Raw genomic sequence first — 576,716 nt, 5'->3', positions numbered from 1 at the left:
CAAGTTTCACTTAGTAAAAGTACTACTGATCCCATTAATTTGCAAGTGTCACAACAGAACTGAGGCAGTAAGAGATAAAAACTCAGAGCTCATGGGAAGCAGTCAAAAGCAAAAAGCAGTTCCTTAAAGAAGCTGTGATAAAGGCATTATTGCAAACTACCCCAAAGTGGAATAATATAAGGAATGAAATAACAGCTCAACTTAACTAAACCATGAACTCTTCAACAGTGTTAAAACAGAAAAAGAAAAGCGGAACCTAGGTCACTTTGCTAAGTGTTATTAGCACAAGGTTACAGAAGATACAAAATCAAAAGATCAGCCCATCAAACGAGAAAAGAGGGGTACGTCCACAGGGAGGCTAAAACCAGGGAGCAAGTTGGTCCACCCTTCAATAGGGAGGAGTTCTCGGTGCAGCAGCTGAAAAGGCAGAGGTGTTTCAGCCCTGGTGGAATCAGCCCTCACTACTAAAGTCAACTGTAATGCTAGCAGCCACCTGTCAGAGTGCAAGCTGCAACTGGGAAAGAAAGGGGTAGGGAATGCTTAGATTATTTAGATGTTAAAATGGCTGGGCCTCCCAGGGTACCTAGAGACCCTAGGCAATTTTAGGAGTTGTCTTTGAGAATTTGTATTTACAAGTACACACTCAGATTCTGGTTTTTAAAAATGGGAGCTGAGGAATTTTAGGCCCATGGTTAAAAAAAAATTCCTGGAACAAAATTATCGAGCGAAGGGGTGAGAGGTAAAAATCAATATGGATTGTAATCAATCTATGTCTTTCTGTACAAGGGTACAGATTTTATACGTAAAAGAGAGGTGGTAGATAGCATTTATCTTGGCTTCATTAAGATTTGTGATGTGACATAGTAACAGCATGGTCTAAATGCTACTACTGTAACCTGAGCAAAAATTTTTTGGGTAAAACTGCTCTCAGTAGTTCACAGGCAAACTGATGAGATGTATTGAGTGGGGTTCCACAGAGATCTGTCACAAGTGTGATACTGTTCAATACTCTCTTTAAAACCTTGGATGGTGGAATGGAAAATATGCTTGTAAAACTTGTGAATAACGAGCATCACGTAGAACGCCAGCTGTCTTGGCTTTTCATCTGATACTGCTGAATATTGAATGGGCATAAGAATAGCTCTTCCTTTCCTGGCTGTTCCTGAGCTAATCAGTTACCTCTGATGACCTCTGCGAGCACCTTCTGCTCAGTCCTTGCTTCTCCCCATGGTTCTTCCACGCTGGCATGGGCTTCTGCCCTCTGCTCATCACAGCGATCTCACCAGCCGAACTGACCTGTGCTCAGGGCTTACCTGTCTTTGTCCTGTGGGTACAATGGCAAGATGATCTGTAACTGAGCACATCTCCAAGGCAGAAGATTGTAATAAAAGCTTTCCGGATAAAAATGGGACTGAAGCCCCTAAATCTGGTTTCTCACACCTAACCATTTTTTCCTGGCTGATCTAAGCTTTCAGTAGATTCTGCATCTCTTTTCTGGAGAATGGTAGGTCTGGTAATGTTTTCACAGGCACTTTAATATTTCAGGAAGAGATCCTTTAAAACTGGGTGGGTGGGGTTTTTTTTGTTTTGGGGTGGGGGGCTGTCTGTTTGGGGTTTTGCGTTTTGTTGGGGTTTTGTTTTTATCTTCAAAGTCCCTGTCTAGCAAAACAAGACTGTTTTCCCTGGAGGCAGGTTATACGATCTTCAAAGCTAGTAACTGTCCTCTGTCTGTCAAGGCTATATTGAAGCCTGGGGCAATAGACTCTATTTCCCACAGCCCCCAACAAGCTCCATTATGCCTCTAGCTGTGATGCTCCTCTAAGTATCAATAACCTCACATCCCTAACAAGGTCAAATACCACATTTATAAAATACTTTAGTGTTCTTAGGTTGAGGGCAATCCTATCTTTGTGTGGGTTTATACTCCTTTACAGCAGAAGGCTGGTGCTCTGGTGAAGTGGTAGGGGGAGACATCCATTGCCAACGTAGTAAATCCCAAAGCTGAAATACAAATTTTCAGGGCTCGTTTGAGTTCAACCCCTTCAGTCTGTCAGCGTGGAGTTTATCAGCATGTGGGGGTAAGAATGAGAAACAGAGTCTTGAGCACAAATAAGTGACAAAACTGAAAAAAGGGCACTTTAAATGTGTTCTTACACTTCAAGACTTCTTGTTAATTGGGAAGAGAGCCTTGAGTGGGTTCATCACTTAAAGAGGAGGCAACTGCAAGCAATTTCCATTAGACACCAAGAGACCGTAGAGTAAATCTGGGTGAGGTGTTGGTCATGTTCATTAGATTTCTTATGTAATTGTGTGAGATTATCAAGCTCTACTCACTGGAAACCCAGCCACTCTCATTACGTATAGAATCATGGTGCTAAATAACAATGTGGTTAGATGAGAAGAGTTGTAACCACAGTGATGGAATTAACCAACCATGGATCTTGCTACACTCCTTGTACAGCCCTATCCAACTGGACATTAAGTCTGGGGACATGGAGTATACCAATCAGTGTATTCTTTGATCTGCATTTTAGTCCCTAGGTAATCATTAATGTGAACAAAACAATAGACAATGTGCTTCTGTCAGAAAAGGATGACAAAATGTGGTTTCGTGTAGTGGACTGAGAAAACTGGCCAGGACTGCCAAGATTAAGAGCCAAGTAGGTAAAAGGTAATTCTGGCAGGGGGAGATCGCGACCAGCGACTCACAGACCACCGACCCAAGTAATACCACCTACTCAAAAGAGAACAATGGGAAAGGACAACTGAGCCTGTGCAATAATTTACATGTGAAGCAAGCAAGTTTGTTCCAATCACCAAAGAGAATAATATCAAATATGTATGGATAAGATGTATATTTTTGGTCTATATAAATCACAAGGGAAAGGTGTGTAAGGTAGGCACATTTGGAGGAGTGATCCCCCGTGCATCCAGCGCTGCAATAAAGAATGCCTGCTCTTTAATACTAAATCGGTGTTAAGGAGTTATTTTCAACTTACCACATTTTCGGTAACAGAGTCAACGCTTTAAAAATTTTGCAGCCTTCCCTGTATGTTTGCAGGGCAATAAGATGAACATTTCCAGGTCCTGCTTTGACAGATCACAGCTTATAATTATAGTCACGTTGCATGGGAACGTGGGCACACTGCTGGCTAGATTAGAGAAAAAGACAGACAAGATCGAAGCCTCCCTGGGTTTTTTCCCTCTCCGAGTATGCTAACATGTGCCTATTTTAGGAATTTTGATGAGAATGGTTTCATACTTTTTCTCCTTTCCTCATTTTTATAGCTCTGAAGGTTTTGGTGGTTCTGCTTTGTTTCATTTCTAATACATTCTTCTTTTGTTTGACCTTTATCTATTTCCACAGTATTCATTTGACTGTACTGTATTCCTTCTCTCCCTTCACCACAATCTGAGCTCTCCACCCCCTCCAATGCTGTCTCCACCTCCCTCCCTGGAGGCAGCCCCTGTCATTATCACCTCTCCTTCACTCCCCTCTTCCCTGACAGAAGTGAGAAGCTCGATGACACACAGTTTCCTGCTTAAGAGGAAGCTGTTCATTGCCAGCTTTTATTTATTTAATAACCCTCTTTCACAACAGTGCTTTACAGTTTATTGCAGAAGATACAGGAAGGAAAATCCAACAGTAGTTTACAGAGTGGCAAGGTAGAGCTGTGGGTCCGCGTGTGCCATCCCTGGGTCCTGCTCTGTACTAACAGATGTGATAACACCGTGGGCTGAAGGGCTGTGGATTATAGCCTGGCAAAGCACCAGGCCTGACTTTTGAATGCCTTGCATCCAACTAAAATATTCATGGAATCATTTAGGTTGGAAAAGACCTTTAAGATCGAGTCCAACTGTAAAACTCGCACTGCCAAGTCCACCACTAAAACCATGTCCCTAAGCACCACATCTACACATCTTTTAAATACTTCCAGGGATGGGGACTCAACCACCTCCCTGGGCAGCCTGTTCCAATGCTTGACAACACTTTCAGTGAAGAAATTTTTCCTAATACCCAATCTAAACCTCCCCTGATTCAACTTGAGGCATTTCCTCTCATCCTATCACTTGTTACTTAGGAGAAGAGACCAACACCCACTTCTCTACAACCTCCTTTTGGGTAGCTGTAGAGAGCGATAAGGCCTCCCCTCAGCCTCCTCTTCTCCAGGCTAAACAATCCCAGCTCCCTCAGCCGCTCCTCATAAGACTTGTGCTTCGAACCCTTCACCAGCTTTGTTGCCGTTCTTTGGACACACTCCAGCACCTCAATGTCTTTCTTGTAGAGAGGGGCCCAGAACTGAATACAGCATTGCAGCTACACAGTACAAAATACTGATCGGGTATAAAGTCAGTCCAAAAGGTGAAGTGTTCCCAAAAGGGATAAGTGTTTGCTGGTGGGTCTTATGACAGATCACACATTTTCTTTTCTCACTAGAGTTTTACTGGACCTCCCATATCTACCCTCAAGTTTTTTCTTAGTCAGTTCTTTGCCCACTTATAACTCTTTTGCCTAAAGGCAAGGGTGATTCCTTGAAGCACCCATTCTCAGCCCTCTCCTTCCTTTCCCTGCAGGTACTGCAGCTGGGTCTCTGCAGCCTTTACCTTGGACCTGGCCTTACACCAGAGGTCTCCAGGGCCATAGTTGCCAGCAGTGGCACTGTCACCCATGTAGAGCCCATCAGAGGCCATAGAAATGTCATTTGTTTCCAGTGTTATCGGCTGTGATCTGACTTGGATCTGGAAAGAGATTTGCTGAGGCTCTGGAGAGGAGCTGCTGGGCAGCAGTCCCTCACTGGCAAAATGGCCAGGGATAAGGAATACAGTGCCATTGCCTCATGTGTCGTTAAGGAGAGGCATCAAAAAGACTTGGACAAGTGGAACGTCTAACCAAGGCTTTACAGAGGGCCTATAAAAAGTCTAAGAATACCAATATTCTATCTATATTCTATCTATAAGAATACCAGTGCTGGGGGGTGTCTTCTTTGTACCCTAATGGACTTGACTGCAGTCGGTGTGGAGGGGCACGCAGTTCCCAAGTGCAGCAGGGGTTTGGTGGTACAGCCCCACGCCTCCCTTCTGTAGGAGACGCTTCCCCTCCTCTGAAGCTGGGCATCCATCTACACTGATCGGAGTATTGTGAGAGTGGTGATGGGGGGACAGTGGATAAACAGGACTTCCTCAGTTCCCAGGTACCCTTGAGAATGAGGGACAACCTCCTCTGCAGGTGCTCTGCTTCTTTTTCATGACACGTCCTATTTTCTGGGCACACTGCCAAGCGGCAGGGTTTTCCAGCAGGGCTGTCCAGTCTCCTCAGTTATCTCACATGCTGACCTTTCTGCAGCAGAGATGCTCCCTTTTCTGGCCCATCCCCCCTCAGAGGGTTTGGTAAAGACCATGTTACATCCCCATCCCTTGGTGGTTGGGAGACGACTACTAAGCATTTAGCTTTTGTTTGCTCTCTCTCTCTCCCCCAAAACCTTTCCTTGCTCACTCTCTCCCAAAACCTTTCCTACTGAACAGGCATAGACACAATTTTTAAAGTGATGGCAGACACATTCACACATCTCACACAAACCCAGATCTGTTTATTACCATCAGAAAGTGTTTTGACAATGGGTGGACGTAGAGCCAAGCTAGCTGTCCATCCTTTGCCAGTTTTCAGTGACCGCGTGGATTTGACTTAAGTGATACTGGAAATTAGGTGACTGTTTTTTGGAAAAAAAAAGGCATACTGAGGCACCTTTGCGACCAAGGTGTTTTCTTATGAATGACTTCTTTTAGTATGTGTCTAATTCCATGCAGACCATAGGTTAGGTATCTAATAGGTCTGATTATTTAGGTTGAGGTCTGATTATTAACTCAAAAGTAAGAACCGCATGGTTTCTTACAGAGCTACCCAGCATCACAAGTTCCATTTAATTTCATAGCAGAAAACATTTTCTTGTCCAAATATTAACCTCAGTTTAGAATCAGCCAGGCCTTTTCAAGATACTAAGCAAATGCATCTAGACAATGCAGATACAATAATTGCCCACAGGAAGATCAACTGAAATACTGCCTCCCTAGTCATGTTGCTCTTACCCCTAAACTCCTAGGAGAGAGAGAAAGGTGAAGAGATACTGCAATTTCATATCCTACTCCATACCTGATATTACTCATGACAACAGAAAATACAAGGGGGAAAATGCTGATTGTGCACTTCTAAGAGATGGATGCCCTGGAGCAACAGAAGCACAAAGCAGCTCCCACAGGAGAAGAATAGGATTAACGATCTTGATTGTTTTATAATGACCTCTGGTATGTTTTTCCTCTTATGAGGCAAAAAAAGCTATTTGCTACACACAACAAATATGTAGAGCCTACCTGGTGCTAAAAGGCAACAGCGTGAAGCATAAATAACTTAGAAAGTGAGAGAGTGTGTATGGAAAGAGTCCTGCATGGATTTATCCAGGCATGTGTTAGTGATAGTTTAAGAAAAAATAACTTAGTTTGAAGGCATTTTTACATGCATCTAATTTCTGAAGTGCATAAACTGTGACTCCAGCTCCTGAGAGGGGCAAGCCAATGGAAGCCAAACTAAAAAAGCCAGAAGAAGTGGGAAGTAGCTTATGTTACCTTACAATATTGTATTTTCCCCAGTAGAGAGATTTTGGTCATCATGTTCTTCTCCGCGAGTGGTTCACGCTGCGCTTAATCTGGTATAACTGTGGGCTGCCACCAAAGATGGCAGTCTTTCTGTCTTCATGTCCCCACTCCCACGTGTGTCCCTGTTCTCTTCCTTGCGTCACATCGAGGGATTATGCAATTTCAGGGTGAATCAGCTCCCCTAATCCAATAGAAAATGAACAGGGTTTTGGTGGGATAGTTTGCTTTGGGCTGACCCAAGAGAACAGAGGTGGAGGTAGATGGGGAGGATGGGGAAACTGATGAGTGTGGGGGGAAGTGACCTCTACCTCCATCAGCTTTAGCCAGAGCAATGTTTCTGACTGCAGTCTTAGGCAGCTTCAGAACTGGAAAAGCACACAGGGAGAGCTCTTCTCTTATCAGTATGCTGCTGGACCAACAGCAAAGATCTGGGGGAGGAGGAGGTGACAATAAATGTGATGGAAGAGGCAGAATTCTGAGGGGTTTGAATGCTAAAGCATATGGGGTATTTGAAGAATAGGAAACCACCATCTCAGCTCTTTCTGGAGAATAGAAGGAGCTGGACTCATACGTCTTCCATAACCTAGTGACTGAGGAGAGTTTTTATGAGGAAATTAAAATCATACTTCGCTTCAACCAAGAAATACTGTTTTCTCATTTGCTGCTGTTCAGATATTTGCTGCTGATCACAGTCTAGCAGATGATGTGCTATGAAAGGTGGAGGCAGCATAAAATGCCTTGCTGAATAATTGATCACCACCCCTCCAGGCTATGTCCATGGATGAATGCATATGCCAGTTAGGATGACTGTGTCCCCAGTTAATGCTCTTAATTGACAAACACTTGATCTGAATTAAAATAGTATCTTTAAAGACATCTTACTTGTGTCAAAAGGGTTTTCACATTTTACAATGTTTCTTTTTTGTGTGTTTTTCTGGTTAAATGCAGGCTCCTTTTGGCCATTTTATTGTATGGATATTTAGAAATAGATGTATTTTTTAAAAAACAGTGGTGTAATTCTTCATCACACCAAATCAATGGGAAACCTCCTGTTCACCTTCCTACTGTACTTTTTCATCAAATGTGGGTTGCTACCAACATGTTATCATTCTCCCATTTTCTTAATAGGAATTAGGGGACCAAATAAAAGCCAATATATCAGGTTCCTGTATCTCATCCACAAAGGCAGCACAAAGCAGTAAAGCGCCAGAGGGCTAGACAACAGGATTGCTGAACTCAGTAAATGGCAGAGATTTCCCACCTTTAAGCCCATTCTACAGATTTCTTGGCCCTTCACAAGAATCACATGAAGATAAGAAATTTTACCTGAAAATACCTCTGACTCCTAAACATCTAAAATTTTTAATGTGGCTGATGTTATGCACATATCATCTTCTGGAATTTACTTCAGACTCTGGAAGGAGGGGGGAAAAAAAGGAAGCTAAAGTAAAAGCAGAAGGAATTAAGAGAGTTGGGAAAAAGGCAGCATTAGTACCAAATGGTGCCACTGTACGTGAGTTCTCCTCAGCTTTCTGCCTCATCCCAGCTTCCTCGGTGTCGCTTCTGAAATGCTGGCTCTCAGAGGCCTTAGGCCATTCTCTTGTCGGTTCACCATTGGGCAGATTAATAGTTATTTAGAGGCAGCTGCCTGGATTTTTCTCCCCATGTGACTGTTCCTGCAGTCACATCCAAACTTGGTCATATTTGTTTTACATTAGCAATGACAAGCTGATTTACTATTTCCTATATAAATTGTTTAACATGACCTTTTAAGTTCAAAGTTAACATGAATTGTAAAAGGAGATAAAATCCAATCTTATCATTAATAATTTTATTTTTCAGTCTTTTAAAAGGCATTTTTACTTTTCTTTCAGGTGAGAACCTGGTCCAAAGTATATACAGGTGTGTCTACGCACATCATTCATACTGCATGTAACCCTCTACATTACAGGAATATTAACTGCGATATAAGGTCCAAGGTGAAGCTTTTGAATGTTAGAAAGTGGCAAGTTTAAGATCCCCTTATTACTCCTTTTTCATCTGTATTCTTCACTGAACCAGACAGAGATCCCATGGAGGAACTATACGTGCTGATACTGCATAATGCACTTTGCGCAGGGGACCAATTCAAGGTCGTATAGTCAGCTGGCATCTTCTAACTTTTGGGTAGCTGACTTTGCTACCCACAGAAAGTTCTCCTTAAGTAGCTTCTTTGCTTCTTTTTTACAAAAAAACCTCAAGTTTATTTTAAAGAAGAAAATACAACTGTGTCGTGTGTGTCCCAGCCTATGGACAGATGCCCTTTTCCAGATCCAGCTGTGTTGGGGTGAAGAGTTATCCTCCCTGCAGGTTCATAGTGACCTGCCCCTTCCCCAGGAAAATCTCCTGTGTCCTGGTGCCCACTGGCTGAGGCCGCCGGCCGCCTCTGAGATCAAAATTAAATCACTCCAGGTTAAACAGGGTGACCAGGAGGCTTCACTTACATGCCTCGTTTGGAGTGAAATGGTTAGGGGAGAGTCACAGGTCCCAGGGTGGGAATCCATAACGCTCTCAGTGGATCCTGAGGAACGGTACCTAAAAAATGGTGCCTCCCAAAAGAGAAAGCTACGAGTGTGCCAGTGTGCTGCTTGCACAGAGGCATTTGCAGAGTGGACTTCTGCCTACACCTGAGCAGCCCAAACAGGAGAAGAACAATGATAATTTTTAATAGTTTTGCTCTCTGCTAAAGCTACATAGATGTTTTTGTGACAGAGGAAAGGCAATTTCCCTGGAAAATATCACAGACTTTATATAAACTGTGCAACTTCTCAAATAAAAAGAACTATTTTTCTAGGCAAGGACAAAGCCCTGAGCAACCCAGTCTGACTTGAAAGCTGACCCTGGTTTGAGCTGAAGATTGGGCTAGAGACCTCCTGAGATCCCTTCCAACCTGAATTATCCTGTGATCCTATGATATTTTAAAGTGAAAAATAACCAACTACAGTTTTGCTGTCACTAGTGCTATAAACAAAATGCAAATAATTAGCACTTGGGAGCACTGTTGGGAGGGTTGCCATTATAGCTGAGACAATCGGATGCCTGGCTGCCCCCAGAAGGATGGTTTCCACCCTGCCGATCTTTCTGCTTTCTTGTTACTGCTGACATGGCCCCACAGTTTGTTGGATCCCCTGGCTGAGCTGGCAGAAAGCTAGTTTAGTGAGCTGACCTGGCTCACCCATGGGTCAGACAGTGCCAGAGGCAAGAAAATGGGAAAAGGTGGGGTCACATGGCCAGGATTAACCCTGGGAAAGCAGGGCCTTAGCTCGTCACGTCAGCAAGCTGTGCGATAGTACAATTTTATTCTTGTAAATTAATGTAGATGTGTCTAGTCACTGTCTGGGTCAATTCTCCCACTCTCATCTTTAATTATTTAATAGAGCGCCTGATCCTTCAGGACTGCAACCCCATGATGCAGGCTGGCCTCTGTGCCTCCGTCTTGCAATGTATGTTTAGACTGTGAGTACCAGGAATCAAGAGCTATATCTGTGAAGTACGGCTTACATGTCTGCTGTTAAATAAGTGATAATCTATGTAGAGATTTTTTTGCTTCGCATTAAGTTGCCTGTTTGGAGGCTTTTCTGTCTTCTGATCATGGGTGAGATTCATGTCCTTTGTAACATTAGGATGATTTCTTTTTTGAATTACTTTCAGTGCAACCTTATTGCTCAGGTTACCTATTTTTATATTGCTGACTTGTGTGCAATGAAGCCTGACTCGCCACTGCCTAGAAAGAACAGTCCAGCTCTATCCTCCATGCCTCTGGTTACAAGCTCCCGCTGCTTCCAATCAAACAGCCATGGGCTGAGCCGGACTAGCTCACAGATCAGAGCAGAGAAAATGAACTCTGCAGAAAACCCAGCAGAGCGGTTACAGTCAGCCTGGCAAGCTGATCCAGCTCACCATGCCCAGCTCTGTCCCTACGGTGGCCAAGGCAGGGGGGGAGGCAGGGACGGGTGTCTGGGCAGAGAAAAGGAGCACTCCCCGGGGGTGCAGCCTACAATTAGCTTGTATAAAGTGATTGTGAAACTGCAAGATCAGTCACCTTTTCTTCTTGAGAAGTACTTGCATTAAAATTTTTCTTCAGGTGATTTTACATGTAAAAAAGTTCCAGGAGAAATTCCCTGTGAGGCTGCAGAATCAGTAAAAGACACCTTACCTTTTGGCTTTTTCTTTTCCTCGAACAAATGTAGCAGAAAAGAATGATTATTTAAAAATTATTATTTCTTCTGGCATAGAAAAAGAGCAAGCCAGAGAATATTTTATACTTCATCAGTTAAATATTTGCAATAGTAAAGTGAAGTGGCAGTTTTCTTTCTAGCTTTCAGCAACGAATGCAAAACTGTGCAATGATTAGCTTTACATGAAATCAGTGTGAAAGAACAACAGTATTTTTAAGTAGCTGTCAATGGCTTATCTCACAGTTGGCACCTATTAATACCGTGAGTAATTTCTGCAAACCCAGATAGACTCCAAAATTAACACTATCCATTAAGAAAGACCATGGAGTGCTATAATTATGTCAGAATACTTTGGCTGGCAATAAACTGATCATTCTTAATGTTGTATCCACATCCACTAATGCAGGTTTTTAACTAGGAAGGCTGTAAATTTATTTATTTTTAATACAACTTAATCCATACATAGTTTAACATCATCCAGAAAAATAACAAATTTTCCATTATTTCCACATCAATGATTTTTGTGGGAACTAGCCAGTTTGACATCGCACTTTTTTTGTAGTAACGTTCCCATGTTAATGTGTGCTTTCACCCAGCCTCCTCAGACTGCTCAGAAGTGACACAATTACTTCAGACTCAGCAGTGCAGCAATAAATTACAAATTGTCCTCTAGCTTGTTTTTGCACACCCACGGAAAACTTCTTCCCTGCGGTTGTTCTCAAAAGACTTGAGATTCCATCTGCTTATTTTATTTCCCAGGTGGAAAAGAAAGGGAAAAAATCCAAACAAGATAAAACAGAAGAGTCTGCATCTATTTAAACCTCTTCAAAATTCAGAGTGAATGCTCAGATTTAAGCAGTCACTGAAGATTTACAGTGACAGACAGACAAGAATTCAAAATCTTAGTCCAAGGCTGAGTTAGGAACACATGAAAACAGCCTGGAAGTAGGTTTAAACAAGAAATAACTTGTGCCCACTATTTATTTCAGTGTAAACACATAATGTTATCTTGAAATAAAGTCTGTGAATCAATCCAGGCAGTAAATTTGACCCTGTTAACTACCAAAAGAAGGCTCCTCGGCTGGGACACTGGAGGAGTATTGAACGCTAAGCTCCAGTGCTCAGCTGGTAGTTAAGCGGGAAGCCAGTCTGGAGTAAAGGAGAATATTTCCATGATTCTGGGGATTGAGGTGTTCCAAGGGCAGCCTCCAAAGGAAAAAAAACAAAACAAAACAAAACTCTAAGAACTTAGCTAACATATCTCATTTGCTGAAAGCACCAAGGGGCTACAACAACTGCAAGTTACTGGACACATAAAAGGTAGTAGCAATAACTTTTCCTGAAAACACAATTTAATTTTTCTACGGGACCTCAATGCAAACATTTGCAGAGGTTACTGGTATCCTGGTGTGATGCAGCTGGGCTTTCCAGCTGAAGAATGTTTTTTTTCCGCAATACAGCAATGCAGTTATCCTGATACAGCTGAAAAAACATGGTGTATCACTGGTTTTTACAAATGCTCTGACTCTTCCCATCTCTATTTGATTTCAAACACAAAGAAATTTTGCCTGTGCAAAATATTTCATGTGCAATAGGAAAAAAAAAAACCAAACCAGATATTACGTAGTTTGTTACCCTCTGTATAATATTCAGTTGTTTCTTAAAAGAAATGTGTTTCTAATAAAGTAACTTAGTAGCAGATAGTTTTTCCAAGAAAATAAAAAAACTATACTGACTTACTTTGTATATGACATTTCTTGACTTTTGGAAGGCTCCTGGTATCAGAATATGACCCCTCTTCCTTGCCAATTAAAAATGAAATAAAACAGCAGACAACAAAAGAAAAATTTCACCCAGACCATCCTCTGGAACTGACTGTCTCTTGCTTTTAACTCCCTGGCTTTCCCACTGTCCAGGTACAGCTGCACCACACTCATATTATCACTGACGTTCCTGCTGTTCATCTTTATATGGGTAACATTACTTTTACAATACTTCCCATCTTTGATAGCACTGGAAACAGACGTTTCAAGGTTGCTTCTGAACTTGCAGATTTTGTATAGCAACACCATTCATGAGCACATCTAAGACACTGTGATTGGACTGGCCAGAAATAATTCTTCCAAGTTCTTAACTGAGGACTTCAAACGGAAATGGCAGCATGCTGTGAGAGATCATCCTGACTATGCCTACTACACCAACCCTTTCTACACATTCTGAACATCAGAGAAAGCTTATATAATCTGTAATATCATCACCATAGGTGATTTTTTTTTTTTTTTGGGTCGCATTTCCAGACCTTGAATGTACTGTAAGGAACACAGAGTACTGGTGTGTTTGTGGTATGTGTCTTATAGAGATGTGAGTGAATGGTTCAATACTCAAAACTTCTTTGCTTTGTGCACATCAAAGTTCAAGATCCTTTTGTATGGATTGTAGGGAGCATCACCTAGGATATGGATTTCTTAGGATTCATCACCTATGCTTTGGATATAGCACTTTTTGTGACAATTTACGGTTAAAATGTTCGATTCATTTTTAACTTAAAACAATAACCAAAAACAACGCAGACACTTTAGAAATTTGCCATTTGCCAGTCTTTTATCCCACATCTCTGTTCAATAATGTGAAAACATAGGAGCATTCAAACTTTCCATAAAGTTCCTGAAATCTCACATGTAGGCTTCAGCTGGAGGACATGCATTGACAGTATGTTATTAACAACTGGTATAGAAACTGCTGTAGGTGATAAGCAGGTACAGATCTATACCTCAACAGAGATAACGCTGGAGATAACAAAGCCAAGCGCCATCCTTCTTCACTCACTGATTTGCATGATTCAGTTTAATTGGGCAAAATCAGTCAGGGACACTGGCCTCATCTGTTAATAGCTCTCCCTGACAGCGCGTGCAATTACTGCCCGGTCCCCGATGTCACTCTTGTAAAGGACCTCTCTGCCTGACTGCTAGTCAATTAATGATCAGGTTTACAAGGCCTTTTTGGTTGGTGTTTGTTCCCCCAGTAATGCAAAGCAGCTGTAGACCTGGCCTAGCTTCTGACTATATTCTGTTTGCTTTGCATTGCCACGTAGCAGCGCAAAGCAACTAGTGCCTACGGATGAATGCGTCTCAGAACTTCAGATAACATCTTCAGCTGAGCCAAGATCCTTCGTATACATCTTCAGTTTATGGGAGATATTGTGCTACCGTTCTTGTGTCGTCTTACTGGGTTTCTTCCTGGGTTTTCTTGTTAAATATTCATATGTAAAAACCTTTTTAAAAATCCTTAGGCAAAGATCAGTGTTTAATTGGAGTTGATATTGAGAATGTATATCACCAGTTTAACTCAAAGTACCCCCAGAAAAGATATGAACTGCATCTAGTGATGGCTACTCACATCAAAACCCAGATCCCTTTTTCACAGATTTGGTCATATCCACAATTGATGAACTGAATGTCAGGTCCTGAATGGACACTACCAAAGAGACTAAAAGTAAATAGGTATCCTTGCACAGACATCTGCTAGTTATTTTATTTTTGTAAGTTGATATCTCAAATGTAAGAATGCTTTGAATTATAAATTGAATAGTCTGTTTTATTTCTATACTATTTTATCCTTTGATCTATGGATTACAACTCTTGTTGAGAGATACAAATCTGATGCATATCTAGGAACAGAAAGAAAAACTCTTAGGTTGTGTTAGTCTTTTTTATTGGCGTTGATAAAGCAGGCAGTTTGCTGTCAACTACAAAGCACTTAGGTAACTAACCCTATATTCAGATGACCAATTAGTCATGCATATCAAGTTATTTGATGATTGAAGACTCCTGTATGGCCACCCCTCGTCCCAGTCAAGCAAACTAAAAAAACCCCAGAGGCTGGTCCGTTACCAGCATGATAAATTGAACTTCAAACTACATTGTATTACTCTTTGAAGCTACATCATCCTTTGATTGCTACAGCATCTAAAATGAAAATTGGAAGGATGATAGTGTGGTACCCAAACAATTCTATAGTTTCAAAGATTATAGATTAAGCAGATTTGTTTTGGAAGATTAGCCTATCAATAATAGCCTTCTACCCAATAATAGGCTTTCTTCGACGTCTAGTCTGCCTGCCTTCTTCCCCATAGCTACGAAAAAGAATATCAAACATCAAGAATTTCATATTCCAAATTCCATTTAAATAATCTATTTTCAATATTATTTGGAATGCTTGTTTTTGAAGCATTCCACATTTTCTCTGCCTTGTAAAAGTGTGACGATGCCCTTTATTCTTTTAGACTAATCCAAAGAGCTCGCTCAATATACTTGAGTGTTCTGCTCTGTCAGAATGATATCTTATCCTGGCAACTGTCCAGCTGGTATTTCATTTAAGTTTAAACAAGAGAAACCATTATGATTTTGAGCTCACCTCACTCAATTCTCATCACACAAACCCAAGTTTGTACCCTAGCGCGAATACATGACCTTCCCACAACACGGTTTGAAATTAAGGGATAGTTAGCTTTTGGACACGCCATCAAATTGTAAACTGTAATCTATCTTAAAGGTCCAGCTTGAATAAAGCTCAGTTTGGCAGACCAGAGGGATTATGATTCATGCTTTAATTTTATCTGTCAGGTGCTATTGCAGTGCTATTCTGGCTAGTGTCCCAGGCAAACTCCTAAGAAAACAGAACACAGCTCTTAGAATACGTGCACTTTTTAGACTTAGAAGCTTTACAGCCTCTCTTGTATTTGACCTCCTGAGGTTACCAAATGGACACAAAGTCACTCAATCATTTCCTGCCACTGCCTTGCTGAGGTGTTTTTTTCCTACGTCTACTACACAGTTTGTTATCTTCTAGTTACACAGGGACAGATTCTATCTGGAGTTAAGTGTACAGGTCAAACAGCTTGCATAAAGGTACGCTGGTTAACCCAAGCACAGCATCTAGCTCATTTCACTGCGCATTAATGAGGGACGTGGCTAAAGAGTTTCTGCTACATGTCTCTCTTTTTAACTGTGAAACAGCTTTTTTCCAACAAATAAATCCAATTATAGTTTTTTTTCTTTCAAAGAATTGAACTACAGATAGAACTACTGAATTTATTTGACATCTTTTTACATGTACAGCTAACAAATATTCTTTTTTTACTACATAAGCTAGGAACTCCCATTATTAATTACTTTATCTGCTTAAGTGCTTCCCCAAGGATAAGGGAAATGGTAAAGCCTTTACTGTATGTTCCACTGGTATCATAAAAAAGACATTCAACACTTCATTCTTAGCAATATTTATCAATGTTTATGTGAAAATGGCAGTAGTTAAATAGACCTAGTGAGGACAAATTTGGACATTAAAGATGTCTAGAATGCTACAGAATTTGCAATTAATTAAAAACTGAAGCTTCTGGATAATTTTTTCATAAATCCAGTCTTCGTGAAAACGTAATTCTTTTTCCAAACCATCTAATTTAATAGAGTATGCATAAAGGCTTTATTCTGCTGGGAGAGGTATATTACGGCACTGCACGCCCCTATGTATTTTGCTAGTGGTAACTAACAAACTGAGGCAGAGATCTGTGGGTCTGTTTGAAAGCATAAATCAGAAGCTGTCACGCAAAGCTGACTTAAAGCTGGTGCTTACACTGCCTTGATCCCAGTGTTTCTTTGAAGATTGCTTTGTAATGCTGCAAGAGAGCATTCTGAGGGTTAGTCAAATGTACGTAATGGCTACAGATGATGGTAACTGCAATGCAGAATTAAGTAGCAAAATTTGTCATTTTTCAAACTCCCTTTTGTGTGACTACATTTCTTTTTCCTTTTTAGCAGCCAGAGAGCAGCAGTTTAGCTTGAGAGCAGAGCTTTTGCATCAGCAGTGTGCCTTTGCAGCGGTAGCCGTACAGCCTCCCTGGTCATTTGCAGGCTCGACACCAGTGAGACTGTGCGGTGCAGCTGCTTTTTAAAGAAGTCGTCTGACCTCAGTGGTCAACTTCCAGTGGTGGTGATCTGTGATGATCGTCTTCATAATTGCAATATTTTTTTTCAGCACACCTTTTTTTAAGGTTTAAATCATCTTAAAAATAGCAGCGCTGCAAGATAAGATGGTCTTTTATTTGAACAGTTCTTCTTGAATCCTGAACAATTTGGAGAGTCTTCTACTTGAGCAATTACCTAAGAGGAGGAATCAACACCGATCCATGTTGACTGGCAGATTCCTCTGGGAGATTTCCGCTTCTCCCAGCCCCAGACCACCTGTCATTGCAATGGGCTCACTGCAGACAGTGCTCTGAACCCACAGGCAAAGCCTGAGGGTACACTCCACATTAATTAAAGAACTTTGTTACTCTTTTTCTCTCTCATTTATATCGTTATTTATTTAGAAAAAGAAGCTCTGTAAAAAGCTTCTACCAAATATTGAGTCTCTACACAGTCCAGCCTTGCACTTGGCAGCAATACAAGTCCAGCCAAAAGGACAGAGAGAGAGACGAAGGCGTGGTAAGACAAAGTGCGTGGTTATTTAGGGATGCTGGCATTGCAATAACCTTAGCACCGTGGCAAGGAAATTGTCTTCTCCTCAGGGGAGAGGCTTCCTCGCCTGGCCTTAATTCTGAACCCCCACAGTGATGTGTTCTATTACCTGGATCTGATCGCTGTGCTTTCTTTGTTCCTTTTTGTAGTTTAGATGTTATATTTTATATTCATTTAATTAAAAGGAGGGGGAAAAAGAAAGGAAAAATGGGAAGTGTAACACTGGGGCTGGAGGCAGAGGATACTGACATAGATTATGTCATGAAGGGTATAATCTTCTGCCAAACTGAGACAAAGCCAGTGATTCCAAGCCAAAAATAAAATTGTGAGGTCTCTTACCACCACTCCTGCATGCTGCACCTTTATTAAATCCATCTTTCTCTTCCTTACCTAGAATAGCAAGTTGGAAATTGGGAAAAGGGGACTCAAGAGATTTCTCATGGAGATCTCTCACCTCAGAGTATTTCATAATGACAATTAGTGAGCTGATACGGAATATCTTTTAAGACAAATTTGCAACTGTTTTGAATATTTATGTACCCATGTCTGTGTGTGCGTGTGCATATATAGCTACGAGCGGTGAAATATGCTTTTTATTATACACAGAGAAGGCATTCTTCTTAGAGTACTCATCATCTTTGTATGCTTTTTTTTTCTGACAGAAGGTTGGTTTGTTCATTCGCTGCTCCTATTACATCTGAAAAAAGCAGTACATCTGCAATGTCCTTTTCTCCTCCTGATGCTAGTGCTACACATTCACCTTCTCCCCTTCATTTGTCAGAGATAATGCCTGTAAGCCAAATCCTGATCGCAAAGTAAATCTGGAGGAATTTATAAGAGATCTACAGTGAGAAAAACTGAATGGCACTTTTGATCCAAATGTGGCTTATAGCACTTGTGAATCCAGCCATTGCAGTAGGTGTTTGCGTGCTGACTGACACTATGTCAGAGTACTGAACTGGAGCTGGAACTTGCTTAGGGACTTTAGTTCCACTATTTCATTTTTTTCCTCTGACAGCTTTTAAAAAATGCTGTGTAGGACCAGAAAGCTATGTGACTTTCAGCCATACCCCCTAATCAGATTCAGAATGCTTTAAATATTGCTGTAAAGTGTGAAATCTCCTCTGGGCTGCTGTTCTTCCTTTGGCACTATTTCCACTGGAAGCCTGCCACCTGCACAACACAAAAATAGGAAACTCAACTTCTGGCCAGATTTTAACGCTTTAAAACAACTGCTAAAAAGAGAGAGGTCCAGTGAAGGTGAAAAGCAAGCAAGAGAAGAGTGAGACATGACAGAAAGGGAACTTGGAGGATAGAGCAGCCAGAATTAGCAGTACAGAAGATCAGCTAGGAAGATAAATGTCAGATGTAAAGACAAGGAGGAAAGGAAGAGAGGAAGGAGGATGAAGGAACACATAAAGAGGAAAAGGAAAAGGGGAGAAAAAAAAAAAACAACCACGAAGATGACAAATAGCAGAGAGGAAAAGAGGGAGCAAAGTAGGAGGGATAAAGGCAGCTGATGAAATCAGGGAACAGAGCTGACCAAATAGCTTTTAGAGTGGACTATTTTTTTGCTCTACTACAGCCCCGAGGGAGCTTGGCTTGCTAATCAATGTATGTATGTGTTCACCCCTGTAACCAGCTAGATCTTATGCCGATGTCAGCAAGAACTGGCAACCGAAGACAGAGATTGTTTCTGTTTAAAGGAGCCTCTGCAATGCATACCCATTCCTCCTCGGGGGGCTCTGGTTTTGCCTGAATGAATCCCCCTTGGCAGAGGATGTGCTGGACACTACTTCAGTTCACCCTGATGGGAGCAGCCAGGGAAAGATTTAGCCCCAGGTTTAAATAGTGGATAATGGCAGCTTCACTCCAGTTCTTTTAACCCCAGAGACCCAAATTCAGAGATGCTAGTAAGCCTTGTCTCCCTCTGCTCCCTTTAGAGGTGGTTCAGAGCAAGACCCCAGCTTTACAACTTTGAACCATTTGCCCTGGAGAAGCTGATCTTTCACCGTTTCTTAGGAGGGGAACTTGCACTGGCTCCTCAGGTTCAGACATAGGTTGTGTAAACACCTTTGCAGTGTTTGAAGCCATCGCCTGGCATACCTTCAATCTAGCATTCACTGGCAGTTTTTAGCACACCTCTCCTGTGAGAAGTATGATAGAAGAATTAAGTATCAGTGTTATTTATTAACAATCTTTAGTGACCTATCTGAAATGAATACCATCTTCAGTCTAAAAGACTGTCATGTGCACCACCATGCCGGGGAATCTCAGCAAAAGGACCGGAAATATTTAATGAGTGTTGAAAATGTTCTTTTATTCCCAGCAGTGATCCTTCACACCTCAGATTACCTCTGAGAGAGGCTGAATGGAAAAAGTTCTACTTTAAGAGTTTTCTGTGACAAAGTAGAGGACTGTCAGAGACTATAGAGCTGAATGTTTGTCATCTTTTAAATTCACTAAAAAATCTGCAAAGATAAAGGCTGGGCCCAAACCAGCAGAGTAAATGAGAAATAGGCAGTAACTGAAATAATTACTTGATAATTACCAACCACCTGAAACTAAGTGGTCTGATAATTTCATTCCAGTACACAGAGGGCAAACATAAGAAGTAACCACTATGGTCGAATTCTTCTTGATCTGATGGTCACCTACACAGACAACTATATACTGCTGCCGCACTATAACCTGTGAGTGTTCTGCGTACAGTACTGTTTGTCTTGTGTTTGGAGCCAAATTCTCACCAACATACAGGCAAATTATGACCCTAGAAAGATTCCCAGACTTATTCACCACTGTGTTACCCCAGGTTCATGACAGCGTACCCCTGCTGATGTCAGGGTCATTCTAACTGTGTGAAACCTGAAGGATATGGTGGTGAACCAAGTTTCATGAATGCAATAGTTCCTACATGTTATTTGCAAATTATATGCATTCAGATCAGGCTTGTATACACAAGTGCAAACTCTTTTAGAACACATTTTAGGCTCTCTGATATTATGACGTCCTCTAGATGTGGTCCCTCTCTGCCCCAGCCCTTTCTAACACATAATTTCACCCTCCTGCCTCCTCACAATAATAAGTCTGGACTGCCAGGAGCCGCTGATACTTCTTTGATAGCTTGGGCTGACCCCAAGGCTGAGCAAACACACGCTGGAGGGGCAGCTCTCCCTGTCACCATTCTTACTGTCTTTATTATAGGGTGTGCATGTTCCTTTCAATTTTCAAGAGCTCGGAATTTCTGGTTTGGGTTTTTTTTCTTTTTTGCAGTGCAGTAGCATATGAAAGCCCAGACAGGATTCGGGCCTCATTATACCAAGCACGTTAAAAAACTCACCAGACAAATTCCCATTAATGGATTTAATTGTGTTGATTTTGCTCTATTAGTGCAACCCAAGTAAAACAGATACACTGTGCTGGAGTAACGTGCATTTGTTCCAGCGCAGTTTTATACTTATGTAGTTTTCCTTTTTATAAATAGGGATTAAAAGGTGGTTTATCTACAAGATAATGATAATCATCTTTATGGAGAATTTTTTAAACCCGAGCGGTGACGAGGCGATTACTTAATTGCTCAAGATGCTGGTAACGCAGCAACTGGCATAGGTTTGATGTATGCAACAATGGTTCAAGTATTGACTAAACAGCAAGTCTTCATATGGATTTACACAGCAACAGCCTATTCTTAAATAACCTCATATGTGAACACTTTCTTCAGGGACAACTGTAATTTTCTCCGCAGCAAGAGTTTTCACGCAAAAAAATGCTTAGAAATCCCCTTTCACATCCTCCTTAATATGAATAAATTTTTAACTGAGAAGTCGTGCATGCCAGAACATTTACACTGTAAGATACTGAAAATATTATTAGATCTTTAACTTCCACAAAGCTATCAGCATAATATCATATTCAATATCATAATCATGCCGTGAGCATTTCCCTAGTGCAGTGCTATAAAAAAGTCAATTTTAAGATAATAAGAGACCAAACACTAGCTAGAAAGTGAATGCCTGATGTACAAAGAGACAAATATATTGCCCGTTCCTTCTTTCTGAAAGATGTGTTTACTTTAGCTCAGCTGAATTAAAATAGGGTGCAAGTAACTATTCCAGAACAACTGTAGTTCTAGATGAAATCAAACTTAAAACTAAGGAAATTCAAAATGAAGGTTCATTCATCCCCTTTCTTGCCGTGAAACATTTTTTAAAAGACTGCTAATACTGATGCCATCAATTTTGTCATTCAAACTATCTAGGCTATGTGCCATACAAATATTTAGCAGAAGACAGATGAGTCTTCTGAGTTCACATGGGTATCACTGGATGACAATATGTCTGGCTATGGAATTCCCAACTTTGTCAGTTTGTGGCAAAGTCCTCCTAAAACTCTTGATTAAGTATTTTACTATTACACCCACCTCTTCCGTGTGCTTTCCTGCATTGCTCCTAAAAGATGTTTTCCTGAAAATGGAATCATTGGCTCAAACAGTCTATGTCTGAAATGAAACATGATTCCATAAACAGACAAAAATTATTACTTTTCAGAGAAGAAATACAGTTCTCCAAGGAACATAGGTACTCTCACCCAGAGTTGTCAGCAACGTGGTACAGTTTTGTCCATCCCAGGGTAATGTCGTGTTACTGGACTAAGACCAGGATTTGCTTGGAGTTGCTCAGTCTGGCTTTCTTCATAACCTCTTCTGAACCAAACACTGCATGCTCCTCACTCTCGGTCCTCTGACAAACCACCACCCTTTCAGTTGCAGAGATGACAGGGGACATCTTGGTGCTTTCACTGGAGTTCTCTTGTGCTCCTATTTAAAGGACAGAACAAGGTGTGAGGAAAATGGCCTTTCTTGCCTCTTCAGCGTTAACTCAAGAATGAGACCCATCCTTGCAGAGTCCCATGGGCAGCATCACATAGAGGGCACCATCACCCATCCACTTGAACTTTTGAACGCACCATCTGAATCACCTTTTGGGTCCCGAAATAAGGATTAGTTGGGAGTTCAGTAGGAAACGGACCCAATGCTGCTGGGAAAACATCGCAATCTTTAGGCGCAGTGGTTTGGGTGATGGCCACGCAGCAGAAGGTCTGGAACACAACAACCAGAAAGATTACTTGGCTGTTAAGGATAACATTTGTGGCTGGCAGTTGTGATTGCCCCTGCTGATTAGAAACAGTTCTCTCCACGAATGGTTCCTGCGGGATTACAATGCATCCCAGCGTTTTGTAACCATCAGTGGAAGTTCTGTTTTGTTTCTCACAATTGGCATGGAAAAAGTAGGCTGCGATAGAGGAAAGATCAAGAGAAAGAGGTTGTCTCAAAATAATTGCTTTCTGAAAGTGAGAAAAGAATATGTTTGTTTATACAGGAGAGGGAGTGCACTGGGGAAAAGGACACAAGGAGACAGGTTTCTCCACTGCTTCCTGTCTGGAGAATTCTCCGTAGTGTGAGGTTCAAGCACAGTTGAGTCACCTCACATAATTCTGTAATTTTAAAGACTAGATATCCAGTGCTGGACTCCTTGTGCAAAGCTCTCTTTAGAGTCTACATGGAGAGAAATGGCCCCCATAGATGAGAAAGTCACATGCCTGTCTTAGCAGCAGATGAATCACCTTCAGGAGGAGCTTGTTTCTCTCTGCTAAGGGTTGGGTCTGGACACCTAGTTCATGTAGATGTCTAACCACATACAAACAAACCGAGGCCAGCTGTCTGTGCCTGGCCTGGCCCATCCTCAGATGTGCAATCCGTACATTTTATTCATAATTCACAGAAGGCTCTATGAGAAACATAAAAAGAGAACAAAGAAATTGCAATAGAGGAAGAAAGGAAAAGGCAAGGCTAATACAGAAAAAAAAAAAAAAAAACCAAACCAGAAGGCAGGGAAAATTACAATACTGGAAGCAGGATGCAAATACAGAAGAAATTTAGGATAAATGGCCAACCACAGTAGGAAATACTACACAGGCTTCAGACTGCTGGTGTACAGGATTGCTAGAGAGATGGAGAAAACTGTGAATCTTTTAAAAGTATTAGTACATTGACATAAATGTAATGTCCCAACTAATGGGTCTTTCCTTGCTTCCCTAAGACAACACCAAGCACTTTTCCTACATTTTCCTTTTCTTTGGCATAGCCCAGTACTTCTGGCTGGAATTGTTTTTGACAACTCTGCCTTCAGAATCAGAAAGTTTCTCCATTGTCCTCTTGCTTAATTTTCAAAGAAGTCTACACCTTCAGCTATGCTTTTTCACACACTTGGGTAAAGCTCCCCTCGGGCATATTTTTTTTTTTCTAAAATCGCCTCGTTTGTTGACAAAGACAATGCAGCAAAAACAGCTTTGACCACTACGATGCTGACCAGCATCACCTCATTGTCTGCTTGCACTCTGCCATCTACCTGCGCCTAACCGCCGCCTTTTGTTACGTGCTTAGGACATGTGCTCTTTGTTCTGTTTGTACAGCATCTTGCAAAATGGCATCCCAGCCCGTGACCGGGGCTCCCGTGCACTAAGATAATACAGGTAATAATCACCAGGGTTTTGTTTAACGTCGCTACGCTGCATGGGAACCACGTTGTACTCGCAAGGTTTAAAAGCACTGCGCTGCGCTCGGGGCCGAGGTACCACCGCTCGCTCCCGCTGTGGTACCGGTACCCATCACGTTCGCCACCCGCCTCAGGCTAACGGGCTGGGTTAGACCAAGGTTTCTAAGCAGAACCTCGTGGTTAGTTTTTTCACCCGTTTCTTTCCTACTGCGAAGCACGGCCCGCAGCAGCGTCTTTGGGACCGAGAAGGCGGCGATCTGGGCGCTCCCGAATCCGCACCAGGCGGTACCAGGGGCGCAGCGTCCCAGGGCAGAGCCGCGCAGGCCAGCCTCGCCCACTCGTGCTCCCGGACAGCCCAGCGCCGCCTCACGGCCCCCGCCGCGGGCAGCCCCTGCGCCGGGGCCGCTCCGGCTCCCCGCGGCCTGCCTCTGCCTCGGCCGCGGCCGCCGGCTCCGCCCGGGAGAGGAGCCGCGGGGCAGCTCCTCCCCGCCGGGCCCCTCGCGATCCCCCCCCCTCCCCGCCCCTGATCTCCCCTCAGCCCGCCATGTCCCCCTCGGGGCGGCCCGTCCCCGCTCGCCGGCGGGACAATGGCCGCGGGGCGCCCTCACGCCAACCGGGGCCGCCCCTCAGCAGCAGCCCCCCTCCCGCCGCCCCCGCCCCCCTCAGCGCCGGGTCCGTGGCGGCTCACCCCGCCCGCCCTTTTCCCCTCCCCTCCCGCCGCCCCCAGCAGCCCCCGCGGTGCCCCGGCTCCGCCGCCGCCCGCCCGGCTGGCAGCTCCCGAGCCGCCGGCGGTTGCGAACCTGCCGCCGTGCGCGGCCCGCCGGGCGCCGCGGCCTGCGGGAGGCCGCTGGTTGGCGGCGGGGGGACACGTGAGGGAGGAGGGGGCAGCGGCGGCAGGAGTTTCCCCGACAGCTGGAGGTTGCGGCGGCTCCTCCTCCTCCTCCTCCCCGGATCCCCGTTAGAGACCCCCCGTGCTCCTCCTTATTGACAAACACACAAAGGGCCGGGCCGGGGACGCGTCTGGGAGCCGGCATGGGAGACAAGAAGAGCCCGACCAGGTAGGAGCAGCGGCGTCTCCTTTCCGCGGGCCCATCTCCGCGGTGGCCGGGTGCGCCGAGCGGGCGGCGATGGCGGCTGGGGGAAGCGGGGAGGGGGGGAAAGGCGGCGGGGTGAGGGCGTCGCTCCCGGTGTTGCCCCTGTGTGTGTGTGTGTGTCCGCAGGCCGAAGCGGCAGCCGAAACCCTCCTCGGACGAGGGTTACTGGGACTGCAGCGTCTGCACCTTCCGCAACAGCGCCGAGGCCTTCAAGTGCATGATGTGCGACGTGAGGAAGGGCACCTCCACACGGTGGGTCACCGGCGGCGGCGGCTGAGGGGAAAGCGGGGGCGGCGGCGTTGGGTGGCCTCCCGCCGCCCCCGGGGCTGTGAGGGAGGGAGGGGGGCTCTGACAGGAATCGGGTCACGTTTACCGGGGATACCGGGCCGGGGCTCCCCGGTAGACGTGACCCTTCTCTCCCCCCCCCCCCCGCCCCGCGCCCGGGGCTCCCCGGTAAACGTGACCCGAACCAAGGAGCGGTGCGGCGGCGTGGGTGGAAACAGAAATAATAAATACCAGGAAGGGCATAATTGCCTGCACGGCCAAACCCCGGAGAGGCCATGCCCCTCGCAGGAAGAAGAGCCGTCCCCTGGGGCGTGCCTACTAAGACACCCTTTAACATTTTGGTTTTGTTTTTTTTTTTTCTCCTTTCAAACTCATGTTTTTCTATGAGTTTAACGTTGCCTCATAAATACCCCCCCCTTTTTTAATTATAATTTTTTTTTACATTGGCTTTTTATCACAGAGCATCGCCCTGCAGGTTTCTAGGGCTGTAGGGGTGGATAATAACCCTTCGTCGTTGATTAGCCAAATAGCGCCCGTATGGAAGTGCCACCCCGTGTGTATCCGTGACTTCCCAGGAGGACTCTGTCTCTCTGAACCCGTCAAAGCTTGCAGTGGATTACCCGGTTCCTGCGTCCACCGGTCTTTTTTAGTATTGTGGCCTAAACGTGCATGCTTGGAAGTTTTTTTTATAAAACCAAGAGGAGTGCGCTTGTAGCCATTGCGTACTAACCGAAGAGAATATTGCTAAAGAATCCTTTGTTACGCTTATCATACCTATGGGTTAATCCCGTCAGCGAGAGACCTTTAAGTGGCAATAAAAGTTTCAATCCTATCAAAAGCAGCAATTACATTCTAGATATCGTTCAAAGCAGTGCTGAATATGACTTGCAACAAATGTTACATGGTTGAAATTGTAAGTGCAAGGCTGCGTCCAATTACTTGACAAAAAAAGGTTCACCTTTATTTCTGGAGTTGATTTCCCAGACTTCTGAAAACTGGAATGAATGTTGAAAGCGCTTCTCACAACTTCAGTTTTGAATACTGGTGTGTTGTTTTGGTTTTTTGTTTGGGTGTTTTTTGGTTTTTTTTAACCAAGGGAATCAGTGAGGTAAATGCACGGAGAGGAATTGCATCTGTCATGTATGGTGTGGTTTCCAGTTATAACAATGGCATCGTGTTTATATCACAGATAGATGTGTACAGATCGGTAATATTCAGCAAAATAATAGTGCTGGAGTAATGGATGCAAAATCTTTAAAACAGCATGAATAAAGCCTATTCAATCTCCAGACAGTTTGGTAGGCAAAGTCAGTTTAAAATTGTTTTGTTGCACTGGAAATTCAGTTGGATAAAAGGAGTAAAAATTAAAAAAATGAAAAAAACCAATGACCCAAAACAAAAAAAAGAGCATGGAAAAAATAACAGTCCTGAGAAACCAATATTATCATTGCCTTCTTTTTTTTCCCCACTTGAGTATTTCATAATTTTTTAATATTTTAGCCACGAAATGCCTTTTTTCTGCTTTTTTTTGTTTGTTTGTTTGTTTGTTTGATTCCACTTTCTCCCCCACAGTGATCTGGTACGCAGAGCTTTAGTTGATACATTGATTTTTTGTTTCTCTGTTTAAACTCTGAAAGAATGTGTAGCTGAGTAGGTTTATACGTTTCTTTTTTCCTGTGAGGTTTAAATGGGTTGCATTTTCACATGTTTGCAAAGTCCAGGATTTACACATGGCATGAGATAAATACAGGTTCAGGTTTTAGGCCCCAGTTCTGAAAATAGATTTGAGCTATTAAGCAGATGTTTGCATCTATGGAGAGAATCATTAGGGTGCCAAAGAGACACAAAAGGCCATTTGGGTGGATTTATTTATTTTTTTTTTTAAAAGGAGCTCAAGTCCAACAGGTCAAATTGAGGCCTTGATAAAACCTGTGCTGGTAGTGCCTATAAGACAAAATGTTTTTCATCAGTGTTGGTCAGAATAACAATACTGTGGTGTTTTGATGACACTGTGAATGCTTTTTTTTTTTTTAAAGTCTTCCATTTTGAAGCTTAATGTTAGCTTAAGTCGATGCTTCAGCATCAGCTAGCTGCACATCTTAGTGTGCAGTGGTTCTTCAAAATTTCTACTGCGTTTTTTTACTGATGAGAGCTTTGTCTTTAAGGCACTTGAAAGCACTGGTTTTTTTAGTTCAGAGAAATACGTTTCTTTATGGTGGATGGTTTAATATCTGCTTTGGCATGTTAAAAGTCACTAAATGTGACCAGATTTGCAGATGGAAAAACAGGCAATGATAGTCGAGTTTAGTGGTTTTGAAGGCCACTGGACATTAGGTGCAAAGTTGGTTAAAACAGTTGTATTTTTTTATACTAATCATGTACAGTTAACTTTACAGAAGTATTTTCAGGTGCGAGATAGGGTTTGTGGGTGTTCTCACTGTTGAATAATTTCTTCTCTCTGAAAGAGTTACCTTTTATGCCAAAAAATCATAATCCATGTCTAGCTTCCAACAACTGGTGGAATTGTTACGATTTGTGGAAATACTCCTATGACTTCTTGATTATATTTTAATACGCTTTCAGACTGAAGTTTCAAAGCAGATTGGATCATGGAATTAATTTAACTTTGTCCATGGCAGCATCACCTTGAATGGCTAAACTGGGCTGTGCTTGGATGGGAGATGTCCAAGAGAAATCCTGGATGCTGCAGGAAGTGGTGTAACTGATTCCCAAGGTGGCACTCTTTGGGTTAGCACCGAAGGAGTGGCCCAGCGTGGTGCCAGTTAGATGTGCGTGAGTCAGATGTAAAGCTGAGATCCTATCTGCCGCTTGGAAATCCCTGTACCTTTTACTGTAGAACTGTTGCCAGGCTTTAATTTGGTAACGTCACTGAGGATCTAAATTCTCCCTGTAGACACAGCTTTCTTATTTACTTTCTAACCGAAATTGTTCTGTATTGTTGCTTGGGTACTGAGAAATTGCTATGTTCCTCTTGATAGGAGACTGTACTGAATATAGTAATTTTCTATGTGTGACCTTTAAAACATTTTGAAGTCTTTCTAGATGAAAGATGTTGTATAAATGTAAGGAACCTAGGGCTGTAATAATCATTCTTTACTTGAACAAATCTCCTGCTGAAGTTCATTAGAAGCACAAGTAAGGAATGGTGAATAGAACCCTAATGTACTATGTTATAGAGAGAACTGGTAACAAACTCTATATTTAGGTTGCCTAATAGTTTCCATTATAAAGAATTTGTATGATCTCTTTGAGAAGCTCTATTGTTTGCAGAAGCCATTGAAGTTTGGCAAGAGGAAGAGTCCTTAGGCTAAATAAGTGGTTTGATTTCCTTGCCCCATGAAATTGTTTAAGTTTTGCTGAGACATAAACACTTGAGAATCATCATTCCCCCTCTGCCACACTTGTTGTACAGACAAGTAAAGTAATGGCTAGAACACTGAAAAAGCCCAGACTGGCATCACTGTAAAAGCAAGAGCAGCAATGAGATTATGCTGGAAACCCAGAAGGGAATTATTTGGCTCCTGGGGCAGTTAGAGTGGGATTGCTGAACTCGTCCTGACTCTCCACAATTACTGGTTTGCCAAAAGAAAATTACCTCCCTGGGCGCACTACCATTTCTTTTCTTTCTTTCTTTCCTTTGCTCTTCACGGCACTATCTGAATCAGGAGTATATCAATACTGGTTGAACTTCAAGAATTGGGCTGGATCCTTGGACAGACCTTACTGCAGCAAGTACTTGCTCCTAGTTTGTCTGTCCTTCAGTAGGTGTTTGGGTTTGGATTTTGGGGTTTTGGTTTGGTGGTTTTTTTTTTTTCTTGCCAGCTAACACAGTTAGTCATTGTAATTTTGATGCGTTGTAGAGCTGAAGATTCAGAGTTCCAGTGTTGCTGGGAAGAAGTATGCCAGAGGACTAGCATTCTCTCTAAAGGGATGTATGTTTGCTACTCTCTTCTGTCTTCTAGGAGCCTGCGTTACTGCTCCATCGCCTGTCTGCTCCATCTTCCTCAGATCATATTAACGCTCGTGTTATTCAGTTAGTGACAGCATCCAGATTTAAAATTACTCGTCACTTTGCTTTTCTTAATGTGGTTTTTATGCATGAGTATTGTGGTCTGGCCTGTAGTTGCAGGATCCCATCCTTTTTTCCGTGCTATGACAAACCGCTTCTCCATTCAGTGTGAAGGATGAGCATCCAGGGGAGCATAGTGAGAGCTACAGGAGGAACAGCAAATCTGGCTTTTTAAACTTTGAAATGCTTGGCGTGATATTCTGCTGTGTAAATAAAGGAAAAAAAGGGCTCAGGGGTAGTGATGAGTTTCCTCTTTCCAGAGATGATAGTGTTCTGTGATTTTTATTTTTTTTTTTAATTAGGAAAAGGGGCAGAATTCCAGAGGATATTTTCACTAATAGTATTCTCTTAGCTAATAATAGAAGAAGGATTGTTATGAACAGATTTAACTACTTTATGCTTGTTATGGTTGTATTTAATTTTGTTTTTTAGAACTACTTTTATTGCTTGCTTTGAATTCAGTAAAAAATTAATCTTACCTATGAATCTATGAGACTTAGTGCACACTATTCAAGCCCAAGGTATTTTTCTTTTGGCAGGGGGAAAGAAGGAAGGAGAATAAGGAGATCAATACAAGTGACTTCTGTGAAGTTGTTTGGTTTTTTTTCTTTTTTAGGTATTCCTCTGTGATATACGTGTTGGGCAAGCTGCTATATCCAGTATCATTTACATAAAATAACCCCTGAAATTTATAGCCAGAGTGAGAAAGTAATCTCAAGTCAGGATGAATTTCTGTGGATTTGGGGTGTATACCTCTTAATATCCTGTACTGCTGAAGTAGAGGCATAATATAACCAGCTGAACAGGGGCATGGCTTCCATGTCCTATGCTTTATTGGTCTCCATTACTGAACCGTTCCTTTTCTCCCAGCCTAAGGTATGAAAACCCAGGTTTAAATCATACTGGGCAGAAGAGTCTGAGGTATAAGGAACTGGGATGCCATCTTTGTATGTTTGCTTGATGTTTGGTCTGTGCTCCTTGATTGTGCCTGAGAGTGTGGCCGTTCACTATGTGCATGTATTTTATAAGCATGTCTGACAGTCTCCTAAACATGAGATACAGGTCTCTACTTGAAGCTGTCATGAGTTTATTTTATGCTTTGGGAAGCATAAATAAAGCATTTAATTTTTTAACTTGGATATCAAGGTCATTTTTCTTCAGGAAAATATGTGCAATTTGTTTAGTCATGTACCATCTGGATGTTTATAAGCACAAATCGGTTACATTTAACCAAATCTAGTATTTGTATTTCTGCTGAAATGCAATACTGCTCAGGACAGAGTTGGTACTTATCTTGTCTGTCGGGTTTAACATGCCTGTTTTACAGCAGCTTGTTAAGGACTTTCTCTTCTGCCTTCCAGTATGCAGCCTCTGTGTGCGCACATGCGCATGCCTGTGTCAGGGGGAAGGTTGTGAAGGAGAAAAAGAGGAAGAACCGCCTGTCATGCTGATTTTACAAATACATGACTGCATCAAGCTGAACAGACTGAAGAGCTGTTCATTACTTGTGGTAGTTCGGAGAAGGAAATTCATTTGCAGAATGAAGTGAGTGGAAAAGTCATATATAATCCATACTTTACCAATCTCTGTATTACAAGTTTTATGTTTTAGCTTACATATTAAATTATGAAGAGGAGCATGAATAAATAATTCTCTTTTGCTCTGTAGATAGCCATCAAGTAACCTAGTCATTCTGGACTTCCAGTCTTATTTTTAAAAAGAGTTTTTAAAAGTAACCTTGGGAGTTATTTAGGAATTTATTAGGGATTATTTTCCCTGAAAAATGTAATGAAACTTAAGAGTTTTGCACACATCAGCTTGAATGAGGTTTTGGTTTTCCATATAAAACAATGAAGTAATTTCTGTTGATTGGGGTTGCTCTGTTAGATGCTGTTGATAGGTATAGCTGGTACGGGCAACAGTGAATGCAATGGGCAGCTGATCAAAAGCAGACAAAGCTTATATTTTAGGAAGGCTACATAAGTGGTTGGTTTTGGTTTTTTGGTTTGTTGGGGTTTTTTTAAGGTTAATTCTGTTGTTAAATCTTTGTAGTTTTGAACTTGACAGATATCTTAATCCATTACTCTAAACAGCTCTTGAAAAAAAAATGTGCTTTTTCTTTTTTTTCAGGATGAGCTTGGTATTTTTGGTTTGGTGTTTTTTGTGGTTTTTTTTTCCCCTGTAACTCTTCACTGATGTCTGTTATAGCTCGAGCTTCCCTTGCCCCCCCTCCTTTTTTTTTTAATGCAGTCTCTCCAGAACAAAACAATCAGTGTTTCATTTGATATTGGGCTAAGACCCAGTAGGGCCTGTTTGATCCAACATAGTTTAGCCGTGTCTTTTTGCATCATATTGAAAACATCAGCAGTCATCTTTGGCCAGAAATTTAGGTAGCTGTCATTGTGACTTGGCCTCCTGTGGGTGTATATATACTTTATGTAATTAAAGAAACAAACATGGAGCAGAAAGAAACCTAAGGCTTTCTATAAACTTTCTCTCTTCCCCTCATCTGATAACTAATGATGTCAGAGCTGCTGAACAGGAAGAAGAGCTTCTTAGTCCTCTGTTTCCAAGATCTCGGATCTGATCATGGATTTAAGAGATACCTCTGCAGAAGGTCAACTTTGTTAATGGGTGCTGCAGGGATAGAGGCAGGTTCTGCCAGTTAAGAACGGCTTGCTCAGCTGAATTGTACCAAAGCCAAGCAAAATATATTAGCATTTGATTTCCACAGTTACTAAAGTAGTAACATCTTTGAATATGTTTGGGTTTGTTATAGAGAAGGTTCTAAGAAGGCTAACATGTCTCATTTGGCTTACCCATGTTGCCCTAAGAACTTAGGATGGAAAAGGTCTTCCAGTGAGTTAGACCCTCTCCCATATTGAAAGAGGATCAGTAAGTAAACTTGGGCAACTTCTAACATAATCTTTGTTCTAACAAGTTGCCAGTAAAGGAGACTGTGCCCCTTTAGACAGCTTATTTACAGTGCTTTTTACCCTTGATGTTTTCCCAGATATCGAACCTTTCTGTTCAGTAAGATAAGTTGATTTATAGTCCCCCTGTCCCCAGTGAATTACTCATTATATTTGTAGTTCTTTGGTTATTGGCTTTTTGTTTTCCATGTTTACCTGTTTTCTCTAAGCCTTTCTTACAAAAAAGTTCAGCAGCCCTTTCTTATAGGTGACAGTTTTCTTCAGTTTGTCATGATTCTTTATTCCTGACTCTTCAGTTGACACATCTGTTTCTTACAGTAGTAGCCCAGAATGAGGGCATACCTTCAGCTGAGTCATTTCTAGTGTAAGGTTTAGTGGCACTGTGCCTTTCCAGAATCCTGCTAAATCATGATGTCCAATGTTGGTACTTCCTTGAATGCGGGTTTTCCTTTTGTGTAATAGTATCGTGATGTTGGCTTCTCCGTGCCTTGATCTACTTGATCAGTACAGTCTGGTGTCCTTTTGTCTCCCATTGTTACTTAAGGAGGGCTATTTTTTATGCAGTCATGGGGCCTGTGGTGCTTTACGCTGTCTTTCTTGGATTTCATTTTGATTTTTTTGAGTCATCTTAACTCGGGTTGGTCTTGGCAGATAGTTCTCACCACTTTTCAGCTTGGTGCGGTGTACTTGTTCCACGCCCTATTCCTTTGTCCAAAGCATGATTGAGAATATTAAGTAGTATACCTGTAGAACCTCACTATAAATGCTACCCTACATCTGCAGCTGGCAGTTGAGAACTATTAAAAACAAGCAAACAAACCCTCATTTTGAACTTAGTTCTGCACAACTACATCCCAGTCATAGTTTAGTTCAAGTGGGATTTTTGATTGTGTTGCCAGTCAGCCTTGGGACATGTATTGCTTTCCTCCTAGTCACTAGGACAATTAGTCCATTAAAGAGAGAAACTAGACTGTGTCAAGCCAATTGGCTTTATCCTTTAATGCTTTCAGTTGTTAAATAATTTTGTTATAGTATCTCTCTGAAATTTGAGTTAGGCTGAGTCATCTACTACTTCCTGTGTTTTTATTTACCCATCTTGTGATTTCTCTTTTACTTTTTTTTCTTTTTCTCTTCTGCAGTACTTGATGACTTCTTCCATCTTCCTGTAGTTCTCTAAGCAATATACTTCGAGGGTGGATTTCATTAGAAGCTGTGGACTGTGATATGTAACGTTCAGTAGCCTGGTCTGTTTCTTATTCTAACTTGTACTTGTATCCCCTTGTTTAATTTGGCTGCATGGAATTAAACTTTTGTGTGGAGACTGAAGCAAAGAAGCCTTTATGCCATCTGGTATTTCCTTTCTTTCCATGTTTGATAATGGATATACTTCTTTCTATTTCCATGATGAAGTACTTTCCTTTGGGGCATAAGTAGTGCACGTTTTGACGTGTTTAGGTTTTTTATTTGGTTGGGGTTTTTTAGTGGAAATGTCATCTTTGTTTTTAGTGTCACCAGTGGTATTCTTGCTTACTGTGTCTTTTCTAGGGTAAATAATTAGCTGTCCTGGTCTAAAAGCTACTGGGACTTGAATAAACACCTACAATATGATTAAGTATGTTAAAAGAGAAGCCTAGCTGGTAAGAAGAAAGCTCTTGCAACTTATCATCACTCTACAGGAGATACATCTTTTGCCCCATGGCTTGTTACAGCCATTTTTCCTTTACTGTTGTGACAGGCCACTACGCCTGTTCCAGTTTAAAACTTGATACAAGTATTTGTACTTTTCATCTTGGAAGTCAGGTTAGGACAGTATGCTTTGCAGAAAATTTTTGCACGGTATCAAACGATGTCTTGTTGGCTGATACAAATACTTTCAAAATAGACTAGTGGCACAAAACATTAAGTGTTCGCTTTTTAATGCTTTCTTGCAGTAGCTTATCCTGGTTTAAGTAGGACAGAGAGATCCTGAGGATTGTCTGTTCTCTCTGAAGTGTGTTCTACTGGTATGTGGTACGTTGATGTAGAGCAGGCTTGAACTTAGAGAGGTCAGCTGCAGAATGTTGTTGGTAGGCTTTTGGCTGGGAAACTTTCCATCAGAAGCCAGATTGAAGACTACAAGAGATAACCTTGACATCTGCTACAAGTTTTTTCTTGGTTTCTTAGGAGTTGTGTGGGGGAGAGGAAATGAAAATTGAAAATTTTCCCATTTTAGCTTACTGGAAGTTTGGGACTTACCTTTAAACTTTTCCATAATACTTGAATACACTTTACCTGAATGGCACAGTTCATATGACAGTGCTTGGTAGAAAAAAATATATGTGAATGAGGGGGAGGGGCTTAAATTTTATTTTTAAAATGGAGTTCCTAACTCACAAAGCTGGAAAAAAAGTTGGTTTGACACATTTAGTGACAAGAAAGTTGTTTCTTAGATTTCTGTGATTTAGGGACATGCACTGGAAGTTCTGTAATTGAATAAGGGGAAAAGAAAAGGTGAGGGCTGATGATTGTGTGGCATCTTTTTCCATTAATATACATCTCTCCTGAAGAGCATTATGGACACTTGATTTATCAGGGAAAGTGTGTAGCCTTTTCACCTACTTGAGGTGGACATCTTTGTGGGGCTGGTTCTGAATGGAGGAAGTTTCTAGAATGCTGCAACCCTCTGGGAAGCTCATGCCCGCAGTGCAGAACAAATAAGATAGGTCAGAAGGAAGCTCCTTCCTGTTTGGTCACAAAACACCAAGTATTTCGACACAAATCACCAAAGTGCCAAGTATTCACCCTGGTTTGTGCAACAATAACTGCTGCTGCATCAGTATGAAACTAATGTTTTGCGTGTAGTTTTTTGCATAGGTGCAAGAAGCATCACCGTTTCTACAGGAAGGGGACAGAGGAGCAGCCTGGAGGATCCAATCCTTTGTGGGTTTGGAAGTGGGAGAGGTCACTTCCCCATGAATCCCAAGGCTCTAGGGGTCTAAAAGACTGTAACCACTGCTTTTTCTGCAGACTCCCAAATACAGCCTCCGCAGGGGATGTTGTTAAGGAAATTGAGCTTCCTGACCCCTGCAGATGTGTAGCACATTGTCATCAAGGAAACACAAATTGGTTGATATCTATATGTTTCTCAAACAGGGTAATTTCAATACAGCTGTCACTTTTGCTGAGCATTGGTGAACCATAGTTTGTGGCCTATGGGGAAGAATTTCTAAACAACAGTGTGCGAGAGATTGAAGCCTTAAAACTCGTTGTTGGAATGGTAACATTTGATGGCTGCTTTAAAAACTCTCCATGAAGATGAATTTGGGCTTTCTAAAGGTCCTGATATGGATATTTCTTCTTAGGGCAGGCTGTTGTGCAGCATACCAGTTGTCTTCAGGAGACTTGCTGGCCTCATCTGTTAAATGTCATCTTGAAAATAGGGCATTCCCTTTAAGGGAATGATTAAATAGGGACACTGCCTCAAGGGGTAGTTTTCTGCACATTTATACAGTGACTGATAAAACCATATGGGTCTTGTAAGTCTATTCTAATTGAATCAGCTTTTATTGAAAGACAGAATTGCTAGAAATGCACTGAATGGATGAATTCCAAGTAAATGATTCACGCTGTAAAACAGCTAGGAATATGAAAGCACTGGAAGTCAGAGCTGGCTGAAAGTTAGACTTCAAATACACATAGGATGTGTAGAAATTGCATCATTGCCCTGCAATATGCATAGGGATCTGTGTTACGTTTTCCCATACAGACCAGTAGCTCCATTGTCTGTGCTGTCATAATTATTCCGTTGTGTTATTTGCAGAGGCAGTGTAATGTACTGCTGACGCTCTAGGATATGGCAGAAGTGATGGTAATGAGGACAATAATTTTGGATAACAACATAAATTATCAACGTTGAAGGTGCGTTTAATCCTGAACTGCTTCGATGTAGAAATAAAGACTAGTTTCTCACAAGGTGGCTTTGTGTGGTGATTAGCGTGAGCATATTCATGTGACACGGCAGGCTAAATGTAGTTTAATCTGATGGTTTTTATTCTATGAATAGCTTAATAGAGTACTGATGATTCAGGAAAGGTGAGCTGATATGTGTCTGAATCCAAAGGCTGCTTCTCCTGCTAGTGGTTTAATTTAATTGCTAGCAACTATTGTACTTGCATTACAAGAACTGGTAATAGGAAATATTTTTTGCTTTCCATAATGTGACTTCAACCGCTAAAAATCAGGAGCGGCATTGTTATGTAAACTGCTAGCTTCTGTGTAGATCAGTTTGCAAGATCTAATTGTTACACTGTTTGCAACACTACTTAGTACACCCAGTGTTCCTGATGATTGCCTGTTTGCTTTAAATTATATCACTGATGTGCTTACGCAGAAATGAATTCTTTTCTCCCTTCCCTCCCCCTTCCCTTTTTTTTGTCTTTCCTTGGTACTAGGAGGTAAGTTGCAGTCTGGTTGCACTTGATCACAAAAATCAGCAATGGTAATGGAACAAATGTGTGTGTTGGGTTTTTAGCACAGTTGAAAAAGCAGCTTCTTTTGTTCTGGAATGCTGTTTCCCTGGTGTTTTGGCAGAATCTAGAAGCTCTTGTTGCACGGGGTGCTGCACAAAGAGCTTGTGGAGTAGATGTGATAGTCCATTCAAAGATAAATGTGATTTAAAAAAAAAAAAGGTATATTTTGCTTATGCATCAAAATCTATAGTTGAAAAATTGCCTGATGGAAGAAAAAAAGTCTCAAAACATTGTAGCTACTAATCTGCAAATATGCAGAAGGATACATTTAAAGTCAGTGTGCGTTTTGTGCATAGAAATGCGTGACAATTCTCTCTTAGTTATTTGGGAATGAGTGTTTTGAATTTGACAAAAATAGCCCTTCATGGTTGAAGTTTGAAAAATATTTCACACTTTAAACATTTACTGTCAAACTAGCACTTGAAAAATGCGTTGTCCTCTTGAGGCATGAAGAAAGATCAGTGAAGAATATAGGGAAATTAATAGGGTAAAGGTCGGGATTTTTCTCTTTGCTTCTGTACTGCCAGATTGCACGTACTTGCACTGTAACGATATGGATTTGTGCATAAACTGGAATGAATGGCCTAAAATGTAAGACTCAAACTTTTTCCTTCTCACTTGAAGTTTAATAAGATTCTGCCATTCACTATGTGTCAAATTGACTGTTGGCTGTCTGCATTATTACGTGAGGACAGTTACTGCAATGACTTAATGCATGCATGTGTGTCTGGGTTCTATTGATTTCTTTCTATATTATAAAGAACTTAAGTAATATATTCTTAGGAAATTCTTCACCTGTGCATTTGTAAGCCATGATAACAAGATTATGATGCTAAATTAATTTTGGTTCCATTTATTTTATTTAAAGCTGTTGACACCTTTGCAATGTCTGTATAAATATAGGTCTTGGACTTCCAACATTTTTTGTGGCTTCCTAGTCTTTTTTTTTTTAAACTCTTTGAAGTTAAGCTCTCTGCAGACAGAGGTCACCTCAAAAACAAGGAAGACTGGGGTAGCTGCGTATATGTTTAATTTTTCCCTCTGTTTAGTTAAGTTGCTTACATTTGCTATTATTAAAGCCAGTTACAGTGGGAGGGAAAAAGGACTCCAGAAGGGACATAGATGCAAAAATTACTATCATTATTGTATCTGTTTTGCAGAAAGACTTCTGAAAAAGAAAGACAACGTGCCTGAGGAAGTGGAAATGTTAATTACTTGATATTTGTAAAGTAAATCATTACCGGTGTATGATGAATATAATTGTATTAAAAAGAACTGATGGGAAGAAAGTTTATTTACTACTTAGTAGCTTCTACCTCAAAGTACTGTATTACTTGGTGCAGAAACTGAATTCTGAAATAGATATATCTAATACATCATTCTGGAGCCATTTAGATTTTCTGGCATCTAAATCTATGTCATCAGTCCCTTATGAAAAAGTCACAGTCCAAAGCTGCTGGTTGTAACCTGTCCTGTGATCTTCAGAGTAAAAAGCTGTCCAAGCTCTACTACAAAGTTACAGTTAGAACTTTGCATAATTAATGCCTTTTTGAAAACATGCAGGAAGCTTATCATACTGTAATACTGCTACAATATTTAGCTATAGCTGTACCCTGTAAAAGTTACTGCAATAAATGCTGTAGGTATGAACGTTTCAAGCAATTCTTAAGTGAAGCTATTCTGCTAATAATATGTCTTACAGGAGTAGTCTTTCACTTAGAAAATCTTCTATCTAAAACCACTTTTTCATATCCTCCTTTTTGTCTGTTTGTTTAAAAAGCTGTTTACTATAAAATCATGCATCCTTCCAGCTGACTCCCTGCCTACTTGCTTTGGAGATTAGGAAAAACTATCTATTTTTAAATTAATTGCTCTAATTACTGTGTTAAGATATATTTGAGAATGTGGACCTTAGTAGTTAGAGAAATGAGGACATGTGGTGAAGGCGATTTTAGTAGGGACTAGCAAGAATATGATGATGAAGTAGAAAGTATGCAAAGATAAGCTCTTCTTGAGATTCCAGTAATGACTGTGAACTAGAAATATGGAGATTAGAGTATTACTCTGGATATCAGATTTCCATTAGCTTCTTGAGACATTAATATTTAGGATAGACGTGAGTAGAAAATGATCTTCAAATAAATTATAAGATATTTAAAGCCTGTACATTTGTATTGGGAAATGATCAGTCTAGTAATGAAAGAACAGAGTAAGATTTGAATGATTTGACTTTGTTCTCAAGATTTTAATGCACTTAACTGTATTCTGTTCAGACTTTTAAAAGACATGTATGACACAAACATCTGCAAAACAAGATTTTTATTAGGGTTTGGTTAAACCTAATCTTATTTCTTCCAGTAGTTTTGTTTTGTTCACAATGGCATATTGTTAATTGAGTTACTTGAAGTGGAATAAACAATACAATGTTAGAGTTATCTTTCTTGCTCAAGGAGATGAATTATGTAAGAAAAAATTAACAAGTACTTACTCTAATACTAGCTTTACAGGAGTTCATCTTTTTGGTTTTTGTACAGTTCCAAGGAGTGTTGAGGAGGGTGGTCTGTAGGCTTATTAGATGCATGGCTCTGTGGAACGAGCACATGTGGTTTTTCTTGGTGAGCTGATACATCAGATCTCATACTGTCTTGTAAATGCATTCCGAAAACACTCATGGAAGTATTTTAAAGTGTTTTAGTTGTTTTTAATGTAGTTTTGCAGAATTTTAGAGTAGCCAATGTGTGAGAGCCTAAACCGCTTTGTGAAATTATCCAGTCAAGTGATATTTATGAAGGGATATTTACAAAACTATTTGATTAGGTATCTAATGGTAAGATTTGGTATGATTTAGATGAAGAGACAGTTATCATCATGAGGTTGGCTTTGTCTGTGTTATCTGGAGGTGAGGGATATATGATAAGATATAAAGAAGCAACGGATCAATACAGAATACTGAGTAATACAACAGTGTGCACTTCTAAGTACAAATATCTCAAATACAACCCTGTATTCAAGATGCAGTACTAAAACTATGTTGTGAATTTTCCAAGTATGTATTAACTTGTCTGAAGTAAAATACATGTTTGCTGTTAGCAAATGGGAAGCACGCTTTAAACAATAGTCATTGGAAATGGCCCCCATCCTGTTTGCTGCATAAAGGCTGAAGCTATAAGAAGGGGATGACTAGATTTAATTAATTCCAAGGTCTCTCCTTTTTTATCAGGGATTACTCTTATTTTCAGTGGCAACGCACTACAAAATACAGACAACTAAAGACTTTCAGTCCACGTCCTGTCGCAAGAATCAAACTTACTACCAAATTCTAAAACAATTGAAGGTTGGAAAAACTCGGGCATGTTAACAAGTCATTTCTGAAATCCTTGCTAGATGAGGGAATAGCAAAAGCTGGTAGAGAAGTACTAGTACATGATCAAGATAAAAATTCCATTTAGAAAAAGTATTGAGTCTCCTAACTCGGTTAGCTCAGAAATGCACAGAAGCCCCACGGCAGTAGGTGGAAAGGAGATAATGCAAGTCTGCAGGGTGCTAGAGAGAGAGCGGAGAACCATTTTTTTTCATAATGATGTAAATCTGTGGTAACTTCTAGGTGAAGTTACCACACACAACTTTTGTAGGTTTGCTGTGAAGTGAGAAATTTTAAATTTGATGCAGAATATGCTTAGAAGAGTTTGATAGCGGCTTCTAAAAGCTTGCATTTCAAAAAGAAGACAGGACACAAACACACACACACACACACACCCCCCCCAAAAAAAAAAAGAGGTGGATTGGAGGGAGGACAACAAGGTGCAGATAAAGCAGAAATTACTTGTCATGGTGACAGTCTTTTTATAACATGGTATATATTAATGTAAGTTTTATGCTGTTTTCAGGTATCCAGCAATTTTATCAGTCTTGTAGGCAGTGTAAACTTCTACTTGATCTGTCTGAACCTTCTACCATGGTTGAATACCCTAAAAATCAGATGTGTAACAGACTGTGGATAGTATAGAAGAGTGTATCACTTTGGGCAAGAAGATTTTAAGTGTGAATACTAGTGGACATGGTAGTTTATGCAAAACAGAGGAAGAATGATTCATCTTTGAAGTATAATACAAATACTTGACTAGAGGGTCAACCTATATGGAAGGTGCTAGTTTTGAATTTGAGAAGAATGCATTAAATGCTTTCTTTGCATTTGGCAGTAATTCTGAAAAGCATCTTAAAATTTTAATGCTGTTTGAATTGTTACAGTAATATAATGCATTCCTGTGCTTCCTCTTGTCGTCAGAACTGCCTGCAGGAAGGCTCCATAGTAAAGTTATTTTCTGTCCAAAGTTACTGAGCATTTGCCCTGGCTTAAGAGTGCACATAGCTGGTTACTGTGTATCAGCTTATCCAAGATGCTTTACTTATATTTCTATAGATCCACGGGACGCATTTAATATGGAAGTCAGGGGACAACAGAGCTGTCAAAGGAAGAGGCAAGCAGTGTAATTATAGGTAAATGAAAGAAAAGCTTCTGTAATTAGCAAGGACAAGTGCTTGAACAAAAAATTTCTAGCTATCCACATAGAAACCAGCTGAATTTCAGTATGACTTAAAGTAGGAGTTGCATGAGTTTGCATATAAGACAGAAGGAAGAATCAAAGGGATATTAATCAGATGAAAAGTGGAGGCATTGTCATGGCAATACTGTAGTAGCAATTTCTTTGTGACTGTCAAAAGTGTGTGATTTTGGGCAGGTTGCTTTTTAAGCAGGTGTTCTTCATAAGTAGTAAACAAAATGAAGGTAGGATACAGGAAAACTTGCAGTGGTTTGAGGTGCTGACTGACCTTCTCTGATGCCTAGTGATTAGTTCTAGGTACTTTTTCCTAGAAGCTGACTGAGCTTATGCTTTGCTTGAAAATAGTTCATTGGGAATGCCTGACTTTGATTTTAGAGTTTCTACTACCTTAGTCAGAACTGTGACAAGTGTTCTGGGTTTAATCCGTAGCACAACAGCATACATTGTGTTTATAATGCAGCTTTTGGAATAAACTCCAAGACTTTCCCAAGGAGACATCATTAAAAAAAAACCAACCAACAAAAAAAAACCAACCCGTGTGTGGAGTTTGTAAAGGCCAAAGCATTTTGTTTGTTTGTTCTGGGTTTTTTTTTTGTTTTGGTTTTTACTAATCCTATTCTTTAGCAATCAGCTTTGCAAGTTTGACCAAATATGGCATGTATAAATGGGTTAGTTACTGCTTGTAACTTCTGGCTATAGTGATTTTGATCACTCTTTTAAAACCCTGGAGAGTGAAATTCAGGGCACTGATTGACTACATTACTGGTTTCCAAGGAATGGGTCTGCCATGCCTTGCTGGTGGGACAGAACAGATTGCATAAATGTGAATGAAGCTGATGTTCATAAACATGCTGGACTCATTGCTTGAGTCCTGTGCAGTGGGGGCCTTAAAGCAACAAGAAGTAGAGTAGGAGATTTGGGAACTTCCACTAACTTGGAGCATTTATTCAGTCCTCCTGAATTGCACGAAAGCAAAGAATACTTTGTATTTAAAGAACAATGTGGACTTTTTAATTTTTGAGGAAAGGATTCTGTGATCAAGGGCATGACAAAATCAGTGTTTCTGTTCTAGATATTTCTAACCTTTTTCTTGAGGGATGAATCTGCTGCCTTGAACAAAAGGTCAGTGTCTCCCTGTAGGAAAGAGAAGTTTAGATAAATGGCACTGCTTAAGGATTAGGGGTGCCTTTGAATAAAACCCCTTTAAGTGTCTGAAACCTGTTTGTTTCTTTGTTTATGTCTTTGTTTTTAAAGAAGTGATGATCTGCAGTGGAGGAAAGGAAAAAAATTGTGTGTAAAGTTGGAAGTATAGAATATATGGGATACCATGTAGAGATTCTACATAAAAGCAGGTGAAGAGTTCTGAAGAAATACCACAGGCTTTGTTTTGCTCAGGAGCTGGTCTTTTCTGGGAATGAAAATACGATAGGAGATAAGATGTTGCTGATCAGCCTGAAAGCTCAAACTGTTCTGATGAATAAATGATTCCTGGTATATAATAGTTACCTGTTCTGTTTGATAATATGAAAATCTTACCTGTTTCATTGAATCCTTCTGTCATTCAAAAGGTAGCTTCTTAGTATCTGGCAAAGCAACTGAAGTCCATGAACTGAAAATAGATCAATACCATATTGGGCAGCTACAATTTAACACCCTTCTGTAGGAATAGTGTTTCACAGGCAATTTCTCCGGATTTCTAGAATAGGGCAAGAAGTGTATAATTTCTTAGGAAACCAGGGAGTAAGATGAATCTGAAAACAAAATTGTATCAGCTCGTTGGTAGGTAAGTAAAACAGGACTAGAATATTGCTCTAGTTATTGGAGGAAGAGTGGCAAGTACAGTGACCAGGGCTCAATAGCAGGCTTAAATGTCTGGCTTAGCATGTGGTATTCTGAATTTTTAAATATGTTGCATGTGGCACTTGCTTTACAAACTAGATCATTTGCCACTCCAGACAGGATAAGCATCCATCAAGGGCTTTTTGTCTGAACTTAAGCCAGGAGGTGGAGAGACTTGAGAAAAGGAAAGGATCATATTAGAATGGAAGCTGTGCTTGGCAGATATTATTCTGGATCCAGATCATCTGTTGGAAGAGCATCTTTCAGCTTGATTGAAAGCTGAGGTGACAGCATTTCCTTAATTTAGACCCGTTTTGTTAAGATAGGGCAATGTAATTTTAATACTTTTGCAGTAGTAAAATACACAAAGCAGAGGAGATGTACCTCCAAGAGTGCGTCTTTGAGTATGTCTCCTTCAGAATATCTGAACTCTGTAAACTGTGCATTATAAATTACAGTACAGTTTTCCCGCAACAGGTTGAAAAGGTGTACGTATTCAGCACCTATCTTTCCATATAGAAAAGCATAGGATATGTTCTGAGATCTGTTAGGTACTGGTTCTTTGTGGAGCAGTCCAAACCCAGCATGGCTCACAGTGAATCAAAGCTCAGGTGCTGGCTTGCTCTGGACTGTTGATGTCTCTGCACTGTGCTTCTCAGCAGTCTTATTCGCTTGGCTGCACTGTGCTGCTTGGCAATCTTAATTGGTTAGCTCTGTGTGTTCAGGATACACAGCACCAAATGGATGAATCTTCTCTGAACCCTGCACACAGCGGTGCATCATGCTGACACAAGACTCTCTTGAGATGTAGGTAGATTTGGGGCTGGTTCATGGGAAAACTGTCACAGTTGTCCACATGATGATCGTTGTTTCCATACTGTAGCGGACGGACCCTAGAGCTGGTTTGACAGATAAGTAGCTCAGGTCTGTCAGAATCTGAGCTCATACATTGAGTAGTGCAGGAGACATTAAACTGCGTTACGGACTCATGATGGCTGTAGAAGCAGCACTGTGCAAATGTAGTTGTGTTCTGTATAAATTAAATAAATTCAGCCAGACCCAAAGATGCTTCAGCATTAAGCCAGTTTGGTTGTCTGCATGTTTGATGCATAATTCAGGTGACTGAGGGTTTACTGTACTTCTGCTGCATGTGTTGATTATTAGTATTGTACCTAGATATTTTTTTGTGTATTTCTTTTTAAAATGGACCCGCTTTGTTGTAATAAGACCAAGTTATTCACCATACCAAATTGGTCAAAATTCTTTTTACAAAGATCATTTGTGAATACCAGGTGAGGGAAATTAAGGAAGCACATACTGCTGTTAGATGGCCAAAATGTCCTACTTACAAGCAGGAAGGTATTGTGTTGCACTCTGGGAAAATGAAATTACTCAGGGCAAAAGTCCCAGATATCATTTGGTCTAGTGCACCGTGTGTATTCTTAAATATTTTCATCACCAGGCATGTAAATTGGCTATGCTAGAAAGCTTTTTCTAAAAGAATGTCAACAATTAAAACTAGTCCTTCCTTCTCAGTATTAAATATTCGCTCCCTTTTGAGAGCATCAGTGTTGAATGAGTTTCTGCACGCAAAACCTAAATAGACAATTCTCCGCAGTCTTCATAAATAAACACTCTAAACTAGCAGCTAGATCAAATCCTATAAGATAAAATGTAGTTGCATCCTGCCACAAGACGACTAGCGTTAAAATTACATCCTTGTCGTTTAGCATTAATGGGAATAGTAGGGAAGACAAGAAATGCCTTTGAATGTCTGTATTACTGTCAAAATTCTTTGAATGTTTGTATCGCTGTCTGTTGGCTTTTTTTTAAAAACAAATGTTAGTTTTCCTATTTTTAAGGAGATTATAAAGTGTGTGAATATTTGTATGTAGGATCTTGAAAGCAATATTGGAATTAGATAATTAATAAAACCATAGTGGATAAGGTTGGAATAGAAATATAGGTAGAAGTACGGCTGATGTTAACTTTGAACAAAGACAACCGTGGCTGAAAAGGAAAACTAAGTTATAGAGAAGGAGAGGCATAATATTTGGAGCTGTGATGTTTAGTGATCTCTTGGAAGCTGAGTAAATCAGTTTGCTGGTAGAGCTGCGGTGCTTAGGGCCTAAACCATAAAGTTCACCTCTGTCGGAAAGATCTGATAGCTCATATCTTTTTCTTATCTTTTGTAATAGTGTATGCCTGTCTTGATTAGTGTTCCACTTAAAATGACCAAAGTGAAATTATCAGATAAAAATCCAGAGTTTTCAGGGACTGACTGAGCAATATGTATTGTATTTATTAACGTTTCTGCCTGTAGATGTGGATTGTTCAGTTGTAAAGTCACTCCCAGTGGCAGAGGCAAAAATGCTTGTAATTGTAATGCAGAAGTTTATAGAGCTTTCTAAACACCAGTTAGCACAGGTGATTTGAATATGCTCAAAAAGCAAATATCAATAAATATATTGATGATATCAGAGGTGGTACTGACATTGTCTGTATCTACTTTACCTGTAGCAGGCTATTACAAGGAGTCTTTAACTGGTTTTGAAAACCAGTAATTTGATTTGCCACGATATGACATTTTATCAAAATCAATTTCCTGTTACAGGAATAGTTTTTCTTACACTTGCCTTCTGTGCAAGAAAGCCTTCTCTGTATGAATTCCTTCATGCTTGAATGACGTGATTCAGCTACCGCTAAATCATGAACAATTCTATCAGGTCAAAGCTTCATGAGTGGTAAAGTTATCTCCTGAAGCCTGCATGGCTTGCAAAGTGCTTGGTTGCAGTTCAGTAGCCCCGTTTGAGTACCTGGAAAAAAAAATTGAATGCTTGAAAGACAATCTCAGTGTTGAGAGATGTGATTTTTTTTTTTTTCCTCATTTTTAAAATATAAAAACATTGAATGTGTCATTTAAGAAATTTGGAAGTGATGAAGCAGATGATAAATTTTGGAACATAGATGTAACTGATAGCTACAGAAATCATTGACAACAAAAAGATGGATGTTTAATTGGGAGAAATAAGATAACTGAGTGGAATTCCTTGTCACAGCAAAACCACATAGAACCTCTTAATTTCTAGTGCATCTTCCCAAACATGATTTCTATGTGGGGTTTTTTTTGTCTTAACTGACTTCTGTTCCTTGTGGCAAAGATCTTTTTTTTGTCAGTCTCATTTGTTTTATGGTACTAGAAAAAGAAGTTCTAAACCTGGGACTCAGTTCTAAGCCTAATTTCCCAGCTGAACTCTAATAGAAATTATCTAGTTTGTCCTCAGGAATTGAAATTATTGTAAATTGAGAACTCCTCAAATACGTGGTTAAGAACTTTTCCCCCCCCCCCTCTACCCCTTGTAACAAGTTTCCATGATCATGCTGCTGTCTACAGCCCTGGGCAGTAGTTTACTCTGTGTTGAGAAGTTCACGACTGCCTTACTTCATAAGTAACATGTCAGATTATTCTCTCAGGTCACTACGTAGTAATGACGGGATTGTCACTTGGCCATCACTAGGAATAACAACTCCCTGTATCCCTGTCTCCTGGAGCAATCTTCAATTCAGGACAGATGATCAGTTTTGTTTATGTATCACAAGTGTTCTCCACCTGAAATAAGCTTGTGCATCAGTTACACCTTGGCGGTTCTTGCTTTGTTATGAACTGCTGTGACAAATGGCTGAAAGAATTCTGAGGCAAGCTTTCTTAGAGATGTCTGATGTACTCTGTTAATGTAAACAGTTGTAGTCCATTGACTCATTTGAGTGATTTTGGATTCTGCTGTGTGTTTTCCAAGGTCCTAGTTGCAATGCTGTCCTAGAAAGCAGGTACTCATATATTTGCAGTTGATGCAAGCTGGGTAGTTTTCACTAAGTGATCTGTTGCTGATCTTTGTCTCTCCATGAGCAGGCGTGGGCTTAGTTCATGAGTGGGTATGTGGTAGTCTAGCTGTTACCCCAATATTCTATTGTGTTGACATCTTTAATAATCTTTATTTTTACTTTAATTCATTAAGAACTCGCTCTGAAGACTCATGAAATATAAACCAGCTGAGATTAACGGCCTTTCCCACACTTTATGGCTTCTTGTAACTTGGCTTTCGCTCTGTAACATGAACTATTGCAATCATTACTGAAAATATAACTTGCTAATAGGAGCTGCCTTGATCATCTGCTTTTGTTATTTTACTCGTCACTTCACCTAAGCAAGAAGTGCCAGTAGCATGATCCTGTGGGTTGGGATAAATAAATATGCGTAAAAGCTGATTGCTTTAATAACTGCTTTGTATTTTCGGAGTATCACAGTACATATAATTTGTGCTTTTTCTATTTAAAAAAAAACCCAACACCACAACCCATCTAACAAAACCCAAGAGCTTGGCAGGGTAAACATTCTTTTGGAGAAGAAATTTGCATCTTCAAAGTCTTAATAGAATCACAAAACCTTCCTTTTTATATGTCGTGACTTGAAGTTTCTGAATTCCAAAATTTCAAAATAAAGAAATACCTTTGTGTTGGAAAGAATAAAATATTTTATTTCACATTAGAATCCTTGTTTTCCAATACAGAATAAAATAAAAATTAAACCATTTCAAAATATTTCAGAAAATGTAAAAATAATAAACTGTTGCAATCCTTTTGCCTGCTGTTCCTCTTTTCACCTTGGTTTTTAGTTTGGATTGAAACTTGGAAAGGAAACCTGCGCTGTGTATACTGATGGAATGTGGTTTGAAGTTTCCGTTGACAGCTTTTGAAGTATATATGTTCTGGCAGCTATATCCTACTATCAGTAGTACAGTATATTTTTCCAGTGAATGACTTGATTAAAATGATACACAATTTAACAGGATTTGTTATGGCTTCCAATGAATTTGTTTGAGGTGAAAACATTAAGTTTTACTCTATAAGGCCAACAGTGGCTTTAGCTCTGATACCTGAAGGGTCAGCTTTTTCCTTTTTGGGATATGAATTGTATAATTCAGGATTGCAGTACACTCAAAACAGCCCTTCATTGTTTGAGAGGTTTGGGATTGGGCGGTAAAGTATTCTCTCTGGAAGTTTTGCCTTTTGGAGTTTACTCCGTGTAGGTGTCTGTCTGGATATGACAAGTGGGAGAAGAGGGGACATTGTGAAGTCTTGTCTCTAAATCCTTTAAAAAAAAAAAAAAATCTCATTTGTTGGTAATGCAAATAAGTGAAACAAAAGGCTGTAATGGGTTTAAATTTTATATGCTATTTTAATTGGTATTAGCAGCAAGATAAGTTTTAGTAGTATTTCTTCTTATAGTGATCATTAATGTTAATAACTGAAGCATAGAGAGCTTGAGACGTGTAAAGTCTAAGTATTGTGCGTGTCTATATATATGTGCACACAGGAAACCTCGACCTGTCTCTCAGCTGGTTGCACAACAGGTTCCTCAGCAATTCGTGCCCCCAATACAATCAAAGAAAGAGAAAAAAGACAAAGTAGAAAAGGAGAAAAGTGAGAAGGAAGCAACAAGCAAAAAGAACAGTCATAAGAAAACCAGGTAAAAATTTTAGAAACTCTTGCGGTATTGGTAAAACATCATTTAAAAATGTTCTGTGATTTTACTGCTTTGTAAATACTTTGGCAGGCTCTTTTGACAATAAGGCTAAATATTTGTGTGTGAAGTTTCATCGGTTTAGGATGCCTACTGAACGTGAAGAAAACCTGCAATTTGTAACTTTGACCAGAAGATGGAGACCAGCTGAATATAGAGACTTGCGTAGTTTTGTTAAGGGTTGCAGATGTATTTCTCACACCATACAAAACTGTAGATAGGCAACTGGACGACAGCAACTTCTGGAAAAGAGAGGGGACAGGGTGGCTAGTTTTCATGCAAAATAATAGGGGAGAGAGAGAGAAGCACTTCCTTCCCGCTCTTCTGCGATCTGGTAACATGGTCATTGCTATCCTTGCACAACTGGAGTAAACTCTGAAGGGCTGAACTAGGGTATAAATTAATGTGACAGATAAGGCATGTATATTACCTAGTGATAAAAATCCCCATGCTGCATCTGGGATGCTGAAGGAAACCTTGAACTCTTAGAACTGAGAACGTGAAATGTCACAGTAGAGACAAGCAGTTGTAAAAGCCTTGATCTTGCTGGAAGACCAGGTGGAAGGAAGGTGCAAACTGCAGAACAAAAGTAGCAAGTTCAACCCCTAAATCATCACCGTTTAAGCATAAAGTTATTGTGGCAGGAATCCTGTGCCAAAAAGCTCAGAATTGTACAGGATGTAGTCTAATCAAATATAGGAGGAAGTTGGGGGGGTTTTTTGTTTGGTTTGGGTTGATTTGGGTTTTTTGTTTTGGGTGGGTTTTTTCTTTTTTCTTTTTTTTTTTTTTTGGAAGCACTCGGAAGCAGTCCAGCCAAGGAAGATCCTTTGGGATTAGTTATGCAGAGAAGTAGCAGGTGCTTGTCTTGTGCCTGAAATAGGATCATCAGCATCAGAACCAGTGAGGGATTGAGAGTCAAGAGAAAAGAGTTGTTAAAAAAAGTCATGGCTAGGATTAAAGACACTGAGCTGTTCCTTCTTTTTTTTTTTTTTCCCTTCTATTTTTAAATACTCAGATGTACTAGTTTACCTCATGCAGCTGAAGTACTTCAGTTATGAAGTATTTGAAGTTAACATAGTGAGTTTTAGTTAAGCTAATTAAATATTATAAATTGCAATATTGATGGTTGAATTGCTATAGTACATTAAAAATGCAAAAGGGAGGTGGAGAAAAAAGGATAACATTTAAAAAAACTAAAATTAAAATATTGGACTGAAATACCAGTATTGAGATTTGCATTAAGGATTGCTATTTGAAATAACTAGGCTATTTTTTTTTTAAATGCTTCAAACAGTTCAATTTTTCACAGAATTGAGTTGCTGGGTAGGATAGCAACTTAAGAATGCTTGAGTAGTTGAAGCAGATTTCTTCAGTATCCTTTGGGAAAAGGGTGTCTTTTTCTCTTTGAAAACTTGTGTATTTTTGCTGGAAACAATCATACAAATCTGCATGAACACTCAATACAGTTAATAAGCTCCAGGCACAGCACGTATGCAGGTTAATAATGCTGAATTTTTCTCTCCATTCCCATGTTGCAGAGCAACAGATTTTCAGTTTTCTCTTAAATTCTTCAGTCATGCTCCTTCAGCCTCAGGGGAACAAGATGTCAAAGCCTGTCTCTGCTCCAGTGGAGGGAAGGCATGAGGTGTTTCAGCTGAAGTGACTGGGAACCAATTCTACTTCAAAGTCAGATGACAGGGTAAAGGCTAGGGCTTTGCTGTTACCACACCTGCTAACGTGTGATGTCATATTTATTTTATTGCAGCTTGAGCTAGTGAAAGCTGTGGAGTCAGTTAAATGCATAAAGCTATGCTGTTCATAACTGATTGTATAAATTCAGCTGTCTGGTGACAGTTTTTCATGGCAGTCAAAGGAAAATAGTAAATTGAAAGTACTTTATGCTTGTCACTAGGAAAAATACAGTAGCAGAATATAAGTCAAAGTATTCTTCTCTGGTCTTTATATTGTGAAAATCAAACAATTGAAAGATGAGATGAAGAGACACACCCTATTAATGCCATGTGTAATACTTAGCTCTGTACATAATTTAAATCACAGCATGTGTCAGGAGTTACACTGTGAACATAAAGTCCCATTCAGATAGTATACTAGCAGTCCTAGAGAGGTTTTGAAATGAAGTAATACCTGCTGCAACTTAACACTGTTCTGTGCTGTCAAAAGACAGACATCAGCATCTTCGTTACTGAACATTGTTCTCTACTTAGAACTGTTACTTAAGGCTGCTGCAGAGACAGGTGCTCCTCTGGATCAAATTTATAACTTCTGAAGCCACATTAAAGATAGACTTAATTTTTAAAAGTAAAAACCTTCACATGTGCAACACATCCATGTTGCTGCCCAGTTACGTTATTTGTAAGGTCCACCTTTAAATAATATTAGGAGAAGGTAATGTATTATGTTCGGCTATTTTAATGTAAAACATAGTAGGAAACGCTCTACCATAAATCCTTGTGGTACACTGTTCTCCTGTGTATTACATGTTGCACGTAGCAGTCTTACGTACACGTGTATGTTCTCCAGAGCTCCTAAAAAGGAGGAGGAAGACAAGATAATAAGATGATGTGTGTGCTTTTAATAAAGATTATTCACTTTATTTAGGCCAAGATTGAAAAATGTGGATCGAAGTAGCGCTCAGCATTTGGAAGTTACCGTTGGAGATCTGACAGTCATAATTACAGACTTTAAGGAGAAAACTAAGTCACCACCTGCTTCCAGTGCTGCTTCTGCAGATCAACACAGTCAGAGTGGTTCTAGCTCTGACAACACAGAGAGGGGAATGTCCAGGTCATCTTCACCCAGAGGAGAAGCATCGTCGCTGAATGGGGAATCTCATTAAAGTTTCTTTCCTCCAGTTTCTTTAGTCTCTTCTCTCTAAAACATGCAAATACATAACTTCTGTCACCTGTTACCACATTTTCATGACAGATTGTCCATGCACAATTGGTATGTTGACTGGAACATAATTTATGCTGTTAAAAAAAAAAAAAAAAAAGAAAAGAAAAAAAGCTCAGTGGTAGAAACAATAATTTAAATGCAATCTACAAATGCTTACAAAGCATTTTCAGACCAACTTTTTAATCTTCATGTGTAAAGGTGCCATGAAAATGTGGTTTGAATGTTCATTATGCAGTGTTATTGGTAAGTCCATTTTCACTTTTAGTTTAGTGAATTCTAACACAACTCTTGGAGTCTCTACTATTGGCATGTACTGAATTTAAATTTTTATAACATAGTTCAAGCTGCCTAAATATGTATTATTTGAGAATTGTGAAACATAGTTATATGTATGCAAGTCAGAGAACAACTTAATCAACTATTGCTGCAACAGAATTTTCATAATAATTATCTTCTTAAAAACACCTGCTGGTACTTGGTGTGGTTAAATAGGAAAAATGTTATTAAATAAAACATTTGTATGAATTTTTGCCAATGTTTGACACATTTTACTAGATTACTGTTACTGAATTATGTTGATGGTTTTACCAATATTTTTTCACATTTAAAACACTTATTGTAATGTTTACAAGCAAAACAGAAAACACATTATAAGCATTGATTGGTTAACCTTACAATTCAGGTAAAGTACTACGTTGTCACTGTACACTGGTATTCTATGTTGTGTAACAAATATGGAGCCTCAGACGACTATGCATTTGGCAAAAACTAACGTTTGGAAATACGAAAATTTGGAAAAGCTTTAAAACTAACAGAAGTGCGGTTCTCATTTCTGCTTAGTGCTGTTTCCTTGCCCCAAATTTATCTAGTGTCATATAGTCACTTATCATTTCATTGCAGGAATATCAGATGTTGCACAAGAATAAGGAAATAACAATACTATTAAGTTTTTGTTCCCGAATCAATTTCTTTTATTTTGATTTGGCCTTTTAGGATAGATTATGTCATAAATCATATGAAGAAACTCAGTACCCTACTTTTATGACATAAACTGTCAACATTTACGCACTTAGCAATATGCTGATACAGAGCAGAACTATTTACAGTCCCATCTGGTATTATGTAAAATTACCAATAAAATATTTTTGTGAATACAGATTTTGCATTTTTGTTTACAACCAATAAGTGTTTTGATACACACACACAATCCATGTATAGATCTTAAATTATAGATTCAGGTTCAGTACAAAAGTCCATTTAGCTCCTTTTAGCGAGGTAGTCCACTTATGCTCCTGTGATTCTATTCATTTTCATTCAAAATAAATATATTTTTAAGCCCATGTAAAAGTTGGATGGACCTTCTTGGTAGTGAATCCAGCCCTAAATTATTACCAACGTATGATATGTCTCCTTAACAGCTAAAACAATGGATTTTTGTAGCCCCTGACAATTGTGATGTTTGGTGGTTTCTTGTAGTAATGTATTTTTCTGTTTTTAATGCAGTACTTCTACAGGCACAATGGTACTGTTCTATTTTGTAAGATGCTAGTTGTGAAATACAGTTAGTTGCATAAAATGGAAGTCTGATGTGATATCTGAGAACATACATACCTCATTCCTTGGTGTTGCTGTTTAAAGTTTTTAGACTTCAAATGTTAATTATAGGCTATTTCAGATGGATAACTACTGACCTGTTTATTATGTATTCTGCTTTATCTTACTAAATAGGATGTCTGTTCATTGCCATTACCTGGCCAAACCTTAGTATCTGTAAAACAATGCATTTTAAGGTTCTTAAATGTTTTTGGGGCTGGGCTGGTGTTCAGAATAACATACACTAGTTTTTAAAAGAAAAATACATGCTTCTCAACTTTATTTTTTTATATTTTATTTTTAGGTGGGACTATTTGCAGAATATACTGATGTAATGGATTACAAGAGAGCTGAAATTGTTTAAAGTAAGCAGTTCAATGACAGCAAATCTCATGGGAAGATGTTTTATGAAATGTGTTTCTAATTTAAAATGTAATGAATGCTAACACATTTCAGAATTCCTTGCAAACAAATAATAATCTATCACCAGTAGTTCACTAAATGGGAAACGTATTTTCATTTAACTTTATGTGAATAAACCACCCAGCACTGCCAACAAGAGGTCTCTTTGTATCTTCGGAAATAAGTAGCCATTTGCTTTGGAAGGAAGGGAGGATGGAGTGGATTTTACTGATTCAGCTGTCTCTAGAGAATAATCTCAAAAATGTGGTACAAGTTATAATCAAAAAGAATGCAGAAAAGTCTCACTGCTCTTTATGGAATAGCAATTTCTAACCACAGATACAATACAAGTCAGCTAGGATCTGAAAATTGAGCTGTGGTGGTTTTAACTGAACTGTTTCGTTGCCAGTGTTTACATTGCAATGATGCCTGTTTTGGCATCAAACAAAGTTAAGATGATTTTTGCCTGTTTGTGATTAAAGGGATGTGACAATACTGACAGCAGAGTAGACAAATTCTAAGTAGAATAGGGCATTTGACTCTGTTCATAATGTTATAATTTAAATGAACTTCACTTCCATAATTTCTAAATAATTTTGACTTGTAGTAATCCTAAGTCCTTTTTCTAACTGTAAATATATTTAAAAGCATCTTTACTCCATTTATAAAAAGTGAAAATGTAATGTTGTAATGTGTTTTGATTAGCTATTTTTCTCTGTGACTGCTCTCTACGTAAGAACTGTTATTTGTTAAATTCTATATATGCACCAGTCTTCAACAGCCATACATCCTGGGTTGTTCATGAAATGGTGACCCAACAAAGACAATTGTGATAGTGTTCCATGTAAATTAGTTCCTTTATGTGCTGATTAATTGTCTGGTTTCAGAAAGGAAAATGGGGTGGAAATGGGGGAAAAATTAAGTATAATTAGTTTGATGATAAAGTGTACAGTAATTCAGACTCTTATCTTCCTAAATTTGCCACTAATTATAGGTGGTATAAGGAAAAGAACAAATATACAGTTGTAGACTATGATCCTTTTTTTTTTTAACTGCAATTAAGTACGTATATCGGAGATAAACAAAAGTTATTCTACTTAGTAGCAGGTTAAATTATACCATATAAAATCTTGACTCAAACAGAAGTGACAGTTAAAAAAATATATATTAAAAGTTCTTGATATTAGAAGTCTTGAAAATAAGACTATGACTGAAGTTTTAACTTATTACATGTTTCTCCAGATATTTGATGTTTTGCGGCATAGATTGTAAAATCTCAAAATCTTCTTGGATTTTATAATTTGTGCACTTTAATTTTGCTAGTATTACGGATAGCACATTTTTAGGTAGCCATATAAGCTAGAATGCTTCTTATAATTTGTTTCCACCAGGGCGCTATAGTGTTCAGGCAGGTATTCTAAACTTGACCCAAGTGTATGGCTCTGCATCTTAGATTGTTTAATTTTTCTCTCTCCTGTCTCACAAGCCCGACAGTTTCCCACATTATGCTAATTGGTTGTACTTTGTTATACAGGATGGGTTTGGCATGGAACTGTCTATTGTGACCTTCTTATGTACATCCAGGGTTCTTTAACTGTATCTGCTTGGTTTTTTCTGTCACATGCCTTTATTTGACTCTGCTCCCCACTAGGGTGTCTGGGTATGCTTCCTTTCAAGTATCAGAAACTATATGGAAATAGAAATGCAACTTAATTTAATTTCTCCAAAGGCAGCAGCCACTGCTATAATTGTAGTAAAACTGGCCTGTGCTTACTCAGGAATACGATAGGTTAATGCTGGTTTTGGCTGTGATAATTTGCAAATGCGTGCTTCTATCAATGTTAAGATTTGGGTGTGCTGGAAATGCTGTTTGAGCTTTTGAAGGTTTTTCTTGCCTGAAATTGTGCCCTGACTTACGTCAACGCAGTCTCAATTTGCAAGGGTGAAACTTCAGAAACTAGCAAAAGCTGTACAATAAAATGAGTCCAGCTGAGGAAGCTCAATTGGTTTTCTGTTGTACTGTCAAGTTTTAACAAGATGAGAAACTTTCTCCTTTTGTTAAAAGAGACTGAAGAGATTTGGCTAAGACAACAATCAGGTAGCGAGCTTAGTTTGACATCTAAAGAAAAACCCATGTTTTAACAAGAATCAACAAGATTTAACTACTAAATTAAAATCAGAGAAGTACTTCAAGTTAATTACAAATCAAGGCTTTACAGAAATCCTTGTAACTTTCCGCCCAGATGGCTACAAATGGAGCAAATGGTGCAACGGCAATGGATAGCTGCACGCTTGCTAGTAAATAGTATTGCCCAACAGCAAGTGATGTTTTAAGTGACTTTCCTAAAACATTACACAAGAAGATTGTGATAGGTCTACGAACAAGGCCTAGGAGTCCAGGTGTCGTCACCACCGCCTAAACTACACCATTGGATTCAAACAGTGAAAGAAAATGCAGCAAACAAATTAGTTTCAGAACCAGGAGTCTTAGTAATGCAGGAGCTGTTTACAGCTTCCGCTTAACTGTATCGGTGAAAATTAATTAAAATGAACCACCACGGTATAATACCTAATCCCTCAGGAGATGTTTTCAATTCTAATCTTGCTGCTTTTATTAATGGGAAAGAGAAAACTCATCTGAAAGAACTTGCTCTGTCCACTGACATGAGACTCGAAGAGGAGACAGTTTAACGTGCACAGGAAGTTTTAGCTGTACTTTTAATGAGTTAAACATGGAAGATGAAGGGCAAAAGCATATTCCATAGCTCAAATGAGTATTACTAAAAATGATTACCAGAGATTGCTGTACCATTTGGGGTCTGTAAAAGACAACATGGTAACACTATCTAATCACGCCTTGTCCCATACGTTTAGAAAGAAAATTACCACCAGAAAAAATAATGCTCCAGTAACAATAATTCAAAGAATACTTCCAAAATATTAATTTTTTTGTGGAAAGTATGGCATATCTTGACAGAGGTAGGAGTATCAGAGCAAGAAGCCCTTCAGGACTACATTTTCAGGATCTAGGCTACCTGGGAACGTGTAATCTTTGATTACACTGTTCGCTGTGCATAAATATTGATCTTGGTCAAAGTGCTTGGAAAGTGAACAAGCTCCCTTAAACTTCAAGGTTTTAAGAAATGTGGCTGTAGACCATTGGAGCTCTAACTCACAATGGAGCTATTGAGAATACAACTGAGGAAAAGAGAGTATTAATCTGTTTCTCAATAACCTGCTAACCATGTGCTCATCATTTTCCTCTTCTGTCTGAAGAAGCAAAAGTATACTGAAGAAGGAAATATATGTAACCAGGGCTAATGACATTTGGCTCTTTACCCCCTTCTCAAGCTCACCAGATTCTACAAACTACAAATTCTGTTTGGCTCAGAGGCAGTTGCAGGTACTTTGTCACTAGAAAAGGATGGAGGTGTTCAGTCACTTAGCATCTGTTAAGACAAGTGAGGTGTCAGGCTGATTCTACTTTCTGAAAACTCACTTTGGGAATACAGAGATCTAATTTGCTACTCTTACGCATCTCATATATAACTACGATCCATGAATAATCTATCTCAAGCTCATCCTTCTTTGCACAGAATAAATCCAAATGCTTCAATGCCAAGCCCAGTTCCTGATGGTACAGATCTCTGAGCAAGAAAACCTGCCATCAGACTGATCGTCTCTTCCTGTAATGGCCTTCAGCTATGAATTAATCTCAGCAAGGGAAGTCTCTTAAGATTACATGTATTTGTTGAGTGTCACTACTCCCGCCTCTGAAGGAAACACATTCTTGTTCCTCCTCCTCTCTCTTCTGGTTTTTTTTTTTTTTAATAACATCTGTAGTATAAGTAGATGCAGTGAGTGTTAATTTATTATGCCTGCATTTTTAAGTGGGGAATTTGCTATTCCCAGTTCTTCAACTATATCTTGGTTTCTGTAAGACCAACAAAGATCTGTGGAGCTTAGAGGTCACCTTTCAATATTGTAACCATTGTCCTTTTTCCATATAATTGACTTACTGAATAGATTCTTGCTGAGCAAACTTATTACACCAATCCTGTACCACTGAAGCATTCTGGCCGAGGTAGCTGGTGCTCTGGGATGCCAATTACTGGCCTCCATATCTGCATTTCTGTAAATGGTCTCTATCTTTTGCTGGGAGGCTTCCAAACACGGAAGAATACACAAAACGCTTTCCAACTGATGGAGGCGTAATGTTGCCAAGTAACTTGCAGTACCTGGAGGCTTTTTGAAAGGTGGAGGAAAACGCTTTTGGTGCTAGATGAAGAAACAGATCTGAGGAGCATGCACGCATACTGAGCACTTTCTCAGCTTTCCTACAGAAATCCTGTGTAGCTTCTGTTTCTAAAATGTCAAACGCCTTCAGAAACCCTCAGTCCAAAAAAAAGATGGAGGATAAAAGGGGAAAAGAACAAAGAAAATGTATTTTCAGAATAATACCTAGAAAAACTGTTTTATAATGACTTCTTTGTGTGTTTAGTATTCCTTTCTCTGTGTACTGTATTGGAAGTAGGCAACATCCCACGCTTGTTGTAGGTGTGTGTTGCTTTATACTTCTTAATACCTGTTGGTTCAGTGACTTTTGGCCTAAAGATAGTTGCAGGTTTTTGTGAATTTCATAGTAAATCCCATGAACGTTCCTCTCTTGGATACAGGTCGTTTCTTGAAAGGGCTTTGATTAAAGAGCTGGTCAGGAACAAAATAGATTCCTCTTGTACATTTAGACACTACCCAATTTTAAAGGGTCTGATTCCTGGACTACTAGAAAAAGGATAACTTTATGCAGAAAGGGTAATGAGAAACCTAGACTTGAACGGATGTGGCTTCTGAAGAGAGTTTTGTGGCCAGTAGTTTGTATGGCTGTTTTCAGTGATTACTCCAGACCTTAGCCCGTTAATCTTGAAGCATTGGTAGAGCATCTTCACAGACAAATCAAAACTACCAACAGCACTGTCAGATGCTCTTAAAATTTACTAAGTGCCTTATACAGAGCATCACTGAGGCAATGGTTCGATTGAAAGGAAGTCTGATAAAAGATTTACTCCTCTGGATGGAGTCACGGGTTATTGGTTGTAACCAAGGTGATGATGTTCCTGGTTATAACACACTAGAATCTTGTATTTTATTGCTGATACGAGTACCTAATAAGAAACAGTCCAGAAATTTCTGAGACTTTCAGTTTGTAAAACGTACATTATTTGGAGGAGATTTTTTTCTTCTAGTCAGCTGCGATAGCCTACCGGAATATCACAGAAGTGAATAAAACTACTGAGTATTTCTGGATGCTTTCACCCTTCTCAGTTTCTCAGTGTCGGTAGTACCTTTCTTTGGAAGGGGTACATGAGTTGGTTTTATTCATAGGGTTTATGTTTGTCCAACAGAGTTTTTAAAGATTTTATTGTCAGAAAAAGGGCTTGTTATTTTGAAAATAAAAATCGTACCTGCCAGGTGTCTTCCCCAAAATGAGTAAGTGCCTTTTCTGTTCTGACTCTTAGAAGTATTTACTTTGTCGGATTGAATCTGAATGTCCTGGATAAACCGTTAAGTACTGAGTGTTACCAATGGCTTGAAATCCTTTCACTGAAAGAACAAGAGACAGAATGTTAGCCACTTGAATTATTTTGAGACCTGATGTTATCAGAAGTTTTATAACTGCTATGAGTAGTATACTTCTAAGAACAATGTAACTTTTCAGGAACTTGATATTGATAGGAAATAAATATTTATTAAAAGTAGTATATTAAATAAATATTTATTTACCAACTTAAGTAAGAGAAAATGTCACACCGTGGGGGCAAGGGTCTTGCTGTTAGCAGTCCTGACTACTTAGTGGAAAGTACAACTGAGGCCCTGAACTGTAAAAGAATGCATGGTATTTGGTGAGAGGTTGGGACTGTGAATCTTAGGTCCACGTTCTAATAAAATAATTCTTCCTACCTAAGTTTTTACCAATTCTCAAGCAGAAAAGAAAGCACGAGTGGATATCAGTAAGAGGCCCTCTGGTTTTATTGGTGCTGCTTCCTATCTCTAGAGGATTTTTTTTTAAATTTTTTTTTAAACTTTGCTCAGGACTGGTACAGCCGAAAGTATATTTTCCCTTCATTCTTAAGACTAGACTTTGAATGGAGTTTCTCTGAGACACTTTTGTAGTGAAATCGTATTCCCTACAAACATTGAAGACAAAAATAAACATCCCCATGAACAAAAGTTTGTGTGTGGTTGTAATTTTTTTTAATATCTACAATTTTGTTACAAAAATTCTAAAGGTACTCAAAGAAAAGCATAACGAGTATATTGGCCTACACTGAAAAGGTCTCTCTGTAGCAGTCAGAAAATACAGTTTGCATCTTGAGACCTATCTGTCTGATAAACTATGTTCGATTCCAGTTAAGTGTTCCTTTAAGTAAAAATGACAATACATTGCATTTAGCCAAGTGTGTAGAAACCCATTAGGACACTGCCTTAAACTGACCTCTTCCTGACGTCAACTCAAAGACATTAAACAATTTAAAATTCTGAAAACTTGGCAGAAAAGGTATGGGGAAGGGACTGGAAAGAAAGAAACAGTAGGAATTACAGTGCAAAGATTTTTTTCCAGAATAAATGCCACACAATTAAAAATAATGGCATTGTTTTAAAATGAATGGCTCTATAGTTATTTCACATTGTTTGATAAACAGAGTTGATTTTAGATGAGCGTAAATAGATGTGTTTGAAGCCCAAAATAGGGAAATGTATTGAAATGCCTTCTCCAGGAATAAATTAATACTTCTTGCCTGTTAAGAATCTGACAAGAAAGTATTATTGGTGAAAACTGTTGTTGGTGCACTATACTCAATCTTGACTGGCAGTGGTGATGCTTAGGGTGTATTATGATAAATAAAATGGTAAATAAAATGATTAAATTGTTCAGAACCATGCTCTGAATGTGTTATTTGTACTGGCTAGGAAAAAGTGCAAGAAACGTAAGTGGGCAGTTTGGGGATAAACAGCAGACTTGGGGAATTTGATCTCAAGATGCCAAGAGGCCTCTGCTGATTTCCTGGCACAGGTGATTCATTACCCATTTTGGCCATGATGGAAGTTGAGATATTCCTGAGTACTGCTTCCGAGGCAAGAAACTTGCATGCATGCAAGTTTCCATGTTTGCAAACTGAAGTAACAACTGAAGTTAAGAAGTTTGAGAAGGCGGCTTAATCTAAGGCTTCATCTCATTGTATATACAACCACGCTTTTTGTTACTAAAGCAGGTTCTAAAAAAATGGTCTGTGTGGGTTGTCTCAAGTTATCTTCAAGTTACCTACAGTTCCAGTGTTCAGTTCCCTCCGAATTGTTTGTTGTTTGTGTTGCTTTGCAGTGCGAGGCTAAAATCCTACAAGGCATTCTTGAAAGCGGCTGGTTCCCTTGCAAAGGCAAGTCAGTTTCCCAGTTGCGCAGCAGGGGACTGAAGTGTTGGCCATGAGCACATAAACGCCTCCTCATTCCGAGGAGGGAGAGCGTAAGGCTGATACATGCTCCGGTGCAGAATGCTTTCAGTGCCAGCCTGTGAGTGTTGGGCGTAGATCCTGAGCAGCAGGCAGCACTTGGTAGCTAACGGTTGACGTAAGAAACACTTGTGCAAGACTAAATGGACATCAGATACCAGAATGGGGCTATTGTCACTAATTAAGGGAGTCTAATTTAGGCTATTTACTTGCCTGTTTTATAAGAGCAGAAAGAATTCAAAAGCGGAGAGCAAGCTGTAAAGCCCTTCTATCACCCTTCTATTAATTTCTTTCCTCTGTGGACTGTTCAGTAAGTCTGCTACACAATTATGGGTCTGAAGATCAAAACAAATTTCTTAAATTCCACACAAATGTTTTGTCAGCCACGGGAGATCACAGCATTCCACTGTGTGCCTGGTGCGAGGTAGTTTAGGACAGGCCCAATTTTATTTTAGTCTTTCTTGACCCGAAAGAAAATAAGAGTAAAAAAAAGTCTTTCTAAGGTTACAGATAAAGGATGGGTGGAGGAAGGCTGAGTAATGTATTAGTGCAATCATGAGCCAGCAGCACTTGAAGGTATCTGAGTGTTTCAGGCTCTAAGTTCTGTGCAACATAATATCCCAACTACTCACCAACGGTGCTGCCACTTGGGCAGTGGAATAGTTGGAGAACACAAGTCTAATGACAAGTCAGATAAACCAGAATAACGTCTGCACACTCCAGGGAGCGGCACAGGACTGTGCAAGGTAAGCTGACTGCTCACCACAATTACTTCCGTGAACTTCAGACGTGACTATGACTGCTGACCAAATATAAGGATACTTTGTACCTAAGCCTGTTCCGTGCCCTGGGCTTTTGTCTGTTGTGTGCTAGTTTTAGAAGGGGCAGTCAGTACAAAAGAAAGTGTTAATGTCTTAGCTCTTCTTCCTGATAATTCAAGCACTAAATGCTTTAGAGCTAGCGCTTCTGACTGCTCTAATCTGGTTTTTGAATTAGTAATTATGGAAATAAAGCAACCCCTAGAGAAAAGGATGTGGAGAGATCAAAGTTAGGGCTTCCTTTCTCTATCCTTGACATGTCTCTACATTGGTTTACAACGTTAAACCCTACTTGAAGAGGACCAGGGAGCAAAAGCAGAGTAGAGATAAAAAAAATTAAAAGGTGGGCCAGTGGGCTTGCTAGAAAATGTCAGAGTAAATCAACTGTTCACCTGGTCTGTCTGATTGACAGCTTTCCAGAACCTTTCCTTACGGAATGATCCCATCATCTTTTCCGTTCCAGGCTGTGCTTCTGTTTTGAAATGGGCAACTGGCTACCTGGCTCACTGCCTCTGGTGTATCAGCTGCCTTGCATTGCTGAACAGCTCTCAGGGTCCCTGACAACTCTCCTAAACCTCCGTTTCCTCTTGTTGGGGCGGCTGGCAGCTGTCTTTTTAAAATTATTTTTAAAATGTTTTTTATTTTAGCTGTTTGCTAGATGCAGCTTCACTCTCCGAGCCATGCAGACTTTTTGCCCTTGGAAAGAATAAATATATAAAATAAATTTTTTACATCAAATATGAAAAAAATAAACAGTAATTTTCACTCTGTGCTCTGAGGATCTCATGAGCTACTGCGATCCTTCCAAGAGTCTTCAAAAAAGTGACTAGGAAGAGCATACTTGCTGCAAGTAACATTAAATTCACTGCATAGAGCCTGCACTGTTACTGTAAAGTAGAAAAGGTCAAAAACACCTCACAGGATTACTTTCAGATTAGTTGATGTCCTTCATCTTAAAAATCGAACTTTCAATCCATAATACAAAGTTGCTATTGTGTATGATTACTGTTAGTATTTGCTCTATTACAAGAAAAAAATGATGTTGTATTGTAGGAACTTAAAGACCCTGATCTGGGTGTCAGAGGACTTAGAGCACTTGATGCTGGAGCAAACAACAGCAGCACAACACAAGGACTTTTGAACTTGAGTATAGTTATATATAAACAAACAAAAAGCCAGGCCTGCTTGCTTTATTTCTGTATTTTTGTACACGGTAGATGTTTGTGTAAGTAGGTAAGTTTACTTTGACTCCTTCCAGGAGTACTTTAAAGACAAATTCCTGTGCCAGGGATGGTCCTTGGAGAATTTTAGATGAGGCAAAACTCCCTTTGGCCTGATGTTTTGGAACTCCGTATTTAGAAATATTTACAGAAAGAAAAGGTTTTGACATACAAATACACAAAAAGATAGAAAGAAAATTCTCTTTATGCTCCTATAAAGTATTCCTTCTGCTTTTTTTAATGTAGTAAAGCACTAAAAATTGTGCAAGTCTACATATATAGATGCATATTTATTTATTTAGGACATGGAAATTGACCTTAAGAGGAATGATACAAATATTTTGCCTCTCTACTGTTTAATAACTTCTAATTGTTCTCAGAGGATCCTTTAAATAAACTTTGAGGTAAACTGTACTATTGATTAAGAAATAATTGGTTCAAATTAGAAGGAACTAGGAATTTTGCAAAGTACCACACTTCTTCCCAAATGGCTTATGATGCAGCTTATTTAATTTTGTGTGCTCTTGTCCTCAGGTGTGTATATTGCTGATACCAAGAGTAATTGCACAATATTGTAGACTGCTTACAGTCGAAATAGGCTAAATGCATGCAACAATGACAGCTAGAAGGTGAAGAAATGGGGGAAGGCGATATTTTGGTCATCAATAAAAATTGATTTTGAGAATTTTTATTAACATTTTTAACTTTGGATGCTGATGTAGGGTAATTTGAAGAGTCGAGATGATAAGAGTAGAAGGCAGTTGTAACAAACTAAATCCTTGTCTTGAAAATGAATTGGAAGGAAAGAAAAAGGATGTCTGGCAGCAACAGAAAAGGGACATTGCACCAAGAAGTCTGGTGATACCATATGCACAACACATGGTAGTAAAGCAGTTTCCCCGCGCTTACCCAGCCTTGCAATCTAACACAGCGAAGTGTTGACACTGCAGGTTGTACCAAAGGGCACGCGAACATCAAAGAAAGTGTCTTTGCCTTTGAAAAACCCTTAACTGGTCTGTGCACGAGGCAGCACTGACACAAATCTGTCAGCAGAAAATCTTATTGCTTTGCCAACTTAACCAGTGGTTTAACTTCCTGAAAGAACAAAACCAGAAGGAATGGTACAAATAGCTCTGATTAGGACTGGGTTTTTTAATTAGTAGAAAGTTGGAGTGGAAGTTGATTTCTCTTTGTTCTCTCAGTTGCATCAGATAATCCCCTTCCATAATGGTGAATAATTCTTTCTTTTCAGTTGATCTATCTCTTGATCTAATGAGGTTTCAGAATTTTGGTTTCATTTTCTGGCACACAGTAACTGTTCTTATGACCCTCGAACATACTTGCAGAGTATAAGATGCTGATTCTTAAAAAATCAATTGTCCTGACTACTTTTTTAACATCTGTAGTTCACTAAGCTTACTGTTTTCTGGATTTCAGCTATTTTCTGGACATAGTAAATAGAATTGAATACTAAAGATACAAAAGTTACCATGGCTAAGTAACTATATTCCAGTCAAGAAAACGATTTTGAGATTTAAAATTGGTAACCAATGGAGAGAACCTTGGATCTAATTGTACCTCTTCAGGTTTTAAGTTTATTAAAGACCAGCAAACATTATAACATAAAATGTTATATATTGTTCATTAACTGTTTATCGTGAGTAATAAAGATACGTAATTATTTCTCTCTAAAGAATTTTAATAGCTGAATTAGCTAATTGGATACCATCCGATACTGTTCCTTCTCAGCGATGCAGCCTAGGTATGACATTTCAGTCACTTTTGCTCATCTTTGTTATTCACAGGGCTGAGTTTCTAGTGAGAAGCATTTTATCTTTTATCAGACTGACTGGTAGTTAGATTAAATGGACAGATTTTGGGGTGTGAGAAAAGGCTTGTGTAAATTTATCTGTTCTTTTTCTCCCCAATCTCATCGGATACCTTACCAAAAGATACTTTCTCTCTGACCTTGCCGCAGTTATATTTTCAGAGCACTGCAGGTACATTCTCACTCATTAATTATTCATACATAATTGGACAGCACTGAATGAAGAGAATCCTGTAACTTGCTACTTGGGAAATGGTATGATTGATAATCCAAAACATATTTTTTCTCCCTGTCATCTCTCCTTAACACTCCTGATTTCTTCTTTTCTCAGAACACACTTTCTTCTTCTGAAGCATGAAAGCATTATCGTTGCCCAGCTGCCACATTCATTCGTGGTCCTTCTGTAACACCCTTCAGACCTCATTTTCCCTGACTGGAATGTTCGTCAATACAACAGGCAAGTGTCACACCTCAGTAGGTACTAACTAGCCTTCGCTGTCAGTAAACACTCTGTGGTATCTCTCCACTCTGACTCTCATATTGCTATGTTACTTATTCCCTGCCTTATGGACTTCATAATATATGTAAGGGGTCATGAAATGGGACACCAGTCTGCAGGCAGATATGTAATGAGAGCAATAAGCCAGGTCTTGAACGCAAGCACAAATTCAGGAAAGCTGGCAGAACAGCGGGTTCATCTGTTGCGGCAGAAAGCACGGAAGAACAGAAAACAGGAGGGCAGAGAGCCCAGCTAAGACTTTGAGTGGCACTTTCAGAGCTGGTTCTTTCTGTGATGCGTGCCAGCACATGGATCTTGATAACATAAATTCCCCTTATTTCATTAAGCAAATTCTTTCTAGAGAGTCCTTTTTACAAAAAATCTATTTCATCTATGACTCTCCCATCATCACCCTGCCGTCATTGGCCCCAAAGTCTCATCATCCTCCCTAGTTCCTTACTTCTCTTGGATTCTACTTTTCTCAGTCCCAGTTTCCCTGTTTGTATCTTTGTAGTCATCCTGGTATCTGCACTGCAAACGTAGCTGAGTATCCAGTATTTCAGAGGCCCACCTTTGTTCCTCACTTCTACTTTTGTTTTGAGGAAGAGGTGATGAACGATTTTGGCAGGACAACCTTGTTATTACTTCTTTTCCAGCTACTGGAGTTGCCAGCTGGCATTCTACTTCCTCCCTTCTTTTAAACACAGCCAAGAGCAGCAGTAAGCTACAGTTCAGGTTTTATGGGCATTCACATATGACATACACCCTCCGACCCCAGAATCTACAATAGAACTATCTTTTAAGCTTCATTGTAAATCATACTGGCATTTTTCTTAAAATGCAGGGTCCTGAATTAATGAGATTACGTGGGGATACCATCACTTATTTTAAAAAATTCTGTAGAGAAAAACAAAAATCCATAGAGAAAAAAAGGCCAGTCCATAGAGAAAATGTGAGCCAAATGCACCGTAAGGACAAAAAGGTGAGCAGAATTATTATTGTCTTTTTTTTTTTTTCCCAAAACCAATGCCAGGAGCTGAGGGCAAAGCGCTGATTAATGACTTTAAAACACTCAGCTGTAGCAATAGTGCGTTAGGCTGTTGGGCCTTTGCTCAGCAGACTGGGCCAGAGAGAGGGCGTGTGATACTGCATTGGATTCAGCTGAAACCCAGCTGTCCAGCAGGATGCACACCTATTACTTCTCCCCAGTGTGCTACCTCCTAGACCTATAACTTGTTCTCCAGAAGCATGACTTGGTGCATCACGATAACCCTCTCTTTGCTCGCAACAACAAATGAATCCTTCAGTTCACTGAGCTCCTCTCCGGGCCAGGGAGCCACGCAGTCACCTGCGTGCCAAGATCGGAGGAGGGAAGGGGGCTGGGGTCCAGAATGATTTGCATGCTCAGGTTGTGTCTCTACAAGGAGAAAGGGGGGGGCTGTGTAACCCCAGCTGCCTGCTGAGCGTGGGGGAACATCCCAGTGAAGAGGCAGGTGTGAAGCTTATACACAGGAAAGTCAAAGATACCACAACAGAAAGCTTGAGCATGCAGAAAAAAAAGCATTTTCAGGGGAGTTTAGCCTCGCTTTTGCCCTTAACGAAGACAAGGCGAGACACGGACCTGCGTGTGCTGAGCCTGCGGACTTCTGCTTCATGCAGACCGGTCACTGCACCCGCCGAGGACATTTCTTTCCCCCGACTTGTTCCCAGGGACGCGCTTTCCGGCGCTCCGAGAGGGCGGCGAGGCCAGGCTGCCCTCAGGGGCGCCGGTGGCGGCAACCGGCTCCTCCCGGGCCCAGCCGGCTAACCCTCAGGGGAGCGGAGCAGCGCCGCCGCCCCGGGCTACCTGCCCGCCCCCGGAATATTTACAACGCCGGAAAGGGACTTTCACCTTTTCTTTTTAACACGTTTCGGGCAATTAAGCGGTGATTCGCAACCGCCGCCGCGACACCACCCCGCCGGCTGCCCCCGCCTCCCTCCGGGCGCCTCACGGCTCGGCCCCGCCCACCCCGCTCGGTCCCGCCCCTCGCATGCCGGGGCTCGCGCTGCCGCCGCCGCTGCCGCTGCGTCCGTTGGGGCTCGCGCTGCCGGCTGGGCCCCGGCCGCCGCCTGCCGCCGCCGGGGCCGGGGCGGGAGGATGCGGCGGTTGGCGCGGGTGGCGCTGCTGTGCCTGGGCTGCGGCGTCTGCTCGCTGCTGTACGGCTTCAGCCAGCTGGCCCTCTCCCTGGAGCGGGAGCCCGGCGGCGCCCGGGAGCGGCAGGGCCCAGACCCCGCCGCGCCCGGCGCCCGGCGGCAGACGGCGGGGAGCGCGGGCCGAGGCGAGGCGGGGGATGGCAGGTACGGGGCGCCGGGGCCGGCCGGGCGGGCGGGCGGTGGTTTCCCCCCGCCTCCATCCCGCATTCCTGCGGGGGGGCCGGGGAGGCGCGGGTGCGCGCTGGCCGCCCCACGGCGGGCGGGCGGAGCGGGGCTCGGTGCCCGCCCTCGCCCCCCGCGGGGCCCCCGGCTGCTGCGTGCCGGCGGGGCGGAGGTGGGGCAGCCGCCTCGGCGCGGGGCCGGGGAGGCGCTGCGGGCGGGGGGCGGTGGGGCGGTGGGCCCCCTCCCGAGCGGCTCCGAGGAACGGGGGGTGAAAAAGCCTTAAAAACAAACCCGGAAAGCTTTAAAAAAAAAAAGTGTTGCAGGCCAGCAGCCGTCCCCTGCTGACACCGGCCTCCTGCTCGCTTGCAGCGGGGTGGATGAAGTGAGGAGGGTGCGTTGTCTTCTTCTGAGCCAAGATACTTCTAGGGTGTTACTCAGTTCTGAAACTTCGTGACTTTATGATTATCAAATACAACTTTATTTAAGCAAAAACATTTATTATGGGATACTCCAATAAAGCCAGTCTTCTCACAGTGAGCTGGGAGTTCGATTCTGCAGTGAAAGGGGTGTAAACCTGAGCAGTTCACGCTCTGCACAGCTGTGTGTTTCTGTTGCCGGCCTCCTGTCAGCAGAAACTTTTATGTGGTCAAGTGGTGAGTGAGATTATAGAATGAAATAATTACTACTTTTCCTTTAGATTAGTTTCATGATCCTGTTTACCTGTGGCTACCAGAGTGCTAATGCCAGGGAAAGAGGGGTGACAAAAAAATCTGTTACTGAAGCCGGGGGAGAAATTAGGGCCAGGCCTTTCTGGGCCAGCCTACCTCCAGCTCTGCTTAGATTCCACAGCAGTTCAAAGTGACGTAAGTTTGATGGTTTGGTGACTGTCTTTCCTTCCCAGTGCTGTGCACACCCTGGCACCCCCCACTCCTTACACTGCTTGAGCTCCTCTCCTCAGGCAAGCAGGTTGATCTGGCTTGCTGACCTGCCTGAAAACTACCTGGTGCTTGGCCAGCTCGGCACCCCGAAGTGGCTCATCATGCAGTTATGAAAGTGTTGGTTCTGGTGCAAAGGGAGCTTTGGAGCACGGCAGGATGACAGAAGCTCTGACTTAATCATCTTAAAATATCGCAAAACAGCATTCTGAGTTGCTAGGGGTGGAGTCAGCTGGAATGGGAAACCCAGTTTTTCACTGGTGTAACTACTTCAGAGAATGGGGGTTTTTCCCCCCTGCTTTTGCTTTAGTTCACATTAGTACAGATTATGACTTGAAAAAACGTGGGGATGCTTGTTCCTCATTTCTAGTTCATGATTAAAAACTCATTGTGAGAAGCTGAAATCTGCTAGTTCTAAAGAACATAACTGGAATAAAAAACTTTTAACAGTTTGACGTAAGATTTCAGTGGTTTAATGAATCAGTTTTCAATAGAAATGCGAGGGAAAGGATCATATGTAGGATACTTATTTCACTAGAGGAAATAGGCAGTTTAAGTGAAGAAAACTTCTGTGGGGTAAAGATGATAATTTAAATAATTTGTATTAGTAAACATTGAAGTTACTTCCAGGTGCATCGTGTTCCTGGTTACCAAAAGAAGAACTGAGTTTATTTGAAACGCTCTACTTTCTTTTTTAGTATTTGTACTAAAGTGTAGTTTTAAAGTTAAAGATACTGGTGGGGGAGGACCCCAACAAGGTGCAAGACACTTCTTGCTTGCTGGAGTGAGGTGGAATGTGATATAAATCTGCCCTGTGTTGCAATGTGGAAAAGCTTTATGAACTGAGAAAGTTATTTTCCAAAGGTTTTAAGTGCTGTAAATAATTTCTTGTGCATACAGTTCCACAGGGGCACATCTCCTTGCAAAATCAGTGTCTGTTTGACACCTATGTAGGAATTTTTTACCTATAAACTGCTGTTGAACTGTAGGCTTAGGATGAATATCATCCTGTTGTAAATTATTGAAGTTTTATACACTGGTTGTACAAACAGTGTGTGCAAAACTCCGGTGCGAGTCAGTGCCTTGGAACAACAGTCCCTAAAAGGCTTTGCTTTTGTTTAAGGAAAGAACTGTCTTGTGGCAGTTAAGAAATGTCCTGCTGGATGTTCCTTGAGATGCATGTTTCAATTATTCCAAAGTATTAAATCGTGTAACATTCACTTGTGTAACTGATGCACACATCTTGGTGAATGTAGCAGTGTTTTTCACTTTTTATACTTGAGCTGTTTCTTTAGTGGAGATTGAGCACAACAGCCACATGGCTGTCTTATGGCCACTATCTTGTGATCATGTAATATCCTGAAGGGCTCATATCTGAACACAATTTACTCTGTAAGGTTAACTTGCTAATCCTTGAAGTTTAACATTTCAGATGTGTTAATAGTAACTTTTGGTAATGGGTGGCTTCAGCTGTTTTCACTGTTAGCTTTAAAATACAGTTTGGCAAAGCAAATGTAACTGCCATCTGAAGGCATTTATGCACTCAGCAGTGATTTCCCCTTCTCTTTAGCCAAGAAGGGTTTTCTTTGCCTGAATAATCTAGTTTAGTGTATGACATAAGGCCAGAAAGAGCTCAGTCATATTCTGTGATGGCGGGGAGAGAAGTTGAGATTTCTGGTAGTTTTCAGAAGCATGCGAACATGAAAACTGCAAGCTTTGAATAAAGCTTCAGTGTACCACACCTGGAAGAATTTTGCAATAGTCATGACGCTTTTAAGTAGAAAATCTTTAATTAAAAAGGAAGTACTATATTGAAACTAGAATTACAGGTTGAGACAAGATCCTCCAATGAACATAATAACTCAGGTGAGCTTGTTGGGTAATCGCTTTGGTAAGGAGTTGTTTGTTTCAAAGGCTGGAGTAGCCTGAGGAACAAGATGACTAGAAACTAAAGGCTTGTATCTTGAAACTTGATATAAATAGCTAGAAAACATTTCAAGAATCTATTGGCTAAATCCTAAGGTTGGGTTTTAACTGTGAAGAAAGATTAACATTGAAAGTAAATTGTCCTCCTGATTGTTCATTCCAGTCAGAAAAGCAGTAATGAATAGTCAGTACTGTCATATATAATAGCTATGATAGCTAGACCTGAACTTGAAAAAACAGAATATATTGAAGTGTCTACTTCTAGAAGATACAAAGTCAGTCAAAAGCCAGTATATGTAGGCAGCCTTTGTTCCGTTGCTAGTGTGATTTATGGATGAAGGTGGCTGTGAAAAAAAAAGAAAAAAAACCAAAACCAAGACAACCAAACCTCAGAGTGAATAAAGGCATATTTGCTATATGTATGTCATTTAATAGTGATATAATCTGCTGTCTGTGGAGTATGCTTTCAAGTCAGCCTTTCTCCACATGCTTTCAGATCAGTTAATTAGCAGACTGAGCTTATAAGAAGTGAAATCTTCAGTTTATTATTATTGCCACTTCAATTAGATAATGTTCATTTTTCTATTCATGTCCAGAAAAAGTGCTATCCTAACAGCAAGTTTGAGAAGTAGAACAGGAATTAGTCTGTCGTCAGTTCCGTGAATTCAGTGAGGTCAAAGAATTTGACCCTGCTAAAATGAAACGTTTTTCCATTATGCTGTAGTTGAGCATTTTCGTGCAGCCAGCCATACTGTTTTGTGATGTGTGGCGCTGATACCTGACTGTATCTGCCTCTTGCCCTCTAACTGTCCTGGCAAAAGGAGAGTTAAGCGGATTTTAGTGCATAGAAAAGTGCAGGAAGCTCAGACAGCAGAGGAGGGTGGTTGTAATAGGTAGTTTGTTCTTTCCATGGGCTGTATGCAGCTGTTTTTGTCTGTGTCAGAACTTAACCAGCAGTTTCACTGGTACGCTTCTCAGCTACTCTTGTGATGTAAGAAATTGGTCTAGAAACGAAGCATTTAAAAATACAAGTAAACCTTTTAAAAGGATGAAACATTGAACAATTTGAAGCTGAAACTTAGTTTTAAAAAAATCTGCTGAATTTGTCAAGGAGTTGCCTAGCAAATGTTGTTTTACATAGAAATGCTGTAGATTAATGAACATTATGAGGATTTTTCCAGGTAAAAAGTTTGTCCTGTGTCAGACATTTAACTTTATATCTGCTGTCTCCTATCCAATAAAGCCATTGCTTCTCTGACAAAATGCATCATAACAAATTTGTGATACTGCTGCAAATGTTCGGGAAAAGCTATTCAGAAGAATCAGAAATTTTCAGTGTGTTTGGGAGTTGATTTGAGCATCTCTTATCTTCCCAAATTTTTACTCCCTGGATTATGAGCAGGATGGAACTAAAGAATGCATCCTTCCTGTTTCACTGCATGTTGTGGGTTGTGCTGTTGGAGACAGCCCAATCTGTCTCTGTTAGTTGATTCTGGCAGTTGGTTAGACCTAGGTTGTTAATGCAGTACTGACAGGAAGGCAATAGTCATGACTGCAACCCTCACCATTTGGACATAGTGCTAAATTTGCTGTGAAGGTACAGTGGTATAGAAGATGCCACAAGGACTGAAAAGTATACTTGAAAACTGTGATCACCATTAATAGTAAGCCCATCTTAAGTGCACTTAAAAAAAAAGGACATTTTTTTACCACTGATTGTTGGGGGATTCCTGATGGTTAAAGCTTGAGTTGCCTGACCACAGGGCCTCAGTCTTCACAAATGTGACTTGTGCATTGCTGTGTATTTTGCACACAAACATAAAATTGACCTTTAATTCTGAAAAGTATTCTTCTTTTCAGGTCACAATATAAACTCCTTTGTGATGTCTGCAAGACTAAAATTTTTACTCTCCAGTGGTGTTGAGGCTAAATTACCTGATAAAGGCAGTTATGAAATGGCTGGTTGCCTAAGGGGGAGATAGCTTGAATTGGCAAACATCTTTGAGAATGTTTGTCTACGATACCAATGATTTTTAAAACTTTATATTTCCTTGGTTTTGTATTTTCGACAGTGGTTGGTGTTAGTTGTCCAACACAGTAGTGTGATGGAGGTGAGGCTGCTGCAGCTCCATGTCCCTGGGTCCAGCTCATAGCAAAGCTGAGCATTTATTCCCAATGGGCACATATCCCACAGTGCATACGTATATGGCTGGCCACAGAGATCAACACAGAGGGAACAGTGCTTGCACAACCACAAACAACACACGCGGCCTGACCCTGTTCCCTTCTCTGGCTGATCAGGGTGAAAGGCTTTCAGTGAAAAATGTATTAATATATACAGTGTGGATCCCTCCAGTAACTGGCCTTAGACACTCAGTCTATCCAGGAACTGGCTCCTCATCTCCTGGTCTCTCCTGTTGCTGGCCTGGGTATGCAAGCTTGTAAGACATGCAGCCCCAGTCCAGTTGCTGGTACTCAGACCCTCTTGGATATGCACACACATACATAAATGAATACACTGGATCCTTCAAGTTACTGGCCTTGGCCTTGTGGCAGCTGGCCACAGGATTGCCTCATGCAAACGGGTCTTTTGGATAGTTGGTCCAGACCTATGGCTTTAATGTTAGCCAACCCTTAAACCCCAGGGCCTCTGGTGGCATGTGCTTAGACCTTCTGGTCCTTCCTGTAGCCATCCCTCAGACCCTAGTTTCTTGTGGCTAGGTTGAGAGAAAAGTTCTTCAAGTAGCTTAGACCTTCTGATCTCTGCAGAGTCTGGCCCAGCCTTCTGGCTTGTCTGATACCTGGTTCCCAAGCCTCTTGCTCTACTTGCAGGCTAGTCTGGCTTGATACTTGCTCGTGGTTATGTGTACCAGCATGCACGCCCACACGCTATGTGCACACATGTCTCTCCAGTTTCTGGCACTGCAGGCTCGTGGGCCCCTATGATCTGCAGTCACCTTTTAATTTGCTGGCACTTTGACTTCTGTGCACACACATGCATGTGGAACGGAGTGCCCCCCCCCCCCCTTCCCCCCCTTCCCCCAGGAAGACAGAAATTGGGTTTAATAAGGAAGCTGGTGATCAGGCACACAACATGGGCAGTTGTTCTGACTGGCAACCTGCGTACATGTGACTGAACCCAGTTACCTTCTCTCCATTTTTGCATTCTCATTCCTCCCCAGTCCACCTTGATCCCACACTGAGCCCCACACTCCTGCAGGCAGTAAGCCCTGTAGGCAGTCAGTAAGGTGGTCTGGAGAGCCTCTCCTGTTGCCTCATCTCGTGGATCTTCTGCCTGGCCTGTGGGCTGACTGTTCTCCTGGATTGGGGCTGGGTCAGGGTGGTCCATGTGCCTGGGTTAGACTGCTGAGTTTCCTTTGCCTGACATTATTTTCTGCTTTCTATTTGTGGAGACTGGTCTTTAATCACATAACCTATAATAGATGTGAGAAAAATATCCCTCCCCAATGCTGAAGGTGGCTATTCCTGTCTGACTAGTAACCTCACTCAGATAATGATGACTCGGCCAGTTTGATGAACAGATAAAATGCATCTCCCTAGCTTTGTAAAGCACTTGTGGCATTTATTATTAAAGTCTAAGCTTTCCTCAAGTTTTATTTCAAGTAAAAAAAAATCTTCATGAGTGGCATTTGGAATGATCTTATTGTGAATAACAAGAAGAAAATGCTGTCTAATGATTTCAGTGTCTTAATCCTTTGCATGTGAAAGCTTTGTGGAATACAGTAGCATATGGTCAGTTGAGAGAAACTTCTGTTGGCAGGAGAAAAGTCTTAGTCTAACATTAGGTAAATTACATATGTATCCTAGTAACATTTTTGTTTCAGACATGAAATTGATGAATCAAATCTGAGGCCGACAACCTTGTCATTGTGCTAAATGGGGTATTGGAAAGGCCTAATGTGTCAGAAAAATTACTTACACATTGATTCAAGTTTGCCGTTTGTGTTGGTAGTCTGGATAGGATAGTAGCTCAAGGCAGCTAAGAAAACACAGCTCTTGACAGCTGGAAGAGGAATCCCCTCTAAAAATGATATCATAGTCTTCCAAACCAGAAAACTGTTTTTGAGACATAGGATAAATTGACTAAAAGTAATAAGACACGGTTACTTCAAAAAGGTACATAGAGGAGATTGTAAAGATTGTTTTTCAGATAAGTGTACGGTCTTAATGTGCCTTGAAGTTTTTAAGAAACTTCAAAAGCCACAAAGATGAATGTAGGAAAGCATCTGGCATAGGGAACTTGTGGTTTAATACCGTTTGCTTTCCCCAAGGGAGTGCATATATCCCAGTCACAATCTACATTATCCTTTTTTGGTACCTGGATATTTATTTGTGGAGACCGTTCCTAAGTAATTAGATAGAATTAGTTGACTAATTCTTGTAAACACATGTATCTATAGGATACAAGGTTTTCCTGCGATCTCTACCAAAGAACTCCTTCACCCCTTCTTAATGTGTAATGAGGTTTTGTGAGACACTGTGTGTTTATCAGGTCATTTTTCCCAAGTGTTGAAAAGAGAAGACATTATACAGCTTCCATTTCTGATGCTACGTTAATCTATTAAATCTGGTATTTGCAAAACCTTGGCCTTTACAGATACCAGATAACACTACCAAGATGGTGCTGATTCATTTCAACCTTGCAAAGACAACTTCCAGTAGAGTTCTGAGCTGCAGTCCTTAAATACATTTTCATCATCCAGGATTTTTTTGTGGGTTTTCTTCTTGCACGTCTTTCATTCACAGGTACCAACTTTCAAAGGAGGATAAACACTTGGCATTGTGTTACCAGGTCAGGAAGAGGGAGCAGAGGAGGTCACTCAAGAGTATAACCCTTGCTTTGCAATATTCTACTTGCTCATTTAAGATTTTAAATCTTGGTGTCAATCTCTTCACCAGAATCTTTTTTGCTCTTTTTAAGTATTTCTTATATCACTATTGGATAAAATGTAGTGGTGGACCAGTAAGGCTTGCGTTTTTTAGTTGTTAGTGTAGTCAATAAATTATTAGTCTTGCCATTAGTATGGAGAAGGAAAACTTGCCAGATGTGGTGATTATTTCTGTATTGCGTTAACCTTTTGTTATGAAACAGTGGAGTTCTTTGGTGCTGCAAAGTCTTATTTTTTGTTAAAAATCATCTTTGCAGGTTTGCATCAAATAGTCATGGATGAATAGGGATTGTGTTTAAATGGACAATGTAACTTTGAAAATGGAAGTGTTTTACTTGCTCCTCTGATTGAAATAGACAAAGGTATTACAAAAGTGAAGGAGTTTTTTCCAGCAGTAAGTGTTGCCATTCAGTCTTTTACCTATGGAGTTATACTAAGCCAAGAACATAGAATGACCCTCAAAAATCCCTCTGTTTTTCTCACTCTGAAAATATATGGAGAATAAAGTCTAAAGGATGGGGACCGTGCTTCCTTAAAAGAATCCTCCTGGTTGGCACTTAATACCTCCTCTTTTGTATTATCCAAGTTCCATTACATAGCCAGTCTTCTGCCAGGTAATGAACTATTCAAGTTATGCTTGAGCTAGAAAATAATCCATTTAACTTTGCCATAAAATCAGTAACATTTATATAGGTTATTTTTGTCTTATCCTGTTAGGTGTAAGAATTTGTCTGTATCTTTCTGGAATTCCTATTGGATGCTGCCCTCTGATGTTTGTGGAATGAACTGCTTTTGGGAAGCTGCTTTTAGGTAGGATCTATTATTAAATAGTACTTTATTATTTGATTGCAGTCAGGTGTGGCTGAGAAGTATTTTTGGCTATTTAGCAAGGTGACAAAGCAAAATATTTTGATTGCTTCACATGCATTTCACCCGCTTATATTATGGATGACTTTAGCTGGGCTTTCTCCTGTTCTATTATGTTTTTAAAATTGTAGACGCAAGTTTTGTTATGAAGAGTAGATTTATTGCAGTTATGTTGCTTCATTAAATAGAGACTTGCTAACATTGAAAATTCTATCTGAATATAATCAGAAAAGTTACTGATGAATTAATGATGTAACTTGCAATAAAAGCTGGCAGTTATGCTTAGTAGTTAAGCTTGGAGGTTTTTTATTCAAGTTACGTATTTTATAAAATTTGAGGAGGGTACTACGTCCAAAAGCACTGAAACAAACATTTTAGAAGTGGTTTAAGATACAGTATGTTAAAGCATAGACTGTGTCCTTAAAGTGGCACCTTCAGCAAGAAGTTCAAATGTTTTGATGTGATTGTTCAGATGTTTTAGGCTGTCATATTATGGAAGTAGCTTGAAAAGAAATGGAAGAAGGCTTGAGCTACTTGACAGATATGTGTTCTCTAACCTGCATAGTTCTCTTCAGTATATAACTAAAGCTATAAGTCAATTTTTCGTATGTTTAAAATTGTACTGATCATCCTTTAATAGGGTTATCTCTTCCTCTTAGTCTGATGCTAGATTATTTCTAGGGAAGCAAAGGGAAAAAAGAAGTTTAGCTTCACAAGACAATATATTTTTGAAAATTATGATTGTGGAAAGACTTTAGATCTGTCACCTATTCCTCTCTGTGCTGTCAGTGCTTTTTAAGCTCATCAGTTGCCACTGAGTTACTTAGATTACTTAGAGTGATTTTTAGTCTGTTAGTGAACTGCACCCGTAATTTGGGATGGCTGAGTCTTTCTTGCTGCCCCTGGTAGCCAGTGTATCAGTGCACAGGGTTTTGTTTGACTTTCCCTTTGGCTGTCTGAATGGACTCGATTCACTCTCTGCCCCGCCCTCCCCCCCCCCCAATTTAGCTTTTGGGACTTTAGCTTTATGAAGTTTAGTATGGGGGGTAAACCAAATAAACCAGTGCTGTTGAGGTGGAAGGTGCGGGGGCTTAGTGGAGATACAGGACGTGATTGTAAGCTTCATTCATCCATGGATGCCTGAGCCAGTCTAACAGTTGTGTAGTGCTGGGAGAGGAGAGGGTCTCACTGTCTTCTGACTCCATTGATGGTGATGATGTCCACATTATGATGTCCACTCTCCACATACAATGTAATGCCCTAAAATAGCAGAAAATTTCTTTTCTGGATTTTCTGCTAGGCTTAAGGCAAGTGGGACTGTGGAGTCAGAAGCAGAGAAACCCCATGCAGTTCCTTTGTGGATATCTTAAGATGTAATTTGTATTAACCTATTAAAAATACTGTATGTGGCTGTGAAGACAAGTCTGTTGAAGGTGAATTGATTATGACATTACTGGGTGAGTGCAGTTTCTTTCATGGTGAAACAATTGTCATGGTGAACCCCTAATATTTGCAAAATTTCATGTTTATACATTTTGAAACTGAAGGAAAAAAGATGCTTAAATGTGTAAAGGGAATGTGGTGTTCAGATTAATAATTTCAGATTATTTTAACAATATATTACTATTAAATTAATCCCCATATGTTGTGCTGACTCTGATGCTTGTCAGATTCCTCAGTGAGATGCTCTAACTTCAGAGGGGGCCCCCTTGCTTCCCCCGAACTTTATTTCTTGTTCTGTTTAATAAATTCAGTTGGTTTCAAAGAGATGCAGTGAGTTTGTGTAAGAGAAGTGGGGAAGATGGCAGAGAGGAGGAGGAAGTGCTCCCTCTTTGGAGTGCAGCAAGCAATTACAGTGGCTCAGCATCTGAACCTGCTGCCCAAGCCTTGTTTCCTTGTATTCGCTGGAATAACACAGAAGACAGTTGCAGTTCGATTTCAGCTTTGGATATGAGTTATAGTTTTGATTCACTCTCAAACAAAATATGTCCTTGTATTAGGTGCACTGAGAAGATGACGGATTTAGACCTTTGATATCATCTTATGCCATGAATGTGATATGTGGCAGTTGTTTACATGTTTGCAGTCAGCTTTTTGGAGGAAGATGAATGAACTTAATTCCCTGCAAGCTTATTAACCACAGCAAATGAAGTCTAGCATTCTTGTTTTCTGAGATTGTATGTGTAGGGCCACTTCAGTTTTTCATGAAGATAAAGCTTCTTGAAAGCTTTTTTGTGTAAAGAGGCAACAGTATGGTTCTAAATTGGGTATCTTTTGAAACAGAAAGGAGTGAGAGTTCTACCATACTGTCTTATTCCAAATAATTTGATCCTGGGTTGACTAAGCCTTTGTGTTCTTGTTAAATGCAGTTGTTGTGGTGAGGTCCAGAATAAAGCTGGACTCTGAAGAGACCAGGATAGGGAGAGGGATATAAGAAAAACCTGAGTTACATATCTGACTGAAGTCTTAGGATAGCTAACTCCACTGCCTATAGAAGTGCCAACAAAATAATAGGAAAATAATGGAAATTTTTTAGGAGAGAGGTATATATATAGACTTCAGAATGACTCATGCTGTAGCTAATTCAATGTCATTTGAAATCAAGGAGTTCTGAGCAGTTGCTGATTCTAATAGTGGATAGTAAAGATCTTGTCTCCGAGTTAATCAGTGTAAGATCTATTGCCTGTGCTGTATGTGGGAAGGATTTTGGAGCCTTCTGCCCCCACATTTTTTATCACCATTCTGATTATCAACATTATTGAGACAGAATGTCTTGTGTTATGCTTTTGGTACAGAACATTTGTTAGCTTTCACATTGATAGAAGAAGCATGAGATCACTTTTACATACAGTGGTATAGATTTTATAAAAAATTCAAAAAATGCTGATAAAGATAACATGAGGCTCAGGTTTTGCATGATCTAGGTGATGCGTATCTTTTCTAGTACACCTTTCAAGGTGCTCAGTGTCATCTAGCTGGTATGGCTGCTTATATCCTACTGAGACTGATTAAGAAGAAATTCTTAGGGGTCATTACTATGGTGATCTGACCTGCCTGATTTCAATTGTTTGATGTTGCTTCTAAGTGGGTTTTACTCCTGTTGCCTATTAAAAAAAAAAGTGTCACTATTTTTTGAGTATATTGAGGTCCTGGTGGTGTGGATATATTGAAATTAATTGTGACAGTCCTGGACAACAGGACTTCTCTAAACTAGCTAGCTCATTGGAGCATGAGGATTCAGACTTTTATAGTCAATTTAAAAATTACTGATATATTGTAACTTCAAACCTAATCAGCTAATTGAATTTGTAATTGAATAGATGACATTTGGACATCATATGACAAAAATGCTGGTATCATTAGCATGCTTTTGCAAAATAAGCTCTATTATGATATATTTTTAATTCAGTGCAGTGATAGAAAGCTAAGAAGCTGACTAAAAACTAGAATTTTCATCACTTTCAAATCGAGATTATTTCTGTAGTTACCTTGATCCTATTTCTAATAAGTGTGGGAATGATTTAACAGTTGCATCTTAATCAGTGTAGGCTTTGTTGCCTCCTTGCTCTGCCTATTTGCTTTTCTTTTTCTGGTGACTAAAGGCTGCTAGGTTAAGCTCCTCAATGATCAATTGATTCAGATCAAACACAAAATGTTAAAAGAAGAAAGGATGCAACAAATAAGCCATGTGTATTGTATTTACCATTTGTTTTTCTGAGGCACATTGTGGTGCCAGGTTTAAAATAATACAGGTCGATTATATGAAAATATTTTCCCTGGATATTATAACAAATATAATTTGCATTTTCCATGCTAATTGTCAAAAAAACTTGAATGGGTGAAATATTTGCACTGATAATGTGGCTAGCTTTTTGTACTGAAGAAGAAAACACATTTGCAGTAGGCTTCTGTTTATTCTTTTTATAAGTGTAAACTTGAACACAGCTGAGCCTGGCAACCTAGTCCATTTGGCTATAATATCAAGGAAAGTTAGTTTAATGATGTTGTGAAAGGACTGAGAGACCGTATTAATCAACCTTGTTTAAGAAGCTGACTATTGCATGCCTCATGTGCATTACAGACTATATGGAGAAAAGGTAAAAGAAAAGCAAGACTGCAGCTCTGTCAGAACCAGTGTAGGAAAACTTGTTTTGATGTAGAATAATTTTAAAAGTGTTTTTTGTAACCTACAGAATAATTCTTACATCCTTGTATTACCATTATGTAATATGGCGGTGGTTCCATGTAAAAACTACTGGTGCAAGTTAGGATGACAGCGGTTTGCTCAGAAAATGATGAGGATTTTTACATTTTTCAAAACTCATGCAATTATATTAAAAATGGGAACTCCTCAGTGGGCCGGAGTAAAATTTGAAAGGGCATCTGGGGTTATCCATACCACTCTTTGCTCTCAGTACCTGGATGCTAATCTTTCCTTCCTTGGTTTCCCCAGCCGTGTTAAGGGAGTAGGAGAGGACAGCTTGATTGCCAGTGACGTTGGGTAGAGAGCTTCCTCTTTATCCCTAGGAATGTTCTTAGTAGTACATCCATGGATGAGAAAAAGGAACCCTAGTGCACAAAGTACACAGAATTAACTCCGGCTGTGGTTCCTTTGTGGCTTTCTGTAACAACAGTGCCTTTATATGTGAACGTGGCTTAAAAAAAGGAGAAAATAAAACTGCCCTCAGTCACATTGACAACTCTTTGAATGGTACCCAGGTTACACTAGATGCTGTAACGCTGCAGCTGCTCTGGAAGGTTTGGAGCTTGGAAGGTGCCACTGTGTGCGAGCAGCAGCAGAAGCCGTTGTACTGTCACCTCAGTAAAGCAGGCTAGCATTGTGACAGGCTTGATGATCCCTAGTTAGATGGAATAGCATACAGGATTCCTTATGCCTGTCTAGGTGTTTCTGAGGGTTTGGTACCCTCTCACCTGTGCTCTTAATCTGTCATGTAAGAACAGGGGATCCCTACCTTAAACATATGCAAGAGACTCCCCTCTGCAGTACCTGGTGCAAAGCCTAGAGTGCAGAGCTAAGATTTTTGTGGAGCCGATGAGTATTTTAGCAACGATATCATTTGGGTTTTGTGGTTTTTTTCCAAGAAGTTCAACTGGGATGCAGTGAAGGTCTAGAAGAACACAACATGTCAAAACATACCTCTGTAGCTGGCTACAAAAATATTACTATATTACTATATTTTTAATTGACCTAGAAATGCTGACTTAATATTCAGTGTGTCATGTTATACGTCTTTAAACATAAGACAGTGTTCTGACAGACAGGCTCTGGAAAATCTTGTGGTAGTAGATTCATTGAGCATATCCAGCTACGTTCCTCTGTCAGAGGTTATTAACCCCATGGCAGAATTAATCAGTACAGAATGAAGGTCTACACTTCAACACCAAAATACTTCAGGGTGAGGCTTGTACCTGGCCTTATGCTGTTGATGAGCATATGTTTTTGCTCTCTGTGTCCAAGTGGATTGTTTTAAATGTGTTTTCTAAACTCGTGTGGTGCTTTCAAGTGTTTTATTTAATTTTTACTGTCCCTACCACTCATGTAATTACTATTCTCAGACAAATTATGTTCTCTTATTTGTCCCTAAACACTCAAATCCTGTCATGGCTTCCTGATCAGTATCTTCTGTTGGATTGCAGGTGCATTCTTTGCTCTTTCATTTTAATTACCGGAGGGTGGTTTTTTTCCACAGGAGCTAGGAGTCCCACATTATTGGAGATATTTTTTTCTTTAGAAATTAGGGCTGTCAAGTTTTCCTTGTTAGTCTGTCCAAAAGCCTTACTAAAATACAGTTTGTACTTCACTCTTTTATTGCTTTTCCAGCTTCTCCACTAAGTTCTGCCACACTAAAACATCAGGCTACTAGTAATTAGAAATGTGCATATAAAAATCTGCACTTGAATTTTTGTTTCCCATGTTGACTCTGAACATTTTTTGAAAGTATCTTCTCTCTTTTGAAAGTGTCTTAACACTTTCAGAACCTGGATTTGAGGTTCAGTAAGGGTATTGCTCTGATAACAGGGCTTTTTCAGGTTCAGCCAAATTCAGTTCTTATAAAATACATTTTATTTTCCTCATGGTCAAATGAGCTACTGAACTGCTAGGAAAAAAAAATATCTGTATTGCTGAAAAATCTTATGTCATTAGGTCATACCAGACACAGGGCTAAATGAACAAGGCTTTCCTTCCCCTGTCTTCTGGCGAGGTAGTTGCATGACTGATCACAGTGGAGAGCAGTAGAAGGAAGATGGGGAAAAGGGTTACAGAGGCTGAAAGGTTCAGGAAGGAGAAGCAGAGAAGGGAGCAGTCAAGGGTGGATAATTTTGAAAGGAATTAGGGGAAGGACCAAAGTCATGTAGGCATAGTATTGAAGAAGGGAGTGAGACAAGTCACTGCATAGATAACTGGCTCTGTGGGTGGGGCATGTTAATATTGAAGGTGAGAATGCAGAGCTCAAGCTGATAAGCTCTGCCGGACAACTTAAACTTTATGCTTCTAGTGGGAGGAGGAGGAAAAAGTGATGAAAGATGCCGGCAGCAGAGGATTAGCACAAGAGGGTAAGTAGTTAGTGTCCCTGGATGAAGACTGGGCAATGATTCCCCTCTGGGAGTGGAGAGGAACAGCACTGAGGGCTGATTATTAAAAAGAAGGCTGTGATTGCCAGTGGTCTCCATGCAGGGAAGTAAAATGCAGCTTATAATCACTAAAGGATGTCTTTTCATGGAGTCTGGAGTAAGACACACAATTCTGGAGTCCCATAACTTCTCCTGCTGAAATATGTCTTATCTGCTTCTTAGTGGATAGTCCCCAGAGGGAATGGTGGCCTGTTCTTTCAGAATGGCTTCTTGTTCCATCTACTTCAGGGATAAAGCTTTGTGTTACAGATCTGAGCCCAGCTGTTCCCTATAGTGTGCGAGCTGAAATTCAGTTGTTAATTAGGTTTTTCTAAATTTTTTTGCTTTTTCAAAAGATTATTTTTTAAGCACAGATTTTAAAAAAAATTTTACTCATGGAGTCAGAAAGTCATAGAACAGAGACTGTGTGAACAAAGTGACTGTAAAAGCATTATAATATTTTATAATTTATAATAAAGTAATTATTTAATTTTTAAATTGATTTAATTTAATTATTTAATTATTTATTTAAATTTAATTTAATTATTTAAATTTAATTATTTAATATATTATTAAAAATAAATTTAAAATTTATAATATAATCAGTCTGTTTTTTGTTTTGTGGCTTTTTTATTCACAGATGTCACCAGATGTAGAAATAATAAAAACACAGTCTTGAAAATTATGCCAAAGAAACTCTAAAACACATTGATATTTAATCATACCTTATTCGTGGAAAGCCAAGGGTTACGTGTGGTTCAGGAACTTGGCTTTCAGCAATGTAGTTTGTGTAGGTTGTGCCCTTATTTATCACATGACCTTGCAGTGTCATTGTAGGCTCTCATGACTTCAGGGCTTAATTATTGTAATTCCCTTTTCAGTGGATTAGTGATGAGGCTAATCTGCTGCTTGCAGCTTGTTCAGACTGTGGCAGTGTACTTATTTGTGGGTTTCAGCTACCCTCATCACATTCAGCTTGCTTTTTGTTTTTTACATTAGCTACTTACTACATGATGTAATGTTTTAAATTAGCTTTATGTGTAAAGGTCGTGCCTTGGTTACATTTAAAGATTCTATTTCTTTCCCCCCTGTTATCCTGAACTAATTTTTCATGTTTTGCTGCAAGACTTTATAAAAGGTTTCAGTTTGTGGACAAAGTCATCTGAATATAGATGTCTGTATATAGGTGTCTATGTCAGGTAGGTCTTAAGCAGTCATTAAAATTGAAAGAGCATAGAGAATGATCCAGGTGACTAGCCATTAAAGTAAGAGAAGTAAGTGACTGGTGTTAATTGAGAAGCACTTGGATATCTGAGTCATCTCTTTAGGACTAGGAGATGCATCATGATCTTTGAGGTACCACATCTTTTTGGATGGCACCTGGATGTCAGTGGGGGTATTCTAGAGCTTATTAAATAGTACTATAGCTATGTTAAAAAATTGAATCAAGCCCTAGTTATTTTCTTTGAAATAAGATAAATTGCTGTCTGTGCTCCATACCCTGCTCACTAGATCTCCTCTGGCTTTAATGAGACTTTGGACACAATCTCATATGTCAGCATCTTCATTTAGGTGTCCTATTTTGGATCTGAATCCTACCTGTGACGTCTTTGATCCATGGGATTTTTTAATAATGCTCCAAACCTTGACTCTAGCCTGACTGCATGTTCTACTTAAATTTTTATTAGTCTTGAATCCCTGGGATGCTGGAGTTTTTTTAGTTCCAGGGCATTAAATTCTTCCGAAGCTCAGAATGTGTTTTAAATGCAACCATTATTTATGGCATTAAACTTCAGCAGTTTTACAGTGATATCTTTGCTTATATTTTGCCTCAAGGAGCTCAATGTGTATTGCTCTTCCATGCCTTAAAGAAAAAAAGTGTATTGACATAGTATCATTTGTCAATTTAAAGGAAAACTTGTATGCATCTAAATGCTTTAGTTACATAAATTGGGTGGAGATTATGTGCTAAGAATCACATCTGTTAATTTCTGGTTTGAAGTGTGTCTCTCTAGCAAGTTTCTAAGAATGGGTGGGATTAGGTTTAGTATGCCCACTGTTGACATACTAATGCCAATGCCAAGCATTTCTCTACAGTTACTAGTTTGGGAAAATCTTTTCTAACTTGAGAATTTTTTTTTTGTCTGCATAACTTGGAATTAAACTTGTAATTTAAACCTCCTAGTTCTATTAGCCCACCACCACCCACATAGTCCTTGCGAATAGCTCAAGCACAGAATATTGTTTTCAGGATTGGCTTTGAGTTGACATATGTTTAAAACCTTTGAAAGCTTTTCTGACTAATTAAATATATGAAATCCAGGAGAATGTGGTTTTAGATTTAGTATGACCACTGTTTTTGCCACCAAACTAATGGTATTTACCCGATGATAATTTTAGACTATTGTATTAAAATAATGATATAACTTTTAAATGCACCTTGTATAACACATACTAGGCACTTCTCACCCTAACTGTTGGACAGCTGTCTTCTGGAGGAAGACAATCCCCCCACCTTGCAGTGATTTAGCTCCAAGGGCATGGGCAGTGCATGTGGTCAGTGTACCTGAGGGATTTTCCAGAACTGCTGGGAGCACCAGGACATCCCAGAAGGCCGTTTGAGCTGTTAGTTTCCTCCCCACTTCCAACCCAAGTTGTACTCCTGCAGGATGGAAGGAGAAGAGAAAGCGTTTTGCATTTTGCCAGTGCTTAGGAGAAGCCCTGAAGCATGGGTTTGACAAAAGGACTTACTGGAACAGAAAATGGACAAAATGCCTAGATCACTCAAAAATGTTCTTAACAGAACTTGTTAAAAGTAGGGGTTATCTCGCTTTTGCTGTTGAGTTTAACTCTGCTATATTTATCATGTTTACTTATCTCTCTACTGAGTCCAGGGAAACAGGAGGAAATTAACTCCTGCATAGACTTAATGTGCTCTCGGCCTTTCACATTTCAATGTAACTTTGTGTGATCTTTCTTTTAACACAGCTATTTTGATGGAATTCCTTGCTAGTAATGAATAGTAAGATTACTAAGAAAACAAAAGTTTTAGTTTCTGTGTAGCTCTTCCATACCTTGTTTTTCCCTCATAGGCTGGGATGGTGAGAGTGAATATAGGAATAGTTCAGGTTAAACATAAGCCTACATATAAGATGTAATGCTGTAGTTTGCATGTTCTTTGAGTTATCCTTTGCTGTTTTAAATATGATAAAGGACATTTTGTTAATTTACATGTTTTTTCTTTAAGCCTGTGCTAGAAATAATGTCAAATGAAAAAATATTTTTGTATCAGATATGATTATATGAAAACACGTCCTTTGGAGAAAATGCATCTAGCAGTGGTTGCCTGTGGTGAAAGACTGGAGGAGACTGTTACTATGTTGAGATCAGCCATTATTTTCAGCATCAGACCCCTCCAGTTTCATATTTTTGCTGAGGACCAATTGCATGAGAGTTTTAAAGACATAGTAAGTACCCAAATATTTCCAATTTGTAGTACAATTTGAGTAAAATATAGCAATTTCTCAGCTCTTGGGTAGTAGTTGTTGGATATAGTGGCAAAAATGCAGGGGTCTAACAATAAGGTGATATGTACGTCTTTTGTAATGTTGGATGGGGATTTTTGAACCTTTTTTCCCTGCAGAAAAATGCTATGTTTTGACATCAAGGCTTTTCACAGAGACAGATGAAAACCTCCTGATTGGTCACCTTGAATTTGTTAAATACAAACCTGATGTTCTGAACACAAACCAGTTAACTTGTATGAGCTTATTTAAAGTTGGTTTTACAAGAGGAAATAGAGATCTGTCCTTTTTTGTCCCTGTGCTTGTAGTATGAGTCAGCCTTATACCGCCTAAACAAGGTGAAACATCAGTCTTTGGAAATGGTGGATACAGTTATGTCTAATTTTAGTAAATTCATGTTAATCAATATAATAGACTGGAGTAGCAGTATTAGAAGCTGACTGGTATATAGCTGTGGAGGGTTTTACTATTTTCATGCTTAAAATGTCATTCCAACTGTGACATTAGTATATTATACATACTAATATATATACAGTAATGTCATGCAAACAGTAACTGTGGTAAAACTTGGGTAAGGTTATTTTAAATTGAGAAAGACTTCATTGGTATTTCTGTGGAAACTAGTTAAGAGGGCAAAAAGTTTTATTTTATGTATTTACTTTTCACAAATACTAACTTATTTTACTTGCTCTTTTGTCTATGATCTGATACGATGTGTTTTCTTCATAGTGCCCTGCAGATGCCACTTTTTGTTCAATTATTTTGAATAGTTGACAGATTCCTGTAGTTCAGGAAGCATTTCTTTTATGGAAGAGAGGTGTTACAGTTGTGTTCAATTATCAATTTGAATGGGGGATTAATTTCTTTTTTTGTAATAGAATTGAAGTAATTTTTGTGATACCTTCTTTTCACGTAGCTTGATGACTTCCCCTATGAAGGAAAAGTTAATTACACATTATATCCAATAACATTTCCAACGGAGAGTGCAGCAGAATGGAAGAAATTGTTTAAACCATGTGCTTCGCAAAGGCTATTCTTGCCAGTAAGTTATTCTGTAATAGGACAATACAGAAGTCTGTTTATGAAGCACCAAGCTGTCCTTGTTAATCTAATTTTTGCTTAGTTTTAAATTAAGAGCTACTGCTACTTCTAAAAGTTCGTTCTATGGCATCCTTAAAACCCTCTGAATTTAACCTGTTGTGGCACTAACAGACTAGACTAAAAGTCCTTTTCTCACTTGCTGCATTATGGCACTGTGTCCTCAGTGAGAGGTACAGGTCATGGCATCCCCTCAGAGGTAAGAAGGATTTATCGCACCTCATCTCCTCATGTAGTCGGAAAGTTTCCTGCATGTGTGGGTCTGGGAAGTGTTAGAGAAAATTAATCAAGAAATGGATTATTGTTGCAATAGTATTTTGTGCAGCCTTTTCTTTTCTCATCTAAGACACTCCAGAAATGATACTTCAGGCTAGGTGAATTATAGCAGTGGCAGCTATCTCCCAAATACTGTCTCTTCTGGGGCTCCCTTACACCAGTCTCTTGTTTGATTAGATGCGGAAAGCAAGTGAACAGGAGGAAGGTAGGAGCTCTTGTTATGGTAATGTTTCTCCTGGCCTGCAACGTACTCCTGAGGAGCCCCAAGATATAAAATATAGTCTGAATGCCTTTGCATTACTGTTCTATATAAAACCTCTGTTTCACTCTACAAAAATTCTCTAAAATGAGAGAAGAGGGAATGATGACAAATTTAGGGACTGCAAGCTGTCAGTCTAAAGTGAATTAATTTGCATATGAGAAAAATGAATTAAACTTTATTGCGTAACAGCAGCGACTTCTGTTTTATGAAGGGAAGCTCAATAAAACCTTAAAGTTTGGTTTTCAATTTCTTTCCCTCACAGTTAATCCTTAAAAATGTGGATTCGCTATTGTATGTTGATACTGACATCCTCTTTTTGAGACCCGTTGATGATATTTGGTCTTTTCTGGGAAAGTTCAACTCCACACAAATTGCTGCAATGGCACCAGAACATGAAGAGCCTCGTATTGGGTGGTATAATCGCTTTGCTAGACATCCCTATTATGGAGTAACTGGAATAAATTCTGGAGTCATGTTAATGAATATGACACGTATCAGAAGAAAGTATTTCAAGGTATGTGTGTTGTCTTTATTGCATTTTCTGTGATTTTACATCTTAATTCTAATCCTGTTTCAAATTCATGTGTGACAGTATTTTTCAAAGTATTTTTCTTGTAATTGGAATAATGTTCTAAAAATACAGTGTTTAAAATGGTATCTAACTTGTGTTTTTTAAATGTCATTCACTGTAAGACTTGGAATTCCTGAATTTCAAGTGTGCTTGATTGTTTTAATTTTTTTTAGGTCTGAGAAGTCCTGTGACTTGATACAGTCTGCTGTAAATTACATTTGTCAGTACATATGCTGGTATTTTTTTCTTCACTGTAGAGATCCGAGAAAACAGTTAATGGTATACTGTAAACTAACTTTAAAAATGTGTGTAGTAGTATGACCAGGAGGTGGTGCTAAAACATTGAGTAAGTTATTTTAACTATACGGTTTCCAAATTTTGATCTCTTATATTATAATCAGGTGATTATCACCTTAAGTATCTCTTGATTTACTTTGACGTCATAGTTTTTGTAGAGATAAGTGCATCATGAAAGTACTTACTAAAGCAGTGCGTGCAGCAGCAGAAATGGTTGTTGCTTCACAGATGGGAAGTTTTTTCTTAGGTAATTGAAACACAAGTACAAAAGCAGTGCTGTGTGATTATGCTAGGGGAAAAAGTACCTCTCTGTTTAAGAGAAGTTTGAGGGAAAAATAATCATGCAGTCAAAAACTATTGGAAGGTGCACCCATAAGAGGGGCAACATAAACTTGCAGTAGACATTACTTCTCCCCATTTCCAATTTATGACAGATTTAGCTTTCATCTTAATATTCTTGGTATGTATTTTTGTTATGGAAGTACAGAAAATTTAAGAAAATTGGAAAATGAATTATCTTGGTTGTAGTTAAAGTAGAAAGTTATAGTAGCTATAGAATCTAGCTGTAGTTTTCTCAAGAAGAAAACTATTCTGTATATATCATCAGTGGAGTCTTGCATTGTCTGCTTTGTTATTTGTTTGTTTTCCCGATTATATCATCTTGAGAAATGAAAATATTGAAAAATATAACAAAAATATGGGACTGAAAACTGTGTGTATCTTAACCTCTGTCAATGCACTTATGTAGTAAATTATTTTTAGTGTGGTAACTCAAAAGTATGCAGATTATGTGGGATACTAAAATTGTCTTTCAAATGAACTGCAGTTTTCTAGAGGACAATATAAAGTCCTTTCTCCTTAACACCTAAAACTGGTGGTTTCTTAAATTTTAAGTCTATAGATACAGATTTAAGTAGGTGAAATCATTCATGAATATTTTGAAATTAAAAATGGAATATTGCTGCTTTCCCTTGCTACTAGAGGGCTGGAGTATTTTGCAGATTCTGAAAATACCTGCTACATATTCCTGTTGTTGCCATGTTGTATATTTATTATGCAATGAAACATGCCAGATTACTAAACCAAAACCAGCCTCGGAGGAAGTGATTTTAATAATTGCTCTTTATTTTTGGGGTGAATATCTGTGATTTTATAAAACCTTAGCTGTAAGGCAAGAACAAATCCATATGCTTTTCTCATTTTCCTGCTGGCAAACTTCAGTATACCTAACATGATGTACAGTTTCTGGCTAAGTGAGCCACTGAAATTCTTTCTGTAGTGAGGAAGATTGCATGTCATAACTGGTGTGGGGAATCAGAACAAAAAACCCTTGAATTGTCCTGGAAACATTCATCTTAATGTTTTGTCTCAAATTTTTCAGTATGTACTGGACTAAGGAGGTCTGCTTGATGATTTGCAGGCTTAGCATTCATACAGTTAAGGGAAAGGAACTGAGATTGGACTGAGCTACCTACAGCTGTGCAAGCATACTGAATATTCAGAATTATGAAAAGACACTTGAGAAAGGGAGGCAGAAACAGAGCAAAGCTACCCAATGGCACAGCACCATGATTCAAAGCCCTTTTGGATGGCTTTAGTTAAAAATTTTTTAAAAAGCAATTAACCCATTCTCCTGCTCCACTTCAGTTTTTAAATGTTAGAAATACAGCATTTTCTGCCCTTAATAATTAGTCATCATTCTTTGGCATCCTTCCCATGGCTTTACTGTCATTTCAGACTTAGACTTCCCCTTCTGTGCCTGCTGCATATATGCTTCTGGCCCTTGCTTTCGCATGTATTCTGAACTTCAAACTTGTCCAGGAATGCTTGTGTGTGCACTGTGGCTCTTCCTCAAACATTTGAGAGCAGTGGTGCACATAAAGAAATAGTCTTTCACTCTTGTTTGATAGTAAGAAGTAAAAAAATAAATAAAAAAGATGGTGTGTTCTGTATATGTGGATTTCTTGGGAGCTGTTTAGTTTGGGCTTTTTTTTTTTGCGGGCGGGGGGGATGCTGAGAATTTATTTCTTGCATGAATTTCATCTTTTTCTTCCATTCCTACACCTTTTTCCCCTGCTTTCATCATACTGTACATCTTTCCTGGAGTCTTAGTCTGATTATCTTAAGCAAGAAACACAGATGTAATGTTTTGGATGCATGATGTTTTGACATATATGGATTTTTTGGTTCAGCTGAAGCATTTTGAAGTGCCCTCTTTGTATACCCTCCTTGATTTAAAACCTTGCCCCAGTATCTTTCAGGCCCTTGTATAACAAATGCTGAGCATCTACCTGAGCATCCGCATCCAGGTGTTTTGCCTCTGTCTTTGTATGTTACTGGCAAGAGTAATGTTTGATATTTGTTCAAGTTTTGAATTTGTAGAGAAAGATACTTTCTCCAGTGTGACTGGCTTGCTAAGACTCTGCATTAGAACTTACTGCCAGTGACCAACATACTTACCGGTGGAGACTTTTTGGTATCGGAAGGGTCAGAATTGTTTCTGATACTGTCTCATGATTTCTGACCCATGCTGCTGACTTACTCCTTCCACCTATTGGATACACTGTAGAAGTGTCCTACAGTATCAGGCTTATGATAGCATGCTCAGCCCAGTCAGAACAGTTTGAGGATGTCTAATCAGAACACAGAATGGTAGGGGTTGGAAGGGACCTCTGGAGGTCATCTTGTCCAACCCCCCTGCTTGAGCAGCTACACCTGGAGCAGGAGGCACAGGAACGCATCCAGGAGGGTTTTGAATGTCTCCAGGGAAGGAGACTCCACAACCTCCCTGGGCAGCCTGTTCCACTGCTCTGGCACCCTCAGAGGAAAGAAGCTTTTTTTCCTCATACTGAGGTGGAACTTCCTGGGTTCCAACTTGTGCCCATTGCCCCTTGTCCTGTCATTGGGCACTATTGAAAAGAGCCCGGTCCCATCATCCTGACACCCACCCTTTAGATAATTATAGCTGTTGATGAAATCCCCCCTCAGCCTTCTCTTCTCCAGGCTGAACAAACCCAAGTCTCTCAGCCTTTCCTCATAAGGGAGATACTCCAGTCCCCTGATCATCTTGGTAGCTCTCCACTGGACTTGCTCAAGCAGTTCCACATCCTTCTTAAACAGAGGGTCCCAAAACTGGACACAGCACTCCAAATGTGGTCTCACTAGGGCAGAGTAGAGGGGGAGGATAACCTCTCTCGATCTGCTGGCCACACTCCTTTTTATGCACCCCAGGATACCTTTGGCCTTCTTGACCAAGGGCACAGTGCTGGCTTATGGTCAACTTGTTGTCCACCAGCACTCCCAGGTCGTTCTCAGCAGAGCGGCTTTCTAGTAGTTCAGCCCCCAGCCTGTACCGGTGCATGGGGTTGTTCCTGCCCAGGTGCAGGACCTTGCACTTGCTCTTGTTGAATTGTATCAGGTTCCCCTCGGCCCAGCTCTCCAGCCTGTCCAGGTCTCGCTGAATGGCAGCACAGCCTTCTGGTGTATCATCCACTCCTCCCAGCTTGGTATCATCAGCAAACTTGCTGAGGTTACTCTATCCCATCATCCAGGTCATTGATGAATATGTTGGACAGGACTGGACCCAGCACAGACCCCTGGGGAAACACCACTAGTGACAGGCCTCCATCCAGACTCTGCTCCGTTGATCACGACCCTCTGAGTTCTGTTGTTGAGCCAGTTCTCTGTCCACCTCACTGTCCACTGATCCAATCCACACTTCCTTAGCTTGCCTATGAGGATGCTATGCGAGACAGTGTCAGATGCCTTACTGAAGTCAAGACAGACAACATCCACTGCTACTAGGTTACCTGACACTTAGGAATGATGGTGCTTGATTGTTCTCCTCTCATATCATACTTAGATGGTGCAGCCTGGGTAGTGACTAAGCAGGAAATGAGTTTGCCTTATACAATATTGATTATTGAGATCTTAGCTTAGAGAACACTCAGCAGGGGAACCATTTAGTTGATGCTCCCCTAGTACCTAAAGTGTGGTCGCACAAGCTGGTGGAGCATCGCAGGGCCCTAATACGCACAAGCTCTGTTACAGAAGCCCTGCTGTTTGTGGAGACTTGTGGAGACTTTGTTTTCGTCTTCAGGTTCCTTGAATGTCTTAAAAGCGTGATTTTCAGTATGAAGAACAGCAAGCCTCACAGCAAAACTTTGAAGAGGGTTTAGTGTAGTTGAGACTATACACGACAGGCCTGAGAGAGTGTATGGCTTCCCTTGTTACTGATGGTAAAGGAGCTACTAGTCTTGATCCTTTAGAAGAGAGGTAAACTAACAAGCAACACTGCAGATGCTTTTGCACCTTACAGGTGCTGTCCCATGTCATGTCCCGTTAACTATTCTAGTCAAATACAATAGAGCTAGAAAATGCTTCAGTGTCTCATAGGAAGATCAGAATTTGTTCGTATTCATTCAGGAGACTCAACAAATTAGTAAAGGAGTATATAAGTTCTGGGAATTTTTGTATATTTAGAAAGCTGCCTTGTATACCTTTCTGTATGACTATCTAGTGGCTAGAGCACTTGTCTAAACAGTGGAAGTTTTGGATCAGAATATTACTCCAATATGATGGATTTAAAACTGTGGGTTCATTCTTGTAGTTTCCTCAGCCCAAAATTACAGGCTGAGTTGCTTAGGCCTTTTAAGCATCTTTCTTCTGTTGTCATGTTGACTTGTAACGAGTCAGGAGGAACCAGAAGATGAATAAAAAAAAACAAGCGGAGACTTCAGCCAATGTTTATAGTGCTCACCTGAGTAGCAGAAAACCTGTAGTTCCATGTGTTGCTCCAGGATTAAGTTGTCTTTTATCCGCTTATTTATTCAAGCCTCAATCTTCTCAGATTGTCAGGTCTCTTCATTTCAGACAAGCATCCTAGATACTTGGCTATCTATGGAAGTTGTCACTCCTTGTTCTATCTTATTTGTTTTGTGTGTTTTGAGACTCTGGGAATATATACAGTACAAATATATGCGCTGTATATATATGTATATATGCACACATGTGTATACATATATACAGATACATATACATGCACATATATGTTATTGAATGTAGTGTGGTCACAGAATGGTGCATTACTGGACATAAGACTAGAATCAGTAATGGAGCTCCTGATGGATATTGCCTGCCTGTTGTCTTTGCTAAGCAGCAGTTAGAAAATGGGAATGTGAAACACGCAAGAGTGTTTAGGAGATGGAAGAAGTAATAGTAGGTGACATTTTTTTTTATACTCGTATAGTTAGAGATACTTTTAAACTCGGATGTAGCAAATACCACAGATACAGTGTTCTAACAGAAAGTCCTAGATCAGTGAGGCTTTGTGAATAGGGAACAATGACTTTTATCAAATTAATGAGGAAACTTAGTTGTTGTGATGCCTGAGATGTGGGCAGTCATGGAAATGAATGAGGTCTTATAAAAATCAAACAAGCCCCAAACAAAATAACTCCAGATAGCATGTGCAAAGGAGAGGTTCATGGGTATGCTTTAGACAAAAAAAAGTCCAAGCTCAGAGAGTTTCTATGACCTAAGCCATTATATACTTTTTTTTTTACCATTCAGTATTGCTTAAGGCTATAGTTCTAAGAAATACGGTGAGCCTGTGCAAAAGCTAATTGCTTCTAAAAGGAGGGTTCCCATCTCTTACCATCTGCTTTTCCCTGCTTTTCTTATTTACTTTGTCCAAGCCTCTGGTGTTTGTTGGTCCCTTCTATGATTCAATTAAACTTCGTAGCAGTAGGAAAAAAATCCTCCTGCTGGGTTAGTGAAGTAAATCAGCTCACAAAAACATCTAGTAAGTGTTATTGCTACACTGTTAATGCAAGAATAGAATAGAGTCATGTAACAAGAAGGGCGAGGGCTTGCTTTCATTTGGCATTAAGGAAATTTAAATTTGTCAACTGTTTGTGGGACACAGCTGCAGTTTTTTTAGATACTGCTGTATAATTTGAGTATTTTTCCTCAACTTTGTATTTTCCTTCTGGAATTCAGAGAGAGGTAGTTCTCTATTGCTACAGGCTAAATGTGACTGCTCTTGTAGGTCTGACTGCAGCCTTGGCCAGGCAGAAGTCTTCTGGGACAGAAATCAGTAATGACCAAACTAAAGCACAGCAACTAAACAAACAAACAAACAAAAAGTAGGAAAATATCTTACCGTCCTTACATATATTTTGTTCTTACACATTTTCTTCCACTCAAAAAGAGATTGACATTTTGAGGGTTCATAAGAACCTGTCTGTATCAGCTTGATGGCATCATGGAAATGCCTACTACCATCGTGGGTTTTTTTCTTAAACCTCTTTAACCTTCTTTGCAATTTGTTGAATATTGGAGAGGTGTATATTCTGAAAATCCTGAAAGTCATCATAGAGTTATTTTTCTCATATTTACTTGAGTAATTTTTGAAAAGCAAGTCTATCATCAGTTTTGAAGTTGAGCATTCTACTCAATGCATTGAGTCACTAGCATAAGAACATGCTGTTTGACATCACTATAAGTTAGAGTAGAATTTTAGAGGAGGTTGTGCAACTATTCAAATAGATTCTCTTGCTCTTTGAGTCCTACACTGGTTTCATTATACATCACTGTTAATAAATTAATATATAACTTCTCTATTTATGCAAAGGTTATTGAAATATTACAGTTTCCAATTCTTAAATCTGATAGCACTATTTGTCAAGTGGTATTGCTTCTAGACATCTGGCAACGTGATGTATGCTGTTACCTGCTTCGCATCACCTTGGGATATACTCTGGATTTCACTGCTATTAAAGCTATGCAAGTTAAATGAAAATTATATGAAATAATGACTTTAAAATTTAATGCTTCTATGGGTTGCTCTAAAACTTTATTTACTACTGTATATTCTCTTACTCACGGTTATCCTTCTATTAGTGAGCTAATTTAATTCTGCTTTTAATTCTTAGCACTGAGTCTAAATTTAAACCTTAGGTCAATATTCTATGGATGGCAAAGTTCAGGTGAGGGTGTAATCTTTACCCACTATGATTCAGTCCGATTGATTTGCTTTTTTAGAAGGTTTTAGCTTGGTGTTAAGCCTGTGTTTGCTTTTGTTTAATCACATTGCACTGAGCCTAATGATAATTCTTGCTAGAGAAGAATTCTCTTGTGCATTTCTTATGCCTGCTCTCATCAAATACTTGCAAGCAATCATAGTCATAAATTTTTTAGGACAGAAGGGACTGTAATATTCCATTTGGCTTCTTACTTAATATAAGCTATAGATCTTCTTCGTATTAATTCTTGTCTGAAATCTGATAGTATTTCTTTTTTTAGTCTTCAATTCTGAAGGCCCTTCATATTTGATGACTGAAATGACTTGAGGAAAGACTAAAAACTGAACTGTTAATTTTTGCACTTTCTAGTTTGTCAATGGAAAGCTTGGAGAAGGAAGTCTTTGATACTATAATTCTAAAACTGAATATTTTGCTCCTTGTAGTCTTTTCTGTTTCTTAACATGGTGTTTCTCCATACAGATCCCAAACGATATTGGAGTTCTGATTTAAATTTTTTTTTAGCAACTTGGTTTAAAAGAATCAAGGGTACAATCCTGTACTGGTTCAAGAATTTTCTTTCTTTGGGACTAATTGTTATTCCATCCTCATTTTCCCAATTTAAGTAAAAGGTACAGAGTGAACAGCCTTCTTTCTTTTCTGTTCTAGCTGAGCTTAAAAGTGGTGTAAAGATGAGAAATAAGCTTTAGAATATGCAACCTGTTACACTGCAGATGGTAATCCGTTTGGTAACGGAGTTCATCGTAGGCCAGCTTACTCCAAGTAGCACCTCCTCAGCCAAACCCCTTAGAAAAGCTCCTCCTTTTCCTTTGAAGTGATTTTGCTAAGTCAAGAATTTGGGAATTGAGTAACAGCTGTTGCTTTAGAGTCTTACTGCCTTTTACTAGTGAAAAGTTGTACCTTTGCTGTGGAAGTTCAAGTTCAGTAACTAAAAAAATTATTTCAACTCAATTAAAATTCTTTTGAAAACCTTTGAAGGATTTCCATATTTTTGTACACTACTTTGTAGCCAATATGTTTCAGCTGTATGTGTTTGGAACTCTTTAATAATTTTATATTGATCTGTTTTGCATTTTTGAAGTTAACTTTAAAACCTGTGTATGTTATCACTCTGATAAGACAGAGAAATTGCATGAAGTGTGGATATTTAAATAGTGTCCAACTACTTGCATGCATCACTTAAATGCAGTTTTTGTGTTAGATCCTACTGCTGTATTAAAAAAGCCTTGCTATATATCTTAGAACTTTTGGTTTAAGATTTTTGAGGGAAATCTTGAAGACAAAAGTTTAATGTGGCAGTTAAATAAAAGTAGGAGATGTGTATAATTTTCTTTGTAAGATAATAACTGAGAAATAAAGCATATTAGAAATGTCCATAACTATTTTCTAAGTGCTTATGTGATTACAAGGAAGAAATCGCCTGTACATTTGAGGTTTGTAACTTTGAAAAGCAAATTACTGCCATTCTGTAGGACATTTTCTATAGGTTTATTTGTCCTGAATGTGATTTTTTGCTTTGTTTTATTTAATAGAATGATATGACACCAGTCCGTTTACAGTGGGGAGAAATTCTTATGCCACTGCTGAAGAAGTACAAGTTGAACATAACATGGGGTGATCAGGATCTATTGAACATTGTGTTTTTTCACAATCCAGGTAAATCCACATTGATTCTAAGTCTAACATGACGAAGTTAATCTTTTCTATGATGTTCAAAAATCCAGGAAAATACCCTTTTAGTAGACTTTTCAGTGAAAGTATTCAAGGGACTTTTCCCTACTTTAGTTTTCTGAAAACATTTACTTTGACAGACAGCATTGGAGCTTGCTACAGTGTAATTAGCTGTTACATTTCAAAACAACTGTGCAGAAATTTATGAAGCGCCCTTGAGAAAAAAAAAGATTAATGTACTTCCTGAAGCAATTTTGACACTTAATCCAGAATTCTCATTTTTTTGTACAGAAAGTCTTTATCTCTTTCCTTGCCAATGGAATTATCGGCCTGACCACTGCATCTATGGAAGCAATTGTAAGGAAGCTGAAGAAGAAGGTATATTTATTCTTCATGGAAACAGAGGTGTTTACCATGATGATAAACAACCAACTTTTAGGGCTGTCTATGAAGCAATAAAAAAGGTAAGTGTTTTCAGCACTGTACTTGTGCAAAGGGTTTTTTTAAAATGTATTTTTGTCTACAGTGCTGCATGTATTTTGTAGGTTTTGTTGATACTTGCCATGATTGCAACAAAGTACTTTTTTTCCACTTCTAAGTGATTTTAACTCTTCCAGGACTTTTGTTTACTGCTTGGATAGAATTCCAGTGTATTCCTTTTGTGATGAACATCTTTTGAAACATAGACTATGTGTGGGTTAGGATTCTAAAACATTGCCTGTAGTTGTCAATGTCTATTTAAAAGGCTTTATTCCCATTCCTTTAATAAATACATCTAGTAAACTGTTTGTATGAGCATTTGGAGATCAACAGAAGCTTCATTTTCCTGGAGGTTTTAAAATGCAGGAAAAAAACCTTCTTCCCAAAGTTTGTGTGTATTTACTGCAACATTTTAAGTTAATTGTAGCTATATTTGGATTGTAGAAATTTTTTTTTACTGTGTTTTGACCTTTTCTGGAGATTCAGTGTATTATTGTGTTGCTGTTCCTTTAAATACTAAGCATAGTGACTTCTTTTCATTCTGCAAATAAGTCATCTAATAAACTATTTATCACAGCATCAGTATACTCACTGAAGAGCTGTAAAATTTAGCACTGATGCACATTTTAATGTAGCAGGCTATTGTGTGTGTATAACCTTCAAAAATCAATAGTATATTTTAATGGTGCTTTATTACGCGTTGTCATATGGATATAAAAATGAATAAAAGTACTTTTGGGGGTCTGAGAATACATTGCAGGGAAAGTGAATGTGTTTCCATAAAAATACGATTTCTTTGTTTCCTTTGAGCATTGTCAAAAACAAAAGAAAAAATTATTTCTTTTTATTTATGATCCCATTTGGTTTGTGAATATGTCAGAGAAAGTATGTAAAACACTGATTCAGTGGTAATAAGATGAACAAAATTATGTTACTTTGAAATGCTGTTTTAGCTTATCATTTGTTTATAAAAAATATTGTGCTGTTGAACTAACGACTTCTTTATTTCATGTCCATGTTAAACATAGTGTGTGCTTGACCATCATTCAGTTTAATGAAACTTCAGTAGTACCACTTTTCATACTGTTGTTTCATTATAATTTGATAAGAAATGTATTCTTTAAAAGTTATATGTCATTCAAGAAAGTTACTGTGCAACAAACAAATAACTAGAAATCATTTTTAGATCTGTAAATTTTTACTTTAATAAGGTAATTTTAAATTTCCTCCTTGCCTGTCTGGATATGTTTGTTTATGGGTTTTTTTCTTCAAAAAATTAATTTGTTAGACTTATTGAAAGCGTTAGAGAATGCGCCTGCAATTTAGAGGTGGTTTTCAAATATTGCATTCAGAAGGTCTCCAAGTTCTTGAAAACATCTAATAAACCTATAGAAAGCAAATGCAATGTTCAAAGACATTCTAATAAATTTTTAGATAACTCTGAATAATGACACTCTTCCATATTGACGTTAAATCTTCTTTTCTTAACCTCTTTACAGTATTCGTTTGGAGACAATCTGGTTCATTCCCTGTTGCAGCCCCTAGAACTGGAATTGCGGAAAACCATGCATACGTACTGTGGAAAAGTATACAAAGTGTTCATAAAGCAGCTAACAAAAAGCATAAGAGACTTGTATGCCAGAAGATCAAAGGGAAGCTGATTTTTACTCCAGGCTGCTAAATCAAGAGGTTGAATTAACATATTCTGGTCAAAAGGTGCAAAATTCTAATATGGCTTGAATCGGCTTTTAATATGCCCAGATAAAACTTTACTAGCATACATAAAAATGAAGAAAATTCATGTAATGAAGAACAGGAACTTTTTTCTGCAAAGGTGACTTTTTGCTTTTTTGAAGTTTAATCACTGCTAACTTTCTCTTGGATCCAATGATTTGGGTGTTACTGGCTTCTATGGTCAGTAGTTTTAGTCTGCATAATTCAGTTATCTAATGATCAAATGAACAAGGAAGAAATGAAGAGGGCTGTATTTGGGAGTGTACCTCATATATTGTCTAAAATTCTGTTAAACTGTGAATATAGCAATAACTGAGTCAGCAGCACTAACCTCACTTTAAAGGTGTGAGCCTTTATGTAAACAAAGTTGTTTACAAGTGCCGAAAATACTCTGTTTTCAAAGAAATGTGATATAATTTGACAATCTGTACGTGCCTTTATATGTTCATCTCTTACACGTTGAAGTACTGTTTTGACAATCTTGTTTAGCTTATCTTAGATGTAAACTGCACACTATAAATATGATTTTCTGAGAAATTAATAACTAGTATGTGATACTAGTTTTATCTGTTGGTAGATACAGACACTTTTTAATATATGGCATTTGTTTCAACATCATTGAGCCATTATGTCCAAACGATAGAGCAGAGTTGAGGGTGGGTTTTTCAGCAAAAATTCAGTTTGAAGTTGTCTGTCTTAGAATATTTTTTTAAAAATTATGTGGTTTTGCAACTTTGTAGGGCATTTTGGAAGTAGAAGGAAAAAACAACAGTGGAAAGCTGTTGCTGTTGTATTTCCTTACTAAGAATTATTACCTGATTATTATAGAGTATTTAGTACCTAAAAGTGAAGGGCTGTAATAAGAGTTCTGATGCTTCATCAGACTGTATATTAGATGGGTTTCTTAGAGAATATATCCTGTTACCATACTTTTTTAAGGACGTGGCTTTAAAACAGCTTTGGGGCACATCCTCAATTACATGAATGCATTACTGTCAATAGGGTTATAGTATTTACAACAGGTAAGGATTAGGCTTTCTTTAGTAAGTGGGGAAAAAAAAGTTCTGTTTATGTAATACAAACTTTTTTTTAGAGAAAAACATGAAGAAAAATGCTGAGTTCTAGTGTTACAGTAAAATACTATTTAAACTTGCATGGTATGAACTGCATTTGTAAAGTATATTTGAACTTGGATAACCTCTCTAACTGAGATGAAGTCGTCATAAAGTGAGTTTTCGGATTCCAGAAAAGTTCCTGTGTGAACACGGAGCATCTACTCACTGACTTGCACTGTCATCCCAACCCTTTTTTGGAAGCTTAATTTTTGTGGCTGTTTCTTTGTCAAAGGCAGGCTGGCTCTTACTCCCAGATCCATGTGAGCTGGACGAAAGCTTTAGCAGTACAAAACTACACTCCGTTGTAAGCAGAGTTTATGTTCTGCTCTTAGTCTCCCTGCTGGCTCAGGGTGTAAATTTCTGGGATGGAAACTAGGAGGCTCTCTGCCTCACATGTCGTTACAGTCTTAGTTACAGTCTCTTTTCCTTGCTATGTAACCTTTTGAAGTCTGAAAATCTAAAAATCTGTGTGAAGGTGAATACTGTTATTGACTCATTTTACGATATGCAATGCATTATTTTTTTACATAAATACTGATTTTTATATCAATTTGTCTTCAGCTTTTTTTACTTGTACTGCGTGTTTGTATTTAAAAATTCTTTCAGCTTGTGCTTTTCTTTGCAGAAACTTTCAGTTTTGAATTGATTTTTAGTATGTTGTATGTACATGAAGATACTGCTTAAAACCTAATGTGCCATTTTAGAAAAAAGTGGAATCTGAACATAAGCAGCAATATTTCCACTTAAATTTCAGGTTTTGTGGTGATTAGAACAAAAAAGGTTAATATTAAAGCTTATCATAGGATAAAAATTCTTTGTGCTTATTTCAAGAGAAGTTTACTCAGCATATTACAAATAGCAGAATATACTGCCTTATGCCATATTTTTGTTTAATTTGTATTAATATAAACTTAAACTGCTCACCTTAACTGTCCATTCCCAAGTAACACTTTAGAAAACTGAAAGAACAAGTGTGTAGTTTCTTCCAGTAACTCTCCAGAGTATTTGTCTCTTTTTTCGAACAAATTTTTAGTTCTGTAATCCCTATGTCTTAGATTTAGAAAGATGATCTCTCTTTAAAAAGAAATCCGACTTACGAAGAAAACATCTGGAGACAATAAGAAGACTGGAAAACCAAGTAGTGTGATAAAACCAGTCATACTCCCAAACATTTCAATATCTGATTTGTAAGGTTATATGCATATAAGTGTAGAAACTTGCATCTAGCCTGCAAATCTTGATTGCTGTTTACTTTTAGAAGCATTGCTTTTCCTGCAGACATAGTAAGTAAGTAACAAAATAGAATGTGACACATTATACAACTTTAGAAATACCATTTTTACTGATTTATTTATTATGAGATTATTGCTAATAGAAGTGTAGAGATTCACAGGAAAACACAAATATCAGGAAATGTGCATTCAGGTTAAATCAAGATAAATCTGTCCTCATCAAGCTTGGTTTGTGTGTATATCCCTGGTACTGTTATTCTGTCTCTGTTTAAAGGGATCAAGGTCTCATGGTAGAAAACACATCTTCAAATAGATCTCATCTCATTTGTATGAAATTCTATCTCTCTCTGTAGTTAGTATGAAAAGACAGCTATCCCTCAGTGAGACCAAAATGTCCTTATTTATGGTACTTGTACCTCTGCCTGTCAATAAGGCTGTGTAAGCCTTATGAAAATGTCTTTCCAGTTACTTGTAGTTTTGCCAAAATTTAGACTGAAGGTGACCTTAATGCCAGTCGAATTGGTGTTGGTAAGCTTTTGATTTTAATTTAGGAAGTTCAGAAAACAGGTTTAGAAGAAAATATTTTCTTTTCCCTTATTCTGATTTTAAACAGATTTTAAAACAATATGGAGTTGCCTTTTGCTTCTTTTGACCTAAATTTCGTCAAGCTATAAACTCCTGGCAAAATGTTGTTTGGAAAACCGTACTGTCAACGTTTTTGTTACTTGGTGCCAGGTTTCTGTCCATACTGGACATACTCCAACCACATAGGCTTTCTACACTCCTGTCTGTGCGCTTTCCATGACTGGGTGACTAGAAACCAGTCTTCTTTCTTTTCCTCCTCCCAGATTATATTTCCCATCTAGACAGCATGGAAGAGGAAATAACTGCAGTGTAGTGGTGGGAGGAGGGAAGGGGCTGGATCTGCTTGGAATGTTTAGAAGCAGAACATGTAAGAGGCAAATCTGAAGGCGTGATGAACTCGCTTGTTTTGAGTGAGTATGAATGAAGCTTCACTGTTTGTTTACTCACATTTAGGGATGTGATGGTACTTGTGGTGGATTAAATGGGGTGAAACTGAGGGGTAAAATCAGTCTTCTACTTTTTTAGCTTATCTGTAGGAAAACACTAGACTTCTGGTTTCTCCTACCTGGTCTATAAAGGTGTCTCCAAACACATGACATATCTAGAATTTCCATTTCTTTAGAAGTCTTAATTTCTTTTGCGTTGTCTAGTTTCTGTTCCAAATTAAAAGATTTTCAACTATCAGCCAGGTTTAACAATATCCATTTACTGACTACATAAATCTGTGTTTTTACCTGGGTAAGTGGAATACTCAGTATCATTTAGATGAATGTGTAGGCTGTTTGTGTCTCCATTTATTTAATAAATTATCCATTTTAATAGTGATTGTTTTTAAGCTCTCTGTGTTATCTAATGTGATTACCATAATTATCGTAGATTCCCTGCCTACTTCACTGCTTTGTGAAGGGATGAAGTTTGGAAAGGCTCCAGGAATTTTGTGCACTGCAATACCTTGCAGAGAACTATAATGTAAGGGTGTGTATTTTTTCTTTATTAGCAGGAAGTGGATTCTTCTGTAACATAGGCAATAGAACTATGAAGTAACGGGAAGGTACTACTCATCGCCATGGGTCTTGGAACAGATCTTAGATGTATCTTACGTGGCTGTTGCTGTCGGTCTGAGAGCTGCTGTCCACAGGAACACTTAGAAGTGGTGTCATAACTTGTATTTTTCAAACAGAACCTTAAGTATTTTTCTGTCATGTTTCTAATCTTTCTGGATATCTTCTGTTCCATTTTGGTTTTGACACTTCAGTTCTGTCCAGCTGAATTTATCTATAGATGTTTGAGAAGAATAACTTAAATTCTTACAAAGTTTTGCATAAATAACAGCCAAGGTATTTCTTTAAGTTGCCCAAAAGGGGAAAGCATGAACCCAGCAAGTCAAGTTTTTAAAAACTAAACACAAGTATATATACTTTAGGTTCCCTTAGAAACGAGAAAAATGTCGTTTGATCCAAGTTTAGCTCTACCGAGAAACACAACTTGCTTTCATTTTTAACTGCCAAATCTTAAATAACGCAGCATAATTTTCTACAGAAACGCAGGTTGCCTCACAGTTCCTTTGTAGTCCTAGTAGACTACTAGAAACTATTAGTCGGGCTTAAAAACAAGGTGGTGTTTGCTGAGATAATACTGAATTTTTCACTTCAGGAAGTGAGGAGAAAATCTCATTTTAAAGTAGTTCTCAAAATCTCTCTCTTGTAACCACTTAGTGAATCTATATAAGAACAGCTTGTCCTCCAAGGCTGTCATAAAATTTAAGATTCGTGGTTCTCCAATGCATTTTTAAGCCTTTGTAGGCCTATTAAAATTTTAAGTTTCTTGGAGGAATATTAAGTAATCAGAAATTCTTTCGTTGAAGTTGAGTTGTGTCTCTTCAGTTTTGCTGTTGCTTTATGCATAGCTGTGTTCAATTCTTTAGAGAGTTGTCGTTTAAACTTAGGAATGTACATCTTCCTGTGTATTTGCTAGCAAATTTCACCATGGCTTCTTTCTCCCCTGCCCCTTTCCCCTGCTCTGCTTTTAGAAGATAATCACTAAGCTCTTCTTTCATTTTAATAAGTTTAAGAATTACGGGAGATGTTATTACAGGTCTCTTTGCAAAGACCTGTAATTAAAGGAGGATCTGTGGTCGGTTTATTTATTTATTTATTTTTATCCTTCAGATTGCTGTTTGAGGATGTTTGGGAAGGAGGAATTTTTCAGCATTTAGTAACGTCATTATGTTCCTTGAGTGATCATCTGGTAGCTTCTTCCCTGAATCAGTTAATATTATCCCTGTCCTCTCTTACAATAGATGCTTGGCTGCTGTCTGTGGCCTTCATCTATATGGTTTCAAGTTCCTTTAATCAAATCAGTGACTCTCACTTCTTCTAGATCTGGATTTCGAATCCTCATCCCATATCTGGGTGCCACCTTAGTTGCACTGACCAGGGACCTAGCCTGATTCCACTTGTTGATGTCCATCTTCAGTTTCATTTCCCTGTTCTAGTTTCCAACTGGACTCACAGGGTTAAAATAGTGAGGTAATGAGGAATGCAGTTCAGATTCTGAAACCAGTAATAACTGCCCCCTTGCTGCTATTTAGTGATACTGGTTGTAGTGGTTTTTCTAATGCTCATGTTGAAAGGGGAGGGGAAAAGATGCAGTTATTCACATCTCCTTGTTAGTTCCTGCCCCTCTGTCTTTAGAATTCCCAAAACCAACTTTCTGCATCTGGATCAAAGCCAGAGGAGACTAAATGTGAAGGCTTCTGGCACTTTAACACCTTCATTTAAGAACAAGCCTTCACTGGTTGTGGGCCTTCCTCATAGACAGTTTTCTTGCACCGTTTATCAAAACAGGTCTGCAAGAGCAGGACTCATCAGGTTTGATATAGTTTATTGCTCTTTTATGAGTGCCAAACTTTTAAGATAGAGTCATACTGTGTTCCCAAAGTAAGTCTGTTAGAAGCCTGTAATAATATAATAAATCTTAAGTCTACAGTCTTTAAGGTTTGTGACTGCTTTTCAAGGTACCTATTGAACTAATAGTCTCACTCAAATTCCCCTTTCTTTTCTCTGTGCTATTTTCCACAGAGAGTTTAATGATTTGTTTGTCTTTTTAGAGCAAAGCAAAAATTGGGGAGTTTGCTTTAATAAATGTCCCCTTGAAACCAAACAGAATTTTGCTAGGGAAGGAAAGGGACTGTGAAGTTTGTTTGCTAGTGATTGTTTCTGTGCTTCAGACTTCTATAAGGTCATGGAGTGCAAACTGGGGCTTCCTCACAGCTTGGAGAAGTGCTGCTAGATTGCGCTTTTATTTCCTCACTTATTTGTAGCATTGAACACTGATTTCTAAAAATGCTCATTGTATATTCCTAAATGGCCTTTCTATTTTATCTGGTTTGTTTTAAATTATTAAACCGAGACGAACTATTTATTAGAATAGTCTCATGAATTTTCTACTGCCTTCATATTCTGGGAGGTCACTTTCCCTCCTGTTCTTCCTTTGGGTCATTTAATATCATGTACCCAGATTATAATTCTGAGAATGAGGATAACAGGTTCATTTTTTCTTTTATGTCTACGTCTTATGAATCTTAATGCTCTGCCAGTCATTTGTGTACACACTTTACTAGCGCAATTCACATTACATCAGTCTGTAATATTCATATGAATTGCTTTGAAATAGAAAAGTAGATGCAGAAGTTATGCTGAGAGGCAAATCTTTGTGGTTGAATTAATGAGTATTTAGGGCATGGGGTTTTTTTAGGCTTCCAAGAAAATGAAAGCAATATAATCAGTTTTAACTCCTGATTTAAGTCTAGGAAATTAAATTTAATTAAAGCTGGTGTTTTAGCCTTATAATGCTAACTGGCTTTGTCTCAGTGAGCAGCTGGTGCCTAGGAGACACTCTGCTTGCCTGTTGGATATCGTGAATCTTCAGAAGTATGATGTCGTGCAGTTTCTGACTAGTCACCGGTACTCCTGTTTTTTCATTTTAAAATACTCTGCTACGGTTTATTTTATTGTTTTGTTTTACATTTTTATGCCATGGTTAGTGTTATCCAAGGTAAATCAGGACTGCAGATTTAAACCCAAGAAAGAAAAACCACTTTGGCAAACCAGGGTGTGTTATATACTATGTCTTGACATTTTCCACTATTCCAGTGGGTAAACTTGATGTATTGGGGCTTTACTGCCTGTCCTGGGCACTCATCTTTCCTGCTTGCTGTTCCTGGCTTGCCTCCTTTCTCCACTAGCCCTCCAGTGTCCTTGCTGCCTTTTTTTTTTCAGGGGTTGGTGTCACTCCATCTGTTGTTCTGATGATGATGATCTCTCTGGATCTTGGTGGCCGTTACACCCATTAACCAATGATGCTTCTGCCACCAGGTACGTGCTTTCAGAGCTGGGCTGTTTGCTGTAATAAGCCAATGGTACCATTCAAGCCAAAAGGCTGCCCTGGAGCGGGCGTGCTGCTTTCTCCACAGTGCTAATGGAGCTAATGGGTGAGCACGTGTCTGGGTATGTAAGCATGTTCTTGTCCCAGAGTAGTTCCTAAGCAGTGCTGTGTGTTTCTTGGCTGTAGCTTGGGACATAATTCATTTTCCTTTCAGCTTTGTGTAGACGATTACAAAATTCCATAATTTTCCTGTTGAGATACAGGCTTCTTACTAGAGGCATGCTTTCAGGAAGAAAGCTTGGCTGATGAAGCCGTTACAATTAAACAGAGGTGATCTGAGCCGTTCTGCTTGCCTGAGGCAGGCAGGCGCAGCACAGCTTCGGACAACAGCGTGACAAAAGACGAGAGCTGGGTGTGCAGTGAGGGGCCTGGGCTCAGCCCTGTTCCTGTAGGTGCTGGATGACTTCTGAGGGAAACGCGATCTTCAGTGAACTCTTCTTTCTGTTCACGTACAAAGAGAGAAAATCGACTTACAACTTCAAAAAGCCCAAACAAAGTTTTAGGGGAATTACAGAATGCAGTAGAGTGCACAGTATTTAAAATTGTTCTAGCTGAAAAATTGATGGCTGCAAATAGCCCATCGAAATGCACAAGGTTTTGAGAAGTACCTTCTTCACTGGTCCATAAAAGTAATGCATAAACCAGCAAAAATAAGTAATGGTAGGATATTGCTTAAAAATAGATCGATATCGTATTTTTGCAGTAATCCTGTTTACCTGCCTTGATCTTTCTTTAGCCAGAAGGATAGGGTATAATTAATGAAAATTGATTTAGCTTGAAGAATAAAGTGTTAACAGTTTGCGATTGTAAGAAAAACAAACATATAGAGAATTTGCTCTATTTTTGGTATTTTAGACCTCAAGCAGTGTCTAAATTAATTATAAGTTGCTCTGTTAATGTACACTTGTCAAATAGTACATTGGAAAGAGTTTTTGTACAAAAAATACTTTGTATTTTTATCATTTTTTGAGTCTAAGGTTGAATTAATACCTTTTTGCAAAATACATGTGTTTTTGAGGACACCACATCCTATAGCATAAGTCTATAATAGGTGTAAAAATCCAGTTGCTTTGGAATAAGAATTGTAGAACAGACACGTTATCCTCTTAGAGTGGCGTCTTGTCTCTGAAAATATGTAATTTTTAAGGACTAGATTATATGGTGTGTTGGGCCTACTAGCCTTCCTTTTCGTCTAAATTATGACTAAGGATGAAAATATTTTTTTCTTAGTATCAGCAAAGCAATTGTCCATTACCCTGAACAACACTGAAAAGCAATGCTCAGAGATAGTTCTGTTGTGATACCCACTGGCATGTTTGCAAGCATTACATGAGACAAATGCAACTGTGTTTCTTAAACAGAACCATTTAGCAGTACTGTGCCTGACTGAAATCACGAGCTCGCTGCTTCAAAACACTATATAAGCACAAATGAAATACAGTAACTTACGGTCTATATCAAGAAGGATAAATACAGACCTTCTGACCTCCTTTGAAAACCTCAAAAATCCTCCCCTAATTAGTTTTACTCCTAAAGCAAAAGTTCCAGAAGCTCCTTGAAGTCCATGAGGGTTTTTGCTGTTGCCATTGATTTAATATGAAAATGCTCAGATACCGTAGCAATGGATGGCAGCATAAAGCACCGATAAATCGATTAATAGAGCTTAGCCTTGGGGTGTGTGTTAGTTCATCTAGTCTCATCTGTCGTATATCACAAGCCATTAAATTTCTCCCTGTTACCTCTGTACTGAACCCAGTAATTTGTTTGACTTAAAGCATAGCTTGTGTCCAGCTAAATCATACCTTTCAGAGAAATGTCCAGTCCTGGTTTGAAGGCACGAAGAGGGAAAATACTGCCCTTTGCCAGTTTGTTGCAGTGGTTCATCGTTCTCAGTGATGAGTGTGTGCCTCGTGTCTCATTTGAATTTCTCTGGCGTTGGCTTCCAGCCATTGATTCTTTTTATGCCCCTCTCCACTAGGGTAAAGAGCTCCTTAATATCCTGCAGTTTTTCCTCGTGGTGGTACTTAGACGTTGTAATCAAATCACTTCTCAGTTTCCTTTTGGATAAGCCAAACAAATGGAGCTCATGAACTTTCTCTCACTAAAATGTATGTGTCATTCAAGTTTCATGCCTCTGTTTTTTTTTTTTTTCCTACCTTCATCAATTTTCCAGAGTCTTCCTTAAAATATGGGCACCAGGACTGTATACAAGATTTCAGTATAGTTAAGGACTTGGCAATTTTAATACATAGGTAAAATTTTCCTAGTCCTTCCTGAATTGTTTTTGTTAATATAAGCTCAGCCCGGTGCCATTTCACCACAGTAAGCAGATTCACCTGTACAACTGATGTCGTTATCACTGTTTATCATCTTGCCAGGTATTGTCGTCTGCAAACTTCATCAGCCGTGATTTTATATTTACTTCCAGATCACCGATGAAAGCTTTTAATAATATTATGTCCTTTATAAGATCACTGGAAACAACTCTCTGAGAACACTTTTCTATAAAAGCTGATTTGCTGAGAGTGGCCAGTTAATCTTGCAAGATTTTGATGTCTCTGTTTTTTCTCTGCATAACATAATTCCAACTTCATAGAACAAAAAAAATATATTCAGGAATAAATATCAAATTTGTTTGACAAGCTTTATCTTCCTGGAAACCAAATTGATTACTTCTGATTGTATTATTTTGTTTTAATTCTCTTCCAGTTAACTGTGTTGCAACTTTTGTAATTATTTTTATGTGGGGATAGTCTCATAGTAGTCTGACCAGAAGTAACTTAGTATTTTGAATAATACTAAAATTAGCTAGGTTATCTTCTAGAATTTTCTGGGAATGCTAAGATTTATTGGAACTAGTAACAGCAGCATTCTTCAGGAAATTCTTTCATGGTTTCCTACTGTAAATTGTCTAGATCTGCTGATTCTGAAATATTTATACCTGGTCAATGTTTGTTTAACTTTCTTCTGGTTTGCTAATGGACAAGAAAGTATTTCAACATCCTTATGTGATGCAAATATATTTTATTTCTGAATACAGAAGACTTAATTGAATGTTTTTTGCATTATCAACATTATCATTAGTAGTGGAACTATTTTTATTTCTTTTGTTCTTCATTTATTGCAAAAATTACAGCATTGTATTTAGTCCTTCATTCTGTCAGCTGCAGGGATGGTGGTTTTTTTTCCCACCGATGTAATACTTCTCAGTTTTGCAATATGAGCATTATAGTAATTCCTATGTAATTTAGTCATTTCTAATTTTTACCTTTTGTTATTTTTGACTTGCTGAAACATCACTTGGAACCATCTTCTTTGTGTCACTCTAAGATGCTTGTCTGGCAGATGGAGTACTGGACAAAGCTGGCATTTCTGCAGTTACTCTCAGCATTTTTTCACCTCCAGGTTTGGAGAAATTTCATGAACTGTTCCAGAAGATGATGCCTTTGCTTCCCGCCTTTGACCTGCGTGTTCACACAGAGAACATGAAGCAGGCTAACCAGCTCAGTATAGGAGATTTGCCCCAGGAGAATCAACAGATTTTGAGCCTGCTATAGTCAGCGGACAGGAGGGAGGGAGATGTGAATGGGAGGGGAGGGGTGGAAAGAAGCGCTGCCTGTGGTAGATGGTCCTTTCAAATCAGCTCACATTAGTAATTGCAGATGCCATAATATCATCATAGAGCTAATGCCTTGGGAGATGAGTTGGAGTCTGACATCTTGTCAAAAAGAGGAGATATCCCAGTCCTTTATTCCCTTTGGGGTCATGCTACAAATTTCAGAGAGTCTGTGACATGGTATTAAATCAACCAATGAACATCCCCAACCCCTATTGTCTTCGTTTTGTGCAAAAGAACTTGCCTGTACGTGTGTATGATGATAAATGCAAAGACACAAGAACACTCCCTACACCAGCTTCTAATGTTTAAATAACCTGGTTGAACATAGGCACGACAGAGAAAAAGTAACAGAAGTTACTTGAATGACTGATGTTGGCAAATGCTGCACCCACTTTTCATGGATGTAAAATAGCTGGTAAACTGGATAAGAAGAAAATACATCTTAGAGCCTAAGCAGGAGAAACCAAGTACAGGTTAGGAATAGTAACAAGCAAAGTAGCTCCTAGAACTTTAAAAAAAATCCCAGAATCACAGAAGGATTGAGGTTGGAAGGGACCTTTGGAGGTCATCTGGCCCAACCGCCCTGCTCAATCAGGGCCACTTAGAGCTGGTTGCCCAGGACCGTGTCCAGACGGCTTCTGAATATCTCCAAGGATGGAGACTCCACAGCCTCCCTGGGCAACCTGTGCCAGTGCTCAGTCACCCTCACAGTGAAAACAGTGTTTCCTGATGCTCATGGGGAACCTCCTGTGTTTCAGTTTGTGCCCGTTGTCTTTTGTTGAAGTTGTTGAAAACCAAGCCCTTCAGAGAGCGTGCATGGTGCCCGTTCCCTTCACACTGCAACAAGGAGGAACCTTGCTGGCCAGGCTAGTACCTGCTTCAGGACAGAGTTTGTGTCTTGCAGTTTATTTTCTCCTAAAAGTTAACAGTCTAATTATGGTATGTCGGCAGATTATTAGGAAATCTAATGATGGACATTGAAGGAATGGAGATGTTCTTTCCATGCAAACATTTCTGCTGTAGTGAAGAAAAAAATCCTAATAATGGTACAGTCAGAGTTACCTCCATCAGAGTGCCCTAGCTTTTGTCTGCAGTGTCCTTGAACGGGCCTGTAGAAGATTACTTTTTTCATGGCAATCCTTGAAGTTGCAACCTTGTATTGATACAAAAATATGTAATTATTCCTAATGATCTATGTATATTTATACTGGATAACCTGTTCTGAAATAGCCTATAGTTATTTCTGTTCTTTCCATGTGAAATTTAGCTACCACTCAATTATTTTTTCTCACTTCTGTAATATTGACACTTATAACTTTGTAATGGGAAAGGAGTGGGTTTTTGCTGTTATTTCTACAATATGCCGCGTACTGCTTTTCAAATATTCTTTGGTGCTACATAACAAAGGAGTCCATGCATGAGGAAATGTTGTAGTTCCTTTTCTGAAGACGTATATTGGATTCACAGCATCAAACTTCTCTGAACTAATGATGTTAGACCACCATTTAAATGAAACGAGGGAAATGGGGATTTCTGGAAGTCTGCAACATGATTCATCTCATCCTAAGGTGGACATATAACATAAATCAAATAAATTGTACTCTAAAAGTAGTTTTTCTTCCCCTACTGATAGAGACTAGGAAGTTAGCTGAGAAGCAGGTGCCACAATGATGACTCCTAGTGTGAACTAAGGTGGATCCATTTAAGATTTATCCTTGCGATTCCAACTACTTGTGAATATGTCCAGGAAAGAATGGGGATTTTTTTCTGAATAATATTTTTTGAAATTATTTCTTGAATAATTTAATCACTAAGTGTTGGTCTGTGGTTAGTGTAAGAGAAGTTGCTAGATAGTAAGTGGTACATATTCTGTTTCCTGACTGAGCAGGAAAACATCCTGTAATAGGGTTTCTGAGGCAAATACAAATGTAATTCTAAATATTTTTTTTCTAACTAATATGTCTTAAAAATCCACTCTGTCTTAATTGCTCTTGTTAGTAACATCTAAAGTGATCTAACAACTATCAAAGAAGTTCAGATTAGACATTAGGAAAAGGTTCTTCACTAAGAGGGTGGTTGGTCTCTGGAACAGGTTCCCCAGGGAAGCGGTCACAGCCCGAAGCCTGTCAGAGCTCAGTGAGCATCTGGACAATGCTCTTAGATTAGTTTTAGGTAGTCCTGTGAGGAGCAGGGAGTTGGACTTGATGATCCTTCTGGACCCCTTCCAACTTGAGATATTCTATGACTCTAAAGCAAAACAACTTCAGTCAACTGACTGTTATAGCATCAGCACATTGCATATTGTCCTGTTTTCAGCTGGGACAGAGTTAATCTTCACAGTAGCTAGTGTGGGGCAACGTTTTGGATTTGTGCTGGAAACAGTGGTGATAATGTGGAGATGTTTCAGCTGTTGCTAAGTAGTCACTGGTCAAGGACTTTTCCAGCTGCCCATGCTCTACTGGGTGCACAAGAAGCTGGGAGGGGACACAGCCGGGACAGCTGACCCCAACTGACCCAAGGGATATCCCAGACCATATGATGTCATGCTCAGCATATAAAGCTGGGGAAGAAGGAGGAAGGGGAGGATTTTCAGAGCGATGGAGTTTGTCTTCCCAAGTAACTGTTACATGTGATGGAGCCCTGCTTTCCTGGAGATGGCTGAGCACCTGCCTGCCCATGGGAAGGAGTGAATGAATTCCTTGTTTTGATTTGCTTCTGCGAGCAGCTTTTGCTTTACCTGTTAAACTGTCTTTATCTCAACCCACAAGTTTCCTCACTTTTGTTCTTCCAATTCTCTCCCCTGTCCTACCAAGGGGTAGTGAGTGAGCAGCTGTGGGGGCCTTGGTTGCTGATCGGGGCTAAACCACAACACCTGTGTATGGTATTGTTGATTTGAAAGTTTTGGCTGATACGTGAATTATGGTTGCCTCTATTTTTGCTCCTCAGCATTTCTAATTCTGGCTGCCAATATTTTTTTGATCAGAAAAGGCCTTTGTGTAAGTATTGCAGAATTAAAATAAAAGTTTTGAACTTCAGAGACTAGTGTAAGGCCCTTCTGTCTTTCATTTCTGGGGAGGAATCCGTCTAATCCAACAAAATTGATTAAGAAGTTTCCAAAAGTTACTTTGTTTTCACTTGTGCTCTGTGTGTGCTCGTAAGTACTGGCAGACAGCAGCTTGAACAGCTCTCTGCCAAACTGTCATATTCAAGATCTGCATTCATTTTCAGCATTGTGGAAACACTATTTGCTATTTCCCACCCACTGTCTTGTGGTCCAGGGCTGAATAGAAGCTTGTATCAAATAAGCTATGGAAATAAATGTCTCTTTTTTTCAGCTTGTTGAAAGAACATAAATGTCAAGTCCATATAAGGGATTTATTGAGTAAGTAGTTGAAAGAACTTTAAATTAAAAGCAAGAAGACAACAATGAAGTCAATGACTTGAAGTCGGTCTTATCCTGAAAAATTCTTGACGATGCAAAAATCGGTAAAAATAGTGCCATTTGACTTATTAGTCAGCTCTTCTGGTCGACTGAGCTGTTTAAAATTAGCCATCTTCAGTCACCTAAAAGCCCAGCATGTTTGATTGCTCATCCATCAATGTTTGCATATAAATGTCCTTAAAATACAAGCAGAGTGGAAGACTCTCCCTTATGCTTATGGCAAATCCAACTCAACAGTGCCTCTGGGGTATTTTCTTGGAGACAGTGAATCACTGGATGCCGCATGGCTGGAGCCAAACCCTCCTGTCATTCATCATCTAGTGGGCAGCCTTATGTTTTACACCATCAGATCATCAATGGGTAATGACACAAGATCATTTTCCACATGGGGATAGCCTCATATCAATTTCTCTGCAAGCTAGGAGGTTAAGGTGTTTGTGCCTGTACTTGTCTTTGAGATCCCTCAGACACTTTCCGGATTGCTTTTGATAGCAATCTCTGAGGTCTTGTCCCTGAAATTCAAGCATCTTCATATTGTGAAAAGTCAACAGGATGGTCCAGGTAATTAGAATGTGTGTGTTCACTCACAGTGAGAAATATCTGTGTCAAAAGCAAGCAAGATATTTTTTGATGCACATATATAAAAAAAGTGGTATAAGTTTCAGGGAGAGTGTGTGGGCAGGGATCTGTTGTTCCCAGGGAAACCTTCGCCGTGTCAATTTAGGATATGTGGAAAATCGAAAAAATTGGAACCCCTCCATTAACTCAGTAAAAGTTATTTTGGCACTCATTTTAGTCCTCATGGTTGCTTGTAGAAACAGTTTTGGTTTTTTTCCGTGTTTCTGTAGTGCATTTGCTTAAAGGCATCTTCTCTTGCATCTAGAAATCCTGTACCACCATAAATCTGAATTCTGGGCTTGAGTTAAAAAGCTTAAAGGGGCTTTTCTGCTCGTCTTTCATATGCCCAGTTTTTCTAGGGTAAGGTTTCAGGATAAAGTCCCCACCCTGGGTGTATTTTTCCTGAAGGATGGTCCTTCTGTGTTTCTTCCTAAACTCTATTTGTCCACAGCAGAGGATGTTACATGCACTAAATATTAGAAATCCCTTGATTAAGGGCTCCTCCCTCCCATAAAGTGAGTTGTCATTGTTTCTGCCACAGAAAGGGCTTTGAGATTAGCAGGTTGTGCCTAAGACCATCCTCATGAATCATCATGGCATGAAGACTTGCAATGATGCAGCAAAGGCAGAACCTGCTTGTGTAGTTCACATTCATAACCTGGCACAGGCTCTGTATGTGAAAGTACTTCCAGATTTGTAAAGCTGCTAATAGAGCGCTGTCTGGGCACAGTCTTTCACCTGAAATTTTTTAGACAGAAGGTTGGTCCAATCTTGCTTTCCCCAGTGTTTTGGGTGAGGGCTCTGATGACCACGGGACTACTGTCCTCAGCATGAACCTGCGTGTGGACAGTTGATAGAGGATGAGAGGAAGGTTTCTTAGAAGTAGCTGTATAATCTTCATAGTGCACTTTGCGTAATTACATTCAACATCTGCCCACTCCTCTCCCTGACCTCGCTTTCAGAATTGTTAATATTTAGGCCAACATTGACAGGTTCTCACACCAGTTTATACCATGTGGGGGAGAATTACATCATGTACAGGGAGAATGAGATGTTTAAGGGTCTCTGGGTTTAAGCATGGCTATACTATTAGCACAGAGTGAATGTGAATATAAACAGCAAATAGATGGTGAAGAACATCTATTTAGGGATAATCCTTTTCCATCATTTAAAGGACTTCACTGAAATAGATGGAAATGCCTCTGAGGTTGCTGTACTTGAATGAAAGGCACTTTTTGACAACGGATTGCCACTCTACCACGGGCTGCTTTTCTTCTGGTCATTTTTCTTCTCCTCACAGATTCCCTTTGCAGCTCAAATCTGGAACTTATTTCTGATATCAGAATGTGTGTAAAAAAGGAAAATGTTGACAAAAGCAAGACTCATTAACACTGAACAAGCAGATGCCTATGTTAAAGGATAACACAAGGTCTAGTTATGGTAGCCCTCCCTCACTATTTCCAGTCCTAAATTTTATAAGGAGACTGCAGAGCTAGTTTATGGGTGGATTAAACATTGTTTTCCCTTTGGTGCCGTCAGGTGTTTTGGTTTCCCCAGGGCTGGCTCTAGCAAGCGCAAAGCCCTGTGCCGGCACCCAGCGCCTGCCCCAGCAGAGCTGCTGCCTGCTGGCAGTCCCCTGCCACCTGGCCGTGCATCCCTGTGCGGCTCTGCACATCCAACATGCCTTGTGCTCCCGCTCCTCTCCCTGTTACGTGTGGGATGACCTCACAGCATCCATCAGCCAGCCCGGCTCTGTTGGCAGCTCCCTGTGTGGGCCACCTGGCCGTGCCGGTGCGAGGCAGAGTGCCAGCATCAGCCCTGGATTTAGGGGGTTGGTGTGGAAGCTCAGAAAATTATGGCTGTGGGTACTGAGGGTCCCTGACTGCTAGCGACTTTGGGAGGAGGCAGTGGTACCCACCAGACTGCAGCCCCACAGTCCTATTTATCTGGTCCATCATACGCTTGAAGATATCCTTGTGGGATCTCGCATTACAACAGAGTTTTATTTTGTGCCATTCCTTTTTCACCTAGAGATTAAGATAAAACACTGTTGGGATTTTTAACATTGGAAGAGGTAGCATTTATAGTGTATCACTAGAACAGTTGCCAGCAATGCCTGTTTGGGTCTCTTTCTATTGGTCTGTTGTGTGTCAAACTCACTTGCTTTGTAACAGCTTCTGCATTAGTATCTTGCTGCTTCGAATAGTAGGGTTGATTTGTTTTGCATTTTTCAATAATGAAGTAGCCAAAAGTCACCTTTAGTACTTTCTTTAAAAGTAACTAATCTTTTGATACCCTAGGGCGTTGAATCAATGGCTTTAAATCAATATTTTCTACATAAACTTATAGTTTATCTTCGCCCTGCACTCTGCAGACTGAAAATCAATGGGGTACGTTTGTGAATTGTACAGAACATGGGACAGGCAAAGAATTAGAGCTTAATGTTCTTTTGGGAAATGCATGAAATTAAGTGGCACTCTTCTCAATAAAACCTCTAGTAACTATTGCTGTTTTATGCAGTTTTGTTCTTAAATATCTCTTGAGCACTAATTGAAAAGGAAACAGAATTTTATTTTTCAGGATGCAGTGAAATCTTGAACAGCAATTAAATTACAAAATGTTTTGGCAGTCTTTAATAATGTAATTGGTTCCACAGACAGGAAGAGTTCATGAACTGCTTTGCATTTCTTTCACATTTGGTCCTAATTTTAAGAGACTATTACTGCTTACAGCCATCTAGGAGCCCTAGATTCAGCAGAATCTCAGGGGAGAGAGATCACGACTGCAACTTTAATAGCATCAGATGTGGGTTTATCTCAGGCTTTTTGTTTTGCTTTCTAAATTTGTTATATTAAGGGTACTATGCAAGATGAGTTCTTTGAACTCCTTTTTAATCTATATTTTTTAAGAGAGGTTACTTGGTCCAAAACTGAGTTTTCTGAGAAAACACATATTAATTTTATATAGCATTAGTTTCTGTTATTTCATGAAATTAACACATAAAACAGAAGGAGCATGAACATGTTTCTGAAGCCCAAAGCCTACATTTTGTTAAAGAATGTTTTCACATTGGATTTTTTCTGAAAACATTTGGTAAAATGGCACACAGTTTCAACTGCTCAGTCACTCCGGTGAAGTGACGCGAACTAAGAAAAATGAACACAGTGGCAATTCAACAGCTATGAGAAATAAGAAGTTTCTAGCCCTCTCTATCCTCTATAGCTGCAGAATGAACCAAATTATAATATTTTGAATTGGTTACCTGAACAAAAGAATAAAGTTTTCATCCAGATATTTTCATCCTAGTCTGGTGTGAAAGGTCACAATGCTGCACTTCCCTGGGGAATAAGCCTGGCTTTTCCTGTATTCCCTCTTGGACTTAATGAACCCTGTGAAGGCGCCCTATGAAGGGGGAGAGACAGAAAGGTGCTGAAATGTTCTGCTTCCTTCATATGTTGGGATCTCAGTGTTAGGGTGAAATCTGCCTGCTTTGGGTTTTTTTTTTATTTGTTTGTTTTTCTAGTTATCTTTGCTACAACCACCGACAGCTTAACTGTTAAAGTAAAACCCAGGTGTTAGTCTCCCCTTGACTGTGTATCTTGGGCTGCCATTCTTTTTAATCTACTCTTTGCATTTAACTGTGTGTTCCCTTGTCCCTGACAACTGACTTGGGGTGCTGCTGACTGAGTCACATCCAAGGCAGGCTGCTCCGCCTGGGGCTTTCGGAGGTGGTCCCTCTCCTGCCAGTCCATGCTGGGGACTGGCCTGGCAGAGTCCCCCTTCACCGTACACCCCTGGCTTACCCAGCAGAGTCTGTGCATGACTGCAGCCCCAGCATGACCCCCAGACCTACTGTCCTGTCCCTTGGGTCGCTCCAATGGGAGCATTTCCACTGCGACCTGACCTTGCTCAGAGGGTGGGAGGATGCAATGGTGGCTGCAAACTCTCCTGGCTGTTGCCATTCCCTCTGCTCCCCATTTGTTTCAGCCTCTCCTTGTGCCTTGCTGTCAACCTGGCTTGCTTGTTCTTCATGGCAAAAGACAGCTCTTTACTGCTTTATGCAATTTCAGCTGCTGGGCATGAATTCTGAGTAAAACCAACCATCATATAAATAGTATCTTGACACAGCAGCAGCCCACACAGTCCACATGAAATGGTAATGACACAAAAGCAGTTCCATACAGACTGAGATGGTGATCCCTCCAGACCAGACTATGACTACCTTTTCAATCTGGGGCCTTTTCCAGTTGCTTTTGTAAACTAGACCAAAGTGTGGATTGTAGAGCTCTTTGGGCTGTTATCGGAGCTGCCAGGCTTGGTAATGACTGGTAAGAAATAAGTTATGCGAGGAACAATAATTTCTTATTTACTGAGACTTGTAGAGGACAGAGGCAGTGACAAAGTATAGCTTTTTTCTCTGAAAGTAGGAATCTGAAATGCCTTGTATTTCTTCTGGCTGGTCAATGCAATAAACTACCCTTACCCATCAAGGACTTGATTTAATGCTCAGTGAAAACAATCAAAACATTTCTACTGCTCTTAAGAGTAAGGAAAGCTTGAATCAGCCTTTCTCATAGGATCACTGAAACCACACTAAGTGAGCTGCAGGGCTGAAGTGAGCAGAACATCGCCTGCCTTTTCCACCAGGTCACGGAGATGTGAAAGAAGTGGAGCAGTGTCGCTGTGAAACTCGTATACAAGCTTGTGTATTGGCTTCTATATAAAGCCTCCCATGTTCATTGCTTCTGCAGTGAGGGTGACCCATGGGGTGAAAACAGGCAGCACATCTGGCTGCCCGCTGCCGGCAGCATGGCTGCATGTTTGTTGTAGCTCTGGGAAGCAGAGGGCTCGAAATTGCCCCCCTGCCGTGAAATTAAGTACAAGGCAGAACGTTTCCGATGGGTTTTTTCAGCTTTTCACAGGCAATTTCATTTTCTTAATCCTAACAGCAAAATAGTAGTAGTTAGTTATGCAAACTGGCTTGGTGTAGGCTGCTTTTTCAGGGAGGTTCTGTGTCTGCCCTTGGAGTCTGCACAAGAGCAAGTGCAAGGTCCTACACCTGGGCAGGAACAACCCCATGCACCGGTACAGGCTGGGGGCTGAACTACTGGAAAGTGACTCTGTTGAGAACGACCTGGGAGTGCTGGTGGACAACAAGCTGACCTTAAGCCAGCAGTGTGCCCTTGTGGCCAAGAAGGCCAATGGTATCCTGGGGCACATAAAAAGGAGTGTGGCCAGCAGATCGAGAGAGGTTATCCTCCCCCTCTACCCTGCCCTAGTGAGACCACATTTGGAGTACTGTGTCCAGTTTTAGGTCCCCCAGTTTAAGAAGGACACAGAACTGCTTGAGCAAGTCCAGAGAAGAGCTACCAAGATGATCAGGGGACTGGAGCATCTCTCTTATGAGGAAAGGCTGAGAGACTTGGGTTTGTTCAGCCTGGAGAAGAGAAGGCTGAGGGGGGATTTCATCAACAGCTATCTAAAGGGTGGGTGTCAGGATGATGGGACTGGGCTCTTTTCAATAGTGCCCAATGGCAGGACAAGGGGCAATGGGCACAAGTTGGAACCCAGGAAGTTCCACCTCAGTATGAGGAAAAAAAGCTTCTTTCCTGTGAGGGTGCCAGAGCAGTGGAACAGGCTGCCCAGGGAGGTTGTGCAGTCTCCTTCTCTGGAGACATTCAAAACCCTCCTGGATGCGTTCCTGTGCCCCCTGCTCCAGGTGTCCCTGATCAAGCAGGGGGGTTGGACAAGATGACCTCCAGAGGTCCCTTCCAACCCCTACCATTCTGTGATGCTGTGATTCTGTTTCACTTTCTGCTCTGCCAGATGATGAAGTCAGGTAAGTGTAGGGCTGGATGATGCCAGGGGTGCTGGACATCAGCCCAGATGTGTTGTACATCAGCTTTCCTTGAAAGGTGGGTGAACAAATGTCATTTCATGATCAGGTCTGTAGTTCTGGTTCTGGAGATTTCCTCAAATCAGTGCATTACTGATTGCTCAGAGCTAATACTCTAGATACGTGTCCGAGTAGCCTGTGCATTTATGATTTATCTCTGGAGTCATCTGCTAGTAAAGGACCTGTAACTTTGATCTTACTGTTTCTTTTTCTCTCTAGAAGTGTAACACTCCTCTGGCTCATTTTTTGAAAGCATGACCTGCCTGGGGCAGCCACAAGCTGTGAGTATCATTACTGTGGGGTTGCTCTTCTAGCCTGAGGGTCCTAAGCTGCTGCCAGCAAGTAAAAGTCATCTGAAGTTCTCCAATGACACTAAAGAAGTTTCTGCCTATGCACTAAGAATGACTCCTTCCCCTGCTTCAGGCAGAAGAACTGAACCACTGCTGACTACTCTCCTCTCTTTAACACTTCAGAAGCTCCCTCCCATGATCCCCTAGGGAATTTCACTCAGTGTTTTAGGAGCTCTGACAATGTGCTCTGATAATTTTGCATACATCTGTGTGAATGTCAGCCCTAACCAGTATCACTGGTACTGTCGTGTATGCTTTCTTGATGGACCAGTGCATCAGTTAGTTAGACAAGCGCACATGAGAGACTGAGATTCACTGTATTAATTCCCCAGGAAAATGCAACTTAAAATCTCAAGCTGTAAAAGTCTTCGACTGGGGTCCATGCCCCTCTGGCTGCGCTGTACTGGCTGTATATCTACACAAATTAAAGAGGATTTGATTAGCAAGCCTGTGAACTCCCACACAGCATCACTGTCAGCGTCCCCCTGCTTGGTTTGAGCCTCTTCCCGCAGCACTTCCCTGGGTGGCACGTAGCAAGCGGGCTTCGCCTGTGCCATTTCAGTTACTCACAGGAACAGAGGAAGGGTCTGGTCCCTTTTATTTCTTAGTATAGATGTAAACTCTGATGGAGTTACTGACTTGCTGATATTAAGATTTCCCTTAAGGCCAGGATTCCAAAGATTCAGTCAAATAAAATGCAAAATGCTAAAATGATGAGTCATTAAGAAAAGACAGAACATTTTGTGCTGTGTTCTTAGTACTGGTGATTTACACTTTTGTATTCTACTTTACAAGTAGAGTTGTTCCTGGCTTATGCTGGGATAAAACAAGAGTCTGGTCTCTTGTATCTCTTGGAGCACCAGGAGTGTCAGTTCACTAACCAACCCAGGCCGAGGGACAGCAGTGCAGGCACCTGTTACCACACCCCACAACCCTTGCCACGGTGAGAGAAAAAAAGGGGTTTATTTCTTTTGTTTAAAACCAGAAAGATCACGTTCAGCTGCTCTTATCCAGTCTTCAGCCTTATCTGTACGTGGATAAGTTGGCTGCAAGTTTGGCGGCTGAACCCGACCTACAAGTTCTTTGGCACTAATGTCAGTTGTGTCACCTGGGTGACCTTTTAAGTGAAAACTGAAAAAAAAGAGAAGTGTTAGATATTTAATCTTTCTCAGCACCACTCATTAGCCTTTCTTCTCCCCTTCTGGCTGAGGTATTTTCATGGACAGCTTTCTTGTTTTTTATAATTTTTCTTGTTTTGTGACTTTATTATTTTCTGATTTAGTTATTACATTTTTGTTGTTTTCTTTTACCTTTTGTTATCGCTAATAATTTGACCTGATTTCCACTGTTTGTACATTTATTTGTATTTAAGACTGACTGTTACTATGCTTCATGTCTTTACTTTACATTAGGTTATTTTGTACTTGTGTGTAATATCCTGACCTTCTTCTGCAATTTATTTCCCAAGGGACCTTCCTGATCGGTTACTGGGTTTTTCATGTGCCTTCTCAAAATTCACTCATTTTATTATTGGCAGCCTGACACAGAACTGTGGAGATAAAAGTCCATTTCCCGTTTTGCCGTATGGAGAGAGTGTTCAGGGCAGAAGGGAAAGTATGTGTGTATTTGGGGGAAATCAGGATGTGTGGCCACTCTGCTTCCAGCTTCTGCTTAAGCTACTTATTTAATTCATTGGTATCTGTCTGCCTGAGAGGTTCCACAAGTTTGTCCTCTTCATTCTTGCTCCTCTTGTGATGCTATAATGAATAATTAGCCCCTCTTTATTTGTATCACACTGTCAAGTTGGGTATTTTTTTTTGTGCAGGTCTTTGCAACAGCCACTGATAATCCCAATCCTGTTCCCTAAGCAAGTCTTTGTTCATACATGCCTCATTTTTGTAATAATCTTCTCCTTCTACAACAAAGAACTAAAGTTTCTTTGGTAATACTGTGTGCACAACCATAATCCCCGGGATGCTCCTGTTCCTATTAGGGCCTTTTCTTGCAAATGTGAGGGCTGCAACACCTGCTAAGCCTGTAACTCATATTCACTACCAATTCTTGGTCTTACAGCTGCTGTGGATAGCATCATTAGTGCTCATTTGGATTGCCCAATATTTAGTGGAAGAGTCTCAGTGGCTCTTCTGAGCAACAGATAAAGGCAGATGGCACATGTCTTGGGATGTCAGGCTTATGGCGAGTCCCTCATCCTCTTCAGGACTGAGAAGGGGCCACTCCACTCCTTATTTGTTCTCTGGGTTGGTGGCTTTGAACCCTATAGTCCTTAGAAGAAGTAGCTTTTCCTCATCTACTAGGGGTGATGGTCTTGATTTTGATTTGGCCAGCTGGTAGTCTGAAAAGTGAATTTTCTTTTCTACTTATAGGACGGAAATCAATCACTTTCCATCACTCCTGTACTCATTGATGGCTTACATTGGATGTGTTGGATGGCAGGTTACCCTCAGGCTTGCTGGGTGTTTCTGGAGTCACTGGCATCCCTTTTCCCAACTCTCACATCCTCTGCAGAATGTGATGGGCATGCCCAAGCCTGATCTGCTTTTTGAGATCTCCACAAAGAACTTAAACTTTCCCAAATAAAAGCCCCCCAAAAAGCTCATCTTCAAATGGCTACCAACCCCTTGGAACTGCACAAAGATGCTGAAAGTGCCCCCTGAACATAATAATTTTCCTTTTTCCTGATGTACTAACACAACTTCTGGGCATTTTTTTCCCAACAATGTTCTACCCGAGCAAGTGAGCCTGCCAAACAGGATGTCAGTATAGTATAGTAGCATGTGTGTAGATACAGGCAGTCAAATTCTGTCCTTTTAAAAATCACATCCATGCCTATCCCTCCAAAGAAACAACACTCCTTACTTTGTTTCCTCCCTGTAGCTTTTGATGGCTAATTCTGAACCCTGGCTCTTCATGCCTCTCTCTAATTTTAGTCTGTGTCCATCTCAAGCTCAGAGTCATGCAATGTTGGATGACGATGGCCTTCCATATGTCCTAACTGTTTGGAAAGCTTAAGGTAGGGGTGATGTTTGTGCTGTTTTTGTTCTGAAATGTTTGCATGGCTGTACAGCAGATGGTGCTCTGCTTCCCTTTCTTCTCTAACAGACCACTCTCATTAGCTAAACTTTTTAAAACAATACTGGGGATTATTAATAATATTTTCTGCCCTGGCTGAGCAATTGGAGCTACATATTTTCACACACGGTAAACTTAGCCATGCACTGATTTTCTTCTAAGGAGCAAGAAAGCATAAAGTCTGTTTGTGGGTTAATTTACAACACTAATCTATCTTCCCTGTGCAGTTAGAGCAGAACACTGTCTTACATTTATTAAGGGATTATTTTCATGTGCGCAAAACCCAGTATTTGTTTCAAATGGGTAATTCTTTACTAAAATGAATGAATTGTAAAAGAAAATACAGGGTGAGTTTAAGCAATGAGCTCAGTGAAACTATCAGAACCTCTAAATTAAGGAAACAGTTTCACAGCTTAGTTAACGGAAATGTTTACCCAGCTACCTGAAGTCAGATGAAATAAAAAAGTATTCTCTGGTTTTATGCTGAATAGTTGAATTCCTGCTTTAGCTCTTTTGGCGGACAAAATACTATTTTCTGACACTTAGCACAGTTAGCCCAGGCTTTCAGGGGCTTCTTTCACAAGTGATAGCTCTTAGACAACTAGAAGTGGTGCTGAAAAAGTCAAATCCATTTCAAGGATTTGGTAAGAAACAGTGCTGTAAGCTTTGAAATATTGCAGACTTCAGTAATACCATAGTAATCTTCAACAGTATTAACAGCTTAAACAGACAAGCCTATATAAATTGGCTTAAAACCAATCAGGTAGGAGAACTTCACTAATTCAAAATAATAACTCTGTGGGCTGTATTGTGGATTATCGGATGTTGCAAATTAGGAAGTAAAAGCAGGATGCAAAGCGCATGGAAATCAAAGTAAAGAATTCCATTGACGTTACCGTGCTTGCATTATCCCCTTACATGGATTTCCATAACAAAGATACCAAGGATACTGAAGCACAATAGGTAACTTCTTTGTTTTGACGATTTTGCTCTATTTGCTGTCATTTATGATGCCACCTATTTCACTCTGTGGCATTGTACTTGATAAAAATGTACTGCTGTTTATGTGACAGTAAAGCTAAGAACATCAGCCATTGATCTGAGCCCATGGTAGATGCTGTACAAACACAAACCGAAAGGACGGTCGCTGACCTTAGTGCTCAACATTTTGCCAGCGTGAGGCTGTCTAATGAACAGTGTGTTGACAGTAAATTTTTCCATGAAGTTCTGTGGGTCTATGTACAGTATTTCAGACAGATACCTCCACATCTGTAATTCAAATGGAAAAAACCCAACTAAATTAATTAATGGTTTTCTTCATTTAGGAACATGGAGTCAGTCTACCTATGAAAAGGTAAAGCAAAACTCTGTTTCTGTGAATTGATATGTACTCTTCAGCAGAGTATATATATCTTTTCAACAGGTCCAAAGTGACTATTTCTCATAGAAGATTTTATTTTCTAAAAATAAATAGATGCTTTTTTTTTTTTAAGGTGGGGGAAAGGGTAGTATGAAGATTATCAATGAGAAAGGGATCAAACTCTATTTTTGTCCTCTCAAGACTACAAAAAAAAATTAATAAATTTGGTTTTCTAGCTTGGAAAGCAAGTTTTCCTAATCTATTATCTAAGAAATATATCTTCGGATTGATGGAAGGTGAACTACTAAATATAGATGTATTGCACCATGTGTTTTATCCCTGAATTAGAGCTACAAGAATCAAGCTGTATGGAACAAAAAAAAAGGGGGGAGATAAATTTCTTCCCCATTTTCACATGGTTTCATGCGTAGACTTACAATGATGAGGTGACATGTTACATCTGACTTAGGCAACTCAGGTTAAGGTAAAATCAGTCTGGATTAGTAGCAGAGGCAACTTGGGAAAGAAACATGAATTTCAGAGTGAGGGAGGTGGCAGAAATGAATTGGGCATCAGGTTCACTCCGTGGGGTTTGAAACTGGGACTGAAGGGGCCTGAGCTCTCCCTGCTGCTCAGCCTTCAGTGAAACTGGCTAAAATACAGTAACTGTTACATATCACCTACACGAGCTGCACCATTGCCCTCAAAGAAGGAAAATGTTAAATGGATGGATTGCCTCTGTCACCCACAAAAGAAATGTTGCAGGCACAGAACAGAAATCTGGCTCCCTTTGAGGCCCCACTGAATTCAGTGCTGATACGCTTCAATCCAGTGCAAAGTGCTGATAACTCTATTCCTCCTTTCCCAGTTAATTTGATGAAAATTAACTTTCAACATTCACATCTGATCAAATCACAAGCTAGAATTATGTGCAAGCATGAAGAAGATGACACCTTATTCTATAAATACACACTTGGTAGTAACTTTCAAATTATGTTAGCAGAGTTCACACAGTATTAGTCAAATCCCTGTGATTAGGAAGTGGTATTTCATAAGAAAGCTGATAATAGGATACAAAGATCCTAATATGATTAGATGATGACTTGTTAATGGGAATTCTTTTTTGTCATAACCAGTGATTTTCAGTTTACTCTAACAGAGATGATCTCTCTGATGGGAGATGATAATATAATAAAAATCTGGGAATGGCATAAAAAAATGAAATTGAGGATTCAACAGTTCAGTCAATAATTTTGTAGATCCAGGATGATTCCATTTTAAAGACATTGTTGGGGGAAAAGAGACAATTCTAAGCCAGAGCTAATACCACTGCACACCGCCTATCTGTCAAAGCCCCAGTCCTACACTTTGATCCTATGGGCATACAATGTGTCTCTTACAAAGCACGGCTAAAATCAAAACAGGGCTTTATGTGGGAAGCTTTCTGCCCCCCAGAGCAAGAGCTGTGGCTGGCGGCCCAACCACACTTCAGGCAACAACAAAGTTTTCAGAGAATTAACTGAAGGGAGTTTTACAATTGAAGAGAAAAATATTGAACTCAAGATTTTTTTTCTGGGGATTGGAAGAAAATTTTTCATCAAGTCCGATTATTTGAGCTGTCCAGTATAACAGCATACCCCTCTCAGCAACATTTTCGTCTTAGCTTTGTAAGAATACCTCTAAATTTCTGGGTCTTGCCCATCTTTGTTTTGGGTCTACTAAATCAAGTAAATATTGAAAGGTCAGGTTTTGTTAGCAATTTTCACATATATTTGTGCACTGGTGGCATAACATAACGTTTGTGAGAGCAAAAGAAATGTACCTTCCTATTGCCATAGGAATGCTTGCCAGTGTCTCTCTCATGTCCCAGTGCACCATCAACTAGGGCTCAAGCTATGGGTTAAGAAAGGACTTTTTCTTTAAAGACTGCACACACAAATAATGTTGATACATCAGTCTTCATCAAAGGAAGTTAGCTGCATTTAGGATACTCCTTTCATTAATTGGCTTTAATGTAGGTGAAGGAATGTCATCTAAAAGATTTGGGCTCTTGAGTGAAGACCTTTACGATTTTTAAAAGAAAACCCCTGTAGTCATTGATTGTCAAAGCTGTGATTAAAAAGCAAAAAGCTGACATGGATACCACTGTAATAGGGTATGTCTCAGTGGGAACCCACTGCCACCATCAGCTTTTTACGATTTTTGTATTGCTAATATGGTACGAAATGCACCACTAGGAATACTGTTGCATATCAGACTCACTTATTTCATAAATTATTACTGTATTACCCTCTAAATGTCCCAATGAGTATAACAGCATCAAAATACGATGTAAAAACAATAAACCCATGCAAACAGCAATTATTGAACGGTTAGGCCTGCACAACAATTTTTTTCTTCCTTTTTCCTCATTTTTAGCCTAAATAAACAGTTAGCAACTGATACGGTCATTCAACCACCTCTGAGATGCCGTTGCTTCTGAATTGGAACAGGGTAGCTAATTAGTGCTGGGAATGTGACGTGACAGGTTTTAAGAGTGGGTAAATGGAGAATGACTTCTGATATTCAAATTTTCTCTCATATTGTTTCCATTTTCTGCTGCTGGCACTAATGAAGGAAGATGTGAAATGTATCTCATCGTGCTCTTGGAAGGGCTGAGAACTCACACGTCTCCTTCCTTCTCAGCGCTCCATCTATGAGCCAGCTGGCATAAAGAGACCTTTGCCCAAGAAAGATGAAAAAATATATAGGGAAGGTCATTTTCTATCAGGTTTTCAGGAAGTTGTGGAGGACAGTACTGCAGAAGGCATCACCTCTGCGGGAGGGAGGAGGTTCACCACAGTGCTTGTGTCCTTAGCCTGACCGAGCCTGTGGCCTCATAAAAACTGCCTATTCTATTTCATGGGAAATTCTACAATTTAAAACAAATTCCTATTCTGAGCAAATGTATCAAAAAGTGTTTTCAGATTTCATTAACATGAAATGAAATAAAAATTCTGGATAATGTGTTTTGGAATTGTTTCTTCCATATTTCTCCTTCATCTTGTGTTAATAATTAACTTTCAATATTTTGAAAGGGTTTCTTTCTTTAAAAAATTAAATATTCCCTTCAAAAATCTGAAATGTTCTGTTGTTCCTTACCAGAAAATATTTTTCAAGGGAAATTAGAGTGAGGTATTTTCGAAATAAGCAATTTCATCATTGTCCAACCAGGATTTTCCAATGGAGAAATACTTCATCATAAGATTTATGACTGTATCATTCATTCAGGATCATTTTAATGAAAACAGGAAGGTTAAGATTTATATGATTTTTCTGAACACGAGAACTTTTATTTAAAACTGTGTCAAAGTTCATTTGGGAGATACTGACTCATCTTTACAGATAGCCCAGGATATAAATAATGTCCTGGCAAACAGTGATAATAATGTCTTTCACAGAGATATCATTAATAATTATAGTTTATACGGCTACAACTCCAAAAAAAGAGGTTCTTATAGTGCAATAAACCCCAAAAGTAAGCTAACTAGTTTATGACTTCATTAAAATGATGAGCTGTAATTGCAACCTTGCAATCAGCAAACGCGAATGTTCTATTTGTAGTACTGCTAGTTTTATTTTATGTGTAACTTTCTCTTCACAGAAAGGGAGCTTATCCTATTTTTCTCAGATTTCAGTGCACTGGAAGTTTATTCTTTGGAAATACACTAGTAGCACAGAAATGGAATTGGGATTATGAACTATCTGATGCCCTTTTCGCACATTGATGATGTGCCTTAAGCAATAGCACTGGTTGTAAAATACAAAAAGGCTAAAAAGAATGTAGTTGTCATGAGAGTATATGTGTCCAGATTGCAAGCCAGAAAACTGTCACTGATAGTTGGGGTGTAATTGACCACAGTGTATGATAAGCACATTATTGATTGATTAATGTGACCTAGTTGTATTTGAAATGTCAACGAGGAAAATTGAGTTGTCATTTCATATCACGTTCTTTTTTGAGTAACAGATAAATATTACAATTAATGACTTTCCACTAAGGTTATCTAAAAAATTTAAGGAATATTACACATTACATTATTCACAGTCATCGTAGGTGAATATATCATTGATGAATATTGATAAATCTTTGCTTATATGAAACAGGCCTCAAAAGAAGTTAATATACTTAAATAATGCTTTTTAATAAGATGTCTCTTCTGATTACATTTTTTATTGTTTAACTCAGTGAATTGACTAAATTCACTAAATTCCTTTTACAATTTAATAAGGTTTTATTTGTACTCAGTCTGTGCAAACTGGGATATTGGTGTAGAAGGTTTAAATTTGCTTCTCTTTAAGTTGATTGTAAAACTCCTGTTGCCTAGGAAAGGACTGAGAACTGACCCATGCAATGCCTTGCTGCCATTTTCCACTATTTACACGAAAGAACCTTGAATTTTCTCAGGTAGCTGAAAAAAATGTTCTTTAGCAAATGGATTTCCAAAATATGTTTTCAGCCTTGAAGTAAATCTCCAAGAATCCTCCAAGCTATTATGGGTAAAACAAAGCCAAATAGCATATGCTGCAAGGTACTGAAGTGTTCCCATTTCCCTGAGTTATACCTGTGAAGGGGCCTGCCTGTCAGTAAGAGACTTTTCCACCAGGAACTGCAACGCCATCTAAGTCTCTAGCATTTTGTAGGAAAAAAAAACATTCTGGCAAAATTTTCCATAGTAAAACGTTTAACTGAACTGTTTCAACCTTCATATTTAAGCTTAGCAAATTTTGAATTTGTGTCGTGACTTTCAGATCAAACATCATTTGGGCTTCATAGTAATAAAATGTATGAAGTTGATGGTGATACCTTACAATGACCTATGAAGTCCCCGAATGTCTGAAGTTATTTCGATGTTTTGACTTCTTGAGATGAATTCAGCTGTATAAATGCAGGATTCTCATGCTACTTGAAGTGTGCCAGACATGGACATGGGGCTACAGCTGTGATGCTTGAAGCGTGGGAGGCACACACCCTCCAGGATCAACACCCAAAAGCCGGCTGGGATGCCCCAGGGTTGCTCAGATAACACTGAGTGCCAACATTCAGGTACAGGGCTGAGCCCTAAAGCATCTATGTTACAGTAGGCTGAATCACTCCTTATGCTCCTTTGAGTGTATTGACCAAAACTGCAGAGCTATGATGGCAGATTTTCTACCTAGTTAATGTGTAGATATGTATATGTAGGCATCCAAATTCTCATGTTCTAATCTGGGGCTAAATCCCACCCTTTGTTACACGAGCAAACATTTTTCAGAGTTGTGTGAATCAGTGGAAGAATATTCTGGTTTACCTGTGATAATTTTAAAAATATATTTGAGTTTTTAGCATAAGCCTTTTGAAAAGCTATGCATAGGCTGGCTTTCCTGAAGAGAGGACTACGCCAGAAGAATGCTGTGGAGTGCCTGAACGGCGGGGGGTGGGGGGTGGGGGGTGGGAAGGGGGGGAAGACAAATGAAAACACAAAAAATGCTAGTAATCAGATCCACCTGCTCTCTCAGGTGGAAGGCAAAACCTGTGTGTGACAAGTATCCATTTTGCATGGAAAATGGTTCCAATAATAGAGCAGAATGTTACTGGGAGCAAGTAGGACAGTGCAAATGATGAGATCAGAAGCTCTAATGGTTTTGCCTTTAATTTAGTCCAGGAAAAAGATTTCCATTTCAAGCAACCACATATGTGCTGAAGCTAACCAGCTCCCACTTTCCCAGCAAGGAGGTAGTAACAAGACCAACTTTTGCCACTGAGGCTCATCTCCCTCAGCTCTAGCCTTTGGAGTGGGGTAGACTTCTTCAGGTGGGTGGGTGATTCAGAGAAGGAGGCAAATTTACCACAATACATTTTAAATTTTCTTAGATTATCCTTTTCCAAAGCAAAAACTACCAAGTAGAGACTTGCTAACTCGTTTTCTGAAAAACAAAGGCCAAGCCAGTCTGCCTTCTCCAAAGCTCCCTGAGTTTTCACGTGCTAGATCACCCTTCATCCTCAAGTCCAGTATTATACAATTCTCATAATATTGAGTCTTGTGCCTGGGAGAAGCTTCTCATGGTTTTTGACCTCAGACTAAATAGGGAAGGACTGAGAAAATTTCAGCCTTTCCCAACCAATTAGTGCAGCAAACATGGCATGCAGGAGCCAGTCAGTAGGCAGGAATCAGTAGTCGACTGATTAATTGCTATTCTTATTCCCTGTCCCACACTGGGCCAGGAAATAAGTAGGGAAGGCATCATTATGGTCCAGGAGTTATATTGTTTGGTAGGATAAAACAACACACTTTTCCTTAATCAAAGTGATGCTTGAAATACAGTGTAGCCTACAGGGTACGATGAACACTGTGGGGCCTGCAGGTACTGCAGTGCTGGAGTAGCTGTGCCACCAACAGAAGACAAGGAAAAGCACAAAGGCCAGGTCTCTTACTCTTAACCCTGAATCATCTCATCATCACCCCTCAATCATCTGCAGCAAAGCAAGAGGAATTGACCCAGAATATTCTCTGAAATACCTGACTGTGTTTTTACTTCTCTTTTTTTCCCAGTAGGGGGATATTTACACACAAGCATGAATGTCTGGGGGTGGTTGGTGAATCAAGTATAGGATCCCTCAGGTGGGAAGAGGCATCAGGAGGATACCTCATGCAGCCTCCTCCTGCTTGGCTTGGTGAAATGACCAGTGGGAGGAAAGAGATGCTGACCCTGCTGCCGCAACTCAGTCATCAGGAGACCACTTACCATAAAGCTTCATGATCTTCCAAAGAACTGAAAAACAAAATCATATCTTCCTAAATAAACGGCAACCAGTTGTCTGACACAGTTGTGCACTCTGGGAATTGTTTTGAGCAAATGTTTAATTACAAAAGGATGGTGCCTAAATTGTCATAATTAATCTGAACCTGTGCTAGAGTTCACAGCAGCCAAGACTTTTTACACTGGTGAATCACTCTCATTGAAATACTCTGTGCTTAAATAGCAGGAAAAGCTGCTATTAGAAATCTCTGTAACAGCTTTTATGAAAGCTCTGGCTAATTTAGAGCCCAATTAAACCCAGAAATCCAATTATTTCTGAATAACATAATTGCAAGAAAGTAACTAGCATTGTAAGTATGCACTAGCTATTATGGAAGATGGTTTAATAAAAGAAAATCAGTTCTGAGCCGCTGAAAAGATGTTCTTAGTTGTCATACGGAAGGTCTGCAAATTTCAGGATTCTTCTATTTTCACTGCTTTGCACTGAGGGCAATTAAACCCTCTTCTTGGTGCCCTGTAACTGTTATTATGTGCGTTTCATTGGTCCAACTGGAGAGCAGATAAAAGATGCTAGAGCAGAGCCATTTATACATGTGCTTGAACAATTTCTGTTGAATGAGAGCCCTACCAGTCAGTAAAACCAAAACCCCTCCAATCTTTCCTTCCCTTCCCACCACAAAAAAAAATCCAGAATAAGACTGCTGTGACTGTAGCATTAAGAAAGATAAAATATGACAGGAAATGGCCTGAACATTTTGGATGTAAAAGAACAATAAGGATGATGCCGGAAACAGAAAGCCTCCATGTAAATAAGAAGCAGTTTGACAATATGGGCTTGGACAGAGAAGAATAGGGAACCACATTCAGCTGGGAGTTACAAAGACTGATTTTCAGTAATTATTAATTAACTGTGGGTGTAATTGTGAGCTTGACTACCTACACGCACAGAAAAGATTAGAGAAAATAAAGCAGACCAAGCTCCTACCACAGACTGATAATTTTGCTGCCAGTGGGAAGGGGAATGGCTTACAGGATGCCCATGGTTTTTGCCGCTGTCTTGGTGGGCAATGGTGGAAGCCCCACACTAAACCGCTGCCCCTGGAGCTCTGTGGCTGCAGTCAGTGCACTTGCAGGACTGCTAACCTTGTAGGATGTTTGTGTAAGCTCTGCAGTGCCTTAGCGAGGGCAGCACCGTAACAACCTGCTGCTGGAAAGGTGTCCTCAAAAGCTCTGACAGTAAGGCAGAACAGAGAATTTCTGCTCATCTTTCTTAATATAGAGACACTACTTACCATTTTGTACATTAGGGACTTTGCATGGCTACAGATACAGCTGCGTGAAGAGGAACTATGACGGCGTTGTAAAATACTTCATAAAGCCAGGGGCTGACCCTGGCTTTGACATCTCCATAGAAGTAAGTGAAGAGGAGCTAGAAACTTCACCTAACCTAGTTATTTGCAGTAACTGCACATTTTTTTACCCCAAAAGTCACAGTTCAACTTTCAATTCCTATTTAGAAGAAGCTTCTCTCTTCAGCCAAGTGGAGTTTTGCTTGAGTGAAGATTTGCTGTGTTAAAATTTAGCTTGCTGATTTCATCACACTCTGTGTCCTGAAAGACAACATAAGTAAAGCCCTGATCCTAAGGGGAGGTGGCAGGAGAAAAAAGAATGGCCTACTGAAGGGGTAAGGATTTTCAATTTGTTGTATATGCTAATGAGGTCATCTGCTCATCCATATGCAAACAAAAAATATTTCATGAAATAGTTGGGTTGTATTACACAAATGCTTGCTAAACAAACAAATCCCTTCAGACGGGTAGAGGGCTGGTGCACAAGGTTATCAGCTCAACACATCTCTACTGTATATAAAACTTTGTGCACAGTATCTCCCAATTTCATGAAGACCAAGGTCATTCAAGCTAAAAGACATTGTTTTTTTAAAGACATCTGAATTACGATCACTTAAAAAACTATCTGTACAGAGTTGACAGAAGGAATTTATGATTTCAATTCTGGAAACTTGATAAAAGAAATGAAATAAAGTCTAACTCCAAGGTGTAAATTAAGAAAAGAAAGTGCTCAACTTCCAGCAGCATGTAAGCTCCTGTCTATTCGGCATGCTTAAGCACAGTAACTTTTTTTAGTATGTGTTGAGAAATAATTGCCCTGAAGGGAATCAGATGTGTAAAATGTAAGGCAGTAGTTTTACATTTTGGTTTTAGAAGGTTAGTAGACCTTTAGGATTTACAAGAATAGCTTACTGTGTACTGTTTAGGAACAGAGCTCATGATTCGAGACCATTTCAGTGCTAGAGAAATATTTCTTTGTTAATGATGCTTTTAGCATGAGGGAATCTTTGAAAACTGTATCTGCAGATATCAAGGCTAGATGAAGGATTTCTCCAAGGGTGTTCAAATCAGTGATCAGGAAAAGGTTACACAAATACAGTGCATTAGCATTGTCTCCTTGGTAAAAGAAACTAAAGAAATAATCTCTGAGAAATTGAATTGTTTTACTAGTGGAAAGCATAACGCTTTGTGTGGTTGGAGGAACTCAGCCAGAATCCAGTTTCAGTGAATTATAGGTCTTTATAACAAAGTACTTTGTTGAATTTTTTTTTTAATTTCATGTTGGCATCATGTCAAATTTACATGTTTGAGGTATAATTAGCCAGTCTGATTACAAAAAAATCAACTATAATTTAAAAATATAAATTAACATAAAATGACAAACATTGAAAGTTAATATCAACTCAATGTTCATTCTTTTGCATTCAAATGAGTCTTATTAAGTTATTAAGTCCATCTAAATATCAGTATAATTTTCAACTAATACACAATGAGTTCCATAATCTGCCTCTCTCCCTAACCCTCCATTAGCTCTATTGTTTCTCTCCATTTTGTTACTCCAATAAACCATTTTAGAATGACATTATTTCATTTTTCATGTAAAGCGCAGAGCTTGAGTTTAGAAATCCAATTCTGATGCAAGCTAGACCTCTGGTGACCATGTGCTCTGTTGATTCTAAATACACCGTTACAGCTCATGGCCTTTCTTTGAAATGCAACAGAAAGAAGCAATATCTGAATTTAAACAAGCAAATCAAGCCAATTGGCTTAGAATTATGATGCTTGGTTTTCTAATGCATATTCAGAGTGGTAGAAAAGAAAGTATGAAATTTAATTGTACCATAAAACTGTCAGGAGAAAATATATACTGAATATCAAGCAGGATTACATTTCTTCAGTAGTGATAATATGTGGAAAACTTTTTAGTTAAAGAACAGCTACATTTGTTAATGCTATATTTCTGGACAGAGAGAAGTTCTAAGAACCTCATGACTGAAAAAAAAAAAGTGACAAAACAGGGTGCCTTTTGTTCGTTCACTAGAGCAGGACACAATGTTTCTGCACACCGTCTGTGTTACTAACATCTCTTTAGCACAAAAGACAAAACAGGGAAAAAGGTAAAGCAACTCATGTAGTGCTTTCTGTTTTTACAACAGTAGCACAAAACCAACAGCAGTTTGCAAGCTACACCACCAGAGAAGTATCAGCTGGAACCCACAAAGACCCTTTGGAGAATTTGTATTATTTATGTGCCAGAGAGCATAATCATAAAATTTACACTATATCCCATTACATGTGGAAACACACCTTATCATAATTTCTATTACACTGCCAACTATTCGATTTATGCACACACATGAACTCAGCCATTGAAACTATTTTTTATCTTCATACCTCTTTAAGAAAATAAAATTAATGGCTGATACAGACAAAATAAAATTCTTGTGTATACACCATGGCATGTGTACACATACATATCCACCAAGACACCTCTGGAAAATGAGTTTTCATTTTTTAGTAAAATGTTTTAACATCTGTAAATGGACACGCTGCATAGATCGGACTCAAATTTCCTGGAGACTGTGGAAACAATCCTGAGCTGACTTGGATGGGCTTTTAACCAAGTCCTGCCTGTTACTACTGATTTCACCAAGCTGAAGACATAAATGAACCCATTAGGGAATCAGTAAGTTAAATTTACTGATCATGCTTCCAGTCACATACATTTAAGTGCATAGCTAGTTACTGTAATCAAATATGATGACAACTAATGATCCAAAACCATTAAAGGGAAATAATATTAATGATATTGTTTCTTGTCACTGCACCAGCGCTAAATTTAAAGGAAATAAGATACTGTACTCCTCACTATTTCCGCAGGGATTTTTTGCCAAACAAGAGACCCTCTTGTGGAGTCAGTAGTTCTGGATTACTTGCATTTTTTTCCTTAAGAGACAGGTATCACTCCCATACCATTTTTGTGGACAGTGGTATTGAGAACAGGTTCTTTACTGCCAGTGCCTTAATCTCAAAAGCTCAGTTTAAATATCTGTCCGTATTTATCTCAGTTGTCGTTGTGTGATACATTCCTCCTCTTCCTGATAGAGAGGTGGGTCTATGGAGAAGTTGTGCTTGTTGTGTTCGTATCTACTTCCAGGGCTGAATGAAAATGGGAGGTGTGCTTGAAAGCAGCCTCCGTGCTGTGGTCACAAAGGAAAAATATCTGAGTGGAAGTCTTTGGTCCAGGTGGTGGTGACATGGTGCTATTTTCCTCAAGTGTAAACAAAAATCCCTCATGAAAAATTCGGTGCCTGAATCTGGCAGAGAGACTTATGAGGAACTCTGGCATCCATCTCCAGCTGCCATTCTCCTAGCTGAGAAGTCTTCCCCATAGTCTGCCAGTGACCTTGTGGATGAGGTAGTGAATATATCTGAAGAAGCAAAACCTGCTGATAATAAAAAAAAAGCAAGAACTTAATCAGTGATGATCTGGAACTCTCTGACAGAGATCAGTATCTCCATAATAAGGGACTTACTGGTTTGCTTAACCTTCCCCTTGTAATGATTTGTATTGCCCTACCTAATCAAGCACCTTGTGCCTTTAGACCCCTGTGGGATAAATCCAAGGGTTAACTTTAAACTTTTAGTGTGGTCTTTGCTTTTCAGTGTGCCAGAACAGAGAGCAGTCTCCCTGTCAAATCAATGAGAAATAATACCTAATACTAGGACAGAGAGGTGCTTCTACCCTCAGGCCATCAGTTAAAAACCAGCACAGCATCCAGTCTGCTTCTGCTCCGATGGCTGTTACTGAGTGACAGGTGTCTGGTGGCCTGGGTTTAATGAGCAACTTTTCTCATGGAAAGATGCTTACGTGGCTGCTGACTGATGCCCTTCTCACAGCTGAAATACTGAGTACCTAAATACCACTGGAGAGTAAAACAGTGTTTCAACCCTGAAGGAGGTTCCTCCATAGCATGTTTTCTTTGAGGCACAGGCCTGTTGGCCCAAATCTTGGTTACCTTACGCCTTTTCTGAAGGACAATAGGATTCTCAACTGGGCATTTTATGAAAGCACTGTATATATTTTGAAAGAAAATATTTGCATTTTTCCAATGCATACTAAGGAAATAATATCTTATCGCCTTTATGCAATTCACCTTTTATATTTTTGACATCTTTTTGCTGATAAGCAGTCTTAGGGTTTTTGAGAGGACTTACGGTCATATGTTTTTTCACTAAAGCCACTCGCTCCTTCAAGGAGGTAAGAATCTGAGAGAAGCAAAAACCACCATGAGATAGATGACAAGAGGCAGGAGCTGGGGCAAGACCAAAGTGCAATATTAAAGTCATGGTGAGTTGTGTTTTGATCATACATCATGTTTCCTATTGTGCACATGACTTTGAGGATTTTTCTTAAAACACATAGACCATTAGCAAAAGCATTCCTCATCTGACAGGTGGAAGCTGAAGCAGGGAGATCAGGGAAAGGGATATATAAATAAAAGGCTGCAATTACATTGTGTGATGTAGGAACATACAGACCCTTTGTGCTAAGGGGGGAGTCTGAGAACCTGCTTAGTACCTCCTCAAAGAAATCCATTCTTGCACACTATTTCCAGACAATCCTCCACTCCCCACATCTACGAAGGAGGACACACACAAATACTGCTTTTTCTTCACATAGTTGGAGCTGGCTCCCTTTTTTCAGACCTAATCTGCCCCATGAGTTTCGGCAGACTCAGTACAATGTGGTACACTAGTGAACTCACACCCTTGTTAGCTGGGAAAAGACTCCCCTTAGCTTCTTCAAGAGCAAACCACAGATCATTCCCAGCACAATAGAGATATAGAAACTGCCTTATTTATTAAAAGTGTGGTAGTGTGCTTGATTACATTTACATTCATAGTTAATTCCTGGCACTGCTGAACATATGAAAAGATAATTATGACAATGGTGCCAGTTATTTTTAAATGGCTATATGAATATACATTTTTTAAATGACAACATTAAGTGCATATCTTTATCAAATGAAAAATGTATGTCTGCTATTCATTCATTAGCAAAAATTTACATCCACAGTAAAATATTTGGCTTTGACTGAAAGAAGGTTCATTATACCTCCAAAGCAAAGTGCAGAATGAAATGGAAATATTCTCTGAGTTTTTGTTGGCAGTGTGCTAAAACTGTGAGTAACGCAGCTGGGAGTGCTGGCGACTCTGAAGATTCCTAGTGCCTACAACCCAGATGTTGTTCATGCCTCTGCTACTCCCATTAGCAGAAGGTAAACGTGTTTGTGTAAGGAAAGGGCAAACAGACTACTTCATGTGTACTGAATTTTTAAAAACATATAATTGAAAATGTACACTGAGATCTGTTTCAAAGCATACTAGCAGGGTACTAAAAGTTATGTCTGAGACTCTCTAGTTAAGCTTCTTACTTCTTAATCCACTGTCAAGAAGATTGCTGACCATCCTTTTGATGCAATGCAAGAGTTAGAAGGTTAAGTGATAAGATTTCTGACCTCTCTGTCATACATGAGGACACTTACCCAGAGGGAAAAGGCTTGTATGTATTTTGCTTAGGAAGAGAGCTTCACTGGCCAGCAAGAAGAAATGAAGAAATCTGAGCATGCGAATGTTTCAAATACTGTAACTGAAATATTTGTGACTCTCAGGCTGGCAGGCAAACTAGCAAATGAGAAGAGATGAACAGTAAGCGTGTAGGGCGTGGGAGCACCAGTGTGGTCTTAATTTGCAATGCTAGTTTCCTAATCTGGAGCCTCTGAGCATCAGTAATGTAAAAATTGTTAGTCAAAAATCCCCTTCTTCATGTACACTGAACAGACATGGGGCAGGGAAACTTGGAAAACTGTTCCCCTAACACACTGACTGCCAGCGTGCAATGCACCATCACCATTGTCCAGGAACACACACCTGCAAACCTTCAGTAATTTGTTGGTTTTGAGAGATTTTATGAAAAATTTCAATCCTGTGGTATTTTTTGGCAAATTCTAATGAAATATTTTTCTGAGTGATTTTTTTTTCCCCAGACAGTCCTATGATGTACTTGGTGCTGCAGCAAGACCCTAACATTGAAAATGTGGGCTTAATTTGTAAGGGTGAATGTCTCCTACATGCTGTCACTAAGCTGTCTCCATTGGCGTAAGATCACTTTTATCACCAGAAAGACATGTGCAAAGCCCACTGAAGTCAGGGAATATTAACAGACACACTCAAGGCAAAAAGGATGTCCATTAAAATGGGAGCTAGTAAGACACTTCTGAAGCTGTCTCTGTGTTTTGCTGAAAGCTGGAACTTCTTCAGGCTAGGTGACAGTACAGAGGGAACACATCTGTTTCAAAAAGTTCTTCAGAATTCATTTCTATATGGTGTAATAATAACAATAATAACCTTCCAGTGTATTCTGGCTTACAAGCCACTTGCAGTTTTGCCCGTGACACTCAATGGCAATTGAATCAACGTCGCAGTGAAGGAAACCTTTACAAGAGCAGCTAAGGGAAATGAGAGGAATGAACCATTCTGGTCCCTAAAGACTTTAAATCTGCCAAACATTTGCTTTACCCTTGTTCTCTTTTGGATGGTGAATGGAATTCATCCTTGTTCCTGGACTTGCAGCAGACCTCAGCTGTCTGGGTGATTGCACAAGGGATTTGGAGATCAATCAGGATCCAAACCCAAGCCTTAGCATCTCAGCTCCTCTCTGCAGTAAGTGATTCTTTTATATGAAAAGGCAGAAAGCTATACTGTTAAAATCAATGACAAAACTCCTGCTGCCTTCAGAGAGGCTGAATTTCAATCTAAAAAGACCTGGTATGTTTAATGCTGCTGAAATGAAGAGTTTCAGTAGGAATCTCGTAGTAAACTACATTTGGACTGGTCCTGGACAACATCTTGAATAAAAACTAATTTAATGATTCAGATCACAAAAAAAAAAAAAAAAAGAGATGGGCTTAAGAATTCTGGAAGCTTTAAAAGTAAAGAAATACATGCCTTAATAGCAGTCACCTTCTGCCACTGGAGCTATTCAGACTCCCTTTGTTACCTGCTCAGAATCCCCCCCTCACCCAAAAGCACTATAAACTTGGTTATCCTACAGAAATAAGAAATTCACTTTTGATCAGTGGCTTGAAGAACTAAGATTTTAAAACAAGTCATAAAGTTGTGATGGTTGGCAGGTCACGGACCTACAGGTAAGCCACGTGCTTTCAGTTGTGCTCCTGCACACAGGAAGGGGAGCAGGATCGTTGCTTCTCTGCACCCAGGGCTGTTTGGCTCTGGAGAGGAGGAGGACTATGAGGTAGGATGGTGGGAACCAGGTCCCTTGTGAGGAGCAGGTCCTGGGGCCAGGCATCTGGACAAGGAGGGGACACACATGAGGTACTGAAGGGTGATTAGGAGGAAGGGCAAGGAAAACAGTGACTATAAGCTAGGGCATGTAGGCGATAGTGGAGCAATAACATGTTTAGGAGATTTTGGGAAGCAGGGGATGGAAGTAGATGGGGCCCAAGACCCTGCTCTGAATATTACAGGACAATGAACACATAGATGCCAAACTCACCAGTTTAATGTTTGCATCATTAAACACAAGGGCTGATGGGTGAAGGGGGCAATCTAGCTGTTAAAGCAAGTACAGGTCTGGGCTGGAGGTTACACCTTCAAACCCACCTGAAATGTGAGAAATAAGGTTACTGATACAAGTTGTGTTGCCCCAGTCAACACACCGCTTCTGCACAGACTGGTATGTGTTGTGGATTGACTTTGGCCAGCAGTGAAGCACCCACACAGCTGCTCACTCATTCCCCTCTCCCAGCACAACAAGGGAGAGAATAGGAAGAGCAAAAGCAAGAAAACTCTTGGGTCAGAGTAAAGAGTTTAATAAGTGAGGAAAAGAGGAAAAGCCAACAGATGCAAAAGCAATCAGCTGTTCACCTCCCACCAGCAGACCAATGCCCAACCAGCCTCTGAGCAATGGCCACCTTGGAAGCCAAAGCTGCTCCAACTCCTTCTTCCTCTAACCCAGTTTTATTGCTGGGCATGATGTTATATGGCATGGAATATCCCTTTGGCCAGTTCAGGTCAGCTGTCCCAGCTGTGCCCCCTCCAAATTTTTTGCCCATCCCCAGCCTCCTGACTGCAGGGGCATGGGAGGGCAGAGTGGGAAAGAGAGAAAGCCCTGGTACTGTGCAAACACTGCTCAGCAATTGCCAAAACGTTGGTGCATTATGGCTATAAATGTCCACAAATACAAACACAGCACCATACAGGCTGCTTCATTCAGGGCAGACAGTATGACAAACTGTTTAATGGTATTATGCTGGGAGCAAGCAAAGCCTCACCAAAGCCTTATTAATTCAGAATAAATAGCAAAAATTGATCTGGTTTCTTTATGGAATAAATAAAGGATACAATATTTTTTAGCCCAGAGCCCAAAGCTACCTTCAAACCTTGCACAGACATTGAGCCAGGGGATCGCAGGTGAGGCTGCTGTATGTCTGTGGGATTTCATGGGCTAAATCTGTGCATAGCTACTCTGACACTTCCAGTTCACATCATACTTACTGCATGTGCATGAACCATCTGTGTACCGCACGTGTCGTTAATCTGGCATACCCTGGGGCTGCCAGATTTCTGGCTAGTCAGATGAAGCTACTGTGTAGGTGTTCCCATAAGTTGCCACATGTCTGGAAGGCTAGCAAATGCAACAATCTCTTTCTTCCCTCAAATTCTTTCCAGCTAAAATTTCCAGAAAATAACCACAGAAAATAATCAGCAGTCTGATATACGGTAGCTGTGCTTTCAAGAACATTTTCAGTTTTACAGTTTACTGTTTTAGGGAAATGACTGTATGCGAGAAGGGGGAAAAAATGTATGCTCTATACATAGAAACATTGGTTACTCTAGTGTTTTTTAGTCAACGTGCCCAATTTTCTCAATAGAAAATTTTGTATCAAACTTTTGTGAATGTATGTGTGTGTAATGGAGACTTAGAGAACAATACAATACAACATAAGAACAGTACTGATCACTCATCACAAAGAGAATGCTAAGAGGATGAGACTCTGCAGTTGTATGTTTGAAAACAGAAGAAATGGCCATTATGTTGTGAAAAGCCTTCTAATTTTCTGTTTTGTGCTGCTTTGCAGGTGCTCTGTGTCCATCTTTGTGAACTTAGGTAGCTAGTGAAACCTCCCTTGGGGTCTGCTGCCCAGACATGCAAGTGCGCAGCAGCTCTGTACCGCATTTACTTAACTTGTTGATCAATATGAAAGACCTGCTTCATTTGGCTTTAGTGTGAAGGAGGGTGGGAGTACAGTAAATTCCCACTGCTTGCTTCGCCAGCACAAGCACAGGACAGCCAAGGTGGTGGGACTTTCTACTTTCTCCTACGCACTGCTTTTCCTGCCTGAGTTGCCTCGTGCCTAAGTAACTCTGGGAACAGCAGGAAAGTCCTGCCGAGGACTGCTGTGGAGATGCCGTGTACTTCCAGATCCCTTGGGCTGCGGTGGGGCCTGTTCCTGCTGAGTGCTAGGGGAAAGTGAGGCACAGAAAGAGTTTACCAATGGTTTCAAGGCTGTGGCAGGGATAGATGGACCCCACTATACCCAATATTTGACATGCTGCTGCGTAGAATAAAAGGCAAGTTAGAGCCAGCTGGTAAAACACTACATGACCCTAGTAAAAAATTAATAGTGATATTTAGGAGACACATTGCAGAGTGGAAAGAGAGCTGGAACAGATATTTGATCCTACATACATTCATAGAAACAGGACAATGTTCTTGTTTTTTCCTGCTAAAGACACTTAGACCAGACAAACATATGTTTCCTTCTCAATTTCTTCTCCTTCTAACAGAAACAACCCATCAAACCCTTGAAAACTGTCTAACTGCTTAGGGTAACAATGACACAGTCAGAGGCAGGTTTTTTTCCAGTGGACCTTGGATCCATGCAGTGCAGAGAATAATAGTGAATCAAGGCAAGAAAGAATATACAGCTTGCCTAACAGGGATGTAGTTCATTTATTAGTCTGGTCATGCCAGACATCCTGTGATGCAGGTATGATCCTCGCCATCACCTTCAACACCTCGTCTGCACCCACAGATTGATTGGTCTGTAAGAGCCCTTCCTCTTGGCTGCCCGAAGTTGGAGGGTTTTTGTAAAAAATCAAAGTGCGGTCTTGTCATTGAAGCTTGTGACATGAGGCGCGGGCAGGAGGGAGGAGAAACTGAGGTTGCACAGAAGTACTGTAAATCTCTTATTTTCTAATTTTACAATGATTTTATTATCATTTTTGTAATATATTCACACCATTAAGATGATGACAGAGAGAGGGAGTACAATAGGCTAAGAAGATCTAAAAGTTTGGAAATGCCAGTTAGGAAAACTCTTTTCCACAAGGAGTTTAACACTGTTGGGAGTGGGTTGAGGGACAGCAGGTGAGAGCAATTTTTCTTGTGGGTGGAAGTCAATAAACACTGCTCATGCAGAAAACCAGTGTTTTACTAGCTGTGCTGTGCCTTCATTTGTTTGCATGTATTTTTCATACTGCTCATGAAAGTCCCATTTGAAAACACTTTTCAAAAGGATTAAAGCTCACAATCATGGATTACTACTGTTTCATACCCAGAGAGAGTAAGTTATTGATTCAGAAAAATAGAGCTTTTGATTTAATTGAATGTGAATGTGTGTTTATTAACATTTATACACTTCTCTGGAGGTGTGTGGTGCTGTGCAGACTACTGAGTTGACAAGGTCCCTGCCCTAGGATGCTTACAAGACAGACAACACAATGAATTACGACATTGGCTAAGAAGGGTCACGGGGGGGTGAAAGAGGAAGGGAAACAACAGAAAGCAAAAGAAAGGGAATTTGTTTCATGAAAGACCCATTATTTACAAAGCATGGCCATCAGGTAATTTGATTCCCATTGGCTTTTATTTGGATTTGTTTTTCATTTTGTTTTATTATGTTTAATAATCAGGCATGGGTGAGATAGTGCATAACACTAGAGCTGAGATTAATGATGAAAGACTAAGAGAAAGCTGTGGCTCTCGAGGAGGGATTTGAGGAAGAAAAGCATTTGGTTTTTGACTCATTAGAAGCAGGAAGGCTCAGGCACGGAAGAGTTTCACACTTGCGTTAAACTTTAAATTAACCACATGTGTAAGTCTTTGTGGGAATAGGGGACTAATTGGGTAGATTAGAATACAATTAACTGTGAAGTCTGGCTAGCACTAACTGACAATGTTTAAAGAGTGGAAAAGCTGATAAAATCCTGCCTAGTTAAAAAAATAGCTATAAAGACATTTAGGGAAGGAAGGGAGGGAAGGGAAAGGGCCCTTTGCCATTACAGGGTGAATGCCAGCAACAGAAGTGCATATGAACTTGGTGCTCTGTATTGTTGCTGTAACCTTACTCGGCTATACTGATTTTTCTTTCAAGATCCATTTCAATTATCTTCTCTCAACTAAGCCCACTGCTGACCTGCAGAAACCTTCATCATCTTCAGACTTCACAAGCAGGAAGATGCTGTGCTGCCCCAGAGCTAGCAGGGCAGGGGCAGCTAAAGAACAGCTTCTCCAAAATTTACCACCATTTCATCACAATGTCTCCTGAAACATCCTAAAAGCTTTTAACTACTTTGGGAAATGACCACAGTTATCCAAGTGTTAGAACTTTGTGGGCATGTTTCCTGAGCATTTAACTATCTAATAAAACACAGCTAAAAAGTTATGCCAGAATTTTCTAACAGATACCAGATAGTGTATTCTATTCATACATAAAATTCAGCAATACTTTAAAAAGAAGCCTCTTTCCTAAGTACATATCTTCCACCCATCAAAGATGTAAAAAACCCTCTTGTTTGTATTTTTGGAATTGTCTCAAATTGTATGACTTCTTAAAAGAATTCTTGGCTTTTCAAAGATTGTCCATTAGAGAAGGCAATTTATAAATAGAGATTTTATGCCTGGTGTCTTAGCCTGGAGTTAGTCAGAAGGACCCCATGGGAAACAGTCCTCAGGTACAAGGGAATAGAACAGAGCTGGCAGATCTTTAAGGGCATGTTCCACGCAGTGCAAGAACTCTCAGTTCCCAGGTGTTAGAAATCAGGCAAGCAAGGGAAGACACCAGCATGGCTGAGTCGAGACATGCTGGTCAAACTAAAGAGCAAGAGGGAACAGTGCAGGCAGTGGAAGCAGGGACAGGTATCCTGGGAAGAGTATAGGGACGCTGCCCGGTTGTGTAGGGATGGGGTCAGAAGGGCCAAGGCACAGCTGGAGCTGTATTTGGCAAGGAATGCAAAGAATAACAAGTAAGGCTTCTATAGGTATGTCAACCAGAAAAGGAAAGTCAAAGAAAGCATACCCTCCCTGATGAACAGGAATGGTGGCCTAGTATCAACAGATGAGGAGAAGGCTGAGGTACTCAACAACTTTTTTGCCTCGGTTGTCATAGGTAACCTCTCTCCTCACCCCTTCCAAGCCAATGGACTGCAGGATGGAGACCAGGGGGATAAAGCCCCTCCTGCTGCAAGGGAAGATCAGGTTTGTGACTGCTTGAGGAACCTGGACATACACAAGTCTATGGGACCTGGTGAGATGCATCCCAGAGTCCTGAGGGAATTGGCTGACATAGTCGCTAAGCCACTCTCCATGGTATTTGAAAAGTCATGGCAGTCAGTTGAAGTCCCTGCGGACTGGAAAAAGGGAAACATTGTGCCCACATTTAAAAAGGGCAGAAAGGAGGACCCAGGGAACTACTGTCCTGTCAGACTCACCTCTGTGCTGGGGAAGATCATGGAACAGATCCTCCTAGAAGCTATGCTAAGGCACATGGAGGACTGGGAGGTGGTTAGAGGCATCCAGCATGGCTTCACCAAGGGCAAGTCCTGCCTGACCCACCTAGTGGCTTTCTATGATGGAGTGACTACATCAGTGGACAAGAAAAGAGCTATGGATGTCATCTATCTGGACTTTTGTAAAGCCTTTGACATGGTCCCCCATAGTATCCTTCTCTCTAAATTCAGGAGATATAGATTTGATGGGTATGACTGTTCAGTGGGTAAGGTCTTGGTTGGATGGTCACATCCAGAGGACAGTGGTCAATGGCTCGATGTCCAGATGGAGACCGATGACAAGTGGTGTCCCTCAGGGGTCCAAACTGGGACCAGTGCTGTTTAACATCTTCATCAATGACATAGACAGTGCACCCTTGGCAAGTTTGCAGATGACGCCAAGCTGAGCAGTGCAGCTAATGCGCCTGAGGGACGGGATGTCATCCAAAGGGACATGACAAGCTGGAGAGGTGGGCCATCTGAACCTCATCAGGTTCAAGAATGCCAAGTGCAAAGTCCTGCACATGGGTTGGGGCAACCCATGTGCTCAATACAGGCTGCTCCTAGGGATGAAGGGATTGAAAGCATCCCTGCAGTGAAGGACTTGGGGGTACTGGTAGATGGAAAGCTGGACATGAGCCAGCAAGGGGTGCTCGCAGCCCAGGTGGCCAACCATATCCTGGGCTGCATCAAAAGAAGCGTGGCCAGCAGGTTGAGGGAGGTGGTTCTGCCCCTCTACTCAGCTCTGGTGAGACCCCACCTGGAGGGCTGCGTCCAGCTCTGGAGCCCTCAGACAGGAACAACTGTTGAAGCAGGTCCAAACGAGGGCCACAAAAATGATCAGAGGAGTGGAACACCTCTCTTATGAGGAGAGACTGAGAGAGTTGGTGTTGTTCAGCCTGGAGAAGAGAAGGCTGCGGGGAGACCTTATTGCAGCCTTTCAGTAATGAAAGGGGCTTTATAAGAAAGATGGGGGCAGACATTTTAGTAGGACTTGTTGTGATAGGACAAGGGGTAATGGTTTTAAACTAAAAAAGGGTAAATTTAGACTAGACATAGGGAAGAAATTTTTTATGATGAGGGTGGTGAAGTGCTGGAACAGGTTGCCCAGAGAGGTAGTGGAGACCCCATCCCTAGAAACATTCAAGGTCAGGTTGAACCTGATCTGGTTAAAGATGTCCCTGCTTATTGCAGGGGAGTTGGACTGGATGACCTTTAAAGGTCCCTTCCAACCTAAACAATTCTGTGATTGACTCTATCTGCAGAAACCTGAACTTGGTGTTGTTGAGTCTTAAAAACTTTTGTAAAACAGTTAGTGGTGAAAATTGTATAAACATTTCATCATCTGAGGGGATGATATGGAAGAGTTGGACCCTGTATTTGAATTGACCTTCAGTGGTTAACTGTCTTTCACAATGCAATGTGTAAAGCCCTTTTTGTCTAAGGAAGATCTCTGACGGAAGGAGGAAAAGCATATGCTCAAATTTGTCCAACGATGGGACTGCTTCAATTAAGAAACTCAGTAATTCAATAGTGATAAAGATTTAGATGCCTGGTGTTGAGAGACAATACTGTATGTGGAAGTTGCTCTGAGCACTGTATGTTGATGTAAATTTTTATTTTATTTCCAAGATAATAAGAATAAAGTAGTGCATTTAAATGTCTGACCAATACAACCCTTGCACTTCTTACAGACAAATAATTATGCCTGATCTCTGTTTTGCCTTTCTTCCTAAATATGCATTCAGCAGCATATATGACCATACAGATGGTCACATACACAGGCATGTATACAGGCCTAATCAAAAATCATCATCTTCCATTCTTACATCCTGAATCAAGGTCATAACTACCATGAATCTGAAGAGGTGACTGTATTCACCTGCATAGAATATAAATGATGTTGAAAACAATAGTTACGACACGCTTTACTAAAGCACAAAATTTACATCACCTGAGTGAAAGAGTCAAAATTTCTTCTGTTATGTCCTCTGCCTTCACAGACTTGCCTTATCACTGGAAAACTGACTGATCCAAATAGGCATCTGAAAATTAGTCACTCCAGTTTCACAGTGATTTTTAGGAAAAAAAAAATTGATAAAATAAGGTATTTCCAACACAATTCCCATTGGTTTTGCAGATTTTTGATAGACTGTTAAAAAAGTTGGCTTTGTCAAACTCCCTATTTGAAAAGAGGGGCCCTGAGAGTTGTGTATTAATGAATCTCCACACTTACCTTATTGCATGTTGTCAGATGGAGGGCCAATTTCAAGGGCATCTTTCACCTGTCAAGTACTTACCCATCTAAGAAGTGTCAATAAAACCAAGGTGTCCTCTGCTTCAATAAAGGCTGAGCAATAAAGGTGAGGGCTCCACCGCCTGCTCCTGAACACTAGTTAATAAACGGAGAGAAAGAAAAGTCTCCAGTTACATTTTTCTTATGCGTTATCTAAATTTTATGATGGTTAAAATTCACTTAGTAAAGTCACCTCTGATTTTTATGTACAAGATATAAAGAAATCCAGCAGCATGATTTTTTTGTATAACATAATCTCAACAGGTTTGTGAACACAATGTCCATAAATGTAAGCTGCTCTTGCAGTCAATGCTCTTATTTCCCTGTACTTGGGTTGCTGTGTGCATTATGTTCCCTTACTCCCATTTGTACTTGCCCTTTTCATTAGTCTTCTTGGTATTGCATTGCTTTAAAAGATCTCATGCAAAAGATTAATTTGATATGACTTTGAATTATACTAATGGCAACAAAAGGCCTGAATATAACCAATTGTTTATGCTATAGAATATAAGTGCAAAGTATTTCACCACTGGATTCAGCTATAGTAGGTGAAATCCTGTTTTATACAACCTGGATGTGTTCTCCTTTTAAGCAGGGCATTTCCATCACTGTCAACAAAGGACCAGACATTTACAGCTAAAGCAAGAGTAAAATTCTTTTTCCTCAATTTTTCAGTTAAAATGTGCTGAAATATTTTTTAAGAAGATGCCTTTTCACAATAGGCATTAAGGAAAACCCCAATCCCTGACAGTCTTAAATAGGACTTTTTTTTTGCTGACATAAACATTGGTTCTTAATGTGGATTTGAGCATTTGGCTAATTTAAAATTTATTTTAAACTGTTGAGAGATTTATATTTGGAAACAGCTGCTGAACATGGCCCTGTAGCTACCTTTAGCAATGTTTTATTATCTTGACTAAGCTCATAATGGTGATTCTCTGCTCTACCACTGACATCTTAATGGCTGCCTCACCAATACTGATGTTGTAGGAAGTATATGGGACTGACTTTTACATCTATAATGGTATGGTAATGCGAGCCATTACAATGTCAGTGGTGGTTTATTGGCATTATGGTTTAAGATTATGAGGGTATTACAATGCCATTGCAAACAAATACTGCTGTTTTTAAAATGAGCAGATGAAACACAGACAAGTGCCAAAATAGTTGTAATATTAAATTCACAATAGCAAGATAGTGTTTGCTTAAGGCAGCCACTACCCTAAAATTTGTCTGTTATCTGCATAATTCAGCAATGCATACTGTGCAGTCATCTGCTGTAGATTCCACAGCATCAGGCAGAAATAACAAATGACCCAGGGTAAATACATTTGCCCATTTTGTGCATTATAGAATTCAGCCTAATTTTAGACCACATCAGCTGGAGGATCAGAGCCTGCAGTCAGAAACTGTCTGATACTGGGGAGAATATCTCTGAATTTCCAAAGCCAACAGCATATAAAACAAAATGGTCTTTTTTTCCTCCGGTTTTCCAGTTCCAAGAGAAGGATGGTTAGAAGCAGAAATAGGAAATAGCAGAAATCAGACAACATTGTCTGGTAAGAGGTTTTGTAGATCAAAAGAGCAGATCCGTGAACATGAACTGAACATGACTGCAAACTGACCTGAAATCACATATGAACTTGAGGTTTCCAGAGGAGGGTTTTGAAAAGCATTTGAGAAAAGTCTGTTCCCTGTTTACATGCTGCATTGGGCTTTCTTATCTGAACTTTTCCCAGGAAAGAAAATGAAAAAGAACGATTTTCAATTGACTTGATACTAAGTACTTTGATTAATACTTTGCAGGAAATTTGGAGTGGGCACAGTAAAGAACTGCTAAGAAAAAGCCAAAGAAATGAGTTTTACATTGATTTCATGTGTTCTGAGGGTCATGGTCATTTTTGTCTCATAAGAATATAGCTGCTTCATCTACATAAGCAAGTGCTGTAGCACAGTAAGAAGAGATCTATAAAGCAAATCAGTTGGTGCTGTGGAACCAACATCCATGCTTTTCACATTGTGGAGCTTTACTGCAGATTGGTTTGGATCAGACCCTTCTGGTCTTAGGACTGAACACTGGTTAATGGTTGGAGACCATCACGTGTACTTCTGGAGTCCATCCTCTGATTCAGTTTCATCTGAAATAAATCCCGTTCATGCTTGTCTGTGATAGCTCTGCACAAAGTCAAGCACAGTTAAAGTGGGGGCAATTGGGAGATTCACTTCATAAATGTGATCCTAATCTAATGGAGATGCACCAATGGAGTTCCATGCTCCTGATCCAATCCTACACAAGTTATTTTCTGTGGCTCTGACTCTCCTCTCTCTCAGTGACTTCATATCTCTGGTGGAACATAGGTGTGGTGGGAAATCAGAGCTGATGAAACTATCTCAGCCCTGGATTTGAGGATAGGATTAGTTCTGCAGAGTGCTCCAGGTGCAACAGGAGTGAAGACAGTAGGAGCCACTGGAGTTGTTTGATCTGGAGAAGAAGAGGCTGAGGGGAGACCTTATTGTTCTCTACAACTACCTGAAAGGAGGTTGTAGAGAGGTGGCTTTTGGTCTCTTCTCCCAGGTCACTAGAGATAGAACAGAGGAAACGGCTTCAAGCTGCATCAGGGGAGGTTAGGATTGGATATTAGGAAAAATTTCTTTACTGAAAGAATGGTCAGGCATTGGAACAGGCTGCCCAGAGAGGTGGTAGAGCCACCATCCCTGGAGGTATGTAAAAGACATGTAGATATGGCACTTCAGGGCATGGTTTAGGAGGCATGGTGGTGTTTGTTGACATATGGACTTGATGATCCTAGAGGTCTTTTCCAACCTTAATGATTCTATGATTCTATGTATATAGAATGAGGGGCAAAGGGTTCAGATGAACATTTGGATTTGAGCCTAACCCCCTGTTATCACTGACCTTACAAAGCTCTGAATAATCCTGCCGTAGAACTGATCACTGACTCTTAAAAATAGCTGAAGTGTTTATTATCTCCATTACTTTTACTTAGAGGTGATAGCAGAAATTCACTCCTCTCATAGAAGCCTTTTAATTTCTGTACGAAGTTTATTCAGGCAGCACATACCCATTTGTTACTGGGTCAGCCTTGTGTCTGGAAATAATTCTTGCTTCTCACAGGATTTACAAAGAGTCATGTCATGTCTCAACCTTGCAATAGCAGACTACCAAGGCCAGGCTTCTTCATAACCTATCAGAAGATGGGCTTTCTGTCCTTTGATCACATTTGCACTGGTGAGCCCACCAGGATGAATTTCTTTTCCTGGAGCTTGACCCTGCTGGAAATATTGATATATCCTGAGATTCCTCTTGTGTCTTTTTATTGTCATAATATACAGGCACTTTACTGTCAGCATGCATGTCCTTAGTATATCCAGGTCTTTCTCTTTTCTCTTATTTCTAATAGGGTGCTTCCAGCTTTTAACAGAAACTTTTTCTGTAATAGAATATCTTTACAGGCATGACCTTTCATGTCTGTTATTAAACTCCCTCTATTACATAAGTCTTCAAGGTTACACAGTCCGTGCAGTATGGCACTGCACTCTGGACCTTTTCTGCAAAGGATGTCTCAGCAAATTTTAGCAGTGTGCACTTTTTTTCCTGTGCCTTGTTCATGCATAAAGTTCCCTCCAGCCCAGGAGCTCATTTTCCATTACAAATAGTATCCTTCAGCTGGTTACGTATGCAATATAGAAATCTCATATTAATGTCCATCTTGTACTCTTTAATAAATAATTTTCCATTTAACACTGTAGCTTATAATTTTCTGAAGACTTTTACTAACTGTGTTTAATCTCTCTGGAAAATAGTGTACAATAGCTAAGAGTTTAACATGCAAACTGCTAAGCAGACGATATTAACAAGTTGAACTATTTTCAGTCAAGTGAAGTGAAGTGCCGTATGGAAATGTGAGGGCCCATGCATGGGTCACCAGCACTAGGCATGTATCTGTTAGGAAATATATAATCTTCTATTTAATCAAGGCAGAAGTTTACATTTTACCACTGAAATGCTTTGGGTATCCAGAGGGTTTGGAGAATCTGGAGGCCCCAGAAAACAGAAACACTTGGTGGGTAGCCTGGTCTGAGTATGAAAGAGGTAGTGAGGAAGATTTTTGCATCATTTGCCTGTCCTGTCAGGGTCATCTCAGGTTCTGTTTGTCTTTTAGATATGCCTTTTCCAGTTTTTGGTTTGGGATACTGAAGGTATTTCCAAGAGACCTATTACAGGGAAAGTAGCAACAACAACAAAACCCCCAAAGAATGCATAACATTATCTTATATTAAGCTCACCTTGATTACACTAAAGGTGTAACAGTTCTTCTAAGGTCCAGAGTTACAGTATGGCAAATAACCACAGAATTTTAAGAGCTCTGTTCAGCCTGAAAAACAGAACAGGTCAGCAGCTATTTGTTGATTGCTAATGCACTAAGCTGTTGACTATTTGTAGGTTGACTATTTGCAGGTTAACAGTCTTCACAAATAGTTTACCTCCATCAGAAAGGTTTTGTTAGGAACAAACAAATGGTAGTGTTCATTGCAGGATTTGCCCAAAGGAAAATTAACTGTGTGTATTGACTGAATCATGATAGAAAAGACTGACCTGGATAAAAGGATGTCCCACCCAAAGCACAAGATCTTTTCATGGTGACTTGAGTGAGATCTGAGGATGGTGGCTGAAGGATTGGTCTGGAGATTTTCCACTTGGGTATTTGCAGTCTTGTTTAAAAAGGAGTTAAATCCTAGGTGGGAGATTGTGAGATGGCACTGAGTAGTTAATTTTCATTATTAAATCCTGGAGAGACTATGATATGATTGGAAATTAATCCTTAACACAGGAGATATCAAAATGGTCTGTGAGCAGGTATCAATCTTCCCTTGTGTGTCATGCTTTTTCCTTCATCTCCTGCAGTGGTTTTCAGTTCTTTAGAGGTGCAAGCTCATGAGAGGTGCTGTCTTTTGTAGACATTTCACATATACAGCTCCTTCTACAGCATGTAGAAATTAGTTTTTGATCAGTCTTGATCACCTTTTGCAAACTCCTCAGAAGCTGTGCACAGCCTCCTAGAGGGTCTTCTAATCAGTGGCTGAGCTAACTGAGATTAGTAACCTAGGTCGTTTAAGCTATGGGATCCTGTTTTTAGGTGTAAATGGACACAATCCCGTCACAGGCTGAACATTCCTTTAATACTATTAATAATGAGGATTGTGGTAGGAAAGGAAGACTCTTCATTTATACTTCTCTGGAGGCAAGAAAGAATTGGACCTGTGAGGCCAGTGGAACTGGACTGATTCCTGTTTTCTGAAGATGGCACAAGCTTCTTTCAGACTGATGGGGGCAGAAGTGCTGTTACAGTTGCCACGAATCCAAGAAAGGAAAGTTCAATACAACAGCAAATTCTGAAAGGTGGAAATTGTAGCTGTTGGGAAGAATTAGGCTAAAGGAGCACTGTGGATGGGAGCAAGATGTGAATGTGTATTGTTGTTCAGCAATGTGGGAATCAAAGGGTCTTGTTTATGGTCAAGAGGTGGAAAAGATACATTCAACAAAAAGCCCATTGCCGCTTTGTAGTGTTAGGTTAGCAATGGTAGCATTTCTAGCAACCCATTTGTAAAAACATTTATGCAACAAACCTCCAGGCAAGATGTACAAAACGGCAGAAGGGGATACCAGCAAAACCGAAAAGAGAGGCTCAGAGGCTAGAAGAGGAAACCTACTGAGTGGCATAATATGCCTGGCATGTAGATACATATGCATAGCTCCTCATCAGATCTTTATCCTTTCCTCCATCTCAGCAAGGGGTGGCTAGTTATCTCACCCACTGACCTGTGTCTGTCAGCAGGCTGCTCGGCACTGGCAGCTGGGAAACTAATTCTTCTCTGCAATGGGAGAGGTGGAAGTGCTATGAGGGACTGCATGACACAATCAAATAAAATGCACGAGCAGAGGTAAAAGCCTGTCTGCAATGCATAGAAAAAGCTGCACTGGTTTCTTCAGTCCTTGTATCCAGCTGAGAGCTAACAGCCTGAGCTCTGTCAGCTCAGCTGGGGGCAGTGATCAACAAAAATTGCCAAACAAAGAGCAAGGGACACAGAGGAGAGTACCAGCAGGCTCTAACTTGGCATGTGCTTCAGGGGTGCCAGAACCCTGCCACCCTACTCGTTTCTCAGTGAAATAAAACTCTGAGCTTGGGAGCTTACAATCTCCTTTCACAGTGCCCAAGCTGTCACTAGCATGCAACCACATTTTCACAAGCATCATTTACGTTTGGCAGTGTTGCTAGATTGCTCTGCAAACCCATTAACAAGATATCACAGCTAGCTTTTTCAAGAAAACTAAATTTCCCTGAAAGAGCCAACCAGCATATCTCTTTTTCCAGACTGAGCTGGAGAGGGAGAAGTTCAGTCATTTCAAACCTCTACTGTTTTTACAGGTCTGCTTAGACTGCCAAGAGCAAAGCTACTTCCAGGGCTCCACAGGCCTCGCCAACAGGATCTAGCCTGGGAAACCATCAGCTCATATCACATACCAGCAGGCCACAGTAAAGCCATTGGACACTAACAATTTTCAGTAACTACCAGATTGGATTAAATTCTAACTAGTGACCTAAAGGTCAAAGGCTTTAGCACTTCTCAAGATGACTCTTGTCCTTATTACTCCAGTGGAGACTGCAGATATAACCATATTCTCACATAGATAAGCATGCACAAATAAACCAAGAACTGAAGGTGCAGGGTCAGCATCCTGCTTCATCCATGAAAGTAGGATGACCTGAGTTAGCCCACTGGTACAGCAGAGAAAGCCACAGGTATGTCTCCAGTACTTGTGCAACTCAGAGTCTGTTATTGCTACTGAAAGAAAAAAAAGTTGCCCTCTGGGACTTGGTAAGTTCAAATAAAAGATTATTCCACCAACAGAAAGATCCTGGTTTTTTAAAGAAATGTTGTATAAATGGATACCAAAAATCCTCCAAATTCCGTAAAATGTGAAGAACTGCAGAAACAATATGAAGCATACTGTTTGCTTTTGTTGTTATTATTGTTCAGAAATAATGATTTTGACAAGGCAAAATTGAGGATGGCATTTTGCAAAGTGCCTGAGTGATTATGCTGTGGTATTTATGAAAAATTACAGTTGGAAGATGTAGCATAAGACAGGCAAGAAACATTCAGCTACTGACCTAGTCCTATCTGCTTCTTCTGAGAGGTGGGTTTAGAAAGAAACACAGACGAACCACAACATTTCTGAAGAGGAACCTGGAGCCAGGGCCAAAAGAAAACAGGTGGCATTCACATGTCTTACTGTGGCACCCAGGATGACCTTGGCAGTTAGCATGGTGTCTTAGGAAGCGCAACGAGCAATTCAGGCAGCCTGCTACCTGGGGCTGTCAGACCCTAACTCAACCAAAAGACAGACGCAGAGGTCAGGCTGTGACTGTAGTTACTTTGCTTGGTCATAGTAGTCACCTCTCTCCATTGATTAAATAGGGAGCTGAGGATTTTCAATGGGGGCCTTTCAAAGCCTTCCAGAGGGTAGGTTACCTGATTCCATACAATTCTAATATGGATTGACTTTCCAAATCCCTCAAGATAAGCAGTGTTGTTAATCTTCAAAGGGAAATCCCTCTATATTTTGTTCCTGAAAACCTCTCAGAGGGTATTTTGAGGTGGAGTTGTCATTAAGAGTATTCAGAAAAAAGTTATCAGCTTGGTTGAGATAGCTAAGCATTTTGCCTTCCTTATGTTTTGCATGTGCTTCTACTCATCAGCTGCTGTCTGCTTCACAGGATGGTTAGGGACCTTTAACTGGGTCTTTGGATATTTCTTGTATCAGTTATCTTTCCTGGTATTTAACCTTTGGTGTATTCAGACACCTCTGGTCTTTCAGTCTTTAGTTTGATACAGAGTGATGAGGAATAATTTGTTGTCATTGGTGAGCGGGGCTTTGTGAAATAGATATTCCAGGAACAGCAGACCTAAAAAGACCCAAGCTTTCTATAGTCTTATAGATTTTTTTATGGACTAAACAGTTATTCCATATTGTCTTTGATTGCTGGGGACTTGGCTCAGTAATCTGTATGATCTCTTGCAGACCTGTGCTCCAATATTCCCAGAAATGCACAATGCTTTTAAACATCTGCTTCATGCCTGAAACAGCAAATGTTTCCTGTCCCTCTCATTTTAACCTATTAATTATGAGTTTATCAAATACACCTGTCCCATAAGTCAAATGGCTAAAAATTCAAGTTCCACATTTCAGTAACAATATTAACCATGAAGGTGGCGGTTAGGCTCAATAATGTCTGGCTAGTGAGAGCGTTAACAGGCTGTGGCAAATCTTGTTAGCTCTAAATACCTTGAGAAAAGACACTTGATGCTGATAATGACTGCTTTGCCAAGAATTATTGATAAAAGGATTTTTAAGGAATAAGAAAATCACTTGTGAAGGAAGAGGGTTTTTTCCTCCTCAGAGCTTTCAGGATGGTTGGAGATGATACTGAAAACTTCAGAATTGGGAAGCTGACATTGACAACTATTTAGTTTTAAGGATACTGAGTAGGGCATCTGGTATGTAATCGGGATGGAAGATGGTCTGTGCTGTGTTAAAATTCATAACCACATGATCCTCATCCTTTCTTCCATCTTTTTTCTAAGAGAAAAATAAGTACAACAAATTATTGAAATGAGAAGTTCAAATATTGAAAGTGTTGAATTGCTTGATGGGTTATGTTTCTCTTCATTGGGGCTACATGTGTCAAGAAGATGTATAACTGGAGAACGTCTATGCTGACACCCAGAGAAGTCTGGGTGCTGATACACAGTAGTGTTTTTGCTCTCCAGCAATTTCAGGAAGAATAATTAACTCAGAAAGGCTCAGAATAAAAGTGCTGTGCCTAGAATGCAGCTGAAGGGAGCAGAATAGGCAGCAGACCCAGACCTTTATCTTGTAGATGTTTTCCAATACTTTGTGTATATTTTACTCTTCTAGACAACAATGAACAGGTGGTTTTCACACAGAAAAATGTAAGATGCTGTCAGGAACAACATCACACTGTGCCCCAGAACCAAAATGAATCTTTTATTCCTTAAGCTGGAGGTGGTGGGAACTTTTGACAGATACTTTTTTAGAGAGGGAAGAGAAAAAGAGCAAAGATCCTTTGTTTGAAAGCTGCTTTTGGCGACCCAAGGATTACATGGACAGACACTTGCAGGAAGCGGTAAGCTTCCTGTGCTGCCAATTCAGTGGCCGAACACACCAAAGAGCAGGGAAATGTTAGAGCTTGGCAAAATTCTTCCAAAGAATCAAAGCAGAGATACCTCTTCTGTTTGGTCTCTGTATTTTTCTCCACCACTGAGTTTTCACATAAGCAGTGGGTCAGATTGCATTACAGAAAAAATAGATTACGTTACAAAAATCGAGGCTCACTAAATCCGAAGTTAGGATTTGTACTCAGGTGAAATTATTAAAGATTGTTTAAAGCTAGCAAAGGCCTGAGAAGTGGAGTTTTGCAGCTGCTGTTCAACATGGCATGTTCTTGCCATTTGAGAAATGACGGGTGCATGCCTAATTCTATTTCTCCTTTGATGAGGCACTCTCACTGACTGGACAGCAGTACCAGTGGAGATGCTTCTGTCAAGACATTTGTTCAGGATCTGGCAGCTGTAACAAGCAAACTCCAATGATTGAATGAGGCAGGGGAGCTGTGCTAAATGGTTAAATATCTCTCATGACACTCTTCTTATAATAACATCTCAGTGACACTTGGCAAATACTGCCACATTCTCTTATTGATGTGCTTACTAACTTCCTTTAATGTTATTGGAAAAGATACATGCTTACTGAGGAATGAAAGGAGACATACCTCATTCAAAGCAGATCTCTTGTTCTTGTTGCATGTGCTGTTACACATTTCTTCTCACAGCCAAGAGCCACAGGCTGGCCCATGTCTTTTGTACTCATTAAGTGTGACTGGATTTCTCAAGTAACACGTTGCTTAAATTTGTATCTTACAGTTTTTCCTCACTGTTTGCTTTTCCTGCACCATTGTTTAAACATTACAACTTTTATTTGGCTTCAGTGCTATTTGTTTCCCTCAGGGGTGGGGGGCAGAGATTTCTGTGTACTGTTCTCTAGCAATATGTATGAGCAGGGATTGACTGGATCATAGAGGAATTGGAGGGGAAATGGGAAGGCTTTCTTTGATTTCAAAATGTTTAATTATAGCCATGCTCTTTTATAATAACTTTAATTTTTGCTGCTAATCCTTTGCTATGCTGAGGCACCAGGCTACCGTATAAAATGACAACTCATTCATGGGAGGCCCATCTTTGCCCACCATCACATAGTCCCTGTCTCCTCTGAGACAGCCTGTGAGCTCTCTCCCACTCTCAGATCTGTTGAGCCAAATGACCATGTCCATTGGTGTCATCGTTTGTGGAGTATCTATGATTTGTGAGCCTAGTAGACTCAGGTAAGTTGCAGGATCTGAAGTGAGACTGCCCTCCGGCAGCTACGGTGCCTGCAGTCCTTGGGTCTGCCTTCTCCCCTCCCACAGCTGGCAGGCAGGAAAAAAGCCTCCATAGCTTCAGCTCTGCTGCCTGGGGTGGCAAGGAGATGCAAGGACTGCCATGATTTGTTGCTGTTGCCACACAGACAAAGGAGAGAGGTGTGGAGAGGTTGGGCAAGCTGGTGCCATGCCAGGGGTTGCAGTGTCCCCTCCCCCTAGGCAGGGCACCTCTGGAAACCAAAGGTTGCTCCAAGCAGTGTAGATATCTCAGTCCGACCCTGGAGGTTGTGTGCAACATGGGAGAGGCACATTCCCAAACTCCAAGTCCCTGAATGCAAATTTTCATCCTAGGAATAGGCTCAAATGACATTGGTAGAAATAAATAGAATGAGGACGCAGGTAAGCATGGTGTTAGACAATCATTGGGAACCTGTGTTCCTGCAGAGCTAATTCCTCTTTCTAACATTAAGGGTCCCAAATCTTGACCGTATATTGACTCATTCATTAATAGTTTGCGTGTATGAATAATTCACCATCTATGTACTGTATCTTTATTTTAAATGCATTACAAGGCATATATTAGACAGAGATTGTCTTCTGCTGTGGTTAACATCAAGATTTATTGTTCCAGGAACCTCCAGATATATTGACTTGAAGCAAATCCTGGAGGTTCAATTGAAGTGGATACTGTATTAACAAAAGGCCACAAGTCACATTTCTTCTGTACTCTGCTTTGTGATGGATATCAGTTCTCTTTCTTTAATTTTTTTTCCCAGTGTAACTGTAATCATAAGCCACTTGCCTAGCTCAGCCTAGCCTTCCTGTTTTATTTAGCTGCCTCTGGGACCCTTGCTAAATCATTATTAATGGGATGCCTCACTCCAGCCTGAAAATAATATTTGGTTTTTCAACTACACTAATGCATGTTTTCCTTTCTAAATTCATTATTTCAGTGTAATGTCACAGATTCTTTGCCGTTTTTCCCTTTAACCCAGAAGCAAGCCTGCTTTGAAGGAAAAAAAAAAAACAGGAGATCCTATTCCAGTGTGCTAAAATGGAATGGGATTGCTAGCAGTAAGGCAGGAGTGGGGACAAGATGCTTTGAATTTGCCTCCTCTTTTGTCCCTCCATGTTGAAAGTAAAGGAGGGAAGAAGATTTTGCAGACAGGCTGGGGGAGTATGACCTCCTCTCTAGCTGCTGCATTTGATAATGTTCCCATTTCTCCAGTGATTATTAATGTGACCTTCTTATCCCTTTTCTTTTATTTTAAAAAAAGATAAATGCTCTGGTATCTTTGCACCATCACCATGTGCTACACATTTCATTGCTAAGCAACAATCAGCAGTGCACAGCCTGGGCACCACTTACAAACTTTCATCTCCAAAGTAGAGCAACTTTCACTGTGTATTGCTGAAGCTGTTCCCTGAAGGATGTGCTCCTGAAATGGGGGAGTTGGGGAACCAACACTCAGACTTGTGTGTGTGTGTGTACTCCAGCTCTGCAATGGTGCTTTCATGAAGAAGCTTTCCTTAATTAGACATGAACACACACTCTTCCACCTATGCACTGATGTGGAAGGAATATTAAAGGACTACAGTCACATGCAAAGAACCAAGATAATCCTGATTTGAGGATGGGAAATGTCATAGAAAGAATAATTATGCAAACCAAGGAAGAGAGGAAAGTAAAGACTTTCATTTCTTTCAATCCAAAGCCCTCCTAAATATACCAACTTGGGATTTGCACAAGACCTCCCTGTGCTTCCCGCAGCACACAGCTAGAACAGGAAAGGGAAACCAAGTGTGGTGGGTTGACCCTGGCTGGATGCCAAGTGCCTACCAAAGCTGCTCTATCACTCCCCTCCTCAGCTGGACAGGGGAGAGAAAATGTAATAAAAGGGCTCGTGTGTCAAGGCAAGGGCAGGGAGAGATCATTCAGTTACTGTCACAGGCAAAACAGGCTCAACTTGGGGAAATCAGTTTAATTTATTACCAATCAAATCAGAGTAGGATAATGAGTAATAAAACCAATCTAAAAACACTTTGCCCCCACCCCTCCCTTCTTCCCAGGCTTAACTTCACTCCCAATGTTCTCTACCTCCTCCTCCCAGTGGTACATGGGGAAGGGGAATGGGGGCTGTGGTCAGTTCATCACATGTTGTCTCTGCTGGTCCTTCCTCCTCAGGGAATGACTCCTCACACTCTTCCCCTGCTCCAGCGTGGGGTCCCTCCCACAGGAGACAGGCCTCCATTAACTTCTCCAGTGTGAGTCCTTCCCATGGGTTGCAGTTCTTCACGAACTGCTTCAGCATTGATCCCTGCCACGGGTGCAGTCCTTCAGGAACAGACTGCTCCAGCGTGGGTCCCCCACGGGTCTCACAAGTCCTGCCAGCAAACCTGCTCCAGCCTGGGCTCCTCTCTCCACGGGGCCACAGGTCCTGCCAGGAGCCTGCTCCAGCAGGGGTCACAGACTCCTTTGGTCATCCACCTGCTACAGTGTGGGATCCTCCACCATGGACCTCTCTGGGCTGCATGGGGACAGCCTGCCTCACTGTGGTCTTCATCAGGGGCTGCAGGGGAATCTCTGCTCCAGTGCCTGAGGCATCTCCTCCCCTTCCTTCTTCACTGACCTTGGTATCTGCAGAGTTGTTCCTCTCACTTTTTCTCACTCTTCTTTTCAGCTGCAATTGTTGTTGCTCAGGGTTTTTTCCCCCTTCTTAAATATGTTATCCCAGAGGCAGGTGCTACCACCATTGCTGACAGGCTCAGCCTTGGCCAGCAGCAGTTCTGTCTTGGGACCAGCTGGCATTGGCTCTATCAGACACGGGGGAAGCTTCTCACAGAAGCCACCCCTGTATCCCCTCCCAGCTACCAAGACCTTGCCACAGAAACATAATACACCAAGGCATGTTCAATAAGAAATGGACTAAGCAGGATCTTTAAATTCTGGCTGGTAACATGGAGGTTATTATGAAATTTACAGTTGCTAAGGAAATGTTTCTTAGTGCATGAATATAAATCTCATCAGAGAGAATTTAGTCCTAGCTATGAAACACACAAAAGCTGGAGTAAGGAATAGTATTTTAATGGCAAATAGATGTTTTTCTTCTTGAAGAATCTACTGAAAAAGCCCCCAAACTACAGGTCACTCAATGTCTTGAACCTTCCCAGCTTTAGCCCTGGTACAATAGTATTTCCTCTGATTTAGATTCTGAATCTTTACATTTATTACAACACAGAAAAGTCACAGAGAAGAAAATCAGACTGAGTCTTCAGAGAGATTGTCACAGCCTCAGACTCTGCCACCTGCTTTTGGTCAGACTCCAACATAAAGGGAGAGTAAGGGCTGCATCAGAGGAAATGTGGAGACCAAAGTAAAGCAAACATCATACAAATATCCCTTCTTTGACCATGCTTGTGGCTTCTTACACTGCTATGAATCCAACAATATGCTGTTAACAGTATTGTCCAGGTAAAAAATAACCAGAAGTTGATACTAGCTAACAGAAATGGGAGGGTTGCTGTAAGCAGTAGTTAGTTATCCCCATGAGGTCACTCACCGTTACACTTAGCTAGAGTGCCTGAACCTATTAATAAATCTTGCTCAAAGTTCAGATTCTGGTCTCTTGGTGTATGCTTATGACTCTCAGTGGGAACTGGTGTAAGATCCTTTGTATGGGGCTATAGGGAAAAATTCAGCTTCTTGCCCAATATAAAGCAAGCAGGAGAAATTCCAGTACCTGCAGGACAGATTCCTGATAATGAAGGGTGTCTGATATATTGCTTGTTGTAATGGATGGCTCCAAGCAAAGTATACTCAGACTGCTTTTAAGGATCTGGTTTAATTGCTTCATCTTGCACTCAGCTTGTGGTATATGTGGCATTCTCCTGATTGTAAAGAACTAGGAATAGATAACTGCAAACCACAGGCCATTATCTATAGCTTTTCTTCATGATGAGACTCTGCTGGGCAGATGGGGACTTTCAAACACATTCCTTCTCTTCTGGCCATGACGAGTCCTCAGGGACCACGCACTTGCCCTGTCTCAGCTAGGATTTAAAGGTATGCTATGGCTCTTTCTAATTACACCTAACTAACGTGTTCCAAAAAACTGCCCTTCAGAAGGCAATGCCCCTTAACACAGGTGGAACTGGTGCATTCTCTTGCTAATAGAAGAGGCTGCACAGTAACTGTCCTGCTCCTGTCCTCTTGAAAAAAGTGAATGCTTTAGCATTTTGCTCATTCTTTAAAATATGGATTCCCATGGTTTAATTGGATGTGTCAGGATTTTAGATCAGACCATAAATACCCTAGAAAGGATGGCTTTTGAGTGGCACGATGTTGGACCTACAAGAAGAGTGTATCTGGTTTCACTTTAAAGGCAAGAGAGTCTATTTTACAAGCCACTATTCTGTTAGTAGAGCAATGGTATTTCTATTCCTAGTAATAATTTGGGTTAACACTTTAGGGGAAAGCAAGAAGGTAAATGATAAAATCCTGATTAGTTCCTTCGAACAGGCAGGTGCCCCAGCAGTTTCAAAGTCATCTCCATAGTTATGTCCGGCTAAAGTAATGCTGTGAGGCTCTTCCGTGTTCAGTTTTTAGATTAAAATAACAGATCAGTCCCACTGAAATCAAGGCACAGGTATAATCTCAAGTACCTTCTACCTTTGGTGCAAGTAGCACCCATCAAAAATCATTCTTTCATCATGAACAAACAGCTGTGCTTTGCAAGTCCCACTTCTAACAAGCCTTTGGCACAGCACACACCAGAGGCCATCTAATGAGTCACTAGCATTGCTGCACACTCTCATACAGAGCTCTGGTTGGGCTGCTGACCCTGGCACAGGGTCTGACGGGCTGGGGTGGGCCTCAGGCCGTGGAGGCTTATGCAGGGCATGCTGATTTTATTAGAAGCAGCCAAGGACATTAATATTCATTTGCCCAAGGCTGGGTGGGCTTGCCATGGCATTGTACAATCTCAGTTTAAAGTGTGGTTGATAGGGAGGTAGCTTGCTGACCTGTGAAGGCAAAATAATGTTTGTCTAGCAGGATGTGTATAGCAGGTGTATTAACCTTTGCCAGTCCCTTTACAGAAAGTGTGAGCCATAACCTCCTGCTCTAAATGTGCTGCTGTGCTGCTTTGCGATTCCTGTATAAGAAGAAAACCCCAAGGGCAGAGATTGTAAGGATGCCCCAACTGCGCATGGGTCAAATCCACAGATGAAAAACCTGCACTACCTCCAGAACTGCCGCCAAACGAAAAGCTTTAAAAAACAATATTACAGGCTATTTTTTTCCAGGCTCTGGAAAAATTGGGGTTGGAAGATCTCTGAACTAAAATTGTCTGATAGAATTTTTGTCAGGCTTTTCTTTACAAATTTTTTTTTCAATTCTTTACTGAGACTTTTGAAACAAGCAAGCTATTAGAGCCTTAACTTCTTTGTTTATAATGGAAATGCTCACTGACCCTTGACTGTAGAGGTGCTCTTGCACCGTTGTAATAAATGCCAGGCACATCTAACAGATGTGCGATCCAGGAACGCTCTGGCTCCTTGCCAGCACACTACTTTATGCCTGGTATCTAATCCTGCTGTGGCAAAAACAGTTGGGGAATTAGATATATTGTGAGCAGTTTTTCTTTTTAGTACCTATGTGTATATCTGAAATGCTACTTGTGTCTACATTTTAATTGTTCCAAAGAACTGAGAGTAATATGTTTACTTAGCTCTTTTTTAAATTTGTCTTTCTAAAGCTTTTTAGTACTCCTCAGTTCTCCTCTAGAAATTAACAGGGAATCTTGTGCAAGATGTAGCAAAGAATGTCTGTGACCTCCTGCCTCCAGTGAAACCGGTGGGAATTTTTCCCTTGTCTTTCACAGGGCCAGACTTTTCTGTGGGATTTTTCTGCCCTGCTTGATAAGCTTTTCAAATCATTGTAGGTTAGTACTTATTTCTGGCTGTGGGAAATGGTGTATCATTTAGAGTGAGCCAATCTAAACAGTTGGTGTCCCTCCATCCCCATTTCCTGGTTGCAGGCTCTGCTCTCCCACTCATTCCCAAATAAACAGACAAAAAAAGAGAAATCCACCCCTGCTCTCCAGGTTTCTGCTAGTTTAGTGAGCTGAATGGGCTGTTGAGGCATCAGGAAGGGCCAGGGCCATGAAGGCAGGAGGTGAAGGAAAAGCAAGCAGGGAGCAGGGATGCTTTCTGAGAGGCATCTAGTCATTATGGCAGTTCCATTGCCATATGAAACAGCACTCTTGGATAGGTTATGGAGCAGATCATCCTGAGTGCCATCACACTGCATGTACAGGACAATGAGGTGATCAGGTCCAGTCAGCATGGTTTTATGAAAGGCAGGTCCTGCTTGACTAACCTGATCTCCATCTATGACAAGGTCACCTGCTTAGTGGATGAGGGAAAGCCTGTGGATTTTGTCTATCTAGACTTTAGTAAAGCCTTTGACATAATTTCCCACAGCATTCTTCTGGAGAAACTGACTGCTCATGGCTTGGATGGGCAGACTCTTTGCTGGGTAAAAAACTGGCTGGATGGCTGGGCCCAGAGAGTTGTGGTGAATGGAGCTAAATCCAGTTGGCGACCAGTCACAAATGGTGTTCCCCAGGCCTCAGTGTTGGAGCCAGTTCTGTAATATCTTTATCAATGATCTGGATGATGGGATTGAGTGCATCCTCAGTAAGTTTTCAGATGACACCAAGTTGGGTGGGAGTGTTGATCTGCCCGAGGGTAGGAAGGTTCTACAGAGGGATCTGGACAGGCTGGATTGATGGGCTGGGGCCAACTCTATGAGGTTTAACAAGGCCAGGTGCTAGGTCCCGCACTTTGGTCACAACCCCATGCAACGCTACAGGCTTGGGGAAGAGTGGATGGAAAGCTGCCCAGCAGCGAAGGACATGGGGGTGTTGGTCAACAGCCAGCCGAACATGAGCCAACAGTGTGCCCAGGCAGCCAAGAAGGCCAACAGCATCCTGGCTTGTATCAGAAATAGTGTGGTCAGCAGGACTAGGCAAGTGATCATGCCCCTGTACTTGGCACTGGTGAGGCCACACCTTGAATACTGTGTTCAGTTTTGGGCCTGTCACTACAAGAAAGACATTGAGGTGCTGGACCATGCCCAGAGAAGGGCACAAAGCTGGTGAAGGGTCCAGAGCATGTGTCACATGAAGAGAGGCTGAGGGAACTAGGGTTGTTTAGTCTGGAAAAGAGGAGGCTGAGGGGAGACTTTATCACCCCCTACAACTACCTGAAAGGAGCTTGTAACAAGGTAGTGTCAGTTCTCCCAAGTAACAAGTGATAGAACAAGAGGAAACAGACTTAAGTTGTGCCAGAGGAGGTTAGGATTGGATATTAGGAAAAATTTCTTCACCGAAAGGGTGGTCAAGTATTGGAAAAGGCTGGTTAAGTCACCGTCCCTGGAGGTATTTAAAAGTGTAGCTGTGATGCTTAGTGATGTGGTTTATAGAATAGAATCATAGAATCGTTAAGGTTGGAAAAGACCCTTAAGATCATCGAGTCCAACCACTAACATATCACTGCCAAGTCCACCACAAACCATATCCTCAAGCACCACATCTACCCTTCCTTTAAATACCTCCAGGAATGGAGACTCAACGACTTCCCTGGGCAGCCTGTTCCGATGTTTGACAACCCTTTCAGTGAAGAAAATTTAGTGGTGGACTTGGAATTACTAGGTTAGTGGTTCGACTTGATGATCTTAAAGGTCTTTTCCAACCTAAATGATTCTATGATTCCTGCAAGTCAAGGCATTTTCATCTCCCTTAGCTGCTTCATTTGTGTAAGAAGTATCTGTATGGCTACGTGTCCTTTACATATTGAGTGCTCAAAACCTGAGCTTTGTGCTCAGGGTGCCCTGCTCCTCTTGGGTCTTCTCTGATCTGCAGCATCCCATGAAGTGAGCACCCCGTGAGCTGGAGTCACCACTGCCCTCAGCAGCACATCAAGTCCTCATCCTTTCTCTGCCATGTGTGGCAAAGCTACACACTGCCAGAAATGCACAGCCTGTGTAAACTAGATGTCTGTGCAAAGCCTGAGAGGAGGCCTGTGCATTTATTATAGAGTGATAGGATCACAGAATGGTTTGGGTTGGAAGGGACCTTTAAAGGTCATCCAGTCCAACTCCCCTGCAATAAGCAGGGACATCTTTAACCAGATCAGGTTGCTCAAAGCCCCGTCCAACCTGACCTTGAATATTTCTAGGGATGGGGTCTCCACTACCTCTCTGGGCAACCTGTTCCAGCACTTCACCACCCTCATCATAAAAAATTTCTTCCCTATGTCTAGTCTAAATTTACCCTTTTTTAGTTTAAAACCATTACCCCTTGTCCTATCACAACAAGTCCTACTAAAATGTCTGCCCCCATCTTTCTTATAAAGCCCCTTTCATTACTGAAAGGCTGCAATAAGGTCTCCCCGCAGCCTTCTCTTCTCCAGGCTGAACAACACCAACTCTCTCAGTCTCTCCTCATAAGAGAGGTGTTCCACTCCTCTGATCATTTTTGTGGCCCTCGTTTGGACCTGCTTCAACAGTTGTTCCTGTCTGAGGGCTCCAGAGCTGGACGCAGCCCTCCAGGTGGGGTCTCACCAGAGCTGAGTAGAGGGGCAGAATCACCTCCCTCAACCTGCTGGCCACACTTCTTTTGATGCAGCCCAGGATATGGTTGGCCACCTGGGCTGCGAGCACCCCTTGCTGGCTCATGTCCAGCTTTCCATCTACCAGTACCCCCAAGTCCTTCACTGCAGGGATGCTTTCAATCCCATGAGTACCATTAGTACCATTTAGTACCATAAAGGTTCATCTGGAACTTCAAGAGGAGCCAGGCCATGGATCCAGATGAATTTCACACTTTTGCTGTCTAGATTCACCTCACCTTCCTTCCTTGCATCTGGGCATATATGTATCAGACTCTCTGGCCCTATGGGAGCAGTCTGGATTGATTCTCAGGGGTTTATTTTATGAAATTTTTGGAACTACCTGCCTGCTTTTGTGAATGTTTTACAAATGCTGAAAATGGTTCCAACCTGGCTGGGAATTTTCTGATGTGTTGATATTTGCAGTCTTTCCATGGAGATGAAGAAGCATTGACAGTTGTTACCAGCATCTAGAGATCTGTAGTTTCTTTGGCCTATCTATAGCTTTGATCTACAACAATAGAGACAAAATAGTGTTAAATCAACATATATAAATATACCTTCCCCCGTAGAATTCATAACTGCCATAATGACCTCAGCCTTGGACCTCTCCTGAAATTTAATGACCAGTTGGGGTTAATGGCCCAAAGTTCCACCTCAGACTATTAACAGTCTCAGGCAGTCATTAATTCTCACAAAATGCTCAGGGTCTTTATTGCTGTTGCTCAAGTGGTGCTCAAATGCCTGTGAATATTTATACCCATGCTGTGGACGTAAGAAACAGGACCTGTGTACAGTATTTCATATGTCTCACTGTTCAAAAAAATCTGAGTACCTGGTAGTAATCACTTCCACATCTGAGGTTAATGAAGTAACTTCAGCTGGCCACTAATAGCAGTAATCGAAAATTGTGGTTACTTGTATAGATGTGAACTTTGCTTTAAAAATAATGAGTATAAAGGCGGACTCCCTGCCCTGAGGAACTTACACCCTGAAGTTCTTGTAAATATATGCTTAAGTTTTTCTTTATTTCAAATAGTTGCAAGGGGTCACAGGCATGTGCTTGCTGTTATACAGATACTTCTAAATATAAGTCAATGTTGCTTAAAAATTTTTTCATTATAACACCTTATGTTTAATGCTTTCGTTGAGATGAGATGCAGGACTGAGCTGCTGCAGGTTCCCACCACAACATATCCTCTTCCAAGAAGACATTGTATCATTGGTTGACAGGTTACTTAAGCAGTCAGTTTTTGAAAAGACATTGTAGTTTAATTACTAGGTATTATTATTTAAGAAGAAACATAGGACTGGAACTGACCTTGTGAGGCACTGGGTCAAGTTTCTGTTCTCTTGAACAGTAACGTTAGATCACTGTTAATGAATTGACCAATCTCAGCTTCAAGAGACTCAGAGGTTTTCGTCCCAACAGCCTTCTCAGTGGCTGTTTCAGAACCTCACTTCCCTGGGCATTGGAAACCTTCTTCTAATTCCCAATGTAAATGTATTCATTGTCAGTTTGGGTCTATTTGTACTTGTGCCAGTATTGGCTTTTAGACTAAATAGCTCTTCCTTTCCCTGGTGCTTACTTACTGGACGTGTTTACAGAGAGGCATGATATCCTCTTTCAGCTCTTCTTTTCCCAGGCTTACCAGACAAGCTCTTGGCTCGCTGTTCCCCTGATTATGATCTGCACCTGCTCCTGCCTGAGAGCCCCAAAAGGGCACAAAACAGGCCGGAGAGATCTTCCCAATGTTCAGGCTGCTTTGTCTCTACTGAGATATTCACCTGGTCTACCTAGACTTGCATTTCCTTTCCCACAGTGCCAGGTGTTACTTGTTCGCTCATAAACTTGGACTTTCTTCTGAGTTGTTTCCAGCTTGTACATTCATGTTGTTACTGTAATTCTTGTTATTAGCCATTATATATATCAGTTATATGTGCTATCTTGAACTTAATGCTATGAGGCACCATCTCATTTCCATTACCCTGCAAGGTTGTTTAATTCTTAGATCAAAACTGTATGCTGCTTACTGCGGCTGGGACAGGAGCTACCCACCACCCCCTTGACAAAATGTGAAAAGCTGGAGGGGTATTAAAACTGGCACCTGTTTGGGCCAGGGCCCTGCTCCTGTTGTTATCCTGTATATCCCCCATGCTGTTCATAGGGTCCTTTGTTTGCCATTCTTCTTCTACAAGGAAGAATGTGGTTACACATCATGTTTGGACATGGCATCTGGGTGTGTATCTGTGTTCCTTCATTATTTCCTTTTTGTTTTTGAAGCCCTTTGGGTTACATTATACCTTTTTTGCATTTTTTTTAAAGTAATGGATGACTACCTAGCAGTGGGTAGATATTCTAGGGTGTTTTCTTATAGTTCATACACTTCAGTGAATATACTACTTTCTGTAGTAAGTGATGTTTCTTTCCTATTTTGTTTTTTACAGATGTCATCAATAGTTTTATCTGGAATGGCACATATTTTAGGCCCAGATCTCTTGACTCTGAATCTACTACAGAGGCTTCCTTGTGACTTGTTGAAGTCAGTTAAACACTAAATTTAAGAGAAGGATAGTATTTATCTACCTTCAAGGGCCATTTAGACTCAAGATCTATTAACATTTTTAACAGTTCAGACACTAAGTGACCCTAAGATGTGCCTTCATCTGAAAAGCTTGATTAATTTTCCTAACTGTACCAGCTGGCATAATAAAAATATTATCTCAACCTGAAAACTTCTCCTGCCTGTGTCCCCAGCTACAGCAAGGTACCTGTATCTATAGTGTAACTGAAATATTTATTATGGGAAATAAAGAGACATACACCAGGAAGCAAGGAGCAACCAGAAAATGTACTTTATTTTTGCCTGAGATGAGGGGCATGTAGAAAAGCATTTTGCAATGCTGTTACTATTCTGATAAAACACTCTAGTTGCCTAAATAAAACCAGATCCTAAGATGATGAGCATGGTATAAATACTTAGATAGAAAGAAGAGAAAGGAAAACAGAGTTTTTAATGTACTATCAAATAAAGTTTTAAAGGAGAAAAACACCCCACAGTAAAAAAAGATAGTAATAAAGCAGAAGTAGGAATCTACTGCCAAGGGACAGAACGAGTATTGTAGAAAGGGGCTTTCCCATGAAGAAAAGTCTTTCTTAGGGATTTGTTCCATCTGAATCCTTGGATCATAGCTCTCCTAGGAAAAAGTCTGCGATGATAGATAGGAAGATCTTTAAACCGCAGAAGGCAGTAAATGGGAAGAAGAAGGGAAATTGGGGAGACAACTATACTACCATCACCCTCTTTTAACACAAAGAAAATAAAATCAAGTCAGTGAGGATATACCAAAGATAAAGGAATATCAGACAGTAGGAAACGCAGGGGGAAAAATGCCCTCAAACCCCAATGACCAGATAGAAAATAAATCAGTGCAAATACTGTACTTAACCTAGGTAGGAAACCAGGTGAAGTGAGGCAGCAATAACAGATGCAACAAAGCAACCTACACACAAAGATGGAAGAACTAGGCTTATTGGTGCATGACATGAAACAGGATGTTAGAGGGATAACAGAAACCTGATAGAATAATAATTGCAACTGGAGTGCAAGTACTGCAGGATGCACACTGTGAAAGAATGCAGAAGGGATTGTTAAAATAATCTGGTAGCATTATATATTAAGAATATGGCTGGCAGTAAAGAAATGTTAATGAATAGTATGGATAAGAGAGGATCAGTTTGTGTCAAAATGTGTTAGGAAAGGATTCTGAAAGTCACTGTAGTGGGGAAGAGATTGGGCTCTACAATAAACACTGGAGGTGAGACTGCTTTAGTATCATGAGAGACATAAGCTACCAGGTGATTGTACCGTTATGGGAGACTTAAAATTCACAGTCATAGACTGGAGAACAGATGCTACATCCACAGTAGAATCCAGTAATTTCTCAGATTAGAAGTCGAAAACCCTCCTTTTCCAAGGATTTATGTATTTTTAGTTGGTGATGGACAAGTGGCAAAGCTATTATAGAAAAAGTAGTAGAGAAAATAATATGCTCTCAAGTGATGACAGTACTGATCAAATTTCAATTTAAATGAAATGGCAGTATATACAAAGACAAGTGGATAGTTAAGGATTTAACTGTAAAAGGGCAGACTATGCCATAGTGAAGCAGTCTGAAGAGCAAAGGCACTGAGGTGGGGTAGAGTACTGGTCTGAAATTCATATTCTCAGACAAGAGAACTCCAGGCCTAGCTAGAAAAATAATTCTACTAAATAGGATATTGAGATTTGCCAAAGAATCTTCAATAATCAGAAAGGATTTGCTCAGAAAAAGAAACCAGAACTTGGAGGATTGGAAGTGAAAGATCAGAATACGAACTGTGAACACCTGAGATGACTTAGACCTTGAGAAATCAGAAGAAAGAGTTTAAGATTCTCCAGCCATGATGAATAAAGACCTAAAAAAAAGTAAGGGTGCTATTTAAAGCTATTTTAGGGATGGCCCCCAAAACAATTAATACTTTCTCTCTGCCTCTGAAGATGAGCAGGTGGAACACAGGTGTGATAGCAGGACTGTTTATAGGGAATAGGGTTTTGGAAAGTCGAAATGGTACCACAAAGTTTGAACCAGAACTCCTCAATGTGGTATGACCATCTGAATGGAGTCTAGTACGTGTGAGGTCTTCAGTTAAAAAAAGATGCTAAGGGGCAAACCTAAGGGCATAGACCAGCCATTCTGATGTACAAGATTTTAGGCAAAATGAAAGACATGAGGAGTAATAGAAGATGTCCTAAAATACACTATCAACTTACTAAAGGGGACCAAGTTTCAAACTTCTTCAATAAATTATTCTTTTTTTAGCCAGGGAAGGAAAACATAGTAACACAGTAGCTGTAGCCTACCTGTTCTTTAGTAAAGTATTTCACAAAATTGCTAAGTATTCTGTGAGATGAGAATTAGTACATGGACCTGCCCAAAGGGCTGACAGTGATGGATTATGCTGAAAGGGGAACTAGCACTAGAGGTGTATTCCAAATGATGTTCCTTAAATGCTTTCATTAGTGATCAAGAAGTGGATGTGCAGTAACTAAATTTGTTGAAGATACAACACTAGGAAGCATGCACCCATATCAAGAGGGCAAATTCAGTAGAAACCTGTTTAACTCAATGCCAGCAATAATAGGGTAGGATTAGATGAACTAGAACAAAATCCAGTCGGATGCTTTGAAGAACCAGTAACAAGAATGGTTGCTACCCATTGAAAATGGGAAGATAAAAAAAAAAAGAAAAGATGGATCTGTATTTGTCAGTCACAGGATGTCTCTGAGCCATTGGTGTGAAAAAAAAAAATCGTATACGAGGCAGTAGCAGGAGAGCTATTATCAGCAGAGAGGGGGAAACACTTATGTATTGTAATATGTTCCTTGGAACCACCATGCACATTTTTGGTCACTTACATTCAAGAAAGAAAAATTCAAACAAAGAAGTGCAGCAAAGTGCTGCATCACAATACAATAGGAAAAGAGAGCTTACCATAAAGCAGTAAGGAGCTTTTGTTGGGTTTGGTTAGTGAAACAAAAAACAGACTTAGAGGAGATAGGATTACCGTCTATAAACATATTGAGGTGGTAAAACCAAGGACGAGAAGATTGTTTAGCTGAAAGGACATTGTTGACACAAAAACCCAGAAATAGATTTACACTAGAAATTAAAAGGGCTACTATTTACCAGTGTACTTTGTAGTGGACAAAAACCTGTGTTTTTTAAAGATGGAGCTTGATAAATGTAAGAAGGGGATTATGTAGGTTGCCAGAAGTATCAAAGGACTGGATATATGACCCAGGAATTCCCTCCCATCTTACCGCTGGCTTTACCAAATTTCTAAAATGAGTAAATTCTGCACTTGGAACGTGATCACTGGACCTGGGAAAAAAACATTATTAAGACCTCAGTTTAGCTAAGCTTAGTTTAAGCCACAGTATTAGCACACAGGACTAAAACGTGCTTTTACTGTTCTGGGGAAGCCACGCACTGAAATTTCTCTGTGCAGGGTTGAAGTCAGAAGAATTACTCCATTAGAAACCACACTTTCTGGCTGCACATCCCCTCGTGTGCAGATGGAGTGCAGAGCACTGTTTCCTAGCAACTACTAAGGACCACTGGCTTTATAAATCAATCTCTGCCAGGATATCACAGAAACCACGATAAATGGGAAACATTTAGTAGTCAGAAGGCTTTCTACTTCCTCCACTTTCTGGTCTGCACAGAAAAGTCTTTTCAAGAAGTAGATAATATCAGCATTTCTTCATAAGTGAACTGAATTCAAATCCTTGTTCAGGTGGCTTGTTTTTCAGCTCCCCTGGGGTACATGTCCTCGTGTCCATGAATGGTCCTTCTTTAAGATGTCAGTTACCAAGCTTTCTCAAAGACAAAATTATTTGGAAATTCACTTGGAAAAAAAAAAAGAAAATTAAATGCAGATAAAGAAAGAATGAATACCACATGAAAAAAACTCCAAAGAGCCCTGGGAAGAAGGGTAGTGATAAGAGTCCGTCAAAGCTTGCAGATGCAAGTCTTCCATTCTGTGCAGTAAATGAGGTTCCAATGGCATGTTCATCTATAAATTTTAAATAACATCTGATTGACAGCAACCTTCAATTATTTGGGCTTTTTTTTTTTTTCACTTTTAAGAATCTTATCTCATTTCTCTGTTTATTCATCGTCCCCACTTTGCAGGCTTCCACCATCTTCTGATGCAGCTAGCAGTCTGAACTGGGAGCTTCTGTCTTGGTAGTTCACTGGAAAATCCCATTTTCCTTTTGTGTAAAGCACACGAAAGCCGCTCTCCTTGTCCAGCAGCACTTTCATCAGGGTTTTGTTTCAGAAATACACCAGAGGCTTTGTCACTCTGGTAACACCAGGGTTACAAAATGAAAGTGCTAAGAAGCTCCCAGTAATATGTAAGGGGAGAAAAAGGCTCTCCTTGTGCATTTAACGATAAATATTACTGAAGGGCTCATTAGATAAGCAATTAATATTTTAGTCTATACTGTGATTGTTGTATGTTTCAACAGCCTGATGGGACAATCTAACTTCTGTCTTTCAGAACAGTATTGATTATTTGATTTCTAGCACAGAATGGTGTCCGTTGTGAGATCACGTTGAGAATGCTCTGCATGTCATTTTTTTTCATGAACACTAGCAGAACAGGAGCAGGAGGTGAGTTAAAGGCTAGTTTCAGAAAGGGAGAACTCAGGATACTAAACTTTGTGACTGATGGTGGCATTTGACAAATCTGATGCTTAGACTGTGAGCTCTTTAAAGTGGGAAATTGCTTATATATCACAGAAAAGAAAACATGCATGTTTGTGGTGCCATATAAATAGCAAGCAGTCATTCTGCTTCTGAGCTGGAAGTAAAATTAGGAAGGGCTAATGTTTTGCTTTTCAATTTTTTCCTCTCTTTTTAGAACCATTTTAGAAGATCCTTTTTCATGGAATTAATTCTGTTTTGTTGTGGTTAGTAATGCTTTGTTGTAGACTCACAAGGTATTTCCTCTCTTACTTGTACTGTTTATAATTTCAGCTGAATCATTCCATTCAGAAATGGGTTTGTGTTACACTGGCACTTCAGATTATTCTTTGCCGTTTTTGTTGTTGAGGTCTTTTGAAGAAGATGTGTTTACATCCCCATTGTTCAATCAACAAAGTATGCAATCACAAATCTTTGGTCTTCTGGTGTGTTTAGCAAATCTTTTCAGCTTACAATTTACCACCTGTGGCTTTTCTTCATCTCTGAAAAATGCTATTATCTTAAATGGCCTATTTCTAATTGCAGTGGGTTTAATTGCTTGGATACACAAGGGTCTGCGTTGGCTACTGTTGTTTTCTGGACATGTTCAGAAAAAATTGGGCATCTGTATACAGATGTCTCTGGAAGGGGCAGGAATTTTACTGCACGTTTCTCTTTAATAGCAATGGATGTCAGCAGGTTTACGATAACATTCCTGGAATTATTGCCCTCCTGAGAAGAATTTCCATTCCAGACCATCTCTATGGGAGATCTCTATAAAGAGGCTGCCCTGCCATCTCTCTCCTGCTTGGTACTCTGCTTGAAATGTGTGGCGTCACTGGAAAACTCTATCTCGAGCCAAGCATGCTGCTGCTGGTTTCAGAAAAATGTTTGACAGTGGCATATGGGACAAAAGTTCTTTATTTTAAGAAGGGATATGAAAAAATCATTTGAAAGGGAGGAGATCTTGTAAAAGGGAAGCACCTGGAAGTGTGCTCAGTAGAACACTGTGTCTATATATTCTAATTTTTTTCCTAATAAATGTACAGTGTCATTGATATTTGTAGAGTCATGTTACTAATTTGCAAACATTTGGAGAACTGTCAAATGTTTCTGTGAATATTTATGAGTCCTCAGTCTTTCACCGCTTTTAGCACAGGTGGTCATTTGCCCAAAAATTCCTCTAGGAAATGTACTCTTTACTGTTCACCATTCATCTTTCTAGTGCTTAAAAGTTTGTCATCCAGTTAGGGAACAAAATAAGTAGCCTGTGATGCAGGACACAGAGCAACCCTTGCAGTGGACAGCTGAAAAGTGGACAGCTTCAAACAAGCCATGTGCAAAAAATGATTTCTCTGAGCAAATATTTATCAACAGTAAGGCCTCCAGGGTACACAACTTCTTTTATTTCTATTTATTCATGATCTACTACAATGGGATTGTAAAACTTGTAGAGGTCTTTAGGCATTAATGTAATAAAAATATAAAATAACAGAAAATAACTAATACTATTTAAGAAAACTGCAGAGGATAGTAGATGACCCAGAAGTAGAAATAAAGCTACATTAGAAACAAATTTCCTGCAAGTAGTTTTACTTAAAAGTAAAAACATTGCCAAATCCTTCTTGCTTTACTCACATGAGTCCTCAAGCTGAAGAAAAGCTTCTAAGGCAGATTATAAGATTTCACTCCATAGACTGGGAATTTGTATTTTAACAGAACAGAATGGAGTCTACAGAACTGTGAGCTGTGTGAAATGAGCTCCAGGAATTATCTTTAATGATCACAAAAGAAAGAAAATATTTCAGAACACAGACCTAAAACCTTTGAAATGTATTTTGGTTTTATATTTTAATTCTAAGTTTTGATTTTCATCCAGCCATTAATGTTCAATGACTATAAAGTTAAAGAGGAGCAGAAAACAGTTTAAAAATATTTTTTCTGGATAAATCTCCTAACACACAAGGGAGCCTGCTGCGTAGCTTGGGCTTGCATTGTAACTACTAGCACACCATATGTTGACCACCAGAGATTACGTTTGCATGTACATTACATCCTGCAGTTACAAATGTTAATAGTTAGCAATATTTAATGAATTAGGTATCTCCTACAGTTTATGAGCTGTCATAGGTGTATTAGATTTATTCATATGTCTTTGCAGTGAGGTAAAAAATGATTTTTAATTTATGCTTTTCTAGTAAACTTCCAAGCCCTTGTTACCCCAGGTTGATTTAAAACTGTGGGGAAATTTTGTAATCAGAGATGGCAACAGTAATCAATCAGGCTTTTATGAGTCTTCCAGAGAGCCAGAATCCCAAACAAAGACATTTAAATATAATCACTTAAAAGATGATTAACTTCAACCTTTGCCTTGGCAATCCCCCATCCCTCCAAGGGAACCTACGGTATGTCAGCCTTGTCCTAACTTGGTTCTGTGAGGCTAATGTTCAGAGATCTTTGTTTCCTTTCTTTCAGATGTTTGACTGGAAGACAGATAGCACCTGTGGTACAGAACATTAAGGTCAAGATCTTGAGGCCTCCTGGGTCTGGCAGATGTCTGGTTTTCAGGTTTTCCCCACTCCATCCAATTGTGAGGTGAAGTCCCAAGGGATTTCATCAAGTCAGTTTTTGTAAATGAGCTGTGTTTGTGCTCTTATTGTTGCTGCTCCTACAAACACAATGTTAGCTGCACAGGGTCCTTTTCTGGTATGTACCTGAGACCAGCACTGAATAAAACTACTTAGAAAATGCTGCTTCTGTGTTGTTTTTTTTTCCAGGACTTCAGTTTCTAAAACATGAGTCAATTCAATTGCCTAATCACAGGCATCTGCTTGAGATGCCCTGGAGTACCACAGGCATCTGCACAGTGAGGATCTATGACACAGTGCCTCTGGGGACCCGCACCTCTGGAGAGCAGGGATAACCCAGCGCATCTCAGATACCACCAGACATTATGTACAGGTAACTGAGAGAGTCCTGGTCAGCACAAGGAAGGGAAGTTAGAGAGTTAGAGAGGAAGGGAGTTAGAGAGGCTCTGTTGGATTAGGTTCCTGTTACATGGCCCCTGAACCAAGCCTTGGCTGTCTGCCTTGGGGCAGAATGAATTACTCTCTGGGCCCCCAGGCTCTCCTGCATAGGTCTCCAGGGACTTCAAAGGGAGTCTACATGCCCAGGTCACAACCAAACTGCGCTGTGGCTCTTGCTGTGTCTTCCCCAGGAACCTGCTCTTAGGTCATTTGACAGGGTAAGGTACTTGTAGGGTACTTTTCTGAGATAGAAAGGGCACAGTGTTCTCTCAAAAGCATGTTACTTCTGCATTCAGTTCAAGTGTATACATCAGTCCATCAACATCTGTTTCGGGTGCAAATGTCTTATAAGGCAATTTGTCTTGCCTTGCAGCTTTAGTCCTTCCACATCCAGTCCAGTGTATCAGCAATGTGAGACCTTCCTATGAGTATCAACACCAGCAGTAACCTTACTATTATTTGAGTTACCTAACACTGTTCTTCTGTGTATTCCAGGGCCCAGGAGGTGATGTCTGTTTTAGGCTGAGGACAATGGCAGAGGCTGCAGGAGCACACTGGATACTAGGAGTATGCACATGGAATATGTAGGTGCTTCACGCTACAATGCTGTTACTAAGAGAAAAGACATTGTATAAGGGTGGGGCAGCACATCCATATCTATGCTGATCTTACTGCTCTGTATGCTGTCAGGAGATGCACATCAGCTGTGAGTGATACTGCATCGCTCCCAGAATAGCTGCTGCTTCTGTACAGCCTGGGGGAAAATATCACCTTTCTCACCAGCTTCCTCGCACTTCAACATACAGAGCCAGCATGAGTTATTTTTGTAGAAGCTTCTAAATCCTGCATTGGTTTCACACAGCCAGACTGAGGGTAGGACCTGTTCCCATTTTACCCACACTTCTTAACAGCATCAGAGACATCTTTTTTACTGCACAGAGCTTTCTGGTTTTGCATAAAAATGGTAAAATTAAAATCTATCCCCTTTTTAAGGGCAGGGGGTGAAAAAGCAAAGCAAAGATCAGTTTGGAGCAGACTTCAAATTCACTTGAATGCTGCATAAAGGTGGGGTTGGAAGGAGGAAAGACGTAGGGTTTTTCTCACATCTCTGGTGTGATCTCAGTCCCACTGAAACTGATGGAAATCTGACTGGCTTCAAGACTGGTTGAACCTGGGCATACTGAAGAGCAATTAAAACTCAATATTTTTTACAGGAGATGATCCTGCCCTGAAGCCAGCAAACAAACCAAACAGAGGCTAGTAAATCCTCTCCGGGATAACAATGGCTCTCTGCTTATCAGCTCTTCAGAATTCCTGTTTATCAGCACCAGGTTGCTGCTGGACTCTTTCGATTCTGCTTGTTAGTGTCTGATCGGAGCTGCCTTTGTTCAGCTTTAATTATGCATGAAACCTGAACAAGCAGACAATAATGGATAGAATTTCTTCCATTGTTTTAAAAGAGGGTTGTATAATTTCACTGGAGAACAAGAGAAAGCACAATTACCGCCTTACTGTCAAACACAAGAAATACACCCAGGTTTGTCCATAAAAATAGTTCTCTCTCCATCTTTTTTTACTTCTTTTCCTTGTTGCTGCAATTTCTGTTTTTAACAATCTCCTGGTGAGGCAGATAAGCTGCTAATTCTATTAATGTTGTTATCAAAATCTGTAAGGTAACTGAAGCTTCCAATTTAGTGATTTATTATCCTGAGCAAGGTAGGTGGAGTGTGTCTTTCATGTTCCGCAATCAGCACTAGAAGAGCATTAGACTCCTAACGAGGAAACTTTCTGCTTACCATTTCTACTTGCATAAAACTCTTGATCGAACAAGTGAAACGCCTTTTTCTTTGACTGAGATAACTTTTAAATAACAAAGAATCCAAATAAAAAATTCATATAAGCATGGACTCTACTGATGTCCACTTGTGTTGATACAAGGGGCCGTACGTTTCAGAGAGTTCAGAAACACATTAGATCTAAAAAACACTGCTAACTCTTAAAAACGGATCACATCCTGTTCTCAAGCTCCCCAGTCTGAAGCAGGATTAGCAGAACCAAATCCAAATCTCCTTTGTACATGCTTTTCAATCCTCTCACATCAGGCATTTGCTAATATAACTCCACTGATTTTACAAATGCACATCAGTATTATCGTACAAAACAAGGGAGTGTACTTAACTGATAGCTCTACTGAGCACATCCTGAGGGAAGAAACAAACTCCAGGAGCTTTGAAAATCTTTTCTTTAGACTTCAGTTACATGGAGAGAACATGCAAAGGTCTAAAGATTCTGCCAGATCTTGCTATATAGGCATTATCGTCTGGAAGAAAGTGCTTTGGTTTGAATGTTTCAGTTATGCATGGACAAGCATGTGATCAGGTCAGAACTACTTCAGCACAGTCATGTGGAGATTAGTCAGATACAACTGTTATTTGTAAAGGATATACAGTGCCTGCCAGATTGCAGGAAACAAACACTGATGGCAATTGCTGAAGTCATAAATTGGATGTTATCAACACTTGGCATTTCCTCTGGGATTGCGGAAAAGTTCAGGAATATTTGTTGAGATCCTAGAGCAATCGCAAATATAATCACTGACATCCCCTCCAGATATTGATAATCACCTTTTTTTTTTTTTTTTTTTTTTGCTTTTGTTGCCTGATGAAACTGCACGAACTCCAGCCAAACTTGTGCTGGTACTCCCCGCACATGTCGGTACGTGTGTTGGTTGACCAATGAAGTTGCTTAAAATGCACATGGGCACACTAAATCTGTGTTTGTCAGCAATGAGTAGATTAAAAAGTCAGATTTTATAGGGTTAATTCTCTGGATAGAAGGGTGTTATTGACTGATTTTATTTATGTCTATAATTCATACAAGGGATGCCTCAGACTTTGGATATTCTGTACATACATGAATCCAATCTATGTCAATTGGAGGAGATGTAAAATATGATCCCCACTATTTGTGGCCACTAAAGGGACCACTTTTTATAAATCTGCTGATGTAAGTTTCTTCTCGGCCTTACAAGTGGCCTGCCTTAACATTACCTTTCAAAATCTCAATTTTCTAAATTAGTTCCCAACATTCTCCTTAAAAAGCCTGTGTAGTAGTATTTTGCAAACATAGTAATCACAGCTGTATTTTAATAATAGAGAAATTATTCCTGTACATGCACCAGTTTTGGACTTGTCAGATGGGAGAGACTCCAATAATGGAAGGCAGTATTTTTACTACTGGTAATGCTTTTTTAGGGGGTGGTATTACCGTTTCAGGAAGTTCTGGGTTTTTTGGCATGTGGTATGTCCACCTTTTCTTGGTATCTTGTATTAAATAAAAACACACTCAAGTCTATAATGTATTCTCTCTTTAATGTGATCCACATCAAAATAGGAAATGAACACTTTAAGAATGGAGAGGAGGTAATAGTACAGGTGAAATTGTTCTCATAATTCTTAAGGCATTTTTTCCCGAGTCTCAGTGAGGTGAATGCAAAGATGAAATTATCTTTTACAATCAGCATTACTTAGAATCTTGAGGTCTGTGCTGTATTTATCCCACTGTACCACCAATATATGATGATTTAGACATTTGTTTTGGCTTTTAATCTTTGCTCATATATATACACCTCCAAAATAAAAACCAGTGGAGTATGCACACCCATAAATCTGTCAAAACTTCCCCTCTTCTGATATATTTCAGAAAAGGCTTGACACTTGTAATCAGAACTAGGTTTGGATGCTGCCTTCAATTCATTCAATAAACACCCTTCCCCCACCAACCCCTCTGCATTCCCTTCTCCCTCTTTGGCTCATTTTTAAACCTAAAGGTGGCAAGGAGAGGACAACTTCTTTGAAGGTGCCTGAGGAAGAAGGTGGCAGCAGTAGGAGCTGCACTGTTAGACTAAACATCAGTTATTTCCTTTTACACCAAAAGCACATTGATTTAATATATTAATGTACTTGTGCTATAGTGAACATCATATATTTTTCCACTCCTCAGAGCTTCCAATCTCCAAACCTTGTAAGACACTTATTCCATCTTTTCAGCTACTGCCGTCTCACAGTACCTTCTTAGTTCTGCCCTGGGGAGGCTTTGCTGGGTCTGGTGAGAAAAGGCCTTCAGGCAAATCAACAACTGCCTGCAACTACTTAAAGGCAATTTCAAAAATGAGGAATGCAAACCTTCCTGATGAAATGGTTACTGATATAATATAGGCAGTGGCCACTAATCACAGCTCACAAGGTTCAGTCTGGACATTAGGGAAAACATCAGGAGGACATTGCAAGAATGAACACATTACCCAGAGAGGCTGTGAAATTTCTACAACGCCACTTTTAATACTGTGAGAAAAGGGGAAGTATGAACCAGTACCTTAGCACAGCACTCAACACTGTAGGCAGGAGGAGACCACCAACACCTCCTAGGCCAGCTGGAGGGATGTTACCATGCCAGGGCAGCACGACTGGTGGCAGAAATGGGAGTAGTTGACTTATCATGGTGATCATTCAGATCAGGTGGTGTTTTGAAGGCTATTGGATGATTCAGAGATTTACCTGTCTGGTAAGGGCTGGATCTCTTGCACAGAATTACCTTTTCACAGGACTCTTTGTTTCAGTCTCACTTCTCTGTATTTAAACAGCATTGAAACCAAAGAAAGGAAAAAAGAACCAAACCCGTATGCTACACAAAGAAAAGCAGCATTTAAAGCAGTATTGCAATAGGTCTGGCGAGGCAAATGCTCAGTTAAGTCAATGTTACGTGGTGTGTTCAGGATAGAGAGTTCATGCTTTGAAACACAAAAATTACCTCTGTGTAATCTATTTGTGCAGCTCCATTGGTCAATAATTCCTGTTTAACCCAAAGAAAATGTCCCACTTGAAAGGAATGATTTCAGTTTAGTTACTCTGGATTTGAACAGTGTATCTGAGATCAGAACCTAGCCCAGAGGCTATAGGAATAAATGGGATTGGGAAAATATATTGTTTTGAAAAGGAAACGGTAATTTGATATACTGGGCAGCAGGAGAACTATTACTGTGATTGAAGACTTTTTTCCTTCTAAGTTTGTGTTTGCTGGATGTATTATTTATTGCTGGGAGATGGTGGATTATTAGATTTTTCAAAATCATTTTGGTATTTGATTATGAAGCCAAGTTGCCCTTTCGAGACTTTCCTGGTTATAGTGCTTTTTTGTTCAGCACAAAAATTTAATTGGTTTGTGTTCTTTAGAAAAATAAACACATTGTTATTATCAACAACATTGAAAAAGAAAGTTATATTGTATTGGGAAATGTTTTCTTCTTCTAAAATGATGTGTTCTTTGAAAGATAAAGGTAAAAAGTAAGCACAGGTGGTATTTTTTCTAATTTAGGAAATTTTGAAGCCCTAATTAAATAACTGACTAAGTATTCAGAGCTTTCTTCCTGTTCTGTGTTTTTCAGTTGTAATTTTCTTGCCTCCTAGTTATTTTTTCAGGCTTCTTATTCCATATCTGGTATTTTTCTTTGTATGTGGGGATATGGCAGTAGGTTCTGTTGTAATGGCCTAATTTTAAATAACTTAAGAATATCACCAGATATTATTTGCAATCACACAATAAGCCTTTTAAGTTCTTGCCAGATGGAGCAAACAAATCATTAGAAGTTATCCGGCAGACATGAGTGTCAGAGAGCCACACATTTGTCACTTTCATTTGCTTTGGGGTAAAAAGAACGCAGAACATTTTCTGTCAAAGCCTGTTTTGACAGAACTGGCCAAAAACATGTTGATGAACAGTCTTCTCCCAGAGACCAGCTTAATTTTCACTGAAACTCTCTGTGACAATCTATCCATTTCTAGCTCTTCTTTTTTTGTGTGTGGGAAAATTTTGAAATTATTAGGCTTGACTTTCCATTTTATTTTGTGGTGATTTTACATTCATCCATTTTACTTTCCAACTAAAGCAGCCTAAGAGTGTGCATCCAGTTGTATATCATTGCTCAGCAGGCATGTAACATCTGTCTAAGCCACAGGAGCTTGATTGCATGTAATGAGCTTAGAGCCTTTGTCTGTGGTTTTGGAGGACAAGGACTCGAACTGGTCTCGTCACAGCTAGCCAGCACTGACTGTCCATCCAAGTTCAGGGCTTGAAATGCTCTCATTTCAAAGACGTGAGAAGGGCAGGTCCTGTGTGCTTGGGAAGGGGCCTGGCCATTCGCACTGTCATTTGCATTCTGTCATACTGCTGCCTGTTGCTGGAGCCAAGCTCTTCCCCTCTTTGAGGTAAGTCTTACCAATTTGTGTTCCAATATGTGAAATTACCAAAAGGCAATTGGGAACTGGCTTCTCCATCCTTAACCGGGAGGTTACACGCCAGCTAATACCATGTCTTCAGGGAAAGCCAAACAGTTTTCCACAACCAATATGTGAAAATATTCCCTAACATGAGACTGCATTCAGAAGAGGATCTAGAAACTTTACATTTATTGCCACGTAAGAGAAAAACTGCTAAGCCCCCCTGTTTGAAGGGGAGAGGTAAAAGCTGATTTTGAATTAGTTGTACTAGCCCCGAGCAATCTGCCTGCACAGAGGGAGGCAGGAGAATGATGCTGGCAAGCTGTCCTGAGCAGCAAGACAGCAGAATGAAAGCATGGGGACAGCTGTGAACAAGCGGGCCTGAAGGGATGCCACATGTTGGACTCTGGAGAACCATTGCGATGCTCCTGTCACTAGATGCAATGGGCTGAGGTGCTGGTGTGGGTAGGCACGGCCCTGAGCGTAAGTCCCTAAATCCCTCACAAGGCCAGGTGGCCTCTAACTAGACTGTTTTCTCCCCAAAAGCAGACTTTGCAATCTGTTCCATGTTCTGTGTGTGCCTGTTTGGAGAGCAATCAGAGTAAACCTGATAAAAGAAAGTAATTATGATGGGTTAAGGTGCTACTTGTATGCAATGTTAAGGAGTCCTGCTATATCTTTATCTATTTCTAACCACATGTGAATTCATGTAATATTTAAAGAAGAACTCCGAACCTTTGACACCAACAATCATTTAATTCTTCAAATATATTTATAATGAAAGTTTCAACTGCCAGTAAATCTTTTCCAAGAGGTAGAAGGCACAGGAGATAAAAAGAGAGATAAAGGCATTGGAGAAAGATGATAAGGTCGATAACAGAAAGACCTGCAGTCACACTTCTGTGTTTACACACTAAAAAAGCAGGAGTGGTATTTGTTCCCAGTGCTTCACAGATCTTCACTGGTTCTTTGTCATTTCAGAAAAGAAGTCTGTGCTGCTTCTGCCAAGGCACACCTGCAATCAGCCATTTCACTGCAGAATGTAAAACCACACCATCACAGAGCAAAAGAGAAAAGGGAAGGTGAAAACTTGGGAAGAAAACACAGGAGGGGTGAACTGAGAGAATAGCAACTTCAGTCTTTTCCTGGCTCTCTGATCTGTGGTCGTCTGCTCATCCAACCCCTCCCACAGCCCTAATCCCAATTTACCTGTGTTGTTTAACCACTTCTTGGTTTATTTTTCTCTTTATTGCCTGCAGAAGGCTACTGTGTCGGCTGCTAACCTAGTCGCTACTGCTGACATTGTGTCAGGGTGCTGCGTGGGGGGGCAGGGCTCTGCCTGTATCTATGTCTGTGTCTGTATCTGTATCCATATCTGTATCTATCTATACTTATTCCTATACATACGCACATACATACACCTAAATCTGTATCTATGTCTATATCTATCTGTATATATCTATATCTACATCTCCATCTACATCATCTATATCTATATGAGATTAGCCCTGCTTGTAAGTAAAATAGCAAAAAGAGATTTGCCAGTTGATGCAGAGAATAAATGATAAAGGGCAGATTTGCTTTTGATCGCCTGTGAGTCAGAACGTTTTCCATTTACCTCTCTCAGTACCTGGTGGCAGTCCTCCACTCACTATGGCTTCACTAACCCAGGGCCCCGTTCTCTAAGTGTGGCACCAGTATGGAACTAATTAGACTCGTTCCCGTCCATGGCACACAGATTAATTGCTTTGCCTTCTTCTCCCATCCCTGCCTCCCCTAGTTGTGATCCCCTGCACCACTCCTGCCTTCTCATTCTGCTGATCCCACTGATACTGCCACAAATTCATTAAAGTGACTTTCCATTTAATTCCACCTTCCTGGCTGTCAAGTCAAAGCAGGGGGTGAGTTGAGTGACCCCTTGCTGATTTTGTCACGGAGTCAGAATAATATGTGATAAAAAGATTTCTGGTAATAGCTAATCTGTCTGTCTATAATTACAACATATTGCCTGGTGTTACATCTAGCTTAGGTTTGGATGTCTGTGCAAAGGAAGATTTTTTTGGCAGATAGTACCTGTTTTACTTACCCTTTCTCTCAGGTGTTGATTGACTGGCTGAGTTACCACTCTCTGTCACTATGCAAGAACTGATGGTTTCTTAGTTTAACTAAGAATTGCCCATTTGTTTAGATCCATGTATCTGAGGCCTACCATCATTGGATATTTGTTATTCCAGACAATATATGCTGACAGACTGCTTGGAGAAATATCCTTGCTGTCTATGTGAGACAGACGTGGTCATCTAAAAAAATCATAGGCACCGGAGTCCATACTGAAAACAACTTGGGAGAAACTGGGGTAGTTACGGCTACATGGTTACAGCCCCAAAATCTACAGGACATCCAGTAAATTAAATATTGAAAATTTCTTTCTTGTTAAAGAGAATGATGTGGAGTGATTTTCTAGAACCGTATTCATTCAGAATGAGGAGCAAATTGTGAGGATGTGAGAATCAGGGGCTTCAGTATATCTTTGTACTTGGACTGACATGTGTCAGGTGCAATAACTATTTGCTGAGGTGGGGAGCAAACCTCCTTGCCGTGGAAGTGGTGAGCACCTGAGGGTGACATATTAGCTAAAGGCAGGCACAGATTTATTGAACCTACACAGAGGTTGAACAATGAGAGGAGCGGGCTTTCACAGAGTCAGTGGTATGACCATGAGGCTGGATAATCCACCCCACTGCAAACACAAGTGGGTTCTTAGGACAGAGAAATACAGCACTACTCCAGACTCTCTTCAGAGAAGCAAACACTCATCTGCTATTACTGGCAGAGTTAATGAAGCCAGGATACTGTCACTGCAAATGATTTTTTCACGTGTGTCAACGCCACCACACAGAAACAGAAATGTCTGTGACACAGTGTCTGCCTCTCAGACAGGTTTTTTGCCTCTGGCAAGGCAGTCTTTGCCTTTGCAGTACCACAAGCCACAGAGTGGGTGTTTGCTGGCAGCAGCAGCCCTGGATGGTTTGTCTTCTCCACCGGAGGAGCTCCCCTCCAGCCCCTCTGGAGCTGGATCAGAGTTTGAAAGCATTTCCAGGGTGTGGAAGTAGAGAGCAGACACAGGCGTTCAGTTCAACGTGCCTTAAAGTTATGTGTTATGTTTTCTTCCTCTAAATCTGAGTATGTTTTTGGTTAAAATTTGGAGGATGACACCAATTCTGCAGTTGCAGTTACTCTCCCTCCCAACTCCACATGTGTCAGGGAGGGTCGTGAGCACAGTGGCTCTTCAAGTTTAATTATCCAGTATTGTTCCAGGTTTTTTGTAAATTGAATATTGTTCTGGAAACCTGGAGCATGACTGAGGGATGGCAGCCAGAAACACATGGGGAAAAAAAAAATCACTGAATTCTTTATCTCCTCCCCAGCTCTGCATCCTATGCCGTGTCCAACTAAATGTTAGAGTCAGAGATAGAATGCCAACATGATTTTAAATCTAGCCTTTTTCTGAAGCAAGTGTGGAGTGATAGGTAGCACATATTCCAAGAGCTTCCACTGTACAGGAGAGCATTCCTGTTTACCCCAGCATGTTCAAAGTGAAAACCAGCCAGCATATGAAGATATGTTATATCAGTACTTCAAATTCATAAACCAGGAGCCTCTGCAGGAAAACATAGTGCTAAAAGAATTCATGCTGCAATAACCTTAGTTCCATACTCATCCTTTTCATTCTTGGGACAACTAGTGTCCCCTTTGCAAACTGTTATGCCAGCTAGAGACAGCAACATCCCTCCCTTATAACCATTCATTTTGCTGTTTCCACAACTCACTAGGCTCATGTGAGGCTTCCTCGTCTACTTCAAAGACAGCTGGGTTAATGTGGTACACTGACGGTTTGAGCTAATGATCCTGACTGTTCTTAGACAGATACAGAAATGCTCTCCGCTGGTACCAGATGTATGCACGTGGGGAGGCAGTGGCTTCTTTCTGGAAGAGAGTGAGGAGATCTGGTGGTTGAGCTCCTTTTACCACCTCACCCAGATCTGGAAAAGGATGTACTGGTCTGTGGCGTCAGTTTTAATTTCATAATTATACAAACAAAGCTTTCTTAATTCAGCTTCTCTTACCATTGCACAAGGGCAAGAGACTCAACCCCTTCCCAAAGAGCAGACATGTCAAAAGAAACTTATAGCAGAGTAAGACTGCCAATGGGTCCAGAGGAGTGAGGGGAGAATTTGTTCTGTTAATATGACATCACATTAGGCCTTTATCTCAGGCTATATGGAAAAACATATTCCACATAGACAAGACCTTGGTTACTCCACATTTCCACAGAAACAAGTTTCTCTTTCGCATGATTAGCCTTTTCTCAATATTGAAAGAAGATCCACATGGAATTGTTATGCTTTATTATTTTTATTTGCCATGAAATATACATATTACGGTAGTGCCCAGAAACTCTGCTAGAAGTTTCAGTGCAGTATCAATGATTTTGTACTGAATAGTATTGGCTAAACTGTGATCTGTTTTGCACTTGCTCTTCTGGAACAGGGTAGGATTTGCAAATTATGTTCACCACAAAGCACATTTCATACCCATGATAATCCAAAGTGTTTCAAAATGGCAATATCACCAATGCAGCGACTACACAGGCAATACAACAATGTATGTTTGCAGTAATCCCTAGGTCCACAGGTAGCCAAAGGAACTGACAAATTTATTGAGACAAAGGTTAGCAGATTTGTCCCTGAAAGTACATTCACTCTTTTCCAAAAAAATACTGAGTACTTTTTAATTAAAGCACGTACATTTTAAAGATTCCTACATGAATTTTGCATTCAATTAAGAAGTGGGTGCTTCACTGTCGAAGAGCAACGCCTGTGTCACTGCACTTCTGCTTGCTTTTGAACTGTGGGCACTGGGTGTAACTTCTCCTACATGTACGAGAGTTGTACAGGTGATCTGTACCACAACTGCTTCGAAAGCATAAAAACCCTCTGATGAAAGGCCAGATAATGGATGAATAATTCAGGTGTACATGATGTACAGGATTGAGCACTTCTGACTAGGCTGCGAAAACTGCATTTCTAATGAGTCTTATACCATTTATATGACATTGGTAATTTAATATCTAATTTTTTGAAGGAAAACCACTTACATACAAAGCAACTTAATTGTGCATTTTTTTCCCCATGAAAATAATTCATTTCTCTGTATACTTTCAGTTATGCAGGTGAGCACTGCAGAAAAAACTGTAGCTGGTCAGGGAAATATTGCAGACTCTTTTGCAAATACCTTTTTTGACCTTAGTTTTATCTCTGTGGTCCCATGGCTGTGTCTCATTGTCCTTATTATTAACACATGAAAGGATTTCTTCAGAGAAAACACATTTTTGCAAAAATATATTGCATCAATCAGTCCTGGGTTTTAAAGTTTCTAAAGCTTGACAGGAGGGAGGCAGGGAGGGAGGAGGAGAGAAGGAAGGGAAGGGAATGAACAGCAGAAGGAACCTTCTGGAAAGCCAGACGTCTGAAATCTTGTTTCCTGCTTCAGGCAAATGCTTCCTTCACTCTCCCACCTGGACCAGATCAAAGCAGCTGGGTTTTTGGGAAAAAACACAACAGTTTTGTGTCTCGCCTGTCCCTAGAGCCTGGTAATACTTTTATATCTAAAATTAGCTGAATAGGAGAGGAAAAACACCCTCCTCTTCTTTTTACCTATCCCTGGATCCATTAACAACAAAGCACTTTGGTACAATATTACATCCTGACCCACACTGGTCTGAGAAACGGTATGTTGCTTCATGAATCGTTTGACTTATGTAAATATTAACCAACTTCTTTCTATATATAAAAGAAGACTGATAACAAAGACTGTGTATTATGCAAACATTGCACTACACGATCACTTTTAGACCCCATTAAAACAAGCTGTGTTTTTCCTGTATGTAGAATAACTCTCTCAGAAGACTCTATTTTATTCATTGTATTTGGCAGTCACAGCCACATAGTAAATGATCACATTATATGCAGCATCCTAATGTTGTGCAGAATGTAAATGCTGAGGAGGATAATGAATAGGGCAATTGGAGAACAAAATTACATTTCCTACTCACGGCTCTGATCAGCCCTAGTTAGCATGCTCATAAGTAAAGAGTTAGTTATGGGAAGGTGGTTGGTGATTAAATGAGTGAAGAAACACATTTGTTTTGACCAGCAGAAGACTGGTAAATAGATGGGTGCATTAGAGCTCCCAGTGGATGGGATGCACAGGTGAATGCCGTGTAGAGAGCTGTCTTTTCATTAGAGTGTACTGAACAGCTGTAGTTCATTGAAAGGTCTTTTCTGTTGTCGGAGCAGTTTCTGCATGCCACTCCATATCTTCCTTCCCATGTATCTCCAACAGAATTCAAATCTCTCACTTGACCTCCACAGAAATTGGCTGTAAGAGTCTTCATTTGATCATATTTCCTTGAGATATTTAACTTCTGAGCTAATGTGGGTAATCAAGAAGTGTTAATACTGTTCAGGTAGAGAAAACTAAATTGACTCCATATTGTTTTGGTATTGTTATCTCCAAAATGACTCTCCTACTTGTGAATAAGAAACATCTACTGACTTCTATCTGCAGTGCCTTTTCTGTGGTATTATTATCTTTTTTTTTATGTTAGAGCTCAGTACACAATCTTTCCAAGCTCTCCCACACTTCTGAATTCTCCCTCTTCATTTTTGGCCAAGAACCAGCAACTCAGACACAAGGTAAAGCTTTGAAAGGGGATGAGAGGCATGGCTCATGAGCCAGCTTCATGTCCTTGACAAAAGCTACAGTACTGCTACAGCAACAAATTGCACATCGTCTCTGATGTGACAGACTTTGCACAACCAGAAGCTGTCTTTGGGTGGGTGGGGATGAGGGGAGGGAATTGAAAAAAACCTGAAGAGTAGATGTCACTGTTTTTCATCCCAGCCCCAGCAACCACAGCTAGTTGTGGCACTGCAGTGAGTGTGACAGCAGGTTTTTACTGCATAGTAACCTTCTGCACCAATTTATTCCTCTCGAATACAAAAGGACTGCTTTGGAGAAGATCCAATGAAATATGTGTTATAGACGTATGACACTGGGCCAGCAGCCCTTAATGTGCACCACTCATCTGGAAGAGTTTTCTACTTAACCACCCTCCGTAACCCTGCACTGATGGCATTGAGTCTAAACTGTGTTTTCATGACGTAGCATTTTCTGAGATTGCCACTGTGTGGGAAGAGCTAAGAAAGAACATCTGAATGAACTAATAGTATTGGTTAAAATGGCTTTGTTAAACTGCATTGATCCCCATTATAGACATTCTTATTCAGCATTAAACCAGCTCTAATTCAATTCAGTTTGATTCATTTTGACAGTGAAGTAGGGAGAACTGACTTGCACTGGTTAAGTGCCCAGAGCCTGCTGAATTCAGGCACTGAGCCTGTGCCTCTTAGACCATACCTGCACAGATCTAAATACCTGTCCCAGGCTGAATATCCCTTAGATCAGCTTGGGCCATTCCTATATTTGTCATATCTACTGGGATTTTACCTGAGCATATCTTTGATGATTGCCTGTTTACATCAGAAAAGAGTAACTGTTGAACTGCTATGGTTGTTATTTCTCTTACAGACCATGTTTTGCTTCATTATCTTGTGAAATACGCAGCATTGCTAATGGACATGTAGAACAAATATTTTCTTGTTTACTATAAGAAGAATAGACAATTACTATAGAAGTTTATACTTAAATGAGTAAAACCCAAGAAGATGATGCTGGCAGAATTTGAGAAGCAGACAGACTTCAAGAAGGACCATGAAACCTTCAAATATATTGACTCTGTTAAGCCATTTTGGACCGCTGTGGGGTATTTCTATCCCTTTACAAACACAGTACTGTGAGAGAGCTCATCTCATGGTGGAGGATGCTGTGATAGGACATTCAGATCACCTCTCCCAGGATCACCACTTGTCCCAGCACTGGTTTTTTTCAATCATTTTTCTTAGACCCGTAGATCACATGGATTACAGCTGGGTAGTAGTACTTCTCTTCTTCCTCATGTTCTTGGAAAAGAAAAAGAGTTCCCTTGGCTGGATGAAAGGACTCCAGGAAATTAGGCACAATCCACTTTCAGGCCCTTCCTTTCCCCAGGGAGGGAGTGCAGAAACTTATAGGTAGCAGCACCCCTGCTGTTGGAAGAAGTTCTGGGGTAGAATAGAGGCAAAGGCATGGGTAAAGGAAGGCCAAGAGAAGTGAAGTGCAATGTGTTAGGTTACTGAAAATAATGTAGGATGGGGCATGAAACTAACAGTTTCAATACTGTAATGGTATTGATGTGTATTAATTCAGGTATTGTTGGGATTCTAGAGATTTAGAACATTTGCTACTCTGGAAATGCTATATAACAGTATGAATAAAAATACCTAATTTCTCTTTCTGAAATATATAAACAAAATAAATAGAACTCCAAGAAGTATGAAGAGATGGTGTATTTTAAACTGAAACTAACAGCTCTGAAGCAAGTTGCTTTTACTGCTAAATTAGTAGTCGCTAATGTAAAAAATGTTAGTCTCTAATCCTTTTTATGTTTTGTAACAATAATTGCACTGCAGATGACAGCTAATGCCAAGATTTTAACCACTTGTTCCTTCTCCTTCTGATTTGTATAAATTAAATTAGGCACATATATTTATATTAATATTTCTGCAGAATTCTCTCCTCTTTCTAAAACGCAGAGGCTGTACTCATTTTTATTGCTGAGATCTGACAGCTACCCAGTGCGGGATGCCTTTGGATTAATGTTTCATGGAGACAAATATATTCGTTCCAACAAGTGTGGGGTGCTACCATTAGATTGTCCGTGTTAATAGAAACTGCTTTCACACTTCAACAGAAAATGTTCTGTATTTTCATAATTCCTCAGCTAACCAAATAGGAAATGGGAGATAGTCTAATGCCTGCAAAAACAGTTGCCCATTTCACACGACATTCTTTTAAAGAAAGACAAGAAGATTAAATATGGTGGGCCTGGTCTTGCCTCCAGTAAAATCAGTGGAGAGTTCCTGGTGATTTTGAATGTAAATTGACTCAAGCTCCCCATATTTGTCTCATCTGTCCTTTCTCTCTGTGCCACACTGAGATGTGGGAACTCACCTGACTATAGTTACGCTACCTCTTCTGACTGGAAAGAGACATTATCAGACTTTCAGACCCCCTGTTTCTGCAACAGCTCCCTTCAGACTGAGTCTTGTTAGAGATCATCCAAAAAACACTTTTCAGGCTTCCCTCTTAAACTTGCTCACGAGGAATCCAACCACTAAATGGACAAGGAGAAGAACACTTCTAAAAATACCATTCTTTTATTCCTCTCTCTTTGCAAAGACATTATCCCATTTTCCAAGTAATTTTCAAGTGAGCATGTATATTTTCTCTTTTACAGTTTCTCTCAAGACAGAGAGACGGGACTGTTCAGCTGGAGAAAAGAAGGGTAGGGGGGAACTTATTTAGTCGATAATTTGTATGATGAGAGTGTGTAAATAAATGGAACGAGATTCTTCTCATTGGTGCCCAGTTAATGGACATGGGGCAATGGGCACAAAGTGAAATACAAGAAATTACATTTCAACATAAGAAGGAACTTTTTTACAGTGAGCATGATCAAACACTGGAACAGGTTGCCCAAAGCGGTTATGGAGTGTCCATTTTTGGAGATATACAAAACAGGTTAGACTAGATGATCTCCAGAGAGCCCTTACGACCTCAACTATTCTGTGATTCTGTAATGATGGAAATTTCTGCCTCTAGTGTATTTTACATGAAGAAGAATTTCCTATAATATAAATCTTTTGTGTTGTCCAGGTCTGATAATTCTAAATTGCTGATGATAACCATATTACAATTATTTTTTCTGAGACAACAATATAATAATTGTTGCTTAGTCATTAGACATATGGAGAATTATTTTGAAGACTGTGACTAAATGAACTTACAAATCATGGCACCAAATAACTAATTTATATCATGATAGATACCATAAAACTTCATTTTCTAGTATTGCATGAGTCACTGATAGAAGGCAGAATGTTATACAGAAATGTGAGCTGAATATTAGGTGCCCTTGTGATAGGCTGGCTGTAGAAGACAGCAGTATGTTTACCAATATTATGCCATTTTAAGTAAGTACCTCCACATATCTGAATGTTATTAGGATTCTCAGCTCTCAAGCTGGACAATCTTAGATGTCAATGATTAGTCTTCCAGCTTCTCACTTTGTAACTGAGTTTCTTCCTGAAGATTTATTCCATTCCGTCCAGGTACTCTCTTGCTCGTTCATGCTTCAGCATCATTTTGTCTCCACATTGAAATTCTAGACGTGTCCAAGCCACCTTGCCTGCAGTCATCTTTTGCTGCCTCCCCCAGAATATCCTGTGACAGCATGGAGAGAGAACTGTTTCTTACTTCAGCATCTCTTGCTTGACTTACTGAAGGTTACTGTCCCTGATCTGGGAGCTTGGAAACCTGATGAGAGCAACTTGCTCAACTGAGCCAAGGTACTGCATCATTAAGATTTGAATGGTTATTTGTGGGGGACTCCCAAAGATGAGCTGGAGAGAAGCTGTTGTGTTGGAGTTGACTAAGCTGGTACCCAGGAATGAAGTAAGGTTGAATAAATAACTGTCAGTAAAGACTCCTTCTCACTACACTAACTGAATTAAATTATATTGTCAATTTATTTGTCTGCTGGTTGCTCTTCTGATCCAATTAAAGCTATTCTCATGAATTAAAAAGACAGGATCACCTTACTGAATTGTGGGAGACATGTTGTTTCACCTAAGTTATTAATAGAACCTTATATTATTAAACCTGGTAGAAATTTTGTAAGCTAATTCACTATCACCATGGATGATGCACTTCATCAGCTTTAACAGTAAATGAAAATAACTAATTTTTTCTTGAGCTTGGTTCTCTCTTGAACTGCTCTATTGGGCCCAGTCCATCTGATACAGAACTCATGGTAAAAATCCTATTGTTCTAATAGGATCTGGATCAGGCCTATGGAACTACTTGAGACAATATGTAGTTGCAGGATTAGGCCCTTTCTGGTTCGCACCCATTAGTGCAACACTCCTGTTTCTTCAGCAAATACAGAAGTACATCCTAATGCCCCTATTTTCTATGTAATTTTATTTTTATTCCCAAGAAACTGAGAAAAAGTTTAGTAAAAATTTGTTTTTCCCCGAATGAAATTACTGGAATTAAATAGCTCAGTCCAAATCCTTTTAGTTTAGTTTAGTTTTTTAACAATATCTTTTGCCTTCTTCCAAACTAATTTTTTTCCTTTTTCTGTATCTCAATTTGGTTTTAAAGCACAAGAAGGTAATTTTTAAAAGGTGTGTGAAATGTATATGAGCTTAAGGTCATTCAAGGAAAATCTGACATTAAAAAAGGAACTTTAAAGCATGTCCCCAACAAACCAGATGTTAATCTAAGGAGAAAAACATTAATAAGCCTTTATGAAGAATTTAGTTCTTTTGTTTCCAACCTAAATTACAGGTCTACCTAGTTGAAAGGTGAAGATGGCTCATCTGTTAAATAGCTATTGGAGCTAGATGATATATGATGATTAATTATAATATGCAAAGTCTTTCCCAGGCGTACAGACCTCATAAAGCCAAAGATGACACAAGTGGGTTATTAGCTCCCATCACAGTGGTAAAATAAGCCAACTTGTGATCTAATTATCGATTTTTTAAATATATATGTGATTACAATGAGTGTTCTGACAATATGTAAAGACAGAATTTAAGTATTCATATTTTTATCTGTAGTCTTTCATTTGGTTTCATTTGAAAATGTAATGCTTGATTTGCCAGCAAATCTAGAAAATATGGTTCCAGACTCTGTATGATTTTTACTGTATTACATGCTGAGGCTGCCCCTGGGAAGGTATTTATTTCTCTCCTCGTCGTCAATAATGAATGACCCTACATAGCAGAAACCCTATTAGAGTCTATGTTTAATGATTGCCCTAGTGATATGAGTGGCCTGATAACAAATTGAAATGTCAGACACTCTATGACCCTCAAATAATATTGAAATCTGCCAGCCCCTATTCAAATGCCTTTGAACTGTATTATCCTGTGGTAATGGATCAGTTACTTACCCCAACTAATACAGCTGTCACGTGGGACACTGCAGCATGATCCTTTTAATAAAAGGAATCAAAAAAGCAGTGGAACAGTGGGTAAAAATGAAGTATTGTCATAGCAAGTCATGATGAACCCGCTTCGTTAAGGCGGAAAACTGCCTGGGAAGAAAGACGACTGTGATTGATATTCATTCTGGTATGTCATATTGTAAAAAGAAAGAAGTAACTTTCAAAGATGAATGAACAGGATTTTCTCTCCCTCTCTTGCCCACTCCCTCCTACTGTCTCTGTTTTAATGGATTATCTTATTGCATAAGTCATAAGCTACTTTTATGGGTCCAGGTGCCATCGAGTGTGTTATAGTGTTGCCATAGGGAAAAAACACCCAAGAAACAGAAAGACTTTTTCATCATTATTTCCAACAGACCCTCTGGCACTTTTACATGGAGAACATGGCAGTAATTTTTTCCTGTTTCCAAATATATACAATAAGGAGTATCAATTAAAAAAAAAAGTAATATTCGTAATCATAATTATAACAAGAAAAGCAAAATTAACAGCAATTGTAATAAATGAAAAAACAGTATTACATCCTTCTTCCTTAGGACTTGCCCCTCACTGAATTATGTTAATGTCTAGAGGTCATATTTACACAGCATCAATAACTGCACTTGAATTAGAGCACTGTGCATAGATTTACCCATAAGATTAGAATGATAAAGAGAACTCTTGGTAATCTCAGACTGTCTCGAAGTACTTGATCCTCTTGAAGCTAACGGGAACCTGTCTTTCTGCTGTGGAAGATGCTAAGTTTTGCTTGCCTCTGGGATTCTCTGTTCCATTCTTTACTATGGAAAAGAAGAGTGGGTTAGATAGGGAATCTGCCAAGTTATAACTTCCAGGTCCTGCACTTTTTAAAGAGAGGTCAGAGAAATTGTGACCTCCTGAGCCAGAGCGTAGCCCTGGACTAGCACTTCGTATTTTTACATATATACACTGAGCACACTGAAATCCAAGGCTGGATTTCAAATCTTATGACTTCCCAGCTGAAATACCTCTGGAACTGACTCTACAGCTACTCTGCTGAAATGCTTAGGAGCACCTAAAGGTTGTACTTCATATGAGACCCAAGGGCACACTTAATTGCCAAGTGGACCTGGGACTTTGTGCCTTTCTCCTCCTGACTTCCAAATAAGATATCAGCCCTTCTGGTAAAGGATTTGTGGCTGATGTCAGGCAAAGCAAATAGTTCAGTGTCCTTCCTAGGGAAGTCCTGAGCAGAGTATCAAAGAATCACAGGTTGGAAGGGATCTCAGGGATCATCTAGTCCCACCTTTCTGGGAAGAGCACAGTCTAGACAAGATGGCCCAGCACCCTGTCCAGCCAACTCTTGAAAGTGTCCAACGTGGCCGAGTCAGCCACTCCCCTGGGGAGATTATTCCAATGGGTTACTGTCCTCACTGTGAAAAATTTCCTTCTCATGTCCAGTTGGAATCTCCCCAAGAGCAACTTGTAAGGGAGATGTGCAGGAGGTCTATGTTGAGCCTAAGTCTAGGTTTGCACATAGCTGAGTATGGGAACCCTCTGGGTTTCAATACTGTAAGACTTGAACTTAAAGTCTCTAAACCACAAAACCCTAGATAAAAAAAATCACTATGGTAGTATTTCTCTACTAAGGACATGTGCATGACATTGCACCACTTGTGTGGAGAGGAACATCAGCCTACTTCTATGCCTCCTTCCCTGCCCTGCAGCATCATCCTCTAGCAGTGTCTTCTCCTACACGTTTTCCACCCTGTCTCAGCGCCTCATGATGTACCTCTACGCTAAAGTTTTGGATGGCCCTCTAATCAAACTACTGAATCATAACTCCCAGTTATCTTTTCTCCATAAACCATTCAAAATTACATCCCAGTGCAGTGGGGTCTCTAAAGCTCACACAGTTATAACTGACCCTGACTCATGGCTATAACCAGAAGGATGAAAGTTACAGGCCGGCTTCAGAAGGTTCCTCGGCAGGAGCTGAAAACTGTCAGAAGATTTTGGCAGGAATTTTGTATGAATAGTAGTTAAATTCAGCTCTGTTCTGAAAATAAAAGACTTTGTAAATATAGCTCCATGGTTATTTCTTTTTATCAAACAGACGTAGTAAATAAAAAGATGGATATTGTATCTGCCATTCCTGCAAACTCACTGTGCGTTTTTACTGTCAGCCTTAGCTTCCCTCTATTTCACCTATCATCATCAGCAATAAAGACCTTCAGACCAAATTAGCCCCCTTGGGATGGCTGTGTAACACACTGGCTTCAGATTGTGCTCTCTTTGACACCCCTGCAGTCTCCTTCATGTCAGTGGTTTTCCACAGGTAAAGCCAGATGAGCTTAGTGAATATTTCACTAAGGATGTACAAAAGGTATCAGCCCCTGTAGGTTACAGCTCTTTGCTGTTTTACTCTGTAGAGAGACCAATAGGGGAAAAGAAGTAAGCTCTAGAAATCAGTTGTATCTACATTGTCATGTATTGTATTCATATTTGATGAATTCAACAGAAATTCTTGCGATTGTTTAACAGGCCTGAATTGCTTCTGACTATCTGAAAAATACATAAAAGCTTGATTTATTTTCCCCCAGGGTCAGCTTTTGATTGTGAGCTGCATTTGGAAGGGCCCTACCCTTCAGTGAAATCTGCCTGAGGAGAGAGAGCCAGCGCAGTCTCACTGCCAGGCTGAGACCTACACTGATCCCACAGAGGTGCATTCCTCAGCTCAGTTTCACACACCGCCAGGAGCTCTGGTGAGTTGCCTTTGGAACTGAAGGCAATAGGACCACTTTCTGGGCATGAAGTTAAGCACCTGCATAATACAGAATCAAAGTTGAGATTCCTGTATTTATTCTACTGAGTCAATAAATGTTAATGGTTTGGATTTTCAAATTAAAATTTCAAATCTACTATCCAAGAATCTTTCAGACAAAATGCTTATGGTAAATTTTACCAGCTGAGATTTGCTTGGGGACACTTTTCCATAACATGGGATATGTTTCCATGTACTTCTGAATGCAAAAATAGTTAGGCAAGGCATAAATAGTGTCAGACAAATCAAGAACACACTCATTCATGGATACATTTTTTTTTCACACTATTCGTCCAGCTTCACTAAAACTCTTGACTTGAGTAAACCTGAAAGTCCAGGAAAAAATATCTTCTTATCTTGTTGTCATGTACTTGATTAGCTGGGTTAGAAACCAAAGGATGTTCATAAACTTTCTTGTCTATATTTGTATTCAGCATTCTGTATTAACCCATGTTCTTGACCTGAACATTTATTAAGTAACCTCTAGATTTTTTTCATGTAGTTCTTCATATAGGGTAAATTATACTTCCAAATGCCCTCCTATTTTGGTAATTTTCCTTTAATCCCTGGTGGCCATTTTCACTCTTGCCATATCTATTGTGAGATGGCATATGTAACCTTTGGGCATGTAGAATATTAATACATCTTTGATCACATTCCTTTGTGTTTCCTTCCCCACAGCTTTCTGATTTTCCTCCAAAGTAAACTCTGAAGAAATTCAACATCTTTATTTTTATTATTGTGATCTGTTCACTTCAGATTTTGTTAACAACATTGGCTTTATTAGGGGTTTGTTGTTGTTGTTGTTGTTGTTGTTTTTTAAACATTGCTCCTGTGCTTGGATGCTAATCCTTTAGAAGTTTCTTCTCTCACTGCTTTTTGTTTTTATTTCCCTGAATTCCAGTTTGCTTCACAGAAGTAAATATCAGAATACACGGCTGTAATACAGATCTTCTAAACTTACTATGACAGATATCAAAGGAGGAAAAGGCTTTTTCTATCATCACCTCCCTGTCAGTGCAAGACTACTTCTCCTGAATGATTTTGCTAGTCACCCCTTCTTATAAAGCATCCCACAAGTAAAATTTTCCACTCTTTCAAGGTTACAAATGTAGTAAATAATAATTTTTTGTTCTTGCATCTTAATCAAATCAACAATAGGACTACCTGCGATTCCTTTTGCAGGACATGATTGTTCTTTTTGCAGGCATTTGTAGGACCTTCCTTCACTGTGTCATACTCTGTTAGCTCATGTAAATGTCCTTTGTTTGTCGCCTTCTACCATCCTTGAATCACTGTTGTTGTTCTCTGACCTCACTCCCCCTTGCCAGCCTTCAGATTCTGTATCCCAGACACCAGGGACGATTTACACACCAGAAGCTATCTGTAGAAATATCCCCTCACAAATACATCTGAGTTAAGGGAGTGTCACGTATATTTGTCTTGAAGCTAAATTGGTATCCTGAATAAAAACCGATGTCTTGAATCTCTCTGTCCATGAGCCAGTGCCTCTGTATACGCAGCCCACAATTGTGTTACCCTTTTGCACCCATCCTGTAGGGAATGCTCCCGTGTAATTTGTTGCCCACTGTCGCCTTGAGGTTTTTGCCTTCTATTGAATTTGTGGCTTCCCCCAGCCCAAGTTATTCTTCCCCTGTGGCATGCATTAGCTTGCATTTTTACAAGCTGAATCTCATTTTGCTATTCTCAGCCTGTATTTCTCTGAGCTGCTTTATATTAAATTTCTTGATCCTGACTTGTATAGTACCTCCCATTTTAGCATCATCTGCAAATTTAATGAATGTGGTTTTATTCTGCCACCTTCATGATTATTAATAAAGGCGGTAAGTAAATATTGGTCTTACTATAGGGCTCTGTGGCTCTCTGCACATCCCCTTTCCCATCCGTACCCCATTCCCTTGCACCCCAAGCTCTCTGCATTGCACTGTCTGGCAGTAATCTCTCCTTTCAGCAGCTCCAGTTCCATCCTCTGTGTACTTCTACACAAATTTACTTTGCATGCTAACTTGCTATATAACTAGTTTACCAAAATCCACATCTGTGATATAGACTGCACCTCAAACACCCAGAAGTTTAGGAAATATCATAAAATGTAGTGATGAGTTACATCTCATAGGTCTGTTACCCAGCTCTGATGTAATGCTTGCGTTAGATCACAGTACTGCCTCTCTGGCCTTGAAATTGGTGATGGTTTAATGGATTAAGAGTTTAACAGGTTTTGCCTCCTCGTTGGTTTTAAGTGTGTGACTTTTTTTCTCCCGTATGTATAGAGGGTAGTTCTCAGTGTGGATTTAGTTAGACCATGCTAAAGGTACCTTACACCCTCTGTGCACTTATTCTTCCACAGCAGGAGGTGAGCAGCATGGTAGAAATTCCTAGTTAGTGTGTGGCTTTGCTAACAAATTTTGCTAGCATGGCAGCACGTGGCTGAAAAGTCACCTCACTAAGTAGCACAGAATCCAAGCATACATGGATCTTTACTGGCAGGATAACTTCTTTTTTACAGATATTGTCTTCAGAGAGTTCCTATAGGTTATGGCAAAAGAATGTGGTGGGTTTTTCTCTTTTTGCATAAGATGTGTCTTTCTAAAAATGCTTTATGCAAGGTTAATAGGTACTTTATAATGTCTTCTCTCAACAAATGTACCACCACATATTTAAATCAATAACTGATAGGAGGAAAAGAGGGAATAAGTAATAAGTACGAAGTAATATAAGTACTAGGCAGCAGTGAGAGCTGCTTCTGCTCCAGTTACCAACATTAGAATCAGACAATTCTAAAGCTGTTGAAACCACAAAAGAAAGAAGAAAGTGGGATAGGTGCAAAAAAATATAAATGTACAGGCGATCTGGTAGATGGATCGTTAGTTTATACCTTCAACAAAATGCACCCAGTTTTCTGTTAAGCCTCAGCCTACTCACATGCTCTCAGCAAATTACATAGTATATCCATAAAATGGGTCTATGTCATAAAATGGGTCTATGTCATAAAATGTATAGAACAGTTTGAGGCCTGCAGGTGGTAGCATGGAGAGGCAGTAATTTAAACTCGAAGCTATCTGCTAGCTCTTGCAAAGTGAATGCAGTTCAAGTTTTCAGTAAGTAATCTTTTCCCTTTTTTAGTAAGTGAAGTTTTTACAAATATATTTTACTTAGAGATTACATTCAAATCATGTACAAAAAGGTAGGCTTCTAGGTACTATCTCCAAAATATTCAGCCCCACAGTCTCCCTTCAGCTGTGGTGCAGAACTCATGACCGGTGGACAGTCTGCATAGTCTTATGCCTGTGTAGTTCTTCAGCTTTCCTATCTGTTATTCTGTTGTGAAAAAAAGAGATTAAAACCCAACAGTATATTTCAGTCTCTCAGGCATTTTTTGTGCCTGGTTATTTTTAAAAAATCTTTTTCTGGCTTGCTTTCTTCCCTAATTCTTTTTCTCATTGATACATTCATAAGTGTGCTTCTCTTTTCCTCTGTACCTGCAAATGGCATTTACCCTTTTTTTCCTTTTTCAGCTGTAGTTGAATATTCTTGCTTCATTGCCTCCTTCCTTTTTCATTTCCAGATGACAGCATCATTGTAAAGGTGAACTAAAAAGAAAATTGGAAATTCTGTTTACTTCACCACTATGCACTGAATGCCCCACCTATGGAGTCTAACAGAGAAACTCATAACAAAAGTACACTGCACCAACAGACATGTCTTTTTTCTGCAGATCTCAACATATCTTGCAGGGACAGTTAATGTTTAGCATTGCTGTTGTATTGCTGTGCAAAGGTGGCCTTGAGCAGATTGATACAGGACAAGATTCATTGGTGCTACTATATCACATATGCATTTCAAATCTTATTTCTTATTTATCCCTACTTATCACCTTTTTTATTCTTGGCGTAAATCCTGATCCTTTCCCATCAAATGTGTAATGCTTTTTCTGACTAAACTTAAAGTATATGGTGAAGTGAAAAAGACTTCCTGAGGCTAGGCTTCAGAGTGGGTTGCAAATATCTGTCATAGAGTTATGTCCTGTTTCCAGGGATCTGTTCATGGGTGGAAGCAAATCTAAGCACGTGTCTGATGGAGCTCAGGTGTAAATCATCACAAAAATGTCTGTTGCTTTGAAGTCCCGCTTTTGTTTTGGGAGTATTTCTGGAGAAGGAAGCCAGAAAGGGGGTAAATAATAAAAAGACTTCATTTTTGCCTGATCTATAAGATCTGTATCTTTCCAAGCAGTGAGAGTTATTTTTAGTGAGTTGCATCACCGGTTCTTGGCAGCCATGGCAACTAAGATCCTCTTCTACCCAGCAAAAACACAAAAAGGAGAGAAGCCAAACTTCACTGTTACCCCAGCCTCTCTTTCTGACCCCCACTGCAGCAGGTTTAGGTTTAGTAAAATTGCTTTCAGAGCCTCACACGTTCCCTACATGTTCCCAGCTCCACCATAACCTGAAGGAACGTACTTCAGCAGTGAGGCTCCCGATCCTGTATTGTGTTACATTTGCTGAAATTACCACCTGCCACCAAAAGATTTCAGTAAAGCTTTTGATACTGCCCTCTCACAGTATCCTCCCAGACAAAACGTCCAACATAGAGCTGGAAAAACACATAATGAAATGGAGGAGCCATTGGCTGATGGGTTGGGCTTAAGGGTTATAGTGAATGGGGTTACATGGGTGTGTTGGTTTTGGTTGAGAAAGAGTTAATTCTCATCACTGTAGCACCTGTAGTAGTCAGGGACCATTCCAGCTTCCCATGCTCTGCCACGTGGGCAGGAGGCCGGGAGGGGCGGGACCACAGCCAAGACAGCTGACACCAACTGGCCAATGGGATGTTCATTCCATACCATGTGATGCCGTGACCAGTATATTAACGGGGCAGTTGGCATATGGGGGAACTGTTGTGGCTTGGGGACTGGTAGCATCAGGTTGGTGGGTGGTGAGCTGCTGTGTTATGTGCTGTTTGTTTTGGTTGTTCATTCCCCCTTCCCCCCGGCCCCGGTCTTACACCTCTCATTGTTTTCCTTTCTATTGCATTATTGTTGCTGTTATTTTATTTTAATTATTAAACTGTTCTTATCTCAACCCATAAGCGTTACCCTTCTGATTCTCCCCCCATCCTGCCAGTGGGGGAGTAAGCGAGCTGCTGTGTGGGGCTGAGTTGCCAGCTAAACCATGACAGTCTCCTTTGGTGCCCAACGTGGGGCTCAGAGGGTTTGAGATAGTAACAGCTGCTGGTCACAGCACCATGTTCTTGGTTTTGCAGTTGGTGTTAAAGATTGGTGTTGGTTTGTTTAGTCTGCTGTGATTAGTGATGCTTTGCCTAAGAGATTTGTTATGCAAACACTTGTTTTCAGCTTTATCTGGTATTTGGGGTTTTTGCTGGAACAGTTACTGTACTTTGGATACCACCTTGTTGAGGCAATTAGCAATTATACCTCCTCCTCTGAGAGATTTTATATGGAGGAAATACAGAATTGTATCTTTGCAGCTTTCTTCTATGATGTCTCCACCTGTATTGCAACAACTTTTTTGTATCTTGAACATCCTTGGGTAGTTAAGATATACTTATTGTTAGCTTTTGGGCATGTTTCTTTGGTTTTGACTAAGGTTAGAAAGCAACTTAAGAATATCATCCAGATATCTGCCCCAAGGCTTGATAGCTACGAGTGGCAGGGCATGTGGGATAGCATGGGCAAATACTTAGGGCAGTGGACACTCCCAGTGTTTTGGAGCTTTACCCCTGAAAAGTGCAGAATCCTGAAAAACTAGTAGAATATTTGGAGAAAGTATGTTGTTACGCTGGGAACTCCAGAGAGACACAGATAACTGCAACGTGCTGGGGCCTGGCTGATGCGTACCGAGCCCTGCTCAACAGTATTCAGTTCTCCCAAGGGGAAGAGAAGGTCTCTGGATTGAAAGACAGAGTGACAGGCACTGTGCTCACTCCAACCCTGACAACAGGCACCGCAGCCACTCAAACCCCTAGGGCAAACACGGTGGCTACTCAAACCCCCATGACAGGCATTCTAGCTGAATCAGAGAATCAACCCATGCCAGTATCAGTTGCCCCCATACACAAGAAGAAATCTTGGAAGCAGAAGTCAGCTCGTTTAGAAAGGGATGATGAAAAAGGAGGGCCATCACAAGGAGGAGGAGGAAGTAATCATAAATGAAACAGAGACTGACAGATCCCTGTCTTTGAGTGAGTTGTGAGATACGCAAAAAGATTTCAGCTGCCTTCTACGTGAGCAAGTTGTCATCTGGCTGCTCCAATGCTGGGATGACGGGGCCTGTAACCTGGAAGTAGAGGGAAAAGAAGCCAAACAGCTGGGATCCCTTTTTGGGGAAGGGGGTTGACAAAGCAATTGGAAAAGGGACACAAGCCCTCAGCCTCTGGAGGCGACTCCTGCCTGGAGTGAAGGAAAGGTATCCCTTCAAAGAAAATGTTACATATTTCCTAGGAAAATGTGCAACCATGGAGAAAGGTATCCAGTATCTAAGGGAATGAGCTGTGCTTGAGGTGATTTATGGTGACCTGGATAATCAACAGTCATCCAAAGATCCAGATGAAGCCAAGTGCACACGACCCATGTGGCAGAAGTTTGTACGGAGCACACCATCTTCGCATGCAAACTCATTGGCAGTGATGTCCTGAAGAGATGATGAGGCATCAACAGTGGCGGACATGACTGATAGGCTCTGGGATTATGAAGCAAATATCTCTTCCTTCCTCATCTCTGCTGTGGAGAAACTATCCTGAGAGGTCCAGCAACTCAAAGAAGATATGTCCTACTCTCCACCTCTATGGAGTAGTGTCTCAGCTGTTAGGAATAAGAGTCCTTTGGCTCAAAGGAGAGGATACACACCACGGGCCACCCTATAAATTCTACCTGCGTGACCACGGAGAGGACATGATGAGGTGGGATGGCAAGCCTACCTCAACCCTAGAGGCACGGGTACCTGAACTGCAAGGAAGAACAATCACTCAGGTAGGTTCTTCCAGGAAAGCTGCTGTTCCAGTTCCCAGTAAGCAGGTCCCCAGTCAGAGGAGTAGAAGTGTTGATTTTATTTCTGAGCTGAATAGAGAGACTCTTGATTCACATTTACAGGAAGTGAGTTGTGAATGCCATGATCAGGACTAGAGGGGCCCTGCCTCCAGCCAGGTGGGGGAAAAGGATAACCACGTTTACTGGACTGTGGGATCTGATGGCCTGGCATGTCTGACCCACAGGAGTATAAAGCTTTAGTGGACACCGGCGCACAGTGCACCCTAATGCCATCAAACTATATAGGGGCAGAACCCATCAGCATTGCTGGAGTGACAGGGGGATCCCAAGAGCTAACTGTATTGGAGGCCGAAGTAAGCCTAACTGGCAATGAGTGGCAAAAGCACCCCGTTGTGACTGGCCCCGAGGCTCCGTGCATCCTTGGCATAGACTGACTCAGGATAGGGTATTTCAAGGACCCAAAAGGTTACCAGTGGGCTTTTGGTGTAGCTGCCTTGGAGATGGAGGAAATTACACAGCCGTCGACCTTGCCTGGTCTCTCAAAGGACCCTTCTGTTTTGGGGTTGCTGAGGGTCAAAGAACAACAGGTGCCGATTGCCACCACAACAGTGCACTGGTGGCAATATCACACCAACTGAGACTCCCTGATTCCCATCCATGAGCTCTTTCAGTGACTGGAAAGCCAAGGAGTGATCAGTAAGACCCACTCACCCTTTAACAGTGTGGAAATCTAATGGAGAGTGGAGGCTAACAGTAGACTATTGTGCCCTGAATTAAGTCACTCCACCTTTGAGTGCTGCTGTGCCAGACATGCTAGAACTTCAATATGAACCGGAGTCAAAGGCAGCCAAGTGGTATGCCACAATTGATATTGCTAATGCATTCTTCTCAATCCCTCTGGCAGCAGAGTGCAGGCCACAGTTTGCTTTCACTTGGAGGGGTGTCCAGTACACCTGGAATCGACTGCCCCAGGGGTGGAAACACAGTCCTACCATTTGTCATGGACTGATTCAGACTGCACTGGAACAGGGAGAAGCTCCAGAACACCTTCAATACATTGATGACATTGTGTGGGGCAACACAGCAGAAGCTTTTGAGAAAGGAAAGAAAATAGTCCAAATACTTCCGAAAGCTGGTTTTGCCATAAAACAAAGTAAGGGCAAGGGACCCGCACAGGAAAGCCAGTTCTTAGGAATCAAATGGCAAGATGGATGTTGTCAGATCCCAATGGATGTGATCAACAAAATAGCAGCAGTAAATGTCTTTACTGAAAGAGTGGTCAGGCATTGGAACAGGCTGCCCAGAGAGGTGGTGGTGTTGCCATCCCTGGAAGTATTTAAAAGATGTGTAGATGTGGCACTTGAGGGCATGGTTTAGGAGGCATGGTGGTGTTGGGTTGATGGCTGGACTTGATGATCCTAGAGGTCTTTTCCAACCTTAATGATTCTATGATTCTATGAAATGACTTGGATGCAGGACTTGAAGGAATACTAATTAAGTTTGCCGATGACACAAAATCGGGAGGAGCTGTTGGTGCTCTTGAAGGAAGAGAGCCCCTGCAGAGAGATCTAGACAAATTAGAGTGCTGGGCAATCACCAGCTGTATGAAGTTTAACAAGGGCAAGTGGCAGATTTTGCACCTGGGGCATGGCAACCCTGGATGTACAATACAGACTGGGGAATGAGAGGCTGGAGAGCAGACCTGGGGCTTCTAGTTGACAGCAAGTTGAACATGAGCCAACAGGGTGCCCTGGCAGCCAAGAGGGCCAACCATGTCCTGGGGTGCATCAAGCCCTGCATTGCAGCCGCTCGAGGGAGGTGATTGTCCCGCTCTGCTCTGTGCTGGTGTGGCCTCACCTAGAGTATTGTGTGCAGTTTTGGGCACCACAGTATATTAAGATACAAAGCTGCTAGAGAGTGTTCAGAGGAGGGCCACAAAGTTGGTGAAGGGTTCAGAGGGGAAGCTGTATGAGGAGCAGCTAAAGTCACTTTGTTTATTCAGCCTGGAGAAGAGGAGACTGAGGGGAGACCTCATAGCAGTCTAAAGCTTCCTCACAAGGTGAGAAGATGGGGCAAGTGCTGATCTCCTCTCTGGTGACCAAGGACCCAAGGGAATGGCAGGAAGATGTGCCAGGGGAGGTTTAGGTTCAATATTAGGAAAAGGTTCTTCCCCCAGAGGGTGGTGGAACACTGGAACAGGCTCCCCAGGGAGGCAGTCACGGCACCAAGCCTGACGATATTCAAGAAGCACTTGGACAACGCCCTCAGAGACATGGTGTGAATTTTGGTGTTGTCCTGTGCAGGGACAGGAGTTGGACTCGATGATCCTTGCACATCCCTTCCAACTCTGGACATTCTATGACTTACTCTTTATGATGTTGGCTTTCTCAGTCTTGAATTAGCATATCAATGAGGCATACACAGGACTATGGAGTGAAACCATGGCTAGTCCTATGGGAAATGCCAAGAACAGACTTCTATTTATTGATCCAGAACCCATAGTTCCTTCTCAAAGACTAATTTTCTAGGCCTGAAAACAAAGGCTTTTTTTTTCCCATAAAGTAGTTTCTTTCATAAAGCAGAAAAACAGATGCACAGGCATGGGATGAGCTTTGGTATTTCCTAGCAGAAAAGCAAAGAAAGAATAAATTACTCTGTGGGTTTTTTTTCCAATTCTAAATCTTTAAGTCTGTCACCGACTTTGCCTGTCAACACTTTAGCACAAGCCATCAAACAGCTTGTCCAAACAGGACAGGGTAATTTCCTTCGGTCACTGATGACTTGGTAGTATTGTGACTAAGGGACTCGAAGTGATATTCCCTGTCTTATTACCAGTCTCTTAAATCACCCTTTCCCCCTGTTGTAATAACTACTGGACAGCTATACTGATTGTTATCTGTTAATTTATAAACCTCTCGTACGTAATCTGATGAATGTGCTGGTTGGTTTCTGTATGCAAAGTATTTGCTTAAAAAGGACAGCTAGAGAAGGAATCAAAAAGAGGCACACTATGATCACTGGGAATAAGGAGCAAAAGGGGAGAAGCTGGGAACAGACCTCTCCTGAAAGCTCTGGGTGCTGTATCTTTAGGAAGAAGTGAAGCATCAAAGACTGGACACAATGAATGAAGTTGTGGATTTGTTGGCAGACATCGCTATTACCTGGGCTTCTGAGGAAGCATGAAAAGGGCCAGTAGAGACATTTGCATTGTTTGTATTAAATTCCAGTTCTATTTAAAAAGATCCAATATACTAGTTAATTCATGCTTTTGGTTTTTTTCTTGGAAAGTACATTCATAATGCACACAAGCTATGCTTAGGGGGGCAGATGATGCCAATTGATTGTATATTCAGTATTTGTGGAAAAGACTATATGCATTCTCACATTTTTGTGTGAAATTATCCAATATGAGATGCTGAAGTGACTGAGATTACTCAGCTGACTCCTTCCCAAAGTCCCACCCATCGTGCTTTGGGTTGTTTGGCAGCAATTCCACCCTCAGAAATTGTCAGATCCAACACTAGAGACATCTAGTATTAAAATATTGTGGGATGGAGCCTTGATAGAAAACCTGCCCACCAGAAGACATGGTTCTTGACAATTCAAAATAACTGTCAAATCTGAAAGGTAGCATTTTTTGTATGTCTCTAGAAACAAATAACTGTTACAAGGACTTAACTCCTGTAAATATACTGGGGAAAATGACCATTTATAAAGACAGACTAAATTTAATAAGGGTGAGGAAATGAAAGGATGAAAATAGGAGAAAATCTGATATATTTTGCCATGATGTGATCTGTCTACGCCTTGTTCTGCTTTCTGGACAGTGTTGGACCCTGTTCCTCTAGCCTACAATACAAGTATTGAGGCCAGGATTTTTCCTGTTGCCTTTTTGATATACTGAGTCAAGGAAAGGGTTGACTGCTTAAAAAGTTAGATTTTCAGTAGGGGCTTAGAGACGGGAATTCTGAGGTGTCATAAAACAGATACTATTTCCTTCCTGGCTAGCCTGATAGGATCAAAGTTAGGAAATATTGTGTCTCCTGAGGGAAAGTGATCTCTGCTTTCCAGAAGGGTAAGAGGCTCTTTATGTCTTATCTTTCTTATCTGTCTTTCCTATCTCTAGCTATATTCATGTGAAGATGATATAGGCCTGGGACTATTCTCATGAAATATACATTTTTGTGTCAACTTATTTCTCCAGAGTTGTATGATTTAACCTTGTTGGGGAGATATCTGTAAAATAAATTCCAGTATTTTAATAGATATAGAGGGACAGAGTCTAAATATTAGGCTTACTCTGTGTACAGGCACAAAAATAATATTGCATGGACTAAACTATATCTCTTTGCCCCTCAGAAGCTCATCTGAGAGTAATTGTATGTACCTAGCTAAATCAAAAGAGAGACACAGCTTGATGCAAGAGATGGGATTGGAGGCTATGACTGAAGTATCTCAGGTCTCCCTGATCAAGGCAAGCTATAGAGCAGTCATCAGGAAAGAAGGAAAGGCAAATGAGAGAAGCCATGACTGAGAATCAACATCACAGATATAATAATACAGGCAGGAGAGACCTTTTGCCGTACACTTTGTGAAAAAATTCCATGCAAGATTGTGTCGTGTACTTGTTGCAATGCTCGTATTTCTGTGAATAGAAATAGCTCTTCATGCAGATGCATTACAAAGGGTCAAAATTTTAAGTTAAAACAGACCAAGCTTTTCAGAAGTTTAAAAATCATTAAAAATAGTTTATGCAAGCAATAATCTCCTTAGAATTGGTTATTACCACTATTAATGACTTGCTAGTTAAAATATTAATGGCCCATAACCAAAAACTGCTGGTAATGACTGATTTCAAAGGGTATTATTGCTTAATTAATGACACTTCACCTATCTGCAGTGGTTTTGTAGGTATCCATTTTACTGTCTGTTTCACGATACTAAAACCAGTTATTACATCTGAAGGAAACATCACAAAGAGGGACAAAATAGATGCTTATTTTCTGGTTGTTTTGCATTTTGTGGCCTGTCAGCTAACTTGCATCTGAATTTACTTGTCTCCTATTAGTATATGGCTTCTTATTAGGGATTTTATGTGCATTGAAATTACATGTTGAAATTGTGTATTGAAAAGCAATGTATGCTTTTGGGGGAGATTGGTAGATGGGAATTTAAAACAAGTATTTTAAATCATTGCTTTATAGATGACCTCTTTTCAATCTCTCTGATCTGAATGACAATTTCTTTCACAATATTCCATTTTGATGCATTGGTTTGTCATGTCCTGTTTTGGAACCATGTTTGATGTGTTGATACCATCATTGTGCTACTTTGTAATTTATACATCATGTTGATTACAAAGGGTATGTTGTACAAATACGACTGGTGAAAATGAAGTAAGCTGAAATGCTAGATGGTAGGGTGACTACAAAGAGTGGAGGGAGTGATAGAAATTTTATATACTTACTAAAAATTCTCAGACTTTGATTACCTATGAGTTGCCGGCTGTCTGCTTGTGCTTGCAGCTGGTATGCTCAGGAATAGGACATAATGCAAATCCTCTGTAACAGGCACTTTTAACATCAGTAGCCTAATTCCTGCCTGTCCCTGTACTGTCTCACACTGAAGAACAGAATTGAGAAAACACTTTCATATGGGGACTTCCCATGAGTACAAAACTAACTGTGTGTGTGTTATGTGGTTTAGACATCTTCAGTTCTTCTATGACTATGGTTTCTCAGGAGCCAGTCCTACACTGTCACAAGACTAATCTGATTCTCCCAAACACTCCCAGGTCATAGTAGAACAGTTCTGGGGAATGTAAATATGATCATTCCCTTGACCGTAAATCTGACTGTGAGTTCAAGCTTTTAGGTGCTCAGTAATGCTTTCAGTGAACCATAATCTTTAAAAACTGTAACAGCTCATGGAATTATTGATATTCTAGTGTATTTCTGGTATTCATTCTTCTTTACTAGAATATTTCAGAAAATACAAAATTTGAGTGTATACAACTTCACATTGAATAGGTCTTTAACTTTCCAGTTATTATTTCCAGTCAATTTTGGTCGGTTCTGCTGAACATGTCTCCAGCCTGTCTTATTTCTAGATCCCAATCTGAAAGACTAAGAGCTTTGTTAAGAGCATGGGGAGGAGTTCAGTGCACACACAGATGGTAAAACCTCAGATGAAATTAAAATTAAAAAAATATTTAAATTAAAGATAATCTTTCATTGTCTAAGAAAATAGGGTAGCCATATAACAATAAGGTTGTTCCTTGTACTCCTGTGGGCTTTATTGCTTTCATTTAAACAAATTTTGGTCTACCAAAAGATGATAATTTTAATTTGAGATGAAGGCCTACCATCTGTGTACATAGTGGACTCCTCTCCCTTACGTATTATCTACGCAAATAACACCCATTTTATTGTATAGGGAATGTGATGAAGATAATAAAAGTGAATAGAGAGAGGTGCTGATCAAACAGATGTTATTTTAGTCTGACTTTCTCTACCTGGCTCATCAGTGTTCTTCAACGTAGACATACATCACTCCCAATATTGCAAGCCTGAGCTAACCTTACTGGCTTGCACTGTGATTTACTGGGTGAACACAAAGGAATAAATAGACATTATCAAACTCCAGTGGTTTTTGTTGCAGGTTTCTGGAGGTAAAAGTCTGCTACTGCAGGCTTCTAGTGGGTCACTTCACCTTTGTCTCTTGCAACAATCACCCTTCCATAAATCTCATCCTTTAATTTTTGTCTGTACTGACACTTTCAAATGAGTGAAATGAGAGGAACAGCATACAGATACTGGGGAATGTTTACACAAGTAATTCTGCTCTATAAACTCAGCAGTACTGCATAATCTATATCTGAACTTCAGATATAGAATAAATTATTTCAATGTAACCCATGTGGAATGTAGGCTACAGCTGCTTTTAATGCTAAACTAAACCTATTTTGAATCCATTTCAGTGAGATGGTTTAATTAACTAGGCCACTTCTCCTAGCCCTGTGTACTCAATGCAAATTAATGGCACTCAGAATACACATTCTCTCAGTGTCTTGCTGCTGTTTGCCGCCTGCGAATCCTATCTCCCATCCCACACCTTGCACTTGCACAAATGATTAACTACCTCCAGAACTCATTTCCTCCTAAGTGGCTTCACAGTATTTTTCTTCCATGGAAGGAAAATATGGTGGGTGAGCCAGCACAAAACCATTTTCAAAGGTGTCTGTGCTATTGTGCCAGAATCATTGTTTCTGATAACTTATGATATAATACAGAATACAAAAGAAATGTTATATTACCTATTTGCTTCATACTCTATCACGTACCCAAGGGCAAAGATGAGGGGCCCATTTGGTATTAAAAATATGCTGTTTGTGCTAGACGGTGAGGGTAGGAGTTTTAGCAGACCCAGAAGTGAACTGAGCATCTAGATAAAGACAGCCTGAGAAATGACACAGCATTCCTGCAGGGACAGTGAGCAGCCCCTCTTCTAAATGTGAATGGTGTTGAGACCATGATATGAACTGAGTCACTCTTTTGCCCTTTGTCGCCAAGAAGGAACACAGTGTAAAAGCTGGATTTTCTGCTTCATGGGACTCCCACATGTAAACCTTTTCTTTTGTTTCTTGCCAGAAGGGAATAAGAAACAGAACTGTTGAAAATCCTTTCAAGTCAAGTTCTGACAAAATCCAGCCTTCTCAGTTCTTACCTGAAGAGCACTGCCAAAATGTCAAGTTGAGATGAAACTCTGACAGGCCACTTTGGTGCAGGCTGTAGAGAGAGGCCTTTGAAAAGCTGTCTTTGTTTCCACATGAGCATCAGACACGAAATCTTATTCTTGCTCTTAAGCTCTTGGTATTCCTGAAGACCTCTAGCAGGCACTGCGACTGTCAACTGGGGGCTCTATTAAATCTCTGTAACAGAGAGCTACTGCCTGAATGGACCTCACATTAAAAGGCCAACAGGACATGGGAGGCAATGTGGAAAAATGCTGCTGTACTTACTGGGACTGAAATAAGAGCCATCCAGATCCTTTCTTCCACCATCAGCTACAGGCAGAGACTCTGATATAAATGCATGAGGCCTCAGCAGGTTGGAAAGTGGCAAGGTTCAATGCAGAAGATCTGCAAGTGCTCAGCGAGCTGAAGGCAGCCGTTGGTCTGGAAGCAGACAGCAAAGAGTTGGGAAAGCCACTGCATCGCTGCCCAGAGCAGTAGGGCGGCAGGTTCCTGCTAAAAGGAACCTCAGCCGGGCAGCCACATCAGTGTGAATGGGAAACGGCTGTTTCCATTGCCCTAAAAACAGGACCTGCAGGTTGCTTGCCCTATGCTTCACCTCTAATACCAGATCTGAAACCTCAGAGTGGCTGGTGGAGAATGGGAAACAGCTGCTTACACAGGGCAGATGACATGAAGGGAACGAAGAACCCCACTGGCCTCGTTAGCACAAGGAGCACCCATAAGGGGTACCATTTTCCGGTAGAAATTAATCCTGATTAGAATTCACTACTGGAAAAAGTGACTCACTGTGATTTGCATTTTGTAACATCTGGGCTTCTCAAAAGTTTATGCCATATTAAAAAGTTACCATACAACTGCAGAATTTCTCAGAAAAGTTTGGTTGAAAATATAGGAATGCTTTTTTTGTCCTGTTTTGTAGCATTTTCCAGATGTGATCCTTGTGGAATTATTTGCCAACAAATGCAGTGTTTTGTCTTTAAGTTTGGAAATTTCCTTCTCACATATGTCACAAGTAGTCACTACTCCTTATATCTTTGAAACGATTATATGCAGTGTTATGTAAACTGTCTGTTACAAAGAAAAACGGTGTTTCAAACACACAAGTTAATCTCACGCTTGCAAAAATGAGCTCCTACAGGGTTCAGCTCATTATAGACCTGAGCCATGGCCAAGTACGAGGTGGGGGCTTCCTCTGCTCACCTGACTGCACTGTGGATCACAGGGCTGTCTTCACCTCTTCCAAGAGGTGACTCGGCACTGTTGCCTGCAAGGACATGGTTTTGCCCACATAGTCAGGCTCCTTCACACCCTTGCCCTGATGCCATGTGGAGGCAAGGCTGGGGCAGCTTTGTGAGACCCTTTTGCCTCTTCTTGACTCCTCCACTCACTAAATGACTCCTGCAAAAAGCTTTAGAAATTTATAGTCAGAGTTGTTAAACAGGGAAAAAACGAGCTTGATGTGTTATACAGCTCTGCCCGATGCACAGCTGCTGCACGGCACTGTACAATACTGTAAGCACAGAACAATCCAAGAGTCATTTGCATCTGACATTTTCCAAGTACCTACTGCTGTGTGGTTCACTTAAGCCCATATGGGCAAACTTGCTATTACTGCAACGAATTCAATGGTGTTTTACATATTTATATATTGCCAACATAGATGATTGGCATGAAATAAAAAGCAGCCAGTAAGACAAATAAAGCTAGTTGAACAAGGTTAAGTTTATTAATTTTTTAATGTTTTTTTCTTGAATAGGAAGGTCGGTTAACTATCTGTTGGAAAGGCAGTGTAAATCATTTCACGTCACACCTTCTACAAGAAGAGAAAAGATGTGTCTCTAGGAGGAAAAGCAATCAACAGAAGGGGTGGAGAAAAAGTATAAATCAGGATGGTTTATGCTTTCTTCCACCTTGTTGTAGATTGCTTTTCCTTCTCTAATCTCCCTCCCTCCTTCTTCCCCTTCCTCTGTCCTTCACTAGCAACTCGGCTTACCTCCACATATACTTTCTCACAGCATTTGAATGTGTAATAAAAGTAAAAACACAGTTTATAGAATGGGCTGAATGTTGTGTTACCTGTCTTTTCATTCTAGACCGGGGAATGTCCAACTCCCAGGAAGTTTTTAATCAATAACAACTCACATTAAGTCTATAATTTGCCGCTGAGCTATGGGCTAGAGCTAGCCAAACTTTGTTTCTAAACTGCCTGAATCCCAGTGAGTATGTACTGCTGTGTGAGTGCAAGGCCATCCAGATGGGGTCTTCTGAAGAAATTTTGCAGTCCTTGACACGGACATCATCCTTAGCCCAAGCCATAACCCGTGAGAGATCGCATTGCTGATGTAACAGCTAATATGACTTGTGGGACCGAGAGAAAAAGTAGGGTCTTACACAAGAAAAGCTTCTGCTTTTCTTGGCTCTGTGTTTATTTTTGTGTCCATTAGATTTAGGTGCCAAATTTCTGTTCCTCATCTTTTTACTAAGTATTGAAACACCTGTTTTGAAGAGACTTGCCACTGAGATTGTACTCTTTCCTTTTTTGCAGTCTCAGTTTGAAAGGATAATCTCAGTAGGATTCCAAGTCTTAGTCTCTGTGTCTGAGCAATCTTATGACAGCTTCAATCCTTCAGTTCTAGCAACTAACTCGATTTAAATTTTGAGGAGAGAAACGCAGCATTCAGACACATTCATTGTGATCAAACTATAACAAAAAACTTCAGCTCTGTCTTCATAATCCTCTTAGTAAAAGTAGTGTATCATAGTGCTCATCCAGATATACCATTATCAGGCAGCAATTCATGTTGGTGTTTCGGAGGGGAAGGATCAAGATTTGCATTACAATGCGCAGGTAGGGCACATAGTGATGGATGTACTTGTGCTAACAGATCTGCTAGAGACATGAGACTTGTTTCGGAGGGATGAAGGCAGTCAATGAAAATAAAAAAATGCGGTCTGTGGATAATTAGGAAGATGATCTCAGCTGGACATTTCCTTTCCTGCCAAACTTTCTTAAAGAGTGCAACCAACACATTTTCAATAAAATCTTATAAATTTGCAGGTGTCAGTATTACAGATACAGCATATTGGACAATAAGGCATGAAAAGGGAATCTAAGTTTCCTTAAGATTGTTTTTTTCTTTAATTCAGATAGCAACTTTACTTTTCAGTCCTGTTTATTGAGAACATATTTCACAAAGCTGCTTAGGTGATATCACAGTTTTATGTTGAAATGTGAACATAGCTGCTGTAATGTGGCTTGATTTACTGAATGTCCATGAGGACAAGCAAAAACAACATCACATTTCATGGATTTTTTTTTTTTTCTTCCTGTGGGGGAAAAAATACTTTAAAGAAAATGATATATAGTGAAGGCACATATGGGACTGCAGTTTGGTCCTTTGTTATAAATCCTACAATGGCTCCTTTACTCCAAAGTGGAGAGGTCTATGTGGCTGATGATATTGCTCCAGAATGGTGTATTCATCTATGCTTTTAAAGTAAGCTTTAAGAGCTCCATCACAGGAAAATCTGTTAACTGGCTGCTATCAGTGGCAGTTAGTTGTGTTTCCTTTGGAGCTCAGCTTTTGGCATTGTCATCGTCATCCTAATCATATGGGATAAATGTCTGAATTTATATAAAACAAAAACATATAGTTTGTGCAACTATTTAGTTTTCCCTCCAAGTTCTTAAAACACTTCCAACAAGGCTGAATTTAGCTAGGAAGGAAAGAAGTGTTTGTATTTTCATTTTGCAGATGAACAAATCAGGGCATGGATAAGTTTCCTGATGTATGTAATGATGGCATAAGAATTTTTAGCAAAAACAAGGAAAGAATCCAGATGAACAGGAAAAGAGCAGTTTTCCTGTTATGGACACCTGGAATATACATTTCTGGGTTTTCTCTTACAGAAAAGAGCAAGATGATTAAGAGAAAATATGGAGAAATGTAACACAAATGTCTTTTTTCCAGATGGCATCCAAAATATCCAAATCATTCCACTTCTGTGTTACTTTTTAAAATTTACATTGAAAAAAATAACATTACTAAGATATATTAGAAGGTAGTCTTTCCCGTTAAGTATTTTAATTATTGAAAATAAAAAGTGTAATGATTCATCATCTGTTTTTTTTAAAGTATTTAACCCTTCCTGTCACAGGAACTATGCAGTTAAGCACTGAGAAGGAGACAATAAAGAAGAAAGAAATATTTATTTTCTTTCTTTTTATATGCTTTCAGAGATAAGACATAAATTACAGTGAAGTTTACAAACACCAAGACCCTTTGGCATTTGACACAAGAGCCTTTTCTCTTTAATTTGGCATCCTAATAATGCTCGGAGTCCCTTCGTTCAGCAAGTCACTGGCAGATGCTTTATTGTGTCTGTTGTTTCTCCTCTGGGGCTGTACATTAGGTTAAAATATCACAAATAGCTGCTATTAAAGTGTGAGTCACAGTAGCTATAATTTTTCATGACAGCCAAAGAAAATGTGACATGTTTAGGAAACTCTGTCATTGATGCTAACACTCAGATCTTCAGGCAAATGTTTAATGACATACTCAGCATGCTGTGCAAACTCCACTATCTACCAAACAAAAGGTTACTACTAGAGACCTATAAATATTCGGAAATGTCACTACACAATAGGAGCTCTTTTCTTCCTGATCACTGAAGGCAAGATAGAAATTGGACTGATATGAACTGCAAAAAAGGAGAGGCTTTTTACATATGCAGTTATTTTTGTTTGGCTCCTGTAAATGTGGTTTTAACATATCTACCGTCTGTGCTTACTGCAGAACCATGGCTTTCCTCTTTTGTTTTGTTTTAAGCTTTTGCCTGGCAGTGAGCATCCAGGCTTACTACTGTTCAACTGCTTTTATTCTACTGTACACGGAAGCAGGAGATAACTAATACACACGTGTGTACACCCTCTGAGATGGCACAGCATAAAGCAAGGAACCCTTTCTGTGAGCGGGTCCTGTGCTACCTGTAATATTCCTAGTGAGCTTTCATGGTCTCATGGCTCACCGTCATTTACCTTCTTAAATTAGACACCATGTGTTTGTTCATTCTTTATGATTACTGTTAGAAATGGGGCTATTTTAGGAATACCCAAATCACAAATAATATATTGGGAAGACCCATGACTTAGGGATTTTAACAGAAGTAATACAAAGTGCTGCACTGTGATCTAAAAGTCATAAGGACCTCTGTAATACTGCAATGTAAGTTTACAGTCATTTAAAGTAAATTGAAATTATCAGCAGTATGAAGGAGAAAAAGGAAATTATTTTGTTTCATCCACAAGGACCAGCAGTGTTGGGAGCAGCAGAACTAGAAGTACAGTATAAACATGGCCAGTGAGCTGGGCTATACTGCTGTAAAAGGCCATGCAAACTGCCCACTTGGCTTCCCTCTGTTTCATGTGGGGGGCAATCGATTTTGCCTTTCACTGAGCGAGAGAGAGTGTCCAGTGGTGAAGCAGAGATGGGCTTTCGAACTGTTCAAATGTATGATGGGTCTTAATCACGGTATTATGACAGGTTAAGAGTTTAAGCCTGCACAGCTTGGAGATGATGAAGCTGCCTGGGGATGGGAACTCACTGCAGCATATTAGCACCTAAATCAGGGTTATGAGATCTTGGGCAAGGAGAGAGCTGAACAAAAAAAGCAAGAGCAGAATGTACAGATATCCCTGTAGATTAAAGCAAAGGAAACAGTTTCGTACATTTCTGTTCTTGGAGGGCAAGGATTGCTGATTGATTTCTTCATCTCCAGAGAAAGTGACAGAGGTTTCCATGTTTTAATTTAGAGGGGAGTAATATCACCTGTGCAGAATTCTGTCTTTTAGGCTCTCTCTACAGTTCCCATGACACGGAGAGTGGGAGCTGTAGGATTCATTGCAGTACTGTTATAAACCCAAGCTCAGGGGAAAGCAAGAGCCTCTGCAGCAATAAACATCAGGGCTGGCATGAAACACAGTGTAATTCCACCAGGTCAAAACAGGCTGCTACAGCAGACAGTACTTAGAGAGGTGCTTGCATCTTCTGCAGTCTGCTTTTCTGGGTTGCTGAAGTGCACATCTGAGTTACTAAACCACCCAAAAAAGCAATGTGAGCTGAGACTTGAGTGTGAGTTTGGGCTCACACTCAAAGCACAGCGTGGGGTGCTCCTTATGTTACCAGCTTCTCTGTCCTACATGGGAGCCCTCCTGGGCTTTTTGCTCTTAGTGTCAGAGTTGCTTCAGTGCAAGGGGTTGATACCCTGAAGAAAATGGAATTTTTGGAATTTTCTGCTAAGCCATAACAATGAACTGTCCTGATTTCAGCAGGGATAGAGTTAAATTTCTTTGTAGTAGCTAGTATGGGACTGTGTTTTGGATTTGTGCTGGAAAGAGTGGTGATAATGTGGAGATGTTTCCGTTGTTGCTAAGTAGCACTTAGACTGGTCAAGGACTTTTCCAGCTGCCCATGCTCTGCTGGGTGCACAAGAAGCTGGGAGGGGACACAGCCGGGACAGCTGACCCAAACTGGCCAAAGGGATATCCCACACCATATGGGGTCATGCTCAGCATATAAAGCTGGGGGAAGAAGAAGGAAGGGGGGGATTTTCAGAGTGATGGCGTTTGTCTTCCCAAGTAACTGTTACATGTGATGGAGCCCTGCTTTCCTGGAGATGGCTGAGCACCTGCCTGCCCATGGGAAGGAGTGAATCAATTCCTTGGTTTGCTTTGCCTGTATGCATGGCTTTTGCTTTACCTACTAAACTGCATTTATCTCAACCCATGAGTTTTCTCACTTTTAGTCTTCCGCTTCTCTCCCCCATCCCACCAGGGGGGAGTGAGCGAGTGGCTGCGTGGGGCTTGGTTGCTGGCTGGGGCTAAACCACAACAGTAAGCTTGGCAAAACAGAATTTGATGGCCAGAAAAGGGAACTGAGAGAAAGGGAAGCACCTGTTTTACAACTATATCCTTGAGAGCTGAGAGACTGATCAAAGCAAACATCCTGCCTCAGAAGACACTAAGAACAGGGTGATAAAGTGTGTAGTCAAGGAGAACAACTAATTGGGATGTTGCTAAGAACTAAAACAAAGCACCCTTTAGGTGAACTATCCTCATCATAATACTAAAAATCAGGCCCATAGGCCAGGAACCGCCCTCCCTCTATTAAGTCCCTTACTCTGTGAGTATGCAAGGTAAATTGAAAGTGAGCTGTACCTTTACATCAAAGTGAGAAAGAAATTAACAAATTATTACCTGAGGTGTGTGAATATTAGCTGACACATTTAACTGTATAAATGCCTTGTTCCTCAGTGCAGGGTGCTAGCTTTGTGGGTTACCACCCAGCACCAATCTTTGCGTAAAAATTAATTAAATAAAATGCTTCCGCTCTGTGTGTAGTTTGGCATTTTTCACACCGGGAGAACGAACTCGCTTTTTGGGATAACAGGGTAACATTCTCCAAAGGACAAATTTATAGCAGATGACAGCTGTGATGTTTTTCAGCACAGTTTCAAAAGCAAGCTCTGTGGTGGGCTCTTGGCAACTGGGAATATCTACCTCCAGATGAGTGTTTTGGGAGATCGGTCCCCTCTGAACTTCATGTAGTTCACAGAGAGATGTGCAAAACCCAGAAGAAGATGGGAATTAGGATTTACCAGTCTCCTCAGAATTTCCTAATTATGCATTTTACATCATGTTTTACTGAGCATGGCAACATTGGATCACTACATGTATACTTTTTCACTTTAGCCAGGGAAAGATCATCAGACAGCCTCGTCACTGGATGGGGCATTTGCTTCCAATCTGGGCAGGTACTGGCTGTACAAGAAGCTGAGGAAAGAACAATTTCAGACCGAGTACAACTGCTTCAAGGAGCTAATGTGTAACTTCTGCAGCAGTAGTTAGAAGGCAGTGAAGGCCAGGAAGAAGGCGGCATTTCTTCTACTCTGTATTAGAAGCATGAGAACTAGGAGGAAGGATGAAGGCAAAGACCATCTTCAAAGAAATGCAGAATGCAGGGCTAGGTATTTTTCCATATACATATAGCAGGAAAGGCATAAATGAGAAATAAGCTTAATCAATGGAATTTTCTTCTTGGCAAAAGGAGAAGCTTGAGCCTGTAGACCTGGGGTTGGGTGACCACCTTTACATGATAAGTGGGGTTGGCACTGGTGATGCATCTTCCTCAGTAATTCTATATTATCTGCATGTAGAAGTGCCATGAGGGTGCATCCGTGAGTGATGTGTCCCAAACTGGACCAGAGAGGCTGAACTAACCCTCTATTAAGGCTTGAAAAGTTCAGAACTCTAAAAGAAAAAAATGGATAGGAGAGGCTGTTCAGAGCAATGGGTATGTCTTGAAGGCTGTAGTAGTTATCCAAAGCAGCCATCAACGTGTCATTTTCAATAATTTTTAGAGAATGCAAAACACCCTAAACCCCACCTAAAAATATTTGGTGATCCCTGATGCCAGCATGCTTGTACAGAGGTGCATTTCTTATATTACCAAATGCCTTTGCAAGCAGCCAGAGAGAAGCACTGGGGCCCCAGGAGGTCCCAGAAGCCTAATGTTGTGCTGCAAACAAAGTACAACAGAGGAAGATTGGCAGACATTAGAGAATTAATGTCTGAGCTAACATCAATGGAAGCTTTGATGCAAGCCTCTTTCAGGGAATTACAATAAAAGGTAGAGTGACTGAAGTTGAGGCAGGCTTAAACAAGCATTCAGATCCAGTTACCAATACAGATAAGACCCTTCAGGAGCTTGAAAGCAAGGACCTAAAAAATAGATAATTTGGAGAACTGAGAGAGAAGAAATAACACTGGATTGAAAGAAATCCCAGACCAGACTGAGATAAAGAAGGAGGAACTCTTCAAAAAAGTGTTAAAATCCTGCAAAAGGAACTTGTGAGAAGGGGAGAGAGAATTTCCTGGGTGTATGTAGGTGAGGGACTTCATACATATTGCAGCCAGCTATGGGCCTTCACTCCGGCACCCGCGGCTTTTGCACTATGCTGTGTACTACACTGTACCAGTGAAAAGAAAACAAGCACTTAGCAGGAATCATTACACTGTGAAAAAGGATATATCCCACTTAGTTTCTTAAAAAATGAGCACGGATTTCAGCAGAATAAGAAGGGAAGCACTGTTCAGAAAGAAAGGATGACTGGAAATGGAGAACCCTAAATAAGCCTAGCATTCAGCACATGGGGACTTAAGTGTCACAAAATGGCAAATCCAAAGAGCCAAGACATTGAACTAGAAGCTTTCTGCTGAAAGTAAGGGAGCTGAGTGCCATGCTCCCATACTGGGACACGAGTTCCCTACCTCTGTGCCACCTGGGAGCCTGTAGCCACCTCTTCATGACAGATGCCCACACATGTTTTCAATGGCACCAAGCATGGCTCATTTCTCCCTGCAAAAGTATGAAAGCTGTGAGAGTAGAGGAAGAGGAGGCAATCAAGTCCAACCATATCTGCCCACAAAATGAGAAGACCTGAGGCATTTCAACCCCACTTTTCCCAACCCAAAATCTCAGGTCCCAACACTGCTTTTCAATTTTCTATTAAAAAGTCATGGTCCCAGGAGCAGTGATTAAAATGCTGGCCCCTTCACTCCTGAAGAAGTGCAGGTGCTTTTAGAATACAGGTGCATTCCTTCTTTCTCCTTTTCTCTAGACCAACAAATCCTGAGATTTGAAGGAGATCTGAATCCTCTCAGGCTGGAGGAGAAGTTGGACAGGCTTTGTCTTTCCTGCGAGAATGTGCTAGCCATTAGGTCAATACACACAAAGATTTCCTATTGTCGTTGCTGATAGAAAGTTTGGAACATCTCTTTATTTTGTGAAAGATTTAATTCTGTCAGTATGTGTTAGGCATGGTCTGAAAGTACCTATGAAGTCATGCCTCTGAGAGGCTGGGAAGTGGGCCACCTGATTTATATGTCAGCTAGTCAGCCCTGTAAAGAAGGAAGAAGCTGAACACTAATGTAAATAAGAAAAAAAAAGAATTTACTTAGCCCAAGGAATACTTACCCAAAGACTAATAGATTTGCAGCTTTGCATTGGTTTGAATAAGTTCTTCCTAATCTTAGGAAGAACTTAGGTTTTAGGAGATTAAAATCATTCCTTGACCCTAATGGTTCCATTACCACCATTTGTCTTCAGCAAAACATAAAGAATCACCATTTCCTACATTTAGAGGGGTATTTTGAGGTGTGTTAAACAGGGTATACTTCAGAGGCGTAACCATAAAGTGTGTTTCATTTGCAAGTGTTTATTCTCATTTAGGCAAAACTGCTAGGATGGATAAAGAAAGAAGTTTTAAAAGTTCACACTAAACACCAACGTTAACAGCTGACATCTCAGCAAATCAGATCCTGGGTGAAAAACGGCTAGGAAAGATTAACAGAAATAAATGTGAAGGAATATGTGAGGAAATGGTAGACGACTAAAAAAAGCAGGAAGAAAAGCCTTACTGAGGCATTAAATAGAGTAAGGGTTTGGCTCACAACCCTTCAAAATCACAACCATTCAAAATCAATGGAAGCCCACCTTTAATTGACTCGAAACCTAACAAGGAAAATTTGATTTTTCCTCTCATAGGCCTGTCTACTTGTTCTATATTGATGTTGAGATATTCACCAATGTGCTGGCTAATAGGTTGGACTCTGCTGCCTGCTTAGTTAGCGAACAGCAGAGAAACTGTTTTCAAGGACATTAATTAACAGATAATATATGAAGAGGTATAAGTGTATGAAAGGTATGTCATTGCCCTGTGATGCAAAGGAAGTCTTAAAAGGAGCTGAATTAAGTGATTTAGAGAGGAGTCCTGGATTGCATGGATAATGGGAAAACATCACAAGTATCAGATCAATAGGTATGGTTCCACTATAATCCCTCTTTGGCTGGAGTCAAAGTTAACCACCGCTCTTTGTATCTTCAGCATATACTTCCTCTTAGCAATGGTACTGTCACTTTTGCAGAAATTATCAGAAAAATTCCATCTTGCAGGTATAAAATACAGGAGGTTTGGAGAATGAAGTCATGCAGAATAAAAATGACATTTTAATGATGACTGCTGATCCCTTTCTTGCGCAGGCCGTTGTAATGAAAGAAATTAGGAAAGAATTTGTGAAGTTTCTAAGGGATCCAGGGCTTAGTCAATTAAACCAAACTTCTAGCATTAGTATTTCAGACAAGTCAGGCTACTTACAAATCATTACAAGACAAATGTGAACTCAGTGAGAGAAATCTTAATCAACTCCTGAGGAGTTTTTAGCATCTCCCTCCAGGGAAAAAGACATGATGCAAATTACATTTCTATAGCAGAAAAAATGGGAAAAGATTTAATACAAAGGAACAAACGAACAATACTGTGAACTATTAGAATGGCAAAAGTGAATCTTCTCACTGAGAACATTACTTCAGACACCTCCACTGCCTCTCCTTATTCACTTGGAGAAGAGCTGTAGTCCTCCATTTTAGATATAATTTAAGCAGAGGATTAAGTCATCCTTAATTCAAATATTTAATGTAGGGCAGAACTGAGGAGAAGAACAAAAGGCATTTGCAGTGTTAACCCTCCCTGACTGTGAGTGAGCCAGTTCATAATGCATCCCTTTGGAAAAGCCCCCAGTACATGGGTACACAGCCCAGGTGATTTATGCATCTGTTCCTGTATCAGCTAATGCTCCAACAGTGTGAGAGTGCTAGAAGACAGTCTGAAACAAAACAATCCTCTTTTCTATTTATGTAGTCAGTGCCAGTAGAGTGTAATTAAGCTATGGATGTAGCTGGGCTCTGAACATCTTCCCAGTGGGTCCTGGAGGGCAGGCCAAAAACCAGAATGTAATTGTTTGGAGTATTTTGCATGTAATCAAGACCAAAAAAAAAAAAAAAAAAAGCAAATATTTAAGATTCTTAGTGGATGCAAAAAATCTCTAGTGCTTTTATTTTGGAAACAGAGGAATGTTTTTCAAGCAGGGACACTGCAGTATCTCCAAAATGCAACATGCTCTTCTGTAATCTGCCAGGCAGACGGACATGGAGCCAAGCTGTCCATGCAGCCAGCTTGCTGCCAGGATGGGGGCCAGTGAGGAGCCAGCCATCTGTGAAATGGGGGTGACAGCCAGCCAGGGGTAGCTTATCATGAGACATCAGCCATAATGTTTCCTGGGGATTCTTATTGCCCACCAGGCTTTTTGCTGCAGAACACAATGTCCTGGGAACATGCAAGTCCACCAGTCTCCCTGAAAACCTCTAGACACCTGGGGGGGGTCTGCGACATACTTTCAGAGCAGCCTGCCAAAACACTTGTTGAGAGGCAGTGAGTTGAAATGCCTGTGGATTCATCTTCTGGTCTGTCTTTTCAGGTGGTAGCTGAGAAGTTGGGGAAGTCACACACCTGTTTGGGTGAAATTCAGTGGCCTTGATATCCTCCCAACACAGGGGGAAAAAATCAACTTGAAAATGCTTTAAATTGCAAAGAGATACATGTGTTTAGAGAGCTGTGCCATCTTCATGTCTGGAAGTTGTGAAATGCTCTTCTCACCTATGGATGATATGTCTGACACATCGTTTGAGGGACGTCTGACAGACAGTTGTAGTGACAGGTCTATAAACCTTCCATTTTCAGGCTAGAACCTTGTCATTGCTCTGGATCTTCATAGTGGTACAAAAAAAGCAATGAAGTCTGTCCTGCACATCCCGGTCCCTCCCAGAGCCCCTGGAGTAAAAGGCAAATGGCAGAAGTGGTCAGAAACGGCTCCCTCTGCACACACCAGTGAGTCACAGAGGCGATATCAAAGCTGCAGCTCTTGTGTCAAAACCTTCTACCATCTGTACTAGAATAAACTGCACTTCACATAATAAATCAATAATTTAATGTCTGTACCACTGGCATTCTGCACTGCAGAATCACACTCCAGTGGCCAAATTTGTTTTCATTCAAGGAACAAATGAAGGCACTCCCCCTCCCCCAGTTAAAATTGGATTCAAACTTTGCTAGCAGTTACTCTCTACAGGCTCTGTACAGGCACAGATTAGGATTACAGTGAAGGTCTAAGAGATAGACCCACAAAGGGATGCCTTGAAGTGTTTTAAAGCTTCAGTCCTCAAAAAATCTCAGGTGATCTGCCACTGAGTAGAAATTTTCCTCAATAGGGCAGCAAAGTGCCTGGAGGGGACTCAACAGGAAGGCACTCATCTCATGTCCCTTTGCCCATCTGGATCCACAAAACAAGCACGCATTGAGGACAGCATGTCTCATGCCTGCAGTTTGACCCAGTGGGCTCATGAGCTCACCAATTAAATGGGACCCCCAAAACTGAGCAGGAAGTAAAGCAGCATTGCCTTGGATTAAAAACTCTGTAGTAGACACATTCCCCGGGCACCACTATTCCCATTTTCAAGTGGAGCCTGGAGCCACAGCTCTCACATGGCCCCAGAAATATTTTAGCAGCAATGGTACGCAGCCTTCTGTGGCTGCAGGGGCTGGTGGGTTGCGCGTGTGCCTGCCCTCAGCCCTCACCTAAATGAATCGGGTATTTATGGTGAAGACAGCTGAAGCACAAGAGGCATTTCACATCATCTGGCAGCAACGGTTTGGGGCTGCCAGTTCGAGCTACAGAATTATCTGATGTGGATTGAAAACAAAGGACCTCCTTGTTTCATGATGGTAGTTGGGAATGTGTCCCCTTTGGCCACCGAGTGCTGCTATGCCATGCAAAGCACAGTATTTCTTCCTCCCTCCTGTCCTGGGGCTGCTGCTGACCTAGTGACAGAAGCAGTGATTTTGGCAGAGTGGTTGAGGTGGGAACCAAAGTTTCCCAGGCAAAAGCACTGGCTAGCCCTAGAATCAGGAGGCATCTTGGCCCATCTCTGTCCTTGTGCTGCTGTAAGGAGAACGGTCAGCTTTAAGACATACCCTCTATTCAGTTTTTCTTCTTGACTACTTGAGACACACCCATCCTAAAATTTAGGCAGTGCAACATTTAAGGTCCTTGTGTGGATCTAGCCATAAAACTGTTAATTTCTGGGTAGTGATATTCTGCCAAATATTCTTTAGCACAGCTATGAGCAGCTCAGCACTGTTTTCCCATGTTCAGACAGGCTGAAGTTGCACTTCCCTCATTCCATTTAACATGTTAACCAGCTAGGCTTTTTACAAGCTTGTCTTTTAAGCAGAAACATTCATGCTGAGTTCTGAATCCTGAGTCTCAAAAAATTTCCCATGGCTTCCTTAGTACCTGTCGTGGTTCAGCCTCAGTCGGCAACTTAACACCATGCAGCCGCTCGCTCACTCCCCCCACCCCTGTGGGACGGGGGAGAAAATCGGAAGAGCAAAAGCAAAAAAAAACCCCAAATTGTGGGTTGAGATAAGAACAGTTTAATAATTAAAATAAAATAATAATGATAATAATGATGATTATTATAGTAATAACAATAATGATAATATAATAAAAAGGAAAAGGGAAAAAAACAGAAACCACAAATGATACAACTGCTCACCACCCACCGACTGATGCTGCTGGTTCATGAGCCATTATCACTTCTTCCCTCCCCCCGGACAGCTCCTCCCAGGTAACATACTGGGCATGACGTTACATGATATGGAATATCCCTTTGGCCAATTTGAATCTGCTCTCTTAGGTGTGCTCCCTCCCCTCCCAGCTTCTTGTACACCTGGGAAGCTGGAAAAGTCCTTGACTAGTACAAGCACTACCCAGCAACAGCCAAAACATCAGTGTGTTATCAACATTGTTTTCATACTAAGTCCAAAGCACAGCATTATGCCAGCTGCAGTGAAGAAAATTAACTCTTTCCCAGCCAGAACTACGACAGTACCCCAAATCCCAAACTATCTTGTAGACAGTGTAACCACTGACAGTTGCCCCTGACAATATTTTGCCCTTCAGTTCTTAATTTCATGTGCATTTTGGAAGCAGAGGAGAAATTCAGGTGTAGAGTAAAACAAGCTTAATTTACTGTGACAAATAATGCAAGGAATTTCTTTCATGGTTTATTCATTTTCTATTGAATGCAATAATAATCTCAATTTTAAAAATTTACCTGAAGCTGCAGTATTTTCAGTTTGCTGCGTGGTAAGCCAGAGAATCCAGAGGCACTTATTGCATAATTTAGGCCCCGTTTGTTACAGATTGCACAGGGTCTTATCCTTTGGAATTATGGGGAAACAGATAATTAGTAAGATCTATGGTAACTTCAAGGTGGTTGCTGGATGGAAGCTGCCTTCTAGCAGACACTAAAAACAGGGGCAGTGAAAACCTAATTAGCATTCAAAAATACTTTAAACAAGGGATGCCACCGACAGTCTGGGGAAGAAGGGGGATACTTATACTTCCATCTAACTGTATAGCTATATAAAATACCCATATAAATGATAATAGACCATACTGTACACAGAAGAAGACAGCCGCTGAATAAAGAAGACACTTAATTGTACGTGCATCGTTCAATGTTAGAGACTATCTCTTGAACTAATCTGCATCCCACAAGCCTGGTTTGGGGACTGAAATTATGATGAGTTAATGGATACATTTTATTCAGTGCTGGCTATTTCCAGAAGCCGGCAGACAATTAAATTTTGTTCTTATGTGGATATAGGAGAAGGCTCATGGTTAAAGTGGTAATTAATGCAACATGATAATTAATGCTATAGTTAAAGATTACAAAGGTGAATGCCACTGATAGAGATGAGAGGACGTCTGAGGTTACAATATGAAGACAGAGCAGTAAAAATCCTGCAAGAATTAGAGACTTGAATCACTCCCTTCTTTGCTCACGGCTACCACAAAATACCATCTTTTATTTGCTTTGGTATAATATCATTATGTGAGATAGATTTAGCTGGGGTAACAATTATAGACTATTGCTCAGTTTAAGACAGCAATCTTCTGACATTTTGCCACTGGTAGAAAAGGGATGAAGGGTTTGATTCAAACAGTTTGACCATATGATTGACCTAAAGCTACTGAGATTTACAGAAATATTTTAATTAATACTGTAGTATTTGGACCAGCAGTTCAAGGCATACAAAAACCATGCCTGCTCTCTGCTTGTTGTAATCAGAGTCCAGCATCCACGAACAGCTGCTAAAACAACAAAGGCTGAATTGTTTTCTTTTTCTTGCTCCTACAGGAATGGGATCCTGATCTCTATGCTTCCAAGCTGTTTCTAACAACAAACAGCATTTTAAAATGCAGGACAGTATTAAATCCAATACTGTAACAAGCTGAATGTCAGTGTGGAATATTTTTTTAAGTAACAGGACTATAGGGAAAAATGGATGGGCTATATTCCCATGCCCCTGCCAATTCTGTCTCATGCTGATTTTAACTTACATGTTATAATTTGTTTACTCACCATCATCCAAATTTTGATCTAGATGATGGTAATGCAGTTTTGGACTTCAAGATCATCATATTCCCTGCTTCAGGCCAAAGGCAAAGAAGAACATTTGCTTCCAAACCACTAATAGCTTTTGCTCGAAGGTCTGGTATAAAACAATTAAATATTCCAGACTGGCATTTATTTCCTGATTATATGCAACAAATAAACCCTCACCTGTTTAAAAGGAAACTTCATATTATCTTGACATTAGAAAGCTTTCTAAAGCTTTCTTGTGAGGCTACACAAAGTGACCTCAGCTAAAGGTGGACCAACCATAGATAATTGAGTTCACAGATCTTGCAATAGATAAGGCCTCTTAATCTTTAAATGCATTTAGGCTAATTGCATTATTTACTAGTTAGGAGTGTTTGGTATTTACAGAGATCATAATTCTGTGTGCAAGCAAGCTCACAGGCAATAACAAAGCTCCCCTCCCCTCTCCCTTCCCCAGCATCCCTCAGACGTGGTCCCACACCCCGCTCCCCCCTCAGGAGCAGGGCTGGGTAGGCAAAGCGGGCAGAGGAAAGGGCACTGCATTACTGCTACAGGGGCATTACCCATTCCTCCATCCACACCACAGGTTTGCCACCACTGTCCAAGACTGGTGTAATAAGCTGAATCTTACACCTGTAAGGCAACTATTTTTTTGCATAAAGACTAGATGGCACAGCCAGGAGAGTATTAAACTAAGGCAGAATAATAAGGAAGGCTGGTACGTGGTAGAGACTCTTAGTACAGTGACATGTGTTCTAAGGGCTTCCTTCAATCAGTAGTACAAGATCATTAAAGTTCCTAAAAAAATCAGAAGTAAAAATATTCTAATTCAGTAGCCATTACAAAGTGAATTTATTTTCATTTTTATTATGGAAGATGAAGGTGACTTAATCACTGGTCTGGAAGGTTGTGCTTGTATAGAGACCAAATTGTGAGGATTACGTTGATCATGGCCAAAAAGTAGGGCAGATCCGATCTGGAACATACATGTCAAGTATTTTTGAAGGACTCAGGGAGAGCAGAACTAACTGGAATAAAAAACATTGCTATAAAACACAGTTTAGATTTCTTCAAGGAGGTTTGTTATAGGGCAAGAAATCTTTGAGTCCACATTTAAAAGAGAAGCAACTCTGGCCTTTGGTCCTTCTATTGCCAGAGTGAAATGAAAGAAGCTATCACAAATGGGGGAAATCCAATAAAATGTAACACAAGAGAAAAGAAAGAAATGGATAATAATCAATATAAATTGTGAAGTGAACATAATTGATAAGAAAGGCTAATAACATCAAGGATTCGTCTCTGAGCAACATAAAATAAGGAGCTTTTAAAAAGTATATTAGGAACACATGAAATCCCAGCAATAATACAAGGCCATTACTAGAGATGATAATGCCCTTAATAATTAGTCAGGAAATGCAGGAGTGTACAATAAATAAATCCCTGTTCTGTTTTCAAAATGAAACTAGAGGAAGTGCTTCTTTCACAAGGTGATGATGAAGTGCTCAGTTAAGAGCTGAGAAAGATGTTAAAGAAACCCAACCCTTGTACAGGCAGTAAATTGTATCAGATCAGAGGGCCTGGATAACTTATAGCTAAAAATCCCCCAAAATTACTTGAAGAGTTTTCTGCCCAGAGCACCAACAAAATTCTGGCAGGCTGGAAGCAAGCTTATCTTAAAACAGTTGTGAGGTTATCCAGGTGTCTCTAGCACAAATAGTCTCTAGGCAATCAGTCCCAGACAAAATAGTACTAGACCAAGATGAGGTTCTGTTAATTAAAACAACAAATTTGACTTTATAATAATCTCAATTACATGTGTAGGAATCATCAATTTGGTTGATACATCTATTCTGGTGAAGCACACTTTTATAAGGCACTTGCCTTATTACTGCCAGGCACAATTAATGCCACCACACAGCATCAGTGAAGTATGCATTAAATGGGTTACAGTCAGGCGAATAGACAGATCTGTGAAAGTTGGCATCAATAATCGCCTGGGAATGTAGGTGTTTCCTGAGGTGTTTCACAGACATCAGTACAGATTCTCATGGTATTCAATGGCATAGAAGTAAACAAAATACCACCACTGACAAAATGTTGTATAACACAAAGATTGGACTGACCTTCCCTGAAACAAATTCAGATGTAATACAACAATTATGAAGTTATGGACAAATCAAAGAGAGTTAGAGGTGTCTCAACACCATAATTTAATTTTTAATTTAATGTCTCTTAGGTTTTCTCACATGCCTATCCTGAAGCCATGTCTTCTCAGGTGTCCAGGAACGGGCACAAGGACAAAGCAGGTCTCAGAATATGGTATCTGCTATCCTACCTCCTGAAAAAATCAAACAGGCAAGTAATAAAAATGCTTACTGTGTGCCCCCACCCCGATTAGACAAAACAAAAAATGAAAAGACAGCAACCTTTTCTTTCTGAAAGACTTCTGATGTGAAAGAGTATGGTGCTGCTCTTTAAATCATGCCCAGGATTCATCCCGGCAATGGAGACGAGAGATTCTGCTGTGCTGTCTTCCAGCTAGGGACTTACTGCCATCGTTTCTCATTTAGTTTCTGTGACACTACCTAAACACATATCAAAAAGCCAATGCGGGTTATGTAAAAGGTATATGAAAACTCTCTTGATGAAACTGTCGCATCATTCAGCAAAGACTGCAAAGATGACTGGGTCAGAAAGTTAGGATAGCTGTACCTTGGGGAGGCCCTTCTCTTACTTGGGTGGTGGGAAGTGCAAGCTACGATTCCACTCCTGCCACTAGCAGATCAGACCAAAGACTGGAGCCCAGGGCTGACTGACACATAAACTTACCTTGTGTCATCTTGGTTTTTTTTTCTCTCTCCCTTGCTGTCACATTTTGAAGTCCTTTTTTTTTTTTTTTTTTTTTTTTTCCCAAATGAAGACGTTTCATAAGCACTGCAGAGTGGTTCCCTACAGACAGAAGATGTCTGTAGGCGTACAAGAGTGGGGAGATATAGGTCTAAATCAGATGCAGTAGGAAGGAGTTTAACACTGTCTCCCACAGCCCAGGATGTGCAGGTCCCTGTGGGAGAGGGAAGGTGCAGTTGGACAATATGTTGTCTTCCTAGCTCTGCTGGAAGAGAACGGCCAAGCGCCTGTTCATGACGTCTACCTGCAGAAGTCCATACTACAGGTCCTTTTCACCTGTATGTGGTGTCTGAACCTCAGAAATTGACAAAATAAAAGAGGCAGCCTGTTCTCCATGAACTAATTTGTCCTACCAAACTGCCCACTAATTACCAGCTGACATTACTGTGCATGGCCTCTCCATTTACCTGTGTGTGTTCTGGTGACCCATCACAGGCAAGACATAGTAAACAGCAACTGATGGTGGATCTGAATAGTGGGAGTTATTTAAGAACCAGAAAGATTCAAGCTTTTGCCTTACCTGACTCTCTCACCCTCACTCTTTCTCTGCAGCGTTATGCTCACTTGGTCTTGACTCCCTTCCCCACAGGGTGGTCTCTGCTAGCCCAGGAAGGTTGGGCAGAAAGTCAGGTCAGTTGCCAGTGTGCTTATGGTTGCCAGTCTCAGGCATCACCCACCACAGTCTCTGGGTGCCCCTGCCATTCGTCTCCATCCATCTCCCTGATCTCCAGGATCTTCACCCATTTCCAGGATCTTCACCCATTTCCAGGATCTTTCCTCCAACCAAGGTCTTCATCCACATTTTAGGGTTACTTCTTTTCCAGAGCCAACACAGTCTGTGTGCATGAGCATAATGTGTAATCAGCCCCATAACTGGTGGTCCTGTATCTTGTCTCTTTATGAACGGTGGTGTTCAAGACATGCCGTGTCATATTTTTGCCTACAACACTACCTAGTACAAAAGTTAAATTCTACCCTTCATCACTTTCAGCATTTTCCTACTGGCTGGCTCTAAGTAGCTCTGTGGACAAAACTAAATCTCAGTATTTAACCCTGACTCCACTCCATCACCTTTTGGCCTAAATAAGGTGATGTTGCTATGGGATTGTAGGAAGAAAATCCTTCTTTGGATCTTCTGCTAAACTCAAAGAAGAAGCTCTCCAGTTAACACAATCTAGTGTAATCTTCAGATTGTACATACTCACGGGGAGAGATGAAGAAGTAGGAAGTAGCCTTCCCGTTTGAGTTCTGTTATCAGCAGTTTCTTAGGGAGAAATGAACTACATTTTTTTCTTTCTCAGTGTGTTCTTGTAATCCCCTATTTCCTTTCATTATTTGCCAGTCCATCATTCAGAACATTTTTGATGACTTTATTTTTGATTCCAGTGGGATTTTTGACTAAGCGGTATAGAACATGTGCATCTATAAAATTTAGATGAGAGTTATAATGAATACGACAATCTTGCAAGTCTCTGATATTAAAAGTATGTTGAACAAAGATATCAGAAACTCATAAAAGTATAGGTGGTAGAATAGCATTTCAACAAGCTTAACTTCTAATAACAAAATATAGTTCACATAATAATTTAAAGAAATAATCTTCCACTGACTCTCTCTCTCCACTAGTATATGGGATTCATCAATTGAATTAAAATTTGGAAACTGGCCAACATGAAGAAATGTTTTGCATGCAGTTACATATATTAGAAGTTTGCACAACTTTAGCTGCCATGAACAAGCTTTAATTAAAAAGAAAATCAAGAAATGAGTAACACCTTGCCTAAGTATCTTCAGTGCAGATTAACACATGTTATTGAATCAATGGGTCTCACTAACAAATGTCAGTAAAATAACTGGTAGAATGACTCATGCCAGTGTGACAGATGAGAAAGTATCAATATCCAAATTTTGAAGAAGGAGGAAACAAAATCACAGGAAGCCTAGGGATACAATCCAGAAAAGTTTGAGTTTTCTCTAAGTTTTCGGTCATTAAAGGGAACTGAAGATGCTCATTTCTTTGCTAAAATTAATTGCCACAAAATGTAGCAGATGCCAAAATATCAATGGGTTCTAAAAGCAATTGAAAACATTACTGAAAGGAAGGCTATTAATTAACTACAGAGATGTGCTTCAGGCTCAGGAAATTTAAGAACATGGGGAAGCATCACTCGATTCTTTCCTTGTTCTTACATTTCCCTGTTTATCCAGGGTATTGGGGAATACGAACACTCGGTCTGACCCATTATAAGCATTCTTAAGTTATATTCTGTACCTCCTCAGAGAATCTATGTGATATTTCAATGAATTTTACCTCGGGGGGTGGGGGTGGGGGGTAGAAGAAAAGATGCAGATCAAGTGTCAACTGAGCTGCCACGAACTGTTTCCTGCAAAGGGACAAGGATTTCTCTATAAGTAATTGCACACCAAGCATGAAGCAAAGTAAGCTTCTTGGGAAATAAATGATTCAAGAACAGTTTAGCTATATCAGGATTACATACTCCAGGGATTTAGCTGAGGCGGAAGGATTTGCATGGTATGAAGCTCCTGAGAAACCTCTCAACAGAAACACTTTTTTCTTTCTTTCACATGGTGTGTGGTCCAGCAGCTGCTACTTAGTGTTTGTATTTTTTCAACAATCCAAATTTTTGGAAGACACTAAGTAGTCTGAAAGCCAGCTACATTTTTTATAAGCTCTGCATATTTTTTTAAAGTGTGGTCTCGGAGGAAATGGTTATTCAGAAGGGTTAGGCAGAGCTCCTATTCTGTTGCTGAAAAGCCAGGAATCTGTAAGGCACAGATGAGGACAATAATTCTGTTTTCAAGAAGTGATGCAAGTATTGAGATTTGCTGCAAAACTTGATGCAGAATAACATAATGGGAGCTTTTGAAGCACACCTTTGATTCCATTTTGTTACCTATCCTGGAAAGTAAAGGCATGGCAAAGTTGGTCAACAGTGCTTGATGTATTGGCAGTTCTTTGACAGATCTGGATAACCAATATAATGTGGGCATCATTCACCTCCATTTGCTTTAGGTCATGCATTATTCTCCAGTTCATAGCTTCATAAAGCTGTGGAATAGCCTTTCTCTAGGAGAACTCGTGAAAAAAGAACATAGTAAAAAGGGTTAGATGTAGCCATAAATATGATAAATGGCTTGCTAGAAACTACATTAAATAGCAGCAATATCAGCCCAGAGATGAGTTCTGCAACATTCTTATTGCAAGCCTGTGTGGATGGATGATTCACTATGTGCTTGCTTTTCATGGACATCATTTAATGGAACGTCCTATGTCACTAGTCATTTGCAGTCCAAGTACAGAAGACTTGTGTGTTGCTGTGTAACATTTCATCACACTTTCCTCATTCTCCAGACCTCTATTAAATGATGGGAAAGGAAATCAGATATGGTACAAGTTGTGCCTCTACTCCTTTCTGTAGCACTTTATCCAGAACCTTTTGACTGCCCCAGTTGGTGTGGTTGGTTTTATTTGTGTGGGTTTTTTTGTTTGTTTGTTTGTTTTGTTTTAATTTTTTAGTCTTTGTCCAATGAAGAGATTTTTTTCCACTGTGCTTCTCTGCACCATAATTCTCCAGGTAGCAAGTCTGGCTACTCACCTTAATGCTGAGTCTTGCAGCAAGATCCTGAGTATTCGAGCACAAACTATGCCTCTTTTCACACCACTCCAGGGAGCCTCACAGAAAACCTACGTAGCAGGTAGGCTCAGGGATTAACTGCTCCCTGTCTTCATAGAGTTGCACTATATGGAGTTAGTCTTTGTCAGAACTCAGTCTACCACTGCATACAAACTACATACAAAACTTAAAAGAAGAAGTCAAGTTCCCATCAGGAATGCCTCCTGCTGTGTTTTTTCAGAGGATGTGTCTTCTAAATACAAACTTCAAATATTGGTATACTATAGATAAACTCACATATTTTTTTAAAGAACATTTACTTGACAGTAAAAATGGCAGAGAGGAAACAATAAAACTGGAAAGCAAGCCTCAGTGATGAAACCAAACACATATTACCAATTCTAGACTCTTGTGGAAAAAAGTTACAACAGGAAAGAAATAGCACTTCCTTTGACAGTGACAGAAAAGATATGAAAATAGTAAAAGAAAGTCTACTGTCAGGATGACTTTATTACCATAATTGATAAGTCTGCTCTATGAGATCATAGCCTATTTGGAGATATTTGTCTCACAGTTGCTTGCAGCAATGCATCTCATTCAGCCCCTCAGCTTCGCTGATGCACCAAGCTTGACCCTATGTCTTGGAAATGTACTCACTATCAGTCAAGCTTGTTCGCATTAATGTAGACTCCTTTTATTTATCATAGCAATATACTTCATTTATATTTATTGCATGCCGCCTCCTTTAGTTGAGCTTTGACCTCAGATTGACCCAGATGTTTGTATACTGTACACTGAGGTACTGTTACTTTTGTGGCTAACATTGACTGAAAAGCAGACCTGAAAAGACGCTTGGGGCCAGGCTACATGGAAAAAACCCAGAACAGACATATCAGGTTGCAGTTAAATCCAGCCGCATTATTTACAACATCTCAAACAATATTTTTACGCCTCAGGGCATTTATAGCAATTATTCATTACAGAGTGTGTATTATTTTAACCCCTGATTATAACAGATTTGACAGCTTGTATTATAGCTTGGTAATCATCACTAAAGCTATCCTGGGACCTGCCTCAGTGTTTAGAGGTGACATCAGAGAGCTTCAGCCCGTAATCCCAATTTGTAAAACCAGCAGGTTTTATTTGGCTCCAATTACTTACCCAGCATACCTTCACTGACGTATAAATAAATAAACCAGACATGCCTCAGTGTTCATGGTGTAAAGCTACGTGAGAGAAAGCCATGTAGGTGTTGGCTGACCCCTCCTGCTTTGTGAGTGATTCAGGCCCTTCTGTGAGAGCACTGTGCTGGGAAGACATGTCAGAGTAAAGAGGAGTAAGAAATTCTCCATGTGCCTTTTCTTGGGAAGGTTTCATACCATTCGGTCTATGGGAAGCCTGCCTCCTGCTCCTTCCAAATTATTGATATAACAGGACAATTGCTAGCAACCAAATTACTGAGGCGTAAGAGTTACCAGCTGTCAGATAAGCTACACTACCTAATTTCATGAATGCTCCTTGTCTGTTACAAGTGAGAAGTAAAATATGTTAGCTGAAATTATAAAGGTGGTTTGTATCAGAAATAAATATTTCATTTTACTGAGCCTCATCTCAATGCTACTTGCACAAAATGGCAAATGTGACCTTTGCAATGATTTAAGCTAAGGCTTTTTTGTTCCACCCATGTATTAGGTGGCATACACACATACCGGCAGCCACTGCAGATCAAAGACAAATGGCAACCTATGGAAACTAGCTATGGAAACTCAATTGCTTGTGATCATCTGCCCATATCTGGTATTCTGTTCAGCTTCTGTCAAAAAACATAAGAAAGAGGTAGGCTTTGAAATTAGGGGAGCTGAAGCCTTTGGTAAATTTGAATAGGATTTCCATATCTATAATCTTAATTGTGTATGAATTCAGGGACACAGGCAATATAGTGGATGCTGGAGAAGACAAATATAATATCAGTTATTGAGCTCAGTCCACTCAGCATATGGGCTACCATGTGAAGCCTCAAGGTTTGGGTTTTATTTGTCCTTCTTTTGTGTTCTCTGTCTCGGCCATAGTAGGCAGTTTGGTGCTTTAGGCTGGAGGTGGCTGTTAGCAGATCTAAAGCGATTTTTCTATTTGATTCTCCACTCCTGTATGTTTATAGCTTTTGCTTATTGGTTTGCAAAGTCATTGAAGAAACCAGTTCTATCTTCTTGGAAATATCTCGGTCTACTCCGGCTCCAGTCCTTTCTCCCTTTGCACAATGGCCAATGTGATGTATGAATACAGCTCCTGCAAGGGCTTTGGACTTCACAGATGGACAGGATCTATAACAGAAGTAAAAAACCAAAGTAAAAAAATTGAGACATTTAACTGCTACAGCACTTTTCTTAAGTGAAATTTTAGGGGCCAGATTCTGTGTCACTCTGCATTGTGTGCAATTAAGTTACAACAGTGGAAATTGTACAGCAGATGTCATAAGCTTCTTGCTCTTAGTTCAGCAGTGCTTTACATTACCAGACAGTGCTGTTAGGGGCTACTGAAGATTTGTGCAAGAGGGTTTTTTTTTCCCCTCTTAAAGATGAGAAATGATCTCCTGAAAGAAATGGTACAAGTGTCATTGCCTGAACCTTCTCTCATTAAATGAGCACTGGGAGAGGCTTGAAAATATGTAGCAGTCTGGTGAACTGGGAGTCGTCTTTAGCTCTAATTTCTCTGATCAAGGAAATGAAGAATATAGACAATATTGAATTATGCCCAAGGCACAAGGATTTCTGGAGCTGATAGCCTCTCCCAGGAAAATGTCAGTCTAAAAGTTTTTCCAGTACTTCTCACTAGCAATTTTGACATGTGAAATTCAGATGTTTCTCTGAACTCTAGCTGATGTATTGATAATATTATCACAAAAGTCAAGGTACTGTCCCAGTTGCTTTAGTATTGAACTTTTCTTATGTGACCTTCCACAAGATTATTAGTCTGCAGTTGTCTATGATACTTCACAAGGTCCAGCATGAGCTTCCTGTGGTGACAGGACAGTAAATGATTAGAAATCCTCTATCTCCCTAAGACATATGGTAGGCAATATGAGGACCCTTAATATAATTCCTTTCTAGAGTTGTTTTTGCCCTGTTTTTTGTTTTTAATCTTTGACCTAAGCAGCTCATACTGAATGCTTGGGATGCCTTTCCAATAGGTTTTTGGGAGTTATATTCATGTGCTTGCAGCCTGGGGAGCTCAGGTACAAAAGGTTATAAACCTACCTCTGGAGATATTGGCTACATTCAGACACTCCTTTCAAATCAAATAAGAAATAGGACCTCTTTTACTGCCCACTTGATTCCACACAATGTTGCTGATTTACTGGTTGATTCTTCTTTACAAAAAATCAGATACCCCTTCAACACTTCGAAAATTCTGAGCAAACAACAGGGAAGGGGGAATGAAAATGCTTCTTTGATAACCATGTCTTAAAATACTGTTTAACAGTGTGGTGAAGAACTTGAGAATCTGCTTCCTCTCTGCTTTTCTCTGAGAAGGCCATGTACACCTCTGCAAAGCTGGTGTGAACCCACTGTCCACCTTGGTAGCATTTTAACTTAGGGTTGTTTCGATAATAAAGCAAAATAGACACCTTGGAGGACAAGAGCATGTATGTTTTTGAAAAACAGTCTTAGAAACTGGGAATTCTTTCCATCTAGATTTGCTTTCCTCGTGTCCCAGCAACAGGACAGCCTGCTCTCCTGCTGCTAGCACTCACTGGCTATAACAGATAGTTTCACCTGTCTTTTATGGGGTCTTTTCAGATCCGACAAATGTCTTAGAATCAGGAAAGGCACAAGAGACATCTATTATTTTATGGTACTTCCTTAATTCTGAGCATTATCAAAGCTTCAGTAACTATGCCTATATCTTTTTGACAAGCTAATACAATCAAGCCCATTCCTTCAGCTCACCTACTTTTCAATATGGGAATATCATGTTCTGATGAAATTGTTAACCATTAATAAGCACACTGTTGAAATATTAACCCATTTTGTCTCTCTAGGGCATTATAATCAACAGATTGAGTAAGTCTTAAAATGTATGTGTGGAGACTGCTACAATACATAGCACACCAAACTATGACTGAAAACACACTCCAAAGAGACCCGTTATTTTCATATATAATATGTAACTGGAATGAGAATTAGAGACAGAGTGTTTAGTGATCTTTAGCAGGAAGATATAAAAAAGGTATCTACTGCCACACCATCAATTGTTTTATTCTGCTATCCTGGAAGAGACATAAGTTATAAAGCAAATACTATAATGAACTTCCCACATAGATGAGCTAAATTGGAAGAGAACTCACACTAACATGCATTATACAGATCTCCTTATTCACATCTCTTGTTTGCCTCTGCACGAACACCAGTCTTCTTGCCCTCAACTGTCTTGCCATCTCCTTCCTTAGCCAGGAAAATAAATTCTAGCATGAAGCACAAACCTTCAGCAACCTTCCACATTTTACCAAATCATTATAGTAGCAGTTATAAAAAACCCTCTTGTCAAGAAAACCAAAATACACCATAGCACTCTTCAAACAGCCAAAAGGTGCTACTTATATCTCCAGTGTTGTCTGTCTGTAATATCTGCCATTAACGTGCTCTCTGGAAGGCCCCCCCAAAGGTATAAACCAAAATCAGAATACCTGGTGTCTTAGCAGCATCATTTTGTTGTTAGGTTTTGCTTTGTTTCAGAGGATGGTGGCTATTAATATGTAGCTTTAGCAATCTCTATGTTCCTCTAGGCTGCTCTTTGTCTGATTCCTTGCAAAAAGTGGATGAGGTGAGCATCCTAGGGATGATAAACCAGAGATATGAAAAGACTATCTTGCTTGCCAGCTTCCATCTGTGCAAGGTACTGGGGCAGCCAGATAATCCTGCAAAAAATGAGGTAAATCATAAGGAATATCACAGTTTAAATGTTTTTTTTTTTTTGTCTTTCACTTACCTGACAATGTTTTAGATGTGTTCAGATACTATTATTTCTGGAACGTCCATGACATATGGCTCTGATAATTAAAAGAGATATCTTGCCCTTAACCTCTCATTTTCACAGTGAGTGTGTTAACATGAAGCATTACCCAATTGTTAAATCTAGGTATTGATTATTTCAAGCTGTACATGGGCTAATATTGTTTTCCTTGTGGACAGACTAATGTATTTGTCCACAATAAAGGACAAACAGATGTCAGAGCTCAGAGATTAATTTTCAGAAGGAAACTGGGCAAAACGACTTGCACTGCTGTTAAGCAGTTTCTTTCTTCCTTTTCTTTCTTCTCCCACTGAGGCGACCAGTTATAACACAATGCTTCCATTCTTGCTACACGAAAGGTAGGGAGCAGCTGCTTCCACGGAAGAGGAAACACATGCTTTGTAGAATAAAGAAAGCTTGTGCAGTTTTTATTAAAAACTGCATTTTACAACTGAAACATAATCTGCAGATGGAACAGCTGATATGGCTATTTTGCTGGTTGTTAAAGAGTTTATACTACATTAAATTGACTCCCTTGGGTTTAATTTTTCAGTGCTGTTACAACCACCAACCTTTCTTATTGAGAAGGTCAATAGGCACAATGTGAAGTCTTGTAAATCATTGCCTTGCTATTTTTGTAATATATAATGTGACCCTTTTCACACACCTTAAAAATTATAAACCAGAGCACATACTGTATATCAAACAAATAAATCAGCTGCTATAAATACAGTCTTCCTTTTGGTTCTGGACAGATTAATTCTACTGCATTTCATATGTTTTAAATTGTTTTTGGCTTCACAGGCAAGATCTGCTTTTGTATTCAGAAAGCAGAGGCCCTGGATTTAATCTATTTAAAAAGCTTAATAGAGCCGAAGTGACCCCGAAAGCACATTTTAAAATGATTCCACTAAAAGGCTTAATGACTATAAACATTAAATAAATTAAGTGATTATACTGAAAAAAAAATTCTGGTCAGCTGACATAAACTTTGAAAGTGAAATTTTGAAAAGAAGAAGGAACGAGTGAGAATTAAGCATAATCACAGATCATCTTGTCCAACCCCCCTGCCTGAGCAGCTACACCTGGAGCAGGGGCACAGGAACGTGTCCAGGCGGGTTTTGAATGTCTCCAGGGAAGGAGACTCCACAGCCTCCCTGGGCAGCCTGTTCCACTGCTCTGTCACCCTCAAAATCAAGAAGTTTTTCCTCATATTCATGTGGAATTTCCTGTGTTTCAACTTGTGCCCATTGCCCCTTGTCCTGTTGTTGGGCACCACTAAAAATAGTCCTGCCCCATCCTCTTGACACCTGCCCTTTGGATATTTATAAGTATTGATAAGATCCCCTCTCAATCCTCTCTTCTCCAGGCTTAACAAACCCAAGTCTCAGACTTTCCTCATAAGGGAGATGCTCCAGTCCCCTGATCATCTTTGAAATTCTCTGCTGGTCTAGCTTAAACAGTTCTGTGTCCTTCTTAAACTGGGGGTCCCAAAACTGGACACAGTACTCCAAATGAGGTCTCACTAGGGCAGAGTAGAGGGGTAGAATAACCTCCCTCTACCTGCTGGCCACACTCCTTTTTATGCACCCCAGGATACCATTGGACCTTCTTGACCAAGGGCACACTGCTGGCTTATGGTCAACTTGTTGTCCACCAGCACTCCCAGGTCCTTCTCAGCAGAACAACGGTGACCTGAGAGCCTATTTAGTGCTCCAGGGATGCTTTTTTTTTTTTTCTCAGGTGTATTTGCTAGCCATTTTCACATGCAAACTGAAAGTCTTGATATGACATCTGGGGAAACCGAGTCACTGAGGAATTTTGTAATGGGAAACTGTAGTGTTATAAGGAGAAATTTGTTTTAATCAGAAGACTCTTCACTCAGCTACGCAGCAAAGCAGGATATTTTTATCTCAGTTTCTTCCATGGTTTCCTTCATCCCTACTCCACCTGCATTAACGTATATCTCAGGTCCATGCCAACAATCCTCCTGCATCAGTCAATAGTGAGAAATAGACGTCTCTGGTCATACTCAGTATCTCAGTACTCTTCCTAGTCTTAACAGCTTTTGTCTTCACCGTTGGAAGAAAAGGCATTAATCAGAGGCATTTGAAGAGAAACTTATATAAGAAAGGGAAATGATCAGAATTAAGGCTGTATAGCTTTTTAAAACGAAGAGCTGCAAAAGCTGAGACTTGTGAGACTGTGTTTCTGCTGTGTCAACTCCACCCTGCATAAGACATTTCTCAAATACCTCTGAGTTACGGTCTACAGAGAAGTGCCTTTGGCCTTAGACACTGGCAATTTGGGTGGAGGAAAGTAGGGGGTGTATTTGTGTGCATGTGCATGAGTGTGTATGTACAGTGTCCATCTTGCAGGCGCCTTTCACAATGCTAGCAAAATCCATGTTGTGGAGCTGAACCAAGGATGAGATGTCCCTTGAATTTCAGGTGGGTGAGTGTCCTACAGAGGTTTCATAATTGCATTCCTATCATGAGCAGATCATGCTGCTACTGATTTTGCTGAAAAAAGGTTAAGGTTAGAATTTGCCCATTTCCTATTCACAGTTCTTTATCTATTTTATCATGTCTTCATCACCTTACGATTCTGATGATTCTTTTGCTCTTTCTTCCTCTACCTCACCTACCCCAGATTTTTACAGTATGTAAAAATGGAGCAAGTAATTTGTTTCCTTGTTAAAATTAACATTCATGGTTCATTTTCACTGCAGTTTTTAAGGACTTGGAGAGACACTGCTCTGACTGGAAGTCCAGCAAGAATCTGGTGCAAAACAAACCCGAGGTTGTTAGACCAGCAATGGTCCTATAGGGTCCAACCCAGCTGGGAAGTGTGGTTTAAAGGGGAACAAGTCTTTGCCCTAGCTCAGTGAAAGAAAAGAGATTTGAAGTACAGTGTTTCCTGCATTGTACTTCCATCCTTGTATGAGGCCAGCCAAAATCTGACATGACATAAAATACTTTCCCATGAGAAACATTGGATATATCTATAGATTCTGTCTAGGCTGACAGCCAAGTGGTGATCTGTACAATTCCCTGATACAAACTTGCATTATTTTTTTAGACAATACCTTCTATTTTTGTGGTAAGTTGTAACTGACACTGTCCTACAAAAAAATTGTGATCAAGCTGTGATGTAACTATAATTAGGGAAAAAGGACTGCTTCTTCTTAGAGGTTCATTTGATGTAAAGGCCAAAAATTTTGAATTCAGTGATCTCATGATCCAGTCAGGTCTGCTTGCATTGGATATTCTAGACATTTTAATTCATGAAAATAATCTGTATGCTCACATTTACTTTTTTTCAGGCAGAAAAATCCCTTTGATTTAGACATCTAAGAGTTTTCCTCTTCCTTTTCCTCCACCTCTTCAGGGAGCTTCCCCAAAAGAGTTGTCAGAACAGCCCTTCAATTCCTAGCATTTTCTCTACAGTTCTTCCAAATATGTAAAGTAGACCTGGATCCCAATCTGATTTATGTCCTATATTTAAGCTCAGAACATTTTTAGAGGCTGAAGCTGTAATACAGAATGCTGGGAGTCCATGAGTTACACTGTATAATATAGTTGTGGAAAATATTTTCCTTTTTTTGGTTACATTCTAAAATATACATTTTACAACAACAACAAAAAAAACCAACCAGGAAATAAAACTTACTTTACTGAATGCACACAGCTGAAAAGTAAGGCGTAGCACCAAATATTTGTCAAGACAAGGTTCTTGACCTAATCTGAAAGATTCCTGAAATTTAAATGCAGTTATCATGATTTTGGGATACAGCTTCCTTTTTTTTTTTCCCTCTGGCAGTCTCATTAGCTATCAGCATAATACATACAACACACAGCAGCCTTTGTTGTATGAACCTACAACATAAAGGATTATACACTTTAAAAATCGTAACACCATTGTATTTTTCATTTGACAGTGTAAGGATTTCGGTTGCATTCGTGGGAGATGAGCGAATGTGTTTTTATAAGAAATAAGCATTATAATGCATGCTTGAAAAAAGTAGTGAACAATTAGCAGGTGTTATTGAACAAGAGGCAGGTGACTATGACTGACGGAAAAGGGATCGCGAGGGAACAGTGACACAATATAAACACTGTGATGGGAAATGGCCTTCCTATGCGATACCCACCGCACCTGCAAAACTGGGCTCAGCTTCTTCATCTTCTCCCTCTTTGTTTTCCTTTTTTAAACACAACCCCTCCTCCCCCCCTCAAGAAAAAGATACCCAATCCCATAACCCTGGGGTGTTTTAAGCTTTTACTCCAAAATAACAGTTGGTCCCAAATATTTCATGTTGGTGGAAATATAGTACCTCGGTCAATGACATAACCTACTAGTTTCAAAGCTAAGATTAGCTGTGTGGGACTTGGGCTAAAATGCATTTGTAAGTGTAACTATGGTAGGCTACAATACAAAAAGTATTTCACGTATTACAGTTTTATGTGAGACAATTTGTGAGAATTTTGACAATGTTGTATGAGTATAATATCTAAGACATTCCAGCAAGTCACAGCATTTTAATTGTCACACAAGGAATAAAAATATTATATGTGTAAACAGTTAGTATGGTACCAAAACCCCAGGTAAGCTTTTTTGGTACCATAAACAAGGAAAAACAAGACTGGCTAATTTATTAATTAATTTGCCTTCATCTATCACATTTAACACATCCTTTAGAAATGTGTTTTCTATATTGAAATATCCATGCTTTGTATGATAGAAAAATACTTTACTGACAATGAAATATCCACAATCCAGCAATAAGTATAGTCATTTAAGCAGTTATGCTTTTGACTGTGTTAACTTAAAGATTTTTAGATGTCAGCAATAATTACATGGTATATTAATTTATTTTCATATGTTAAAGGATATGCGATTGACTTTGAATGACATTAACAAGGCTGAAAGCTTGTTCAAGCTTTCAAAATATTTCAAAATATTAAAATATGCAGTTCTTACAGTTTTTAAAATAGAATTTCAAGAGCATTGGGGTTTTCCATTGAAAATAAAATGTTCTAATATATACAGTGATGTTACTAGATAATTATGTAATTTAAAATGTAGTTCAGAATCTGAACTAACCTGCCCTCTCTAATCCGTGATTCAAAGGATGTTGGACGTTACAAGAATTTCGTTAGCTGAAGCAACGTCATATTGATTGAGCAGAATAGTCTTTTGGGAAATTTCTCAGATGTTTAATCAAAACGGGAGCTCCCAAGGGCACAAGAAGCTCCCGTTCTGCCTGGTTGGCTGTGGGGACCACAGCGAGATCTCTCCACTGATCCAGGCAATCTTTCACAATGAGCATTTTATGTAGGTGTCTGAAAAGGTATAGTGCTGAAAAAATCCTGATTACTCATTCTTTTATTTCCACTTCAGGGTTTTACAGGTATCAACGGCGCAGGGCACGGAGCAGCTGTGGCAAGGTGTGGGGCCAAGGGCATTGCAGAGACGTGTCTGTCTCTTCATGCCTGTATCCCCTTTTCCCCCCTCCCTCTCTCTTTCTGTTGCTTACATTCCTGAAGACATACATTACACACTGAAATAATGCTTGGGAAGTTTTGTCACATTGTACTTTCTCATCCTACGAGGAAATTGGTTTTCCTGTGGACATCTGTCTTCCATTTGCAGCTGGATAAACAGGAGCTTGTGGGCAGCGGAGCTGAGGGCTCCTCCCTCTCCTATGGAATTTCCCATTTTTAGAGTGACTGGTGGACCCGTCAGTCTTTCTCCAAAAGAACCTTTTGCTTTATTGAACTCTGCACTGTGTAGCCAGGACCATGTGTTATGGTGGGGTGTGACACAGCACCCTCAGTGCAGTGCAGTGACCCTCAGTCAGGAGCATGGGGAGGAGAGCCCAGCAGACCTGTACCAGAGGCAACCTGGTTACGCTGGGTTGCAAAACGAGTGTGACATGTCAGGATGGTCTCCTTCTGTCATCTCTGAGAAGATTCAAATCAGTGCTGCATAACTTCATGCCAAATGTTATTTAGGTCTGGATCTTTGCACGGCTGGCGTTCTGATAGCCTTCTCAAAAGCAATTTTTATTTTATTTATTTTTAGATTCACAAAAGGTGACCTATTGACTTATCTTGATGCAATTTAATAAAATTCACACAGGTGAATTTGCCTCTTTTCAAAGGCAAAAGATGGAAAGATGACTGGAATGGAGATGCCTGCCAACTCACCCTCCCAGTCTTGGAGAAAGGAAACATCCCACATCCCACCCGCTGGAAAGGCGCCTGAACTCAGGTTGTCTCCAAATGCACAGGGGCCTTTTGCTGCAGAAGAGCCACTGAAATATGAGGACTGCTAGCGCCAGCACTCTGCATGACCCCAGTTGCCATGGAAGATCATGAGGTGGAAGGTGGGATCCCAGACAGCCAGGCCCCAAGCTATATTTGCCTTTATCATGAATAGGGGCAACACTTCCCACGGCAGCCAAGGGTAAATAGGAAGCCAAAGTGTTTGGTGAAAAATTGACTTCATATGTTCAGCTGGATGGTGGCAGCTACCAGCAGGGCAGTGCCATTACGATCTAGGTCACTGGAAGTCAAAGGTAGCCCCTGGGAAAATGCATACTGAGGGACCCTCAGCACGGAGGCTGGTTTGCGTGCCCTCCGGTCAGCAGTTAAAGCAGCAGGCTTGCTACTCCTGACTCATGCAGCCATTCCCCCCACTAAATTTTAAGAGTCTAATTTAAAAGAAGGGGCTTAAATTTGATTGCCTAAAGGGTGAATTGGGAAATTCTGATTTTCAGAGGTGCCGAATAGCTGCAGCCTCCGCTGACTCTTAAAGGGTGGTAAGTCACATGCAGAGCTGCAGGAGTGCAGCTTGAAACCCGGCTACCTACTTACTGCACTGGGCTTGGGTTTTGATGCTTCATTTAGGGAACCAGAGTTAAATCAATATGGCCTTTGACCTTGAACTCTGTGTTTCAGTTTTATCTTCCATGAGGCAATAACAACACTTACCTACAGTATTTCAAATATAATCAGAAAACAACTCTGAAATGTACCACGAGCTGCATCATTGCATAATTGTACATTTTTATTGTGTTTATAAAATCAACAATAATATAACAAGCCAATAAAGGACATTTACTGTTTTAAATCCCTATCATACTGACTCCTTTCCTTTTCTGTGGGTAAGCTATGTGTTGATAGTGTATGCATATGTTTATCAAAATGCCCTTGAGAAATAAAATAACATGTGAAACTCATTTTTTATTTTCCAGTAAACTTCATAACACTTTCTCAGATTCCATTCTTTGGACGGATTTCCAGTTTATCTCATGTGTGAGAAATGACCTTATAACCCATGTGTGACAGTTGTTTGGGTTTTATTAAGTGCCCTGCTCACTGGTAGCATTGGGGCATTACTCACAGATATTTGTGTGCTACTACAGAAAGCCAAGGAAAATTATTATTCTTCTATATTTAACTGTGGTGACTTCCTTTTCCTCCATGTGACTTAGAAGTACCTTGCACCAGGATAGGTTTGCTTTTAAACTGGAAAAAGAAAATTGGTGGGTTTTTTTTCTCTGCAGTTGGCTCTGGTGTTCAATGCTTTGGAACAGGCAGCTTTCATTTCTGAAAACAGTTTGCCAGCCCTTTAATTGGCTTCTGTTTAAAGGAATATTTCTGTGTAGAAGCTGCCGCCTGTACAAAGAATGAGGAGGTAAATTGATTTCCATGTAGAGTTCAAGGAAAGCTGTCAGAAAAGAAGGAAACACATAGCTGGCATTAGCCCTCTAAAGAATTCCTCTGCTGGGAGTCATGGAAAGAGCTAAACCTAGACGAGTTTACTAATAAGGTTAATTTAAAAATTATTCTAAAAGATTGTTATTACTATTATTATGAGAGAGGTTTAATATAACTTTTCCTATTTTCTATCTCAAATGCCAGCAGTAATGACACCTTCCATGAGAATGATATTCATTATAGTGCCCTGGGGCTGTGCACTCTCCTCACCTTTTTTATCTCTGACTCTCTCTGCTGGTTTTAATTCAGCATTAGGTACAATATGATTGTCCTTGCACAGGACACAAGCCATTGCACACACAGCAGCTTTTCTGAAAGAAGTTGGGAGTCTATATCTGGAAAAGCACCTTTGGTTAAAATAACGTCCACAGCGATGAAACCAACAGATGCTTCATAAGCACCACTCATGTAAGAATATTAGAAAGGATAATGCTCCAAATCACAAATGGGAGTTTTGGCTGAAGACAAAATGAAGTAAAGAATTAACATTCCTGGCATAATAGGGTAAAACAACAAACACTGCAGTAGATGCTTCATATTATTAAAAGGTATTGTGCTAAGGTTTATTCTGCAAACACAAAAGCAAAATTATGCAGAGCAGGATTTTAATCTAATTTATTTTCCATGCCTTTTATTGACAAAAAGCAAATGAAAATTACTCACATTTTCACTGTATCTTATCAAACATTGTTAATAAAAAGCCCCACTGTTTTGCATGTATGCTGCATCATTTCATAAAATTTTCAGCAGGCTATGACTTACTAAATAAAGTTGTCACTCAAGCCTCATTTCCCATCCGACTGCAACGAATGAAAATGGACACTGAATTAATGCTGAATGTTGTCTGTGTTTGATGAGGTCTCTGCAAGATCTCTGTTCTGTCACCTTTAATGCACTCTGCTTGAGGGACTTAACTGATTTCTTATTGTTTCCAGGAAAAGATGAGATATTGCAAATCTGTCCCTGGCCTCATCTAATTTATGCCTTTGAAATGTTTTTTTTTCAGGAGTGAAGAGAAATTTAAAAAATGGGGAGGTCCATCATCACTTTACAAGAATCCTAGTCAGAATGGCTTGCAAAATCAGAACAATAAGTACGATGGTTTATTTGTTCTGTGTCTGAAATACTGTAACTGAAGTGTTATTTTAGTCGGTATTATAAGTAGTTGTCATAGGTTCAGGAAACAAAATAAAATTCAACCTAAAAGGACTGAGATCTTTTCATGAGATCTATGAGTGCAGCAAGGCATAGTAACTGCAGTACAGTATTTACAACTTCATAGATTTGTATCTGCATTTCCATTTTGCATTTATTAGAGAGCTGTATAATACAGTGAGACAGCAGTAACCCTGTATTCAGTTCCTTAAACTTTTTCTTTATAAATAATTCATGCAATTTGTATGTACAGAACCTCTCACACCTTTGCTGCTAACGTTGTGAGTTTTTCTTGGTTGACAGGGGGAAATGCCCACTGTTGGTTTTGGGGCTGTTCTATCGGTGCAGCACGCTCAGCCGTGTGCTGGCAGCAGAGGCAGAAGGGCAGCCAGACGCTTACCTCCCATGGGCTGCTCCTCAGCTGGCGGACACAAGGTCTTGCAGTGCTCTGCAAGAATTGACCTGGAGCTCAGGTGTCCTTCTCCCCGAGATGGGGTACGTGGCCACATGTCCTACTGCAGGTGATTAGCATGTGGTTTGGGAGGTGGGAAAATATGGGTAGCAGTCCGATCTCACATTTTAACTCTGGATGGGGCCAAGAACTGAGTTATTGCATAAGGAAAGGTGACCGCTGTCTTCACCTGGGTTTTGTAGGACAAGGCTGGCACAGGTGCATGGTCAAGCAGAAGGCTCAGCAGAGCCCAGAGGCATTTCCCTGACGATCACTCTAAAGCACCTCAGAGAAGGTCAGGGTTAAGAGAAATCCGGTCTTTTGCACACCTATTGGCTAAGTTAGGCAAGTCTTTACGCAGTGTCTTAGATTTCATGAATGCCAGTAAGACTCTGCCACATGTTGCTGGTCACCTGTGGGGAGGTGAGACACATCAGTAGCACATGGGGACGTACCCTGGAGGTCAGCACTCGGTATGCTGCCGCTCCCAAGTCCTTTTGGGGCTGTACCCTCCTGTCTTCATATTTTTATCTTCCTGCACCACCCAACACTAAATACCACAGGTTATTTTTGGACTATTTAGTAATGTGTCACTTTTTTTGTACCTTTGTCCCCCCACAACATTGTGACTTTCCTGAATAACATCTGCCTTGAGTGTTTGGGTAGGTGAACTTCTTCTCTCTGATCCCCTTCTTATTTACCACACAGACTGACAAAGCTGACTGTTATTGGGGTTTCAAAACTACCCAAACCTGAATAGGAACTCATTAAGATTCTTCAAGGACAAGTTATACACAGGAAGCCAGGATGCTCCACCCTGCTTCAGTAAAAAGAGCTGTCACCAATCAGATGGCTACAAACTGTAGCACTATTTTTTTTATACTGTTGCATGCTTAAATGGGACTGCACTATTGATGATATTTATTTATTTATTTGATGATTAGCAATGCAAGGACTTTTAATAACAAATACAGTGAAACCCTTCCAGCTCAAGGTGCTGCGCCGTCTTTGTAGCATTGTGCCTGGTACTTACAAATTATTCCCATCTCCCCTGAAAGCTCATGATGAAGTACAAGGTCTATCCTGAGCCACATCATTTTCAAACGTGTTAAAATCATCATGAAGTAAGCACAGAATTCATATTGCTGTGCATGGCTGGGATGAGCTATAACTGTAGTATTGGATCTGTCAGGTGTATGATTTACTCTATCAAAAACGCTGCTTTGTTTTAGGCTTTTGTTTTATTTGGAGAGCTTGAAATAGGAATCATAACTGGAGCTCTCAATTACAGCTGCATTATAGAGTGTAGGCAATCTCAGCTAATAATAAAAATATTTGATGACACAGGTCTTCTTGTGGATAATACACACAAGGGGGTTCGTTAACCATCCTGAGTTTTGCCTCAAGCGGTATAAGTGCCTTGCAGAAGATATTAATTTCTTATGTTAATGTTTGGGTCATCAGATGTTCTTATTTACACATTGGGACCCTGCTAATTTGCACACTATGCTTAGAAGCATAGTTTCTATGTGTTTCTTGCATTAAACATACAATCCTCTTACTTCCACTATCAAATCCATCTTCATAAGTGGTGTTTGGTTACATTTATTCAAAGTTCAGAACTAGCCGCTTCTTTGTTGGGAAAACCTGTCTGTGTTCAACATACCATGATGTTGATGAGTCCTGCGGCACCAGTGGAGGTAAAGTGAGCCATCTGCTCACTTCAGGCAAATGTTCTCCCAAAAGAGCCTCAAGGGAACATGGCCAGGACTCTGCAGGACTCATTAGATGAGAGAACTTGGGTGGAAGGGGTAGCTAAAGCAAGAGAGAAGTAGCACTCTCCAGTCACTTTAAGAAAGCTCAGTTGATAAGAAGCACATTTTGGAAGCCTGGGCGAAGTCTGCATGTAGATATGTGTCTGTGCACATGTTGCATTTGTCATATCTCACTGAAGTAAAGAACTGCGAACCTGGAGTATGTCCATATGGTCAGCCTTGTTGACTCCACTGAAGGGACCAGAACCCCTTAGTTATTGCACTGCGTGCCTGGAAATTAATCCACAGCCTCTGAATCAGAACAAACTACGTAGGTCTGTTGGGAGGCAAACCTGGACGCAGATCAGAGGATAATGTGTGCCAGAGTCCTCACCCCAATAAGCACACACAGATGTGTGCAAATGCAAACTGATGCACAGCACTTAACTGGGGACCAATATGGACATATTTTGGAGAGTGTTGCATTGAAGTTACTCAGTGAATGAGACAATAGGCATTGGTCCTGAGTGTGAAAGGTCTAGGAAGAAGCAACCAGGAACAAAAGAATGCTACAGTTCATTAAGGCATAGGACACAGGGGATGAGGAACTGAATTTCCTGACTGGTGAGGGAGCTCTGCCTAGGCTGCAGGTCTGCATGTGTGTGTACAATGTGAAAGGATACCAACAGTGCTGTAACACAACTTTTAAAAGGAGCCTTCTGCAAGTAGCTAAAGAAGCTTTGGACTATATGGATCTAGTGGGCTGGGTCCTAACAAAACAATCTGGGCAGCTAAACTGGAAATAACCAGCTGGTGGCTCATGTAGCTGCTTAATAAAATATGTCAGGGCCAAGCATGCAGCTCTTCTGATCCATATTTTGCTATTGCCTTAAACTTTTCAAGTGGTGCTTATTTATTACTTCCAATACTACTACCTGTATAAGAAACAGTGACTGGTAACAAGGTTTCTTACCTTGATTTGTACTTCTTCTGCCACGTGCCCCTGAAGCTCTAAACATGGTCTGGAGATGTCTGCTCTCAGCAAATAAAACGACATCCACACATGATTTGATTTTCATGCAGTCTCTGAGGTAGAACTTGATCTGTGCTTGATGCAGTTCTCACAAAAGAGAGAATTAGTATGCAGCAAAACGCAGGCACACAGAGAGCTGGACACTGTTCAGATTTAATGTTTCCCTGTTTCTGATTTATTAACCCAGTACAGATGCACCTGTTTCTTTTCAGCAAAGTCCTATTCTCTCCCCAGTTTTCCACTTGGACTGCCAGAGGCACAACAAGAACAGCTGGCTTGCCAAAATGTACACAATACTCATTGGCTGGGGAAGGATTAGGACCTAAAGCAGTCACAGTCTCATATAAACACAGGTATTTTACTGCATCTTATAGCAGTGAGTAAAAACATTGCACTTTATTTCTACATAGTGTTTTGGCAGAAGAATGGACAAAAAGTTGTGTTATTGATGGAAAGGACAAGAAATCATATGGCACTAATTCTTCACAGTTCTTCCACTGGTTCCTTATGTAACCTGAGAGAAGTCATGTGGACCATGGTTTTCAGTCCTGGATTCATGAAGATCTCCCCAAAGCACCACCAGCTTTGCTTTACACCTGCTTGACACTACCTTGGATCTTAAACATCCAACATGCAGCTCAGCACTCCCCAGCCTTACTGATTGAGTAGGAATAGGCCAGCACATCCCCCCAACCCACCGCCCAGACAAACACGTCTTACTGCCGAGGGCTACTTGGAAAGAGAATTAAAAGACTATTTATTCTGGCAAGAAACAATACAACAGCTGACTTACAGAGCAAATTATTTCTCTTTGTGTAGTTACTAATCACCAGATCAGGGATCTCTCCTTTATATCTATCCACTGTGTGCTCACTGAAAACCAACAGGCTAATACCAAATTCTTTTGAGGTTATATTTTAATGAATCCCCTCCCCGCAGTGTGACTGAAATTCAGCTGAAATTGCCAGCTTCCCTAGTTTCAAGTCTGACATGGCTTATCGCCCATACACAATCAGAAAATGCTTTTCTGCTCTCAAATGTTGCACAGCTTGTGCGGAGACTTTCTATATCTGTCTGGAGATGGACTGTATCCCCAGATACTCTGTCTGAGGATGAAGGAACATGTGAGGAAAGCAAATCAGAGGCATTAAACCTTTAAAGGGATTTCTTTCAGTTAACATCCTTCCAATGTTTCAAATAGCAACAAGAAGAACTTCTGTGTGCTGGCCAGGGTCTTCTGGGGCAGGGGCAATCTCATGGCCACCTTCCCTCAGGAAGGACCAGGACCACTGGACCCCCAGCCACCACCACCCTTGTAACCCCTTCCACTTTCTCAAGGTTGGTGAGCAGCATCCACCTCCTGCACCAAATAAACCCACACAAAGGTATCGCAACCAGCACCAACAGCAAGCGATGCAAAGCAGCAGTGCAGAACACATGCTTTATGCTTTACCGTTCGTCAGATATTGCTCGTGCTAATGAAATTGCAATTCATTCTGAGCTGGGATATGATCAGTAAGCAAACTTCCACGAAAATCAGTTTAAATATTTAGTTACTTTGGTTATTGAAATAAGAACTCTGAACAATTAGTGAACCTACGTTGTAGGAGAAAATACTTGCTCTCTGGAATATATAGATGTTCTGGGCTGTTGTGGAATAAAAACAACTTTCCTCTAACATTGTAACTAAAGAGTTCCTGAAAAATAACAGAATAAACCATATTAAAGAAATCTTTACCCCAGGCTATTATAATGAAGAAAAAGTGTTCCAAATGTGAACTAATGCAGTACAAAGTAATGAATATTTAATTTGTATAATTTACCAAAGTGCAGTTAGGAATCCAAGCAACATTCTTCATAAACACAGTGTTCATTAGGCCTTTACTGTAGCTCGCATGCAATCATTACATTTTTTTCCTGTATTGCTATTACTATGGTATTACACAAAGGTGAATGAACATCTCATGAGAGAGTCTAGAAGGTTCAAGAGGAAAAAAAGGAAACGAGGAAGGCAGTGGTGTCTATTAAATTTAAATAAGCTATCTGTTTACAGTGAAAAAGATAAAAGACTAAGCACAGCAGAAGAGCAACTGAGAAAAGGAATAGAAAAGGTAATTGAGTTTTACCTTATGGGCTTCTTCACTTGGCAGTGTGAATATTATTGAATTAGCCCTATTACTATAAAAATTACACAAAAGCAGAACAGTGTGAAGGCTTGGTATGAAACTTTAACAATATCAATGGAGGTGAGATAAGTGCTACCAAAACTGCGCACAGGAATGTATCAGATAAAGAATATCGTGGGATTTTTTTTTTTTTAATAGAACCGAACTACGGTGTGATGTGAATTTTAATAGGAGCACACAGAAAAATGAAAATGTGAACAGCAAAAAAAGTCCATGCACAAAGGGGAGGATTTCACAGCCACTGACTGCACAGTAAATATCAAGAGGTGAAATATTTGTATTAAAGGGAATGTCCATCATACCATGGCTTTATTTAACAGACTATCCCTTGCCACATCTTCTCGGTCTCTAGCTTACCAAGTTGAGTCTGGCACAAGGTCACATATTTACCTGAAATATGGATTTCACATTGTTTTATAGATTCAAAGTGAGAATTAAAGGTCAGCAGATTTAAATTACCAAATGTGGATCTAAAGATTGTGCTTTTGTTTGACTGCAGCAGATTGAACCAGAGTGGTTTTGCACTGCTTCACCCTCTTTTCCAACTCTTCCTTCCTTACACTCCGACCCAAATTTATATCTGCTCTCTCTATATTATTTACTTAGTTACTGGCACAGATTTTTCTGAAAGGCGTCTCCATAGGATGTTTAAATAATCTGTAAAACCATAGCCCAGCACACTCAGTATTTCACACTTTTCCTTCCAGAAGGTAGCAGGGATATCCTATAAAAATTACTGACTTAAAATCAGGCTGCTTTTTCCACTCATCATTTAAGTGGGACAGTGGGACTGCTGGACAGGAGAAGTTACCCTGGCACCAGGGGTCCCGATTAACCATAAGAACTACTAGTGCCTCAGGCTGGCAAGGAAGCCTAATCAGGTATTAAAAAGGACATGATTTTGACAAATTATATATTCTAGGAGTGTATATACACAGCATGCTGTGTTCTGCATTTTGTCTTCCCCATCTCTGAAGGAAAGAGTGAATTGCCCTTGCCGTGTGTCATCCCCATCTATTCCCACGCTTTGTTCAGTGCTGTAAGTTAGCAACGCAGCCCAACTGGAAGGAGTTTTGGACAGCTGGCAAGCACAGTCCAGGGGGATCTCCTGCCTGTTTGATGTAACTCTTGCCCACTTGAAGGCAGATCGGGCGGGAAGTTGCACAGCCTCCCAGGAGTTCAGCCCTGGCAAGTTCAGGTGCCGGCATTGGAAGAACCTGGCAGGGTGCTGGACCCATACCCCTCCCTTTAGTCAGCTATTTCCAGAGTGGGGGAATGCAGCATGGAAATGTGCAAATGATGAACCATGAGAGATTGATGACAGAGGGTGAAGCAATTAAACAAGTTAAATTAGACGAGAGCTGCAAACTACCATTGAATCATCACCAGTGATAAGTCCTGAACATAACTGTATATGAATGGACCATTTTCAGGTTTCAGCACAGATATTTCTCTTGCTGTATTAGGGTAATTTAACAGAAAAACGAGTAATTCTCATCCTTTTGTTCTCTGAAGAGACCAGTAGTGATGTAACACTAAGGAAGCTGAAGTGAGACACTAGGACACGGAAAGCAGAGGTGAGCTTAGTGTGTAGTAGCTGCTAGAGCGCGGGGATATGTCGGTGACTTCACTGCTCAGGATTGCATTAGCCTGATGTCAAAAGACCAGTTTAATTTATTACCTTAATTTCCAGTGGACTCCATTTCCATGCACCTAAGTTGGGCATATCAATACCTCCCCTGTGAGGGACGTGCAGTTTTGCTTGGGCAGCCAGCTGAGGAGAAGAGTCCCATGTTTAGAGTCGGATACTACACCAGAAGCATCATTGTGATTTCCTGGAAGCCAAACAACATTTTGTTTTATAAACTGTAACATAGTCCTATAAAACATTGTCCAGATTTCCTTTGTGTCATCAAAGAATTTTTGCAAAGATAGACTCGAAAGTGACCTCCATGTAACTCCACGGACCAGGTTTACCTGAGAGAAGAGTTGTTCTGTCACCACCTGCAGACATGCAATGGGAGGAGCAGCTGTGACACCCTGCAGCCTCCCATCTGCTGTATAAGCTGCACCAAACCCAACATCAACCCTGCAATCTTCTCTTCCTCCTCCTCCATTCCCGTCTCCAACTCTTCCCTTTCTTTTTTATTTCCTCCTTTTTTCCTTGCCGACTTCTCTACGCAGGTTTGTCTCCATCCCATCCCAGCTTTGTGTATGCATTGGTGAGGAAATAACTACTATGATCATGAGGTTAGCAGTCCATGGGCTTAGCTGGGAACCAGTGATGAAGACAATTACTTCATGCTATTGACTGTGTCAACAATCCCACATGCAAACAATAAAAAGTGTTCAAACAGGGATTAGGCAGTCTTTGAATATTCCATAGAAGACCAGCAAGACCAGGTTTTGCGTGTGTCTAGGCTGTTACCATGGAAAAGACATAACAAAGGAAAGTTTCTGGGATAGAGAAGGACATGGATTTGCACAGGCAACTGTACTGAACAGGCATGAGCTGGGCATGGTGAAGAGGGGAGTCGTATGGCCAGGGCAGAAAGCAGCTCCTCCTCCTGAGCGTTTGCTTTCCAGTCAGCATTGAAATGCTTTTTAGCCAAAACCAAATGACAAAACTGGAGCTGAAATGTGGCCAAATGCCTATAGGTAGCCTCTTTCCTACTGAAATAACTATGTGTTGATGAGTGGAACAGCAGATGAACATTTTGGAGGGAAACAGTGCAAAATGACAAATTTCTGTGCTGGCTACAGAGGGTGTTAGGTATTATCCAGCCATCAGCACCTGAAATAGTGGCAAAACAGAGGTGAATGGCTACAACGTGAGATGTGGATCCAGAATATCCTAGCTCTTCTTACAGGTTTGCTGCAGTGCTCTACTAGCCCTAACAATAACTGTGGAGTCAATCACTTTGCAGCGAACTGTATGCTTCTGGCTTCCCAAAAATGACCCAACAACAGCAAAGCTGGTATTGAAACAACTGGTGACTGGTTCTGCTTGACAGTGAGTGGGGTATTATTCTTTATTGTTAAAATGTGGATGAAATGTAAATGTCTTCACTGTGTCTAGTGGTTCTTCAGCGCAACCATGCAGCGCTCCTCAGGTGAGCAACCGCCTGAGAGCGGCATTTGCTGTTTGGCCCATAGGACTGTCCAGGGTCATGCTGGCAGCATGTGGCTCTCCCTTAAAGCAGGGTTTTTATAAGAAATGCTTCCCTACTATAACTCCAGAAATATAATGAATGGGACTGGGGAGTAAGTAATTTGTACTGACACTTTTCCAGCCACAGGGGTGAGAGAGTCCCTAATTCCCTGCCTTCTCCCCCTTGCAGAAATTGGGAGGAGGTCTCACAAAAGAAAGAGGGTGAGAGTGCAGACTGGAAGGTAAGCCTGACTCAGATAGGAAGATTAAAGGCAATTTGTTATTCACATCAAAATTACTTTGGAGAAATATTCTATAAATATTAGAAATTTCATCAGTTTATTTTTATCATATGTAAGCATATTCCTTCTCCTTCCTGAACATAAATGAACTAGCTTAATCCTACTCTTTTTCATTTAATAGAATTATTATTCCTTTTGCATCTCCCCTGCTGCTTCATATCACTGCTGAGTATTTATTAAGAACTAGTAAAATTCATGGATTTTGCTTGCTTGCTAGGTACAGAAAAATGCAGAAAGTAGGCAAATGGCAAAGTTTTGTGCTTACTCAACAGGGAATGCTATGGCTATAACACACTATTAGATTATATAAAAAAGTAGTAACATTGTTGAAATGAAGCAACAATTTTCACATCTCATGACCCAATCTTGCAAAGTGCTGATGCTGCAGTTCTCACCAAAAAAAAAAAAACCTGGGATGATAAGCATGAAGACGGTGGCAGTTTTGGTTGCACAATACCACATTATGGGAAACACTCAGGACCAGAAAACACAATTTCAATCTGTTTCAATATGGAAATAAGTCTAATAAATTTTCTCTGGAAACTCAGACTTTGCATTGCAAATTGAAACCCCTAGTCAACAGGTTCTCCTTAATCTGCCCCATGCCTGACATCCATTTCCTTTCTCTTTTTTTCCTCATTTTTTCTTTTTTCCCCATTTTCGCATGATTCCCAAAACATTTTTCCATGGCCCCAGGGATCTACTTGTTAAAACTCTGTTCTGCAAAAGAGAAGATGAAGACCCCAGCTTCCCAAAGAAATTGGTACACTTAATTCTCATTGGAGGGATGTGGGATCATGTTAGCACATTTGATACTTGTAACTTCACATTTGTGTTGCAAAACGACTCTAAAAAGGAATTATATTCATTGTGTGTGGAAAATTCTCAGCTCATATTACTAGTAAACATTTCTTGCAAAACAATAAATTATTTTCATAATTTTGTTTCAGTTTTACAACCACATCCCAATTATAATATGTAACTACCTATATAAACTCTTTAACATATATAAAAAACCCCACAACCCTATTTTGATTTTTTCAAACATTTGATGATATGTAGGAGTCATCCAAATTATTAAAAATGTGCAGGGAGGCCTTCCATTTCAGAAATAATTAGGTGTGTTTTATTTAGGCGTTAGTAACATAAGTGAGTCAAAAGGTGTAAATCACTTGTTCAGCTCAGTTTGGCACTGAGATTATACTCTCAGGCCTAGACTTTAGCTCCAGAAAAAGGCTGTCTTTGTTTCTCACACAGATGTTAGGCTTCCACATCAGGAAAGATAACACCTACATAGATTACTTGAAGGATTTCTCATTGCTTCCAAAAATGCTAAGCTTCACTGTGTGCGCTGTGAGCATTTTCTAAAGAGAAAGGCACCAGGTTGCTTATTCTACCTGATTCCAGCAGAAATAAGGCTGCATAAATGAACACAGGGTACTTCATGCTCGAGGAAAGATATAATTGTATCATTAAGAAATGATATCCTGCTGGTCCAGGAGAAAGACTCCAAAATTACAGAAATAACAAAAGCAGAGTGAAATTCTCTAGTAATAGGATTTATGGCTCCATGTTTTATTTTATGTGAGTACTTTATAAGTATAAACAAGTAAACTGGCATTTTGTGTGCATTTTGTGCCTCAGAGTGTCACTTTGCATCCATAATATAGGATTATTTAAAGATTCCTGCATATATTCTTGGCCTCTGTGTGTGTGTGTCTATGTATGTACGCATAAGCAAATATAAATGCTTTACATATACACTATATATATACACACCACATATATATGCTGTATGCATATGTTTATATATCCATAGATATTTAAGTTCTTCCCACCCCTGTTTTTGTGGAATGCACCAAGTATTCTCTTTTTTTCTTATAAAGCCATTAGGAGCTAGAAAGCTATGTCCAAGTCCAGCCGTCATATACAACATCATATTTAAAATAGTGATCGATCAGTCACAAAAAGGGGGAGAGTATATGCATGCATAAAGCCTGTCTGGCAAATTAAAATTGATTCAGTGCCCTTGTTATCTCCATCAATGATATACAGAAGGCAATAGGATTGTGGTCTGGCACCAGTAAAGACTGATTCAAGATATTTAATGACATGGGACCATTGCGTAAAATCTCTTGACCAGCCCCACAGAGAAATTATATGCACCGCCATGCTGACAGCCTGGGAAGACCTTGTAGATCTGCAGGACCCACAGAATATGGGAGGATGCCCAGGAAGGGAGAGGAACAACCCACATTACAGACTGGTTTAGTTTAAGCCAACTGGTAGTACAAAAGTTTAAACGCATCTTCAGTTAATGCAGAATACATACTTTCAGTATTTACCGTTCTGGATGTAAACTTTTAGAAACAACCTGAGTAGGATGAATGTGTAGGTCTGAGAAACCAATTTTTCAAAGATCATAAAAAAAAAATGTGGAGGAAAATAAGGAGAGGGACTTGTGACATGACTCTTATTTGCTCACTACCTGCACAGGCTATATACAAATCTATAACGGGACATATGGACCCCAGCTTATGACTTTCTGGAAGGGCAGAGACTGAGCACCTGTGGACTTCTCACACAGACTGGATCTGTCTCGCTAACTCATCCCAATCACACTATGGATTATTTGAGTTGGAGCAGCAGCTGAAATACTATTTTACAAGGTAAAATAAAAAGGTGCAGGTCATGGTTGGTGCTGTGCTTATGCTCACCTAACTCTTCACCCCACTGAATAGTTATAACCATATGTGAACATAAGGAAAGAAAATGTAGAAAACCTAATCCACTCCCTGCCACTAAGCAAATTCAACTATACTTCAAATTAATTATCACATTGAGAAATATCACTGGAACGAGGAAGGGGATAGTGAAAACTGTTTATAGGCAACTATGAAAGTAGAAACTTTGTATAGGGACTTGAAAGCAAGGATTTTTAATTCCATTTACTCTTGGGATCCAAGGAAGAGACCCAAAGGTGAGGTGACAGGAAGTTGTGACAGTGACATTTCAGCTGATCTGGAAAAATAGATACCAGAGAGGCACATAAGGCATCTCCCAGAGAGGAGAGAGAAAGTCATATCACTGACAGTGCTGGAGGGGAGGAGAGCAGAGAGGGCTTCAGGGTTGACCTTGAAAATTCAGTTCTGGAGACACTGAGTTTGATATGATGGCAGCCAACCCAAGGTGAAGCACCAAAGAGAAGGAGATATAAGCCTTGGGGCATGCCAATGCAGGGGAGTGAGAAGTAAATTTGAGAGTTGTTTACACAGAAATACAGAGTAGACTAGAGGAAAATGGCAACCACAGGCAAGGAACCTGCAGTATTAGTTCATATTTGGATATAGAATCATAGAATCATAGAATCATTAAGGTTGGAAAAGACCTCTAGGATCATCAAGTCCAACTGTCAACCCAACACTACCATGTCTCCTAAACCATGGCCTCAAGTGCCACGTCTACACGTCTTTTAAATACCTCCAGGGGTGGTGACTCTACCACCTCTCTGGGCAGCCTGTTCCAATGCTTTGCAACCCTTTCTGTAAAGAAAATTTTCCTAATATCCAATCTAAACCTCCCCTGATGCAGCTTGAGGCCTTTTCCTCTTGTCCTATCGCTAGTAATGTGGGAGAAGAGACCAACACCCACCTTGCTACAACCTCCTTTCAGGTAGTTGTAGAGAGCGATAAGGTCTCCCCTCAGCCTCCTCTTCTACAGACTAAACAAACCCAGCTCCCTCAGCCTCTCCTCATAAGACCTGCTCTCCAGACCCTTCACCAGCTTTGTTGCCCTTCTTTGGACATGCTCTTTACATTCCATAAGTCAACACCACATTTACCCAATATGCAGGTTCATAGGCAGTTAACAAAATGAGAAGCATCATAGAAATTACAAAACAGAGTATTGAATGTATGTCTTTACAGAGGATACACAGGCAGCTCGTAGAAGTGACCGTCACTGTCCCAAACACCATAAAAGCTAGGCCATTCTCACTGTATGAGATTAGGAAGCTGACTGTTACCTTTCATGCAGACAGTTATGACATCTGTCCAGAAAATGCATGTGGGAGCATACTTGGCCCTACCCAAGCCTTGATGCTGAAGTAACTGCTTCCCTGGTTTTCTCAGGACTGATTCTTCGAAGCACTGACATTTTATTATGTTTTTTATTTCAACCAGGCATTTAATAGTAAACAATTCACCACATGATCTCTGGTGAATATCAAAGTCTCACCTGTAATGAAATAAATTAAAACTGCCAAAAGTTAAAAAAACCAAATGTGTAAAACAAACATTTGCCTTTGAAATTAACTAGTTTCAAAACATCCCTTACACCAAAGCAGAGCAAAGCAGGGAAGCAAAGCAAACAAGGAACCTGGAGAGACGTGAGAGGATGGAACCAGACCAAACGACAGATCACAAACCTGGGGAATCAAGTAATATGCAAATAGCGGTAATCAACAAGGATAACAGGAAAAGCATGATCAAAGCTAAACTCTTCGGATATGAATGACTCCTATGGCATGCTAGAAGTGCATTAGCACCCTGTAACCACAATAAAAGAGCCCAACAAAGTAATTTGTATCAAAGAGTAGTGTGCAGAAAGAAAGAATACATAATAAAGTAACACATGGTAAGCAGGTTCCACCTCTTACCTACAATTAACTCAAGAAAGTGAAAAATGGTCTCACTGAGATGCATGACATTAAAGCAAAAATTAAAGAGAAAAAACCCAACACAACACCCCCCAAACTAGCAGCCAAGATTTTGCATAAAAGAACTGAAAACATTTGAAGAACTGAAAATGTGATGAAGCATAGCGAGCCTCTCAGGAGCCATGGAACTAATCAAGCCAGGTTTCCTAGGGATCCTCTATATTCCTTATCTTCTCCAGTAATAAACCCAGCTCCCCAGGTTCTTGCAAATCCCACTGCCAACATCTGTTACGTTCTCTTTGCAGTATTTCAAATCCCATCCACACTGCAGTCCCCGTGGTACTCTTGTCATCCTTCCACTTCACTTACTGTCCCACAGTACCCTAATGAGCCCCTGACTACAGCCTCCCTCATTTCCCCAGCTACCTTCCATGCCCCTTACACCCTTCAGTGATACTCTCCAGCATGTCCCATGTTCCCAGCATCCCTACTTGAATAAGTTCTGCTTGCTCCCATGTGCCTTATGCTTCACAGAATCACAGAGCTGCAGAGACTGGAAGGATTTCTGGATGTCTCTAGTCCAATCCCCCTGCCCAAGCAGGGTCAAGTAGAACAGGTTGCTCAGGGCCATGCCCACTTGGCTTTTGAATACCTTCAGGGATAGTGACTCCACAGCCTCTCTGGGCAACCTTTGTCAGTATTTGACCACTCTCATAGTAAAGATTTTTTTTTCTTATTTTTAAGTGGAATTAACTGTACAATACCTAGCTTTGCCCAGTGACCACAGTATGTCCCCCAGCATGTCCAGCTCTGAGCCATTCCACATTCACCTCCTCAGAGTACCCTTAACCCCAAATCTACAAGCCTTGCACCTGCACGCAGAGGCTACATCTCCCATGTCTTCTACCAAATGTTCTTTACTTGCTGTCTAGGCAGAAGCTGGAACACACTACACCCAGTCCAGGATGTGACTGGCCATGTGCATGGACAGCTGGCAGCCTGTTGGCTGCTAGGCTGACTAAATATAACCATCAGGGCTGAACTCTCTCTGTCTTCCCTCAGTAATGGGCTTAATAAGGTCCTTTCCTCTACACAACCATCAGTTCAGATCTCTCTGGCATGTAACTGTCCCTTGACTTGGCTCAAAACTGGCAGTGGTTTCAAAATCTTTTAGCAGGAGCAAACAAAGAAAGCCCAAACTTAAATAAGGGCATTTATTCTTTCCCATTGACAATGCTTTTAAATTAGACTCTGAAGATACTTTTATGTTTCTAAAATCAGGTGGGAGGAATTAGGCCTACAAGTAACACAAACATCTGGCTATAGACTGTATTGAGAATAAAGGACTGAGGCTGGAGATGGTCTGGTGACCCAAAGAGACATTTCAGGTGTTCATGACAGGTATTATCACTAACTCTCTTCAGCCAGGGAAAATACTTCAGAGCCAATAATAAGATCATTTCTGGAAAAAAGGAGCGTACTTCAAAAATTTTTAACCATGCAATCTATTCCATAAAGAATACAGGTGCTGTGATTCCTGGGCATTGATCTTTTTAATGAAGCTTTCAGGGAGCAACATGAGATTTGAACAAGAGCAAAAGAGTGTGATGCCAAATTCACTTGATAAATCAGTGAATAGCACTGAGCACCCCTTAAGCTCAGAGACCATTTTTCCTCCTTCCAAAGAATCTGCAGAATATAATTCATATAAAAATAGCTCATAATAAAAAAACAGGTTGCCTGGAGGAAAAAGTAAAATTGTTCTAAAGTAGCACCTGAATCTATGAATGGAATGAACTAATTTAATAGCACTGAAGAATAGTGCAGAAACCAGCTTCCAGCTGAGACAAGTTTAGTAAAGCTCCTCCTGGCTTAGTATTTTGGCTCACCTGGTAGAAATGTTGTGAGGGTCTCAGCTGGAGCCTCAGCTGTGCTAATGTGCAGGACATACACTGGAAGTCCAGATACCAGATGGGGGATTTTGCTAACTGCTTAAATTGGCTCTCATGGCTGGCCACCAGTTGGCAAGCACAGGAACGTTTCTAGGTTTGTATTATGCTAAAAAGCATGATAGAAATGGGGGGAAATGAAGACCACGATATCAAAGGTAACCCTAAAGTCAAGCAAACATAGAGGTGGTTGCTTTCTGTGTGATTGTAGTGTCTTGTGTTTGCCATTGAAATCTGGCATGAAATGATTCTCATTTTCAAGACATTGTAAATAAAAAGATACAGTATACAAGCTACATGCGCACACACACACATACGTACATACTTTTAGCTAAAATGCTGGAATACAGGAAAACCTATTGACATGTAAGTGTTTTGGAATCCTGACTCTGAGGAAGCTACATGCTGACGGCCTTTGCTGCTTTAGCGTTTTGAAGCTATTTTCAAAGCTACCTTTCACTGATTGAGGAGCCAGACATTTAACTATCTTTGAGAAGCTTAAATTCTTTTTAGCTTGAATCTTCTGCAAGGCTGAACACATATTTTGCAAGGATGCCGCTGTACGGCCAGATGAAAACAATTGCAACGCTAAGACAGTCTCCGCTCCAAGATTCACTGTTTCAAATACAGTCCTATGCTCACCTATCAAAACAGCTTCCCAAAACAGAGCTAGAAACCTGAGCAACTCAGAGTGCAGGCAGAGTCAGTCCATGATATTACATACCCAAATATCAATTCAGGTGGCTGGTAAACTGGTACTTTAGGCTACTAAGTCCAACCTCAGTGGTAGTACAGTGATTTCTATTGCACTTAGCACAATGTGGCAGAAAGCCCTCCAGTCTTCTGCAGTCTTTTGAGGGAAGACAGAGCTTGGAGGACCTCATGGTCACTTTGGGTCATGTGATACACAGAAACTAAAATGACTCTGGTAATTCTAATCAGCTTATGCACTCCTATAGCCAGATGGTTCATATTAACTTATTGTCAAAAAGCAGAAAACATTATAATATATTAGAAAAATATGCTATAATGGGAAGATATAAAAAATGAAATCCATACTTCTTTCCCTTTGCTGCATCACTGCATGCCACTATACTTTGCTATCTTTACTCTCTTTTACTTACTTCTACCTATTTACTACTTTATTATCACTTTATGTATAACTATCCTTTCCAACTCAAGCCCCCCCAAAAATTCACAATGCTTGTCAGGAGAGTGTGGGTCAGGATCCAACACAGCTGACCTCCTTCTCCTTTTGTAACCATCTGAATAAGAATGATGAACATCAGTGCCTGAGGCTATGGTAACATGTGGATTGCAGCTGATTCCAAATTTGAACATCAAGTTCAAGATTTTTAGAGCTATCTAGGGACATCTATCTCGCCCCCAACTTCTAACTAAACAGAGACCTCCTGTATTATTAGAACCAAGTTACCTTTCCTGAGAAAGGACCCTTTTAATTTTTTAACTTAAACAGTTTTTTGTGCCTCTGAAATTTGTTAAACCCTTAGCCTGTGGTAAGCAATACACAAATTGGGTAAATTTGAGACTTAAAACAGCCATCCTCTATAAATTATAGGAGAAAGTTAATCAAGACCGGTGTCTCAGCACAAGAACTCAAACGAAAACTCTCTCTTTAAGAGAAATTAGTAACTTTCACTGATAACTAGTTTGATTTGTGAGCCAAAAGGATATAATCATGTGGAGAAGAGGCACATAATCCTCAAGTGGAACAATTAAATTCCGATCAATTGCGACATAATGACAGAACAGTCTTCTAAAGCTCTGGAGGTGCCTAACCTTTCTCTTTATTAAGTAAAGATAATCTACAATTACAGTGTTTAATTATTTGCAAAGGTTCTTTTGTATTTTCTGTCTCTGTAAAAATTGCCATTCTAAACTGATATGCTTTTAGCATGGTTATTTTTCAAACCTCAAATGCAAATCTTTTAATGTTTCCTCATTTTTATGTGGTATCGAGCACATTGATTTCTTTTCCCCATATCCTGTAGTTCTGAGCACAATTTTGCAGCCCAGGTTAGAACACCATCATGGCCATATCCAGCGTCTTTATGTCTGGGGTGATGTTCAATTTTGTCTTTCTATTCACTAAGCTGCTGTGCAAAGGACAAATGCCACCACCACCACGTTTTGCCTGAACAGCAATGGGACCCGTCTACTGCACAGATGTCAGTGCAAGGTGCTCACAGGTCCGTGTCCTGAGGACTTTACGGTGATGAGCAGGGACATGCTTTGCAAATGTCGCTGCTGATAAGAGCATGTAGAAGGGTCAGGCATGGGTCTGGAGCTAAAGCAGGTCTTAGATACCCTTACTCTGATTTAAACGAACCACATCCCACCATCTCATCTTCAGTCCGGATCTACGTGGCAGTACAGATGAGCTTTGTTTTTGCACACAGCAATTCACAAAAGCTCTCTGGGAGTGTGAGTGGTGTAGCTCTCTTCCTTCCCGTGCATCCAAGATTTCCTCCAGAGAAAGCCAGGATCTGAGGGAAGACCGTATTCTTCATCCAGGTTTCTCCTCAGCTGCCTGTGCAGATCTAGCCCAGCTGTGCCACAAGGGACCAGGATCCCAGCATAGACCATGCAGTCAATGCAGGGGACCTCATGCTTGGGGGGAGGCTCATCTCTCTCCACTGGCAATACAGGGACCTTTAGGTAAGCAGGGTCCTATCCTAAAACCTTGCAGTTAGGTAAGATGGATTCAGACAATCTTTATCTGAAGCCGGATGAGTACTGCTCAGCACCCTTTAGTGGGGCTGATACAGAATACAATCAGGTTTAACAGCCTGACAGATTAACAAAGACTGTTTAAAAAAAAATCAGAGATTCATTTAGAAACATTGTGAGGTTTCACTTAATATGCTGATGTTTTGCAACCATTTTGCACCTCAGGTACACATCTTGCACTTAGCAAAACTGCAGTGGACATTGCCTTCTTGTTTAACAGGCATTAACTGTTAGTAGATGTTTGTTTATCTATTTATTTATTTATTTGTACAGATTGGGAGGTTTCCCTCTGTTAATGCACACATTTTCCCTTATTTTAGTACAGGTGTTTTTATTTTCAGGTACAAGATAAAAGTCAGCCATATCATAAAAGAATCCTCTATATGATGCATATGTTTCCAGGAGTGCCCAGAAATGAATTTTAATGTATAGAATATTTGCATTTCTTCTTCCACTGAAGAGGAGCAAGAGTATAATCTCAGCCTTATCCTGATTTATACTTTATGGGAACATACATAAAAGAACATAAATACCATTACTGCAATTTTGTATCATATTTCATGCACATTTTTTTGCTTCTTCTTATTAGTGCTTCCCAGTTTCATCTGCTTACTGCCTCCCTCATGAAAGAAATTAACATGTTGATATAAAATATGACATTAAATACACCTGTGAACATGCACGCCTGTTTCCTGGATTTTAGAAAATAAAGAGGTGTTTCCAAGCTCCTGCTTTGTTACAGAGAGAAGGGATAAAGAGCCTTAGTTAATATCTTTAAAAGTGCTGATAAATATAAAAATGTGAGCCATATTCCTCCTTCATTCATACACTAAAAAGGGGCTGAAGGGTACTTATGAACAGAAGGAAATGGAATTAGAGGAATAGGGTTTTTTGGCAGGGTAGCTAGAAAAGTCCTGGGCTTTGGGGTTGGTAATAATACTAGAATTAATGTGACTAACCATATTGCTATAGTCTGCGAATGTGAAAAGGGTTCTGGAAAAAAAGGGAAGGAGTTGTGTATGTTTCTTACATATAATGGCAGTTTATTTCCTAAGATTGCTGTTGGAGCAGAAACCATCTTTCACATTAATATCACTTAATATGTTATTCATTGCCCTGGGCTCTAGAAATGAGCAGTGAATTAGGTTGTGGTGAATAAATACCTTGTACTGGGTTTGTGTGGCAAGGTTTTGGTAGTGGGGGGATGCTGGGGCGGCTTCTGTGAGAAGCTCCTAGAAGCTTCCCCCGTGTCTGATAGAGTCCATGCCAGCCGGCTCCAAGATGGACCTGCCACTGGCCAAGGCTGAGCCCATCAGCGATGACGGTAGCATCTCTGGGATAACATATTTAGGAAAGGGGAAAAAAAACTGTGCAACAACAATTGCAGCTGAAAAGAGGAGTGAGAATAAGTGAGAGGAACAACTCTGCAGACACCAAGGTCAGTGAAGGAGGGGAGGAGGAGCTCCAGGCACTGGTGAAGAGATTCTCCTGCAGCCCCTGCTGAAGACCATGGTGAGGCAGGCTGTCCCCCTGCAGCCCAGGGAGGTCCATGGTGGAGCAGATATCCACCTGCAGCCCATGGAGGACCCCACGCCGGAGCAGGTGGATGCCCAAAGGAGGCTGTGACCCCATGGGAAGCCCATGCTGGAGCAGGTTCCTGGCAGGACCTGTGGCCTCATGGAGAGAGGAGCCCAGGCTGGAGCAGGTTTGCTGGCAGGACTTGTGACCCCACGGGGGACCCACGCTGGAGCAGCCTGTTCCTGAAGGACTGCACCCCATGGCAGGGACCCACGCTGGAGCAGACCATGAAGAACTGCAGCCTGAGGGAAGGACTCACACTGGAGAAATTAATGGAGGCCTGTCTCCTGTGGGAGGGACCCAACACTGGAGCAGGCGAAGGGTGTGGGGAGTCATTCCCTGAGGAGGAAGGAGAGGCAGAGTGTATGATGACATGACTGCAACACCCATTCCCCGTCCCCCTGTGCCGCTGTGGGAAGGAGGTAGAGAAAAATGGGAGTGAGGTAGAGCCTGGGAAGAAGGGAGGGGTGTTGGGAAGGTGTTTTTAAGATTTGGTTTTACTTCTTATTATCCTACTCTGATTTGATTCATAATAATTTCAGCTGATTTCCCCAAGTTGAGTCTGTTTTGCTCATGAAGGTAACTGAATGATCTCTCCCCATCCTTGTCTCAACCCATAAGCCTTTTGTTACATTTTCTCTACCCTGTCCAGCCGAGGAGGGGAGTGATACAGTGGCTTTGGTGGCACCTGGTGTCCAGCCGGGATTAACCCACCGCCTACCTATCAGTGTCCATCAAATGACATACCTCATTCTTTTCCCTCTTTCTTCTTTTCATGTGGTATCAAAATCTCATTCTGTTGTTGTTTATCAGGCAGTACATGACAGAGCAAACCTTTCTGGGGGTGGCTATAAATCCATAGCTCCCATTACAGCTAGAGTCAACTCCAATACAAATGGTAAGGTTCATGTAAGTCCCCCTCATTTTGATGAGGTATGTACTGCATTTGGCCAAATGAACACATTTTAAATGACCCTGAACTAATTACCTTGCAATGACATGGCACAGCCCAAATCGGGGGCCAGCGCAAACTGCTGGAGCTGAGGGGTCTCTGTGCTGCACCCAGGTCTATCACCCCTTCCTCTCCCTCCCCTTGCCTACAGGGTGATCAGGGTTGATTTTAGCAAATGCTGGCTAACGAACACTGGCTTCTGAAGCTGCTCATCAGCAACTTGATGGTTACCCAATCCTTATTTTTGTTTAGAAAATTATCCCATTTTTTTTTAATCTCAAGTCCTTCACCTCAGACAGTTGTTAATATATTGCTACTTTGATATACATTAACATATGGCTACTGAAGTACTAAATACTTTATTTAAAACTTAAATACTAAATTCAGGCTGCTGCAACCATTAATTTATAGCCTGCAGACACAACCTTAGCTCTCGATGATGCCCAGGCTGTGTGCAGGTGACACCCTCCGTCACACAAGACAGAGGCTTCTTAGACCTCGTCACTATAAGATAATGGAGGCTTAGCAATCTACTTAATCAAAGTCTGATCAGAGCATTAAAATTAATGAGATAGTGGAGTGCTTTAATGGTAATTAGGGGCCTGTAACGTTGTCCAGGTTTTTAAATAATATTTACAACAGTTCTTTTAATAATTACCTGTTACAGTCACCAGGGCAAACTTGGTGGACTGCATTTAGCTTGCAATAGTGTCATGCTGCTATATTGACCACTGACATCTGTCCCAGGCTCACCACTGGCCCCATGGATGCTGTGTTGTGTTCACTGAAAGCATGGTGTGTGCCCTGCAATGGCCATCAGAAATAAAACTCACCAGGGACTGCCAAGGAAAGAAGTGAGCAGAGGTGTCTATAGAAAGTTTTCCGGGAAAACAGAGATTTATGCTTGCAACCTGGATTAAAAAACAAAAATTGGCTGCTTTTCTGTGTGATACTTTCAGTCAGCTGGTGCACTTTTGTTGCCTGGCTGGAATAAGAACTAGTTTTGGCTCTACGGTTTCACAGTAGGGGAAAATTCACTTTAAATATCTAGTTAGAGACCTGTTACTATTTTAGGGGAATGCCCTGAAGGCTTCCACCTTGTCCCTTCTATTTATGCATTTATACTGCTTTAGTTAAGACTGTGACAGCACTTCAGTCATAGCTACTGTATTTTGCAGAGGCCATGGGATCTTTTTTGACACTGTAATGTGGTCATAAAAATGTGCTTTGGGCTGCAACCTGTATTACAGGATTTGAGCCAAGAAGCAGACTCATTTGGCCAAATTAAGCTTTCCCATCCCAAATAGTTGTTTGGTGGGTTTTTTTAAGTTCTACAAGTGCAAAACATGAATGCATTTTACTGGCATGGATTAAATTTTGCTGGACTACCTTTGTGCAAGAGTTCACAGCAATGCAGGGGAATAACAAGTTAAAACAGAGTTAAAAATCCACATCATGCTGACAATATAGTCACTGAGCACTGGACTAAAAAACTGAGCCACCATTAACCCAGTCCAAGGCTGATTGCAAGAACGTTATTAGTGGTGATATATTTAAACAGGTGAGATCACAGTCTTCCCTATATGTAGGTTTTATGAGACATCAGAGAAGCGATCTGTGTTCATGGCTTTAGTTCATTCATTTGGTGGTGACAGTTTCTACCTGTGCATTGTGGGGTGCACTTAGAAGAATGTCCCTGCCTGAAACATAGAGTAAATCTCTGTATTATCCAGGCAGGAATTTCACTTTTGCTATGGCAAGGGTTTTAATGAAGAAAGCCAAAACCCTCTTTTGTCTCAGCCACAAAGGCTCTAAAGAACACATGGGCAAACTGATGAGAGAGGAAATGCTCAGGAAAGTTGAAGTTTATCAATGAAAGGTGTGAAGTCAGTATGAGTAAGCTGCAGCACATTAAACCACCATGTGCCTGCTTTCACTCAGAAATGAAACATCCTTAACTGGCTGTGGCCTAATCCTAGAAGATATTCTATGTGTGAATGCTGACTTTACAAATTTAATTCATCCACCTAACCTTCTCTGGATGTCCTTGGGCAGACAAGCCCCAGTGAACACAGCTGGTGACTCTTCTTTTGCAAGTTAAGCTCGATCGCTGCAGATGCTTCTGTCAAACTGACACTTCTTTTTATTTAAGCTATGCTCAGATAAAGACTCAAAATTTATACTCATGCAAAGTTTCCACTGAATTTCAAGGGAAGACTTATCCAGCCTTCCCGTCCTGGTCTCCAGAATGAGAGGGGTCATCTTCTGGAGGGGGGAGGAGTCCTAGAGTCCCTGGGTCAGTAGCTGTAAGAATGATTAGAAGTAGGAAATGAGATTACAGGCTTAAATAATGGGGTTGATAATGCTACCTGGTAAATCAAGTCAATAGAAAAAGCTGGAATGTTGTATTGAAAAAAAGCAAGATATGTGTTCAATAAAAGATAAAGATTTATGTTCCCCCTCAGTAAATAAACCAGGTTTATTCAGAATTTGCAGATACTGGACAAGACTCAGGGCTGTTTTGGAGGAAGAAGCTTAAGTTATGATTATGACAGGCCAAAATAGCTCGATGTTTCTAAAGAATTCTCTCTTTCTTGAACAAAGGCAAGCACAGTATTAGCCAGCAATTACAGCTCCAGGGGTGTGTGCAGGAGAGAGCCACAACACCTAAGTCACCCCTGAAAAAAATGCAGTTACGCTTCAAGCCCGTCTCCTGACTGAACAAGGGTGGACTCCACTGATGCCCCCCTGAAAGGCTGGAGTGGCCCAAGATCAAAACAGGACAGGGAATAAGCAGCAAAGTTAGCCATAAAGCAGAGCGGTAAATGAAGGGCTAGCTGGTTTAGCGTTCATGTTTACTCAAAGCCAGTTACTCTGCGTTGCACTATTTAACGTGACACACTGCATAACCACAGGGAGCCTCCTTTTTGTTGTGAAAGGGATGCTGGAGATAACTACATTTATATTTACAATAATTTATGCTAGCGTGTGGCATCTCAGCAGTCTTTTCTATACAGCATCTGAGGGTCTGAACAATATTTTACTGTCCGTGCAATTATCTAGGTTGCACAAAAAAATACAAGGGATGGTGATTAAAGCTGGGGTAGCTCTAGCTGACAAATACATTACAGATAAATAGGTATTACTGCCCATTGTTTAAAGCCACTGACACTAGGTTTGGCAGACTGATTTGACTGTGTTCTTTTGTCTTTTCCCATGGATAATTTTTATCTCCTCTTGCTTCAAAAGCTAACTCGCTGCCTTTGAAGGACAGTAAGCTTGACAGGGTTCAAGCTAAGCTTCTTGAACTTAAATCCAGCATGGCTATCCCCTGACTGAATCAGCTTTAACTTGAATTGTGTGTCTCTAATATTTCACACCATTTCAATTACACTCCACAGCAGCTGAGGACTATGTGAATTTTAGTGCTAAATTTAATCAAGTGCTCCTCCAAGGTGGAAGAGAATGTATCTTCAGAATTAATGGAAAGAGACAAATTAAATCAATCCTTGGGATCTTGGTTCTGTCCACTCTGCACCAGAGGACGTCCCAGAAAAAAGACCTTCAGTAGCAACTGAAGCCTGAAGTCTGGTAATGTGAGAACTTAAAACTGCAAGGTATGAAACCCATGAAGAATGGTACAGTTCATCTGGACTGTAGAATCAACAAGAATTTAATAAGTTAATCAGATCATCACCGTTCAAGTGCACATAAATTTGAATTGTTTCCCCATTATGAAGTGCTTGTCTGTAAATTATTGCAGAGAAAGCCATTTTCAAATTAATGTTTGAGCTATTAGAAAATACAAAGGGCATTTTCATTAATTGGAGGCAGCTTTTCTTCCTCTCTGTTTATCATTACCTGTGTTACCCAGAATCAGTTTAGTGCTCAAATTTATTGATGTGTATGACTCAGTGGCATTATTTGTTTAGAATTTGTCCTATACCTGGTGGAATAAACTCATTAAGTGTAAATGAATAGTTATGTAGTCGTCATCTGAAATGAGTCATTGCAGTTCTCTGAAGTCATTACAGTGCCTTTGAACACAGCTGGAAAGAAAGCCTCTGTGAAGGTTACAGCTTCCCTCACAAGAGTTTAACCACCATTAATTTTCATCCCTTCCTTGGAGTAGCTTCTTGTTTACAGACAGCGAGATGCATCCTTCAGGAGAAGACTAGGATTCCCTCTTCTATTCTAGAATGTACCAAAGCCACCTGCAAAATGTTCTGTATTTCTGTTGCCACAATGTATTTGTTTTCATAGTATATAGAAGCTGGGATTCAGAAAGAAGGACATTGTCTGGGAAAACAGCGGCTTTAAAATCACTGGTTTTGGAGATAAATATGAGGTACAGCTCCTCCTACAGCTGACAAACTTCCTGCCACTGAAGGTCAAAGGAAGAGGAGGGATTGCAGATTGCAGGACACAATGGATTTCTATTTCAGTAGAACTGTCCACAGTGACAGGAATTCCTCATTTCAGGCCAGAGTTCCTGCAAGGGAATGTACTGTATGAAATTAAGGCTAACCTGGGCATGGTCCTCTTTTGTTGGAGAAATAAATATCTCCATAAGCTTTGCCTACCTGTTTGGATTCTTCATAATATAGGTAAACTGAACTACATTTTGATAATACTCATAATATCCTAAGCACCTCTTTTGATGTCCAGTATGAGAGGGACTTGTAAGGTGCTAGCAGTAACACAATGCACCACAAAAGAACAGACAGAAGATTCCTACTCACTTTTTACTCACAACTGGAATATCTCATTGCACCAAGGGCAAATCTATATAAATGAATACAACCTGTTTCAAAGTCAAAATATATCATACCTAGTTCAGCATAAGCCTTTTGAAAATCTTATTGCTTGAGAGCTGTTTCACTGAGAAGGCTGCGTGCTAGAAAAACGGTAAGAAAACATTCCTGCTAAAACTGACAGCATCTAATCATCTGCTCACAGCTACAAACAGCTCAGTTACTTGAGTTTATAATCTAAATAGCCTTAATATGTTTTGTAAGCATGCTGTCTGTGCTTCTTCTCCCTGCTTGCTCAAAGGCTGAGTTCGTTTGTCACGAGGCCAGAGACATCTATGAAGGAAATATCAGATATTTATGGCATTTGTAATATTGCCCTCAGGTCAATGCATTCCAAAATATGTTGGACTCCCTCCACCTGTTTTTAAAATGCTTGTGGAGCATAGGTATGGTCGCAACAATGTTTACACGAGATCTGAGCCAATGCCTACTGAACTCAGCAGGAGTTTTTCTTTCAAGTTCTGGGGATTTCAGATCATGCCTGTGGTCATGGTTATTTCACTTTAGACAACTTAACAGGAATTAGTTCTAATCACTTTTCCTCTTTTTTTTATTTTCTTTTTTTTTTTTTCCCTAGCACAAGAATATAATTAAAGACTTGAGGAGACATTTGGAATGCAACCAATGAGACATTTGATATAGCACAAGTAAAGTTTGCTTCAATTTGGAATGCGGAATTGTGTTACACAGCACATTAAATAGCACATTAGCAGATGTAAATGCTTCCATTAGATTAAAAACAGTTAGTTCGTTTGTTAGATTATTTTTTGTTACAGTAATTGTGTAGTTTTCCGGTTCTCAACAGCACACAGAGAACTGATTCAACTTTTCCTCTCTACTTGTGGATTTCTAGAAGTAGACAAATGTAGCTCTTCTGCCAGGAAATACTGGACCACTGCATGCTATATATCAAATCAAAGCATTAGAGCTAGTAAAGATTCTTTTAAATTGCACAGGCCATTCCCAGAAAAAATATTTTAGCATCTAAAATTCTAATTCATTTTAGATGTATTTTGAAAACTGCTTCAAATATTACTTTTATACGAAGCATCCATATTTTAAGAATTCACCATCTCCTGGAAGTAAGAAAATGAAAAGCAGAGCAGTTGAAAAGGTATTTACAGGTGAAAGACAGCAGTGCAAAATGGGTACTCTCAACTTGGTTGAAAAATGGGGAGTTATTCCCCAAAAGGTTTTCTGGGGGGAAAAACCTTCCTGTAGAAAGGCAGCTCTCCAGTACAGGAGAGCAACGCAGGAGTCAGGAAATCAATGCAGCAGGTACTGCTGGAGCAGGAAGGGCTTGTTGCTGTGCCTCCATCCGCAGCAGATTATGTCACCATAAAGGCCAGGAGATTTGTTTGCAGCAAAGCTGCACCTCAGGCAAGCTGACCCCCCAGACCCTTTTCGGTCACTGGGGGAGTATGGGAACACAAAACAAAGGACACCACCAAGTTACATGGGTCTGTTCTCTGCCCCATAATGGCACCTGGGATACACTTCTGAACCTCCCTTATTGAACCTAAATCAGAGTATTTGAACTTAACTTTCCACAGGGTAGAAGCTCAAAACCTGCCAATATGTCAGGCGATAACATTGCACCATGAGCCACCTGAGTTAATTACCTAGACTTCTTTGGCCTCTGAAGGGCAAGGAGGGCATCCTCCTTCTGACCTGGTCCTGGCAAAGCTTCCCTTATTCTTAGAGGTGCAATTAATTATTGCAATTATTCAGAGGCCCCAGCTGAGATCATGGACTGTGGCAAAACACTGTGTAGCAGGGTCTCTGTGGTACTTGCGGGCCTTGGGAAGGCTTCACCACCCGTGTCACTAGTGCGTCTCCTGCCGCAGTGAAACTCCTTACCCCAAGGCCAGGCTCACCTGGGGAAATGTCTCAGGTATCTCAGCACTGATATGTGCGGAACATAAAAGCCAAGGCACAGCTCTCTGAAGCCACAAGGATGGGTCATACACATAAGCCCTCTCTCTGTTCAACAGGGTGAGTTGGACAGTTACACAGTTTGTGGCAGCCAGGACACTGGATGATGATCACCAGGAAATGTTGAGGAGGCAGCCTTTCTGCAAACCCTGTCCCCGTGAAATGTTGACGCTGTCTTGTACACCTGGGTTAGATGTCTGAGACAGACAGCTACAGCCCAGAACCAGCTCCTGCCACCTGAGCTCTGCCACAAAACAGTGCAACTCTGGCATTATGAAGGACAAGTGGGACTACCCTTTCTCATTGCAAGGACAAGGACTGTCCTTGCTCCTACTTGCTTGCTGCTTCTCCAGTCCTTCTGTTCTTGCACGGCCACCCATACTGAATCCAGCCTCAAGGGGAGCCAGAGACAGGGCTATCCTACCAGTCTTTGTGAAACAGTCATGATTCCTCTCAGTGTTCCAATTTACTTGCGCCTTCACAGTCCTCCAAGATTCCTCACACAGCCGTGAAACACTGTAATACTTTCTGAGTTATTCACTCAGCCAGCTTTGAATGAACCCACTTCATGAAGCATCTCAGTAATATTCTCCCATTTTCTTGCAACTTTTATGTTCATTTGCCTTGTAGCTAAGTCACTTAGAAATGAGAAATGAAGAGTAAACTCGTCTTCACAAGGATCATAAGAGAGTGTTCATTTCCTGATTTGAAGACTTCTGATCTTAAGCAGGGGAAAAGCCCCAGCAAAACCATACCTTTGCTCATACATCTCATTCATCTCAGTGTGCAAAATTAGATCATTACAAGCTTCAGCAGCTTAATCGAGCAGCCTTTGAAACACAAAGGCCTCTGACTCAAATGGAGTTAACGTAGTTTTTCTTTTTTTTTACCACTGCTCCCATAATGTTTAAAGTCATTCATGTGTCCATAGAGTGCTCGCTGATGATTATGAGCAATGAAGCTTTGGATCCTGTTATACCTGTGCTTCCATCTGTTGTTGCAGAAACCAATTCTATCATTGTTACTTTCTTGTTAATGACCTACTTCTTGAACTCATTTAAGATACCTGTTCCCCTGTGCTCTTCTTCATCGGTGGTGTCAGTGGAATAGCTGCTTTTATATTCAGATGCCCTGAGCACAGAATTGCCAGCTGAATTATGTTTGTCCTGGATGTTCAGCTGGAGAGCAGAAAACACATTAATTTTCTACAGCTTGTAATGAACTGATTCTCCAGTTGTTGAGGCACATCATCTGACAGCAACTCCTGGTTTGGGAGGATGTTTTTGTATTGACTGGCATGTCATTAATGACAGACTCATTTATCTGTGGGTATCTGGGAAAGGATCCTGCATTCAGCCAGTTCTTGCTTTACTTGCATATTCCCAGTGAAAATTTAATTTGTTCCAACAATACAACACCCACTGTGAGACTGTTTAATGGTATGTTTCTCCCTTTTCATGGATTTTACAACTGCAGTTGAGGACTATTCAGGAAGATGCTTCCTCTTCTTCTACTGTTTGAAGGTTATTTTTAGGTTACTTTGGACATTTTTGTGTGAGCTGTAGTGATGCTTCACATTACCCTATTGCCCACAGCAGCACTGCTTGACATTTGAAACTCATAAACTTGTCTTTACCCATCATCAGCAAAGCTCATGACCCCATCCTCTCTGAAAGTACAATTCTTTCTTTTTTTTTTCCCCCAACACTCTAGCTAAATCACTGATGTCTCTGTATTTTTAACCTCTTTTACACAGCCTCAGGGTTTGTCCCCCCACCCACTCTTTTCTCCTTTGTCCACAGCAGCTGAGTTTTTTTACCTTCTCCTCTCAGTGCTGCGTGGCTAGAAGACAGGTCCCCTGTTAAGTGCCCTCTGCCTCACCCCTCTGCCTGGAGTGTGCTTCCAGAAAGGACAGAGCAGAACCCAGAGCCAGGCAGGGGCAGGAACCACAGCAAATATAAATCTGCAGTAGACTCTGGTTGGAGAAAGTGACTTGATGACATTCATAGTTGGTCAAAAGGGCCCATATATGTGTTAGGCAACTCTGCCCCTTACGGTAGATGAACGTGGTGGCATAGTGGAATGCAGATCTCGCTGCCCATCATTACTTCTGCCTGGAGCTGAGTACTGCAGATCTTCAATCACTACCCTTCATCACACCATATCACATGATCAAAGATGTATAAAGTAGGCAGGTGCAGGAAGGAAGATCATCAGCACTCACCAACCCCTTCAAACTGAAAAGCAGTCTGTTACTTTTACTTCCCCTACTCCTCTTTGTTAATTTCTTATTTCTACGAAAGCAGAAGGGCAATACAATGAGAAAAGAGAGCTAGTGACCTGTTCTACATGGTGAGGGGACGGCTGTTATATCCCAGTTTACTTTTGGACATTTTGATTTGTAGTGCATGAGTAGACAGGAGCTGTCAATACTTTAGCATCTGATGGGGAAACTGGAGTGAGCTTTGCTGACTTGAATACTGTAATTGGGTAGCTGAAGGCATTTCTTCTCTCCAGGCAATAATGAGAGGAAAATTTTATGTGATCTCTCCTCTCTTTGGTTCCTTCAAAGCAAAGAAGATGGTTGAAAGAAATATATGTGCGTGGCAGATTATAGTAATGTGGCTAAGGCTTGTAATCAGTTTATATATGCAGTGATACACTAGTTGCAGTTGGGTGGAATTGGTGGTAATGGTGAAGTTTTTTATGGACATTTGGAAAAACATTTTTAGATAATAAAATGAAAAAAAGCTATTAATGACTCATTCATTTAGTACTGTCATTGTATAGAAAGTAATGGCTATTACTTCAGTGTTTTTATTTTTGCATTTGAAAGCAGATTTTCAATAACAAAGCTGGAATCAGTCCAAGTCAGATCATACGTACAGTTAAAAAGCTACATAATAAAAGGCAGAGATAAGACCTTTCATTACAGATGTGCAGGAGAAAGTCCTAAGGAAAAATGAAAAAATAATTTGATGTCTCTTCCAACCACCTTAATCCCCTTGTGGAGATTGTGCTTGTTTGACATGATCTAACTAGGTTTAGCTCACTTTGTTGTTCCTGGAATGTATTACTCCAAATGCTAATACCAGTACATTCACTGTATTGATACAACCTGCACCACAGTGACAAGAAAACCCAGCTCTTGCATCCTATGGGTCATTTTTTCGGTTTCTTACCCTTCTAAGTAGGCCTATTGTTTTCTGTTTTATTATTGTACACTTGGACTTCACAAATAGTATGAAAAAGGCAATAAAAAAGAGGGCATTGAAATTTCAGTATTAAGCCAATAAACACTGAATATGTGATGACTTTTTCCTTGTGTACAACAGTGCTATTATTTTAAAGAAGCAATAATAAACACAAATGAAAAGTGTCTTTAATCTCAGCTAGTCCTGTTCTTGTAAGTCTAAAATATACTAAAAAAAGCATTGCACACATTTAAATCAGGTCCTATTACAATGAAGATTTGGGCATGTTTTTTCTAAATTTCTTAGGGCCAAAATGATATGGTAATAGCCTAATAGCCAAGGTTCCCACTCCCTGGGCAGGGGTTGTAGCTGCGGAGCCTGTCTGCAGAGAGTAAGTGACAAAGCTGTTCTTTCTTGCCCAGTGGTCATCTCTTTCAAACACAGTTGGGGCAATCTGTAAAACCCATCTGCTCCTGTGGTGGATGAGTTTGGGCCCTTTCTTGGAAAGACTTTCCAGGATGGTTTTGTCTGCCTGATGCCAATCACTTACTGTCTCAAAGGTACGCCACTGGCCACTAAATTCACCCTTGCTAATGCATAGGGTGCACCTGACTTTTCCTCTGGATTAGCTGCTAGATTAGCAAAGAGTGGTCCAGAGGCTGCTCCAGAAATGAAGACTTGTGGGTGGGAGGTAAATCTGAACCTCTGGTATAGCCCTAGTGCTGCTCTAGCACATCAGGTCAGATGTGAGGAGCCAGTGGCTCCGTACAGAGCAGTCCAGCCAGGTGTCGGGTGCTCCAGCCTGGTTCTGAACTGTCTAGTTCAGCACAGGAAGCTAAAAAACCAAAACTGGTTGGAATAAGGTTTGGACAGACAGTTTGCCCATATGATTCTCAAGGAGCTAAATTGCTTCAAGTAACTGCATGAAAACCTTCAGGTTTTGGACCAGGTAAGCATGCTGAATTGAATTAAAGGACCAACTAACACAGACATATACAGGCATCCATGGGCTTGCAGAAATATCCCATTTTCATTTTTGTTATTCTTCCAAGGAGAAAATTCATATCGGCAAAGATTTGGCACCTTCAGGCTTCAAAACTAAGTTATAGAGCGAAAAAGAGTGCATGGAGAAATGGCAAGGGTCAGCTCTAGATTTATGTTACTTTTTGATTACAAAATGGCACAATAGGTATTAGTCTACTGAACTTGAAGTTACCAAAAACAGAAAGCATTTCTGGAAGCTTTTTCTGCACTGAAAATGAAGATTTTTAAAAAACTTCCTTTATACATTTTCCCCATTGTGGTATACAGGGTTTGAAAGACTTTGCCCAAGCTATCAACTATCTTCATAATGTTAATGGCTATTAGAAAGACCAAACAGCTGCATTTATTATATTTGGTGAGGTTGTAAACATGCACATCCAGGAAGGATGACAGGCAATTTAGTAAATTAATGGTGATCGGGTTAATTTTGCAGTGTTTACATTTTTTTCAGTTCATCATAATGCTGTACAGCATTATGCATAATTCCCTGTGGAAGGTACCAATCTCTTAGTACTCCATTTTTTTACCCATTTTTAGTTGTAGACATTTAGTTAAAATACTAATAATTAAAAAACCCCAGCAATATCCTTCACCATCCCAGCGAACACAAAAATTAATAATCTCGGAAAGTCTGTATTCAACCTGACGCGGCGAGCAATGCAAATATGGTACAAAGTCTATCTTTACATTTATTTGCAAATGTGTATAGATATGTTTCATATAAATTAATCTTCTATTTCATTATAAGGAAGGAATTATGTCTGTGGTCAAAAGGGTGGGGTACAGTTAATCTGATTTAGCACAGCATGTGAAAAATTAATTGAAAGTCAGAACTCCATAGTGTTTATTATAAAGTAATTTCACACCAGCTCAGGATTAGCATGGTAACAGGTGACAATAGGTCATTACTATGTTAATTGAAAGACAGCATGCTTTTGTAAAAAAAAAAAAAAAAAAAAAGAAAAGAAAAAAGGGATGGAGTCAAAAAAGAAAAGGAAAAAAATATTAAAATGCAGTATTTTATCTAGGATTGGGCTGTAGTTCTGTGGGGCATGTCCTAGGGAGAAGTTATCTTCAGAAGAGAACTCGTTGGCTTTTTGGTGATAACCTTGCATCGTTTGCCACACTGTGAAGCATGGCAGAGGTTCGTGCGTGTCCTCTCCCCTGCGCGAGTTAATCTGGCCACCTCTCTTTCCACAAGACCAGGCTGCATCTCCAGAACAGTGGCCTGACGTTGTTGGCTTGCTGACACTGCTCACTGGCGAAGGCATGCGGCGGCGAAGGCAGGCGCAAGGGCAGTGGAGCTCATGTGTTTACCTGGCCTACCCGAAGGCAGTGTGGGCCCAAACAAAGCCACTGGGAGCAGTGAGGTTTTGCAGCAGTGTTTAACGGAAGAGAAAACTCTGGTTTTGTTCCTTGACAAGAGGATTAATAAAAAGACTTTCAAACCACCAATGTAAAATAGCCTGTCACTTCAATAGCACGCTGAAGCATGAAGCCAGGGCAAGCTCATCCTTCCACTTGAGCTGCAATGCCATTATCCTGGCTCTGAATGGGGACGGGTGCCACAGTGCTTGGCTGCTCTCCTATTGTGTGGGGCTTGACAGACACCCATGTGCAGGCATTTCCCATTATACGCTGCGACCTGAGTAAGCAGTCCTGAGCCGCCAGCTTTAGTCTGTCAAAAGAAATCGGGAAACTATTTTTCCCATTTTATTTGCATAATAGCAAAAGGTGTTAAATCGGTTTTGAGGGCAGAAGATCAGTCTACAGGTCCTCCAGCTGACAGAATACAAAGAGCATAATATGCACTTGTGGGTAGGTGACCAAGACAGAAAGAACTCCGTATTAACTGCAGTCACTACAAAAGGACCTTTGCTAATGGCATGTTATAATTTAAACAAGGATCCTTTCTGAAACCAAAATAATATGCCTATGTAATGAAGCTAGCTGTCTTGCTCAAAGGAAATGGAAATTCAGAGGCACAGCTGGGACTTGAAAATGGGAAACTCTGATTTTATTTCCTGGAAGAAGAATTTAACCTCTTCGGATACCCTCATGCTGCCTGATACATGAGCTGATGAGGAATGTGACCTTTCTGCTCATCCTGCTTCAGAAAAGTTTGCAATCCAGCCTGACACAATCTGTTGTAATATGTTAATTTCGATGCAGTTCTGCCACAAATACTAAGGGTGATCTCTGAGACCTTTACATTCCAGAATACAATCCTTCCAGACTTCACTCTCATCTCAAAACATCCTGATTAAGGTGCCTACTTATCTAATAAAGGTCAAAAGGAAGGAAAGTGTAAATGTTCTTTGATTACTTAATACAGAGGACGAGCACAGAGAGAAGACGGTGCCATTGCATTCAGTGCACGGTACAGTGTGATGTGGGCTGCTGAGACTGACAGCAAAAGAGAAACACTGATCCTGAACAGATCATGGACCATCATCTGCAAACCTAAACTACTACAGAGATAAGGTAATAATAATGCAGTACAAGTACTGCTGCAGGTACATGGGGTAGGAACCTGCTCACCAGCCATACAAAAAAGCAATATAGTAGAAATATTTGCACATCCCCAGCAGGAAAATCTCTCAGGGTAGTTAGGGCAAAATATGACCTCAGGTCTGACCATGGGCAGGAGATATGATTTTTCTGATGATAAGACAGAGCAGGGAGGTGGAAGAGTAGACGATCAGGTTCACCTCTACAAATACACATTTTAAAAAGTATATTAGGGCTGATGGTTTCTTTTGTGACCATGATATAATTATTGTTCAATGGCAGCAGCCAAGCTTATTTTTAACGGTTGGTCATGTCTTTGCAGCTCAGTTATAGTAAGCCAAAATCCTGAGCAGCCCACTCAGGCAGATGCAACATGCACATCTGCTCCGAAGGTATTCCTCCATTGCAGCCAGCTCGAGTTGAAAGGACCTGCCTCAGTCCAGCTGACTTGTAAGCAATCGAGCTGCACCCTGCTCACCCCACTGCCCCAGCTCAGCACCCCGAGGCTGAGGCACCGAGCCACCCACCACATGGGTCTTCCCCGGGGGATTGCCAGAAAGACACAACCGGCACATACAGTTTGGTGTGATGAGGGCTGCTTTCTGGCCAACACACAGACAACACGTAATTGCTCCAGGCAGGAGCAGAGCTGAGGGACTTTGAGATGCCATTGACACCACTGCTGCTTCAAAGTGGCACCAATTCCCTTTCAGATATCTTCTCCTTTTTGCTCTCCGTTCAGCTAAAATGAAAAGAATAAGAAGCAAAAAGAAAAAAGTAAAAGGAAGAAAACACCCTAAGTCTCAAGCAAGAAAGACAGAGTGGCAGGAAGAGTGTATTATAAATGTGCTGGCAAAACTGATGAGACAAAGTAGGGAAAAACCTGTGTATGAAGCTGCAGCAAATGTAATGTCAAAATGTTTCCAGAAGTAATTTTTCCCTATTCATCTGTGTTCGGCTGTCTCTGTTGTTTACTCTGCTCTTCTGTGATCTTTAGCAATAGCAGTTCAATTTAAACTCTGTACAGAAAGGACTCTGTCTTCTCACCTTTCTGTGCACCTCAAGGATAGCTTACAAAACAGTGTTACAGCTTTGCCCTTTCTAGATGAGGAATATGTTGATTTGGTTTCAGCTCATTAACTCTCTCAGGAATCTCTTCCAGCTTAGCCGTCTGCAAGGCTAGAATCACCCATACTTCAGGATCAGCCCTTTTTTCCTCTTGGAATTTCTGAACGGGTGTCCCAAAAGGCACAGGCACTACAAGGAAGCCCAAGGAGCTGCAGGGTTTACTTCACAGGAAATGAGCATCTCCTCTTAGGATAATGAAATTTTGTGTGTTACGTTTGGTGTTCTGGGATTCACAAAGGTTATCAGACAGGCATTTATAATAAAAGTTCTTCCTGCTTTTCCTGGCATGCATGGGGAAGATGGGAGTGTTATCAGTCTGACATTTCTGTCAGAACTGGTATTTGAACCACTGGATGATTCTGACAAATGCCACCGCTGTCATCTGCTGCTCATTTTAATTATATCTGACTGAGGCTTTCAATGGCAGCAAGCAGAAAACTTAATTAGTTGGTTTAAAGGCTGATCTTCAGAGTTCGAAGAATCCAAACAGCTTTGCAGCATTTTTTCATGGAGGCTGCCATTTTCAGTCTGATGATGCAAGTCAGAAGAATTAATGGTCCCAGTCATAAGAAGGAAAAACAGAGAGAGACTTACAGGAATAAAAGTCAACAAAACCCACAATTTTTGTTCATGTCATGTCAACGAGGCAACCTTGAGTCTAAAAAACTGCTGCGCTGGCTCACAGGTGGGTCTCAGACAAATGGTAGCAGAATGCAGGCGAAAGATTGGGCACTCATGGGAACATACAGCAAATGAACATCTGTTACCTTAAACAGTATGTATACGTTTATTCTGCAGCGGACTGCTAGCACTGCACTATTTGGAAAGACTGAAAGGCTAGCATTTTCTCACACACCAATGCACTGTTCAAACAAGCTGCTTAAAAGAAGATTGCATTAACAATTTATACCACCTCTGTGTTTACTTTCAGAGTGTTAATATGATTATATTTCTACACTACATCCTGGAAAAACAAGCATTAGTAAGATGCAATATCAAATTGCTAATATGATGCAATCAGAAGTTAACATTACATTCACATGCTGATTGCAGATGGCCGGGTGGGGGGATGCAGGGGGAAGACAAAAACCAGAAAAGATATTGTTTTGTTCCAGAAACCCCAGAGCTGTGGATTTGGTCACTTAGTCAACCACCCTCACGGAGATGTGAACTGGTAGAAGATGGGCTTTGCCTACTGGTGAGGTCACATGCCCTGGAACGGTGCTGATGGTATCCTTCAGCGTACTGTTGAATTTCAAAATTTGGAAGGAATGGGCTGGATTTCATACATAAAATGTGCCAAGAGCTCTGTGTCTGTGAGCTGCAGTCAGGAGCCAAAGCACTTGATGACTTATACAGCCCACAGGACTGATCTGCTTTCATTAGCTTCCCCTGCACTCGCAAGCTTTGTGCTTGTAATTCATCATTGATCACAGAATCACAGAGGCTGGAAGCACCTCTGGAGATCACCTCGTCCAACGCCCTGCTCAAAGTGGGGTCAGCTCCAGCAGGTTGCTCAGGGACGTGTTCAGTCAGGTTTTGAGTATCTCCAAGGTTGAAGACTCCCCAACCTCTCTGGGCAACCTGTGCTAGGGTTTGAACACCCACACCATAAAAATCTTATTTTTCTGTTTAAACAGATTTTTCTGTATTTCAGTTTTTGGTCAGTGTCTGTTATTCTGTCTCCTTTATTCCAACCATCAGGTATTTATACACATTGATTAGATCTCCCTGACCCTTCTTTTCCCAGGATGAATTGTCACAGCTGTCTCAGCCTCTGCTGTTATGACAGGTGCTCCAGTCCCTTAATTGTGTTTGGGGTCCTTCACTAGACCCAGTCGAGGTCCATGTCTGTCTTGTGTGTGGGAGCCCAGGTCTGGACACAGCTCTCCACTGATGTGGTCAGGGCACATTGCTGGTTGTTGTTCAACTTGGTGTCCACCAGGAAATCCAGGTGATTTTCAGCAAAGTTGTTTTCCAGTCACTTGGCCCCTAGCATATACTGGTGCATGGGGTTATTCCTTCCAAGATGCAGGGCTTGGCATTTCCCTTTGTTGGCCTTCAGGAGATGCCTGTTGGCCCATTTCTCCAGCCTGACCAAGTCCCTGTGAATGGGAGCACAGCCAGGTGGTGTGTCACCACTCTTCCCATTTTTGTATTATTTCAGACTTGCTGAGAGTGCACTCTGCCACATTGGCCAGGTCATGAATGTAGAGGTTAAGCAGAGGATGGGGTTAAAAAAACTGTCTGAGGAAATTATATGGCTCCTATCACCGTATTCTCAGAGAGTCACAAATCTAGTTGATCTCTCCCTGCCTGGATGCTGACTATGCTGCTCTGTTGAGTCCCAATCCACTGGACCTATGCAGGTCCATGCACCCATGTAGGTGTATGACTGGATGACAAAAAGTGTGCAGCCAGCATCACTGATGTTCCTCTGCAAGCAGAGGGGACCTTTTGGCCATTGTTCTGCTGCACTATCAATGGGCTAATGAAAAGATCCTCCTGCTGTGAAGGCAGCGTCTTCTCTCCTCTTTCCTGGCTTATTGTGTCCTTGATGACTCACCCTCAAGGTGACTATAAATAAACACAATAACATCCCTCTCTATATTGTACAGGGGTTTGGCTAAAGAAGCTCATTTTGCCTTGAATAATATTTTGCCAATGGCCATAAAGGCAATGTATTTATGGGATATGTGATAGGTTTTGTTTATCTTCGACATTTTGTATCTTAACATTTTTTAGACCACACACAATGAGCACGCTTACTTTTTTCCTTTCCATTAGTGGTTGAAAAGTCAGATTACAGTACTTTTAAGTTTTTTTTCCTTGTGTATATTTAAGAAGGTAACAAAATTCCGTACTTCTTTAAGCACAGGTTTGGATCCAGGTAGCAGGCAGCCATATTCTTACAAGCAAGTGACTTGCACAACCTGAGGGAGTGACATCTAGCCCCCCAAAACTATCAGGTCCCAGAGTGTTAAGTTTGAACTCAATCAAATTCACCCGTACATTACTGTGCCTAACAAAATCCACAACATTAACCAGGCACAGAACATCCTATATGAATTAACAGCCTCCTTAGTACAAGTGTCGCGGGGACTTCAATGTGCTGTCATATTCCCCAGCATTTTGCTTTCACCAAAAGCATTTTCTCACCAGCAGAAAACTGTACTGCAGTTACTGCACTGTGGCATAGTGAGGCACTCATGTGGCTGTGAGTCTATGCAGGGGGTTGTGATTCTATGCTACCGTTACCCTCATAATGATAGCAGTGCAGTTTCTGTAAAGGTACAACCTCCTGTAACCTGGCATTTTCCTATAAGACTCTGGAGGCCAACTTTGTGGCAAAGGATACAAGAAATAACCTTCTTCATGCATAAGTGCTAGAGTTACTGCTCCCATCCTACGCTTGCAAGACACTGCACAATGCTTATTTTTCAGCATCACTGTGAGGGAGAGAGGCCATCACAGCATCCATGGCTCCTCCACATCCATGTACCTTCTTACTCCTCATGACCTGACCTTAGCAGTTTTTGGAGGGCTTTCCCTGTCTCTCTGCATCACTGTCACACATCAAAAGCTCTTAGGCCATGTTCATAAGGAGTTTTGTGTTTCAATTTTGTTTCACTGCCATGTTCATAACTGAACAGCTCTGTGCTGTTGCATCCTGCTGAAGCCAAGATGAAATAACTTCTGCCTCATGGTTCTCAAAAACTTGTGTCTCACCACAGACCAGCTCCTTGCAAGGCCCTTCCATGGGTGCTATCAACCTGAGGGTTGTCCCCAAAAATCCTAGTAGCACACATGCATATCACTCTGTACAGCATGGACATAAATAATTCAGACAAGTTATGCATTATACAAAGCAACATGGGAAAGAGCTTTTTTTGGCCATGCTGTAAAACAGGTATTTGGACCTGTCTTGAGCTTCCTAAATTGGCCACATCACAGATTACTCCCTTTGCTTCTTTGACACGGTACTTGTGTGTTTAGACAGATGGAGTCTTCAAGAAAACAGGGCCCTGCAGCAACAGCCACCAGAAGCATTAATGATTTTAAAGAGCTACCCTAGCTTAAACACACCTTCTTCCAGACCTTCAGATGTGTAGCCAGCCTGTACAAAGCATGAACTCTTTAGGGGCATGTGGTGAGTGTCAGCAACCAGACACCCAGGCACACTTTGTAGAGGGGTTTAGAGTTTTATGGCTTTTTACTGGAAAAAGTACATGTGCAGAACATGGTGCCCTAGGCTTTAGCGCATTCTTGACCTGGTCTTTGGTGGATAAGCAGAAAAGCAGAAACTGCTTCACTTAGCCTCCATAATGTCTTCTTCCTGAGACTACACTCCCACCCCGCCCCGAACACACATATGCGTGCTCATGCACACACAGAGTGCTCTTCAGGAGAGGAAACCCAGCCCTTCTGCAGCTTTTCAGTTCCTTTTTTCATAAAATTTTCTGAAATGCCTCAAGAGGAGATGACAGGCTCCTACCAGATGATTTGGTAATGAGGACTACAGCCCACTTTTGGATTATTATTTAGATTGCTTACATCTGAGCAGAGCAGCATTTAATTTCACAACTCATTTGAGCTTTTCTACTCACCTTTATACTACTAATCAGAGTTCTTGCTGGGATGTGAAGAAAACAACATAACATTTAAATAAGCTGTATATTCAAGCTGGGTTTTGCAGTTTTTAATGCAAGTGCAGGAAACTCCTCATGCTGAATTCACAGATTTCCCTTAGACAAGATCCCCAAACCCTCAGGGTGTCACAAGCGTTGGTGTTTTTTTCTCATAACCCCCTATGAGTCAAACAGCAGCATCCTCTCTTTCTCAAGGAAGCAAAACTAGAACTCATTGAGACTAACCCTGTCAAATCCACAGCCTAAAGAGCACCAAGACTTTCTGAGGAGCTGGGAACTGAAATGGGCACATGGCCCAAGTATCTTGCTGAGGCTCCCAGGATGAAGTGAGTTCCTTTACCTTCTAAGCACAATCATATAAATTGCAGTACCCTATTTCTGCAAAAGCCTCTCATAGACCTGTCCCTTTGCTTGATGATGGCTGCAGCGTTTGCCAGTGCAGACTCAGCCTTTTGGCTGAGCTGTCATTCTCCATCATCCAGCTAACAAAGTTAGTTCTGTATTATAGACCCATTATTTGACACTGAAGATACCCAGTTAATATATTAGCTAAAGGGATGCTGAGAATAGTCTGCTGCCTTTAGCAGGGAATATTGGATGCTTTTGTCTTTGAAAAGTCCCACTGGTCTTTCCTTTGTGAATGGCTGTAAATTGCTTACTGGAACTAAAACACCACTTTTTGTCCAATTCTTTCCTGATTTTACCCAGGAGGTACATAGCTGAGGTTGATTAAATTGCTTGGTGTTGCTCTCTGTCTAAGGGAGACGCATGACTCTCTCCGCATATGCATTCAGGAGTCTTTAAACACAAGAAAAAAAGAGGTTTTCACACCCAGTTACCTGTTGTCCATCCTTTTTTTGAAAGGCATTAACACACTTTAAGACAGATTTTTTTTTCCTTTTTTCACTCAGCTAAAGCTATGTAAAAATTTGAGGCCCAGTCTGAATTAGGTGGACAAGCATCTCCAACAGGACATCTTTCCTAAGGAGGGAAATCATCTGTCTTTTGGAGGTGTCTCCTCTCTATTCCTGGAGCTAATTTAGACTATTAACCTAGATGACTAATTTAACTAGTATCCCAACTTTGAGGTCTTTAAAGCTAGGTGAGGTGATGCCCACTGAAGTCTGCAAAAGCTTTCAATAATTTTCTCCTTTTAGGGAAAACCTTCTTTTAATTTTGTAGGACAGGCAAATCCTGAGGAACATCTTGGTATTAGAGAATCCAGAGATGATGATCTTGCTAAAGCAAGATAAAAGTCAAGGTGAATAACTGTGATTTCCTTTATAAATTTTACAAATCTTTATCAAACCTTTCCAAGGCTCCCAGTAAACATCCACTTGTTTGGGAGTGGGAACTACTTTGGATCCACTTCCATTCCTCAGTTAATGGGAGCGCAAAGACTAGAGTGGACACGGTTCCTTTTCACACCAGCAAAAATGGTAAGGCATTCAACCTTGCACTGAAAACTGAGATGAGCTAAAATATGAGATATTCTGTAAATATAAACCTTTTAAAATAAAATTATACAGATGACATAAAAGTATAAAAATTGTTACTGACATGAATAATTCACTAACTATTGCATGGTATAAGTCACCAACTAATGTGTATTACGTGCCATTTAATAGTGGATGTATCTGAAGAAATATGGAAATTGGAATACTTTAATAACTTTCTATATGAAAGATGATGAGACTGCCTAAATGATTAAGAGGAAGATATGTTATAATGAACTAAAGCCACTCGAGTGTAAGGTAATTTTAATTCAAATCTCCATCTGCTTATGTATAATTAAGACTCATTTAACAAGTTAATGCCTAACAGAGAGAACTGATAAGTTTGGTATTAAAGAGCTTAAGAGAAGTAAATTAAACTGTCGAGTTTGAGGAGCTTTCATTTGAATTCCCTGTACCTGAACCAAAATATAATCTTCCAGAGGCATTTCTTTGCCCTGACCATACAGCCAGGTGCCAAACTTGGGGAGAAAAAGAGGCGAGAAAACAGAATATTCTTTTTGTATTTTAATTTTTGATATCGTGTCAAGTCAGGAATTTGACAGCATCTTTGCTGACATGAATATTTATACTGTTCAACCTGCTTACTATATGGTGTCTATATACACCATTAAGAAGACACTTCACATGCCATCAAAAATATTTATGCATTGCAGAGATTGCCAGTGGGGTTAAATAACCTATGAAAATAAGAGGGTTGCCTTTGAAGTGCAAAAAAAGTAATATTTTGATCTGTGGTAAATTTTATGTGATATTCACCCACTTAAATTTCTATTTCATTCTTTCTTCAAATATCTTTCCTGCAAGGTCCAGTAGTCAAAACAGTGACTTCAACTGTTTCATCTTTCATCATGCAATTTTAATTTTCTTCTTTCAGCTTCTTATCCGCTGTCAAGATGAGAGTTTCCTATATTCACTTCATACTTAAAATTCCCTGTGCTCTTAATTTTTTTGTCACTGGAGCCAGACATCAGCTTTGATTTGCTCCTAGCACTCAGCAATAAGTTAAACACTTTTGGGAATGTATTGGAAGAACAAGTACTACAGTATGTCCAATGCTTGTTGCAGTGCAGATGTTTCCAAGTGAAGTAAGACAAAGAATTAAAGCTATGAGGTTGATGACCAACACCTGATCTCAATAAATGTCCAACATAAGACTTTGTTCCAATATTTGAAGCTTATTGTTTTGTTCCTAGGCCAAAACAGTCTTTCCTAATCTGCTTTACCATCAGTCTGAGAGCAGAAAATTTAGGGACTGAATTGTTTAAAAAATGTAAGAGTAGAACTAAAGTCTTCTCAAACTGAGTTTTGGACAAGGAAGGTCCTTAAAATTCAACAGAAAGTGAAATGTTCCTTTGTCTATACATCCATAGATTAACAAACACAATTTACTATTTGTAGCAAGACTCCTCACTATAAAAGCATTTGGGTTAGCATGCATTTCGTACATTACTGTGTGTCTCACAAACAAGGGAATATATGCTTTAAAAGGTCTCCCTTTCCTCCAAGGCTTAAAAAGGTACTCTGTACAGAGACGTCACCAAAGAAATTTGCATCACTCCAGCAGAATGAGCTTCAAGGGGCATAGGAAATGTGCCAAATGAACCAAATCACCTAAAATTGTCTAGAGATGGAAACCTACAGTTACAGTCAGATAAGCTGATCTGTAAGAAGAAAAATGCTTCTTTTAGTGAAATCCCCCTTCAATATTTATTACCTTTCACGTTTGGAAAAGTCTTGCTTCTAAAAGTGAGGGGAGGAGAGAGATCTGGAAAGAGGGAGGGAGGGAGGGAGGGAGGGAGGGAGGAAGGAAGGAAGGAAGGAGCCTTAAGAGTGCAAGATGATCTTACAGAGCCAGGAAATTCAGATTCTAAACCGAATTTAAAATCCAAATCCAAAAAAGAAAAGGTAGAAGCTCATACCTACACCATGAACTAGTCTGGAGTGGGAGATGGCATACATTTTCTCTGTGAGAGATTGCTGATAGCCCTTCCCTGGTCCCTGAGTATATCCCAGAACACATCATGCTGGGACACCCCTGATCTCCTGGATGACACTGTCACTTCTGGATTTTAGGATGCCAGAGGATACTGTTTTAGGACATCTTTGTACCTTTACTGAAGAAAGAAGCTTTCTTCAGGGAATATTGGCATACAATGGACTAATTAGTTAAGAAGGACTGGGTACTGTGCTCTGCCCCTCCCCATGGTCTAGTGCACTCTAGTGCACTACCCACAGCTGTCACACCAAGGATGGTATATGAGACAATTCCTTCCTTTGAGCTACTTCATTATTTGAAAACAAAACAAAACAAAAACCAAAAACCCCCAGTGTATTTCTATATATCTGTCTAATGTGGCTCATGGGCCAAAAAGTTTTTGTTTGTCAAGTAGACTTCACCATCTAAGCAATCTTTATGACAGAATAATTCCACTTCCTAACCCCACTGGTATCAATGTTTTGAACTGCTACACAAATGTCATTTTTCCTGGCTCAGAACCAAATGAGTTGGGCCAAGGAAGTAAAGATCCTCAGGGAACAGGAAAAGTGGTGCATAGCTGAAGGGTCCTCAGCAAGAGCTGGACCCTTTCCCCAGGAGGACTCCTGAGAATGGCTCAGGGACTATATTTGGGCTGGCTGTCTTGCCATGTGCATCCCAAATCCCCAGGCTGCACGTCATCTCAGAGGTGCCATCCAGAGCCAGTCAGCTGTCCATGTAGGAGTCAGGGCAAGATTAATGACATCTGAAAACCTGGGCAAAATATATATATGATGCAGTTAGCTGTAACTAAAAAGTGGAGCAAAGCGCTTAGTCTCACAAACGCAACAACAGCCATCCAAGGGGAATGCTCTTCTTTAAACAAAGAAATGTGCTTCACAGCAAAGGCGTTTAAAGGGAAAAAAAAAATCCAAACTGCTCATGATCCCTCTGCAATATTCTTTCTCCTCCAGCAGGCATTAGTGAACCAGCCTCTCTCAGAGAGTAACACCACCAGGTTTATGACAGCTGCTCTGTTTTGCTTTAGCCAAATGCCAGTTCCCATCACATTTGTTTTATCCTGGCTCCTCAAGAGCATTTAATGCTCTGAAAAAGCAGCAGGTCCATAAAATGGATATTAATAGAGCACTTAGCACATGCATGTTTGTGATTAGCAGCTTAAAGGTTAAGAACCCAAGTAAAACAAAACCTGGAGTAATTCCAGCCTTGAGTCAGGAAGTATTTTAGCACCAAAGTCTTGTCATGCACCAAGGGTGCTGTTCTATAATTTGTATCAAGACATGGGGGTTGGAAATGAACATTAGCTACAGGAAAAAAAAAGGAAAAAGTCAGGCATCATGATATTAATGAATAATTCAATCCCCACAAGCATAATGCTAAAGTTGCTGTATCATCTCTTCTGAGATCCTTGTAGCCCTCTTACAAGGCAATGCATCAAGCAGACTAGATTTCACCTCCGATTGCTCTCGTTCTATTCAGATAGTGTTATCAGTTTCTTTCTTCTGGAAAACATAATGATCATGCAGTAGGTTTAGTTTACTGTCATGATCATACCAAAAACATAATTTTCCCTTTAAGGATACTTACACTCGTGAGGAAGATCCAGGGATCCCACAGATTTTAACCTTACTTATGGTGAGCAATGCTCCTAAATCAGCTGGCAATACAGTTGTCAAGTGACACAAGCTAAATCTTTTTACAAGGCCATCTTGCTGGCTCCGTAGGAAAAATTATATCCTACTGGTCTCAGCTGGGTACCAGGGCTGGGGGAAGGATGAGTAGGATATTCAGGCCTTCCCCAGCAGTGATGTGGCCATGATAACACACCTATGCAGCTCCTCTTCCCTGACTTTTGCTCTTTATCTCAGAGCTGCAAGCAAACCTCTTAAGCAAGATCTGGGCTTGCTCCAGTTGGAAAGCATTTTTATTTTTATGTTCCTTCATATAAAAAAAAAAAGTTCTCACAACAGACAAGTCTTTTTTCTGTAAAGATTTATGACAACATGAAATGTATTTTGTTTCTTCTCTTTTAATTTGACTTTATTTTAAAATGTTATTTTCCTCATTAAAAATTATGACATTTGGGAAAAAGTATATGCAGGAATAAACAGCATGTGGGAAGTCAGCCTTGGATTTCACTGATAAAGAACTGCTGGGATGAGGGAGCGCAACACTGAGTCCTGCCCTGCAGAGAAAGCAGCTGAAAGCAGTGAGCAGTGAAACACTTGCCTGCCATTCAGTCCCTCTGCATCACCACCCTGGGCGGCCTCAGCCCTGCTCTGGGGCCGTGTGCTTATTTTCCATGCTAGCAGAAATGATCAAGGCATTTAATTAGGGCTCAACACAATGCTGCTTCTTCCAAAGACTGCTTAGGGAAGAAAGGAAATCTCAGTAAGTGTAGTTGTGAAGAAATAAGAGAAAACCATGGGCTGGTAGGAAACCCCAAGATTAAGGATTGGGCAGGGGCTTGCCGACTCCAGCAGGTGACAAAGGAGGGAGAAGGCGACTGGGCTCTGACGGGCACATGCTGAGCTAGAAACCATACCATGGTGTGCCACCAGCAGTACTGCTGTATCACATCTCAGTCATCTCTTTGTCTCTCACTAGATTTTGACAGAGCTCCTCAGATTTGGGTGCATTTCCATTTACAGCCTATTAATATATCATCTCGATACATATTCTTTATTTTGTTCTCTAACTATTCTCTATTACTTAACACACACATACACCCCTCCATCCAATTAAGTCTTTTCTCTAATTGGAGATGGGTTTTCCTAATTTTATTTCTCAGTGATGAAATAATGATATCACATTTTCTGAAGATTCAGGTTGTTCTCTGGATTTGAGTGTCATAATAGTTTGAGAGGAGCTCTGAGTCATGATGTAATGACGGGAAGAAAATAGTAAGTACTGTGTCTAAGGAAAAGGCATAACAGTAGCCATTAACTGGAGCTGACGGCAGCTGAACCCTGATTAGGAATGAGACTTGATTTTATGAGTGTGATCACTGGAATGTAATGAGGGGAACAGCCAAATCTCTGTGCTCTGATGTCTCCAGAAGAATGTGTACCTTCTTACATGACTTTGGTTGGTCAAAGTCAATTCTCTGGCTCTGTTGGAGAGACAATCTGGTAATGGCCCCTTGAAGTAGTACTACATCACCCTGTGATCCTCTCTGGCCTTGGATTCCAGACTTTTTGTAATTTAATGGGAAACAGTGGAATTATTCTTCATTGCACATGAACAGCTGTATGTTTAGCGAGGATTTAGCATGATGTTTCCCTGAGTCCGGTGGGGAGAATTTTCTGATTATTAAACTGTGAACTGTCAGTGGCATAATTTTCCTAAGCACTCAGGGAGTAGTGTTCTTACAGTATTTACGTGCCTGGAAATGCAGAGAGCACCGCCAATGTCTACTAGTGCCAACAGTGGTTAGAAAACAAATGACTCATTTCCAGAACTGGATAATTCAGAAATACTGTAATGTGCCTTTCTGCATCTTCAAGCATATCTTTTCAAGCCTGACGCCAAGTCACTTCAGCACCTAATCCTGCTGTCAAAAGCTCTTCAATCAGTTAGGAAGTACTGTGAGTCATGCGCAGGGACAATAAAAATGGGGCTATGAGGCAAAGTCCTCAACCCCGGTGACTATCCAGTACTAGTCATTTCAGCTTGCCATAATTCACTGGGCTGCCAGCAGCAGCAGCTCAGAAGATGCTCCAGAGGCAGGCGAGGTGCCTCTGCTGCAGGAAGAGAGAGAGACAAAATGCTCTACTCCATCAGGCACCCAGGCAGCAAGTTGCCCTTGCTCCTGAGCCTCTGCCAGCTCCCACTGGGGCTCGTCTAAAAGACCTGGATGCTCCTCAACAATAAAGTTAAACCCTTAACTCATTTAGTTGCCTTTCCTTCTCTATTTGTCCTTAACTCATCTTCTATGAAAATGTCAGTGACAGCCACTGATAATTTTTCTTGCATGAGATTTGGCTCAGTTAGGCATATGCTCTGTTTATGTTTTGTATGTGTAGAACAAATATCAAGGTCATCCAGGGGAAGGACCCACAGTAGTTACCTGACAGCATACAACACAGTAATATATATATGAATCATTCAATCAACCAATAATAGCAGGTAGGAGAAAGCCAGAAAGACCCACTTGCTCTTATGGCAAATTGAAAAACTAATTCATAAGAACTAGTCTATGGAGTTCTTGAAATCTCTATATGCTGTAAATATCATGCACAGTGAAATGACTCATCCTTTAAAGGCAAATGCTCAATTTAAATCAAAGAACTCTTAGCTTTTTTTTTCTTAAAGATAAGCAATAATTTATTTCTCTTTCATTTTCACAATTATCACATACTGCCCAGCTACATGACCAATGCCACTACATAACACAGGAGAATTGCCCACCTACACTTTACTTGGACAAATACAATTGCAATTTACAGATTAAACGTACTGTACAATGTGTAGTTGGAAAAATGTCATTCTTATCTATACGATGGGATGTGGCATATGATTTATAAACAGATGCAATCTAAGATGTAAAACTTTAAAACTTGTTAAGCCAAGGATACAGTATAAAGCGTTTTGTTTTGGTATTGTATTGTTACTAAAGTAGAAAAAAGAAAACTAGAGAAATAAATCCAGATCTTAACTTACAGGATATGTATTAGGTTAAGAAATTAATTGGCTTCTCCACTTTTTTTGTTTTGCTTTTCTTTTTCTTTTTTTTTTTTCTACAAATGAATAGTATGAATATATTGCAGGATAAAGAAAGACTGCCAGATAAAGAAGGTACCATTATATGAAAAACAAATGAAAAATCACCAAGTAATTTTGCTTACAAAAAAGGTCAAACTATAAACAGTCACAAAATATATAAAAATGCCACATTGAACGAGGCAATCGTACTCTACCTAAACTGGTAGTATACTCTCTGAAAGAAGTTGCGTTCATACAGTAGTAACTGATAAAAAGGCATTGTGCACTCTTGTGCCATCTGGAGATTTAGCACCGTGTGTCATCAGTTCTTGGATTGTCATCCAGTTGTCCAAGATTTTCTTGTTTCTCTTTTTCATCATCTTTTTGTGACTCAGTTCAATAATGTTAATTTCCTTTTTGCCCTCGCTGCCACTCTGTGGACTTTCCTTAAGACACTCCAGCCTGCTCCTCATCATGAACTCCCGCCGCCTCCTCTGCTCCTTAGCTCGCACCAAATGCTGCTTCCGCTCTTCTTTGCTCCAGTAGCGACCCATCTTCATCTCACTCATCGTATCATCATCTGTTGTCATCCCACTGCGCTCCTCTTTAATTTTTAAGGCACGTTCCTTCAGGATTCTGTCTCGAACTGGTCTCTTTGTGATGTACCTCGTCCCGTCACTCCTTATTTTCACTTTCCATTCCATCTTAGGCTCTGCACACTTCTGCGAGTCTTTGCACATGCTCACCAGGCTCAGCTGGCTTTGGGCGTACTCCACAGCAGACTTCTGCTGGATCAGTTGCATATAACTTTGATAATGCTTTGCATGAGCAGGTATATTCCCATACCTGTAAGAAGAGCTGTGATATGGAGAAAGGTAGGGAATGTGCTCGCTGCTCTGCTTTTCCTGGTCTGTGAATTTGCTGCTTTCTGATGCCAGCACTGCTTCCTCAGCAGCACTGTTTTGCTCAGTGGGTTTGGTTTTGGGTGAGGTTGTCTCCCTGTTGCTTTGTCCTGAGGATGACTGACTAGCCACGATCGTGCTCCTCAGGTTTTTCCTGTTGGTTATGCTGATCATCCTCTGGAGAGAGTTATCAGGGGATCGCTCCACAGTCAGTGGAGTGCTCCTGCAACTTTCAGCCGTGTTGTAGGCGCTGGAGCTGTCCTTGTCGGACTTCTCAGGGTGCTCCATGATGTCATCCAGTTTGCCTCTTTGTACATCTATGCTGGTGTTATAATTCCTGAACCCTTCGTCATGTAAAGCCCAAATGTCTCCATACTGATCCCTCACCTTTTGGAGCCGGTGAGCTTGCATAATATTCTGACATTCGAGTTCAATGTTCCTCAGTTCCTCATTGAGTAGCTGCAGCTCATGCTCCACTCCGTCTTGCTCTCTTCTGTTGCACTCTATTGTGCTGCTCGAGTAATACAGGTCGTACTCCCCGTGGTTTCTAATCTTGCACTTCAGTTCCAACAGCTGCCGAAACCTTTCACATTCCTCCTCTGGGTTTCCTGTGAAGTCAGACTCAATGTATTCCCCAGACACAAAGCTTTCATTGCACTGGAGCTCCACACTTCCTAACGTATCCTGGCTGTGGCCCAGCTCCCGCTTGCTCTGCAGGGTAGCGCTGTTCTGCTCCTCAGGTGCATTTTCTTGCTCCGAGCTCTCATCATTACGCAGACTTTCATCTGTAGGTCCCACCCCACTGTCCTTCTCGTGATTGTTGGATGATGAGGTTGCAGTGTCTGTAGTGCCATCCTCCTCTTCGTGTTTCTTTGGCTAAAAAAATGAGCAGACCAAAATAGTTATCAAATACAGACCATACTACATGAGAATATTCTTCAGCTCTGTTTTGCTTAAACAGCTGGGATCGGATTTAAGCCGAATTAAAACAGATCACTAAACAGCAGTCCTACTGCTCATGGCTTTTAAACATTTCTGAGAGTCATGCTGCGGTGGCCATACCGAGTGAAGCAGATGAGTTACAGCACTAGTGACATATCTTTTAAAGTCCGGAAAGAAATATTTCTGTCTCTAGCTAAGCCATCTCTTTGCAGTGCTTAAAGATAATGATCACCAGATGGTGCACTGTTTTCGATTCTGGATTATGGCCAGAGATTGGTGGAGCTGAAATCTTCCTAAACTTGGGAAAAAGCTTCAGTACTGGTATCACTTCAATAAAACAGAGCAAGCAACCAATCAAACAATGACTAGTACAATATAAGAGGGTGCAAAAAGACTACTTTCATCAGTAGGGCTTTTTTTTTTTAACCAGTGAACTCCTTGTTTGCTCCATGGAGATGGCCAGGGTTGAAGCTTACTGAGGGCTAGCCTGTTCCATTATACCCTCCATGGCCCTCTGTCACACTTCTTGTTTTCAGTAGTCTTTTTCCAAAAGATTGTTCATTTTGAATTCTAGGACTTTGCTCAAGTAGACCTCTCTCTGTTGCATCCCTGGAGACCATTTTTGTTCCCTAGTTAGAGTTTATGTTCCTTAGAAATAAAAACAGCCTTTTACCATTAAGCGTAGAACAACACTAAGTGCTTGCCATGGGCATAATGTCAAGCTTTTAGGGTGTTGTTTTTTAATTCACACTCCACTCATTGTACCTAACCTATTTATATTCTCAACCTATTTATATTCACAAAGAATGTGAGATAATACCTCTCTGAAGAGACAGATGCTTTCTATTTTTCAAAATGGATAAGCAAAGAATTCACCCCTATTCCTCTTACAGAGCAATTATGCAGAGTGCAATCTATATGGCCTGTCCACCAAATATCTAAGTGTACATAGTACCAACCAAATGCCATTTCCCTTTTAGGAGGTATAATTGCATAATTATGTATAATGGTAGTAATAACCAAGGGAGAAAAAAGGTACAGTGCACCCAGTGAAAGGAAACAAACTCAAAGAGGCCACTGTCATAATTCCCTTTTTCTCTATTTTGACATACAGTAAACAGGATGAAAATGTGTCTCCTATCTCATTCTTTCTCCTCTCTTTATGTGCACCTCATGATCAAACATCCTTCAGCTGGTTTCCTTTCCTCAATTGTTAGGAAAAAATAATGGTCTAGTCTCAGAAAAACAAAAATAACCTCCACCCCCTGAATGCAATGTAATAGTGGAATAAAGTAAATACTGAAAGAAACCCAACACCAGGAGAATTCAGTGTCTGTGACGGACTAGTTAAAAATGTCTGAAGAGATGTTTTAGCAATTTGTTGTCAGACAAGACTTTCAAAATCATAGCATACCTTTTACACTCATCTGTTTGCACATACAACATGCAGCTGATAACAAAATGCATGATAAATGTGTAATTGTTGTAGGGTCAGAATTTTCTACAAACTAGAGTTTGAAACTACAAGGGACAAAGGCAGACTTCCATGAAAAGTCTGCAAGTTAAAAATTCAATGGTAGATATTTTCCTGATCTGAGATCCTCTCAGATCCTTCTACTTATCTGCTTAAAAAACAAGGGTATCTTGTTGTCACAGGAAGAAGCAATGTGAAGGGCAGTACCAATAACACTCTGAATAACTATTTCAGAATGTTTCTATAATTATCATTTATCTATTCTTTCTTTCCTCAGCTTATTTATAGCTGTGAAGGTACATAAACTATATTGGAGGATTCTTTATTAAGGTTCTTGTTATATTGTTCCAAAGTTGCTGCAACACTTTAGTTCCATTTTCAGGAGTAGCTGGATGAGTGGTGCAAATGCAATATCTTCCCACATAAACTGTTTTTTAAAAGTTCCAAAATGTCATGTTTTACACAGAGCATAAGACCAATGTCTAGAGAATTCTTCATGAAAACCAAGAGTAACCAGAAAGAAGAGCACCCCAGCCAGCCAAGTGGGCAGGGCATTCACCAGGAACACTGGAGATTTAGGTTTAATTTTCTGTTTTTCTAGTTTACCTCCTCCAGGTGAGTGCTGCTACAGAAGCTGTTCTGGTACCTTCTCTCACCTGCTTTGATGCTGCTCCAGCTTCTAGTGACCTTATCTGCCCCCAAACCTTTCAGCAGAGACATGACTCCAGTCTGGGTCACCTACACTGCACTCTGGCCACTGCACTGTGTAACCCATGCTTCTCACTGCTCTGGAAAATAGTTAATTACTGACATGAGGCAGAACAGCTCCCCCAGACACTGGGAGGGCTGTGCTGCACAACAGCCGGCAATTTGGGTTCCTGTCGCAAACGCAGGGCTCCATCCACACTAGCAAACGAGGAAGGCCAGGAACTACTCGCTGACCCTGAGGGTGAGTGATGTAGCACAACTTGCATCCATATGACTAAATTCATCTCATCCCCTAAAGAGAGCTTATCCATACTGTGTTGGCACACTTATACAGCTTACAGGAGCTGCGCTCCATGATGCTTCCTCTGATGTCTCCAGTATGGTGCCACACCATCAAAGCATATATTTGAGCACTTCTGAAAAATCCCTTAATGTATCTATTTGTATAGGCATTGAAAGAGACTTTACAGTTCAGGCCCACACAATCAACACTTTCAGAATTAGTGACTCTTGTTTTCCACACCACTTTTATCAACAATTTAAACTTTACTCCTTCAATTTCCACTTGATTTAGACTGAGTGAATATAATACACTGCCATCTACTCAAGTTACACTATCCATAATTAACACACAACAGATATAAACAAAGCAAACCCCATCTTTCCAGTCTAACAGAAATCAGATGGGTGGGATTGATTTAATCAAATGTAAGTGTCTATAGTACAGGCACCTGAATGTATAGTCACTTTGGGTTCCCCTCCCTGCCAGGAAGAAACAAGTGCCTGTACAATCAGATTCTTCTCAATCTAAAGCAGACATCTATATCACGTTAAATCTTTCCCCAGTATATGTATACTTGCAGCTAGTTTAATTAAAAAAATGGGAAGTAATACAGATATTTATTGTACTGTGTGTTTTTGAGATATATTTTTTAAAAAATCCACTGTGACTCAAGTAAGGTAGCCCCTGGCATTTCTGTCCTGGACTTGTCATGCTTGCCAGAGCCCCTAAACATGTGCAGACTGAGCAGTCTTTTACAATATGAGATCATTCTAATTTTATTTTGAAAGGTAGCAAGCCTAATTCCAGGTTAAGCCCCTTCTGAAAAACAAGAGATAGTCTCCAATTGTCAGTGTGTTGCTTTTGTCAGTGTTATCTATTATCTATTCCAAACAAAGTGTTTATTTTCAAAAGTATGTTGTCAATCTCTTTTACAATTACTTTTGTTTGAAATACCAAAGGGCTCCTTAGGCCTCATCTTTGCAGTGAGAACTCAGATAATGAGAAGGCAAACCTGGCGGTGCGTACAATCAAGCAATAAATGAACCTCAAAAGATTCTGCATTTCAGCTCCAGCAAGCATTCATGCCTATAAAATGGCTAATCTTGCAGGAATTCAGGCGCTGTTGTATTCTCATTTTACAGCTTATGATGTATATTGGGACTAAAAACCCAGGCTGCTACTAAAGTTTGAAGGCAGTGAGATTCAGTCAAAGGTTTTAGTAAACGTTGCTGCTGAGCTCTCCAGTCAGTCTCTGACAGTGAAAGAGAGACTGAGCACACTGAGAGGAAACTCCAGGCTAACCACAAAGTACTCCAGCCATGTGGGAAGACTGGGATTGATTTCAGTGGTGCACTGAAAGGGAAAATGCTCTTCTGCAAACAGTGCTGTTCTTTTAAAGCAGGCCTCTCTCAAAAAAGAATTTCCCCCAGACATTTTCACTGCATTTCAGCTTTGAATGAACTCAAATGAATTTTTTTATCTAATTCTTTCTCTTCTTAATAGGTTTTGATATATTCCATGATTATTGACAAGAATTTATGCATGGCAAATGTATGGTATTCTTCTGAAAGTTATCTCTGCTTCACAATGAACAGTGATGTTGTAAAGGGGAAGGAATACAATGAGCTATAAAAAATGGAGAGTTACATCTTTCCTCAAGGTTTATTGGACTATTCTATATGGAGAAGATACAATTCTTGATTAAATTCTACAGAGTGACTCAAAAACATACAGAAAAGACATGCTACCTACTTAATTCTTCTGTTATGAACTGTACCAGATTTTTCTATGACACTTCATACTAAATGTTAAAATGGCATTTTGTAAACAGACTCGTATTTGGAAGGCTATTCTGCTATGGTGTGTATTCATTCCTGCATCTTGCAAGATTCATGATAACCAGAGGACTGTTTTGGTTCACAAAAATCAAGGCTGGTGTTAGAATGAAATCTCCATGGCCAACTGAGGAGCTTGAAGATACTCAGCTTGGCCACTGGCAGCTGCAATGAGAGCAGTTTCATTGCTCCAATGGATTATGTGATTCACCTCAGGAACTGCTAGGTTTCCCAGCCTAACAAGGAGTAAAGAACCAGTCTTCCGACTTGCCGAGTCACTACATAGAGTCTAGAGAGACAGCAGCTGTCACAAATTACTGATGCCCCATTACACACCAAGCTGCATTTGGTTGATTCAATTACTCATCAGAAGGGCGAAGAAATGTCTGGCTGTCCTAGAATTACTTCAAGCAACCCAATGTCAGACACCGACAGAGCACAAGTGACCAGAATTTTTTCAAGTATAGCTCTCTTCTACATTAATATAAATTCTCAATAGAGAAATGAAAAAACCCCAAACTATCCTTAGTATAAGATCCCAGTGATCCCAATGGGGAGTAAGGAATCTCAATGGCTTCTGCGAAATCACTTCACAGAACACCACTGTTCAATAATTAACGCTACCTGCAACCCAAATTCAGTGAAAAAGCCAAAGCTTGGCAAGAACTTGGGAGTGGAAGGTCACAACTGTGAAATGATTTGAGAGGTCCCAGCACATTGTGTGCAGGGCTAGTAGGGGTTTGTAGATAAACCTGCTGAAGAATTTCCTCCAGAAGTTGGGGTTTGGGTGAAAATGCTACTGTGCAAAGGAAATTGCTTTGTGAAGAAAGTGTTCTTTCCGACAGGAAATCTTTTGCTATCTGGGATAAAATTTGTGGGTAAAAAAATAAACAAGATGCCAAATATCAGTTCAAAGTAGCTAGCAGTGCAGTAGTTAGCACATTTAACCTGGGAAACTGAGGCCTGGATCACTGCCTAGAAAAGAGGGTCATAAATAAAAGGCCACTATAAATCCTGTTGCAAAGCTACCTTCACCTCTGACCCTGAAGTTATTCTGCTTTGTGTAAACAAATGAATGCTTGTCAGATCAAGGATTTGTAATCTGATCTATCATATTCCAGATAATTGACTTAATTATTCTGTCAGTGTCTCTGTCCCAACTAATATTTAACTTACGTAGAGTGAATAGCTTTAACAGGAGCTATCATGTAGTCCAGCATCAAGGCTGGAGGGGAGGTGAGGAGGCTAGATGCACATTCACACCCTCATTGTGGACCAGGTGATGAGGTATTTGAAGCCAGGTCTCCCATTAGCCAAATAAGCTCCCTGGTTTCCAGGAGAAGGAAGGTTCTCTCAGTCTTTGTCTCTCTCATCACTTCAAAGAAAAATTCCTCAGGCTCTGCTTTCCAGCAATTGAGCACAGGGAAAAAATTCAAGTCACAAATTTCTGTGGGTGAAGAAACAGTTTCTCCCCAGCTGCACATACAGAGAAGCCAGGAGATGAAGTTGAATTTTATTTCCTTGCCTCCGCACAGGTGTGCATGCTGACAGATCATCTGATTCAGGTGTGGATAAGGTCACTTATGCCTTCCACAATAAAGTACAACTGAGAAGACTTGTCCCTTGATGAAACTGTATGGCTGGGGGTTGGCATCCATCTTTGCCATAGTCACCCTGCTTACAGCACATACGGGCAGGTTACAGTCAGGATAGCAGCAAGCTGAGACTATGCTAACAATCTGCTTATTTGTCTCCATTAACAAAACAAATGCCGAGCTGTGCGCTGTCGGTATAAGAAAAATACACTTGTATTACCAAAACACCTGTTGTTTATTTTAAACACCTCTTCCATCTTGTTTTGCAAGCTCTCTGGTGCAAGGGCTTACATGCGTACAACAAGGGGGATATCTATCTCAACTTGGTGCTCTAGGTGCCACACTGACACAACTCATTAAAAAAAATTGACGTAAAATCTAACAATATAACCCCCAAACACTTCAAGATTAAAGAAGGAAAGCAATATTATTCTGAGAGTTCAGATAAAATGATAAATCTGTACTTATCACAGCCTCCTAAATTGTTTGCTAACTTGTGATACTGGGCCCAAGCATCTGTTGTTCTCCTTTTCCTTACCTACAGTGTGCTGGAGTTCACAGCATTTTAGAAACAGAATGCTATCAAAGCCTTTGACTCTATTTTGCAGCACACCATTTCATTCTCTATTAATATAAAAGTATACCTAGCAAAATTTCAAATGATATGTTTAGTAGCTGTCCTACCTGCTCCACCTCGTTGGCTGTGTACTGCATTGCTTCATTATGCTGCTCTTCCAACATTTCCAAGTTTAACTCTTCTAAGAATTCATTCCTTTCATCATCCAGCCACCCTTCTTCCAGCTGCAAAGAATACGTTAGTACATTATATTATGTTAGCAAGGACACATGCTAAAACAGCGTAAACCCAAATGGCAATGCTTGACTATTTCTTTTTATCCTAATGATTCTCTTCAGAAAGCCAGGCAATAGGAGTTCGCGTCTCAAAAAGAGAAGAAGAAAAAGAAGGATAAAAAAAAATGGGACTCTCATCCCTTTTATCCTTTCTTGAAACAGTATGACTGATTTCCTCTCATAATGAAGGAGACTGCACAGCACAGACATTATTTCCTTTCAAAAGGTATGAAAGGCGCAGCGCATAATCCTGAAGCTGTCATGTTCATTACCACCGAGAGCCCCTGCGCTGAAAGAGCGGCAACATTACTAATAGGGCCAGGAGGCAACTGGGCTCCTTCCTCTAACAACCTCCGTCCCTGCACTGTGCCCTGCTGCCGCCACCTCAATAGAAACCTTATGTTGCGTTTCTGTCACCATTTTCCCATTGATCTTCCAGGTAAACTAACAAACAGAAGAGGGTGACAGAAAGATGCCGTGATGTGAAGGGAGGTTATTTTTGTTCTCGCAGTGTGCCTGGAAGCAAGGCTTATCTGTTTGCTTGTTTTTTTCCCCAAGTGTAAAATAATACTTTGACATTTGGTGAAGACAGTGTTGCAAAAGGACAGGAGGAGATGCTATGTTTTCTGTCAAGCGAGTATATCCCCTCCCCGCACCCACTTTGCACCCTTCACATCTTTCTAAACTGATAAAACAGGCGCCCCTGGCTGAAAATGCTATTCTTCCCATGTTGTTCATTGTGCACGTGGCACACATCCATTTGTATCTGTAATCCCTTGCCAGATGGCACACTGAGCAGAAGAAGAAAATACTGGTCAGTGATGCTCCTGGTGGCGGAACCACAGCAGAAGGAAACACTTAATGTTTTGTCACTGGTGAAGGAACCAGGAGAAGAAGGTGACAAACAGATGCTGTAAGTCTCAGCACTAGACAATTGCAAGAGCACCAACTATTCATGTCCCGAGACAGCAAGAACAATGTAACACCGGCCAATGCCTACAGCAGAAGTACCACCACGGCATCAAAGCCAGGAGAGCTCTGGCCACCGATGCCAGACAGAAAAGTTCCACCAAACCAGCAAGTACTAGTTCAAAGCTACACAAGGAGTGGTTGATGCTGTTTGGTACTTCTAGCTGAATACTGGCAGGAAACCACTGTTTGCTTCACAAACTCTGATGTGGTTTTGCCCATGCCAATGACCTCTTTCCTCTCATGAAAAACATAAGCTTTTCACCATTTTCCTTGGCAAAGCCAGCCTCTAACAACTTGGGATTAGAAGGAGGTTTTTTTCCTTGAGGACATGTAATTTTTATGTTTGTCCTTAATGAGACTTTCACACCATCCTCTGAAACATTTGGTACTGGCCACTAGTTTTGTTTACTTGTCTTGCTTGCTTTTTATTTTTTCCCCAAGGAAAACATGAACACAGACTTCCTCTACCATAAAAGATGGAGTTTAATTTCCCTCATTTGAGGAAATTTCAGAGATTAACAAATCTGGAGGACAAAAGATTAATCTCACTTGGGCAAATCTGCTGCGTTGATTGTGGCAGACTCAGTACCTAACTAATGGGAATGCTTATGTTATGTTACAGCTTTTAGAATAACAATAATATATGGCTTAGTATACACGTGCACTACATACACTGTGTGCACATACACACATGTGAATGCACACACCTGTGCCATTTGTTTACATATGGAACAGGCTGTGTGCTCCTCCAGCACTCTGTCTCAAAACTTAATTATTCATTGGTATTCACCGTACAAATAAATAGTCAGAGAAGGTTTTCTTCCCTGTTACCAAATGCATGTGCTCAGCAGTCACCCTTCAAGTTTGCAATGTTGCCATTACCATTTTCTATCTAGACATAAAAGCCAGCTTAACCCTCCTGTCTTTTACCAGAGTCAAAGCAACACAACCAGCAGAAATCAGTTTGTGGACAGCCTGATTTCTGACATACTATGGCTTTGTCTTCAGTTTTGTATGAATATGTTCTTAAAGCACATAAATTAAACAAAAAAAACCCCAACACCAAAGCCCCAAATCAAAACACACTTTTGAAAGGAGCATCTATATGGGAAGCTATATGGGTACAGCTAAGCAATTCCTTTTCTCATAGTGATGTAACTTTTTCATGTTGACCAGCCTAAACAAATACAGACAATGAACTTTCCCTGGGCATCTGTTTTATAAGTGGGTGTGTTTCTGTTCCCTGGTGAAAACCAAAATCTTAGTGGAAAATAGTAAGCATAATATTGAAACAACTCTTTCAAAACTCCTGCAACTTTCAGCGAGGGCTACAATTTTGCGATATAAACTGATGCATGGCCTTTTTTTTCTGTACTATGTCACCAGCTTTATGGGAATTGTTTAGATTCCTGAAAAACAAAGGAAATGAATACTGAAATTTTGAATCTTTTATAACTACCTTATTCAAGTAGAGACTCCAAGTGGCACTGAATTACACTTACTCAATTTAATTTATACAGAGTATGCAGCTAGTGAGACTGAGGATATCAGATCAATAGCATGAGAGACAAATGGCAACATAACCAACTCTGAATTGTTGGCAGATGGAGAGAACAGTGACAATATAATGTCTTTTTGCTTTGCAATGGCCTATAAACAGAATATAAAGGGAAGTACAAAGAGTTCTCTTCTTCCACTCTACCTCTCCTTCAGTCTGATGATCAACCTAACATCTGCCCCCTGCAATGATATAAAATATTTTGGCATGGCAAGATTCTTGGCATTGATATAATTTTAAAACCATAGAAGTGCTTCTAAAAGCTTGAAAATGCACCTTCCAGGATACAATTTGTAATGTAAAAACAGGTTTTTGTGACGAGGGTGCTTTGAAAACAATTAGATCCAGGTTTGGTGAATGGCGTTGTAGTGAAAGTCCCATAACTGGTACATAAATGAAGAGTTTAATAATGCCTGCTTATAAGTGCATAGGATAAAAAGAGCCATCACTAAACACCAGCTACAGCTTTGTGTAAGTTGATATAAATGACTGAGGTTAAGTATGGGAAATTTATCCCCAGAACAAATAAGAATCGTCTAAAAGGTAATACATAGTTTTCAAGTTCTACATCATATTTTATTAATATCATATTAGTGCTGTCAGCTTTATTTGTATACCTGCTTACTCTGTCTGCTGGAAGGGAATTGCTTAGTTTTGGGAGAACAAGCCCTAGTAATATCATGTTATTTCTTTGCTGGTGAAACAGAGGGAAAGCTCTGCAATTATCTGTTTCCTCCTTTTGTCAGGAACTTTGGCATTCCTATTTCTCAGCAGTTCATTACTTACAGTGACAGTCAATGTACAGTATAACCTGGGTTCTGGCTCAGTGCATCTGTTTAGCCTAACCTGCATCTCCGGTCTTGCGACCAGCAACACGATTTTCTTGCATTCTTCACTGGAGAGCAATGCCACTGCCTCTTCCCGATTCTGGACATCTTGGCCATTTATCTAGAAAACAAATGAAAGTGGCACATTAGTTTCTATTTCCACAAAGCAACACACAATAAAGGGCAGATATCAGCTCATTTGTGCTGAATGTATGGACAATGAAACTCGCGCAACGGGCTCATCTTCAGCCCCTCAGTGGTAAGTGCCTTCACTCAATTATGCGCTTACTGTAAGAGCTGTATCGATCGTTGAAGGATGGCGGACATCAGAGGAAGCAGTTATGTTCATAAATGTCCAACTTGCGCCCTGGTAACATACATCTAGCAACACAATTAACCAGCCCCTGACAGGTGACGTTCATCTTTCTCCGTTCAGAGTAATGGAAGTGTCACTCTGAGATAATAGTGCTGGTGGAAGCAAGACTGGTAATGCTACAGCTGAAATCAGTCACACTGTATGCTGGTAGAGAGCCAATTAGAGAGCTACAGTATTATCTCTCACCAGGCAATACTTACAGGCCACTGCTTATTGCTGCTCCATTTAATCATTTTATATTTGTGTGGACAGCTTAGTATCCAGAACCACACAAAACATATGTATCCCCCTTACAAGGGGATAATAAAAATAAAAGTGGTTCTCCAATGAGAACATGCTTTTCTCGCTACCTTTCTCCTATTCTGTCAGCTCATTAAAACAGCCATGTCCAAGACTACACAGTAACAAACACATTTTGCATTGTCCAAAGCCCTTTACTGAGGGAATCAAATAGAAATCTGATTTTCCATATGCTTTTGGTTTGTCCAATTCACAGCACAGGAAGTGGATTATTCTTATTGTGGCCACAAAAAAACCTGACCCCAAAACCCCAAACAAATACTTGGTCTATTTGAAAACGGGTGAAAACAAAACTGGAAGACAGAAGGACCTGAATATTTGGGGGAAATAAAATCTTATAAGGGTTTTATTTCTAAGTAGCAGGAACTTCTGGCTGAAAAGTAAAGTTGCATTTCTGCACGTATGTTTGGCCTGAAAGTCCTGACTCAAAACCACAGCTTTAATTTAGATTAAAGAAAACCTTGGTGTACCCTGTTCACCTAACTGGCAATGAGAGAAATGTCTGAGACCCTTCAAAGCTTACATGAAGGGATAGCTGTGGTCTGTGGGAGACCAGGCAACCATTTGGTAATGCAGAGCTGCCCTAACCTGAAAAGCAGAGAGGCAGAGATGCAGCCTCAGAGGCCCAGGAGGATATCTCTGGCTTGTACAAAACACCCCCAGCAGCGGTGGCTACTCCGGCGATTCCTATCAGCCAAGCAACTGTCCCTCTCTGACCCTGGAGGCGGTGGCCCTGCTGGCCCCTCTCAGCCTGGAGGTGCCCACTCCACACCAGCTGCACCATCATGAGGGACAAGCAGGACTTCAATCTGCCCCATGGCATCTCACCCCCATGGACAGCACTCGTCTGGAGGTTCACAGATAAACATAGCAGAAGTTTATGGAAGTCTCACTAGGACTGTCCTTATAAAACCTTTCCCCTGACTTTGTAACATTTGACATTAAATACTCAGGCTGTTCTCAGATGCTTAAGACAACTGTGATGGTGACAGGACAGGTGTGAGGTTTGTGAGGATGAAAAGGGGATCATTTCAGTTTGAAAAACATGAGGAAACTTGCTGTAATTTCATGAGAAATACACAAAACAGGGTGTCCCCCCATAGCTTTAACCAATGCCATCCATCACCCACAGAAAATGCACCCACACCCAAGATTCTGGCTCTCTCCCAGCCTCAGTGAAATCGCCCCATAATGGCACTGTCACCTTCTATTTCTCTGAGTTATCTCATCAATAAGAGTAGATAGAGGCTCAATGTGTTTTCAGATATGAAAGTAAACCCCACATAACTCTCTGGGTGTTAACTTTAATGATCAAACTCATAGCTATATATCAGCAGTGACATTAAAGTAATGCTCCAGTTTACAAAAGGACGGCAGAATTACCTATGCTTTTCTTTTGCCCCAGGAGTCTTTACTCACAATTGAAACAAATTCCATTAGGAACCGGAGAATGTTTGCCTGAACTGCTGTTGGCTTTCCATGCAGAAATTTTAGAAAGCAAGGAAAGGAGCAGAAAATGGACCTCCCCTCAATGTTCTTACTCTGAAACGCATAGAGTAGGAATGAAAGTTGTTTCTAATTGGTTGAATAAATCTTTTTTTTTTTTCTGATTTTTGAAAGTTAAAAATACCATTAGAACCTGCTTGTTTTCTTTAGTAGGTGTTTCATAGAAAGGCACAGGAGACAGTGCACTGACTTTTCAGCTCTCAGCTGCACCCCATGATGTGGTCCCATCACCCTCCACCCCAGGTCCCACTGAGGGGCTCACTGGCCTTGCACCACAGCGTCCATGTCTTCTGGAGGAGAACACTGTCCTATGAATGTTTTAACATTCCCAACCACACAGAGAATAAACCAGCAGCCCTTGACATTAAAATGTAACTTATTATTTCCTCTCCAAAAGATGGGCCACTTTGGTAAGCCAGCTTGTAGACGTTGTTGTGTTAGCTAGACTCCCAAAGCTGATACCAGGGTAAGAAATACAGCAACAGGATTCATCAAATACAGTTTCTGCAGAAATGAGAAGACTGGAGGGAAGGAACAGTCTGATTTTGTAACAACCTGAAAGCACACATGCCTAAAATAATGAAGGGTAATTACGGAACTGGTTACAGAGAGATCAGTTGTCACACCAGGAACTACTTCTGTGGCTTCAGTGAAAAAAGGACAAAATACAAGGGAAACAGACTGGGAACCAGAACTAAAATGCTACAGTACAGCAAAGACTTTCCAGTCTACTGATTTTTGGTAGCTGTTTTGTGTTCTTTTCACTAGTGCAAAAACCATACTATTCCCTGCCAGCTGAAAACGGAAACTCACTGCCATTCTAGCTACTCCCCTCTCTGTACAGGTACACTGCCCGCCCTCCAGAGCCAGCAGCCAGCCACCCACAGGGCTATGCTGAATCACACAAACCTATCTTCAGGGCAGCTCCTTAAATGAGCGGATCAATAGAAACAAAGCGGGGGCAGAAAAAAGCCAAGATGGTGAATTAGAAAAGAACTCAGAAAAGCAATGTTTCATTGCTGGGGAAAGAAAATATTAACAAAAGCATAACGAATCCCCCCCTCAAGTACATTCACGATCATCCTTCACTAATAGCACATCTCTTGTATGGAAACTCTTACCATCCATGCTCAGCACGAGTCAGTTTTACCCAAATTTATGCAATTGTTGAATGATCAGCAAGCCTTAGACACTCATATTTATGTCTGCAGGATTCCTGTTTAGAATGTGACACTGAGATGAACATAGGGGAAATGAGATTTGCTAATAAATATGGCAAAATAAAAGACATGGGACATAAGGGCATGAGCCAGAACGAGTTTGTCATTCTCATTTTTCAGTACACGCGCTCTAGCTCCCAGCTATTGTGTTAAAAAACAGACAGACATGGATTTTCTCATCGATCACAGTAACAAAGAGAACTACCTTCCCTCATTAACAATCCACAGAGAAGAGGGCACTGTGCGTTTGTCTGAAGAAAGAGTTTAAGGAAGAGTCTATTGTCACATACTTGCAAAATGCGATCTCCTTCACGGATCCGGCCATCTCTGGCAGCAATGCTGTTTGGATCAACCTGCACAGAACAATATCCAGTAACTGAACATGGAAAGATTTTTACTGGAAACAATAACAGCTGCACAATGTGAAAAAGTGCATTTTTACTCTGTACAGAGGCAACCTAAACTTTCCTTTACAGTCATATGAACTCAACAGTTCTCTAAATAATTGTATAAGCTTGTTTCAGACAAAAGCCTGAAGACAGAAAGGGTTGGAAACATATGATTTTTGGATTAATACTTTCCTATGGCACCATCAGGCATTAACCTTCAGCTGTCAGAGCACTAGGAATTAATGACAGAGCCCCTCTGCTCTGTAAGTTCATTATGGACTCAGGCGGTTCTGCAGCAGTTGACACCTCTATAGAAATGGACCTTGTCTTTGGGAAAGAAGCAGGTGTATTTCTCTTGCATGGAAACATTTACTATTAAATTATTGTGTGAGTTACCCATCTGTTACTTCCTCTGGAATTTTGCAGCTTGGAGGAAACAGCAAAAAACCCCAAAGGTTCTATACAAAAGGATTGTATAGGTCAGTCACAAGTACTGCATATTGTTCCTCTCTGAGTCAGTTAATTTTTAGTTTAACCTAAATAGATGTTTAGGACTCCATCAACAGTTTATCAAAGTCACTATAGCTCATCCCTGAGCAATGACCTACTGTTCATCGCAGGGCAATTTGATCTATCACCTTTCACTTGATGGTTATCTTAAATCATTTATTTTGCCTCGTCATGCCATAAACTATTTTTTCAAACCAAACATTCAAGTTGAGCATTTGGTTTGCAGGTTACATCCTCTACAGCTGTTAGATATTATTTTGTTCTTGTGCATTGCCATAGACTGATTCTGAAGTGTGTAATCAAGTATGAAAGACAATATCATTACATTCACTTAAAAAGGTCTGAGAAATTTCTACCATGTAGGAAACCCAGCACATTTCGGGTATAATCCTGGAGTGCATTACGTAGTGTACGTTACTGTATTCCTGCACTTCCTTTGTCCTCACAAGGTCAAACAGACTTTAACAGCAGTGCTTATACATCTGGTGGAAGACTTATTCCTGGGTAGTTTTATGTTAATTCCTCATTCTTTCTCCAGGACTGTGCTTTTCACCTTTGATTGCTGGCCTGTGAATGAGCAATCTTGTCTTCATCCCCGTTCACTGATACATAGGAGAATTCTCTCTACTGATCCTCTCTGTCCATGAGCTTCACTCAGAATTTAGAAACAGAGAATCACAGAATATGTCAAATTGGAAGAGACCCATAAGGATCATCAAATCCAACTCCCTGGTCCTCGCAGGACTACCTAAAACTAAACCATATGACTAAGAGCATCATCCAGACCACTTCTCTGAGAAGCCTGTTCCAGTGATTGACCACTGTCTCAGAGAAGAACCTTTCCTAATGTCCAAATTTGGTTCAACATGTCACAAAAGTGACAAATTGGGAATGCAGTTCATGCAGGACAATCATCAGTGAGCTTGGACTCACCGGTGAGCTTGGACTCACCAGAGTTCTGCTTTATCCAGAACAACAAACCTCTCTGAAATGGCTGGAGACTCAAAGGGAGCTAGTGTGTCTGGAAGCATTGTGGACTGATGCTGTAAAACACTAACAGTCTTGTGACATGTGCTGGATGCCATGTCTTCCTGGTGAAGCCAATGAAAAACTGAGGGTTCATCCCATCTCAGTATCCAGTATTCTATTTTTCATATGGCGAAAAGAAAATTATTAGTCTTTCTGACATACAGCTTTCTCCCACGCTACTCTTCCCCACCCACTGTCTGTGCATACCACAACTGTAACAAAACCACAAAAAATAAAATAATGATTATCCACTGTTATGATTATCAAGGCTATGGCAGGGGGAGAATACAAGTAGTGTGTGGAAAAGGTGCTTTTCTCCTTAAAAACTCTGCCTGATTTCCCACATAAGGGCAGATTTCTTTAAAAATTCAGACCATGCTCAGACTGCTTCATACTTCCCTAACTATGATGTTGTAGTTAAAAGTATTCAGATTAAAGAATATCACTAGTAATAATTACACTGCTGGGGCAACATAATTTAAACTGTTCATCTAAATGAATTGGAAATGACACGTGCTGGCTGATGGCTGACACTTCTGCACTCTGGTGTCAGAGCACTTGCTCTTAAATTCAGGTGGAGTTCAGCCCTCCACCATGAGCATCTCCCGCATTCCTGCCACTGCCATGTCCTTACCTCACTGACATAGATCCCTGTGTCTTCCTCGTCATCAGTTCTGTAACAGACAGTCAGCCCCAGCTTCTCCTGGCTGCTAATGCGGCACAGCTCCACCTCCTACAAGAAAACACACAGGCTCATATGGTGGCTTTTGCCAAGGATGGAAAAAATTGTGTAGCACAAGGGAGCACCAAACCATTGATATACTCATACTGTAGGACACACTCATATGCATACTGTATGACCTACTCATACTGCCCAGTCTTGAGACACAATATTTTGTGAGCATCTTTAAGGGGGAAAATATTCTGTGACTTAAGAAGGAAATCCTAGTACATTGCAGGTTCAAGCTATAAAGAAATAGTAAGACATGCTGAACTTTGAGAAATATGGCTGTGCATTGATTTTGCAGTTCTTTTGCTTTTGGATAATAGAAGCTGACTTGTGGTATATTACATAGTTATTTTAGTCCTATCACACCAACTATTGATTTATAGGATATAAGACAGACTGGCTACACATCAATCTAGCCATCACGCAAGTGCCACTCCCTTCTAACAGCAATCCAAGCCATAAAGCAAAAACACAGCCTTCCATTAATAGCAAAATTCCTTCCCTGACCAGTTCAGTACTATAGCTTCATTGCAGAAGCTGTTAGATAACAGAAGGATGCTTCAAAGAATCTCCTGTGGAGCCGAACAGCCGTGGCATCCTCCTCAATTGTGAGATGATGCAGAAAACATATTTTTAGTGCCAGATGTCCCAGCAGTGGCATCTCGTGAACAGTGCAAGTTTTAGGGCAGATGGCACAGTGATAACTACTACATACACCCATCTGAGTTAAGCATCTTTAGGGTTTCATGAGGGAATCATTCACAAAAGTGCAAAGCTGCACTTGGTTTGAACACTGTGAAACAAATAATTGTAATAAAGCACAATGAATCCAATAACACAGAATATTAGCTTGGTTGCAAATGGGAAACTTTAGTTGATATATGTATTTAAAGGGAGTCTGCAGGTGACATTTGGAGCTTAACAGCTTCTGCTTCTCATGGCTGTGCAAAAAAAGAAGAGACAAAAGAGACATGTTTCAGTTCTCAGTTGGTGATACAGAGCTTGTTCCTCCCCACTCCCAGAGACATTGTGCAGATTAATCTGTAAACAGGCACAGGGCACACAGCAGTGAGGACTCACTACTGAGTCTGATTGAGTTGTGGGGACCAGGTGTTGAAATACCACAACTTACAGAAAACCCAGCAGTTCATACACATCGGTTAGCCAATGAACCCCATGCCATTTTCATTTCAGCTGAACCTGTTTCACAAAGCACACTACTATGGCTCGCCCCCTCACCAATGTACACATTTACACAGGCTCAGTACCTGCGTAAATCCTATAAACTTCTCCCTGGATTTTGGACATTCAATGTCTTAATGAAAACTAAGAAAATGTAGAAAATACCATTAAATCTGTAGTATTCTTTAGTTTTTCTTAAATATGGCAGGAGTTTTAAACAGGATGGTAAGAAGTGGAATTAGTCACCAGTACATGTTGTACATCGGGTTTGAAAGAAGAAACACGGGACTGTGTTTTATTAGGGAAGAGAACTGCAGTGACCTGATTTTGGCATTGGGAGTGAAAGTATGTGTACTGAAGGGAGGCCTGTTCAAAACCCATAATAATTGATGCCTCCAGAGGGAAACAACACTTGACTAGAACTGTAATATTAGGGAGAAATTACAGTAACAAAATGGCTTCAATTACAGCAACAAGGTATACTTTTAAGGAATAAAGAAGCTTGCAGTCCCTTAGAGGCCTATAAGGAAGCCTAAATACACCATAAAGGACTGAGACTGGGACCTTTAAATCAAGGCAAATGAGGAGCTGTGCACCAGCTGAAATCCATTGACTTTCATTGTCCTGCCGACACTACCTCCCATCTCCCCACACTGAGGCTGGACAGAGGCCCCAAGGACTGCTCTGAACATAATTTCTTTGGCTGGGAATGACCTTGAAGTCCTTGTGGATGATTTGTCTCAAAATGTTAGTACAAAGCTGTACAAATGTTTCAGGCTGCAAACAAACTGAATCCTTTCAGTGTGCTGGCTCAATAAGCAGAATAATTTAACCATTTAGGGCATGAAAGAGCAAAGGAAAATGAGGATGACCCTAGAGGCTCCATCCTGGGAGTCCAAGAGGTTTGCTAAAACTGTCTCTGGGAACCAGCTGGTGACAAATATCAGTGACTAATACCCTCTGTCTGGGATGTATCAGCCTTGGCTGTGCACTGTGCTTGAGTTGCTACAGTTTTCGTTTCTCCTCCCAGTAACAGACCTTAGAGCAGAGATCTGTGCTCAGTACTCTTTCCTAAGTGACTATACCGGGTGTAGTCTGATGACTGCACAGTCTGATGACTATGCGTGGCTGTGGCCACTTAGAAGCTGTAGATACCTATGACTGAGATACTAGTACTTAGTGCTAAAAGCCCAATAAACATTGCACGTTTTTCAGTCTAGACTCAAGTATAATCTCAAGTAATACCTCATTCAGTGTAAGGGAGAAGTTAGATAAGTCTCTTGCTTTGCATTGGAAGTCATGCCAGATAACTGCCTTTTTCCCACTGCACATCTGCATTACTAACCTCACAGCATCTTCTTTTTTACAGCAAATGCTATGCATCCTGGTCACATTCAAACAAATCAGGGTTGACAAAACACCTTTGGAAAATTTAAAAACACTTTGCATAAAATATTAAATCATCTCTCAGAGCGAAAGCCCACAGGTCTGATCTTTAGCTGTATATAACAAGCTCATCTGAAGCCACTTCAAAAGAAGAGCAGAAGCTGAGACACTAGAGAACCTGCACCATCATGGTCAGAAGTATTTGACGTTGCCTTTTGCAACAGATGCTTTTTAGAGGTTTTTTTCCCAACTGGTCTTTAACAGAAGAAACAATAAGTTTGGCAGCAGTAATGAATTTGTAAGAATGTAATTTCCTTCTCTGAAATCCCTTTAGATACATACACACACACACACATACAGTTGCTTCCTCTTTGGGTGTGGGGGGTGTGTGTATGTAGGGACTGAACCGACAGTCTTCAAAATTCAGCATTTTAAAAATCTGTGAGAAACAATCTTTGGGGATTCACGAAGTGTACTGACAGACAGATGGTGGAAGGAGAAGGACTGAGAAGAGAGCTTGGGAGATGACAGCCTCCCCCTCTTTTGGGTGCTCTGGGGGCAGCCACCTCTCACATGAACAGTATTCTGCTGCCAAGTGGCAGAAATGAATGCCAAATTGCTAAATCTTTGACTTGCTCCTTTTCGCTGTGTGGGCAGAACAATAATTCAGAGCACTGCCACAATGAAGACAATACTTTAAAGCATTTTGTCATAAATTATTTGGCTAAAAGATAGACGTGGAAATCAGAATAATGACTATCCTGTCTTGAAAGGTTGATGCAAATTTCCAAGGTAGCTCATTTCTTCAGACATAAAAAAGACAGAAAAGAGGTGGAGGTCATGCTCTTGAAGGACTGAAAACCAGTTATATTGGTCATCCTCTAAAGTGATGGAGCAGTGGCTGTAGCCTTTGGCTTCCGTTTGCTTCAATGATAGAAAACCAGTTTACAGGCTGTCAGCCTCAGGAGACATAAGACCAAACAAGGAGCTGTCATCTCTCTGGGGAAGGAAGGCTAGGTTAATACTGTCATTTTTCTCAAGTGGCAGAGAAGTAGATTATAATGTCATCAACCAGGCTGTTGGCTTTCTAGAATAGCTGAGAAGAGGTTAAGGGCTATTAAAGAAGACCTTGTAAAAGTTTGCATCAGTTTGCAGCTATGGTGGATCTTTCTACTAAAAGCTAGATTACAAAGAGTAAAGCTGATAGTCTTGTTAGAATACAGACCATGAACCCTTCAGTGACTGTTCTGAAACACTCTTTTTTTGGGCAAAAAGAGCCCCAAACTCTACACATTTTCCCTCCACACACTGGAAGACAGATTACAGCCTGAGATGGAAGTTGGTAACTTCTGCACCCAGAAGATGTTGACAAGAGTTATTCATCCAATGACCCTGTGCTGCAATAACTGCACACATGGAAAACTTTGCCTCATTTTTGTTTGCTGACCACTCTGCCAGTGGTGTCTACTAAGCCATGCACACCTTTGAATCTTTTCCCCACTTTCTGTCAGGATTAGCTACTCCCTATTCAACATTGTTCAACCCATTTATAGTGTGGCTGAGTTCTGCTCCTGCCTCATCACTTCCTGTCAGCCTCTCTCGCCTCCATTCAAACCATCCCATCCTGGCACCCCTCTCCACAAACACAATTCTTCTGTCCTCACCTTCAAAGCCCTTCTCAGTCCACTCTTTCCCAAAGACACACTTCACCCTCATTCACAGACAGCAGCCTCACTCACCCTTTTCTCCCATTTACCCCCAAGCATTTCCATTCTCAGTAAGTGCCCAAGTCCACACAGCCCCTGCATCACCTTCTTTTACTCTCACCTTATAACCCATCCTGTTATCTCACCTATAGAAATCTGTAAAGAAATTACTGCGTGGTAAGCAGGAAGTCCCATCTACTGAAGTGACCGCTCCACTCTGTGCTTCAACCATGCATACAGATGGGCACTACCAAAATAACCTATTATTACTGCCAGTTTGTTCTCCTTCCTCTCTGTCACCCTCCGATCCTTCGTTTGTCTTGCCTTCTCACACCTCTGTGTGATGAGAAGAAATTTTTGTACTGGTGAGAAATAAGGCAAACAAGAAATTAGATCTCAATACAAATTAGTTGTGATGAATAGCTACCCTCTTCCCAAGGGAGGAGACACTCAAAGCCCACCCAAGAACTTCCAGCATTGGGAGGCAACTCGATAGCTTTGAAACTCCGAATAAACTTGAGATCTGACGTGTCCCTTGCCCAGGAACTGCCAAGGAGTAAGCAGGTTCAGGGAGTCTCTGACGCTCTCTGTGATAATAATATTTTTGTTGAATTTGACCCACTACATTCACAGAATTAGAAAAGACATTGATTGACTTCTTTCCAAGGAACTGTAACTCTTGGGCTGCTCCAGTGCAATGGAGGTTTAAGGAGAAAATCACTGCCCCAGCTCTAACGGGTTTGGAGTCCAGTTGCTGGACACTAGAATATTGTCTCATCTCATTCTATGTCCATTTTTCATTTTTGTCCACTCATGACTTACTGGCTGTGAAATGCAACAATACTAGCTTACTCTATGTACTGTAGACCAGTATAACTAACAAAAGTTAATCAGTTGCACAACATGATTCTAGAGTATGACAAAGGTAAACTCTACACTTGGCTGCCTCATGTCCAAACATGATGTCCTAGGCCTGGGAGTCTCCTGACATTATGCTGACAAGGAAACTTGCTGACCCCCTTTGCAATTTATTTGTGTAGGGAAACACACTGACCCTCTTCCAGAATAGAAACCTTTAATAAGGAAACCTTAAAAAGTCTACCATTGCAAATGACAGAGGATGAACTTATTGATACAAGTAACTGGCTTCAAGATCAAGAAATCTAAATTTTCTGAAAAATCACTGGCCATATTTTAGATTACCAGGCATATGGTTGAGATTCTTCCTTGGATGATGCTCTGTACTGAGGAAGGGACATTTCCCTACCTTCTCAGATTCATCATAATTTTGAAAAAAATCAGTAAGTTCTTGCATCATAATACAGTTTCTTAGTAGGCTTCCAGAAGTTTTCTGCCTTTAAGTCCCTGTTCTCTGTTCAGTTGTAACTGCTTTGGTATAGTCACCTCATGTAACTTTTTGTGACTTGTTTTCCTTAATTTTAAGGAGAAAACAATGCAAACACCACCAGAGTAGCAGGACATAAAAGTATAAATGATTACAGAGTGTTTGAAAGGTATTGTAGAAATATTATAAATATTCTACATCCTTCCAATATTCCCTGGTTGCTTTTATAGCAATTGTTGCACACCACTAAAAGGACCAAGAGAGACTATCAAAATCGTAATAGCTATTGAGTTCCCTTCACCTGTACAGTATATCAGAGTAATGGGTCCCATGAACTCTGGTTAACACCATTAGAAGGGCCAGCATGGAATCAAAACACAACAGTATTTTTCCTAAATGGACAGTGTGTGATCATTTCAGTTAACATTTAAGTCCTCATTACAATGAGAAAATCATCTCACCGTTGAGACATAGTCAAATACCAAATTAATTTTAATTAGTGTTACTCTCCAGTGTAACAGAACCTGTGATTCATAGTTCAGGGTTTGTATTTTTGTGACATGGTAAGATAGAGGATTCTAAACATGTTCTGTTTATGACACAATCAACTATTTCATTTCTTAGCATTAACTATCATCTACCTAGTCCCATTTAACTCCATTATCTTTAGAGGAAAAGAATGTCAGCTTTTCATGCTGGTTATATATCAGTATAGCCCAGCCTGTAAAACCAAAACACTGTGTTTTCTTCCCTTTCCCCTTCAAACAACTCTCCTGCAAAGGGGGAAAAAGACAGAAAGGAGAAAGGAAGTTTTGCTATTTAGAAGTACAAAATTGCCAGGTTTTAAATTAGGAACCAACTCAACAGTACACATATAACTTTTAGAAAAGGAAGTCACCACAGCGTATTGGAGAAGGATTCTTCACCAGAGAAAGATAAAAAGCTGCCAGTCGGCAAAAGTCCTTGTGTGGTAAAACAAACAATGCAATTCAGATATGCTTTATCTCCATCCTAAAATGTATGAAAGAGCTGTATCCTCACTCAAGTCTCTAAGGTGGCTGACAGATTCCATCTACAAAGCCCATAGTAATGTAATATGTTCTAAGGCAAAAAAAATCAGAGAGAGGCAGTCTGTGGAGGTGTCTGTGGAGGTGTCTATGGAGGTGTCTGTAGAGGTCTCTCTAGGTTCAGCAATTTTTCTGTACTATAGGATGATCATGAGTACCTTTTGGATTAAGACCAGATTACAAATTGCTGCTAGCTGCTATTATTGCAATGTCAAGGGAAAAAAAAATGCAAAATATAAAATGTTACCTTCATAGCGACCCAGAGCAATGCCGTTATCACCAATTAGTGAATTACTGCCCATCACTAAATAAGTGGTCGTGTGCATACTCTGAAACAACCCCAGGCGTGAGCTGAAACACCTTTATGTTCTATCTCTTTACAGACCACTGTCAGGCAGAGCTCCAAACTCTTTACACAATTTACCTCATAGCTGGGATGACCTAATAGTTTGCAAATGCTACAATACACCATGGTTTATCTGACAGGTGTTATGATTACATCCTTGTTTTCCTCGGTTTCTTTTGCAAGCACTGTCTTTGTGCCAGACTAGTTATTTTGTGTTATAGCCTTGACTGCACTTTTGGAAGAAATCAAGGCTTATTGAATGCAATGGGTGGACCCAGCATCTGATGATCCAAGGTGGAGGACTGTAGTATTTACCATAAATTTTAAGAAAAAGAGAAAACCAAACCGAAATAATAAAGCAAAATAAGAAATGAATAGTTACTTTTAGCTTTGCTTTTCCTTTTTACCTGTAGTAATAGCTGGAAAGCTGTTTTAATGTTCATCTTGCTAATGGTATAATTGACAGAATGATTAACTGAACGAAGCACAAAAGGCCAAGAAGAGGGTACTTACAGAATAGCTCAATGAAGAATTAACTGAGAAAGTACATTAAGGTCTGATTTATTTTAATAAACTGATTATACTGGAAAAAAAATCCGCATCCATCTGAGCTAGTGTCACTCTTCTGAAGCATCAGACAGTGCACAGGGACTATAGGGATTGCACATACCTTACAATTAAGATTCACCCTTCAGTATTGTCTTGTTTCTGCATCTTTATTGGTGAGATCAACCTCCAGTTCATATGCATAGCTGAATTTTGGCTACTCTTCACACTTTCTGTTAGGGTTACCATAAGAAGGTTGTCTTGCAAAGTCAAACCAATTTTACCAGCTTCTTGCTAGTGGTTTCTATGAACTATGGAAACCAAGAAAAGCTCACTCTCAACCTCATCAGTATGTTCAGTAATCTCAACTCTGCAGTTCTTATCTCATTACTGGGAGTGACGTAAGCACCTGCATCGTTATCAGGCAAAGCTCCCAACAGCCAAGCCTCCTGGCAGCATCTCGCTAATCCCATTCACTTTCTTGGTCTCTTCCTCCACATGACTGGAAGGATATACCTTTTACAGGCTGCCAAATCACCAGGCATTTATATTGCTACCATCTATAATATTTAACCTTCATAATGCCACACACTCGTCATCACTGGCAAGTAATTCTGTTAATGAAATAAAAATAAATAATAAAAATACAACCAGAGCTATCCCTTCACTCTTCTTACAGGAACAGTTCCATCTAATGAAGTCCTAAGAGGGTAGAGACCTAACAGTGAAGCTACTAAAAAGAAAAATTCATCTCAAATTCAGAAGTGATGAGAAAGGTATTACATGTTATATAAAAGCATACAATGAAAATTACTATGGGTGTAAAACAGAGGAAACAACAGCCTGGGTTTGCAACAAAAAAACCACCATCAGCAGAATAAATGATGTTCTTTAGAATTCCTTTTATAACACCATTTATTTCACCTCTGAATTTGTACCATGCAGTAGGAGCTATGACCATCACATACAAATGATCAGGGTATGTACAATGGGTAAGACTACATACTTAAAATAGCTGTTTGGTGTTTCAACCAAGTATCCCATTTCACCTTACCCAAATCATATTTCCAACTCTCTTAGCTAGGGTTTGTTTAGCAGTTATGTCTTCAACAACGACCAGAAGTAATTTGAGAAAACTCAGAAAAAAATTGTGTAACTCCTAGTGTCCACAGAAGTCATTACACCAATCTATTTTAAATATGATGAATTTTTTCTTTCCTATAGGCTACCTATCTCTGTTTAGATGAAGAGAATTTATGGTGCCTCCGATGTCCATTTAACAAAGTAATTTCATTTTAAGGTAGATATTTTGTGTTCAGGCTTGGCATGGTTGTTAAATATGTAACTGTTTACTTGTGTGTGCATGTGGCTGTGTGCACGGAGGGGAGGTAGTGTGTGTGTGTGTAAATTTATGTATAGGAGTATATAGGTCCATACAGCGTGTATATATCTGTGTGTAAGTGCATGCCAGGCAGGTCAGTTACACTGCAGAGACCCTCCCCTGGCAATCACCAGACAATCCATTTAAGAGCATGACTGCAACTCTTGAAAACACAGTGATGCACAGGACATACACTTATAATAAGAAAGCAAAAGTGTCAGATTCACAGAACCAGATCAGTGACATTTACAGCCATCTCTGGAATCTATCCTTTAATGACAAACCGTGTAGAAGACTAATTATTTATTAATAACTGCAAAAAGAGAAATGGCAAAAGGAAACAAGAATTTTCAGTTTGCTAGAAAAGCTCCTCTGTCATAAGCTAGATCAGTCAAACACAAACCCCTTTCTCACTTTACCTCCATGATAACTGCATGTTTAGGGCGGGCTACTGTAAAGAAACAGCTCACAGGAGAGACTATATAGAGGAAACCTATCACTGCAGCTTTTAAGTGTACCAATAAAAAAAGATCAAAACCACCTGGGACTCTGGGACTGCCAGACTGAAGGCAAGTAATACTGCAGGCAAACAAAGGCTTTCTAGACCTGAGAACTATCCCAACACCATCAACAGTGATGCTCTCTTGTCAAAAGGATTTTCCAGGGAATACATTAATGTCTACACAACACAGGCTAATTGTAGGCTATGTAGCAGAAGTATTCAGCGTGAAACAGAGTGCAATGAAACCGCCCTCCCCTTCACAGGTCACTGCAGGGTCCTACTGCGTTCTTTTCACAATGAATAAACTTGTATTCAAATGTTTGCAGTGGGGTTAATTTACAAGCACTGGCCACTTCCACCGGAAAAACAACGCTCCCATCAGAAAAGCAAAGCTCTTATCTCCTCTGGTGCCTTCTCCATGGAAGGTAGCAAGCATCGCAGGATTTTAGCAGATTATAGTTCAGTTTTAGAACCCATTCTGTAAATGCCTATGGAGATTTGGTGGAGTTCAAGATTTCGCTTTTAAAGTGACTGACATTCTTGAGTTGTGAAAATAACCTAAAGAAATAAGTTATTTTTTCCCCTCTCTAACAGTCCCAGTATGTTCTGTTATGCAGATTTTACAGAGACAGGCACATCCACAAAGTACTTGGGGGCTATTTGGATGGAAATAGAAAAGCTATGGAGCAAGACAGAGCCAGCCTAAATGTAAACAAGCAGGAACTGCTGGCAGCTGTGCTGTTACAAATAAAATTGCATTCCCCACTGTCTCCTCACTTATCAATTTTGACAGAAGACTGTCCTGACTTCTCGTAAACAGCATCGAAAAGGACAAATCACATTGGGTGTCAGATTTGCCAGAATGGATTTCGTTGGTAGCTTACCACAAAGAAACAGAGGGTTATCTCCATTCCACATGGTGGGGAAAAACAATGCTCTGTCCAACGGGTGGGGGTTCTACCTTATAGGCTGAAGTCTCATTTAATCCTCATTTTTTAAAGTCTGGTTTAGATTTAAGAATCTCGGACACAAGATTTATTTACATCAAAGCAGAAAGGAAAAATATCAGCAAGCATTTCTCAAATGCATAATCCAAAAGCAAATACAACATAGAGTGAGAAATATTTAAAAACAAAATCACTTTCCTGCTGATCCCTGCTTTATAGCTACACTTAGAGCCACATGCTGCTTTGTGTCCAGACAAAGAATACCCTGGGACAGGAGGATGCTGTAGACAATGATACAAGTGTTAAAAAAGAAAGAAAGGAAGAAAGAAAAAAAAAGTAGCAGCAGAAAAAGAAATTGAATTAATATGCTGACATATAGACATCTATTAATAAAATACCATCTTGCAACTGTGGGAGCGGGATTTGGCCCTGTAGCTGATGAATCCTTTGATAATATAGAAGCTCCATTGGATATGGGAATTCAGTCTCTTCCTGCAGCTCTGGAGAGAAAGTTTTTGGTGTGCGCTACAATTCTATGTAGGAAATCAAACAGTGGAGTAAATTAAGGCATAGCAAGCCTGCCAGTGCATATTCAGCAGTCTGATGTGTGATGATCAGTAACAGTCTGATGGCTGTGAGTGGGAGGAGGAAGACACCCAAGAGTCAGCTGAGACTCCCAATGGGTGAGGACAGGGATTGAACAGCAGTCACAGAACAGATGGGGGAATGGGTTGGGCTGGATGAACGATGGAGCTGGACTATGAATGTGAGAAACCTTTGATCGCTGTGCTATGAAGACATTTAGTGTTGCAGTAGGAGGAAGGGTCTAAGCATTTGGGGATTAGACAAACACAACTTTTAATTCTGTGGGCCTCCCAGGCTTGGTGTGGCCTTTCTGACTTGATTTTAAAGGATATTTTAAGCCTTGAACTTAAAGACACATGGTGGACTTTACAGAGAATGTATCTCATAAGGAAGCCAAAGAGGGGAAAAAAATTCCTTTACAGATTACAGGCTTCCTGGCTGCAAAAGGCTCAACAGCCGATACTATATCCTCCGGGAAGTCACAAACATCCACTTGAACCTGAGTTTTCCCCCTTAGTGATCATGCATTATATCAAATCTCCAGATCTCCGTCAAAAAGATAAATCCAAAGATCAACCCTTATTGGAAGTACTAAACATAAAGTACCTAAAATGCTATTGAAAACATTTTTTTCCCTATTGTTTGGATGATCACACATACTGGAAAGTAAAATGTCCTCAGCATACTGTGTTATTTCAAATAAGCCATGGTCTTACTTTTCACCCTAATTCTTCCACCTCCTTATTCATTCTCCTGATTTCTGTTCTTTCCCCATGGTACAGTATGAATTTGTTAGAAGTACTTAACTATATACATAGTTTCCCATGTTATATAGGCACATATGTTTTCACCTGCTTGAGATCCAACACCCCTTCCGGCATGTTCTGCACTTGAAAAAAACCATGAATTCTTGCTTTCTGAGCAGAGCGATCCATGTTGAACTGCTTATATATAGTATTTCTCAACAGTCAGCTTTGGTCCTCACTTTCAGTCTTTCACTCAATGTAAGTGTGAAGTTGCAAGGATACGAGAAGAGTTTAAAGTATAATTAACTAGCTGACGATATGCAGCAAAGGGTTTCCTTTTCACTAATCTTAGATTCTACATTCTCACTTTCTTACAGAACAAAGTAGGTGGGAATAGCATGGACAGGGCAGAAACTGAACCTTATGGTAAAATGAGATACGCATACTGGAGCAGTAACTATTCCATTGTGCAGTGTGTGTGAATACACTAAACTGTCACATTGGCTCACAGCCTCTATATTCCAAAGAAGTCCTTTGCTTTTGGACATTAAAAAAAAAAAAAAAAAAAGAGAGATTTATTATTACATGTATTTGAAGAAAAAAAAATTCTGACTCCTCATTAACGCTCCTATCCTGACCCCTATATTGAAACTCTTTGGCTTTCAACATTGAAAAATAAAAGACACAGCTAAAGAATTACTGGTCTGAGCCCTTTAAGGGGTGGGAGGGGGGTGGGGGAGAAACCCCTCAAACTTTACCAGTCCAATTTCTTTGGTTTTGGGGCTTTCCAGAATTTGCTCCTCAATCTGTTTTCCAATGAAAATAGTTTTGACATAAAATATTAGAATGGACCTTCTCTTGGTTCTCAGGTAGGAATACAGTACTCCACATCCGGCTAGAAGTCCATTAACTAATTAGGGGGCTGGACCACACCTCCTAAGAGGGGAGGCTGGGAGAACTGCATTTGGTTAGCCTTTTGAAGAAAAGTAACTTCTTAATGAGGAGATCTTATTGCTTCCTTCAAGTACCAAACGCAAGGGTCCAGAGACGTCAGAAGACAGCTCTTTCTGGAGGTGCACTGTGACAGCCACGCTAGACAACAGACATGAGTTGCTACTCAGGAAATTCCAGTTAGAAAATTAAGGAATTGCTTCTTACCACGAGGGTAGTCAAACACTGGAAGAGCTGTCCAGAGATGTTGTAGACTGTATACTGTAAAACATAATCAACTATAACTATATCAGCTATATAATCAGCATCCATGTCTTTGCCCCTCTATGACAGGCTCTCTCTGCAATTTCTGGACTTGCCTCAAATTGTGATACTTGAAAGCAACTTGGAAAATTTAGTGGTGACGTCTACTGAAGGGAATGGGACAATATTAGCACATGACATCATTGCTAAAATCTTTACAGTGACTTCTCCTACATTTCTGTTTGCCATTCATTGTGTTGGAGATTAAGGTCTGGAAGGGATCCAACTCCTGCAGAAGCTTTATTTACTTGGAAACCAGCACTTGGGACTGTCAGGTACAGCCTTCTTTGTCCATGAATGTCCTCTTTGATAGATGATGGACCTTCTCAGGAGAAGACCCCAGTGTCTGGAGTTTTCCTGACTCTAATGGTATAAAAACATTCAAATCCGATACGCTTCAAAGGGTAGAGGAAAACCTGTTGAAAGTAAGAATTCTGATAAGATCGGAAACTTCAAGCCCCCAGAAGATTCCCCTTCCAAAAAACACATATGCTGCAGCTGGTTCTAAACCTGATTCTCAACTCTCCTAAGTTTATTAAAGAGACCCATCATACCTTAGAGCCCTTTCTAAACTGTAGCAAGTGCCTTTTTTTAGCCAAAAACCTTAGATACACAAAGGCCAGAGGTTTATGGGTTGTCATAGCTGCAGTTCAAATCAGCTGAGAATCACTTGGCATAATTAACTTTCACTTTTTACAAGAAATGTCACCTATTGCAGGTAAAATTATACTTTATTTTTGCTGTATTTCAAAATGTTACTGCCCAGCACTTGGCTCTGTAAACATCATTATTACTGCTGCCTGCCTGCTTTGGGCCTGCAATGTCAGAAGATTTATCTGCCTCATCAGCACTTTCTAAACACCCAGACAGCCAATCAAAATGGGGAGGCATAACAGATGTGCCAACATCTGCTGCAGTGAGCAGCAGAACACGTAGCTATAGATTCAAACTCCTAAGCAGTTACAATTCCACATGTTTGGACAGCCTTGATCTACAACTGTGTGAAGGCTATTTTGGAATATTAATTAAAATCAAGTTGAAAACATAATTTTCCAGTTTTAGACAGCTGTGAGAAGCATAGCTTCCTGTAATTCAGTTCACGCCTTTCAGACACAGTAAAGGCAAAATACTACGAAAAAGCTAAATTTAAAGTTGAACTTATAAAATCAGAAATTCTTAGAAAGCACTAAGCTAAAATTCCACCCATCCATGCTCTTGTTTACTTTAAGATATATACATATTAAAATATGTATAGTTAAAATATGCAAATTTTAATCACATACATGTGCCTATAAATCAAGCCCATGAAGCGATAGGCAATGACTTTTAAAACACATTTTAATTTTCCTGGCACCAAAGTGAGGTCTATGGGCACCATATCCATGCTGAGCTTCAGCTGTTCAAACTTCTGTTGCACATGGAAATGTCCTCCACCCCCAAACACGTTCTTGTATAGACTGATGAAATCATGAGATGAAATACAAAGCAAACTCATCATCTGCTTTTTTGATGCACAATACAGTTTCACCTGTATTCCTGCTCACCAAACCATGCCCTCCAGGAATGACTATCACATTCTGTTTGAAGAGATGCCTCATTAAACAAAAAAGCAAACTTCCAGAGGAGAGACCTCTCCTGTTTTTTTGATTTCTCCTCTGAAGGCCCAGCATGCATAATACTGAAACCTTGTTTAAAGTCCATTTTCTTGTAAAAGGTTCCCTATTGCTAGGGGGATTTGGTCCTTACTTCCTGTGCTTTTGAATTTCCTGGGATACTAAGCTTTAAAATCACAACATTATAATAAGCTGGTTAATGTGACTTAGGTTCTTTTAAAAAGCATATGTAAAATAAATTATTTTCTCCCTTCTTTTGTCTGTATAGCTAAATTCCATGTCTCCAAGACAGACTACATGAGCTTTCAAGCAGAAGGTGTATGAAAAATAGCATTAATAAAACCCTTAGAAACATTTTCACTGTAAAGCATATATGGAGGTATGTGGTATAATAGTATAAAAGCTGTCTAAACAAAACATTTCTCCAAAACAGAAGATTTATAATCCACAGATTTCCATAAATATGAAAATATTGCCAGCACCTTCCTCTTCTTTCACTGGGTGAAAAACACATAGCGTATGTTGTAATGTTGCCCAACAATGAAGTGCTGCTGAACTAAGCTCACTTTTCTTCATTTTCCTGGGAAAACATACGCTCTGACAACAAGGAAAAATTTTTATTAGCTTTCAGGTGAAGTGAGGAGTAACCCTGTGTTTGTTTTATGAAATCATGAAGCAAAATGAATATCGGTGACTTGATATATTTTCCTCCTGTTTTAAAACACAATAAATGGTAATAACTTTGATAAATTTGCCCGTGTCAGTTTTGTGTCTTTTTCTCCCCACTCTCCCATGATCCTCTGTAGTTGTGGACACAATTCAAATCCCTAAATTGGGATATTCATTACTTAGGGGAGGTGAGATGACAGCAACTTCATCTGCTTTGAATGTCAGAATTTTGTGGTGACATACAGTAACACACTCAAAATTAACAAACAACTGTGGCAGAAACTACTCTGACATCCTCTTCCATCTAAATGATCCAATGACTAGCAAAGAAGAGGAGTGATTTAATGGCCAAAAAAGAGATACGTTACAAGTAAAGACTCTGGGGTTTTACTGCCAGTTCTGTCACTGACTGACTTGGCAAGTCTCTCAATATGACTGTCCTTAGTTCACCTGCTTGTGAATTCCTGTAGCAATACAGGACATAGGAACACTGACGAACCTCAGTGGAATGGTGCTAATTCTAATTAATTTACACTTGAAAAATTACTTCAATTCTTAAAAGGCAGATGAAAAGTAAAAGCAAAGAACTGCTCCTTTTACCACTCCTTTGCTCATTTACAGTGTACAATTGGCCACACTTAGGGAGAAGTTCCATATTTATTATTGTCTTTGTGTAAATTATGCTGACTTAAATCCCCAAGCGTTTTAAAAATAAAAATACCAGTGAAATACATGATCTTGTGCTGTAGGACGCCAAATGCATGCTAAAAGATTCTTTTAATTATTACACAGTGTTATTCAAAGAATTACAGCAAAAAAAAATATTCCAATGCCACTTCTCCATTTTAACTGTGAGCTTTTCCATTTTCAGTCCATAGTGACAGTGAGCTGGATCACAGGCTGGGTGTTAGTTGCTCAGAAATCCTTTTGAGTTAAAAGGAAAAAACCTTGAGGAAGGGTTTTAGTGTTTTCTCAGGTCCAACAGAAACAACTCTAATGATCTATTTAGTTGTCCAGGAAACTTCCTCACAAGCTTTTCAATTAATAGCTTTAAAATCAGTCAATTTTTTTCTCTGGATTTGTATGATATGACAGGTAGGAATGGAAAAAAAACCTATCCCAAGACCTCACAAACCAGAGAGACTCTCCTAAGCAACCAGGACACAGATTACAGGCATGCACATACCTGTTTACTTCCTTCACGATACTTCTTAACTGCAGATGCTATATAATATTAAGAATTCCCACAAAAAATCAGAATAATGGTGTAAGTAAAATGTCTCTATGCCATGGGGCATCCACGATTCAGCCATAACTGCTAGGCAGTTACAAACTGATAGTCAGAAAATAAACATAATACAGTGAGTCCCAGTTTATCTAAGCCCACTCTTGAGCTGTCAGATCAGTCCCTCCACCACAACAGCAGCTGCATAATGTAAGGCACATGGTGAGATGTATCTGCTTTTCCATTGAAAATCTACACCAGACTTACCAGCAAGCCTTTTCACATTCCCCTTACCACACCAGGTCTAATGACAATGGAAAGACACAACCTTGTCCACTGTTTCGGCTCTTCTACACTGCAACACCTATGTCTCTATTAGGATCCTTATTTCCTGAAGCGTTCTCTTTTAATTTACATCTGGTAGTTGCTGATTTCAAAAACTGCCTTTTATTCGCTGAAGGCTCTTTTCTGATTCATCCCAAGTTTTAAGAAGTTCAGGAAAAAAAGAATCCAATTGCAGTAGGGAATACCTAAGAAACAAGCACAACCTGACAGCAAGTCAGAGAACTATTATAGTGGTTCTCCCCCTTCACATCACTGTCATCCTACCTGAACATGGCTGGAACTTGGCTTGAGTGATCCCTGCCAAAACAAGGTTTCTTTCTCTTGCTCTCTCCCCTCTTTATACTATTAAATAAAATACACGACGTAAAAGCTGTGCAGAGAAATTCCGTGCTATATGTGAGGAATTTCTCGAAAACTCTGATCTAAGAAATGTTTTCCACTTTGATTGTTACACATCCATCTTCTGGGTTAGCTTCGTTATACAAAAACATTCATAATGTAACAAAATAAAAGAGCCTGACTGCAGCGATCAGAAGTGCTGGCAGTGTGCGCACAGAAGCTGTTTCCATAAAAACTGTTTATTCAGGTGTTAGCAATTGAAACAGGAGCTCCAATTGCATTGCCGCAAGTGCCTGTAATGCTCGCGTAGGGGTGTTTGCAGGCTATCACAGCTCTGAAGGGAGCTGTTACAGGCTATCAGCTCAGTAATCCTCATGTTAAAAAGCCCTAAATATGTATTTACAAGATAGACAGATCTGTTCGGTTTACTGGTTAAATAATCCATGTGTTGAAAAGGCCTTAAATGCGAATTCACGGGGCAGGCAGGTCTCTCTTGGCCTATTACAGCAATGGTGGGCCTTTCAGAAAGTCACTGGAGACGACACTTTAGTGGCCCATGGGAGCCTCAACCCACAAATACTTATGCTTCCAAGTAACTTTATTCAGATAAACTGCCTCACTCAGACTGTTAATTCAAACAAAATTACTCCTTCTTTTGTTCTAAGGAAAAAATACCAATAAGATCAATCACTCCAAAAGCGTAATGTCACAGAAATGGGAAATTTGAATTTGCACCTGAAATACATCCCCTCATCACGATGGGATGAGTGTTACTGGAAGAGTAAACCAATGTATTACCGCTGCATTGTATCTGCTGCAATGTTCAGATATGGTAAGAGAAACAAAGAGAATAGGATAGAATTCTCCCCATGGGATTTTTAAGTGTTCAGTGAGAAGACGCCTACACAAAACCTTACTTGAGTCCAATTCCCAAAGTTTTCTAGCTTTCCTCTCTTCAAGGCCCATTAGTAGTCATTTGTGAAAACAGCCGACAGCATCTGATCCAGAAATGCTCAGGTCAACAGGAAACCTTAGCAATTTCAGTTTGGATCAGACCAGTGGTAAACTTAAAGGACTAATCTACACTTAGAGTTAACAGATTTATGAGTGTAAATACTTCTCAGAACATTTAAATGAACGGCTGTGCATAACCATAAATTAGCACTTAACATTCAACATGCATACACACACATTTATTTGCTTATTCTGTCTGAAAATCTGTCCCTTGGGTCTACAAAGCAGAACAGGAACTTAAGAGTATTCATTTTTGCCCTGAGGTACTAACCAACCCTCAGAGCACTATGAGTTGCTCCACTTAGGAAGAGCTACTGATGATGGAGTAAAGAAACTTTCATATGAGTCTTCTAATTTCCAGAAGCCTTATTTTCCAGAGCATATGAGGAATCAAAACAGCAGGTCTGTAGTTTCTAGCTCATGCTCCAAGTTTCACAGAGGCATCAGGTGGGAAAAAAATCTCAAAATACTATGATCTTTTGTGACCGCTGTTTCCTGCAGGACCTCTGATCCTTTCAATGTCTGGACACAAAAGGCTTCATAAAATCTGACCACAGAAAGATTTCACCTGCACACGCGTCATGTGGTTTTCTGTTGATTTAGTGACATGCACTAACTTCCTGAGCAAAAAAGTAAAACAAAGAAGCTCAGTGGTTTCTAAGACCTTAACTGAAGAGCATCAGAGTACCTTGTCATTTCATATAGGGTCAACTCAACCCTCAGCAAATTCTCCCAGGTACTGGTCTTAATACTGCCCCAATCTGTCAGCACTAGCATTTGCATGCATGAAAACCAGAGTCATCAGGCAAAGGCAGGCTAACACAGCAGCTGCCATTCTGCCTTTTTCACTCTGAAAATGCTAATCCTGGCATGGTGGACTGTTGGTGTGGTTTTCCAGGCTCCTGCAAGCTATGTCATTGTACTGAAGCAATCACTTGTGCCTTTGCCTAAAAATGAGAACAATCAGAACTAAAAAGTCTTTTAGGCAATTATGCTGGTCTCCTTTGCACATCACCTCTCTCAAAACCCAACCTCTCTCAAAAAAACCCCCCTCAATTCTGAGAGCAAACTTCAGCCTACTCTTCCTCATATATGCAACAACAACAGTTACTTTGACCCACTGCTATTCCTTCTCAAGGATGTCTACTTTTGCTGTTTGTAAGAAGCATTCAGCTAGAAATAAGAATCGTTCCCTATCTTAGATATATCTCAGGGATTTTAAAAGCTGTAATTCCCCAGAGATATTGGCTCTTACAGCAGAAACCAATCACTTCCCATATCGCTTTTGTTCAAAAGCTACTTCAGTACCTAGATGGTATGAAGGTCTCTGCCCTTGGACAAGGACCTGTTGACCAAACGACGCTACCTGCTTGTAACATCTTATTTTCTTCTGCCCCTCTTATTGAAAAGCAGTCTCCTCAGACTGAATACGCAGGACCAGACACCAATGATGCTTTGCCTTTACAACATTCTTTGGCTTTTTCTACCTATTTTTTAACCTGTTCCACCATTTAAGTGACTTTGTCCCCTTAACTTCTGTATTACCGCCAGCACTCCAAACCAAGTATATGATATTTCTCTCTCCTGGATAGTAGGTTCAGAAATGTTATTAAAGAAGTGCATGTCCATTAGCTTATTTACTCTTCTCTAGCACCGGTATCATCTGTTCTCCTTACAAGGACAAATTTTAGAGCCATGTTTAACAGAGATTTACTGGGGACTGTAATACTTTTAGTTCTCTCACCTCATTGGTACCAGAGAGTGTGATGTATACTCTAACATCACATGATGTAATTGCAGCAGCACAACAGCCACTCACAGCTAGACTGGGTGGGTTTGTTCTGAATATCTCTGGCTCTCTTTCAGTGATACTGTCTGCAAGTCCAACTGAGCATTTACAAAATGGTCAATTCCTGCTTTATCTTAAAAGTCCTCATGGGTATCTGGCTATGCCAGAATTGCAAATCTTTTGATATCTTTCTGACAATCCTGACTGACGCTGGCTCTGACCCCTGCCTCAATATCTACCAACAATTCAGATTCCTTTTAGGACAAGTTTTGCAGCAACAACATAAGGATGCTCATGTTGGCTATTAGCAATCCCTCAGCTTTGTTTGTCTTCCCAGCTATTTGTTTAAAGTATGGTAGCGTATGGAGCCTAATGAGCCTCCCAGGGAGCTCATCCTTCCAAGACAATTGGGTCATACTTGAGTTTATTGTGCTGCGACAATCTAAGCACAACCCACTGGGTTTTTCTGGCTTACAAATGGAGTAGAAGAGTCTTCCAAGTGTCTAATCCTACCAAATCCACTGGCACGTCCGTATCCCCAGTGCTGGCTATCATATGTGATCCTCCTGTTTGTTTCTTATGGTGGTAACTCAGGTACTTAAACACCAGCATGTACCTGTAAGCAAGTTCTAGGCAGATCAAAGATTTCTAGAACATTCTCTTTCTTGGAAAACATTCTTGTTTACAGCACCTCAGTTGCTAGTCATCTTATTTCTTTATTTCCTAATTTGGCTGAGTATTTTGCATTTGTGTCTCAGAACTCATTCATTCTTCACTTACAAACCATCTCTAAGAAATAACAAGGTGTTGCTCTAGTTCTTTTTCTGCTCACTATCTTGTTACAGTCCCTTTCTGAAATCTCCTGGTTTGGCTTTGAATCAACTTAAAAATTATTAAGTTTGCCATGGAGACTTGTGAGCTGCTTATCTGTATCCTTTTAGTACAATGGGAACGCTAATGTGCAGTTTGCAAAGTGGACCATACTCCTGACACCTGGTAGGTTTTTTGCTGTGTGTGATTAGCTAAGGTTCACATCAGAAAGTTGTTATGAAGAAAAAAAAAAAAAAATAAAATCAGGGAGCACTGATACAATCTTCCTTCTACAGAAAGCACAGTAATAACAACAATCCTTTTTCCCCTAAACACAGGAGGAAAATGGTGGGAGATAATGCTCTGTGCTTCTTCCACCCAGCCCATGGGGTAGCATGAGCAGAGCTTCTGCACCGTCTCTTCTTGCTGCTGTCACCCCTAGATGGTGGGTGGACAATGATCATTTTATAAGCTGTTTTCTTCCCAAGTGCTTGAGCACTTTTTCCTTCTCTGATGCTGCTGCCGCAACACAGCAACCTGTGAAACTATGTTGGATTAGATCAGGCAGCTGGGCTAGGTTAAAAAACAAGCCTTCTAAAAGTCTGGTTTTTAAAAAATATTTGTTTCTCACATCGGTTTCAAAAAAAAGTAATGTTGGCATAACTGAGGGGCCAGAAAACATCAGGGCAAGGGTGGGACTGAGTGGCCACTGCAGAGTACACCTAAGCCAGGAGTGTTATAGAGACCTCGACAGCATTGGACCATAGCCTCTGCTCTACTCACTGTCCTGCTGCTTCTCCCCTGGGTCGGCAACAGCAGCTAGCAAATCCCTTTTGACTCTGTCCTTTATGAGATTTTTCTTTGGATGGAGAAATATACCTCCAGGGACAATGCTCTTAAGTTTTCCAGATACCTAGTTACAGCAATGGAGCTTAATAACATCTTATAAGGACCTGAAATAACAGGTAATACAACCAATGAGTAACCTAAATCATAGTATTACCATATGGGCTTAAATTTTGGGAATGTCTTTCATGTTTAGAGCTCTGCTAGTTAACGACTCTGAGATGTTCTTGTTTCTCCTTCAAAACTTTCCTATTTAGTAGAAAACATTCTTCTCAAAGGAAGCTAGACAGTTCCTTCCCTATTTAAATTTCACATGAAACACTTTATTTCAGTCACTCACCAAATTTGCCTTGGGCAACTGAATCACAGCTGACAGCAAATTAATGACTATGATGGTGTGATTAGTAGAGATTACAGGCAACCGAGAACCTGCCCAAGCATTTGTCGTTGTCACAATACTTATGCCAGCTATTATTAGGGATTAATAATGGTCATAAAGACAACTTGTTTCCATCAGGTAGACTCTTTAAAAACTGTTAATATTTTAAGATGTCACTGCTATCCTGATTAAATGGTGAAAAATACTTTTATCTACCCATTTTTTTTCATTTTTTTTCTAGATGCTTACATTACTAATTTATTTAAGTATTACTGGAAAAAATGGTTTCTATTACATTTAAGGAAGAAGTACCATACCAAACACACTTGACAGAGAAATTTAATATTCTGTTACACATGGGGAGTCAAAACAGAACTTAAGCTCTGAGATTCTTGTGCTGTCAGGTATCACACCGAAACTCAACTGGGAAGAAATAATGATTTCACTAATCCCTAGCAATGATTTTTTGCGGAGTTCAAACAAAAGCTTGCTTGTTCTGATTGAGATTCACTAAGTAGATGTTATGTGATTTTTCTGATTCCTGGGGGAAGAACTTCAGATTCCCCAGGCTGCAAGAAGACAAGAACAATGGTCTGAACTTCCAGTAGAGCATCTTAGCTGCTGAAGACACGATAAAAGTGAACACACTGCATATTTGCCAAAGCATTTGCCATTCATTTAATTCCAAATGTCAACCAGTTATATGAAACCTTTAGAAAGGTTTCTTAAGGTAGAGCAAACAGGATAGGATATTTTTAATCTTGTATTAAAGATATTGAATTATTTATAATCACTCGTATTTAAAATACAGTAACTTGAACTTATGCAAAGATACAGCACTGTTTAATACTAAAAAGAACCTTCTGCTTCTTATGCCCGTCCCTACAAATATTTTGCTACTGGATGATAGTGGAAAACATGAAAAGCTAATGACTGGCTGACAAGAAGGCTAGATATTGAAATGAAAATCTAATGAAGAGCAACATCACCAATCACTTGTTATTATTTTGGGAAGCCTCACATAATGATTTTCCAGTGACTCAGAAATACATCCACCCTTGTCACTGGAGAGTAAAATGCATTAACAGCAAAGAGAGATTTGTGGTACAGAGCACAATTTCTTATAATTGCAATACTTGCAATGTCAAATATCAAAGAACAAGTAATAGAAATTACATTAATTTTCAAAGTTGTAGCCTGATCTTACAAACACTCAAGTACACATCCAAGTATCTGAAAGACTGATCCCTAAGACATAAGCTACCAGGCCAATTAACTTTTAAAATCAGGGAGGGGGGAAAGGAATTAAGCTTCCAGTTATCATTTTTGATTTTGGAAAGGCTTGCTTTAAAGTGTTAAAACTGCAAAAGCATCTGAGTTACAGTGCCCACTGCACATAGAGGGAACATGTTCAATAAGCCCCCTGGACTTGTGTGTAGCCACCCACTGCAGAATTCTGCTTTCACATCTCGTGTGTGTAGCCTAACCTCAGTAAAGCCTGTGACATTACACAGGTATAAAATAGAAGTGTCTTTGGTGCCGATTTTTTAAGAAGTATTCTCACTCTTATTTTTCTCATAGAAGCCTGCTATCAGCTGTGCAAATACCATATCTGTAATAACAGAAAGCGAGGCTGCAGTGTGCCAGTAATCTTACCTCATACTCAAAGTCCTCTGCTCTATCTGCATCAGCAGGCAGGCTGGAAAGATACTCATTACCTTCATAGAATTCATGCTCCGCTGGGTGAAGAGAATGGCAGCTATGTGGAACAAAGCAGTGCAACAGTAGATGAGACAATAGGTATTTTTAAATTAAAAAGTGACAAAAAAAGCCCCCACTTCTCTGTAATTTTGTCATCTCTGGAATGCTACTTTGAACGGCCTGACAGCCTGAAAGGAACTGTAGCAAGAAGTAGCACAGCCTGTTTTCTTTTCAGAAGCTCATAGTCTGGCTGAGTTAATTTTGCTGGGTTCATCTTTTGTCAGATTTACACAGGGTGATTTCTTAAAAGGGTCTGTTTTGGGCCAAACTACTTAATTGTGATACTTTGGTATTCCTTATGCTCATAAAGGTACCTAACTCCAGATTTACATGCTGTGTCATGGCTGGGAATAACTAATTGATTATCTGGTTATAAAGTCTTGAACATCCACTATCTGCAACCCACACCAGGCTCACAAATTGTTCAAGCACTTGCAAAAACAACTTGCACTATCCTCTTCTGCTAAAGTGGTAACAGGGTGCTGAAGTTCATTTGAGTAACTACACACTTAAAAATGTCAGTAAACTGCACTGTTAAATGGGCTTGGAGTACAAAGAATGAGGTCTTTACAACCTGCACTTAGGTACAGCGTTAGACCCAGGGCTGGATCCCAACCACGCAGCACCCAGTGTGGATCCATCTTAGCAGAGGTAGGAAATTTTTCCCCATGCTAAGGGCATGGGAACTTCAGTCACAGTAGCACACAGTTCAGTAATGTCTAGTAACAACTCAAAAATATACACATATCATGTTCCTAGATGTGCAGCAGTAAGTGGTAGGCTCAATCCAGCATTTGGCTGGCAAGTTGTCTTTGAGATTATCATCTACCCAGCTCACCCAGAACTTCTAAAAATGGAGCTACGTCTAAGTCAAAAGTGGTATGTTCTCCATTAGCATCAATTCTGCAGAGGTGCATGGCATGCCAGGAAGTCAGTGGAAAAGCTCTAGGGCTACCATAGTTTTGCTGGCTACAGACAGAAGGCAAGGGTCAACAACTAGATGATGTTACCCATAAGGAGGAGTCAAGAGGAAGTTACTCAAGAGGAAGAAGCCTACACCCTATTTTTGTATAAGCACCACCTGCTCGTGCTTACGTTCAATTCAGTTTCAAATAATTTAACCGAGGGATAATTTAATTCATATAATTTGCCATATGACAGGTGAAATTGTACTTTCGATCTCTATATTCTTGGAATTGTTTTGCTTTTGATAAGGGAACTTTAAATTAAATAATTTGTTTCCTTGATTTTTTGGTAAGAAATTTGGAAGAACAGCAAGCAACAATACAGCTCTTCCTAGGTTTGAAGAAGCCTTGTACTTTGGAACATAGAAGTGTTTTTCTTCTTGACTAGGGCTTAGCTTTGGATGAACAAACACAAAAACACAGAGTAAACATGGCCAAGATTCCTTCCTGTAGCTCTAATCCATGAACAGAGTTTAGGAAAACTGTCACTGAAGCCTGAACGGGACAGTGGTTATCAATGACATTTATAATTTATTTAAAGTGGTCCAGAGACTTTTTCCCACAGGTGAACAGCAGGAGAAGATAAAATCGTACCTGTCTGAAAGTAGAAAGGGGCAGATATCAGGAACTGGCGGTGTGGAAGGCCTTAGTTTGGCCAGAGCCATAATGTGCTCAAAAGTGATGTCAGTCTGAGTGCTGGCATCCACAAACCGAACATCCTGAGAGCTACCGTGAGTTTTGCTAACTGGGGCTCGTCGTAAAACCTGAACTACAATTGGCTCCTTGGCGTTGCGAAAAGCTTCCACTGCCTCTTCGTGAGTGGCCTTGGAGAGGTCCTTCCCATTGACCTAGACAAAAATCAGAAAAAGATACCAAAGGTTACTCGTAAGAGAAAAGGCAGCATAAAAACATGGGTGTAAAATATAGGGTGATGAATTATTTGTGTAGTACATCAAGCCACGTGCTGACATTGACTGGACCGTATTTTGGCATCCATGCAAGAAGGAAAATAAAGCTGGGAGGAGAAATAAATTCTTCCATCTTTGCTAGAAATTAGAAATGGTTTGAACTCTTCCATAACTATCCCAATGGAATCTGAACACAGCAAAGAAACTACAATATTTAAAAAGGGCATTTAAAATTATTTCTCTCATGCTATTTTATTCACGTCATAAAATACAAATGAAAAAGGAAGGGTGCCTTTAATTCTCAATTTCAGCATTTTCTGTGGCATGTAACTGTTTTAAAGGATTTCTGGCACAGCATTGTTATTAATGCAGATGTCAATAAACATGTCTCTGATGCCTAAAAAGAAACAAGGCCAATTTTCATGTTTTGTCACTTATCTGCCATGGCCATTATACAATCATTAAGACCAAAGATAGGAAGATTTGACTAACACAGTCAGCTGCTGCTCTTCTAAGCAAAGAGAAATCTAAATCAAACAAACTGAAGAAATAATTTGCTACAAACAGGCGAATAATAAACCAGAGGAAATTACGTTGCAAATGCAGCATAGCTTGGCAAAACTAAAAGAATGTGGGAAGGTTTCACCCTGCTACAGGCAAAGCAGCAAATTCCTCCCAGCCTAGATGAGACCTTATTAAAAAAGGTAACTGCAAGGCTGGGTGTTGCTAAATTCATATGAGTACAGGTGTTTAGGGCAAAATTCCCAAGTATCAGCCCACTACAAAATGTGAGGGCTAATTTGTCAATGGCAGTCAGTAGATAAGCCCTTGGACATGGGGGTTGTGCAACATCCTTACACAGAAAATACCATTCTGCTGTTTCCAGAGCAATGGGACTGCTGTTGACTGCTGCACATGACCTAACCGTTATGATCTACTGTGTAGATTAGATGATCCTGTGCTGGGGGAGAAAGGCAGGGTTTTCCGGTAAGAAATGTGAATATCTGAATGGTTCCAAAACCTGATTAGAATTTATATCCCTGGGAAAATCTCTACACTGGCAGCAAATCAGAAATAGGATTCTACTGGAAGTTCATGCCCAAATTAACTTTGTTGTATAGACAATGAAGTCATAAAGCTTCTGCTTGACTAAGTCTAAAACCTCCCCAGAAATGGGAGAGACCCAATAACTGACTTTTTCTCAATGCCTGCAAATACTGGTTGAAATCAAAATTTCTTTACCACATCACTCTTTCATTCAAGAAATTATTAGAGCTTTGTTGTCAAAAAGGAAAAACACGCAAACAAGAACAATGCCAGCAACACAAAAACACCATTCAGCAGCCTTCAGTAACATTTTTAAGCCTATCAGGATAAGCATTTGCAATTAAAAATGTCATATTTGAGGCAACACATATAACCATAGTCCTGTCCATTTATGTGGATGGCTATGACTATTGACCATTAATTCATGTATATATTAACTCAATACATTTCCAGAGTACGAGCTTGAGTACAAGGCAGAAGCAGCTTCCCTCTGATACAACTTCCAAAGAAGCAGTGCTTTCAAGGCCCTGTTACTCATGAGGACATGCAAAATAACCACACCGTAGCATAGCCACCAGTGCAAAGGTCAATTGATCTTTCTAGCTAGCCCCAATGCTGTATGTGGTGATGAGAAGGCTAGAAATCATCTGGACAGATTTCTATACCTAAAAAAGCTCAGAACTCCCTGAGCTGAATGCCTGGGATCCCTAGAAGTACCATACCACTGCAGCCTAGACTGTGATCAAGTAATATGAACAGCAGCTAGCTTGGTCACCTAAGTGTAATGCATATATATGGTTTCTGTTCTGACTTCTGACTCTGATGAAGCAAAAAATGTTAAGATTTTATAATTTAAACTATCATCCATCAAATTATAACTTTGGGTTATGTTAATCCAATTTACATGGAAAAATATCAGAGGTGTATAAGAGGAATGGCCAGAACAGTCAAAGAACAAGTTATATTATAAGAAAATAAAAGAAATTTCCCCAAGGAGTGAGTATCTGCAAACCCTCTCTAATAGTACAAGTTATACTGCCAGGGTGTTCAGACTCAGCCCCGTCTAACAGAGGCAATTAGAGATAAAGCTTCAAGCCTGGGTCTTCTAGTCAGTCTTCAGTTCCAGCTTCTGCTTCATTCTTGCTTCTAACTCAGATCCTATCAAGGACACAATTTTCCGCAGTTTCTGCAGTTTTCTTAACAAGAGTGTCCTATAGGCCCTCCAAGTAACTCTCATTCCCAAGGTCCTAGGAACAGAAAAATTACTTTCCTGCCTCTCAAAACCTTTTTAACACTTTTTAAGTTTCAGATGACTATATGATGTTTCTCCTAAAAGCAAATGCTTGGGAATAAATATGACATAGTACTGTACCAATTTTTCCTCCTGTTTAAAACACACAATCCTTCTGTATCCCAGCTGAACCACATGGTTTTTGGCACAAGCTGACCATTTTATCACAGATCCATATCAGCAAGGCAAAAAGATATTTGGATGGCATACAAAATATATTATTAATTTTTTTTGGAAAACCAGAATCTCTGTTTACTCACATCAGTCAATATTTATCACTTACGCTGAGGAAACAGACATAAATTCACAACAATGCCATTTACGTGCAAATTTTATTTCTAAATAATAATAATATTTTAAAATCACATGAGTGTGAAAAATCACAAAAGATACACATTTTCATTTATCCTGGGAACCTATGTCTGACCTCTATTTTCATGTAAATGCCTATTTAATTTAAAGACTTTAAAAACATTCCATCCTTTATGTTGGTTTCTTATGAAATACAAGTGCTTCGGACACCCAATACTTGTTTAAATTGTCACTTGAAGTTCATCAACACACTTTGTTGATCTGCATAAAGGTCACCTAATTCATGAATGCTGCCTTTCTCAGAAGAAAATCTATAGCTGAATTACTCCATGCTGGCAGCTGTCCTGCCCACTTGGGAAGGAGAGAATTTATTTTAAAACCTAAAGCCAATACTACAGATGGGGTTGGAAGCTCTCTTCACGTAGCTCCTTTAAGGGTTTTCTGCCTCCTGCGTTATCCCCCAACTTAACACTTCCGTATAGTTACCCTGGGAGCCGTAGACAGCTGAGCACTTATTTACAGCAAGCCACTTACAGGTTCTTAGTGGATGATTAAATAAATTCCTTGCCTTGGAAAGGTTACTTACAGTGGAATCCAGGGTACTATTTTAAGTGGATAGAGAAATCAGTCACTTTTAACAGTCAACACAAAGACATGGGAATACATTTGTTGTAGCAGATGGGCTAATTAACCACAAGCAAGTTGTGAATGTTAAGTAAAGAATATATCTTTTCTCATGTAAACCATCCTCCTACCCTGTTTGATTAAGCTTCTGTTTAATGAACACTCTCCCCCCTCGTTTTGGACACACTGCAAAGTCTGGGCCACTTGTCAACATCTCCCCCAGAGTGACTGGTGGCCACTGCCTGGATCCTAGCCATCCCCTTTGGATTCTTGCTCTAAATCCAGCCACATGCAAAACTTCATCAGCATCAGAAAATAACCAAGCAAATGGGCTTTGTCTTTCATGAGCAAGTCAACTGACATTGGCCAACTGCCACTTCTAATGCCAGCACCTCTGTACATGGGCTTATTGCCACTCACGCAGAGGTGGACAGCAGAGAAGGAAGGGAGAACAGGACTAAACAGCAAAACAGTGACTATAAACAAATGTAGGCAAATGGTTGTTATCATTGTGCTCTGAGTTCTAAAAAAGAAAAATCAGTCCTCTGATGAAGACTGCTTCCAGCATTTAAGTGCCTGTGACTGAGAAATGAAGTAGCCTTCCATTCTCACATTTCTCTTCTGTAGAAAATTTCTTTTAGCACTGGCCAGAACTTTTGAATCAAGAGGGCCAGAAATGTTGATAAGTTTCCTGTAGTCTTTACTTCTCCCATATTAAGAGAAAATGAAAAAAAGATGCATAGTCATGTGAATGCAACGATCACAGAAGGTGTCACATCAGCAGCTCATGAGATAACCTCCTATCCTCAGCAAATACTTGGCACATGCAAGTTAAAATTTATGATCAGCTCTGCTGAAGTAAAATCCTTGGAGACCCTCTGTTTAATCAGTAAGGGCAAAGCGAAGAATAACCGGAGCATTCTGCTAGAGCAGAGATGTCTAGACACAAGGATTTCCCAGCAAAATGACAGAGATGCTGTCTGACGTGATGATGGAGTTCATACAAGGCTCACTGTCCTAGGATATTTCAACACCCATGCAGAAGATGCCTCTGGCCTGACAGGTGCTAAATCTGCACTCATCACAGCAGTCTCTTCACCTCCAATCCCTCACCCTAAATACATCCAGGATACCATACCCTGGGTGCATCCTTGGATGGCAAACTGGCAAAAAGGATCATTGTCCCTTCGTTTGACCAGTCATCTTCAGGATGGGAATTTGAGCCCTAACTACAAGCCTCAGAAAAAGAGCAAAACCATACCATCGTCCTCCTAGACATACAGCTTTTGGCACATATTGCCTCTACAAAAGTTCCAGTGTTGAGGGCCACCAGCTGTGAGGCTCCCTGGGCAGGACATGGCGGCACGGGATATATGAGCTACCAGCGACACGCGTCCTGGAGAGCACACTGCAACTCTTCTAGTAACGCAAATGTGATAGCCCGTCTACAGAAAGGGCATTCGACACACTGACCTTTTAGGTTACAGTTCAGTACTAAGCTGCATCTCTTGAGCAAGTTAACCTGAAAGGTAGCAAGTTCAGCCACTATCCAATACCACTATCTCAGTCAGGGTTCATGCAAGTTCAGTAAAGGGACAACTTTTATTATGCTGGTTAATGACATTTCCTCTTCCTTAGCCAGATGAGTTAAGTGATGGTTGTTCCCATTTGATCCTTTGTTGCCCTGACCACCAAATCTTGTCATCTCTCCTAAAAGCTACACAAGTTGCTGAACGCTCAGGCTCTGGCTGATTCCCTCAGCCTGAACCACAGGCCTGTAACAAGAACTACATCTCCACTACCTGTTGAGCTGAGGTTTGTCCTGTTTGATAGTTTGCGTAGCTGGTTCAACAATACTGAATAGACCAAGGCAATGCCCAGTACTGCAGCCTTCTGTGCATTTTCCTATGTGTAACCAGCACTGCTTCCATTTCCCAGTATTTAGCAGAAATCTACTGTGGCTGAAAAGCCTGTGTATAAGCTTTAACCTAAGCAAGACAAAATAAAAGCTACAGAAGGTGGGAAAAAAGTAGAAATATACCTATTTCTACTCTGCAAGGCTTCCTTCCAGAGGGGGACAACCCAGTGACTTCTTGGCAATGTTGATTACCTAAACAGCAGCTGTCAGAAAAAAGCACCCTTCTTTCAACTAACCTCAAAACAATGCCTCATTTTGTCACAATTGTCCACCATGATCAGTGCATCTGTGGGAAGGTCTGACAGCTGCAACTCCTCTCTATAAAGGACCTGACATACCCCCAAAAGACCCCAGCAAAGAGCTGAACGCTGCCTGGAACTATTGTCTAAAGAGCTGTCCCTGGGAATTCAAAAGACTCTTAAACTGGATTGGAAAAAGTTCCCCAGGTAGATGTACAGGGAATGGACAAATAGTTCTCATCACCTCTGCAGTAAACTACAGCAAACTAGCAAGCAAGGTAACTAACACAGAAGTGCTCGTGCAACTTGGATTCTCCAATAAATACAAACTCTAGCTTAATACCTTTTTCTCCACGATTTTGTCTTCCCTACCCAGTCATCTCTAATGAAAACAAAACTGCTACTACAAGAAGTGTCTTCCAAAACTTTGTGTGAAAATCATGATCCATGTTTTGAAAAAAAAGTCAGGTCCATTGTAAGCAAAGAAATCACTGAAGATCCCCCCCTGCCCCTCTAGGAGGAGGTTTGGGGTTTTAAATTCCAAATGTATTGACTGCCTAATTGCATTTAATGTATTGAGTATAGGAAAAGGATGGTTGTTTAGATGCACTCTTATAGCCTGCTTCCAGCTGGCTGGGTTAGGCACAACTATCATTCACCACAAATGCCTTTGAGCATTTCAGTTTCTTCTAACAGTGTATGGAAAAGTCCACCCTAGGAGACACCTGACACTTCCATGGCTAAACTCTCTTTGTGGATCTGGACCTCACCTTGAGACATATTTCAGAAAAACACTTAGATGCTACAATTCACACCTCCAGCATAACTATGCCTGCTCCATTTAAAAGCACGACTGAGTTAGCAGTTTTAATCTGTGGCCAAAATGTGACCTGAATTCCTGCACTTCGTAACATGAAGCTTGGCAGTCTGCGTAACAGAATACCCCCTCCACCTCCTCACCGCGGGTTACAGCAATGCGCATCTCACAAGGAGCCTTTCAAGTCCTTTAGTGCTGATGTTCAACAACATTAGAACAGCTCAGAAAGCTCGGTTTGGAAAACTCAGCTCAGAAGGCACAGCACCAGCTCAGAAAAGGTTCACTTGAGTTTTGAAAGAGATAACATGCTATTGTCTGCAATTCTCTTGGTTTGTGAGTGAAATGAAAACATCAAATTAAATTTAAGAATTACTGCATTAGCTTCATAGTTAGCTGCCCAGAGATGACTGCTGGTGGACATGCATTTGTGAGCAGCTGCTATTCTCCTTTTCTGACTCTCTCAATTTGCCGGGCAGACACGTTGCTAGCTGTTGTGGCCATCTTTCGTGCATCTTCTTCTAGCTAGTATTCCAAGACTCATTCTCCTCCCCCTTGCTTTGCTACATCTGGTCTCTCTTCCCTCCTCTCTCTTAGGCTGCTTGCTCTTCTCACTCTGACTTTTTCTTTCAGTGTGGCCCTATCTTTGCTCCCCAGGGCTCTCCTTTATCTCATGCCTCCCGATTCCAGCATCCTCCACCTTTCCTTCCCCAAACCCTTCTCCATGAAGACCCCCTCTGCCCTCTAACGGAACCTGTCCCCTTCCAGCGGGGGGGGGGAAAGCTGGCACTTGTCGCCTCCCCACTGTGACAGCTGGACAGTCTGAACACTTACTCATGAGGTCTGCCATTGCCAGCACCTCCTGGTACCAACGTGAATGCTCAGCTAACCCAGATGGTGATGTAACAAGGCTCGAGTGTATTTATTATGTAAATTGCTTTTAATATTGACAAACAGTTTTTCTGATGATATTAGGGTTCTGCCTGAGGGCAATAAAGACTAAACTAGCTGTGGCATGCATAAAATATGTTGAGTTACTTCTTGATATAATTAGACCATCATTTATTACATTAACCATTGTAAACTTTTTCTCTTTGTGGATAGGACATTATATAAATCTCTCATGAGATCTATCATATACAGCAACCCTTTGATGGTGTGTAAAAATACAATCAAAGGCCACTGTGTGCGCTCAGAACAAATAATTTTTATCTCTAAGCCCCTGCACTGAATGCTGTATTCTCCTGTGAACTTCATGGTGTCTCTGCTCTACCACAAGCTCAATCTCCAATTTCTCTTCCAGGGTATGTATTTTTTCTCAGAGAAGAGGCACTTCAAAAGGCAGTTGCCATTAAAGTTTTAGAAGATCAAATTAATGACATTCTTTAGTCATCTGTAATTCCCAAAGAATAATGGAAGGGCTGAATGGCAGATTTCAGGACTCCGCAAATAACACGTAGTCATGTTTTGCCTTTTCAGGGAATCACATTCTACATTTCACTAACAAAAAAGTCTCTCTTTCACCTCTAACCACCCCACCCCTCCTCCACTAACTCAGCCATGGCTGGCACCACCACATGACTGTTACACTTATCACTGTCATAACAATTCATCCATGTACAGATGCCTGAAACTCCTGGTCTCCTCCGAAGCGAGTAGTTTAAAAAGATAGATGACTGCCTTCTGGCTAATTGTGGGAGTTCTTTCATTACGATAAAAAGACTTTTTATATCTCAAGTGACTTTATAAGCAGTGAATAATGAGACTTAAAGTCTTTGGAAAAGAGTCCACTGATCAAATGCTAGGATAACTTATGGGCATGGTGACCTTTTCCTCAGTAAGATACTCCAAACTGCTGCTGTTGGCACATTATTAAAATTCCCCATTTAAGGCATGCAGTTAAGCACAACTCAGATTTTATTTTTTATTTTTAAATCCAATTTAAGGTAGCACAGCAAGAACTAGAGCTCTCCCAAGGCTGAGGACTAACTCCCATCCGCTCCAGCTGTGCAGGAGCAGGACAGACGGCAGCAGCGGTGCAGGCAGCTGGTGGGACTCCCTGCCCTGCTCCCAGCTGCGGTGCCAGTACTGGAAGCCTCCTTGCCCCATGCACAACAATCCTCAGCCCCAGCAAGGGAGCATGTTTCTGCCAGCACATCCACCAGCAAGCACCAGCGTGCTGGGCTGGCTCTTAAAAGCTGCAGAGAAGAGCAGCCGACAGCATGTTGCCTCCAGCCTCTCTGGTAAGTAGAGTTTTGCCTCAGCCAAGAAGGTGCTCCATGTGCCAGTGCTTCACTGTGATATTAAACCCAACATCAGAGTGCTGAGCCTGGTCCCATCCCTCACTGAAACTCTGGCCAGCTCTGGCTACTGCCACACATCTAACCCAACCCAATGTCCTGCTGGGGTGGCAACCACATGAAATGCTACGGTTAGAGTGTTTCTCATCATCTTTTGCTTTTGCAAAATCTGTGCTTGCTTTTCTTTAATGAACATACAACAGACTTGCTCTACTTTAACATGCATTTCTCCCTGTGTGTCTGTTTTAACTGTCATCTTAAAGGAATAGAAAAGGCTCCTCCGCTCTTGAACTAAAAATTGGAGGGTCCCTTTCATTATTTTTCCATTCTTCTCTCATGCTGCCTCAACACTAATTTGACACTGTTGTTCTTCATAGATTTTCATGGCTTTACTCCAGAAGCAGCATATTGGCAATTTTTGGGGGGCATAATAGCACTTGCAAAAATTCCTTCCAACTTTTTACAGGACTAAATGCTTTAAAAATACTTTTCACGAGCTCACATGTATTTACAGCCATGGCGACTGACACGGCAATAGATGACAATGAAATTTAACTTCATCCTGCCTCTGGAACATGGCATATGCCAACTTCCTTGATCTCTTTTTCAAAGAAGAAGAAAAAGTGAATTCAGAGGAACCGCTCATTTGATAAAACGAAGCAAGTGAGGGGGCCTTACCTGCCATTCAAAAGCCCATCACTTGCTTTTGTACCAGGAAGTTCCCAGTAGCTCGTAGGAAAGCTTAGCAACAATTTTTATTTGAACATCAAGAGAGCAGGTAATATTAATGATAGCATGCTTGTACACACCTAGTTACACACAATGAACACAAAAGAAACTACATGTAGATGCACAGAAAAGGGATCTTATGAAACTTATTTATGTCTGTTTCTTCCCTTTCGCTTCTCTCTCTCCTACTTCCATCCTCCTTTAAAGACTATTTAGTTATGTAGGATAACTTTATTTTTCCACTGAGTGATGGCTTACTGCACTGACACAGAAATATTTTAAGTCATTTCTGAAGTTTAATTGCCATGTTTCTTATAAGGAAAAATGGTAAGGGATATGAATATCAGGACCAGCTTACTTCTACCTTATAAAGCACCATGGCTGTATACACATCTTCAATAGTAACAGCTCCAGCTCCTTCCTGGCTGAAAATAAATTACAGCTGCTATTTCTGTCCCAGTGTTTCTATGTCTGTTCTTCCTTCTGGAGTGTCTCTCTCCATCCTCTGTCCATATCTCCACCCTCCCTCACCACTTCCTTTCCCTGTTTTATTCTGTTTGCCTCTTTGGCTTCCCTCCCTTATCCTTCTCTTGCTCCTTTCACTTCCTTTATCTTCTTGGGTTTGGTCTCTGCAACGCCACCAGCAGCAGCCACTCCTGTATGGCTTTATAACACCTGCAAAAGGAACCTTCCCCTGTGTGAGGTCTACACGTGAAGCCCCTCCATACTGGTTTTGGGAGAGAATGCAGTAGCTGGCTCATTTCTGCAATGGACTCTCAAAAAATCAGAAAAGGGCAATTACTGAGGAAGTTCCCAAGACACTCACCAGTTTCCTTTTCCTAGGCAATTCCGATTATATGGCAAGGCTCTCTCAGAGCTGCTGTTTCAGCTCTCCAAGGCACAGCAAGGCTGTTAAGGACCAAACGGCTGAAAATTATGGCAGGGAACTTACACATGGCTGGTAGCAAGGCTGTGCAGTCAACTGGCCACTGAATATGCTTCATGAATCAGATTTGTACCATTGCTGGTACTGAAATCCAAGCAGATTTTGAAGAATCTCTGTGTTAACTATTCAGATGAAAACATGGCCTTTGGATACATATGGGCAGTTCTTGCTGCCTTCAATTGCTGTGCACTGACATCAGATGGTGCAGTTTAGCATATAGAGCAGAAAAGACCTTTTAACATCAGGGACAGAGTAATTTTTGCTGTTCAGAGCAACAGACTTATCCTTTAATATGCAGTGAGATTATCTGACAGGCTTTTGATGCATGAACAATTTAATTAAAACACTGAAAAGAATACTGCAGTCCACACTTCATATCTCCTATTATGTATTTAGAAAAAAACGCATAGGCGTAAGGACTGTCTTTTTGGTTATACAGCATCAAGTACCACAGAACCCCAAAGTAAGTAAGGCCTTTTAGATATTGCTGCAGTAAAAATAATGATTATACATCTGTGCTGAGAATATAGACAATGAATTATAAGGGGACATGAATTAAAATAGACACGCTTGAAAATAAAGTTTATGGCCTAGACAATGAAAATTCTTTAACCATGACACACTGTGGGATATCAAGACAAGGGCAATGTCATCTTTGTTTGTCTCAGGAATAAAGTCCTTTTAAAAATATGTTTATCTTTTTTTTATTTATATGGCATTTCGTAAAAGAAAAAGGTAGGTACCACTAAAAGAAGAAATAAGGTACTTTATTTTTTACATTATAAATTTAAAGAGAAGTGTTAGGTGCACATGAATTCCTGCTGGCAGTATACAAATTATATACACAGGATTATTTTATAATGGGAGTTCTATATGTGCTTATAAAAGAATGATTAACAGCTGACTCTCTAGAAATGCTTTTAATAAGCTTTAAAACTAGCACAAAGTGACAACAAAGTTCCTGAACAAATGAAGTAATTTCACCAAAATCAACAACACTGAAAGGTAACACTTCTCAGCTGAACTTCTTAATTAAACCTCAGAGACAGATTTTAAGATGTCATATTTGACATCTTACCATGACTTCTGCCTTGCAGTTTTTATTTACGCTGACCTTCTTCAGCAGGAGGCAAAAAACTGTGGCAAAACATAACATTTCTATGCTGGGTGCAAGTATAAACTGGGAGAGGAGCGGCTGGAGAGCAGCCCTGCAGAAAGGGATCTGGGGGTGCTGGTTGACAGCAGGCTCAGTGTGAGCCAGCAGTGTGCCTTGGCAGCCAAGAGGGCAAACCACATCCTGGGGTGCCTCAAACACAGCATAGCCAGGCGGTCAAGAGAGGTGATTATCCCGCTGTATTCAGCACTGGTGTGGCCTCACTTTGAGTGCTGTGAGCAGTTCTGGGCACTGCAATTTAAGAAGGATGTGAAGGTCCCTGAATGCATCCAGAGGAGGGCAACAAAACTGTCAGAAGGGCTGGAAGGCATGTCCTGTGAGGAGGGGCTGAGGACTTTGGCCTTGTCTAGTTTGGAGAAAAGGAGGCTGAGGGGTGACCTCATTGCTCCCTACAGCTTCCTGAGGAGGGGAAGGGGAGAAGGAGGTGCTGATCTCTTCCCTCTGGGATCCAGTGACAGGACATGTGGGAATGGTTCAAAGCTGCACAAGGTGAGGTTTAGACTGGATATTAGGTATTTTGTTACTGAAAAGGTGGTCCAATACTGCAACGGGCTTCCTAAAGAGGTGGTTGTTGCCCCAAGCCTGTCAGTGTTTAAGAGGCGTTTGGAAAATTCCCTTAATAGCATGTTTTAGCTTTTGGTCAGCCCTGAAGTGGTCAGGCAGTTGGACTAGATGATCATCATAGGTCCCTTCCAACTGTAAATATTCCACTCTATTATATTCTAAAATATTCTATTCTATACTCACAGAAACCAAAACACAACACTGCAACATCACAGCTTGTAACATTTTGATTTGTACTTTAGGAGGCAGGCCCAGAGGAGCAGCATAGGCTTGCAACTGGGTAGATATATTGTAATGAAGTGCAAATTTCAACCAAGTCCAAATGCTAGATGCTTTTCCACCTCAGCAATACAGCATAGAGTACCTGGATTCAAGGGTTTCTTCTTGGCTTACTTGTTGAAAAGGTTATGTTTTAGAAAGGCTCAGTTGGAGAAAAGCATATTTTACCCCTTAAATTTAAAATCAAATAGGCTCCTGTTTCAAAATCCATATTATGTAGGACGTGAAAGTAGCTTTCGTGTTACTGTTCATAGATAATATTCTTTAAGAAATAGAGGTTCCTTTAAACTTTCATGGCAAGCTGGCTTTACAAGCTAGTCAAGGTAAATGTCGTAGCAAAGTTATTGGGGAAAAGAACAGCAGCTGAAAAGCAGAGCCTTTCAATAAATCGAGAAATGTCTGAAGCCAGCTCAACATGGCAGGGCAAAATTTAAACAAACCTTCCCCACCCAAGGAGAGGCAGACAGGCATAAATCATTCCCAGCAATCAATTGTGCTATTTGAATTTGTCTTGACACTTGTTGGGCTCGGTCGCTGACATGGAACCGTGGCAGAAAGGCCAGGCCACCGGGGAAATTTGGCCAGCTTCCACATCTTGCAGTGAACCACCCAACCGCAGATCTCCAACCCTCATAGCACCGTTCTTTGTTCCAATCACAAACAGTTTTGTCCGCTGTGTTTCAGGTCTGCCTCCAAGATCTCAGGATAAAGAAAATTCTTTGATTACTATTCGTACAAAAGACAGGAAATATTGGGTGAGATTCCAGCCAGGAATGGCACAGGTAGCTTTTCAGAGAGACAATTTAAAAACAAACCTGCCAAGTTAATATTCATGGTTTTGTTTCTCTCTGTGACTAGATGGTAGATAATTATTGATATTCTGTTAGACAACAAGCAAAACGTCTGAGAAAAGGGACTGCAGGTTTCGAATCCTGTGAAAATTCAATATTTACACACATAGGAGACAAATCTACTCTTAATAGGGATTCTTAAAGATGATGACCTTTGTGGGAAAGAATTTGCATACTGGCCTCGAGTGCTTTCATTAATACCAAATGGAAATAGCATCATGCTCAGTTGTCAGTGCAGAAGACTTGCTAAAACACAGTTAAGGTAGCCAGTGCTATCATCTTACCCATATCCAGAACATGCATTTTTTTCCCCACCTCGCCCTCGAAAACTCAGCCTTAGGAAAACCCAGAAACGGTGGGGTCAGCTACCCAGCCGTGCAACCTTAATCTCCAGCATCCCTCTGATGCCTGCTGCCTGCTGCAGTCAGTGAAAACGAGCTGCAGGCAAGCAATCATGTCCAGTATGTCACACAGCTCTATTGAGCGAAAGAGGGATTACTTGGAGCAGCTTGTGATACTGTGATCCAGAGAGGGCAATGCTGTCCCATCTGACATCCTCATGCGTGATCAGCAGATGAGGTGGATGAGTACCAAAAGGGATTCAGTATCCTCATTTTACCCTGTGAGGTTTGGGTAGGAGGAGGCACAAAGTCCCTCAGAGGCTGTCAGGCAGGAGATGCATGTGGGCTATGGGGCAAGTGAAGAGCCGTCATGCACAACAGGCAGGAAGAAAACTCAAAAAGCATTTCTGGAGCTGCCATCAAAGCCTCACAGTTAAACAGCTGCTTCTCCCCACCACCTCTTCTCTTTTACTCTAGGCCCAGGGTAGTCAGCCAGGCTTCCTTAAAAGTATGGAAACCAGTGGAACACATGACTTTCCCTTTCCTTTAAAAAATGAGGACAGTAAGGATTGGGGCAGTAGCAGCTGCATATTGACACAGTAGCCTAATGGATAAGATGTTTGCCTAGAAATTGGGAAAGCTGAACTCAGCATAACTGAGTATGAAATCATGTCTTTCACTCTGCAAGGCAGTCTTTCCACCAGGTTACTGGACATTTTGGAATGCAAGAAATTATACATTGCTTTCTGAAGCTATGATTTGGAGTAATTAAATATCATCTAACCAACTATTAAATAGGGTTGGATTTAAGGACCTAGTGTGAGTAGATGGCGGCTACTCTTCTGAAATGCTCCCTCCATCCCAGTCAAATGGGTATAACAGCTATGTTTGGAAATCTCCCAGTACTGGAGCAAATGAGAAAAGTAACACGTCTAGTCTCAATCTCTGTCTCTCTTCTTATTATTACATTCTGATTGCTGTACTTTCCTAAACCATGACTCATTATGGCATTTCTCTTTTTTTCTCCACCTTCTTGCCTCAATATTTAGCCTTCTCCCCTCCTCCCCTCCTCCTTTACCCTGCCTAGGGTTCCCAGGTAAACCTCCCAGTACTGCTGAAGTCATTGGTATTTCAGAAGACATTAGACATGTCATTAGGAACTGGTGGGTGAAGCTTGCTGATATTTCTGCAAAGGTCACTAATAAAAGTATTAAACAAGATTATTGCAAAGACAAACCCTCCTGGAGCCCCAGCAGTAACCTCTCTCCAGCTTTCCACTTTCCTTTTTAACACTACATGTAGATAGATATTCCTCCAGAGTCAAGTCTATATCCTCCTTACGACCACTTATCTAACTGCTTCTGTTCCATTTTAGGTAGTATTTTCCCTTATCAGGTCAGATCAGATCAGATATATCCCACATCAGATATTTTTGTTTATCTGAAGTTCAGATCAAGAGGACCTACCACATACTCTTCATCAAGATAAGGCATTTGCTAATCAGAAAGTCTGTCAGGTTAGCCTAGTTTTGTAACCATCCACCTCTGATTAGTCTGCAATTAATTATATCCCACTTACCTTTTCCCTCCCCTATGTGTAATCACCCTTTTCTTCAAATTGTACACCTTCCACACTGTGTATGCTGAACTTGAAGGCTAGCAAATCCCACAATGATCCTAAGCATAGGTACACCTTTTAATTTTATTCCAGCATCTCCTGCATGCTAAAGTAATTTAACGTACCTCCCTATTTATCCTGGCTATCACTTCTCTCAAGACTGGTGTCCCTTGCCTCACAGTTATACCAGTTTAACTACTTTTGGGGGCCGTACTAAAAATTGGATCACTGAAAAACTCCTCTTCAGAAATCACCTTTATTGAAATGCTAAGGTTATTTACCCTACAGGCAGTTGCCTTCTCCCTCCATGTTGCTTGTGTTCCACTCAAATCTCCTGTCCTACCCCTTCGCTCTTTAGGTGCTTTTCCCCTCCATTCAAGACGCATACCTGTGCAAATCTGTCTGAGAGGTTTTTAAACCTTCCCGCTTGATGCAGTTTGTATCTCCCCAAAAGGAAGAAAATCTTCTTCAAAAGGGGCAGACTGTGATAAAATGACTAGACTCCATAGGTTGTGTTTCATGCAACTGCCTGGACACACGGCACAGGCAGTGTACTGTAGAGCCAACCAGGACTTCAGGTTGAAGAGGAAGAGAGCAATCGCTCTTTACTACTAAACAACTCGCATTTTCAGTTAAACTTTTCTGATGCAGGCCTACATTAGGCTCATGTTTATATTGCAGTAATAACTATTTATGCTATTTTCAATTTTGCCACCTAGTAGTAGATGTGTCCTACCTAAGACGGGACATCAAGTGGATGAAGCATATGCAACACAATCAAAACTGAGCTCTGATTCCTGAACGCACAAAAAAATGTAATGTGACCTTTCAGTTTTAAGAAAATTTACCTTTCTGGGGTACACCTCAGAAGCCTCAAGTGACCTCAAATTTAGGACACTAACCCTCAGATGATCTTCTATGAGGCACACCAACTATCAGGAAAATTCAAACTGAATTTCAGAGTCCTTAAGAGTTTCCCATTTAACTGCACTCAACCTTAAAAATAGAGAGACTTGTGCTTCACCATAACAAAATCAAGAAGAGCTACACTTTGGACATCACAAACCATTGGCAGCATGAGAACAAGAAGCAAATCTCCAGCATTCACTTCCATCTCAGTTTCATCTGTAATACTACCAGTAACATGCTTCAGCAGCTCACCAGATTCTACAGTCAGCTCTGACACAAGCTGAAGAAAAATCTATATTCCCTTGTACCATCTCACTTTCACACAAACCCCATGGTTACCTATTCTGACCATTAGTTTTCTGCATGTCCACCTGAAGACATGGACCAGCTGCTGGTCAGTGGGTGAGCGTTATCAGTTCCACCAACGTAACAGCACTCTTTGTAAGCTTTAGGCAATATTTCAGGTAACTTAGGTGGTATCACCTAGACCAAATTACAGAGCAACCAGACAAACTGCTCACCCAGCCAGCTGCTGACTGTATTGACATTCCACCTGGGACACCAATCTCATGCACTCACACTTAAATCCGAAACAGGTGCCTAGAAGAAAAGGGAAGCACTGGTACATCTGCCTCTTAGCAAAAGCTGGAAGACATAAAAACTGGGGAGATATCGGGAGGAAACCCCCCAAGAGATACAGAAATAAGGATTTTCCATACACAGAGGGTAGGTAGGGTTATCCAGCTGCAAATACTTATCCAAGCCAAAATATACAGGTCTTGAGCTACTGCACAAGTACAATTTCTCACATAATTTATGCAGGAAAAAAATCTGTCAGTTTTAATTTGAAATATACAGCATGTGAGACGATACTTAGACCACCAAAAGTAGACACCTAATTTAACCACCTGTTGTCCTATAGTCAAAGACAAGAGACAGCAGAGTCAGAGATGCACACTAGCTGTGAGTGAGCTGAATCACCCTCTGGAAATGGCCACCTGTCTCCAAAGACAACAGGGAGTCTAGAGAAATGAGCTGGTTATAAATTTCAGCACCTTGGATGACGTGTGAATATCCTTTTAATTTACCAAATGGCATGACCTCAGGTTTGGAGAATTTAGAGACCAAAAAAAAAAATAAAAATCAGTCATTAAAATGAAATGGGTGAAGACAGGAAGAGAACAGATTTTTTAAATGCTGAAAAATTATAAATATATTTTATTATGGCTTTTGGTAATCCAGGGAGAACATCTCTATTAATAGATAGCAGTATTCAAGGGTGTTGTAAACATATTTCCCAGGATAAGGTCTGATTTATAGTCTTGGACACAAATTATTCTTCCCATGTCTTATAAAAGCAGGAAAAAGCATTCACTCAGCATGGTTTCAAGTTACACAAGTATAACACAGCGGAGATTCCACTGCTTCTTGATGCGTTCTGTGTTGCCATAAGTTAGCTCAAAGATAGTTTTATTTTTTTAGAGTAATATTTTACAGGCTGTTAATCCAGAAAGTGGATTATTGCCTTTGGGCATTTTGTGAAAAAATAAAATAGAAAACAACTGAGGTATTTCATTTAGTATAGCTGTTGCTGTGCATGGGCAATCATTTATTTTTCTCCCATAATATATTAGGCTTCTCAGCACTCGGGCTTCCTGAAGCAGCTTCACTAACCTAGCTGGTTGTAAGCCCCTCAGAGCCTGTCTTGTCAATGATCTGTGAATTTAGGAGGATTTACACAAAAGACCATAATGAGCTGGGTTTGAAAGAGGCTGTAAAGGTGTGAGGTATTTATCCTGAAGCCTGGAACAGCCATGATGGAGATACGTATTGTGCCAGCTCTTGCACTCAAACAATGAGAGCTTTTTCATTTAAAAGTTATGTTACAAAAAACGGAAGCAGAGCTGTGAACTGGACAGCCCAGGACTGAGAATGTGCAAGGTCTGCCTTTATCACTGGCTTGGCCCTGCCGTCTTTGCACAGTCACTTGACTATATTTTGACTTTTTCCCTGCCTGTTGTTACACTGAAGGTAAAAAGAGGTCTACTCTGACTGAAATAATAAACTATTGACTTTTTTTAGATGTAGAATGTAAGATGTTTTTTTTCCATACACACAGAGAACCATCTCCAAATATGACACGTGCTTGTTGCACTACACCTCAGAACAACTGCGCAGCTAAGGTTTGCAAAGCACTTCTGAATCTCAAAAAAAGAGCACAGTTGCAAAGCAAACTGTAATAAGGACAGATGTTCAAGTCTGATAAAAGCTGCAGCAACAGCACAAAGCAATAACAGGCAAAAGTTATCACTGACATTTGACCCTCAGTTCGTTCGTGTAGCTCCAAATGTCACCAACGTTTAAGGCTGGTATTGGATGCGTTACAAAAAGGGGAGTCACAGAACAGTGTTAGCAGATATAGGACAGTTCTCGTGCCAGAGTATCTGCATTTCCAATCTATCTGACATCTGAAGGACTCTATTTAAGGTCTGGACACCAGTTGGCAGATACAGTTGGTGCCACAGATGTAAATGGCTTGCAAGTACAGCTCCTGGAAAATATGACGGTTGCAAAGAACATCTCCCAGCTGGGAGCGCTTCGCATGGCTCTGTCCAGCTCTGCCACCACGAGCACAGTCCCTCTGCAGCAGGCTGGCACACTGCTGGCACCAGAAACAGCTCTGCCCCGAGGTTTCTGACTCGGCTTCAGTAAAACAGCAGAGACAGGCAGAGTTAACCACAAAACTGGGGCCTCTGTGTACTTAACTTGCATGCTGTAGCAATGGCTACGGCTGGGTCAGGACACTACTACACTGGTCTGGTTTTAACTTGTGACATGTAACATATGCTTGCTTGTGCTTGGAGTCTGTTCTTTGTCACATTGCATGAGAAAGGCTTTTAAACCACTGTTCACAGGACATTTGACATGCTCAGAAATTCCCTTCTGTGTCAAAACAATGACTGGAGAAGTCCTCAGGATAAAGAGAAAAAGGTAGAATATATGTTGTTATATACACTAACTAGCCCCCTGGAATATGCACATAAAACAAGGCTTGTGGCATGTAAAATTAAACAATTAAAATTTTTTTTTGTGAAAAAAAGTTAGAGGCTTATTTGATGGGAAGCCAGAAGCCTGAAGTAAAAAGATGCTTATAGACCAAGATGTGCAAAACGGGAACATAATTTTTGCCAAGTACAAATTAAGCTAATGTACCATTAAAAGCTGGTGGCTCATATACATTAAAAACATGATATTAGGACACAGACTGTTCTATGACAATCTATCTGTGCAGAGACATGATAGCAATGATCCACCATCCAGCTAGGAACTTGAACATCAACTTGCTACTTCTCCTGTGGCATATTTAAGATGAGCTTTCTGAACAGTAACATTAATCCAGACAAAGGTGTGCTTTCTTTTTGGCAAAAGACATTAGCAACAGGAAAAAAAGAACAAAAAGGAATGAAGCCTTATGAAAGGTAAGGCAGCACTTCTGGAGACAGTATATATAATTTTGTCATAATGCACAGTTCTTCCTTATGTTGGATCTTATCTTCCTCACCCTGCAGCAACTTCATCAAAGCTGTCCAGCAGAATTTTGCTTCCTTCAGGAAGAGAAGGAAAAAGAGGAAACAAGATAGAAGAACAGTTTATATTCCAGAACGGTGTAACTGCAAACTAAAGTTCCACCAGAGGACACTGGAGATTATCTTTACACTTCTCGTCTCTACCTTCAGCTACAAAATCAAATAACCTCCCATGCTCCCTCCACCTCCCTCCTCTGTACTCTCTCTCTGACCTTTTTGTTAATAAATATTTTTACCATTAAAATAACACTTGCAACTTTGCTCCCTCTTGTTCTCGATGAACCACACAGAAAACAGAAGACAACAAACGAGAATTTTAAAAAACCCACCCAAGCAACAGGGTGTTACTGTGTGATCACACACCTTGTGGCAAGTGACTACACCACCTGAGGCTCACAGGTCTGATAAAATGATAGCCTCACAGCTAAAGTGTCTGCCAGGAAACAGGTGATCTGAACCCAAGGTCCTTCACAGTCTGGAGCACTCAAACCTATATGGGACTTTGCTCTAACCACAGGGCCATAAGCTAGTGTGTGGAAGAAAAGGACAAATGCAGAAGTGGCTGGTGAGGGACACAAGACGAGACATCTCCCTGAGCAAAGTGCGCATGGACACGTGTGCTCTAATCCCCTCCTTGCTCATCACCATGACCTGCAGGGCTGCCTTTCCTCTCTGGAATGACCTGTGCTTCAGCCAGTGACAATAAACCCCTGACCCAACCCCAGTGTTTGTTTCCCTAATTTTTCACTAGCGTGACCTAAAGGGTCTGCTACCCCCATGCACGCTCCCACACAACCTGAGGTATTTGGGCTTCAAAAGACAAACACCCTGTCCCCTTGAAGGAAAGTTTCATTATCTACAAACTAACTTCTCAGAGATTTCTGCTGAAAATAGTTCAGCAGTAACGGGAAAGAAGGATTTCAAGAGTACGGATGACACACAGAAGAATAAAACCTGTGGATTTTTGTAGGAGTTCTTTGCTTTCTTGGTCCCACTGGAAAACTCAACCTGAATTATATTCATAAATCATGAAGGAAAACATAGCTCTAAGCCACCTTCTAGGCACACAACAGTCAGTTCATCGAAACAGGAGTGGGGTGCAAACCACCAGACAGCACAGAGGAATTTAGGTGAGATTCCCAAACTTTGAGGGCAGCCGAGAAGGAGGGTGCACCTGCAGAAACAAAGACACGCTGCACACTGAAAAGCAAACACCTCCATCTCCGTAAGTAAGTTTCTACTGCTGCTTTTGCTACTGTGTCTGGATTGGTATGCTGTTTTCCACATTTGCTTCATCAAAACAATTATCATCTGTGGCCTTTCAAAATTATTTTCCAAAGGTAAAACAATCATGCCAAGGACCAGTAAAAGCTCTCCACTCCTCTATATCTGCACAAATTACATTGTATTTCAGATGATTTTATGTACATTTAATCACTACAGATTAATTAGATGGCATACAGAAACCAGCAAAACACTGAAGAGCTAACTTCAGTTTAAGTGCACATGCAGCTAACTTGTGGCTTTTTAGAACAATTTTAATTAAAAGTACTAGAAAAACCATTCATCTGAAAATATTGGGAGCTTTGGGATGGGCTTAGCATACCTAATTAATTGTATATTTAATCAAAGCAGCCTTTGGCTGTAATTAATAATCTATTTTCCTCTGGTAATAAATATAATAATTCTGTGAAACAGAATATATAATTTGCAGAATGCCTTATGTACAGAAGATGCATGCTGAGGAGAGATCATTGCAATCCCAACCTTCAGAGAGCAGGTTGTGTTCCTTTTAAATATGTAAGACTATTTTGAAATCAGTTTAAATGTCATGTCATAAGAACAATTTATCAAAAAGATGCCCCAAAGTGCCTTGGATTCCTCCAAATGAGGAAAAATAATCTAAAGTGACAGTAGGTTTGAATAAGCCTGACTTTTGCAGTGAACCATAGAGAGAATGCAAGAAATGTCCCACTGGCTCAGACCAACCACCTCCACCGAGGTACCCTGCTTCCACCTACGGCAATGGGAAACGCTATTAAGAGCGAGCATGTGAGGCAGATACTTTTGGCAATCCATTCCCACGTAGTCCCTCAGAAGCTCAGAGAATTTTACAGATCATATTTTTAAAATGTCAGCTGCACAGAGAACCGGAAAAAAAAAAAAAGCCTTTTCCACTTTTTTCTAAATAGCAGAGGATAATAGTTGGCAGATTTCCAGCTCTAGCCATCCTGGCCAAATGCTGGATTTGATCCATGCAACCAGATGAAAACACTCCCATTAATGCAGCATAAACCTTCCAGCTTTGGGAGTCACAGAAACACTCATCCATCTATTCACACAGTGAAAGCCAAGAGCTGCTACAGCATCTTTCTGCTAGAGACTTCCTTTCATTTATATGACACAAATTCCCAGTTGTGCTGCTGTAACATGTTTTTCATGTGGTCCTGCACTGAATTATCTCCACTCCTTTACTGGGTAGATGGAAATTTAAATAAAATAGCTACACTAATCTAACACAATGCATCTTTTGCTCCTAAAATATCTTATGTTCTAATAACAGCTTTGACTCACTGCTTGCTTAGGTAGATCAGAATGCAAAGCATTTTACCTGGATTGAAATATTTCATTCATTTGTAGCAGTAAAAATACTTCCTTACCTTTTTGTTCAGTTATAACACAAGACTGACTAGAAAATTATCAGTCTGATGCACCCTCCTGATGATACAATTAAATTGGCAAACAGATTAGATATTGATCTGCTAGCAAACATATATTGATGAATTATATTATTGGGAATTAGTGCTGAAGTGGAAACGGATGCTTCATTTATAATATATACTGTATGTATATACACACACTGCAACCTCTGGTCATTATGGTTGGACTACAGTAAATTTACAGATCTGTGCTTTCTTTAAACAAACGCAAGTACAACTGATCTGCATAGATTTTGTAGCATTACAGGGAAGACTGGCTGTAAGCACTTCTCCTGTCAGAAAACCAAATGCTGCAGTGCTCTTTTACTGTCTTCTACTTTCTGTGCCTCTATTACAGATATAGTCTCTTTTTATATCTAGGAATCAAAACTTGCTCTTCCTGATACTCATGGAAATACTATCTTCTTCAGCATGTTGTACAGATTTAAAGGTGCAAGTTGGCAGCAGACCGATTTCTGGAAGCCTTTCCCAAGGACCTCATTTTCATGACCTGCTCTTTCAACAGGACACCAAAAAACTGAAGCGCTCTAGTTAAAGAGCTAAAACACGGCTCTGAAGTCATCTTTGTGTCTCAGCTGCACCTTGTCTGGCAAAGGTATAGCACTTAAATGATTTTTGGTTTTTGGAAAAAGTGGGAATTGCATTTAATTATAAACCTCTCTCATTGCCTTCCAAGAGTTACAGTTAGGCCTTTCTCCATAGCAAACAGGTCCTAATCATACTCAGCTAGTCCATCAGCCTTGTTCTTACTCATGAAAAAACATCTCTGGAACAGGATTCTGCAAACTACTCTGATTACAAGTGTGAAACAGCAAAGGGGCTTACTCTGCATATTTACTCTGTAACTAGCATTCCCTAACAGCAAACCATTCTCAGTGTTCAGTCACATTTCCTTAATTCTATTGGATCTCACTGTTGCTGGTTGCACTTCATTAGGTACACTTTCCATTGCCTAACATGTCGTCACTAGTTTTCAAGACATCCTCAAATTATATGATAGTGGATAACTTTGGAATAAAGACATGAATACATATGTCAGTTTTGTGCATGAAGAATATGCAGAAAAATGCAGAAGTCAACAATTCGTATTTGGGCTCCACCTTGATGACAGGCTTTCCTAGTATTTTCTGTGGAGCCCTCTTTTTAGATGATGTCAACCTATGTATGTGTTAGCTTTACTCAGGCAGTTTGTTCCATAAACAGTAAAGAGAAGAAACTGCTTTTTAGTAAAGACGTATGTTGGAGGAGAATTAATCAAACCGTAACCATGGAATTTGAGGTATAAACCCCTTCATTTCCACCTGTGAATCTTCCACAGCAAGCTGCATGCTGCCAAGGTGTAATACCTTAGGCAGCACTGATCAGAAGATAAAGGTGATAGTTTAAAGCAGTCAAAACCAGCTGTGTTAACCAGCAACTGTGCATGTAAGAAGAGCAATAAAGATAGATGAGGCAGTATGTTCATCTACACATGGTATCAATAATAATTCATATTCCACATTCTGAAATGGTAGAAATGTTCATATCGGTAACATTTAACTATGTATGTCCTCAAGCTTTGCCTTCTCTTCTTTTACAAAATTGCTTCCCATTGCATATTTCATGGGGAAGAAGACTGGAAAGACTGTGCTTAATAAATGGAACTGTTAAAAAGTTTGGATTGCTCTTGTTTTCACAGGCATTATCCCAGCAGAAATCATTCATTTGTTCTGCTCTGAGTAGATTCTCTACCTCAAGCTTAGTGAAAATGAAAGTGAATCACAGTAAAAATGGAAATCTGATTTATGAGCAAAAATTATCAAAATGCTGCTTCAGATGTCCTAGTGCTTGATGCATACTTTCAGCATCTGCTTTAAGAAGGTACGAGAGCAACTGTACATTGGAAAAAAAAAACACCACCCCACCCACAAAACCCAAACAGGTGGCTTTGAATACATTAGAATATGTAAAATTACTAATTCCTACTCTAAGAAATGGAGTTGTACTTGATCTCATCTCCATTGTTTTGAATAAACGATCTAATAACAGAGCATTTCTCTGTTTCAATGACACACAACACCGAGCTAGTCATGCTGTTATTGCTACTATTATCTAAAGACATCAGAGTAAAGTACATAGAACATGATAATATATCTTGTACAAGAAAAGGTCATGCAGCGGTTCCACAATTTGCTGATCCTAAATATATGGACAGTTGTATCACCCTGCATTATAATCACATTTCTAATGTATTGCCAGAGTGCATGATAGCAAGTTTATGGTACAATGCCAATTACATGACACTGGGAGAACAGACAACTGTTGAACCAGCATAACGTTAGAATGGTGCAGACAGATGATATCTGATTTGGTATTAAGCATAAGCCTGCTGGTAGGAAATTAGCCAATCAACATTTTTTCAACAAAACTGGAAGATGTATTTTAACCCAATCAATGATAAGTGCAACGCAGTCACAGAACATGCTTTTTTGTACTTATGAACCGTAGAGCTGCATTTAGTACATCACTGAATTACAGCCCAAGAGAGCTGGGGAATATACAAGGAACTAAGCCAGGCAGGCCTTTCTTCTCAACCAAAACAGACAGAGCAACTTTAAACGAAATGAGGACTTGCAGCAGTTGCTCTGAATTAAACTGAACTGTATTAATTATACAAAGGCTAACAAAAGGGTAGTTAGCACATGTAGAGCAAGGGGTGGTGTAAGCAAGGAGTAAGCACCCAGAAAGAGAGAACGAATCAGCAGGTTGAAACACTGAACGGTTACCTCAGTCAGGTATAGATTATGGGAAAATAATATAATATACCCAAATGTCTTTATCTAGTTCATGATTTTGGGTATGAGTGATATTTGTGTGTCTCTGAGGCAGAACTTCCTGTTTTGCAGGTCCAGTTATAGAACAGATTTTATTTCCTTTGCAGAAGATGTTATCACTGTAAATGTTTCTTATTGATTGATGGAGATAGGATCCATCATTAAAATGGATCAAAATTTAGATATTGTTTCTCTAAGACTCCAAAACTAGCATTTCTGTGAAAATGGGAGGGGAAAAAAAAAGAAATAAAAATCAATCTGTTGCCGTTACAGAACAATACCAATTAAAGCTGGATTTAACTAATTCTAAAATATTATTGACTACATTGGCACAAGGTAATGACAAACTACATCACCAATTAAGAACAGGGAAAATAACTGCAAGACTTGAATGAAGTATACAGAGATAATTAATCCTCTAATTAGGATGCTAAAATTATTTCAGGAACTGAAGGGTGTAATGCTTTATCTGCACTTATCTATGCAAAAGAGTTTCCATATTTTACTTTTTAAGAAAATGATTCATCTTTTCCATTCTGGTGTATCAGTGTGGTTTTTCCATTGGTGTATGTCTAGAATTGTAAACCATGTGTGAAAACCTGTTTCTGAGAAATTTCCTGTCTTAGTTTAGGAATTTACCCACTCAGGTAAAGTAGACAAGCAGACACATCTCAAAGGTGCCTTGCACCTTCTGGATTTAGCACTGAACTGAGGTTCCTGAACTCACGAGGAATTTAAAGCTTTTTAGGGTATGTTTGAAGGTCAAACCCTTTACAGATTTTCTACTCAGGAAGTGTTAGCTTTTTAGAAACAGCTATTATGCAGAAGTCTTGCATATGGAAGCTTGTCCCCCCACACAAACATCCTCTACCAAAGACAGAAGCTCGCTATTGAGACTACCAGACATAATCAATCTTTTGCTGCTCTTAAAATTTACTTTTAAATAATGAAATATGAACCCAGGCCTTGAAAGACTCCAGAATTAATCACCAGTAGATCCAGTAATGTGAGTGAGTCGAGGCTAGAAGTACCATCATGTTGCTGAAGAAGGATGTGTGAGGAGAAAACAGAAAGGAAAGAGATTAAAACAACCAGAGTATCTGCTGCAACCTCATGACAGTTGTGCGCAGGGGAAACAGGTTTTAACTTGATTTCACCTGCCCCCTCTCAGGGCCATAGCAAGCCCATTTTTTTACTTAAGGAGAAAAGACAGGGATTTGCTGCATCTTTTTTTAGAATGAGTCACATTTGGGAAAAACATGTTAAATATTCCAAATTTCAAACATGCCATGACAGAGCTTTGATCAAGACAAAGTAATACTCAAAATGCAGGGCACACCACATGTTAGAGGAAGATCTGCTTCCAGCTCCTGCCACTGCCCATCCTGGAGGCAATGACCTAGCTGGTATATTGTATTGAATCACATAGCATCCCATGGCTCAGTGTTGTAAGCTGGAAGGTTGGCTGGTGTGAACCAGTCTAGATGGTAACATTTAGACGGAAAATGGCAGGACCACAAGCTAAAATGGAGAAGTACACATCACAGAAAAATGGCAAGCTACTCATGAGGCAGAGTGAGGAATGGGGAAATGAACTGTTAGCCTTGCTTCTTCAAACCAAATTGAGGCATCTCAGCTCTTAACTCGCACAAGTTTCAAGCACATCTATAGTTATTCTCTAAATTAGATAAGGCACCAGGATCAGATACAGTACATTAAAAAAGAAACCCCGTAGAGAAAGGCAAATCTTGTTCATTCCTGTTATAGACCATTTATAAGCTTTTTCACTGCTCACATCATTGTTAAGAGTTATTTTAATTTTTTTTTTAAAGTTGCATGACTTTTATTGGTGGGTAAAACAAGAACAGCAGGATCCAGCTCCTGTCTCTATAACTCTTTCATCTGCTTAGCTGACTGTATTAGCCACTTTCTCTGAATGGAGAATGGGGGAAAGTTCAACAGCAGACTGACATAATAACGAGGACACAAAATATAGATGAAAAGAATACATGTCTAAATGTCTGATGAACTGATATTAGCATATAAATGCAATATATGTACAACAGCAGCCTTTGAATTAAAACACAAAGAACACTGTCTACTTGATTAGTTGTTTATTTTTTCTTTTGAGGGGACACATCAGAGCCACAGATTGATGCTTTAATAAGGAACCCAAAAACCTTTAGTGGAGATTAAAAGGGCTAGTGGTTAGATGTCATAATTCATGGATACTGATTGCACAGGACTTTGACAAGAACCATTAATTGTCACTGTGTAGCTACCTTCTGAAATCACATACTCAATTTAGTTCTAGTTCTTACAAGATGCGGTAGGATCATTAAAGGAAGCTTGAGGCTAAGAACTGATAATGGGAGTATTTTAATATTCTCGGTACTTTTACAAAGGACCAGCATGTCATACATCAGTTCTACGTATTGCACCTAAACTCTCAAAAGAAGAAAAAGGTTTTTTGTTGCATCCACTGTTATCTAAGAAAGTGAGGTGTTAAGGTTTCTGCACTCTTTTGCAAGCCTGAGGCACAGCAGGAATCTGAAAAAAAACTACCAAAAAAAAACCCAAAAAACAAAAACAAACACAGAGGGCTTTCATATTTCCTTTGTTTGAGGTCTGGCTAGCCTTTTGGACTAATCTTATGGATTGCCTACTGTTCCACAGTACAAGTCACTGTTCATTTAAAATAAGAGGAAAACAATTAAAAGCTAAGGATGCCTCCTTTCTTCCTCTGAAGACTTCAGGAGTTCTAGGAGGTAGGATTATTTTTTTGCTCCAATGACAGCCAGGATAGATAAACCACCAGATTAATGAAAAATACAACAGAAACTTTCCCATTCTCCCTTCTTTCTTCTCCACAGTTGCTTCAGAGCAGCAAAACAGAAACACAGCAAAATAAACAGAGGTCAAATGTGCCCGTGCAGCAGAAAAGCAGATGAACGTTTCAACATGAGGCCAGGTCTCAGTGCTTGTAATTAAGGCAACAGCAGGGTTTAGGTTGAATAAATAAGTATAGGAGAGGCATGGAGGGAGGAGAGGGAGGTTCCCTCAGGCTCCTTTGTCCATCCTACCTGGGAGGACTGACAGGTTTATTCTACCACAGGCTTTTAACACCATACAAACATGAGGAAGGATCCACCTCCTCTGCCTTTTAGATATCCAAAGCTATATGTCTAGTGGCTACAGGCTTCCTTTGAAGTAAAAGGTTTTGGCTTTTATGACAATGGGGTGTTTTGGCTTTTATGACAATGGAGTGTTCTTGAATGACGACAACCTGCTAGGGAGGGATGGAATCCATCTGTCTAAAAGGGGTAAGGGAATCTTCAGCAGTAGGCTGGCTAATCTGGTGAGGTGGGTTTTAACTGAAGGACTTGGGGGGTGGGATCTGTTGTGAAAACGCTCACATCAACGCGTCCAATGGGGGAGTAAGTCAGGCCAAGCAGTGTGGTGATAAAGGTTCCTTAGCTGTCTCCCAAGAGGTGAAACAGAAGAGTAATCACCCCAAGTGTATGTATACAAATGCACGCAGCCTAGGTAACAAACGGGAGGAACCGGAGCTCCGTGCCCACTCAGAAGGGTATGACATCATAGGAGTAACTGAAACATGGTGGGACAACTCAAATGACTGGGGGATCACAATGGACAGTTACAGGCTCTTTTGGAAGGACAGGCAGGGTAGAAGGGGTGGAGGAGTTGCACTCTACATTAAGGAACACCTTGAATGTATCGAAGTCAACTATGGTGATTGTGACTGCTCTATCAAATGCCTCTGGGTTAAAGTCAAAGGGGTCATCTCCAAGCAGGACCTCACAGTGGGCATCTGCTATCGACCTCCTAACCACGATGACAAAGCCGACGAAGCGATATTTGGGGCACTAAAGCAAGCTTCTGGCCAACAGAACCTGGTCCTGATGGGGGATTTCAACTACTCAGGCATCTGCTGGAAGAACAATACGGCAGCTCGCATGTCATCCACCAAGTTCCTGGAATGTACAGAGGACTGTTTCCCGATACAAACATTAGATGTGCCAACCAGGAAGGAGGCGCTGCTGGACTTGCTATTTACAAACCGAGAAAGCCTACTTTATAATATCTCACTTAGTGATAGCTTTGGCTGCAGTGATCACAATATTGTGGAGTTCAGGACCCTGCTGAGTGTGCTGAAAGTCACCTCTAAGACAAGGGTTCTGGATTTTAGAAGAGCAAACTTCAGTTCACTCAGGGCTCAGTTGGGAGGGATTTGATGGGAAGCTTCCATGGAAGACAAAGGAGCCAGTGAGTACAAGGAATTCTTCAAGAACTCTCTATTGGAAGCACAAAGTCAATTTATCCCCTACAAAGGAAAGGGAAGTAAGTGGAACAAGAGGCCCCCATGGCTCAACCATGACCTCCCGGGTCTACTCAAATCCAAAAGGGAAGCATACCAGAGATGGAGAAGTGGAGGATTATCCATCGAGAGCTACAAGGGCATTGCCAGAGTGTGCAGAGATGCAGTTAGAAAAGCAAAAGCCCAACTGGAATTGAAACTGGCTGTAGACGCAAAAAAAACCAAGACAGGTTTCTTCAGACATGTCAACCATAAGCAGAAAAAGAAGGAAAACATAGGCCCACTGTTAAATGGAAAAGGAGAGTCAATCACCAACGATGCTGGGACCTGCTGGGTCCCAGGCTTTGGGAACAAAATTGCCAATTGATCCAAACGCTGACCCACCATCAGTGAAGGAAGAGTTAGTATATGAATTACTACAGGAGCTTGACCCCTACAAATCAATGGGCCCTGATGACATCCACCCGAGGGTGTTGAGAGAGCTGGCTGACATCATTGCAAGGCCACTCTCCATGATCTTTGAGAAGTCTTGGAGAATGGGCGATGTCCCAGAAGACTGGAAGAAGGCAAATGTTACCCCTATCTACAAGACAGGCTCGAGGGAGGATCCATGCAACTATAGGCCCATCAGCCTTACTTCAGTCCCTGGGAAAGTTATGGAACGAATCTTCCTGGGGGCCATCGCAAGTCAAATGAAGCACGTGATTGGGAAAAGCCAACATGGCTTCACTATGGGCAGATCGTGCTTGACAAACCTGGTGGCCTTCTATGACAAAGTGACTTGCCTGGTTGACATGGGGCGGGCAGTGGATATTGTCTATCAGGACTTCTCCAAGGCCCTTGATACGGTCCCCCACAGTCTCCTCCTGGAGAAATTAATGCATTCTGACCTAGACAAGCGGTCTGTGCAGTGGGTGGGGAACTGGCTGACAGGCCGCACCCAAAGGGTGGTGATAAATAGCTCCTTTTCCAAGTGGCAACCTGTCACTAGTGGAGTCCCCCAGGGATCAATATTGGGCCCAATGTTATCCAATATCTTTATAAGTGATCTGGATAACAGCATCAAGTGTAGCCTGATGAAGTTTGCTGATGACACCAAGTTGAGTGGGGAAGTAGACACTGCAGAAGGGAGAGCTGCTCTGCAGGAAGATCTGGATAGACTGGAAGAGTGGGCCAGCAAGAACCATATGAAGTTCAACAAGGAGAAGTGTAAGGTCATGCACCTGGGAAAACACAATCCAGGAGTACAGCACAGACTGGGATCCACCTGGCTGGAGAGCAGCTCTGTGGAAAGGGACCTGGGGGTCCTGGTGGACAGAAAGCTCAACATGAGAGAACAGTGTGCTGCTGCAGCCAAGAAGGCCAACAGGATGCTGGGTTGCAGCAAAAGGGGCATCGCCAGCAGAGAGAAAAGTCATCATCCCACTCTACTCAGCACTTGTTAGGCCACACCTGGAGCACTGTGTACAGTTCTGGTCCCCTCCATACAAAAAGGATGCAGACAGGCTGGAAGGGGTCCAGAGAAGGGCCACCAAGATGATCAGAGGACTGGGAAGCCTGCCATATGAGGATAGGCTGGGAGAACTGGGTTTGTTCAACCTTGAGAAAAGGAGGCTCAGAGGAGATCTCATCCCCATGTACCAGTACTTAAGGGGCAGCTACAAAGAAGATGGAGACTCCCTTTTTTACACAGAGTCCCATGGAGAGAACAAGGGGGAATGGACACAAGTTGCTCTTGGGGAGATTCTGATTGGGCACCAGAGGAAAATTTTTCACAGTGAGGACAGGCAACCATTGGAATAATCTCCCCAGGGGAGTGGTTGACTCAGCTACATCAGGCACTTTCAAGATTTGGCTGGACAGGGTGCTGGGCCATCTTGTCTAGACTGTGCTCTTCCTAGAAAGGTTGGACTAGATGATCCCTGAGGTCCCTTCCAACCTGGGATTCTGTGATTCTGTGGAAGTGGGGAAGAGAGCAGCTTCAAACCAATGCATCTGATCCGTTTTATGTCTGTTAAGGAAGAGGTCAACTGCACACTGACGGTGCCTTTTCTTACCCTGTTTTTCCCAAGTCCAGGCACATGGCTGAAATAGGGCAGATGAATCCTGTTCAAGCCTCATTCATTTCTTGACAGCTTGGGTACTGACCACAAGGGGTTAGGATTTCATCTAGTGGGTAACTGGGCATCAGCGCCCAGGAAGAGGAAAATATGCAATTAAAAAAATCCAGCAAGAGTATAATAAAATAAAAATAGCTTCACTAACAAGCCACCAGAAGTTTTCATTCAGGTGGTCTTACTTTCACTTACACTCTACTAACTAGATGCAGACATCTGCTAATTAAGATCACCTTCCAGTGTTTCAATGACTTAATTTGAATACTGTCACTGTTCACGCAGGACCGCTTCCAGTCTTGCTTCAGACTGCGACTGAGCTCAGGATCTGGCACTATGCCTCTAACAGCCACGGGGGTTTTGTTTTTTCCTTTTTTTTCCCTTTTCTTTTTTCAGAGAGAGTGTGAGCTATTTCTCAAAGTGAGACAACAAAACTGGTAATATTTCAGGAAGCTTCAAAACTGAAACTAATTCACTGTTCATAAAAAAGAAAACAAAGCCCTAGAAGAAGGTTCAGCACTACAATTTCCCCTGAGGTTGGCCAATTAATTTTGGTTGTGGTATATTTGGATGATTCAAATCCTGCTTTGTTTACAACTTATTCTATATTATTTAACACATTATCGCTGTTGACATCACATTAATTAAATAAGCACAGAGACAGATTGTTCCAGCTCTTGAAAGCAGAGTGAATAAAAGACCCCACAAGAACAGATTTCTCTCCCTCACACATTGCAAACACCAGATCAGAGCTAGAAGTATTTCCTGTCACAATTTCATCAGGTACCAATCTTTCAGCATCTGAGCAATTTCTGTTTTGATTACATGCAGCACATGATGAATTAAAGACTGCCAGAAGTCTCACAAAGGCATTCCTAGAGCGGGTTACCCGCTTTCCCGGTCTCTCTCTGAGATCACATGCACCACAAGGGGAATTTACTGGAACAAGAGGTCACGGGAAATTTGTTTGTGAAGAGGGAGTTTGCTCTCAGCAGCCCCTGAGCAGCACTGATTCCAGACTGGAGTCATGTTCTGCTTCCTACATCTTGAGGAATTGATTTAGAGCAGTAAGGGAGACAAATATCTGGGAGAAAACCACTGTTTATATGTTTACATGTTGATAGCCTGGCAGGGTCTCCTAGGGCAGCCAATCTTTTAGCTACTCTTACCCATTCCATGGCTGCTCACTCATCGATATATTCTTAATGCCACCAATGAAAAAGCATTTCCTTCAGTTTCTGCAGACCATGAGGGCTGCTGCTGAGGGAAGAGCCCGCTTAGAAAGATTTGATCAACAGCCAAAGCCAGCACGTTGTTGGGCTACACTGTTCTAGCTCTCTCCCACCCTGCACAATCTACCCAGAGCAGGACCGCAGACGTTCTGTCACCTGCTGCAAAAATATGATTTCTCTCCTCAGTTCTCTTAATGAAGATTTCTGATTTGTGCTTGTTTTGGCTGGGGTAGAGTTAATTTTCTTCATAGTAGCTAGTATGAGGGTATGTTTTGGATTTGTGATGAAAACAGTGTTGATAATACAGGAATGTTTTCATTATTGCTGAGCAGTGCTTACACAGAGTCAAGCACTTTTCAGCTTCTCACCCCACCCCACCCCACCAGTTAGTGGGCTGGGGGTGCACAAGAAGCTGGGAGGGGACACAGCCGGGACAGCTGACCCCAACTGACCAAAGGAATATTCCATACCATATGACATCATGCTCAGCATGTAAAGCTGGGGAAAGAAGAAGGAAGGGGGGGACATTTGGAGTGATGGCGTTTGTCTTCCCAAGTAACCGGTACGTGTGATGGAGCCCTGCTTTCCTGGAGATGGCTGAGAACTTGCCTGCCCATGGGAAGGAGTGAATGAATTCCTTGGTTTGCTTTGCCTGTATGCATGGCTTTTGCTTTACCTATTAAACTGCCTTTATCTCAACCCACTAGTTTTGTCACTTTTACTTTTCTGATTCTTTCCCCCATCCTACCATGGGGGAGTGAACAAGTGGCTATGTGGGGCTTAGTTGCTGGCTGGGGTTAAACCACAACACCTTTCCACATACCGATTCAAAGAATCGGAATAACTGCAGCTGTTTCTGTTTCACACCTTTTTTACTATTTCCTTTTAGGCACCTTTGTGTCCTAACTCAGCCTCCTTCTCCCCAGCTGACACGCTGTCTCCTGCCCAAGGAACTCCCTCCAGGACCTCCATATCTCCAGATGTTTGATCATAATGAATCTACTATGCAGAGTTCATTTGTTTCATATTAATAGCCTATGGGAGTCCCTTGGAATGACCACACATCTTTCAGGTGTGCTATTAATACAAAATAAACTATTTTAACACATCCTTAATCTTTCTTTAATAATCCATCCTAAGCAAATTATCTTGAAGCAATGCTGGACTATGATTGATGGCTCTCTGTATAAAAAACTCACTGTTGGCTCAGTACAAAAGAAATACCCTACTAATAATAGAAAGCTCACACTGGATATTGAAACTGGCTTCTTGAAGAAACAATGGGATGGAAGAGAGTACTGATATTTCAGAAACTAGTTCAGCGAGTCTCATGCTCTGTATTAAACAAGATAGATGCCTTCCTCTGCCTGCTCACAGTGCTAATAGCTCACCATATGTATGCATCACTGGAGTTATCGCTAAGTGCAGCATCGCTGTACATGAAGTACTAGCACTTCCACGCAAACAGCCCTTATCAGAGTTGTATTTGCACATCTACAAAAGGTGATTGTTGTAAAGGCATGGACACTTACTGGAACAGCCTGTGCCCTACACTACTTGAATTATTGATCAATTACAAACAGATTACTAACAACTATGAATCGTTAAATCCTTATAATAAATCACGTAGACAAATAAAACATGCCTAGGGTGAACAATCTTGTCTTTCTCTCTTCCTCTTTCTGAATTCACTACCAGAAGCGTGGCACTAACTTATTTATAGTAAGGCTACCTTCTAAAACCAAAAAGGCATATATACCATGTTTGTGGCCTTTTGAAGTAGAGAGAGCACCTCCTCATGTATTATTTTCTCAGCTGCCAAAACAGAGACTGCTAATAAGTCTATCCTCCAAAATACTTAAACCTCAGAAGTTCATCATTAAAAATTGCCAAGTATGGTAACAGATTGCCTTTGTGTTCCTTTTAAAGCATTTCACTCCAGCAACTTTGATAAACACAGAATCCTTGAAAAATGCAGGGATGTTATTTAGTAATACACATCACAGTGCCAGAATTCATCTAAGACAATGAATAACATAAATAAAGTTTATTGATGAGGTAAGGTAGATCACACAGTACCTGATAAACTCTAGCTTTGCTAAGCTATATTTTGAAATCAATCTGCTTCTGATCTCACAATGATTTCCTACATTTCATTGTAGTTTATTTAGCAAAGAGACTCCTTATTCCTTCCCCAGAAGGAAAGTACTTGGATTCTGGTTCAAAACCTCCCAATTCCTTAAAGAAACAGAAAATGCAGAGTATAAAAGTGGCTCAAGATCTGAAACAGTTTGCTGAATCTACGCTATATCCCTCATGCCATGGGGCATTACTCCTCCAGGTATTAGTTTTCTCTGCCTGCTGCTTTACTTTGCTACACTAAAGAGCAAGATAACTTTTAACCACCAGGTAAGCCACCAAGTTTAGGGTAGACCTAGATGGTCCCTAAGGTTTTTACCAGAACTGTCATCTGTATATAGAAAGGGGAATGTGTAGGACATTGAACAAAAAGGCTACGTAGGTGGCTTTATAATTTTGAGTTATAAAGACAAATATCTAACCTAGTTGACCAGGAGTAAGTTGGCGAGTACCTGATCTATAAATTTGACGTGAACTTACACGGACTAGTCATTCTTATTGCCACCCAAATCACATCAGTTTTCAGTCTGTGAAGACTAGCTTTATACAAACCTAGCAGGAGTCACAAATCTCTTATTTCTCTAGGGCACAGTGTTGACTGCTTAGAAACTCATCACAGTATTTCCATTTGCATTTCACTGTTTATCTTCTCCAGAGGATAACTCAGGCTCAGTGTGCTTCACATTCTTTCAACTCACAGACCAATCTCTTCAGTTTAAGACATCCTTCTCCTTATTCTACATTACCTCTGAGTCTTCAAATAAGTGCCAGTGTGGATACTACTACACAGACAGAGTGCTTATTATCGCACATATTGTTATGGAGTCTTCTACAGTTTACAGCAGAACAGCAGTCCCTACACATCACAGAAACTGCTCTAATTTCATGGTCTTTCTAGACACTTCAGGGCTTTGACCCTACAGAAGTAACATCATTCCTCCAGGACTTTCAAGCATTTTTAAACTCAGAATAAATACGTATGCTGTAGACCCAGTAAAGACATAGGGAAGTGTGAATGTTATACTACTTGTTTTGCTAGTGCATGTGCAAGAGCCAGACTCACTGGTGTCAGAGCTGTCAATCCTGGGACTGTCAGTGCCAAGAAAAGACCACACCAAGGCTGCTGGGAATATCAAGATACAAGAAGGCTTGAAATCAAGCCTTCACCAGAACAAGTAAAACCATAACAGCAGCCTTTCCCAGCACTGATGCAGATATCCTCTGCTGGTAAAGTCCTCCTTGCCTGATCTTCGAAGGGTTTTGAGGAAGCACTGGGTAGTACTAATTTATCTTGCCTTATCCTAGTCATGATCATTCACTTCTATAACCAAGTTGATCTCTGTGAGCTGTTTAAGTAGGCGCAGCTTGAGCTAAGTGGCCCTTTTGGCTCTTGAAAGGGAAGGATTTGTACAGTGGAGCATCCTGCAGGCAGGAGCAGAGCAGGATGAGTGGGAGGTCTTCCAACAGGCATGTGGCTGGGCAGGCAGGCAGGGGCTTAGTAAGGAGATCCCTACCAAAAACTGTGAAATGGGTTAAAGGAAGAATAAAGCATGCTTCTCTCTTGATGCTACAGGTAGTAAAATAACAGTGGGTGGCTACAACCACCCTGGTTTTTATACTCTTCTCAGGGAATGCTGCAAAACATAAGTGCTTGCGTTGCCTCTCAGACACTACTGCCCAAAAGTATCTGCTTTCTTGTACACACACAGGAACATGTGCATGAGCAGGTAGATTTCCACTGACATGTGCAGAAAGAAAGACAGATTAGCATTATTAAATATATTTTCATGTTAACAGCTACAAAATGCAGTGGATTATCGGGAAACTGCTGCCCTGTCTTCTTACGGATGCATAACCAACAGTCTGTGCCTAAGAGTTTGCACATCAGTACATAAACAAACAAAACAGAAAAAAATGAACCAAAAAGAGGATCGTCATCTCATTCTGTAACTTAGTACTGACATTAAATCATATCTGGTTTTGAGACTATAATTAGTGCCCCTTTAACCAGTTATAGAAATAAATGCAACTTCAAGGATGCAACAAAAGGCAAAAAAGCTGCTAAATACTGGAGGAAACTGGACCTTATTTTTAAACGAATGCTCCTGCCTCTTCAACTAATGGAAAACAAACAAAACCCAAAACACTGAACATCTTTGAAGATGTCACCACTTCTATTCCAATTACACTGAAAGTCTGGCAAGCTGAGTCAAACACACTTCAGTAATCCCCAAATGGATTCCTTTAGTTACATTTCAGTAAACCCCAAGTGGATTCCTTTAGTTACTTGAAAAAAAAGGAAACATTTTATCATAATATGTTGCTTTTTAAGAAGAAGAACATTTTTAACTTTAGGATTGCTAGTTATTCTCAAAATAGCATCAATTATACTGAAAATCCTATTTACACAGAAGAAATAGGAGCTTTTATAACTCAAAATCAGTGGCTGCTGCTAAGATTTCTGAAAGCTACAGAAGACATCGGGGAGTCCCCAGAAAGCTGTTTTAACCAAACCGAGCTGAAATAATTTGTAACCTCAGTGCTATGTTCTATGCCCAGAAGCCTGAAACTCAGACCCATCTCACAAGACAGGTTCCAGCACTGTGAGAAGGCTAAGGGAGACCTTACTGATGCCATCAACAGCCTCGTGGGGAGGACAGAGGACAGAGCCAGGCTCTTCCCAGCGATGCACAGCAGCAGGATGGGAGCCAGTGGACACAGGTCAAAACAAGGGAAATCCCAGTCAGACATCAGGAAAAATGCTTTGCCACGAAGGCGAGGAGACACTGAGATGGATTCCTCAGGGAGGCTGTGCAGTCTCCACCCTTGGAGAAGGCCCTGAGCAACCTGCACAGAACTGGCCCTGCTCTGGGATGAGGCTGGACCTGATGGCCTCCAGCCATACCTTCCAGCCTAAATAATCTATGATTCTGTTCACAGCACATTGCACCAGTGAAGAGAAATGAAGAGAAATAACAACTTACCAGCCAGCTGGGCATTTTAAGGAAAATAAAACGGCCCTTACCTGAAAAACATAACAGAAAGCAAAATCTTCGTAATTCATCAAAATCACCAGGATAATGAATTGTAGTAACTCCTGGTACACAAATAACTTACACAATTGTGCATTCATGACATCGTAAATGTTTCCCCCAATATACTTATAGTCTGTAAAAGATAAGAAATAGCTGTGCCAGAATGCATACCAGGGGTCTCTCTATGTCTGCACCTCCTGTGACTTAACCCCACAGCACAGAGAAAATAAGTTTGTCATCTGTGGGCTCTGTGACCTGAACATTTTTATACTCACTTCTTTACTATTTCAGTTTCATCAGACATGTGCCAACTTTTCTTGTAGACAATTTCACCTTCAGTCCCTGCTGAGGATCTGTCCACTAATGACCATAATGAAACATGCTTTGTGTGAGAGCCTGTTCATTTATTTTCATTCCCGTGAGTGCCTTCAGAGACCAGTGTTGCAATCACGGCTACTTACTATTTAATTCCCAGCCAAATTTATGGCCAAATTGAAAAATGGATGCAGGCTGCCTGATGCAGGATGCTTTTGTCTGAAGTGTCCTCATGGAATCATTATACTTGCATTAATCTTTAATCTGCAATTAAACAATCAGTTCTATGTAAAAGATAGCTGCAAACAGATCTCCTGAATGTGTACTAGACAATATATCTTAATGGGCGTATGAGTGCCATGGAGGGTCTGGGGGAAGAAAAGTCAGCAATTAGGACAGCATCCATCACTGGGCCCCAGGTCAGAGAAAGGTTAAGGGGAGAACCAAACCTCCCCGAGCTGCTGAGCAACTACCCGCTACCTGCCCTGCTCCAGGGCTGTGCCTGCAGTGGTGGGGAACAGGGAGGGAAAAGCCAGGTGGGGACGGGAAGGGAGATACAATGGATTAAGGCATGGCTGCGCTGATAAATCTGTCTTGGCAGAAAATGCAACCTGCTTTGAATCTGTTTCTTTCCAATTAAGAGCCCTGCTTCCAGCTCCGGCAGATGCTTAATTGGAGACTGAGGCTGCCAGGCAGGCACCAGCGCCACGATCATTAACAGGTAGTTTGAAACCATTAAGGTGCTCCTGCTTGTCAATTCCTCTCTCATACACGACTGACATAAACAAATGCTTCTTCTTCCTCATGGCGGCCAGCTCACCTCGTAGGGAGAGGTGCACGCGTGTGTGCTGCAAACTCGCCTTTGGTTCCTGGGACTGTGAAGTTATTAAATTAACACCCAAGGCGTCTGATACAGTGGGGAATACAAAGGGCCTTCCTGCCTGGTGTCAGTGTAATATTAGAGTGGTACCAAATGGCTTCAGCAATAGGTAAGCAGAAGGGCATCTGTTTCAGATTTGACTAAATTGCATAATTAGATCTTGGTAAAAGATCCGTCTGCTCACGTGTGCTTTTATCAAATGCTCTTGCCTGATCCAAATAAGAAACCAGCTCTAGACCTCAGTGGACATCATTTTGGATGCAAACGTGGGTGCTGCCTTAAGAAACTCTACACCTGTGCAGCAGCTTCTGTATGAATAGATTACTGTGCCAATACACCAGGTTTTTAATTACAAACATGGAGAAACAAAACTATGCTGATACCTGTGAACCCTGCCTTATTACAAGACATTTCTCCCTTGCAAATTTTAGTCTTAATAATTCACTCACTGGTTTAGCAAAAGAAAAGTCACTGGATTCATGCCAAGCAGTGAGACTCATTTTGTTCTCTCTCACAAAGGTAACCTGACAAAAATTCACAACTGCCCCATTTAATGATGTAAAGAATTCACTACCACATACCATTTGCAGCTTACAAATCAGCCAATCTTGACAAACATACACTAATTAAGGGCAAGGAAGTAAAAGGCATTTATTGATTGCAAGGTCTGAAGCACCAGAAAACTGATTAAATATATGTTGTTAAGGAGTTAATAAATGATTTCACTCTACTATGCCATGCTCTATGTACACCCAGGGCTATGGTAGCTAAATGGCAATTCAATGATATAGTCTTCCATTATTTCCAGTGGGCTAATAAGACAAGCAATTAGACTGTTGTGTTCTCTGCAAACTGCAGCATAAATGTACTTACTTGTGCAAAAGAACAAATGATACCCAGCAGGTGGGGACAAAACTATCATATATAAAATATTTTGCAAAAAGAAGACCCATTCATTTAAAACAGTTGCAAGTGAAGTGTTGGTCAGCTGATACATAAAAATAGTATTTTACAGTCACACAGTGATCACAGAGACTTCATAGCTATGGTCCACTGGCAGGGAGAAGAGTCCTACTTAAATGTGCAACCTTTTTCATGGATTCTATCCCTACGGTAGTACAGAACACCAATGGACTACGATGGCTGTAAAATGATTAACTGAGATCCCTCTTTTCTGACAAAACGACTCTTTAACAACATGCTGATCATGGTTCAATAACTAAGATCATCCTGACACAGAAAACGTAGGGCCAGATGCCCTCAGCCAAGTTTCAGACAGGAAACATATGGAGATGTCTTCTGTAAGGTTATGTAGATGCTAACATGTGTGCTCCCTGCCCCAGACAGTGGGCAGGCGCTCCTGCGTGAGCGGGGACAGAGCAACCGAAGCTCACTGCCCCGGCACACCCAGGGCAGGCCAGTGGTCCCTGCCCGAGGAGCTTGCTGCCATGACTGGCCGCAGCCAGACAGATCACCAGGCCATGGGAAGGGACTGGCCGGGGCCCAGTCACCCCCCTGCCTATCACTGGCTCTAGGCCATGAGAAGTTTGGTTGGAACAAAGCCACAGTTCTCAAGGGTTGCCCTATCAGAAGAATTTGCTGCTGAGGCTGAATAAGCATAACCATATAAATGAAACCATATATGTACTACTTTCCAATTCCTTTTTTACTTCCAAGTGATGTTATACTGCACTTTGCTTCACCACGCTTCTAAGCCACTTTACAGAATACCAAATGAAGATACAGCTTACACTGAAATTTAAAAACCTGTCTATTTTTTCCTTTGCTCCTACAATATATGCAATTGCAGAAAGGTATCAGAGAATGGAGAGATGTTTTGCAAGTTCCCTATGAAGTAAAAATCATCATCTCTCCTTTTTCTCCTTCCTCACACATACACGAGCACAACACACACACATACGATGTAAAATCATCAATGAATAGGCCTAGACAGACCTCAGATGATCACCTAATCCACCCCTGTCTCCAGGATTTACCTGAGAGGAGTTTATTTAATCTATTCTCAAAACCTGCTACTAACAGACATGTGCTAGCAACTCCAAGCAATCCTCCTTACTCTTGTAAGGTTTTTCTTGGACTCCAACCCAAACCTACATTGTTGCAGTTTAAGCACGTTTTTTATTGTCTCGCCCTTCAGAGGCATAGAGAAGAGATACTCCTATATGTACCTTTAAAAAACAGACCTCTCCCATCCCTAAGGATAACAAACCCCTTGACCTTCACTTTCATGCTAACCCTTGGGCGCGACTTCAGCCCTGTAATTCTCAGTTACTTGCATATTTATTCTCTCTTTCTCCCTTCCCTGTTTCCCCCCTCACATAAATTATGACGCTTTACACACTGAGCAATGCTGCAGATCCTTAGCAATAACGGGCTTGCTCCAAGAGTACTTCGCTATTTTGACAATGCCAAATTTAAAGCAGAGCATGTGCTGCTTTGCATCTGTCAGTCACATGGCACTCTCGTTCAAAGCCTATCTATCAATAAGCACGAAGTGACGGGTGGTCATCTGAACAACGCTTTGTGCTTCCATATTCAGCTCAGCAGTCTACACAATTTTAACCAGGGAGCTGCAAGGATATGGAGAAAAAAGATTTTTTCCAATCAGGTTAAAATGTTTCAAGTGGCCCATTTTCACTTTCTGTACACTTCTGAAAGATGACTAGGAGTCAATGTGAGAGATTAAGCTCTGTTGGCGGTGTAGTGTATTCATAATATATTAATAAGCAAGAACGCCTCAATTTTGGTTTGACACTGGCAATAGACTAAACTACAAAAGGACATTCACACAGAGGTGAGAATGAAAACTGGAGGTAGTGACAATGGATTAGCCTCCAGTAGTAGAGGACCTTGGAAAACTGTAAGAATGATGTTTTATTTGCAAAACTACCATAAACCAGTTATCGCTCAACAATCGCCAAAATGAAATACTGCTTCTACACATTTAGCACGTTAAGCTCTAAGAGAGTTCCAGTAAAGCTGGCAGTAAGTTACAGAAATGGAAAGAAAGAGGTGACATGCTGTTCAGATATAATCTCACAGCTTTGTTACGTTGTTATGTTCACATTTTGGGGACAGCAGGAGGTCCTGTCAGGAACCACAGTCCCTTTGCACCGAACCAGTGTACAATTGGAATTTCCTCCCCAGCCAGTTCACCAGCAGGTTTAAGCCTCTTCAGATAAATAAGTTGATCCTATTTAGCCATTAATACTTTAAATAAATACTCTTTCCTCTTTGAGGGCAAACTTTCTACCTCTGAACACACCTTCAGAGATCATGCATAATTTTATTTATTTAATTGGAAATAAATCTACACACACTACAGGCTTTTAAATACAGAAAGCATACAACATGTCACAGTTCACATGAATAATGGCAACTGGAAGTCAGGCTCCTCAGACTCCAGCCAATAACCCTCTGACACTATTATGGATTGGGAAGTTGGTATCTCAGTGGGGAAAATGTTTTGTCAATTAAAAAGTTCCTTTTATTACATCTGGAAACAGAAATTGCAAAGTCAGGTTTTTAACTGAAACGTTTCCTACTAATGAGTGAACTTTTTGCTGAACTATGTCAAAGCCAAAAGGTTTCTTAAGGGATTGTGAAAGCTCAGATTCTTCTTGTCACTTTCTTATTTTTTCCTTCCTGTGCTCCCAGTTGGGACTGGGAGACTCACTGGAATGAAAGTATATGCAAGATGCACGTGGAAAAATCCAAAGACATAACAGTATTACAAAACAGTGGCTTAAAGCATATTCTATTTTCTTGCAGAGGCTTCTGATTTCCTTTACAAGATACTGAAATTCTACAGCAATTACTTCCTTTAAGTATTTCTGTAGGCTGATCAAATACCTACCGAACTTGAAAACTGAATTAGCTTGGATTCTGATTGTATCTTACACATATTAACTGAACACACAAACCATAATCTACATTCTCAATGGCAACAAAAAAAAAAAACCAACACCAAAAAGCAAACCCCCAAACCCCCTTGCTCTTCTGTATCTTTATTTCACAACTGCAAGAGAAGTGGAGAAAATGATTAACCAACTTTTATAACAGAAATAACAACACACGATCATACAACAGTAAAACCTGAATCAGAAAATCACTGTGTTGATCCCCAAGCCAGCGAATGACTGGTCATTGCTGTATGTTGCCCACACACTGATGGAGCCCTTGCTAATGCAAACCCTGGCCATTTCATCAGGCTATGCGAACAGGTTCCTGTCTTACATGCTGCTGGGAATCATCCACAATTGCTGACTTTCTTTGGAACGACAACGCAAAAATTCTTAGGTCTGAGACTCTTAATCCTTTTTAGCTCTATTCAAGTGTGGTTCTCCTGTCTCTCAACTTCCACTGACTGCCAGATTTCATTGGCAACCTCTCTTCCTACGCCTCTTGAGTGGATGGACCATAAGGAACTGGCTGAATGGTCACATCCAGAGCGTAGTGGTCAACAGCTCAATGTCCAGGTGGAGATAGGTGATGAGCAGCGTCCCTCAAGGGTCTGTACTGGGACCAGTACTTTTTAGTATCAATGACATAGTGGGATCGAGTGCACCCTCAGCAAGTTTGCAGATGACACCAAGCTGAGTGGTGTAGCTGACACACATGAAAGATAGGATGCCATCCAGAGGGACCTGGACAAGCTCAAGAAGTGGGCCCATGTGAGGCTCAACAAGGCCAAATGCAAGCCCTGCACCTGGATTGGGGCAACCCCCCACTATCAATACAGGTTGAAGGATGAAGGGACTGAGAGCAGCCCTGCGGAGAAAGACTTGGGGGTACTGGTGGACAAAAAGCTAGACATGAGCCAGCAATGTGTGTTCACAGCCCAGGTGGCCAACTGTATCCTGGGCTGCATCAAAAGAAGCGTGGCCAGCAGGTCAAGGCAGGTGATTCTGCTGCTCTGCTTTGATGAGACCCCGCCTGGAGGGCTGTGTCCAGCTCTGGAGCCCTCAGCACAGGAAAGACATGGGCCTGTTCAAGTGGGTCCAGAGAAGGGCCACGAAAATTATCAGAGGGATGGAACATTCCTATGAGGAAAGGCTGAGAGAGTTGGGATTGTTCAGCCTGGAGAAGAGAAGACGCAGGGAGACCTTATTGCAGCCCATCAGCACTTAAAGCGGGTTTATAAGAAAGATGGGGACAGACTTTTTAGCAGAGCCTCTTGCAATAGGACAAGGAGTAATTGTTTTAAACTAAAGGAGGGTAGACTCAGACTAGATATGAGGAAGAAATTTTTTATGATGAGCGTGGTGAACCACTGGAACAGGTTGCCCAGGGAGGTGGTAGATGCCCCATCCCTGGAAACACTCAAGATGAGGTTGGATGAGGCTCTGAGCAACCTGATCTAGTTGAAGATGTCCCTGCTCACTGCAGGGGGGCTGGACTGGATGACCTTTAAAAGTCCCTTCCAACCCAACCCATTCTATGATTCTACCACTTTCTTTGTAATTTCTCAGAAATATCCCATCATGGAAGTTTCCAAAACAGAACAAGAGATTAAAGCCCTCTTATAAGACTTATACAGGTGCTTTGCTAATATTTACCACCTTTCCACCTTCTGACACTTAGCACATACATTTTCTATATTAACACTAGCTATTATTGGCTAGTGCAGTACAGAACATAAACCATATATGAACCACAGACACATAAACAGTGCAATATGCATCAGTTCAGGACACTTAATTTCCAAGGAGGATTGACTAGAGAAACAAACACTAGAAAGGAAAAAGGACACCCAGGAAGGCAAAGGTTATTTATTAAATCAGGGGTGTTCTTCTATGACTGAGGATCAACGCCATGCATTGCAAACAGATGCAAATTCTGCAACTAACATTCTGATATATTACACAAGTCCCATATGTCCTGTGTTTTTCTACATTGCAAAAGCAGATGATACAGGTCAGGAATCTGGTGGTAGATCATAACCTGAGTCGAAGCCAACGCCTGCAGTTGTCTCTGGGTCATGGATTTTTATATTCTTTGCTTGTGTTAGCCTAAATTTTGAAATATGCTTTACCTGTGTGATGTGTCTCTGTCATTAGGAATAATGGACTTTTTTTTCCTGGGGAATGAGGTATGAAGAACAAAACAGCACAAAATGTGGCCATTTGTATTTCACTAGAAAACATTGTGAATGAAAGCGAAAACAAAACAAAAGACACAGGGAAATCTCTGATTGGTGCTAACGTTTTATACTGCGTCTTCAAGAAAGTCACAAAAAGTACTCTGCTGATGTGTAGACACTGCACCTGAAGGCATTACCTATCCATAGAAGCTATCACTCATTACTGTGCATTTTCTCTGACATTTGTATGAAAAAAGTTAATCACCACATGCAAACAAGAAGGCTTGATATATACCATGATGTCAATTCTGTCTTGTATTTTTTCTTTACTTGTATACACTCTCCAAAACTCAAAGAAACCTATTTTAGTAATCCTGCCATAGCTTCACTAAACAAAAAAAAAAAAACAAAGTGAAGGATTCTTGGCTTGCTGTTCTCTAGACTTCCTTTTCTTCTGCAAAATTTGAAACTTCCTAACAACCTCTCCCTCCATGCAGTTACTGTCACCCTTAGATGTCATTGAGACGATACTAATAATATTTGTAGCTGGGTATGATGCTCAGCCACCAGGAGCAAAGCTATCTGGCACTGTAATGCAAATGACTGCATTCATCAAATGAGCTTTGTTAGTTATTCATTGTGTTCCTTATCGTTCCTTCCCCAAACCCCAGTGCCTCTGCAGTGCTCACGGAGGTGTGTCCGTGGCAGCATCCCCGCTGTAAAACCCACCCTTATCAGGCAGCGCAGGGCGCAGCAGGAGTGACCTGCCAAGTCACTGTGTCCCCTCTCCTCTCCCTCACCCTTTTGTGTCCAGGGTCGCTCTTTGTCCTCATCCGTGGGATCTGTCTCCCCCTGCTCTGCTCACTGCGCCAGCCCCTCTCCCACAGCTGGAAGAATGATTTGCAATGAAAGGGACTCTTGAGACATCTGTAATCCCGTCCTTCTACCCCATCTCCTCATTTTCCTCCAAAATCCACTGCCCCAACCAACCGTCTGCAGGGTCAGGCTTTTAAAAACAACTACTACAACAAAACAGCCCAGGCCATCGTATGTGTCTCGGCAGCCCAGCAGGCCTGCACAGACAGAAAACGGTATTGACAAGTTTGGAAAGGGACAGACGCCGACTCTGATGCAGTCAGGCACTCAGAGGTTTTTTTTTTTTCATTAAATCTTTCACTGCTTAACACAGTTCAACATATCATTCTGTACCTCCAGAGAAAAGCTTTTGGGGGATGTAGCCAGAGATTAATCCCTCTGTAATTTCTACTGTTGCTGGCGGTAGTAACTGCCAAGGGATTTTGGGGAGAGATAATGGCACTGTTAGCTTGTAAACTAGGTGTAAAAATGGTCTTAATAAAACCAGGATGGTTGAGGCCCCATCAATAACCACCACACACAAATTTTTTTGGAGGTAATAGATGCAATCGATTTGACATGATACAGGAGGCTCATCCCAATATGGTAATTAATAAAGGCTGGGGACCTACTCAAAAAATTGCCTACCACAACAGCAAAGCATCCAGGACAATCCAGTCAGTTTAACCTCTAAAGCAAATACAATGATGTAAAAAGAGCTTTAGTAAGAGGACTGGTCTAGATCTTTCCTCAGTGAAAATGCAATTAAACAGGGTATAAAAACTGTGTATAATTAAACCGGTTTGGAATGATTCTGTCAGATATTCCATAATTAATGTTTGTATAAGAACAGATTTTCTGTTTTGCAAGAATCAGCAGATAATCAGCAGCTGATTGTTAAACTGCAAATATGCTGATCGAAGCATAATTATTTTTACACATGTACCTACCCTTCCATGAAAACATAAGCAAGAGACATCTCCTCTACCCAAAGAACTGCTGTAACATCATGAGGAACAATCCTCAGACAACCCCAGTTGTATTTTTTCCGCTTATCTTTAGCAGATCTGATATTATTTATTTTGGTGAGAAAAAAAGGGCAAAACTTTTTCTTATACCTTTGTTTCCTACACTTCCTTGTCTCAGATCAAGATTATTCTATTAGACTGATAGGTACTTTGCTACTATGTTTAGCGTAACAGACCTGAAGTAGTACCATTATATGTTCTGTGCAATGTACCTAAAGATAGTTTATGAACTAAATGCAAGGTAAATCCTTTTTGGAAAAAGGAGATTAAGTAAAGATTTATGAAAGTCAAAGGCTAATAGAGGAACAGAATACTGGGAATTCATCAGTGTGCCAAAGAAAATAGTAGATATTTAACACCATGAGATGACAGATAGTTTTCATTGGAAACTCTCAGATGACACCAAGCTGAGTGGTGTAGCTGACACGCATGAAAGATAGGATGCCATCCAGAGGGACCTGGACAAGCTCAAGAAGTGGGCCCATGTGAACCGTGTGAGGTTCAACAAGGCCAAATGCAAGCCCTGCACCTGGATTGGGGCAACCCCCCACTATCAATACAGGTTGAAGGATGAAGGGACTGAGAGCAGCCCTGCGGAGAAAGACTTGGGGGTACTGGTGGACAAAAAGCTGGACATGAGCCAGCAATGTGTGTTCACAGCCCAGGTGGCCAACTGTATCCTGGGCTGCATCAAAAGAAGCGTGGCCAGCAGGTCAAGGCAGGTGATTCTGCTGCTCTGCTCTGATGAGACCCCACCTGGAGGGCTGTGTCCAGCTCTGGAGCCCTCAGCACAGGAAAGACATGGGCCTGTTCAAGTGGGTCCAGAGGAGGGCCACAAAAATTATGTATTGGATTTTTGTGGTAAGGTTTTGGTAGTGGGTGAGTGGGGGCTACAGGGGTGGCTTCTGTGAGAAGCTGCTAGAAGCTTCCCCTATGTCCGACAGAGTCAATGCCAGCCGGCTCCAAGAGGGATCTGCTGCTGGTCAAGGCTGAACCCATCAGCGATGGTGGTAGCACCTCTGGGATAACATATTTAAGAAGGGGGAAAAAAACTGTTCAACTGCAGCTGAAAAGAGACGTGAGAATATGTGAGAGGAACAACGCTGCAGACACCAAGGTCAGTGAAAGAAGGGGAGGAGGAGTTCCATGCGCCGGAGCAGAGATTCTCCTGCAGCCCATGGAGTATCCCATGCTGGAGCAGGTGGATGCTCAAGGGTGTCTGTGACCCCATGGGAAACCTGGCAGGACCTGTGGCCTCATGGAGAGAGGAGCCCAGGCTGGAGCAGGATTGCTGGCAGGACTTGTGACCCCACGGGGGACCCATGCTGGAGCAGTCTGTTCCTGAAGGACTGCACCCCATGGCAGGGACCCACGCTGGAGCAGACCATGAAGAACTGCAGCCTGTGGGAAGGACTCACACTGGAGAAGTTCATGGAGGACCGTCTCCCGTGGGAGGGACCCAACACTGGAGCAGGCGAAGAGTGTGGGGAGTCCTCCCCTGAAGAGGAAGGAGCAGCAGAGACAGCGTGTGATGAACTGACCACAACCCCCATTCCCTGTCCACCTGTGCCGCTGTGGGGAGGAGGTAGAGAAAATTGGGAGTGAGGTAGAGCCCAGGAAGAAGGGAGGGGTGGTGGGAAGGTGTTTTTAAGATTTGGCTTTATTTCTCATTATCCTACTCTGATTTAACTGGCAATAAATTAAACTGATTTCCCCAAGTTGAGTCTGTTTTGCCTGTGACAGTAATTGGTGAGTGATCTCTCCCTGTCCTTATCTTGATGCAGGAGCCTTTCAGGCTGAATCTAGATTCAGCCTAGATATAAGGAAGACATTCTTTACAATGAAGGTGGTGAAACACTGGAGCAGGTTGCCCAGAGAGGTGGCAGATGCCCCATCCCTGGAAACATTCAAGATGAGGTTGGATGAGGCTCTGAGCAACCTGATCTAGTTGAAGATGTCCCTGCTCACTGCAGGGGGGTTGGACTGGATGACCTTTAAAGGTCCCTTCCAATGTAAACTATTCTATGAATCTATGATAATATCTACCGTTATTATAAAATTTGTTCCCATTTACGATCTTATCTTATTTTGATTAGGAGAGCAGTTCTAATGTAGCAGAGAATCCAGGCATTTACAATAATAATAAAACAAGATAGCCCTTAAGGCATGGCTGTGTTAGCTCTGCTATGTATTTTTAGTAACTGTCATTTACAAAGTCTCTGTCCTGTCTCTCCCTCATCCCAATCGTGTAAAATTCACTACTGAATATAAGGCCATCCAAAGCTCAGACAATTTTTCATGATCTTCGTCTAGGACTGATAGACCATTATCAGAAAAAAAGCACCAAATGCCTGCTGGCACCTTCAGTCAGCTGCCAGGAGCTGGAAATGTAATATGTTTCACGCCTACAGGTGGCTGTGGTGCAAAAGGAGTGGCAGAGCATTTTGGGAAAGCTTGCTCGGGTGTATCTCAAAAGTACCACTTTCCACTTAGACTTGGTTGGCTCCATCTAACAGAGTTTAAAACTGAAGGGTCTATAGAACACTAAGAAAACTGCTGAATCTGCTTGAAATTCAGTTGCAACAAATACCTAACTCTTGATCAGGCTTTTGAAAATCCTGGATAAAAACACTTAAAGCAGGATAATCAACAATACAGAGGGCAGAGGACCACATGGAACTTATTCTATCCAAGACCAACAACATAATTTGCCTCTGTATAAAAAAGGCCGAGTAGAACAAAATACTAATCAACCTATACATTACGTCTGTAGTACATCTAGTGTCTTACCTAACAGAACCTTCTATGCAAAACATCACCGTTGGTGAAATATCTAGAGAAAAGGAAGTATTGTTTACATCCCTGGTATGCTGAATTAGTGAGCGACACAGACAACATAATCTAGCTGCACATTTCTTACCCTTAAAAGGAGATGTAATTGTATCATAGTGCAGAAAAATCTAAAGGCATACTTACAGAAATGGGAAGGAAAAAGCTGAAGCATTAGATATTCTATTAGCAGAGGGAAAAATCTTTCAACTGGCCACAAACTCCATAGCACAGAAGATTAAATTTTAGTAGAAAATTATCAAATCAGCAGAAAGTAAAATTGAGCGTTCCCATGCATACTGCAAAAGCAATATTTTACTGAGAAGACTGAATCCCTCAAATACAACATAAAAGCTTGCCATAATGACAGATAGTTCTATTACAAAAGGTACTGAGTGCATAATTAACCACTGCTAATATCTATCTGAATATTTGAAAAGAAGAAAAATTTATTCAAGTGGGATATAAACTATTCATCAAAGCTGCAAAAAATATATAAATGAAATTGCTGCAGTGAAAACATGCACTAGTCAGGCTATGTTTATGATCCCCTGATAGAAGATGTATAAATAGGAAAAATTTACCACTCATTCACTAGGGGCTAATGAAGCAGAACTAAGATCACATCCACACCATCACTCAAGTGCAGGACATTTCCAACTTCTCAATTTTATATGGAACTGCCTGTTCAAGTCACATATTCTGTAACAAAGGTCATTTTTTTCTGTTTCAGTCTAAACAGTAAACTGTAATTGGCTCGGAAGTTTCATTTTTCTTAAGCTAATGTTAATTTAATGAGTATTCTCTCCACATTCCTGGATATAGGTGATGAAGGACTTGGCGTTCTCAGTTCCCCACTATCAATCAGTTACATATAGCAAGGCATAAAAAGTAATATTTAATTGAAGTTTCCTGCTCTGTAAAATGATTTATACTCTTGGATAAACAGCCACAACTCTAAACTTTGGGTTTTTTAACAACAGTTCACAAAAATTAAGAAAATCTAACCCTGTTTTTCCATACTATCCAAGCTATTGCAATTACTTAGCTGCAAATGTGGAAACAGCTAAGTAGCCATAATTTAAGAAAACGCTTCTTAGAGCTAAAACATTTGTAAAGGATAATCAGAAGTTTATACTCTGTAGACAGGTGCAAGTAAGGTCTAAATTCTCAAACAACGGCAAGTTTCCAACCTCTGAATGTTCATTTAGAGTAATGCAAGCTGCATTACTTTGTCAGCCAATAGAGGCATATGGACAATATTCCTGAATATACTCGCAGCTCTGAAAGCTGTAACATTTGCCACTCGCAAGTGTAAACATATTTATGAATTTTTAGCATCATCTTATTCTGACGACTTTATTTATCTGCATCACGTTGTATTTTCTAGAAGCTCTTTGTGAATGAAATATAAATTAGTGCTCTTCTCACAGAGAGATTTGATGTATTTCCCATGAATTTACTTTCACAAAGGTCTTAGCAAAAATGCTGCCCTGTAGTTTTAGGCAGTGGATTATCCCTAATACACTATTTTCTTCCTAATTTATTTACACAGCCTGTAATACACTTAACAAAGATCTTAGTGTGTCAGGTGAATGTTAAATTGATTTAAAATTACAGGCCTGTTTCTAAGAATAGGAAACCAATAGTACCTTGTGCTTCTAGCAGTATGCTAGGAAAATACTCTCTGGACATGAATTCTGCCTCTGTTCTTCAAGTGGGCCCAACGTAATGCCGGTCTATAGGAAGCATGACTTTTTCCTGCTGTAAATACAAATCTACACTTACAGCATGAAAATGTCCTTACTGAAAGGTTTAGTTCTGCATATTGTTTTGTGCAAGCATACTTCTAAAGATGCCTGAAATAATAAAGGGAAAAAATATCTTAAAGCACATGAAACTTTGGCTTTGTATCTTTAACTTCACTCTGTTGACCCTTATCTACCTGGAAAGGGACAACCAATACAGCCCTATTCTACAAATGTGACCATAAGACTAGCGTGCTTATGGATCACTCTCAGATCCCACAAGAAAAACCATGAGAGTGCCCTGTTGTTACTGCAACCAGTGGCACATCCTGCTCAGCAGAGGCCAGGGTGATCCTCTTTTCTTTCTGCATGGGCTGAACAAAAACTATGCCAGTACGGGGAGGCAAGGCGAACTTCCCCAGTGCAACGCTGTATTTGCTTCTTTAATAGCAAGGTAAAAGACATAGCCGTCCACTAGAAAAAAAAACCTACTACTGAGCAATATTCACAGTATTTTAACTGCAGACAGTAAAGTTTTACTCCACATTGCTGTACATACTAGTAATGCCAGTGCAATTTGTATTATTCAGATGACTATACATGTGCTGTGGAGTGGAAAGAAAGCTAGTCAATCAGAATTCAATACTTATTAGTATTGAACACTTCCGTACCATACACATAAAATCTCTCACTAGAGGAAGAATGAAAGGAACTGTAAAAGACCTTTTGGTTGAAATGGCTGGAGGAGCCATCTCACAACACTTTGTACTCCTGGTGCATTCCACTGTGGGTGAATTTACAAATATATCTTATAGAATGGCTCAAATCTTCCATTCTTTCCTGTCTTTTAGTTGTCGCTGAGGTACAAGCAGCAACACCTATGATACTTTATAATTTTGTTTCACCAATGAACGAAGATTGATATGGTAGTCAGGGAATCAAATTAGAAGAAAGAGACAGGAGTAAATATTCTGTCAGTGTCGTACAGTGTTCCTGTGCAATAAAAGAAAATCCAATTTTCTCAACCCTCCTCTTGCATTCAGATTTTCCTCACTACAATAAAAAGCTAAGCATTTCTCAGTATCTTCCAAATAAAAAACATGGGAACAACAGCTTTTCTGAAAATCTGTAACTCAAGGCTTAGAGTAGCTTCCAACTAAAGTCTCCTGAGGTATGGGGAAGTGGGAGGCTGAGACCTATCCCTTCTCAAGTCATGCTAAAAATTAACAGCACTATTATTTGAATGATGACCTTTCTGCATAGTGCTAAGAAGTGGCTTTGCTTGGCAACAGAATTTGTTCCTTGGGACCTATTCCCAGCAGCTGCTGCAGTCACTGCAATCCAGAAGGATAAGCTGAGATTTCTATCTCACTTCACACCTTTTTCATACACCACTGAGGATATATGCATGGGAAAGAATTACTATTACAGGGGTGCAAATTCCAAAGCATCACCTCTCTGCTGCATACTTTTGTCCTAAATAAAAGAAAGGGTGCATTCTGCCACCAGTCCCTTTTCCCCAAGTCATTTTAGCACAGAGTAAGAGTGGCAATACACCCCTGCAAATAAAGTTTATGCCCCTGTTTACTCTGGGCTTGTTCAAGTACCTCTAAGATTAATGGTGAAAATGTGCTTGAATAGTCCAGAGCTGTCCTGCATAACTAGGACCTGACTAAAGATTCATTGCATTTTTGCCTAACTTCGACTCATTTCAGGAGTTAATTATCTGTAAGAATGTTCCTTTCAAATAATGAATCCACTCTCAGCTGGAGGTCAAGTAAGCAACTAAAGAGAGCAGGGAAGCTCATAAAGAAATTACTAAATTAAGGTTCTCAAATACTTATTTGCCTATTTTAATCTTAATCAAGCTCCTCTTCACAGATTATAGATGTCAACAATTGCCTTTAAAATATGGATAAATAATAACCCAAGTGAACCCACTGCCAACATGAGAATATTATCCACTTCATAATACACCATCTCCAGTCTGAGAAAAATGTTGGACAAAGCAACAGGCATTGATGCCTATCAGAAATCTCAAATAACTGTAGGTTATGTTGTAGGAAACAATCTTTCAAGACTCAGAGCTCTCTGCAGCATTTCCCAGCTCCAAGCCAAAGACACTTTGGGAACTTGAGACAGAGTACCAGCTAAGCCTAAATTGCCATGACAAAGCATTAATTTCAAGACAAAGTCTAAGAAACCCAAATCCCTGCCACAGAATTTTACAAAACCAAAATATATTTGAACTTTGCGTGGAAATAAACTTTAATGCATACTAGTACCACTAGGGAAGTGAACAGCTGCATTCAGCACTTGCTGAAAACTCTGCAGGAACATCAGGGGGCCTAAAGGGGCTCATTAAACTGCATTTTTGGGGCATGCAAGTGCCCATGGTCAAAGCCCAAATTTGAAAAAAAAATTACAATCTCATTACTATGCACAAATGGGAAGGAATGGTTGGCTGCTGTGTTGAGAAGGCTGTCATACAAGCAATAAATAAGCAGACATGCTGATCACTCAGGAGCCTTCACTTTTGCTTTTCCTCTGTGTTTTTTCTTTGGTTGTCAGTAAATATGATGTCTATCCTCTCCATTCAGCTGGCTAATGGCCCTCATCTAACTCTGAAACATTGGACTAACTTTGGGAAACCATCTGTATCCATGAAATAAAGATAAAGCCAATACTACAAAGGCTCTTATATTTCTGGTCTCGCATTAATTGCCCTGAAGATCTTGGTGTAAGGTGAGCAAGCACTTATCACTGAGCAGACCCTTGTGACATCCCACATAGGTGCTCTCCCAGCACATGGAAGCTGTGGCTGAGCAAAGCCCTGTGGGTCCTTCCTCAGAGGAAAGGCCTGGGCTTGTCAAACATACCTCCATCCTTCCCTGAGAGGGTATTCAGGCATGCTAGCAATATCTCATGGGCAAGATTGCCAGAGGCAGCCAATACATCTAAAAGAGTCTGTATGTTCACTTACTGTCACATAATTAAAGGAGAAATTATTGACATAAACTTACTGCTCTCAATATAATAACAAAATAAGGGATCTACTGCTAATAAGGATTAATAAAAGTTAAGTAATATCGTTAAAACCAGAAATAACTGTTCAATTTACTCTAGATAGCAGTAGAGTCTCATTTGCTCTTTCAAAGGCATAATCAGTTGAAGGGCACATTTTTCTTCTCTTTGTTCTTTCCCATCAATTTTAATGGGTGCAGAACATCAGTCACATGAAACGTAATGGGACAAGAAGATGGATGAGTACATTTGAAGCTACTAGTCACAGGACAGAAAACATCCTGACAAAGTGACACTGGCAGCATAGGGTTCAACAATAGAGCCTGGACAATATTTAGTAAGTGAAACTACAGTGCTACATGATTTGGTATTCTCACTGGGCAAAATCCTTCCCCTGTCACTATTCATCATGTTCCCACAGGTCAGACTTTCAAAGACATTCTACTGAATATGACCAAATGACATTTTTAATTCAAGGAGATACGTAAATCTGGGGCAAAGAGGTCATTTGGAGATAAATGGGAACAACCTCCTGTGTTAGGAACTTAAAACTACTTAATCAAGAAGATTTTAAATGGTTTAGTAAGATTCACACATAAGATTTGAAATATATTATCCCCATAGGAGTGAGGAGACTTTATGCCAAACTTATTGACAGCAACAGGACTCCACTTCTGATGAACAAGCAGAAAACTCCTCCTGTTGTCATTAGTACCTGAAGAAAGCAATACCAAAAAAATTCATATTTATAAATTGCTCCATATTAGAAAGCCTCTAATTTGCACAATAAAACAAAATATATTAATAAAAAAGCAACTTGCCCCATTAGTTATCTGACATCTGAGGTTCTGGGGAAACTGCAAAGTTTCCTGTCAAAAAATTCCTGTCAAAACTGATCTTCAGCGTACAGCGAAGTTAAAACCCGACTTCCAACAAACCGAACAAAACCCTTTCTGGACTTTGAGGAAGCATGGGACTGCAGAGCTGTTGGGAAATGTAGGCACATCTACATTCTACGGCAACAATGCACCTGCGTTATAACTTTACCAATAATTGCTAAGTGGATTTATCTAGCATTTTACAATGCTTATTGTGATCACCATCATCATTACTAGGCAATGCAATTCCAGTTTCTTCATTAGCCATTAGCTGAGATCTCTACAGTTAATCTTTTAAGCTTTAAATAATACAGAACTTTATACCAGAAGAGGAAAAGAGAAACCAGAACCTCTTCAAACATACCCATGAGAGAAGGAATTAGAACCAGACCTCCAAGCCCTGCTGCTGCGCTAAATGGGACCTATGCCTCACTACACCACAGTCACCCATCCAGTGGCGTGCGATATCAGAAGGCAAAAAGCCAGCTTCTGGCACACTCTCTTGAACACGGCGATGCCCCTTTCTGGCACCAAAATATATGCTGTGCAGGTGATGGTGTATTCTTTTTCTAACAAGTACTTGGAAGCTGTTTATACAAATGCGTCTTGCTATATATACTTCCCTTCCCCCCCCCTCCCCAAGATATGAGACAGCTCTCTAAGAAAATCTCTACAAGAAGTGTATGCTGGTAAAGAAGATTACACATAGGGAGGAGTTTCTTAAGGTAAGTCACATATCTCAGAATGGGGAATCCAGAAGAGGATGGAAATTCCACATCAGGAGAAGGTTTGAGAATTTACAAACAGTACACCCAACTCTGGAAAGAGCAAAACATTGTAAGAAAAAAGAACACTTGACTTGACTCACTTTTGGCTTCCAAATTTCATATGATATGATATAACACATAATTTTAAAAACTACTGAATATAAGATGTTTCAAAAGGTAATCACCCTAAATATTTCACTATTATGATATACAAACAATATTCAGACACTTCTGGGAATTTCTTTCCAGGGTTTTTCCTCTAAGACCATGTTTTGATGAAATATTTAATTTTTCTATGAAGCATTTTGATTTTGATGGAATTACATTCTTCAGGGAAAACAACATAGACACCACACACACTTTCTGGAATTCCCCATTTATAAACTTATGGGTCTGTGTCTCTCCTGACTGTAATAGTAGACTACATGACAAATCAAATTTTAAAAATGCATAAAAACATACTGCAATGAGAGATGCCACCGCCACTTTTACTAACCCTGACCTCTGAGAAAGAATTCCAAATTATGAACTTCAACTAATTATTGACCCTTTCTTCCATTTCTTCTTGCCATTAAAATTTGTTTTGAGCTGGCAGTTCATATGCCCAGGGATATCACGAGGAATCTGAATATTTCACATTCTAGCCATGAGGAAGTCGAAGGCCTGAATAATGATTATTCCCTGAGCAGCTTTCCCTGCAAATCCATCACTATAATATGCAAAGAGCACATTACAATCAAACATATTAAATAGGTCAGTCAATTGTTCTGTTGTATCACAGGTAACCAAAGATAATCCTTTTCTCCGATTATTTAAATTGTTCAATCCTCATAAGCATTTAGTGAAGTTCACCCATTCCCATGCTCCTCTTGGTCCTCCGGACACGGGTCCTGGCACTGCAGTTCATTGCCTTTCTGACATTAGAGACCAGCTGAACACCTAATATGTTTGCAGATCTTTCCTATGAGCCTCACCAGTTTCCTGCACTGGGGCACAGAAGCTGCACTGGTGTTTGCAAGCGGGACAGTACCTGAAGGCATGTCTGCAGGTGCTGGGGCAGAACCTGTGATCCTAGCCAGAAACCAGCCAGGGTCTCAAGTGTGCCTTGATGTGCTGACACAGCCATGGCTGGCCCCTGTTGGAGGACAAGCCCTGAAAGTCCAGAGCCAAACATTTTCCTCCTCCTTAGGGCCATGCACAGCTGCTAAGGCCAGATGGGTGGTCTCAGCCTCACCTTTCAAGCAATGATGCCTACCCTAGTCATGCAGAAGAATACCAAACCCTCAAGAATTTAGACTGTTTCTAAACATTCTTTTCCAAGTTCATCCCAATTTCTTTCAAATTTCCTAAACGGTAAACCACACCTGACTGATACTTGCAAACTTTCCTCACTGATGATGAGGCTACTTTTAATGAAAAGTGCTTTTTTCAAAACAGTATGATTCTGGGAGCTAGGAAAAAAAATCCAAACTAACAACAAACCCCCCAAATACTAAGATATATGAAACAAAACAGAAAAAATTCTCCAGCTGCGTTAAGGACACAAAAACTAAGTTGCATCTAGACAAGTTAAAGACATTTGTAGACTTTTGCAGATTGAGTCCTCTCAGGTTCAACTCTGGCATTAATACATATGAAGCACAGGAATTCTACACAGGATGTGTACTTTGGAAGATTACTTGTTCCACTGTGCTTATGTTGTTTTAGAGGTCAAACTTCATGGCCAAAAACTCTAGGGAATAAACTGTTACTGTACACAATCAGACAACAAAACAAAGGCAAACCAATGTTTGTTTTGCTTCACTTTGCTGATTATCAGGGTTTGCTTCTGTTGGTTAAAAAACAAACAAACAAAAACCCCAACAACATAAAAACCCCAACCTTCCTCTTGGAGGAAAAGGAATGAATTATTTTTTCCACCTGAGAGAAGAAGGATATGTAGAATTTCCTAACTTCCTCAAAGTGAAACAATAAAAACCCACAACAGTGAGGATCATGCAAGTTTACATCATCCTATTATGTAGAAATGGCCAAACAACCACACTGTCCTCTGCCTGTCCACACCAGTATTTTTAACTAAAACAGAAAATGCAAACAACTATAAAAGAGTTTGAAGCATCTTATATGAAGACACAGCAATTCCATTTTAGGTTCAGTCCATGGCATAACGGTACTTGTAAAATTATCTTTCTGAACTGCTGCTTCTTTTAAAAAATTACAGATTAGCTTTTAACAGACAGTTACTGATCTAATATCCTCTCTTAAAAGACTCATTTTTGTTATGATTATTGAGCAAAGTAAAATAATGACAAGCTCATTACACACAAAATAGCAAGTAACTATCTTCACTGCAACCAAAAAGTAAGTGTATAAGGAATAATCTGCATCTAAATTTTTAAATATTTTCATGTCTTGATATTTAGAGGGGACGTCTGAAAACTAGGAAATCCTCTTGCTCTTGAAAAAAAAAAAATCTACATAACAGTATCATCAAACTACTTTGCATGAACCTAGAATATGAGAAAGGTCTGTGGTTGAAATTAGCTAGTGGGTTCAAAGTTATGGGTTGGACAGAAATATAAGTACTATTACAAAAAGCTCATGTCCTTTAAAATAATGAGTCAAACACACTCTGAGGTTAAACAGCCTTAAAGCCAAAGATCCAAGCATTTTTCAGCTTCTTTTTATAAATTATTTTTATGAGACCTCATCAAATCCCGAGGGGTGGAAGAGCTGCTGGTTATCACCATGCCCTGTTGTACACGTCTCCATTAAGCTCTTAGCTCTTGAAAGAAAACTGGTGAAACAACCTACTGTCAATTAAGTCCTAGCATATACTTGGCAGAGTGTCTAGCTAACATTTTAATGCCCTGCCCCGTCAATGAACCACAAAACAAAAATCCTGAACCCCTAAAATATGCCTCTTTGGCAGTTATTGGTCTGTTAATGCTCAAGGTAGCAAGACTGGCTTCATCACATCACTGATGTACAACACTCACATAAAGATATGCTTTGCCTTAGGCCTGAGGATTACATCCATACCAAATCACATCAGGAAGCAAGCCTCAAGAAAGGATAGCTCTGTAAAAAATGTATCAAAATCTCATCATTAGAAGAATCCTTAATCCCCATTGTTAAATTCAAGATGCAAGGAACAGCAAAGTGACAGAGAAAAGCATGCTATTCAGTATGTCAACCACTTTTTTTTATTTCCATAGCATTGCATATCCCCGCAGATTACTGATATAATCTCGGTATGGCTTTTTACAGCTGCCTCTGTTGTACCCATCCCCTGAATTCTTATCTCACATATTGTTGTCTGCTTTGTTATCTCAGGACTCTTTCTTTATTCTTCCTCTTAAGGTATGCACAGGAACTATATGCCTTTTACAAGACAGTAAACAAGGACAATAAATAAAAGCCTGGCCCCAGTGAAGTCAGTGGCAACACTTCATAGTTTCCTGGATTTTATCAGAAAAAAAAAGCATGTTTTATCAAAAGCAGTCGGTGAGAGATCCAAAATAACACTTAGGTACTCAGCATATAATTCAGGTGTCATGTTCAAAAGAATGATCCCAAAAATCCTGCTAACAGACCTAGGTTTTTAGGAAATGAGATGACGACTTCCTTGCATGCCTGGCTGTATGCATGGGTGTCTTCTCTACAGCCACCATCTGTCTGGGGGGCCAGAGCTGGTTATTTTAAGCAGAGCCTGCATGTTCCCAGACCCAAATCCCCACAGCACAATCCTCCAGGACTCCTCAAGAGAGCCTTCACACCTAAACACAGTTCTGTAGTAAGAACCTAAATCTGGACAAGAGGTGGCCTTTCAGATGTATCTTCTCTTCTAAGCAATTGGCATGTGGTGACTCAAAGCACAGAGCTGAGGCATGGGTGCCCAGGGCTCCAGGGTGGGCAGCCAATGCTCCCTAGGTCCGTGGACCAGTACCCAGCATAGGACAGTAAATTCCTCCACCAGGAGCAGGAGTTCAGTTGTTAGCAATGCCACAACACTGCTATCGCTTTTTGAGTACAGCCTGCAGAAACATTACGGCAATGGGATTAGTTATTTAGATGAATGCTGCTCAATGATCAGTGTAAAGTAAATAAGCAAGGAAACAGCAGCACTAGGAAGGCTGTGCCTGCTAACCACAAAGACGTCTTACCCGTAGGAGAAGTCAACTTCTATGAACTCGTTTTTTAAAGTCTTTTCAGTTCAGCAGAGGTTCTTTAAGGAAAATCCAAGCAAGTTTTTAGGACATGGCTAGAAATGTATTACAAGCTTTATTTGATTATATTTTTACCATAAATACATTGCTCTACTAATATGAGACAGTGCTGCTTTGAGGGGAATGACATAGAGCAGAGCTCCAAAATTGTTCAGTTAAACTGAGCGGAAACAGTACTCCTCCTACAAGTTTGCTGACTCCTTCAGCACCTTAAAATTGATTTTTGAACTTTTCAAAAAGATAAATCAATATTCAGAAGAGCTGCTTAGAAAAAATAAGAATCAGGGGTTCTCAATTGTTTTGTTCAAAAATTTAGAGAGAAGCAAGAAGGAAAACCTAGGAAATGCAGTAAGGTCAAAACAGAACTACTTTTGCCACTGACTTAATTCAACTCAGATGATTCAACTAATTTCCAGACAATTAAATTTAGAATTTTCTCCTTTCATGTTCTCCAGACGGGAAAGTGTCCTGCCACAGAATTTCTATTAAAAATAGAACATAGATATAAATTGACCCCAAAATGTGTTTGTGCTGATGCAGCACAAGATAGTACTTTCCCATGGCTGGTGAAATTCATGAGGAGCATTTGGAGGGGGTGCTGATATACAGCAGACAAAGGTGACACAAAAGCTGCTGGCAGATATCTCCAGAAAAGAATGAGAGCTAATGGCAAACACCACACTGAGGAGTTGTCATGTAAATACTTCACACAGCATAAGTACCAAAAATGAATACTAGTGGCTGGAGGTTGGTTCAGAAGGAAAATAAGGATCACATCACTTAGTCTATTTAATCTCCTGAATACAACTGAACTTCATCAAGACCAAGAAGGCAGGTCCCAGTGACAAGGAACACTGCTTGTCCCCAAGTCTTCTTTCCTTATTCCAACGCCAGCCCTAGCAGCATCTCCTTAAAACAACAGAAGTGTCTCTGCTGCTTCAGTGGGTGGGCTTGATGGCTCTCTTGTGAACACCTTTGAATTTGAAGAGATGTACCACTAAAACTCAGTACTTCAAGTAGCCCAAGGGATATCAAAATGAACATAAAATCAGAATTCTAAACTGGTAAAAATTTGTGCTTTATGCTAATTATGGAAACCAACAGGAGAAGGAAACTGCATAATCAGTCTTCAGAGGATTTAAAAATGCTACAAGCAGGCTGTGCTATCATCTCAGGTCAAATGTAAAATATAGCTGTGCAACCTTCTAGTTTTAATCCCAGCTGCACCACTGACTTTGTGAGCCATCCCAGATTGCCTGTGTTTTCCCCTCTAGCTTTTCTCCTTTGTCCCTTTCAATTCTAAGCTCACCTGAGCGAGAACTGCTTCTTAACATGTAACTCAAAAAACAAGCTTACACTGTTCTTCGGTCGACCTCTGAAAGTACTATGCTCTCTGTCTCTCCCCCCCTTTTTTTCTCTCAGTTAACTCCACATTTTGAAAACAAACCATACAAATTCCAGCAAACAGAAATGATTTCCATATAATATCCATAAAATTCTGTGAAAAAATTTGCATATCCTTGAGTCTTACACAAGGCTATTGAAGATCACTGCCAATGATTGATCAGATGGTGCTTCAGTTTCATTCCCTCCAATCCTTGCCATATTTCTCTTACCCTTTCTACTAAATGGGGGAAGAATCCTCATCATGCAGCTAACAAATGACTTAAACTCACTTCTTTCACCCCAGCAGTGCAAGAGAAAATCAGCTGAGAACGGCAGAGCAATCTCCTAATGGACATGAGCACACACCAGGTCCCACATTCTCTAAGTGAGTTGATGTAGACTTCCTGGCTGCACACTCATTAGCTCAATCCTGCTTATACAGCACACAGGAAATAATAATAAAGTGCCCCATGAAGCAGCATGTAGGGCCATAAATTTCAAACTGAGACATCTTCCATTTCCCCACCGGTAGGCATATGAAGAAGAGGACTTGGGGGCTGCTATGCCTGATACCTTCTCACAGTGAAGTCAAGAATTAAAGCTGAGCAATCCTCATGTTCTGAGGACAGGTAAAGAGGCACTCAGAAGCACAAGGGTCCTTCACCAATGCGTAATGGTATCTCAAAAGCTTTCATTCTTAAAAAATGACTATTTGACTTTTGTTTTAATCCCAATCTGCACGTGCAAGACACAGTTATCAAAATAAAAGTCTCTGCCACACAAGCAAATGGTGTTTTCAGAAAGGGCCTCTGAACTGCTATCTCAGTGAAAGGCAAACGAGCCTGCAGGAAGGGGGTGGGGGGAAGAGCAAGGAATTATACAAATTCTAACGATGTCTTCATCTCCCAGCAGCTCTACAACAAAATGCTCTCCGGTGCTGAATCTGACCTCACTACAAACAGTAGCAGAAAACATGCCTCACTGTAAGCACTTGCATGGTTTTCCTCTGCAAACACGCTTTCCTTTGTTTACTGTATTTTTAAGTACATGAGTGCACAGACCACCCACAGTATCAGGTAGCCTAGCATAAGAAAGGTGAAAGATGAGGCTAGGATTGCTTCCTTATATGAATTTAAATTAATCTATCTGATCCACATATGCTAGTGAGCCACAGCTCATCCTCAGTCAGTTCATGTCTCTGACAGGCTAACTTGTCCCAAGCTCTCCAGAAATCACGCAGATGAAAGAGCCAAGGCTGTGGTATAGGAATTACAGGACTGGAGAGTTAAAAAGGGATTTGCAAATCAAGTAGTAATGCCTGCCTTGGCTTAATTTAATTTATCATACTCTACTGCTGCTCCCCCGCATAGCAGCAAATCAGTATTGTACACAGAAGCAGTTATGGTACGAGATATTACCTGATCTCTACTGTAACACCTGGTCAAAAATATGCTCAATATCCTTTGGGCTCTGACCTGCATACACTGAAATAAAGATAGGGATGAGTTTACAGATGAACACAGGATCCGGCAGCAAGCACACTAAGTCATTTCTTTGCTCTCCTCCTGCACCTTATCAGTGACATTTCCCTAACAGCACAAGATGCAGCACCAGGCTCACTGCATTTCAGCTCCCCAAGGAAACTCGCTCAGATCCTCCCAGGGATTACACTTTATCTGGCAAGCACCAGAGTAAAAAGTGAAAGCACTAGTTCATTTTGGACCTTGATTGTTCACATCCACAGACACTCCAACTCAACAGCAGAGAAGATAACAGATAAAGGGAAGAATTCCTCTAGAATCTCTTAAAAAAAACCCCACACCTTTGGGTTTGCTGATTGTTTCAATAGCATTTATTACTATGCAAGATTACTGCAAGGAGTATTTCCAAAATGCTTTCACTCTAAACCAGGCACAGCTTTTTGTTTTTTCCCCTACACACATACAGCCCTTTAAGAAATGTCTAATCCCCTTCATAGCACAACCTGCATTTCTTATTCCCTGGCACAGAAAAGCAAACACCAACCTACTCCACTCTCTCCATTTTACACTTTCAGATCAGTTTGGCAATCCAGACCTGAGGAGGGGGAAAGGGAGGAGAGGGAAATGCACTGCTACTCTTTCCCCCGTGCTATTGGCGTAAGAAAACATGATGATGGGACTATGACTAACTATTGAACTGAAGGGAAGTGTTCCACCTAGAGACTGTCTTCACAAGGCAAGGCAACGGGCAGGTTACCTGCAAACGGACACTTCTGGGATTGAATAAGCCTGCTGGTTCATTGGTAAAGAATGATGCAGAGGTATTGCCCCCAGTAGTAATTAACAATGTTAATCTTCTTCTTCCTCTCTATGGTGATAAAAAGAGTCATTTTTATATTTAATTAATGCAGAGGATCATTTTGGAAACTGACTAATGAGGCTTTGATCACATTACCATGAAAATGTGCATTAACACTGCAACTGAGGAGGCTGCTTCATGTGTAGAGAATCCACTTTGTAATTAGCTCACTGTGAAATGAACGTCAGGAGGAACTCGGAGGGAACCAGTCGGCAATGGGCACTTAGCTGCTGCTGTGCCAATAGACCACCAACACCGTAAGCTGTTTTTTCTCCTCCGCGCTGCCTGTCAGCAGCAGCGCAGTCCAGAACTGCAAGCGTTCAGCCTCCGTCAACGGCAATGTGTCAAAGCCAGGACAAATTACAGAGAGGGAGAGAACAGATGCTGAAAGGCACTAAACTTTAGTATGCGAGGGTCTGCTGTGCCAAGAGGAAGAAACAAACAAAAAGCTGCAAATCAAATACTGATTCAATAGGATCTGAGAAAACATTATGGGCTATTATGGTAAGTGCTTGTTTCATCTTTTCTCATCTTATTCTGAAGGAACTGGGAACACGTTAGCAGCACACTGCTACACTGCTACAATGCTGAAAGGGACACCAAAATATCTAGATGGGATTAAGATCTTTGTCTAGTAGTAAACAGAAATAATGCACACAATGAATGAGCAAGCAGCACACCTCACCCGTGGAAACCCTGTTATACTCAGTACCTGTTTAAAGGTGACATGCACATTTCAGAATCATTTCAAAATTAATTAATTATCATGAAAATTTAACATCCTTCTTGGCCAGCACAGACATGCCATAAAAACTTTGTCCTTAACTTAGAAATACCTGAGATCACAGACCTAATGCTTTCAGAGGCAGCAGTGCAACTTGTCTGAAATCAGACTTATTACGAAAGCCAAGGGCTCCCTTAAAACTACACCGATACGGTTCAGTGAGACTGCTGCTATATGACTGACATCTTGGCAGAAGATGCACAAAAATGTTAAAAGAATCCCACAGGAAGTCATCTGAAGGGGGAGTGGCAAATGAGTAGAAAACAACAGGCATCCAAAATACTAATAATTATCAACCCCCAACCCCCCCCCCCCCCCCCCCAACAACAACTTAGCTAGCATTTTTGCAAAGGGAAAAAAAGGCAAAGCAAAACAAAAGCATCTCTACTTACTCTGTAAAGAGCACACATTTTTACTCTGGAGATGCTGGTAATATCCTCTGCACTCACCTGTGAAACTTCATAGAGCAGTTTGTAGTGCTCCTCTCTCTTCTGAAAAGTGCACAGATTGCAGCCCATCCTAATAAGCAACACAAGAGCAAAGCCTCTAATTTCCCCAGCACTGAAAGGCAAATGCACTGACAGGGAATCACCCTCCAGACTTGACTACTGTTTTTCATCAGTCACTCCAGCCCCGAAACACAGGCACACCACTGTTAGCTGGAAGCACAAGGCAGGGTAGTGTGTAGCAGCATGCTCTTCTTCCCTTTCCCTAACTATCTTACACTCACGTATACACACACAGAGTTTCGACTCAGTTCATGGCAACACTCCCCCTGTCTCTGCATCAGTGCACATGACTACACAGATTCTCACTCATGAATATTAATAGCCTCTCATTGATTATTTATGACAGAACGTGTTAGCGGGGAGGGGTGTCATAGCTGCTGCTGATGACAGATGAATATTCACTAATTAAGAAGCAAATGTACTGTGGTTAAACAAAATTCACTTCTGTCAATACCAGCTCTGTTTATTAAGGTTAGAGGGACAAAGCTTCACGTATTTCACCCACACTCACCTTAATTTTTACAGTAATTGTGAGACTAATTCATGAATGGGGGTAGGAAAGGCACAAGTCAAGTCTTATGTTAGGTCTCCACCTTGTGCAACAGGGATCATGGAATACAATTGAAATATTTGTCAGCATTTTAAGAGAGTGGTTGTGAAACCTGAGCTGATGTTGCTAACGATTTAAAGCAAGGAAGGAAGGAGAGAAAATTAACCCAGATGGCTATACTGCTAGCTTCACCTTTGACACTGCCAAATTTAGCCAAAAATTCCAGTGTACTCATAAAAAGCATGAGTCTATAACAACTTGTCATAGATCTCCAGTACATGTGAAAATGCAGGTGTGCCTGATCTGGTGCTTTTTACATATATACACACATTGTACTGTTTATTAAATAAGCTCGCCTTCAAGTCTCTTCTGACATGTTAAACAGATTAATAGTAATTATAGCCCTAATTTCCAAGAAACTCAAAAGATATACCCTCTTGGACTCCTAGACATCAAAGCTTTTATTATAACATGCCATTGTATCTAATTTTACCATTTGTAAATTAGATTTTAATGGCTCCACAATTCTCAATGTGTGTATAAAGGCAAGGATGCATTTAAAATTAAACCCACATGTTAAATGTTAAGGCCAATGGAAATCACACTGAATTCCAAGCTGACATTAATTCCTATATTGTATATCATGTAATCCAGTGGCAGTTATGCAAGATAAAAAGCCCAAGCCATGACAAACCAAGACAGAAAATAAAAAAGTTGCTTTTGTTTTATCACTCCTTTCTCAGCAACTCTGCTAATCAAGAACTACGCCCTTGTTTCAAAGCATCTTTAATCTGGAGGGGACAGCAGGTGGGATCCAAAGCAGAAATAATTACTTGGAAACCAATGAAACCAGTTAGTTAAGATTGACACTGGGCCCTAAAGAGTTGTAATTACTAAGCACTGATGTACAGCTACTATTTTTTTTGGGGGTGTAGGTTTCTAGAAGTGCTTTGTCAAACATTTAAAATCGATAACAGGAAATGATTCTAATGAGCACTAATTGTTAACAAATTGGCTTTGCATCTAGAAGCACCTCAAACACCACCAACACCGGGTAGCAAGCAGATCAACAATCATGCTGCTTATCAGTCCTGCCCCTTGGGATGTAATAATCCGATTTTCTGGGCCTTAATTTTACCTAACAGCCGGGATGAAAGCCAGCAGAGAAACCTACAGGAAAAACTGGACCATTACAGTGAACTCTGCACATTAGCAAAGTTTGCTAGAACCTCTATGTAAATTACAGATAGGCTAAGACTACAAATTAAATTTCATCTCCTTTAATAAATGAGCAGAGCCAGGAAGAATCAAATAATGGCCATTAACAGAGCAAGCTCTTCTTATATCAGCTTCCAGCACTGTTCTGAAACATAACATTAATTTTTATTTCGTGGAAGAACCTGAGCAGGCAGGTTTGGTTCTGAAGTTTTCCCAAAGTCCAAGGGTTTCAAAGCCAAACCGTGGAGGTAGGTTCATTAGAAAGAATCAGCCTCTGTTCTCCTCCTCCGCACTCCCATGAAAACCTGTTCATGCTGAGAGGTTTAAACCCATGAAGCAAACATCAACTCAATCTTTGAAGGTTTCTATATTGTGAGGTGCAGAAGGATTCTCAGATGTGTAAATTTTGAACTTAAGACAGTCAGATCAATGAACCAGACAACAGTCAGGCAAGGACAACCATGCCATCTTTCGATGAAAGTGTTCTCTTCTTCCACTGACACAACTTCTTCCTCTGACACATACACCGTCTGAAAACTAAACTATATTCATAAAAGGAGCCATGATTTACCCTGGTATATTCTTGATAGTCCCTTAAAATTAGTTCTTAAAAAAAAAGGGTAGAAAAAAGGATCTATTACTACAGGAATCCAGTTGTATAGGTACAAGAAACAAACGAACAACAACAACAAAAACCCCAACAGACAAAATAAGCAATGGAAAACTACAGCTAATCTTTCAGCAGTTTCCCCCAACAGTCTCTTTTTTCATTGCTCTTCCTCTGGTTCTTTTTTTTCCTTCTCTGAAGCTGACATATGCTTCTCCATTCATTTATCAAGTGCCTGCCCTCTGCCCATACAGAGAGCAAAAGGGTTCTGCAGCCACTAATGGGCACACTTTGTGGGGCTGAACAGATTTATTTGAGAAGGAAAGGTGTACTTCCAGGTTCTCGAGCTCCATCTAAATATGCTGCTTTGATTTTATATGTGGTCAAAATACCAAACTTCGTGCAGCACAGAATGACGTTCAAGGCAAAACTTGAACTAATGACTAAAATGAAACATATGATGTGCTTTGATCAACTTGAATTTGATGTTGGGGAGAAAGCGATCTCTTTCTTTCCTTCCTTCTCTCCCTCCTCTTAATCCCTTCCAACATCAAATTTGTAGCTAAAGGGACCAAAAAGGTACTAAAATATAATCAAGTAATTCTTATTCTACATGTAATTCAAAGACACTTGAATAATTCAATGCTTTCTTGATTGTGGAGTTCTCCATGTTCATCTCCTACAACTTAATGTTACCATAAAGACTAAAACCATAATTTATGGTCAAACCAGGAACGCAATAATGCAAATGGATGGAGTTTAATTTCAAGAGAGTTACAGCAAAATTTCTGTTAATATTTTCAAACAAGGTGCCCTTGTTTAGATCCCCTAATTCATTTTAAGCATCTAGGACATGACTTACACATTTGCTATATAGTTTCCTCATTGAGGTATAGAAGTGTCTAATTATAGGCACCCATGCTTGAAAATTTATAATTGTAAAAAATTCAAGGCAATGACACTGACATTAAAGGCCACTCACTCCTTTATATCTTCTTTATCACACAGCTAACATTCATGTTAAGTGAGGATAGTGAAATTGTTGGTCCAAACTAAGTGGTGAAACCCAGTGAGGCAAATGTGGAATTCCAAGTTGCCTTTGCATGCCCTTGAATTTACACTCTCCTCCTGAATTTACCAACTTAACTGCATTTAGTCTATACATTTTGAAGAATACCCAGAAATTTACCTCACAGAATAGACTGCAATGCAATTTATAGATTTAGGGCTGCATACCTATAAAACAAAAATATCATAAGGAAAGGGGAATTAGAAAAACCCTTTGGTTATCCCCACTGTCCTAAACAAAGCCTCAAACTCCTAAGGCTTGACCTCAGTCTGGCCACATCTTTCAGTTCATCATGATAATGTTTTTCATAAAGCCTCAGCTGCTGAAATCAGGTGATTGTATGCATCAGTCAACTTGCATAGTAGAAAAATAAGGAATTTATGATTGCAGAGAAAAACTTAAAAACCTTCAGTAAATGTAACCCAAAGACTCAGAATTTGCATACAAGCTAACCATCTTGAACTCTAAAATAACATAATGTTTATTACCCAGTAGGCTAAATGAAGGTTCAAACTATGGAAGGACAGAGTCATTGAAATGGGCTTAGGCTCCAATAAAATGGATTTTTGCAAATACAAAAAAAACCCCCAAACACCTGGAAAATTTAACCACACTCCCTACAAAAGATACATGAAAATCTAACTCAAGGTAAAAACTCACTATACGGTTTCCAGAGACATCAGAGCACACTTTAGAAATGCACTATTTTAAAAAGTAAGAATGTCTATCTACAATAAAATGCAATATTGGGAGGAAAATTAATTTATGTCCATAGGAAACACACTTGTTTAAACTCATATGCTGTAGCAGAACCACCAAGACTTCATGCCCTGCTCAAAGTCACAGCAAGAATAAGGGTGGTAGAAGGAAAGGCAAGACATGGAATTCCCATGTTCTGTATTTCCCAGGAGGACTGTAATTTATCTGCAGACTATCCAGGTCTACCTGATCATAAATCAAATGGGCTCCAAAAATGGAACCTTCCATTAGACTCAGATGCCTCCTGGAAGGTAGGGAGTACCTACAACATCGTATGACCCAAGTCCTGTCTACTGATTTTTTTTTCTCATCCATGGTTAAATTGACACATATCTACGGGATTCCTGGTCCAAAATGTAAATAAACATCTAGAGAGAAATGGAAAGCAAGCACATGAGGAACCTTATCTATCACAATTGCTTACAACACAAGAGCTACTTGACCCTTTTGTTCTAAAAAATCAAATGAACCCTTGTTTACCTACCACTCTCATGTGAACAGGCTGGCTAGCACCAGTCCTTTACCAGGCCTACTGGCCAAACACAAGACTGCTCAGATACCCTTTTTTCTCTTTTCTTTCTCAAAGTTTCATCCAGAATATTCTTTTCCAAGGTTTTTACTCTGAGTGGCTCCCTTATAATTCCTTAAACTGCTGCCCTAATCAATAACAGAAGTGTTGCAAAACACCAAATGATGCCTATACCGAACTTTAAGGCCTTAGGAATACATAAAGACATCAAATGGACGGTTTCAGTTCAATTGAGAAAATCAGTCAATGCTGGCCCCAAGAGTCTTCTCTAAACTAAGGACTTTGTTAAAAAATTGTAAAAGAAGCTGGACTTTCTCTTGACTTTCTCTACCTCATCAGTTAGTTATCAGGAAATTATCTGGCACACCTTTACTTTTTTTTTAACCATGTGATCATGTGAAACCAGACTAATAGCTCTTTACTGCACTAGAGAGTTTCAACACTGTAGAGTGTGCAGAGTTGAGTTACTCATATATAAACTTGAAAGGATTTAAAAGGAATGACAAAATTTTATTCAGGATAGCCAAACCTAAAATGGCTGAACAGAGTTGTGGAAAAAAACTCTGATTATAGATAGATTGGGATATAATGTCAATAAACATTAAATAATGCACTTAGGAAACATTGCTAAAATAACCAGAGTCGTGGTCTCTAAAGTAGTTACTTCTACTCAGAAAATAGATCCGGACTTGTGGATAGTTTCCTTGAACTACAGGTTCAATGCTTAACCATGGTAAGAAGTCAAGCAGAATGTGAAGAATTTTAGGAAAAGACTGGCAATGGAGGAGAAACTCTTGTTATGAAACTGCACAATCCCCAGCAATACCCACATTTGAATACAGCCAGCAGTCCTGGTCTTTCCATCTCTAAATCATTTAATGGTAATGGAAGAGCTATGAAGAATAGATGAGAAACACAGATGTGTAATAGTTCACTTTCCCTGCATCTTTCATCTTAACCTATAATTTTTTCCCTCGTATGGAAGCCATTCCTTCTAACATTACACAATGAAATAATCAGACAATACATTTAAAGCAACAAAAGAAAGTCAGGATTTTTTTTGCCAAGTAATTTGACTGCGGAACTCATTACCAAAACTCACTGGAAGCAAAAAGCAGAAAAGGGTTCGAAAAGGTATTAGACAACTTTACAACAGATAACTGCAGTAGACGTTTGCCTGCTTAGGAAGCCCATAATTCACTGACTCCTGGGAGCTATGAGAGAGAATACCACAGCAAGATCTGCCCATGCATAGACTTGCTGATAGCTTGCCTGCATGTTTATTGTTGGCCTCTTCAGAAATCTGATATTGGCAATATGATACCTTACTAATTCAATTCCAAGGCTCCAAATTTACCAGCTCTTGCACAAAAAGCTAGAATATCTACCAAACTGAAAGTTCCTTAGCAAACATTAGCTGGCAATACACCATATAGTCCAACTGCGTTACAAGGCTTTATTAATGATTGCATAATGACTTCAGACTTCAAACATGTTTATAATACTACATTTTATTATTGTCCTCACTGGTTTCAAAGCTTTTCAAGCTACGTCTGTTAAGAAAAAACAAAAAAATCCTTTTTTTTTTTTTTTTGCCACACCTGAAGATTAAATCTGAGCTTTTTTTTTTACATCTGTGTGGGAAGGAAAGACCGTCTAGAACTGAAGTATTACACGCCAAGTTCAGGCCCAGAACAAACAAAGGCAAATATCAATGAAACGCCTCAATGAGAAACTGAGCTCACAGTACAAAACTCTAATTCAAATGCTGAAGCAGCAGGAACTGGTTCAGAGGATGAGAGCAGCAGTGAGCTCAGACCTCCTTGACTCTGTTCGTTCCCCTGATACCCTGAAAAGCTCTTCCTTTTTACATTCCTATAAAATAAGTAACACCTGTCTTGCAAGAGCATTAATTCAATGAACCGTTCAAGACTTCTCAGAGCTTTTCAAAGAATGCATTGTGGAGGGCTGTTACACCCATCCAAGTTCTGCTGAGGCTACCGCAGTCTCCAGCACTCAAATGTAATTAAAATGTCTTGTGTGGTTTCTTAATTAAAAGTTTTAAGTGGTACTCATGGTGTGCTAATCAGTATAAAAGTACAAAAGAAAAAATTACTCATGACTTGAGAAAGTCCCTTGCTAAAACTGACAACCACAGCTATTTGAGGGATCAGAAAAACTAAGCAAGATATATACTTGCCAGGGGGATGGCTGAACATGTCTTCATCCCAGAGTGGCTAAAATATACTAGCTAGAGGTAGATTGGACTATCTCCTTTTTTCTTGCCGTCCAGTTTAAGTACTGTTAGGTGGATACATCTACAGGAGTAGTGTTGGCACATTTGAGTATTTCAAAAGTCAAGTAAAGATGCTGAGGAGAGTAGCCTGTCATGAATAATGCCCTACCATTATAGAGATATATTTACCTATACAGACAGTTCACTTTCAAAGCTCATACAATTGACAACCTGGAAGAACTGTTCAGGCATACATGCAATATAATAGACTATTCTGTCTTGCCCTGTATAAATGGCATACTGTACCCTAGAAAAACACCCCAGGATTAGGGAAGTTTTCATGGCCTTGAATGGATTTTCATGGCATTGAAGCTCAAAAGGTGTCATGTACCGAATCAGGCCATAAAAGCAGCTGCTTTCCCCCTTTGCCAAAGCAGAAAGATATTGTAATGTAACTGTCAGAAGTTCATGTTACTACAGTACAAAATAATTTTTCAACGTAGAAATGACCTAAGTCTTTACAGGAGTAGTGAGGCAGAGGGGAATCAGTTGTTTTTGTGTAACTAATCATTACTTCATCACCCTAAAATTAGTATTAGGTGGTATATGTGATTGAATCTCAAATCTGGCTCCCAACACACACCTGATAGAATGATGGATGCAGGAGCAGCACCATGCAATGCTGCAGGAGAAACCGTCCACACCACTCCAGTGTCTGACAGCTGGCTAGTTTGATTTAAAATTACAATTTGAACTGAAATCAACTCTGTTTGTTGATAGTCATTAACTGACTACCATAAAAGCACCATTAATTCTGTTGTAGTCAGCAAATGCTTTGTAATGATCTAAAACTAATGCAGATCCCCCTCCTGTAAAATCCCCACAGTGTCAAAGGTTTACTTTGTACACTGTTTGGGCTTTCTAAAGCTTAAACCCACTGCCAGTGCACCTGCTTTCTAGAAGATCATTAGGTAAAAGTCCCAATGAAGCCCAATCAACCTGGATTTAGTTACCTTACCGTCTGCTCTAGAAGAAAATTAATGTTATTAGATGTGTCTTTCTCTGAAAATTACTGGTGTTTGGTTACCGTGCCAGCTGTCTGGGAAGTGTGTAGGTCTGCTGGACGTTGACCCGGCTGGCTGCCTGGGCAAAGTACGGTCCCGGCCCCCACGCTGGCACCACTGGGACCTTGTGCCAGCTGCTCTGCCAGCGTCGGGGTGCCCTGAGTCCCCCCAGCGCACCAGACCTCAGCCTTGCCAGTATGCCCCCCACAAACTCCCTGCAATGCTCACCCAGGCCATCGTAAAACAGCAACGCCAGGTCTGAACTTAGGTATAAGGAGTTAGGAAGAAAAATGATAGAGTGAAAAAACTCCTGCAGAGCCACATGGATGGAGACAAATGAAATCCGATTAATGTGCCTATTCTTCTTCCATTTTGATGTCCTTTGGAAAAGAAATTAGCATAGCAAATCCTGCTTTATCTCTGAAGGACATTTCAGATCCTTAGTCTGAAATCTGCTCTTTCCTCCTGGAACAAAAAGTTAAACCCCAGAGCTTGTCAGCTTCAGAGGGGAGATTTGTCACACGCCAGCGGTTTCAGGGGGTGGGTGCCTGCCTGGCCCTTGCTGCCCGACCACAGGGACACCTCTGCCATACAGCCTCCATGCGGCTGCTGCCTCCCCTGGCCTCCACTTCAGCATTACTGCAGCATGCCAGGACTTCTGGTTTCTCTGAGCCCTCTGGGCAGGGGCATTAAGAATAACTTTTGAGTCTAGCTGCCTAAAATAGCCAAAGGACGATGTACAGTAGAGAAAAAACGTTCAATCACACTGCAGTCAAAGAATGGTGCCAATTAAAGTACTTAACTAGTATTTGGCACAGAAACCACCAGAAATGCTACAAACACCAAAATCACTTAGAAGAAACCTTCAGGTGGGAAGCAGGAATTGTAGCAGGATGGGTCTCATTCACTCTACCAACAGTGAGGCACTTAAAAACCTGCAGTGTGTTCTAAAGATTAACCCCTTAGCACCCTTCTTCACTGGTAAGTATTAATAGATTAGATAGTAGAAACACCAATGCAATTAATCTGCGATGAAAAGCCTTCCCAATTAAACTTTCACACAGTGCAGACACTATCTCCCTGAAGTTTTGCATTTTGGATTTCAAAATGTGCTCCTCTTGAAATACATGCCCGAGCTCTCCAGTGTATTTCGGTTGTCAATATCAGTCATAAATAAAGACAAGCAGAGTCTAGAACAGAGAAATACAACAAGAAATGAAACAGAAATCTCCTGCTAAAAGAATCTTTGCTTTGTAATTCTCCACTGATGTTCTCTCCAGTCCTAGGGCTGGGAAAATGGAAGTCTTGTTACATTTATCTGAATGTACCTACTTACTGGGAAATGTCCAGTGTGCTTTTGTCCAATAGCGCAGTGAGTGTCCTCAGTACACTTATACTTTACCAAAAGCAAATGATGCTGTTTCTTAAAAATAATACTAAAATAGAAATATATCCTTGCAGGATAGATATTTTAGGAGATATTGTTTGGAGCTTTCTATCTCAAAAAGTTCAAGTCCACTTGCACAACTTTTGCCAGCTCCAACAGCAAGCCAGATCATGTACTTATATTTTAAGAGTTTAAGGAAGCTCACCCAGACACACACCTTCCCTGTGTGCCCACACCTACCCATCCATTTGCCAAGTGCTCTGCTGTGATACAAAAAAGGATAAACCTAATCTTATATACTCCAGAGACAATTTCAATACTACCGAATCATTTAACCTCAAAAGGAAAACAGGGGTTCAGGACAGGTAGGCATCTCCTGTGGCTAAATCTGTCCATGTTTCTACTTGTCCATAAGAAGTCAGCCCCCCCATTTTCAACTCGTCATCTTCAGAGAGGAGAGAAAGATGCTTTCATTTACCACAGGGGAGGAAGTGACATCTGTGAAAAATGAATTTACTTACCAGGCTTCAAACTATAGGCAGAATATATGTGAGCATGTACACTGGAGGGGAAAGCAGCACATTTCCAAAACTCACTTGTGTTTCATTTGTACAGAATTGCACTTCTCACCTTATAAAACAGAATGATATTTTAATAGAAGGGGAAATATTTAACCTTCTCAAAGTCAATGCTTGTTCTTTGTGATTGCTCTGTAGAGATATGAAACAAATCACAGGAAAAAAAAAATCAAGAATAATGGATTGGGGGGATGTTTTTTTCTGCAAGACCTTCAGATCTAGTCTGAATGTCTTTCATTTCTATTCAGTTCTTCTGCAGGACACTAGGATTATATGTATCAACTTAATTCAGTGATAAGAAAATCCTTTCTATAAATCCTACCATGTGGGACAAATCTGTCAAGATCTTGATTATCAAAACAAATGAACAGACAGTAAAATGTGACATACATAGCATACACTTTACATGATAAATTAGCCCTCAGAAAACTGACAGACATACTGTAAGGGGATGTTAAGGTTGCTATGGCAAACAATGCCTTTCGTCCCCTCCCCCAGCTCCCGAATCACAAGTTTTCTGAGAGAGTCGTTGACTTCTAGCAAAAGACAACAAATTTTCTATGGTTAAACACTACCTGCATGTAACAGGACATATTTCTCTGTCCCACTGTGGTCTTCTTCAAAAGTTACTGCCTTCAAGAGTGACCTCACCGTGTCACTAGAGTGACTAGCCAGAAGCCGTAAGGTTGTTCTCTACCCCTTCAGCAGACGTGTGAGGGATTTACTGTAATGCTTCAGGGATCCGAACGGTGACGGCCAGATAAATTAGGAAATGTACTTTATCATACAGTGTGCAACAACATTGTCAGCTCAGGGAAAACAAGAGAGAGTCCTGTCTCAAGCTAGAAGTGTGAACTAAAAATTCAGGTATTTTAGCTACCAGTAAGTTTGAATGCTACATATCCCTCAGAACTGAGTTACCATGTAAGCACAGAGTTTTTTAAAGAAACATTCCCAGTTGTGGTTGGAATAAAAATCATGGGAAAACCCCCCATGATTTCAGCATACTTCTCATCCACTATGGTGTTTGGAACTGCTAAGGCAGAAAATCAGTGATACATTTAAAGAAACAGAGCGAACCCCAGTGAGAATTTAGTAAAGCATCCTTAACAGCTATTTTTGTAAACAAAGCATAAACACGCACCAAGAGCTCTCCCGCACAAAGCCAAAACACTAGAGAGAGTAAAAGGTGTGGGTACATTCCTGATGCAAGGCATTCAGAACCTAAATAGGGACGGGCTCATCCTTGCTTCAAAAATTACACAAGTCTTATATGGTAATCCCAACAACTTCTCTGATTACTTCTGGAAATCTCTCAGAAATTCATATTAAATCAGCTTCTCCTGGCTTTCTTAGCAAATCTCATAAACATACCTGTGTTCTTTTTGACCTCAAAGCGTGCCCCAACTAAACTCTTATTTAGCTGTTAACTTCTCCGATTACAGGGTGTCTTCCTTCTGTTAAGTTATGAGAGATATGCAGATCGATCACCAGGTGACAAGGTGCAGACACAGCTATGACCACATCAAAATCACCATGTGAAATGATCAAGTTTCTGTATGTCAAAGGCACTTGTGCCATCCTTCCAATCTCTACTGTAGTTCATCGTATAAACATTTCACAAAAGGTCACAATTCAACTGATAAAATGAATCATTTAGGTGCTTTCCTGAGCACATGCTATCCTAATGGCAAGTTAATGATAAAGTAAGGATGGGGAGCAAAGATCTTGAAAAACTGTCATCCTCAGCTAGTTTGTCTAAGACCTCTCTGTACTATTATATAAAGGACTACTTTCTGTTTGAAAAAAAAGTTTTTATTCCCTTCAGACACAAGCAGAAGAGCAAATAATTCTGAGCAAGTAAAACAGACTATTTTAAAAATCATTACATTTAACCTGTACAAACCCCCCCCACACACATGTCAGTAAACTATTCATAACAACAGAAGTCAAGTTTCATACAGAATTTTTCCTACAGAGATATCCAAGTACCACACAAAGTCAGGTAATGTTATCACCATTTTAGAAATGCATGAATAACACAGAAATGTAGCAATGTGTAATACTGAAATATGACAAGTAATCTTCAAAATTCAACGTCAGTGTAGAAAGCACCAAGAAGCTCTGCGGTGAGGGAGCCACCAAGCACCAAGCAGGTGATGGCAGAGCAGTAACACATCAGAGGATGGCATCTAATGAATTTCAGCAGTTGTTTGGGATAACAAAACCATTTTGAGATGTTTGTATACCTTCCAAAGAAACAATAATAGCATGGCGTTAAACCCAATTTTAAAGAAAAAACTCTTTGAAGGTAGCTCTTATAATAAACTGCAGAGAACACACATAATAAAATTGGCACTAGCTTCCAGCTGACAACACAAACCTTTGTTTTATCTCATTCTCTCTTCTCCTTCCATTACTGAATGGTGAAATTTTAATTTTTCCTATCCCGCTGTGTATTTTCTTGATTCCTATGCTCAGCTTAAATTCTGTGCCCCGCCACAACTCTGCATTTGTTTCTCCATTCATCCATTCATGACTCCAAACAGGCCTCTGCTGCTGTACACTGCTTTTGTCCATCACATCCTGCTCCCTCCCAGCTCTTCTCTACCTTATTTCCCTTCACCTTTGGCTTCAAAATTTCCCCGGTGTTCTTCCTCAAGTGCTTCCTCCCAGGAGCTGAACTCTAACATAACCCCTCTTGCTGCGCAGGAGGCCGCGGAGGAGACCTCAGACTGCGCCCAGTGGTGGGTAGACGGGAGAGTCTGCCAAAGCCTCCGAAGCAGGCTGGGCTCAGCCGTGCTCGCAGGGGCTGCTCCCCATGACAGTCCCAGTGCGGGTGTTAAAGCAAGCAACAGCTGCACGCCTGCTTTCCTGTGCACAGCAAAATAAAACAGGATGCCTGGGTTGCAGGTTTAATTGATTTTTTTTGTCTTTCACCCTGCTTCAGAAGTCAGTTTGATCAATGCTATTTCACACTCTCCAGTGCAAGCTTTACTGATCTAACCCCTGACTAAAAATAGATTCATCAAAGCAGCACCAGGGGAGGCAATATTTATCCCCTGCAACACACAGGGAATGTCACGTTACAACTTCCTCCTGGCTTTCCTCTTCTATTAGGAGAGGCGGGGAAGGAGGAGAGGGAAGGAGGACTTGCACGGCTGAAACAAGCGCCAGCACTGGAAACTGATGTTGTGTATTTATCCACTCACATTAAGTATGGAAGAGGCAGTCACAGTTCGTGCTCCCTCGGCGCTCTTGCAAATTCTCATCCTTTCCATCTTCCAGTGGGTGACAGAAAATAGCAGTTACTGACAAATGCTGGGGGAAAGCACAAGACCTAACCAATAAATAATAAATGCATCCATATCTCTACAACTCCTTCCTTCAAGTCCACACAAAGTAAATACGAGAAACCCCATAGGAAGTCATGGAAGCTGCCAGTTCCATTCATAAAGGCAAATAAATGAACTTTTGTACTGCTTCCCTGCATTCTTTAAGAATCTGAATAAAAGTTGTCAACTAATAACACATCAGAACATGTTCATTCACCCCCACAAGACAGCCTTTCCCTTGCCAAACACCCCGGTGTGAAGGGAGGTAGCCAGAGGGGCCATGGGAGCATTGCCTCTGCAGTGCACACACAGGACGTACCTAGCAGCCACGCACATGAAGAAATAAGGCTTTGTCATTTTCTCACACAGGTGAGAAGATTACTTCCTATACAAAACTGACAGCTACAAGTACTGCTAGGTCAACGTGGTGTGAAAAGTTACTTGTGTCACTTCAAGCACCTACTTGTTTCCTCTCCAGCCACCTGCTCTTATTCCTTCTTAGCTTGTTATCTTGATGTACTTTTCTTGAGGATGGTTTCCCAGTTCTCTTCAATGGTGGGTCTATTGCTAACCCCTTTGGTGCCTTCTCCAAATCATCCAGATTGTTTTTCCATATGGAATAAAAAAATTCCCCTGAAAGGTTAAGCTACATCACAGCTTGACTATTGTCAGTCCTGCCTGCTGTTGACTGAATATTTCCATTTTGCGCAGTTTTGCTGATATAATGTATTTTTAACCACTTCGCAGTCACGGTGCACACCTTCACCACCAGAGACCCAGACTGTCTGTCTGGGCCCATCTGTCACTCACTCCTGTAATTGCCCCTGCTCCCACAGCTCTTTCTTAACACGTCCAACTTAATTCTTCCACTTGCACCTCTCTACTGCTATTTATGAAGCTCTGTAATTTGGGATAACTATTCTATTTTTTCTATGCCAAAGTTCCTCCAGGATCTCATCCATACATTTCCTTAAATCTATTTCCTTCAGGGAGTCCTTCTTCATCATGTCCCTCACAATGAAATCTTGACTGTCCTCTGCCTGAACTGAGTTCTGGGTTTCTCCACAGCTGCGCTGTGACATCTTCAACTCCGGCACCCTCCTGAACTTCTGTCTTCTTCTCTGAACCCAATACGTTAGAGAATATCAAAAGAACAGGTTTCTTCTCCCACTTTTGAACAGATCTATTCCAGGAAGTCATTTTTCCAAACCTGACATAATACAGGAATTCAAGCCACTCTGAACTTAAAACCACAAGTGGACGAATGAAATACACCCTGCTTCTGAGACTTAACTAACACAGCTCACAGCTAGGAATTAGGACCTGCAAGTACTTCTGCTGATTTGAACAACTGAAAACATTTTACACAGAAAGCACACACTGAGCCTGTAATTGGATGTGCTGTAATCAAACAAGTTTTCCAAAGTTGCAAAGCAAATGCTTACCTCAAGAAACCACAGCAGGGCATCAAATGATGAAGAGCTTGAAGTCATCACCCTGGAAGCTCTCAGTTTGACCTCTGAATACAAAACAAGGACTGCGATGCCTTCTCATTTCCCATGCTAATACCTAAGGTATCACTTCATATGACTACTGACTACTACATCTGCAGAGTGAACCATTGACTTCCCTTCAACAGGCATGTCCTCTTTGCAGAAAACCATAAAAACTGACCTGAGTATTCACCACATTCCCCAGCACAAACAAGAAGTCTGTTTCCAAAGCTTCAGCCCGTGGCCCTGCATGCATCTGCCCTGCACTGTCTGCTAATTGGACCTAAAACATGCTGAAACAGTCAGCTGGAAAATAACCACCTTATAAAAGAATTTTTAAAAGGAAAAAGAAACTCCGGTTGTGGATTATGAGAACAAGCGTCTTTCAAGTATTGGTAACAGAGTGATGAGAATTACCTTTTCTTCGTGTCTGTATTATCCCAATCAGCAAGGACTCCTCCTCTCTCCCCAAGCCCCAATTTAACATGTTTTTTATTTACAGTATTACTTTCCAGAGATATACATTAGTGCATTTTTTTAAACCAGATAAACATTGCCAAAGTAATTACTAAATACATCTTTCTCTGCATAGCCAACCAGGGGCTCAGCTCTGAAAACTTGTGCTATTAATAAATGACACACTGCAGTAAACTAATTGTATGTAAAGTCAACGGGTGCATGTTTAAGAATTTTAATTACTGTTCCGTGATTGCTTTATATTCAATACATAACATGCAGGTAACACAGCCTTTATGAGGATAAGCAGTTTAATTAGAAAGCCAAGATAAGAAAAAAAAGCCTTTAAGTTACTGAATTTGATCACGCTGGCCATGTGATAACTTGAGCACATAGTTTCCCTCAGTGTTTTAAAATGCGACATGCTAATTCTACCTAAACCTTTGTTTCCCTACACTATAACAAATGCTTTATATGTAATTTGCTTCTCTCTCTTAAGGGTGTCAAAGGCACAGCTTAATTAGATCACGAACCTCAACCTGCCTTCGATCTTTGAGCGGGTCCACACAAGCGAGCGCTGCCCCATGCTCCGTGGCCAGCACGAGCCTCCCAGCGAGCAGAGACAAGCCCGGGCTGCACGCTGGCAGCGGTGCGCTTACCCTTTCAGCAAACTGTCTCGGAGGATGGCCATTGATTTCCTAGTTATTATGAACATGAAATTATTGAATGACAGATGATAGAGTGTTAGGTCCTACAAGTATTTTCCCAAATGGGTTATCTAGCTGGCGTTGCCGTAGCAACGAGGCTGTTTGACAGTGCTTATGACAAAGAAGTCTTTGCTCGGAATTCAGCTACAAAATAGCTCCTTGCTTCCTACCTTATCCTCCGCAGCCCTATCCAGCATCTCCTTGACGCCTCCCCAGCCCATGCCTCCAGCTGGCTGCTCCAGCACCAACCAGGGTATGGCACTGCCACCAGCCATCAGCCCTCCAGAAGAGCACTCTGCCCATGGCCGGGAATGATGCTTTTGCCCAAGATAATGTTGAACCCCATAAGACAAAGTAATAGGTCTGTCAGTGCCGAATCTATGCAGAATGCAAGTTCTGCATCAGGACTCACGATTGAAAGCCTAAGAGGAGCCATGCTCACAAATCAGCCATTCCCTTGCACAACTAACGGTTAAATAATTTCTTGCCAACGTGTCACTTCTATTGCAGGGGTACAGTGAACTTCTCCTTGATGCTTTTTTTAAAAATTGTAACAAATTAGGGCTTGGTACAGAACAGTTTCTTCATTCATGGGTAGCTTCACAGTCCAAAGCATGGTCACGCTCGCTCCCCTTTTCCCCACAGCAGCACACATGCCCCTGCATCGTGGTGTCCTCCTTGCCAGGGGGGAATTCACAAACTGTGCTCTCTGAGGAGCACAAAACCACAACTCCACATCAAAACAACACAGCAGGCACGCTGCAAAGGCTTAGATCAAACAAAAAGCAAAGTACAGAAAAGAGTTACACCTCTGGAATATCTGCTTAAGCTTTTCTTTCAATTATTGTCCTTCTTTACCTTCAAGGCATGACTCTTTTTTTTTTTTTTTTTGTAAGTACTTTTTCTACTAGCAGGACATAGCCTGAATAGCCTAAAACAAAACTCAGCTACCCACCTGCTCCAAATGCTGTCACATTTGCTCAACTTTTCTGCTCATTCTAGAAAACACCTCTTTTTTGAGCTTCTGACACCCAAAGCAAGCTGCTTCAATCAAAAAAAAAAGGAATTAGACATAAATCCAAAATTATGGGTAATAATACGTTATTTCACTTAAACTGACTCACCCACATTTTAACTCACTGGTCAGTTTTCCAGAAAGATAATGACAGAAGAGGGAATTACTGAAGGTCAGCTGAGAAGCTCTAGCTGATTGCAGTAAGGTACCACAAAGCTGCAGCCGGGAAGGCTCATGTGCCTGAGTTTTGCTGCCCAGGTTGGCAACTGCTCTTCAACATTCACAGTTACCGCTTTTTTCACCCTGTGCAGGCCACTGTGCACTGAATTTTGCTGTACTTTGTTCCTATGCTGAGTGGAAATGATCAGCATCTGAGCTGCCATTGTTTGAGTTGTGATATAGGAGTGGAAAAAGGGTTATGAAATGTAACTGTATTTTCAATAGACATCAAGTTATCACAGCTGAATGTGGAAAAGTACACCTGGGAAAGCTGGAAAAAGGCCCCATTGTGAAAATATAAGTTAAAAATGTGCCCAAATATTCCCTGATATCTTTACCAAGTGAGAAGCTTTCTTCCTCCAACCTCCAATAAAAATCTATCCCAAAAGGTGTGATTTATGTCAAGATGGAAAAACAGACCAAATAAAACCTTTTAAAGCACACAGCATTAATGGGGACAAGTAATGATTAGATTCCCAGGACTAGGAATGGGGTGAGAAAATTGAGATAAGTTTCTGCAATGAAGCTTAAATGCTCGGTCTGTGCCAAGTATCTTGTTTCTGGCCAGAAATATTTTAGGTCTTAAAATATTTTTAAGTTCATTAAAAAAAATATTCCTGGTACAGCCACATCTGCTCATAACAGCACTTTTATAGGACAGCTTCAATTAGAGTTGGCTCTTGATGAGCCTCATCTAGGCTGTGCTGCATGAAGCAATAAACAAGGCACTGAAAGCACATGGAGAGCTGCAGTTTCATGCTGCCACCAGCCCCCACTGTCATATTTCCTCTCCTCTCATTCCCTCCTTCTAGCATAAGCAAAGCTGTAAATGTTTTAGGGCTGTGTGATAGTCCCTGAGAAAAACAGGGAGCATATGTAGTGTATTTTCACATGGAAAAAAAAAAAAGGAGAACCTAATTTCTAAAGTGTGCCTTCTGTCCAAAGTATACCCTTGACGCTAACTCGGCTGTGATGCAAATCACTTTACACAGATTACTCAGCCATAGATGATACCAAGGTACCATCAGAAGGGTATTAGTCAACAATTTCTCATGAAGTCCAATTACATGTTTTCTATATAATTCCCTGACTACACACTAAAATTTTGCTGATATTAGCCCATCCAAAAGGCATTTCAGGGACCAGGAGCACAGATAATATCCATTACAAAACCATTCTGTGGTTTCTGTTAAATCTAAGTTAAATGCACAATAGGGACTGGAAAGCTGCTGCAAAACTGCAGATTCAGGATCTATATGAAACAAAGACACTATGTCAATACACTCTTCTTTTTTAAATGGAGAGACATTCAAATATATGAAGACCGCACTGAAAAGGATGCTTCTAATGGCATAATACCACACCACCTCCGAGCACCAATGTGACATAACTGTGAGGACCTGCCTGGCCCATGGATATAATTGATATCATCTGGCTTTTCTCAAATTTCTCATGCAAATACGAACCCAGTATCACAAGCATGGAATTTTTAACTGGAAGAAAAGGTGACGAGTTTTTTGGCAAAATCCTCTCCCCACCTCTCTTCCCAATAGGTTTTTCAAAACGTGTCTCTTCTGAAGACATTTAAATAGCTAGATGGTTCAAGGCACAGGTAATGGCTACAAAGCCCTCCACCTGCAGGTCACAGGCTTGTATTCCACCCCAGTTGGTAGCGACTGAACGTTCTTTTGATGAGACAGCTGTTCAATGGTCTATCTGAAACAAGCTGGTAGTTTCAGTCCAATTCCTACTGGGCAGGTGTTTGCATCATTAAAATCACACCTCTTCATTCAATAACCTCGTTGGCAGTGTCAGCAAAGAGGCCAAAGAGCAGATGCAGGGACTGGGTACGTTCTCCTGAATGAGAATCAAAACAGCTTTGGGGTACTTTAGGACTGATGTATAGTGATGAGTAACAGAGAGAAACATGAGCTACCGCCGACCTCATTGAACTTGTTCTAGACAAAAAAAAAGTTCTCCATCTTACCATATGCATTTCAGCCAACCATTTCTTAAAGATATAAATTCTTCTTAAAAAATTTCTTATTTCATATGAATTCTTATATCATGAAACAATATCCGAAAGACTTCAAGGTGGAAGCAAGCCCCTGTAGAGTTGAAATGACCAATATTTTGGTGGGGAGGGTATTTGTTTTGTTTTTCCTACTGTCTTTATACACTGTTTGCCAAAAGAAAGGACTCAAACTGTGGGTAAAGAAAAAAAAATGGAAAAGAGCAAAAACTGTGAAGCCTTGCTATAAGCATACTTCTTATTTGCAGAATCTCCAGGGAAACAGTCATCACTTTATTGATTTATGCTACAAAAATTGTCTAAGAGAGTACAGCACTGAAACAAAACTTAATGTAATGAATTGACCTAACTACTAGCTTTAACCTCAATTGGTAGAGGCACCTCATAGTCAGTGTCCCAGAAAGCAGTGGATCAGCTCCAGCATTTTTAGCTACAGTTAAACAGAACTGTGGCAAGCCACTCATCAGGGTATCCTGATGGAAAACCCTTCCAAATTTTTATAGGCTCGGTGACATTTGCCCTTTCGGTTCATGTAGCCGGGAGTGTGCTGCTTCTGTCTTGATGAGCACTTCTGGGTCCAGCCATTCACGGGTCAAAGGAAGCACGAAGGATGTTACTGGAGCTGGCTAGATAAACACCAATTATCCCCACTTGGCAAAGTTTTTAGGAGGAAGATTTTCAAGGATGTGAAAGGAAATAGTAATTTGATTATGCTCGGCCAAGTTAGCAGAGAAAAAATGTATAGAGAGCAGCTTTCAAAAGAGAGATTCAGTGTGTTCCTGAAGCAGTAAGTGGAAAAAAAATTACGCTGCTATGTTCGGAAAATGGGTGCTAAAGAATATCCCTTTTTGCTTCACTGAAAGTCACTTAAAGTGGTCTCATTTGATGATGACACTGAAAAGTGAATGAAGAAAGGCTACTTCCCTCAAACCCTTCCATTTTAAAATTGTGATTACATTCTTAGTACAGTGCAATACTGTATAAACACACTTGTTTAAAGATAACACTAGTTAAGCTTATTTTGCTATGGGCATTCCCAGCAAGCTTTAAAAACAAAAAGAATACATTTGCTCACCAGGCAGATTTTTCGTATAATACAAATAGCAAATTCAATCTGCTGTTAAAAAAATTACTCTATTCTAAAAGCAATTAAGAAGGGCATTTTCCCCCCAGCTTGACTTGTCAATCCTATTAGACCAAATTCTAATTAAGGGTGGAAAAGTGGCTATTTTATCTGCCAAATGAAAATAATTTAGTGCAAGTTAATGAGGACTGGCTTATAACTGATTAGTCATTTTGATTCTGGCTTGTTACAGTGGTAGAAATTACCTTCAAAAGATATAGTAGGATCACCAGTCATTTTCACACATTTGATAAACAAACAGAGCTTTCCTTTGTGACTAAATTGGGCATGAAAATATCTGAAAACAGGAACAAGATAGGTGCAACAGCTTACAGCCAGGTTGGAAAATATAAACTACTTTGAATAATAGTAGTATCTAAACTATAAAGACTTGGCAATCTTTCCTCTGCATCAGGCTTGCAACAAGTAACTCTGACTAACGAAGGCCAAATATCACAATAATAGACAGGAAACCAATCTCACAAATTGTTACTTGCCTGAGCAGCTTGCTTTCACCATGCTACGGTGCCACACGAGTGCTGACATAAGATTTTCAAAATCAAGTTTACACCTGTCATCAGCTACATTTTTTGAAAGTAAGCTCATTACAGTGTGCAACGGCAAATACTGCACAAGAATGACAAATCCTACCAGTCTTTCACAAGTGGGTAAGGAGCCGCTAGGATGGTTCAGAAGGCAGCCCAGGGCAGTTTGCATTCAGTGCGCCAGGACACGGGAGTGCACACAGCAAAAATACTTTAAAATAGGTCACCTACATCTGTTTTATTTCTTACATTCTGGATGACTACTCAGTTGTGGAGGCATTTGCCTTTCTCAGTAATCATTTGAAAGCATTCAAAACTTTCATAACAGCTGATCTACTCTGGCACCTCACCTGGCCTTGACTGCTATTCAGAAATTGAGTGATTGACATTTCTTTTTCAAAATTTTGTGTAAATATAAAAATGTCAACCAGAATCCTAAAGCCAGATCATTGGATGCCTGAAAACTCATCTCATTTTCTCATATGGATGCAGGTACCCAAATGATTGACTGGCTTCAGAAAAATAAATTAAAAACAATTAAGTCAAAATTGAACTGGTCATCTCACTACTGCAAGATACCAGATCTATGACTGATTCCATTCACATGAAGCAGATGGTTTTTTTCACATACTTGCCACCATTGCAAGAAAATTATATAAAGTAGTTCTACTTTGGCTGGAAACGCCCCAAGGACAGCATCATAGTTTACTGTTAACATCAACAATTAATGAGGCATTATTTTGCTGATATTCTTCATGCTTAAAATATTTGATCTTGGTATCATGACTTTAAGTGGATGACCTCCTCCAGAATCCAAAATAAAACCTGGAGAATAGAGGCATGAAAAAAGAACCTCCCTTTGGATACTAGAAAGTTAATCTTTGCAAGAATTTTATGCATTTAAAGGTTCAGAAACATAGCCTAAGTTTCTGAAGTACCTGACCACCTCCTTCTGAACTTTAAACATATCTCCAAGCACCTAAACGACTTTGAAATCAGACCACAACAATTACTTGCTTGAAAAATACAATGGTAACTCAGTAAACAACATTCCAATACTTCTTTAAACTGACAATTTATATTTTACCTGAAACAAATCAGTGTTTGCTCTTGTCCCCTCTCTGCAATGATTTAAGGCAGCTGCTGTATCGATATTTTATAATATTTAGACTTGACATTGAAAAACACACAGTCTGCACTTATTGACATACCACGGCACATGACACCTAATTTAAAGCAAGTCACATTGACAAAAGGAGCTTGTTGGGCTCTGCATCGTACATTTTTATATTCACCTACATTTCTAGTTTACAAGGGAGCCTCAGTCACCAGTGAGGAGGTAGGCGAATCAGAAAAAAATTGGGATGTCTCCTGTAGCTTATTTACATGCAAGTTTCACAATGACCTAAAAAAAAAGAGAAATCTAGATCTTTACATAGGATCCTTTTAGGATTCTGGACTGTAGTTACATATAACATTGTAAGAAGCTTTTGTTATCAGATATATGTCCACAACCACTATGATAAGACGTTCATCATGTTAATCGCACCCAGTTCACTGTGATCGGAGCAAGGCGCACAAGGCCACTGTGGCACTCACCGTCGCCCAGTGCAGAGTGCTAAGCAGGGGAGTGCCACATGCCCTCCTACCTGTCAGAAACCTGCCACCCCATCTGCTCTAGTCCACTCTCACGGAACAGAGAAATGAATTTTGCCACCTCAGTCAGGACATTTCCTAAGCGCCAGCTTTAAATTTCAGTTGAGGAAACAGATATTTCTGGTTTAAAACTGCACAGCAACTTCACTGCTCTTTAATTTTGCATAGTCCCCCTGAAGCACTTTGCTACTGAACAGCCTTTAATATGATTTGAAACAGATACCACTCCAGGGCTTTCTCATCTTCATCACTTGTTTGTTTTGACCTTGACATTTATTCAATTAGAACTGATTTGCCAATCATGCACAACCCTTCTTGAAGTCCATTTCCATACACCAGTGAATAGGCCCATCCAGTTAGCAATGATCTTTCCACATGCTCAAAGTAAAAATGTACAAAACCGAGGAGCATACAAAATAGCCAAGGTGCCTGTCAGAAGGCATCTACTATTTTCTTCCTCATCATTGCTTTCAGTAAACAGAAATGAAGGGGATCTGTAAAACGTCTTTTGGCAAATAATAAGCTCCAGTATAGCCTAACTCTGTCAGACTAATCAGTTCCTTGAAATTTGCTTCAGTGGAAGAATGCCTCAAGTTTGGGAGATTCATCCCCCGATTATCACGTCAGCTCCTCCACAGCTGGAGAAGAGAGGAGAGCACACAGTCCCTATCACATCTCTGTCACATGCTCAGCACTGGGAGAGGAGGACTTGTTAAGATTGTCAAGTACCATTCACGAATTTATGCCTGTGGAGTTGTTCCTCCTGGAAGAGAACCAAATAACTCATACTTTTTGAAAATTGCTTATGACAGCTTTTCAGTCTGCTTCAGGCTGGCTCTCAGTGATGATTTGTATTTTCATATACTCCTCATATATTAAGAAATTTACACCTGTCAGGTCCTGACAGAGCGTCTCCATCTTCAACCTTTTCGGGGAAAATTCTTTGCTTGCAGACATTATCCAAATAAGTTTCTATCAGAAGTCTGGGTGACATAACAGGTGGAGGTATAAGAAATATGCAGCAGACAAGCAGAGAATTTTAATGAGAGACAGGGACTTCTGCAGTAGCATAAAAGGAATGGAAATTACAATACTGATCCCTGACACTTTAAACTGCATGTGAAGCCCATGGGTAATTGTTAGGAGAAGACATAAATGCAGGTTACAAAACTTTTTTTACTACCCAGGTTGACATCAGAATTTTTATTTCTATTTAGGCATCACACTTGGGGTCAAACAAAGCAGCCCAGTGAACAAGAGCCCTCATAAACAAGCAGAAGGATGGTCATTCCTGCTGTTATGCTTGTTGATAGCAAAACAAATGTTTTTTTCCCCCCAGTCACAGCAGTCAGAAGAGAGGCTGCGGTGTGCAAGGGGACCCTCAGGTATGGGTCTCCCTGTGTGTTCAGCCAAGCCTTGACCTGAAACTCCTCCAGAAAGATGCTTACTACTCATCACCAAATAGTACTTTTTTTTTTTTACTAAAATACTACCTTTTTAAAAACTTGTTTTGACAAAAGATTTGTTAAAAAACTACTTTTTAACATCTGAAATACTACTGCTTTTAAGAACCTTTCAGGAAAAATGTGAGCTTTGTGGCTCAGGTTCAGTGCTATGTCAAGTAACACGGTGCTAAACGCAGGCATTTTGGAGACAAGACACATTAGTAGCATGCCCAGCTCAGACACTGCATGCTCACCACATCGCCAGCAGCATCCTGGCACAGCAGCTTCTTCAACAGGTTCCCATGTGTCCACAAGTCCTTCCCTTCACCTCCCCCTTCCTCCAGCCCCAGCAGGTTTCACTCTGTGACTGTGCCCTAAATACTTCATTTTCACAAGGGAGACCGAATTTGCAGGGCAGGGCAACACGCTCATGAAAGGCAGTAGGGGTGGGAGGGCACCTCATTGCTTGTCTAAGAAAAGTAGCGTGGGATGCCTGGGCGAGACTGTGTCTCCATGGCTGGGGATGCTACAGCTCAGAGGCCAATGTTTGGGGCAGTAGTAGGGAGAAGGAGAGCGAGAATCCCTCTGAATTTATTTCCAACCTCCTCTGAGTGACAGATGGGTGAAGACCCAAGGCAGGATGGCCAGAGAGGGCTGCCTGCTCCCCTCGCCCTCTGGCAGCAGAGATGAAGGGGAGGAGGAGGCAGTCAGCAGTGTTGGCAGTTTTGTTATATTCCATTCAGCAGCAGACGAAAGATACCCCCCTGCTCTCCGTTCCCTTGTGTCCCCCCTGCCCCTCTCACTCCACTGCAAAAGGATTGAGTGGGTAAAAGAAAAGGAATAAGATGCTGCAGCTGTCAAGGACCACGGCGCAGCACCATGCCTCTCCTGGCTTCCTCCCTGCAAGAGCAAACATTTGAATTCTCCCTAACGTCATAAGGCAAGTTATTCCACACCAACCCCACTGTAACTAACCATAGTAGCATTGCTGGGCAGTAATAGTTAATTACCATTGCTTTTACAGTTCAATAAATGGTTAGATTACCAATGCTAAAAAGGCACAATTTGTCAACTGTAAATTAATGTTATTCAAATTAACTTTGGACCATGAAGACAGCTTTTAATGTTACTCATCCATTCAGCATTTACTGCCCCTATTTTGTGACTGATGTGCAAACTGCTGAATTATTGGATTTCTTTAATCTTTTTTAATTCTTTATTACTTGGTACCTTCTGTTGTACTTTAATGATCTATCATGCCCAGCTCTTCCAAATAAAGGCCTCTGTTAAAAGACAAGGCCTGGTTAACCACTCAACAGATTAATTTTCCTCCTTGTGTAACTCTTACTGCAAGTCCCTCTTCTCCCTTTGATTGCAGAAGAAACAAAACCTCTGATATGTATATTAGTTCTTGAACCGCCTTCTTTTGCTTAGGCAAGATGTGCAAGATTGCTAGTTTCCAGCAAGTTTTAAGTGTGAAGGTCCTATAACATACACGCACACACTGCTGGAGTTAGAGGAGACACTCACTCACTTGCTTGAAAGTTTCCAAAAAGGTCACTTCAGTCCTAAAGGCAGTCTAACCAACCCCGTTAACAGCACAGTCAGCTGCTGTTGGCAATCTCTTTCCCAAACAGCCACTTCTAGATGCAGACTACTGAATGCAGACGACAGCTTTATTTCATCCAGAAATGCTTAACGAATTTAAACTTTTTCGTGTGCAAAGATTTGCCAAGTTAAATGCCATATTTAGATAGTCTTTTTATGAAAATACTGCTTTACGTAACTGGGAGAGTATTTCATCCCACGCAAAAGGAAGCACTTCTTTCAGGTTTAATTTTAATTTGAAAAAAATCTGATAGAAGAGCAATTCTCTCCTTAAGATGGCAGCTGCCAAATACTGATGTAAGGGGTGATTCGTATCTGAATGCATACACAAACAAATACCAAATTATATCATCCCGTATCAAGTGACTGTTTGCAATTAATTTGATTAAAAATTAACAAATATTTGTAAGTGGAGACAGACTTTCTATTCAAAGATACAGCAGTCTGTCAGCCATGGCACAGCTGATGAACACCTGTTCTAATTCTATATACAGCATAAAGCCTATTCGTTTTGTCATTCTTGCTTATCTAAGGGAGCCTCATCACAGGATCTGAGGACGTGCTGACATAAAGGCTGGAAGGAAGAAGAGGAAATCATCTGTCTTGCTCATTTGTGCTGTGTCAGGAGGAGCTGGACCCACACACACTTTCTCCACTTCTGACACTGGTGTGAAAAACTCTGGAAAATACTTTGAAATTGGCCTGAACGCCATGCAGTGAAAAAGCTGGATGAAGGCAAAAAGACAGGAAAACAAACCAAAGCAAGCAAAGGAAGAAGAGTGAGTAGGTGTCATGGGATTTTATCCACTTTTTTTTATAAGTGACATCTTTATTTGTATTGGGAAAGGCATAAACTCCCTGTGAACGTCCTAATTAAACAGTACTACACTGGGGAAAGTCCCAAACAACACAAAGAAAAATATGAAACAAATCCACGAAGCAAGGGGTCTGAGTGAAATGAAAAATACGGGCGAAATACAGAACGAGAGTAAATGCAGCTATGGTCAAATTAATTGTGGCTGAGCGAAAGAGCCAAATGAACAGAAGCATGTGAGACACTTCTGACACCGAATGAGTGCTGCAAATGACAGTGATAGTGACTGAGAGCAGCTAACCGGGCATCCTTGTTATATGAGTGCAAAAATCCACATTTGTCACCATTAGTGAAGGATTGGTGCACATTCACATCATAGCAACATTCACTTCTTTTTAATAAAATAATATCTTTCTATTCCAAACTCTGAAAACTTGCCTCTGGCTTTAGAATAGATGACATGAGCTTCCTTTCTCCTCCTAAAATATCAAACCCAAGACCCCTAGAACAGCTACAGTGCAATAGAACATTACAGTGCAGAGAGTGACCACCTACACAGACTGAAAGGCAGTTTGTAAGCCAGCAGGGTGAACGGCAAGATATAAATATACCTTGTATTTTTTTTTTTACTCAGTCTACACAGATTTAGAGCAACCAAGAGATTTGAAGTAGTTTTTTGTTTGGCTAGGACTAAATCCTCATGTCCTCCATTCAGGTATCTCCTTTACTTTGTTACGTATGTTTGGAACAAAACTGTAAAATTCATAAGCATTAAGAGTTTTTTCAGTTTGTTTGGTTTATTTATTTATTTATTTTATTTCTATTTCATGGTGCTTCTTAAGCTTTTGGTAGCCTAAAAAAATTAAGGCAGGCAGCAGTTTAGCAGTAGCTGATCATCCCAAACTATTCCTCCTGTTTGTATTCAATGGATTCCAACAACCAATACAGAGTAGCTGAAAATTATCTCAGTACAAGAAATCCACTGCTAAAAGGGGAAATGAGAAATAACTGATTTCAGCACAGTATCATTAATTACCATAAACTAATTGAAAATGTTGGCGTTTGGGTTTTGGTTTATTTCACGTTTTTTTTTTGTTGTTGGCTTTTGTTTTTTTTAAACCAGCCTACCAGACAGCTGAAGTAATTCGGATAGAATGTGGCCCCAATGCCAAAAATAATGAAAAACATCTTTTATTAGTGAGCTTATTAGGTGAATCAACTGGAATAGAAGAGCAATCCAAATCAGCATTGTAAGCATCCCAGTTTAAATCTGCCTCCCTGATGGAAAGCAATTTGTTTTCTCCCAAAGTCACAAAGGCTCTTCAGGCTTCAGACAGAATAGATGCAAGAGAGCGTGGTGACAGTTCTCTCCTCAACAGGGGTGGCAGCCACGTGCCCTGGTGACTGCTTGGTCTCCAGCACAACCCAAGTAAAGCATCTTGCACTCATGCTTTTGCTGTCTCCATTTTCTTGCTGAATTGCCTTTGACCAACAGGCTGTACTAGAGCCTTATGTTGGATGGCTGAAATCAAGAGATGCTGGCCTGGTAATGGGCTATACAGTGCCTGCAAGGGGCAAACCACAAGTGACAGACTCATTCCTCAGAAAAAAACCACTGTGCCAAAGGAGCACCTTCCAGTAAGACTGGGAGTCAGCGCCAGCCTTGCAGTGGGGAGCCTCCCCCATAGCCACCACCATACCCGCAGCCTCCGAGCAAGCCTGGCACTGGGAGACACCGTACTGTCCTGGCCACGCTTCCTTGCGAAGAAGCACCTTCCAACAATAGAAGAAAAGTTGTCCCATGCTGTGTTCCTCTAAAATATGACACACTAGGCATCAGTGGCACGAGCCGGCTGTTTTACTGCAACTTGAAGTACGCCTGTTAGTAAACCATCAGCATCCTCCTTCCTTACACAGAATTGGTTGCTTCTCATTAACGTGCCACTGTGGTGCAACACTAACAGAAGGCAGGGGAGAAACTGACAGTCCAGCTGCTCCTTCTGCATGAGATACGTGTACTCACAATAGATAATCTAGGAAATAAGGGGGAATATTTGTGTGGTCGGTTTGTGTTGAAAATGAGAAGTCTTTAATTCCCGTGTTGTACCAGTAATACCTGCTGAGAAGTTTTCCCACTGTCTAAACGCCACTGCAATGCGCAGTTTCACTGGTTACAAAATTAGAGAGATAGTTTTGGTGAAAGACGAAGAAATAAGGACACAATGATGACATATCTGCTTCCACCTTTTGTGATATTTTCATCTCTTGAGTAAAATTGTCTGACATAAGTCAAGTCAAAGTTGGATGAACTGTATAAAAACCCAGGAAAGGGAAGAGAGAAAATACTACAATATGGCAGGGGAAACCAGCACGGGACTACCAGTACTGCTTCAGGATTAAGTCCTTAAAGGCACAAAAATGCACAACTCAGGATATTCCACATTTATCCATGTCTAATAGTTTCAGTGGCCATTGTCCTCCTCAAGTCAAAAATGCCCAGGGGATTCTTCACCTTTTTTCCTGCAGGATTGGTTGCAGCATTTTATCTTTCTTCATGATTTCCTCAAATAGATTTATAGCAGAACTCACTCCCTGACAGACATAAAAGTCTTTTCATTGAAGGTGACACAGAGTTTTACCAGGGAAAAGTAACTGCCTCTGCTTTGTCATACTTGGACATTCATTTGAGGGGTACACAGCCCATTTTTCTTGCCTGTGTCAAGAAGCTTAAAAAATGAAAACTAATTATACAGTCCTCAACAAAAAGATCTCAAGCAGCTGGAACAATTCTTGAGATCCTCTCTCTCTGCCCTTAGCACCGAACAGGACTGCTAACATGGATCAGCCTTCATTTCCTTCCTTGAATGTCATGCCATTGACCCTGAACTGCCACTTGTTTTTAACAAATTGAGAAGCGGGAGGATATACAGCATAGGCCCTTAAATCCCCAGAGTACTCCAACTACCCATTTGCCAGAGGAGAATAGGAAGGTCTTCCTGCTGAGAACCAGGCCATCAATTCCTAAGAAACAGACGTCCTCCGTGACAGCAAGCCCTACTCTCATGGCTGTGTAGACAACCTTTCCAATGTGAGCCTCTATTCACCACTGGATTTGCAGCCGGGCAAGCATGATACCTCCGCTCCTCCTCATAAGTTCTCAGAGAAGCAACAGAGAGGAGTTAATAAACCAGGGAATGGCAGAAGAATTGCTCTAATTTGGGGATATTGGCCTTGCTCAATAAAACAGCGCTCAGCAGGCACAATTACTTGGGACGGACAAATGATTTGGGGTATAATACCAGACCGTTTCTCCTCCCAGGGTAGCCAAGTATTAGGAAAGCAAAATATTAGGACCCTCTAGGGTTGAAGAAAGAGAGGAAGGAGAAAATGATAACATTTTTTCTCTTTCCCAGGAACCACGGTGGGGCTAACTGTCACCAGTCTGCTAAAGTATAGAAAATATTAAGCAATGCAGAGGAGTCTACAAACGAGAACTTAATAGAAACTCCTGCACCTGCCTTATTCCTTAAAATGGAAACAAGCTATTCAGATTTGGTCTTCCTTATCAAGCTTTTTCTCTGTTTCAGTCATTAGAAAGTCTATTTCTCTGACTAGCACATGCCTAATAATGTTTTTCAAGCCTCAGGACAGTACAAATGCCTCTGGTGGAAATCTTCACAAGGTGAGTTACATCTACTACCTTTTCAGGAGATAAGCAGAGAGGCTCTCTCCCCCATGCAGAGCACCACACAAAGGGGTTTTACAATCAGATATGCTCAGGAGAAAATACCGTGTGAAAAATACAAATGGATAGTAAGTTTTCCCCTCAGAGTTTTAAGTATAGGGTAAAAAATTTGTATGTATTTAAAGGTAATAAAACAATCATGATTAAAATGCCTCTGTCTTTAGCCCATACATTTTTTTAATACTTTGTCCTGATTAAAATCACAATCTTATTTTTGAGGCTGATCTGTGTTTAATATCAAATGAATCAATCTTCTATTCTTTCCATCTAAAATGGACTTGGTAATTGTTAATAGGAGATTCAAAGCAAACAGCAAGATGTCATTTGTCATTTCTCTTTTCAGCACCAAACAAGTGACTAGCAACTGAAAAAGTGGATTATACAGAGCACTGGCACTGGCTTCATTTACACTTCTGGCCTTTATACAAAGGTTGCTTTCTGATCACAGAATCACGGACTGCATAAAATAATTTGCCAACCACTTTTTGAAATTCTTCCTCCAAAGCTACTTGCCACTCACCACTTTTCTTTCTAATATATTTTGAATTAAATAAGCCAGGTTCTTAATATAATTTAAAATTATGAAACATATTTTTGCTAAGAAAGCTAAGAAGCACATGCCTAAATGTTACCAATAATCATTCCCACCCTGGCAGAGAGAAGACATACTATATACATTAAGCTACCTACTGACAGCAGACATTTTCACAATATTTTCAGACAGATTTTTTTTTTGTTCCCCTGTGATGAGTTTCTGTGGTCACAGAATCTTTCTTTCACCACACTAATATTTAAGCTTCTACTTTTCTTTGTCTGCTATTTCTGCTCTGTCAAACCTGGTAATACCCATTTTATTGCTAAAGTCTTATAAAAAGAAACAGGTTACCCAAAAAGGAAACATTATGGTCTATCCCATTAAACACAGTAAAACTTTAAATCTCACATAAAAATAGGTCATCCAATTACATGGTAAAAGCGACATTTTTTCATTGTCCAGTACACAATATATTTACAGGAAAATTACCAGAAAGCCCTCAGCTGAATCAGATCTGAACCTTATATTTAGATGCAGTCATATATTACTGCTGATAATGTGATGTCAGTGAATAGATTGGAATTTTTCACTGTCCTTTATCAAGATAAATTGTTCTGTCAATAGCAAATGGCTGGCAAGTATTAACACTCTGCACACTATATGACTTTTCATTCCAAGCAAAAATTGTATTTAATGCTTTTGCACAAAATCTATGGCCGTGACTATCCCTATTACCTATTTAACTACCTTTTAAAAGGAGGATTTATTTCTGCAAATTAGGACCTGGGTAACAAGACAGTATCATGCATCATAAACTTTAAGTCAATACAAGGCAGGACACTTGCAGTTCGAATGGGGAAATACCTTTCTCTCATCACTTGGTCATCCAATAGCATTACCAAGCTGTGGTGGGAGCAGCTGCTCAGAGCAGAACTTTATCTTGGCGTTCTTCCACCTACACCGCCACCGCATCCCACAGTAGCAATTTGCTCATTGGCCTATTACTTTCAATAGGTATTCCAGTAATTGGCTATTTCACACTTGTAAGGCTTGAACTGGCAGAGTGCAAAGAGCAGGCAACCAGCCTGTCAGGGTCCTGCAAGCCGGTCGTCCATCAATTATCATCAGCTTTTACAAGAATGAGCAAATGCTCTGAAACCTTCTTAGCTTGGATCAGCTTTGCTATGACTGTTATTTATCCCCAAACCATGTTAAGTTCCCATCTGAAGAACGAGGACGTTGCTATGGAGTGAGTAGCATGTTTGTTGGTTGGCACGTGCTGGGGCAGGAGGCGGGGGTGGGGGGGGATGGGACATTGTTGATTTTCTGGAGGATTGTAGCTTCTGCTGGGTTCGGCAGCCACCTGTTGTCCTACACCTGCTCCCTTTGCCAAGAAATACTCAAAGCAGACAAATATAGTTTGTTTTGTAAATGATAACGTCAAAGGAAAAAAAGGTCCTGCCTACAGCAGCTTGGAAAGGCTGGACACACCTGAACGATTGGTATTTGAGGTAAATTGTTCTACACCCTCATTTATGACTGAGAGAAACATATCTGAAAGAAAACCAGGGTTAAAGCATTCGGGTAGGTTACAAAGTTATGACCAAAATAACACTAATAATCTTCCTGCTTTAAAGCAACAGTCCAATAGGCTCCACTTGCAACAAAGTCAGACCTGAGCTCTCACAGTTCCTGCAGCATTTTACTCTGCATCCTTCCATGCCAGGCTTTTACATTACCACTATTTAAAAAGCAAAAAAGGCATATAAAACTTTGGCTAATCTTATTTCCTATTATTTAGATGTTCCCATTCTAGGTAATACCATTTAGTATAAGGTGGCTGGAGCTTATTACCTACCAGCTTCACGTAAAAACAACCCAGACAAATCCTTCCCAAAGGCCAATTTGATCTGTTGACCAGCTAATTGACAAAGTAGTCTCTTGTCTAGCAACCACCTGCCTTGCCCAAAGTAAACAAATGACAGATTTTTAAAAAATAAACATACTCATCTATTACATGTGCTCATCAAATCCCAAGTACTTAAAAAAGATGAGAAAAAAAATCACATACATGTTAAGAGCAAAGTGATTTAGAAAGCTGCTAAGGATGTTCAAAAATCAATTCCAAACTTCCAGAGGACATGACTAAGGCTCTTAATAAATCCACCTCCAAATGGATCTAAGAGTTACGCACCCTTACTAGTTGAATAAATGAAGTGACACTGAAGCATATCTAATTGTAATACATCACAAGATAATCTGTCAAGCCCCAAGTGTTCAGGTCCTGTCACCCTTCTTCATCCATTATTTATACACAACCTTCATTGCCAGTGAAATCCCTATGAAGTATAGATTGGCATCTAAATGCAGCCTTTTTAGCCACTCAGCAGATACAGTCAGGAATCAAACCCATACAAGCTCTCCAAAATAGCTGTTATTCTGCTGGAGAGAGAGTTCAGAATGGAACAAACACGTAGAAGCCACAACCATTTTCTGTTTTGCTTAATGGACTGAAAAGCTACCCACCCGTGTCTCTGCAGTGGACACTGTAGTATGCCCTGCTGCCAAAGCTTGCTTTATATCCACTTCAAGATGCTATCTGGGGCCCCTCTAGCCTTTATTTCTTTATCCTATTTTAGACAGGAAGGCTTGCCTAGAAACACATCTCAGTGCTCTTAACAGCATCTGCTGTGGTAATAGGCAAGCAAACTAATGGAGCAGTGCAATATTTTTTACTCCAAACTTGCCAAAGATGTGTGAAGGGCAAACAGTTGGACATATTTACATACATTCATGATCCAGAAAGTCTCAGTTCAGCAGCTGCTGCAGCAAAAGGCAATCCTTCCCTGTTAGCCCGCTCAGCGAGCACAGCTCTGCTTCACATCCTGCTGAGAGTGATGGGCAGTTTGCAGGGGAAGCCTCCAGAGCCGTCGCTGGGCTGGGGACTTTTCGCTGACTCTCACGTTAGTAAGAGAACTTGCAAATTCTTAATCACCACATTACTGCAGAAGAAACAGGGGTTCCTCCCCTTGTTTCTCCTCTTCCTCCAAGACACACACAAACATTTTTAAAATGCAGGAATAAAGACGCACATTTCACAGTACTTCAGCCAGGTTCAGCCAGGACCTCTGCTTCACTCACGAGTCTGCGATAACAACCCCAATCTGCTTCAGGCATGCAGCACTAGAAAATTAAAGGTCCTGTAAATTACATGGCTATATTCCTCCCACAGACCAATTAAAGGCTTTATTATTTGTCAATAAAGTACCAAATAAAAAGGTATCCTCCAGATAAGGCAGCTGTTGCCATTTGGCTCTGGTGAGCCTTTATTGATGTTCCATAAGTTTGCAGCATGAAAGTTGCTGATAGGCCATGTGCATTATTACCAGATGCCCTATGGAAACTGCTTGTGTCCCCAGGGCCAAGTTCTCAATAGCACATGTCTTTTCCAGTAGGCAAGCAGTCTATTCACACACGGCACCATTTGTGTTATCGCTTTCTGCCTTTGTAGCTCTGAAACAGCAGACGCTGCCTCTCAGTTAACAAAGCATCCTCCAACAGCCATGGACTCGTGTCCTGAGCTGGTACCTGCCTCTTGGTATGTTGGCTGGTGTGTCCAGGGGTGGCCAGAGATATCAATAAGATTTTTCCCTTGTATTCTCAAGAGGAAACAGGACCAGGCATCTGAGCAACACCTTCATCCAGCTGAGCGTTACTATCACTTATTCCTAGGCTAAAAAGGTTGGCAGCTGTTGTCTCTGATGCCCGTATTTCCTCCCGGCTGCCAGCAGTAACTGCGCAGAGCTGAAGCCTCTTTCTTTTTCTTCATCACCCATTTACATTGACTTAATTAAAACATGATTTTTTTTTTTTCAGTGTAAAGAACAATGGCTTATGAGCTCTTACTACGTCTGTATATTTTCATCTCTAGGAATGTTAACAGCCCTCAGGAAGCAAGGCATTAAGACATCAACAGAGCACTCCCACAGCTTAATGTGCGTGATTCTTTCCCCTTCCCCAGCTTTTTTAATTTCAGGCACTTCCTACTTCCTATTTGGGCTTCTGAGTGATACAAGTGTGTAATTAGTGAAAAAAGACATTAACACCTACAAGGCACTCTTCAGACATCAAAAAAAAAAAAAATCAAGCTATGCAATTCTGCTTGCTGTTTCTTGTAATTACAACATTAATTTCTTACTTTTGGGGAAAAATAAAATTCTTGTATTTCACAGATGATGGCAGAGCTAAAAATTAATTTAAGATGATAATGCTACATGAAAATAAAAACCTCTTCTGATTGAATTTCAAGGACTCTTCTGTTTAACTAGCTTCAAGAGTCCTTTTTTTGATCATAATAAAATTATTTGCCATATGGTTCAGATGCTTGTGATCCTCTCTCAATGAGAGGATTATGCATGAGATATAATGCCTACTGTAGCTGCAGCCAAGCACACAGCTGGCTCTGATAATGCCAACAAATGGCTTCATCTATCTCAATGTCACGTAGGAGCTGGTGCGATGAGAATCAGCCCAGAGTACAATTAAAATCTACATCATCTGTGAGAAAGGTGATGGAGGTTCTGACATCAGAGCTGTGCCAGATTCATCCTCTTTCCATTGTAACAGAAGAAACATGTTGCCCCTTTCACCCTGTCACACTAATGATGTGCTTTGCACATCCCTTCCTGTGCACATTAAAGGTAGTAAATCAGGGAGACTCCTATTTAAAAGCTTCACCTTTATCTGACATTCAGTAACGAGAACAATTTCTAAATTTAAGTTAAGTGTATTCCTTGCTCCCCTCTCTGTGATGAGATAATGCCATTTGAAGTCAGCAAGTGAAATATGCGTAGAGGAGTTTATGATCCATATGGCCCCAAATTGTGACAGTATGTAAGAATTTCCTTGTTTTAGTTCCACAATATTTAGTCACGCTAATAAAACCAGGCTTGCACATCCATTTCTTCCACCATACCAAATTTTATTGCACAAAATGTCCATAATTCACACAAACAAGCTTGATATCAAGACACTGATGAACCTCCTCTTTTAGGGTTTTAAAGCTAGCAGGGGAACTTGTGCAATGATTTTGTTTTATTGTTATATTCATTAAAGGGAAAACCCACAAATATGTTTTATTAGCATTTTCGATGACTTAATGTAAATATAAGACATAATTACTTATGCCTGGCTCTCAAGTTTTATTACAAGCCAGGGTTCTATTAAAATATTTTAAGCCTTTGGACGTCAGAAATGTAAAAGCTTGCCTGGTAGAACATGGCAAGACACTAGCTAATGCTGTTTTCTCCTTTCTGTCAGTTTAGCTACGTCAGTTTGTGTGGCACGCTGCAAATGGTATTGCTAATCAATGCAATGTAGGCACTGGAAAATTAAGATACGCAGTTTTACACTCACTTGTGAGCTTTACTGGGTTTGAGATGTAATCAAAGTCTATTTAAAAATTTTTAATCACACAATATACAGGCAGACCATTTCAACTATCTCCTGGTTAGGACTTAAGTCAAAGTCCCAGTGCATGCCTCTTAATTACACTGATAAATACATTTTTAAGTGCTCATATTTTGTACTAAATAAGACAAATACATTGCATTTGAGTTTCTACTGTGTTACTCTAGCTTAATGCCATTTGTCATAAAGGTGTTACACTATGATATAACTGATGATATGCAAATATTAAAGTATTATGTTACGCACCAACATCAAAAATCTAAATCCAGGAGCATAATGCTGAGCCTTGCTCCATATGAATATGAGCACCTTGTTGCTTCTGTTAAATAGTCAACAATAATAGAAGGCTTTGCCTACACTCCAGCCTGCACATGTGTAACAACATTGCTCTATTAAGTTTATTCAGACAAAATGACAGCAATATCCTCTTCCGCAAGAGCTTACGTGGTACAAGCTCTGGAGAAACATCCAGGTGACATAAAAATCTACTGTTTAATACTGCAAAAATTATAAAACTTAAGTTTTAAACAACTAAATCAGCTCAGAGTTTCTAAGGAATACTTAGGAAAGCAGATGAGCCTAAACTTAGCATTGCAATCCTTGCAGTTCATGTAAAATGCCAGTGCTCCCAGGGTAAAAAAAAAAAGACAAAGAAGAAAATCCAAGCAAAATTTTTACTGCACTTGTTATATCTGCCCATATCTAAACTTACCGAGCTACAGATAAATGAAACAAGAAGTTGGGCGCCGAGGCTTCATGCCTCATTGAAGAAATGTTTGTTCTCTCAGCCTTCACTCTTGTTTTTTTTTCCTCCCCAAATAATAACAGCTGGTAACCGCATAACAGTGTGCCCATTTATAATTCAGGTATGGGCTCTTCACAACTTGGACCAAAGAAATTCTGCCTTTGAAGATAAAGCACCTGCAATTATATCCAAGTTCAGCTTCCCTCCTTTACATGAGTAAACAAACACACAGTAGCCTATGTCCAAGTTTGAACATGAACTGCAAAAGCTCATAAAAGCAGCCACTCCAAATGACAAGTTGCCATTTTCTGTGCATCTTTCAATAGCGCTGAAATAAATAAGTCACACCCATAAAAGGTAAAAGACATTGAGCAAGAATTCATAATATCAGCAAAGGTGACAGATATCCTCCAAAATGCAAAAACTTACTCCCACGAGATGAAAATGCCATTGGAAACTATTCACACGCTTCCTCTACGCCCCCAAAAATTGTACTACAGCTACCCCAGCTCAGCATGAATGATCTACACACTTACATATACACTTCTGCAGAGTCTACGAAAATCTTACATATTCAGAAATTTAAAATCCTGACGTATAATCTTGAAAAATAAGTATCCAGGTATTGTGTCTTAAGAGACACTCTTCAGTAAGATATCTAGAAAACTAAATCTGGGAGCATTCTAATAGCAGCAGGTAATTATGTTGGCTAAATGCAGCTCTTTAAAGAAGACACCGAAGTTATAATCAAATAGAAGTGCAACAGAGACACAGAAAGACCATCCTCCCATTCTAAGATTCTGAAGATCAATTTAAAAAGCCATTGATTTAATGAATCAACTAGCACATAAAATTGATAAGAGAGTTTTAAAATCATACTGCGTGATTTCTAGAAGCAAGACTAAAAATTCCCCTATCTCTGGTAAACTGGAGGTTCTTGATGGTATGTGCCTTGGCCTAAGCCATAATACTTAATAGCACCCAATGGAAGGATAATACTTCAAAGAAAATTAAGACAGAACTAATCTCAGCATTAGCCACAGGAAAAGAGAGAAAGAGATGAAGAAAAAAGGAGATGAGATTGACTGAAGGAAGAAATGTTATGGTAATCCCATCCTTTGACTTGTTTTGCTTTTACCTTGTCAATGTGCACAACAGAACTGAATTCTGCAAGCTATCACACATACTGCCAGACTCCTGAGCTTCCATTGTTTCAAATATCCAGGCTCAGAGAAAGCCACACACACATATATACAAAAGAACAAAACCTAGCTTTAATTCTTGAATTATTTGGTGAAAATAGCAGAAATTAGAGTGAAAAATGTATAAAGACACACAGACAAACCAATATCAGATGTGAAATAATAAAAAACCTATTCTTCAGAAAACAGACTGAGATAACTGACTCAACGAGGACTTTGTAGAGCCCGAATTCAGAATGTGGTGAAGTACCTTCAAGTCATGATGAGCTAGACCACTAGTGAAGCACTGAGGCCAGAGAGGAGAAAAAAGGAGAATCACAAAGAGCTATCTAGCACATATGATGTTCTTTCTATTTTTCTCATACTTGGCAAATCCTCCACCTGTGAAGGTCTCTGAACTTACTGTTCTAAGTAATTTAGAAGCAACAAATTGTACAGAGACTGCTTCTTACCAAGTAATTCAATTCAGTTTATGTTAACTCATTTTCAAACACCCAAAATGTTTTGTTGCAAGGTTTTAACAGTGCTTGCCGCTGTTGATATAATCCACCTCTGCACACTGCTTAAGTCCTCACTGATGGCTGAGCACCTAAATGCAGACAGTGGCAAGAGCTACTACAAAAGCAAATTTTTATCCATTGAGTAAAATGCAGTATTTTATTATTTTTGTCATTTAAGATCAGAATACAATTCTCTTTAGGATGTGAAATATTTCTTCACAGTTATTTAAATAAAAATATCTACAAGTCTGGGTCCTTAAAAGGTGCAAGAGGTTGCGACAGAAGAATGGTATACATGTTTAGGTTATTGCTCATCTCCAGTGTTGCTCCCTGTTTTAAAGATCATATCAGAATTTCAAAAGCATGAGAAAAGAGAAAGAAGATAGTAAAAAAGGAAGTTTATTTTTGAGCTAGCTCCAGTGCACCTTAGAGTTTTGATATTTTCTGTTCACTTCTTCTATTTCCAGCTTTCATTTTCCTTGAACCAGCTGTCTATTCATAAAGCCAGAAAGATATTGCTTAATACAGTATCAGTATTCCTGGTATACCTCCGACAGATTAGAAAAGGTTGTTGAAAAGCAAATGCATATATGCAAATGTTTTTTTATATTAAATGGAAACATTCCAAAAACTCAAATGAACCATGTGAAATTTTAATTATAACTTAACAGCTGTTTGAGCTAATTGAAGGATATCAGAAAGGTGATTTCCTTCTCATTGTAATTAAAGAGTTAAGCCTAATTTACTGTTGTCAGAACAAGACTAAATACCAATCTGGTCTGCTTAATTACATAAAAAGGTAAACAGGAGAACTCCAAGACAGACAGGAGGATGCTTCCTCCCACCTCAAAAACATCCCAACACACACACACGCCCCCCAGTAAAAGAAAAGTAAACCAGAGAAGTTTTGCAGTGATCAGTCCTGCCCTATATCTTTTCTGGCAAGGAGATGGGCAATGACCTTTAAAGCCAGTGAGCACTCTAATTCTGCTTTGCCACCCTTTTATTAATTTTGCCTGGAAGCTATTTTCATTTCCATTTCCTTGGCTTCACAGCCTTATTGCTTAATACTGTGGCTAGGCATAAAGGTAAACATATGGTTTGCATTCACTAATGTGTTATTATCTAGTTGTCACCAGCAAAAGAATAATGCAATAAAGAAATAATGCTGAAATACTTGTCCGTCTATGACAATATAACAGGTTTTTTCCTGTAACTTCAAAGGAAAATAAAGAGAACAAAAAATGGGTTTGATCTCTATCATAAATATGTATCATAATGTGCATACTTTTTTAATGATGCATTAAATACAATGGCCTTCATAACAAATACAATCCTTCCACATGTACCTGAACAAAAATTAGAAGCTACTTCTACAACATTAGAAGTTCAAAGATTTTGTTTTCTAAGCAATCTAGTGATTAACAGACATCCTGTACAGATCATGGGAACTTTTCTACTCCACCTTTTTCCACCTATCTTGGAATACAACTGCCACTACTAAAAAGAAGCACAGATTTACCAAGGACACAACCCCTGGCTACAACTGTCAATAATATGCAATCTAAAGTTAATTGCTGAAGTATAAATTACAACATTTTTATATTAAACTTTATATATATATATATATATGTAACATTTACTAAAGTACGTTATTGCCAACACATTACACCGAACTCCAAATACTTCTGAAGTGATATATTCAGATATAGGGGCAGAAGTGGTGAGCGATGAGTGAAAGAGTGCAACCTGTGAACAATATGCCCCTGAAGAAAAGTGCATCAGTATATTTAACTCACGTTTGCACCACACCTGAAGCTCTGCATGGCTCACGTGCAATGAGCATCAGACCCTAGGGAAAATGAACAGCAGGATACCAGGAGGATAACACGCCGCTCCACTGCACGGCATGTCAGCAATAGATCAGGAAGCCAACTGAAAAATGTGAAAATGTTTGGAGGTGTTTAGATCACATGGATCAAGGAAATGCCAATGTAATATGGAGGATGTAGAAGACATTTTGGCTGTCTTTAACAAAGGCCAGTGCTGGTGGGACTGAAGAGACACCAAGCAGTCTTAGATCTGTGGAGCACCTAGGGTAACAGTAAGGCATTTTGTGCCGAATATGATCTGCGGCCGAACAGCTGTAGCTTTCAGTTCAGTTCATCAAGGCTATTTTAATCAAACACAAGAAAAATACAGATGGAGAATCACACACTGAAAATATCAGAGACAAGCTTGCGGCAAGCACACTTTCTGCATTTTGCTGCACAAGAATCCTTACATCAACTCAGTTGCACTCTAAGCACTAAACACTCCTCTTCTATGCTTAGTTTATGTGACAATCCAGCCACAAGCAGAATATTTCAGACAACTAGATTGTGCTGGGATTCCCCTGCCTCCTTGTGCTCTAGTGGTTCTCGTGACCTTGACAAATCTCTCAGTTATCCTCCATACAACACAATTCTCTGTCCTTCTAAATGGTCAAAAAGAGACAATGTACAGCACAAACTTAATGAGGAGTTATAAAAGCATACTTGAAAACCATCTCTGACTAATTAACTTCAAAGCAGATAATAAAAAAGAGCAATTTTATTCTCTACTTATTACGAACATAAATTGTACACACTCTATTTCAGCTGCCGTGCCCTCTGTACAAAGCAGGGCTTAACTCCCAGGTCAGCAGGAACAGCTAAAGATGTTTCTCCACCTTTCTTCCTCTGCTTTCTTGCTCATTCATTTGTGCTTCACCCTATGCTCAGATGTTGCGAGAGATCTTAATGCAGATTTATCTTAAAAACATTTACAGAAATATTTACCTTACAGGTATCATCCCATTGCTTTACTTCCCCAGATAAGAAGCTACTAGAATCAAATTATTTTACTACTCATCTTTTTCTGTCCTGTCAAAAGTACATTTAACACAATCTAAGTGATGAATGTGGCCTCATGAAAAGTGGGAGGGAAAATTAATTTGGGGGGTCTGACAATGAAAAGATCATTTGTCATTACTGTGCTGAGCTCTTCCAGCAAACGACTAGTGCTCTGCAATGTATTGTTAGACCCCAGCGGCTGTTGCCCACTTTCTGCCCCTTCCTTCAGCAAACTCCTCCTTCCTAATGCTTCGGTTTGCTCTGAATGAAGGTTATTAGCAACACTAACCAGCTAGAGTGGTGAGCTTGGATGCAGTGGGTGTGAGATGTGAATTTGTAAGAACTAATTTGTCTAATGTTCGGTAACAAAGGCAAACTGTCTGTGCTGTGAATTAATACAGCATCAATCACTGACTAACTGCTTCAGCACATGTAATGAGGGTATTCTCAGGCCAACCCCATGGTCTGCACAGACAGCTGAGGAGATAATAGCCCAAATGGAATTCTGATTTTAATGCAACTCCCATCTTCAAAGCAAGAAAGAACCTAGGGAGACTATCCTTGGTGTGTATGCATGTGTGTGTGTATATATATATTTTCGTAAATATATCTGAATATACACACACATGCATAACAGCCTTTCAGAAAAAGCTTAGAATGGAAGTATTTATTTTAAAAAGTAATGCCTGGTACTTAGAAGTATGTTCAGTTGATTGTAAGGTTCCTGGCTGAATAGCCCTTTTACTTTTCATTCTTTCTGAGTTGTTTTACCTTCTCTCCACTAGATGTTTTTAACGATGTAGCTAGCTCATCTTATTACAATTTTAGTTTGTATAAAAATAAAGAATGCTTGAAAGCAGTTTAATATCCAGTGGAGTTTTTTTCTCCCCTTCATTTGCTGATCACACTAAGGGCAGATAGAGAAAAATATATTTTAATACTTTTGCATTAAATGTAGTCAGAATTTGAAAACCACATCCACCCTCAATTCTTTAGCAAGGACACTTACTGTTTGCCTGGTAACAACCTCCCATTGTTTGCAAAACAGAAAAAAACGCCAATACACTTCTGATATTAAAAAAAAACAACAAAAGAAACCCAAACAACAAACCAAAACACCATCACCAGTCAAAAATGCATCTAATCTAGGATCACATGCAACAATTAGTGGTTGTACTGAGCAACTCATTGCACTGCCACCACTGGGAAGGATGAATTCTCTGTATAAAAGGATTTAGCAGGGAGAGTTTAGGAGTGCCAGAGAAGCCCTAAAAAATAACAAAGAATTAAGAAGAAATAGAAGACAGACCTTTGTTATGAAGGTGAAAATGAATATGCCATTTACAATTTAAAGGTTCACTGAAGTCTGCATACTGATTGCATGCTCCAGCATAACACGCCCAGCCTACTTGATCTTCAGCACTCTCAACCTGAGAAGGCTGCAGCGAAGCAATGAGGGTATTTTATCCAGTATTGATAACATGGAAAAAGACATCCCTCCTCAAGTCAGACATGCCAAAGAATGAGTTGTTGTTGCAGGTCATTACCAAAAACACTCTCATCACCCCACCGCAACTGCAAATTTATGTTATTACTCTGTTAAATATTTTGCTGCCTTCAGCTGTGTATGATAGCCTTAGAGACATCTAGAATGCCTCCTAGAGCAAACCTGAGGCTTTCAAGGGTGAAGGGTACACTGCCATCCAGTCTAAGTGGCTTGGTATTTCACCCATCTTTTACTGCATACATTGTTAGGCACAGGTCTCAAATAACACACACAAAAAAAAGGAAAAAAAAGAAGTTAAACCACTGTGAGTTCAAGACCATACTATTCTCTCTGACAGACAAGTCCTGCACTGCCACAACCCTGTCTCTAAGCCATTGTGACCCAGGGGAAACAACAGGAAGGAGCAAACCATGGCCTAGTGTTTCTATTCAGGACAGTGTTGTGGAAATACCATCATGTGACATTTTGGAAAAAATATGCTGTAATACTGGGAGATAGTACTTAGAGTGGCCTGAAACAGAAACCAGAATTCCAGCTGCCTTTGCCAACGCAACAGAGGAGCTGAGGGGGAGCCGTGGCTGCCCGTAGTAGTGTACAAAGAAAACAACTCTTTGATGGTTTTTTTTAATCAAAGAAAGGATGAACTGCAGTCATCCCCCCCAACAGGCTTCCGTGCAACCCCTGGGAAAGGCTGAGCTTTGTGCTCTGGTGGGTGAGAGATACTGGAACTAATTGCGAGTGCAATTTCATTTAAAGTCCTAGAGATAAAATGTGCATTTATCAGGAGAAAAAAAACAAAAACAAAAACAAAAACAAAAACAAAAAACCCACAAACGCAAACCCACATGTATAGGAATAGCCACACAGCATTCTGAACCAGCAGGACACCACCACACTAGTTAAATTAAACACTGGTTAAATTGAACACAGAGAATAAAAAAAAATAATTATTTGTATTATTTAGCTGTGGAGCAATTACTTAACAAGATCAAGGGGGAACTATTAAACATGTACCTGAAATGCCCCTTTACCATTTGCATCCATTTTTGATCATTTTAATACATATGAAGCCTTTAGTTAGGTAACATACACATACACTATTTTTACTGCTGAAGGAAGTAGCTCCTATAGCTCCAACCTGAATTAGTGGAGAACATAAGCCTCTTTTACTCGAGACATACAATAAGCAGTCCATAGTATCAGTCCAGGATGAGTCCTAAGAAGGAACTGTGATTCAAATACAGAATTCTTTCCATTCCTGTGATGGAAGAAGGAAGTAATTTACTGCAAATAAATAGAGAGTGCAGTGTATTTCCCTCTTCTTCTAGTAGCTGGTAGGTTGAGGCAGGTGCAGGGAATAAAGGCTGCATATCACAACAGCCCCTTCTTCTGCCCAGCTGGAACGAGAGCTACATGCAGCCTCTCTCAGCCCACACTTCAATTCCCAGGACAAGAAAAAGGACTGGGAAGACTCCATCCCCCTGGTCTTACAAAATGGAGTCCCTGGAGTTCTTTTGCAATTTGGTTCCTGATTAAATAAAGAGCAATGACTCAGAGGGGAAGCTCTGAATCACACACTGAAGGACTTCATCTCCTTACATGTCTCACATTAGTTTCAAACCTTTTAGAGACAAAAAAAAATTTCAAAGGGAATATGATTTATTATTTATTTGAAGGTATAAAGAAGAAAAAGAGACTGTTATTCACGTTAAGTGTTATCTTTCATCAGTTAAGCGACAACAATTCAAAAAATTGTGATGGTGATCGAATGGCAGCTATTATTGTCAGTATAACTTTCCCCGTCAGTGTCCTAGAAAGCATGTGGTTGCTGTTGAAACCACCTTCAGACTAGTTCTACATGCCCACTCATGAAAAATCATAAACCATTAAATACCATGCACTATTGGCAGTGAATATATCCATGTATTTTGTTAATTTGTGGCATGTTTCACACATACAAAGGGAATAAAATCAGGAATAATTATTCCATGTTAATAAAAATAATCACTGCAAGTTCACACAGACTGTGGTTTTGTACGCTACTTGCATGTGGGAAAATTATAGATAAGATTACATTGTCGTAATTTTTATTGGAAAACAATATTTAACAGCCTTAATCAAAAGTGGGTATGCTAACAATCCCAGTAACGATCAATGTGAAAAAGGAAGTCACACATTCAGACATCCTAAATCATCAATGATTTATCTTCTGCTGCTGTTGGATTTTTTGTTTTGTTTGGGGAGGTTGGGCGGTTTGGGGGTCAGTTGAGTGTGTGGAATTAAATCCAATTCCTAATCTGGTGAGCTATCTATGGTGTGCAAGGCAGACACCATCCATTATGCAGCATCAGTGAGTGACAGTATGAATAGCAGTCTTTGCCAGTTAAAGCCGCGATAAGACCTGGATTCTGAGAGAAGTTCCTGCTCCAGCGCGATCTGTATTGTTCCAGCCATCAGTTTTGGCAGCAAGACTGATTCAAAGATAAGACAGCAATGATGCTGGAGTTTTACATAGAAAAATATCAGCAAATAATCAGTTAATCTGCATTTAGAAAGACATCTATCAAGTTGATTTTTATTTTATTAAGACCCAGTGTCATGTATTTTAAAATGAATAACTTAAATATACTGAATTTCTTAGAGTCAGAATCTGATCCAAAGCAGAATCATTCCATATTCAGTATTAGCATCCCCACAAGTGACTATTTCCATGAGCAACCATCTGGTAGCAGCCCCCTTCTCAACCTCACCTCATTTGTAACTTTATTGCTGCCGACGGGCACGTTCGTTGAACTTCAGGTAGCACTCTGCTGTTAACCCACCTTTCCGCCAGCCTGAATACTAGGCATACGTATTCCTCACCAGTAAGCTTGCAGGAAACGTTGAGCGGGACTGCAGAGCGCGAGGCGTGACCGCAGCCCGCGGGCAGGCGAGGAGGGCACGCAGGCGGCCGCTTTCACGGGTGGAGCGCGGCCGTTCAGCACCACGGACAGCGCCGCGTGGGCGCCCCTCGGGGCAGAGCCACCCGCCCAAGGGCTACGAGCACACCGGATGCGCGCCGTGCAAACCTGAGATTAACATTTGTGGCACACAGTATACCCGGAATTATTTTCAGAATGTCCTCAACGACAACAACCACAACAACAACAACAAAGGATAGGCTTCCTGAGGTCTTTTTGAAAGAGTTGCTGAGAGTAAACGACCCAACGTACTTCATTTCCATGCGTCTTCAATGAGTTTACCATAAGTTCCCTCGATCAGAGTCTACTAAGGAAAAGAAATAATTACGGGGCAAGGCACAGAGTCCTGGAATTGATTAAAAAAATGTTAAGTGATAGGAAACAATGAGTAATGGCAAAGAGCTGCCCCTCAAAATGAAGAAAATGTAACAGTGAATGCTCCTGGGGCTGCTGTAGAGATAAGCGCTATTTATTAATGACTTGGAAATGGAACTGCACAGCAAGTTAGGAACTGCGGCAGTGTAAGTTGATTGGTTTTGTCTAAGTAAATAGCAAAAAGTTTTACAATTACTATTGTAATTACTATTACAATTACTATTACAACTGCTCTTCCTAGAAAGGTTGGTAGTCCAACCCTGATCCCTGAGGTCCCTTCCAACCTGTGATTCTGTGATACTAGTTCCAAATAGCTGAAGAACTACAATGATACTACACGTAGCAAAATGAAAGTTCGTTAAGAAAAATTAGGGTAAATATGAGGAAACAGATCTCAGTGTACACTATGGGACTGTGAAGTAGTTTTTTCAAAGGCGAAAAATTAAAATTGGGCAAGTTTTTTGCAGATATGCTATACAGCAGGCAGTCATTCCATCTGCCTTTGGATATACCAAGTATAGCAACTAGCCTTTTTTTTCTTTTCTAGTAAATATGTAAAAGAAAGCATCTGTCACAATGACTGGCTAAATTTAGCTTAACAGACACAAGGTGATACAAATTAGGAAAAAAAGTCCATAAACAGTCAACATAATTCCCAAAACATATCACATACTGATTATGAGACACAAAAGATCTGATGGTCTTTCAGTATTTTCAACAATTTCAGTCATTTAAAATTTGTAATTATTCTACAGTCATTAACTTAGAAACAGAATTATTCAGAAAACAGACTACGTATTCTTCTTCTACTAAATTTTTTTGCGTCATGAGGAAAAATGACAAAAACTTTTGGCTATGAAAACCAGTAGAGGGACATAAAATTAAAAAAATATAGGGCTCAGATCATATAACAGGCAAATTTTAATATCCATTGGTGCATCCAGTTAAAAAAATATAACCGGGGGGAGAGGGAAATGACAGAAAAATAATTGATTGGTTCTAAGGCTGAACCAATAAATGCAAGGGAATAAAAGAAATAAAGTTCAGAACTTCACAGCACCCGAAATTATATGCAACTTAAAGGGAATTACATACAGGTATTTGTAATTAGGTGGGAGATATTAAAATCCAATCAGGTTCTTATCTTTATCACATAAAATAAAAGGAGTTTTAGACAAAAGAACGGTAAATGCAGAAACAATATAAAGAAACATTTCTTTTACATAGTCAATGGAACTGGCTGCCAGATCAGGTCATTGAGATAAAAGCCATACCTACATTTTTAAAAAGAACTGAATAATTTTATGACTGCTAATAACATTTGTAGGTATGCAAGCTAAGGTAATAACGGTAATCAAATCTCATGCTTCAGGGTGTAAGACAATGAACTGCAAGGTTTAGAAAGAAATGTGCAGTGTCACACAAATGGATAAGATACATTAGCAATTTGGGAAAAGATTTGCCTTCTTCTAAAATATCAAGAAATAGCCACTGCCAGAGGCATGGCACCAGACTACAGGGACCTGAGGTCTGATGTGCTGTGACAAATTCTTTTGTTATTATGAGTTTGGCTTTGATAGACAATAGATTCTCCTGAGTTTTACAGAGCTGAATTCAAATTAAAAGCACATGCTCTATGAAAGCATAGCTTGGAGGAAGGATCTGAAGGACAGAGCTGTTAGCCAGTAATTAAGAGTTCTGTACTGTGCTTTCTGGCAGCAATTATTTTAACATAATTCTTAACAGAGTCTATTAAAGAGGAAATGCCAATTAGCAATAGCTTATTGCACAACAAAACAATGACTACCGATATAATTTACTACCATAAACTACACAGAGAATTGACTGCTGAAAACAAGATTGGATGTTTAATTAAAAATGGGGGAGAGGAATGAGAATGTACATGCACTTAACATGCACAAGTCTGGTGAAACTTCAGTTCCTACACAGAAAGCTCAATTCAGAATCATGTTAAACTATCCAGGCTATGCATATTACTTGAAGACACCTTTCAAATTACAGTGAAACGAAGGTTTTGCAGAAGTTTCTTTGAGATTACCTGTTCATACTAGCCAACCAGGCAGTTACCCATTTTGGAGAGAGAGAAGTTTATGGGCACACTGTTATTCCCACACTTCACATCAACACGAAGGAGGCCGAAAGAAGGGGCAAGAAGGAGCCCCAATCTCAGCAAAACAAAGCAAAACTAATTTGGCTCCCTATACAGAAGACAATTTGCTGTTCCAGGGTTTTCTAGCAATGATGCAAATGACTTCCCTGAATTACTGATCTTGCTTTTACAGTCCAGCCTCAGTCCTGTTTATCCCTCATCCAGTTGTCCCATCAAAATGGAACATGGATAGCACAGAAAATACGAAGCCAGTGTTGTGTAATGAAAATCTACAGTCAGAAAGGCCTTCTTTTGCAAAACAATAAAAAAAAAGCCTCCAAGAGAAGCTAATGGTGTGCTTTAGGCTTCTAAAAGTGAAGAACTGCATGTTTAGCACAGATATGCTAGTTGTCTCTGCTTCTTAGTTCTGACAAATAAGAGTCAAGCTCTGTATATTCTTACCTTACAGAAAAGGATAGCAGCAGGAGGAAGAGAATTACCTTTAGGCTGAAGATTCAGAGGCCTGCACTGCGATCTATCCCATTAAGCAGATAAAACATACCATCACAGAAGTCTGGTATGCACTGGCACTGATGCACTTAAAAAGGTACGACAGATAAAAGAGAAATGTGAGGCTCACAGTCACAAGAGCTGCACTGTTCTGCAATTGAGAAAGAAAAATTTCCCCCTAGAGGATTGAACAAAATTGGAGTGAGGGGGGGTTTTATTATTTTTATATTTTTGGTAACATGAGAGTTAGAGACCACCTGCAGACAAATTTCTCCATGAACTTTTGAGTGTAAGTCTGATGATCCCTAGAATTCAGTTTTACTTTATTATACACCCTCTTGCTTTCTCAACTTCTAGATTAAAGCCTTATTTTGGGATGGAAACATGGAATACAATTCTTTGGCTCCCTGTATTGAATCTTGAGAATTAATTATGTCTTGCCTCAATAAATTAGAAGACGATCTTTGCTTTTAAAAAGAGAATATAACTCAACTGTGCTTTGTCTGCCTACTTCAGAGTGAGCTCATGCTTCCCAAAGCCTCAGGTCACACACAGCACTGCAGAAGATGGTATGTATTTATTGATGACCCACCTGATTGATCTGTTTTCAATTTTAGATGGGGTTTAGCTTTCCTCTGGAGAAAAACTGCCTTTTCTTTTTTTTTTTCACTGAGACACACTGAACTTCTCTTTAGCATAGTCAACTGCCATAAATAGAAGTGACAAATCATCAAACCTGAACTGGGAACTAAATAATGGTTATAAAATATCTTATGTAGCTGATTTGATTGCTATAGAAATTAAATAAGTACATACTTGACCTCAGCTTCTCAGATGACATATTAAACCCTTTCTCATAAATTATCATTCTAGTAGGTTACCTGACATTACTGAAAAAAGCAGAGCTGAAAGACTCTTCAGATTTTTCACTTTTAAAATAGTGCTACAAATCTTTTATTTATTTAAGAGTAATTATTGGGGTCAAGCTCTGGCAATATGTGTGATAAATAAGTGAAAGGTCTAGGAGTTTCTTCCAAATCTAAGGTTTACTGATGCTTTTTCTTACTAGACTGCCTCCATACACTTAGAATTTTGTAAAACTTGTTTTCATCAAAACTTTCCAAAAGGGTTGTCTGGCTCAGCTTCTGGTTCAAAACCTAACATTTTTACTAAGATGATGCATTTCTGGAATGTAACAGAATCAACATAAGCAGTGTTCAGGAGATTCAGCTATTAGATTTGTTCCACAACTCTCCATTAAGCACATATAAAAAACTTATAATACTTCTTCTACTATTCAGTAGCAAGCATGTAAGGTTTTATAAAAACAGATATTAGACAACTATAAATAGCTATTAGACAACTATATGTTTACAACAAACATTAAGATGCTACCACCATATGCATGGTGAACTAGATATTATGTCCGTGTAACAACACACAGCGTAGACACCCTACACACTGGTGTGAACATTGTGGCTTGTTAAGAACACAGGTACAGACCTTCTCTGTTTTAAATTGAAGGGTTGCTCCTAAAGAGCTCTAAATTTTACTGAAATATAGACTACCACATAAACAACTAAACAGAGCAGCAAGCTTTCTCCTAAAAAGAGAAGGAGCTCTAAGCTAGGAACATTCACATTATTTTATTTTTGACACTAGTTTACATTTTCTTGTATACCTGTCTAGAAAAATGTTTTAGAATTTGAGTCAGCAGACCTAACCTGGGAAATCCAATTCTCCACAAGACAAAGAAAATTTTGGGGGAATTTTGGGAAATCAGACAAGTTTTTTTTTTCTGGTGAGTGCGGAAAGGATGCATCTGACTAAGCAATTAAAATAGCACTGGGCTACTCAGAAAAAGGGCATTCTGACCAGAGATATTACAACTTAAAAATAAGTTTCTCAAAAGCATTCTTAGAGATTTATATGCTGTATTTAAGGAAATGTTTCTTTGGAGATTTGGCTAACATAAATATATTACTCTTAGGCACCAAACCTTTCACTCCTCCTGCATGAGCCCATCCCTCTTGGACCGTAAAAAGCATCAGAAGACACTGTATTCAAAAGGAGTTTTTATCTCTAAAAACCCATTGTGTGCTTCCTTCTAAAAACAAGTTGCTCCTACTTCAGTGTTTTGCTTTTAAATACATAGCTATGTTCGTTACGTCCACAAAATTATATTTGAACTATTCCAGCTATAGGTACAGGCTGACAAAGCTCTTTTTCTTTTCTCAAGTGTCCGCTTTCCATCTTCTAATTATGTATCATAGTATTTGCTTGATGGTAGCATTGGAGATGAAAGCATAGAGGTGATCTATTGAACATCTTCCATTTCATTAAACTTGACCAACAAGCTGTTCTTTGTCTATAGCAACCTTCCACTTGTATCGCCATGCTGTCAAGGGGCTCAGAGGTCTGTGGCATGTTGTTCTCTGTGTTGAATAACATAAACCCAATATAAATGATTCTGTTACAGTTGTGATAGGACAGGCTACTAAACAGTGGCAGCTCACCTATTTGAGAGACAGTGGCATTTCCAGATGAACAGAGGAATATCTCTGTTTCACTTGGAAACCCCTGGAGTCATAATGCCATATATAAGCATCATCTCACCTACTAGTTAGGTTTTTTGTGGTTTGGTAAACCAGTGTGCACTACCAGTTCACAATGAGCAGAGACAACTAGTTGACAGGAGACCAGCTTCACTCAGACACTGGACTTTCCAAGACATGAAGACCCCAAGAATTAGGAATCTCTCGGTGAGAGGAGCCTTCAGTAGGTGTTCTCTACCAGCTCGCCTACTCTGTCCAGACCTGGCAGAGCAGTCAGCTTGGAAGCAGGCACAGAAATGAGATATTTTGTGATATCTCCAATGAAAACAGAAGATCAGACTTTAAATCAGGCAATTCAGCTCAGTTATTCTAACAAACATAATGCATATGTTTCTATATTTTCCCTTAAAGTCACTTCTTAGAATCGAACCTTAAAAGATACACGCTCTCAATTAAACTCCTACAGGAAAATAGCGTATGCTACTTGTACTTGGCAAATTTCCACATTTTGTCTTTTTTTTTTTTTTATAAAATTAAATGCCAATATTATCACTGCCATATCTAGGATAAAATATTTCTTTATCATGACCAGAAAGCTGTTGTCGAGGGTTGGCAGAATGCTACACCAAGTCTTGCACTTCTGCTTCCAAAATAGAAATGTAGACAGCACTGGGTTTCCACAGAGTTAAGAGACAGCGGTTCTGTTCAAGCTATATCTCTATCCCTATATATATTATGACATCATAATGGCTACATCAGCTGTAATAAAAACGTGAATTCCCTTGACATATATTACCCGTAAGTGCAGCCTAGTAAATAAATGATTCATGCAAGTTCAATTACAAGGGTATGATGTCTATAAATGCTAAATACCTGCAAGACAGCAACAATAAAGGAAATGAACCCCTGCAGTGTTAAAAATGCCTTCCAGCTAAAATTTCTGACCACACCTTTCATCACTTTTTACAAGCTTTTTACATGTGTTTTACTAAACACACTTATGGCAACAAGCCACTTAAAGGTTACATACAGAGTAGAGTTTCTATCCTTACCATGGATAAATCTTAAAATAGAACTAAACATTGCTCTTTTGCTGCAGAGGCAGTAAGGAAATCTTTTTAAGAATTGAAACTCCCATTGAATTTAAGACTCCACCTCTGCCCTCCTGTGGGTTAAATTACTAAGCCTTTAAAAAAAATACTCTACCCATGATGAATTGTATACACATGCCCTAAAAATAGTATATTTTATGTTAAGGTATTTTGTTTCATAATTATATACAAGATGACAAACACAGTTCCTTATATTTTACAACTATTTATAGGAAACTTAATGGCTTAGAGAGCTAGAAAAGTCTCTAGGTAAGTAGGTGGTCATACTCAACTCTAAATCAGGTATACCTGATAATCTTTAGCAAACTACTTTCTAAGTCTGTATACATCCTACAAGACAACCATTCATGTCAGCAATTTTGTTGACATTATTAGCAAAAAATAATTTCTGAACGGACTTGGAGTAACACTCTCCTTGTCTTATCCAGGTTTGCAGTTGCCTGTTCACCCATAAATGAAATAAGGACTGTCATGCGGAGCAACCTCATCATCCTCCTCCATTTGCTCCCTGCCTCTACTAGGGGACAGCACTAGATGTTTTAAAGAGGTCTTCTAATAGAATCACGGTATGGCTGATAAGTCATTGCCACATTTGGTCCTACACCAGTATATATCACAAGTTGGACATAGCACACATTTTAAACATACCTTCCACAAGCGTATATAGTCATACTTAGTAGTAACCTTGGATATTTTGGATAGTAACTTAAATAACAAATGAAGTGTGGAATTTTATTAAACTCTTGGTCTTCACAATTTCCTGAGAAATGGGTTCCAGAGCTAAAATACACACTGCATGAAAAGAAGTTTCCTATCTTCATCTTGAATTTCCTGCCTTCTGATGTTCCTTTGCTGTCCTTTGTCTCCCTGAGACAGGAGAACCAAAAGAGAAATAGCCTATCTTCTCTAACTCATTCATTATTCGTTTAATCTGCCTGCGTTTTAACTCATGCAAAATTCTTCAAAACACTTCCCCAGTACTGGCAATGCAGCTGTAGAGACTTCTGTGCCATGGATGAAGGTGAACTTTTATTTTTCAGGAATCCACTTCACAAAAAACAGCATACTTTAGTGTGTTCTGTATTATTGTGTATAATTGCATTTTCAATATAATTAGAAAAAACTAACAATAAATTGTAAAAATTTGCACTGAAACCTGTTTCATTGCAAGAGTCTTGCAAGTCTATATTTTATGACAGATCTTTGAAATGTCTTTAGCCCAACCCAAAGGGCAGATGCCCATTAGGTGGTTCAAAACTTTACAACGCAGCAAATCAGAAATGCAAATGCCAGTTTGCTTATTTCACTGTTATGGCCATAGAAGTAGAAAAAATAACTTCTGTAAGTTGACTAGCAGAGGATTCTTTTGTGATAAAATAAATACCTGAGAACAAAGACAGACACAGTTCAAAATTAACTCTACAAGGAAATAATACGCATATTTACATTCAGAGTATGTGAGACCAAAAGGGTGGAGACGGACATTCACAGGCCATTTTTGCCATAAAAAAATCATGTGGAAAAACGCCTCTTCTAGATTTGAGGCTTATTTGAAATCAAAACACTGAGACAGCTGCTGAACATGAAAAGAAAGTTGCAGTACATTTTGTTCACTTCTTTACCATATGGCTGTAAACTATTGGAACTTAACAGCATCTGCTACAAAAAATCTTAGAACAACAAATCTTTAAGCCATTATAAGTGGAGGCTGCTAAGCCTCTTGCTTAAAAATAATACACTCAAGTATGCAATTCCCCTATACTGTACTGAAAATTTACTGGGAAGTATTATTCATAAAACATCAATGCATCATTATTTATTAATGAATTTAGAAGTTACACCATCCCTGAAAACCCTCTTTTCACATATGCACATCTGGATTCTAACCAAAGACACAAATAAAACATAGAGGATGTAAATGATCCAAACTCTTCCTTATTTTACAAGTGGTTCGTATACAACAGCCAAATGATTTGTACTGCTTGGCACTTTCCTATAAAAGAAACATGTATCAGGATCTCTGCCAAATTTTCTGTAGTGGTTATAACAATGTTGTCTGATATGCATATTTCTCCCCAACTTTTAAATGGATTTAAAGGTTGATCTTTATACTTACCTCCCCTGAAAATGGTACCATATTGCAGCATTTATCTTTACAGATTCTAGCAGCAATTTTTAATTTCAGGGTTTTTTTTTCCTTTCTTTTTAAAGCAGTAAGCACTAGTATAGAGCTTTATTAAAAATACATATACACAATTAACTTAGACCACATGTGTAAACAAAAGCTACCACCACCAGTACTGCACACCAATGTTTTGCTGTTTTTTTTAAAAAAATAATGAAAAAAATGTAGTAAATTTTATATGGGCTTCACTCGTAGTTTAGTACTGTAATTAATTTGGTATTTGTCTAAGAATACAAGGCCCCTAAATATCCTTGCAAGGATATTTGGGGGGATCACACGACTGGCTTTCATTAATTCAGTGTTCTCCACACAAGTTCCAGCATATCCCATCATATTCACAGACAGAGTTAATAAATGCACAGATGCGGACATCACCCACTCCAAAAAGCACATTTACTACACACGCTCATGCTCTTGACAAGTCTACTCTTGGACTATGGGATGCAGCTCAAGACTCAGAAGTACCCTGGATTCTCCAGGAACAACTTTGCACAAAATGTGTACGCGGTGCTACACCATACCCTCAACCTCTCAGTGTGCTGCAGCTGTATCTCCTGTCATTTCTCCTCACAAGGATACAGAAGGAGGGTTACAAGAAGGTTATGTGTAGTCAGAGAAGGAAAGGCAGAACTGTTCATACACCTCAATGTCTTGAAAAAGATGTACCATCCCCTCATTCCCTAAGTACTGTCTGCTAGCTTAGGCTCTCCTGGAAGAGTGTATCTACCCAAATAAAAGGTTAGCATCATTTAAAAGACATTCCATCAGGCAGAATATCCAATATTCTAAATAATATCCTTCTAAGATTTTTCTTTGTCAATGAAATTATTTCATGATCCCTTCTCCTTACACTTAGCTCGCTCTTTCAGTCTACATTGTACTTGTGTAGACACTTAAACTAGAATGAAGGCAGCGAGAATAGGCCCAATAGATTTACCAGCTATTTCTTCTGTCTTAAGAGTAAAGATCAAGTCCTCCACAAAAGAATACTTTAAAATTTCTATTAAAAAAACTACTGAAATTAAGATTTACTGGACAGATTTGAAAGCCAAGTTTCCAAACAGCAAATGTCTGGTGATATTAACACTGGAAATACTTCAGGGGAAATAAAATGGCTCTAGACCGGATTTTTCACATGTTGGCATCAGTGTTCAGATTGCCCAGCGATTCAACTAATCTTTTTAATGACACCTTGCAACAGGCAATTGTAAAGGTGATCCGGCTGTTGCTGTAATAGGCAACCTGACTCCTGTCTGATAGGGTGACTATTTTCTGAACCATCATTATATCTGTAAGGGTATCAGTTTTGAAACTAGCAGTTTATTGCTACAGATGACCTGTTTCAAATGTGATAGATATCATTCTCTCATGCCCATCAGATTTGCATCTCTATTTTCTTCTTATCCATTTTTCTTTTGCATCTTGAAGTGACCTTGTACATTACAGCTATTCTGTATGGCAGAGCTTCACATTAAAACATCAATATTGTAAGTGTGGATTTGCCATGCAGGTCCATCTCTGAATAAAATATGCCAGTATTTTACTAAAATAAGTCCCACCACTGGAAATAAACACCAAAAGCAATACTTTTCCATACAGCATTCCTTTTATTTTTCAGAACCCTACTTCTTAAGACCAGCAATTGACTGATTACTTAGCAACCTCACCGAGTCTGATAGAGTCACGCTGTGATAATGGAACTATCAATGCAGTTATAATGTACTTACACTCTGTAGATAGCTGTTTCAAATGGAGCAACATTTCCTTCCAGCCCAATGCTTCTCGGCAAGGCTGGAAGGCTTGGTAAAGATTGAATACATACCTTTAAAAAGAGCAAGTTACAAAGAGGTTTCACTGACCACTAATCTTTTGTGCTACATTAAATATTGCCAATGCCACATTCTTTTCCCCACTTTCTTTCTTCTCATTTAACAATAACTTTTAAACTGATTTTCCGTGGAGAAACCCAAAGTAATAAACATCTTTCACATATTTTCCTTTTTTACATTACTTTGCAGTAATAGTATAGCTAGTAATTAGTAAATGGCTATGTTCCATGCTATTAGCATGTTATACAGGTCAAGATTTTTATACAGAGGTATTTCACATGGCAGACTGGCCAGCCTATAAGGATTTAATTTCTATCACAAAGGTACTTATTTAGTTGTAACACTGTGACAAAGGGTAGCATTACAAAAGTGCATGAATAGCAGACAGATCCAAGACCCAACCTCACCTGTTATATCTAAAACACACTCAAAAAAACCCACCCCAGAACAAAACCACAACCACCCCCCCAAAACAAAGCAAAACCCACAACCAGACCCACTTCTCATCCTTATTGCAAGGGGTATGGATGGCACAGCTCAGATCCAAGCAACTGTGTACTTTTTTCATCCCTAAATAGTGGCTTCATTCAACATGCCTACTTGGAACAAGCCTTATTTCATGAGTGAGTTGGTCTGCAAGAGTTCTGGTTGGCACAGGCGAAAACTGTGCCCTGTAACTGTGAAGCAGCAGTCAACAAATAAAAGTCATGCGCAATCATGGCACAGGGCACAGACCATAGCCCTGTTTGCTTCACTAATACAGTCATAGCGCGGCTCACAGAAATCTAACACACAGAGCTTTAAAGTCATTTGACACAAAGAAATAAACAGGTGTCGCAGATGCACCTATCTGCATCTCTCAGTACCAAAGTGTCATTAAACGCCTGTCCTGAAGACCTTCATTCCTCCAGGCTAACCTGTATCACTTAGGTGCAACACACTCATCTAGACTTCATAGGTAATCTGTGGAGAGAGACAGGCATCTGGACGTTAGTGTTTACCTTGCCTACAGTGCTGTAGCAGAGACCGCTGTTGCCTTAGAGACTTTACAGGGAGCCTAGTTTAAACACATTTCAAAACAATAATACTTCAATTTGGCTTGTAAAGCCATGCAAAAGGAACCATGGCTCAACAGAACATAAACTTGTTTGAAAGCTTGATCTACAGTCAGTTTTATCTCGGTAGCAATCCACAATGCATCTGAGCAAAGGATCTTCAGTGTAACAGTTCTAACAGGCCATAATACCATCTCCTTTTAAAACACACACAACCCCTTCAAAATAGGAAGCAGATCACTGGCACAAAAGAAAGAAAAACCAACATACCTGTACAGATTTTGTGTTGCCATGGGGAAAAAAAAAATAGTCAAAGAATATGTTAGTAAGTTAAACATTCTCAGGTTGGCCAGGCCTGGTGAAGGTCACTGTACAGCATATAATGAACTAACTGAAATTCATTGAGAATTTACAGAGAATAAAGAACTTTGAGACAGACGGGCAAACACAGCACCTGCCCTTACAAATGGAAAAAGGAGTTGGAAAGGAGCGAAAAGCGGTCACTCTACTTTCAATAACTGGAAAGATACTGAAACGAATTATTAAACAATCAATTTAAAAGACCTTAAGGATAATAATGTGATAAGGAACAGACAACATGGATTTTCCAAGAAGAAATCACTCAGGCCAATCTCATTTCCTTCTCTGACAGACCAACTGGTCTAGTGGATAAGGGGCAGGCAGTAGGTGTGATATAGCCTGACTTCACTAAGGCTGTTGATTCTGTCACATGTGACATTCCCAGAAGCAGAAGAGGGAAATATGGTCAAGATTGAATTGCACACAGTTTAAAGGATAGTTATTAAGTTGTACTGCATCAAGCAGAAAAAAAAAATATCAAGGAGATCTGAGAGGGTTTGTCTTGGGTCCTGGAAAATCTGCCATTCTTACGAGTGGCTTGGATGACAGAAAGTTTGTACGTGTGTAAAACACGCAGATGTTCCCGAGTTTACAAAATTTTATGCAATTTTAAAAGCAACTTTAAAAATCAGAACTACCTTGTGAAATGGACGAATGCATGCACACACACACACACACACACACACACACACACACAAATATATTGGGAACAACTGGCCAGACACCAACACTACAAAAAGTCTGGGGGGATAGCATTTTACCAGAAAAAGAAGAGAAACAATAGCAGCCTTCCAGTACAGGAAACTGTTACAGACAGGTGACAATTAATTGTTTTCTGTGTTCACTGATAATAGAACAAGTTGCAATCAGCTTAATCTGCAACCTGTGAGAGTAGACTGGGGAAAAAAAAGCCCAAACCCATAGCTATAACAACAACTCTTTCCAATGCTTTTTGTCTAGCGAGATTGGGAAAATCTCATCACAGGACGTTTTCCAGATGGGCTAGGATCTGTCAAGGATGGTTATGTGTCTCATCCTACCATGGAACAGACCTGAATGAGATAAATGCTTGAGGCCTCTTCTGGGCTTTCATGCCCTTATATATCACACAAGTAAGAACAGTGTCACATATCTATGGCTGTTCTTATACTGGGCTTTCATTTACTTTGGATAAGTGTCATCATCATAATCTTAATTTCTTCCTTTCCCCACCTCCGCGCAAGCCAGTGAAAAACAAGCAAGATAACAGAAGTCACACTTGTATGTCCATCTTCGAATTACTGCTAATTCAGTATTCCATTTTAGCTGCAAAGGGTCACTGTCTAGGCACAAGAGCAGACCAGAAAGCACAGTGGCAACTTGTTAAACCTAGCTGGAAGATAAAGTGAGTTGTGGGTTTGGTCTGCATTAAGAATTAATGAATAGACTTGACTGCAGGATCAAAAGAAAATATACAAATAAGTATAAAGTCAGCTAGGAAATTAAATTAAGCTTCCTTGCAGCATTTCTCTATTCACCTTACACTTAAACAAAAGGCTTTCATTTTATGGGTATCAGCTTGGAGCTTCTAGAAGGAACTCTTCCGTAAAATTTATGTGAAAGCTTATGGAAAAATGCTCATGCATTGCACTGTTTTGGTTGGGTTTTTTTTTATTGTTTTGTTTTGCTTTTAGATTAAAATATCTATGATAAATTCCTGCATTCAGACAATAAATATGTTGATAGCAAAATTTAGGGTGTTTATCTGTTCTGTGGTAGACAAAAATGTACTCTGAGCAAACAGCTCAGCCTTCTGAGCTAGCCACACGAGAAGAGCAGCAGCTCACCTGCCAGGAGAGCATTCTTTACAGGGTAGGGGGGAGAAAGATTTTCCCCATCAGGGTAGTTTTAAAAGGGAATATTGATACATACTGAAGAACAAGGAACTGAGGGAAAGAACTTCATGCATTTATGACAGCTGCCACAATATCCCACAATTTTCTGACTTAGTTGAAATTGGACAATAAATCAATAAACCTCCAGCTGATTGTTACCTTCAGTGAAATATGATGAAATGTAATTTAAAAGGTGATTTTTAGGGGTAATTTTCTGGAGCTTTTATGACACATATTTGAGGATTATTTTCTTTTTCCCCATGAAAAATGTTTCAAATCTCTGTGTAAAACTGGGAAAGTTTTCATCCAAAAACCTGTCTCTGCCCCTCCCTTCAGCTGCTTCTGTTTTCAGTCGTATCAATATCATTTTGGGACGCTGTCTTTGGATTTGAAGTTACACTGACTTTCACTGGAGAGCTTATAATGCAGAAAGTAATGCTGTTCGTACATGCAGCTCAGCTAGGTCCTGCCTTCAACATGCTTTTTATGAGCAGATCTCCGCACCCACATGTTTCATCCATCAAATCAGACACTCTGTATTCTGAAACTGAAGTCATAGCAAAAACCCCTGACCTCCTTTTCTACAGAAGTAAAAAAAGTATACTGTATTTTAAAAGTGCAGTCCATTTTCTTTCAATGTTTTAAGTGGTTTTGTCATATAATTTCATGGGCTGGCTGCTGAAGAACTGATCGGGTTTACATTTTAAACATGACTACTCAAAGTGAGCCTATGCAGTCCTGCTGTCCTGCTTATACCACTGAAGGAGGTGATAGAAGATAAATTTTAGATTTGTATTTGAAATGTGTCCCACAGTATTCCAAAATTACATTCCAAGGTCAATATCAAGTAACATTATGTTCACAAGGAGTTAAATACAGCTTCAAAATAAGAATATAAGTCAGAGTTCACGTACTTAAAATCCAGCTGAGTCCTCGGCCATACTCACATATAGCCTTAAGTATATGCATTTATAGTGTAATGCTGTCTTCACTTTCTTTACTTCGTTGAACTTTGAATATGACTTGGCCTGATCCAACATCATAGCATACTTGACAAACCCCCCAAAGATAATCTAGATCTAGTAAAGATTCGAGATTTTGCTTTGTGTACAGTTATAGCCAACAAGAGATGACCTTTCAGTCCCATACATTCTGAAGAATACAATTTGACTTATCAAGCAATCTTTGGATTGACTTGGTTAAGTACTTGGCAGAGTACTAGCAGAAGTTGGACTCAATTCAAGCTTCAGTTGCTTTAATCAATACAGAGTTTGAAAGCTTTCATTCGAGGTGAGAATAAGAGGAGAGCAGAAGTAGAGACCTGACAAAAACAACAATCAGCTGTCTGCTGTCTTAGTAGAGAATGTTGAAGATAGTAAAAGAGTAGCAAACAACATTAATGATATAGAAAACAAACTCTGATTAAGAAATGAACATTTTCCTGTAAGTGTACTGACAGGTATGATGCAGGTAATTCATTAACTGTAAGATATGAAAGAATAATTACATGCATAATTTTGACCATTCTCTGCAATGCACCATGGCTTTATAATATTTCAAAATCCCACACGTATACCACTACCAACAGACGTATAAAGTCAAACCCTTAAAAATTAATCCCAGCCTTAAAAAAGAGCAAATTTTCTATTAAGCCACCAATCTGAAATTTACAGTAATCCACAGCCACATTTCAGAGAAAGGGTGGCCAACATTTCCATGGACAGGAGTAAGTTCTAAATTTCAGATTGAACAGTGAGCACAACTGAAGAAATGCAGAGAGTATATACAAGTGAAGTGACACACAAAAGAACGTCAAACAAGCTGATGATCTTCAGAAGGCTGCTGTCATTGAGACAATTTGCTTCACACGCCCAATACTCACTGGCCACCTTTGTTCTAGATTCTCAGACAGAATTTGCACAGTAAAGACATGGGTCAATTCACAAGGTCAGATTTACGTTGTGAAAAAATTCACAGGAGAGGATAATTGCACTTTTCTTCTACATTCTCTTTAAGTTACCATCCTGATTGCTTTAATGTTATAAAGAAATTATAAGAGGGTATTAATATTCCTCTGTATGTAATGTTATGCCGATTTAACCAACAGGTATGAATGAACTGATTTTTAAAACATTTCAGTTAAAAATGGCAAGATTTGGAAGTTGTTCATACCTTGGTTTAAACCAGGCTAATATATAGGATTTTATACACCACAGTTTTACTACTAATAAGGAACTCCAGTAAGCACAGAAATAAATTGAAAGGACAGAAGCTGCATTTCTTTCACTGTATGACAGTAAGTTTGGCCCTGTAGTGGCCAATAAATTGCAAAGAGATCCTACTTTTCATGAAAATATAAGCAACCTTCCTTAAGTTAGTTGTGAATTTCTTGGTGCAAGAATTTGTATAGTACACAAAAGTGAAAACATCCGTCTAGCCAACTACCCACGTGCAAAGGGAAAAAGTGTCAGTTTTATCTGCTTAGTGTCAGCATCAATGAAACTGAAAATATAAGCTGAAGGCACATAACCATGTAATGATTTCTCAGTGTACCCAGGTACCAGTATTCAAATTAAACAGGAGCAGACACAAAGGCAAACTCCTCCAAATATGTAGTAAAATGGTTTAGGAAGGCTTCACCTGCACATGAATTTTTGCCTGTTTAAATAAACTATTTCAGCTAAACCACTGTAAATCCATCTTCAGCACCCTGTGTTTTACCTCTCGCTGTGAATATGATTGCCTCTTGGATCTTGGGAGGAAAAGGGGACATTTTGGTCAGAAGTTTTGACAGTTGGTGGACAGTTTTCCCCATTCTGCCCACCAAATCCTGGTTGGGCATGTAAGTCAAGACCCATGCGAACACAAAATCCAGACACAACCAGCTGGCTGTGGAAGACCAGAGAGGAAAAACTGGCAATCCCTACACCTTGCCACAAGTTGTGACCATACACTTAACATGGTGAAAATGAACACAAGGCAGGCAAAATACAGTGAGAGGACAGACTGCAACATGTATACAAATTGGATGTATTTCAGTGTGCAGGACCCTATTCAGATGCTGCAATGGCCACGAAGAAAGCATGATCTAATCCAAAGAAATACGAACAGTATCAATCTTAGCTGGAGCACTACTTTTTGTGTGTGTGTGGCTTTGTCGTCACTCTGCTTGATCTACAGAAATACTGATACGGAAGCAGCGAGACATGAATGTGCAAGAGACATCTTCCTTCAAGTGGGATGTTAACACAGATGGAAGTGCTTTTCTCTCCCAGCTTTGAAAGGAGGTTCTGGAACAGGAAATATCACAACAGCCGTTTCTTTCTGAATTTCCTTTTTCCCATCAGAAACAGGAAGGGAAGAAACATGTTTCCAAGATTCACCTATTTCATGGGTGAGCAGAAAGCCAACATCTGAAAGCAGGCACAAAATAGTCCAAATAAACCTCAGCCCTTCAGGCACTTCAATATATTAAAAGTTAGTTTTTGCCAAACCTTCCCTTCTCAGTACAAAGAAATGCAGACTGTCTCTGGTAACCTACATAACACAGCTCTCACCATTTTGAATGTTTTGTCTGGAGAAGATATTTCCATTCTTCTTTGAGACTTTCTAAGAGTGGTTACGGAAAATTAGCAAGAAATAATGATTCAAAAATGGCATGTTTGGACAAAATCAGTTGATAGGACTACTAATGTGGACGGTGAGAATTTGACAAAATATCTGAGATGCAACATATTCAATACAATTTTTTTAGTGGCCACTAGATGAGAAATTATAGACATTTCTGAATGTATCTCCTGACAATAATGTATGCCCTCATGGGAACTCTTCACAGGTCATATTCTTAATATGGCACCTGGCTAAAGGAATCTTTCTATGGGGTCGTTTTCAAAGAAATCATAATGATCACTGTGAAAATTGGAAACCTATTGGTGTTTTCCCCAAGGCAAATGCTGCATATAACAAGGTGTGTATAATAGGTTTTTATATTAATTAGAGGTTTTCTGAAGCTCCTATTCCAGTTACAGAACCATTTCAATTATAAAACTTCACTAAAAACTTATTGCTGGTTTTGGAAACTAGTGAAACAGGTCAAGTCACAATTCATTGATCTGCCTGGCATGGACACTGCCTACATACAGCATAATTACCTAGGAAAGGTATTAGGCCAGCTAACTCTATGTATATGAAAAGGAAATTGTTCTTAAAGAGGTCAGCAGCGGGTCACAACAAACAGCTCAACGATTAAAGGACGATACGCATCCAGCCATTACACTTACTAACATAATATCAACCCATTGTTCTGCACAGCTTCCCCATTCAGCACATCATTAGAAACCAATATTATCTATTACATTGTGTTATTACTACCTGGAGATGGAAAATATAAATTATGCAAGATATCAATAAATAAGAGCTCCTAAATGGTCTTTAACAACAAAAATTGCTGACCTTATGCATGGTTAAATTGCAATCCAACAGAACAACAAATAGTCAGATAAATGCTGTTAATAGCATAGTTTAAAAAAAAAATTAAAATGCCAGAGCTCATGACCTTCAAAATTATGCATTCTTTTTATTTGTTACATTCCCAGAAATCATCTATGTGGTTATCTGGTTTAGCTCTTTGGAGCTGAAACTTGTGTATGCAGAGCTTCTCCTCCCAAGATCTTTCAAGACAAAGAAAGTGCCCCCATCTCTGCACAGAGGAGGGTGCACTTAGGGCTCTGGCTACCTTGCAGAATTGAGCCATTTGAACTGAACTGGTTGTGCTGGACCAGGCTGAGCAGAAATGTCCCCATTGGGGCATTAGTAATAGATCCACTGAATGACTGGTCCCTGTCCGTGCTGAGCACAGTTAGAAGAGATTTTTGTTACAAAATTAATTCTCCAGATTTGAACTCCTGCCATGACAAGTCCAACTTCAACAGCTGCAGGCCTGGCAGATACTGAAATGTCATGAGGGCACAAATGAGCTCCTAAGAGAAGAATGGGTTGGATAATAGGACAACAGGGAAGTTTAATCAGAAGAGCTAGTTGAACCCTTTCAGCAGCCCACATCCACATTGGAGCTATGACCAGATAGGACCAAATCATTTAGAGTGAATGGTTCTTACATATGTGGTAAGGGCCATGGTATAAAGTCCTTTTTTCCACATTAAAATATAAAATGTATTAAAGTCTTAAGTGAAAAGGTGCTTTATAGAACAGTGTATTTCTCTAACATTAACAATAGTTATATGATAGATCATGTTTCGATGGGTACAGGAAATGAAAACAAGTCTAGTCCATACTTGTCACATGTCTTAAATGGAAAATTGTTCTTTTTGTAACAATACTTTCTGCCAAACTTCATTTCCAAATCTCCACACTGTGTAAACCTTACACCCTTGGACATGGCGTTGCTTAAACATACTTGCACAGAAATTTAGGTTTAAATACTCTGGTTTTTTAGCCAAAAGAAAGTTACGTTAACAAAACACAAAATATACTTAAACAATAATTCTCCATTGTTAATTGTATCATATTATGAAAAGCTTTAAGAAATTCCCGTTACCCCTTACTTACACACACTACTAGCTGTGACTCTGTTGGGTCACTGATTTCACAAAGGCAGTGCTGTAGGTGTTTGGAGAATTCAGAGCAATAGAATACAGAGAAACTGGAACAAGGAGAAAAAAAAACCACAAAACAAACCAACAAAACAGCTGGCTGCAGAAATTAATTACAAAGCTACAGGGTAGGGGTTTTTTTTGTGATACTATACATTTACACATCTTGAAACAATTCTGAAGACTTTAAAATTGGCTTTACAAAAAGAAATGGAAGAACAGAGGTTTTTAACTCATGTATTTGAAAAGAGGACTGGGGGCAATTAATGACGCTTTACAAGATCTGTTTGTTAAGCAACGTGTGAAGAATGAATTACAGTAGAGAGCATAAAGAGATCCTGTTAATTTTTCTTCCAGAAAGGTCATTCTGCATGGAGATCCAGAAAATTCAAAGTCAAAATTTACTTTAATGTTTTTCCCTGTAGCTTGGCCTTCTTTTACCTATCGGCCAGAAACCACCAGGTGTTGCAAGTCACTTCAGAGTGGAATCCAAATAGATACTTCAGTTGTGTAGCAATTTAATTCACTCACTTTGTAAGTGTGCTGGATATAACAGTGGGAAAAGAAGGAACTGGTAAACTTAAAGCAGAGGAAATACAACATTTTTAAAGACTAATCAGGTCTGTTGTTCATATTCAGAGTTTGTACCCAAAATATTGTAACAATCAGAACAAGAATTTCAAGAACCATCTTGGATCTGGTGGAGCCATTTTTCTGTATCACCATCACCACTTGGAACAGACTCATCATGGGCTATAAGCTATCAATTAGCTTGCAGATGAAAGAGGCTAAGTGTTTAAGTCTTGGTATATTTGCACATAAAAGAGGTTAAACCTTTAAATAGCTATTTGCAAATACCATTGAAAGCATAGCCCCAAATGCAGCCTTGCAACCATATGTGTAATTTGGGAAGTAGTCCATGGACTTCCTATTTTAAAAGTTTGATTCTAATTATATGTTGCTATATAGAATCTTTCCCAAGCACCTGCTGAAGATTTAGAAGTGTTTATAGATTAGGAAATATTTCTTTTACTCATATGATTCCTCTCAGCCTACTCCACTGCAAAGTAAGTGTTTATGAAAGAGCACTGGTGTGACACATTGTGCTGCATATCTTTATTTCTGTGTTTGTGTTTTACAGTTTTAGGTACTTTTCCTCATGCAAATAGTCACATTGGGTAATCTGTATGGAAACCTTAAGCATAAAATTTCAAGGGGGCAAAAACAAAAGTCATAAAACAAATAACTCCAACCGAAGTAAAATAAATAGCAGTAAGTCAGAAGCAGGAATTTGTCATTGTCAGAGCCCAGACTTACACCTAATCTGAGAGAAAGGTAAATTGTGAGGCACACTTTGTAACATTGAAGTTCTGTATTCAGCATTCTTGTTATGCTCTGAAATTACTTTGAAACCATTTTAAAATCTGTCTATAGATAGACTTAGCTCCATAAAATTACTCTGAAATAAAGTCTAAATAGTAAATATTTACTATAGCCACGTAGGGAAGAAACTTCTAGAACCCCAGACAGGGAAGAAGCCCTGAGAAATTATGCCACATCACAGTGAGGAAGATGTGAAGCATTTTGACCTCCAACAATCCAAACATGACATCAGCATCAGGGGATGATATCAGACTGTCCTGCATCATGGGGGAATGCAGCTCTGCTGCAGCATCAGGCCACAGAGGAAAAAGAGCACACAGAGAACCCAAATTCTGCTCTGGTTAGCTGGTACACAGGGTTGCTAATAGAAATCTTCTCATTAGAGTCAAGAAGCTTAGACTGTGTCTTTTGAATTGCCGTTAGTCTCTGAAAAAGTCAGTGTTATCCACTGTTACTGCACAGGCCTCTTAACTCCTCCACACCCTTCCCAAGAGGGGAAGATGCTGATCCAGGCACCCTGTCTCTGCTCTGTAAGCTGACCACTGGGAAGAGTTTTCTTTCTCTTTTCTTTCTTTCTATTTTTACCTAAAGTAACTTTTATTGCTAAGAGATAGTTTGTCTCATTGGCTGTGGATCCTGTAAAGAAAGCTCTATGTGTGAACCTGTCACAACACCCTTTGTGCAACATTGGGCAGGAGAGTGCAGCAGCTCTCGGTGTCACAGAGCTCGGCTCAGGCCCTGCGCCTCACATGTGCTCTGTCTCGTGTGTGCCTTCCTCAGTTCCCTCCTGTTTCTCACTACTCCTACTGCCTTTATGCACCTGGTCCTGGTCTTCTTTCTTCCCCACTTTGACCGAAACCTGTTCTTATGTTTCATCTCATACCATCTAATCCAGCTCTTTGTCTCCAGCCCCCTTGCCCAATGCCTTTTTCTTCTCCCCTCACCCTCAATGCATAAACAGAAACCTTCAGTGAGTAAGATTTTAGTAATTTCTTCCACTTACATCAGGCCATGCCCTCACAAAAGATTAGCATGCATTTGGATGTCTTGCTTTGAACCCTTCTCCTCAACTTCCCACCAGGCAGCAGCACTTATCCTGACACTGATATTCGTAAGTTTGAGGAGGTGTTATTTCTTCTGCTTTCAAGGGAGCTTCTGCAGGTTAATGCATCAATGCAGTTCCTGGAATCAAAAATCTTATCAGTGACAGCAAATACACTTGATGTCTTAGGGAGACATACAGAAAGACCCTGTTTTCATTTGTGATTATTCCTTCCCTCTCGCATTGCATTTTATTGTGAAGACCACGTATAGCAAGTAGAGCATTTACCGTCTGACAAAGGCAAGCTGAAGTGGCACAGAGACATCGGGAAAAACCAAACGTGTCCAAGTGCCAAACTCTTCAAACTCTGATCTGAAGATTACAGGTGTTTTATTCTCCGTAACAGCTTTACAGAGCACCTGTAAGAACAGGTCTGTCTGTGATAAAGCTGTTCACATGCGATAATGCTCTGCAGCTTCCCTTTTCAGCATTAAAACTTATGTTACTGGCTTCATCTTTGCAGCGGTGCATTACTCTGTGACACACAAAATGAACAGACGGACATGAAACACTCCAGAAATGAGTTCTAAGAGGACAAATGAGATCAAAGAATAGAGTCTACATCACGTTTTGTTGAAAGCGCATTCAGCCATTAGATCAAATAGTCTGTGTCACATTCCCCTGTAATTTCCAAAGCAACTTCTTTCTGGCAGGGATGAAGCGTTTCTTACACTTTGTGATGTGTTATGATAAAGTCAGGCTGATTTAAAAGATCAACCCTTGTTTCACCAAAAGCCCCCAGCCATAACCAAAGACTTCAAAATGTGTTAAGTTATACAGAAAACTTTAAAAGGTATCCCAAAAAGGAAAATCAGAAACTGTCATGCAAAATATTGTGGCAAAAGTTTCTGAGAATGAATGCTTCAAAGCCAACTCAGTGATGCTGTGATTGCGCAGTGAAGCAGCAGGTGCAAGGAGGACCTCAGTACTGCCATCAGACATCTGGGCTCTGCCAACAAGCACCTTTGCACACTGGACTGAGCACACCAGACTGCTACATGGAAGAGATAGAGCCTTGGCCCCAGCAGTTCTTTTAACCAACCTATATACAGCCTTCTTTCATCAAGTCCCATTTCCAGTAACGAGGAAATTGGTGCAGATTTGGACTGAGGATAAATCAAAATAAAAGAGAAGATTGTTCAGAGAGTCTTTAAGGATATTTTCCCAAGTAGAAGGAAGGAATGATTGACAGTTAATGATATACAATGTCACTTAATTTTTCTGTGCATCAGCTTCCCTTTATTTTCAGAGGAAGGTCCACACACTGAGAACTAACAAAGCTCGTTCTGCAAAATGTTATCAGACAAGACAGACTATAACAGTTCACTGATTCCATCAGATGCTCTTCTAAAAATTATACTGAACATTTAGAACCGAGAACTTCAGTTAGGGGACACAGCTCCTAAAAACCAAATCAAATTGTAATGTAGGACTGTGGTAAATAGCCAGTGACTGTGGGGTAAGTTGGGAGACACACGAATAAGAACACACTGCCAGAACTGAAAAAGGTGAAAAGCAAAGTTAAAAGTTACAGCACACCACTGCTTTAAAACAACAACAACAAAAAAAACCCCAACCCTATTTTATTTGCTTTTCTGGAAGACAAAGTACACTGTTAAATACACCGATGGAACTGCTTATTATTATTAAGCTTCTGAACAAGAGAGTGTTGGTCACAACATTGAGTAATCACATTAAAACTTCAATTTGCAAAAGAACCTTTTTAAAGATATTGCTGTTCTTTAAAGTACACAATACTTTCTATGAACAATTCTAGATTAAAACATCACTGGAAGGTTTAGAGATCAGCTACTATAAATATGAGACTAATTACACCATCCAGAACTCTGTAAGAACAGAACAACTGTTTTAAAGGAGTGTAGCTCAGGAGCCACAGAATCATCTGGGAGAAACTGTAGCTGAGGACGGAACAATGTACTTTCAGTAGACAGCCCAGAATACAGACCAATGCATTCAGTTATACCAACCCATAGAAAAAAGTGGGACATGGTCTTCTTCACGCAGTACAGAGCTGTGAGGCTCCTACGCACTCAGCTGCACAGGTCACATACACTGAGGAATACACCAGGTACACAGATGCATCCTAGATCGGGGAAGCACCTGGGGTACGATGGGCAAGGCGAAAAAGGGTCAGGAAGCCTCCATGTAAACATGGGGAGCTCCCCACCCCTCCTGCATTTCTACAGAGAGCAGAAAGAGCTGATGCTCTGTGCAGCCCATGCAGAAGCTCCCTGCTGTCTCCATTGACAACTGGGCAGTGAGAGCACCTGTGTCGCACCAGACACAGGGCCTAACAAGTACCTGGGCCCCCTGAGGTGCCACTGACCACCATGCAGGTACCAGGTGCCACCACGCCCTCAGCAGCAACCCAGGCATGAAGCAGCAGCAACAGCGTGTAAAAAACATTCTTTGGGTTTGGCACCAATGCCTCCAAAGCAAACTATACAATGGAGACTCATGTTCCATGAAAGGACACATCCAAGGACAAGGAAAAATGGAACAGGCAATTCTGGAAACCCATCACTGCCAGTGCCAAAGTACACCATAGTTTGCAAATGGAAGATCTTGCTCCCTCTCACCAAAGACAAGAAAAGGGAAATGAGGTTGGGGTCAGGGAGTGCCAACGGCAGAAGTGAGCATCTGCAGCAGCTGGTGGGCTGCTCTGATACTATGTGAACTTAATTCAGGGTGTCTCAAGTTTCTCATGTGTGTCAACCCCTACAAAAACACTGCAAGCTTTAGCCAGAAATACAGGGCTGGTATTCTTATCACTTGGGATATTAAAGTCCATTAAACCTTTGTAAATATAACAAAAAATAACAGTAATTTATAAAGGTTTCTTCAAGTACAAATATATTTCTACAAAATAAAAGAGAGGTTACAGTAGCATTCCACATTAATATTAGGCAGTTTAGACAAATGTAGCTTATTTTTTTCTGATAATACCTCTTAATGTGCTGTATGGATACTGTAGCATATTTTGTACAGAATATAAAACTTAAAGACATTTTACTATAATTTCTGCTGCTAAATCTTGGCTAGAAAGCAGGAAGACTCCACCTTTTTAAATCTACATAACGAATTGTGCAAATTAGGAAAGCATGGGTGAGAAAGACTCTACTAACGTTTCTAAGAACACCGCAACACATAATGCTCTGAAAATTAAACTGCAATTAATGAACTTTAGATAACTCACATATTTTAGTGAAGTTTACACAAGTAGCTTTTTCTCTAATCTTGCATAATCAGCCCAGGTCTGCTTCTACCTACTCTGTGTTGCCATCATCTGGGCTGTTTGCAGCAATGATCAGCTGATATGCACGGAAGCTTAGGGGAAGGTAGCTTTTTACAACAACTGTCTAAACCAGTGCCTAGGCATGTAAAATGAAAACACAAGTGTAGTTGAATTCTTTGCCCCCTCCAAAAGATGCCCAAGCAGCAGAGCAGCTTGTCACTCAGCATTCTCGCACAGCTCTTCGGAGAGACACAGAGCCATATTGCAAATAGAGACACAAAACATCAGAGAACAGCTACAGTTCCAATTAGGACAAAATCAGCCACTCTAGGCAATAAAACAACAGGAGGCATCACAACATCAATACCTGAGAAATACTGCCACTTGTTATCTAACCATATCGCTCACTCAAAACATTACTCAGGAGATTCAGAGCCAGCCTAAACACTTCAGAAACCATCCAGAGCCGTATGGCACTGCATTCTTTCATACCTCAGGAGTAAAAGTTAGCCAGAGCCTTCTGACAAACTAAAATGATTTATTATCACAAAGCAGAACTAATGCATTCTGCTTTACAACTCTCCTGGTAGTCCAGGAAAGACGTTGCATTTATTACCTACAGTACATAATGCCCGCTGCAGAGCTCTGTATTATTCATAAGACTGGCTTTTTTTGTGCCACCATAATGCTGATAAATTATGAAAAAATGCATATTTTATTTCAATTTCTAACATATTTTGGTATACATATCAATCCATCATGTTGCTGTAGGAGGAATAAGCATTATTGCTGACAGCTGTTGACATGTTCACCTCAACAGAGACAAAAACAGAAGGGCTGCAGAGATCATCCTCACTCACAGCTATCATTCCACTTTCATCACTTTATTTTTTAGGGTTTGATATTTGGAGGAGGCTATAGAAAAAGTCAGTGCTACCAGAATCAGGCAGTGCCAAGGGACGAAACAATACAAAGGATTTTTAAAAAAGAAAAAAAAAAAGCCAAAGCTAGGAAGTGGTATTCATAATTTTCTCTTCAGGGGCAGATGTCTGCTAGTAGAGTGGCTCCCTAAGATGAATTTCATTTCCTAGATCAAGGGGAGGTTAATTTCTATAGGAGCTGACAGAGGTGCTGCCGAGTAGCACAACTACAGATGCAGGTGGGGCTGAAAGGAAACAAGGGTTATTTCAGCTTCTCTATCAGGCCATGGCTCATTTCTTCCTCTCTCAGCTGGAGGTAACATGAGCATATAGCACAGAGGGCCCCCTCTGCCAACGTTCATCAGTCCTGATTAAAACCATCTTGCTAAAAAAAAACCTACAAAAAACTTAAAATCCAACACCCTGCCCTCAAACCGCTCCATTATTCACAAAAGCATCATCAATACTGATAGACAGATACAAGCTGAACTATTTGTCTTCATCCCTATTATTATATTGTTTTACATGAGTCTTGACCTGATGTTAGCACTTTAGTGCCTTCCACAGAACACAGTTAACAGGAATAGCCCTGTAGGTACTAGAGTATCATGACAGTTGCAGGGGTTTTTTTTCTACCACTATTGTTGAACACCATAACACACAGAACAGATGAGCACAATCAGCTGAATTATTACGATAAAAAAATAGCAGCTCTCACAAACCCCAAATCTCTGCAGTTCATAAACTATGCTCTCTTTTGGAAGGCTTAAATCATACTATTCCTTATACTTTATAATATTCCGTTTTAACTTGACACAACTGCTGTCAATACAGAATGCAAGTCAGATCTCTGTTACTTCATTTTTATTCATTAAAATATGTTACTAATATTTACTGAAAGATCATAGCACAGACCCAACAGAAAGTGTGCTACTTTAATCTGTGTGGTGCACATAGTGTACGTAAGGTGCCCTTTTATCTGCGCACAGATATTCTGCGTGAGGGGCCTATGCCTGACATACGGCCACAGCTTTTAGATCTATGAGACCATTAACATAATTGGCTCTGGAGCAGATAAGGGGTTGTTTGCCTTAAAATCCTAGCAGCAGACTAAGCTACCTAACTAATATCCACCTTTTGCTCAATGATCTTCCTAAAAATAACGTGCTCTCTCCCTGTAGGAAGGGGAATTTGTACCTCACACTCAGTGAGTTGCTTAAATCGTTAAAGGGGAAATTGATTTCCTTTAATGAGTGCTGCCTGCCCATCACTGAGCACGGATGCAGCCCTGCCACAACCTGAGCTGCGGTATGACCTTAGTTTTTGGAAAGTCTCAGCAGCATCCCAAGAAGCGGGATCTCTTCCATCTCACAACCATCCTGTGTGATTTGGCACAGCTGAAAATGGCCTGGCAGGCCTATTACCACCCACCTGCACAGAGCACCCTTCCTTCACTGAAGGGACCTGGGCACCATCTGCTCCCAAATGCCTCACCTCACCCTGACACAAAGGTTTCTGACTCAGAATATTCCCAGGTAAGGTCAATCTTCATAAAAGTTTCATAAAAGCAACATACAGGAGTACTCCACAGCCTTGAAGGCGCCTGCACATGTTAGAAGTATACCGCATTAATCAGATAATATATCAAAAGCATAAATGCACGCAAGACAGCCAGGGCTGCACCCAATATGCAGTTGGATGGGATAGACTAGGATATCCTGCCATCTGCTGGGAACAGGCAGCTTGCTGCAGCTCTTTAACTCATTTATCACCGCATACACAATTATGTACTTTTGAAATCCAAGGATGCCAAATAAAGTTATGAAAAATGCACAAATCATTCTGTGCATCACACAGGTCACTTGTGAAATACATAGTATTGTATATACTTTGAAGGCATATTTGTTTGCCAGGATCTCCTCTGGTGTATGCATCATTTTATATAATACCATAATAATTTCTTCTAATAATATCAAAACTGTAAATTTCATCAGTCCCATTAATTCCTGCATAATTGAGTTAGTTATTTGAATAACAAAAGAAACATTTCAATATGTCAGTAATCTAGAAAGATTTGGTGATAAACTGTCACTTCATGGCTTTCAATAGTTTCCTTATTCTTATAATTTTATTCCAAGTGTTTTGGTATTTCAGACTGGAGGGGATGGAGGAGTGGGTTTGGTTTAATTAAAACCCCAGTCAGCACTGGATTCAGGAGATTTTGCAAGAATCTGAGCCTTTTCATACTTTTCAAGCAAATTTCAAGTAACCAAGTTTGAGAAAACTTTATAGAAAAGAAAGGAGGGGAAAAAAAGGAGGGGGTGAAAGCTTGAAAACAAAACTAGGAAAACAAATGCTTATGTCTTTGAAGACAGTACAGTTGGATCACCTGGATTTTCAGGGGCGAGGCAACTCCACTACATCTACCTAACTCCACACCAGCCAAGTTCCAAAATCTTCAGCCCCACTCTCAAATAGCTGAGCTCCTAGCTCGTGACCCTCCAAAGCTGACACGGTCAGTACAGGGCAGCGGCAGCATACTCCGACCAGATGCCCAGCTAGAGGCGTGCAGTCCGGGAGGGCTGGCGTTCATTCAGCGCCGCACACCTGCAAGCCAATTCAGAATAGATGCTTCCAGGCTGCACTGAAGACAGTTGTAACTTTTAGCTAGGGAGATAACACACATATGCCACCCTAAGATAACCGCCTGGAGAAAGCTCCAGGATATCTGTGGATGTTACAGCACTGCAGTCACTGTGGTGGGGTTATACGTCCTCTGTAGGCAAGCCTCCCTTACTGCCCTAAGAGGGGCTGAGGATGAGGAGCAAGTGGGTCACACAGAGAGGAAGGAGCACACCAATATACAGAATACTTGTCCATGAGTATTTTCCAATCAAAGTTGGCTGGGTGAGACAGAGAGGAGCACAATGCAAAGGTAAGTAGTTCTGTTTAACAAACTCTTGCTAAAACTGTAATATGGAAAAAAAAAACACTATCTGTGCCTGCTAATCTGTTAAAAACTGTTGGCTTAGCACTTTCCTCATTACAAAAACTAGTTTTAGGTTAAAAAACAAACAAACAGAACCACCACCAAAAAACCTCACCAGCACAAGCTTTTCCCCATTTGAGCAGCAACAGTACAGTTTATAATCAATGAAGAATGCAACATGTCAGTTAAAGAACAAGGTGACACCAGAGTCCTCAGTTGACTGACTGAGCACACATAGGTTCTTTATAACTTAATAAAAAGCCTCCAAAAGGCACACAAATCTTTCTGCCTATGTCAGTGAAGGCATGACATCAAAATAGTCCTGTTATTTCTAATACTTCTTAAAACACTAGAACCTATTGAGAAAAATGCACCATTAAATATTATGGGCCATGCCTGTAAATATGAATGCTCCTATGTAATCCTACAAGAGGAAATAATATAAATACACATAATACATGACAAATAACCTGACACCAAGAAACCCCAGCCACTTAACAAATCTGCTATAAACACATTTATTCATAGTGATTACTTCATATCCCCCCAGAAAGGCTGCCAACTAAAGGAAAACAACTGTTCAGCTGTACTGGGGAGTAACACAACAGGGGTTTAAAAGGCAAAGCAGACTCAAATATTGGAGCCAGTGGAAATAAGCAGATGAGCAGAGTGCAACTTCTCAAGCTGGAATCTGGGCAGGACATGGAGGATGATGCCTTGGGTCCAGGGAAAGCTGCTGATCTAATCGCCACTGGAGTCCCCCATTCAGTTTTACATTTGCGAAGTGACACATCTAACTGCAGAGTGCTCCCCTCTCACTTGCTGGCTTAAAGGAAACAGACTGCTTAAATATTACACGAAATGCTAACTGCAAGACAGCAGTTTAAATGTATTTCAAAGGGAACATGCTGAAGTTCTGCAAGTCCCAAGATCCTGCATTTGTGTCAGCATTAATGCAAACTGTATTTCAAGGTGCCACCAGCAAGTAGGCAACAACAGGTTACAAAAAAAAAAAAACACAAACACAAAAACCCCCACAAAACCAGAACTGTACAGATACGGCTCAAAGTGATAAAGAAATGTGGTCAGCAGATATGTTCAGTATAAAAACAGGTTGCTAACTGGGGAAACGACTGTAACTTTGCCCACTTGGGTGGCCTGTGCCACTCAAGACAAACTGATCACATTCATCCTTGAAACTAAAAAGAAAAGTGCACACATCCACTAGGTGACTGACATTAAATTATTGCATTTCCTGCCCTTTGAACTGCAGGTGAGACCCTTTATGACAAGTCAGAAATAAAACAAGAACCACCACGCACAACACATTTCCCACAGACTTTTTAATACATTGGAGATATGTGAGCCTCCAGCATACCACAAGATTCATCCACACGGTTAAACAGGCAGTAAGAGTATCTCCCCACAGGTACTGCTGGCTCTGCTTCTGTCTGGGCCCCAAGGACACCACGGAGTCTGACCAGCCCTGAACCCTATCCCTGGGGACTCCCCCACCCTGCCCATGGCCCAGGACACCATTTCAGCCCAGCCTGAAGCATCAGTCCCTGCCCATGGCCCTTTGGGCAGCCCCCTCAGCCCTGGGCTGTTTCCGAGGACCCCAAACTAATTCTCAGGAGCAGGGATTCTGAGTAAGCAAAGCACAGACCATCATCACAAAAACAACTGCGGAAACCCCAAATCAGCTATGAGAGACAATATAATAAGTAGGAGCTGCAGCAGAGCCTCTGCACTGTGTACACTTCACCAGTCTTTTTCAATATGTTTTCATATTGAGATGCAATTACTGATAGTTTCTGATTTAAAGCAGGGAAAACACCCCAAGACAATGTATCAAATTAATTTCCTATGTAAATATTATTTCAGGACATTAAAAGAAATGCAATTTGTAGAAAAACCTCATCTGAGATTAATGTAAAATAGAAACTTTTTTGGTATCTAATGGATTTTGGATATTGGAAGTGATTTCCAAGAGGATGGTGCTGCCAGAATTCAGTCATAATTCCTGTTTTTATGATGGACATATGCTTTATTCTACACTTGCTCTCATTTCATGTATTATAACAGTTCCTTTATATGTTTACAGATATGCGTATGAGTGATACAGGGATGCATAGATTTTTGTAAGTGATCTGCTTTAAGAGGCACTTAGTTCAGTGACCCCTTAAAGCAATTTCAAATAGTTGCCAAGATTTAACCCTTATTTTGCTAGACAAATAGCCTATTATTGGCAAGTTGGTTATTCTTCTAGTACGTCAATCAGGTCAGGCTTAAAATCAATACATGGCATTTGTCAATTGTTTCATGTGTCTTCAGCCTGATTATATTCATTAAGAAAGAACAGACTACTAATAGCATTCATTATAAATCAGGTTATAGTGTCAGGAAGCAAACAATCTTACTGCGAAATAATGAGCTTAAATTCTTAGCTAAAAGAGCCATACAGACAAAGCTCAGCTGTAAAAATCATAATGAATGTAGTCTTTAGTTTAAGATGACCTTCAACCTGCAAAACCCTGGAACAATGTTGCTGTAAGTATTCCATCAATCCATGTGTAAAATCAGTCACAAGAGGAAAAGTAAGCCCAGTGGAGCCCTTCTTAAAAAGAAATCAGATTATATCCCATATCCCATGGTTTTGTCCCAACTTTATATACACTAACACCTGAACAGTGAGTGGGGCTCATTTCACCTTCAACCTTTCACAGTCCCCAGCAAAGACCGAAAAACAGCTGATCAAGTTCCTAAAATAACCTTTCAAACATACTTCTATTTCTTTTTAGCAATACAAACTGAAGAACATTAGTGCTTCACATACACTCATCTGATGCATTAGGCTGCAAAAATTGGCTCAGAATATGTATTTTGTCTCCATTTGTTTCCAGTGCAACTGGAGAGGAAACAAATTCCTACCCTTCTGAGTCTTCAGTCACGACCTGCGTTCCAACTGCAACCATAAGTGTATCATCCCTGATTTATGTTCATTAAACACAACAACAAACACAGGTGAGCACAGATCTGGTTCCAGGCTATGGTCTGTAAATGGGATCAATCATAGCCAATTGGCATTCGGAGTCAAACTAGGAGAATGTGAAAAAACAGATGCTCGTTTGGAATGAGAAAAAGGAAGCCAAGGGCCAAAGGGGTAGGGCCCTAATTGGCATAACATAAATAAAAAAATAAAATAAAATTTAAAAAAACAGACTGAAAAGCCTTTACATTTTCAAAAGAGGAGAAACCAATTATTTAGAAGCACAGTGAAGTCATTTACAATGTTCCAGCTTTCGAGTGGTGACTGTACCCCAGAGCCAATTAAGTAAATGTTACTGCAGGACTGCCAGAGTTCCCGTTTTTTTTTGAATTGAATTATTACTGAATTGTAACCACTAGCTGAAGCAAAGGCTTAAAAGATTCAATATAGTTTCTATTTTTTACCATGGAAGCAGCGGAGAATGGCATTCAACATATTTCAGAAAAAAAGGTCTTTAAAGCTATTCATTTATGGTAATTATTAACTTCTACAGACTTACATATCACAAACACTCTCTTTAGCTCTGTAAGATATCAAATACATCAAACAGGATGACAGAAGTACATTTGAGAAAAACGCTGACCACTCATAAGTTTATTCAACTAAGAAAAATAAAACACAAGCTACAGTGTAAAGTGCCTAGAAGTTTGGCAATTTTCCTATCACTGCTGACAAAGGACTGGTATATATTACCATCTTTTTCATATACTCTACACTCCACTGGCTCGATCCGTCTAAATATCGTATACTTTTCTCTGCAGCACCCAGAGGACAGGGTGACCTAGAATTTCATTGCAAATGGCAAAGTAATCTTAGGTAACCTCCATCAGTACTGCCACATTGCCCTTTAATAATTAGGTAAGAACTTATGTCAACACAAACTGCAACATATATTTGGAATCCTTTGTTTTAATCTGCATCTTGCTATCCTTTGGACATGTGGATGCAAATGATACAGGAATTAACATATCGCTGTATACAGCTGAATGTTAACATGAATGAATTATTTATGAGACAAGCTAATGACTAAATGATACCAACTTGAGAAACAGTAAAAAGTTAGTTTTAGATAGGTCTTTATGTCATTACATCTTAGCAAGCAAACGGACTTGAAACACAAGCTGATTTCTCCAAAAATAAAAAAAAGTAGAAGCTTCAAACAGTGAAAGAAGTGGAAACCTTTCAAGCCATCCAAAGGAAAAAAAAGGCAGAAAAAAGGACAGAAATCTCTTAAAGAAGCTTGATCTTCAGTTATCTAGTCAGATATTTAGACGTACTCATGCATTTGTTTCTGTGCCCTGCTTACTGTTCGCCTGCAGTACATTACAATCACTGAACAACTGGCTTTTTAAAAAAAGATATGCACAAGCCAGATGATGATGAGTTGCGTTCATTCCAGATGAACATATGGCCTACCCAGATATAAGGAGGGCAAACACAGGCCTACAAAAACAAGAATGAAAAGCCTGAACTGAGTAGTTTCAAAAGAGGAAAGAAACACTCAAGTCAATCCCTTTCTTCCTTCAGTTGGCAAAGATACAGATAATTTTAGAACCAAAGTTTTTACTACGTGTGTTACCTAAGCTCTGAGACTTCTGAGGAGGGGATGTGCACTACATAGCCCAGGCTTCCTAGGGGGCAGGCAGAATATCAGAGATGCCCATCTAGCAGACACGCACTAGAAGGCGGAACACAGACTGGGCTGTCCCCAAGCTACAACTGCCACCAACCCAGAATCTCTGCTGTGGGTCCTTCAAGAAGCAGCCCTTTAAGTGGCACTTCCCTTCATGCAGCCATTCTCAAAAGGCAAAAAGCACCTTTTTTTTTTTTTTTGTCTTTGAACTACACTGGAAAAGCTAATGGAAACTTATTTGATATAGACAGAGGCCCCAATGTTATTCTGGAGGGCATTAACATTATTAACTTCTGTGGTGCTTATATAGTACAATTTTCAGATGATCTCCAAGAGTTGGACCCCTTGATTTTCCAACTGCAATCTGTCTTGCAGAAGGCAGCATGTATAGCAACAAAATTTGGTAGTTAAAGCCTCCTTTCACTGTTGTACATGGTGAGCACACAGCAGCTCTACTTCAAACATTTGGTTGAAGTAGAATTGGTTGTAACCATTTTAAAATTTAGATTAAGTATCCACCTTTCCAATGTGACCAAGGAGGTAGGGCTTCACATCAACAGATTTTCTAGGGGGTCCAATCATTAACCAGTTAGCAGCCTGAAAACATCGCTCTGAGTCATTTTAATGACCTTCAACCATCAAAAATAGGGAAGAAAAAAATGACACCTATGAAATGGGTGTCTCTGTAGTTAGAGAAGCATAGTTTGTTCTGCCTCCGACAATATCAACAAAATCTCTACAGGGGACTGTCATAGGCAGTGAGTAATCTTTTAACTAGATTGCTACCATTTGCTGCATACTCGATTTGTTTTATTGTAGACCAGGAACCTAAACAACTATCCCTTTCCCCATTAATTTTCCAGTGTTAGCATCAGTGAAGACCTCCAAGCAAAGCAATGGTGTAAATAAGGAACTCTCCACAGAAGTTTCTCCGTTGTCAAATTTGCATTTTCCCACTCCAAAAATCTCCAGGAGAGGGGAGGGGGTGGAAAATCAGGTTTTATAAACTTAGCAAGCATGAGAGCATTTTGCAAGAATTGCCTTTTCTTCTTTCTCCTTCAGTTGTTTCGAGGAAAAAGGGTGGGGAAGAAGGGAATAATTGAATGCAAAGAAAAAAAAGAGTCTGCTGTATGTATTACACATTTTTGTTACTTTAAATAATAAGCTGGAGGTGTTCTCCTGTGAGAACTTGGTTGTTTCCTGTATGATGTAGCTTTGATTTTGTAGAAATTTTTTTTCAAGACTTGTAAGCAACAATTACCACCACAGTTATCTGAAACAATTAAACATGATAACCATCTATCTCAGTACAATCAATCCAGCCAGAGCCTGAGCCAGTTGTTCACCCACAGATTTCCCCTCCCCACCCCCGTTCCTCATCATCTGGGAAAGTCACCATTCCCGGGGGTGGCCCCAGTAGCACACCAAGGAGGCCACCCACTTTGAACTATTTCAGACCAGAACGTATGGCACAGGTAATACGATATGCAATGAATATATAGTTCCTTCTTGATATCTCACAATATTATCGCTCTTACTGAATAATCGTTAACTACCGAATTACGTGAAACACCTGAGTGAACTCCAGTTTTCTGGGTTACTCACTCTACCCGTACTTCTCTCTGATTTGTATCAGAGAAAAGTGCTGGAGCCTCACGCAAGGCAGGCAGCAGAGGGATCAGCCTTGTGCTCCACCAAGTTCAATGTCACCAGCAGCCTTTAAACACTGCTCACAACTCAGTACTACGTGGGCTCATGAAAATGAAAAGGGGTCATAAAAAAAAAAAAAAAAAAAAAGACTGATATGTTTTACAAAGTAGGTTTTTAACTTTTAGTTACTTAAGCCTCACTCATCGATCAAACTAGAAACCCGACAGCTGTCCAACAACACCATTTTCCACTGTAAAGGCTGAGCAGCTTATTAATGTTTATCTTTCTAAGCTAAGATTCTGTGCATCACATATAAAACAGCTAGTCACACCTTGTAAAAAGTCTCTAGGCAAGCAAAAATATCTAAGGCAAAACTCTCTGTCACGTGTATCTTTTTGTGAAGAGTCAAGTGAATGCTCATAACATTCCCCACCTCCCCACCGTGCTCCATCCATTTAAACAGAAGCTGCACCAAAAAACCAAGCAAACAAACAAAAAAAACCACCCCACAAAACCAAAACAAACCCATCCTCTGCACCTCTTCACCCTGAAAATCCGAGCTCTGCTCTCCCACCTGTGCTCTGAACTCCCGAGGGATCAGTCCCTCTCCCAAACCCCTAGGAAGCAACGGTGTGACACTGTGGGACACAGCAGGTCCATCTGCAGTTTAGAGCACTTTGCTAGACTTTGCTGTCCACTGGGAAGCTGACAAAATCATCAGAGGAAGCACTCTGTGCAGAAGTCCTGCAAAGGGGGGAAAAATTAAGAAAAAAAGCACCTTTTACCTTTAGGTGTGATATTTAGCCATATTTACGAGGCAGCACTCTGGAGCTGCATGTTCCTTTCCAGAGTGTGTAGACCCTCTGGGAAACACATGCAAACATTTTCATAATGGAACCAGCACTAACCAGAGGCAACTGATAAAAATAGCACTGATGAGAAAGTGAATAGCTTTAGGACTATATATATATGCTGGCTCTGTGCAGCTCTGGAAGAAAAAAAAACCACTCAAAAAAAAGGAAAACCAGAGTTCCTCATCTGTGTACAATTAATAAAAGACTGGATCATTCAAGCATGGGTTTTGGATGGATGCCCTAGCTCCATTTCAGTACTTCAGAGCAAAATAAAGAAGCTCTGCAGTCTCACTCCGCAGGGAATAAGCACCACTTGCTGCAGAAACGAACATATTATACTGCATTTAATTTTACAATAATATTAATCGCTACTACCAGTTTGTTTCACATTTGCAAGGGAAAATTTAATAATAATTTTTAAAACTTTAAATTTGCATGCATAGTTAGATTATTTTTGCTGAATCTCCAAATGGAAAGCAACGTATTTAAGCATAATACATAAATCTACTATCTTTATTAATTTAGAATACAAAATACTTTCTTGAAATATGAAATGATACAATTACCATTGATTGGTACACCACTGAGTGCCACAGTTCCTCCATGGCCTGCTCCACTGTAATGGATGCCTTGCAAATCACTTTAAATATTCACATTCACACTTCAGAAATTTATCAGCCTAAAACTTCTCCAGACCTGCTCGTGAAGTCTGGTGATCACATCTGCAGTTTTGAACCCTATATAGAAACCTTCCCAGTCCACTGACTTCAATTAAGTAAATCACTTTCCTATCTGTCAAGGAACGAAAATATAAGTCCGCCATAAAATATGAAATAGGAATTTTGTTTGCCCATCTCAGCATAAGAGGCGCCATATCATGTCCACCAAAAGCTGAGCCAAATCAGTGTTCTCTTTTCAGCTGGAGTTGCTAACACATAGTTAGGAAATAGAGAAACTATAAAGCAGTGTTTTTGCTGGCACACCTTCTCACGCTTCCAGCGGTTATCAGGAGATTGCAGAAAGATCAAGACGTATGAAGTTTACAAACCATTTCCTTCCACAGTGCAGGCAGTGACACTACATTTATTGCAGTATGTTTATGGGATAATATTTTAAGTGTTAAAATTGGAAACATCATTCTGAGGTTTTATGATTTACTACCTTTTTAAAATCTGAAAGAATAAAGGTACTAAATGTCTGAGTTCTTAAAAATACATATTAAGTGCTCCGATTTCAATAGAATATAGAATTTTTTGCCTGAAGTTACTTATTTAAAGAGAATGTACATGCTTAGCTTCTCCTCAAAAAGCTTACAAAATTCTTGCCTGAGCAATTTGGCCACAACCAGATGGTAAGTAAACTTTAGATGGAGGAAATGGAATTTGCTTTTCCAAACCCTTTTGCCACTTCTTTAAATTAGGCAGATTTTAAGGACTTTCTATTATAACATGCGAATCCATTACATCTTCTAAAATGTCATAACAAGAACAAATAAATTATTTTGCTTGTTCCACTACTGAGCTAACGTATATTCTGCAATTAAAACAGCTTCATTCAAATAGAAAACTAAGTTCAACTTTATCAAACTTGTACCTATTGTCCATCTACTGCTCTCAGTCTCATCATTGATGACTTCTTTCCCAACAGAGTAATATTAGATTGCCCTCTAATGGATTACCTGCACAACTGCACAACCATGTTTTTGCTGTTAAATGTCTTTAAGTAAACAAGCTTTCACTAGAAATGGGAAAATTGATGCTGTTTTGTTTCCACTCTTGTTAAGCTATCCTTTTAGATTTGAATTAAACTTCGCACAATTTTAATTGTCAACCTATTAATGTTACTGTATTCGGTTGCGAAATGAAGTAACGTGTGCTGCATGTTCAGGTTTTAAAATAGTCTCGGACTGCAAATTGAATTTGAAATCTAGAGTCAGAAAGCTGCTTATAAAATACCAAAGTACAAGCTGAGCCAGCAAAGGACTTCTCAAGGAAATGTCATTAAGAGACTCCAACTCGACTTTTGCACTCAATTACCTACACAGAACCGGACCCTAAACTTGCCAATTCCACCACTGTCCTCCTTTGTCAGCAAGATGACAGCCAGCACGATGTCTGCCATTCTACCCTTTTCTTTTTTCTCCCTTGAAATGAAAGCGCTTATCTCTTCCAGATGGGGAACAACTACATTTTCCAAAAAAGACAACTTTGTAGAAGAGATCTAAATGTGACATCCAAAGCAAACAAAGGACACGTGGACTTACACTAACATAGGTATTTGAAGATATTCTATTCTATAAGCTTAAAATATAATTGAACTGAAGATTTCACTATTTCCAGTCTAAATACCCAACTTAAAATACCGTGACATGGCTCAAAGAAAACAAAAAATCTTCATGCATTTTAATAAAGAAATGCACACACACACCCCTAAGCCCAAGTGAAGCCTTCTTGGTTAGAAATGAGAAGGAACTGACCACCTCAGAGGCATCCCATCCTACACAGCAGTTAGAGGCTTGTGTTACACGAATACAAACCAAGACTTCCTTCACTAAGCACTTTTCCTCACTCCACACTATCAACAGATCTCACGGTGGATGTAGATGAGGCAGCTGCCCTGAGCATGGAGAGGTGGCAGAGAGCTTCACACACTTCAGGTAAGTGAGGACAGGCAATCTCCCTTGGAGCTCGACAGGTCCACATGTGTGCCAGGGACTGATTTGGTACCTGTAGAAATACGTCCCACCTCTGCAGAAGCGAGCCCTTGGGGGCCATACAGACGAGGCCACACTGACCTCTCTTGGCACACGCTCTTAGCGCTTCTCTGCCAGCATCTATAATACACTTTATATCAAATAAGATATACAGACAGATGCTCCGAACCCCCTCAACCCTTTAAAATACATATGCACCTGTAGGTAAAAGGCAAGGATTTTTGTTGTTGTCTAGTTTTCATACATTTTAATGCTGCTCCAGTGATAATTTTTAATTATCTTCATTCTCAAAATCCTAAATATCCAGTGTATATTTCACCAATAACAATAGTGAATAAATTTAAATTAATGCAATATTTAACATATTAAAAGAGCAAGAGTGCACAAGTTTAAGCACAGCATTTATCATCCTGTTGTTACCTAGCTTTACCCTTAAAACCACCAGAATCAATATTTGTAAATTAAAACCATTTATTTTTGAAGTGTGAGGAATAAGTTCTGGTGAACATGAAGAAAATGGAGACGAATCTCTGAGCATTACTGTACAATCAAAGCTCTTCTTCCTGGGAGTAGCAGAATGAAGGGGTTCAAGGAAAAAGAGACAAAAGGTATTCCTGTATTGCTAAATTCATTAAGTATTAGCAAAATACAGACAAGTGTCAACGTCCAACACTGGAAGAACCAGAGACCAGCTTAGATATACATCATGAAGCTAAAACAAGTTGTAGCAAAAACTGTGGATTAAAGACGTTTGAGTAATCATGTTTCATTTGCTGCAAGAGTTATTTGATTTTGATGATACCAAGGAAAATTACATTTTCTGCTTTTGTTCTTATAATGAGGTGCAGGTTAATTAAGCCTGAAAACACGTATATGTACAAACAAACAAAACAAATAAGCCTTTCTGACAATATCTAAACAGCATACCATGGAACAGTTTTCCACCTAAAGCCTCACTTACTTTGGGATTTTTTCTCTAAAGGTTACAAAGATCTCCAGAACATCTCCAGAAAAGCTGTGCAACTTCAAGTAGGAATTCTTGTCCTTTTCTTGTTGAACTGAGATTTGAGCTATTACATTTAAAAAAAGCGAAAATGAAGAGAAATCCACTAAACTGCCTATGACATTTTCACCCATGAAACTGGGTTTAACCTATGTTCCCAAATATAATGGCTTCTGGCACTTGTGCTCAGGAACAGAAGCAATTTTTACACCCAGACCACCCAGCATCTGACTATCTAATTAGGGCAGAAACAAAGACTAAAGTACTGAAGATTATATATATTTCCATATTCAAGTGCTCAAAAATATGCTTACCCAAAGAAAAGTGCATTTAAGAAAGGTTATTTCTTCCTTTGTCCTTCTCTTGAAGTTGTAACTTAGACTAAAGCTAATGGAACAGTGCCTAAATGTCTAAGGTCTAACTAAATAACCCAGCTGACTAATACAAAACAGGTTATGGTGAAAAGTATTTTTAAAAAAAAACACGAAAAGAGAGGTAAAAATTACTACCCTACTTAAGAAAAGTGAGGAGGATTGAAAATTAATTAATGAAGCAACAAAGCTTTACTTGGCAACAGGTATCTCTATTCAGAGATATTCAAAGGCTGAAAGAAAAAATGCTGCCAAGCACAGAATACCAATTTGTGTCAAGAAAAGATTATAAATGCTGACCTTCAGTTCCACAAAGTTATCGCCAAAGTACGCTTAGGACCAAGAACAACAAACTCCATAGAAAAGAGGGAACACATAGAAGCACAACACTCAATCACCTTAAGGAAAATTTTTGAATACCTGCCTCAAACCTCAAAATACACTGCTCACTATCAACTGGAAGCATAAAGGGAGAGATGCTAACTTATCGAACAAAATATATTTTTTGGTACAAACTCCACAGAGAGTGGGGAAGTGTAAGGAAAAGGAGGCAGAAGGATAGCAATGCTAACCAATGTGTAACCCTGTGGTAGTGACACAAAAGTACAAAACAAAGCAGGAAGGGTTACACGACCTGCTAGAAAGGCTGTAGAAAGGCCTCTGTGACAACAGCCACCATAAGGTAAAACAGACATTTCAAAACAATTTAGAAAAACACATAGCTCTGATTTTTTTTTTTCATTTGTTACACAAGTCTCAGAATAAGTGTTATCTTTGTCTTAAAGGATTAGCAATCAGGAAGGATTCTGCGGGGGCTTTTGTGTCAAGAGTGGTTTCAGGTGATGCTTCCGTCCTTCAGCCTTCTCGTTATTGTTTAAAAAAAGAAAAAAAAAAAGAAAAAAGTGATTGCATAGGTCTTTTACAGATCAATAGGAAGCAGAAATGTTTATTCTGCAAACAGTAGAGGCAGTTGTCTGACTCCAGGGGAAATGGCAAATGAGATGACATGAGAAGTGCTGGCAAATAAAGTAAATTAATCAAGACAGTGTTTTTCCTCTGTGCTCTTCTGGCTATAGCACCTTTTGCCTTTGCTTCTAAGCAGCAGACTATTCTTCTCCTAATGATATTTCAAGTTTCTTTCAAACTAAAGGCAGAACTTTTGACACCATTAGGAATTACTATGGAATCTGGTTTAGGTTTCAGATGACCCGAGGCCCGCGCATGGGATGATTCGCCTGAACAGCTGGCTCCAGCAGAACAAGAAAACCCCAAAGGATCACTGATTCACACTAAAGATGAAAAGTAGTACTTCACCACCACATCTCAGTGAAAGCAAACAACACAATCAAATGACCTGTACCCTTAAAACAGCAGCTGCCACTTCCAGTGAGAGCCTACGACATCATCACACGTGTGTATGTGTCTCATAGACTCCACATCTATATATTACTGCTTACACAAATCCAACTCTGAATGTGCCTGCTTAATCTAAAGGAACTAAGCCCACTGAAAGCTCTTGCTGCACACCAGGTACTTATTAGAAGTTACTGCATGTTTAGTGTTTGCTGACATCAGTAAAAAAAATTCCTGTAAGTTTATAGTTAATTTCAGTTTAAAGCAAGGTGAATGCATTTCCCAAGCACTAACAAGAAGAACAGGGAATAACTGGATGTTTTATCACAAGTACTCTAATGCCTTAAGGATGGAAACTCTAACTCAGCAAAAAAAAAAAAAAAAAAAAATCCCTGAAGGTTAATTTCATCGCATGACTAGCAATTCACACGTCTCCTCACCAACCTCTATCAGAAAAACCAATTACTCTGCAGAATAACTAGGTGCTCAAATAGACTACTAATTGTACCATATGTGGGTGGGAGATACCATCTCTGAGATTTTTTTTCAGGTTGCATTCTTTTTCTCCTGTTAGAAATGCATTCCTCCACTTCTTCCATCTCATTTCTAGATCCATATCTAAGAGTGCTACTAAGAAGAAAAAAAACACCCCAAAAACACAAACAAAAAAACCCCAACCAACCAACTGGCCTGACCTCATGGATTGCTTCATCATCCTTGTGTGTAAGCCTGGTGACGACATGAGAGGGTGCTTCAGAACAAACGCTTACCCTGGTTGGGAGCAAGCCTCAGATTTGGGTTCACATCAGACAACATCTTTGGACTGGAGAACGGAAAGGACTATTGTTCAATCCAATGACGGGCCTGGAGAGTCTTTACAGGACAGGTGAATGTCAGACATCACAGATTATATTCAAGTCATGCAATTCCAAGGAGCTAAAAGGAATCATTTAAACAGATCTGAACAAGGAGGAGTGACTTGTGATTCTGGCAATGATTCTTGCTAGTCTCAGACAGTCAAAGATGCAAAGCTACATCATCAGATGATGAAAGACAAATGATAGGAAAAGAGAAGACAGCCAAGACAAGTTATATACCTGTAAAGAGTTGCCAGGTAATAAAAAAGGAAAAAAAAAAATCTGTGCATATTTGTGAGGTGGGGAGAAGTGGTAGAAGCTCTTGGTGATAATGTAGGCAGATCTCATTTTTTAAACTCATGGTTCTGAAGCTGCAAAATTTTATAAAATATTAAAAGTATAAACAATGAGGTTTTGTTGCCCCAAAACCAGTTTGCAAGAGCACAAGCTCTTACAGCTCTGGAAGTGTCAACAAGTATATACCAAAACGAGTGCAGACTCTCATCTCCGACCTACAGGGGCTCTGTTCCCACTCTCGCTCTTTTCATATGAAACATAAACATAAGGCACTCACTTTCTCACCTGTTTTCTTCCATTTACAGCACATTTCCATATTCTATTCCAGCCTTCCATTTACAGCACACACATACGAAGTGCCTTGACTCTTTCTCTACTTTTCCCACATAACTTCCCCCCGCCCCAATAACTGTAACAAAGCGTTACCTACCTTCCTCACTTTTTATTTATAATGTTCTCCTCCCTTCCCATCCCTCTCTTTCATTCCCATTTGGCCTCTTTCAGCCAAAACCCACATCCAGTGTGCCGTCAAAGGCGGGGCGGGGGGAAGACAGAGCAGTAATTTCAATGTTTCCCTGTTTACATCTACTCAGAATGTGGCTGAAAATGACTTCCCAAGCCTGTTCCTTTGGCTTTGTGAACTACCATTTTTGCAAAGACTTGTTTTACGTCAAAAAAGATGTTTCTAACTAACCATGGCACCAGTCTCATTTCCCTCTTTGCTGCATTTCGAGATACATGATATCCTTTCTCTTTCCTTTTTGCTTTCCCTTTTCTTTTTGGAGTTTAACTCCACTGCAGTTGGGTTTTTCTTTAAATGCCTCTTTAAAATCCTCCTCTGAAACGGTAGAGCAACTTTTTTTAAAAAAACAACAGCATGTAGGTATCTGGCCTATGTTGATGACCTATTTCATCATGCTCCAACCTTTATTCCCCTGTAATTTGGCTATACCCGCATTGCAAGCTACAGCTGAAACCATCTTTTTGCTCTTCATTTAAATGCTGCACAGCCCAGAGTGTTAACTATGACTTCAGTTCTAATACATTACAGTCACAAGTACTAACAGCTTTTGCTTTGTTTTATAGTATGTAAGGCCATTTCCCCCCCCCCCCCCAATTCAGTCTTAGCTAATGAAAGTCAGAGACAACCTTAATAATTAAGAAAAATACTCATTTCCCAAACTATTCTAGCTTCTTCTTATAGAAAGGCACAGACTACTCTGAAGTTTGGCAACTGCTCCGTAGAGAAAAACATACAAAGGAGATGTAAATTGGCTTTCACCACATTACACTCCATCATCAAAAATCATGAGAGTTGCATTCCGTATTCCAAACACACAGATTTCCTGCATGGGAAATCTTGTTTCAGCAGCCTCATTCATATGAAGTGGACATACACGACACAATAGTGAAGAAGCTTTCAAAATCCAATTTTAACAGAGAGGAGTTATTGGACTTTTTTAGTAACCTTAAGTTTCCTCAAGTTTCTAATAACTTTTTTTTGGTCTTTATCCCAATGAAATATGAAGGAAGAAAGAGAAAAGAGACACACACATTTGATGGCAAAAATAGTGGCTACCAACATAAGTCTCTCCACACTCAATACACTTAATCCTCCCAGGGAAAGTGCTCTAGGGCTCACAGGCTGCGATGTGCCTGAGCAGGTATGTTTTGTTATCAACAATGAAGAAGTGTTAATATATTTATTATCCCTGAAAGTGCCAACATTAGTCAAGGTCTTTATGCTCCAGTATTTCCTACAGTAAAAAGATCAGCTTTCTATTAATGTTTTCTTCTGGTAAAAGTTAAAGTTGATACGATAGATTTAGGATCTGTCTTTTTTTCAGAAGAGAAGGTGCTCAGTATTCTCTTGAAACAAAGACGTGCAGGTTCGATGATTACCTGACCAGCCACAAGCAAGGAGATTATATATTTTTTTGTGATATGGGCTGCATGTTCTGAAGTGCTGCTGGAAGCATTGCAAAGAAGGGGAAGAAAAAAAAAAAAAAGTAGCTGAAGGTAGGTTTTGACTCTGTGATTAAAAAGCAAGTCAGCTAGAGATTTGGGGAGAACCCATAAAACCTCTAGTCAAAACTCTTATACCTGAAAAAAAAGGAAAAGAAGGTTTTCAATTCCCTCTGATGCAATTCACATTTTCTCAAATTTTTTATTTAGGTATGAAGTTTATAGAAAATATTCTTCGCAAGAGAAAAAGGGCTGCTTTTCTCAACAAAGCATCGTATGGACAACACAAAGTTGAATCTCGGGCAACTTTGCACTACCTCAAGGTTAACCTTCAGGGCTGGTAGCCACAGAAGATATACTCTGTTGCTCTGACGAACACACCCTCAACCTCCTCCAAAAAACCTGTCTACTAACATTTTCTCAGCTTGGATAGAAAACTTTCAAGTTGCTGTGGACCTCTGAGCTTGAAAGCCAATAGCAATAACTCAAGAAAATCTGTTCTGCTTAACATTGAGGGATTCACTTGATAAACCAAGGTGGTTTTTTCCAAACCAGCAAGGATCAATGAGCATATGCTGATTAAGTTAACTCAGATACTTCTACAGGCACTGGTGGTCCTGTCTGTAACAGAATGACAATAATTCTGGCAATATTAATAAAAATATTCATGAATAAAATGGATGCACTGAAGAAAAAAAAAAAGCCTGCTAATACGTGCCAATAAAAGCGACCTTACACCAAATATGTCTCACTGCTAAAGAGGAACCAGAAGATCAGGTGGACTGTTGCTGGGTTCCAACAGCACCATACCATTACTCATTGCAGCTTCTTAATATAGGTTATCTCCTGTTTGCAGTAATGACTTCAAATGACTTGGCTGTGAATTCCTATCATTAGCTTTTCCATGATGAAATCAGTTAGCACAGCAGCGGTAATTACTCCCGCCTTCAGACACTCTTGGAAAAAACTCTTTCTAGACACACCCATCGAACGCAAATACTGGGACACAGCAGTCACTTTATCATTTTGGTTTTGTCAGCACTTTTAGTACACCTTCAAATTACATATGAGAAGACTTGACTGTCTTGACTGTCTAGAGCACTTTCATTCAACAACTTTGTTTTCCTTAGCAGCTTGCCCTGAGGATACAAATTCCCAATGACGTGTAGGTTCATCAAGATTATGTGGTACAATGCAGCAAAGTCATTTATCATCCATGTCACCAGGTCACAAAATATTTCTTTCAAATGCAGTATTGACAAATACAGCAAATTACAGAGGCTTATCCTGGTTTGTGTTGCTGCTTCTTTACAAACTCTGTCAGCTTCAATTTCTGGTCATGAATATCAGCCCTTGTTCTGGCAACATATGCTATAAAGAGCAAGTGAGTTCAGATAGCAGATAAGACAGCTGACAAAATGACTTATAGCCATGACACTGAAGATGCAGCATGTTTGTTTATGTGGGCCATGCCTTAACCCTCCAATCACTCCAGGAATTACAGATGTGCTGTTATGCATATGTGGAATGACATGCTAGAAGTGAATTCAGAAGGGGGAGGAGAGAAAAAAAAAAAAAAAAGAATGAATCAGAAGTTCCTGAGCACAAAATCATCAGTCCAGAGAGGAAGATACATACGAATAAAAAGAGTAAATGCTTATGTGGTCTATAATACTGTAAACACAGGGAACAGATTTTTGAATCAGGAAAAAAAAATATATACTTCTGTGTATTATGTTTTTGGGCCCAGTTAACACTTTCAAAAATTGCTCATGTTGGATTTTGCACCATTTTATAACTGTAAAAACCTTCTATAAAACTTAAAAGAGAATTGAAAATACACATGGAGTCTGTCATTTAAATCTAGCCTAACAGCAAAGTCCAGTTCCTGCATCCCAACCATGGGGCCATAAGGTTTATTGCCCAAGCAGGCACCGACTCCTGGCATCTTAAACCACTTTGCTTGTATCTACAAAACCATAGCCATGAATGTCTCGATAAATATTAATAAAAAACAAATCCCATAACTAGGTTATAAAATAAGGTATAATTAATTCAATATATTCTTGCAAGTTCCAATTCCAGTGAGAGAAACCCTTTCCCTTACTTGTTTTTCTGACTGATGGAAGGAACATCAGTGAAAGCTCATCTGCCGAACTTCACTGGCATTGCGGTTACTGAATATTGGGGAAATATGCAATAGCTGTAAGAAACACTATGCCACTGAAATGACATAACCATGAATGCTGATGGAAAACAAACACAGCAGATCTAAGTCAGAGGTCTGGGATTTGATTAACTGCATTTTCCTTTGAACTTCAAAGATATGAAACTATGGTGACAAACAGGGCCCCTTGATGAGGATCGAATCCCACAAGATACAAAAGTTACAAGTGTGTTGTTACTTCTTTCATACAGTTGGAAAGAATTTATTACCACAGGCTCTACTTGCTTCTAAGGATTAAGAGCAAGTCTCATCTGAGAATGTGTAAAGAAGAAAAAAAGATACCCTAAACCAAAAAAACCCAACCCAACCATGTATTTCAGCCAAGAAAAGATCCTGATGAATTCAGACTACCTAACAACTCTGGACTAACAATACTGTTTAAATTGCTTATAATGCATTTGGACCACAACATTTTTCCTGCAGTAAATGCATAAAATAAGTTAATAAAAATGAATGACTAATAAAAATAAATTGTAAGCTAACAAAGTTGAATTTATTGCTGTCTTCATAGCATACTTCTGCAGTGCTCATAAAAGAGGAAACTTATCACTATGGTTTCTGAGTTAAAGCCACACAGGATACATTTCCTCAATGTATTTAACAAGACATAACTATAACTAATCGACGGCCATTATTCTGAAAACACACAGTGTGGGTAAGAGCACTGATAATAAGCCAAGTTCCAGCAGCTGCCATCATGGTATGCAGATCCTGACCTTATGGGGACCTCCACCTAGGGAAACAAATTAAATTCAGGAACAAAGGCCTACCTAGCTACAAAAAAGTAACAGGCAGATGGCTAGTGATCAGATAGACTCACATTAGCCAAGGGAAGCCTTGCCACAGGAGCAAGAAGCATGTGAGGTTGTCTAGAAAAGCAGTCACAGAAGTCTGGGAGCACCCATAAAGCTGGTACAGAGAGTGTGGCCAAATATTGAAAGTACTTTTGCTAAATCCATTAAATTCATGCAGGTGGAGTAGCACATGCCTTGTTTACTTTGGATTACTGAATCAAAAGGCATAAAACTTGCTACTTGCTTGCCAGGAAGTCATTTAGTTAGCCTTCCCATTTTGCAAATTAGTATAGGAATTTTAACTTATAACTTAGATCACTTCTCTCTTTCCTGTATTTTAAAAAAATAAAACAAAAAAAAAAAACAAAAAAAGGAAAACAACTTGACGTGAAGATGGTGCAGCTAGTTCATGCTGCAGCATGAGAATGTGAAAGGATCACACCGAAGACTGTGTTGGATCAGCAAACTCAGCAAATTTGTCAGCTAAAGGAACTGACATGGCTTTATCGATTCCATGAGAGATGAAGGTTTTTATGGCCTTCATGCTCTCACTACTAGTAGCTTTTCTTACTAGCAAACTAATGATGAATGAAGGTAAGATCTGCCTAAATGCAACAAGGACAGAGATTCTACCACCTCATCTGGTCCTCTGGAGCAGATCACTTCTACTGGTGCCAAGTGATCAAAAGGAAGACTCACCATCTGAGATTAAAATGCAAAACAGCAAAAAAGCCTATAGCAGAACACCATTTTTACTTCAACGTGACTTAAAACAAATGTTTCAAAATATTCACAGAAAGCACATGAGTAAAACACATGTTTTGTATTTAAACTGTGAGATATAAACACTTCTTGACCATTACCCGATGAACATCAGTATGAAACCCAGGTCAGGGTTACTTCTGACATGACATAAATCACCTTGCAGAGGACCATTTTATGCTATAGTAACCACTTATGCTAAATTTCCCAAAATTCTTTTACTCTGAACAGACACACACCTCTCTTGTAATAACATTGGTGGTCTTTGCTTTGTTTATGCTCTGACTTTCTGTCAGAACAAACTTTCTTCCATCTGTTGGCATCTTTAGCTAATTATTGCTTATCAAGTGTGTTATAGCCCATTTCAGTCATCAAAAAAGTGCACATTGCACTCATCAACACAAATTACCTCCATCATCGCGATGTACTTGACAGCATAAAATAACAAATAAGAATGCCTGAAGTGGTAGCAATTAAATTAATATTGGATCTACCTTTGTTTAAAGCTATTTTAACTATTTTATATAAATTACTACTCATACAAATTGTATTTTCTCTGTTCCATCCTGAAGCATTTATACACACGTGCAACGATACTTTTAGCTTGCAGAAGTTGTACAAAGCAGTCAAAAACTCGTAGCAACACAGTGCAACTTTCCCTACTTCATGACTACAACACAATCCGTGCAGACATATCACATCTCCATCTCTGCAGAAAGACTTCTGTATCCATTATCAAAATGCTATGACATCACCCAGCCTTTCATAGCCAGCTTATAGTTACACTTGTGACAACTTTCAAAGGTTTTTAGCAAGAATTCAGCTGTATCATACGCAAACGCCAGATGTGACGATCTGCTAAACTTGAACGATACAAGCTTAACTTTCAGAACGACATCCCTTCAGCTGTCCCAGAGAAGTGCAACTCACTCGCATCTTTCTTCATTAACCGCCTGCTCTGTACAGGTCATTTCCTGCTTCACACTGGCTGCCTAAAACAACACTCCTGCCTAGCTCACATCTGTAAAATCTTTCAGCAAATGGATCGGTGCCAGCCCCTCATGCAGCCGAAATATCCAGCGACTGTACAAGCTCTCTAACCTTGTGAGCTGCAGCCTGCCTTCTGCCGTGGATTGCAAAACAAGCACTTTCCCAGTGAGTTTCTGCAAGCACAAGAGTTACTGTTTCTCCCTCTAAAGGGGTCCATGCTTCTTTTCAATTTCTTTACACTGGTTATGGCACTTTTCTCCTTCATTTAACCCGCATATATAAAGAGAAGTCAATGCTATTAATTGCAAAATTATTTTGGATTAAAAAAACAACAGTACATTTTAATTACAGTAAGATTAACTCTCTGCGAGAGTAAATCATGTTGAAATTACATTTTCAGTGAGCAAAACTCTCGTTACACAGTTTTCTTAAAAAAAAAAAAAGTAAAGCCGCAAGAACCTCACCGTACCAGAAATAGCCCCTGACCCTTCGAGACTTTTGTCAAGTAAAGCAGTAGCAAGGATTACTTTATTCTTCATTTATTTGCATATCAATCCTTGCAAATTATCTCAGCAATGAGTGAAGGAACCAGAACTTCACAAAACATCCAGGTTTGAATACTTCAAAAGATACCCAGGCAGAAGCTACAGTGCTGCTAGCAAGTCAAGGGTGAGAGAGGAAAAGATGGAGAAGACATGTTCCTGAACCTGCTGTTTGCCAAAGCTTTCACAAGGGCCAGACAACTGCTGTCCTGGAGTTAGTAAAGGGCTGTTCTAGAGTTATTATGGTAAGCAGCATTATACCACATACAGAACTCAGCACGTATGCGGAGGACTCAGACGCATTGCTCAAGAGATGATTAAAAACATATCTAGTTGTAGCAGCAAGGATAATCATTTAAGCTTTAAGATGACTGCAGCAAGAGCCTCAAAGCCTCTACAAGGCCATTGATTCACACTCACAGGGGAACATAAAGTGATTAAAATTGAGCTAGAAATACTGCAACAGGGAATTAAGCTACAGATTTGGCCAGTAATGAAAGGAACAGTGATGAACAGCGATTAAAGCACAGGACTGAGTTGCAGAAAACCTGAATGCTCAGCTCAGCTCTTTACTTGCCAGATGACGTGACCCAGGTTACACAAAGCCTGACACTCACCCTTGTTTGTTCCAAGTACACGCAGGTTGAGCAGAGCAGCTCTTGCCTGACTGACCCCTAAAAGTAGGGGCGTTTCTGCTGTACAGCACATCATTTTGTCTCCCTCCCCTTGTGATGACTGGAAAGGCTCATGGAGGCCAACCAGCCTTCATGTAGAGAAAAAGTCGTTTTGGTCGGAGACATGCAACTCAACAGGCACACTTCCCAGCCACAGCCTGGAGCTGTGGCCCCTCCATGTCCCCAGACTGAACCAACAATGCTCCTCAGAAGGCTGCCAGGGAGGAATGAAACTTGTGAGACAGCCTTACTCTCATGAGCAGCCCAACAGCTTCATTTCACATTGCTGAAGAAAGCGAGCCCCTGCATCCTGTTTGTCTGCCTCCAGACTCTGCCAGGAGAAAAATACCGACCTGTCACACTGGGACCTTTTGTTATTTCATTCAAGTACAACGAGATTTTCGCCTCGTAGGTGCCAAAGTCAGAGATTTATTGCTATATTGTTCTGGGGAATAATATTTGAGCAGTTCAGTAAGATTTGGGAAAAAGCAGGTCGCTGGAAGTAAATAGAACTTCTTAATATGATCACCTCTTATCATTGCAAAAGGCTTTAAAGAAAAATAGAAAACATGAGTTTAAAACTGGATAAAATGGTCAGAGTTTTTAAGAAATTCTTGGGTTTTCTATAATTCATCAAGCTGTTTGTGAGAGTGGGAGAAGGAAAATAGGCAGGGTGTAGGCTTAGCACTAAGCAACAGACAATAACAAGGGTGGGTGAGGAAGCCCTCAGAAGACAGGGGCTAGCTCAAGATAAAATAACGTGAAATGTCACAAAGGCCATGAGAAAAATCAGAGATTTCCACATAAAATTTCCTTCTAAAGTGTCTGAGCAGTATCAGACCAAAGAACTAGTCTGAAAATCCCTACGGGAAACAAGCAAAAAGCAAAAGCAGAAGAGGCTCCAACTCTCTGCATCTCAAGCCACTGCATGCATTTAAGTACCGAAAGTGCAAACATGCACATACAGACATCGCCCAGCAAGGGGCAGGGGTCAGGCCCTCCCTGCTGCTCTCCCCAGGGCTTCTCTCAAACTGCCCAAGCACGTCCACCATTAGGCGACCTGCTCCAGCCCTTCCTGCTCACCTTGAAGTGGTTTTGTCAGCCACAGTTACAGAAGAGACTGTCCCCCCTGTAGCATGATGCCTGCCTGATGGTTGCCTCTACCTCCGTCTCACAGGTTGAGTCTAACAGAAGGGAGCCATCACCGTGACTGGCTCTCACGCACACTACTGATACAGCGCCTACCCATACCTACCTATATGAAGGGTTTTATCTGCACACACAGTCAAACATAGCTGAAACTGCCGGGGAGGGGGGCGGAATCGAGCCCTTACCACAGATGACATACTGTACACCAAGAGTCTTTCCTTTGCTGTGTCCCCCTCTAACACCAAAAATGTGGTACTCTGCCCAAGGCAATTGGCATTAGTTGAACATCTTCATGTTAAAAACACACATGCACAAACTAACAAAAAGCAGAGAACCCCAACAAGTGGCTCGAAGACAGGCACATCCCAGCTCCCACAGACAGAACAGAGAAGGAAAAATATGATCAGATATTTTCATGCCAGAAGGAAGGTGCCATGAGCTGACATATCCCAGCTGGGATCACCTGCTGAGTTCCACCAGCGCTCGCAGTCTAACTGCAGAGCTTAAACAGGGCAAGGCAGGGAAACTGTTCCCATAGCTCAGGAACTCCTCCTTCTTTGTTCACATCTTGGGGTACTCTTTCATCACTCCCATACAATGGTCAGTAAAAGTTTAGCTGTTTAATTAGTGGGTATTGAAAAAATGCCAGGAAGATCTTGTAAGAATATAGAAAGAAAAGGGCTCCTTGCTGATGAACTGGCGGAAACACTGCTTTATGCACCCAGCCATGGAATCCCCATCACGTTGGAGGTGCTGCTGCATATGACAGCAGAAACTGAATCACAAAATCAACACAAAAGCATTACACAGACTACAGATGCTCTGCAGATTTTCAAATATTAACTTCCACTGTAAGAACAGCAATTGTTCTTTTCAAAAAGTCAAAATAAACCTATGCTACTAGCAATAAGAATAATAATGAGGATTGATGACAGGCTGGTCAAATAGGGAGGAGTGGGAAAGAAGCCAGCACCTTTAGAAGAAGTGGTCAACAACAAGACAAAAGAGTCCAGAGGGAGTGTAAAGCAGCAGCGTTCAGCAATATCCTAAATTGCCATGAGTTAGCAGCTGCCAGGGCATAATAATAACCAGGAGATTAATAGATTTTTCCAGTATGAGGTCAGAAAAGTACATAAAATAACATTACAGTGATGGCATTTTAGAAGACAGAGTGAAGTAACAGGTATTAAATGAAGCCACAGGCGTGGGGGTGGGTCAAAGTCCTAGTGGACTCTCTGCTAAAGCTCCTGAGTTTAGCAAAATGGGAAAAAACCCAAACTGCAGCAGACTCTTCAAGCACCTGCCAATACCTCTTAATTTTCAAAAGTAATGGCAAGTCATGGATACCAACTTTTCTCCCAAGTTGGAAAGCACTTTCTGTGGCTGTAGAGGGACAACATGCTGCTGCCTTTACCTGGAAATTCTTACAGCACACAAAAATTCAAAGCAAGGATGAAACTTTCAAAGCAATGATGAAAAATGAGCAGGCTGCATTACCGATTTAGCAAGTGTCAGTAGCAGGAGTAAGTCTGAAAAAAAAAAACAAAACCCAAAACAAACAAAACACCACAACAAACTATGCATTTCTGCAACAGGAACAGAGCATACAGAAGAAAATGTACTCCCTGACCTTAACACAGGCTTAGTACCAGAAACACACACGTGCTATGTCGCTGCTGACTACATGGATTCCTTTACACTCTCTAGTACTTTTATTACAAATTTTTTCTGTATTCAAACCATCACTCCTCTGCACACTGATACCTAAATGCTGAGCTATAAACTCCTTTGACCACAGTGCAGACTCTTCGCCCAAGATTTTCACCTTCACTTCCTATTTTTGATCAGCAGTACAAGAATAAAAAGATGACCACCTTATCTTTAATAATCTCAAAGATATTTTTCAATTTGTTACTTCTAGAGTTGAAAATAAATTGATAGATTCATGACTGCATAATACTGACAGGTAGGAGCATGGGTAAGTTCCATGTTGCAACTCATGTTGCATTATTGCTTATGTTGGAGCAGAAATACAATGTACAAGTTCCTTCCTTTCCTGACACAGAAATATTTTGGTGGCTTCTCATCTTGTTTGTAGAGGAATGTCCAGGCAATATAGGAACAACAGCACAGGAGGCTGTAAAAAACAGGATTTAAACAATGCTAAAGTAAATATTGGTATATGGATTTTGTTACATTTACAATGCTACCAAAGACTCTCCTATTTCTAGATAGGTTTTGATAATAACTATGCTACTATACCGCAGTCTTAGTGTCTTTGCAGCTTGTACAGTATTACAACTGAATATACACGCTCAGAGTGCTGTAACAAGGTGGAGAGGCAGTATGCGTATTAGTAGGAATTAATTGCTAGGATGCTTCTAACTTTTTCATGACTAATAAAGATAGGCATACTTGCTGTCGCAAGTAAAGAACACAGGGCGTTATTAAAAATGGGCACAAGGAGTGCCTAAAACATCCTCTGGCAACTGATTAAAGAACTGGATTAGTCCTAAGGAGAAAAAAAAAAAAAAAAGGTCAGTGATCAACTCCAAAATATAACTCAGATTTTTCTATGGGTGTATGAAGCAACTGATTATCCATACAAGCACAGCTGAAGAAGAATTTGCCACTGAGTTATAACAAAGTTGCAAAAGAAGAAAAACACTTTGAAGACATCCAAATACGAAGCAAATACATGAAAAGATCCAAGACATAGCAGGATAGCAGGACATCTCACACCCCCCATCCCCCCTTTATGGTAAACAGCACACAAATACAGTCAGTAATGAGAGAATAGGAAAAGGCAGCTCACTTTCAGGCTAAGATCCCAGGATCTCTCAAATTATTGCCACAGGCATGAATTTACTAGTAGAAAGAGAGAGTAGAGACTATGGAGATTTTAGCACCTCATTAGCACACTGCTTCTGTGTCAAATAACCTGCACTCATGCCCCCTTCCTCCCCTGGAAATCAGAAAGGTATTCTCCCCAGTTCTTACTCCCACACCCAATTTATTAGTGGTTGTTATTCACGTAATGTTGTACATGCCACGACAGTATCCAAGGGATTTGCCTGTTGGTTGCAATTACAGTTTGTATGTGCTGCTCAGATTAATGGAAGGTCTATGAAGGTGTCCTCTACAGCAGGTTGCACCTAGGGGAGCTGCCCTCCTTTCCTGGGCACCCTCCACTCAGCTTGACTACAACTGTACTATATGCACAAGAGTTTTTGATTCAGCCACCCCCAAACAAATGATGGCTCTAGGAAGGCAAAATTTTGTGTTAGCAGGGAAAGTGGTTCTTGCAAGTCTCTGGGGAAATGAGAATGACAGATCTCTGATACGCCAAGGACAAAAAAAAAAGGACTTAATTTCACTTTCAGAAAGAGTTCCTCAGACTCAGCTGCAGCGCTGCCTCATGGACTTAAAGATCCGTGAATCCAACATCCAGGATTCCCTGTCAGAGTAATCTTTATTACAAGGGCAGAGCTTCAGAAGGGGTAGTGGTGCTTCAGAAACTTAAGTTCTCCCGACTTTTTCTTGCTGCTAAAACTACTGAAGTTCTACGAGCCCAGGATGCTTTTCTCTCCCCTCACAGTTACCTAATGTGAAATAAATACATATTAATAGGGACTGCAATACTACGCTGTCTGAATGTTTGGCAAAGCACTCTCAGACACTGCAAGACACTGAGCCTCTCTCCTTTCCACTATGAGAGCAGATGCACAGTGCTAATCCACATCAGGCTCTGGAAGATCTCTTCCAACACTGGAAACAGTAATTCCAATGTCATCTTGTAGGACCAGAATAACATTGATGTTTTTACATGCATCTCAGAGTAGCTCCATTTGAGCTCCTCAGTTCAACAACAGAAGCCTGGCCTTTGAGATTATCATAAAAGAGGACTGTAGAACCTGCAAGTAAGAGGGGGTGGGGCTAAAAGTGAGATTGTCATTACAATAGACAATTAAACCTGCCAGCTAACAGTTGAAGATAAGCCTGCACTGTCCACGGCAAGCCAAAGGGCTCTAAAATCACTCATCGCTTACTCCGGATTTATTCATGCCCTTCTGCTGGTGCAGCCAGGCAACTGCAAGCTATCGCTGCAGAGTGGCTGGTCTCCCCAGCTGGATGCAAAAAAACTGTCTGCTGGGTTGAAAAGTTAAGAAGAATTCACTAATCTGGGCCATCTTTAGTCTTACTTTACAACATTTTGGCTGACTAGAGGTTGTATCCAGCTCAGGGGGAGGGAAATGTTTAGAGTTCAAATACCATCCATACCGCTAAACCTAAACATGTCTTTGCATGCTTTCCTTCTATCAGTGTATGCCTATGTGAGTTGTTAGTTCTTTAAATTCAAAAGGTGTGGTCTCACCTCATCCTTGAAAGCCAGATATCATATCTCATTTTCATAAAAGCTCTATTTTTTATAGTGGGTAGCTGTGATAAATACCATTTAACAGAGATAAAGACATCATCTCGAAAGGGGCACTAGTTAAACACAAAGCAGACAGTAGCAAATCACTTTAAGGGCACCTTTCCTTTATGAGCACTTATAGCTTTTTAAGGAGTTCAGCACAGCTATGTGTTATTTGATTGGTCTTAATGCAATTTTCACTTTCCTGACATTTTGACCCTTTGAGAGATGCATGAAATGGAAATGATATCATGAATGAGGTCAAACAGATGGTGCTACTTTATTCTTTAGTGTTCAAAAGCTCTTACTTGAAACTGAAATAAAATGGATATTGGGAATAAATTCTGCAGTTGCACTGAACAACAAAAGCAAGAAATGGCTTATGGCATGGTAAGGATAAAGGAAAACTCTTTGAATGAGTTCAGTAGTGCTACTGCTGCCATGCAGAAAAACCGCGTTGTTAGCTTAAGCATTACTTGGCTGGATTTTCAGCTTTTTGCAAAATGTTACTGTGGGTACAAACCCAAAAACTTTGCTCAGAATTTAAAAGATACACTAGATATTTCTTAATAAATCTTCCATTTCAAATGGTAATGAATTCAATATCCAGGTCCTCACTTCAGTGTTTTTCTGGCAGTCAAACCTTCTCCCTTGTTCAATTTCATTTTTATAAACCTATGATGATTCACGGAAGATTACATGACAATATATCTTTCTGTGACATAACTATACTCATACAGATAAACACAAAAACCAAGAAGAAGTTGATATTTCCCTTCAGTTCCCTCACTCAAAACAGTAAATATAATATATGGCAACTAGTCCTGTATTCTGACCATTGTTTTCAAATACATTTTTCTTCTGCCAAGAAAACTGTAAATTATTTTTTCAAGCACGAGTAATGAATAGTTAATTACTTTTTGCTTTGTTCTTAACTTCCAGAATTGACCTGGGGCGCTCTTTCTTTGACAAAAAGAGGAAGATAGATAATGGGCATTTCTGTAGGTCTCTCACATCTATCACTGTTATCAGGGCAGGAATGGAGATCTTTCATACTGCTCTGCTGATAATTCAAGAAGTTGACAATGTGAAGTGGCCTCAAGTTCTATATGTTTGTTTAGTGCACGAGATTTCAAGTTGTACAAGAAAAATAAACTCATTCTTTCAGACTAACTTTAAAGGCTCAAGACTGACAGTTGAAAAGAAAAATAAAACCCTGAAGCCTTACCTAAAGGGGAGCTTTTTTCCTGTTCATCGTGAGCAAGCCCATCTATATGAAAGCCATGTAGTTCAGCCAAGCCTTCCAGCTGATTCCCCCCCTCCCCCTTCCTTCATTAACTAGCTCTTGAAGCAGTAGCCAATTTTAACTAAATGTGGAAGCTGTGATCTTAGGCAATGTTCATGTACTAACCAAGATATTGTTAGCAACAGTCAAACAGCACAAATGGGCAGCTGAAATGCAGCTGCAGGACGGAGAGCCTTCCTGTCGACTGAGCCCCTGTTAGTACCTCTAGTCTTCAAACCAGGAGGGCAGAGGCCTGGGAGGGGACCCATATCACTAAATGCATACTTCTACTAGGAGGGGCAGAGGATATGGACAGAGACAACATACGGCCACTGCATATTTTTAACGTGCCAGGATAGGGAGGGAAAAAGCCTTTTCCTTAGCAAGCATTTCCAGCTAGCCTAACCTCTCACCTGCTGCCAGAATCTTCTTCCTCCTTTACAAGATCTCTTTAGGTAATTTGCCTACTCCTCCTCTAGCAACATAGTCATCTATTCACACAGCTCTTGTTCAAAGGCAGGTGAGCCACCTACCTTGCTGTAACTGAAAGGGTGCATCCAACTCTAAAGCATGGCTCTAGGAGGCTGTCCGACACCTGCTGACTGTGTACACCACACCCTCAATACTACACCTGAGACCAGTGTTCTCCTAAAGAGACTCCACAGATCCCCTGTGCTCTCCCCAAAGCAACATTAAACCAATTCCCCCACAAACAAACTCAAAATGATGCCTGGAAGCAGACAACTTAACCCAGCTCTCCAGCTTTTCAGTTTAAGATGCAATCCATCAAATACCAGTTTTGGTAATTTGATAACATCATCTACCCTTTTACCCTTCTCAAGATCTATTTTATGCCATCTCAAGACACTGTACCAACTTACAATGAAATATTCGAAAGAACAAACACAGACCAACACCTGCTTAAAAAAAAAAAAGCTCCAATTCAGTATCCCACTAATATAATTTTTTTCCGAAGGAAAATGAAACCTAACACATTCTGTCCGACTCTGCAAACCACTGCCACTTGAGAGGAGAGGAAGACGACACATTGCTTTTCCTCCCCAAATTATGCTGTACATACACATATGTATGGCATGTTATGCTCTTCATACACAAAACCTGATTCTGACATTTCCTTAACTCCTAGTCACTTGAGTTTTCAACTCCCGCCCCCCATCCCCTTCTTTTCTCAGTATAAGAAATGTATAAAATTCCTCTATTAAAAGTTGAAAAAGAAACTGAAGCCCACCCAAGTCCAAATTCCACCATCTGGTGCCATATAGTTCCCAGGAACCATCAACAGTTGAGGTTTTTGGATTCATCACACATTCACTACAGTATAACCTTTCGCACTGACTGTAACTGAGGACAATTGGAGGTTGTTGAGCTCCACAGAATCAGCAGGAGGGAAAGAGAAACACACTTTACCAGCTTTCACAGATAGTTACCAACATCCATGTAATGGAAAGACTCGTAATCTTCCACTTACTCCAAACACCAGGAAAGAGGGAGGCTGAGCAGATGATACAAGAGACTTTACTAACTGCCCACAAGACAGGCCCAGTACATCTCATTCAGCTTGTTCTAGTTCCTGCCCTTATTCATCACCAATCTTTACCTTAGCTCAATTTCCTTGCCTAGACAGACTCAGACCAAATGATCAATTTTGCATGAAAAACAATATAACTTGCCTTGTTCAACGTACCTAACAAAACAAAAGCTCTGAGGGTTAAAACACACTTTGCAGCAATAAACCCTAGAAAGGCAAGAGTCATTTAAGCCAAAGGATAATGCTGACAGAATGGCTATAAAAATCACTCAGTCTAGAAACTGGTAGACCATCTATGACTACCACACAAACAAGGTTCTGGAACAGTTTTGTAATGGGAATATTACAGACTAGGTAATTAGTTTTAAGCTCCATCTCCAATAGTTAAAAGGATATTATAACCTGACAGCCTGAGTCCAGTCCATCGCTGTTTTAACTGTGTCATGTTTCCAATAATAACATTCAACATTTCGAAGATGCAGAATTTAATGATATATTTCATCATTACTCTTTTTTTCTAACCAGCTGATTGTACTTAATAACAGAAACTAGAGGAAACCCTCAAAGTATATTGAAAACTCCAGCTCACAACCAAGGTCAAGCTGTAAAATACCTTCAGAAGTAAAGACAAATTCAGATCACCTAGTTCATCCTCTGCAAGAAGCACATCTGCCCTGTCATCATGAAAAAACACACTGGATAGGTGTCCCTGAAAGGTTTATGTAGAGCTATGCGTTTATATAACCCCCTAACCTCTTTCAGCTCAGGCTGGAGAGGTCACTTACACAGACCAGTAGCTGGCTTCAAAGCTGATGGCTGAAAAAAAAAAAGTGACAGCAATGTATCCTTCCTTACCCTCTCAGCATGCCCACTCCAATTACTCCCATATTTACTGACTTCTGTGCACACTCACATTTCATTTTTCTTCTCTTTGATGGTACAGACATCCTGGCTCCATCTGTCATAGGGTTAAATAACCATCTCTGATTTCAGTAGATTCTATGAACTGCAAAATACAGCCCTGAAGCAATCAAGATTTTTAAGAGGTCTTTTTTTTAGGAAAAAAAAAAAACCCAAAAGGCAAAAGAAACAAACAAACAAAAGAAACAAACAAAAATACCACCAAAAAACCCACAACCAACAAAAAAAACCCCAACAAACAAAAAACCTGGTCCCTTCCAAGCTGAAGGCAAGTAGAGTTTAGCCTGGGTTTCAATGGAGGTAGAAGCAGACTATGTTTATCTTCATGACAGTTCCATATACTAAGTGTTCTCTTTTGCTTTTTAAAAACACACAATCACAAAATTTATTTTAAGAAAAGAAAACCAAAGAACCCTTTAACTTACGTAGACTGTTATTCATTGTTGCTTAGAAAATGGCAATATGTTGTCTTCTAACTTGAGGAAACATCATAAATCTGATAATGCATTTGGCAACTGAACCATTCTGAAAGCCTACAGAAGGCAACGCTCTCTAACAGACGTTCACCATAACTGTCTGCTGAGCTTGGATATGGCACCCCTAAAACCATCCACTTGCCTGTTTCTTCTTAATTATATTTTACTGTTTCTACTCACTATGCATTTTCCCATCAGTCCAACTTTTCATACAGTAATTGACATGACAAATAGCACTGGCAGCTCAGCTATCCCCGTACAGACAATGATGCTCTTAGTTCTGTAATAAAGGCATCCCACCATCCATCCATGTCTTGATACTCACATTTCACTGCAGTGTATACATACCATTTTTAACCATGAACTGGGAGATACATATTAAACACTCATAGCTTTTGGAATAAAGAACGATGACATTTTCAGTGAATCTGAGGGCATAATTTATAAACTGCTCTCCAGGATTTTTGTATTTAAAGATAAATTATACTCCTGCCCAAGACACTAAGTAACATCAGCCTCACTGGTGATCAGTGCCATTAGTCTGTTGCTATCACTCCCTGTAAGTGAGTCAACAGAAAGCTGGTCATGCAAGCAAAATGCATTGCTTCTACAGAGGCTGGGTGTTCACAAGCTTTCCCAGTGCATCCTTCACAACAGCTAGTGCTGCGGGACGGCAGCCCCATTGGCTTTTCTCCTTCCTCTATAAACTTGGTCAATGGTATAAGTGAAATATTGGCCTTAATAGGAGTGCTGCAGTCAGCAAACATGGAACAGAAACCATTAGGGTTCTTTCAAAGTTTGCTTCCAAACTCAACAAGTGTTCTATATAGTAAAATTTTTGTCACTGCTCACCATTCTCCGGTTATTACCAGGCGAAACTCCCTTACATGTTGACCAAACAGTTTACTTTAATACCAGTATCTGCAGCCAAGCTTTAGAAGTTAAACAGCAATCACATTTTAAAACATTTTGTACAGGCACATTGGGCTCCACAGAACGTAAAGGAGAATTTGGATGCGGCCTTCCAACTGAAGGAAGTCACTGTGCCTATTTTATCTGAAATAGGCTTTGTACACTATGAAAACATAACATAAAACAGACGTTACACAAAACAGGAACCTCATTGGGGGCGGGGGGGACGGACACCAAAAAAAAAAACCAGATTAAAAAAACCAAACCACACCTTCAGAAGAGGATCATATCTCCATCAGCAAGTCTTAAAAAGCAGTCTATATTAAACATATCAGATAGGGAAAGAGCACAATAATATCCCAATAGAGAAAATAGTATTTTTTTATCCAACCTAAAACAAAACAACCACCCGCCTAGACATCCTGTCAGGTTAACTAGGAAAATTTAATTCTTTGGCACTGAAAACAGTGGCCTCCAGAAAAACCATTTGTTTCAAGGTTATCATAGGGTTACAAAACGAAAACAGACAGTTGGGTTTCAATATGCTCACACAGTTGAGGCAGAGCTGGAGCAGGAAGCCAGGCTGTCGCAGTAGGATGTCGGGGCTTTTGTGCAGACTCACCATGGGCAGCAATGGGACTTTGACTACTAATGAGTGTGATTTGACCAAAACCCCACCAAACACAAAATGCTCCTGTAAGAACTACGCTGCCTGAAGCCAAAGGTCCACCAAGCTCAAGGTCCTTTCTGCAGCTGATGAGTATTCAGAGCCGAGGGAAGAAGGTCAGAGCAAGGCAAATGCATAGTTTCCCCAGTATGCTCTCCCAGCTTCTACTGGGAAGAGGCTCAGAGTAGGGGTTTACAGTCTGTGTGGGTGTTTTACTCTATTCATCTGTTGACTTGTTTTTAATTTGTATCATGTGAAATTAAATGTACTAAGTCTTTTATGACGATAGTTTTGCAAAATGCTGGATTAATTTTTGGCTATATTCTAGTCAAAGCCTTTGACGTTTGCGTGTTAAAGTTTTACTGTTCGGTGTAGGACTTCAAAATCTTCATTGCATAACAGATTAAATGGTTCAACACAAATGTAGCGTGGGGAAACTGGAAAGAATTCAGCACCCAAGGGTAAAAAAAAAGACAAAAAGTGGCTTTGGACAACACCATGTTGTCCAAACTAGAATGTGGATCCAATTGTGACTAATCCTTGTATTTATGGGTTACTTAGGTTTCATCTCTAAAGAGCGATTTCAAAGACTAGGCTTCCCCCACCCTGGAAACAGTAGTTTAATATTGAGTTTGAAGAAAATTTATCTTGCCAGGCTACCAACAACAACAACAAAAAAACGTTCCCCTAAACCCACTGATCAAAGGCAAAGTCAAGGAACAGAGGAAATACTGCCGCCATCTCCAACACAAGCAGACTCTGGCAGAGAGATAAATCATTTGACATTTAGATAGAAAACTGTAAAACATTTTCTGCCCATTCATGACAAAGTTGTCTTGGGACAGGGAGGAGTGTCCATAGCAGTTTCCTTTCTCCAGAAATGCTGCAGGTGAAAGATAGCAAATAGGCAAAGACAAGGAAAGAGAGATTCTGATTTGCAACTTCAGGCCCAGAAAATGCCAGCTGGAACTTCCCAGGTAACATCTGACGCTGCATGCACAGCAAAAGAAAATCCAAACTCCCCACAGACTTTCCTTAGTAAAACCCAGTCACCCTGCTTCGTTTAACTGCAGGATTACTGGGAAACATATTACTTACTACAGGGATACAATGCTTCTCCTCAAAATACAGATGTGCACCACATACTGAATTTTGCATTTCAAAACACAAATTCAATCACCACTGACATAAACAGAGTAACCCACGCTCTCCTTTCAGGCTGGTTACAATCACATCTGTTAATTTAAATGTAACGGTCTGGAAACTTCTGGAAGTTGTTTTTTCAAGCAAATTAATTTTCAAATAATATTTCCAGTGTATCTTTAGATCCTCCTCCATTCCAATATGAGAAAACAAACTCTGAGATGTCAACTCCAGTAGCGATTATTTCAGTCTGAAATATGTTGCAAACTCCTCCAGAGAGTCACTGGATGAACAGTGAAGGAGTATGTTCTTTGAAGGACGTGAGGCTGAGGAACACTAAAACGAGCAAAGTTTTTAGGTTTCACTGCTGACAACAAGGGCTTATCCTTACAAATAAGTCACGAAATGGAAACTTTCATGTACCAGATAAAGGCAGCCTGCACATATATTTGTATGAAAGCAAAGATATTTCAGGAGGAAAACCAAATAACTTCTTTTTCGTGTTAATTAGAAACCTAACCCAAACCACATTCTTATGTGCAGGCAGCTACAAGATGTCATTTCACATAAAAGATTCCAGCATATTCCCTTTGTTGCATTATCAGAAAGTTTATCAAGCCATTCAGATAATGCCATTCTGATTTTTCTGTGTTATCTTAGGTTCTCCAAATGTTTATAAAAAAAGCATGCAGTCAGTCTGTCAAACTTTTAACCCAGCAATCTGGCACAGTTAATTAAAGTTAACCCAAAAGCACAAGCATCAAACTATGAATTTACTTACTGTATTGCAAGATCATTACTGTGACAAGTAAATGGCAAGGTCCTGATGAATGGCTGCCACTGCTCAATACATTGAAGAGGGCTTGGAAGTGCCTTATCTGTGCTCTATGGTACAGGAAGATTAAGGAAAGGGTGGATAATAACATTTCATATTACCCTCAAACACAGGATTCAGTCTGTCTGGCTCCACGCTGTATTATTGCTTTGGTCCAGGCTATTGTCTATTCTCACGACATTTATAAAAAAAGAAAACAAATTTCAGACATATGATTTTTGGCTCATTTTACAAGACAAAGGTGCCATTAAGAACCTTCTGAATGGTTCACAACATTATAAATCATTTAACTAGATTGCAATTCTGGAAGTCAAACAAACATGTTATGAATGGTACCTACACATAATAGGTCAATACCAACTTGTTTATCAAGTGTTTCTCTCATTATAATGGTTAATATAGAGAGGTAGGGCTTAAGCTTCTACCTACTGTGATTGTAGAAATTAATCACAATTGAAATTTGTAAAAATCACATTAAAAATAACTATCATTTTTTCTTTTTTTCTGATCTGTAAAGAGGATCTGAAGCTATTTTCCTATGTACCATTATTTTCTGGGTTTCTTTACCTTAAATATACCAGCTCTTTTCTACCTTGTTTTGCCCAATGACTTTTAGAAACAACTATGAATATATAATGTATTCAGATTCAATTATTGAAGAGGTCGTTTGGGGTTTTTTTTTTGTGTTTGGGGGTTTTCTTAAACTTCCAGAACTCTTTAATATTTTTATTAATATTCACTTAGTTCAAATTCTGGATAAGTTGACCAAGAAGAAAAGGTGCAAGTTATAAAATCATATACTTCAAGTGAAAACTGAGGAAAGTCTACAACACCTCCAGTCTTCCAATATACAGGAGAAAGGATTAGATATTGCTGTTTCCAAATGGAAAGAACAGACATACATGATTGCCTGTGAGCGGAAGCTTTTACTTCATTATAAATCTCCTAAAAGCAACACAAAGACCAATCTTATTTTTTCTCTGTGTGTGAATCAGCAAATCATTACCGTGGCCTAAACAGGTTTTCTTTACATGCATGAGCTATGAAAGTTGGGAAGCATATCTGTTAAGACCACCTAACTTTTAAAGTTAGTATAAACATAAATATGATAGCTACACTGCAAAGCATACAGGCAACACTACGATAATCAAGTCAACCTGGATGCACCCTACAGCACTCTTGCTGTGTTTTGCAGCACTGGCAGTGAAAACACAGATGGACTCCAGGAAGCTTTTGGGTTGCTTTTTAAACATGAGAAAAGAAAAAAAAACCAAACATGCAAGATATCTTCTGTTTGTGGCTAAGCACTGACATAGATCTTGGGAATTGCTACAGCATTTGTTCAAGTCCAAAACCACTATGTGCCTCTACCCAAGGCAACTATAAGGGCAGCAGGCAGCAGCTGACTGAACAGCCTTGGAGATGAGCACTCTAGGGCCTCCTCTGTAAAACAACAGCAACGATTTAAAGGTGGGACATATTGCGCAGTCCCAGTCACTGACAGCCCTTTCCAGGAGCAACTGATCAACCCACCAGCCAGTGGGACTCTTATGTTGCAAAACAACCTGTAAACGAGGACTAATTGCAGGCAAACCACATAGGTTAGATGCTGTGGGTACGGCCTCAGGAGACCCCGTGAGGAGCTCAGACATGGCAGGCTGAAGGAGCAGGAGTGGAGGCAGCTGAGGTCAACGGGGAATTGGTCTTGCCTCACCAGCATTAGTTCTCCCACCCTGCTCTCCAAAAAGCTCTTTTTGTTATGGCACATTCACTAAACCCATTTCTTATCAGCGGGTAAATCTGATTCACTGAGTGACTAAACAGCACAGCTTTGCCTCCCAGATTTTTGGACGTCCACACCCAGAGAAGTCAATTGTTTCACAATTTTCAAAGGACCCCTAGGACCTGAAATGAACTCTTGTCACTGCCAATCAGTGCTGGCCTAGATTAGCTTCTCAGGCAATATATGTAAATGAAAATGCTCAGCTTGATTAAAGTATTAAAAACTATTATTAAGTGTTATTATCTGGATTTTCCATCCTCTTACAATATTTTCAAAATTCTAATCAGCCATGAGCCAATATTAAACAGTTGGATTAGCAATGTCTGCACCAGCCCAAGGAAACTTCCTGACAGGATCAACAAATGGTAATTAAGCATCATTAAATATCACTGGCAGCTAGCGTTACTGAATAAAGTAAATCGAAAAGAAGGAGGTAGGGAGGTATGTCTGCATTATGGGCAAGTCATGGTCTTGATGAATTAGAGTCGTGCAGCATGGCCTGTAGATCTTGCTCCAGAAAGCTGTCTGTATTCTTTAAGCACAAAATACATGGAACGAAAGCGCTGATCTGGCATGAAGATCAGCAGTACCTAACCAGTAGCACAGTGGTAGGGCAGCACAAGTCACAGCACTGCTTCCTGAGCAGTTTCAGCATTTCTATTAGTAGGTTTAGTAGGTGAGCTGTACCACATGCCTGGGCACGGGGGGCCAGAGGGAAGAACCATCATCACTGGGTTCTCACAGCTTCTGCACAGCACATGAAACCCAAGGACACTGTTCACGAGATCGTGACAATTTAAACAGTATTTCTTTGCGCATTTAACTGAGTTTCCCCATTTCTACATTCTTTTATCGGTCTCACATCTGTGTTCAGACTAGTTGAATCATGCTGTTCCACACCTTTTCTTTTATTATCATTACATATATAAAATCATGGTTCTGTATGCTTTGATTTTCTCTCCCCATACATGTGAGTCCTTTGGGAGCAACCACAGAGGTACTCTAATGCTGTTCCTGGAAGCTTTTCACACCACCACAACCACTACCTGGGATATTTCACACCTACAGGCAATTCCTACAGGTCAGTGACCGGCAATGCTCAGCACCAAGTGTGAAACCACACAGACTTCAGCAGACTTCCCACTGAGCGGGCCAGTCTACCTGAAAGTCTGGTATGAAAGCCCAAAGTACATGACACAGCTTGCAAGTGTAAATAAATACACGCATTCAGATATTTATGCACAATATTTTTCCAAAGTTGAAGGTAATTACATGCTTTTTCCACATTTGTCACTTTCAAAATAGGTATCTGAAATCAACAAAGCTTCTATAATATTAAAAATACATGTACTTACAACTCCTATTTAATATTTTATTTATAGAAAAATAAAAATCAACAGCAATATCTGCAGAAATATTTCCTTTGGAATTTTCTAATGGCAATAAAATTATTCATAGTATAAATACCTCCTGCTGAAAGGGCAAATTCATTCATCAGTAATGAAGTATTTAATAATTCAGAGTGAGGAAACAGAATGATTAAGATGACCTACTATGGCCATTTAGCATTTTATCACAACTCAACTAATGCTTCATGTAATAACCCCTCTAGAGTTTTTTTATTAGGAGAGGACAGTATTTTGGATTTTTAAGGTCTTTTTGTAAGTTTTCTAGCATAGCAAAAAGCTTACATAAAATATCCTTGCTCACTGTACAAGGTTACAGAATAAAGGCACTAAGCTGCAAAATTATTCAGAAGTACTCTTACCCTCCATTAAATGCATCATCTCCGTATTTAAATTTATTGCCTATCTCTGGACTTTAAGTTAGCACTACTAGTTCCAGACTGTGTTCTGGACTCTCTGCTGTGAGACCCATTATAAATTTCCATATTACAGGGCAGTTTCTCAGTCATTGGGACTACAAGGAAGATGAGAAAAATGACACACTGGCCTTATATCTCTCAAGCAGAATCGGTCCCACCCAACACACTCCCAAGCTTGCCCTAGACAAAAGCACTATCGCGAGCTCAAATTCTCCAACCAGCCAAGAACAACTTTTATAGAATCATCTCCGCTACTATTGCAAATATTTGTATAAGCGGTAGCCTCTGAGTATACAATACACTGTTGCTTTAAGCAGCAACGCATAACACAGTATTGAGGAAAAATGAGGCAGAGCCTACACCTAACCAACAGTCCTTATCTTGTTGATATCCTCCGTTTCTTAATGCATCTACTCGGGTATAACAAGGTTGGGTGACTATTTTCAACAACCAGCATTCTGTGGATAGAATCACCAATAAAATACCCAGCTTGTCAATGGTGAGTAGCTGTGCCTCTTCTCTGCTTCAGAGTGGTATTTATTACCCATTGATGCAGCCCAGTAAGAAAATCAAGGGAAGTCTTGCTGTAAGGTGAGGCTCCTATTTGGGGAGCCAGTGCAAACCACTTGGCTGTGGTTTGAGTTGGCTTCCAATACTTGACAGTTTTTCCTGGCTAACAAACCTAGACACGGTAGCAAACCTCCTCTCCTTGCGCTAGAGCACACAACAGTAACTTAGAGCTAACAGACCTCGAACCGGTGACAGAGGTCTCTACCCTGAGGGTCTGACAGGGATGAAAGGGTGTTCAGGAAGGCAGATCTCAGTTTCACATTTCCCAGCTCGTGCATGTTGGATAGCTTTCATCTCAGCTCTAGCTTTTTGCATTTCAGCATTTCCCAGGTTTATAAACTGGGAGATAGCAACTGTTGCATTCACAAGGGATCTGATGACCTGAAGGCACTGTGAAGTGCTCTTGGCTATGATTCCATCATCACTGTTTTGCATGGGAATTTACAGAGTGCGCATGAAACCAGTTTAAACTGTAACACTTTGGTCCTTTTCATGTAATTAGCAAGATCTTATGGATTGTCATTATGAAGATACAGGCGTTGGCAATGTTAACAAGTATTCCTTAGATTTATTTTCCTGGATAAACTGGACATTCACTATTTCAAAGTCAGCATGAAAAAAATCCACCACATTTCAGCTCCAGCTGTTTGGGCACAGAACCCTGTCAGCTGGGTTTCCTTCAGAAGAATCGTCTCTAAATTAGTTCACAGGACACAGTCTCTACCAATTGCTCTCCAGCCCGCCTCTACGCTAACAGTGCAGCTCAAACATTATCAGGAACTAAGCAAGGCTCCTCCACCTGGCTTTGCTGCAAAACCTTTTTCACTTCTTGTGCTTCAACTTACCTTATGAGACTGGGGAGAACACAATAATGTAGTACATTAATAAATGTCAAGTTCTCAATGCAAAACCCTGTCAGCAGTCAAAACACAGTAAAACAAAGTCTTTGCCAAGCAATTAAGCTCTCAGAAGATAAGCAGATGACAAGAATTAAACTCATTAATTAACTACATAAAAGCTGCAAATAATAAAAGTGGAGAGTGCCCGACTCTTCTTCCATCTGCGCAGCACGGTTCCTGCTGCCATCTCCTTCCCCGCTCTTCACTCAGGAGCACAACCACCTTCCTCTTCTTACTGACAGCAACTCATGGCTTCAGTCACCTGGCCCTTGATTTTGAATATCTTCTTGAACAGCATTATCAAACAGCAGCAAAAAATACATTAAAAATAAGAGTAGAGAAGATTGCTTTCAGAAATAGAGGAGAGAAAGTTATTTTCCAGGAGGCAAATGGAGATAAAATGAAAGCGTCACTATTTCTTTAGTTCAACTAACTGCCGTTAGCATGCAGTGATCTGAGCATTATGTGACATACAGCAGTGATTACAGACGTGCAAGACGCAAGCAAAGTTTCCAAAATATTTGCAGCAGGGTTTTATGGGGCAATACTGAAACCATTTTCTGTATCCACAAAATACAGTAAGACATATTTCCTTGAGTAAGATTTCAGATAAAATCATGAAATAAGAAGGGAAAAGCTTCTGCCCAGAGTCTTAGCCTATTCGCTTCAGTCCTTGCTGACTTCACCTGTTAATTGGCTTTGCCAACTGTTGCTCCAGGACACTCAGATTGTGACAAGACCTACAGAGCTGAAGTGAATACAACGACTTGTCTCCTTTCAGCGCAACCATAGGCAATGAACTGAGTTCCTGGTATACATTTGTTTAAAAGCTGCATTTCACAGATACTACTTCTTCTGGAGCATACCATGCTTGAGAGTTTTTACAATGCTTTGAGTCACTTCCCTGAAATTGAAGTCGTTGATTTGTCTCACGTATGAGATCACTTGCACCTTATGATGATGAATTAAAACAACTAAGCAGGCACAATTTTGCTGGGTTAAAATACAGACAGGCAAGGAAGAAAAAACACATACATTTCTACAACTTTTTTTATATTGCAGGAGCCTGAAGATCTTCCAAAATCTTATCTCCTTGGCAATACCTTCCTTCTCTGACAAACAGGAAAACCTAAGTCCTTTTTCATCCTGCAAACTGTGAGCATGTGGAAAGGGGAAAAAAATATGTAGTGTGCTTCTCTACAAAGACAGCCAACTGTGATCCTACAGATGGGTCGTTCTATTGTTAAGGAAAAAAAGTTAATAAAATACTTTCAGGCAAAAACATGTTTATTTAGCAAAAGTCTACAATTTAAGAATATCAAACAATGTGTCTTTAACTCAGGTATTAACTGTCAAACTTATGGTTGTGAAAGATGGAAATTCATCAATGTACAGAAAGCCATCAAAACATATTTGAAAGTGAATCTCAAAAATATGTTTAATACAGTAACTTCCCCAAAAAGTGGTTGCCAGAAGCCGTTTTGATTCCCCACATTCTTCTGCCCCAGTTTTTCCCACTCATCCCACATTCTGAAGTTCACCCTAAAATCCATCCCCTCCAGAATACCCCAGCTTCTCCCATTTCAAAAACCTACTCTCTCCCATCACTCCTCCTCTATTGCAGGCTCCCCATACCTTCTGCCCTATTTCAGCACCTCGGGTTCATCCTGCTCCCACCTCACCCCCCACCTCCTCTCCCAGGCCGGGAGCCCCTCCACCACCTTCCCACTAGCTGCTGAAGCCAGTGGGGTGTTTCTCTGTCCAGAACTTCCCCTGGGGTCTCTGCTGAAGCAGGTGGCAAGAAGAGAGCCAATATGGCCTCTAATAAATAAATACAATTCTAAGGGCAGAAAAATTTATATCCCAAAAAACATGATAGTCTTGAGCTACGTTTGGCATTATAAAGATGCAGCATACTGAAATGACATATTTTTGTCTAGTATACAAGTGCTAACCCAGTGTGTAGAACTATTATATATTGGCCTCCCTGACGGGCCAATATAATGTGACAATTAACTGTTTGGAAAGATGATTAACGAGGGGGGGGGGGGGGCAGGGAAGGAATCACTCATCTAACCTGAATTTCTTGGACAAACACCACTAAAATCAGTAGGACACACAAGCATTTCTTTTTTTCCTTTGTTTTCTAATGACACAGGTTTTATTGTCAACCATTTTAAGATAGATCTCCCAGTTGTGACTCAAGTGCATACAGCTGCAGTAATATCCGAGACAACACTAGAGTCTATTCTCTGCATTTGTTCAAAGCTTTCAATTGGTATTGAGCATCGTGTTTAATTGAACAATGTTCCTTGAGATAAAAAAAGCACCAACTGCTCTTTTGGGGGGAAAAAAACCCAACCAAAAAACCCCCAAACCTCTGAGCTATTATGCAAATTGACTCAGAAACGTTTTTCTCATAAACTTTAAAAGTAAATTCAAAGATTTGTGCCACCAAACTTCATCAGTTCAGAGGTGATTTTGGAAAGCTGCATACAGACACACATTTGTTTTTTATTTGGAGATCATTATGACATAGCAAATGAAATATTTTAAAAATGTTAATATGCGTATAATTTACCACAAGATACACACTTGCAGCTGACTTCACTGTCGTTTGCTTTGCTATACAATCCTCAACACCAAAATTTACACAGACACTCAAGTGAAACTTTTCAAAGATCGACCTGTAACCTCAGAAAAATACACATTCCTTCCATAAATGGGCTTGGTACAGCCCTGAAACCTACTGGCTTTTTTGTGTGCAGCTCCCTGTTGAATAGTCAGACACAGATCTTCAGGGATACCCTTCTTTCAACAAGGCACATTACAACCAGTTTCAGTTTAGATCGCTCAAGCATACAATTCAGGTTTGTTTATACTATTACTGAGCCCAGTCAACGGCAGCTTCTTCAGAGAAGCCATTTACAAATACAAAACACGCAACACACAACCACACACCACCTGTGTGTGCTGACAAGCATGGTATTTACATTTAATACCAAATTTGTCTGCCCTGTTGATGGCTTCTGAAGGCCAGAGGTCTTTTCATTTCCTACAGGCATAAAAACCACACTATGACTTACCTAGTCCCAGGTGGCAATGTACCATAAGATGCTGGTGCTGTGATCCGCCACACCAGCGCACAGCACGGATACGAGCCTTTCCTTGGCAGGACAAATGGGAGAGGAAGGGAGGATGGGGAACCAGACAGAGACGAGACACCATTCACTCCTGGAAGATCTTCTGGGAGCTGGCAGAATAGCCCCAGCAATATGACTATATTCACTTTGCCATACCGAGTCCTATTTGCCCCAATACACCACAGCATTAGCAAAAGCAGCAGACAACCTCAGAACCTAGATAGCGAGCTAAGATTGCCGTAGTGTCTCATCAAATATAGCGCCATCAACTTTTACTGTTAGCAACTCTTCTAGGTACCGAGTCAGCTGCGAAAAAATAAAAATAAAAAAATCTGTGTTGACTCGTCAATCTTAATGTGGATAGTAACGATCGCCCTTTCAGAACCAGTCCCTTGGTTATCCACAAAAAGAGAATTAACATCGCACTACTATCTCAGTTTTGAGCAGTGAGACATGAAATTTTGATTTACCGAAATTCTACAAGCGAGTTTAAAAAGCTCACAACTTCTCGAAGGAATGAATGAATATGTACATGCAAGCCTGTCTGCTTTCCCACCCCCCCACCATTCCTTAACAGTATTGCTCTGAACTGCATTACACGGGAGGGACAAAAAAGCAGTCATCATTCACTTTCTTCACCTTGATGAATTATCTTTCTAACTGCAAACATATTTTACAGTGCATTGGATGGAGACTGAAAGCTGTATTGTATATTCATAGAAACAATTTGCGTTTGAAAAAAATTCCCTCTGAACTGATTACAGTTTTAGACCATGAGAAAAGAGCCTCTAGTTTGTTACTCACAGCAGTTTTTATAGCTTAATCACTTCCAAATCCTCACATGTAAAGCAGTAGTTTGAGAAACTATGATAGTTGCCTTCTGAACAAAGGAAGACACAGCTCACAAATTATAAAAAGAAATTTTAAATCTTATCCCAAAAGCACAGCTTTATGGACATATAATAGCTGAGTTGGAAAACTGTTGCAAGGGAAAGTTAAATGATATCCAAAACGCACAGTTCAAAACTATGTTAGGAAAAAAAAAACCACAACCACAGACTGGAAAAATCTGCTTAATAGATAAAACTTCAGATGTTCCTTTTATACTATCCGTTTGCGCCTTACCTCCTAGCACACCAATATCTTCACTGTATCAAAGTAAATGTGACAAAACTTTCCACTAAAGAGTATTTTAAGAAATCTTGGATTTAATAGGGCTTTTCAAAACCACAATATTGAAGATTAAATGTTTGTCACTTTCTTTCAGTCTGACTCATTTATTTGTGCTGTTAATTCACGAGGCAAGGATTACACTTTACACTGGTGTTTGTGCATCTGCTGCAGTAGCGTTCCCTGTCTTCACTGTGGTCTCTCAATGCCAGTTCACTACTGCTTGAAGGAATAACTGTTTCACTACAGTCCTACATAGCAGAGACACAGAACCGTTCTGTTTTCTTTTTTTTAAATTCTGTGTTTATATTTTCATATACAGACCCTATATATGCATAGAGAGAGAGTATACTTGGACAGGAGTGCATTTTTTTGGTTGTGGGTGGGGTTTGTTTTAGGTTTGTTTTTTTGGACAGAAGCATTTTTCTACACTCATCTGGTGCACAAAAAACTACAGCAGCTTTCCAGGAGCTAGCCAACTCCTTCCATACAAAACTTTGAAAAAGTCCCCCTGTTAGCATTTAAACAACAGCCCATCTCCCAAATTTCACCAAATTCAGAAGCAGACACAAGCATGCCATAGACCAATAAAGACCAAATGGAGACTGAAAAACAAATGTAAAAAAAAAAAAAACCAACCCAAAGAACAAAAAAACCACAACCTCTCATGGTATTTCTACAGCCAACATATCCTTCCAGCTGCAGGTTTTAACACCTCCCCACAGAGGCATCCTCAGAATCAATCCATCTCACATGTGTGCATCCTAAAACCTGATATGCTCACCCAGTACACAAATACACCTGTAGAGATTGGGTGGAAACACCCAACTATGAAGCACCAGGATAAACTCATGTAGACATATCAATAAAGATGACTAAGAACAGGAAAAGAACATTTTGCAGGAAACAACCCTCACATCTCTTAATTTTTCAGTCCTGGTTTGAAAACAAACAAAAACCCTTTCTATTAATTAAAGATATATAAAATAAATCATTCTATGCCAGGTTTAATGAAAGCATATTTTGCTCAAAAGCCTGCTCATCTTTTACAGCTGCCTCAGTCTGATAAAAGACATTGCCTTCCTTCCCTTGTGCACCTTACGTCTCCATACAAAATACTAAACACAAAAGCAACAACAGTGCAGATAAAAATTTCTTACTTTGAACAATGAGACAATTCATAGTGTTCTCTTGCCAAAAGAACGTCACCATTCTCTCAATCTTTGTATGGTCTGTTTCTCTGAACAAACTCCATCCCTCTGAAGACTGCTGAAAAATGAAGCATCGCTCCGCTGCTTGGATGGCTGGCGCTCTGTACCATTTCAAACACACATCTGCATCTTCACTCACTAAAACCCATCACCAAGGTTTCAGGAACAGCTACTCAGATTCCTCCAGAAACTGCCAAAATCAGAGGTCACTGGCTTCTAAAATGGCGCAAGAACAGTCAAAGCTGAGATGAAGGAAGTGCTCTCAGCTGACACAGCTGTTCACATCATTCCTTCCACTACAGCAGAGTCAGCTAAACCAGTGGTATACTGACCATCCTCTTAGGGGATACAGATTACCTTTGCACACTTGGGTTTATTTTATTCCAATCCCAGAGATCGAGAGATTAATGAGACTGGATATGACATGAAACCATATGTTAAATGATTTCAAATCTAGCCTTCAAATAAGCAGAGCTTACTGGAACATTTCAAGTTGCATCTTTTCCCATGCTAATTCATGCCAGATTTTGAGTAACAATGTCCGAAATTTAGCAATCAAAATATCTGGAATATGGAGCAAGGCTTGATCTTGTAGTTTGCACATTTTGTTTTGTTTGTTTAATGAAAAATATAACATTGAGAGAGTCATGAAGACTATGGAGCTGAAGCAGGCCATCTCAAATAGGAGTACCACAGCACAGTAGGTGGATTCAAAGACCACTTTTGTACCTGAATTTCTCTTTTCATATTCAAGCTGGCATTTTACATATTATGAACATGGAAAACAATTCAAGCTCCCATTTAAATTAGTGAAGTACATAATTCCAGGAGAATGGAATATCAGACCTATATGAGAAGCAATGCAAGAAGGTGAATGAAACAAATTACATTATTTCCTCTTAAATTTTATTCATTCTTGGATGACACAAGATTCAGTAAGCTTTGTTCTGGCTTTACAGTGAAGAACTCTGTACAAAGAGGCCTTTTATCCCAACAATCTAATCTCAAAAGCACTAGAAAGCAATAAAAAGAAGTCGGCTCATATGAAACTTCCAAAGAGCTTAAGATGTATCGTTACCACTGTCGTCTTTGAAGGGTCAAATGAATCTCACCCTAACTCAAATGTCACTAAGTTAAATATTTCAGGCTGAACTAATCAAGTTTGCTAAAAACAGGTGCCTAACTCATCTTTAATGCAGAATGAGAAAACATTAAGACGTTTAGCATTAGGCAAGATGAATATCATTTTAAATGCCCCACGTGCTCTAGATCCTCTGATGCTATTTTTAGATTGGCATTTCTTTTTTCAGGGCTTTGTACACTGCTGAACACACAATCAGCACTCAAAATGTAAACATCAGGCAGATGGTTTGGCCCAGGCTGGTTAACATCACTTGTTATTGTCCTCCTACTTCATAACATGGATTCATCACGGTTTGGCCAGCCACTAATTGATAAAATGTACAATATATGAACTTCGGGAAAACTCAGCTCACTTAAAAATCAGAAATAGAAAAAAAAAATCAGTGATAGCACATGTAAATTATAATTAGACTCCGCTATTTTGTGAGAATCTAGCACACATTTCGCTCTACACACTCTGTTAGCCTCTAGGGTCTCATTTCATCTCTGCATGGCTGAATCAAAGCCAAAACTTACCAACCGAGTATGGAATTTAGGCTGCTTCTGCCAGAACAGAACTATAATAATTCAGGATAGCATAGCCAGACAACAGGTACTTTGAGATGACAGAGGGGCATGATGCTGGTACTTGTACAGTAAGCAGACATTCTGATTAAGAAAGAAGGAGGGGATATTTTTTGTTTTTAAAGTATTTAAATGAAAATGGACAAGAAACTTCAGATGGAGAGGCATCTTGTACGTAATAGCTAAAATATCTCAAATTGCCCTCTACCTATGCCTTTGTCCCCGTTGCTTGAGAGACTAGGATAGCAAGCTGACATTTAACATTTATCTGTCAAAAAATAAAAGTGTCTAAAAAACAAGGGATTGAAGTAACTTTTTTCTTCTGATAAAAGATTTAAATTACAACGTACAGGAATTTCTAACTACATGGTTTACATTTCATCAACATTTATCTCATTGAAAATACTCTCTAACATTGTCAGTTTGGTTTTTTTTTTTCCCCACTGCAAAGCCAGTTAGTAGGAAATAGGGGCCCCAGGGCTGTAGTTGGAATCAAGGTCATCTGAACTGAGCCCAACCAGTTCTTCCCAAATTTTCAAAATAAAAAGAAAACCAGTAACTATGGTCAAGCAGATCTGAGAATTGAAATCAGAGTAGTTAAACTAGCCATGCTAACAAGTGACACGCTAGCTTTCAAATTAGTAACTTTAATGGTTAGTATAAGCTGTTTCCTATATGATACATGCTTCAAGGTATACACAGAGGTAGCTCCTTGAACTACAGAACTTAAAAATCACAGCAAGCCCAATACGAAAGAGAAAATCAAATGCAAAGCAATACACATAGAAAGAAGTTGCTAAAGTACACAGACTAGTCTTAATTTTGTCCCGGAAGTCCCCTAAGTATTTGTTGACCGCATCAGGAGAACGGCAGTGATGGATGGTGAGACTCTGACTAACATAACACACAAGCTTAAGCAATCGGATTACAACTTTGTTCTTAAATTGCTCTGCTAAGTTAAGACATTAACAGCACTTTCTGAACAGGTTGTTCTCTGAATTCTGTTCTGAAATGTCAATGTGTTCTTTAATCTTTATAATATTGTCTCTGGTTTGTGTTAATTAAAAGATAAAACTTCTGGATTAAGTGATGAATGCCGATTCTTTAGATTTCCATTACCTCATAGCAGGGAGGAGGGGAAAAAAAACCAAAACACCAACATCCCACATTCTTAGTAGAAGGGTACAGTACTTAAGTGACTCAGGAAAGAAGGCTGAAAACAGCGGTCCACATTTATTTAATGAGAAATTCTAGCATTAATAAGAGTTCTTTACAAAAAGTTATATGAACCGGGTTTTTTTCTTACAGGTTCTTTTTATATCAAAAAGTAGAAGTGTTCTTCCTAGTCCATCATGCTCTTCCTACTCTTTTTTTTTTAATAAAAATGAAAAATAGAGAATTCATTTAAAATATTGGACACTTGTTTACATAAATTTTGAAGTATTTTCAATATCTGAAAACAAGGAAAAATCCCTATAATTTTAAAAAATACCATACTTATTCTCATAAGGAAAGGTTTCTGCTCACCACTCAAAAAAAAAATTTAAAAGATATGCTAGCAAGTGCAATATGACTTTAACATCAATCTTTTGGTCACTAGAAAGTAAATTTCTCTTAAAAAACTTCTCAAAACAGTCAGTTTTACATTTAACCACACATCTAGAGCACGCTAAAAACAGTTGTGCTGAGCACTTGGAGATTTCATGGAGACATTAAGAAAACAAGATGCAAGGGACACAAAGGGTGAGTCAGAAAGTGCTGCTACACATCTGGCACTAGCACAAGGTGTCCAATTTGGATCAGGGCTCTGAGCACTGCAGGGGAAGTGAAGGATTCAGCTTTCTGCTCCAGACTGCTGGATATTGTACCACTCAAAAATGCAATTAATCCATTCAAGAAGGGCAAAATAGCCTGAAAGCTCCTGGAACATTTATCTTTCAGGCCACAGTAGCAGCTACCATTCAGAGAAGGCTGGGGGGTAGGCAAAGGTACGTGCTGAAAAGGCTTGCTGACAGCACGAAGACCATATGGCTCCGTACTTGCCATGTGCCAAAGACTAGCCCAACTCAATCAAACTGTAACAGAGAAGTGTAGGGATCCAGATGTTTTAATTCATGCAAGACAGCAAATCCCTTCCGTTTAAAATAGCATGCCTTCTTCCTGCGAGCTGCTGGAAGGACTTCAGATATTAACCCACTTGATCAGCACACTTAAAGAAACAAATGCAAGATTGAAAGACTGTACTTAGAAACAGATGGGCAAGCTCTGAGCCACTGGGTCCCTCGATATTGGATGCTCCAAATGGTCAGGAAAAGACAGATGAAGGAAAAAAAAACGCCTAACAACCAACTAAACAAACCCAAAACCTCATATCAACCTATTTTGGACCTTCTCCTACATTAGATGACCACTTCTAGACACACAGATTCATAATTCATCCAACTTTGAAGAAGTGTGTGGAATACAGTGATGTTCAAATAAGGTTTTTACACCTCAAAAATAAGCAGAAAACAGGACGATTTCAACAGTTATGAATTAATTTTTTCCATAAATTCCCCTTCCCCCCCTCCACTTCCCAGTCTTACTACTTGAAAAGACAGACTAATTCCTCAAAGAAAATATTATGTAAATCATATCCTGAAAATAACTTACATAAACTTACTATGTAAATAAACATAGCACCCATGACTTATTTTGTCAACAACATTTCATAAAGAAAATGCCTTCCAAAATTATTTGAATGAAGAAACAGTGTTGAGTCATTCTGAATTCCTTTCCTGCAGCAACAATTCCATCAAGTTGGGTCTATATACAAAGTTGTAAAATTACATTAGATTTGCAATTCCAAACAAGACATACATTTACTAAAATGTCTGTGTATTAGTAACAAATGTACTTAGCTTAGTATATTTGATTCTACTTAGCATAGTCTTTGATGGTGGTTTGAAGAGACCACATCTGCTCTTGCCAATTTGAAAATTATTTTTTCCATTACAGTATGGTTTTACATGCTGCAGAATTTTGCATTTTGGAGAGAAGTTTCCAAACAACAACCTTTTTTACATTATCACTTCAATTTTCATTTGAAAAGCACAGTGCTGTGCACGCTTCTGACTACTCTTAGTCAGGAGCAGTCTTCTCCTGTTCAACATACTGCTGCATTTCACAGCTCCTTAAAAATTAGGTTATTAATTTTTTAAGTGAAGCCATGAATAATGACTTCATTTTGAGCATTTCTGCACTGGCAGACACAAATGGCTTTTTTTTACTCAGCCTCCAATTACAGAGAACACTGATTAGCTACTCCTTACAAATATAATTAGCTGATTAAGAAAAAGGGCAGAAGAGATCAAAGCTCTTTGTTGCAATCCAAGGATACATACTCAATCAACTCAGTGACTTAAGAGGATAAAACACTGCATTCACACAACATATGTAAGCTGTCATCTCCTCTAACTGTGAAGTTGTCTCAACCACAATAAAGAACAACCTTCATGAAAGGCTGAATAAGGCTCTTTTCACTTTTTAAAAATGCCAAGAGCTTCTGGGGTGCCAGCAGAATATGCTGTGGGAGGCCTGGCTTCCTCGCACATCCTTCAGTTCTAAGCAACAAACTCAGCATGGTCTCAGACTTTATCAGAGCTTTCCATGGCTGGCCTTACCATCAATTATTCCCACTAGTCTTCATCACATGAGCCTCAAAGGGTTAGCTCCTCCTGATCCATCCTGAAGTGCTCTCTGAAGCTTCTGACTTTTTCTATTCACTACATAGTTGACAAGGTTAAGGAAAGTTATCAGAAAATACCTTTCCTCCTCTCAAACCTTCCAGAGTTCACCAGGTTAGGGTACTTCAGCTCCATACCCACCATCAAGTCCACCACATCTATAAGACAGACTTGATCCAAGGGCAAGGCAACGATATATAATCGTACCTACAGCCCAACTGCCGTGGAGATTCAGCTTGTCAATCAAAGAGAAAGCACTTTCTTCAGGACTGACCCAAGATCATGTCAGTGCAAAGACCAAAGAGCAAAGGTCTTCATCACAAAACATTGCCACCTTCAGCAACAAATATAAAGATACATTTCTATGACCTTGTCTTCCCTAACATAAACAGACACCAACATGTAAATATGAGTGTATGTAATTATTTGAAAAATTCCTAAACAAAACACTCCCCTGCACATGCCCTTCTCTTCCTGGGAAGGGGATGAAAGCAGCAGCATTTGACAGATGTTAGTCAAGTTGTTTAAATGCATTCCTGAAAGTGCTTATGAACACCTCTGAAACCTCATACAAACAAAAATTTCCTCCAAACCTACTACCTCAGCTGCATATAAAACTGCATCTCTCCTGCTCCTGGGTGACACAGAAGTGTGCTAACCTTTCATTGTTTTGCAAGGTTCACCTTGAAGTTAAAAAAAAAAAAAACAACAAACACGGAAAGGGAGAGAAAGATGACATGAAGCAAAGACAAGCTCAAACAGGGCATCTAGGAAGATGCTGAGTTTCAACTTGCCAGGTTTCAAACACGTTATCCCTCAGGGGTGAGATTAGACACTTTATGAAGGAGATGGGTGTGATCAGGCCTTCACACGGTGCCTAGGGATCTGCAGTGTATGGCAGCAACACCGTTTATGGGATTTTGTAGGGTCTTATGTTAGTCAGCTCTTCCAGCACCGCTAACTTGCCAGTTTGGCTACCACCCCACTCTGCACAGAGAGTACAGTTATCATAGTTCTGCTCCAGTACTGTTACACCGTATTTCCCTATGAGAATTCATGGCAGTGTGTACAGATGATCCTATTCCACAATTCAGTTACCCCTATTCCTACATTCCCCCCCATTTCTCCCACACGGCCTATTTATGGTCGAGCACTGGAAAACACTCCTGTGGAAACATAAGGTTGGTGCTTTGTGCTCTTTAACTGTAAAGCTCAGTTTCCCCTGTTTTTCTTCTTCCTTATATACTCTCCTTCATTCTTCCCCTTCTGCTCCTACAGTGATCCAGCTGCTATGGAGATCCACCATACTCAGATCAAACCAATAATATCTCATTGGAGTTATGCACACTCATGTATATGCAAGATCCCGATGCCTCTTCTACCATGCCTAACCTAAGTGACCTAGACAAAGGCCCAACATAGTAGCAGCAGCATAAAAACCCATTGTAAAAGATGATTTTCACCACTTCCACTTTGCTTGCTCTCTTGACTCCTTTCACACTGGGTCACATTTCAGAAATACTCCCACATGGCTCCTTCCACCACATCTGCCTTGTGCCCTGTTCCAGCCACCCTAGTATCTCCTTTTCTTTACTGATTGGGAGCCGCTTGCAGAGAAGCATGCAAGCATGTACAAAGGTGCAGTACACCAGCCAGCTGCATCTCAGAAGAGCTATGATTTGCAAGCTGAAGAGACTTCCTGAGAAGGACGATACTGCTTTCTCTCTCAAATATACCAATTCTGCAAATAAATTAGTTGGAGAGTTCATCTGGTGGTCATATTCCAACCACATGTTTGGCATTTCCACTTTTTTTTTTTTTTTTTTTTTTTTTAAAGATAGAAGCACTGTGAGCACACATACTTCCACAACAATGAGGTAGCATTATACCCGCACACATGCCTGGCTTGTCTGTGAGAACAAGCCCAAATGAACAGAGCTGAGAAACCCTCCTACAGGCTTGCACCTCTCCAGAGCTGGGTCTACAGCAAGTTCTCAGCAGATGGAAACCTCTCTATACCTCAGACTGAAAAAAGTAAAATAATTTTAAAAACTTAAAAATTCACCTATCTTAAAACATGAGAAAGTTCTGTGAAAGGCCAAGGCATTGTATATTTTCTCATGATGCTTCTTTACACAAGTACCAAAATAATATTTTGCCTGTTTACGAACGTGAGACTCCATTCAATCATCTAATGGATCAAATCCTGAATTTCTGATCAGAAGACCTTAAGTCATTATTGACTCTTGCCCTATTGACACCAAGTTCTCTAATTCTTAAATATCACTTTGTTTCATTTCTCCCTTTTCTTTAGGATAAAAAGTGTCTTATTAAAATTTGCAATAAAACATTATATATGGAAGTGTATTATTTCAGTAGTCCACTCTCTAACATATTTCACCACAAAAATACAGAAATTTTAGGTCACATATAAAGAAAAATCTCATATTCTCTTTTTAAAAACATAGACAGTGAATTGCTGGAATTTTAAGTCCTTTCTAGAAGGAACATAACCTGTTCATCTAAACATGACATTTGCATTTTAGTTCAGTAAATAGAGAGGAATGCAGGCACCTCTAAAAACATATAGCAAGTCCAGTCAAATTTAGTTTACTAATATTTGGGAATTCAGGCAATAAAGTACAAAATTCAGGCATTCCAGGATGCCCACAGCAAGATGTCAACTTCCTGCACAGACAGTACATTGAATGCTAAGTTCTTCCACCTACATGAGATCCAGCCTGCACAGCCTTCTGAGAGTGGGCATGAGCAGCAGTAACCACATTTTATATAACAGAGCAGCTAGAACAAAAGACCAGGAGGAGGAAAAACCCAGCTACGGGTATTTATTCAGTCAGAGAGCCCCATCTTTCAGATCTAGGAAAGCATCCTAGCCAGAGGATATCCTGATTAACAGCATTTGCCACCTCCCCTCTCAAAGTCAAGACACTATGAAGTCAAAAATGCAACTATCATTCAATAAAGTGTCATACAAGATGCAAAACTGTGCAAGAAAGAGGGAAACTCTCACGTACTGGCACAAGTGCTTACCTAGAAAGGGGCACGACCAGTGCTCCAGATACAGCTCCGTGGAACCAGCATCTATTTCACAGCAGATTATCACTGGATAATAATCCTGACACTCAAATGCCTGCTGGCACCTAGCTCCATTTGAAGAGGATGGGTGGAGGCTGGTCTCAGGCAGGGGTAGCCTCTGCCCTAGTAACGAGGGCAGTTATCTGGATAGGTAAATTCACTTATTTGCAGGCAGGGCAGAGCAGATCCTGCAATCCAGATCTCCCACTTCTCAGAGAAGCACTCTAAGACCTTCTGTTAAGTAAAAAAGTCAGTGGGGGCAGTAGCTCCTATTCAAATAAAGTTATGTACAGACCTGGTCACACCTGACTTTTTTAAAGTTTCTTCAGACAGATAAAAGAATTCAGCTGTCCAAAAACCTGTATCTCAACAGGTGAGGGAGAGGTGAAAAGAGGTTACATGCATCTCTAACCCTATGGTATAACCAATTTATTATGCCAGGGATCTTTCAGACTTATTAGGAGTTATCTAATGTATGCAGGTGCCAGGTCTGGTTACCTGCAATGTACCATTATGAATTTTTTAAGGATTTAAGACAACATAACATACCTTAGGCTACTTTGGACATACGTAGATACACTGAAATCTACACCACTAATATCAGCTATATAAAAATTTCCTCAGCTACCACCCAGATCTTACTGGCCACATCATGTGCAGCTTTGGTTCAAAGCCATCCCAAATCTGCTAGCTCTGATCCCAGCAAGACAGTTTTTAAGCTCACTACTTCTACAGACATAATCTCACAGTGGAGATTCTTAGCCAAATAAACATGACTAGTATCAAAGATTTTGCTTGAGCAACATAGTGAGTGTAATGACAGAAACATGAAGAAGATAAAACATCACAAGGCTGACACACAGCACAGTCAGCAGTCTGGCAATAGTTAAAAAAGTTTCTGTGTAGGCGCTTTGCAGATGTAAGTTACTTCTGCCAGGATAAGCCTCAAGACTTCATCTTTATTGAAACTGGCTTCGCTGACATGCGCTTGAAAGCCATTGTGTGTGCACTCTCCAAAAAAGTGAAAAGAACAAACGGAAACATGGAATAAGGGATGAAGTCTTATTTATTATACACTTATGGAGCTCAGGCTGCATAAACAAAATACATAGTCATGATATATATGCATTCATCTCATTTTTCAAAAAGACTTAAAGATCCCAGACTAAAAATGTTTTTCTTTCCCCTCTTCTCCATCATGCCTGCTTCTCAGCCATCAAATTAATGAGAGTCAACTGACTAAAATGCAAAAGGGCCAATATTCTCTTTTCACTTGAGAGTAGAAGAACAGAAGCCTTTGTCTTGCAGTGCAAGCAACAGAAGAACACTTCAGCCTTCCAGATGATGATGTGCTTACAGTTCCTCATATGAATATTTTGGTTGCACACAGGGTTTTCCACTGCTGTTTTGTTATTTGGCAAACCTACTAAAGAAGGTTCAGCCATGACTATAGCGCTATGTCTCCTAGGCAATATGAATTAACAGTAGCTCTTTTTCCTCAAATTGATGAAATACTGCTTTTAAAAATAAAATAAATGCAGGAATTCCATCTGGATTGCAAGTTCTGTCCTGGTCATGTATTTTATGTACAACACTGAAGTGAAAAGATAAAATCAGCATATCCCACTTTAGTAATACAGTGGTATTTAGCAAGACATTGTGACTTACAGAATGAAAGAGGACTTGAGAAAATCAGTCACCATTTTTTTCTAAAGTTGGGCTTAAAACCAGAGGAGATGCCATAACAGTTTTTGTAAAATGTAGTATTATATGAAGAAAAAACAACCCAAAACAAGTATAAGAACTAGATCTGAATAGCTTGTTGACTAGGCATCAATTAGCATACCTGGAGTTCTGGCTGAGGTGGTGCCACTCTCACGTGAAGTTAAACTGACTGCAAACTGAGAGAGTAAAATTTTCCTCCATACAGAAAGACCCAGTCCCAGTGTTACTGCTCAGAACTATAAATATGTATAAAAAAAATCAGCAGGTAAAATACTTCTGTGTATTAGCAACATTGCCAAAGTTCATATCCGTTTTATACTGCCTTGAGGAAGGCTATTGCCATTAGCAAAGACAAGCAGTGAACTTACTCAGTAGGAAAGATTTGCATGAAGTGAGGGGGAAATGAAATGATGCATAGCTGTGCAACTGTGATCCATTCTAAACATACTTTGTATTTTCTCCCAGCAGCAATGAGAATTACTTTAACTAGCACAGACTAATAGACAGTCCTGTGCCTGGCTTGCTGCTTCCCTCCTCCTCTTGGGCTTCAGAGACAGGGTGGAAAGACAGACAGAGGTCCAAAAGTTAGAGGTGTGGTGGCTTTATATCACTGCTGGTATCCAAGGCTTTCATGTTGGGAGTCACAGAAATCAATGCTGCATCTAGTTTTATGAGCTGCATGTGATGAGTGCTTAGTCCTGGAATACATGCTGCACTGTGTTAATTTAGGGAGCTAGATTTATGGATAAAAATTTTTCAAAGCTGCAGAAGACCATGACATCTGGAAGAACCTGCTACATAGGAGTAATTCTTGAGGAAGAGTTTCTGCTTGATGATCAAATAATGATAATTTTTGGCTTGTAATAAGATTCCTGAAAGTACACGTTGCCAAAGTGCTGCTCATGCACACCACTGTCCCAGGCGAGCTTTACATTTCATAAGCAAGTCTCTTCTCACAGAGGAGTTAACCTTGAGTAAAGAGGGTAAAGCTGTGCCTGAAATCTTCTGTTCCTCAGCAGAACAGTGAAAATGACCAGTGAGGGTCCCGTGACAATACCTTGTGAAGAGCTGCAGCCCCTTGACACAGGGTACCTGGGGCTGTCACCCTTCACCTCTCCCTGTCACCCTCACCCACCACCACCCTCCCAGCCCACAGGCATCTATTCCAGTTTTCAGGTCCTTAAGCACAAAATATGCCCACTTGTGAGTAAAGCCCACATAAACACCAAGATTTTTCAGATTAAAGAGTCAAAGAGGTCCTATTGCCCATACTCTGGGCACACCGATCTCAAAAACCTCCAAGAACTCAAGTCATTTGTGTGGCATCTTTATACTTGGAATAAATACCTTAATAAAGAAATCTGATTTCTCCCTTTGGCACACTTTCAAATACCATAACAATTATTTGGCAAAGTTGCTGCCGTAGGTAATGATAAATAAAGTAAAAGGCAGCAATACTTGTGTCTGCCAGCCTTGGCTCACAGTTACAGCTGTCAATGCCATAGGACTGTGAAATCCATTTGCTGCCCTAGGTCACCCACTTGATGGTCATCGAAATGTGCACAACTCACTGTCATCAGCCACATGCAGTTAACATTTGTTAAACATCTGATAAAGCACTGAAACAAATTACTTTACTAAGCAACACACTTTGAGAACAGATTTTCTCCTACTTTAATGGGATAGTTCTGTCCATTATCCCATTAGGTACGCATTGCTAGAAACACCCCGGGCATCACACTGCCAAACAACTGACTGAAGCTATTAAAGGATCTTCAAACAACATCGGTTCCTTCTGCTCTTGCTCATTGAAAAATGGTCTCATAAAATATCACCCATTAGATCAGATCACCAACTCAGTGAAGAGCAAGCGTTAATAATGTCCCCACTTCCTATCAACTTTTCACCAAAACTCGTAGTCTGTGTATCTGCCAACATATTTGAAACAGTTACACCATCCGACTTATTTCCGCACAGCAGAAGCTTTCATGTTGATCCTTCACAACAAACCGCAGCAGTGCTGGCAGGGCATCCTCGAGCAAGAAGACATCGATAGCTATGTGTGGGCAAGCAAAAATTCAACTTTTCAACTCCAGCTGCTTCCTAGATCTAGCATGGAGGAATAATTACTTATTTGCATTTCATTGAGAAAGTCTTGATCTTACCATTTCTCCTCCTCTCTTTTTTTTAGTCTAACAAATTTTGGAACACTGAAACATTTAGAGGAATATTTGGCCTAACCCTGAACATTTTCAAATGCTTGTCTGAATACAAAAAGTTATCTACAAAGCTGTTGTATATTAATATGGTGGAAATGGTGCTCCATTCAGAGCTGCGTGAATACTTATGCTAGACTGGATCTATAGTTTCACATAGAACTGAAATCTGTAAGTAGTAATTTAAATATCAGCATGATTTTATGCAGCCAGAATTTTTCAACAAGTAAAAATCAAGCATCAGTTATGGCGGCATTTTGAGAAATGACCTCACATTTAATAAATGCTAGCTTGTGACTTTATTCTTCCTTCCTCCAAAACCACTCCATTTTGTCTTAAAAATTGAGGCACTACAAAAGAACAATAAAATAAAGCAGGAAGTGTTGAACAAATGCATAAAACTATACAGCTGGTCACTCTGTAGAAAACACAAAGTGGTAAGTGAAATAGTAACATCAAAAGAAAAGAGATTTTTTTCAGCATAGCGTTGCTGTTACAATAAAATTGGATGTGAAAGCTTTTTGTATATCTTGGAGAGGTAAGAGTTGTATTACAAGCTCAGTTCTCCTCAGCCAACTTAGTTTCTGCTAGAGGTGCATGTATCTGCCAGCTAAGCGCGCGAGCTTTATTTTTCCAAGAAAGTACATTAATTTGGTTTCACACACTGCTCTAGGCTCCCAACATTAAGAGCAATGCCAGCATTCAAACACTCTTGGCTTACATTTCTAGTCCTTAACAGCGATATAACGTAAGAAGCCAGCAGCAGCACTCTGCATTTGTCTCAAATCCACTTGTTTCGTTGGTCTTTGTTCAAAACCCTGTCCAACTGGCAAGTTCACACCATGCTTCTAAGCTTCCCCTAAACCCAAGGCTGGAGTGATGTATCTTAAACAACCCCAGAAGCTACTGGTACATGCTGTCATTCAGAGGGTTGTATGACAGCTATGATGTGAAATGCCATTTTGACAGCACCATAAGGAGTCTATTTCAGTGACTGAAACTGTTCCTTCGAGACCTCTTAGAGGGCTAATTACAGTTACACATGTAGGCTAGGCAGCAACCTATTCTTCAGATTGAATTGTTGATATTTTTTACAATTATAGTTATTTGGTGGGAGAAAAACAGCATACAACACAGGAATAAACTTCAAATTTCCCATGCCAGCATATTACGTGACTGGGAAAGAGCTATATTGGTCCTGGTGATAACAGACAATCTACTTCTAGCAGAATATAGCAGAAAGTACTTTCTCTAATTGCTTAAGAAGTTTCACAGCACTGCTTACCAGCACAGCTTCTCTGCAGTGTCCCAGAGTCCCAACAGTAATACCCTCTACAGAGGGCCAAATCCATTTCACTAAACCTGTGAATTTCTATAGAGTCGTTTACCTTCTTTCTCAAGTTAATGAAAAGAAATACAAAATGCCTCTCTTGCTTGTTATTTCAGTGTCTACACCTTTGCCTTGCTTAAATCAGCTTAATCCTGAGACCAATACATTTATCAGTTGTTGGAAAAATCCATCATGTGTTTTCATATCTGAGAAATGTTCGAGCAGTTCAGTGTACAAAAATCATGTTCAGACACAGCAAAAAAGGAAAATTACAATGTAATTAGTGTAAAAAACATCAGATTCTCGATTAATCTGATAATATAACAGACGAATCCACTGGTAGTTTTTTTTTTCCTTACCTCAATAATCTTGTCATGAATTTGCAAGCCTTCTGTTTTGTCTGCAGGTCCATTTTCCAAAACCTTTGACACATAAATTCCCTCAGCGGATTCCTCCTGATCGTTCTGTACCAGGCAACAGGGAAGTTGCAGAAAGAGCCACATTAGTACAAGAAATGAGATGGTACCAAAATCAGCAGCAATGAAAAATGCAAATCCACCTGAAATATGCAGCTAGATTTTCTAGCTAAGAATTAAGCTCCTTGGGATTTTATTTTTAAACTTGCTTAACGCAAACTAGTCGTTAATCAAAAGGACAGAATTAATGAACCATTTCAGCATTTTTTTTAAGATTATCCATTTACTTCTGGTTATTTTAGTCTAAATGAGACACAGCGTGCAATGGTAATCAGATCCCAGCTAAAATATTTAAAGCAGACCTCAAACTTCACAGCAGACAGTGACTAGTACATAAATCCACAGAGAAAGATACTCATAAAAATGGATGCGCAAGTGTTTCCCTTGGGACGGAAAGGGCTCCTGCAGTACTGCTGCTTGTAAACTTTTTTTTTCTGCGTTTGAAAATGAAGCTCCAAGGAACAAAGTGACATTAGTTAGCTGGCATGTAACAGTGACAGGATTTGGTTGGAACTGGTTAACCTCATAAATCCTATTCACATGGGAGATTGAGAACTTGCTCAACTGTGAAATCCATACAGATCAACTGTGGACAAAAAGAGAACCCGCTTCCAGTTGATCTCTACACACTGCTAAGTACAACTCACGTGAAGGTCAAATTTAAAGCTGTAAGCTATCTACTATAGCTGGAATGACATACCTGCTGTTGTTGCACACGCTAAAATTACTTAATTTCATCGCGTGATAGTTTAAAATAGTTTAAAATCATTATTAATAATGAATATTGCCAAGCAGACACTGCCTACTTGAAGTATTTTAAGTGTTCATACAAATAATTACCTAGATAGCAATAAATGAAGGAATGTTTTTCCAGGTGATTTAGGCTTTGGATACCAGTTTACATGATGCTTATTTTTCTTCTGTGACTGCTGAATCCCAGACGAACAGCCTGATTCATATGTGTACACGTTTCTAGGCCTATACGCTATTCCCCTATACACTCATGGGGAAATTTTTAACCAGCTTTTCTATTAAGAAAATGATAACAAGAAATGGAGCCACTGTAAAACATGCTGCACAGTGTGTGGCAACTGGGCCATGAAGACTCAGTCCATGGACATTTCACCTTCACCCATATAAAATTGTATTTTTTTCCATAACAGATTTCACTGGCTATTTCAAGAGTGATGTATGATCCAATAAGAAAAAGGATATTTCAGCCTGGCTAGTGGTCCCCATTGGCAGCACGTGCTCATATCCACCAGCCCTGACACGAAAACCCAGCCCGCAGCATACCAAGCTCCGGCACCTTGTCACACAGCCCACAGGGTGCGCGGCAAGGCATGGAGGGGAGCTATGGAGACCACCGGTTTACCCAACCTTAAGCAGAGTCTGTGGGTGACTGCAGGAGCCCCAGGCTGTGCCCGCAGCACACACTTCCCTCCAGCCTGGCTTTGCCATGGTGTCCTCCCGGGGGGACAGCCTCCACAGCCTGCCCTGCGGGACAGTCCTCCCAGCCAGCCACAGCCGGGGCCCAGGACAGAAGTGGGGATGAAAGCAGCCTCGCTCCATTAGAATAATGAATCACCTCCCAGAAACACACGCTTATGTGAAATGAGTCCTTTCCTGACAAAATAAAAGACAGGCTTGTGGGAAGCCATTCCTTTCCTCTCCTCCTCTCTCCAGATAGAAGGTGAACAGTGGGGAAGCCTATGATGGCCTGAAACACAGCCAACGGAAGGTATGTGTGTATGTTCCCCAAGTCACCAAGAGTCACCTGCTTTCCAATGGGAAAACCCTGCACTGTACTTATAAAACACAAATAACGTGTGGTCAGGGAACACGTTCCCACATTAGGTGACTAATACAATGACACCACTGTTCTGGTCTTCGGCTGCAAGAGCCAACTCTTCACCCAAGGGCGCTTTTTCCCTGAACAACTTGAACGTACAGATTGCCTTCATGTACTCTTTTTGTCTTGTTACCAAACAATTAATCTTCCAGCATTTAATTTTTTGAGCAGAGTTTTTTATTTTCATTATTTGAGTCACCTCAATCCTTTTTTCCTGTTATTTCCTTTGGCTCCAGACACATTGAGTGAGACCTTATGCCGATATCTGGGAACTGCCAATCAACCGTCTGTGGTATTCACATTTATCAGAATGAGAACAAAGCAAAACAGAATTTCCAAATTAAACTTCAAAGACTCAGAAAGACTCAAAGCCCCCTGAGACCTAGCTCTGCCTCACAGGTCCATCAACTTCTCCATCTCCCACTATCAGCGTAGCCCATGACCATTTCCGTCTCTCAGGTCAGCAGTTCTCTCCCCTAACAGTGCTGTGAACCTTCATGTATTTATCATTTACTCCTTAAACTTCCAGAATATTCATTCAAAAAGCCTAACAGTCTGTGATATAAAAAACTCTTCCAGTATGCACTGTCAGCATGTAAGTACTTCAGAGACTCTCAGCTGCCATCCCAAGAAAGCTGAACATTATGCTCCCTTCTCCCTGCAGTTTTCCTACAGCTGTAAATAACAGAAGTCACACTACAATCCCAGCTAAAGATTGTCTGGACTTTGTTACTCGTGTACTCAAAATATGGGTATAATCAAAGCGTGTGTATTTATCTAATAGCCACCTGTTGTCTCATCCTTCCACTAGAAAATCTAAGAAACTCTTGCTTTGGATTTACAGCAAAAACATTTGGTAACTGCTGCTCTTTATATTTACCCACAGGGAACAGGAATTCTGCAGCGCAGACAGTGAACTTCTTAGGCTAATGGGAACAGACTCTTTGGCACCGCTAAATATAGCATTAGAGCAGAAGATTGCCAAACTAATATACAGGGTCCCATTCCCCTTCTCAATAATAGGAGGAGGTTACAATTCTCCCACTTAACAAGAACCTGATCAGTGCATAATTATTACCAAGCCTTTTTAATCAACTACTAATTTTCCAGCTTAACAGGTTTCTTTACCCTTCACATGTAATGACAGTCCTGTTCAATGCTTTTGGAAGGATGAAGTTAAAAAAAAAAAGGCATATTCTTATGCATATTATAGGAGGGGCTAGTGATCCTTAGGCATGTTCTATGGTTCCCAATGCACTTTCTAAACCCAGACTGATGAGACTAGATTGATTTGAGGTACAAGATCGATGAAAACTCTGTTTCAGTTCACAAAGAAATTAAAATTGAAAGCAGGCATGTGAGAGCAGGACATGTGCTTAAACTATCTGAGCTACAGAAGCAAATTTTAATCTTTCCTTCAAATTAAAAAAACAAAAGGCAAGCTCTTTCCAAAAATTTCAATGGCTTAATACTGCAACAATGACCCTTATAACTAGTCTCAGAGATTTCCATCAAACAGTCTGCATAAATACATATTACTCACATGGGAACTGAGTGCAGGTCAGCCCTAAAGTCTTGAAGTAAAAACAAAGGGAACACCTTGCCTGAAAATGAGAAGAATCCAATTCTCACGAGATTATGTCTTCAAAACAATGACTCCGATCATACCTGATAATATACAGTTCTATCTAAGGAGCTGATTCCTTATCAGCTGTCATCGAGCATAACTCTTTTATTATTAACAGTGTATATAGTAACAGAATGTATGGTCAAAATAACCTACAGTTACTTTTCTCATTACCTGATTGGGTCGTCCTCCTATAATATTGAATCCCAAAGTATCATTTTCTCGGTGTAGCATGATCGTTAACGGTTTGGGTTCTCCTCCCTAAGAAGCAAGAGGTGAAATACAATTTAAAATACAGTTTAAAAAAGATCTTAAGTAAAAGCACTGCTGTACAAAAGATTTTTAGCTGGAGAATATGTAAGATAAGGCTTAAAGGAAAATTAGTCTGAAAAGATAACAAAAGGACTTTGCACTGGCAACAGGAAAAGTCACACGCCACTGAAAAGTAACAGGTAGCACCTGATTATCTTCAGTGCTGAACAGAAAAAACTGCAGACTTTTGGTGGGAGGAATGCTCAGCACCACTGAAAAAAAGTCAGAGCTCCAAAAGTCTGGAAGTCTCTACAAAAATAAAACTCCTATGTGTGTCAGAGTTTCAGACATTAAACATATAGGCTAAAATACACAGCATTATAATTTTCAGACCTCAAAGTCCTAGAAGTACGCATTTTGTAGCAACTCTCAGGGAAGATACACACAGAAAATGAAACCCAACTCTTCATCCCAACCTTTCACTTCTCTCCGAAAAAGAACAAAACCAAAACCATGTCTAAAAAAGTCAGGTTTTCTACACAAAGTTAAATATAGAAAGCAAACACTCAAAACCAGTGACGGAGTCAAAACTGGAAAAGAGAAAGAAACCTTTTCCTTCAGTAGAACAGGTAAATAATTTTCTAAAAAAAAAAACCCAAAAAACATATGAGCACAATAGTAGTTGGAGGCTTTAGCATAGCAAGTTAGCTTATTTAACCTTGTTCACACATGATAACAGTTACATTTCAGGAACCATGTTGCCCACAAAAACCCTTGTATTTATGCAGCGCTGCTACCTGTTTGTGCTTGCCAGTCTCTAGCTGATTAATATATATTTGACACCTAAATAAGGTAAACTTTTCCAAACATTCAAAACATTAACAGTTAATGCTGAAGCCCATATTTTATTAACTGTGACAGTGAAATGTTTTCTTGCCGCACGATACATTTGATCTTAATGAAGTACAGTTTTACTTTACTGATAGTTTTTTCTTCCAAACGCCTGTTTTATTCATTACCCTGGCCTCATCTGTAAAAGAGATTTCAGAGCGGCAGTACATACAGCAACACCTACTGGCAGCGCTCAGAAAAGGCAGCCGCTCCTCCGCTGCTGCCCAGGCGAGTGATGCCTCCACGCCTATCCCCACACCTCCTTGCCAACTCCTTACTGGAAATCCAAATCTCTCTCCTCCCTTCTACAGCCACTGCTTTCCTCGCATGCTTCTTAAGAGCCACTGCTGCCCCCCTTCCTATGACCTTATCCCATTTGCCAAGAGATGAAGCAGATGTATGGGCACACCTCCCAGAGCCAGCAACCTAAACCCCATGGAAACCAGGGGGAAAAAAAAAACCAAGGAGCGAAAAAGATTAAATATTCAAGTCTCCAAACACGAAGTTTCTCAATGCCACAAAAAGCCATGTTTCTAGGCACACAGGTGTCCTGAGAACAACGTCCCCTTTCCCGTCTCCCGTGCGGCAGTCAGATGCTCAGCACTCTACATTGCCTCGAGAGCAAGTTTGGCTGCTCAGACCTTTTCCACCTGGGATTTTGCTTCCCAAGAGTCCGTGTAGATTTGGGTAAAAAGAAAAACTCTTTGCATTGCAACACTCCTCACCGCGGCTGCAAGCAGCAGTGCCAGAGGCTGAACGGCGATTTTCCAGCCCGGAGCTTAAAAAACCCCAACCCCCTTCACAGCGAGTGCAGCCCGCTCACCAGTACTCTCAGATGGTTTATGCAGCCGAAAGGAGGCAAGTCGCTATCCGAGCAATGGCACCGGACCTGAGAGGGGAGGGAAGCACTGCACCGCTCTCAGCGGTGTCAACTGTTGCCTCGTTCTACCAAACGAGAGACTTTGCCGTCCTCTCACCATCGTTTCCAAAGTTTACCATGATTTTACGCTCCAGATTTTTAAGACAACTTCTCGGCTGCTCAAATAAAAGTTAAAAGCGAGTTCCACGCCCCTGAGCTTCCGCCGGTCCCAGCCGGAGGACGCCGGGCAGCCACAGCAGCCGGGGCGCGGCGAGGCGGGGCGGCCTGATGCGGACCCCTTGCCCGGGGGAACCGGGACCCGTTTGCCGGCTGCCAGCCGAGGAACGAAACGCTCTCCCCTCCCGCCCGCTCCCCACCCCGTCCGGCCACGCAAGGGACAAGCCGCGCTCGGCCGCCGCCGCCAGGCACCGCCGGTCTCGCCCCCGCCCGCCCCTTCGCCGCCGAAGGGCGCCGGGACGAGAAGCGAGTCGGGGCCGGCGGCTCCGTCCCCCCGGGGGCGGCGAGGGACGGGCAGGAGCGGCTCGCACCGCCCGGGGGATGCGCCGGGTCCCGAGGGTGACCACTGCCTTCACACACCCCACACCCGCCCAGGGGACACCCCTCGCACCGCCACCTCGACCGGCGGTCGCTCACAGAGTCGGGCAGGGCGAAAGCGGGTCCGGAGAGAGCACGGCCGGGGCGGGGGGTGGGAGGCGGTGGGGGGGGTCGCGCTGGCCCCTGCGCCCAAGCACTCACCTTGCCGGGCTGGCCGCCCGCCAGGTCCCGGGCGATGCTGCTGATGTGGCTCATGTACTGGCCGAACTTCGCCTGGTACCGCCGCGCCGTCAGCTGCACCTCGCTCTGCAGCGCCGAGAGCTGCGCCAGCAGCGACTTCTCCCTCCTGCTCCAGCGCAGGGCCTCCCTCTTCAGCTCGGGGCCCGGCTCCGGGCCCCCGCCGCCGCCCCGCAGCGCCCGCAGGCAGCGGTGCCCGCCGCCCGCCCGCGGCCGCGGGGCCGCCCCCGGTGCGGGCCGCCGCGGCTGCCCCGCGGAGCCGCCCGCCGGGCGGCCGGGGGAGGGTGGGCGCCCACCCCGCGGCTCCGGCTCGGCGGGGCCGGCCGGCGGCCCGTAGCGGCACGCCGCGAGGTGGGCGGGCAGCTCCCGCAGCCGCACGGTGCGGCCGCAGCCCCGCGGGCTGTAGTCGCACTTGACCTCCAGCTTCTGGACGAGGCTGCGGAGGGGCAGGACGGGGCGCAGCTCGGCGGCCGCCAGCGGCCGGCAGCGGAGCGGGCAGCGCCGCCGCCGCGCCGCCCAGGGCAGCAGGCAGCCGGCGCAGAAGACGTGCCCGCACGGCGTGGACAGCGGCTCCTCCAGCACCCGCCCGCACAGCTTGCACTGCAGCTCCGCCGCCACCGGCGCCGCGAAGCGCGACGGGTCGAAGCCCATGGCGCGGCCGGGCACCGGCAAAACTTTCGGGGCGCCGCGGCCCCGGCCCGGCCCCGGCGGCGCTGGAGCCGCTCCCGGCGGGCGGCGGCGAGGGGCGGGCGGAGGAGCGGGGCCGCGCCGGGAGAGGCGGGCGGCAGCGCCCAGCCGGAGCTCCCAGCGGCTCCCCCCTCCCCACCCCGCCACACACACCCTCCCGCATTAACTCCCTCTGCCCGGCGCCACCGCCCCACGCCCAGCCCCGGCACCTCCTCCGCCCTCCCGGGGCATCCTCGGGACGCGGCGGGGCGAGACGCGGGGATCCCCGCCCGCCCCCCGCCGTGTGCCGGCACTCTCCCCGCAGCCGGGCCGGGCCGCGCCCCGGCGGGTCACTCGGGCTTGAGCTGTGGTCGGGGCGGTGGGCAGCCGACGGGCTGCAAAGCAGCGAGCCTCTCGGGCTCTTCTGCTGCTGCACATAACGTGCCGGTAAATAACGCGCGCGTGTGAGCGTGCCTATTTCGTTTCTCTCCAAAAAGCTCGGTCCTCTTTTGGGATATCCAGCAGGGCACAGAAAGCTGAAGCCCCCAGTGCTAATGCTCTTTTTGTTGCCACACCAAAAAAAAGAAAAAAAAATACAGTCGGAATAACAGAGTGGCTCGTTGAGCCCTCTTAAACAACAACATATGTATAAGCAACACTTTCAAGAAAAGTTAGAACACAGCAAAATCTGGAAACGCGGAGTTAGGATCAATAGCCGGCCTGGGCTCTACCCCTTCATTGCTGCACAACCCACAACATCCACTGAAACGTGAAACCCCCAACACATTCCCCACATAACTTCACTATTGAAAACACAGGGCCAGATTGCTGCCCCCCACCCAGCCCTGTGGAAAACCTCCTGGAGGAGAGTGGGGTGGAGCACCCCGAGGGGTTTCTTCAGTGGGCTCCTTCACGTGTGGGTCAGACACCGTCCCTGTTGGAAAGGCTGGCAGGTTTGGCTTGTCCAGGCCCAGATCACAGGGTGTTTTCCGGACTGAGGACTCCTGAGGCAGAGCCGGCGTGTGCCCTCACCAGTTCTGCAGTTCCTGCCTCAAACTCTGAATCCCAAGAGCATCCCTCTGGGATAGCCATCAGGGCTCTTGAGACCCCCCCTAATGAGTGGTTCTTTTTCATGACTGAGAAGACAACATTGGGACAATGCAACAGTGACATCCCTTTTTCCCAAAACAAGAAGGGAAACCCTGCACATATCTGTCCCTAGAGCCAGTACCTGGGGACCTCGGATCTCAGTTACGTCTACCTATAATTTGCTTAACAAAAGTTTCTCACCAGTTCTAAGCAATAACAGTCATCAGCGCCTCATAGAACATCTATGGACCCAAATATTACTGAGAAGCACCAGCAACCTACCATTTCTGACTTGCCACACAGAAACCCAGAGTTTCAGTTGGATTGCCATGGCCGTAAAATAAATAAACAAATAAACTGCACCATCAAATAGTCTCCCAGCTTGCAGAAAATGCACTATAATACATTATACAATATTTCATTGCAGATCAAAATCATATTCTCTCAATCAAAAAAAAAGGAAATCAGATACCCTGAGTAACTAATTATGCTATTCACACTGGTTTTTGATCATCTAGTATTTCCACCGATTTTAATTGCTTTGCTGATAGGGTCAGAATCAGTGTCATTCTGAATGTTATAGAAAATTATCAAAAAATAGTATTCTCCTCATCTATCTTTGCATTTAACTATTAATTTCCAGTCATTATTTGTTTATACTCTCTTCTGTCCCAATGCCCCGATGTATTTTCTTTACCTCCTTATACGTGGCCCAGAATCTGAGGTCTGAGTACAGGCAGTAACATCATAAATTAAACCGGGCAAAAAACAGGCCCAAACATGGGCACATCATCTGTTAAACTGGTATTGCCTCTGTTAATCCGCTGGTGTGACACTTGGGATGGTTTTGGCCAAGGCTTACGAGCAGCCTCCCAAACCACGCTTGGGCACGGCGCGCGGGTTGCAGGGGCCAATCCCAGGAGATAGTTTGGGGTGACCGTCCTGCTTCGGGCGTGAGAGTTTAGGAATGAGGCTGTGAGCCCTTCCAGGGTCCCTGGCACATTTTAGCATGAATGCAGCTGAAGAGATGATATGGTCAGGTTTCAGCCTCAGAGCCTTTAGATTTCTTTTTAATCATGTGATTAACTAAATGAAGGTTTAGAAAACCCACTGTAGGCATACTTTTAAAAAAAGCCTGTCCTTTCTGGCCCACCTTGGGTCTTGGAGAAATATCAGTGTACTAGCAAAAATGGTTCCAGGCAGTTGTGCCCTTTCTCTGTTCATGCTGGAGTACGAAACTGTCTTTCTTTGCCAAGATGTCAGCATGGATGACAGCACAGACAACAGGGTTTATATCAAAAGTAATTTTCTGGTGCAGGGACCGGTAATACAGACAAATGTGCAAAACTCATCTGAAGGTAGCAGCTGTCTGCACAGCAGACCTCCGCGGTAGTGGGTAAACGCATGGATAAACACATACAAACATTTCCAATGTGCTTACATGGGATTATTCCTACAATTAGTCCTATTAGTTCCTACGTAATCAGGAAATGAAAAACACAGTCCTCCTTTCCTAAATTGTGCTTAAAGAGACAACAAAATTATCACCTTGTTTGCTTAGCCGAAGTCTCAGCACCTACAGCTCCAGATTTCATACAGCCATTCCAGCCATGGCTTCTGCGACGGTCAAACAAGGAAATGCAGATTTCCTGAGACGGGGAGGGGAGGCTGAGGAGCACAGGAACAGCAGTGCCCTCAAGAGCGTTGCCCACGGCTGCGATGGTGCTGTATGGCTCCACCGCTCACACCAGAACTGCACCCAGTCAGGGACAAAATAAATGTTATGCAGTGGCTTGTCTCCGGGACGGTCCGTATGGTGGCTGTACAGTTTCCATCATGTTACCTTTTGCTCTACCTGGTAAAGCAGCAAAAGTCATTTAAAAGAGGAAAATACTTGCTTTCTTAGGCACGGGTATCTCGACACACCGCGCGCACACACACACACGCATGCACACAGAGGAAGGATTTGGTGGGAGTAACCGCTGCTGAGGGAGCTCTTTATCAGCACAGAAAGCCTGCTGCTCCTGAGCATCAGGGACAAGAGGAAGAGCTGTTTCAAGTATAAAATCAAGGGTTATTTCTGCCTGTAGTCCTTGCCTCATCCTAAGAGGATGTGCAGTTTAAAGTGTGAACTATATAGCTGTCCCAAATCTTCTGATGAAAGAATCCCAAGATAAGAATTTCTGCTCTGATATTCTGAAGGTTACTGGAAGGCTCCTGTCTCCATTGAAGTCAACAGGGAAAATCTGATGAACTTTTAACTAGCGTATGTGGGAATAAAGTATGCATTTTTGTTTTTTTCTCCTCATTTTCATAATCATTTAGCCCTATTATTCATCTGTAGGATTTCAAAGGAAGGTTCTTTTCCCAGTCACACTAATAAAACCCTGTAACTTGTTTAGGGCCAGGAGGACTCAGCAACTTCACTCTGAGAGCAGAATTTAGACCTGAGCGTTGGCTATAAAAATCTGTTATCATCAGAAGTCTGGAAAGACTGAATGCCATTGCACTTTGGCAAATAAAAGACTATAAGTTAGTCCATATAACTCATATTTCATTGTAGACAATCACCTAAAAAGGTTGGGTTTGATTTTTTTTTTCCTTTATTTTTCAGAATATTCAGAAATTAGCAAGCAATTTCTGTGCCCCACAGTTTATCATTGCAGCATGTTAAGAGAGTTTGAGGAAGTGTCCCTAAGATGGAGGAGCAAAAACAAGCCTGAAAGCTCACAGTTAGTTGCTGAAACCTGAACAAGTGTTTGCATTCATCAGTTAAGGAAAGAAACTTCCAAAAACCTGTAGACTTTCAGTAAAGGAGTTTACATGCAGAAAACGTTTCTGATCTGTATTGTTTGTTGGCACAAAGACACTATATGGTCTCTGTTTAATTATGCTTGATATCGTCACCAATCAACTTTGACCACTAGAAAAATGACAAGTCTTACAAAGCAGTAAGTGGGAGGTCTGGATTTTGGACCTGCCTCTTTCATCCACCCAAAGGCCTTAAGCAAGCCCTATAACTACTTTTCACTTTTCACTTCACTTACTGCTAATGCTACCCAGCAGAATTCACAGCACTCGATTGAAGTCCCTACACAACGCCTGTCACTAACAAAGCCGCCACATTAAAGCACCAGTCCTTAGGGCAGTCAAAAGAAAAGTCTGCACCTTCCAATGCAAGAGGTGGGTAAAAGCACCTCCCAGTATGTGCTGTGACGCCTGACCTGGGAGGTGTGCTCTGAGGTCACCCCCTGCGGACTGAGCCTTGCAGAGGGAGGAGGAAAAGGAGCGGTGAGGTTGTGCGTGATCTAAGAGTCGAGCTGCCCAGTGCTGTAAAAGCCAAATGCTTCTGAGCATGGCTGTTAGGCCTTTTAGGAGCTTAACTGTTGGAAATTAAGGATGTCATCGACTTTGGACACCTCTAGCAGCTGAACAGTTGTTTTTGCATAGTACATTTTTATTGAGTCCTGTGGTACAGAGTCTGTAGGTAGATATGAGTGCTGAAATGGGGCTTTTCCACATTTTCTTAACTGGATATTTTAACAGTAAACCACTATGAGGGAGGAAAGTGCTGTTATCATTCTTTTACAGATGAGGAGGTAGATAACTAAACTCGTGGGTCAAAATAGCTCACATAAACTGGAAGTGTGTGTCAGAGCTGGGAACTGGGACTGCCCTCCTCTTTCTCTTTAGGAAACTATTGACAAGGCAAGGCCTTCTCCTGAACTGGAAGCCCAGGTCCGTGTGATACACCTGGACTTCACCAAGAAGTTTCTGATGGTCAGGAAATCGAGTAGTGAGAACAGGCAGTAGCTCAAACGGGGAGAGCAAAAGGAAAGCCAAGAGCTGTGTTCTGACCCCAGGAATGGGTGGAGAAGGGAAATGCAGGTGGCTGGATTGCAGGAGTGCATGGGAATATGCACTTCTTTAAATCTCTAACTGCAAACTGCACTAGGAGAAGCAGGTGAAGACTACACTCTTGTCCCATAGGACAAAATGGACTGATACACTTGTCCTAGGGTTGAAACTGTGTTTTCTTAATCCTCCTTTTTTTCTTTTCTTGTTCAGTGTTAAAGGCAAGCTACTTCTTAACATGGTGAGAAAGAAGTGAGGAGAGGTAAGACCCAGACTGAGAGAAAGCAGGTCTGCTGGCGTGTTAACCTCTTACACTTGTCAGGCCTGTACCACATGCCCACAGCCAGCTGGATCATCACTCAGCTGCCTGGTAACAAGCTCACTTCAGACTGTGCTGGCTGCTGAACCCCTGCCCCATGCTGCCCTGTGCTGCCCCATGCTGCCTTTCACACCACAGCCAGAACCATGGGTTCAGCTGCAGCCTAAGCCGAAGGCACTAGCGCTGGGGATTAATGTAAAGGAACATGGAAGCCTTGCCTTAGGTGTTTCTATCTTATTTCCCTTTCCCAACCCAACTGTTGCAACCTGCAGATGTCCCAGTTTCTAAATTTGCCTTTGCAGAGCCAATCCACAATGCACTCACCTGCTGCAGACACCTTCTCTCAGCACAGACCTGCTCCCTAAGGGTATGCAGATGCGAAAAGCTTTCTGTCTATTTTAGCATCCATTAGCTCAAGGAAAAAAAAATCTAAGGGGATGATTTTTCACATTATGAAACCTTAGCAGCTGCTGCCACCGAGCAGAGCCACTTGCTGTTGTCAGGCTCATATGAGATGACAGAGACCAAACAGATTTGGAAAGGGATCACCTCATTGCTGGTGACAGTCCCTCCAGAGTAGGGTTAAGTCCTCTTGCCCTTGCAGTACTTGATCAACCAGCAAGCACACAGTGGCAGTTCCTAGGGCTTCCTTTTCAGGCAGTAAAATTGCTTAAAAACCGAAGATGGAAAAACAGTCATCTTGCCCAATATCAGCAATATCAGGTACATCAAAAACAGAGATAGAAGCAGAACCTCAGTTTCTAACCTCAGCAGATCTCAGTGAAAGCTTTGATAGCTGCTCAGATCAGTAGAAATTCTTCAGGGTGTTACCACCCTTCCGTCTTTTGCATGTCTGTTGCCAATGTTACATCACACAGCATTTAGAAAACTGCCTTTGCCTATACATTTCATAGTATTAGCTTGCACATCAACTGCTAAGGGAGAGAAGTAAACCATGTTGAAAGACATATATGAAAAGCTTAGAGTGAAATAAAACAAACTAAACAGAAAAAATGTGGGAATTCTGTGGTAGGATTTTCAGAACTCTCATGTAAATCTGTGAATTTAAGCCTTTGAAATTAAATATAATTGCCACCAGAAAGTGGCTGGCCTTAGTCTAAGCCAGGTAAGCAGCCTGAGAAATGCGTGCAGAGAATTCTGATTACTTTATGCATTTTAACATGACACAGACTAGAAAAAGCTATTAGTAAGTCAAAGAAAACAAGACAAAAATGAAAGAAAACATTTTAAAATGGTAGCTAAAATGTTATTACAATCAGCGCATGGGACTACAGGAATCCATGCGCTGCTTCATGCAGTGTTATTAGCCTCTTACAAGATGCAGTACAAAAAAACAGGTTAGAAATATACAGAAAGGGAAAAGAAAAATCAATATCTTGGTGTTACATGGGCCTTAAGATGAGCATATAAGAATATGCTTCTGTTTCCTTCACATAATCTATTCGTTTGTTACATGTACTGTAATTTATGCACTTTAGAGTGCCCTCTTCAACACCATGCCTGTTGCCTCCATGTACAAAACAAGTTAAGCAAAAATGGCCAAGGAACACTTTACTCTGTTGGTGTTCCTCACATATGAAATCTGTGATACTTACTCCAAATATTTTATTGACCCCAAGGCCAGTCCCTTTGAGACCCAGCTTATGTTACCACAAATAATGCAGTGGTAAAAAAGAAAGATTTCCTCATATAATGCAGTATTTTAAGTGCTCTAGCAAACATGATTCCTAGATATAATTCACTTCCTCCATTAGAGATTTATAACATTAAAGTCTCATGTTTGCTTTTGACAGCAAAAACGATATGGAGTAATGATTCACAGTAGTAAATCTTTTAAAATATCAATATAATATAGAAGGAAATATTATGAGCAGTGAGAAAGCATGCTTTTGGATTTTGTAATTTTTCCAGCTCTTGATCTGTTTAGCCTTATTTTTCCTCTGAGTCCTATTTTCCTAAAGCTACGCTTTCACAAATTACTTATTAATGAGTCTGAATTAAAATACATACAATTGGTTATTCCACAAGTAAACTCAAACCATCTGAATGGCTTGTATTTTATTTTACTTATAATTAGGATTTATTTTACTTGTCTTGTGTGGAAGACCACCTTGGCTAGTTATTCCAAAAAACACATTTAGGGCATTATTCTTTCTGTCAGCATCTCTTATTTACTACCCCCACTAAAAGCAGACAGAACCTGCTCAGTCTGTGATTTTTTTTTTCCTTCTAGGTGAATGAGGTTCGCTGTTATTTCACATGGATCCTCCCTGTCTGCGCTCGGCAAGGCTGGAAACCATGACCTCCTCTGAGAGACAGTGGCTTTTTACAGTATTTTGAGTGACATCTGCAAGGGGACAGCACTAAAGGGACTGCAGGGAGCAAGGACCAGGCTCTGTGATTGATGCCTCTGTGCTTTATGTCCCTTTCCCTTACATCCCCAGGCAGGCGGAGGGCCACCCATGAGCCTGCCACTGTGCTGCTTGGGGGCTTTCAGGGGAAAGAAGTGGCCTCCCAGTACCCTTGTGGGTGGAGAGCATACCCAGGTTGGCTACAGGACCTTTGCAGAACCAATGAACACAGTTTTCCTGAGAGTTATGGGTGGTGGCTGGGTCTTCTGGAGTCCAGTAATGGTGGGGTTCGCGTTGCAGTGTCCTTCGGTGGGAAGAGCCAGGGGAAGGGGACTCTCCTCCAGCCATTTGCCAGGTTTTATTAAACTTCTAGGATCTTTCTGTCTCCTACACATTTGCCAGCTTTGGTTGATAGAAATGAGGAGTTCAAATGGAGTTAAGGAGGGGACCCGAACAGGCATGCATACCTACAGAGAAGGCCGAAGCCAAGCCTCCTTTTGTCAGGAGACCAAACGAAGACATAGGTTTAATACAACTGAAAAATCTGTACAGGTAATGCCACTAAATGCCAGTAAAGATACTGTGGCTGTTTATCTTAGTACTTGAGAGAGTGCAGTTTAGCTGAACATCTCCTGGGAGAATGTTCACAAAAGATGTTGATCTCTTCAGTTTCTGGAAATGTCAAGAGTGCTGAATTAGCAATTTTCCACTTCATGGTTTAATAGTTCTCATCCTAATGAGGCCAAAAATGGAAAAGAGAGAGAATTAACTTTCTGATGCTTGAAAACTTTTTAAAAATATTTTTAATTTGACCAACAATTTCTACTCATCTTTTTGTGAGAGGCTTAGGCCTGGAAGATCAGAGATTATACCATTAAAGGCTATTTAGACAAGCTAAACCGACATTGTTCCTAAGCTGCCTATCATCACGGATTCATGAACATTAGTTCTGGTGTACTAACACAACTTTCTAATGACTACCTCCTCCCGCACTGAGGATTGACATGTACAGCCTGGTAGTCTTGTTATGGGGTGTCTTGTCAAAGTGCTAATACAGCTCCTACCTGCTGTATTACCTCATCACTGTTTTTTCAACCTATACGGATTTTCAAGAAAGAAGCCGAGTTTTAGAAATGCTGAGCAGCCAGAAGCTTCGGTGACATCAACAGGAGACAAAAGTGGTCAAAATCAGGTGCACTTTTAGAAAGGACGAATGTGTTTTTTCTTCATACCTATTAGTATTGTCCTGTTCAGCCCACACAGATGTATTTTATGGCATTGCCTCCCTTCACCCTCTAGCTGTATTACAGCTGCATCAGGTTCTGCTTGTATCACAGCAGCATCAGATCAATAACATATAATTTAGTATAAGAGCCTGCTATTAACTTCTAAGAGGCTCCCCACCTAAGTGAGAGAGGCTGGATTTGACCCCTTGTTATGCTTTAAAATGGATCAAGGCACAGCAAAATGTTTTATATTAATTTGATATTTTGCTATCAGGGTTTTCTCTTTTAAATAGAAACCGGATACATAAGCTGAGGTTTGGGAGGACTCAGCATTTTAGCTTAAATGGGAAAATCTAGATGGCAAGTGTGTTATCTGGTCGAGGCAGAGGCATGGCTTCAAATTTATTACAGCTCATTTTAAAGCCAGAAAATTTGCCAAAATTAGTAATGATTCAAACTGTAATAAAAGCTGAAGTCCCTGCTAGATCATACATATTAATATACCATCAGCATAAAATGCCAATTTAAATTCACTGATGCTAGTCTCCATCCCATGAGAATCTGAAGCAGCATTAACAGCTTCTGTCAAAGGCTCTTGTGTTAAAATAAAGCAACATGGTGTTAAGGAAGAGGAGACACACAGAAAATAGCTTTTTCTGTAGTACTCAGACTTGAATGTTTCCAAGTTTTCTTGCTCTCTACAACATCAGAATTTACCTGGCTATGTGTTTGAGTAAGCATTCACTGCTGACTAGGACAAGGTCCGAAGGTGACAATCTTCTCTGAGGCAAAAGTTAGATGAACATGGTCTTTTGGCAGCCTGCATATTAAGAGCTACCCTATTCCAAGGTTCTCCATAGGGGACATCAGTGAGCTTAGTAAAATGTCATTGGATCTGATTTTGTACTGTTTGGGAACTTTGACTTTCAGTACATCACTCTTCGGGCTGTTTCTGTGAACAAAACATCCTGAGATTCCTTAACAAATACTACCAACCCTCTGCAACACTCACTGCCTTCAAGCAGTGTGATTCAGACAAGTAGGAGCTTTTCTTTCCATTAGTCCCACTTTCAGCTTCATTTTAGCAATGAAATGACTCCCTCCTTCCCTTCCCACACAAATAATCCTCTCCTAAAGAAGTCCAGCTTTTAGTGATTAATAGCATTTTGCAAAGTCTGGCTAACCCTTTAGCAGGAACTGTCAGAGCGTCAAGGCCAGGGAGAGCAGAGCTCAGGGCTGAGTGTCATTATTCCTGATTCTGCCACTGATGTGCTTTGAGATCTTTAATAAGTTAATTAACCTCTGTGACTCAGTGTAAGCACTGGTGTAATGCACGTAGTAATGCTTAACGTAGAGTCCCACAGATGTAAGGCATGATAAAAAGGTAGAGGACTATTATTGTTACTAATGATCATTAGTTTGAAATCATAGTCAGGCAAAACCAAAAATAACAAGGCCATTGCAATTAGTTGAAAGGTAGGGTTGTGATATTTAATTATCATTAAAAGGGTACACGATGAAAAATCCATTACGTATTTTCAATGGCACTACTTAGAGAGAGAGGAGAAATAACTTTGTGGGATATCTGCAGTAAAGACCAGGAGTGACATCTCTGAAAAATGAGGATCACTAGATCTGAGTTTTTCTCCCAGCACACAACTTGTTTTTCCTACTCTGCCGGGCACTGTGGCTATCTGAGTAAATCTATTTTCATATATGTATTAGGCTTGATAACAAGCCACAAGTCTATAAGTTTATCTCTACTTTTGTTGTTGCTGTTATTGTTCTTACCATGCTTGATCCTAATTATATGCATTATCTGGAGAACCCTAGGTTTGGGTCAGAGCACTTCTGTCCTGTGTGCTGTATGAGTACATTACAAGATATTCATGGTCTGAAAGAGATAGCAAAACTAAGCTGGCATCTTCACACAGCACAATTGTTTAGACCTATCTTTCAATTTCTTTTAAACCTTGCCCCTGGGATATGATTAGATAAAGGAAAAAAAAATCTTTCCATCAGTTAAGATATTAGTGATCAGAACTGAATATTGGCAGCCTCAAAGAAGACATTCCTTTCCAGCTATCAAGAATTTTCCTTTATTGACTTGCATCTTTCAGCCTATCAAAGAAAAGTTTAATTCGTAGCTGAAATCCTGATCCTCCGATGAATCATGTTTTCTTTTTAATGCAAAGGGCGTCTGTCTGGCAAAGTTGGCAGCCTGATCTCTGTAAATATTGTTCTATTGATAAAAAGAGGAATTGGATATAGGGACTATCCAAAATAAATATTTTGCAGGGATGCTGAATGTCTGAATACAATCGAGCAAAGGAATGTTATCACGTTTTAAATAATTCAGACATAAGCTGAAGTGAGTATTAGCTTTAGTTGAAAACCTGTCAAATGCAGTTTGCACCTTTCGTTTCATTTGGGAAATCAAAATGGACACCTGTTTAGGGGTTGCTGTTTTCCCTTTTATCATCTGTAGGGATTTGCCATTGATTTGGTTTGGAGCAAGTCTGGGCTTCTTAGTTTCTAGGAGATTTAAAATGGGAATTCAATGAGGTATTCAGAAACACCAGCCTGACGTGCTCCTGCCCTTTGGGTGGAGGTGGATGGAAAAAGAGCACTTTGTGCCCTCCCCATCAGAAGCCTTCGCAGGCTCAGGGCGGCTGCCTCCACATGCCATCAGGGCAGACGTGCAAGTGGAAAATCAGCTGTGCATTGCAGGCAGCAGGCAGGCCAGGCTGCTGCAGGATCAAGGGAAACCTGTATGCCCCACCTTCACGTTGAGGAAGCACAGAGGCATGATTTCTCCCTGAAACACAATCCCTCCAGGATGCATGGTGCACCTCCCCGCTGCCCCCTGACAAGGCTGTGCCCTGAAAGATGAAAGACATGCTGCTGTATGCTGGCATACCTCCTCCTTTCTGCCCTTTTTGCTCCTACAAAAGCTACTTACATAAAGCAGAAAGGGTGTGCAGAAGGAGGAGGTGTGTGTAGAGGATTAGTGTGTGAGAAGTTCTCAGAAAGGCTTATGAGAGGTGTCGCAGCACTGTCAAAGTCATGGCAGAAAATGGTCTGACGCAGAGGTGTGAGCCAGCTTGTCCTGAAGTCAACAGGACCTTACCTCTGCCTATCCAGTGTCATCTTCCTTCCGCTCTTTCCCAAAGGGAGCAACAGAGGAATTTTTCACATCAGAGACATTTTCTTCCTATCAATGAATTACACTATAATGCTGCTGCATATATAGTCTGTGAATAACAGAGGACATATTTTTATTGGCTCACCTACTGAAGAAAAGAGAACTCCTGTCATCAGTTTTATACACTAAAATTTGAGGATAAGATATGACTTACTATTTCTTTGCCCTGTAACTCACAGCGCTGCTGTGACTGCCTTGCAAGGGAACCTTTGTAAAGTGGATGTGACAGATATACCAACACTGGCTGTTTTCCTGCTTCTCTCTTCCTATGAATCTTTCGCCTTCCCATACTGTATGCCTCCTGAAAAAGGTCTCCTGTTTCAAACCAATTTAATTTTTTTACATGCATGTTTACAATAAAATTGTAATAAAACTATACTTCTGCATTAAAAATAATGGCATTATTTACTTGGAAATAGATTCCTCTGGACTGGAACCTCAAGCTGAACTTCCCTTTTTGCTTATATTCTAGATCACGGAGAAGCTTTGCATCTATAAGCTTTCCTTGCTGTAGGCGCATTTCAGCACTTTCACCCTCTCAACATTTTGAAAAGGTTCTACTACTTTTAAAAGGGTGTCACACCAGTTAACATCGTCTCTACCATTTTTAGGAGTCAGTCAAAGGCCTTCTTGGTACCAGTTGAATCTTAAATGTGTATTTGTTGCTAAAAAAAAATCAAAACAGTGAGAGATGGAGGCAGCATTCTTCCCTGTGTTGACCCAAAAGTTTCCTCTTAAAGTTCAAAGAACATTTAACAAAACCCAGAGAACACAGAAGGAATCGGCCATCCACAGGCATTCCCCCGTCATGCTGAATGCAGAGGCACTGCTGTCAGAGCACACTGAGATACCCGTTTGGTGTCGTACACAGCAGTGCAGGGCTCGGCGTGAGGGCTGCGGCTGGAGGAGGCCCACCCAGGAGCTCAGCCCTGGCCAGTGGCGGCTGTGCCACACACTTTGGCAGTGCTTCGGCACATCCTGGTGCCTGTGACCCCAGCCAAAGCCTGCTCCATCTCTGCCTCGCCAGCAAAGCTAATGGTGGCTTCCTGGCCGTGCTTCTTGCACAAACAAACAGTGCACCTGAGGAAGAATAAAGAGCTGCTTGTAAAAGGAGTTAAGCAAAAACCTGAGACAAAGAAAATAAAGAGTGGTTCATGAAAATGTCACCCGGCCAAAACGAAGGGCACAGAATTCCTTGGGTAACCTAAGAGAAATACAATTGTGTTTCTTATGGTGCCATCTGCTAGACTGCAGGTCTTGAAATCTGTCAAAGGAAGGCTGCGTACCCAACCAAAACATAGCTCCTTCTCTTGGCTCAGTGATTTAATACCATTGCTTTTCAGTACAAAACATTCTTCAAAGTACCGCTGTGCTGCAAGTTACAAGAATGCCTTTCTGGTGTCTCTCTCAGAGGTCTGATTTCTAAGCACAAGCTGAAGTTACTGAAGTTACTGGGGAATTTAGCTTAAAGTCAGGCAGTGTAACGTGGATGTCTGCATAACTGTATTTGCCTTGTTCACACACCTCTTTTTCTGCCTGTTGCTCTAATTCTTACACCTAGAATTGCTGAAGCTGGGATTTGGGGGCAGGCTTTTGATAAACATTAGAAAAATACTCATTAAACCGGGAGAAACTTTTACTTCATTTAGGTCGACAACATTAAATTTAAGAGGTAGAATAAGCCATTTTTTCCTCTGGGACTGCAATGTTTTTTTCACTGGTAAAAGAGTTTTGCACCTGTACAAAGATTTATACCCTGGGACAAAGTTTAAAGGCTACACTTACTGTTATACCACAAAGCCACAGCAGACTCTACGTTAGTGCATCAGAAATGCACAAAACGATCCATATTAAATGCTTTCAGTCCTAGCTTAGAAGCACAGAACCCAGTCCAGCTGCCTGAACGTAGGCCTCTAGTGCCACTTGCTCATCCTACCACGTCCCACCTGGTACCTCGGCTGTCTCTCACGCCAGGGAGTGCAGGTTCCCAAGGGCTCGCAGCCAAACCTGGCAGCCCTTGCAAATGTCCTGAAAGTATTTTGCCTCTTGGGAGATGTAATCAATCCACTGATGGCTGCACGTCTAATTTACTTTGAACCTCTTAAATACAACTCAAGATAAAAAGACCAGCTTCTTGCCTTCATGTGTTTTTTAGCCCTTCTGAGCAGAGATGCAGTTTGCTCAGAGATAAGCTCCCACAGCTGTCACAAATGCCACTGTATTCACTGGAAAAGCTTCGTTTAGTTTCGGTGCGCTTTGAACAGAGCTTCCCAAGTCATTATTTCTCTTAAAATGACAACTAGAGGCCTCATCTGAGACTGACAAATACTGAATAAGAGACAAGAACTTCCCCAAAAGTTTTGAAAATAAAAACATCAAATAGATGTGATAGGCAATGAGCAAATAAACTGCATTTTAAAAGATTATACTCGGTTTATTGATTTAGTTTCTAAAAAAAAATACCAAACGTATGTGGTGGAATCCAGAAAGGAGCCTGCTGTCCCCAGGTCCCAGGTCAGCACTTCAACTACAAAGACATTCTTCTTCACCCATCAGTTGTGAGATAGGTAACAGATTAGGTTAAAGACCATTATTAAGAGCTCAGGAGTTAGAAAATGCATGACCTAATGCCCACACAACTTTTAAGCGCCAAGGCAGTGCATGTGCCCTAGGATGCCATCTTTCGTCACAAGCTCACGTCCTTTTTTCCTTCCCACAGGTCCTTTCTCAGAGCAAAAAGCTGACTGTACTCCATTAATGACTACCAGAAGATGATTTTATTTCCTCTCCATTGTTCTGTGCATGGCCCAAGCTGTCTTTCTTCTCCACTGATGAAGCTGTTCTGTAAAAGTAGGATTATTCACATTCTCAAGAACTCTTTACAATGCCTTTCACTTTAATGTGCGCATGCTTCACCGTCATTTGTGACCTAGTTTCACTAAGCTCCTGGGAGACACAGACTTTGTATTTTTCCCATGTTTCAGATTTGGAAATGCAGTGCAGAATGACTAATGTCACGTTGAACAGTGTGCATGCACCTCGGGCTGCAAGGTTCTTGGCTATGCTCTGAGAGCTTGGACAGGGAGAAGTCTCATCTCTGGAGACTTTACTGGGTGAACTTCAGCCAATTCTACGGAGAGGTTTTGATCTACAGTATTTCAAAGGGATATCACTTGGCCAAAGGTGAATTTTCATAGTGACAAAAGGTAAGCTCCTGATATAAGGTTTATCCTTTAGTGGAATTTTATATCCCAGCTCCAAATCTTAGAAGACACCACTGCACTGATGATGTGCAGTTTTGAGACAGGTAGAAATATATTTTTTATCCCATACCTCATGCTCCAAACCACCAGTACAGCTTTAGCTGAAATATTCTTTGGGAAAACAAAAACAAAAACAAACCAAGAATTTAGATGGAAAATTTCATTCCAAATGGAGAAAGTTTGGAAGAGTTGTGAGAAGCTGAACACAGGGTATTACAACAGGAAATGCACTACTGGCCTGGCTGCAAACTCAGAGAGCATCCAAAACAGAGATGTAATTTTAAAAGGAGTATACTGTAAGACTGAAAAGAAAGGAAGCCACAATAAGAACACCTAAGAAAATGATGCCTGTCAAGAAATGAAGCGTTTTACAGATAGGAATCCCAGAGAATGTTGTAGTGTGTATTTCTCTGATTATTTCTACTCCAGACTTCTGGCACCATGGAAATATCCTTTTCTTGTTTTCCACTGCCAGCTTGTATGGAAAAACAGCTTGCTGGTTATATAAAATAGAGGTTATCAGCAATATTGCTAATTAATGGTGTAGTTGCCAACTAAAAAGTTAAACTCTGACAAATATGACCTAATGTAACACAAATATGCTTCATCAATCACAGTTAAAAAAAAAATACACAACAGCCAGTATTTTCTTTGGACTAGTAATAGAACCTATTGGCAGTTAGTGTAATTAAAGGCTAGTAAGCAGATTAAAATGTTTTGGGCTTTATAGCCTCCTCGACTACAGAAAAAGGATGAAAGTGTTTTTAAAATGCTACAGCTTTGAACTGGTGGTATTTCTGTTTGTTTAAAAGGGGAAGAGTTTAGTGGGAGCCCAAGGATCTACAGGCAAAGGCAAGTTCAGCATGGGGAGATCTCAGGTCTCTGGGCACAGGCTTTTGGATGGCCTCTGATGGACGCTTGCTGTTGCTAGCACTGATCTTGTTCACAGCAGCTAGTGGCACTGCGCTGTATCACTGGCATCTCCCTGGGGTATCTGTCTGGTGCTGTGACATACAGAGCTACTATTTCATTATCCCATAGCTGTTGTAGAATATTGGTAATAGGGAGAAGCCTGACGGGCTATTCAGGGCATGGGCTTGTTTAGCCTCTTCCCTTCAAATGGAGCAGAGCGAAGTATGGTTCATTTCTTTAAATTATTAAGTGCAGAATTTTTTGCATGATGGCTTGTAACAGATGAGAGCTGAAGAGTGCAAAGATGAATAGGGAGCTTGAACAGCAACTCAAAGTGAGACATTCAATAGATTATGTTCTTAGGATTAAATGCAATGAATAAAGAGGGAAAAAAAATCTTACATGGAGAAATCGCTTTACTGATTTAAGGAAGTTAACGCAATGTTTTTACAATTCTGTTGTAAAAAAATGGAGTCTAATGGTAAGGATGAACCAAACATGCTTAAAAATTCACTCTGAATGCCAGTTTCCCACATGCCATAAAAGAGAATTGATTGAACATTTTTTTTAATGCTGTCAGACCAATGTTACTCATCTATTTTAGTACAGACTCAGTAAATCAAGGATACATTTCACAGCAATATTTATTTAAGCAGCAAAACATTACTCATTGACATAGAGAACTAGAGTTCCATTTATGCTGAGCAATTTATCATTAGACTCCCCGGATTCACATACCATCCCGGCAAGATAAGGAATGCTATGAAAAAACCTGTTACTTACAAAAAGCAAAATAAGAATCTGAATATTAAATATATTGCATTCCACTGTGATGGAACTTTTGTTTTAATACTGGCAAAAAAGAACAGCACTATAAAAGCAGAACACGCTACATGAAAAGAATATGGCTGGAAGTAGTGGTAGTGATAATTGGCGCTGAACCTTTCATGAACCCCTTGACTTCAGTAGCCTCTGGATGAGGCCCAGAAAAAAAAGCCACATTTTTATATGGCAGGCAGATTTGATAAAGGCACAGTCTGAATCAGAAACAAAGAAGTTGTCGGGAGCTATGTAGAGTGGACCATGAAGCACAAATAAATTGTATTTGTACAGTCAAAGGAACAAGTATAGTAATTGCATTCATTCACATTAAACCCAGTTGACTGATTTCCATTTAAGGAAATTTGAGCTACAAAAAAAGTAGGAATCAGAACATAAAAAAACATTCAGGATCTTGGTTATACATCTAAGATGAGCCCTGCAGGCAACGATACATCTGTTACGCTTGGCATTAGGCCCATGCTTCGCACTGCGGTTGGGTGTCAATATTCACAAACCCTCAAGGGTTTATAACTTCTCTCTCCTTTCCTGAGATCACCTGGTCAGGTCCCCACTATGCTTCTAGCACAGCTAAGGCCCATGAAATGCCACGTACAAACACTTCGGCTCTTCATGTCTTCTCGTGAACATGGGGAAAAGCCGCCGTTTTCATCAATGTAGGACTGGATCTCTGGTGAAAGATGTTTCCCTTGTTCCTAATGAAATGATGATAGACTCCTGCTAAGGTGGCTACACACCAGAAAGAAGCACACAAATGAGTGTGGGTTTATAAATGCAAGTGCAAAGCTGCAGTGCCGAACCTCTTCATACCCCTGTAGGTATTAGAGCTCTGCAGGCGCCTTGGATTTGTAGTTTTACTTGGGATTGTTTGAATAAAATGGAATTATCCAAGCAAGTGATTCAATCAGCGAAAGACAGAGCGAATCCCTCTTTTTGTTCCAGTAAAGGTAAGATTTGTCTGGCCTTGTTTTCAAGTTTAACAGAAGGAGAGAGCCTGTCTGGATCCTGGAACAGCTTGCAGACAGGGAGCTAGGGCCCCCTTTAAGGACCTGAGCCATACAGGTGTAAGCTGGGAGGAGAACTCTGAATGAACCTCTTGTTTTCTTTTTGCTATAGTAGTGACTAGAAAAGGAGGAAGAATAACAGTATGCAATGCCTACCTGGAAGAGGGAGTTGCTGGCTGCAAATGCCAACCAGGTTGTACTAGTTGCAGCAGTAAGTCTCAGATTTAAGACACATTCCATTGCACAGCAGTTCTTATTATCTATATACTAGGTATTTTCCTGCTGACTGTTTGATTCCTGAGCAGGGACAACTTATCTTGTGTTGGCTGTAGTCTTTCCCACTCTAGAGGCTTTCCCTCTTCCTTTAATGGAGATCCTTGCTGTCCTGCAGGGACAGCAGAGACCTAGATAGGAAGCTGTGAGAGCACATCTCACCTTGTGTTGTATTGGCCTACGGAGCATTTCCTCCCTTTTCAGTCCCACTGCTGATTGCTGCATTTGCTACGTGGCATTTTCCCTATGTACTAGAGCAGATTCTGGACAGAGGAGAGGAGAAGAGAGGAGAGGAGAGGAGAGGAGAGGAGAGGAGAGGAGAGGAGAGGAGAGGAGAGGAGAGGAGAGGAGAGGAGAGGAGAGGAGAGGAGAGGAGAGGAGAGAGGACAGATCTGAAAAAAAGTCACTTTATACCTCAGCAGATGCCCAATCCAGATTGTACTACAGCGTCATGAGCAAATGTGCTGTCATAGAGCTTCGGCCAGCACACTGATTTCTTGGAAGAAAGCTGTGCTCCCCAACCTACTGCGTGTGAGGAATTTTTTCTGAAGAAGACCGTGAACAATGACTTATGTGTCTTTAGAGACAATCATTAATGGCTAAAATTAGAACATTATTACTATGTAAAAATGAAATTTTGTCTCTAGTCTTTCTTCTTCAGGTTTCTGCAATGATGTCTTCTTTTACCTCCCCCTCTAAAAATAGTACATCGTTTGTGATGAGCAAGCAAGCAGCTTTCACAGGCAAGAAGGGAAGAGTGATTATGGGCACACAGTAAAAAATTATCAAGCTAGAATGGCCAAACTGCCATAATATTCTATGTATTATGCATTACCCTGCTTTAACTGAGCGGCAAACCGCATGAAGTCTAATCGGTGTTTGGATAGACACCCAGAAATAACTGCAAACTGAAACATGGCATGTGCGTACCAAACTTTACAACAGTACTTATGACAAAAGTTGTGTTTGTAAACACAACAGATTTGCACAAACATCTAGAAACCAAGTACTTGAATAATTACCAAATGTTATTCAAAGCATTGTTGATCCTATATAACTTGTAGCTGGGAAGAAAACACATGTTGGGCCTTATTCCATGCCTAGTTGATTATCTCAGCTCAGGAATACCATAAGTTATGCTTTAGATAAGTTTGCTGCCACTTTAAGATAAACTGGCACAAAAAAAATCTAAATTTAATTGCCACCAAAAAAATTGAGTACACTGGATCAAAGGATTGCTTTGCCCAGTCACTGATACGTAGTCTCGTCTTTCATATTTAGGTATCTGTGTTTTCAACCAGGGGTCAACTCAACGTCTGTCCACAACTGTTGTTCCTATCCTTCATAATAACTGCCTTGGGAACCCTCATGACAGGCTGTGTCTTGGCAGTAGACTAAAAGAAATAGCCCAGAGATCCCAGAGGAAGTGTTGCACCTTTGTCAGTATGATTCACATATGGAAGTATGTATGGAAGGTGGAAAAGAAAGTTAGTGGGTTTGTCCCATTCAGTATGTCACATTCTGGGTGGGTTTAGATGCAGACACATTACAACACGGAGCTAGCACTACACTTTATCTTTCACTGTGTTTATTAGTCCTGCATTAAATCCAGCCTGTTTTCTGTGTTGGTCAGTCATACGTCTGACTGGCCGGATGGGTCTGGGTTTCTTGAGAACAGGGTTTGCTTTATTTTGGAAAGAAAAAATGAGGCTGTTAAAACCTTTGAGGGCAAAGCTTTGGTCTGCAGATTAAAATTACTGATGGAACTATTTTATTTGCTAAATTTTAAGTGTCCTATTTTGTTATTCCAAACTCTTGCATGCACATTTCATTTAGGTTTTTTTATTGGAGAAAGAAAGGACATGTTTACAGCAGCATGATTATTTAGAATGAGGGTTCAAAATTTTATAAGATCATTCCTGCTATTAAATCAGAAATCATTTGACCAAGGCTATAATTTTAGAAATAGTTAAATAAATGCTGAGTAAGCAATAAAATGTCCTATTGCATTTATCCATTGCACAAAGACATTTCACACACTTAGAGGACACCTTTTCACTCTGCGACCGTGTTGTGCAATAGTTTCTGTGTGCAGACTGGGGACTGAGAGGGGGATGACAGACTGCTTTATCTCCTTCATTTCAGGAAAACAGAAACCTGTTGACAGTGTGTTCAAAGAGAGAGAAATTAAAAAGGGAGACAGAGAAATTTGTTTGCAAACCACCAATGATACTATGAAATATCAAGTTCTAATTCACATGACTCACACTAACTACTCTCCCCAGGCTGGCCAGATGACAAAGCACATTATAATTATGTGGCTAAGATTGAAATGCTCTTAAAGCCTACGTAACTAGCCTAATGGACTCCACTAAAACCCACCAAGGGCACTAGACCTCACAACCAAAGACCATAGCTAGATATTACAAATGGCAAGGCTGTAGTCCAGTGAAAACATGGTGCTACTTGCAAATTGTTTCTCCCTAAAATGATTGCTCTGCTGAATGCCCAAGGAGAGTGACATCAGTTAGTGGTCGCCCATCACAGTTTTATTTCTTTAGCCGTTTCCTGTCACTTCAGCCATGATGAAAAAGGTTTTCTTTCCTTGCATAAAACTCCAACTGAAATCAATAGGAAGGGGAAAGCTTTTCTAAAACTAGAGCTCTCACTCCTTGAGTAAACAAGAAACTTCCTCGAAGGATGTATTCGTAGCAGAATTATTGTTCTCAGCATGGGTCTTCAGCAGAATAGTTTCCCGTTGTATATGAAATAATTTGGCAAAATGAGGACAAAAGGAGAGTATAAACTGCTGGTTTCACTGGCTGGACTACACAAGCCTTTCTGATTAGTTTGTGCTTTTGCTCCCTATTCCATGCTAAAATAAAAATGCAGCTCTATATGTGTGTGAAAACATCTTCTCCATAAACAAAAATTGGTTTTGAATAGTCAGTTGTCAGGCACTGCAAGACCACCTAGAGAGTCCTCAAAAGACAAGGTGAAAAAGAAAAAAAAAAAGAGGAAATATTTTCAACATCCACAAAATTATTCTACTATTTTAAATGCAAAATAGAAGCAACAGATCCAGAAAATAATACCTACAAATTTCTGCTTTCCTGTTGTCACTCAAACTTTCTATTCCTTCTCTATTTTCTCATCTTTACTTCTTACTTTTAATCAGTTTATGTACTTTATAATTGTTTTGCCTTTCCCTATACCAGTCCCTGACTGTCCTTCTTCCAGTCTTCAACATGCGCAGTTCTTCCTCTTCCCAGCTTTCTACCCCTTCCCTTTTTCATCTGTGGCTCCTCCATTTTATGTCGTATTTTCCATTCCTCCTTTGCTAGTGACGAGCTGTGAGCTAAGGTCTCCTCCCTGCCACAGAAGGAAGTAGGAACAGGAGCACGTACGAAGGCAAAGACTCTTGTGGGAAAGGGGAAAGTAGGCGAAGTTCCACCCAACCATTGCCTCGTGCTGCTTCCATTCAAGAACTCACTGCTTAGAAGTTCTTACTTCATTTCCCGCTCCCCTCCTCAACTCCCAGTGTGAGGAAAAGGGTGCAAGAGATCTCTCATGGAGGTCCCAGACCACAAAGACAGCAAGAAAAAGCAACATTGCCTTCTAGCAAAAGAAGAACAGATGTGCATACTTTCCTTGACCCTTTAGAAAGATTATACAGTCACATCCATGGGAGAAAATAATTCATCAGTTTTCTGTCTATTTTCAAATCACTCCCTTTATCCTAATTCTTCAGATTAGATCATCACCTGACACAGGCAACCACTAGGAACTTACCCTGTCATCACAAGTCCCAAGTTTCCCAGTGAAGAACTCAGGAAATTTACAATATCAATCTTAATTTGATTTTAATTTATTTCATTTTTCCCCTTGCAATGATTTGAAAAAGAGCCCTTGGAGAGCTTAGATGTTTCTAGCAACTTAGTTAAAATGCCAGGCCTGCCACATCTATCGCTCTTCCCACTAGCTTACAGCTGCTCAGTCTACTATGCGAGACCTAGCAGGTAGCCTAATCAACCTATGGAATTATTTTTGGCAGTGGATCAGGACTGTGTATCAAACTTGTGAGATTAATAAGGAATAGTGCCAATATAAAACCGGGCTGTTCTGTTTCCCTGAAATCACTGAGAATAAATTACCCAAATACAGTGTATGCAGATTCACGACTATTGAGTAATTCTGGGTAATATTTTCTCCTTTGTTTTTAATTTTGGGGTGAGTGCTTGTATTTTTGGTTCATGCTTCTTAGTTGAGGTTTCTAGAGGTTACAGTCACTGGCAATTTACCAGGATGTTGTCAGAGGCTGAAAAATAAACCTCGCCTTCAAAACAATGCATCTTTTGGCTGCATTTTATAGTAATCAACATTGCAATGCCACTACTTGTTTTTTCTGAACTCATCAGCACAGAGCTGTTGAAAATAGCTTGATGCTTCTCCTTTGCCTCCTGATATTAATCATGGTTAATTAAGTGACAATAAAGTTTGGGTTAATGGAAGCAGGCATTAATTCTTGTCATCTCCCCATTCTCAAGAGTATTCAAGTTGGACAAGCAGAGAGAAACAACATTGAAAATATATCCTGGAAAAATATTCAATTAACATCAACATTGGAGGTCTTGTCAGAGATCTGTTATAACGTATGCCCCATTTTTTCCAATAACTGCATGTGGATAAATCCCAGTGTCTGCTCAGACTTAAATGTAGGACTGAGGTCTACTGTTACAAACACTAGGATAAAAGCTTTTGTGTCCTTGCTGCTGAATGTATGCCAGGCAGTGTCAGGCAGCAAATGTCCCAGGTTCATTTTTCTAGGGACCCTTAGCAGAAACATTGAAGTGTTTCCTCACACTCCTCAAATATAGGAAACTAAATCAAATTGGGGGCTTAAGAGCAAGCAATATTTCCTGGGTGGCCAAAAAATTGATTTAGAAAGACAGACTTAAGTAAACAATACTTTTTTTTTGTGGGAGTTTGGGAAGAATAATAAGTTAAAAATCAGCTTTAAAAATCTGAATAACTATCACTAGATGAAATTACTCCTGTGCCAAGGTGCGTTGGCAATAGCCCTGAAATGCCTCTTTCGGCTGAGTGAGGTGGTATCTAGCTGCTACCTGCTTATACATCACCCACAGCTCACTGCCTAGGCTTGGAGGATTAGCACCTAGATATCTTTCTCACAGGATATTAAATATAGGAGGTCTGTTATCTCTTTCAGCTAACGCATTGTGTTTCTAGATAGAAGACCCACACAGTAGCTCCAGCTTTAAATATGCTCTCCATGGCTTCAGTTCAGCCCAGCCGTTTGCCACCACCAAACCAATGCTCTGCTGCTTCACCACCTGCTATCCAGCCCTGCAACACTATTGCCACTGCCACTACTCCTCTGAAGCTTGCTGCTACTGTGTCCCCACCGCAGCCACCCATTGCTCCCCATCCCATGTCATTGCCCTCCTGCAACCCTCATAGCACCCCTGCAGCACTTCTGCCTGCTGGAGAAGATTTGTGGCCTGCAGGACTCTCTTCTTCCACAAAAAGAAGGCACTAGAGGTTGGGATTGGAGTTGCCTTTTATTACAGTAAAGAAAGGCAATTTCTCCATGTGGCACTTTGGAGAGGTGTCTCTTGTCCTCAGGGTGACAGATATCCACCCATACATTATAGTTTTGTGCACGTTAAGTGAAAAGTTTATTTCTAGTAAAAAGACACACACTCAAGACTTGAACTGTCCGGTCATCCCCGTTAGTCTCCAACAGGTCCTTGGAAAGAATTCCTACATGTGACACTGATCACTTCTACTGAGAAATTTCATGTGTTTTTCAGGTTTAATGCAGAGGCTGCATTAATCCACATTGCACTGCCACTACTTGCTTTTTCTGAACTGCCCCTTGGCAGCACCTTCCACCCCCTCAGTCCTCATGCAAGAGCAGTGGCTGGTGGCCCAGCTGGGGAGCCATGAGCACCCAACCTGGTGCCACCACTTCCACAGAGCAACATGCAGTCCCCTACACCTCAACGGCCAAATGCCCTTTCCTGGGGTCCCCACCCGGGGCATGCATTTATTTTCTCTCTGAATAATACCGGATAATGGGGTGCAGAGCGCCAGTTAGCGTCTCTTGTGTGCTCATGGATGATTTGTACTGCAAGAAAAGCATCTTTAAAATGGAGTCATGGAAAGCCATTTACAACAAAGAAATGGTACCTACAGCATTTTAAGTTTCTCATAGCAACAATTTTAATAAATCTTTTAATTTGACGCTCTTTTACATACTGTGCTGTACACGTAAGTGCTGGCAGGTAGAAAAGCAGGCTTGTGTTGCAGTCACAGGAAGAGAACCTGAATTATTTACAAGGGGAAAAATTTTCAGTCTGGGAATCCTAGTCAAATGAGGAAAATTAAAAATCTCAACTACTGCACAGTGCAAAGGCGGTAAACCTAAGATCTCCCATCCCGATTTTTTTATATGGCTAAAGGACATCTGTATCCAGCAGATCACAAAAATAAGTGGATGCAGGTGGACTTGCTTTTCCCTGCTCTGGCTCCTTTAGCATAAATATATCATTTAACACAGACATTTAACATTCTCTGAATTAGTTATCACTGTCTTATTTTTGGTGCATACTGGCTTTCATGCTTCTGCTGCTTCTATGAGTATTACTGAACTTCCAGTATCTTAATTTTTGAGCTTGCAGCAGTACAAACCTGCTGGGTGCAATGACTCAGCTTGTTTCCTCCTCTTATTGCTCTGTACAGCACATATATCTAATAGCAATTATGAAGGGTAAAAGGAAAGGGGAAAACAGATAAAGAGCATGCTTCTTTGTAGATACATATATGCTATTATTTCATAATATAGATACATAGATTCCTATGCTCTCCATCTATGCCCACTCAAAAAAATTGGTTTAAAGATGTATTAGTGTGTTGTAAGAAAGAAATAATGCATCCTTGTGTTGATATTACAGCAACACTTAGGGAAAAGGTAGACTTTACG

The 576,716-nt window shown here is 40.5% G+C and overlaps 3 protein-coding genes and 3 long non-coding RNA genes across 12 annotated transcripts; 3 read left to right on the top strand and 3 right to left on the bottom strand.

The window, feature by feature from the left end:
• Window positions 1-13,439: 13,439 nt before the first annotated feature.
• LOC135312669 (uncharacterized) lies at window positions 13,440-24,808 on the bottom strand. Of its 4 annotated transcripts, XR_010372352.1 has the most exons (4): window positions 23,923-24,400; window positions 22,979-23,166; window positions 21,801-22,196; window positions 13,440-18,553 (listed from the first exon to the last, which is right to left on the bottom strand). It is a non-coding gene; the product is annotated as an uncharacterized LOC135312669 (long non-coding RNA). The 4 variants fall into 4 exon arrangements; XR_010372338.1 differs by lacking the exons at window positions 13,440-18,553; window positions 23,923-24,400 and adding an exon at window positions 24,735-24,808 and having other exon boundaries at window positions 18,560-22,196; XR_010372337.1 differs by lacking the exon at window positions 13,440-18,553 and having other exon boundaries at window positions 18,560-22,196; window positions 23,923-24,409.
• A 45-nt stretch (window positions 24,809-24,853) lies between these two features.
• On the top strand, window positions 24,854-53,598 carry YAF2 (YY1 associated factor 2). Of its 2 annotated transcripts, XM_064447980.1 has the most exons (4): window positions 24,854-24,992; window positions 25,155-25,280; window positions 48,620-48,772; window positions 51,446-53,598. In XM_064447980.1, the coding sequence occupies exons 1-4, from the start codon at window positions 24,967-24,969 to the stop codon at window positions 51,681-51,683; spliced, it is 543 nt and encodes a 180-aa protein (XP_064304050.1). In that variant the 5' UTR covers window positions 24,854-24,966; the 3' UTR covers window positions 51,684-53,598. The 2 variants fall into 2 exon arrangements, with proteins under 2 accessions (XP_064304050.1, XP_064304058.1); XM_064447988.1 differs by lacking the exons at window positions 24,854-24,992; window positions 25,155-25,280 and adding an exon at window positions 30,819-30,948.
• On the bottom strand, window positions 51,418-67,569 carry LOC135312671 (uncharacterized). The gene is made up of 3 exons (XR_010372356.1): window positions 67,229-67,569; window positions 59,200-59,338; window positions 51,418-51,816 (listed from the first exon to the last, which is right to left on the bottom strand). It is a non-coding gene; the product is annotated as an uncharacterized LOC135312671 (long non-coding RNA).
• Window positions 67,570-67,611: 42 nt separating this feature from the next.
• On the top strand, window positions 67,612-101,854 carry GXYLT1 (glucoside xylosyltransferase 1). 2 transcript variants are annotated; one of them, XM_064447959.1, is made up of 8 exons: window positions 67,612-67,944; window positions 76,451-76,543; window positions 86,526-86,700; window positions 87,674-87,799; window positions 88,656-88,907; window positions 97,837-97,960; window positions 98,267-98,439; window positions 99,955-101,854. In XM_064447959.1, the coding sequence occupies exons 1-8, from the start codon at window positions 67,745-67,747 to the stop codon at window positions 100,114-100,116; spliced, it is 1,305 nt and encodes a 434-aa protein (XP_064304029.1). In that variant the 5' UTR covers window positions 67,612-67,744; the 3' UTR covers window positions 100,117-101,854. The 2 variants fall into 2 exon arrangements, with proteins under 2 accessions (XP_064304029.1, XP_064304038.1); XM_064447968.1 differs by lacking the exon at window positions 76,451-76,543 and having other exon boundaries at window positions 67,613-67,944.
• Window positions 101,855-134,350: 32,496 nt separating this feature from the next.
• LOC135314206 (uncharacterized) lies at window positions 134,351-178,442 on the top strand. Its single transcript, XR_010373662.1, has 3 exons — window positions 134,351-134,406; window positions 138,313-138,422; window positions 178,187-178,442. It is a non-coding gene; the product is annotated as an uncharacterized LOC135314206 (long non-coding RNA).
• Window positions 178,443-299,568: 121,126 nt separating this feature from the next.
• PDZRN4 (PDZ domain containing ring finger 4) lies at window positions 299,569-551,509 on the bottom strand. 2 transcript variants are annotated; one of them, XM_064447945.1, is made up of 10 exons: window positions 550,651-551,509; window positions 548,067-548,153; window positions 544,297-544,401; window positions 343,319-343,572; window positions 341,655-341,757; window positions 317,881-317,979; window positions 315,609-315,671; window positions 311,936-312,037; window positions 308,392-308,508; window positions 299,569-301,746 (listed from the first exon to the last, which is right to left on the bottom strand). In XM_064447945.1, the coding sequence occupies exons 1-10, from the start codon at window positions 551,335-551,337 to the stop codon at window positions 300,220-300,222; spliced, it is 3,144 nt and encodes a 1,047-aa protein (XP_064304015.1). In that variant the 5' UTR covers window positions 551,338-551,509; the 3' UTR covers window positions 299,569-300,219. The 2 variants fall into 2 exon arrangements, with proteins under 2 accessions (XP_064304015.1, XP_064304018.1); XM_064447948.1 differs by lacking the exons at window positions 544,297-544,401; window positions 548,067-548,153; window positions 550,651-551,509 and adding an exon at window positions 409,182-409,455.
• Between the last annotated feature and the right edge of the window lie 25,207 nt (window positions 551,510-576,716).

This window comes from Phalacrocorax carbo, chromosome 1, assembly GCF_963921805.1.
Source record: "Phalacrocorax carbo chromosome 1, bPhaCar2.1, whole genome shotgun sequence".
Taxonomy (NCBI): domain Eukaryota; kingdom Metazoa; phylum Chordata; class Aves; order Suliformes; family Phalacrocoracidae; genus Phalacrocorax; species Phalacrocorax carbo.
Note: the sequence above shows the minus strand (reverse complement) of the source record. Positions and strands in the feature narration are given on the sequence as shown.

Bases quoted from the DNA above. Each gene is read 5' to 3' on its own strand.
- PDZRN4 (XM_064447945.1), bottom strand. From the start codon at position 551,337: ATGGGCTTCGACCCGTCGCGCTTCGCGGCGCCGGTGGCGGCGGAGCTG. The intron at 548,154-550,650 runs GTGAGTGCTTGG...CTTGCTTCTTAG, and splicing joins CGGGCGGCCAGCCCGGCAAG to GGAGGAGAACCCAAACCGTT. The intron at 544,402-548,066 runs GTAATGAGAAAA...TGCCTGGTACAG, and splicing joins TAGGAGGACGACCCAATCAG to AACGATCAGGAGGAATCCGC.
- GXYLT1 (XM_064447959.1), top strand. From the start codon at position 67,745: ATGCGGCGGTTGGCGCGGGTGGCGCTGCTGTGCCTGGGCTGCGGCGTC. The intron at 76,544-86,525 runs GTAGGATCTATT...TTTTTGTATCAG, and splicing joins TTTTGGGAAGCTGCTTTTAG to ATATGATTATATGAAAACAC. The intron at 97,961-98,266 runs GTAAATCCACAT...TTTTTTGTACAG, and splicing joins TGTGTTTTTTCACAATCCAG to AAAGTCTTTATCTCTTTCCT.
- YAF2 (XM_064447980.1), top strand. From the start codon at position 24,967: ATGGGAGACAAGAAGAGCCCGACCAG. The intron at 25,281-48,619 runs GTGGGTCACCGG...ATGTGCACACAG, and splicing joins AGGAAGGGCACCTCCACACG to GAAACCTCGACCTGTCTCTC. The intron at 48,773-51,445 runs GTAAAAATTTTA...CACTTTATTTAG, and splicing joins AACAGTCATAAGAAAACCAG to GCCAAGATTGAAAAATGTGG.